This window comes from Homo sapiens, chromosome 19, assembly GCF_000001405.40.
Source record: "Homo sapiens chromosome 19, GRCh38.p14 Primary Assembly".
NCBI classification, from domain to species: Eukaryota; Metazoa; Chordata; class Mammalia; order Primates; family Hominidae; genus Homo; species Homo sapiens.
In genome coordinates, this window is record NC_000019.10 from 13,792,798 (window position 1) to 14,294,567 (window position 501,770).

Genomic DNA, 501,770 nt, shown 5'->3' on the forward strand with positions numbered 1-501,770 from the left:
GTAGAGACGGGGTTTCACCATGTTGGCCAGGCTGGTCTTGAACTCCAGACCTCAGGTGATCCGCCTGTCTCAGTCTTCGAAAGTGCTGGGATTACAGGTGTGAGACACCTTGCCCGGCCTCGTTTTCTGTTTTTTTGTTTGTTTGTTTGTTTTCCTGAGACGGTCACACTGTCACTCCGGCTGGAGCACAGTGATACAATCATATCTCACTGTAGCCTGAACCTCTTGGGCTCGAGAGATCCTCCTGTCACAGCCTCCAGAGTAGCTGGGACTACTGGCTTGTGCCACCACGCCCAGCTGATTTTCTTATTTTTTAATAGAGATGGGTTTTCGCCATGTTGCCCATGCTGGTCTCAAACTCCTGGGCTCAAGTGATCTTCCCACCTCACCATCCCAAAGTGCTGGGATTCCAGGCGTGAACCACCGCGCCTGGCCAAAACATTCTTTTTTTTTTTTTTTTGGAGTCTCACTCTGTCCCCCAGGCTGGAGTGCAGTGGCGCAATCTTGGCTCACTGCAACCTCTGCCTCCTGGGTTCCCACCATTCTCCTGCCCTAGCCTCCCTAGTAGCTGGGACTATAGGCGCCTGCCACCATGCCCGGCTAATTTTTTGTATTTTTAGTAGAGAAGGGGTTTCACTGTGTTAGCCAGGATGGAAAACATTCTTAATGAAATATTTTAGGCCGGGCGTGGTGGCTCACGCCTGGAATCCCAGCACTTTGGGAGGCCAAGGCAGGCAGATCATAAGGTCAGGAGTTTGAGACCAGCCTGCCAATATGGTGAAACCCCGTCTCTACTAAAAATGCAAAAGTTAGTCAGGCGTGGCGGTGGGTGCCTGTAGCCCCAGCTACTTGGGAGGCTGAGGCAGAATAATCACGTGAACCTGGGAGGCAGAGGTTGCAGTGAGCTGAGATCACTCCATCTCAAAAAAAAAAAAAGAAATATTTTTCCTTGTTCCCTTCCTGCTATGTCTCCAAAATCCACTCTGTATTTTACCTTTCCAGCACAACCTAATTTCAGCCAGTCCCATTTCAAGGGCTCAGAGACCACTTGTGGCCATTGGTGACCATACTGGACAGTGCAGGTCTGCAGGGGAGTTTAACTAATTGAGGGGGTGGCAGGGAGAGTGGGTGAAGACTGGCCAGAGGGTGCAGCTGTGAGACTCGAAGTTTCTCCAAGAAAAAGCTAGGGCTTCCATATGGATGAGTGGATAATCACTGTTTTTTTTTTTTTTCTGCTGTGCCTATCATTTAACTGAATGGAGGCAAAGCATGTGTTGGTTGGTACATTCAACAAGTTCTAGGTTAAGCGCCTACCTTCCAGGTGCTGCCGGTACAGTAAAGCACAGATGGGACAAACTCCTGCCTCCTGAGGCTCACAGTGGAGAGGGAGAGATTGAAATTAAGCAACTACCAAAGGTGGATCACTTGAGGTCAGGAGTTCAAGACCAGCCTGGCCAACATGGCAAAACTCCGTCTCTACCAAAAATACAAAAATTAGCCGGGCGTGGTGGTGGGCGCCTATAATTTCAGCTATTCGGGAGGCTGAGGCAGGAGAATCACTTGACCCCGGGAGGCGCAGGTTGCAGTGAGCCGAGATCGCACCACTGCACCCCAGCCTGGACGACAAGAGTGAAACTCCGTAAAAAAAAAAAAAAAAAAAAAAAAAAAAACCGCCGAAACAGATAAATAAATGGTAATGGTGAGAAGTATGAGGAAGGAAAAATGCAGGGTCCTCTGAGGACATTGGCAAGGAGCCGGGACGGGAACGGGTGATGGAAGCCATGGCCAGCTTCCAGGCCAGAGACGGTGGCCTACACAAGCTGAGTCAGAAAAAATGCTCAGAGGTGCTGGGGTTTGATTAAGTGTTAGGGTGAACCTCATGGAATTGCCATTTTAACAGGCCAAAAATGGTAAAAAAAAATTAGCAATTTCATATGACCCAAGATAGTATCTAGGGCATGGAAAGGAGGGGCGGGGTACTATACTAGTTTTGAGGCTCAAGGGATGACCTATGAACCCCCTAACCGAGCTTTGTTTCTGGAGAGGGGGTCCGCGGCCCGCATGAGCTCCCTCAGTGAGCCTGCGACCCCTCCGCCCCCACAAGAACCAAAACTTGACCCGGTGCCCAGAGAGGTTGAGTGAGTTTCTCGGGTCGCACAGCTGGGAGGGACGAGGGGCTGAGCCACTGCCAAGGGATCCCGCTGCTCTGTCTCGCTCACCGGCCGGGCTATGTTGATTGTCCCCTCGCGGCGCCCGGAAGCGACCCTCAGTAAACAAAGCCGTGTGTGGGCGCAGCCCCAGAAGCCTGGGGCGCGCAGTCCAGCCCAAGAGAGGCGGGGGAGGAATGTTGTGAATGAACCCCGGGCCCGCCCCGAAACTCCGCATAAGGCCTGGGCCGCGGGGGTCCTCCCACTCTGATTGGCCTCTGGCGCCCCGTGATTGACAGCGCCCCTCGCTGTGCGCTCTGGTTGGGTAAACAAGAAAAGACTGGCATCGCAGTCATCGAGTGAGCAGCGAGGCTTGGACACGGGTCTGGCGGCGCAGCCAATGGCGGGGGAGGGCCGAGGAGGCCGAGGGGGGGCCAATAGGGACAGGCGGTGGGGGCGGGACGACGGCGGAGCTAAAGCGGCGGCTGAAGCAGCTTCATTGTTGTGAAGAGTCTTAAAGGGGCCGCATCACCCTGCCGGCCCGGCGCGGGTCGGGGGTGGGTGCGGTAGGGGTCCCGGGGCGGCCGAGCGCAGAGGACGGACGGGAAGGAGGGCAGGGGGCGCGGGAGCCGGCGAAGCGGAGCGGGCATCGGACCGAGCCCCCCAAAGAGGCCCCGCCCCGGCCCTGGCCCCGGCCGGGCCGGATGGAACCCCCCGCGGCCAAGCGGAGCCGGGGCTGCCCCGCGGGACCCGAGGAGCGCGATGCCGGGGCCGGGGCCGCGCGTGGCCGGGGCCGGCCCGAGGCGCTGCTGGACCTCAGCGCCAAGCGGGTAGCCGAGAGCTGGGCCTTCGAGCAGGTGACCGCGGGGGAAGGGGGCGGGGGCAGGGACGCACCCCCAGCACCTTCCCCACCTGTCTTCTCCTCCCCCACAATCCCCAGACTCCAGAGCTAACCCAATCAGAGACACCCCCTGAGATTCCACCCCCAGGACCCTTAACCCTGCCTGGAAACACCCCCTCATCCTCCTGTTTCTGTCCTTCAAACCCAGTAACCCACCCCCATCCCTTCTCTGCCATCTCTGCCCCTCAGCGCCCCAGATCCCAAATCAGGACACTTCCTTCTTCTCCTACCAACCCCAGATCTCTGAGATCTGGCCCCCATGGCCCGCCTACAACCCTGGGCACCCCTCTTTTCCCGCCTTATCCCCCAACGGTACCCCTCTTTTCCCACCTTATCCCCCAACGGTACCCCTCTTTTCCCACCTTATCCCCCAACGGTACCCCTCTTTTCCTACCGCATCTTTATTCGCCAATCAGGGCACCCCATTCAGTCTTCAATCCTCTCTTCGGCCCCCCGCTTGGGGACACCCTGTCTCCCTCCATCGTAGCCTCTAGAGACTCACACTACCCCATTCCTGCTCTCCAGATCCCTACCGTACACCCCAAGTAAATAACTCCCCCATCTCTCCAGATTCCAGCTCAAGACACCCCTTTTTTCCCCATTCATTCCTGCCCTCGAGCCTCCAGATTCCACCTGTTCCTTGGGGACCCCTCTCTACTCCTCCAGATTCCTCTTTCGGGGCTGCCCGTCTTCTCCTGGCTTGCCGCAGGGATTACTGAAATGCCAGGGTCCCTCCTCCTCCCCACCTCATCCCCCTGACCTATCCTATCTCTTCCCATAGGAAAACAGCAGGGGCGGAGCCTGGGTGGTGGTCCCTGGACAGGTGCACCTAGAAGCTCTCTTCTGTGGCTTCTGGTGGCACTGACAGGATGTCCCAGAGCTGGGGCCCTTTAAGTCCCCTTTTTCAGCTTCAGTGTGGGCCCCCAAGGAACTGGAGACATGGCCCAGACTTGAACAGGAAGCACACACGGGCTCTATCCTCTGTCCAGCTTCAGGGGGCGTTCTTTCCTGCCCGGCCTCTCTGGAGTTAGGAAGTCGGCCTGGACGGATGGGTTTGGGCCAAGTGTGGATGGGCAGGCTCTGATTCATGGACTGGAAAATCCCTCCTTAGTCATTTGCCAACTGTCCCTGAGGCCTGGGCTGGTCATTGCCTCTCCCACTTCCCCTAGAAACCCAGGTGGAGTAGGGGCTAAGGAGGGCCCCTTCATTGCATGTGAGACACACAGAACAATCTGAAAACCATCTCCGAGCCTCCCACAAACCTGCCCTGGCCAAGCCGAGCCCTCAGAGTTCTTGACCCACAGAAGCTCATGGAATCCCCTGCAACCCTTTGGCAGTTGTTCTTGTTCCCACTTTGAGGAAACTGGGGCACAGAGAAGTTGAGAAACTTGCCCAAGGTCACCCAGCCAGGGAATAGCAAGTCCAGATTGGAAGGCAGGCTCAGCCAGCTCACTGTATTGCCCAGAGCCCACAGCGGTGGCCAGGACACCCCCTCCCCTCCTGGGGCCCCTTCCCAGGGATGGGGCATGGAAGGGAAACTGAGGAACGACAGAGTCTGTCTTAGGAGTTGAAACAACTCACAGCTCTGGGACCCTGAACAAGTGAATTCATCCCACTAAGTCTCAGATTCTCCCAGCTATAAAACAGGTTCATGATTTAGTATCAATGTGCCATCAAGGGTGTTCAATCTTTTAGCTTCCCTAGGCCACACTGGAAGAAGAACTGTCTTGGGCCACATATAAAATGCACTAACACTAACAATAGCTGATGAGCTTAAAAAGAAAAGAAAAGAAAATCTTTGTATTTATTTATTTATTTATTTATCTGAAACGAGTCTCAGTCTGTTGCCAAGGCTGGAGTGCAGTGGCACGATCTCGGCTCACTGTAGCCTCCACCTCCTGGGTTCAAGCAATTCTCCCGCCTCAGCCTCCTGAGTAGCTGGGACTACAGGTGTGAGCCGCCATACCCAGCTAATTTTTGTATATTTAGTAGAGATGGGGTTTCACCATGTTGGCCAGGCTGGTTTCAAACTCCTGACCTCAAGTGATCCTCCCACCTTGGCCTCCCTCCCAAAGTGTTGGAATTACAGGCATGAGCCACCGCACCCGGACGTATCTTATAATGTTTTAAGAAAGCTTACGAATTTGTGTTGGCCTGCATTCAAAGCTCTCCTGGGCCAGGGCCGTGGGGCGTGGGTTGGACAAGCTCACACTAGGTGGCTGTGAGAATTTGGAAATTACATACATAAAGTGTTCAGCATAGTGTGTGCATTCTTTTCTTTTCTTTTCTTTTTTCTTTTCTTTTGAGGCAGAGCCTTGCTCAGTAGCCCAGTGAAACAATGATTGCGCAATGACACAATCATAACTCACTGCAGCCTCAAACTCCTGGGCTCAAGCAATCCTCCTGCCTCAGCCTCTTGAGTAGCTGGGATTCCAGACGCCCACCACCACACCTGGCTAATTTTTAATTCTGTGTGTGTGTGTGTAGACATGGGGTCTCACTATGTTGCTCACGCTGGTCTGGAACGCCTGAGCTCAGGCAATGCTGCCGCCTCAGCCTCCCAAAGTGCTGAGATTACAGGTGTCCAGCCAAGATGGGCACCTTAATCATTATTATCACTTTTTTCTAACTTCTTCCTGCTCCACCAAAGCCTGGTGGGTGGGAAGATCTCACAACAGAATCCCAAGACCCTGCAGCTAGGAGGATCCAGGAGGGAAACCGCAAGAAAGTTCTAGAATGCTAACTATGGGCCAGGTGTTATTGTAAGTTCTTTAAGCTCTTTACATCCATACTGCATATTTAGTCTCCACAATCCTCAAGAGGTTGGTGCCGTGGACCTCCCCACTTTACACCTGAGAATACTGAGGCCAAGTGACTTGCCTGGGGTCACAGTGCTCCTAAATAGTAAAGCTAGGATTCAAGCCTCGGTTTCTCTGTTTTTTTATTTTTATTTATTTATTTGAGACGGAGTCTCGCTCCGTGGCCCAGACTGGAGTGCAATGGCGCAATCTCGGCTCACTGCAACCTCCGCCTCCCGGGTTCAAGTGGTTCTCGCGCCTCAGCCTCCCAAGTAGCTGAGATTATAGGTGCATGCCACCACACCTGGCTAATTTTTGTATTTTTAGTAGAGACGGGGTTTCGCCATGTTGGCCAGGCTGCTCTCGAACTCCTGGACTCAAGTGCACCAACTGCCTTGGCCTCCCAAAATGCTAGAATTGCAGGCATGAGCCACTGCCCTGACCTATTTTTTTTGAGATGGGATCTTGCTCTGTTGCCCAGGCTGGAGTGCCGCTGGTGCAATCATGGCTCACTGCAGCCTCAAACTCATGGCCTCAAGTGACCCTCCTGCCCCACCCTCCCAGGTAGCTGGGATTCCAGATGCATGCCACCATGCCTGGCTAATTTTTTTTATTTTTTTATTTTTTTATCTTTTTTTTTTTTTTTTCGAGATGCAGTCTTGCTCTGTCACCCAGGCTGGAGTGCAGTGGCATGATCTCAGCTCACTGCAGCCTCTGCCTTCCAGGTTCCAGCGATTTTCCTGCCTCAGCCTCCCGAGCAGCTGGGACTACAGGTGCTCACCACCACACCCGGCTAATTTTTTTTATCTTTAGTAGAGATGGGGTTTCATCATGTTGGCCAGGCTGGTCTTGAACTCCTGACCTCAGGTGATCTGCCTGCCTCGGCCTCCCAAAAATCCTGGGATTACAGGCGTGAGCCATCGTGCCCGGCCAGTTTTTTTGTAAAGATGGGAGCCTCTCTATGTTGCCCAGGCTGGTCTCGAACTCTTGGCCTCAAGCGATCCTCCCTCCTAAGCTTCCCAAAGCGCTGGGATTACATCAACCCCAGGCTCCTAACCCACTGGCCCTTCCTACAGGTGGAGGAGCGGTTCTCCCGGGTGCCTGAGCCCGTCCAGAAGCGCATCGTGTTTTGGTCGTTTCCACGCAGTGAACGGGAAATATGTATGTACTCGTCGCTGGGTTACCCGCCCCCAGAGGGCGAGCACGATGCCCGGGTGCCCTTTACCCGCGGGCTGCACCTGCTCCAGAGCGGGGCCGTGGACCGCGTGTTGCAAGTGGGTGAGTCTTTGTCCCCCACTCCTGCTGGGGAGGCCAGGAGGTCCATACCAGGCCTGGAAATGGGGGAGTTGGAGGGAGGCCTGGGGCCAGGGGATGGGAGGTTACAGACCTCAGGCTTCGAGGCCCAGATAGGATTGTACAAGATTTTTTTTTTTTTTTTTTTTGAGACGGAGTCTCGCTCTTTGGCCCAGGCCGGAGTGCAGTGGCGCGATCTCGGCTCACTGCAAGCTCCGCCTCCTGGGTTCACGCCATTCTGCCTCAGCCTCCCGAGTAGCTGGGATTACAGGCGCCCGCCACCGCGCCCAGCTAATTTTTTGTATTTCTTTTTTTTTTTTTTTTTTTTTTTTTTTTTTTTTTTTTTTGAGACGGAGTCTCGCTTTTTCGCCCAGGCCGGAGTGCAGTGGCGCGATCTCGGCTCACTGCAAGCTCCGCCTCCCGGGTTCACGCCATTCTCCTGCCTCAGCCTCCCAAGTAGCCGGGACTACAGGCGCCCGCCACCAAGCCCGGCTAATTTTTTGTATTTTTAGTAGAGACGGGGTTTCACCATGTTAGCCAGGATGGTCTCGATCTCCTGACCTCGTGATCCACCCGCCTCGGCCTCCCAAAGTGCTGGGATTACAGGCGTGAGCCACCGCTCCCGGCCCCATTTTTTGTATTTTGTATTTTTAGTAGAGATGGGGTTTTACTGTGTTAGCCGGGATGGTCTCGATCTCCTGACCTCGTGATCCCCCCACCTCGGCCTCCCAAAGTGCTGGGATTACAGGCATGAGCCACCACACCCAGCCTGTACACGATGTTTTGAGCAAAAGCTCAAGGATCACCCTAGAACCCAGGCAGCAGGGTTTAGACAAGGGGTTGGGGGAGAGGATGGTGAACCAGAAACAGGGGAGGAGAGATCCCAGAACTTACACATCAGAGCCCATGTAAAGGAGGGGTGAGGCCAGATGTGGTGGTTCACACCTGTGATCTCAACACTTTGGGAGGCCAAGGCAGGAAGATCACTTGAGGCCAAGAGTTCAAGACCAGCCTGGGCAACACAATGAGACCTTGTCTTCACAAAAAAATCAAAAAATGAGCTGGGCATGGTGGCGGGTGCCTGTGGTCCCAGGTACATGGGAGGCCAAGGCAGGAGGATCGCTTTTGCCCGAGAGGTCGAGCCTGCAGTAAGCTATGATTGCACCACCGTACTCCAGCCTGGGTTACAGAGCGAGATGCTATCTCAAAGAGAAAAAAGAAAAAAAAAAAGGAAGAGAGGTGAGGGCCACTCTAGGGACAAGGGTAGAGGTTGAGACATGGTGGTGAAGGTGCCAGACCTCAGGCTTCAGGTCCAGATGGGGTTGGGTTCGGGATTATGAGCTGAAGGTGGAAAGTGCTCCTAGAGCCCTAGACCTCAGGCTGCTGAGCTGGGGAATGGGGAATGAAGTAGTGAGACGGAGAGAAGAGCAGGTCCCAGCTGAGGATCAGAGAAGCAGCTGTCAGCCAGCAGTGAGAGGAGGCTCCAGACCTCGGGCTGAGGGACCCAGTGATGCTTTGGGCCAGGGGTTTAGAGCCAGAGGTAAGAATGATCCTAGACCTCAGGCAGTGGGGCCCACGTGGGAGTTGGACACAAAGATTTAGAGCCACAGGTGAGAGTCTTAGACCTCAGGCAGAGAGGCTGGGATTTCAAAGGCTTAGAGCTATTGTTGAGCAATGGTCTTAGACCTAAGGCAACAGGGCTGAGGTGGGAATGTAGAGTAGAAGTTTAGAATTCTTTTTTTTTTTTTTTTCCGAGATGGAGTCTTGCTCTGTTGCCCAGGCTGGAGTGCAGTGGCACGATCTCAGCTCACTGCAACCTCCACCTCCCAGGTTCAAGGAATACCCCTGCCTCGGCCTCCCTAGTAGCTGGGACTACAGGCACCCGCTATCATGCCTGGCTAATTTTTGTATTTTTGTAGAGACAGGGTTTCACCATGTTGGCCAGGCTGGTCTTGAACTCCTGACCTCGTGATCCACCCGCCTCAGCCTCCCAAAGTGCTGGGATTACAGGTGTGAGCCACCATGCCCAGCTTAGAATTTTTTTTTTTTTTTTTTTTGAGATGGAGTCTCACTCTGTTGCCCAGGCTGGAGTGCAGTGGCACAATCTCGGCTTACTGCAACCTCCACTTCCTGGGTTCACACCATTCTCCTGCCTCAGCCTCCCAAGTAGCTGGGACTACAGGCACCTGCCACCACACCCAGCTAATTTTTTCTATTTTTTAGTAGAGACGGCGTTTCACCGTGTTAGCCAGGATAGTCTCGATCTCCTGACCTAGTGATCCGCCCGCCTCAGCCTCCTACAGTGCTGGGATTACAGGCATGAGCCACCACGCCTGGCCAAATTTTTTTTTTTAAGAGATAGAGTCTCGGCCGGGCACAGTGGCTCACACCTGTAATCCCAGCACTTTGGGGGCTGAGGCGGGTGGATCACCTAAGGTCAGGAGTTCAGCCTGGCCAACATGGTGAAACCCCGTCTCTACTAAAGATACAAAAATTAGCCAGGTGTGGTGGCACATGCCTGTAATCCCAGCTACTTGAGAGGCTGAGGCAGGAGAATCAGTTGAACCCGGGAGGCAGAGGTTGCAGTGAGCCAAGATCATGTCATTGCTCTCCAGCCTGGGCAAGAGAGAGAGACTCTGTCTCAAAAGAAAAAAAAAAGGGAGATAGGGTCTCACTCTGTTGCCCAGGCTGGAGTGCAGTGGCGCGATAATAGCTCACTGCAGCCACAAACATCTGAGCTCAAGTGATCCTCCCACCTCAGCCTCCCAAGTAGTTGGTACCACAGGCGCAGGCCACCACACTTGACTAGTTTTTAAGTTTTTTGTAGAGACCTGGTCTCACTCTGTTGCCCAGGCTGGTCTCGAACTCCTGGGCTCAAGAGATCCTCCTGCCACAGCCTCCCAAAGCACTGGGATTACAGGCGTGACCCACCATGCCTGGCCAAGTATCAGGTTAAGATCAGCTGTGAAGGGTGGGCTCAGACCTCAAGCTAAGAAAACAAAAGGGCTGCAGAGACTGGGAGAGATGTAATGAGAATAGTGGAAAGGCCTTGGATCTCAGGCAGCCAGACTCAGAAAGGGACCAGTAGAGGCTGAGCCAGAAAACAAAAGTGAGGCCTGGGACTCCAGACCTCTGGCTGCAGCAGGCCATTTCTCCCAGCTAGAGGTCGGGGCTGGGCTGATATGATGCCCCGTCGGCTCTATCTGCTTTGGAGCCCCTTTGCTGGGACATGGCCCCGCTGACCACGGGCTCCTTGCCACCTCCAGCTGGTATGAGGAAGCCATCTCCCTGCATGACCCAGGCTGGGCCTGAGCTGCCGAACCAGTCAGATGAGCCTGGCACCTGGGCTGCCCAGGGAGGGGCAGGGGGAGTGAAGGGGACACCTGGCCCCTGGCTTACTTCATCAGCCCCTCGCCCCAAGCGCCACGGGTCTTTGGCATTTTCTCAGGAAATTGAGGGGCTCCTGAAGCCCTGGCCATATTCATTGTAACCCAAGGAATCAGAAAACCACCTTCAATGTCATGGTATGATACTATTCATAATTAAAATAAGAGCAAGTGTTGGGCTGGGCTCGGTGGCTCGCGCCTATAATCCCAGCACTTTGGGAGGCCGAGGCGGGTGGATCACTAGGTCAGGAGTTCAAGACTACACTAGGTCAGGAGTTCAAGACTAGCCTGGCCAATATGGTGAAACCTGATCTCTACTAAAAATACAAAAGATTAGCCGGGCATGGTGGTGCACGCCTGTAATCCCAGCTACACAGGAAGCTGAGGTAGGAGAATCGCTTGAACCCAGGAGGCGGAGGTTGCAGTGAGTCAAGATAGCGCCACTGCACTCCAGCCTGGGTGACAGAGCAAGACTCTGTCTCAGAAAAAAAAAAAAAAAAAAGCAAGTGTTTACTTAGGACTTAACTTCATACCAACAGCGTTCTAAGCCTTTTTTTGAGACAGAGTCTCATTCTGTTACCCAGGCTGGAGTGCAATGGTGCGATCTCAGCTCACTGCAACCTCTGCCTCCCGGGTTCAAGCCATTCTCCTGCCTCAGCCTCCTGAGTAGCTGGGATTACAGGCGCCCGCCACCATGCCCGGCTAATTTTTTTATATTTTTAGTAGAGACAGGGTTTCACCATGTTGGCCATGCTGGTCTTGAACTCCGGACCTCAGGTGATCTACCAGCCTCGGCCTCCCAAAGTGCTGGGATTACAGGCATGAGCCACTGCGCCGGGCTGTCTCTTCTAAAAATACAAAAATTAGGCTGGGCACCGTGGCCCACGCCTGTAATCCCTGCACTTTGGGAGGCTGAGGCAGGCGGATCACCTGAGGCCAGGAGTTCAAAATCAGCCTGACCAACATGGAGAAACCCCATCTCTACTAAAAATACAAAATTAGCCGGGCATGGTGGCGCATGCCTGTAATCCCAGCTACTCGGGAAGCTGAGGCAGGAGAATCACTTGAACCTGGGAGGTGGAGGTTGCGGTGAGCCGAGATCACACCATTGCACTCCTGCCTGGGCAACAGAGCAAAGCTCTGTCCCAAATAAATAAATAAATAAATAAATAAAATTAGCCGGGCATGGTGGTGTGTGCCTGTAATCCCAGTTACTTGGGAGGCTGAAGCAGGAGAATCGCTTGAACCTGGGAGGCGGAGGTTGCAGTGAGCCCAGGTCGCAGCACTACACTCCAGCCTGGGCCACAGAGCGAGATTTTGTTTCAAAAAAAAAAAAAATGCAAAGTGAGTGAGGTGACTTGTGCTAGTGAAGTGACTCGGCTGGGCTTTGCAACCGGGTCTTGCTGTGTACCACAAACACCGCCTGTCTCTGGGATGACACGGATGCGACAGTTTGGCTTTGATCCTAGGATTCCACCTGAGCGGAAACATCCGCGAGCCAGGGAGTCCTGGAGAGCCCGAGCGCCTCTACCATGTCTCCATCAGCTTTGATCGCTGCAAGATCACGTCCGTGAGCTGCGGCTGTGACAACCGCGACCTCTTCTACTGTGCCCACGTGGTGGCCCTGTCCCTGTACCGCATTCGGCACGCCCACCAGGTGGAGCTGCGGCTGCCCATCTCCGAGACGCTCTCCCAGATGAACCGGGACCAGCTGCAGAAGTTCGTGCAGTACCTCATCAGCGCCCATCACACTGAGGTGCTGCCCACTGCTCAGCGCTTGGCTGATGAGATCCTCCTGCTGGGCTCCGAGATCAACTTGGTGAATGGTAAGGGCACCCCGGGGGTCCGGTGGGGAGAGGATGCCCAAGCGCACAGCCACGCCACTTGCTGTGTGCCCAGTGCTGGTCACTTACTGACAGAAAGTTGTGGGGGCGGGGGGCGGAAAACGCGCCATGGCCTGCATCATCTGAGGTCACCCACCTGGTGAGTGGCAGATCCCAGATATCTGGACACAGGACAGATGAGTAGTTGCAAATCAGCCTACGGGCAGAGGGCGAGGGCAGGAGGGGAGATCCTGCGTTAGAGGGCAAGTGGGAGGTCTGGCCCCAGGGCTGGGTATGTCAATAGATGGAGCATCCTGGGTATGGGAGGAGAAGAGGGGGCGTGAAGGGAATGTGGGACGTTTGTGGGTGTCAGAGGTGTTATGGGTGAGGGGATACACCAGGAGGCGTGGTGAGGGCTGGGAGGGTTTGGGGGGCTCCGAGGGGCTTGGGTTGCCTAGCTAGGATGGGGAAGGTGAGTAGTAGGTGGAGGCATGGATGGATGATGGAGGGAGGTGCTGGGTGGGTACAGAAAGTGTTCGTGATTGGCTGGGCGCAGGGGCTCACACCTGTAATCCCAGCACTTTGGGAGGCCGAGGTGGGCGGATCAGTTGAGGTCAGGAGTTCAAGACCAGCCTGGACAACATGGCAAAACCCCATCTCTACCAAAATATAAAAATTAGCCGGGCGTGGTGGTGGGTGCCTGTAGTCCCAGCCACTCAGGAAGCTGAGGTGGGAGAATGGGTTGAACCCGGGAGGCAGAGGTTGCAGTGAGCTGACATCGCGCCATTGCACTCCAGCCTGGGAGACAAAGTGAGACCCTGACTCCAAAAAAAAAAAAAGCGTTCATGATCAGTCACTGAGGGCAACTGATGGTGTGGAAAAACGAATGGGTGGGTGGGGGATATTTTTTTTTTTGAGATGGAGTCTTCCTCTGTCACCCAAGCTGGAGTGCAGTGGTGCAATCTCAGCTCACTGCAACCTCTGCCTCCTGGGTTCAAGCAATTCTCCTGTCTCAGCCTCCTGAGTAGCTGGGATTACAGATGCACACCATCATGCCCGGCTAATTTTTGTATTTTTGTAGAGACAGGGGTTTCCCCATGTTGGCCAGGCTGGTCTTGAACTTCTGACCTCAGGTGATCCACCTGCCTCAGCCTCCCAAAGTCCTGGGATTACAGGTGTGAGCCACCACACCCAGCCTGGACGGGATATTAACAATGCCGTTAGGTGAATGGGAATTGGAAGCTGAGTGTGGTGGCTCATACCTATAATCCCAGCATTTGGGAGGCTGAGGAAGGAGGATCACTCGAGACCAGCAGTTCAAGACCGGCCTGGGCAAAATAGGGAGACCTCCTCTCTACAAAAAATAAACAAAAGTAGTTGGGCATGATGGCACACACACGCCTGTAGATACTTGGGAAGCTGAGATGGGAGGATCATGAGCGTGGGAGGTAAAGGCTGCAGTCAGCTATGATCGTGCTACTACACTCCAACCTGATGACAGACTGAGACCCTGACTCAAAAAACAAAAAAAAAAAAAGAAGGGAAGGACAGAACTGGTGGTGATTGGAGGTGAGGATGAGTGGTTGGGTGGGGAGGGCTTTGACTAGTGGAGTTAAGGTAGACTGACAGTGGTGGACAGATGAAGTTAGTGAAAGAATGAAAGATCCAATGGGTACATGCATTGGGAGTGAGTTGATGGGTGAATGGAAGGAAGGTTCACATATGTGGATCAACATCGTGGGTGGGCAGAGTGGGTGGGCGCTTTGTGTAGGGTGGATGGATGGACGAATGGGGTAGTGGGTGTTTTGAGAGGTACATATGAATGGATGGTTTGATAATGAATGGGTGGTTTAATGGAAGCATAGAGAGTTAGGATTAGTTATTGGGTGATAACTAATAGTTATCACCTAGATAACTAGGGTTAGTTATTGGATGATAGTTACTGGGTGGGGTGGATAGTGTACTTGTGTGGGTCAATGGACAAATGGGCGGGTGGGTATTTTGAGTGGTTAGTTCACGTGGATTGGAAAGATAAAAGGGGTGAGTGGGCAGATAGATCAATAAGATGAGTATATAGATGGGTGGATGGGTGGGAATTATGGGTAGGGTGGATGATGGACCCATGATGGGGTAGGTGGTTGTTTAAAGGGTATGGACATGTGGATGAAGTGAAATGGGGGATATGGCCAGGTAGATAGAGGCTGGCATGACTTGGGTGGGGGTGGATAAGTGGGTTGTGTTTCAGGTGAGACAGATGAGTAAACAGATGGGTCGGTGGTGTTTTGAGTGGGATGGGTAAATGGATGAGTGGATGGGTAGATGGATAGATGTGTAGTGTTTCAGGAGAGATAGATGAATGGATTGGATGGGTAAGTAAATGGATGAATGAACAAATGGATGAATGAGCTCCTGGTGTTTTGGGCAAGATGGATGGATGGATGGATGGATGGATGGATGGATGGATGGATGGATGAATATTACTACAGGGGAGATAGATGGATTGGATGGATGACTCAGTGGATAAATGAGCAAATGGATGAGCTGGTGGCGTTTTGGACAAGATGGATGGATGCATGGATGGATGGACAGATGGATGCATGGATGGATGCATGGATGGATGGATGGATGGATGGATGGATGGATGGATGGGTGTATGGGTGTATGGGTGTGTTGTGTTTCAGGTAAGATAGATGAATGGATTGGATGGGTGATGTATTACTCTGTTCTCACACTGCTATAAAGACATACCTGAAACAGGTTAATTTAAAGGAAACAGGTTTAATCGGCTCATAGTTCTGCAAGCTACACAGGCTTCTGCATTTGGGGAGGCCTCAGGAAACTTACAATCATGGCGGAAGGTGAAGGAGAAGCAAACACATCTTCACATGGCTGTCAGGAGAGAGAGAGCGAAGGGGGAGACACTACACACTTTCAAACAACCAGATCTCATGAGAACTCTATCATGAGACAACACTAAGGGAATGGTGCTACACCATTAGAAACCATCCCCATGATCCAGTCACCTCCCTCCATGCCCCACTTCCAACTCTGGGGATCATAATTCAACATGAGATTTGGGTGGAGACACAGAGCCAAACCATATCAGATGACTAAGTGGATGAATGAGAAAATGGATGCATGAGCTAGTCATGTTTAGGACAAGATAGATGGATTGATGGAGGGATGGATGGATGGATAAACATGAATAGATGGTCGGGTGGGATGGACAAGCAGATGGGTGGGTGGGGTTTAGGTGGGATGGATGGAACTTTAGACTGGGTTGGGTGACTTGGAAGAATGGATGGATGGGTCGGGCACAGTAGCTTATGCCTGTAATCCCAGCACTTTGGGAGGCCAAGGCGGGTGGATCACCTGAGGTCAGGAGTTTGAGACCAGCCTGACCAACATGGTGAAATCCCGCCTGTACTAAAAATACAAAAAAAATTGGCAAAGTGTAGTGGGGCGTGCCTGTAATCCCAGCTACTTGGGAGGCTAAGGCAGGAGAATCACTTGAACCCGGGAGGCAGAGGTTGTAGTGAGCGAAGATCGTGCTACAGCACTCCAGCCTGGGCAAGAAGAGCCAAACTCCGTCTCCAAAAAAAAAAAAAAAAAAAAAGGACAGCTCTCCTCAACCCAACCCAACCCCAACTCCAGCCCCAGCCTCAGCTTCCTTTCCCTCCCTCCCGGCAGGTGCCCCAGACCCCACCGCCGGCGCAGGAATCGAGGACGCCAACTGCTGGCACCTGGACGAGGAGCAGATCCAGGAGCAGGTGAAGCAGCTACTGTCCAATGGCGGCTACTACGGGGCCAGCCAGCAGCTGCGCTCCATGTTCAGCAAGGTGCCGTGCGGGCCGGCGGGGCGCGGGGTGCAGAAGGCCCCGGCGGACGCCCCAGCCCTTCCTCACCACCCTGTCCCCGGCACAGGTGCGGGAGATGCTGCGAATGCGGGACTCCAACGGGGCGCGCATGCTGATTCTCATGACCGAGCAGTTCCTGCAGGACACGCGCCTGGCCCTGTGGCGGCAGCAGGGCGCGGGCATGACGGACAAGTGCCGGCAGCTCTGGGATGAGCTGGGTGAGGCCCAAACCCCGGTGCGTGGTGGACACCGGGACTTCGGCTCCCATGGGGGCTGGCCCACTCCAAGATTAGGGTCTGTTCCCTGAATCCGCCCTCCATTCGTTTGGCAAACATTTATGAGCGCCTCTAAAGTGCCAGGCATGGTACTGGGCACTGGTGGTCCGGCAGAGAACAAGAGAGTCAAAATCCTGTTCACGTGGATCTGACAGGAGGCACAGGCAATCAAATGTCATTGGCCCAGGGGTTGATACACACGTACACACGTTTTCTTTGTTTTGAGACAGGGTATCACTCTGTTGCCCAGGCTGGCGTGCAGTGGCACAATCTCGGCTGACTGCAACCTCTGCCTCCCGGACTCAAGTGATCCTACACCTCAGCCTCCCAAGTAGCTGGGTCTACAGGTGCACACTACCACATCCAGCTAATTTTTAATTTTTTGAAGAGACAGAGTCTCACTATCTTGCCAAGTCTGGTCTTGAACTCCTGGACTCAAGCAGTCCTCTCACCCAGCCTCCCAAAGTACTGAGATGACATGCATGAGCCACCACACCCAGCCTACATGTTTTGTTTCTTTTTTTCTTTTTTTAGAGACAGGATCTCACTGTGCGCCCAGGCTGAAGTACAGTGGCACAGTCACGGCTCACTGTAACTTCAAACTCTTGGGCTCAAGTGATCCTCTGGCCTTGGCCTCTCAAAGTGCTGGGATGACAGGCATGAGCCACTGTACCAAGCTGACATATTTTTGTTTGTTTGTTTTCTTTTCTTTTCTTTTTTTTTTTTTGAGAAGGAGTCTCGCTCTGTCATCCAGGCTGGAGTGCTGGAGTGCAGTGGTACTATCTTGGCTCACTGCAAGCTCCGCCCTCCGGGTTCACACCATTCTCCTGCCTCAGCCTCCCTAGTAGCTGGGACTACAGGCACCCGCCACTAAGTCCGGCTAATTTTTTGTATTTTTTTTATTAGAGACGGGGTTTCACTGTGTTAGGCAGGGTTGTCTTGATCTCCTGACCTTGTGATCTACCCGCCTCAGCCTCCCAGAGTGCTGGGATTACAGGTGTGAGCCACGGCACCTGGCCTGTTTTCTTTTTTTGACACGGACTCTCACCCTGTCTCCCAGGCTGGAGTGCAGTGGCACGATCTCGGCTCACTGCAACCTCCACCTCCTGGGTTCAAATGATTCTCCTGCCTTAGCCTTCTCAGTAGCTGGGATTATAGGTGCGTGCCACCATGCCTAGCTAATTATTGTATTTTTAGTAGAGACGGAGTTTCACCATGTTGATCAGGCTGGTCTCGAACTCCTGTCTTCGTGATCCACCCGCCTCAGCCTCCCAAAGTGCTGGGATTACAGGCGTGAGCCACCACACCCAGCCAACATATGTTTTCTTTTTTCTTTTTTCTTTTTTTTTTGAGACGGAGTCTTGCTCTGTCACCCAAGCTGGAGTGCAGTGGCACAATCTCAGCTCACTGCAAGCTCTGCCTCCTGGGTTCATGCCATTCTCCTGCCTCAGCCTCCCGAGTAGCTGGGACTACAGAGGCCCACCACCACGCCCGGCTAATTTTTTTGTATTTTTAGTAGCAACGGGGTTTCACTGGGTTAACCAGGATGGTCTCGATCCCCTGACCTCATGATCCGCCCGCCTCGGCTTCCCAAAGGGTTGGGATTACAGGCGTGAGCCACCACGCCCAGCCTTTTTTTTTTTTTTTTTTTTTTGAGATGGAGTCTTGCTTTGTCACCCAGGCTGTAGTGCAGTGGCACGATCTCGGCTCACTGCAAGCTCCGCCCCCCAGGTTCACGCTGTTCTCCTGCCTCAGCCTCCCGAGTAGCTGGGATCACAGGCGCCTGCCACCACGCCCGGCTAATTTTTTGTATTTTTAGTAGAGATGGGGTTTCACCGTGTTAGCCAGGATGGTCTCGATCTCCTGACCTCGTGATCCGCCTGCCTAGGCCTCCCAAAGTGCTGGGATTACAGGCATGAGCCACCGCACCGGCCAACATGTGTTTTCTGTAAGAGACACAGAGTTAATGTTATTCAGCCCTGCAGGCCATCTGGTCTCTGTCATGAAGACCTCACTCTGTCTATTATAGTAAAAAAGGCAGACACAGACATATATACCAAACGGGCATGGTAGCATTTCAATAAAACTTTATTTAAGAGCTGGGAGGCCAGGTGCAGTGGCTCACACCTGTAATCCCAGCACTTTGCGGGGCTGAGGTAGGGGGATCACTTGGGCCCCGGAGGTTGAGGCTGCAGTGAGCCATGATCACACCACTGCACTCCAGCCCGGGCAACAGAGCAAGACCCTGTCTCAACAACAACAAAAAAAGGCGCTTGGCACAGTGGCAGGAGCCTGTACTCCCTACTACTTGGAAGGCTGAGTGAGGCAGGAGGATTGCTTGAGCCCAGGAGTTCGAGTGCAGCTTAGACGACATGATGAGACCCTGTCTCTAAATTTTTTAAAAACCGGCTTTATTTATAGATACTTACTAATTTATTTGAATTTTATATTATTCCCACAAGTTGCAAAATATTCTTTTGGTTGTATTTCCCTGACCATTTAAAACTGGAAAAATAGGCCGGGTGCAGTGGCTCACACCTTAATTCCAGCAGTTTGGGAGGCCGAGGTGGGCAGATCACTTGAGGTCAGGAGATCGAGACCAGCTTGGCCAACATGGTGAAACCCCGCCTTTACTAAAAATGCAAAAATTAGCCAGGCATTGTGGCGGACGCCTGTAATCCCAGCTACTTGGGAGGCTGAGGCAGGAGAATCGCTTGAACCCAGGAGGTGGAGGTTACAGTGAGCTGAGATTGCGCCACTGCACTCCAGCCTGGGTGACAGAGTGAGACTCTGTCTCAAAAAATAAATAAATAAAAACAAGTACAAATAAAAAGGGAAAAATAAATCTTAGCGTGCAGGCTAATCAAAAATAAAGGGTGGTTCAGTTTTCACCATGGGCAGTGGTTTGCTAGTTCGCAGACCCCTGCATGAGATGGTGATAAATGCTACCCAAAAAACCCCAAAACACCTTGAGAGGAGTCTGGAGGCCTGGTTTTTTTGTTTGTTTGTTTTTGTTTTTGTTTTGTTTTGTTTTGAGATCGAGTCTCACTCTGTTGCCCAGGCTGGAGTACAGTGGTGTGATCTCGGCTCACTGCAACCTCTGCCTCCTGGGTTGAAGCGATTCTTGTGCCTCAGCCTCCCAAGTAGCTAGGACTACAGAGGCCCGGGATGTAATCCCAACTTTTTTTTTTTTTTTTTTGAGATGGAGTTTTGCTCTTTTTACCCAGGCTGGAGTGCAGTGGTGTGATCTCAGCTCCCTGCAACCTCCACCTCCCGGGTTCGAGCCATTCTCCTGCCTCAGCCTCCTGAATAGCTGGGATTACAGGCACCCACAATCATGCCTGGCTTTTTTTTTTTTTTTTTGGTATTTTCAGTAGAGACAGGGCTTCACCCTGTTGGCCAGGCTGTTCTTAAACTCCTGACCTCAGGTGATCCGCCTGCCTCAGCCTTCCAGAGTGCTGGGATTACAGGCGTGAGTCATCACGCCTGACCCTCTAATCCCAACTTCTAACTTACCAGCGGTGTGACCCTGTGCAAGCCGTGTTATGTCTCTGTGCCTCAGTTTGCTTGTCTGTAAGGTGCAAAGGCTGCGAGTTGCAACTTCCGAGGGTCGAGGTGAGGGGTTAGCAGATCATCAGGTGGCACACAGTGGGCACTGCGGAAGTGTGTGTTGCTGCCACTGTTGGCAGGAATATTGAGCCTGCCCCGTGCCTCCTCAGGGGCCCTGTGGGTTTGCGTCGTCCTGAGCCCCCACTGCAAACCAGAGGAAAGGGCAGGCTGGCTCCAGCTACTCAGCAGGTGGGACAAGCTCGACGTCTGCCCACTGGAAGAGGGCAACTACTCCTTCGACGGCCCCAGCCTGCAGCCCACCATGGCCCCCGCCCCAGGTAGGAGAGAGGGGTCTTTACCATGCCCCCCAAAAACCATCACCACTAACTGTGGCCCCACTTACCATCATGGTCCTCTTCCCAGGAGAGAGAGGGAGTGGGGCAGAGCAAAGCAGACCCCAGTCCTTGGCTGTTCTTCCAGGACTAATCCCAACTTGTCTAGCCAGGAAAGAGCGAGTGCCAAGGGCAGGAGCAATGGCAGCCCAAGTGGGCAAGTGAAGTAAAATGCTTAAAACACCTGCAGTCCTGGGCTGGTCTGGCTTGGCCTTCTGCTAGCTATGGGACCAAAGAGAGGATGAGAGAGGAAAAAAGGAGGAATCAAACAGAAGGGGAAAGTGAGATATTGAGGAGAGAGAAACAAGTGAAGAGAGGCAGAGATGGATGGAGAGAGGGAGAGGCAGACAGAGGAGCAGATAGGAAGGAAGACAGAGAGAGATTGAGGAGAGAGGGAAAAAAAAATTTATAGCAAGTACAGGCCAGGCATGGTGTCTCACGCCTGTAATCCCAGCACTTTGGGAAGCTGAGGGGGGCAGATTGCTTGAGGCCAGGAGTTCAAGACCAGCCAGAGTAACATGGTGAGACCTTGTCTCTACAAAAAATACAAAAATTAGCTGGGTGTTGTGACGCACACCTGGAATCCCGGATACTCAGGGGGCTGAGATGGGAGAATCGCTTGAGCCTGGGAGGCGGAGGTTGCAGTGAGCCAAGATCGCACCACTGCACTCTAGCCTGGACGACAGAGTGAGACCCTGTCTCAAAAAAAAAAAAAAAGAAAGAAAGAAAGAAAAGAAAAATAGCAAGTAGGAAGAGGAAGACAGACAGCCAGTTAGTTGCTCAACCTCAGTTTCCTATCAATGTGATGGGCCTGTACTAGCTCCTAACACATACACGCATCCTTTTTTTTTTTTTTTTGAGACAGTCTCACTCTGATGCCCAGGCTGGAGTGCAGTGACGCAACCTTGGCTCACTGCAACCTCTGCCTCCTGGGTTCAAGCGATTCTCATTCCTCAGCCTCCCAAGTAGCTGGGATTACAGGTGTGCACCACCACGCCAGGGTTAATTTTAGTAGAGATGGGGTGTCGCCATGTTGGCCAGGCTGGTCTCGAACTCCTGGCCTCATGTGATCCTCCCACCTTGGCCTCCCAAAGTGCTGGGATTACAAGTGTAAGCCACCATGCCCAGCCTACACATGCATCTTTGAAGGGTGGCTTCAAGGACTGGGCAGATGATGTATGCCCATAGCTTTGCCCAGGCCTAAACCCCAGTTAGTACTTGGTGGGAAAAGCTGGACACGGCTCAACTGCTATAGGGACCCCCCCTCACTGAGCCATGTTGGGTGCCTCTCTGCAGGCTCGGAGGAAGAGGAAGAGGTGGCAGCCACAAGTCCCCGCCACACGGTATTTGGCCGCGCCTTGCTGGCTGGAGAGCTACACTGGAATGACGCCTACCTGCAGAGGATCCTGGCCAGTGACTCCTACGGGCCCAGCCTCACAGGCAGCGTGGGTGGGGACAAACCGACTTTCGACCCCCAGGGCCGCCCACTGTGGCTGGGAGAACCTTTCCCCACTGCCTGTGCCCGTGTGGACACCCTGCGTGCCCACGGATACCCCCGCCAGGCCCTGCGGCTGGCAAGTGCCATCATCAACACACTCCGGCTGCAGCAGCGGCATCAGCTAGAGAGCTACAAGCAGCAGAAAAAAGGTCAGCCTCAGCCGGGCACGGGGGCTCGCACCTGTGATCCCAGCACATTGGGAGTCCGAGGTGGGAGGATTGCTTGAGGCCAGGAGTTCAACATCAGCCTGGGCAACATAGTGAGACAATGTCTCTACAAAAATTAAAAAAAAAAAATTAGCTGGATGTGGTGGCTCACACCTGTAGTCCCAGCTACTCTGTAGGCTGAGGCAGGAGGATCACTTGAGCCCAGGAGTTCAAGGCTGCAGTGAGCTATAATTATGCCACTGCACTCTAGCCTGGGTGACAGAGCAAGACCTCATCTCTTTTTTTTTTTGAGACAGAGTTTCGCTCTTGTTGCCCAGGTTGGAGTGCAATGGAGCAATCTCGGCTCACCGCAACCTCCACCTCCCAGGTTCAAGGGATTCTCCTGCCTCAGCCTCCCAAGTAGCTGGGATTACAGGCATGCGCCACCATGCCCGGCTAATTTTTTTGTATTTTTAGTAGAGATGGGGTTTCTCCATTGGTGAGACTGGTCTCGAACTCCCAACCTCAGGTGATCTGCCTGCCTTGGCCTCCCAAAGTGCTGGGATTACAGGCTTGAGCCACCGTGCCTGGAAATTTTTTTTTTTTTTTTTTTTTTTTTTTTTTTTGAGATGGAGTCTCGGTCTTTCGCCCAGTCTGGAGTGCAGTGGCGCAATCTCAGCTTACTGCAACCTCTGCCTCCCAGGTTCAAGCAATTCTCCGGCCTCAGCCTCCTGAGTAGCTTGGGACTACAGGCACCCACCACCACACCCAGTTAATTTTTGTGTTTTTAGTAGAGATGGGGTTTCACTATGTTGGCCAGGCTCTTCTCGAACTCCTGACCTTTTGATCCACCCACCTCAGCCTCCCAAAGTGCTGGGATTACAGGTGTAAGCCACCGTGCCTGGCCTACTGAAAATATTTTTAAAATTAGCCAGGCGTGGTGGCGCACACCTGTATTTCCAGCTACTAGGGAGGCTGCGGCATGAGAATTGCTTTAATCTGGGAGGCAGAGGTTGGTTGCAGTGAGCCAAGATTACACCACTGCACTCTAGACTGGGTGACAGAGCGAGACTCCGTCTCAAAAAATTAAAAAAAAAAAAAGAGAGAGAGAGGAGAGCGAGGAGAGAGAGAAGAGGAAAGAAAGAGGTGGGGAGGGAGGGACAGAGAGAGATGGGGGGAGAGAGAGGGGAAGGAAGGAAGGGAGGGAGGGAAGGAGGCTGTATGAGCCCCAAAAACCACATTGTGTACTAGATATGGGGGTGGGGGACAGGAGGGAGGCCACCAGTTGAGAGAGCTAGTCGATGGGGTTGATGGATCAGCTATCAGGAAATTGAACGAAGAAAAGTGTGTCGTGGAGGAAACATGGGGGCCCTGGGACCCGAGCAGAGCTCTGACCAGGCTTGGCAGCATCAGTGAAAGGCCCCTAGATTTTAAAAATTAGCCAGGTGGCTAATTAGCTGAGTATTTAAGGATGTGCATGGCCAGGCACAGTGGCTCACACCTGTAATCCCAACACTTTGGGAGGTGGAGGCAGGTGGAGTGCCTGAGGTCAGGAGTTCAAAACCAGCCTGGCCAACATAGTGAAACCCCATCTCTACTAAAAATCCAAAACAAATTAGCCAGGTGTGGTGGCACGTACCTGTATTCCCAGCTACTCAGGACACTGAGGCAGGAGAATCCCTTGAACCGGGAGGTACCTGGAGGTTGTGGTGAGCTGAGATCACGCCATTGCACTCTAGTCTGGGCAACAAGAGCAAAACTCCATCTCAGAAAAAATTTAAAAAAAGAAAAAGGATGTGCAGGAGTTACCCAGGAGAAGGGGATGGAGGAAGTGCTCAGAATAGAAGGAACACCATGAGCAGCAGCCAGGAGGGAAGAGAGTACGTGGCTTGGAGGACGAGGCTGGAGGATTGGCCTCCAGATGAGGCAGGTCACCAGTATATGGAAAAACTTCATACTGGTCCTTGGGGGCCCTAAAGGCTGTTGGGGCTTTATCTTCAGAGAGGTGGAGAGGGAATAAGGGCAATGAGGAGGGGAATGACACTTCGGGTGTTTTAGAAAGCGTCCAGTGGCCAGGCATGGTGGCCCATGCCTGTAATCCCTTTGGGAGGCCGAAGCAGGAGGATCGCTTGAGCTCCAGAGGCTGCAGTGAGCTATGATTGGGCCACTGCACTCCAGCCTGGGCAATAAGCGAGACCCCACCTCAAAAAAAAAAGTTGAAGGTGACCATTGGGTGAGCAGGTGGTGGGCATTATGGGGCTAGGCTGGCTGGCAGGTCAAGAAGAGGAATATCCCTCCCTCCTAGAGACTTGGGCAGGTGTGTGGGCATTGAGCCCCCTCTTTCCACCTGCAGAGCTGCTCCAGAAGGGCTCCACCTGCATCACCAACACCGAAGGATGGGTGGGGCACCCCCTGGACCCCATTGGCTGCCTCTGCAGGGCGCTCCTGGAGGCCTGTCGTCTGGAGGAGGAGACACTTACCCTTTACCCAGGTACTCACATGGGGTACTCTTGGAGGAGGTGGGACAACCCCGCCTCGTTGGCCACGCCCCCTGGCCCAGTACCCCTATAAGGTAACTCCCAGACTCTGACCCTTGGCCACGCCCCTACCCTTGGCTACCTCCTCTGGCCAGTGCCCAGAGCCAATAGGCTTAGCTTCTCCTGAAAGTGAGGCCACCATAGGCCTAGCTGCTGCTAGAAGGTGGGGCTCCCGCGCTCCCCCAACCCCGTGAGTGCTGGGAGCTTCTGGGCTCCCTCTAAAGCCTACCCTGCGCCCAGGTCTCCATGCTTGAGGCCAAGGGCTACAGGGACCTTAGGGAAGGGGATCCGTCTCCAGCAGCCCTGGCCCTGTCTCCCCCAGACTCAGGCCCCGAGAAGCGGAAGGTGGCCTACCAGCACGTGCCTGTGCCCGGGAGCCCTGGGGAGTCCTACTTGGTGCTGGCGCTGGAGGTGGCACTGCTGGGGCTGGGGCAGCAGCGGGCCCTGCCGGAGGGGCTGTACGCCCAGGACAAGGTGGTGCGCAACGAGGAGCAGCTGCTGGCCCTGCTGGAGGAGGTGGAGTTGGATGAGCGGTTGGTGCAGGTGCTGCGCAAGCAGGCGGGGCTGCTGCTGGAAGGTGAGGCCGCGCCCCTAGGCCTGGCTGTTGCTGAAGGGTAGGGTCCAGCCCCTGGTCCTGTAGCGGCCCGGTTGCTGCCAGATGGGAGGCCCCGCCCCAGCCCCGCCCCTAGCCCCGCCTCCTGGTGATACTGTCCCCTCATACCTTGGCAGTTTCTAAAAGGAGAGAGCCAGCTCTTTTTCCCGCCACCTAGTGCGTGCTGCCAGCCAGCAACTGCTGCGTGTGCTGAGGCGCCGCCCCCTTCCCTCCCGGGAGCCAGTGAGCCAAGTGGTTGATGTTAAAGCGAGGGCGTCCCACCTTCATCCGCAACTTAGACACCGCCCCTGTCCCGGCCTGCTCCTCATTGGCCCCGCCAATGGCCAGGCCCTATTGACCTGTGTGTTGTGAGACTCCGTCCCCTAGCGCTACAGGGAGCCGTTTATCCCTGCCCCTTCAAGGCCCCCTACGCTATCGGACTTGCTGGTCTTGGCCGCTGGTCCCGTTCCCCAAGGCAGGTGCAGCCCCACCTCCACCCTCTGGCCCCACCTTGTATCTGAGTCCTGCTCCTCACCTGCGAGTGTGCCTGGAGTCTCTTCTTTTCCTTTTCCTTTTTTCCTTTTTTATTTTGCGACAGTCTTCACTCTGTCACCCAGGCTGGAGTGCAGTGGCGCGATCTCGGCTCACTGCAATCTCTGCCTCCCGGGTTCAAGTGATTCTTCTGCCTCAGCCTCCCGAGTAGCTGGGATTACAGGCGTGCGCCACCACACCCGGCTGATTTTTGTATTTTTAGTAGAGATGGGGTTTCCCCATGTTGGCCAGGCTGGTCTCAAACTCCTGACCTCAAGTGATCTGCCCGCCTCGGCCTCCCAAAGTGCTGGGATTACAGGCATGAGCCGTGGTCCCCTGCCTCCTCTTTTTTTTTTTTTGAGACGGAGTCTCGCTCTGTCTCCCAGGTTGGAGTGCAGTGGCGCAATCTCGGCTCACTGCACCCTCCGATCCCGGGTTCACGCCATTCTCCTGCCTCAGCCTCCCGAGTAGCTGGGACTACTTGCGCCTGCCACCACACCTGGCTAATTTTTTTTGTATTTTTAGTAGAGACGGGGTTTCACCGTGTTAGCCAGGATGGTCTCGAACTCCTAACCTCGTGATCCGCCAGCCTCGGCCTCCCAAAGTGCTGGGATTACAGGCGTGAGCCACCGCGCCAGGCCTCCTCTTTTATTTGGATTACCCAGAGATTGCCTCAGTCTCAGACCTGAACCCCTACCCCAGAGACCCATCTAGCCACAGCCACTCTACCCAGGGGCCAGCCCACCCTCTACTTAAAGCCTGGGGTCTAGTGAGACCTGGGGAAGGGCAGAGGCGAGCCCACACTTGGGGACTGAGCTCAGGCTGTTCCTGCAGGGGGTCCCTTCAGTGGCTTTGGGGAGGTGCTGTTCCGGGAGAGCGTGCCCATGCACACCTGTGCCCGCTACCTGTTCACCGCACTGCTGCCTCATGACCCGGACCTGGCCTATCGCCTCGCGCTGCGAGCTATGAGGTGAGGATAGGTGGCCAAGGCAGTGGCAGGGGGAGCTGGGGGGAAGAGGGGCGGGCATGGGGGGTAGCTCAGAGCCCCACCCATCCAGCCTGAACTCACAGCCTAGTTAATTCAGTCTCTCTCACCCTGGCATTTGATGATGCCATGTGCTTTTCATTATTATTATTTATTTATTTATTTATTTATTTATTTATTTTGAGCTGGAGTCCTCTGTGACCCAGGCTGGAGTGCAGTGGCGCGATCTCAGCTCACTGCAACCTCCACCTCCTGGGTTCAAGCAATTTCCTGCCTCAGCCTCCCGAGTGGCTAGGATTACAGGCATGCACCACCATGCCCAGCTAATTTTTGTTTTTTGTTTTTTTTTTTTTTGAGACGGAGTCTTGCTCTGTCACCCAGGCTGGAGTGCAGTGGCGCGATCTCGGCCCACTCCCAGGGCCGATCTCAGCTCCGCCTTCCAGGTTCACACCATTCTCCTGCCTCAGCCTCCTGAGTAGCTGGGACCACAGGCGCCCGCCACCACGCCCGGCTAATTTTTTGTATTTTTAGTAGAGACGGGGTTTCACCGTGTTAGTAATTTTTGTATTTTTAATAGAGACAGGATTTCGCCATGTTGCCCATGTTGTCTCGAACTCCTGACCTCATGATCCACCCGCCTTGGCCTCCCAAAGTGCTAGGATTACAGGCATAAGCCACCTCGCACAGCCGTGCTTTTTATTATTAAGTATAAATGTGTGTTTTTTGTTTTGTGTTTTTTTTGTTTTGAGACAGGGTCTGGCTCTGTCACCCAGGCCAGAGTAAAGTGGTGCCATCTCTGCTCAGTGCAACCTCTGCCTCCCAGGCTCAAGCGATCCTCCCATCTCAGCCTCCTGAGTATCCAGGACTCCAGGCGTGCACCACCGCACTGGGCTAATTTTTGTATTTTTTGTAGAGACGGGGTTTCACCATGTTGCTCAGGCTGGTCTCGAATTTCTGAGCTCAAGTGATCCGCCCACCTTGGCTTTCCAAAGCTCTGGGATTACAGGCGTGAGCCACTGCACCTGGCTAAATGTGTAATATTATTTTGAGTTTGAGAATATTCACATGATACATGAAAAGATACACAAAGCTGAAATCTTTTCTAGGCAGTTTTATCTCAGCCTATCCAGATCTCTCCGGATGCAAGCAGGGTTATCACTTTTGTGTCTATCCTGCAAGAATTGAGGTTTCTGCAAACCCATAATCTGGAAATTGAACGTTGATCCTCCTTTTATACCAGTGGTACATCCTGTATCTATTCTTTGCACCTTTTTCTCACTGAGCTTTGCATCTTACAGGATTTGTCTTATCACACAGTACGTGAATCACTGCGTAGCCTTCCACTCTAAGGACACGTCATAAAAGAACCACTTGGAAGCTGATAGACATTTACGCAATTTCCAAAAAAAAAAAAAAAAGGCAATGAATAACCTGGTTTTCATTTATCACGTACACCAGCAGATTCACAGAAGGAGAATATTTGAAAGCCAACTTGGCCGGGCATGGTGGCTCATGCCTGTAATCCCAGCACTTTGGGAGGCCAAGGCGGACGGATCACCTGAGGTCATGAGTTTGAGACCAGCCTGGCCAACATAGTGAAAACCTATCTCTACTAAAAATACAAAAATTAGCTGGGTGTGGAGGTGCATACCTGTAATCCCAGCTACTCCGGAGGCTGAGACAGGAGAATGACTTAAACCCGGGAGGTGGAGGTTGCAATGAGCCCAGATCGCACCACTGCACTCCAGCCTGGGAGACAGAGCGAGACTCTGTCTCCAAAAAAAAAAAAAAGGCCAACTCAATAGTAAACCATGCCCAAAAAGGTGCAACCTATTCCACACCTTCTGAAACCATCCTTCAGAGGTACCTATAAACAACTTGGGATCCAGCCTGGTACACATCTATGGTCCTAGCTACTTGGGAGGCTGAGGAGGGAGGATTGCTTGAGCCCAGGAATTCAAGGCTGTAGTGATCTATGATCCCACCTATGAATTGCCACTGCACGCCAGCCTGGGCAACAGAGCAAGACCCCATCTCTCTCTTTTTTTTGTCCTTTTAGAGACAGTCTCGCTCCATTGCCCAGGCTGGATATGCAATGGCAGGATCATAGCTCTTCACAGCCTCATATACATGGGCTCAAAGGATCCTCCCACCTAAGCCTCCCACCAAGTAACTGGGACTACAGGTACTTGTCACCATGCCTGGCTAGTTTTAAATTTTTTTTTTTTTGAGAGGGAGTCTCACTTTCTCGCCCAGGCTGGAGTGCAGTGGCACAATCTCAGCTCACTGCAAGCTCCGCTCACTGCAAGCTCCAAACCTCCCGGGTTCAAGTGATTCTCCTGCCTCAGCCTCCCAAGTAGCTGGGACTACAGTCACCCACCACCACGCCTGGTTAATTTTTTGTATTTTTAGTAGAGACAGGTTTTCACCATGTCAGCCGGGATGGTCTCAATCTCCTGACCTCGTGATCCACCCACCTCAGCCTCCCAAAGTGCTGGGATTACAGGCATGAGCCACCACACCCGGCCTAGTTTAAAAATTTTTTTTGTAATGATGGGATCTCATTACATTGCCCAGGTTGGTCTCAAATTCCTGGCCTCAAGCGACCCTCTCGCCTTGGCCCATCTCTTTAAAACACACAAACACACACACACATACACACACACACACACACACACACACACACACACACACACACAGTTTGGAGTGTTTTTCCAGAATATTTAGAAAGAACAGCCTGTAAGAGCCAAGATTTAGACAACAGACTTTTCTATGCAAGAATTTTTTTTCTCAGCAAAATACAGCCCATGGGGCCTAATTTGGCCAACCACCTGTTTTCGTACAGCCCATGAGATAAGAATGGTTTTTACATTTATAAACGGTTGAAAAAAATCAAAAGAATATTTTGTAACACATGAAAAATATATGAAATTCAAATTTCAGTGTCCAGAAATGGTTTTATTGGCACACAGCCATGTCCATTCATCTGTGAATTGTCTGTGGCTTTTCTGGCAGAACAATGACAGAATTAAGTCATTGAAATACAGATCAGTGGCCAGGCATGGTGGCTCATGTCTGTAATCCCAGCACTTTGGGAGGCCAAGACGGGCGGATCACTTGAGGACAGGAGTTCAAGACTAGCCTGGCCAACATGATGCAACCCCATGTCTACTAAAAATACAAAAATTAGGGCCAGGAGCCATGGTTCACGCCTATAATCCCAGTACTTTGGGAGGCCGAGGAGGGCGGATCACCTAAGGTCAGGAGTTTGAGACCGGCCTGACCAACATGGAGAAAACCCGTCTCTACTAAAAATACAAAATTAGCCAGGTGTGGTAGTACACGCCTGTAATCCCAGCTACTCGGGAGGCTGAGGCAAGAGAATCGTTTGAACCCAGGAGGCAGAGGTTGCAGTGAGCCGAGATTGCGCCATTGCACGCCAGCCTGGGCAAAAAGAGTGAAACTCCGTCTCAAAAAAAAAAAAAAGAAAGAAAAAAGCCAGGTATGGTGGCACGTGCCTGTAGTCCCAGCTACTCAGGAGGCTGAAGTGGGAGGATTACTTGAGCCGAGAAGTTTGAGGCTTCAGTGAGCTATGATTGTCCCACAGGACTCCAGCCTGGGTGACAACAGAGTGAGACCCTGTCTCTAAAATAAGTAAATGTATCAATTTATAAACAACACTGCAGTGAACATCTTGCACACACATCTTCCATCATCTTGGGCTCTCAGGGCTCTGCTGGCTGAAGTGGGGAGGCTGGGCCAGGAGGCTTCTCTGTCTCCTAGAGAGAATGGGGACAGCAGCCCCTCCTCACCATGGCTCACTTCTCCCCTTACCCAGGCTGCCCATACTGGAGACAGCATTTCCTGCTGGAGAACCTCATCCCAGCCCGCTGGACTCCATCATGAGCAACCGCTTCCCCCGCTGGTTCATCCTTGGCCACCTGGAGACCCGCCAGTGTGAACTGGCTTCCACCATGTTGACGGCCGCCAAGGGTGAGGCTGGCAGCTGTCCCGATTCCTTTGTCTTCCTCCTCTGTCATCTCCTTCTTCCTTCCCTCTTAACTTTCCTGCCTCCTCTTATCCTTTCACAAACTTCCCCCTGCATTCTTTGAGCACCTCCTATATGTACCGGACACTGTCTCAGGTGCTGGGGATGTAGCAGGTGACAAAACTGTCCCAGATCCCCTGCCCTGTGGAATGACATTCTAGTGGGGAGAAGAGAGTGATGCAGTAAATGAGACGGTAACAGGTGCCATGGAGTGGAATAAAACAGTTGAACATTTAAGCAGAGACCTGAAGATGAGGTGGAGCCTTGCAGGTACCTGGTGTCTTAGCTCAGGCTGCTGTAACAAAACACCAGAGACTGCGTGACTTCAACAACAAAAATTTATTTTCTCACATTTCTGTAGGCTAGAAGTCTAAGATCACTATGTCAGTATGGCTAGCTCCTGGTGAGGGCTCTCTTCTCAGCTTACAGACGGCCACCTTCTTGCTTTGTTGAGAGTTGGGGGGAGTGAAGTGGGGAGTAGAGAGGAAAGTGAGAGAGAGGAGGCTGGGAGAGAGAGAGAGGGAGAAAGGAGAGATAGTAGGGGGGGATAGAGAGAGAGGGAGAGAGAGGAGTCAGGTGCCAGAGAGGAGAGAGAGAAGAAAGAGAAGAGGGAGAGAGGAGAGACAGAGAGGAGAAGTTAAATTTCTCCAGTGTATCTTCTTCTAAGGTCACTAACCCTCTCATGAGTACCTGAACTTCATGACCTCATCTAAACCTAATTATTGGCTGGGCACGGTAGCTCATGCCTGTAATCCCAGCACTTTGGGAGGCTGAGGCGGGCAAATCACTTGAGGCCAGGAGTTCGGGACCAGCAAATCACTTGAGGCCAGAAGTTCTTCAAGACCAGCCTGGCCAATATGGTGAAACCCCATCTCTACTAAAAATGCAAAAATTAGCCAGGCACAGTGGTGCACGCCTGTAATCCCAGCGATTTGGGAGGCCGAGGCCGGGGGATCACCTGAGGTCAGGAGTTCGAGACCAGCCTGGCCAACATGGTGAAACTCTGTGTCTACTAAAAATATGAAAATTAGCTGGGCGTGGTGACCGGCACCTGTAATCCCAGCTACTTGGGAGGCTGAGGCAGGAGAATCACTTGAACCCGGGAGGCAAAGGTTGCAGTGAGCCGAGACTGCACCGTTGCACTCCAGCCTGGACAACAAGAACAAAACTCCATCTCAAAATAATAATAATAATAATAATAATAATAATAATAATAATAATAAAAGCTAACATTTGAGCAGCTCCTTGCCATGTTAAGGCCTTGCCAAGTATGGGCCCACCACCACCCTGTGAGGTGGGTTCCATTGCCTGAGTGTTACCCATTTTACAGATGGGGCAGCCAGGGCACAGAGAGGTGAAGTGACTTGCTCAGGGTCACACAGCTAGTGGGTGGCAGGACCAGGATTTGAACCCTGGCATTCTGGGTGTGCAACCAATGCCCTTGAGATGAGGGAGAGGTCCATAGGATCCCTAGGTGGCTTTTCTTTTCTTTTTTTTTTTTTTGAGATGGATATTACTCTATCATCTAGGCTGGAGTGCAGTGGTGCCATCTCAGCTGACTGCAACCTCTGCCTCCCGGGTTCAAGCGATTCTCGTGCCTCATCCTCCCAAGTAGCTGGGATTACAGGCACCCGCCACCATGCCCAGCTAATTTTTGTAGATGGGGTTTCGCCATGTTGGCCAGGCTGGTCTCAAACTCTTGACCTCGTGATCCACCCACCTCAGCCTCCCAAAGTGCTGGGATTACAGGTGTGAGCCACTGCGCCCGGCCCCTAGGTGGCTTTCTGTAACAGGAAAGGGCCAGAGAGGAGATAATTGGCAAGGGCTAGGGGCACTGAGGTCTGAATCTTCACAGAACCATGGCCCAGTACACATCCCTCCACACTCACACATGTGCCCCTGGGTGGAAGGATCTGTGTGAACAGGTCGGGTGGTGGTCAGAGGCTGGTGCTGAGGTGTATCCGATGGTGTCCTCTGTCCCGCCCTTCACCCAGGAGACCCCAAGTGGCTGCACACGGTACTGGGCTCCATCCAGCAGAACATCCACTCTCCGGCCCTGCTCTTTAAGCTGGCGCAGGACGCCTGCAAGACAGCCACCCCGGTCAGCGCCCCACCAGACACCACGCTGCTGGGCATCGCACTGGAGCTGGGGCTGCAGGTGAGGGCTGCCAGGTGGATGCGGGAGGGCGATGGTGGCTCGGGGCCAGGACTGACTGTGAGCTGCGCCTCCCGGGGCATGGGCTGAGTGTGAGCCACTTCGCTGGGGGCCCGGCATTTGCGTGAGCTATTCCTCTGTGGCTGGGGACTGAGCGAGAACCACTCTTGGGGCGGGGACTGTGAGTGAGACACACCTCTGGGGGCGTGGCCTGAGTGTGGGCCACTTCCTTGGGGGCGTGGCATGAGTGAGCCACTCCCCTGGGAATGGGGACTGGATGAATCGTGTCTCTGGGGATGGGGTCTTCACTTGGGCCACACCTCTGCAGGTGGGGCCTGAGTGTGAACCTCACCTTTAGGGGCGGGGCCACAGAAGGCCAAGGTCTGTAAGTCATGGGAGTGTGGGAATGGGGTTCCCAGTAGGGATGAAGCCTATGAATTATTAATAGAATCCGTCTATGGAGGAGACTGAGGTCTAGGGGAGAGTTGTCACTGGAGCGGAGAGGCAGGGCCTGCAAGCCAGCAGATGGATCGCAAGCGGAGCCTGGGGGTGGGGCCTGGGAGTGATGTGCTATTGGTTAAGGATCATGGGTGGGTGAGTTTGAAGCTGAGGGTGAGGCAGAGCCTAGCAATAAAGAGCTTCCTTGGGGGCAGGGCCTGAAGAGGATTGCCGCCTAAGGAGAGGGATTCACCACTGAAGGGCTGGCCTGGCGGAAGGTCTTGAAGATGAGATGCCAACTCTAGGGGTGGGGTCTGTGGTTGAAAGCCCTGTATGAGCCCGGGTGTGGTGGCTCACATCTGTAATCCCACACTTTGGGAGGCCGAGGGGGGCAGATCACGAGGCCAGGAGTTCGAGACCAGCCTGGCCAACATGATGAAACTCCGTCTCTACTAAAAATACAAAAATTAGCCAAGCGTGGTGGCACGCGCCTGTAATCCCAGCTACTCGGGAGGTTGAGGCAAGAGAATCGCTTGAACCCAGGAGGGAGAGGTTGCAGTGAGCCGAAATCACACCACTGCATTCCAGCCTGAAGGACGGAGCAAGACTCCGTCTTGGGGAAGAAAAAAAAAAGTCCTGTATGCAGGGCCTGCAACTGAGTGTCTGGGTCATCCCCAGGGGCTGAACAAAGGGTGGTCCTGCAAGGCCAAATCTTGGGTGCAGCTTGCTGGAAAGGTGTCATTGGTAGGGTGTGAGTGCCATGGGACCTGGAGGAGGGTGGGGTCTGCAGGATAGACAGGTAAGGGGCGGGGCCTCAAAGGGTGGCAGAAGTTCACTAAGAAGATAAGGAATAGGGCCGGGCACAGTGCCTCACACCTGTAATTCCAGCATTTTGGGAGGCCAAGGTGGGAGGATTGCTTGGGGCCAGGAGTTTGAGATTGGCCTGGACAACATAGTGAGACCCCCATCTCTACAAAAAACTTTAAAAATTAGCCAGGTGTGATGGTGCACCCCTGTAGTCCCAGCTCCTCAGGAGGCTGAGGCGAGAGGATCGCTTGAGGCCAGGAGTTTGAGGCTGCAGCAGTGAGCTATGATCGCGCCACTGTACTCCAGGTAACAGAGCAAGAAGACCCCAACTCTAAAAGAAAAAAATAGAAAAGAAAAAAGAAGTTGGGGCCAGGCCCTGTGGTTCACACCTGTAATCCCAGCACTTTGGGAGGCCGATGCGGATCGCTTGAGGCCAGGAGTTCAAGACCAGCCTGGCCAACACAGCAAAAACCCGTCTCTCCCAAAAATCAGCCATGCATGGTGGTGGACGCGTGTAGTCCCAGCTGCTCGGGAGGCTGAGGCAGGAGAATCACATGAACCCAGGAGGTGTAGGTTACAGTGAGCCAAGAGACCACAACTGCACTTCAGCCCCGGCGACAGAGTGAGACCCTCAAAAAAAAAAAAAAAAAAAGAAAAGAAAAAAAAAGAAACTGGGGACCTTCCCAGCTAGAACAAACAAGGGCCAGCAGGGTGCAGAATCAGCCCTGGACAGCCTCCTGATTGGAGCCGTTGTAGTGTGGGGAGCAAGACAAGGAGCTTTCAGAGGCTACTCAAGAGGTAGGAGCTTACAGAAGGCAGGGTCTGCAGGACAGGACCTGTGGATGGGGCCTCAGGGGAGAGGCAAACACGTGAGCTGCTGATTGGTGGTGGGACCTAGTGAAGGTGGGGCTTATACAGCAGGTACTTAGAGGCAAGAGAGAGGAGCCAACAGGAAGCATGGAGGTTTCAGGAGCGAAGGGACAGGTTGGTTTGTTCCGGCATAGGATCTATGAGGTGGGATCTGGGGTAGGATCTGTGAGGACTCACTTCAGAAGAACAGCAACAACAGCAGTGATATTAAGAGCTGACATTACCTGAGAGCATTTTCAAGCAATAAGCACCTTGCAGAAAGCTTCACCTACGCAATTTTGTTTACTTCTCACAACAATCAGGCTGGGTGCAGTGGCTCACGCCTATAATCCCAGCACTTTGAGAGGCTGAGGCGGGCGGATCACTTGAGGTCAGGAGTTCGAGACCAGCCTGGCCAACATAGTGAAACCCCATCTCTACTAAAAATACAAAAATTAGCTGAGCATGGTGGCGGGCACCTGTAATCCCAGCTACTTGGGAGCCTGAGGCAGGAGAATGCTTGAACTCGGGAGGCGGAGGTTGTAGTGAGCCAAGATCGCACCACTGCATGCCATTCTGGGTGACAGAGCAAGATTCCATCTCAAAAAAAAACAAAACAAAACAACAACAAAAAAGAAAAAACAACAATCCTATGAGACAGATACTATTTTATCTCCATTTTCTAGGTAATTGAGGCCCAGAAAGTTGAGATCACTTACCCGGGTTCATTGGATCAGCTTTAACCTCCAAGTGTTTCTGGGGTCCTCCATCTCCCAACGCCCCTCCATAGGCCAGCCCAAGACTCAGGCTAACCCCCTTCTCCCCACCCCTACCTTGCAGGTGATGCGGATGACTCTGAACGTAATGACCTGGCGGCGGAGGGAGATGGTGCGCTGGCTGGTCAGCTGTGCCACAGAGATTGGTGAGAGCCCCTAAGGGGACCTGCCACCCACTTCGCTGTTCTGGTTCTGCAGAGCGCACTGAGAGAACCAGGCAGACAAGAAAGAGAGAAGTGGCGGGGTGCGGTGGCTCACACCTGTAATCCCAGCACTTTGGGAGGCCAAAGCGGGAGGATCACTTGAGCCCAGGAGTTCAAGAGCAGCCTGGGTAACATAGTGAGACCCCATCTCTACAAAAAATTAAAAATTAGCTGGGCGTGGTGGCAAGTGCCTGTAGTTCCAGCTGCTTGGGAGGCTGAAGCAGGAGGATAGATTGCTTGAGCCCAGGAGGTCAACGCTACAGTTAGCCATGATCATACCACTGCACTCCAGCCTGGGCAACAGAGGAAAACCTCCTCTGGGAAAAAAAAAAGAGAGAGAGAGAGAGAGAAGCAAGCCAGGCATGGTGGCACACACCTGTAGTCCTATCCGGAGGGCTGAGGTGGGAAAATCACTTGAGCCCAGGAGATTGAGGTTGCAGTGAGCTGTGATTGTGCCACTGCACTCCAGCCTGAGTGGCAGGGTGAGACCCTGTCTCTAAAAAATTGTTTAACAAAAAGAAAGAGGGCCAGGCGCAGTGGCTCACACCTGTAATCCTAGCACTTTGGGAGGCCAAGGCATGTGGATCACTTGAGGTCAGGAGTTCGAGACCAGCCTGGCCAACATGGCAAAACCCCATCTCTACTAAAAATACAAAAATTAGCCAGATGTGGTGGCAGGTGCCTGTAATTCCAGCTACTCGGGAGGCTGAGGCAGGAGAATTGCTGGAACCTGGGAGACAGAGGTTGCAGTGAGCCGAGAACTCACTACCGCACTCCAGCCTGGGTGACAGAGCAAGACTCCATCTCAAAATGGGCAGATCACAAGGTCAGGAGATTGAGACCATCCTGGCTAATACGGTGAAACCCCGTCTCTACTAAAAATACAAAAAAACTAGCTGGGCGTGGTGGTGGGCCCCTGTAGTCCCAGCTACTCAGGAGGCTGAGGCAGGAGAATGGCGTGAACCCAGGAGGCGGAGCTTGCAGTGAGCCGAGATGGTGCCACTGCCCTCCAGCCTGGGCAACAGAGCGAGACTCCATCTCAAAAAAAAAAAAGGAAAGAGAAGTAGAGACTCTTCAGAGACTCTTCTCCGATTCCAGCCTGTGCTCAGGGCTTGGCCGGGAGGGAATGGCTGGCCAGCATGGAGCTGGACAAAGGCCTAGAGGCTGGCCAGGCTAATGTGGCTGCAGGGGGTTGAGGGGGTTGCAGAAAGAGGCTCCAAAGCTTAGCCTTCTACACACGTGATTCCCACCTAGTCCAGGTGCGCCCTGATGATTTGGAAAGGAAGTTTCTGTTCAGCATGGTGTGGAGGTGGAAGTGGAGGTGGCAGTGTCATGGTTAACCCACGCATACATGTACGTGTGTCTGCCCCCGCTCCTGACGGATTTCCCTCCCTCACCTCCCACCAGGCCCGCAAGCCCTGATGAATATCATGCAGAACTGGTATTCCTTATTCACACCAGTGGAGGCGGCTACCATCGTGGCAGTGACGGGCACCACACACGCCACTCTGCTGCGACTGCAGCTGGACACATCGCGGAGGGAGGAGCTCTGGGCCTGCGCCCGCACCCTGGCCTTGCAGTGCGCGATGAAGGACCCTCAGAACTGCGCCTTGCCTGCCCTGACCCTGTGCGAGAAGAACCACTCGGCCTTCGAGGCGGCCTACCAGATCGTGCTGGACGCGGCGGCCGGCGGCCTGGGCCACGCCCACCTCTTCACTGTGGCCCGCTATATGGAGCACCGCGGGCTGCCGCTCCGGGCCTACAAGCTGGCGACGCTGGCCCTGGCGCAGCTCAGCATCGCCTTCAACCAGGACAGCCACCCTGCCGTCAACGACGTGCTTTGGGCCTGCTCTCTCAGCCACTCCCTGGGCCGGCACGAGCTCTCTGCCATCGTCCCCCTCATCATTCGCAGCATCCACTGTGCCCCAATGCTGTCCGATATTCTGCGCCGCTGGACTCTCTCGGCGCCCGGTCTGGGCCCCTTAGGGGCACGCCGGGCCGCCAAGCCACTGGGTGCCGACCGGGCGCCGCTCTGCCAGCTCCTGGACGCGGCAGTCACCGCCTACATCACCACCAGCCACTCGCGCCTCACGCACATCAGCCCGCGGCACTATGGGGATTTCATCGAATTCCTGGGCAAGGCCCGGGAGACCTTCCTGCTGGCGCCCGACGGGCACCTCCAGTTCTCACAGTTCTTGGAGAACCTCAAACAGACCTACAAGGGCAAGAAGAAACTCATGCTTTTGGTGCGGGAGCGTTTTGGTTGAGGGACAGTGGGGTGCGTGGGAGTGGGGATCCCCCTCGCCCCTGCGTCCCCCACCCTTGCTCTCCAATTAGGCCCACGTGGCATTTCAGTATTATTAAGTCAGGGAAGGAGCCCGGCTGGAGATGGGGGCAGGGGGAGCAGCATCCTGCCACGTGTGTGCCTGGGAGTCTGTGAGCAAGTGTGCAAGACTCCAGAAGCAGAAGCCATACTGCCACCCAGAAGCCTGGAAGGGGTGTGTGCTTGGGCTGCTGGTATGACCCCACTTTGGGCACCCCAAAAGCAATAGGCAAACTCCCCTTACCCAGACTGGCTTGGGCTCCAGGAGGGAGGCTGGGAGGCAGGACTTTCCAGAAATCGACCCTCTAAGTCAATGTAGCACATTTTCCCCCAACCCCACCCTGGGTGGCCAAGGGTCCTCCCCCACCCCCTACTGCTCAGGGCCCCCCATTATGCCACCTCCAAAGTGGCTGCCCAGCCAGGACCATTGGCTCACCCCCACTGAAGGAATTGAAGAGGCCTCAGGCCTCAGCCTCATACCTCACCCCCTTATCCTATCCGGCCAGGACCCCCATTTCCTTGGGCACTAGGGTCCCAGGGTGGGCTCAGGGTTGGGGAAGTCCTCGCTGCCCTCTCTTCTCACCTGCTAGTCACTGGACGTACAACTCAGGAACTGAGCGAGGCTCACACTGCCCCTTCCAACCTGGGGTTGGGGGACACAGACGCGAGAGAGCCGGAGACCCCCACCCCCGATCTGGAAAGGAAAGAGACCTGTATCTTGGTGTTTTTCTGGCTTTTTCACCCTTTCGCCTCCTGTCTTTCTGCTTCGCCCCTTCATCTTACTCTGTTTCCATTTTTCCCGGCACTTACCTGCCTTTCTCTCTGCACCTAAGTCCCTGCCGCCCTCTCTCTTTGGCCATCCTTCCTTTCCCCCACCTTGACCCAGGGAGGAGAAGGGAGAACATCACCCCCCCAAGTCACCCCCACATCTTTTCCCTTCTTGTATATTAAGGACAAAATACCACATCATTTTGTAACTTTTTTTCTATTTATTGAACGGTGTATTACATGTCCTTTTCCTTTTTTTTTTTCAAAGATTGAACAGAAATTTTTCTTTTTAATTTTATTTTGAGACTGGGGTGCATCTCCAGAGCCACTCACACCCTCAACCTCGTTTCCTCCGCAAAAAAAAAAAAAAAAAAAAAAAATGTCTGGCCTTATTTCTGGGTGCAGCGCCAAGCGAGGGGTGGGATGGGAGCGACTGCTGGCTTCATTCCATGGTAATTATGTAAATATTTCCCTTTTTTTTTTTTTGGTCTTTCTCTGTTGCCCAGGCTGGAGTGCAGTAGCGCGATCTGGGCTCACTCCAACCTCCACCTCCCGGGTTCAAGCGATTCTCCTGGCTCAGCCTCCCAAGTAGCTGGGATTACAGGCATGCGCCACCACACCGGGCTAATTTTTGTATTTTTTAGTAGAGACGGGGTTTCACCATGTTGGCCAGGCTGGTCTCGAACACCTGACCTCAGGTGGTCTGCCCGCCTCAGCCTCCCAAAGTGCTGGGATTACAGGCGTGAGCCACCGCACCCGGCCTTATGTAAATATTTCAAAACAGAGATGGACAGCTCACCATGAGGGAACACAGGGCTGAATGCGTTACCGCTGTCATTTAATCGTCACCACAGCCCTATGAGTTGGTAGGATTATCTTTTCCATTTTACAGATGAGAAAACTGAGGTTGCAAAGTGGAAAGAAAGGGCACCCAGCGGCCGGGCGCGGTGGCTCACGTCTGTAATCCCAGCACTTTGGGAGGCCGAGGCGGGCGGATCACGAGGTCAGGAGATTGAGACCATCCTGACTAACACGGTAAAACCCCGTCTCTACTAAAGATATAACAAAAAATTAGCCAGGCGTGGTGACGGGCGCCTGTAGTCCCAGCTACTAGGGAGGCTGAGGCAGGAGAATGGCGTGAACCCTGGAGGTGGAGCTTGCAGTGAGCCGAGATCGCCCCACTGCACTCCAGCCTGGGCGACAGAGCGAGACTCCGTGGGTGGGGGGCAGGGGGGAAGGGCACCTAGCTAGGACGTTTGATTTAGGACCTGGTTGGGGCCACTGACCCCTGCCCACCCCTGACTGCAGGGTCCTTGAGCCCCTAGGAAGGGCCAAGATGGGGGTGGGGGGCGCCCTGGCTCCAGACACCAATGTTGGGGGTCCTTGTCTCCAAATTGCTGAGCATGGGAGGCTGTGGCAGGTGTTGGTGCAGCTGGATGGGGAAGACACCCCGATCAAAAGCGGGAACCCCGGGTTTAGACTCGACCTCGGTGGGCGGGGCTCTGGCCAAGAGAAGAAAAACGGAGTGGGGGTGGTCTGTGCGTGGACACTCGCCAGGGGACGTGGCCAGGGCGTGTCTGGGATCTTGCGCCACTGAAGAGGCTCCCAGTCGTCAAATAGAGTGAGGGATGGGATCCAAAGGACGGCGAGAAAGCCCGTGGTTGTCTAAACGTCCCTGGCTCCCCGAGAAGCAGTTTCCTCGGGGCCTTCCTGCCTTTTGGATGAATGGAGATGCTGTGTCTGGGTCACTGCCAGAGCCGGGGCAGGAGAGGACAGAGGCTTCCCGGAGCGGCAGGGCCCGTCGCTAGAGGGCGGGGCCCGCAGTCGGGGGCGGGACTTTGGCGGCGCTGTGCATGGGGATTGGCTTTTCGCACCGCCCCTCCGCTCGAGTGGGCCAATCGGAGACGGCCCCACCTCCTGCCCCGCCGCGCGTATTCCAGCAGGTATGTGCGGGCGGACCCGGGACTGCCCCGCGCGCTCCGTGGCGCCGCCTCGAGGTCTGGGACGGTGGAGGTGGGTGGAGAGCCCGGAGTGCACCCCTTGTGGTCCCTGCCGCCTTCGGACCTGGGGGACCCTTTACTGTGCCCCTCAGGTGTCACCCACGAATGTTCCCATGTTCCTGGGGCGTCACGCAGGTCCCAGCCACATCCAAATGTCCCCCCTTAAGAACTGGGGTTTCCTTCATGTCACATCCCTCAAACCCAAGTTCCCCTCCAGCATTCTCAGATACCAGGCACCCCAAATCTTCCCCTGAGGCCTGAGTAATCCCGTAGGTCCAAGTTGCCCCCAAATGTCACTAGCTCAAGACCCTCAGATCCTGGTTATCGCCACATGTCACCCCTCAGGCTCAGCGTTTCCCTCAGGGTCACCCCACCACCACCACTTCAGATCAGCTTCCATCCTCCCTTGATCAGCGATGTGAAAATCTTTCCACTCTAGGGTTTCCCTCATGGTCACCCCACGATCCAGGACACCCCCAAGGTCACCTTTCCAAGCACAGGATACCCTGCTGCACAGAGCAGGTGGGGCAGGGATGGGCAGGCAGGAGCCCGGAGTGCCAGGATGGTAAATTCAGGCCAATCAAAAGCTGAAACTCCAGCGATGGGAGGCAGGAGTGAATCACAGACCAGACCTTCAGGAATGAAGTCAGGGCAACTTTTATTTACTTGAACAACAGACATGACACACAGCACGATCTCTCCTCTCCATCCCATCCCAAGCTTCTGTCCACGACTACCCAGGGTGGGGAAAAAGGCAATGGCCCAGCCCCGATGACCTGGGGGACTTCAGTGTGCCTCCTCAGTCCCACCCAGAAAAAAGCCTCCTCCCATCTGATTTCAAGATAGTGGAGAAAAGCCAGGCACGGTGGCTCACACCTGAGCCACCTGTAATTCCGGCGCATTGGGAGACTAAGGTGGGAGGATGGCTTGTGGCCAGGAGTTCGAGAACAGCCTGGGCAACATAGTGAGACCTGCCCCCCCATCTCTACAAAAATTAAAATTAAAAAAATTAGCCAGGTGTGGTGGCGCATACCTGTAGTCCCAGCTCTACTGGGGAGGCTAAGGCAGGAGGATCACTTGTGCCCAGGAATTCAAGGTTGCAATGAGCCATGATCACACCAGCCTGGCCAAGATGGTGAAACCCCGTCTCTACTAAAAATACAAAGATTAGCCGGGCATGGTGGTGGGTGCCTGTAAGCCCAGCTACTCAGGAGGCTGAGGCAGGAGAATCGCTTGAACCCAGGAGGCAGAGGTTGCAGTGAGCCAAGATCACACCACTGCACTTCAGCCTGGGCAACAGAGTGAGACTCCGTCTCAAAAACAAACAATAAAAGGCCAGGCACGGTGGCTCACAGCTGTAATCCCAGCACTTTGGGAGGCTAAGACGAGCAGATTGCTTGAGGTCAGGAGTTCAAGACCAGTCTGGGTAACATGGCGAAACCCCGTCTCTACAAAACATAAAAAAAAATTGGCCGGGCGCAGTGGCTCATGCCTGTAATCCCAACACTTTGGGTGGCTGAGGCGGGCAGATCACCTGAGGTCAAGAGTTCGAGACCAGCCTGGCCAACATGGCGAAACTCGGTCTCTACTAAAAATACAAAAATTAGCCAGGTGCGGTGGTGTGCACCTGTAATCCCAGCTACTTGGGAGGCTGAGGCAGGAGAATCGTGTGAACTGGGGAGGTGGAGGTTGCAGTGAGCCGAGATCGAGCCATTGCACTCCAGCCCGGGTGACAGTGCGAGACTCCATCTCAAAAAAAAAAAAACAAAAAAAAAAAAACAGAGTCCTAACTCTTCCCTGCCCTGAGAACCCCCTCAAGGCAGGGAGGATCAGCTATTCCCAGCGCCTCAGGACTAAGCACACCTGCTTGTGTCCCTTCTGGGTCCACAAGGAACTTGTTCCATGCCCCACATGTGGGGCGGGTGTCACTGCTCCTCCCGGCAAGTTAGAAAGCTGCAGGGCCCAGCAAGAAGGGGCCAGGTCAGGTCAACCCAGCCTGATACCGGAAGCCAGGAGTTGGCATTTAACGGTCTGGAGGCCCAAGGCAGCTTCCTCTTGGGTAACTGGCTGCTAGGAAGGTGCGGGCCGGGCCAGTGCCCCTGCCAGGCTTGGGAGAGGAGGGGCCAAGCCTCCAGGCCCGGAAAGGACACAGCTGGCTTCCCTTTTAATGGAAGGGCCACCCACTCACCCACCTATCTATGCTGGCACCACAGCCCAGCCTGAGCTGTGGCCATGCAGGGGTCCCCAGTTGCAGAGTTGGGGATCAGGGCCTGCAGCACACATTTGGGCCCAGCCAACCCCACCCACCACATCCCTCCTCCAGACACAGGTCTGATTCTGAGTCCTCATCTCTGCTCCAAGCATCAGCCCACCCAGGGAAGGCAGGGGCTGCAGGCTCCAAGGGGGCTTGACCCCTGTTCCTGCTGAACTGAGCCAGTGTACACAAACCAACTGTGTTTCAGCTCAGTAGGCACGGGAGGCAGAGCCCAGGGAGGCCAGGCAGCAGGATGGCAGGCAGACAGGCGGCAGCAGGGGACAGGCGGCAAGGCCAGAGGAGGTGAGGGCCTGGGGGGCGGAACTTAGCCACTGTGAACACGACTTGGTGTGGACCCTGCTCACAAGCAGCTAAGCCCTGCTCCTCAGGCCAGGCACAGGCTTCGGGGCCTCTCTGCCACCCCGTCCCCGGGCAGCATCCTCGGTGGCAGAGCTCAGGGTCGGTTGGAAATCCCTGGCAATGTGATTTGTGACAGGAAGCAAATCCCATCCCCAGGAACCCCAGCCGGCCGTGGCACAGGGGTGAGGGGGGCACCGGGCGGGGCCAGAGGCTGGCACCTGGAGGGGAGAAAGAGAGAGAGAGCAAAGGAGGTAATGAGATTTGGGGACACCTCCCCTCCAGGTCCCCAGATGCTTCCTTTGATCACAGGGAAGCTCTTTTCTCATATGCAGGAGCCACCACACGGGGAGCTGGAGCCTAGCTGTGCCCTCCGTTCCAGCCCCAGGACTGGAGAGGCAGAGATACCTAGAGGGCCCATGCGGGACAAGGAGGCTACAGCAACTTGCATGGCCAAGCTCCCCCCTCATTGAGCCCTGGGCAGGCCAAATGGGGCCATGGGGAGAGGAAGCCAAGGGGGGCCAGGCAGGCGGGTGAGGAAGTGATCTCACCCCAGCTGGCGCCACTTCCTAGAAGCCTGGAGGGCAGGAGGAAACCACCAGGGCCTCCCCCCCCGTGGCCCGGTCTCCTCAGTGGCCAGGGCTTAGCCCACACCCACCAGGGCGGATGCCGGCAGCAAGGCACCCCCCTCTCTTTCTAGACACGCACCCCCCGCCCCCCAGAGCACAGGATCCAAGCTCCAAGATACAGGCCTCTCCACCCAAACAGCCCAAGGTTCAAATCCTTGCTCCACAGTTTCCCAAAGACTCTCCAAAGCTTCAGTTTCCCCATCTGTAAAATGGAGCCAAGAGCCTCTTTTGCATAGCCCAGTGAGATGTCACCGAGTATGTATGTCACTCAGTAAGTGCCCAGCACCAGGGCAAGATACAGGATTTTCAGGACCCGGTGCAAAATGAACACGTGGTCCTCTAGTTCGAAAACTAAGAATTTCAGGCCAAGCATGGCGGCTCACGCCTGTAATCCCAGCACTTTGGGAGGCCGAGGCAGGAGAGTCACCTGAGGCCAGGAGTTCAAGACCAGCCTGCGCAATACGACAATACCCCATCTCTACAAAAAAAAAAAATATTTTTTCTTTTTTGAGACAGGGTCTCACTCTGTCGCCACGGCTAGAGTGCAGGGGTGCAATCACAGCTCACTGCAGCCTCAGCCTCCCAGGTTCAAGTGATCCTCCCACCTTAGCCTCCGGGGTAGCTGGGACTACAGCTATGCACCACCATGCCCGGCTAATTTTTTCTTTTTCTTTTCTTTTTTTTTTTTTTTGAGACAGAGTCTCGCCCTGTCGCCCAGGCTGGAGTGCAATGGCGTGATCTCGGTTCACTGCAACCTCCACCTCCAGAGTTCAAGCAATTCTCCTGCTTCAGCCTCCCGAGTAGCTGGGATTACAGGTGCCCGCCACCACGCCCAGTTAAGTTTTGTATTTTTAGTAGAGACGGGGTTTCACCATGTTGGCCAGGCTGGTCTCGACCTCCTGACCTCAGGTGATCCGCCCACCTCGGCTTTCCAAAGTGCTGGGATTACAGGCGTGAGCCACCACACCTGGCCCTAATTTTTGTAGAGATGGGGTTTTGCCATGTTGCCCAGACTGGTCTCCAACTCCTGGGCTCAAGCAATCCGCCTGCCTCAGCCTCCCAAAGTGCTGGGCTTACAGGCCTGAGCCACAGTGTCTGGCCCACAAAAAATTCACTAAAAAATCAGCCAGGAGTGGTGGTACACATCTGTAGCCCCAGCTACTCAGGCGGCTGAGGTGGGAGGACTGCTTGAGCCCAGGAGTTTGAGGCTGCCGTGATCTATGACCATGCCACTGAACTCCAGCCTAAGTGACAGAGCAAGACCCTATCTCTAAAATAAACAAAAACAAGTTTAAAAAAAGAAAATAATTTCAGGCTGAGCGCGGTGGCTCATCCCTATAATCCCGGCACTTCGGGAGGCCAAGACAGGAAGATCGCTTGGGGCCAGGAGTTCGAGACCAGCCTGGGCAATACAAGACAAAAAAATTAATAATAATAAAAAAAAATTCATGACCCCAGCAGTGCAACATTAAACTAACCTCCAGGTCCCTCCAAGCAGGGCTGCCGTGAGACTGCCCGTTTCACAAATGCATGAAGCCAGCCCTAAGTCTTTAGTGAGTGGAGCTTCTTTTGATAAGAGCCCAACACCTGGCTAGCAGACTCCAGTTTTGGAGCCCAAGTCTGCCCAGATTTGAAAGCCCCAGCTCTGCAGCTTCTGAGCTGGGTGACTCTGGGCAAGTCACTCAACCTCTCTGGGCCTCAGCTTCCCCATCTGCAAAACAGGGATAATAAGTATGGACTTCATAAGTCATGGTGAGGACCCCATGAGTGATAAACATGATCACGACAGAGCTGCTGCTGTCTTTGCCAAGGCAAAGGATAACGGAAACGTGGGTGTCTCACACCAGGACCCCAGTGTCCGCCCGATGTGGTGGCGCTCACCACTTCGAGACAGGCGGCGAGTGATGTCCTGTTTTGTCCCCTCCCTATACACACATACACACATACCAGCCACTCTTTCCCATCAGGCCCCAGCCCAGCCCTGTCCCCTTAGGGTCTGGAGGCGCCAACTGGGAGCAGGCGAGGCCCCGCAGGGCGGCCAGCCTCCCTGGGCCGCCTCCGGAAGTGAGACAGCACATTCGTGTCCCAGGGACGAGAACGGGAAGGGCGGCCATTTGGCCAGGCTCGTTTCCTGTGGGGTTTCCCCTGCACAGAGCCCAGGGCCGGGGCCAAGGCCACTCCCCATCCCCGCAGGCACAAAAGGTCTGGGTCTTGAGTGGAAGGGGTGCTGCCATGCAGGTGCCCAGGAGACAGGGTCCCCTTTACCAATCATGGTGCACTTCTCAGGCTCTTGGGAGATGGTGTCCAGGGGGAAACCAAGCTCCTAGCAGCTGGAGGCATGAGGGAGAGGGCGGGCCCCTGGGCTGGGGAGCAAAGCAGGCCCCAGGCTGCATCAGGACACCCCGGCCAGCCAATGCATGTGGGTATGCCTGAATACCCCCTCCAGACAGCGTGTGCGTGGACCAGACACACAAGGGTATGTATGTGTACCGCTACCCCCCCAACCCCATGCTCCAAGAATGAATCAGGGGCAGCTTCCGCCGGGGGCGCCACCACCACCTCCGCCCCCAAGCCTGGTCCCCAAATACTTTCCACCCTCACAGAGCAGCTGGGATCGGAAAATACCAAGGGCTGCAGGCCCCGCCCTGCCCGCCGCGCCACCCGCCCTCCCAGCCTGTCACTAACGCTTTGCCTAATGGGCCCAGACTCTCAGCAGAAGCTCCGTGGGCTGGGCCTCGAGCCAGCCGCCAACCTGGGCTGCCCGGCCAAGCGCCGCCTGACCAGGAGCCCCCCGCCCCTCTGCCCCAATCCCAGTGCAGCGACAATAACAACCGCCCCGATGGGCAGCCCTCAGAGGGTGGCACTGGGTAGGGAAAGTCAGGGCACTGACAAGTGGGTGGGCCCCGCTGCCCACCCAGGGCTGGGGTGGGGGGAGGCTCAGGAAGGGGTGAGTAAGTGAGGGCTGAATCACTTGTTATAAATAGGGGAACCATGAAAGTGACATCCCAGCCCCCATTGCGTCCCGCCAGTCCACACTCTAACCCCCACTTAGACTTTAATCTTTCCCAGACCAATCACAGAATTCCCAGGGGCCCCCTCACCTTCATGTTGGGAACCCTTAGTAGAGTGGTACACCCCGTCATCAGGTCCACCCCTGCCTTCTCCCCACATAGGTACATTTTGCAGTGAGGGCCTGGCTGTGGGGGTCCCCTGGCCTTGAATGCAGTCACTGGTGTCTGCGCCCTATCCACCTCCCTCAACGCACCGATTCCCAGGCCCAAGGCTCAGGGCCTCTAGGCTCTCCAAGGCATTCTCAGGGTGTGGGCCACCACAGTCCTGGAGGGTGACCCCAGAACCTAGGCCAGGCGGGAGGCCAGGGGGCTTGGCATCTTCGAAGTCAGTTCCCCAGGCACCGAGGCCCCACATCCTAGACCACCCAGCCCTGCTCTGCCCAGGGCCACAGCTCAGTGACCACACCCAGGGTGGCGCCAGCTCCAGCACCCTGGGGCAAGGCGTCGCTGGAGCGTGACTCAGCCGTGCCCAGCATGGCGGCGCCCTTCTCTGCCCAGGGATTCTCACCCACACCCACTGCCCTCCGCTCAACATCCTTCCCAGGCGACCGGCCCTAAAGGACACACCTTCCCCAGACACACCTCCGTGTCCACCCAGGACACCAGGAGGGAAGAAGGCGGCCAGGGGCAAAGTGTACACTTCTCTCCGTCCCATTTCCAAATGCTTCCCATTTATAGATAGAATAATTAAGGCTCAGAGATTCAGACTGGGGCTTAAGGTCATGGAATAAGTCTTAAAAAAAAAAAAAAAAAAAAGCCAGGCCTGACTGTGGCCTAAAACACATCCAACGTGGAAAACAGAGGTTACAGGAAGGAGTTTTCTCAAGATCGCCCAAGGTTCCTGGCGCCGTTATTCATGGAGGACAGAATCCCCCACCCAGCTTTCCAAGGTGAAGGGCAAACTCCAAAAAATGCTTTAAGAGGTATCAAAGCACCACCTAGATCGGGCGAGCGGGTCACCCCAGTGTACCCACCGGGCTAATTACCCTGGGATTGCAGATAGATGGGGGCCTGCCCCGCAGCTGCGGTCTGCATGGAACATCTGGCGTCCACTTGCATTGTTAGAGGGTGGGCACGACACGGGGGTCCCTCCTAAAGCATCCGCCTCTGCTGTCTTTCTCCAGCGAGCAAGGGTCGGCGGAGGCTCAGTGGCCAGGCCAGCACAGACAGGCCCGACCCTCTGGACACGCCCTGTCACGCATGTGCTCCGCGTGCCAGCCCCAGGCCAGGCCGGCACCTATTTTAGGGCCCCCTCTAGATCCACAGGCAAGGCCTGCCTGTTGGGGTCTTGAAGGAGCTCCCAGAGGACGTGCTGCAAGGGCAGAGGGCCATGGGTGCCTCACGGGATCAGAGAACAAAGCTAGCACCAGCCCCAGGGCCTGTGCCTTCCCAGGACATCGGCATGTGAACACATGTACCCAGGCTGGCCCGGGCAGGGCATGTGGGCGAGCGGACAGGGTGTGTCCAACATCACCTCGCCTCTAAGCCTGGGCACCTGTTGGGTACAGCCCTCCAGCTGGGGCAGGACTGCCAGAGGACACCCCTTATGCCAGGGGTCCCCCAGCCCCCAGCCTCACCCTCATAGACCAGGAGTCAGAGGCTGCCAGCTGGGGAAGGTTGGGAAGGGGGCAGGTGACAAGGAGCCAGCTGCACAGCCAAAACATTCAAGAAGCCACTGGGTCTGGGGCCTGGCTGGGCTGGGCTGGGCTGGGCTGGGCAGGAAGGTCAGTTAGGGCTAAGGGCTTTAGGGGCAGCCAAATCTAGTGCTAAAATCAGAAAACAGTCTGGGGCTAAGACAGAGGGGTCGGGGTTCAGTCTGGGCCCTTTTAACCTCCTCCTTCAGCCAAAAGGCACGGGGACCCCAAGCTGCACAGGGCTGGTCCCCAACCTGGCTTTCCTTCCTATGCAACCTTGAATGAGCGCTTTTCTCCGAAGGGAAAGGAGACATCCCCCCAGCTCCCACCAGCCCCTGCCCAACAAGAGACCTTCCCCCTACCCAGCGGGCGACACGTCAAGAACTTGGACCGGTATCCACCCCCGCCCCCACCCAAAGAACTCTGAGAGACCCCCCCAACCCATTCCTCCCGTCCAAAGGCCAGGTCGGGGGGCTAGGAGTGGGGTAGGCATATGCATATCCAAGCCCCTCAACCCAAGCCCCATGTCCGAGCCGGACACAAGCCCTCCCACCCTGACAACTCTCTGCCCACCTTGACCTGCCCAAGTCGCGCGGGGACCCGCCCTCCCCACCGCATTCCCATGCGTCCCCTGGGGGGTCGGGGTGGAGGGGCCACTGGGAAGGGAACAGAGGCCGGGCCGCCCTTCCCCCGCTCCGTAGGGGGCGCCCCGGGACTCCGCGGCCGCCGTCGCCACCGTCAGACGCACTGTCCCCGATCCCCGACCCACCCCGGGCGGCGGGGCGCTCAAGGCGCGCGGGGCGGCGCCCTCGCCTTCTCGCAACGCTCTTGGGGACCCGCCGGGCGCAGCCCCACTCCGCCCACGAGCCAGGCGCGGAAAAGTTGCCGGCGCCGCTGCCGCCGAGGCGCCGATCGCTCCCGGCCTCCCTCCTGGGTCCCTCCTGACTTCCACTTACCCGCGGGGGGAGGGGAGCCGGGCGCGCACTCCGGGCTCCGGCCGCCGCCCCGGGCCGGGCCGGCCGAGGCTCAGGCGGGCGGGCTGCGGGCCCGAGACCGGCCGGGGGCGGCCGCCGGCCGCGCTCCACCCCACTCACTGGCCGGCCAGCCGCGGGGCCGAATCGCTTTTAAAACCTTCCCGTCTCCTCCCCCCCTCCCCGGGCCGGGCAGGGGGCGGGCGCGGGGCGGGGCAGGCGTCGCCGTCATGTGCCCCCGAGCCGGCCCGCCCCCAGTTTCTCTGTCCTGTCCCCCAACTCTGTCCCGTCCCCCAACTCAAGGCCAACTTTCTCCCTCCTTGTCCCGAAATCAGCCTGGGCCCCATACCCAGCCCAACTTCCCCCTCTGGACCCTGAACTTGAGTCCCAGTCCCGAGTTTTAAGCCCAAGGCTCTGTCTGCGGGGGTAGGGTGGGAGCAAAGGGTCTAACCCCCTATCCCACCTCTGGAACCCCTGTTGGTCTAAGGCCTGCGCCTGCCCAGGGAGAGGCAACCCAGGAGGCCGTGAGCCCCTGGGAATAGAGATTGGTGAGGGGCGGTTTGGCGGGTGGGCTCGGTCCCAGACCCAGGGCACACTGGGCACTGCAGACCCCTCCCGGGGAGGGGGGCCTGGGTCTGGGTATTGCCCTGGGATGCCACCAAACAGGAACCCCCACTTGCTCCAGTTCCACAGCGCCTTCTCCAGCCTTAGGAAGTTCCTCCTCTTATCCTACCTAACCCTCTCCTGCTGCCATAGAAAAGACTTTCTGGTCCCAGGCCATGCAGCCCCTGGGTCTGGGTCCCCTCCCCCTAGGCTTCCCGGCACCCTCCCCCACCCGCTGGGACCTCTGGGAAACTCCCCGGGCTCCCGGAGTAGCTCTGGGAGCAAGGCCCTCCCTGGATCCCTCCCTCTTTCCCGGTGTGCCTGTCTTTCCCGCTCCATCCTCCAGCCTCCACCGGGAGGAACGCGGCTGCATTGTTCCTCAGGAGGAGGCCCTGCCTCGGGGCCTGGCCCAGTGCCCAGGTGGGTGGCCAGGAACAAAACTCTGAGATCGAGGGGCGGGGTGCCCTCTGCAACCATGCCAGTCTCCTTGGGCATGTCCCGCTGCCATCTGCCCTCTCCAGGACTCGACAAAGGCCGATGGACCCCTATCCACCACCCACGACCACCATCGTGTCACAGTGGGGGTCTGGAACCCGCAGGACCCTTCCCAGACCTGGGTGGGCATTGCTTTGGGGGATGATGTTTTCCACTCAGCCCCCAATATTTTTGAAGTGTCATCCTTGGGGCTAGGGATCCAATTCTTCATCCACGTCCTGGGTGGTAAGATAGCAGCCTCCCCTTTTGAGTAACTCTGGGGGTGGGGGCGCGGGGGTACCCAGCAGCAGGCCAGGCCCTCCAAGGGACTGGAGGGACTAGTTGGATGCTTCTGTGTCACCTTGCACCCCAGAATTCCTCCAGGGTCCCCCATTTCATCAGCTCAGCTGGCTCTCACCTTGCTACCTGGTGGAACTGGGGAGAGGGAGTTAGGAGCCACACCCAGCTACCATCCCGTGGGGCCCAGCCCTGGGGACTCCAGGGCCTTTTCTTCCCTGTGGGGCCCAAGGGGCAGGCTGGCCCAGGATGCAGGATCTGACAGGTTGGGGCAGGAGGGGGCAGAGCCGCCTAGTGGGGCCCCAGGGGAAGATTTGGGGTGGCACAGAATTCCCCAACTCAGGGTGGGGCGCAGAAGGTGGGAGCAACTTACCACATGGCCTTCTGAGCAGCTACACACAAGAATGGCATTTCCAGGGCGGGCCTGGGGTGGGGGTGGGGGTCTCCCTGTAAGGGACACACGCACACAGACAAACTTGTCATTGCAAAAGTAGAAAGTGACCAAATTACAATGACAAACAAAACTCGGATCTCTACCGCATCCCCATCCATATTGCCCCTCCAGAATTCCCTTCACCCCATAATAAGGCCTTCCATCCAGACATTGCCTGTCCCGTCATCAGTCCAATTCACATTCAGGGAGAACACCTCCTCCATGCTGGCCTCTGGGGATACCTCTTCCCCCAGATTTTTTTTTTATCTAATTTTCGCTGTTCTGTTGCCTGTGGCTTGGACCACACCCCGGCTCACTAGTATCCCTCAGCCCAGGCTTGGAGGGTCCTCCCAGAACCCCCACCTCTCCCTCTGGGTCCCTTGACATTTACTTCCACAGGCCCCGGTCCTGAGCCTGCCGGTTTACCCAGGGGACAGCAGGTGAGGGAGTGATGAAGGGACAGGGCGAAGGTGAGACCAGGTCAAGTGGTCAAATGGCATGGCACACACACACACACACACACACACACACACACACACCACACACCCTTTTGTTCATTCTACAAACATTGAGTGCCTGCTGTATGTATGTCAGGCTCTGTTCCGGGCATTTGGGGACACAGAAGAGAACAAAACAGAAAAAAAAATCCCTGTACTTTTGGGACCAGCATCTATGGGAGAAACAAACATGATAAGCAGATAGATAGGTATAAAGATATATAATGTGGCCAGGAGCGGTGGCTCATGCCTGTCTTCCCAGCACTTTGGGAGGCTGAGGCAGCCTGATCACTTGAGGTCGGGAGTTCGAGACAAGCCTGGCCAACATGGTGAAACCCCGTCTCTACTAAAAATACAACAATTAGCCGGGCATGGTGGCGCACGCCTGTACCCAGCTACTCGGGAGGCTGAGGCAGGAGAATCATTTGAACCAGGAGGCGGAGGTTGTAGTGAGCCAAGATTGCTCCACTGGACTCCAGCCTGAGCGACACAGGGAAACCCTGTCTCAAAAAAAAATTATATATCTATATATATTTTTAAAAATTACATATCTATATATTTAAAAATTATATATCTATATATATTTTAAAATTATGTGTCTATATGTTTAAAAATTATATATATATTGTTTTAAATTATATTATATATATATATATATATATATATAAAATGTGTTGGGTGGAAAGTCTATGGGTAATCTAGAAAAAGGCAAGAGAGATGAGAGATGAAATGAGTGGAGGTTAGGTCAGGAAAGTCCTCCCTGAGGAGGAGGTGACTTTGAACAAAGACTTTTAGGCACTGAGGGAAAAGCCAGGAAGACATCGAGAGGAAGAGAGTTCCAGGTAGAGAACGGCCAGTGCACAGGCTTTGCGGTAGGACGGTGCCTGGAACATTGGAAAACCAGCAAAGCAGACCGGTTTCATGGAGGCAGAGAGAGGAGTGGAATGGAAGAAGAACAAAGATTTGTTTTGTTTTGTTTTGTTTGAGAAGGAGTCTCACTCTGTCGCCCAGGCTGGAGTGCATTGTCACAATCTTGGCTCACTGAAACCTCTGCCTCCCCAGTTCAAGCGATTCTCCTGCCTCAGCCTCCCAAGTAGCTGGGATTACAGGCGTGCACCACCATGCTCGGCTAATTTTTCTATTTTTAGTAGAGACAGGGTTTCACCATATTGGCCAGGCTGATCTTGAACTCCTGACTTCAAGTGATCCGCCCGCCTCAGCCTCCCAAAGTGCTGGGATGACAGGTGTGAGCCACAGCGCCAGGCCCTACACCCCAGCTTTCTAGCTGGATGTCTTTGGGATGGCTTTGGGGCCAGGCGATTACACTTCCTAAGCCTCAGTTTTGTCGGCTGAAAAATGGGGCTGAAAATGCGCAATTTGCAGTTGTTACCAGGCTTTGAGGTGAGACGTGTGATGTGCTGATCGCAGGTAGAAAGAGGGTAAGTGATACACCAGGTACACCTGGATCAAGGGACCCTGACAGGCCCAGCCGGCCCACAGGTCACCCCAGCTCACATGCAGGGCTGCCTGCTGGGCCCCATGGCAACGCCACACACAGAGACATCAAACAGGCCCTGCCGAGGAAGTCCCACGTCACTGCGGTTAGAGTGGCTCCTCCCAGCCCAGCCCCCGGCTGGCGGCAGTGACCCCCATGCCAGTCAGGGCCCCTGCCTCCTGTTGCCCTGGCGACCAGCTGTGTTATGGACTGAGCCGGGATCCCACCACATCCCTGCCCCCTCACCAGGGCACCAGCCACTCCCCACATCCGGAGAAGGACATTACACGGTGGCCCCAGCTCACCGTGACAAACTCAATTGCCTGGTGTCTGGAGCACCAGGAAAGACTTTGTCTACCTACATAATGGTTCAGAAGGGCAGAGAGGTCCCAGGGATCTGTGGGGACTCCCAGCCAGGTGCCTGAAATCCCCGGGGAAGGGTCCCAGTATTGCTCAAGGGCACTGGTGGGGCAGGTCAGACAGGAATAGACCCCAGGCCTGGCCCAGCCCCCACCTCAGGAATGACTCACCACCCACCCAGCTCCCGATGACATCAAGGCCTGGCCTGCCACCCTGACCTGGCCCCAGGCCAGAACTGGGGGGGCGCACCCAAGAAGTGTCACATCTGGCTGTCCCTGCCTGGCTGGGATCTGGTACGCAGAGGGTTAAGGAGAGCCCTTCTGGGGGTCTCCCCCCCATCCCATCCCCCCCACTTTCCCGGGGATTTCGGGCCCCAGCCCCTCTGACGTCACTGGGGGTTGCTATGGCAACTGGCCGAAGTTCCCAAATAAAATTACCGCGGGCGGGTTAAGTTTCCTAGGAGGCAGCCGACGGGTAAACAATGGCGGTGGCAGGCGGGGCCGGCGAGAGGCCGTCTCCCCCTCTTACCCCCGACTCTGCTGGGACCTGGGGGTCCCTGGGGCGAGGGGCAGGGTCCCCCTCCCTGCCCAGGATCTGAGAGCCCTCGAGCCAGCGAGGGGATTGGCGCCCAGATGAGGGACAGCGAGGCCACGACCCACATGAGCGGGGGATGGGGACGAGGGGTCTTTGGAGGGGAGGCTGGGGCGGCGGGGAACAAAGAGGGGACCGGAGGCCTGGGGATCCACCCTCCACACACCCTCCCCCCTAACCCCGCTCCCGGCCGGCCGCCAGTCCAGCTGTGGCTGTTCCCAGCTCCCTGGCTCCCCACATCTGGCGGGCCGCGCGCTCACTTCCTGTCGCCCCGGCTGCCTGGAGGGAGGTAAAAATAACCCGCCCCCTCCCCCTGCCGGCGGCGCAGACGGCGGATCCTCCCAGCCTGGAGGAGGGCGAGGCCGAGCCTCAGCCGGGAGAGGAGGCCCCCTGAGGCCGCCTCCCGTCCCTCCCAGTGCCTCGCTGTCCTGGCAGGAGGGGGGCAAGTAGGGGTGCCACAGAGCCTAGGCTGCGCTGGGGGACTGGGGAAGCGCATCCCATGAGAAAGGCCCTTAGCTGGGTCACCAGGAACCCAGGGAACCATAGTGTCCAACCACCCCCACCAATCCCGTGGGGGAGGGGGTTCAAGTTCTGAGAGTTGAGGGACTGCAGCCAACATGCCTGGGTTCCAATCGAGGGTCACCCACTTCCTAACCTAACAGTATAAACAAGTTACCAAAAAAAAAAAAAAGCCCCCCCCCCGCACACACACGACAAGAGCAAAACTGCTCCAGGCCTCAGTTTACCTAGCTGTAAAATGGGCATGATAGCAGTACTCACTTCAAAGTGCATTTGTTGGGTTAGGAGTGTCAACTCACTCTATAATCCCAAAACTTTGGGAGGCTGTGGCAGGAGGATCGCTTGAACTTAGGAGTTTGAGACCAGCCTAGGCAACATAGTGAGACCCCCATCTCTACGAAAAAGTGAATAAGTAAAATGAAAACACATAAAAAAGAAAAATAAAGTGCATTTATTCCCTGAGTGTTAGCTATGATCGTTTCCCCCTCCCCAGGGGCCCCTGAGACCCACCCCCCTCCACCAAGTACAGTTCCCAGATGAGACACAGGACACCCAGTGAAACTTAATTTTTCAGATACACAGCGGATCTCTTTTTTTAGTATAAGTATGTCCCATGCAATTTTGGGGACATCGCTATACTAAAAAAAAAGTTTTATACTAAAAAAAAATTACTTGTTCTGTATCTGAAATTCAAATTTAACTGATGTCCTGTATTTTTTATTTGTTAAATCTGCCAACTGTATCCTTAAGTCACCATCATCTCTGGCCTAAATATATTCCAACAGCCACCTCCCTGGTCCTCTCCGACTTTCCTTATGCCTTCTAGCCATTCTCCAGAGACAGCCCGTTAAATCCAATCACGTGTCCCCTCTACCTTCCACTTGGAAAAGTTCCTGGTGTCCCAACCTCTCCCGCAGGAAGGTCCTGCCTGTTATTCGCCAACTCCCGAGCATCCTTCAGTTCCCAGGGTATCACCTCCTCCGAGAAGCCCTCCTCACCTTCTTGGCTTTAGACTGTCCAGGATCCCTGTAACTCAGCCATCTCCCCAACTCAACCATTTGAGTGATTGACTTGGTCATGTGAGCCAAATGGACATTTCTTACAGGACTCAAAGCTGGTCACTTCCCAGGCAGCTGGTCCATCTCCGTGTCTGAGATGCTAGTATCTACTCTTCTCCCCGCCCCATAGGATCTGGGGCTCCGGAAGGCCCCTCAGGCAGCTCCCTTAAGGGTCCTGTGGGCGGCTCAGTGGTGACTATTGGGGTGCCAGGGAGCCCGGAGTTCAGGCCATCTGAAGCTGGTGCTGGGAAACTCTCTCCCTGCACTCAGATGGCATGGGAAGTCTAGGGGGGTGCTGGTGCAACCTCTGTAGTGCACAGCCTTCAGTATCATGTGTCGACAGCCCCCAAGGAGCCCACCAGGCGCCATCCCCCACTTGCATAACCTACCCACACTTCAATGTAGCCTTGGCACCTATCCCCACAACGCCTGAAGACTCCCACAGATATGGCCCTGCCAAGGCCAGGCATGCACCCTCCTGAGACAGGTTTGGGAGCCCGGATGCCAGCTTGGCTGTGCATCCTCTGGCAAAGGACATTGACCCTCTGTTGACTCAGTTTCCCCATCTGTAAAATGAGAATGTCAATGAAACGTCAGAGGGCCATGGTGAACACTATTTTTAATTTTTATTATTATTATTTTTTGAGACGGAGTTTCACTCTTGTCACCCAGGCTGGAGTGCAGTGGCACGATCTTGGCCCACTGCAACCTCTGCCTCCCGGGTTCAAGCGATTCTCCTGCCTCGGTCTCCCAAGTAGCTGGGATTAGAGGTGCTGGCCATCACGCTCGGCTAATTTTTGTATTTTTAGTACAGACGGGGTTTCACCATTTTGCCCAGGCTGGTCTTGAACTCCTGACATCAAGTGATCCACGGGCTTCGGCTTCCTAAAGTGCTGGGATTATAGGCGTGAGCCGCCGCGCCCGACTTCATGGTGAACATTACATGAGTTAATACACATAGGCCCACACATGCATAGAACAGGCTTAGAACATAGAACGTGCTCATTAAGTGTTAGCTAGTTTGGGAGGTCGGCAGGGGTGGGGAGGATGCAAAAAAGCCCTCATCACAGCGCTCCTGACAGCTCCCGCCAGGCCAGCTCCCCAAATCCCTTAGGAAAATGGCCTCGACCTCTCAGCTGCAACTCTGGCCCAGCCGCCATCTCCTGACCTGACCGCCCACTTCTGGGGAGCCCCGGTGGGTCTGGATTGGAGAGAGCCACCCTCAGCCCTCCCCACCTTCATTGGACCACAGCTGTCTCCTTCACCATCACCTCCGTGCCCACCAGGATTACAGGCCTGATCTGAACCCCTAATCTAGGGAAGACTACGGAGTCCCAAAATCCCTCTTAGCGCGCACCCCGGCCTGAGGCTCGAACCCAGGTCCGCGCTGGAGGGCGGTGGCGGTTGCCGAGCAACGCGCTGTTTGTTGGCGCGGGGGGCGGGGCCGGGGCCGGCGCGCGGTGACTCACCGCGGCGTGATGCGGACGGGCGCGGCGCCCAGCAGCCTGGCCGGCGGCCCGATCTCGGCTGGCCTCGGCGTCCGGAGGGGCCCGGCGGCGGGGGCGCCTTAGCCCCCAAGTGGGCGCCGGAGGCCCGTGGGGAAGCGGCGGAGCAGGTCCCGGGCTCTCGGACTCGGTTCGAATCCCAGCCCTGCCTCTTACTCTTGACTCTTGATCTGTGACTTCAAGGCTCCTTGCCTCAGTTTACCCGTCAGTAAAAGAAGCGACACTGGAGGGTGCAGTAACCCACCACTGGCATTTAAAGCAGCTGAGATGATCACGCAGTGACACTGCGGGGCAGCAAGTTTGGGACACCCAGATTCTGCACGTGAATCTCCTGTGTTAAACTCTGCAACCTCACGGAGAATCAATTTCCGCATCTGTTACAGGGCAGTAGCAAGAACAAACACCCTGCCTCTCGGGTGGTTTGAGAATCCCGTGAATTCATAGTGAGACAATGCGTGGCACATTTCAGTACCATGTCTGCTGCCCCACGGAGGGACGGGATGTAGGAGGTTTTCTCTGTGGTCCGAGCTCAGGAGGGCAAGGAGGTGAGGGCAAGACTGGAACCCCTAGAAGTGGGTGGCAAGTCACAGGTCCAGGGCAGGGTGGCATGACCATGGCTGCAGAGGCCCCTATCCCGAAGCTGGCTCACAGCACCTGCTGCGGGCAGGCAGAAGGGGGGCCTGGGGGTGAGTCACCGCCCAGCAATGAGGCTTGAGTCACACAGGGCGGGGTCCCCCGTTAGCCCCCCCAGCTGCTCCCACAAAGGCCCTTTGAGAAGAGTTCCCCACCCCCTACTCCCACCCCCTAGGCCCTCTCTAGGGGTGGGCTGTGGGGCCGAGGCCCTGCTGGGCTGCCCCCAGGAGCCCGGCCTGGGTCTGGGAGGCGCCAGCCAGTTTCAGCCATGTCTGTGAAAAGTCACCATAGGAAGCTGGGTGTCCCCCGGGGAGGGGGCTTCCAGGCTGCCTGAGTCACTGGAATGGTGGAGGGTCACACGCGCAGGGCCCACGCACACAGCGGGCAAATTGAGTCAGACTGTCTGGTGGGGCGGGCAGGCCAGGACGCTTCGAGTCAGGCTGAGAAGGAAACCTGGGAAGAGACATGGTTCTTCCAAGCCTGTGGCCTCTGGCAGAGAAAGAGGGTGCTTGAGGGCACATATGGTGGGTTTCACCACACCTCCTGCCTAGGCCTCCCCTCCTTGCCTGCCCCGAAACAGTCTCCCCCACCTTTCTATCCTTCTTAAACTTGGAGTGAGAAGGACAGCAAGCTGGATGGGATTCCAGGGAGGCACTCTACTAGCGGAAGAATTGAGATTTTTTTTTTTAATTTTATTATTTATTTATTTATATTTATTTACTTTTTTTTTTGAGACTGAGTCTCACCCTGTCACCCAGGCTGGAGTGCAGTAGCACAATCTCGGCTCACTGCAACCTCTGCCTCCCAGGTTCAAGCGATTCTCCTGCTTCAGCCTCCCAAGTAGCTGGGACTACGAGCACACGCCACCATGCCCAACTAATTTTTGTAGTTTTAGTAGAGATGGGGTTTCACCATGTTGGCCAGGGCAGTCTCGAACTCCTGACCTCAGGTGATCCGCCTGCCTTGGCCTCCCAAAGTGCTGGGATTAAAGGCGTGAGCTACTGCGCCTGGCCAATTTGTATTTATTTATGTATTGAGACAGGGTCTCATTGTGTCGCCCAGGCTGGAGTGCAGTGGCACAATCACGTCTTACTGCAGCCTCGACCTCCTGAACTCAGCTGAGCCTCCCACCTCAGCCTCCCAAGTAGCTGGGACCACAGGTGAGAGCGACCACACCCAGCTAATTTTTGTATTTTTTTTTTTTTTTTTGTAGAGACAGGGTTATGCTGTGTTGCCCAGGCGGGTCTGGAATTCCTGACTCGAATTCCTGCCCTCAAGAGTTCCGCCCACCTTAGCCTCCTAAAGTGCTGGGATTACAGGCATGAGCCCCTGGGCCCTGACCTGTTTGTTTATTTTTTAGAGATAGGGGTGTCTCCATGTTGCCCTGGCTGGCCTCAAACTCCTGGGTTTAAGGGATCCTCCCGAGTAGCTGGGAATACAGGCAAATATGTCCACACCCAGCTTTAAGATAAAAAAAAATTATTATTATTTAATATTTATTTATTTATTGAGATGGAGTCTCTGTCACCCAGGCTGGAGTGCAGTGGCGCGATCTCGGCTCACTGCAGCCTCCACCTCCCAGGTTAAAGCGATTCTCCTGCCTCAGCCTCTGAAGTAGCTGAGACTACAGGCGTGTGCCACCATGCCTGGCTAATTTTTTGTATTTTTTAAGTAGAGACGGGGTTTCGCCATGTTAGCTAGGATGGTCTCGATCTCCTGACCTGGTGATCCACCTGCCTCGGCCTCCCAAAGTGCTGGGATTACAGGCGTGAGCCACCACGCCCAGCCCAGGATCAAAATTTTTTAAGACAAGGTCTCACCACTGCCATCTCAAGCTCCGGGGCTCAAAGGATCCTTCTACCTCAACCTCCAGAGTAGCTGGAACTACAGGTGAGCACCACCACACCTGGCTAATTTATTTATCTTGTGGGGGTCGGGGCGTGAGGGTCTTGCTGTGTTGCCTAGACTGGTCTCCAACTCCTGGCCTTAAGTGAGCCTCCTGCCTCAGCCTCCCAAGTAGCTAGGACTACAGGCATGTGCAAGCACACCCAGCTTATTTATACACATTTATTTTATTTTATTTTATTTTATTTTTTTTTAGAGACAGGGTCTTACTATGTTTCCCAGGCTGGTCTTGAATTCCTGGTCTCAACCAATCCTCCTCCTGCATTGGTCTCCCAAAGTGCTGGTATTACAGGCATGAGCCACCTCGGCTGACCACTTTGCTTTTTCTATTTGTTGACTGAGATGGCTATAAAGGGACTAACAGACTGGTAGCCTATACAGACAGCATGGATAAGCTGGGTAAAGGGATGATTCACATCCCAGGACTGTGGGAGATTTCATCACACTACTCAGAACGGCCTGGAATGTGAAGGTATGACTTGTTTTATTTCTGGAATTTTCTTTCTTTTTTTTTTTTCTGAGACCGAGTCTCGCTCTGTCACCCAGGCTGGAGTGCAGTGGTGTGATCTCTGCTCATTGCAACCTCTGCCTACCGTGTTCAGGCCATTCACCTGCCTCAGCCTCCCGAGTAGCTGGGATTACAGGCGCGTGCCACCACGCCCGGTTAATTTTTGTATTTTTAGTAGAGGCGGGGTTTCACCATGTTGGCCAGGCTGGTCTCGAACTCCTGACGTCAGGTGATCCGCCTGCCTCGGCCCCCCAAAATGCTGGGATTAAAGGCGTGAGCCACCTCGCCCAGCCTCTGGAATTTTCCATTTAATATTTTTGGACCAAAGTTGACCAAGGATAACTGAAACCGAGGAAATCGAAACTGCAGATAAGGGGGACGACTGTATACAGTCAAATGTGTTTAGAATATTCATAGACTTATGCAACCATCACCACAATAAATTTTAGAACATTCCTTTTTTTTTGGAGACAGAGTCTCACTCTGTCACCCAGGCAGGAGTGCAGTGGTGTGATCTCGGCTCACTGCAACCTCCGCCTCCCAGGTTCAAGCGATTCTCCTGCCTCAGCCTCCCAAGTAGCTGGGATTACAGGCGAGCACCACCACGCCCAGCTAATTTTTGTATTTTTAGTAGAGACAGGGTTTCACCATGTTGGCCAGACTGGTCTCGAACTCCTGACCTAGTAATCTGCCCGCCTTGGCCTCCGGAAGTGCTGGGATTACAGGCGTGAGCCACTGTGCCTGGTCCACACCAGCTAATTTTTTGTATTTTAGTAGAGATGAGGTTTCACCGTGTTGCCCAGCCTAGTCTCCAACTCCTGAGCTCAGGCAATCCGCCTGCATCAGCCTTCCAAAATTCTGGGATTAGAGGCAGGAGCCACTACGCCCGGCCTTTTTTTTCGCTGAGGCAGGATCTTACTGTGTAGCCCAGAGTGGAGTGCAGTGGCGGCATCCTGGCTCATTGCAACCACTGCCTCCCGGGCTCAAGCAATCCTCCCACCTCAGCCTTTGGAATAGCTGAGACTGCAGGCGCCCGCCACCACGCCCAGCTAATTTTTTTTTTTTTTTTTTTTTTTTTTTTGAGACGGAGTCTACCTCTGTCGCCCAGGCTGCAGTGCAGTGGCGCCATCTCTGCTCACTGCAAGCTCCGCCTCCCGGGTTCACGCCATTCTCCTGCCTCAGCCTTCCGAGTAGCTGGGACTACAGGCGCCCGTTACCACGCCTGGCTAATTTTTTGTATTTTTAGTGGAGACGGGGTTTCACCGTGTTAGCCAGGATGGTCTCAATCTCCTGACCTCGTGATCCGCAAGATTACAGGCGTGAGCCACCGCGCCTGGCCATTTTTTTTTTTTTTTTTTTTTAAAGACAGGGCGTTGCTATGTTGCTCAGGCTGTTCTCAAACACCTGGGCTCAAGCAGTCCTCCCACATCGGCCTTCCAAAGTGCTGGGATTACAGCATGAGTGACCACGCCCTGCCCAACTTTAGAACATTTCCATCACCCGCAAAAGAAATCTCAAGCCCATTAGAAATCATTTTCTGGCCGGGTGTGGTGGCTCACGCCTGTAACCCCAGCACTTTGGGAGGCCAAGGCAGGTGGATCACCTGAGGTCAGGAGTTCGAGACCAGCCTGGCCAACACGGTGAAACCCCGTCTCTACTAACAATACAAAAATTAGTCAGGTATGGTGGCACATGCCTGTAGTCCCAGCTATTCGGGAGGCTGAGTTGGGAGAATCACTTGAACCCGGGAGGCAGAGGTTGCAGTGAGCCGAGATCATGCCACTGCACTCCATCCTGGGTGACAGAGCGAGACTCTGTCTCAAAAAAAGAAAGGAAAGAAAGGAAGGAAAGGAAAGAAAAGGAAAAGAGAAGAGAAAAGAAATCACTTTCTATTTCACCCCCCAACATTCTCAGCCTCTGGCAACCCTGGTCTACTTTTTGTCTCTGAGTATAAATGCTGTCAACAGAGTTCATCCATGTTATAACAAGTGTAACAAGCGTGAGTACCTTATTCCTTTTTATTGCCAAATAATATGTGATACGGGCTGGGTGTGGTGGCCCATGCCTGTAATCCCAGTACTTTGGGAGGCTGAGGTGGGAGGATCACTTCACCTCAGGAGCTTGAGACCAGCCTGGGCAATGTAGTGAAACCCTATCCCTACAAAAATTACAAAAATTAGCTGGGCATGGTGGTCCTCGCCTGTAGTCCCAGCTACTCAGGACACTGGGGCAAGAGGATCACTTGAGCCCAGGAGGTCGAGGCTGCAATGGGCTAGGATTCTTTTACTGTACTCCAGCCTGGGCAACAGAGTGAGACTTTGTTTCTAAAATGACGAGACCTCGTTTCTAAAATAAAAATGAGGCTGGGCGGGGTGGCTCATGCCTGTGATCCCAACACTTTAGGAGGCTGAGGCAGGTGGATGACTTGAGCTCAGTAGTTCAAGACCAGCCGGGCCAACATGGTGAAACCTGTCTCTACTAAAAATACAAAAATTAGCCAGGCATGGTGGCGGGCACCTTTAATACCAGCTACTTGGGAGGCTGAGGCAGGAGAATCGCTTGAACGTGGGAGGCCCAGGTTGCAGTGAGCCGAGATTGCACCATTGCACTCCAGCCTGGGCAACAGAGCAAGACTTCGTCTCAAAAAAAAAAAAAAAAAAAAAAAAAGCTGGGCGTGGTGGCACGTGCCTGTAATCCCAGCTACTCCGGAGGCTGAGGCAGGAGAATCTCTTGAACCCGGGAGGCAGAGGTTGCAGTGAGCCGAGATCACGCCACTGCACTCCAGCCTGGGCGACACAGTGAGACTCTGTCTCAAAAATAAATAAATAAATAAATAAATATAAAATAAAAATGAAAATAAAATAGACCAAAGCTATGTCCCAGGAACAAAGTATTTGAGAAGCAGATGCTGTCTCACAAAGAAGACTGAGACAGAGAAGGGATGTCAGGAGGATCTAGTGTCCCAAGGCCAAGGAGGAACCAGGCAAAGGTGACAGATACTACACGGAGCTCAAGGACAGCTACAGCTGAGAACTTGGCCTGACTCTGAAGTCTGATATCAGTAGTGTGATCAGGCAGCCGCCTGATAAGTAAATGGGAGGGAAGGCAATAAAGGCAGTGTCTAAAGAAATATATTGTGAGCCACAAATGCAAGCCACATATGTAATGAAAACTTTTTTAGTAGCCACATTTTTTTAAAAAAGTAGCAGGTGAAATTAATTTTATTTTATTCACATTTATTTATTTATTTTTGAGACACAGTATCACTCTGTCACGCAGAATGGAGTGCAGTGGTAGGATCTCGGCTCACTGTAACCTCTGCCTCCCAGGTTCAAGTGATTCTCCTGCCTCAGCTTCCCAAGTAGTTGGGATTACAGGTGCGTGCCACCACACCCAGCCAATTTTATATTTTTAGTAGAGACGGGGTTTTGCCATGTTGGCCAGGCTGGTTTTGAACTCCTGACCACAAGTGATCCACCTGCCTCAGCCTCCCAAAGTGCTGGGATTGCGGGCATAAACTAGTGAGCCTGCCAAAATTAATTTTTTTTTTTTGAGACGGAGTCTTGCTCTGTTGCCCAGGCTGGAGCGCAGTGGCACGATCTTGGCTCACTGCAACCTCTGCCTCCCGGGTTTAAGTGATTCTCCTGCCTCAGCCTCCCAAGCAGTCAGGATTACAGGTGTATGTCACCATGCCCAGCCAATTTTATATTTTTAGTAGAGACGGGGTTTCGCCATGTTGGCCAGGCTGGTTTTGAACTCCTGACCTCAAGTGATCTGCCTGCCTCAGCCTCCTAAAGTGCTGGGATTACAGGCATGAGCCAGTGAGCCTGCCAGAATTATTTTTTTTTTTAATTTGAGACGGAGTCTTGTCCTGTTGCCCAGGCTGGAGTGCAGTGGCATGGTCTCAGCTCATTGCAACCTCCACTTCCTGGGTTCAAGTGATTTTCCTGCCTCAGCCTCCAAGTAGCTGGGATTGCAGGTGCCTGCCACCACACCTGGCTAATTTTTGTATTTTTAGTAGAGACGGAGTTTCACCATGTTGGCCAGGCTGGTCTTGAACTCCTGACCTCAGGTGATCCACCCGCCTCGGCCTCCCAAAGTGCTGGGATTACAGGTGTGAGTTACTACACTTGGCTACAAAATTAATTTTAATAAGATTTTATTTAACTGAGTATATCCAAAATAGTATCCTTTTAACATATAATCAAGGTAAATATTATGAATGAGATATTTCAGTTTTTTGGTACTGTCTTCAAAAATCTGATGTGGATTTTATACTTATAACATCTCAATTCAAACTGTTAGGTTGGTGCAAAGTAATTGTGGTTCTTGCCATCATTACTTTCTTTCTTTCTTTTCTTTTTTTTTTTTTTTGAGACGGAGTCTCACCCTGTCCCCCAGGCTGGAGTGCAGTGGTGCGATCTCAGCTAATGCAAGCTCCGCCTCCCAGGTTCACGCCATTCTCCTGCCTCAGCCTCCCGAGTAGCTGGGACTACAGGCACCCGCCACTACACCTGGCTATTTTTTTTGTATTTTTAGTAGAGACGGGGTTTCACCGTGTTAGGATGGTCTCGATCTCCTGACCTTGTGATCCACCCGCCTCAGCCTCCCAAAGTGCTGGGATTACAGGCATAAGCCACCGCGCCTGCTTTTTTTTTTTTTTTTTTTTTTTTTGAGGAAGAGTCTTGCTCTGTTGCCAGGCTGGAGTGCAGTGGCACAGTCTCGGTTCACTGCAACCTCTGCCTCCCGGGTTCAAGCGATTCTCCTGCCTCAGCCTCCCGAGTAGCTGGGATTACAGGCATGCACCACCACACCTGGCTAATTTTTGTGTTTTTAGTAGAGACGGGGTTGCACCATGATGGCCAGGCTGGTCTCAAACTCCTGACCTCAGGTATCCACCCTCCTCGGCCTCCCAAAGTGCTGGGATTACAGGCGTGAGCCACTGCACCCGGCTGCCATTACTTCGAAGAATAGCTGTATTTCAGGTGCTCAGTAGCCACGTGACCAGTAGTAACGTCATTGGAAAATGCAGTCCAGACAGGCCCGAGTCCTGCCCTTGTGTGACTCATGTCACTCACCTATCCCTAATCCCAGCTCTGTTGGATCCTATCTTTATTGAAAAAAACAATTTTTTTTTTCTAGACAGGGTGGAATGCAGTGGTGTGATCATGGCTCACTGCAGCCTCCACCTCTGGAGCTCAACCAGTCCTCTCACTTCTGCCTCTGAATAGCTGGGACCACAAGCGTACACCACCACGCCCAGCTAATTTTTAAAATTTTTGTAGAGGCCGGGTGCGGTGGCTCATACCTATAATCCCAGCACTTCGGGAGGCCAAGGCGAGCGGATCACTTGAGGTCAAGAGTTTGAGACCAGCCTAGCCAACATGGCAAAACCCCATTTCTACTAAAAATACAAAAATTAGCTGAGCATGGTGGCGGGCGCCTGTAATCCCAGCTACTCTGGAGGCTGAGGCACGAGAATCGCTTAAACCTGGGAGAGATGATTGCAATAAGCCGAGATCATGCCACTGCACTCCAGCCTGGGCAACAGAGTGAGACTCCGTCTCAAAAAACAAAACAAAATAAAATAAAATAATAAAACCCTTGATTGGGCATGGTGGCTCATGCTTGTAATCCCAAGACTTTGGGAGGCTGAGGAGGGTGGATCATTTGAGCCCAGTAGTTTGAGACCAGCCTGAGCAACATAGTGAGACACTGTCACTACAAAAAAATTTAAAAATTAGCCAGGTGTGGTGGTGTGTGCCAGTAGTCCCAGCTAGTTGGGAGGCTGGGGCAGGAGAATTGCCGAAACCCAGGTTGAGGCCTCAATGGGCTAGGAGTGTGCTACTGAACTCCAGCCTGGGCAACACAGCAAGATCCCGTTTCTAAAAAACAAATCAAACAAACAAAAATCCCTAAGCCTTCTCATCATACTTAAATCCAAACTCCTTACTGATCAAGGACCTATAAGACGTCACCTCCTCAAAAGCCTTCCCAGATTGCACTTTCATCTTCCAGGCTGGGCCTTGACTCTCAGCACTGAAAACTCTTCATTGTAATTGGCTAGCTACATGACTAGCCCCCTGCCAGATGGTGGCAGGCAAGCTCCTAGTCTGTTTTGTCCCTCCCCCACTTCCCATCATCTCACCCCACATGCATGCCAGGAACATAGTGATTATTAATGCATTAATTCACTAGATATTGACTAAGGGCCTTTTTTAAGTTCTCCAGCAGTGATGAAGACAAACGTTGTAGGCTGGGCACGGTGGCTCATACCTGTCATCCCAGCACTTTGGGAGACTGAGGCAGGAGGATCGCTTGAGCCCAGGAGTTCGAGACTGCCCTGGGCAACAAAGTGAGACCCACCCCCATCTCTCCAAAAAAAAAAAAAAAAAAAAAAAAGACAACAGCTATTGTGCTGGCAGAGCTGACAATCAAGTACAGGAGACAGACAAGAAACAAGATGTGTAGTAAAACATGTAGTGTGTTGAAAGGTGACAGGGCCAGGCGCGGTGGCTCACGCCTGTAATCCCAGCACTTTGGGAGGCCGAGGCAGGCGGATCACGAGGTCAAGAGTTTGAGACCAGCCTGGCCAACATAGTGAAACCCCGTCTCTACTAAAAATACAAAAAATTAGCCGGGCATGGTGGTGGCACCTGTAATCCCAGCGACTTGGGAGGCTGAGGCAGGAGAATGGCTTGAACCCGGGAGCGGAGGTTGCAGTGAGCCGAGATCGCGCCATTGCACTTCAGCCTGGGCGACAGCGAGACTCCATCTCAAAAAAAAAAAAAAAAAAAAAAAAAGGTGACAGGGTTGTGAGAAATAAATAGAGGAGAAAGCAAGGTGGGTGCAATTTTGAAATAGGGGAGTCGGCCGGGCTCCATCTGTAATTCCAGCACTTTGGGAGGCTGAGGTGGGCGGATTGCCTGAGCTCAGGAGTTTGAGACCAGCCTGGGTAACATGGTGAAACCCTGTCTCTACTAAAAATACAAAAAAAATTAGCTGGGTGTCGTGGTGGTTGCCTGTAATCCCAGCTGAGGAGGTCTGGAATGGGGTGAATGAGGGAGGGAGTGGAGAGGGTGAGGCAGAGAGGAGACAGGAGACTGTGCAAAGCCTTCTGGGTCCTGGGGAGGACTTTGGCTTTTGCTCTGAATAAGGTGGGAGCCATTGAGGGTTCTGAGCAGAGGAGGGACTGGACCTGACTTGGGTGCTCACAGGCGCCCCGCCCCGGCTGCTGTGGTGGGGAGGGGATTAGGGGGATGGGGACAGACTGTCGGGGGCTGCAAGGTGTGCAGAGAGGTGGCAACTGGAGCAATTCTGGGGAGAGATGATGGAAGCCGGACCAGGGTGGGCCTTGGAGAAGTCAGGATTCTGGATGCATTAGAAGGGACAGTAACTAGCCTGGGAGCAGTGGCTCATGCCTGTAATCCCAGCACTTTAAGAGGCCAAGACGGGTGGATTGCTTGAGTCTAGGAGTTCGAGACCAGCCTGGGCAACATAGCAAGACCTATCTCTACTAAAAATACAAAAAAATCAGCCAGGCGTGGTGGCAGGTGCCTGTTGCCCCAACTATTTGGGAGGCTGAAAGAAATGGGAGGATGGCTTGAATCCGGGAGGCGGAGGATACAGTGAGCAGAGATCGTGCCACTGTACTCCAGCCTGGGCGATAGAGCCAGACCCTGTTTCAGAAGAAAAAAAAAAAAAGGACAGTAAGCAAAATTGTTAATGGGTTGCATCTGTTAATAAAAGTTTTTGTCTGAGCAGCTGGGAGGATGGAGCTGCCATTTCCGGAGACCGGGAAGATGGCGGGAGACCGTTTGCAGTTGAGGAAATGAGCTCTGAGCCCAGGGCTTCGTTCTGGCCCTGAAGTGTCCCTGCCCAGACTCTGGTGGGGTGCGGAGGAAAGCACCCACATGGCCTAGGCTTTGCCTCCTCGGGGCTTTCTCTCGGTCGATGCCTGAGTGTGCAAACTACACCCACATCTGAGTATACAGGGGCACCTCCGAAGACCCCCACGGCCTGACACATCCACCCAGTGTCCAATGGCCACAGCCTTGGGGGACTTCGGGGGCTGGAGTTCCGGGCTGATGGAGTTGAGAAGGGCTGCCTGGCTCTTACACCCACCTTGGGTCCCCACGGAGACCCCCAAGGGGACAGGAGGTGAAATCTCCCAGGGAGAGGTTCAGGAAGAGCTGCTGCTGTGTCGCAGCCCTGGGCTCCCCCTATGAGTCAGCACTGGCAGGGGCCCCAGGAACTGGGGACCGGGGGTGTGTAGGGGGGAGGGCAGTTCCCACGCCCTAAGGCGTCTGGGGCGCTGGGGCTTCCCCCACCGCTCCTCCCATCCTGTGCTGGGCTCTGGGGATCTTCAGAGGAGTCTGGGGGGTGAGAAGCCCAGGGCGGATTGGCCACTGGGCCAGGATCCAGGAATCCTCTCTCCTGGTCTGACCCAGTTCAGGAATGCAGAGGCCGCCCGCCCCGGCAAATGCGTTGCAGCAAGAAGGAGAGTTAGACGTAGAGAAACACCGAGTGAGTTGGACATTTGTGTGGACGGCACTTCTAGGGGGCTTTATTTAAGAAGGGGCCCTTCCTTCTGGGGACTCTGCATTTGAGCAGTGGAGGCTCCAGCCTGGGGTGTCCAGGCAGAGTCCTCAGCTACCGTGGAGTGGGAGGTGGCGGGGAGGAGGGGGAGGAGACTGCGCTGAGAGCTGAGATCAGTCCCGCCGGCCTCCACAGCTGGGAGGGCGCTGGACTCTGCTGCCCCCTGCTGGTGGCTGCAGGAAATTCAGCGAGCAGGACAGCTGGCCGGTCCTGGAGAAGAGACGGGGGGAAAGGCCTCGCACAGAAAGAATTCCAGCTCTGCCTTTTTTTTTTCTTTTTTCTTTTTTTTTGAGACGGAGTCTCGCTCTGTGGCCCAGGCTGGAGTGCAGTGGCACAATCTCGGCTCACTGCAACCTCCGCCTCCCGGGTTCAAGTGATTCTCATGCTTTAGCTTCCTGAGTAGCTGGGATTATAGGCGCGTGCCACCACGCCCGGCTAATTTTTGTGTTTTTAGTAGAGAAGAGATTTCACCATGTTGGTCAGGCTGGTCTCGAACTCCTGACCTCGTGATCCGCCCGCCTCGGCCTCCCAAAATGCTGTGATTACAGGTGTGAGCCACCACGCCTGGCCCCAGCCCTGCCTCTTACAGGCGGTACCACCTTGGGCAAGGGCAGGCCCCATCTGGGCCTCGGTTGCCCATCTGTGGAAAGGGCAGTATTCACTTCATTGGCCTGCTGGGAAGAATCTGAGATGATGATAGGCATTCCTGGGACCAGGAAGAAGGTTCGAAGATACAGCTGGGGAGAACTCTACCCTGGGCCCACCCTTCTAAAGAGAATAGTCCCTGCCTCAAGGGTTGCTCTGGTCTGGATGGGAGACGAGGCTCATACACGTCTATGAGTGGATGAATGAGTGAATGAATAAATGTGAATGTTGCATATTCCAAAGCAAGTCCCTCCCCAACCCCTTCCGCCTCTTTTTCTAAGAGAGGAACTCTTTCCCCAATACGCTCTTTTTTTTAGAGATGAAGTCTCTGTCTGTTGCACAGGCTGGAGTACAGTGGCACCATCATAGCTCATTGTAGCCTTGAACTCCTGGGCTCAACGGATCCTTTTGCTTCAGCCTCCCAAGTAGCTGGGACTATAGGCGCTCACCACCACACCCAGCTAATTTTTTTTTTAATTTTATTTTTGTAGAGACAGTGTCTCGCTGTGTTGCCCAGACTGGTCTTGAACTCCTGGCCTCAAGCGATTCTCCTGCCTCGGCCTCCCAAAGTGCTGGGATTACAGGCTTGAGCCACTGTGCCCGGCCCCCCTTGCCTCTTTTCTGTAAGAAGGGCTGGCCGGCAGGGGGGCGGGCGGCACAGGAGGGCCATCAACAGAGCTGACTGGCCCCCCCCAACCCCATGGAGGTATGATTACTAGATTGCAATGAACTCCCATTCTCTCCCCTGCACGTGTCTCTCCATCCCCACTCTGGGAGAAGACTTCCTTTGGGAGAGGTTAGGTGTAGACTACAGCTGGCCCCTCTAACCTTTGGTGGGGTTGGGGGTCGGGGGAGTGGTCCTGGAGACATCCACTCTCCTGGACCTGGAACCAGACTTTCTGGGCTGAGACCTGAAGGCAGCTGGACGATGTGGGAGGGTGAACCTGTCAAGGAGAAACTGAGGCAGGACTGTGGTGGAGGAGGCTGAAAGGAAGTGAGGGGTGCGCGATCAGGTGGGGAAGGGCCATGGCCCCATAAGGGTTAAGGTCTGGGCTTGGAAGGGGGCCAGTCAAAGGTTTCTCCATCCCCCTCTCAGACTGGGGTGGGGGATAAATAAACAGAATGAGAAATCTGTCAGCTCAGCCCGGGCCAATGGGAGGCTGCCTGGCGCCATGGTTTGCCCTGATGTGACCTTCCTCTACCAGCCGCGGTGGCCACTGCGGGCAGGGGCAGTGTGTGGAGCCTCAGCCAGGGTACGATCATTCCAGCCTTGTGCATGCTCTTATACCTGGGCAGGGGGAGGGGGGATGTCTGGGGAGGAGTACCGTCTGTGCAAGGATCTTTGGGAGATCCGGGGAGCCCCATCCTTTGTACAGCTTGCATGTGGTCTGTGCACCTGGCCTGTATATATGCTTGTGCCTCATGGTCCCAGGTACACATCCCCACGTGCCCCTGAATTGCGTGTGTCCATGTGGACCCCTGTGGCTCTGGGACCTGCTGGGGGTCTTGTGCATGTGGCTGTTGGCTGTGTTTCTCTGCCTCTGCGACTGGTCCATTTGACCCGAGTGGCTGTGCATATATGTGTGTGTCTGTGAACTTTGTGGATCTGTGTCTCCATGGGTGTGTTCTGGTTCTATGTCTATATCCATGTATTAGGTTATTTTGTGTGTGTCACGGTGCTCCTGTGGCTGTGTACCTGGGGTACTGTGTGTGTATGTTGGGGGGTATATCTCAGGTCTGTGGATACCCCAGTGCGTCTGTGATCTCCTGCGTGTCCGTGTGTCTTGTGTGAGCTGTGCGTGCCCGGGGTTCAGCCGCGTTTCTGCATATTTCGGTTCTAAGGACCTTCCCTCCTGTCCTGAATGTGGTGTGTCTGTGTACCTTGCATGTGTCTGGTGCCCCCGGGTGTCCCTCTGTGTGTAGCTGGGTTTTATGACCACCCTCGTGCGGCCCGGCACGCCCGCACGTCCCGCCACCCCCTCCCTTGGGTGTGTGTCTCGCAGCCCCCTGCACACCGTTCCCTATGTCTGTGGCCCGCGTGCCTTTGTGCGCGTGTGCTCCCCCCGGCGCCTTTGAGGTCTGCGTGCGTCTGGGTCCCTGCGTGTGCCCGCCCGCGCCCCCGTGTCCCTGATTCCCCCGCGCGGGCCCCGGGAGCTGCGTTTTGGAGACCCACGGGCATCCCCCGAGTGCGTCCCGGTGCGCCTGGCAGGAGGCCTCGGGACGCGCACGGCCGCGGCTGGACCCACCGCCCGGCGCGGCGCGGGGAGGAGGGAGGGGGCGGCGGCAGCGGGGAGCGCGGGCACGTCACCGAGACAGACAGGCGGGCGGGCGGCGGCGGCCACGGGTTCGAGCCGGCGCCGGAGCCCCGCGGCCCCCTCCCCCCCCCCGCCCACGGCCTAGGGAGCCCCCGCCCTGCCCCGGAGCCGCCGAAATGCAATTTCCCGTGCAGGCGCCTCGGGCCCGGGGGGCTTTTCCGGGCGGGTTTTGGAAAGAAGAGGGGGAAATGCGGCGGCGGCCCCAATCGAGGTGAGCGCGGGCGCCGGGCGGGCCGGGGGCACGGGCGGGGCGGGGGCCGCCCGCGGGCAGGGGGCGCGGCGGGGCGGGGCGGGACGCGGCCGCAGCCCCCTCGCGCACCTGCTCGCAGCCCCGGGGCGGGCGCCCCGGCCTCTGCGGCCCGGCCCTCCATTGTTGTTGGGGCTTGGAAGGGGGGCGGGGAGGCCCCGGCGGCATCTCTGCGTCTCGCCTTTCCGGAGAGGGGGCGCCGGGAGGGTCGGACTCTGCAAAGGGGACAGACCCCCGAGTCCCGGAGCCGGGGCCGCCAGGGGGAGGGCAAGCGGAGATGCCCTCGCGGGGCGGGGACGCGCGATGGGGGGCGTGGGGACAGCGGCGCCCCGACCGCCCGACACCTGACCGCGCGCGGGGAGGCCACGGGCCGGGGCGGCGGCGAGCTTTGTTCTTGGGGGCGCGGGGCGGGTGGGGCGCTCGGAAATCGAATGCCAGAAGAGAGTACGGCCCGGCGCGCGCGCGTTCGTGAAGGCTGCTCCGGCCAAGTTCATGGGCGCTCGGGCCTGCGGAGACCGATCCTGGCGGGGGCCCCGCTCAGGCCTGGCCGCGGGCTGGGGGTGCTGCAGCCGCGCCACCTCCGGAAGCCCTGGCGCCCTGCGCGGGCCGCCCCTCCGGCCTGTCATTACCGGCAGCAGCTGCAGGGTATTTACTGGGGCCAAGGTTTGCGAACAGGAACCCGCCCTCCAAAACTGGCCATAAAAAGGGAAAATGGCCCCGAATCCCACTGCCGGGGAGCCCTTTTAAAGCTACAGGGCGCCTTTCACGGCGACCTGCCCTGGAGGGCAGGCTGGGGGTGGGGGGGTGGAAAAGACACCTCATTGGCTGATAGGGACTGAGACGTCCCCCCCACGGTCCCACACTTCGGTTCCCCTCCCCCCATCTCTTTCCCTACCCATTCCACACCCCTGGACTGCTCACAGATGCATTAAGCCAGCCACGATTAGATATTCCCAAGGCCCTGATGGAGACCCCCAAAATTACACGCTATACACAGACATACAGCACCCCGATTAATACGCAGTCGAAAGTGATGCTGACACACACATACAGTCCCCACAATAACACTGCCACGTGTGTAGACACGTCACCCACAAGGGCTCGGACATCCAGGGATAGTGCCCATTGAAAGGCTGTCACACAGAAATGGAGCCACCAACGAAGGCAGCTACAACATAGACACAGCCTTTCGCATAACACTGACACACAGAAGTGGGTGTTCACCCACAGCATGTCACTCAGGGTAGCAATGACAAACGCAGATCCCTAAAGCCCATCAGTCAGGCACACACAGACTCCGACTCCATCGTTCACAATACCTGGGACACACACAGACATCCATGTGTCCTCCCAACCAAGTTCACACCTGCACACTCACAGTCACCCACAGTCACCCCCACCACACACACACACATACACACACACACAGACGGTACAAGGCCTGCAGAAACACATCTGACAGCAGGTCACACATAATCTTTTTTATTTTTATTTACTTATTTATTTTGAGATGGAGTCTCTCTTGGCTGCCCAGGTTGGAATGCCGTGGCACGATCTCCCGGATTCAAGCAATTCTCTTGCCTCAGCCTCCTGAGTAGCTGGGATTACAGGCGCGTGCCACCACACCAGGCTAATTTTTGTATTTTTAGTAGAGATGGGGTTTCACCATGTTGGCCAGGCTGGTCTTGAACTCCTGACCTCAGGGGATCCGCTGGCTTCAGCCTCCCAAAGTGCTGGGATTACAGGTGTGAACCGCCGCACCCGGCCACAGTTTCCTTTTTATTTTTTTGAGACAGGGTCTCACTCTGCTGCCTAGGCTGGAGTGCAGTGGCACGATCTAGGCTCACTGCAATCTAGGCTCACTGCAATCTAGGCCCATCTCCTGGGCTCAAGCAATCCTCCCACCTCAGCTTCCCGAGTAGCTGGGAGAACAGGTGCGCACCACCACACCTGGGTAATTTTTGTATTTTTTGTAGAGATGGAGTTTTGCCGGTTGCCCAGGCTCGTCTCAAACTCGTTGAGCTCTAGCTATCCACCCACCTCGGCTTCCCAGAGCGCCGAGCCACCATGCCTGGCCCAAATTTTTGTTTGTTTGTTTTGTTTTTTGAGACAGGGTCTGGCTCTGTCACCCAGACTGGAGTTCAGTGGCACGATCATAGCTCACAGCAGCCTCAAACTCTCAGACTCAAATGATCCTCCCACATTAGCCTCCCGAGTAGCAGGTCTCAGTAATCTTGATATACACACACATACAGACCACCCCCGCCCAAGAACACAACTGCACACATGGACACACAGTTGTTCACAGTAAAATGGATCCTCTTAGCCACCCACAAAGACACTGTCACCCACAAAGATATATGAGCACGAACCCAGTGGCCATATGCCCATCGTCACCTACCCTGAGACTTGTTTAGGCACTCAGACACCTGCACATCTACAATAATACTGACATACACACAGACACAGTAACACATGCATACACACTGGCATGCATAGACTCACGGGGAAATGACACACAGGCAGGCAGAAATCCTGTCATCTGGATGCCCACAAACCCAATAATATTTTTTTTTTTTTGGAGACAGAGTCTTGCTCTGTCACCCAGGCTGGAGTGCTCTGTCACCCAGGCTGGAGTGCAGTGACACAATCTCAGCTCACTGCAATCTCCAACTCCCAGGTTCAAGCGATTCTCCTGCCTCAGCCTCTCGAGTAGCTGGGATTACAGGCGCCCGCTACCATGCCTGGCTAATTTTTGTATTTTTAATAGAGACAGAGTTTCACAATGTTGTCCAGGCTAGTCTTGAACTCCTGATCTCAGGTGATCCACCCACCTCGGTCTCCCAAAGTGCCGAGATTACAGGTGTGAGCCAGTGCGTCCGGCCCCAATACTCATTTATTGAGCATCTGTTATGTACCCAGCACTGTTCTAGCACTGGGGATGCAGCTGTGAACAAGAGGGAAATCTGAACGAGCACAGTGGTTCACGCCTGTAATCTCAGCACTTTGGGAGGCCGAGGTGGCAGGATCACTTGAGATGAGGAGTTTAAAAAACATATTAGCTGGGCGTGGTGGTGTGCGCCTATAGTCTCAGGTACTAGGGAGGCTGAGGCGGGAGGATCGCTTTGAGCCCAGGAGTTTGAGATTGCAGTGAGCTATGATGGCACCACTGCACTCTAGCCTGGGTGACAGCGAGACCTAGTCTCTTTTAAAAAAAAAAAAAAGAATGAAATCCCTGTCTTCCCACACCTGACATTTTAGTGGGGAATGGGATGGGGGGGACACCATGACTGGATGATACAGACTCCAGTCACTCATAGTGACACCAGCAGACACCAGACACCCACGCACACTGGCTCACATGTCGACCTGGAATTACACACAATTAGCCTGATATACACCCACAGCAATGCTGACATCCACACACAAACAGAAGCCCACAGGAACTTACACACACACGCACACACACAGCTGGTGGAGAGACAGCCACCTGCTATAGCACACTCCCACCTGGACTTACAGACACCCACAGAACCCCCCAAAATACCTCAGCAAAGTAGCTTGGACCTGAAGCCCCTATTTATAGACCCATAGAAACATCCTACAAGAGTTCTTGAGACGGAGCCCACCCTGACCCCAAACCCAGGGTCACCCAGCACCATAAGCCTCAGTAGAAGTGTCTGAATTTCCCTTATTAAAAAATTTTTTTAATTTGTTTTTTGTAGAGATGAGGTCTCACTGCGTTGCCCAGGCTGATCTTGAACTCCTGGGCTCAAGTGATCCTCCTGCCTCGGCCTCCCAAAGCGTTGGGACTACGGGCATGAGCCACCGTGCCCGGCCTGAATTCTCCTTCAGCTTGGCCCCTCCATAGCCCCCAATCCCATTCCTGGAGAAGCCAGAACCTTCTCGCCTTCCCCAGCCCTGGCCTCACATCTGGCAGGCCTGGGAAGGAAGCTGGGCTCCTAGCCCACCCACCGCCCACGGGCTGGGTGGGACAGAGGAGCCCCTTGTCTGAGGACCCCTGGCATGAAAGACTCCCGCAGCTGGAAAGGAAGTGGGGGAGGTGGCCTGCGGAGGGTGGGGTGGGAACCTCAGAGCCCACGCAGGTATCACTGAAACGAGACACCCCTGCTTGCCAGTCTAGACAGCCTGGGCCATCACCGTGACCCCACGGAGACCCCCACAGGGCTCTTGGTGTCGCTGGAACCCCCATAATGGGCTCTTTGTCTGCCAGGTCCTGACGACCTCCCCCACCCCGTGTCCCCCTTCCAGGCCCAAGTACACACACACACACACGCACGCACACACACACACACACGCACACACATACAGTTACATACAACACACAGACACACAGGAGCATATATATAGGTACTCATGCGTGAACATACAGAGACACCCCCAACCCCCATGCACCAAGGCTCAGGGTTGAGATCGAGAGGAGACAGCTTGCCACCTCCCACCCTGAGGGACTTCACAGTCAAGACTTCAAGAATCACGGGCAGGACACACGGGCCGCCAGACACCCCTGGGAGCTTGGAGACCTGGCCTTCTAGCCATGCCCACCTTGTTCTTCAACTATTTTTTTTTTTTTGAGACAGGGTCTCACTCCTGTAGCCTGGGCTGGAGTGCAGTGGCGTGACTGCGTCTCACTCACTGCAGCCTCGACTTCCCTGGCTTCCGTCAGCCTCGACTTCCCTGGCTTGCGTGATCCTCCCACCTCAGCCTCCCAAATAGCTGGGACTACAGGCGCACACCACCACACCCGGCTAAGTTTTTCTATTTTTAGTTGAGCCAGGGTTTCACCATGTTGCTCAGGCTGGTCTTGAACTCCTGTGCTCAGTCAGTCTTCCTGCTTTGGCCTCCCAAAGCAGTGGGATGACGGGCATGAGCCACCCGGCGCCCAGCCTTGTTCTTCAGCTTGACGGTAGAGCTGCCTCCATCCATCCATCCATCCATCACTTGCTCACCTGCCTCTGCTAGGACTTCTCACCTCCGACTCTGATCCCCCGACTTGTGCCAGCTGCCCTGCACCTTCCTGGTGCTATGTGTGGGGGGGTGGGGGCAAGGCCCTGGGATAGCGTGGCTTTTTTTTTTTTTTTTTTTTTTTTTGAGACGGAGTCTCACTCTGTCACTCAGGCTGGAGTGCAGTGGCTCAATCTCGGCTCACTGCAATCTCTGCCTCCCAGGTTCAAGCAATTCTCGTGCCTCAGCCTCCCAAGTAGCTGGGACTACAGGTGTGCGCCACCATGCCTGGCTACTTTTTTTTTGTTTGTTTGTATTTTTAGTAGAGATGGGGTTTCACCATGTTGGTTAGGCTGGTCTCGAACTCCTGACCTCAACTGATCTGCCCGCCTCGGCCTCCCAAAGTGCTGGGATTACAGGAATGAGCCACCGTGCCCGGCTCATAACGTGGCTTTTAGAGGGCCGTCCCCCACACCCCACTTATCCCCAGCTCCCCTGCCCAGAAAGACCCTCCCAGCTGCACTGGGGTCAGGTGAGGGGTCCCAGGAACTAAGGATAAAGAAGAAGCAAAATGAAGGCCCTGAAAGACACCCCTACCCCCCATGCACTGAGGCTCAGGGTCACAAGCAGGAGGAGACAGCTTGTCACCTCCCACTCTGAGGGACTTCAAAGTCAAACCAGCAGACAGCTGCAACCAGACAAGCAGGGCAGGGCTGCAGACTCCCTCAGGGGACAGGAGGGGACAGGTATCACGGTCACCAGTCACAGACAGGAGATGGAGATGGGGGGTAAACAGCTAGACACATACAGGCAGATCCAGACAGTTTGAGGCAGGTGCACGGGCTGGGCAGGAGACCCAGATGGAGAACAGATGTGTGAGGGGCATAGTCCGACCCAGACAGACGACCCTGGGATGACCAAGAGACAGGTGGACCCAGATGGACACTGAGGGCCAGAAGCCTGCACGGACCACAGGCAAAGAAGAGAGATAGTCAGACCCAGGATTGGGGCTGCCGGCCTCCTGTCGCCCCAGCCCCAGCTTCCTGGCCTTCAAGACCAGACCCCTCTTCCACTGTGGTCTTGTGTCTTGTCTTAGGGAGAAACCTTACAGGGAACAACCTCCTTGGCAGTTCAAGGCCAAAGCCCTCAGAGGGAGGAGTGGGAGGCAGAAAGGACACACAGGAGGTGTCTGGGGAACCCCCTCCAACATAGCCAGAATGTCTCCTGCCTGATGACCCCCCGCCCCCAACATTAAAGCTGTTCACAGTCATCAAGAAGAAAGATTCCTGTGGGACGAGGTGGCTCATGCCTGTAATCCCAGAACTTTGGGAGGCCCAGGAGTTCGCGACCAGCCTGGGCAACATAGTGAGATCTCATCTCTACAAAACTTTTTTTTATTTGTTTGTTTTTGTTTTAAGTTAGCCAGGCCAGGCACCTGTGATCCCAGCTACTTGGGAAGCTAAGGTGGGAGGATTGGTTGGGGCTGGGAGGTCGAGGCTGCAGTGAGCTGTGATTGCGCCACTGCACTCCAGCCTGGGCAACAGAGCGAGACCCCGTCTCAAAACAAAACAAAACAAAACAACAACAGCAACAAAAAAGAGAATAAAGATTTTTCTTTTTTAAAGAAACGGGGTTTTAAAGAACCACTGCTGGGTGCCGTGGTTCATGCCTGTAATCCCAGCACTTTGGGAGGCCCAGGAGTTGGAGACCAACCTGGCCAACATAGTGAAACCCTGTCTCTACTCAAAATACAAAAATTAGCTGGCCATAGTGGCAGGTGCCTGTAGTCCCAGCTACTCAGGAGGCTGAGGCAGGAGAACTGCTTGAACCCAGGAGGTGGAAATTGCAGTGGGCAGAGATCGCGCCACTGCACTCCAGCCTGGGTGACAGAGCAAGACTCCATCTCAAAAAAAAAAAAAAAAAGAGAGAGAGAGAGAGATGGGGGTCTCACTGTGTTTTCCAGGCTAGTCTCAACTTCTGGGCTCCAGCCATCCTCCTGCCTCCCAACTAGCTGGGACTACAGACAAGAACCAAGCTTTTGAGGAATCTTGAGAGTTCTGGACTAACAGAGCCACTTACCTTCCCAGTCCACAAAATGGGTATATCCTGCTCACAGCGTGATGAATGTAGCGTTATCATCAGTAATGTAATTATTAACACCTGTGCTCCCAACTCACTCTCCTTCCCAAGTCCTAGGCGTTCTCCTCCTTAGAATGATGATCCACAAGGCAGGGGACCGGCCACCTCCCTCGGAAGGGCCTGGACACCTGGGGTGGAGGTGGCGGATAAAGAGAAGCCGATCAGGCCCCCCCACTCCACAGCCTGAATGGGAGGATCTGCTGGACGTGGCGGATGAGCTGCGAGAGAGGGCGCCCCACTCCAGCTCCAGACAGAGGGGTGGGAACGTGACCCCGACCCGGGGCGGGTGAGAGGGCGGGCTCTGGGGAAAGGGCTCTAGAAGGTGCCGGGAGGCGGGAGGGGGGCTTCGGGAGGGCGAGTTAGCCGGGATCGGGCTTGAGGGGCCCTACGAAATTCGGTTTGGGGGCGTGCCCGGTCGGGGCGGACCTTAGTGGGGGGTTGGGCTTCGTGGGGGCAGGACGCAGTCCCGGGGCGTCTATAGAGCAGGCTTTTGTGGAGGGCTCTAAGGGGGCGGGCCCTAAGGGAGCTGGGCTCTTTGAGGACTGGCTTAGGGGTTTGGCGGTGGGCTCCGTGGGAGTCTATATGGGCGGGTTTTAGAGGGAGTGTGTTCTGGGGAACAGGTCAAAAGCGACGGGGCTCTAAGGGGCAGGGCCTGGGCTGGGGCCTTGGCTGGTGGCTCCAGACTGTGGGTGGGGCTCTCGGGGGCGGGGCTCTCGGGGGCGCGTCCTCGGGGGCTCGGCCGGGTTCCGTTGCCACCACCGTGAGGGGTGTGGTGGGGGGGTGGTTCACGCAGCTCGGCACACTTGGGGGTCCCTCATCTACCTTGGGGTTATGCCAGGCGGTTATTTTGGGCCTCAGTATTCCCCTCGGTGAAATGCCAGGGGCCAGGAAATTACTTATTTTTTTGCGACGACGGGGTCTCGTCCTGTGACCCAGGCTGGAATACAGTGGCGCGATCACGGCTCACTGCAGCCTCGAGCCTCGAACTCTTGGGGTCCAAGCGATCCTCCCATCTCAGCCTCCTAAGTAGCTAAGACTACAGGCTCACTACACCACACCCAGCTAATTTTTTTGTAGGGACAGGTATCTCGCTATGTTGCTCAGGTTGGTCTCCATCTCCTGGGCTCAAAAGATCCTCCCGCCTCAGCCTCCCAAAATACTGAATTACAGGCCTGAGCCGCAGCACCCGGCCATGCCGGGTGCACCTTCCTAGGCCGTCCGCAGACCCAGGTCAGGGGCGAAGGCGCGCTCGCCCATCCCTGGTCGTCACTGCTTGGCTTGCGGGGGGTGGGAGATAGGGGTGCGTACCTGTAGGCCTGGGGGCACCCGGGGCGGGGGGGTGGTCGCCGAACTCTGTGCGATCACTGGAGGAAGGGACTGGGGGTCATTTGAGGGATGAGGAAATGGAGAGGGGGCGCCGCAGCCGGTTTTGAGGCCCAAGGGGCAGCCCCCACGTGGCTGCGCGGACTCCCTCCGGAAGTGCCCGAGTTCAGATGCTGTGTGACCGCGCACGCGGGGCGAGCGGCGCCCTCTCTGAACCTCCTGCCTCTCCCCTGTCTAGTGGGGCCCCAGTGCACTTGTAAAGTGGAGAGACCTGACGACCCCCCACCCCCAAGCGCTCCACTCACGCTGTTGTGATTCCTAAACCATCGTGCCCGGAACTCAGTGAAGCTCCCAGAACGTATTACATTGTATTAAAATGGCTTGTTTATCTCCACGTTGCATCAATGCCCTCGGGGCCAGGATCCTCCGTTGCCAGACTTCCCGGGAACACTTGGAATGCCTCCTCCACCTCGGACTAGCAGTGGCCTTTGGCCTCAGTCTCCCCAGTTGACAAAGGGGGGTAATCTGCACCTCCAGGATCACTTTGTGAATTACTTAAGGAGCGGGCTTGAGGCCAGCACTCCCCTGCACTGCTACATCTCCATCCCCATAGCAAAGGCTACATTTTATTTACTAGCATTTATATTTGCCTTGTGTTTTTCCCAGATCTAGGTGCAAACAGCACCTGAAAAGCGTTTGTTTATTTCATGAGAGAAAAGGGGTTCCTTACTCTCTCCTCCTCTCCCTCTTCATGCTCTCTGGTTCCCTGCCACCTACCCCACCCCCGACTCCAGGTCCCGGAAAATTTGCCAAGGGTTTGGGGGAACATTCAACCTGTCGGTGAGTTTGGGCAGCTCAGGCAAACCATCGACCGTTGAGTGGACCCTGAGGCCTGGAATTGCCATCCTCCTGCCGGTGACTCTGACCTTCCAGATCTAGGGGGGCCTGGGGAGCCCCCAATCCAGCCTGGGCACGTCCCCTCCCCTAGGCCACAGCCGAGGTCACAATCAACATTCATTGTTGTCGGTGGGTTGTGAGGACTGAGGCCAGACCCACCGGGGGATGAATGTCACTGTGGCTGGGCCAGACACGGCTTAAGGGGAATGGGGACTGGGGACAGGACCCCCCACCGCCACAGTCACTCAGCCTGTTTTTTGCCCTGACCCCAACCACTCCTCTTTGGAGAGGAGAGCTGGTGTCTGGAATCTGGATGGGCTCTGGCTGGATTTGGGACTAAATATTAGAGGGTTGGGGGTAAACAGGCTGGGGCAGGGCAGCTAAAATCCCCTTTTTTTTTTTTTTTTAAGACAGAGTCTCACTCTGTTGCCTAGGCTGGAGTGCAGTGGCCCAATCTCAGCTCACTGCAACCTCTGCCTCCAGGGTTTGAGTGATTCTCTGGCCTCAGCCTCCCAAGTAGCTGGGATTACAGGCATCTGCCACCACAGTGGGCTAATTTTTGTATTTTTAGTAGAGACGAGATTTCACTGTGTTGGCCAGGCTGGTCTCAAACTCCTGACCTCAAGTAATCCTCCCCCCTCGGCCTCCCAAAGTGCTGGGATTACAGGCATGAGCCACTTTGCCTGGCCTAAAACCCCTTTCTGAAATGTGGGTGGTAAGTTCTGCTCCGTGGAGTGCTCCATAGTTTTGTTTTTTAAATTAGAGACAGGATCTCGCTCTTGTCACCCAGGCTGGAGTGCAATGGTGTGACCTTAGCTCACTGCAGCCTCTAATAACTGGAGTCAAGCGTTGATCCTCCCGCCTCAGCCTCCCCAGTAGCCGGAACCACGGGCACGCACCACCACACCTAGCTTATTTCGAAAAAGTGTTTTTGTAGGAACAGGGTCTCAAAACGTTGCCCAGGCTGGTCTCCAACTCCTAGGTTCAAGCAATCCTCCTCGGCCTCTCAAAATGAGCCACAGTGCCTGGCCAATAAAAGTTTCTTAAATGAATGGATGGGTGGATGAGCTGTGTAAGCGGCACAGCGTCTCTCCTCTGTGTCCAAGTCCTGAGCACACCCTCCCCTCCTGGGACTGAGCTGAGATCTCATCTCGGGGAGGACACTGAAGACCTGTAGGTACTAGGGGTCCCCTCCTAACAGCCCAACTTGCTATCCCCCACCTCCCAACTCCAGAGGGTTCTTTCTCACCCCTCTGCAGCCCCCGCCAGGAAAGGGCTCCCTCCCCAGCACCTAGCCTCAGGGGGCCCCAGTAACTAGAAGAAGGAGGCAGATGTGGTGCTTTTTGTTGTTGTTGTTTTGAGACAGAGTCTTACTCTGTTTCCCAGGCTGGAGTGCAGTGGCTTGATCTTGGCTCACCGCAACCTCTGCCTCCTGGGTTCAAGCAATTCTTCTGCCTCAGCCTCCTGAGTAGCTGGGATCACAGGCACCCGCCACCATGCCCAGCTAATTTTGTGTGTGTGTGTGTGTGTGTGTGTATTTTTAGTAGAGACAGGGTTTCACCATGTTAGCCAGGCTGGTCTCGAACTCTTGACCTCAGGTGATCCGCCTGTCTTGGCCTCCCAAACTGTTGGGATGACAGGCATGAGCCACCACTCCCTGGCCTGGTGCATGTCTTTATAAATAACTGGATGGGCAGGTGGCTTCACACCTCAGTTTGCTCATCCATTCAATGGGGGTTCCACTAAGACAACCGATGTGAAAACTCTTGGAGGGAGACCAGAGCTGGGGGCCGGGGGGCATGATCCTTCCCCCCTACCCCCGCAACCAGCCCATGAGCCTGGGACTACCACACTCCTTTCAGAGACAGCTGGAGCATCAGCAACCTCCCGCCTGGACACACACACACACAAAGAACCCAGGGGCACCTGGCCACTCCCCCGCCCAGGGGAAGGAAGAAAAAGTTATAAAGAAGTTACTAAGTTAACTTCTTTAAGTTACTGGTAACTGCTAGTCTTTGGGGGTGGGGTTTCCAACCCATTCTCCCCATCCTCCAGTGGGGCTGGAGGGCTAAGGACTCCTACAAGGAGGGGAGGCAGGGTAGCCCCCCAATTCCCTGGAGGTGTGTACGGGGGGCTGTGGTGCACCTCGCAGGATGCCCCCCCACACACCCTGTGTCCTGTAGTCCCCCGGCACAGCCAGAGGCCATACAGCCCTTTAGGAGGAGTATTAGTGGGGCACCAGGCCCCCCTGTGACAATAAGGAACCTCCCACAGCCTGCTCCTCCCTCTTCACACCCCCTTGGAGGTAAAAGGAGGGTCGGCCAGCACAGACTCCCAGGCTCCAGAGAGGGGAAGGAAGGGGCAGCAGAGAGGGGTCAGAAGGAGGGAGCTTAAGCCAGGCAGGGTTACTTGTCTCTGTGACTCCTTCCGCCTGGCACATGCTGCCCAGCTATGGGGACCTTTGACCTGTGGACAGATTACCTGGGTTTGGCACACCTGGTTAGGGCTCTGAGTGGGAAAGAGGGTCCTGAAACCAGGCTGAGCCCCCAGCCAGAGCCAGAGCCAATGCTGGAGCCGGTGTCAGCCCTGGAGCCGATGCCAGCGCCGGAGTCGGTGCCAGTGCCGGGACCCAAGGATCAGAAGCGCAGCCTGGAGTCCTCGCCAGCTCCCGAACGCCTGTGCTCTTTCTGCAAACACAACGGCGAGTCCCGGGCCATCTACCAGTCCCACGTGCTGAAGGACGAGGCTGGCAGGGTGCTGTGTCCCATCCTGCGGGACTACGTGTGTCCCCAGTGCGGCGCCACACGTGAGCGCGCCCACACCCGACGCTTCTGCCCACTTACTGGCCAGGGCTACACCTCCGTCTACAGCCACACCACCCGAAACTCGGCAGGCAAGAAGCTGGTCCGGCCTGACAAGGCGAAGACACAGGACACAGGCCACCGCCGAGGAGGAGGAGGAGGAGCAGGTGCCTGCACAGGTGGCTGGGGGGGACCTGTCCGAGGGTAGTGGCTGAGCCCCCCTGTGAAGTAAGATTAGCCCCAGTACCCACCTCCAAGGGTTAGGGGAAGACCTTAGAGAGAGCTTAGAACAGCAGTTGATTTTATTTACGTATTTATTTATTTATCTTGAGACAGGTCTCTTTCTGTTGCTCAGGCTGGAGTGCAGTGGCGCCATCTCGGCTCACTGCAACCTCCACCTCCTGGATTCAAGCGATTCTCCTGCCCCAGCTTCCTGGGTAGCTGGGATTATAGGCGCGCGCCACCACACCCGGCTAATTGCCACCATGCCCGGCTAAATTTTGTATTTTTAGTAGAGATGGGGTTTCACCATGTTGGCCAGGCTGGTCTCAAAACTCCTGATCTCGTGATCCGCCCACCTCGGCCTCCCAAACTGCTGAGATTACAGGCGTGAGCACCGCACCGAGCCAGTTTGTTTATGTATTTATTTATTTATCTTGAGACAGAGTCTCTTTCTGTCACCCAGGCTGGAGTGCAGTGGCATGATCTTGGCTCACTGCAACCTCTGCCTTCCGGGTTCAAGCGATTCTTCTGCCTCAGCCTCCTGAGAAGCTGAGATTACAGGCGCCTGCCACCATGGCCAGCTAATTTTTGTATTTTTAGTAGAGATGGGGTTTCACCATGTTGGCCAGGCTGGTCTCGAACTCCCAACCTCGTGATCCACCCTCCTCAGCCTCCCAAAGTGCTGGGATTACAGGCATCAGCCACCACATCTGGCCCGCAGGGTTATTATAGATGCAGAAAGAAGACTTTTATTTTATTTATTTATCAATTTATTTTTCTTCCTTTTTTTTTTTAATTTTTTTTTTTGAGATAGAGTCTCGCTCTATCCACCCAGGCTGGATGGAGTTCAGTGGTGCGATCTTGGCTCACTGCAACCTCTGCCTCCTGGGTTCAAGCGATTCTCCTGCCTCAGCCTCCCGAGTAGCTGGAATTACAGGCGTGCACCACCATTCCTGGTGTGTTTTTTTTTTCCTCCCATAGAAACAGGGTCTTACTATGTTTCCCAGGCCGGTCTCAAACACGGCTTAGGTGATCCTCCTGCCTAGGCATCCCAAAATGCTAGGATTATAGGCGTGAGCCACCACGCCTGGCCCCAGTGAGGTTTTCTTTCTTTCTTTCTTTTATTTGATTATTTTTCTGAGATGGAGTCTTGCTCTGTCACCCAGGCTAGAGTGCAGTGGCGCGATCTTGGCTCACTGCAACCTGTCTCCCGGGTTCAAGCGATTCTCTTACCTCAGCCTCCCGAGTAGCTGGGATTACAGGCACCCACCACCACGCACGGCTAATTTTTGTATTTTTAGTACAGACGGGATTTCACCATCTTGGCCAGGCTGAGTCTTGAACTCCTGACCTCGAGATCCACCCGCCTTAGCCTCCCGAAGTGCTGATATTACAGGCTTGAGCCACCATGCCTGGCCCCCAGTGAGGTTTTAAAAGAGAAACTCGTTCTAGCAACTTAAATTGCCTTTGAGGAAGTCAGCTAACAGAGGAGGGGCCAGTCTAACTAGGTGTGTTTGGGCACTGCCTCCCCCAGCAGACTGTGAGCTCCTGGAGGATAGTGACTGGGAGAGGACGACCCCTCCCAACTACTCTCAGGCAGCTTTGCAGTGAACATTTCTTAAAGTCATGAAAGGGTCAGGTGTGATGGCTTACACCTGTAATCCCAATACTTTGGGAGGCCAAGGCAGGAGGATCGCTTGAGCCCAAGAGTTTGAGACCAGCCAGGGCAACATGGTGAAACCCAGTGTCTACAAAAAATTAGCTGGGCATGGTAGTGTGTGCCTGTAGTCCCAGCTACTTGGGAGGCTGACGAGGGAGGATCGCTTGGGTCCAGGGGACAGAGGCTGCAGTGAGCTGAGATGGTGCCACTGCACTGCAGCCTGGGCAACACAGCAAGACCTCGTCTTAAAAAAAAAAAAAAGCACTGGTCATGGTGGCTCATGCCTGTAATCCCAGTACTTGGGGAAGCTGAGGCAGGTGGATCACCTGAGGTCAGGAATTCAAGACCAGCCTGGCCAACATGGTGAAACCCCGTCTCTACTGAAAATACAAAAAATTAACTGGGCATGGTGGCATGCGCCTGTAATCCCTGCTACTCGGGGGGCTGAGACAGGAGAATCGCTAGAACCCGGGAGGTGGAGGTCGCAGTGAGCTGAGGTCACGTCACTGCACTCCAGCCTGGGCGACAGAGTGAGACTCCGTCTCACAAAAAAAAGAAAGCATGAAAGACTGCCTCCAGGAGAAGATAGTGTTTCCTGTGAGGTTTGATGCTGTCTCACTGGGAGACGCTGGAGGCCAAAAGGACATAGGGAAGATGGTGTCCTGCGGCCAGCCTTTCTGATGAACAACTTTTGGGAGTAACAGATCCGGGGACCCCAGAGCACGGCGGCCACGAGAGGGCACCACAGTCGCAGAATCGGAACTCCTGTGCTTTGTCTCGGGCTCTGGGTCCCAGCGGGGCCGCCCGGCGGAGCCAGAGACGTCACGGGGTCGCTGTCTCCGGAGCAGCCCCTGGGTGGCGCCAGAGGTCCAGCAGGCCCGGAGGCCGAGTCCGTGGGCAACTTGGGGAGCGTTGAGTCATCGCCTGTGATTAAGCATTTCTCTCCCTCCCCCTCCACTAGGTTTCAGAGGTGCCGGGAAGTCTGAGCCTTCGCCCTCCTGCTCTCCCTCCATGTCCACCTAGGAGGCTGCCTACACCTGGGCAAGGGCACCCGGGCTCGGCTGGATTTCCAGGAAGACCCACCCTATGACGACTGCCCCCACTCCCAGACCCTCCCCCCAGCCTGGGATTGAGCCCTGGGGATGACCCGGGGTTGGCAAGGGAAGAGCTGAAATCGCCCTGTCCTTGGGGACCCCACCCTTTGTGCCATCTGCCGTTTCCCTAGTGCTGGGCATCCAGTCAGCCCTCAATAAATGCTTATGAATGGATCAACAACAGACAAGCCCTGGTCTTGGGACAAGGTGTAGTGTGAACCTTGCTGGGAGTCCTGTACCTAGATCTCCCCTTCTCCTTCTTTGAGTTTCGGCACCCTGGGGTGCTGGGGTGAGCTGCTTTGTGCAGAGAAACACAAGTGGGTGCCTTGGGGTAGCTGGGGGGGTTCATGGCACCTCAAAGCCAGATCGACATCATGAGACCCTTTCTGTGGACATTTGGTCTTTCAGCCACCCCCTGCACTGACATGCAAGATGGGTGGACTCCTCCCATCCCACCCCCAGCTCCGTACTGGAGGTGGGGGCTTCATTTGAGGAAGAAATTGACACACAACTAGACAGAGCCCCCCCCCCCGACATCCTCATCACTAAGGAAGGTGAATGTTTATGTCACCATGGATGCCCCAGTGACAAGCCAGGCAGTTTAGAGCAAGGGAGGGACATTTAGGGGGCAGGGAATGGGACCATGTCCTGGGTGGGCTTGGGCAGGAGCAGAAGGATGGGGCTGTTCTGGCAGGGCGGGGGGGAAATGCATGTGGGGGAATCCCCACACCCCTGCCTGCCTCCTCCACCTCCAGATCTTGTCCTGTTGGGGCAACAGGTGGCAGTGCTCAGGAAGCCAGTGCGCCCACTGTGCAGTCCACATTCCTACCCCGCCCCCGTCCCACAAACCAGCCCTGAGGCCTGTGGTCTGGCAGCGGGGAGCAGGAATCGAGCTCTTTGCTGTCCCCTCTGCCCTTGGCTTTCCGACTTAAAAGACTTAAATTGGAACCGGAGGCCCTGGGGATGGGGGTGGGCTCTTGCAGACAGCTGGGTCGTGGAGGGGGAAGTGGGGAGGAGGAGAAAGAAAACAGAAGGATCCCAGCGGCTCCCAGGGTCTGGGAATGGAGTTACAGTTTCCTAGGGCAGAGCCGCTGGGGCTGGAGACCCGGGGAACTGGGCTTACACCAGGGCATGTCCTGGTGGACAGGGGGCTCACCTGGGTGTGAACCCACCCTGCTCTTTCCTCCCCTCCTGCATCAGGTCTCCAGGGTGTAAGGCTGCAGGGTGGGAGGAGGACCCCGCCTGAGCCATGGGAGCTGGGGTGCAGGAGTCACAGAGTGCTTCATGATGTCGAAGGTCCAGTCAGCCTTTCAGTGACAGATTTCACAGAGGCATTGTTTTCTGTAAACTGGGGATGACAGCAGCCCCTGTGGTTGCTAACAGGACTGTCATCTGGCTCGAGAGGCTTGCGTGGGATGAGAAATGCCACGACTTCAGCCATGTTTGCATCCATAACCTCCTGGGATGGCCTCCTTCCTGTCTGGGGCCCACAGGCAGCTTGTCCTGGAGGATGGGCCAAGCCACCGGAGCGCAGGACTCACCCTGCAGCTGGATGATCGCCCAGGGCGTCTCTTAGGCTTCGACCCGCGTGTATGCTCAAGAGCCTGCACACAGATGTGGGCACACAGTCACCCACCCCTGGAGATTCGCCCCCCCCTTGCTTTCCCAGGGAAGCTGAGGCATAAAACTCGTAGAGGGCGAGGAGGAGGAAGTGGGTAGAGAGGTTTGTGGGCGGAAGGTGAAGGAACTGAAGCCTCAGCCCCAAACAGCAGGTCACGGGGCCTCTACAGAATCATTTATTATGGGTCTTCCCAGAAGAAATAAAATGGAAATGGGGAGAAAGAAAACAAAGGGAGCTCTCTTCTCCTCCAGGAAAGAAACAAATTCTGAACCATCCATACTTGGCTCAGGACCCTAAAATTTGCAAATCCGGACAGGATGGGCCCTGCTCAGAGGTGGCCAGCTTCCTGGAGCCCAGGCCCGCTTGAAGTCACTGGGGCTGTGGGAGACACAGTTTCCCTCCCTGAAGCCAAGGGTGGCAAATGACCTTGACCCTGGCCAGGTGAGGCCAGGACCTCACGGCCTCCTTTGTGTTGTCCATGGAAGACCAACTTCCGGGCAACTGAAGGGAGGTTTGTAGGGTCCACTAGGACCCCCTGGAGCATCTTGGAGGAGGTCTGCGGACATGGGGGCTGGGTGGCAAAGGAAACACAGACCTCAAAGTGGCCTACAACTCCCTCCAGGGTGGGTCCCCTCGAGGGATATTCCCAGGCCCCTTGGAAGGGTAAGGCAGGGGGGCTTTGCCTCCCAGCTTTGTCTTCCGGTAGTTAAGGCGCTTGAAAGCTTCCAGGTCCCGGTGGGTGCCCATGATCAGCCGGCTGTGGGGGAAACACAGGCATGCGTGTGGGGCTCAGTGGTCACCAGGTGACAGAGGGGGCCGCGCCTCACAGCCACATGGTCACCAATGACTCAGGTGCACACACACGGCTCACACACGTGCACATAACCAGAAAGGGCCTGTTGTAGCACAGGCTGGGCCTGTTGCAGCCTTTCTTCAGAGCCTGTGTTCTGCAAAGGACGGGGGAGGGGGGCCACGGTGAGGACCCAGCAGCAGTGAGGTGCCTGACCCTCGCTGCCCACCTAGGGGCTTCACACTTCAGTCCCTCCCTGCTCCTCTGAGTCCCCACTGGCCTCCCGCAGACCCTGTGCCGTGAGTCCAAGCCCACCCCGTACTTCAGGTTGGAGAGCTCAACGATGAGGCCACGCACGACGTTGGTGGCATCCTCCATCCTGGAGGCCTCAGAGGCCTGGATCCCCACGAAGGTCCTGGCCAGCAGGGAAGGAAATTGAGAGTGGCCCGACCTCACTGGACTACCAGAGCTCTCCAGTGGGAGGGGCTTCCGCAGGGCCTCGCGCCATCTTTTCCAGGTGTCCAGCCTGTCCTCCTCTGTTCACGACAGAACCCTGATGGCCAACCCAGCTGGCTCCACTGCCCAGCAGGCCCAGAACCCAACCGCTTCTCCCCTACCTGCCCTGCCCTCTCAGGACGCTGCTGCCACCGCCTCCCTATCTCCTGCCCCTGTGGCTTGTCCCCCACAGGCACTGGGGGCTGTGAACTTGGAAACCTAGCTCAGAGGCAAGCCCTCTCCTCCCGCAGCTGTGCACCACCTGCCTGCCCCGTGCCCTCCCCTCATCCCCCGCTTCTCCCCTCCCCTCGGCTCTAGCCACACTAGACTCCTGGCCATTCCTTGAGCACCTCTCAGGATTCTGGAATGTTCTTTCCCAAATGTCTCCTCCTGGTGGTGGCTTCCCTGATTCCTCCTTACATTTTAACCCCTTCTCCGCTGCCTTTTTTTCCCCAACACTCTGCCATCTGACTATCTAATCTGCTGTCTCTCATGTCCCCACACCCCGAATCCCCCAGTAGCATTCAACTCTGTGTTTTGTCCCACACTGCCTCCCCAGCACCCAGGGCAGTGCTAGAAAGGCCAGCCCAGATGGCATTCATATCCTTGGAAGGTTTGGGAGGTCAAGGTGGGAGGATGGCTTGAACCCAGGAATTCAAGACCAGCCTCGGCAATGTAGTGAGACCCCCATCTCTACAAATAATACAAAATTAGCCAGGCATAGTGGTGCGCGCCTGTAGTCCCAGCTACTCAGGAGGATGAAGTGGGAGGATCAGTTGAGCCTGGGAGATGGAGGCTACAGTAAGCTATGATCCTGTACACCAGCCTGGGCAACAGAGCAAGACTCTATCTAAAAAATATCCCGCCAGGCACGATGGCTCATGCCTGTAATCCCACCACTTTGTGAGGCTGAGGCAGGTGGATTACTTGAATCCAGGAGTTTGAGACCAGCCTGGGCAACACGGCAAAATCCCATCTCTAAAAAAAAATATACAAAATTAGCCGGGTGTGGTGGCGGGTACCTGTAATCCCAGCTACTTAGGGGGCTGAAGTGGGAGAATCATGCGAGCCTGGGAGATCGAGGCTGCAGTGAGCTGAGGTTGCACCACTGCACTCCAGCCTGGGTGATGGGAGTAAGACTGTGTCTCAAAAAAAAAAAAAAAATCACGGAAGAGCCAAGGAGCCACAGAACACCTCCCCCACCCCACAGAACAGGTGCCACTCTCAGACACAGGCAGTACAGGTGGCCAGGCGGGTAAGTGGGGGCCACCCGCCCTAAACCCGCCCATGCCCCAGGCTTCGCAGCACCTCCGGGGCTGTCACTATGGAAACTGCTGTCCTGCTGCTCCTGCCTTGGTCACCCTGAGGTGTCTGGCAGCCCCTGGGTCTTAGCCTCTTGTGTGTGTCATTCAGCCTCAAGCCACCAAACCAGACCCGGGGCCCTCTGGGAGCTTCCAGACATCCAGGACGGTGGGGAGGGGAGCTGCATTGGCCCTGGGACGCTGTCGGAGATTCAGATGTGAACCCTCCCGGCTCTTCACTCAAACCACAGCGGGCCGCTCTGATGAACTGCCTCTGGTCCACGTGCAGGTTGTGTGTGTGGCTAAGGGAGGTGGCCAGTGGCACAGCAGGTACAAGTCACAGGGAGTGACGGCAGGAGGCAGGGACAGAGCCGCCCTCTGCTAGGGGAGGAGAAGGAGGAGGAGGGTGTGGGGGCCACACACAGCCAAGGGCTGAGTCCCAAACCCTCCTCCACCCCTGCCAGACAGAAACAGAAACTTGGCCATAAATAATTGATAAGCTGCCGCCTCTGCAGAGAGGCAGGTTCAAGTGCCAGGTAACAGAGAGGGCAGCCACCCAGCGCTGGCTTCGAGGAGGGCTGTGGGAGGGCACGGGAGGAGGGGACAGGCTGCGGAGACCCCGGGCATGGTGCGGGGGAGAGGGTGCCCTCCTCACACACAGCAGGCTGGAGGACGGCTCACTGGTGGCCTGTGGGAGGGAGGAGGTGGTTCGCCTAGGGCAAGAGCCAAGTGGGGAGGGGAGGAGGTGAGGGCAGGTTAGACTCACTCGGGTGCCCGCCTGGTGCCAGAGCTAGGAACAGCTCCAAGATGGTCTCAGCCAACAGTTCTGAGCCCTGTCTGGGTCCCCTCCCCTTCCCAGGGACTCAGGAGGAAGCTTTGGCCCCTCTTCCCAGAGAGAAAGAGCCCACAGAGCCGGAGGCACTGTCCCAGGGCTCCTGGGGAGCTTCTGGGTGGGGAGATGCTGGGTTGGGTGTCGATCACTGGTCACTGTCGCCCATTCTCTGCTTTCGGGGAGCAGGGGAATGTATACAGTTTGAAAGACAGGGCTCAGCTCCCCTGCTGGACTGAGGAAGTCGAGGCCCAGGGAGGGAGAACTGGGGTCTGTCTCCTCCATCTGTCACCCTCCTTGGTAAAATTTGTGAGGGTCCTGGAGCCACTTCTCACCCACGCCACACCTACCTCGGCTGGGCCTTGGCCACTGCAACAGGGTCTCCATTGGCATGTGAGCTGGGGCCCGGCCAGCAAGGGCCCGGCTTGTTCCCCGAAGGAAAGAGCTGGAAAGAGAGCACAAGGTGTGAGTGGTCGAGGCCTGGGTCGGGCAAGCTCTGCACAGGGGAACCAGAAGTCACGCTGATGCTTTTGGCTTCACCGCGGCCACAGCAGGTCACATCGGGGCTGGCTGGGACTCCTGCAGAGGAAGAGCGGTAACGGGGAGGAAATCCACGATGGGTAGACCCGAGGCTACCAGCCTGGGCTGCGCCCGTCCTTTCCCCTTGGAAAGAGAAAGGCCACAGCCAACCCTGGTGTCCGCTCCTAGGCCCGGGCCTCCCACAGGCTGATCTGGGCAGTGGGGGCACCACTGTGCCATGATCTCTGGCCCTGACACCACTGCAGTCTCCTGCATGCCCCTCACTGTCTTTACGGGTACAGAGAAAACACAAAGCGGGGGCAACTGCGGTGAAGTGGAGTCGTCTACCTTGGCTGAATGTGCCACAGACATCCTGTTAGGAAAGGAGTTTGCAAATATAACACGAGGGGAAAACTCCCAGTGAATACAGGGGAAAGCCTGGTAACTCCACGGCGCTTAAGCTTCTAAGCGTCAATGGTGGTTTAATTTCCATGGAAAATGTTAAGCTCCGTTACAGTGGTGACCTATGATGTCCCTCAGAAAAGAGGCAATGAGCCAGGCTGGGGACACCTGTAATCCCAGCACTTTGGAAGGCTGAGGTGGGAGGATTGTTTGAGGCCAAGAGTTCCAGACCAGCCTGGGCAACACGGCGAGACCCTGTCTGTACAAAAAAAAAAAAAAAAAATTAGCTGGGCATGGTGGCACGCACCTGTGGTCCTAGCTACTTGGGAGGCTGAGGCAGGAGGATCAACTGCTTGAGCCCGGGAGGTTGAGGCTGCAGTGAGCTGTGATTGTGCCACTGCACTCCAGCCTGGGCGACAGAGCAAGGCCCTGTCTCTAAAATTTAAATTAAATGACTCCATATGCAGATTGCAGAAGCTCCATCAGTCCAAGAGTGAGTGCAAAGGATCTATGAGAAAGTAACACCAAACCCTCCCATGACGAGACCTTGGTTTGAGGTTTGAAAGCTCTGTCTCTGCTGTGTCACCTCTGAGTCCCCTCCTCTAGCACAGTGTGTGGCCACAGTGAGGTCAGGAGGAGGTGCTGAGACGGCCCGCTCGATCCATCTTTGCTGTTCCCCGTGCCCCTGCCCATGTTGGGAGACACGGGCCTCGGCCTTCCTGCCGGGAGCCACCCGGAACCTTCCCACGGGAATGTGTTCCTTGCCTGGGTCGCCTCAACTTGCTGGGGAACGCCTCGTGTCAAAGCCAAACACGCCCAGGCCCTGGCAGTGCTGTCAGGGCGGTGCCTCCTCCCCTGGCTGGGGAAAGGCTGCTAATGCTGGTCGGGTTTGACCAGCCTGGCTGTCTGTCTGGATCCCCCCAAGTCTGGATTTCAGGGTCTTTTTCCAAGCTTGCAGTTTGGCAGCCCGTTTAGGAGGGCTAGGGGCTTCACCTGCTGGATGCCACCTAGGCACACCTGGCCCCAAACACCTTAACCATTTCCCAGCCTTCTCTCCAAGCCACCACTCACGAGACCACAGACTGGAGGCAATGGAGGCGGCTCTTCTCTCAAGCGAGGGATTTGCATTTTGCAAGGCATGAAGCTCTCATAAAATTTCAGCTGTGCCCAGCACCAGAACTCCTGCCTTTCCCACATGCTCGTGTTCAGCCTCTACCACTGAACCACACTGTGACTCACTTTTTTTTTTTTTTTGAGACAGGGAGTTCAGCACCCAGGCTGGAGTGCAGTGGTGTAATCTCGGCTCACTGCAACCTCAAACTCCTGGGCTCAAGTGATTCTCCTGCCTCAGCCTCCCAAGTAGCTGGGACTGCAGCCATGCATCCCCATGCCTGGCTAATTTTTTCTTTTCTTGAGAGAGTCTTGCTCTCTTGCCCAGGCTGGAGTGCAGTGGCGCGATCTTGGCTCACTGCAACCTCAGTCTCCCAGGTTCAAGTGATTCTTCTGCCTCAGCCTCCGGAGTAGCTGGGATTAGAGGCACACGCCACCATGCCCAGCTAATTTTTGTATTTTGGTAGAGATGGGGCTTCACCATGTTGGCCAGGCTGGTCCTGCTCTCCTGCCTCGGTCTCCCAAAGTCCTGAGATTACAGGTGGGAGCCACTGTGCCTGGCCATGAATTTTTTTTTTTTTTTTTAACATCTCAACACAGGGACAGCCAAAGAAACAGAGGCTGACATTTGAAAAGCAAATTGGACTCTGCGTTCCAGGACGCGGCGGCTGGGGCATGACCTGGGTGCCAGCCTGGCCTCCTCCCCTCCCACCTGCCTCACCTCTAGCAGGCGCACGAACTCCTCCAGAGTCTTCACTGCCACACCCAGTGTGTGGACAGAGAACTGCCTACCTCCCTGGGCGTGACTGTGATGCCCTCAGCCCAGGCTCAGGTGTGCCAACGGCTAGGGAGGTCGCTCTTTCCCTGGGGGGCAGGGCTGAAGCAAGGCTGCCATCTGCCCAGACAGGAGAATGAACGCCAACGGCTGGCACCGGCTCTGGAGCCAGAGGAGGCCACATCCGGGCAGCCGGTGGGGCGGGCAGATCCCTGAAGGAGGCAAAGCCCTTACACGTTCTGGCAGAAAAACAAAATGACTTATGTATGTTTGGAAAAGAATCATATCAGGACCCCCAGAGGACCCTAAGGAGATGGGCAAAGGCTCTTTTGCAGCTTGGGAGTGAAGCCCCCTCCCCAGGCCCAGGTATAAAGCCATCCCCAGGCCCAGCTTCTCTCCATCTGTGTCTACCCGCCTCAATACATCCCCTGGGACCCCACGGCCAGGGTCAGGCACTGAAGCAGAAGCTGCCAGGGGCTGGCACTCCTGGGGACTCCAGTTCAATGTGGGGGGCCCGGCTGAGAAAGCAGCTGTGTGTCACCATCCCTAGATATGTCGACAACCACCAAAAGGCAGGTCTACACTTTCTGGAAAACCACCGACTCCACACCCAGTAGAGCTGCAACTCGGACTCCTATAGTCGTTGGCTGTGTAAATGGTAAGCCCTGAGCCCCAGCTCCCCCTCTGCCACTGCACCGAGTGAGGAGGGGGCTTGTGGAGGTTGGGTGCCTGCCCTGGGCAGGTATGTCTGTCACTCAGGGCAGCTCTCACCTGCTCAGGTGGGGCTTCGAAGTCAGAGGCGTCCAGGGCATCCTGTATCTGGCTGTCCAGCAGGAAGTCGAGTTCCACAGCTAAAGAGTCTGCCCAGGTGCCCTGGTCTGCAGAATGAGGCAGGTGGTCTCGCTGCCCTGCCAGCTCTGAGGTGGTGTCTGGAATGCCCTGCTGAGCCCCGGGCTCCTGGAGAGGGTCGTCTGCTATTTCTCTGTGTTCCAGCACAACAGAGGCTTGCGGGGACACACGGAACCCCTCGAGGTCTCGTTCGAGGTTCTGGCCACCTAACTCGGCTTCCTCTTGAGCAGGACCTGGCTCCTGCTTCTGATTGACACATGGACCTGTGTCCGGGGATGCATGACCGGAATCTCCAGCACCCATCATGGACTCTCCGCTCCCAGGTGCCAGAGCCAGGGAGGCTGTAGGGCCCACTAGGACATCGCCGGGGGGCTTGCCATCCTGCCCTGCCTCCCCACTTTCTCCTGTGGTTTCCCCAGTGAGCGAGGTGCAGCCTGGCAAGGCCCTCCTGTGGCCTCCATCAGCGGCCTTCCTCCTGGGAGAGGCAGGTGATATGGCACTGGCCTGCCCATCGGGCCCAGCCACCTCCAGAGCCCTCTCTTCCAGCTCAGTGGGGTCTGTGCTCAGGTCTGCGATGACAACCATCCCGAGGGAGGAGCATCCCAGGCTGCTATGAGTCCCTTCCCCTTCCCTACCCATCCTGCTGGGGGTCTGCTGGGGGTCAGGGGAGCCCTGGGCCACAGACCCGGGTTCCAGGCACCAAGAGGCAGGGCCCAGTCCTGGAGCAGGGCCTGAGGTAGGAGCTGATGCTGGGGTACAGGGGACACCGTCTCCCTCCTCCTGGGGCCCTCCAGGCAGGCCAGCCCCTGCTGTCCTTTGGGCCCCTCCCTCCTGGGGGGCTCCTCTGTCTGGCTTCTCCCCTTCAGAATCAATGCTTGGTAGGTGTTCCTTTTGGCCACCGTCACCTGGAACCCTGTCTGTCTCAGGCTTGCTGTCATCGGCCCCTTGTTCTGACAGGTGGTCTTGGCTGGCCCTCTGTGAGGCGGACAACCCCGTCCCCCTGTCTGGAGGGTCATCAGGCTGAGAATCCCCACTGCCGGGCACCGCCTGCACAGGGCTCTGGCTGCTCTGCTCAGGGCGGGCACTGTCTGCCTGCGTTGGGTCCCCCAGCTCCGTGGCCTCCTGGAGGGGGACCCCCAGGGTCTCCACTAGCAGCTGGCATCCTGGACTCTGGGCGCTGGACTCTGCGATTGTTTCCTGTGGACAGAAAAAGACTCAGCCCCGGGGCCTTTGATAACCAAGTTCTCCGAAGAGTTTTCTATTAGGTTGGTGTAAAAGTAATTGCGGGTTTTGTCATTACTTTTAATGGCAAAAATTGGCCAGGCGTGATGGCTCATGCCTGTAATCCCAGCACTTTGGGAGGCCGAGGTGGGCGGATCACTTGAGGTCAGGAGTTCAAGATCAGCCTGGCCAAAATGGTGAAACCCCATCTCTACTCAACAAATACAAAAATTAGCCAGGCATGGTGGCAGTTGACTGTAGTCCCAACTACTCAGGAGGCTGAGGCAGGAGAATTGTTTGAACCCGGGAGGCGGAGGTTGCAGTGAGCCGAGATAGGACTGCACTCCAGCCTGGACGACAGAGTAAGACTCTGTCTCATACACACAAAAAAATTAGTGGCAAAAACTGCACTTACTTTTGCACCAATCTAATAGTTGTCACCACCCTGTTCAAAGACTCAGATATTGGCACCGGCCATCATGCATGGAAATAGGCATCAGTACCAGGGCCGGCGACTGGAGGGGGATCTGGAAGCACAGAAACCTCTCCTTCCACCAAGCTCTTCTCTCCACCAGCACCAGGTACTCAATCAGATCAGGGATATGAAAATCAAGGTGGCATTCAGACCACACCAATGTCAATTTCCTGTTTATTATTATTATTATTATTATTATTATTATTAGACAGAGTTTCACTCTTGTTGCCCAGGCTGGAGTGCAATGGTGCGATCTTGGCTCACTGCAACCCCCACCTCCCGGGTTCACGCAATTCTCCTGCCTCAGCCTCCCGAGTAGCTGGGATTACAGGCTCGCGCCACCATGCCCGGCTAATTTTGTATACTTAGTAGAGACAGAGTTTCTCCATGTTGACCAGGCTGGTCTCAAACTACAGACCTCAGGTGATCTGCCCATCTCGGCCTCCCAAAGTGCTGGGATTAAAGGCATGAGCCACTGCGCCCAGCGGCTATTATTATTTTTATTATTTATTTTTCATAATTTTGAGACAGGGTCTCACTCTTTCGTCCAGGCTGGAGTGCAGTGGTGTGATCACGGCTCACTGTAGTTTTGACCTTCCTAGATTCAGACGACCCTCCCACCTCAGCCTCCTAAGTAGCTGGGACTACAGGTACACACCACAACTGGCTAAATTTTGTGGTTTTTTTGGTAGAGATGGCGTTGTGCCATGTTGCCCAGGCTGGTCTTGAATGCCTGGGCTCAAGTGATCCTCCTGCCTCGGCCTCCCAAAGTGCTGGGATTACAGGTGGGAGCCACTGCACCTGGCCAAGTTTTAAAACAATTATTGTAGCCTGGACGCAGTGGCTCATGCCTGTAATCCCAGCACTTTGAGAGGCCGAGGCAGGCGGATCATTTGAAGTTGGGAGTTCGAGACCAGCCTGGCCAACAGGGTGAAACCCCTATTCTAATAAAAATACAAAAATAAGCCAGGTGTGGTGGTGTGCACCTGTAGTCCCAGCTACTGGGGAGGCTGAGGCAGGAAAATCACTTGAACCCAGGAGGTGGAGGCTGCAGTGAGCCGAGATCACACCACTGCACTCCAACCTGGGCGATAAGCAAGACTCCATCTCAAAAAAAAAAAAAAATTATTGTAGAGACAGAGTCTTGCCATGTTGCCCAGGCTGGTCAAGGGAAGTCTCCCAAAGTGTTGGGATCATAGGCATGAGCCACTGCACCTGGCCAATTGCCTAGTTTTGGTGATGGACTATAGTTATGCATGGTGTTACCACTCGGTGAAGCTAAAACAGAGAACACCGGAAATTCACTCTGTACCATTTTGTGTTTTTTTAAAAATTGTGCTAAGGCCGTGCGCAGTGGCTCATGCCTGTAATCCCAGCACTTTGGGTGGCTGAGGCGGGCAGATCACCTGAGGTCAGGAGTTCAAGACCAGGCTGGCCAACATGGTAAAACCCCGTCTCTACTAAAAATACAAAAATTAGCTGGGCGCGGTGGGCAGGCGTCTGTTATCCCAGCTACTTGGGAGGCTGAGGCGGGAGAATTGCTTGAACCCAGTGGGGCAGAGGTTGCAGTGTGCCAAGATGGCACCATCGCACTCCAGCCTGGGTGACAAGAGTGAAACTCTGTCTCAAAAAAAAGAAAAAAAATAAAATAAAGAATTGTTGCATAGTCAACACACATCCATAGCGCAATGTACTGAAAACGGTGGGTGGAGAGGTGCAGGCCTCACCATTGCCAAAGAACTCCAGGGTTAAATGGGGCTGCCGAGGCTGGGCCAGGAGGCTGCACCTGCGCTGGGCTCAGCCTGGCTGATTTTAGAGCCTTACCAGGCTAAAGGCCCCACTCCCACGGTCCTCATCCTTCATCTCTTCTTTTCTTGTCACTGTCTTCCTGGATTTTGCAAACTGGGGAACAAACCTCCCGAATGAGTTCTGTAAACCGGATACAAGAACAAAGCAGCAATAAAGATAAGAGAGGAATGAGGTCTTAGGAAAAAAGCAACCCCAAACCTGCTCCTTTCTTGTAGCCTTGAGAGAACTCCACCCTTGCCCTCTGGGCACATTCCCTCCAGCCCCTGTAGACCATGAGTGAGCAATTGGTGACAAAGAAGGGAGACACAGAGCCGGAACTTTAAGGGAGGCAGTGGTGCTTCTATATCCACGAGGCCACAGGACGAGCTCACCTGGGAAGGAGGAAGGGGAGCTGGCTCCTTTTCTGGTTGACGGAGGAGCCGGCAGGGAGATCCTGTTTCCTCATCAGGGGAGCTATGTAGGAAAAGATAAAACTGAAGGAGATCTGCCCGGGTGCGGTGGCTCACACCTGTAATTGCAGCACTTTGGGCGGCTGAGGCGGGCAGATCACCGAGGCCAGGAGTTCGAGACCAACCTGGGGAACATGGTGAAACCGTATCTCTACTAAAAATACAAAAATTAGCTGGATGTGGTGGCGCACGCCTGTAATCCCAGCTACTTGGGAGGCTGAGGCAGAATGGCTTGAACTCAGGAGATGGTGTTTGCAGTGAGCCAAGATTGTGCTACTGCATTCCAGCCTAGGTGAGAGAACAAGGTTCTGTGTCAAAAACAAACAAACGAGGGGGATCTGAAATCCTCCTAGGTTGTCACTCACCTATCGAGACAAACGCAAAACAAAATCCAACAGGAAACCAGTGCTAAGAGTCTCCTAGGCTGGGCGTGGTGGCTCATCCCTTTAATCCCAGCACTGTGGGAAGCTGAGGTGGGTGGATGCCCAGGAGTTTGAGACCAGCCTGAGCAACATAGTGAGACCCCTTTTCTACAAAAAATTTAAAAATTAGCTGGACGTGGTGATGTGTGCCTGTGGCCCCAGCTACTTGAGAGGCTGAAATGTCACGATCATCTGAGCCAGGGGAGTTCAGGCTGCAATGAGCTATGATCACGCCACTGCACTCCAGCCTGGGTGACAGAGCAAGACCCTATCTCAAAAAAAAAAAAATGTCTGCTAGATGGAAGGCCCTGGAAAACCTGCTTTGAAAGAGTGGGATGGGGATGGAGAAGCAGTGACCTGAGAACATTTAACTGTCAAGGAGGGTGCAGAGTCCCACCTGGAGAATACACTGCCTTAACAGGTGACTTTGTTACATTTATAATCCCAGGAATTGCCTTCTGAACTGGGAATAGGGATATTCTCATTTGGACGGACACTCCAGCCCTGACACGGCACATTCTAGGGAAAGGAAATTGTGGATGCAAGAAACATAGTGTCTTTAAAAACTAGTGAAACTTAGGGTTATATTTAAATAAATAAGGGCCAGGCGTGGTGGCTCACGCCTGTAATCCCAGCACTTTGGGAGGCCGAGGCGGGCGGATCACCTTAAGTCAGGAGTTCGAGACCAGCCTGGCCAACATGGTGAAACCCCGTCTCTACTAAAAATACAAAAATTAGTTGGGTGTGGTGGCGGGCGCCTTTCATCCCAGCTACTCAGGAGGCTGAGGCAGGAGAATCGCTTGAACCCGGGAGGTGGAGGTTGCAGTGAGCCGAGATTGTGCCACTGCACTCCAGCCTGGGTGACAGAGAAAGACCCTGTCTCAAATAAATAAATAAATAAATAAGGATATGTATATCGTTTTGTTTTGGCTAATTATTTTATTTCTTGTAGATATGGGGTCATCCTTGTTATGTTACACAGGCTCCTCTTGAACTCCTGGGCTCAAGCGATCCTCTTGCCTCAGCCTCCCAGTGTGCTGGGATTATAGGCATGAGCCACTGCACTCAGCCCTGATTGCTTTTCTTTTTTTATTGGTCGTTAGCTCACATAACAACAATTCCTTTGTTCCCTTCTTGATTAAGGAAGAGGAGGAATGTGGAAGAAGGATGGGTTTGACCAGCAGACAGAATATGAGTTCTGTAACCCTGAAAAATGCAATGTTATCTTTGCCCACAGTTAAAACTTTTTTTTCTTTTTTTAGATGGAGTCTCGCTGTTGCCCAGGCTGGAGCGTAGTGGCATGATCTCAGCTTACTGCAACCTCTGCCTCCTGGGTTCAGTCGATTCTCCTGCCTTAGCCTCCTGAGTATCTGGGATTACAGGTGCGCCACCACACCCAGCTAATTTTTGTATTTTTAGTAGAGACGGGGTTTTGCAGTGTTGGCCAGTCTTGTCTCAAACTCGTGACCTCAAGTGATCTTCCCCCCTCGGCCTCCCAAAGTGTTGGGATTACAGGCATTAGCCACCATGCCCGGCTAAAACATCAACCCTTCTTACCAGCGAGGAAAGCTAGGAGAAGCGAGATCCGAGGGCCCTGAGCTCTGGGAGGGAGTGGGTCACAGCACTAGATAGGTTGTGGGTCTCTTTCCCAAAGCATTGCTGTCTGCTGAGCTGCTGTGCTATGTGGACTGTCAGTGGGGAGACCTGCCGGAATGTTCAGAGCCACCTACCTGGAGACGGCCTTTCCTGGTTCCTCCCCGTGCTGCTGTGTAGAGGGAACAGGTCCCAATTTGCCCTCTGGCTCCTCAGGGTGATGTAAACAGCCCAACATGGAACTCTGGGGGTCCCCATAGAAGTCTCCTAGCCTTGGGTTCTTTAGGGGTTTTGGAGGACAGAGTCCCTCTCCTGTTTTAGAGACAGAGGAAGATGAAGGGGTGGGGGATACAGCCACTGCTCATGGCTGACAACTCAGGTCTCCCCCACTACAACCAGGCTGCACGCGAGAAGGGGCCGAATCCATTTCACTCTCTGCGGGGTCCCAAGTGCCTGTAAGAGCATCTTGTACACTGTTGGTGCTCAATAAATAAATTATCCATGACTGGATAAATGCACACCACCAAGGGCAGACAAGACTAAATTATGTACCATTCTAATGTGCTGAGACATCTGCAAAATAGCCATCCTGGGAAAACTGGGACTCACAGCCACCGGGTGCTGAAGAGGTGATGCTTTGGCCACGTCCTGGCCCCTTGCATTTCTGCACTAACTTCCCCATCACTGAAAGCAATTGCGATGTGTCTTCTTCTGGCATTTAAGAGGCTAAAGATGCTTATTGACATCTTTGTATATATAGCGCAGTGGCTCACGCCTATAATCCCAGCACTTTGGGAGGCCGAGGCGGGTGGATCACCTAAGGTCAGGAGTTCAAGACCAGCCTGGCCAACATGGCAAAACCCCGTCTCTACTGAAAATACAAAAATTAGCCGGGCATGGTGGCACCCACCTATAGTCCCAGCTACTTGGGAGGCTGAGGCAGGAGAATCGCTTGAACCTGGTAGGCGGAAGTTGCAGTGAGCTGAGATTGCGCTACTGCACTCCAGCCTGGTTGACAGAGCGAGACTCTGTCTCAAAAAAAAATTAATATATATTATATATCATATATAAAATACATACATATTCATATTTAATATATACATACATATAAAATATATAATTATAATGTATTTACATATTGCATATTTATAATTATAAAATATATTATTTAAATTATATATTTATGATATATTAATATATTATAAACATTATATCCTTGTATTATATTATATATTTATATATGATATATATTTATTAAATATATACTATATATATTATATATCCCATTATATTGCCAGGTTGTTCCATGTGATCTAAAGCCAGGCCACGCCACCTCAGGATTCAGCCTCAGCCAAATATGTAAATATATATATTTATACATATGTATTTATACATACATATGTATTTATACATACGTATTTACATATATGTATTTATGTATTATATATACTATATATATATTTTTTCTTTTTTTAAGACAGGGTCTGGCTTTGTCTCCCAGGCTAGAGTGAGGTGGTGCAACTGTGGATCACTGCAGTCTTGACCTCATAGGCTCAAGCCATCCTCCCACCTCAGGCCACTCAAGTAGCTGGGACAAAAGGTGTGTGCCACCATGCCTGGCTAAGTTTTCTTTTGCTTTTGTTTTGTTGAGACAGGGTCTCATATGTTGCCCAGGCTGGTCGTGAACTCTGGCGCTCAAGTGATCCTCTTGTCTCGGCCTCCCAAAGTGCTGGAATTACAGGCATGAACCACTTTGCCTCGCCAGAATCTATCTTTTGAATTAAGAAAACTCCCTTACATCGAAACTTTTTTTTTTTTTTTTTGAGACAGAGTCTCGCTCTGTCACCAGGCTGGAGTGCAATGGCACGATCTCTGCTCACCGCAACCTCTGCCTCCCGGGTTCAAGTGATTCTCCTGCCTCAGCCTCCTGAGTAGCTGAGACCACAGGCACGCACCACCACACCCAGCTAATTTTTGTATTTTTAGTAGAGACAGGGTTTCACCATGTTGGCCAGGATGGTCTCGATCTCTTGACCTCATGATCCGCCCGCCTCGGCCTCCCAAAGTGCTGGGATTACAGACATGAGCCACCGTGCCCAGCCACATCAAAACTTTCAATAGTGGCTGGCTTGTAAGACTTCCCCAAGCCTGGCCCCAACCTAATCATGCATTCAGTGAACAAATGATAAGGGTTGACTCTAGTGAGTTCCACACCAGATGCTGTCCTAAGAACTTGTGTGTGTTAAGATAAAAGCTCAAGGCAGGGTGCTGCTGTTATGCCTGCCTTACAGAAGTACCTTGAGCAATTCAATATTATCTTTGTCCATGATTAAAATATTGGCCTTTGCCACCAGCAAGGAAAGATGCCAGCCTGTAATCCCAGGACTTTGGGAGGCCGAGGCAGGTGGATTGCTTAAGCTCAGCAGTTCAAGACCAGCCTGGGCAACATGGCGAAACCCTGTCTAAAAAGTACGAAAATTAGCCAAACATGGTGGTGCATGCCTGCAGTCCCACATACTTGGGAGGCTGAAGGGGGAGGATGACTTGAGCCCAGAGGAAGAGATTGCAATGAGTCCAGACTGTGCCACTGCACTCCAGCCTGGGCAACAGAACTAGAGCCTGTCTCAAAAAAACATTTAAATTAAACATTTAAATTAAAATAAATAAATAAAAGGGCAATATGGCAAAACCCCATCTCTACTAAAAATGCAAAAGTTAGCTGGGCATGGTGGTGGGCACCTGTAATCCCAGCTACTTGGGAGGCTGAGGCAGGAGAATCGCTTGAATCCGGGGGGCTGAGGTTGCAATGAGCCAAGATGGCGCCACTGCACTCCAGCCTGGGCAAGGGAGTGAGATTCCATCTCAAAAAAATAAATAATTAAATTAAATTAAAAGGAAAGGAAAGATGCGAGAATTGACACCCAAGGGCCCCAAGTTCCCAGAGAGGTGAAAACGTTAAGGCACACAGAGGCCCAGGAACCAAGGCTGGCACCCCGTCCAACTCCAGAACCAGCACACTTAAGAATACTTGAGCATTTACTGAATGCCTACTATGTAGTAGATTTCTGCCAAGGCAGGCAGAACAAAAAGACAAACCAACAGCCAGGTGTGGTGGTGCACACCTGCAGTCCCAGCTACTCAGGAGGCTGAGGGGGTAGGATCACTTGAGTCCAGGATCTCACTTGGGTAACACAGTGAGATCCCACCTCTATAAAACATTTAAAAATTAGCTGAGGGTGGTGGCATGCACCTGTAGTCTCAGCTACTCAGGAGGCTGAGGCAGGAGGATTGCTTGAGCCCTGGAGGTTGAAGCTGCAGCAAGCCGTGATTGTGCCACTGCACTCTGGCCTCAGCAACAGAGCTAGATCCTATCTCTAAAAAAAACACTAAAGAATAACACTATCCAGGACCAGGCGCAGTGGTTCATGCCTGTAATCCCAGCACTTTGGGAGGCTGAGGCGGGCGGATCCCCTGAGGTCGGGAGTTTAAGACCAGCCTGACCAACATGGAGAAACCCTGTCTCTACTAAAAATACAAAATTAGCCGGGCATGGTGGCTCATGCCTGTAATCTCAGCTACTCAGGAGGCTGAGGCAGGAGAATCGCTTGAACCCGGGAGGCGGAGGTTGCAGTGAGCCGATATCGCGTCATTGCACTCCAGCCTGGGCAACAAGAGTGAAACTCCATCTCAAAAAAAAAAAAAAAAAAAAAAGAATAACACTATCCAAACCCCAGATGGACTCTTTCCAACCTCAGCTCTACATTACACACTTACACATCGTGAAGTAAACCTACTGAATGAGTCTCTCTTTCCTCGACGCCAATTGCTAGGGTCTGCATCAGTCCCCATTCAGCTGTTTGCCCTCCACTAAACCACAGCAATCTTCCTGTAATTGCTTCTAATTCTTCTTCTTCTTCTTTTTTTTTTTTTTTGAGATGGACTCTCGCTCTGTTGCCCAGGCTAGAGTACAGTGGCATGATCTCAGCTCACTGTAACCTCTGCCTCCTGGGTTCAAGCAATTCTCCTGCCTCAGCCTCCTGATTGGCTGCGACTACAGGTGCAAGCCACCATGCCTGGTTAATTTTTTTGTATTTTCAGTAGAGACGGGTTTTCACCACGTTGGCCACACTGGTTTTGAACTCCTGATCTCAAGTGATCTGTCTGCCTTGGCCTCCCAAAGTGCTGGGAATGCAGGTGTGAGCCATGGCGCACGGTAAGTTGCTTGTAATTCTGTCAGTTACAGTTCGGGAGTGCCCGTTTAGAACTTTATCCCACTGCTGTGTATTTGCTTAGCTCTCGCTGAGAGAAGCATTTTCCTTTGTCCTCTGACTACAGCTGGAGGATCTCCAGGGCAGGAACTGAGTGCAATGCACCCTTTGATCTCCCCTTCGCCCTGCCCTGCCCCATCAGGTGCCCACCTCAAAGGATGTACCACCACAAGTAAAGCTCCGATGGACATTGCTTATAGAAACACATTCCTAACCGTCCGGGTGCAGTGGCTCATGCCTGTAATCTCACCACGTTGAGAGGGTGAGGTGGGCAGATTGCTTGAGGTCAGGAGTTCAAGACCAGCCTGGCCAACATGGTGAAACCCTGTCTCTACTACAAATACAAAAAATTAGCCAGGTGTGGTGGTGGGCACCTGTAGTCCCAGCTAATCAGGAGGCTGAGGCAGGAGAATCACTTGAACCCAGGCGGCGGAGGTTGCAGTAAGCCAAGACTGCACCACTGCACTCCAGCCTGGGTGACAGAGCAAGACTCTGTCTCAAAAGAAACACGACCTTGTGGTCTGCCAGAAAAGACAAAATATAGCTGCTTTGTTTATTTGGTTTCTTGAGATTCTCAAACACTTGCTCACTTGGCTGACTGAATGGCCATTTGTACCAAATAAAAAGCAAAAAAATATCAATGGCATTGAAGAGTCTTCTCTTTCCTTCCTGTGATCTGTCCACATGGGACTAATTTAAGAAAAAATAAGGCAGAACCTTGTGTTCGACACCAAAGACTAAAGACATTGGGAGGGAAAAGGCCTCTTTCACCACCTGCCAGAATTTTCTTCCTCTCTCTCCACCCTTCCAGCACACACAGAAAGGGTTGTCCAGGGCCAGCCCAGAGGTCCACTGAGCTGGGGAGTCTACCGCCAACAGAGGCCCCAAGTGACCTGCTGTGGGTGGACCTGGCTGTCCCCAGCTTCCCCCTCCAAGGTCAGAGAAATTCTGATGCCTCCAAGCAGCCTGTTGCTCATCTCTGCACAAAACATGTTCAATCTGCTGATCATTTCCTCTCCTGTCCCATATCTTGGGGGAAAAAACATGCACACCATTCCCTAAATTCATCAGCCACTAAATTAAAAAGTCATTTCAAAATTTTGAAGAAATTTAACTTACTTTAGAAAATGATAGGCAAATGGAACTCTACTACATCATATTGGGAGTTTGTCTTTCTGACTTGGTTTGTTCCTTTTTTTTTTTAGACAGAGTCTCACTCTGTCGCCCAGGCTGGAGTGCAGTGGTGCAATCTCAGCTCTCCTGGGCTCAAGCGAGTCTCGTGTCTCAGCCTCCCAAGTAGCTGGGATTACAGACACATGCCACCATGCCCGGCTAATTTTTGTGTTTTTAGTACAGATGGGGTTTCACCATGTTGACCAGGTTGGTCTCGAACCCTGACCTCAAATGATCCATCCACCTGCCTCGGCCTCCCAAAGTGCTCAGATTACAGGCATGAGCCATCGTGCCCAACAATCTTTCTTTTTTTCTAAGAGACAGGGTTTTGTTCTGTGGCCCAGGCTGGAGTGCAGGCGCAATCATAGCTCACTGCAGCCTGGAACTCCTCAGCTCAAGCCATCCTCCTGCCTCAATCTCCCAAGTAGCCAGGACTACAGGTAGGCACCACCACACTGGTTAATTAAAATTTTTTTTTTTTTTTAGAGACTGGGTAACATTATGTTGCTCAGGCTGGTCATGAACTCCTGGTCTCAGGCAATCCTTTCACCTCGGCCTCCCAAGTAGCCTGGAGTACAGGTGCGTACCACCAAGCCTGGCTATTTTGGGGTGTTTTTCTTTTCAAATGATGAAATTGTATAGGTATGTTGACAAGTAAACATGGTCATGATCTACCACAAAGTGAAAAATGGAGGTTGCAGATCAGTAAGTGTGATGATTCGATTTTCCAATAAAAACATTTTATCTGGGCCAGGCACGGTGGCTCATGCCTGTAATCTTTGGGAGGCTGAGGCAGGCGGATAACTTGAAGTCAGGAGTTAGAGAGCAGCCTAGCCAACATGGTGAAACCCCGTCTCTACTAAAAATGCAAAAATTTGCCAGGCATGGTGGCAGGTACCTGTAATCCCAGCTACTCAGGAGGCTGAGGCATGAGCATCACTTGAACCCAGGAGGCAGAGGTTACAGTGAACCAAAATCGTGCCACTGCACTCCAGCCTGGGTGACAGAGTGAGACTGTCTCCAAAAAAAAAAAAAAGAAAAAAGCTCAACACTGTATCTGTATATATACAGAAAAAGTCTGACCAGGCATGGTGGCTCATGCCTGTAATTCTGAGCACATTGGGAGGCCAAGGCAGGTGGACTGCTGGAGCCCAGAAGTTCAAGACCAGCCTGGGCAACATAGTGAGGCCTCGTCTCTTCCAAAAAATACAAAAATTAGCCAGTCATGGTGGCACACACCTGTAGTCCCAGCTATTCCGGAGGCTGAGGTGGGAAGATCACCTGAGCCTGGGGAGGTCGAGGCTGCAGCGAGCTATGATTGTGCCACTGCTCTCCAGCCTGGGCGACAAAGCAAGACTCTGTCTCGAAAAAAAGAAAAAAAAAAAAGCTGGGTATGGTGGCTCACTCCAGTAATCCCAGCACTTTGGCTGAGGCGGGCAGATCATGTGAGGCCAGGAGTTCAAGATCAGCCTGGGCAACATGGTGAAACCCCATCTCTACTACAAATACAAAAATTATCTGAGCGTGGTGGCAGACACCTGTAATCCCAGCTACTCAGGAGGCTGATGCAAGAGAATCGCTTGAAACCAGGAGGCGGAGGCTGCAGTGAGTCAAGATCGTGCCACTGCACTCCAGTCTGGGCAACAGAGTGAGACATCATCTTAAAAAAAAGTCTGAGCTGGGCGCGCTGGCTCATGCCTGTAATCCCAGCACTTTGGGAGGCCGAGATGGGCGGATCACCTGAGGTTGGGAGTTCGAGACCAGCCTGACCAACATGGAGAAACCCCATCTCTACTAAAAATACAAAAAAATTAGCTGGGCATGGTGGCATATGCCTGTAATCTCAGTTACTTGGGAGGCTGAGGCAGGAGAATTGCTTGAATCTAGGAGGCAGAGGTTGCGGTGAGCCGAGATCGCGCCAGCCTGGGCAACAAGATCAAGACTCTGTCTCAAAAACAAAAACAAAAAAGTCTGGGCTGGGCGCGGTGGCCTACTCCTGTATCCCCAGCACTTTGGGACACCAAGACGGGCAGATCACCTGAGGTTGGGAGTTCAAGACCAGCCTGACCAAACCCTGACTCTACTAAAAAAATACAAAAATTAGCTCAGCATGGTGGTGGGTGCCTGTAATCCCAGCTACTTGGGAGGCTGAGGCAGGAGAATCGCCTGAACTTGGGAGGTGGAGGTTGCAGTAAGCCGAGATCGCGCCACTGCACTCCAGCCTGGGCAACAAGAGCGAAACTCCGTCTCAAAAAAAAAAAAAAAAGTCTAGAAGCAGTGTACCGAGGTTAGAGTCCTGTCCTGTTTTTCATGCTGTTCTACAGTTGATCACTGTCCTATGGCTATGCTAGATGTCAACATTAGGGAAAGCTTGGAGAAGGGTAGCTAGAACTCTCTGAATTATTTTTGCAACTTTTCTTTAAGTCCCAGATTACTTCAAAATAAAAGTTTTCTTAAAAGTCTGGAAGAAGAATTGTTAACAGCAGTGTACATTTGTGTACTACCTTAGGTCAGTTCTGGGTGCTTTACAGATACTAATCCACATGTGAGCTCTAAGGGCAGGATTCTTCACCTTGGAGGACATTTGGGGCTGGATCATTCTCTGTGGCTGGGGGGCATCCTATGCATGGTAGGATATTTGAGCAGCATCCCTGGCCTCCACCCACTAGATGTCAGTATAATTTCCCCAGTTATGAAAACCAAAAAAAGTCTCTAGGCCGGGCACGGTGGCTCCCACCTGTAATCCCAGCACTTTGGGAGGCTGAGGCAGGCAGATCACCTGAGGTCAGGAGTTTGAGACCAGCCTGGCCAACATTGTGAAACCCTATCCCTACTAAAAATACAAAAATTAGGCGGGCGTGGTGGTGCACATCTGTAGTCCCAGCTACTTAGGAGGCTGAGGCTGCAGAATCGCTTGAACCCAGGAGGTGGAGGCTGCAGTGAGCCAAGATCTTGCTACTGCACTCCAGCCTGGACGACAGAGTCAGACTTGGTCTCCAAAAAAAAAAAAAATAAAGTCTCCAAACATTGCCAGCTGTCTCTGGAGGTCAAAATCCCTTCCTCTCACCTAGTTGAGAAACACTGCTCTAAAGGAAAGGGTAGTGGCTTTTATTATCCCCAATTTACAAAAGGGGAAACTGTGGCACAGAGGAAATCATCCACCACCACACACTGAGCAGAACTGGGATGAACCCAGGTTTTGGGCCCCAGAGTAAAACACTCAGCCACATACCGAGTGGCCTTGTAGTACATCAAGCATTATTCCAGGGGTCATCTCTGGGACTGGTTCCGCAGGGAGGCTGTCCCGCTGCCCTGAAGCCCGGGGAGGCCTCCTCTAAGCTGTGGGACCCCACCAGAGGCTTGCAGAAGCTCCAGAAAACTTTCACTTTTACTTTTCCTGTATGCCCTCTCCGTTATTTCTATTTTTCTTTCTTTCTTTTTTTTTTTGAGACAGGGCCTCAATCTATCAGTCAGGATGGAGTGCAGTGGTACGATCTGGATTCACTGCAACCTCCACCTCCCAGTTCAAGCAATCTTCCTGCCTCAACCTCCTGAGTAGCTGGGACTACAGGTGCCTGCCACCACGCCCAGCTAATTTCCTTACTTTACATTGTAGAGACAGGATCTCGCTATGTTGCCCAGGCTGGTCTTGAACTCCTGGACTCAAGCGATCCGCCCACCTCGGCCTCCCAAAGTGCTAGGATTACAGGCGTGAGCCACCACACCGGCCTTCTATTTTTCTTACCAGCATGAATTAAATCCTTTTTGTCTTTTTCTTTTTTTTGAGACAGAGTCTTGCTCTGTTGCCCAGGCTAGAGTGCAGTGGCACCATCTTGGCTCACTGCAACATCGGACTCCCAGGTTCAAACGATTCTCCTGCCTCAGTCTCCCGAGTAGGTGGGACTACAGGCATGTGCCACAACACCTGGCTAATTTTTGTATTTTTAGTAGAGACGGGGTTTCACCATGTTGGTCAGGCTGGTCTTGAACTCCTGACCTTGTGATCTGCCCGCCTCGGCCTCCCAAAGTGCTGAGATTACAGGTGTGAGCCACCGCACCCGGCCAATCCTTGCTTCCTTTTAAGGAGGTTAAGGCAGTCGTGTTAGCCAGATCTGCAATAAACAAGCCCACATTCTTCCCACAAGCAGAAGCAGAAATCAACAAGTGTCCATTTGAATGAACGTACCTGAGGTCCGCAGCTTCTTCCTCTTAGTCATTTTATCTTCCCCTTGAGAAATCTGAAAACAAGCAAAATCTCTCATCATTATAAGCAGTCTCTGTCTCTGTTTATATCCAGTGGCTTTGGCTGAGAGCAGAGGTTACCCCTACCTCCACCTCAGCCCATTTGGCTGCCCCAGGGGTCAGATGGCTCCCACTGGGACACAGGATGGGACACAGAGTCACAGCCACTTTGGGCCATGGCCAGGTAGGAATTCAAACCTCCTCCAAACTGAAGATCTTATGCCCAGGACCTGAAAGACAAATGGGCCCTGGGGGGTCCTTATAGATAGCCCCGGGGACCCAGACTCTGGTCCCTAGGATGAAACAGCCTGTGTGAAGCCCCTCCCTCCAGACTGGGGTATCTGGGGGCCCTTCCAAGGACACTTGAGGACTCTCCAGGGGCCTCTGGAGACCAGCCTGGCCAATATGGTGAAACCCCCTCTCTATTAAAAACACAAAAATTAGCCTGGGCATCGTGACGCACACCTGTAATCCCAGCTACTTGGGAGGCTGAGACAGTAGAATTCCTTGAACCCATGAGGCAGAGGTTGCAGTGAGCCGAGATCGCTCTACTGCACTCCAGCCTGGGCGACAGAGCGAGACTCCGTCTCAAAAAAAAAAAAAAAAATTAGTCAGGTGCGGTGGCACACACCCGTAATCCCAGCTACTCAGGAGGCTGTGGTACAAGGCCAGGAGGCAGAGGTTGCAATGAGCCAAGATCGTGCCACTTTAAAGGGGACAGCTGGGTCCTTGGAGGGGAAAGAGCTGCCATAGGCCGGTTTCTCCCAGCCTTGGGGGCGAGGCAAACCAGAACGGACCTGGGCCACAGAAGTCGTTGAGGACCCTCTGTCCTTATCAGAAACGAGCTCTGCCTGGATCAGTTGGGAATAAGTCGCTTGAATTATCCGCGTTACTCTTTTTGGAAAAAATAAATGGCCAAATTGGCCCTCACAGAACGCTGGAGGCCTCGAGTCCGGAGGTGAAAGATGGAAAGGCCTGAGGGTGGGCGCTGTAGACCCCGCTCCCGGTGACAAGCCCCACACTGACACTACGCCGACCACCGAGAAGTGAGGACTCCACAGGCCGAGAGCCCACGTGAAGCCGGAGCCCGTCGGTGACTGACAGACGCTCTGAACCCCACAGATGTCGCCGCCCCTCACACCTGCGCGCGCTCTGCCTCTTTCCCGCGCCCCGCGAGGTCCCGCCCCGCGCATGAGCGACGCAAACACCGCCCTCGCAGCCCGCGACAGTCAGCACCGCCCCAGCCAGGCGCCTGCGCGCCCACGCACTACCTGCCGGGAGTTGTAGTTTCGGCTCGGCAGACCCGGCGAGCCCAGTGGCCGCGCTCCGGTGCGGCGGCGCCCGAGGCCCGAGGCGGAAGTGGGACGGCCAAGCAGGGAAGCGAGGGCTCGGGATCGACGGCCGCGGGGCGCCGACGAGGAGTGCAGGACTCAGGAAGGGCGAGTGCGCGGCGACAGAGCCCGGGGAAGGAGGCAGGGCAAGGCCGGGCTTGGGGGCAGGTGGTCCGGGCATCCAGCCTTGAAGATGCACAAGAGGAAAGGACCCCCGGGACCCCCGGGCAGAGGCGCCGCGGCCGCCCGCCAGGTGAGTTTGCGCCCCACGGCCCGACCTGGGGATCCCTCCCCACCCCCGTCACTCGCTCAGGGAAGGGCCCCACCCCCCAGGGAAGCCCGATCTCCGCCCCACAGGTAAGCCCCGGTCCCCGCCTCCCCCCAGGTGAGGCTCCAACACCACCCAAGTGTGGCCTACTGGCCTTGGCTCCCCAGCTCCTGGGGCCCTGCCCCGGGTTCGGGGCCACCTGTTGCCACAGCTGCTCCAGTCGAGGAGGGGCAGTCCTCGGACTTGACACATCAAACCCTTGCATCAGTCGGGCCATGTCAGACTCTTTTTATTCCATTGTACAGATGAGGACTTTGAGACTCAGAGACGTGAAGACATCTGCCCAAGGTCATAGGGATTAACAGCTTGGCCAGGGCTAAGCACAAATCCAGGGCTGCAGCCATAAGCTTATGGCACTGTGGCTGGACCCCTTCTCACTCTCCCGACTTCTTTGCCCCAGGCACCAGATAGTTTGATTTTTCTCAGTTTTGATGGAAGGAGCCCAGGACATAGCTTGGTGTTCAGATATTAGAGTCTGGCTGACCTGAAGTTCCCTCCTGGCCTCTGTACATCGGACACTTGACTTTACAGCTCTGAGCCTCAGCTTTCTCATCTGTAAAATGGAGATCTCTATAATCCCAGCACTTCAGGAGATGGAGGCGGAGGCAGAGGTGGGAGAGTCATTTGAGGCCAGAGTTTGAGACCAGCCTGGGCAAAAGCAAGACCCCCGTCTCGACAAAAAAAGACTAACTGGGCATGGTGGCATGTGCCTGTAGTACTACTACTTGGGAGGCTAAGAAGGGAGGATTGCTTGAGCCCAGGAGTTCAAGACCGCAGTGAGCTATGATTGCGCTACTTCTGCTCCAGCCTGGGTGACAGAACAAGACTCTTTCTCTAAAATAAAGATAAAAAATTAAAAATGGAAGTCCGGGGTGGTGTCTCACACCTGTAATCCCAGCACTTTGGGAGGCCATGGCGAAACCCCATCTCTACTAAAAATACAAAAATTAGCTGGGCATGGTGGCGGGCACCTGTAATCCCAGCTACTCGGGAGGCTGAGGTGGGAGAATCGCTTGAACCGAGAGGCGGAGGTTGCAGTGAGCTGAGATCGCGCCACTGCATTCCAGACTGGGTGACAGAGCAAGGCTCCTTCTCAAAATAAATAAATAAATTCCTTCTGAAAATAAATAAATAAATAAAAAATTAAAAATGGAGACCTCCAAGAGACCCTACATTACAGGACAGTTGTAGAGAGTCATTGAGATAGTTTATGGAAAGTGCTAGAACATAGCACTCAATAAATGTTACTATTATCATTATTACTAGTTGGTGGAACCATACATAATTGCCAATATTTGGCCATTTTTTACCTACAGGAAAGGCAATTTCATATGGTTAAACACGATGTTATCACATCATGATTGGTCATTAGCCAAGATAGGAAGACGGGTCTGCATGGCAAACCTGCATTGTGGTTAGGGGTTCTTTTTTTGTTTGTTTGTTTTTGAGACAGAGTCTTGCTCTCTCGCCCCAGGCTGGAGTGCAGTGGCGCAATCTCGGCCCACTGCAACCTCCGCTTCCCGGGTTCAAGCGATTCTCCTGCCTCAGCCTCCCGAGTAGCTGGGATTACAGGCATGCGCCACCATGCCTGGTTAATTTTGTATTTTTTAGTAGAGACGGGGTTTCTCCCTGTTGGTCAGGCTGGTCTGTCTCGAACTCCCCATCTCAGGTGACCCGCCTGCCTCGGCCTCCCAAAGTGCTGGGGTTACAGGCGTGAGCCACCGTGCCCGGCCTAATTTTTGTATTTTTAGTAGTGATGGGATTTCACCATGTTGGCCAGGCTAGTCTCGAACTGCTGACCTCAGGTGATCCCCCCACCTTGGTCTCCCAAAGTGCTGGGATTACAAGCGTGAGCCACTGCACCTGGCCCTGTCGTCAGGGCTTCTAATTGCTCTTCTTTTTTTTTTGGAGACAGAGTCTTGCTCTGTTGCCCAGGCTGGAGTTTGGTGGCGCAATCTCAGCTCACTGCAACCTCCACCTCCCAGGTTCAAGCAATTCTCCTGCCTCAGCCTCCCGAGTAGCTGGGATTGCAGACACCGCCAGCACTCCCAGCTAATTTTTGTATTTTTAGTAGAGACGGGGTTTCACCATGTTGGCTAGGCTGGTCTCGAACTCCTGGATTACAGGCGTGAGCCACCGCATGCAGCCATCATGCTCTTGAAGCCCAACCTTCCCACACAGCCCCTCTGCTGAGGATGCTGGAAAGAAAAGCCCAAGTGTACAGAGTAGCTTTGCTTTGGGCAAAGTGTGGAGCCTGCTTCCTTCCCTCCTTCCCTCCCTCCCTCGCTTCCTTCTTTTTTTCCTTCCTTCCCTCCTTCCTCCCTCCCTCTCTCCCTCCCCGGCTCCATCTCTCTTTCTTTCTTTCCTTTCAACAGGGCTTTACTCTGTTGCCCAGGCGGAGTGCCGTAGCACAGTCATGGCTCACTGCAGCCTTGATCTCCCCAGGCTCAAGTGATCCTCCTGCCTCAGCCTCCCGAGTAGCTGGGACCACAGGCACACAGCACAACTCCCAGCTAATTTTAAAAAGTTTTTTTTCCTGTAATCCCAGCACTTTGGGAGGCCGAGGCGGGCAGATCATGAGGTCAGGAGATCGAGACCATCCTGGCTAACAAGGTGAAACCCCGTCTCTGCTAAAAATACAAAAAAAAAATTAGCCGGGCGTGGTGGCGGGCGCCTGTAGTCCCAGCTACTCGGGATGTTGAGGCAGGAGAATGGCATGAACCCCGGAGGCGGAGGTTGCAGTGAGCTGAGACTGCACCACTGCACTCCAGCCTGGGTGACAGAGCGAGACTCTGTGTCAAAAAAAAACAAAAAACAAAAAACTTTTTTTTTTTTTGTAGAGTTGGGGGTCTCACTGTATTGCCCAGGCTGGTCTGGAACTCCCAGACACAAGCCATCCTCTTGCCTTGGCCTCCCAAAGTGCTGGGATGACAGGCGTGAGCCACTGCGCCCAGCCAGGGGCCTGCTTTTCCCACTGAACTTGGCCCAGCAGCACATCATAAGTGTGGATTCAGATCAGAGAGCTGGGTCTCTTGCCCTTTGCCCCAGGTTGAACTGTGCCAGAGGGCCTGGCCTATCTTGGAACACCTGTTCTGGGCTTGTTCCAGCCTCCTGGCACTCCCCAGGGAAATGGCTTTCCCTGGGAGACCTTGTTTCCTTCCTCCCAAGGGGACTCTCTGGCCATCATGGCTGCCTCTAGCCATGTGGTGAACCAAAGGTCTGACTGAACCCTTGCTGTTCCCCTAGCTGGGCCTGCTGGTTGACCTCTCCCCAGATGGCCTGATGATCCCTGAGGACGGGGCTAACGATGAAGAACTGGAGGCTGAGTTCTTGGCTTTGGTCGGGGGCCAGCCCCCAGCCCTGGAGAAGCTCAAAGGCAAAGGTGAGATGGTTAACACACCCTCAGAACATTTTCTGATCTCCTGCAAGTGGTTCGGGCGCAGAACTGGGGGCACTGGGTAGGTAGGGGAAAGAAGACAGAGAAGACCCCTGTTCTCCTGGAGCCAATGATCTGGGTAAGAGAGTCAAGATCGACTCTGAGGCCGGGCACGGTGGCTCACGCCTGTAATCCCAGCACTTTGGGAGGCCGAGGCAGGCAGATCATGAGGTCAGGAGATTGAGACCATCCCGGCTAACACGGTGAAACTCTGTCTCTACTAAAAATACAAAAAAAAAAAAAAAATTAGCCGGGCGTGGTGGCGGGCGCCTGTAGTCCCAGCTACTCAGGAGGCTGAGGCAGAAGAATGGCGTGAACCAGGGAGGCGGAGCTTGCAGTGAGCCGAGATCGCACCACTGCGCTACAGCCTGGGCGACAGAGCAAGACTCCGTCTCAAAAAAAAAAAAAAAAAAAAAAAGATCAAGTCTGGACCGAGACTGAGAGTTGGAATCCGAGCTCTGCCACTTACTGGTTATGTGACTTGATGAGTCACATCATGTGCTTTGGCCTCAGTTTCACCATCTGTAAAACTGGAATAATAACCATGTTATAGGAGTTAATCTGGAGTCCATAAGTATTTCACCCAGGGCCCCCTCACACACAATAAGCTCATGTCAGCCAGGCACATTGGCTCATGCATGTAATCCCAGCACTCTGGGAGGCCAAGGTGGACAGATCACTTGGGGCCAGGAGTTCGAGACCAGCCTGGCCAACATGGTGAAACCCTGTCTTTACTAAAAATACAAAAATTAGCCAAGCTTGGTGGCGAACACCTGTAATCCCAGCTACTTGGGAGGCTGAGGCATGAGAATCGCTTGAATCCAGGAGGCAGCAGTTGCAGTGGGCAGAGATTGCGCCACTGCACTCCAGCCTGGGTGACAGAGCAAGATCCTGTTTCCAAAAAACAAAAAAGAGAGAAGCTTCATTCAGGCATGAACTACTGTGCTGTTGGCTGTGAATTCAAAGTTAATGAATGAACGATATCTATTCAGGAAGGTGTCTTCAAACAGAAACACACATAGAGCAAGGTTGTGTATTGATCAGTTGATTAAAATTTTGTGACCAGAGCTGGGTGTGGTGGTGCATGCCTGTAATCCCAGCTACTCGGGAGGCTGAGGCAGGAAGATCACTTGAGGCCAAGAGTTTGAGGCTGCAGTGAGCTCTGATTGGGCCACTGCACTCCAGCCTGGGTGACAGAGCAAGATCCTGTCTCCAAAAAAGGTTATGACTGGAGATTCACAGGAACCTAAGCTTAAATTTCCCCTAGGAGCAACAGTCTTATAGTCATTAATTTAGTCTTCAAAGCAGCTTTATAGAATGTAACATAACTAATAACAAGATATTGGCAATATGCTATTCTAAGAGCTTCATTGACCTTCTCTGCTCCAACCTACCTATGAAGGAGGAACTGTTGTCATCCCCGTGTCACAGAGGGAGAAACTGAGGCTCAGAGAGGTGACATCACTTGCCGAAGTTCTCACAGAGAGAAAGTTGCAGAGCTGGGGTTTTTTTTGTTGTTGTTGTGTGTGTGTGTTTTTTTTTTTTTTTTTGGAGACAAACCCTTGCTCTGTTGCCCAGGCTGCAGTGCAGTGGCGCAATCTCAGCTCACTGCGACCTCTGCCTCCTGGGCTTAAGTGATTCTCCTGCCTCAGCCTCTTTAGCAGCGGGGATTACACGCCACCATGCCCAGCTAATTTTTTTTTTTTTTTTTTTTTTTTTTTGAGACGGAGTCTCGCTCTGTCGCCCAGGCTGGAGTACAGTGGCGCGATCTTGGCTCACCGCAAGCTCCGCCTCCTAGGTTCACGCCATTCCCCTGCCTCAGGCTCCCGAGTAGCTGGGACCACAGGCGCCCGCCAGCATGCCTGGCTAATTTTTTGTATTTGTAGTAGAGACGGGGTTTCACCGTGTTAGCCAGGATGGTCTCGATCTCCTGACCTTGTGATCCACCCGCCTCGGCCTCCCAAAGTGCTGGGGTTACAGGCGTGAGCCACTGCGCCCAGCCTAATTTTTGTATTTTTAGTAGAGACAGGGTTTCACCATGTTGGCCAGGCTGGTCTTGAACGCCTGACTTCAAGTGATCCTTCTGCCTCGGCCTCCCAAAGTGCTGGGATTATAGGCGTGAGTCACTGTGCCCGGTCTGCAGAGCTGGGTTTTGAATTCAGGTAGCCAGGCCCCAGACCTGAGGCTGAATAAGGAAGAGATGAAATGGGGAAGTCAGCGAGAAGTGGGATCACCTAGCGTGTCCAGGATGGGAAATGGGGGCTCTTGGTGTACGACCCTGGTCCACCTGGGGCATCCCCCTACCGCCAGGTCCCTTGCCGATGGAGGCCATTGAGAAGATGGCCAGCCTGTGCATGAGAGACCCGGATGAGGATGAGGAGGAGGGGACGGATGAGGACGACTTGGAGGCTGATGATGACCTGCTGGTGAGCACTGAGGGCGGGGTGGGGGCTCTGATCCGGTTGCCCCCATCCAGCAGGCCCTTATATCCTGCCCTGGCTGTGTGTCCCTGCAGGCGGAGCTAAATGAGGTCCTTGGAGAGGAGCAGAAGGCTTCAGAGACCCCACCTCCTGTGGCCCAGGTACAGTTTGGATGACTCCACTCCCTTGAACCACAACCCAACGGACAGCCCGGGGTTCAAGACCTAGCCTTTTTTATGAGATGGAGTCTTGCTGTGTCACCCAGGCTGGAGTGCAGTGGTGCCATCTCAGCTCACTACAACCTCTGCCTCCCAGGTTCAAGGGATCCTCCCACCTCAGCCTCCCCAGTAGCTGGGATTACAGGTGTGTGCCACCACGCCTGGCTAATTTTTGTATTTTTTGGTAGAGATGGTGTTTCTCTGTGTTGGCCAGGCTGGTCCTGACCTCAAGTGATCCACCTGCCTTGGCCTCCCAAAGTGTTGGGATTACAGGCGTGAGCCACCGCGCCTGGCCCACCCTTATCCTTCACAGCCATGTGACCCATATCAGGTGGGTGACATGATGCTTCTGAAACCCCATTCCCTCCACTGGGAAATGGGGACCATGATTTCTGCCTCACTGGGGCAGGGGAGGCTGGTCCAGGGATGACATGGGGCCGACTGTTACTGCAGAAGGGGCTAACAGGGGCATCCCAAGTGGGGTCACCACCCACACTGTGCCCCTGCCCTCCCACAGCCGAAGCCTGAGGCCCCTCATCCGGGGCTGGAGACCACCTTGCAGGAGAGGCTGGCGCTCTATCAGACAGCAATTGAAAGCGCCAGACAAGCTGGAGACAGCGCCAAGATGCGGCGCTACGATCGGGGGCTTAAAGTAAGTGGGCAGAGGGCAGGGTACAGGGACCCCCCGCCAACCCCGATGCCCTGCACCAAGCTCTTGGCTTCTCCCAAACCAATACTCACGCCTTATCTTAGACACTGGAAAACCTGCTCGCCTCCATCCGTAAGGGCAATGCCATTGACGAAGCGGACATCCCGCCGCCAGTGGCCATAGGAAAAGGCCCGGCGTCCACGCCTACCTACAGCCCTGCACCCACCCAGCCGGCCCCTAGAATCGCGTCAGCCCCAGAGCCCAGGGTCACCCTGGAGGGACCTTCTGCCACCGCCCCAGCCTCATCTCCAGGCTTGGCTAAGCCCCAGATGCCCCCAGGTAGGTGATGGGCAGGGCCGGGCTGATATGGGATCCGAGTGGGCCATCTGGCAGGATGCTGCTCTAGGGGGGTGCCGGCTGTGCACTGATTGTGAGATATTTTCAACACCCTGAGTCCTGGGGTCTTCAAGCCCCTGGAGTTCATGAATACCTCCCAAGCAGGACATGGATACCCAGAGAGTTTTTTTTGTTGTTATTATGATATTATGATAAAATATAGATCACATTTGCCATTAAAAATTATTTTAGTTCTTTTTTTTGAGATGGAGTTTCGTTCTTGTTGCCCAGGCTGGAGCGCAGTGGCACGATCTCAGCTCATTACAACCTCCACCTCCCAAGTTCAAGCGATTCTCCTGCCTCAGCCTCCCAAGTAGCTGGGATTACAGGCATATGCCACACTTGGCTAATTTTGTATTTTGAGTAGAGATGGGGTTTCACCTTGTTGGCCAGGCTGGTCTTGAATTCCTGACCTCAGGTGATCCACCCACTTCGGCCTCCCAATTTGCTGGGATTACAGGCATGAGCCACTGTGCCCGGCTTTTTTTAATTCTTTGAGACAGGGTCTTACTCCATCACCCAGGCTGGAGTGCAGTGATGTGATCATAGCTCAGTGTAGCCTCAACCTCCTGGGCTCAAGGGATCTTCCCTCACCTTCACCAGTAGCTGGGACTACAGGCATGCACCACACACTTGGCTAATTTTTTTTTTTTTTTTGAGTCGGAGTCTCGCTCTGTCACCCAGGCTGGAGTGCAGTGGTGCGATCTCGGCTCACTGCAACCTTTGCCTCCTGGGTTCAAGCAATTCTCCTGCCTCAGCCTCCTGAGTAGCTGGCATTACAGGTGCATGCCACCACACCTGGCTAATTTTTTGTATTTTTAGTAGAGACGGGGTTTCACTGTGTTAGCCAGGATGGTCTCGATCTCCTGACCTTGTGATCTGCCTGCCTCGGCCTCCCAAAGTGTTAGGATTACAAGCATGAGCCACCACGCCAGGCCTCATCGCCTTTTTTTTTTTTTTGAAACAGAGTCTCACTCTATTGCCCAGGCTGGAGTGCAGTAGCATGATCCTAGTTCACTGCAACCTGCCTCCCAGGCTCAAGCAATCCTCCCGCCTCAGCCTCCTGAGTAGCTGGGATTACAGGCATATGCCACCGTGCCCCATGCCCAGCTAATTTTTGTACTTTTTGTAGAGGTGCCATGTTGCCCAAGCTAGAACATATCTTCTAAGAGGTTTTTCTTCCTAACCTCCCCCTAGGAAAGGAAGGCCTCCCTCCCTCTCTTTGTGATATGAACACGGGGCTTTGCCCCAGGTCCAAACACTTCCCTGGCAGGAAGCAAAGAGACAACTCAAAATACTGGCATGGGTTTGAGAAAGCAAACACTGGGTCACTAAATCCTTCTGCAACCAAGCTAGTTTCCAAGCCATTGTTTTTGACAAAGTTCAAGGATTACTGGAATTGTCACCTGAAATTGTCAACTGAAACGACCAAAAATTTTTCACAATGGAAGTTTGGCATAAAACTTGTCAGGAGTTCAAAGAATACAAAGACATCACAGTAACAAAATTCTGTGTCTTCCAATCTATTTGTTAATGTGAAGTAGGTTTCTCAATACTTTAATTTTTTTGAGACGGAGTCTCGCTCTTGTTTCCAGGCTGGAGTGCGATGGCGTGATCTCGGCTCACTGCAACCTCCGCCTCCCAGGTTCAAGTGATTCACCTGCCTCAGCTTCTCGAGTAGCTGGGATTACAAGCGCCCACCACCAAGCCCGGCTAATTTTTGTATTTTTAGTAGAGACGGGGTTTCACCATGTTGCTGCCCAGGCTGGTCTCGAACTCCTGACCTCAGGTGATCCGCCTGCTCCGCCTCCCAAAGTGCGGGGATTACAGGCGTGAGCCACCACCCCTGGCCTCAACACTTTAAAAAAGAAAAAAAGTGCAGATGTAGTGGCTCATGCCTGTAATCCCAGCACTCTGGGAGGCCAGGAGTTCAAGAGCAGTCTAGGCAACATAGCAAGAACCCATCTCTACATAAAAATTAAGAAATTAGCCGGGTGTGGTAGTGCATGCCTTTAGTCCCAGCTCCTCGAGAAGCTGAGGTGGGAGGTTCGCTTGAGTCCAGGAGTTCAAGGCTGCAGTGAGCCGTGATCGTGCCACTCCAAGTCTGGGCAACAGAGCAAGATCTTATCTCTAAAAAAAGAAAAAACAGAAGAGGATTGAATGGGAGAAACGAGTTGATTGTTAGGGATTGGACCCAGCTCCAATTATGTCAGCAAGAGGTACATTTCTGGTAGAATTTTGCTCTTGGTGTACCAAAACTATCAAATAGCTCAGCAGGGGCTGGGCGTGGTGGTTCACACCTGTAATCCCAGCACTTTGGGACACCAAAGCGGGCGGATCACTTGAGGCCAGGAGTTCAAGACCAGCCCTGGCCAACATGGTGAGACCTCATCTCTACTAAAAATACAAAAATTAGCTGGGCGTGGTGGTGCATGCTGGTAGTCCCAGCCACTCGGGTGGATGAGGCAAGAGAATCACTTGAACCCAGAAGGCAGGGGTTGCAGTGAGCCACGATCACACCACTGCACTCCAGTCTGGGCGACAGAGCAAGACTCTGTCTCAACAAACAAACCAACCCAAAAAGCTCAGCTGGGTGTGGTGGCTCACACCTATAATTCCAGCACTCTGGGAGGCCAAGGTGGGAGGATCGCTTGAACCCCGGAGTTCGAGATCTGTCTGGGCAACATAGGGAAACTGCGTCTCTATAAAAAATTAAAAATTAGCCAGCCATGGTGGTGCATGCCTGTAGTCCCAGCTACTTGGGAGGCTGAGGTGGGAGAATCACTTGAGCCTGGAAGGTTGAGGCTGAAGTGAGCTGTGATTGCACCACTGCACTCCAGCCTGGGTGACAGAATGAGACCCTGTCTCCAAAAAAATAAAATAAAATAAGCTTGATGTATTTACGTTTTGCTCAATTACATGCTAGTAATAATTATAACAATAATTCAACCCGGAAAAACATTGTTTTTAACAATGAAAGATTTATAATCACAGGAAATAAAACCAATACAATGTCAAAGGTGTGTCACTTCTACCTCCAAACATATTTTCAGGGAAGTAAGCCTAAGTTTAAAGCAATGGGTCCAGTTGTTAGTCTGAAAAAAAGATACTGCGTGCCATTTTCTGGGTGTTTCCAGATTTTGCAGACACTGGGTGGTGTCTTTATTGTACTGTGTTATTTTATACTAAGAATTGCACTTATAGCTTTAAACATTGAGGTACTTCCCCAGAAAACATACTGAGCATATTATTTGAAACTGTAACTAACACACTGTTTAAAAAGCACTGAATACTGGGTTTCCTAACTTTGCAAACACACTGCATAAATATATTTTGGTTGTATAAATATACAATAGGGTAGGCAAAAAAGGCTTTCAAACACACAGCTATATCATGTTAGCATAAATTTCTGTGGGGGACGTGGATGGAAATAAGAGAAGACTCAAAATTCCCAACTGCTTAAAGTGAGTCCCAGGATATATTTAAAAAGTGAGTTGGGCATGGTGGCACATGCCTGTAATCTCTGCACTTTGGGAAGCTGAGGTGGGAGGATCACTTGAGCCCAGGAGTTTGAGACTAGCCTGGACAACATAGTAAGACCCCATCTCTACAAAAAAAAATAAAAAACCAGCCGGGCATGCAGGTGCATGCTCTGTAGCCCCAGCTACTCAGGAAGCTGAGATGGGAGGATCGCCTAAGCCCGGTGTCTGAGGCTATAGTGAGCAGCAGAGCAAGACTCTATCTCTTTAAAAAAAAATACATTAAATATGGCCAGGCACGGTAACTCACACCTGTAATCCTACTTTGGGAGGCCAAGGTGAGCAGATCACTTGAGGTCAGGAGTTTGAGACCAGCCTGGCCAACATGGTGAAACCCCGTCTCTACTAAGAATACAAAAATTAGCCAGAAATTGGGAGGCGGAGGTTGCAGTGAGCCAAGATTGTGCCACTGCACTCCAGTCTGGGCAACAGAGCAAGACCCAGTCTCAAAAAATACATTAAAGCCAGGCGCGGTGGTTCACACCTATAATCCCAGCACTTTGGGAGTCCAAGGTGGGCGGATCACCTGAGGTCAGGACTTTGAGACCAGCCTGGCCAACACGGCGAAACCCTGTCTCTACTAAAAACATAAAAATTAGCCGGGCATGTGCCTGTAATCCCAGCTACTCAGGAGGCTGAGGCAGGAGAATCACTTGAACCCAGGAGGCGGAAGTTGCAGTGAGCTGAGATTGCGCCACTGTACCCCAGCATGGGCAACAGAGTGAGGCTCTGTCTGAAAAAGAAAAAAAAAATTAAATAAATAAATAACAAATGGTTTACACGGTGAACTTGGCCCAGGCCCTGGAGGCTTCCTGTATGTTGTTCTCCCTTCCAGGTCCCTGCAGCCCTGGCCCTCTGGCCCAGTTGCAGAGCCGCCAGCGCGACTACAAGCTGGCTGCCCTCCACGCCAAGCAGCAGGGAGATACCACTGCTGCCGCTAGACACTTCCGCGTGGCTAAGGTGCGTCCAGCCTGACGGACAGGACTGGAGGGATGGGGCAGGATGCTTCCCACGTGGCCTGGTGGCAAAGCACCCAAATTTGCATCCTAGCTTGGTCACTCCCTAGCAATAGTTTGCTGTAAGTCTTGGAGCCTCAGTTTACCCCCTCTGTGAAATGGGCACGTGTGTTGGAAGAGGATTAAGCAAGATGGCACAAATGGAAGGGAGGGAGCTAGAAGTCCTCGGTGGCATGGAAGGGCCCGGAGGCTCCCCACAGGGTCCAAGCCCCCAACTGCACCTCTTCTTCTAATCTCCTCTTCCTTCTCCCAGAGCTTTGATGCTGTCTTGGAGGCCCTGAGCCGGGGTGAGCCCGTGGACCTCTCCTGCCTGCCCCCTCCACCCGGTGAGAACCCTGCCATGCCCACTCTCTGGGATGGTTTCAGGCATACACTAAGTTCTCCTTGATGCTGCCACCCCTGTTGGTCAGGCCCAGAGACCACCCTCAGGCCAGACCAGCTTGTCGGGGGTGCAGCTAACAAGCCCCTCATTGGCCTGGACCTCTCTGTCCCCAGACCAGCTGCCCCCAGACCCACCGTCACCACCGTCGCAGCCTCCGACCCCCGCTACGGCGCCCTCCACAACAGGTAGGTTCTGGGACCCTCTGGGGTTGGGGGCAGGCTGGAGCCAGACTGTCTACCCATCCGTTGACTCTTAACCTTGTCCCCCTGTCCGGCCCAGAGGTGCCCCCACCCCCGAGGACCCTGCTGGAGGCGCTGGAGCAGCGGATGGAGCGGTACCAGGTGGCCGCAGCCCAGGCCAAGAGCAAGGGGGACCAGCGGAAAGCTCGAATGCACGAGCGCATCGTCAAGGTGCCCTGGGGGTTCCGGGGGAGGTGGGGCGAGTGGGCAGCCCGGGAGCCCTCCCACAGGCAGCCCTAACACCTGTGGCCCTCGCAGCAATACCAAGATGCCATCCGAGCCCACAAGGCTGGCCGAGCCGTGGATGTCGCTGAATTGCCCGTGCCCCCAGGTAGGCCTTGCCCCTGTAGGCCTCGCCCCAGTAGGCCCCGCCCCCGTAGGCCCCGCCCCCAGAGGCCCCGCCGCTGGCAGGCTGTGCCCCAAGCTCCTGTTCCTCCAGCCTCTGAGCCTTGGCAGATGCTATTACTCCCCATAGCACAGGCTCAGGGAGCTGAATACAACATATTCAAGGGTTTTGTAAACTTGTTAATCAGTGGGAGCTTGACATTGGACATGATGTGTCTGCACTGTAGAAATTGGCAAACCGGCTGGACGAGGTGGTCATGTCTGTAATCCCAGCACTTTGGGAGGCTGAGGTGGGAAAATCACTTGAGGCCAGGAGTTCAAGACCAGCTTGGGCAACGTGGCAAGACCCCGTGGCTACAAGAAATTTAAAAATTAGCCTGGTGTGGTGGTGCACACCTGCAGTCCCACTCTAGATCATGCCACTGTACTCCAGCCTGGGCAACAGAGCGAGATCCTGTCTCAAAAAAAAAAAAATTAATTAATTAAAAAAAGTAAAGGCCCAAGACTCTATAGGTGGGAGAGGAATCTGCATCTCCACCATAATGGTGTGAGTTGGTCTCCATCCTGACACACAATAACCAGGCCTCGACTGGCCACCCAGGCTTCCCCCCAATCCAGGGCCTGGAGGCCACCAAGCCCACCCAGCAGAGTCTGGTGGGTGTCCTGGAGACTGCCATGAAGCTGGCCAACCAGGATGAAGGCCCAGAGGATGAAGAGGATGAGGTGCCTAAGAAGGTTTGAGGGTTGGGGCCGGGCGCAGTGGCTCACACCTGTAGTCCCAGCACTTTGGGAATCCAAGATGGGAGGATCGCTTGAGGCCAGGAGTTTGAGACCATCCTGGGCCACACAGTGAGACCCCCGTCTCTACAAAAAAATTTTTTAAAATTAGCCAGGCATGGTGGGACTCACCTGTAGTCCCTGCTACTTGGGAGACTGAGGTGGGAGGATCACCTGAACTAAGGAGTTCAAGGCTGCAGTGAGCCATGGTCATGCCACTGTACGCCAGTCTGGGTGACAGAGCAAGACCTCATCTCCAAGACAATTAAAAAAAAAAAAAAGTGTTTGGTGAGAATTGCTTGAACCGGGAGGCAGAGGTTGCAGTGAGCCAAGATCGTGCTACTGCACTCCAGCCTGGACGATACAGTGATACTCTGTCTCAAAAAAGAAAAAAAAAAAAAAAAAGGTGTTTGGGGCCAGGGGCTTTGAGTGAGGCAGGGGAGTAGCAAAGTCCTGGGAGCCCACTAAATGACCACTGTTGTCACCATCAGACCCTGATCCTTGGGGACTGGACTCATCACAGGCGCTACGAAATCTCTAACATCCTCTCTCTTCCTCTACAGCAGAACAGCCCTGTGGCCCCCACAGCCCAGCCCAAAGCCCCACCCTCAAGAACTCCCCAGTCGGGATCAGCCCCAACAGCCAAAGCGCCCCCCAAAGCCACATCCACCAGAGGTAAGTTCCCCCTCCCCGCCCCAGCTGCCTGTTGCCTGGCTGTGGCCTGGGCAGCACCCATAGCAGCTCCTATGCCCACAGCCCAGCAGCAGCTGGCCTTCCTAGAGGGCCGCAAGAAGCAGCTCCTGCAGGCCGCACTGCGAGCCAAGCAGAAAAACGACGTGGAGGGTGCCAAGATGCACCTGCGCCAAGCCAAGGGACTGGAGCCTATGCTGGAGGCCTCGCGCAATGGGCTGCCTGTGGACATCACCAAGGTGAACCTTCTGGGCTTGTGGGAACTGCCCAGGCACCCACTTGTCAGGCTCCTGCCCCTTAGCAGCCACGTGAACTAGAAGTGTATTAGTCAAGGTCCAGCTGCTGTAACAAATAGGTCCTCCCAAGACAATGGCTGAAAGGAGACAGACATTTATTATGTTTCTTGCATGTACCACCCAGGGCAGTCTGGGCTCTGCAAATGGGAGGTCCTCCAGGGCCTGAGTTTCTTCCACCTTATTGCTTTGCTGCACCTGAGGGGGTTGTCCTTGTCCACATGATCCAAGTGGATCCTGTCAGAAGGACTAGAGAAAGAGGCAGAGCTAGTAGTCCCTTTTAAAGGAAGTGACATCACTATTGCTTGTCTCCCATTGGCCAGAACTAAGTAACATGGCCACATTTAGCCACAGAGGAGGCTGGGACATGTAGTCTCTTGTTGGTGCACTGTGTGACCAGCCTGAGCTCCATTACTAGGGAAGGGGAGGGGATCAGATCTGGGGAGACACTTAGATTCTGCCACTTAGGACAGGACCATTCCTTTTTCTCTGAGCATCATTTTTCTCAGAGAAGTGGGGATGGCCACCCCTGCCTCAAAGAAAGACAGCCAGGATTCCTCATGTGATAGAATAGTACTCATAATAGGAAACATTTGAGGAGCTTGAACTGGGCGCCCAGCAAAGGCCACCCAGTTTAAGGAAGTGACATCACTTTTGCTTGCCTCCCATTGGCCCAAACAGTCACATGGCTACATTTAGCCTCAGAGGAGCCTGGGACATGTAGTCTTTGCTGGACACTGGAGACATGGCCTTGAGCAAAAAAGGCAAAAATCCACACTCTCTCTGGACATGGTGGGTCACACCTGTAATTCCAGCTACTTGGGAGGCTGAGGTGGGAGGATTCCTTGAGGCCAGGAGCTCGAAACTAGCCTGGGAAACACAGTGAGACTCACTGTCATGGAGTGGATGTTCTAATTGAGAGACCACAAGAAACACACAAATAAATACAGCACCTTATCACGGCCCATGAAGACTGCACCATCTGCCCCATCAGCTCCCTTGCCTGGTCTCTTTCTTGTTTTTGTTTTGTTTTGTTTTGTTTTGAGACGGAGTCTCGCCCTGTCATCCAGGCTGGAATGCAGTGGCACGACCTCAGCTCACTGCAACCTCTACCTCCCAGGCTCAAGCGATTCTCCTGCCTTAGCCTCCCGAGTAGCTGGAACTACAGGCACACGCCACCATGCCCGGCTAATTTTTATATTTTTAGTAGAGATGGGGTTTCACTATGTTGGCCAGGCTGGGCTTGAACTCCTGACCTCAGGCAATCCACCTGCCTCGACCTCCCAAAGTGCTGGGATTACAGGCATGAGCCACTGTGCCCGGCCTGCCCCTTCTCTTTCACCCACCCCCTCGCTCACTCTTCCCCTTGCTGTCTGGTAGCCTCAAACACCAGGCACTCTGCAACCTCAGGGCCTTTGCACATGCAGTTCCCACTGCCTGAATGCTTTTCCCACAGACACCTGTGTGGTTCACTTTCTCCCATCATTAGGTCTCTGCTCAGACATCACATCTCCAGGAGGCCTACCCTGAGCTGTCTAAAATCCCTCCCTGTCACCCAGATCCCTCTGCTCCTCCTCCCAGCTCTGCCTCTCCCTGTGGCATGTATCACCTTCTACTCTCTCATATGATTTACTTATTTCTTCTGATTATTGCCCATCTCCCCCAAGAGAATGTCAGCCCCACGAGGGCAGGGATTTTGTTCTCTCTTCTTCATCCTTGTGTCCCCAGCCCCAAAGCAGAGCCTAGCGCACAGTAGGGGCTCCATACATGATTTCTCAAACTCTTGAGCTCAAGCAATCCACCCGCCTTAGCCTCCCAAAGTTCTGGGATTATAGACATGAGCCACTGCACCCGGCACCATACATGATTTCTGGGGTGACTGAAGGATGCCCTTGTTAAATGGGACAATGGAAGGATCAAGAAGAAAGAACAGAGGCCGGGCATGGTCTTTCATGCCTGTAATCCTAGCAATTAAGGAGGCCAAGGCCAGCGGATCACTTGAGGTCAGGAGTTCGAGACCAGTCTGGCCAACATGGTGAAACCCTGTCTCTACTAAAAATACAAAAATTAGCCAGGTGTGGTGGCAGGCGCCTGTAATTCCAGCTACTCAGGAGGCTGAGGCAGGAGAATCACTTGAACCCGGGAGGTGGAAGTTGCAGTGAGCTGAGATCCCGCCATTGCACTCCAGCCTGGGCAACAGAGCGAGACTCCATCTCAAAAAAAAAAAAAGACCAGAGAAGGGTGACAGAGCCGTGGTCAGGGAATGCCCCTCGTCAAGGAAGAATGACATTTCTGCAGAGCCCTAGGTGGGCCTGCTTGTCCTCCTTACCCCCGCCACCAGCCTCGTCCTCCCCAGGTGCCGCCTGCCCCTGTCAACAAGGACGACTTTGCCCTGGTCCAGCGGCCTGGCCCGGGTCTGTCTCAGGAGGCCGCCCGGCGCTATGGTGAACTCACCAAGCTCATACGGCAGCAGCACGAGGTGAGGGGGAGGCCCCCAGCCCATCCCCCAGGAGCGTGACCCTCCTTCCCCTCTCTTCCCTTCCCTCGACTCACTGCCTTCTGTTTCCCCAGATGTGCCTGAACCACTCAAACCAATTCACCCAGCTGGGCAACATCACTGAAACCACCAAGTAAGTGCCCTGACCTGTGCCAGACACTTGCACCCCCAGCCACCCATCCCCAGGGCCAGGGACATGAGCAGGGCCCTCCCACCGGCAGGTTTGAAAAGTTGGCGGAGGACTGTAAGCGGAGCATGGACATTCTGAAGCAAGCCTTCGTCCGGGGTCTCCCCACGCCCACCGCCCGCTTTGAGCAAAGGACCTTCAGCGTCATCAAGTAAGGCTCCTGATCTACGCCCCACCACGTGGCCCCAGTGGCCCTTTGGTGGCGGTGGGGCGGGTTGTGCTCCCCAGAAGCTGGCACAAGATTTACATCTGGAAGAAATTTTGGATAGGTGGAAGAGCACAGAGCATGCAAAGGCTCTGGGGCAGGCATGAGATACAAGTGAAGGATGGTGAGGGTGCAGTCACAGTGACGCATTTGGGAAAGATCTAGAGAGTGCAAAGGTGTATCTTGTCCCAGGGCCTGGGTGAGTCCACGGGGGACCAGAGATGAGTCACGGCTTTGGTGGGTGTTAGTCTTGGTACTATCAAGTCTTCCCATGCCCAGAGGAGCGGGGATTGTTTTCTCCACTTTATTTTTATTTTTATTTTGAGACAGAGTCTCACTCTGTTGCCCAGGCTGGAGTGCAGGGGTGTGATCTCTGCTCACTGCAAGCTCCACCTCCTGGATTCATGCCATTCTCCTGCCTCAGCCTCCCGAGAAGCTGGGACTACAGCCGCCCACCACCACGCCTGGCTAATTTTTTGTATTTTTAGTAGAGACGGGATTTCACCGTGTTAGCCAGGATGGTCTCGATCTCTTGACCTCGTGATCCGCCCACCTCGGCCTCCCAAAGTGCTGGGATTACAGGCGTGAGCCACCACTCCCGGCCTTTTTTAAAATTTTTTTTCTGAGACAGTCTCACTTTGTCACCCAGGCGGGAGTACAGTGGCGCAATCTCAGCTCACTTCAACCTCTGCCTCCCAGGTTCAAGCAATTCTCCTGCCTCAGCCTCCCAAATAGCTGGGACTACAGGTGCCCACCACCATGCCCAGCTAATTTTTGTATTTTTAGTAGAGACGGGGTTTCATTCAGTTGGCCAGGCTGGTCTCCTTAAATGATCCGCCTGCCTTGGCCTCCCAAAATTCTGGGGTTACAGGAGTGAGCCACTGCGTCCGGCCCATTTTCTCCACTTTCTAAATGAGGTTAGGTGCAGCCACTAGCCCTCCGGTGGTTCCCAGCTGCCCTTGGGATAACCCCCACCCCTTACCCTGGCTCCCCCATCTCCACACAGCCTGGCTCCTTGTCACCTCTTCTCTGCCTCCTGTCCCCGCTTCACTCAGCTTTGGCCACAAGGGACTCTTTTTGGTCCCTCCTACAAACAAAGTGTGTTCCTACCCCAAGCCTCTGCATCAGCTATTTCTTCCGCCTTCACCCTCTTCCTCAGGTCTCCATGTGGCAGCTCCCTCTTGACATCTAGAGTCACCTATGATGTCACCTTCCCTCTAAGAGGCCCTCCCTATCTATCCGAGCAGTCTCTTCTGAGCACACTCCACTCTCCCCTCTCTGCTGAGTTTTTTATTGTTTTTCTATTTATGTACTTATGCTCATCTGTCCACTCAGCTAGATTGAGCACAGGGTATGGGTATTTACTTCTAGATCCCCAGCAGCTAGGGTACTGACTGGCACATAGTAGGTGCTCAAGAAATATTGTGAAATGAGGCCAGGCGTGCTGGCTCACGCCTGTAATCCCAGCACTTTGGGAGGCTGAGGTGGGTGGATCACGAGGTCAGGAGATCGAGACCATTCTGGCTAACATGGTGAAATCCCGTCTCTACTAAAAATACACAAAATTATCCGGGCGTGGTGGTAGGCGCCCATAGTCCCACCTTCTTAGGAGGCTGAGGCAGGAGAATGGCATGAACCTGGGAGGCAGAGCTTGCAGTGAGCAGAGATCGCACTGCACTCCAGCCTGGGCGACAGAGTGAGACTGTCTCAAAAAAAAAAGAAATATTGTGAAATGAATAGAAGGTCCCCCAGCAACTAGGACACTAGCTGGTGCTTTAATAGGACTCAAAAAATATTAAGTGAGGCCAGGCTGGGAGGCCAAGGCAGGCGGATCATTTGAGGTCGGGAGTTCGAGACCAGCCTGGCCAACATGGTGAAACCCCATCTCTACTAAAAATATAAAAATTATCCAGCAGTGGTGGCGGGCAGCTGTAATCCCAGCTACTCAGGAGGCTGAGGCAGAAGAATCTCTTGAATCTGGGAGGTGGAGGTTGCAGTGGGCTGAGGTCGTACCATTGTACTCCAGCCTGGGCGACAGAGCAAGACTCTGTCTAAAAAAAAAAAAAAAATATATATATATATATATATATATATACACGTATATATATGTGTATATATATATACATATATGTGTGTATATATATATATACGTATATATATGTGTATATATATATATATACACGTATATATATGTATATATACACACACACACACACACACACATATATATTAAGTGAAAAGAAGGTCCCCCAGCAGCTGGGGTACTGGCTGGCACATAGTAGGTGCTCAAGAAACATTGGGAAATGAAGGAAAGATCTCCCAGCAGCTAGGGCACTGGCTGATGCTTAGTAGGACTCAACAACTGTTAAGTGAAGGGAATATCACCCAGCAGCTAGGGTACCTAGCACACAGTAGATACCAAATAAATATACACAGACTGAAGAAAAGACTCGAAAGTGATCCATTGCCAACCTGAACAGAGAACTCTAGTCTGTCTGATTCTAAAATGAGCCCAGGAGCTGAGACACCCCCGAAGGCCAGGGTGGGGTTTGTTCCCTGCCCCCACTGGGGGAAGAGAAGGCAGGCGGGCAGTGGGACTGAGGTGCCTCTGTTTCCCTGCCCACCTGCCTGCCCACCTGCCCACCCGGAAGGATCTTCCCTGACCTCAGCAGCAACGACATGCTCCTCTTCATCGTGAAGGGCATCAACTTGCCCACACCCCCAGGTGAGGGGGCTGTAGGCAAGGGTCAGGGTCATGGGGACCCCCTCTCTGCCCAGCTCTGACCGTTGTTTGCCCACAGGACTGTCCCCTGGCGATCTGGATGTCTTTGTTCGGTTTGACTTCCCCTATCCCAACGTGGTACGTGGGGAGCTGAGGAGGGGAGGGCTGCAGCCTCAGTGGGCCAAAGCCAGGTCCCAGGCCCCCTAGATTTCCTGCCTCCTCTCTGGTCATAGGAAGAAGCTCAGAAAGACAAGACCAGTGTGATCAAGAACACAGACTCCCCTGGTGAGCCTCGGCTGGAAGCACCCTACCCCTACTCCCTTGCAGCAGAAGGGACATAAGACAATGGCCTGACCCCACCCAACTTCCTCTCCCTCCTTCCTCCTGCAGAGTTCAAGGAGCAGTTCAAACTCTGCATCAACCGCAGCCACCGTGGCTTCCGAAGGGCCATCCAGACCAAGGGCATCAAGTTCGAAGTGGTTCACAAGGGGTGAGCTAGAGAGAGCCATGGCCGCTGGGTGGGCTCCAGGGGAGGGGAGCTCCTCTGAACCAACCATCCTGTCCCCACTATACACACATGCACACAGGGGGCTGTTCAAGACTGACCGGGTGCTGGGGACAGCCCAGCTGAAGCTGGATGCACTGGAGATAGCATGTGAGGTCCGGGAGATCCTTGAGGTGAGAGGTGGACATTCATCCGCGTGCTCCGGTATGGCCATGCTACTCGTTAACATTATTAAAACACTTCCTGCCTTGAGCCCTCTATGAGCCTGTCTGTTGACCCAGCCCCTCCCCTCAGAGCCTCAGACCTCCCTACTGCCCAGCCCTAAATACTTGCAGTACCCCACTCCATTATGATCAACTGGTATCTCAGCCATACCATGGGCTCATATTTTAGAAACCACTCTTGGCCAGGCATGGTGGCTCATGCCTGTAATCCCAGCACTTTGGGAGGCTGAGGCGGGCAGATCACGAGGTCAGGAGATCGAGACCATCCTGGCTAACATGGTGAAACCCTGTTTCTACTAAAATACAAAAAAATTAGCCAGGCATGGTGGCGGGCGCCTGTAGTCCCAGCTACTCGGGAGGCTGAGGCAGGAGAATGGCGTAAGTAAACCCAGGAGGCGGAGCTTGCAGTGAGCCCAGATTGCACCACTGCACTCCAGCCTGGACAACAGAGCGAGACTCTATCTCAGAAAAAAAAAAAACCAAAAAAAAAAACCAGTCTTGTTCTCCCTTGTCCTGGCCCTGGGCCTCTAGTCACTTCCTGCTTCCCACCAACAGTTTCTCCTTACCCCCACCCAGGTCCTGGATGGTCGCCGGCCCACAGGGGGGCGACTGGAGGTAATGGTCCGGATTCGGGAGCCACTGACAGCCCAGCAGTTGGAGACGACGACAGAGAGGTGGCTGGTCATTGACCCTGTGCCGGCAGCTGTGCCCACAGTGAGACCCCCCACCCCCACCCATCAGCAACCCCAGGGAGGGAAGCTTGGTTCAGGGGCCCAGGACTCACAGGACTGGTTCTCTCCTCTGAAGCAGGTTGCTGGGCCCAAAGGGAAGGCCCCTCCTGTGCCTGCCCCTGCAAGGGAGTCAGGGAACAGGTAGGTATCTGGGCCAGGGCATGCTGGAGAAAACACCCAATTCCCCTCTCAGCCCCACCTGGACAGTTTCCCACCAGGCACAAATTGGACCACGTCCCTCTCCTGCTGCAAAACCTTTCTTGGCACCCCTTTTCCCAGAGGATCCAGTTTAAACTCCTTGGTTTGGTCTTTAAAACCTTTTGTGATCTGACCATTGTCAACATATCCAGGCTTCTCTCTCCCTACTCCCTCCTGTGGTTCATGTCCATGAATAGTTTTCACTGGCCTCTGGACTTCTGTGGGTTCCAGTGCCCTGAACACCCCTACCTAGGGTAGGGGTGTTCCTTGTTCCTCTGCCCACCTCTGATTCCTTCTTTGGATCCCAACTTGGCTGTTACCTCCTCCAGGAAGCCCTCCCTGACCACTAGGCATCATAGTTTCCTGGGTGTGCAGCCATCATCCCCGCTAGGTTTTGGGATCAGTAACACCGGGTGGTTCTCGGCTGTCTCCCACCATACCCCCAGTGCCCAGTGTGTCTTTTTTTTTTTTTTTTTTTTTTGAGACAGAGTCTAGCTCTGTCGCCCAGGCTAGAGTGCAATGGCGCGATCTCAGCTCACAGCAACCTCCGCCTCTGGGGTTCAAGCGATTCTCCTGCCTCAGCCTCCTGAGTAGCTGGGATTACAGGCATGCGCCACCACACCCAGCTAATTTTTCTATTTTTAGTAGAGATGGGGTTTCTCCATGTTGGTCAGGCTGGTCTCGAACTCCCGACCTCAGGTGATCTGCCTGCCTCGGCCTCCCAAAGTGCTGGGATTACAGGCATGAGCTACCATGCTCGGCTTTTTTTTTTTTTTGAGACAGAATCTTGCTCTGTCACCCAGGTTGGAGTGCAGTGGTGTGATCTCGGCTCATTGCAACCTCCAGCTCCCAGGTTCAAGCAATTCTTCTGCCTCAGCCTCCCAAGTAGCTGGGACTACAGGAGCACACCACCATGCCCAGCTAATTTTTTTTCTATTTTTAGTAGAGACGGGGTTTCACCATATTGGCCAGGCTGGTCTCGAACTCCTGACCTCATGATCCACTCACCTCCGCCTCCCAAAGTGCAGGGATTACAGGCGTGAGCCACTGTGCCCAGCCCAGTGTGTCTTTTGAATTAACAGGGTTGGGCTGGGGGAATCTCTGCAGTCCCTTATCCTTCCTCCACCCCTTAGATCAGCCCGGCCCCTGCATAGCCTCAGTGTGCTGGCGTTTGACCAAGAGCGTCTGGAGCGGAAGGTGGGTATCCATCCTGCCGGGCTACATGGGGCAGGACTGGGGAGTCTGCAGGCCCAGGCAGGATCCTCACAGGACCCTCTGTATCCTCTAGATCCTGGCCCTCAGGCAGGCGCGGCGGCCGGTGCCCCCAGAAGTGGCCCAGCAGTACCAGGACATCATGCAACGCAGCCAGTGGCAGAGGGCACAGCTGGAGCAGGGGGGTGTGGGCATCCGACGGGGTAGGGGTTTGGAGATGGGCATCTGGTGGGGGAGGAGCTCCAGGATAGGCATGGGGGGGGAGGTGCTCAGGGATGCATATCTGGTGGGGGAGGGGCTCGGGGATGGGCATCTGGAGAGGGAGGGGCTCGGGGATGGGCACCTGGAGGGGGAGGGGCTCGGGGATGGGCACCTGGAGGGGGAGGGGCTCGGGGATGGGCATCTGGAGAGGGAGGGGCTCGGGGATGGGCACCTGGAGGGGGAGGGGCTCGGGGATGGGCACCTGGAGGGGGAGGGGCTCGGGGATGGGCACCTGGAGGGGGAGGGGCTCGGGGATGGGCACCTGGCGGGGGACGGGCTTGGGGATGGGCACAGTCCAGGAGGGTTGTGGGCAGTGAGGCCCCACCCTAAGCCTCCATTCCCCCGCCATCCATTCTCAGAATACGCAGCCCAGCTGGAGCGGCAGCTGCAGTTCTACACGGAGGCTGCCCGGCGCCTGGGCAACGATGGCAGCAGGGTGAGCTGGTCGCGGGCCGGGTGGGCACTGGGCAGCGGGCAGGGTGGGGCCTGCAGGGACTACCTGCTGAATGCCCATCCCCCACAGGATGCTGCAAAGGAGGCGCTCTATAGGCGGAATCTGGTAGAGAGTGAGGTAAGCAGCTTAGGAGATGGGGTGGTTGGGGGATCACTGTGGTCGTAGCCCACCTCCATGACCCCAGTGGCCTCCTCTCCCCCAGCTGCAGCGGCTCCGCAGGTGAGGAGCCCATGGGGCGGGCAGCCCCCAGAAAGCGGGCAGCAGGCCCCGATACCGGGAAGAGCCGACACAGCCACGAACCAGACAAGCAGACAATCAGCGGACAATCGGTTCTGGACTCACCCCTCATCCGGGCCCCCAGCCCCGCCAGAGCCTCCGTGGCTGCGGGTGTTGGGAACCATGCCTGCCAGCCAGTATGTGCCCCTCACCCAGGCCTGGCTGGGCCCTGGAGAGTCCTGTTTGCACAGCCCAGGGGTGTCCGGCCTCTGGCCCGCCCCGGAGCAGGGAGGGTGGCTGGGGCCAAGCCCCGAGGGCCCCTGCAAGCACTTTACTTCCTGTTCCTCCCCAGCCTTAACCCCAAAGCCCTCCTGCACCCCAAAGAAGCCACTGAGGCTGGCCGAGCCACACTGTCTCCCCAGGGGCGTCGACCTGGCCCAGCTGGGTCCCCAGGGCCAGCACATGGAATAAAATAGCCAGGGCCACACTCAGCCCAGCTCTGTCCTGTCTGTTTCTTGCTCAGACCCTCGGTGGCCAGGCTAGGTCTTCCCACCCACCCCCCGGTTCCCCTGGAAGTGGATGGGGAGGCGCCTGTTAGGGAAGCAGTTTTGGGGAGGGACAGTGTGCTTGTGAAAGGTGCTTTTTTTTTTTTTTTTTAGAGACCGGGTTTCCCTCTGTCACCCAGGCTGCAGCGCAGTGGCACAATCAGCTCATTGCAGCCTCCGACTCCTGGGCTCACATGATCCTCCTGCCTCAGCCTCCTAACGGATTACAGAAGGGCACCACCACACACCCAGCTTGAAGGATGCATTTCATTCCCATGCTTGCTGTGGGGGGGGATACATGTGAGGGTCCCTATATCTGTCACCCAGTGTTTTTTCAGTGGGTGGCCTTGGGCGTCCCTGCAATCACACGTGGCTAGGTCGCACAGGGTGCTGTTTGGTGACCCCAGTGTGTGCCTCAAGACCTCAAAATTCAGTCCTGACCCACTTAGCATCCCAGAGCCTCAGTTTCCCCAGCTGGACTGGTTGTGGGGAGGAGTCCGTGGACAGAGCCCCCAAAGGGTGCCTGGTCCGTGCTGAGTGCTGGAAGGGTTTGGCTTTATTGTTGCTGCCTCCATCTGTGTTGGGAGTTTGGGGTAGGGTGTGTCCCGCCAGGCCGGCGTGGTCTGTGAGCCTGGAGTATGCCAGCTGTGTGCCTCTGTGTCTCGGCCAGTGGCAGGCAGAGCAGGCCCAGCCCTGGAGGCCCAGGAGAGCCAGACCAAGGGCCCCTGGTGGGCGTTGTCTCCTCAGTCCACGGCCCAGCGGAGTCCCAGGAGTCTGAGCTGCTCTGCTGGGCCTCTCTAGGATCAGGGGCCCCCTGCCCGTGGCCCACGTGGGGTGGTGGGAGGCAGCCGGATCAGGACCTGCTCCGGATTCCCTGCCGTGTCCACCACACGCAGGTTTGGGAGCCCCAGGAAGGCCTCAGCCGCGATGCTCGTCATGTGAAGCCTGTTGGCCCTGCACAGAGAGGCGGTCATGACCCTCCCAGGCCCTCCCCTGCCCACCTCCACCCCTCCGGTCACCCTCGGGGCACCTGAGGAAGAGGGCACGCAGGCGGGGTGTGCTGAGGAAGGCCTCGGGGCCCACGTGGCCGATGCGGTTGCCCTCGAGGTGCAGCTCCTCTAGGGCCTCAGGCAGGTCCGGGGGCACAAAGGACAGCTCATTGTGGCTGAGGTCCAGCATCTGGGCAGGGGGTTATAGATGGCATCGTGGCAGCCCCAGGCCTGGGCCACTCAGCTCAGCCAGCCCCCAACCTCTCTGAGAGTCCCCTGCCCCCTTCATACCAGCCTGGCCCTTCTGCCCCCCACCCCCCATGATTGCCAAATTCCTCCCTTCTGCAGAGGTAAACTAAGGCCCTTCCCAGGAAGGCACAGACAGACAGGTCCCCACTTGATTAAATGAGTCAGTCATTGAATCGCACCATACCTCTTTCATCACTTTTTTTTTCAAGAGACAGGGTCTTGCTCTGTTGCCCAGTCTAGAGGGCAGTGGCCCGATCACGGCTCATTGCAGCCTCAAACTTCTGGGCTCAAGCGATCCTCCTGCCTCAGCCTCCTGAATAGCTGGGACTACAGGCATGTGCCACCACGCTTGGCTATGTTTTTTTGGTAGAGATAGGGTCTTGCTGTGTTGCCAGGCTGGTCTCAAACCCATAGCCTAAAGCGATTCTCCTGCCTTGGCTCCCCAAAGTGCTGGGATTACAGGCATGAGCCACCTCACCCAGCCTCCTCATCACCTTCTAACCCACTCTTATCATTTTCTTGTTCTGATTGCTTTACCAGCTAACTAGAATGTTTGGGACGTGGCAGGGCAGGCAGGGGGATGGAGGGGCCCTGGGGACAGTGTGGCTAACCAGCCTGTGCCTGACCTGGAGGGCTTGGAGCTCATGCCAGGTGCCTGGCCCGATGTCGCCGACCCGGAGCCGGTTGTGCGCCAGGCTGAGCTCCCGCAGTTGGTCCAGGCCGGCCAGAGGCTCGGGCTCGAGCATCCGCAGCTGGTTGCGTTGCAGCTGCAGGGTGCGCAGGCCAGTGGGCAGGCCCATGGGCAGCCGGGTTAGCTGATTCCCTGCCAGGTCGAGGCTGCGCAGGGCACGCAACCGGCGGAAGGCCCGGTGGTGCACACGGGCGCTGGCCAGGCGGTTATAGGCCAGGTTAAGCTCCGTCAGGCCCGGTGTGGCGACCAGGTCACGGGCACCCAGCGCGGCCACGTGGTTGTGGGGCAGCACCAGGGCACGCAGGCGGCGGGGCAGGGCTGGAGGCACGCGGTCCAGCCCATTGCCATAGAGGTGCAGCGTGTGCAGGCCCCGCAGCGGCCGCAGAGCCCCGGCGGGCAGCCCTGAGCTCCCCAGCTGGTTGTGCTGCAGCAACAAATAGCGCAGACCACGCGCCCCGTGCAGCCGAGCCGCCTCCACCTGCCGGATGCGGTTGCGGCCCAGGTGCAGGATAGCCAGGGTCCGGGGCAGGCCGGCGGGCACTGTGGTCAGCTGGTTGTGGGAGAGATCCAGGTATTCAAGGCTATGCAGCTTGCTGGAAGGAGAGAGGGTCGGTGTTAGGTGGGGCACTTGGAGTGGGGTGCCTGACAGATTTTGGCGGGGAGGCTGGGGAGTGGTCCTGAGACAGATTTAAGCTGGAGATTTTGACTTGGGAGTGATGCGTGGAGAGAGCTGGGTGGGAGGTAAACTTGGGGTGCCCAGGGCAGATTCCAGCCTGAGAGTTAGCTATGGGGGTGACCAGGGTAGAGCCGAGATGGAAAGGCATGTGAGACTTACGATGTCAGTGCAGGGCTGTGGGGAACAGGGACACCTACCCAGTGCTCTGCCGAGCCCAGTGAGCAGCAGGCACTCAGTAAATGAGGCCGTGGCTTAGGAGCCAGTCAGGGAAGGGGGACTGAAGGTTGGGACCCCCGACTGTAAATTCTCAGCCCCTGCTGCCCCCCAACCAGCCTGTACCTGAAGGTGGTGGCATCCAGGCCACTGTCTGTCAGCTGGTTGTGCTGGAGGTAGAGCTCACGGAGTTGAGTCTGGCGGCTCAGGGCTCCTCGGGGCACCTTGGAGATGAGATTGTTCTGGAGAAGGAAGAAGAGAATGAGACTTGAGTCTGGGATGAGGGCAGCGGGAAGCCACAGACGGCTCTTGAGTAAGGGAGTGACGAGGAGCTTGCCTTGAGCTCAAAGCGATTTCCAATAAAGTGATTCAAAGAAGGATAACTCTGACCACTGGCATTCTGAGGGGCAATTGAGAAGAATGGAAAGCTAGGAACTGGAGGGGTCCCCCTGGAAAGAGGTGAAGAGAGTCTGGCCCGGGGTGGGACCTACAGCAGGGCTACCTGCAGGTGGAGCCGCTCGAGTGAGGGCGGCAGGCTGGGCGGCAGGTAGCTGAGCTGGTTGTTGGAGAGGCTGAGGGTGGCGATGGCCTCGGAGCCGCGGAAGGCGTCGGGGGGCAGGCCAGCGTTGCTCAGCTGGTTGTTGTGGAGGTACACGGACCTGAGGAGAGCCAGGCTCCGGCCACCAGCCTGCCCCTCGCCTCCTACCACCCCACTCCCGCACCACACCCTGCTCAGGGTCGCCTTCAGTGTGTGTGTGTGTGTGTGTGTGTGTGTGCGCGCGCATGTGTGGAGTCTGTGTGGGAATGTAATTGTGTATGTGTGCATGTGACTGTGCGTAGGTGTGCAGGTGAGTGTGCATGTGTGTTGTATGAATAGACGTGTGTGCATGTGTGAGCAGTGTGCATGTGTAAGTGTAATGAGTGCATATGTGGAGTGTGTGTGCACGTGTGTATGTGATTGTAAGAGTGTGTGGGCGTGCATGTGTGTATGTATATGCAAGTGTGTGCTATGTGCCTGTGCATAAGTGTGCATGGGTGAGTGTGTGCATGTGATTGTAAGTGTGGGTGTGCATGTGTGCATGCCTGTGCATAAGTGTGCATGTGATTGTGTGTGTGCAGCCGAGTGTGCAACTGTGTGTATGCATGTATGTCCATGTGTGCATGTGATCATGTGCAAAAGTGTGAGCATTGTGTACATATGTGCATGTGTGTGCTTGTGTGTGCATGTGATTGCGTGTGCATGCATGAGTGTGTGCCTGTGTGCATGTGGTTGGAAGTGTGTGCAGGTGTGTATGTGAGTCTGTGTGTGTGCTTGTGTGTGCATGTGATTGTGTGTGCATGAGCATGTGTTCATGTGGTTGTGTGTGCAGGTGTGTATGTGAGTCTGTGTAAGTGTGTGTGTGTGTGTGTCCCTGCACATACTGTCTCCACCTCAGTCTGGAGTTCTGACACAGCATACAGGGCCCTGTCTCCCCGCTCACTCTCCTCCCAGGGTAGAACTATGCCCTCTTCCCACTCCCCAAGGCTAGGGATCTGTCCCTGGTTAAGCCCTCCAGGGCAAGGCATTTTGTTTCTGTTTTTGTTTTTAATTTTGAGACAGAGTCTCACTCTGTCGCCCAGGCTTGAGTGCGGTGGCACGATTTCGTCTCACTGCAAACTCCACCTCCTGGGTTCAAGCCAGTCTCCTGCCTCAGCCTCCTGAGTGGCGGGGATTACAGGCGCACACCACCACCCCCAGCTAATTTTTGTATTTTAAGTAGAGACAGGGTTTCATCATGTTGGCCAGGCTGGTCTCGAACTCCTGACCCCAGATGATCCTCCCACCTTGGCCTCCCAAAGTGCTAGGATTACAGGAGTGAGCCACTGCACCCGGCCGAGGGCAAGGTCTTAACTCCCTCATTGCTCCTAGAACCGGGGCATGACACAGATGTATCTGAGGCCTGGGGGCCTGGGCTGGGCCAGGGTCTACCTGAGTGCCGGCTTCTCCCCAAAGGTGAGGGGGAAGATCTCCATCACTTGGTTGGCAGCCAGATCCGCGACACGGAGGGACCGGGGCAGAAACTGAGGGGCCACTGAGAGCTGTGGGGACACAGCCCACAGCCGGACTGGTCCTGGTGCGCCTTGGCCCCACCACTTCCCCAGCAGAGCTGTCCCCTCCACACCCTGGGCTGAGTGACTGAAGCTGCACCCTCACTGGGCTCGGCCTGCGGGTGGGGCTGGGGGCTCACCTTGTTGTGAGCCACGCAGAGGTGCTGCAGCTGGGTGAGGGACTCGAAGGCCTCGTCAGGCAGGCCTGGGAGAGTAGGGGGGCAGTGAAGGGACCCCAGGCCTGTCTTGGGTGGAGGGGGAGTCTGGGCTCCCAGCTGCCCCAGGACTCTCGGCCGGGGAACTGGCAGAGGCTCCCCAGGCCCTCAGATCCCCTCCTCCCCATCCCTACTCAAAAGCCACAGCCCCCAACCCCCACCCCAGCTCCTGAGTTTCCATCCTGCTCAGCAAAGGGCAGTTCTGGGAACTGCCACAGAGCTGCCCGCAGATGGGGCGGGGGAGGGGGATGGCAGCTGAGACCTCGGTCAGTCCTACAGCCCCAGAGAGGCCGCCTCCCTCTGCCCCCTCACCTTCGGAGGAGATGAGGTTGTTGTGGAGGTTGAGGGTTCGCAGGCCACTGAGGCGGGACAGCTCATTGTAGGGGAGTTCCTGGAGCTGGTTGTTCTGCAGGGTGAGAGTTGGGGTGTTCACACCCGTGACCCCGTGACCAAGTGACCCCAAGCACTGATTCTCAACTTCCCATCAGCCCAAACCAGCCCCATACCATCATCACCCCCACAGTTAATCCCAAACACCCCATCACTCTGACCCAGTCTTATAACTGCCAAGATGTCAAACCCCAAACCCCCACAATCGACCCCAAATGTGCCATCACCCCCACAATCGACCCCAATTCCCCCAACACCCCCACAATCAACCCAAATGTGCCATCACCCCCACAACCGACCCCAAATGCACCATCACCCCCACAATCGACCCCAAATTCCTCAACACCCCCACAATCAACCCCAAATGTGCCATCACCCCCACAATCACCCCCAAATGCACCATCACCCCCACAATCGACCCCAAATGCCCCAACACCCCCACAATCGACCCCAAATGCGCCATCACCCCCGCAATCAACCCCACATGCCACAACACCCCCACAATCGACCCCAAATGCGCCATCACCCCCGCAATCAACCCCACATGCCACAACACCCCCACAATCGACCCCAAATGCGCCATCACCCCCGCAATCAACCCCACATGCCACAACACCCCCACAATCGACCCCAAATGCGCCATCACCCCCGCAATCAACCCCACATGCCACAACACCCCCGCAATCGACCCCAAATGTGCCATCACCCCCGCAATCAACCCCACATGCCCCAACACCCCCGCAATCGACCCCAAATGTGCCATCACCCCCGCAATCAACCCCACATGCCCCAACACCCCCGCAATCGACCCCAAATGTGCCATCACCCCCGCAATCAACCCCACATGCCCCAACACCCCCGCAATCGACCCCAAATGCGCCATCACCCCCGCAATCGACCCCAAATGCGCCATCACCCCCACAATCGACCACAATGCGACATCACCCCCACAATTGACCCCAAATGCGCCATCACCCCCACAATCGACCCCAAATGTGCCATCACCCCCACCATCAACCCCACACGCCACAACATCCCCATAACCCCAAACTCCCCATCACACTAACTCCAAACAACACTATAACCGCCAAGATGTTGACCCTAACACCACTAATCCTCAGTCCCCGACAACTTCCAGCATGTCCACGCTCACCCCTCTCATCTTGGGCATGCAGAGCCAATCTGCCAAGGCAAAGCTCCATCACAGCCTGCTCTGCACCGCCCTCCTGCAAGTGTGTTCCTATACCCCACCACGCTCCTCAGCTCTGGGGCACCCCTCCAGCTCCCCTCACCACTGGGTCTCAGCCCTGCATGCCCCCACTCCCCTCCGTGGGCCCCACCTGCAGGGAGAGGTGCTGAGCGGCTCTGGTGATGTTGTCCGGGAACACTCGAAGGTCCAAGCCATCACAGTCCACAGTGTCGACTCGGGGGCAGGAGCAGCGCAGGGGACAGGCCCGGGGCAGGGGCTGCAAGCTCTCCCCCAGGTGGGGGAAGGCAGCGTCTTCCAAGCCGGCGACGGGCGGGGGCCCCGGCAACAGCAGGAGCAGCAGCAGGCTCGGCCACTGCGGGGGAGGGAGGGTCAGCGTGTCTCCAGGCTGGGCGCAGGGTCGCCATGGTGACTGGAGCATCCCCTCCTCGGGGAGGGTCTTGGTGGGGAGGCAGTGGCCAGTTGGCAGAGCAGGGGTGGGGGGGCAGGCAGGCCCCACCCTCAGACCCTCCCGTGCCCCACCTTACCATGGCCAGCCCTGACTCTGCCATCTCGCCCAAGCTGCTGACCAGGACTTCCTAATGGAAACCAGGCGGTCACCTCCTGGAGCCTCTGCTGTGGCCACCACCGCCCCCCATCTCCAGACCCATGCCACCCCCCACAACAGCCTGTTCTCCCGGGGCTTTGGGGGAGCTGGCCCACCCCCTTCCCCGCCCTGGGGAGGACGGGCAGGCGGCCGGATGGGGTGGTGAGGACAGGCCAGCCCGTCCCCTTGGTCCCCCCCAACAACCACCCCATCTCTGCTTTCGTAACCTCAGCCAGCCTGGGCCGGGCCACAAGAACAAGGAATGTTTGGGGAAAAGCTGAGATTCGTCCTGTCTGGTATTTGGGACGACCGCAGGAGTAGGGGTGGGGATGGAGGGATGGGGGGAGCTTCGGGGCACAGGAGAGTTCCGAGAAGCAGGGGCGGGCAGCAGCGAGGGATTAGGGAGGCCTGAGCTTAGCCTGGCAGCCCAGATGCCAGCCTGGGAGCTCCTGACCAGGTCTGCTGCCCGGCACCCACCTCCCCTCTGCTGGCTGGTCTTGCTCCAGACACCCGCCCCCTCCTCCCCCCGCAAATGGCCACAGCCGCCTGGAAGGAAATTACATATATCCAGGCATCAGCCTGGTGGTTAAGAGTGTGAGCTTGGTGCCAGCCTGCCTGGGTTTGAACCTGGGCTGTGCCACCTCTCAGGGCCTTGGTTTCCCTTTCTGGGGTAATGGTTGGCTCACCACCCCACACTCCCCCACAGTGTTGTAAGGATTATACGAAGTGTGCATTCAGAACAGTGCCTGGCATATCCCAGGGCTTTGGCACCCGTGGATGGGGGTGACAAGCTGGTCTCCACATGAGGTCAATTCTCCCAGACCCACAACTTACCAACAGGGCGGCTTCAGACAGGTCCTTCTCCTGCCCAGACCTCAGCTTTCCCACACATAAAATGGGATTGACAGGCTGGGTGCTGGGGTTTATACCTGTAATCCCAGTGCTTTGGGAAGCTGAGACAGGAGGATCTCTCTTTTGTTTTTTGAGACAGAGTCTCACTCTGTCACTCTGTCGCCTAGGCTGGAGGGCAGTGGCGTGATCTCGGCTCACTGCAACCTCCACCTCCGGGGTTCAAGTGATTCTCCCGCCTCAGCCTCCCAAGTAGCTGGGATTACAGGCGCCTCCCACCATGCCCAGCTAATTTTTGTATTTTTAGTACAGACAGGGTTTCGCCAAGTTGGCCAGGCTGGTCTCGAACTCCTGACCTCAGGTGATTTGCCCACCTTGGCCTCCCAAAGTGCTCGGATTACAGGCATGAGCCACCACATCTGGCTAGAAGGATCTCTTGAGGCCAGGAATTTGAGACCAGACTGGGCAATATAGTGAGACCCTGTCTCTAAAAATAAATTTAAAAAAAAATTAGCCTGGGCTGGGCTCCATGGCTCACACCTGTAATCCCAGCACTTTGGGAGGCTTAGGCAGGCGGATCACCTGAGGTCAGGAGTTCCAGAGCATCGAGCCCAACATGGTGAAATCCTGTCTACTAAAAATACAAAAATTAGCTGGGCATGATGGCACGTGCCTGTAATCCCAGCTACTCCAGAGGCTGAGGCACGAGAATCGCTTGAACCTGGGAAGTGGAGATCACATCACTGCACTCCAGCCTGGGCAACAGAGCAAAACTCTGTTTCAATAATAATAATAATAATAATAACTAACCTGGTATGGTGGTGCACACCCACAGTCCCAGGTACTCAGGAGGCCAAGGCAGGAGGAACACTTGAGCCTCTGGGCTCAAGTTTGAGGTTACAATGAGCTATGTGCCACTGCACGCCACTCTGGGCAACAGAATAAAACCCTGTTATTAAATAAAGAAAAAAAAAGTGGGGGGATGACAAACCCCCCCCCTCAAAGAGCTGTCTTGAAGCAGAACGAGGCAGTGGGTAGAACATTTTAAGAATGGTGGCTGGGTGTGGTGGCTCATGCCTGTAATCCCAACACTTTTGGAGGCTGAGGCAGGAGGATGGCTCTAAGCCCAGGAGTTTGAGACCAGCCTGGTCAATAATGGTGAGACCCCCGTCTCTAAAAAAATTTTTTAAAAACTTTGTGGGGGGCCAGGCGCGGTGGCTCACACCTGTAATCCCAGCACTTTGGGAGGCCGAGGCAGGTGGATCACAAGGTCAAGAGATCGAGACCATCCTGGCTAACACTGTGAAACCCCATCTCTACTAAAAATACAAAAAATTAGCTGGGTGTGGTGGTGCGCGCCTGTAGTCCCAGCTACTCAGGAGCCTGAGGCAGGAGAATCACTAGAACCAGGGAGGCGGAGGTTGCAGTGAGCCGAGATCACGCCACTGTACTCCAGCCTGGGTGACAGAGCAAGACTCCGTCTCAAAAAAAAAAAAAAAAAAAAACTTAGCGGGGGCCAGGCGCGGTAGCTCACACCTGTAATCCCAGCACTTTGGGAGGCCGAGGTGGGCAGATCAGCTGAGGTCAGGAGTTCGAGACCAGCCTGGCCAACATGGCGAAACCCTGTCTCTACTAAAAAATACAAAAATTAGCTGGGTGTGGTGGCATGTGCCTGTAATCCCAGCTACTTGGGAGGCTGAGGCAGGAAAATGGCTTGAACTTGGGAGGCAGAGGTTGCAGTGAGCAGAGATTGTGCTACTGCACTCCAGTCTGGGCTATGGTGCGAGACTCTGTCTCAAACAAAACAAAACTTAGCGGGGCATGGTGGTGTTGCCTGTAGTCCCAGCTACCAGGGAGGCTGAAGTGGGAGGATCACATGAACCCAGGAGGTTGAAGCTGCAGTGAGCCGTGTTCATGCTACTGTACACCAGCCTGGATGACAGAGTGAGACCCTGTCTCAAAAATGAATGAATAAATAAAAATAAAAGTATAGTGTCGGCCAAGGACGGTGGCTCACACCTGTAATCCCAGCACTTTGGGAGGCCAAGGCAGGTGGATCACCTGAGGTCAGGAGTTTGAAACCAACCTGGCCAACATGGTGAAACCCAGTCTCTACTAAAAATACAAAAATTTCCTGGGCACGGTGGTGCATGCCTGTAATCCCAGCTACTCAGGAGGCTAATGCAGGAGAATTGCTTGAACCTGAGAGCTGGAGGCTGCAGTGAGCCGAGATCACACCACTGCACTCCAGGCTGGGTAACAGTGAGACTCCGTCTCAAAAAAAAAAAAAAAAAAAAAGTATAGCGTCTGCTCAGCTTGGGAGTGGCCAAGGCCAGGAGTTGGAGTCTCCCAGAAGCAGAGCTTGAGACAAGGATTGAGTGCATTTATTCCAGAGAAGGCAGGCAGTGATACAGGGGAGGGAGGAAGTGATCAAGAAACAGTGGCTGGGCGCAGTGGCCCACGCCTGTAATTCCAGCACTTTGGGAGGCTGAGGTGGGCAGATCACCTAAGGTCAGGAGTTCGAGACCATCCTGGCCAACAAGGTGAAACCCCGTCTCTACTAAAAATACAAAAAAATTAGCCAGGCATGGTGGCAGGCACCTATAATCCCAGCTACTTGGGAGGCTGAGGCAGGAGAATTTCTTGAACCTGGGAGGTGGAGGTTGCAGTGAGCCGAGATTGCATCACTGCACTCCAGCCTGGGCGACAGTGCAAGACTCCATCTCAAAGAAAAAAAAGTTAAGAAACATGGGCCAAGAGAGGTGGTTATCTGTTCATGTTTCCTAGGGCTGTGTGACCTCCTGAGGGTCTCTCTTCATGGGGTGAGACAGGAGACGGGTCTTAGTTTAGGCCAGAAGAGAACAACAGCTCCTATCTCAAGTACTCCCCATGGGATGGATGGCCATTAGCTTGGACATTGGGTGGAAGTTCCTCAGTCTCTTCAGCAGTGTAATGGGGCTAACCCTAGGGAGACAGGACTACTGTAGCAGTCCTAGCCCCCAGGGAAGCAGCAATAAGAACCAAGATGTTTGAGTTCCGGGCAAGCCTCTTTCCATTGCAAAGGAAGGAGAACCCAAACTGAACTAGCTAATACAAACAAGGGCATTTACTGGCTCATGAACAGAAAACCTGTATCCTTCAGGCACAGCTGGATCCAGGGGCTCCAGTGATCTCTTCTAGATGAATTCTCTCTTGAACTCTGAACTCTACTTGCAGGCTTCTGTATGTGGTGCTAAGACATTCCCAGAACCAATAAGCATTCTTCCCTGGCTTTAGTAGAAAGCCTCAGACTTAAATCTCATTGGCCTAAATTTGGTCACATGTCCATCCAGAGCCAATCCCTGGGGCCAGAGGGATGGAATGTGCTGATTGGCTAGGAACCTAACCATTGTTCCTGTAAATAACCCACTGGCCTTATCTTCCTGCAACAAACTCCCCTTCTGCCACACTGTCCTGTCCAGTCCTGCCTGGTCCTGCCCAGTTCTGCATTACCCAGCAGGGGCCTCTGCAGGGATAACAATGGAGTATGGTCCATCAATGTGGCCCCAGTGTCCAGCATGGAGCCTGGTATAATCAGTATTTAGTAAATATTTACAGAATGCACATAGGATTGGCTGTGCGCCCCTGTGGCTCACACCTGTAATCCCAGCACTTTGGGAGGCAGAGACGGGCAGATCATGTGAGGTTGGGAGTTTGAGACCAGCCTGGCCAACATGGTGAAACCCCATGTCTACTAAAAAATACAAAAAAAAACAACAAAAAAAATTAGCTGTGTATGGTGGTGCACACCTGTAATCCCAGCTACTCAGGAGGCTGAGGCAGGAGAATCGCTTGAGCTCAGGAGGCACAGGTTGCAGTGAGCCGCGATCACACCACTGCACTCCAGCCTGGGTGACAGAGCAAGACTCTCTCTAAAAAAAGACAGAAAGGGCCAGGCACGGTGTCTCATGCTGTAATCCCAGCACTTTGGGAGGCTGAGGCAGGCGGATCACCTGAGGTCGGGAGTTTGAGACCAGCCTGACAAACATGGATAAACCCCGTCTCTACTAAAAATACAAAATTAGCCAGGCATGGTGGCACATGCCTGTAATCCCAGCTACTCAGGAGGCTGAGGCAGAAGAATCACTTGAACCTGGGAGGCAGAAGTTGTGGTGAGCTGAGATCGCGCCATTGCACTCCAGCCTGGGCAACGAGAGTGAAACTCCAAAAAAAAAAAGAAGAAAAAAGAAAGAAAGAAAAGGAATGCATTCACAGTTCTGGAGGCTGGAAGTGGTTCCAGGCAACTTGGTGTTTCCTGGCTTGTGGCTGCATCACCCTAATCTCTGCCTCAGTTTCCACGTGGCCTTCTTCACTGAGCCTGTTTCTCCTCTCCTGTCTTTATTTATTTATTTTTGAGATGGAGTCTCGCTCTGTTGCTCAGGCTGGAGTGCAGTGGTGTGATCTTGATTCACTGCAAGCTCTGCCTCCTGGGTTCAGGCCATTCTCCTGCCTCAGCCTCCCAATTAGCTGGGACTAAAGGTGCATGCCACCACGCCCGGCTAATTTTTTTGTGTTTTTAGTAGAGACGGTGTTTCATCATGTTAGCCAGGATGGTTTCGATCTCCTGACCTCATGATCCACCTGCCTCAGCCTCCCAAAGTGCTGGGATTACAGGCGTGAGCCACCGCGCCCAGCCTCTCCTCTCCTGTCTTTTATAAAGACACTGGTCTTTGGATTCAGGGTCCACTCAGTTAATCTGGGATAATCTCATCTCAAGATCCTTAACTGAATTACATCGCAAAGACCTGTTTTCCAAATCAGGTCACATTCACGGCATCGGGGAGACAGGACATCTACCTATCTATTTGAGGGACACCATTCAAACCACGACATGGATTTACCTGGGTAGAGATAATCTTGTGGGAAAAAAAATTGCAGAATGATGCTAACAATGTAGATCATTTCCATATATTAAAACATACATATTGGCTAGCTCTGGGGGGAGACCTGAATGCTTGTGGCTGGGGGCAAAGAGAGGCTTGCCACTGGATATCCTTGTACATCTGTTTTTGTTTTGTTTTATTTATTAAATTAATTAATTAATTAATTTTTTTGACAGAGTCTCGCTCTGTCACCCAGGCTGGAGTGCAGTGGCGCAATCTCGGCGGCTCACTGCAAGCTCCGCCTCCCGGGTTCACACCTTCTCCTGCCTCAGCCTCCCGGGTAGCTGGGACTACAGGCACCCGCCACCATGCCTGGCTAAATTTTTTTGTATTTTTAGTAGAGACAGGGTTTCACCGTGTTAGCCAGGATGGTCTTGATCTCCTGACCTCATGATCTGCCTGCCTTGGCCTCCCAAAGTGCTGGGATTACAGGCGTGAGCCACCACACCTGGCCCTATTTGTTTATTTTGAGACAAAGTCTCTCTGTTGCCCAGGCTGGAGTGCAGTGGCGGGATCTTTGCTTACTGCAGCCTCCGATCCCTGGGTTCAAGCGATTCTCGTGTCTCAGCCTCCCGAGTAGCTGGGACTACAGGTGCAGGCCATGATGCCTGGCTAATTTTTGTATTTTTAATAGAGACAGGTTTTGCCAAGTTGGCCAGGCTGGTTTCAAACTCCTGACCTCAATGATCCGCCCGCCTTGGCCTTCCAAAGTACTGGATTACAGATGTGAGCCACTACTCCTGGCCTGTTTGGGGTTTTTTTTTTGTTTGTTTTGGGGTTTTTTTGAGAGGGAGTCTCACTCTGTCACCCAGGCTGGAGTCCAGTGGCACGATCTCGGCTCACTGCGACCTCTGCCTCCTGGGTTCAAGCAATTCTTCTGTCTCAGTCTTCCCAGTAGCTAAGACTACAGGTGTACACCACCATGCTTGGCTAATTTTTGTATTTTTATTACAGACAGGATTTTACCATATTGGTCAGGCTGGTCTTGAACTCCTGATCTCAGGTGATCCACCCACCTTGGCCTCCCAAAGGGCTGAGGTTACAGGCATGAGCCACCACACTCGGCCTGTTTTATTTTGTTTTTTAAGAGACAGGAGCTCGCTATGTTTCCCAGTCTGAACTCCAACTCCCAGGCTCAAGCAATACTCCTGAATAGTTGGGGCCATGGGCATGCACCACTGTGCCCTGTACATCTGTTGAATTAAATAGCAAAAAAGTTGAGCAGGGTGCAGTGGCTCACACCTGTAATCCTAGCTACTCAGGAGCCTGAGGCAGGAGGAACACTTGAGGACAAGAGTTCAAAACCAGCCTGGGCAACATAGTGAGACCCTCATCTCTAAAAAAAAAAAAAATTCAGAAAATTAGGTTGGGCAAGGTGGCTCACGGTTGTAATCCCAGCACTTTGGGAGGTGGAGGTGGAAGGATTGCATGAGCCCGGGAGTTCAAGACCAGCCTGAGAAACAAAGTGAGACCCTGTCTCTACAATTTTTTTTTTTGAAATGGAGTCTCACTCTGCTGCCCAGGCTGGAGTGCAGTGGCATGATCTCGGCTCACTGCAACCTCTATCCCCCGAGTTCAAGTGATTCTCCTGCCTCAGCCTCCTGAGTAGTTGGAATTACAGGTGCCTGCCACTGCGCCCAGCTAATTTTTGTATTTTTAGTAGAGACACGGTTTCACCATCTTGGCCAAGCTGGTCTTGAACTCCTCACCTTGTGATCCACCCACCTCAGCCTCCCAAAGTGTTGGGATTACAGGCGTAAGCCACTGCACCTGGTGTTGTAGAGGCAGGAGAATCGCTTGAACCTGGGAGGCAGAGGTTGCAGTAAGCCGAGATCACACCATTGCACTCCAGCCTGGGCGACAGAGCGAGACTCCATTAAAAAAAAAAAAACAAACTTTTTAATTAGCTGGGCACAGTGGTGCATGCGTGTAGTTCCAGCTCCTTGGGAGGCTGAAGTGGGAAGACTGCTTGAGCCTGGGTGGAGTGCCACTGCACTCCAACTTGGGCAACAGAGCAAGACCCTGTTTCTAAAAAAGAAAAGAAAGGAAATGGTGGATACACACTGCTAACTTCAAGGGAGGATGAGAAACACCATCTTTCTACTGGGAAGCCACATGTTCAGATAAAAATGGAGTTTCTTGGCTGGGTACAGTGGCTCATGCCTGTAATCCTAGCACTTTGGGAGGCCGAGGTGGGCGGATCACGAGGTAAGGAGTTTGAGACCAGCCTGGCCAACATGATGAAACCCGTCTCTACTAAAAATACAAAAATTAGCCAGACGTGGTGGTGGGTACCCGTAATCCCAGCTTACTTGGGAGGCTGAGGCAGGAGAATTGCTTGAACCTGGGAGGCAGAGGTTGCAGTGAGCCAAGATCGAGCCATTACACTCCAGCCTGGGTGACAGAGCAAAACTCTGTCTTGGAAAAAAAAAAAAATTGAGTTTCTATCACTACTGCATAAAAGTGGGATGACCTGTAAAAAGGAAGCAATGAGGAGTTAGGACCACAAGGAAAATTGAGCCCAAGGCTTTCTGTGTTCAAAGCCACTGGTCTCCAAAGTTGGGTGTGGGAAATGAATCATAATTTCTAGTTCTATTTACCTGCCCCATCCTGTTTTATGGCCCTTTTCCAGGTATGATTTAATTCACAGGCTAGAAAGAGTGGTCTAAATGCACCTGTATAGTTGGGTTATTTGTAAACAAATACATATACGTATTAAGGGAGAGTCCAAGTGACGAACGATCAGAAATATGGGAAATCTTGGCTAGGTGCAGTGGCTCACGCCTGTAATTCCAGCACTTTGGGAGGCCGAGGTGGGCGGATCACGAGGTCAGGAGATCAAGACCATCCTGGCTAACATGGTGAAACCCCTTCTCTACTAAAAACACAAAAATTAGCTGGCCGTGGTGGTACGCACTTGTAGTCCCAGCTACTCGGGAGGCTGAGGTGGGAGAATTGCGTGAGGCTGGGAGGTCGAGGCTACAGTGAGCTATGATCACACCACTGCACTCCAGCCTGTCTCAAAAAAAAAAAAACACAAAAAAACAAAAAAAAAACACCATAAAAACACCTTTATAATAATTGTTGTAGGCGGAGGTTTCAGTGAGCCAAGATTGCACCACTGCACTCTAGCCTGGGTGAAAGAGCAAGACTCCATCTCAGAAAAAAAAAAAAAAAAAAAAAAAAAAAAGGCTGGCCATGGTGGCTCATGCCTGTAATCCCAGCACTTTAGGAGGCCAAGGCAGGTGGATCACCTGAGGCCAGGAGCTCAAGACCAGCCTGGTCAACATGGCGAAACCCCGTCTCTACTGAAAATACAAAAATTAGCTGGGCCTGGTGGTGCATGCCTGTAATGCCAGCTATTTGGGAGGCTGACGCAGGAGAATCACTTGAACCCGGGAGACGGAGGTTGCAGTGAGCTGAGATCGCACCATTGCACTCCAGCCTGGGTGACAAGAGCAAAACTCCACCTCAAAAAAAAAAAGAAAAAAAAAAGAATTGAGGTAAATTGCAGGACATCATGTTGGTGTCCACCAAGAATTGGGGAATTACTTGATTTGGGAGAAGCTGCCCCATCATCTGGTGTCAGAAGCGAAGGATTGAGAGTGATGTGATATAGAAGGAAAAACAGTCTGTTTGTCCCATGTACGTATTCAACTGACTTGGGCCAAACTGACTTCTCCCTAGTCTTCCTCATATCAAAAAATGGCACTAACATTTTGCTAAATATTCCACTCAGATGCTAAAGTCATCATTAACTTCTCTCTCCTTGCCCCTATCCCAATATCTTGTCCTTGAAAATGACCCCATCGGCTCTGACTATGGCCACTTTTCTCCATTTTCTTTCTTTATTTTTATTATTATTTCTGAGACAGCGTCTCATTCTGTTGCCCAGGCTGAAGTGCAGTGGTGCGATCATGGCTCACTTGCAGCCTTGAACTCCTGGGCTCAAGCGATCCTCTCACCTCAGCCTCCCAAGTAGCTGGGAGTACAGGCTCAGGCCCTCATGCTAATTTCTAAAATTTTTATAGAGATGGGATCTCACTATGTTGCCCAGGTTGGTCTCCGGGGATCAAGGGAGACTTTAAGCAATCCTCCCACTCAAGCCATCTCCTGCCTTGGTCTTCCAAAGCACTGAGATTACAGGCGTGAGCCACCACGGCCAATATTCTCCATTTTCTTTTCTTTTCTTTTCTTTTTTTTTTTTTGAGACGGAGTCTTGATCAGTCGCCCAGGTTGGAGTGCAGTGGCGCAATCTCGGCTCACTGCAAGCTCTCTGCCTCCCAGGTTCATGCCATTCTCCTGCCTCAGCCTCCTGAGTAGCTGGGACTACAGGCGCCCGCCACCACGCCCGGCTAATTTTTTTTTTTTTTTTTGTATTTTTAGTAGAGACGGGGTTTCACCATGTTTAGCCAGGATGGTCTCGATCTCCTGACCTCCTGATCCACCTGCCTCAGCCTCCCAAAGTACTGGGATTACAGGTGTGAGCCACCATGCCCGGCCGTATTCTCCATTTTCAATGCTAGTAGATTAATCTAAGTCAGCATCACCTACCCTCCTGGCTCCCCCAAGACTATTCCTGCCCCCATCCTCATCCCCCAAGACCATTCTGCACATAGCAGTCATAATAACATCCTCCTGGCCGGGTGTGGTGGCTCACGCCTGTAATCCCAGCGCTTTGGGAAGCCAAGGTGGGAGGATCACGAGGTCAGGAGATCAAGACCATCCTGACCGTCCTGGCTAACATGGTGAAACCCTGCCTCTACAAAAAAAAAAAAAAAAAAAAAAAGCCAGGCATGGTGGCAGGCGCCTGTAGTCCCAGCTACTTGGGAGGCTGAGGCAGGAGAATCACTTGAACCTGGGAGGAGGTTGCAGTGAGCCAAGATGGTGCCACAGTCCTCCAGCCTGGGTGACAGAGTGAGACTCTGTCTCAGAAAAAAAAAAAAAAATCCTCCCCCATGCTCTTTTAAAAACTTAGAGTTTATTTATGTGTTTATTTATTGACACAGAGTCACGCTCTGTGTCACTGAAACCTCTGCCTCCCGGGTTCAAGCGATTCTCATGCCTCAGCCTCCTGAGTAGCTGGGATCATAGGAGCCCACCATCAAGCCCAGCTAATTTTTGTATTTTTAGTAGAGACAGCATTTCACCATGTTGACCAGGCTTGTCTTGAACCCCTGTCCTCAAGTGATCCGCCCGCCTTGGCCTCCCCAAGTGTTGGGATTACAGATGTGAGCCACCGTGCCTGGCCCCTTTGAATTTTGAAACAACATTATTTTATTTTTGTTATTTGTAATTTTATTATTATTATTATTAAAGACAGGGTCTTGCTCTGTCACCCAGGCTGGAATGTAGTGACGCCATCACAGCTCACTGTAATTTCAAACTCCTGGGCACAAGGGATCCTCCCGACTCAGCCTCCCACGTACATAGGACTACAGACGTGCTACCACACACCAGACTAATGAAAAAAAAATGTTTTTTCATTGTAGAGACGAGGTCTTAACAGTTGCCGAGGCTGGTCAAATTCTTCTCAAGCCATCTTCCTGTCTCAGCCTCCCAAAATGCTGGGATTACAGGTGTGAGCCACTGTGCCCAGCCTGAAATTAGACATTTTCAGATCTGCAAAGAAGGTACAGAGAGTTCTTTTATTCCCTTCACTCAATTTCCTCTAATGTTTTTTGGGTTTTGGGTTTTGGGTTTTGTTTTGAGACAGGATCTCACTCTGTCGCCCAGGCTGGAGCGCAGTGGCTCAATCTCCGCTCACTGTAGCCTCCAGGGCTCGGGTGATCCTCCCACCTCAGCCTCTTACGTAGCTGGGACTGTAGGTTCACGCCACCACACTCCGCTAAATTATTTATTTATTTTTTTTTTGAGAGTCTTGCTCTGTCACCCAGGCTGCAGTGCAGTGGCGTGATCTCGACTCACTGAAACCTCCACCTCCCAGGTTCAAGTGATTCTCCTGCCTCAGCCTCCCGAGAAGCTGGACTACAGGCGTGTGCCACCTGAGATTACAGGCCCGGCTAATTTTCTGTATTTTTAGTAGAGACGGGGTTTCACTGTGTTAGCCAGGATGGTCTCAGTCTCATGACCTTGTGATCTGCCCACCTCAGCCTCCCAAAGTGCTGGGATTACAGTCGTGATCCACCATGCCTGGCCTTGTTTTGTTTTTTATTTGAGACAAGGTCTCGCTCTGTCTCCCAGGCTGGAGTGCAGTGGCACCATCATAGCTCCCTGCAGCCTTGACCTCCTGGGCTCAAGTAATCTTTCTGCCTCAGCCTCCCGAGTGGCTGAAACTATAGGCGTGTGCCAGTAGAGTCAGTGAATTTCTTTGATGTTTTGTAGAGATGAGGGTTTCGCCATGTTGCCCAGGCTGGTCTTGATCTCGTGGGTTCAAGTGATCCTCCCTCCTCTGCTTCCCAAAGTGCTGGGCTTACAGGCATGAGCCACCGCACCTGGCCTGGTCATGTATTTTGAGAACCTTCTTCAATCTGGGATAAATGTCTGATGTTGTCTAATGGTTAGATTGAGGTTCTAGGTTTGGGGATAATATCAGACAGTTACAAATGTCCTCCCTATCACATAGCTGGGGTCCGTGATGTCAGTATGACTTATCACTGGTGATGTTGATTTTGATCACTTGGTTAAGGCAGTAGCTGCCAGGTGTCCCCACTGTCTTGGAGACAGCTTTGCTCTCCATGGACGTAGGGTATGCAAGAAGCAGGGGAACCTTTGGCTAAAGATACATTGTGATGGCCGGGCGCAGTGGCTCACGCCTGTAATCTCAGCACTTTGGGAGGGTGAGGTGGGTGGATCACTTGAGGTCAGGAGTTTGAGACCAGCCTAGCCAACATAGTGAAACCCTGTCTCTACTAAAAATACAAAGATTAGCCGGGCATGGTGGCACATGCCTGTAATCCCAGCTACTTGGGAGGCTGAGGCAGGAGAATCGTTTGCTTGAACCCGGGAGGTGAAGGGTGCAGTGAGTTGAGATTGTGCCATTGCACTCCAGCCTGGGCAACAAGAGCAAAACTCCATCTCAAAAAAAAAAAAAAAAAAAAAGATATGTTGTGATATTGTGTTGTGATATATTTTTAAAAAACCATATTTTGGTCTTAGGTTTTCTAGTACATAACTCCTAAAACCCTTGAAATCAGCTGGGCACAGTGGTTTATGCCTGTAATCCCAGCACTTTGGGAGGCCAAGACGGGATGATCCCTTGAGGTCAGGAGTTTTCGAGCAGCCTGGGCAACATAGTGAGACCCCATCTCTACAAAAAAAATTTTTTTAATGAAGACAATAAAAAAAAACTATCTTCTAGATTGTTCAGAGGATTAAATGGGCTGGCCAGGGGTGGGGGCTCACACCTGTCCTCCCAACACTTTGGGAAGCAGAGGTGGGAGGATCACTTGAGCCCAGGTGTTGGAGACCAGCCTGGACAACTTGGTGAAACTCCGTCCCTACAAAAAATACAAAAAATTAGGCCGGGCGCGGTGGCTTATGCCCGTAATTCCAGCACTTTGGGAGGCCTAGGCGGGCGGATCACCTGAGGTCAGGAGTTCGCAACCAGCCTGGCCAACATAGTGAAACCTCGTCTCTACTAAAAATACAAAAAATTAGGCAGGCGTGGTGGCGCACGCCTGTAGTCCTAGCTACATGAGAGGCTGAGGTGAGAGGATCATCTGAGCCCGGGGTCGAGGCTGCAGTGAACCGTGATCACGCCACTGCACTCCAGCCTGGGTGACAAAGTGAGACTCTGTCTAAAAAAATAAAATAAATGAGGTAATGTATACGAATATGATGCACGGAGCGGACCTTCAACAATTATTTTTATTGCTATGATCTGCATAATTGGCACAACAGGGCCCTGCCACATCGAACTGTTTAAGCTCAGAACCGTGTCTGTCACATGTGGAGCGATCCATGATTGATGCTATCATTATCACCACCATCATCCCACCAACCCGCCCATCGGAAACAAGCTTTCATCGAATCCCATCGTTTTTTCCTTTTTTGTAAATCTCTTTCCTCGGCCTGGCTCTGCCGCCCAAGTATGCTCGTCAGGCCTTTGCCCACCTGGACCGGGCGCGGGCAGCCCGGGGCTGAGGATTCTCGAGCCTTGGTGGACCACAGGCTCCCGTCGCCCCGCCCAAGGGCCTGGACCGCCTGTGGTCTCCATGGAAACCCGCCAGCCACAGGGGGCGTGACGCCGTTGAGACAGACAGAGATATTCACCTATCAGATCAAAGTTATCTGGGCAGGGCGAACAAACGGGACCTCCGAGTGGTACGTCCTTAAGGCGGGGCGGGAATACGGCAACGGGCCGCGGGGGCTGTTACTGTCGCTACCAATCAAGAGTCGAGATGGCTTTGATGGACAGGCATAGCGCGAGTGCGGGCTTTCGCCCAACCGGCGGGCCGCTGTCCCGAAAAAGGACCAATGAGGAGGCGGCAGGGGTGGGGCGAAGGGGCCGGTTGCTCCGGAAGTGGAGGGAGGGGGTGAAAATGGCGCCCAGCTCGAAATCGGAGCGGAACAGCGGGGCTGGGAGCGGCGGCGGCGGCCCCGGGGGAGCCGGAGGGAAGCGGGCAGCAGGGCGGCGGCGGGAGCACGTCCTCAAGCAGCTGGAGCGGGTCAAGGTGAGGCCTGGAGCCGGAGTGGGGAGCGCGCCGGAGGGTGGGGAGTAGGGACGAGGGAGGCGGAGGGAGGAGGGCGTTCGCGGGGTGAGGGGTTGGGGGCGGGGCCCCAGGGGAGGGGGCTCGGATGCAGGGCCTGGGCGGGGCCCGGGGGAGATGGCTTGGATGGAGGGGGCTCAGTTGGGGGCCTGGATGCAGGTGGTTGTGTCGGGTGACCGGCAAAGGGGCTGGGATGGAGGGGGTTGGGGGCGGGGCCCCAGGGAGGGGGCTCGGAGGGAGGCGACCCCAGAGGCCGCAGGGAGAATCAGGAGGAAGGGGGCGATCCAGGCTTTTCAAAGCTCTGCTCCCATGGTTGCTCCATAATGGAACCTTCCCGCCCCCTTTGCAGAGCCCCTGCCGCTGGCTTTGGGCTTCCTCCGCCTGATGTTCCTCTCCCTGCCCAAGCCCCGACCACACATGAGCTGGGAGTTCCAGTACCTGGGTGGGCCTCCCCATTGAAAGTGTGGGAGCTCCCTGGATAGGGCTGAGTCTTCCCCCGCAGAGTGAGAGTTACCGAAGCAGGCTCTGTCTCCTCCATCAGACTGGAAACTCCCAGAGCTGGGGGATGATGTCTCTCTCCCCCATCAGTTTGGGAGCTCTGGAGGGCAGAAATGTGGATCTCTTGCAGGTGGGCAGTAACTGGGGCAAGGCTGTGTCTCTGTGGACAGGGACTGCGCCTTCTCCGTGAGGCTGGTAGCTTTGTAAGGGCAGTGCTGTGTCTCCCCCTTTTGACTGGGAGCTCCCTGGGCTGGGACAGTCTCCGCCCTTAGCCTGGGAGCTCCCTGGGCTTGGCTGTGGTTCCGCCCTTAGCTTGGAAGCTCCTTGGGCAGGGACTGTGTCTCCCCTGTCGGCCTGGGCCTGGCTGGCCAGGCTGTTTCCTCCGTCAGACTGAGACCTCCATGTGGACAGGGCTGTCTCCCATCAGACAGGGAGCTTCCCAGACAGGACTCTTCCCATCAGATTGGAATGTCTTGAAGGCAGAGTTGGGTAGCAAGACTGAGGCTGTTCGGATATCCCTGTGCCTGGCTTCTGCCTGTCAGTCCCCGCAGATCCTTCCGCGGTGAAGTTTTGGGGATGAGGGATTCCCTTGGATTCCGTTGGAAGGCGGTAGTTAATTGGGAAGGGGGCGTTGGGTCATTGGTTAGGCTCACCCTTCTATCTGCCTCGACTGGCCCCCAGCAGAGGCCAGAGCTGCCCCGGGGAGGAGGAGCCCCCTTGTTTGAAGGCTGGTGGGTTGGGAACAGATGGGTGCAGGTCAGGACTCTGTCCCAGCCTCCTTAGTAGGATAAATACCCACAGCTTAGGGACAGCCTTCAGGGAGGGAAGCAGGTGGCCCAGCGTGGGACAGGGTGATTGGGGAACTTTCTTGGGGGCGGTGACGCTGGGCTCAGTCAAGAGGGACCTGAGGCTGAAGAGGTATGGAACTGGGAAGGTGGCCTGGGTCCCTGGTGGAGATGAAGGCTCAAGCGCGGTCCATCTGGCTTTACTGTCCCCATCTGCCTCAGTTGTTCCCACCTTCCAGAGCTTGGCCTTCTTTTGACCATTATGGTGGGCTGGGCCGGTCTGGACCCGGTGAGAGCCGCTCTGCCTCTCTGCCGTGGGTGAGGGGGCTGGGGGCTGCAGATGGTGCCTGAAGTGCCCTGGCCACCCCTTCCCCAGATCAGCGGACAGCTCTCCCCTCGCCTCTTCCGGAAGCTGCCTCCCCGGGTGTGCGTGTCCCTCAAGAACATTGTGGATGAGGACTTCCTCTATGCAGGGTGAGGCTGGGCCCAGGCAAAGGGGGCAGGTGGGCGGGAGTGGTGGGCTCGCCCTGACCTGGCCGCTGTGCCCCCTCCACCCCCACAGACATATCTTCCTGGGCTTTTCCAAATGCGGCCGCTACGTCCTCTCCTACACCAGCAGCAGTGGGGATGACGACTTCTCCTTCTACATCTACCATCTGTACTGGTGGGAGTTCAACGTTCACAGCAAGCTCAAGCTGGTAGGGAGGCTTCAACACCAGGCTGGCCCTTCAGATGGTGTGGTTCAGCAGGTCACAGCAACCTCTGAGCCTCAGGTTCCTTGGGTGTAAAATGATCATCATGTACTCCTGGGGTCATCATCAAGATTCCATGTGTTAGATCCAACCATATGAAATTACCAGGGCCTGGCATGGTAGCTCACACCTGTAATCCCAGCACTTTGGGAGGCCAAGGCGGGAGGATCACTTGGTCCGAGTAGTTCAAGACCAGGCTGGGCAACATGGCAAAACCCTGTCTCTACTAAAAATAAAAAAAAATTAGCTGGGCATATTGGCGTGTGCCTGTAGTCAGCTCCTCTGGAGGCTGAGGCAGGAGGATCACCTGAGCCCAAGAGTTTGAGGCTGCAGTGAGCCATGATCACACCATTGCACTCCAGCCTGGGCAACAGAGTGAGACCCTGTCTCTAAAACAAAACAAAACAAAACAAAACAAATGAAGGCTGGCCACAGTGGCTCACGCCTGTAATCCCAGCACTTTGGGAGCCCGAGGTGGGTGGATCACCTGAGGTCAGGAGTTCAAGACCAGCCTGGCCAACATGGTGAAACCCCATCTCTACTAAAAATACAAAATTAGCCGGGCATGGTGGCACATGTCTGTAATCCCAGCTATTCCGGAGGCTGAGGCAGGAGAATCGCTTAGAACCTGCGAGGTGGAGGTTGCAGTGAGCCGAGATCGAACCACTGCACTCCAGTCTACAGAGCAAGACTCTGTCTCAAAAAAGAAAAAGAAATTACCATTTTTATGGTTCAAAATGGGTAAATAGCAGCAATTCCATTTGGTTCAACACACCCTATGAAGCTGTAGAACATGTTGGCTCAGGCCAGTTAGCTTTATTAGGACCAGGCCACCCTGGCTTTAGCCTTGACCCTTGACTCCTGGAACCCCCCCAGGAGGTGTGCTGTTACCTCAGCATACATGTGAACTCAGAGAGCTGAACGGGCTTCAGGGTAGGCTGGGCTTGGAACCAGTGCCTGGCGCAGTCTCCCCCGGGACATTGTTCCCATCGGCTGCATCCCACCCTGGCCTGGTCTCCCCGACTGGTGAAAGGAGCCTCCACGGCTGTCCTCAGGCAAGGTGGAGGGGTGTGGCGGGTGCTGTTGGGGTGCTCCTACCCGCTCAGCCCCAGCCCTGATGAGGGACTGCATCGTACAGCTTCGGGGGACCTCCGCAGTTTCCCTGACCCGGTGCTGCCCCTGAACGTGCCTCACAGGTCCGGCAGGTTCGGCTATTCCAGGACGAGGAGATCTACAGCGACCTGTACCTGACCGTATGCGAGTGGCCCAGCGACGCCTCCAAGGTCATCGTCTTCGGCTTCAAGTGAGACCAGGCGCCTGGGGGAGCCTTGGCTGGTTGGGGCAGGGGGTGTGCAGTGGGGGCCCCCCAGGCGCCGACCAGGCAGCTGAGGGTATGCTGGCCCCCAGCACCCGCTCGGCCAACGGGATGCTCATGAACATGATGATGATGAGTGACGAGAACCACCGTGACATCTACGTCAGCACCGTGGCCGTGCCACCGCCAGGCCGCTGTGCTGCTTGCCAGGATGCCAGCCGAGCCCACCCAGGTGAGGGGGCCGAGGGGGCGAGGGCCTCTTCCCCCCTCCCCCCCTTGCTCCGGGCCGAGAGTGAGCTGCTGTGGCGTGTGTTGCTACAGGAGACCCGAATGCACAGTGCCTACGGCATGGCTTCATGCTGCACACCAAGTACCAGGTGGTCTACCCCTTCCCCACCTTCCAGCCCGCCTTCCAGCTCAAGAAGGACCAGGTGGTGCTGCTCAACACCAGCTACTCCCTGGTGGCCTGCGCCGTCTCCGTCCACTCGGCAGGTAGGCCCTGCGGTCTCGTGGCCACCCGGCAACGCGTGAAGCGGGTCCTCTCCCTACCCCACCACACAGACAAGGGGCCCCAGGCGTAGAGAGGTGGGAGCTACTTCCCCAAGTCACACAGCCTGGTTGTGGGAATGCTGCGGTCCAAATGTGGCCACGCCCACCACAGCCCTGCCCACGGGATCTTTCCAGTGGCTGAGATGTCCCACCATGGCTGCCTCCAGCAGCCACTTGGAATGTGGCTCATGTGACTGAGGAACTGAGCTTGTGATACTTTTTTTTCCACTGGAGTCCAGTGGTGCGATCTTGGCTCACTGCAACCTCCCAGGCTCAAGCAATTCTCCTGCCTCAGCCTCCCGAGAAGCTGGGACTACAGGCCTGTGCCATCATACCCAGCTAATTTTTGTGTTTTTAGTAGAGATGGGATTTCACCATGTTGATCAGGTTGGTCTCAAACTCCTGACCTCAAGTGATCCACTCACCTTGGCCTCCCAAAGTGTTGGGATGACAGGCGTGAGCCACCGCGTCTGGCCTGTGATGGATTTAATTGTAGTTGTTTTAAGCTGAAATAGCTACAGTTGGCTAGCTGGACGGGGTAGCGCCCCTTTCTCTTAAGAAGAGAAACGCTAATGTGACATTTCAGGGTGTGGTTAGTGGGCAGGCACTTGGCATTATATGTTTGATATCGGAAAGATGCCAGTGAGAATCACAAGATGTCCCTTGACAGTGACAAATGTCAGGAGGCTGGATCATGCCACCGGCTGGCAGCAACAGGAGGGAGGGGGCCCCGGGGGCCATTTGGCAACAGAATTGTGACTATGACTGACCCAGCTGCCCTGTGCCCGGGTCTCTCCCTCTGGCAGAGTCTCACTGGGTCCGTATGTCCAAGACTGCTGAGGGGGAGTTGGGGGCCACCTGAAGAACCCTCCCTGGGGATTGGGGAGCGACTTAGGAGGTGGCGAGGGGTTGGGGGCATCTGTGGAACACCAATGAAGGCCCCTGTGTGTGCATCCATGGAGCATGTGTCAGATGCGTGCACATGTGGGTGAAACACAAGGAATCTATAACTGGAACCACTTAATATAAATTAAAAAGACGATTTAGGCCAGGCACAGTGGCTCATGCCTGTAATCCCAGCACTTTGGGAGGCTGAGGCAGGCGGATCACATGAGATCAGGGAGTTCAAGACCAGTGTGGCCAACACGGTGAAACCCCATCTCTAGTAAAAATATAAGAATTAGCTGGGCATGGTGGCACATGCTTATAATTCCAGCTACTCAGGAGACTGAGGGAGGCGGAGGTTGCAGTGAGCCGAGATTGTGCCAATGTACTCCAGCCTGGGAGACAGCAAGACTCCATCTCCAAAAAAAAAAGACGTTTTAATTTTGCAAGAACTCAGATGCAAAGACGTCCATTAAATCCTCATGGAAATGGTTGTCCCTGGGGCGGTCGGGGAATGGGCAGGATTAAATGTATATAACGCAGCCCACAAATAAGCCAGGGGCCAGGGCACTCTGTCCCCAGACATATCTGGGGCTTTCTGTCCTCACCCCCAATCTATACCAGGAAGGGTGAGGCGCTGTCTCTTGCTGAGGCTTGACCACTTGGTTTTTGGCCATGAACCCCCCAGCTTGCGAGGGTTGACGCCGCTCTGCCCTTTTGGCTGTGGGTCCTGTTAGGAACGACCACAGCGGACTATCAGCTCTGTACCAGCCCAGGGAAAGGGCGTGGTCATCAGTGGGAGCTGCCGACACAGAGGGGTGCTTTCTTCCTTGGCCATTGTCACCTTCTGTTCCCCGCCCTGTTGTGGGAGGGCTGTCACGGTGGTGGAGGGGAGCCCGTACTCGATTTTTCTCAGATGTGACCTTGGGCATGTTTATCCCTGAGCTGCATTCTGGGGGATGTGGCCCCTCTCTAGGGGTTGCTTGTAGGGGGCTTGGAGGAAACCTGGGTTGGGGCCCAGCCACAGGGTTGCTTAGTGAATATGTTGGGGTTCTCCATGTGTTCCCCACATTCCTTGGGGGAGTCGTCTCTAGGCAGGCAGAGACAGAGGCCCTGATTCGATGAAGTGTGCCCGCAGTGGTCTGGCTTGTGTCAGGAAGGACCGAGGGCTTTGCCTTAGGTCTTCCATATCAGAGAAACGCCAGTGAAAATCACAAGATGTCCCTCGACAGAGTGGCAGATGTTAGGAGGCTGGATGCTACTGTAGTGAACACTCTACGCTGTAGAGTGTTGTCTCCCTCAGGGCAGGGTTCTGTCTGTCTGGTTCACTCCTGTGTCCTCAGTGTGGGGCGCTCAGTAGACAGCTTAAGAAAGGGGTTTGAATGAACGTCTGCACGCATGAATGCGTGGTGTGCATGCGCAGAAAGGTCTTTCCCCTTTTGGGTGTTTCAAACTGATCTCAGCATAGCCAAGTCTCCTAGAAGTGTCTCCTTAAGGTGGGTTTCTGAAAACCCCTGGGGACACTGAGCGAGGCTGGGAGCACCCCAGACTGACACTTCTCCACCCCCATCTCTTCTTAGGTGACAGGAGTTTCTGCCAAATCCTGTATGACCACAGCACCTGCCCCCTGGCGCCTGCCAGCCCCCCTGAGCCCCAGAGCCCAGAGCTGCCCCCTGCCCTCCCCAGCTTCTGCCCTGAGGCGGCCCCAGCCCGTTCTTCTGGGTCTCCTGAGCCCTCGCCCGCCATTGCCAAAGCCAAGGAGTTTGTGGCTGACATCTTCCGCCGGGCCAAAGAGGCCAAGGGCGGGGTCCCTGAGGAAGCCCGGCCTGCCCTGTGCCCAGGACCCTCTGGCAGCCGCTGCCGTGCGCACTCTGAGCCCCTAGCCCTGTGTGGAGAGACGGCACCCCGGGACAGCCCCCCTGCCTCGGAGGCACCTGCCTCCGAGCCTGGCTATGTCAACTACACCAAGCTGTACTATGTGCTGGAGTCCGGAGAGGGGACGGAGCCGGAGGATGGTGAGCGGGGGGCAGGCATGTGACAGGGCCTGGGATGGAGAGGCCAGCCCAGACGGGGCCCCTGGCCTCCCTCCACCCCACCCCCACTTCCTGCCTCCCCAGAGTTGGAGGACGACAAGATCTCCCTGCCCTTCGTGGTGACTGATCTTCGTGGCCGCAACCTGCGGCCCATGCGGGAGCGGACTGCTGTCCAGGTGGGTGTGGGCAGTGGGCGGGCCAAGGACAGTCCCGGGGAGCTGCCGGGGGGCAGTTGGCACCGTCCCCTGCGCCTACCCACTCACCCGCAGGGCCAGTACCTGACAGTGGAGCAGCTCACACTAGACTTCGAATATGTTATCAATGAGGTCATCCGCCACGACGCTACCTGGGGCCATCAGTTCTGTTCTTTCAGCGACTATGACATCGTCATTCTGGAGGTGGGCCCAGGGCGGGCAGGGTGGGCCCAGGGCCTCCTGTACTCTGGGGTCGCCCTCAACAGTTGGCATCATCCACCCCCACCCCCAGGTCTGCCCAGAAACCAACCAGGTCCTCATCAACATTGGCCTGCTGCTCCTGGCCTTCCCGTCCCCCACTGAGGAGGGCCAGCTCCGGTGAGCGCGGGGATCCTGCCCTCTCTGTCCACTAGGGGGGCCACTGGCAGACACTTCACGGTGGGGGTGTGGGGACGTGAGAAGGCTCTCCCTGTGCCACAACCTGGCTGGGCCCCTCCATAGCTGTTCCAAAGACAAAAGGCCCTCAGGGTAGCCTGGGGCCTGGTTCAGGAGCCCGGCTGTCCCAGCGTTTGTCCTATGTCCCTCTCCACTGTAGACCAAAGACCTATCACACCAGCCTCAAGGTGGCATGGGACCTCAACACAGGGATCTTCGAGACAGTCAGTGTAGGCGACCTGACTGAGGTCAAAGGGCAGACCAGGTGAGGCAGGGCTGGGGGGCAGGGTCAGGGCGCGGCCAAGGCGACGAGAGCCACTCACCCCCTGGCCCCGCAGCGGCAGTGTCTGGAGCTCCTACCGCAAGAGCTGCGTGGACATGGTCATGAAGTGGCTGGTGCCGGAGAGCAGCGGCCGCTACGTCAACAGGATGACCAATGAGGCGCTGCACAAAGGTGGGGCTCGGTGACCCCGTGATGGTCAGGGTCACCAGGAACACTTGTCCTCACCCAGGAGCTGATTCCTGAGCGCTGATGAAATGGGTGGGAAGGCTGGTGAGGAGAGGGCAGCCCAGGCCAGGCCCAGCTCAGCAGCCCTGAAAGTGTGGGGCCTGGGAGCCTCCCACCAGTCATGGCCTGGCTGGTCACTCATTCACGCTACATTTATTGGGTAGCTGCAGGCTAGAGGTGGAGGGCAACTCAGCAGGGTCCCTGCCTTCTGGAACCTTCTGGGCCAGAAGCAAGTCAGGTGGAGGGTGTGGCCGCAGGGCCAGGCAGGCAGGGGCTCTATGCTTTGTCTCCACCTGTCCCTGTAGGGTGCTCCCTGAAGGTTCTGGCGGACAGCGAGCGATATACGTGGATCGTGCTGTGAGGGCCAGGCCGCCCCGGACACTGACTCCAACTACCTCCGTGGCCTGGGACCGGCCCCCTTCCTGGGGTGGCCTCTTCCTGGCCGGCTGGCCCACCGACTGATGACCGGCACTAGTGTTAGCCTGCGGAACGGGGCTGGGCAGGGCAGCCTCTGTTGGCCTGAGGGTCTGGACGCTTTTTATTTATGCCTATTTAAGTTGGGAAGGGGCAGAGAGAGGGCGCCCCCTGCCCCACCAGCCTGAGTGCCCCGCCTTCACCCCGAGCTGGGCATGGGCCTGGCCCCTCGTGCATTTGCCCTTTTCTCGGCTACAGCTGTGGACGTTGCCCTCGGGGAGGTCGAATGGACCCCATTCCCCCTGCCCTGCCCGCCCCCAGCCTCCCCACCCAGGCCGGCAACCTGGCCATCCCCATTCCGTTCTTCTTCATGTAATAAATGTTTTAATTTCTGAACCTCATTGAGGTCCTGTCACTGCAGCTTGGGGCCCAGCTGGAGCCCCCGCCCCAAGGCCCCCACCAAGGCCCGGCGAGTCAGCAGTAGGCAAATATCACAGCGGAATTTATTGTTTTAAGAAAGACTACAAAAAGGTAGAAAACAGCTCGGCACACTAGACTACCACACGTGTGGACACTTTCACCACCGGGAGAGGGAGCCCCGTGGGCACGGGGACTGGGCAGGGCCGCCCCAAAAGCTATAGCACGCGGAGCACACAAAATAGTGATTTTTATACAATAGGTCAGATTTCCATTTTTTTTTCCTTTTTCTTGCCATAAACATCTATCTCACAGGCTGAAAACACTGAGAAAACTGGAACAGATAAGGCCATGATGGTTGGAAAAAAACCCAACAAGTTACCAACTCCGCTCGGGCGGCGCTCACGAATCGCACAATAGTCATGGGGTGGGGGTCGCACGGCACGGAGGAGAAGCGTGGTCTCCGGGAAGATAGGGGCACAGAAAAGGTTCCATTACAAACCAGCGGCGGAGGGCGGGGGCGCGGGGGCTGGGGTCTGTGGGCACTCCCCGGCTCCGCGGCTCGCTGCTCTTTGGAAGCTGGAGGCCGTGCCCCCTGCCGCCCTCCTCACAGCCGGGCCGGGCAGTGCCCCCTTCTTGAGCTTGGGGGCAAGGGAGGGCCCAGCGCTGGAGAAGATGCGACACCCACGGCTTTAATTGCACTTAATACCAAGAAGGGGAAGCAGTGGGGTTGCTGGGGGTAGGGTGTCCCGGGGCTGCTGCTGACAGTGGGGAGTCCCCAGGTGACGCCCACCTGCGCCGGCCCGGGGCTCAGGGCTGGGCCCAGGACAGGCTGTGCAAAGCCAGCGAGCTGAATAAGTTAACAGTTTCGCACGGGAGGGGGCCTGCCTGCCTGCCCCCTGGGGTGGTGGGAGGACGGGGCTGGGGAGAAGACGCTGGGGCCTGGGAGGGGGGCGGCCAAGGGGCCGAGCTGGATGCCCCGCGGGGCACCTGGGCACGCGGCGGGTTCCTTAAGGCACGTCTTTTGTGTCAGAGTTTGCAGCTGCGGCTCCGCCCAGCCCACTGATTGTGCCGGCCCCATAAGGGAGGAGGGCCCCGGTCTTCCCTGTCTCGGAGTCCCCCTCCCTGCCCTGGCTGAGGCTGGAGCAGTGACCACGAAGCCACAGAAGCTTTGAGGGACCCTGGCGTGGAGGGGTGGCGGGGGCGGGTGGGGCGGGGAGGCCAAGGGCTTAGCTGGAGGGCAGCGCCTGCACGAAGAGGCCGCGCGCGTCAGTCCGCGCCAGCTTGGCCGGCGGCTCCAGGGTCTCCGGGCCCAGCGCGGGTGACTCGCCGCCAGCCGCCAGTGAGATGTCCTGCGGCAGCTCGTCCTCGCTCTCCTCCTCCTCTTCTTCCTCCTCGTCTGGAACACAGGGACCAAGTCCGGCTCGGGGCGGGGTGGCAACGCCCCCGGGCTCCTCCTCCTCCCGAGCCCCTCCGTTGTCCGCCACCCCCGGGACCCGCGCCCTGGGTGGGAACACGCCTCGCCTACCTTTGTCGGGGTCCAGGGGGTTCAGGGAGGTGGCCAGATTGGCGAACTGGAGGAAGAAGAGAAGAAAATGGGTGAGGGTCCCGCCGCCTGGCGCCCCGCCCGCGCCCCCAGTGGCCCGCCTCGCGCACCTCGCCCATGACGGCGATGGGGGTCTCGCCCTTGGCCTGGGCTACGCGGTGCTCGATCAGGTAGTACATGTACTCGTCGTAGAGCAGCCGGATGAGGTGGAAGGAACCGAAGCTGGCGGCGCTGCGCAGGGTCAGGTCCCGGATCACCATGGAGCTGGGGATGGAGACGGAGAGGAGACCGTCAGGCCCCGTCCGGCCCGACCCCCTCTCCCCCTCCCCGCTGCGATGCGCCCGGGCCTCGCGCCAGCCCAGTGACTCAGGCTGGATCCCGCACAGCCTTCCCGGCACATGAGCCCAGGGCCCCAGCCTGCCCGCCCAGCCTGCAGGCTCGGGTCGTCGTAGAAGAGCACCTGAGACCCCCAGGGACGCGGGGCCTTCCCTGGTGCCGCCCGGACCCGATCCCGCCGCGCGCGCACCTGTAGAAGGACCACTTGAGGAGGAAGAGCTTGGCGGCCTTGGGGAAGCCGGCGCTGCCCTGGTAGGGCTTGAGCACCTGGCTCACCACGCCGTCCAGCCAGGCCGCCCACTGCTCCAGCGAGTTCTGCTGCTGCAGCGTCACCTTGAAGTCCTGCTCCAGCCGCTGCACCACGCGGTCCTCGCAGCGGCACACCCACGAGGCCTGCTCCTGGGGCACAGAGGGTGGGCGGGCGCCCGGGGCTCAGCCGCCGTCACCCCCGCCTGGCCCGCCCCGTTAGGCTGCCCCTCATTCGCCCGCCCCGCCCCGCCCCGCGCTCACCTGCACGTTGGCGAAGTCCACGCGGTTGAGGTCGCTCAGCATCTGGTTGATCTGTGCGGTGTTCTGCAGCACAGCGCGCGCCGCCTGCGCCAGGTGGTTGAGCGACGTGTAGCGCCGCAGTGTCTGCGCGAAGGCGCCAGCCGCGGCCACCTGCGTGCAGGGATTGAGGGGCTTGCTGCTTCCAAGGAACCCCAGCCCGCCAGCCCTGGCCCCACCCCGCTGCAACCTCCCTAAGCCTGTTTCCTTTTTCCTAAAAAAGGAGGGATGTGCCTCGCTACTTTTGTTGGGACACAGAAGGATCGGGACCTTCAAACTTTGGGTGTCCACTCACAAGCGCCCCCCAAAATTCAATTTATTGTGTTCTGACCAGGGCACAATATTCTTTGAAATTTATTTATATTTTTTAAAATAACTATTGAGACAGGGTCTCGCCATGTTGCCCAGACTGGTCTCGAACTTCTGGCTTCAAGTGATCCTCCTGCCTTTGCCTCCCAAAATGTTGGGAGTGAGCCACCGTGCCAGGAAAGGCCTTTTTTTTTTTTTTAAAAACGAAAGAACACAATAGATAATATGGAGGGCACTGCACAGAAAGGGCAAACACTGCTTTGATAAACACGTTTCATTTTCTTTTTCTGTTTTTTGTTTGACACTGAATCTCTCTCTATCCAGGCTAGAGTGCAGTGGCGCGATCTCAGCTCACTGCATCCTCCGCCTCGTGGGTTCAAGCGATTCTCGTGCCTCAGCCTCCTGGGTAGCTGGGATCATAGGTGCACACCACCACGCCGGGCTAATTTTTGTATTTTTAGTAGAGACAAGGTTTCACCATGTTGGCCAGGCTGGTCTTGAACTCCTGACCTCAAGTGATCCGCCCGCCTCGCCTCCCAAAGTGCTGGGATTACAGGCATGAGCCACTACGCCCGGCCTCATTTTCTTTCGTACCCTGGAATCTCAGCTCTGGGAGAGGACAGGGGTTTTGTCCATCTTGTTCATTGCTGTGTACTGAGAAGGAGGTTGTGTGAATACATGAATACATGAGTCTCGCTGTTTCTTCTGAAGGGTTTGCTCCTGGATCTGGCATCTACTGTCTCCAAAGGCCCCAGTCCCTGCCCTGTGCCCAGCGGTGGTTTTTTTGTTTGTTTGTTTTTCCCAACCACATCCCATCAAATTCCTCACATCTAAGTAGTCAGCGAATGTGCATCTTTTGATGAAAAAGGCAAGTATTATGTTTCCTTATAGATGTTGTTGCCTTTCTTAAAAAGTTTTATCTGTTTCTGCACACCTGAAGCACTTTCTAGCAAGGCTGTCTAAAGGGAACTACTGTACATTTGCAGTTGGTTTTTATTTTTGAAAGATGCTGTGTTGAGTACAGTAACACCACAAAGGGGGTTGCATTTCAGAAGTGGGTGCCTGAGGACACTGGTTTATAAAGACAATGCCCAGGGTGCTCCCCGAGGCGGAGAAGGTCTCCCCTTCCTCCACAGGCATCATCCCTGGAACAGGCGTGGGGACAAATTTTACCGCCCCTGGGGAGCAGAGGAGACGGAGGCCTAAGCCCCAGAGATAGGAGAAAGGGACCCCCTCACACTCTCACCTTCACCCGCAGCATCTCCTCGGGGATGTTGACCATGGCGTGGGTGAGCCAGCTCTCCAGGCTCTTGGCAAAGTTCCGGATCGCTTGGGTCAAGGCACCTGTGGGCGGTGGCGGGGGTCGGTCAGGGCAGGGCGGGTGTATGTGGGGCAGGGGATGCCGAGCAGGCCGAGCACTCACTGGGGATGGGCCGCAGCACGTCGGGAATGAGGATTTCCACCAGGCCCTGGTACAGCACGTTGTCACAGTGCTTGGTCCATTGGAGCACGGGCTCGAACTTGGAGAGGAGCACCAGGATGGCTTTGGGCAGTCGCTTCTCGGCCTCGTCATGTCTGCGGGCACCCACCCCACCCCGGGTCACTGGGGTACTCTATGGTCCTGCCCCCATCGTCAGAAGGGAACAGGTAGCCCCTGTCCCTGACCCAGGGTCACTGGGGTACTCTGTGGTTCTACCCCCAGCATCAGAAGGCACAGGTACCCCCTTACCCCCACTCCAGGGTCAGTGGGGCACTCTGTGTCTTGCCTCCAGTGCCAGAAGGCACAGGTATACCTTGTCCCCAACCCAGGGTCACTGGGGGCACTCTGTGGCCCTGCCCCCAGCGTCAGAAGGGCACAGGTACCCCCGTCCCCAGGTAAGTACCCCCTGCCTCCCAAAGATCCCCAGGGTCTGGTTGGCACAGGCCCGAGGGGTGGGACGGGATCCTATGCCCTACCCTCCATACAGGGGTCAAACAGATTCCAGAACCTGCCACTCCAGGGAGAAGATGGTGCCCTGCCCCATGCCTGGGCTTAGTCAGGCACTCCACCCCCGACTGTTGAGTGTCGGGTGGCTATACACACTCCACACAGCCAAGGATATGTGTACCCCACAAACTGCAGGGGACAAGCAGGTGCCCCAACCCTGGCCATCAAAATCACCTGCGGGTCATGCCCTCCTCCCCCCTCTCCCTCCCACAGTCGCCGGGCAGTACTCACACAGCCAGCGGTGGCGCCTCACTGGGCTGGCTGAGGTTGTACCTCCAGAAGGTCTTCCACAGCGTCTCCACCAGGGTGAACTGCAGGTTCACCATGACGTCGACAATGGCCTGTGGCAGAGGCGGATGCTCAGGGAGGCTGGGGGGCAGCATGGCCCTCCCATGCCCGTGGCTGCGTCCCCGTCCACTTGCCTGCCCACCTGGCCACCCTACCTCACAGTGTTCCCGGTACAGGACCTGGAAGGCTTTGATGTCCCCGGGCCCGACGCCCTCAGGCAGCACCTTGCCCTGGAGGTCGAGCTCTGTGAAGTCAGGGAGGCTCCGAGAGGCATCTAGGGGGCCGGGGGGAACCGTGAGGCCCTTCATCCCCCTTGCCTGCCCACCCTGGGGTCCTACTGACCTGTCCGTTTCCCATCAGACTGGGGTCCCCCATGTGCCGGTGAGACAACGCTAGGTGGGGTGAGCGCCTGGCCCGGGCCCAGGACGGGCCCAGGAGTGAGGGCCCACACTCCTCTGGCAGAGAGGACAGGAGGGTCTTGTGCCAGCCCTGCCTGTCTGCTGAGTAACAGCACTGCACCAACCCTCAGGACGTGGGCCTCTGAGTCCCGGCTGCAACACAGCACCCACCTGGCCGGGGAATGGGTAGGCACCCAGGGCACAGTCAGGACCACAGGACACTGCCCTGAGCCTAAGCACCCCAGGTTGGGGCTAGCCATGGACAGTCGCCCTAGGGATGCCCCTCGACTCTGCTAGAAGTATTGTTCCCCACCCTCCAAATGGGATGTCCCGGCCTCCAGGGCAGGTGGGGAAATGAGCTCCCACGTGCTCAGGATCAAGGATGTGTGGCTGGACTGTGGGTTCCAAGGGTTGCTTGTTTACTTAGCATCCTTTGGCCCTGTTTTCATGGATTGTTGTTTACTTTGTCTTTTTTTTTTTTTAAGAGATGGGGTCTTGCTATGTTGCCCAGGCTGGTCTCCAACTCCTGGACTCAAGCAATTCCTCCCACCTCGGCCTCCCAACGTGCTGGGATTACACACGTGAGCCACTGCACCCGGCCTTTTTTATTTTCCTGAGACAGAGTCTCACTCACTGTGTCGCCCAGGCTGCAGTGCAATGGCATGATCTTGACTCACTGCAACCTCCGCCTCCTGAGTTCAAGCAATTCTCCTGCCTCAGCCTCCTGAGTAGCTGGGATTACAGGCACCCGCCACCACACCCGGCTAATTTTGGTATTTTTAGTAGAGATGGGGATTCACCATGTTGACTAGGCTGGTCTCGAACTCTTGACCTCAAGCGATTCCTCCAGCCTCGGCCTCCCAAAGTGCTGGGATTACAGACATGAACCACTGCACCAGGCCTTACTTTTAGAAACACTGGGTACACACCTGCCTTCTTGGCGAGTGAGTGGTCCTAGCCCTGTGGACACCATGGCTGTGGGATGGCTGGATGGGAAAGCGAGTGGGCCTCACAGGACTCATGAGAGAAGAGGACCTGCCGTCATATCTCCAAAAAGTAACCATGTCCAACTGGGTGGGATTTGAAATCTCATGTATGCCGGGCATGGTGGCTCATGCCTGTAATCCCAGAACTTTGGGAGGCCAAGGTGGGAGGATCACTTCAGGTCAGGAGTTCGAGACCAGCCTAGCCAAGATGGTGAAACCCCATCTCTCCTAAAGTTACTAAAATTAGCCAGGCATAGTGGCACGTGCCTGTAGTTCCAGCTACTCAGGAGGCTGAGGCAGGAGAATCACTTGAACCCAGGAGGCGGAGGTTGCAGTGAGCTAGGATGGTGCCACTGCACTCCAGCCTGGACGACAGAGAATCTATCTCAAAAAAATAAACAAATAAATACAAAAATAAAGAAAATCTCAAGTAGCATAAAGGGGATTCACTGGGAAGCTCAGAACCCCCGAGAAATGCTTTGCATTGAAAGAAATGAGAATCTACCTTGAAGAAGGATTCTAGGGACAGAACTGTCACTGTGGACGGAGACTGTGATGTCTCCCCCACCCCCTGCTGGTTCTCGGGCATCTCTCACCAAGCCCTCCCCAGCTCAGAGGCTGCCTGCCGCCATCCAGCTTTGGGAACCGTCTGCACGGGGCAGGGAGGCGGTGGTTGGGGAAGCACGGGCCAGGGAGCTCTCACCCAAAAATTGCTGGTACTGCTGCACCTGGGCGCTGATGTCCGACAGCCCCGTGCTCGGCTGCTGCCCCACCGCCACGCCGTTGGTCATGCCTTCCATCTTCTGGATGGGCTTGAGCCTGGAGTAGAATGGGCAGGTGGGCCGGCTGCTGGGGGCCGGCCTGTGTGCCCTTCCCCGCCTGCCCTGCCCTGGGTCCGGCCCTGCCTTCCTACCTCTGCTTCTGCGAGAAGGGCTGGCCCCGCATGGCCATGTGCTGCTGGTCCTCCATCAGCCGCAGCAGGGGTGAGCTGGCCTTGATGCGCAGGCCATAGTAGTGGTACTTGGAGTTGCCCCTGGGAGGGAGGTGGAGGGGAAGGGCTGGGCTGGGGGTCTGCCGGCTGGCCGGCCATGGAGCACCTCACAGCACACCCGTCTCCTCTCTGTTAGGAGAATGGATAGAGAGACGCCTGCCCTGCAGAGACGGGGGTGCTGCACTGAGGAGGCACAGGGGCTGTGGGTGTCAGGAGAGATCCAGCGGTTTGCCCAAGATTATGCATAAATGAATGGCTGAATGGATGAATGGCTGAACGAGGTGACGCTGAAGCTGGGAATGGGAACCGAGACGTGAGCGGAGGTGAGCCATGGGGGTTGCAAAGGAGAGGAAGAGAGGGGCGGGTTCTTGGGATGCCTTCTTGTTCCTTCCCGCATGAATTTACTGACTCACAGACCCTGATGAAGCACTGACTAGGTACAACCCCGCGTCATCGAGGTACGAGCACTGCAGACGGACCAGAACAACTGAAATAAGTCATGTAAAAGGCACGTGTGGGCCGGGCACGGTGGGGTCATGCCTATAATCCTAGCACTTTGGGAGGCCAAGGCAGGTGGATCACTTGAGGACAGGAGTTCAAGACCAGCCTGGCCAACATAGCAAAGCCCTGTCTCTACTAAAATTATTTTTTAAAAATTAGCTGGGCGTGGTGGCACATGCTTGTAGTCCCAAGCTACTCAAGAGGCTGAGGCATGAGAATGGCTTGAACCCGTGAGGCAGAGGTTGCAGTGAGCCGAGATTGAGTCACTGCACTCCAGCCTGGGCCACAGAGTGAGACTCTTGTCTCCAAAAAAAAAAAAAAGTCACGTGTGAGCGTGCTGAATGCTAAAGAGAAAAATAAAGCAGGGTTGGGGGGTGTCGGGCAGGGGAGAGGGGGAGGCTGCAGTTTTAGTTGAGGCAGTCAGGGGACGTGCAAGTAAGGAGGGGTGAGAAGCACATGAGGTGGAAGGCACCGCCAGTGCAAAGGCCTAGAGTGGGAGTGAGCGGGGCTGTCGAGGAGCCTCGCAGAGGCCGGCGGGACTGGGCTGGACTGGACTGCCTGAGATGACTCGGAGTGGGGGTGGGCCTTGGCATGCCCACCAATTCCCCAGGGACTGCTGGGAGTAGACGGATGGCCCTACCTGGTGCCCAGACGGCGGGTTCGCAGGCCCATGAAGACGGAGCGGATGAGCTTGCCGAAGGAGGCGGCGTTGACGGGCTCCAGCTTCTGCTCCTGGCAGTGCAGTAAGTAGTGGCAGTAGAGGGTGCTCCGTGGCAGACTCACGCCCTCAGCCGTCTCATAGTTGTCCAGGAGCCACTGGACCTGGGGTGGGAGGGAGATGGGAGAGCACCAGTCAGAGGCGCTTCCGTCATCTCTGAGTGCTGGGGCTGAGTGCCCCACATCGACTTCCAGCTGGGATCCTGACAGCCACGCCCACATAAGTTAGCACATCCTACTGCCATCCTCTCCAAGAACTATGTCCCACAGAACTCTAGAACTGCACTGTCCAATACAGTTGCCATGTATAGCTAAATACATTAAAGGCCGGGCACGGCTCACCCCTTTAGTTCCAGCACTTTGGGAGGCTAAGGTAGGAGGATCACTTGAGCCCAGGCTGGGCAACATAGGGAGACCCTGTCTCTACCAACGAATTTTTAAAAAAATTAGCTAGTGTCGTGGTGCACACCTGCAGTCCCAGCTATTTGGGAGGCTGAGGCAAGAGGATCCCTTCAGCTCAGAAGTTCAAGGCTGCAGTAGGCTATGGTCAAGCCACTATACTCCAGCCTGGATACAGTGAGACCTTGTCTCAAAAAAAAAAAAAAAAAAAAAAAAAAAAAAAAAAAATTAGCAGGACGTGGTGGCTCATGCCTGTAATCCCAGCACTTTGGGAGGCCAAGGCAGGTGGGTGGATCATGAGATCAGGAGACTGAGACCAGCCTGGTCAATATTGTGAAACCCCGTCTCTACTAAAAATACAAAAATTAGCTGGGAGTGGCGGTGTGCGCCTGTAGTCCCAGCTGCTTGGGAGGCTGAGACAGGAGAATCATTTGAACTTGGGAGGCAGAGGTTGCAGGGAGGCAGAGGCTGCAGTGAGCCAAGATCGCACCACTGCACTCCAACCTGTGCGACAGAGCAAGATTCCTTCTAAAAAAAAAAAATTATATGAATTTATGCAGAATGAAAAAAATCAAATTTTCAAGCCAGGAGTGGTGGCTCACACCTGTAATCCCAACACTTTGGGAGGCCGAGGCGGGCGGATCACCTGAAGTCAGAAGTTAGAGACCAGCCTGGCCAACATGGTGAAACCCTGTCTCTACTAAAAATACAAAAATTAGCCAGGTGTGGTGGTGGGCACCTGTCATCCCAGCTACTCGAGAGGCTGAGGCACAAAAATTGCTTGAACCTGGGAGGTGGGAAGGTTACAGTGAACTGAGATTGCGCCACTGCACTCCAGTCTGGGTGACAAGAGCAAAACTCCATCTCCAAAAAAGAAAAAAAAAGACTAGAATAGACTAGAAGCCAGGCTACATCAGGACCATGAGGGACCACCAGGACCACCAGCGCTGACCCACCCCACAATCACACAAATGTCGAAGGGCCCGGTTGGGGTTGGAATCCAGGGCTGCCCCAGGGACTTCACACAACCACTTCTAGGCACAGGGAGGTTCCAGCACCCGCCTTCCTGATGGTGGAAGAACCCTGTTCAGGAAGCTCCCCATGGCAGTGCTGGCTTCTCTCTGCCCTCATTATCTATTCTCTATAATCAATTTTAATCAGAATAGATGGCTGGGAGGATCGCCTGAGGCCAGGATTTTGAGACCAGCCTAGGCAACAGAGTGAGATCCTGTCTCTACAAAAAAAATTTTTTAAAATCCGCCAGGCGTGGTGGCTCACGTCTGTAATCCCAGCACTTTGGGAGGCCGAGGAGGGTGGATCACGAGGTCAGGAAATCGAGACCATCCTGGCCAACATGGTGAAACCCCGTCTCTACTAAAAATACAAAAATTAGCTGAGCGTGGTGGCACGCCTATAGTCCCAGCTACTCGGGAGACTGGGGCAGGAGAATCACTTGAACCCGGGAGGCGGAGGTCGCAGTGAGCCGAGATCATGCCACTGCACTTCAGCCTGGCGACAGAGCAAGACTCCGTCTTAAACAAACAAAAAAATTAGCCGGACATGGTGCGGCATGCCTGTAGTCCCAGCTACTTGCAAGGGTAAACTGGGAGGATCACTTGAGCCTGGGAGTTTGAGGCTGCAGTGAGCTATGATTACAGCACTGTGCTTCAGCCTGGACGACAGAACAAAACCCTGTCTCAAAAAAAAAAAAAAAAAAAAGTAGACAACATTTTTTTTTTTTTTTTGAGACAGAATCTTGCTGTGTCTCCCAGGCTTGAGTGCGGTGGCGCAGTCTCCGCTCACTGCAACCACCTCCCAGGTTCAAGCAAGTCTCATGCCTCACCCTCCTGAGTAGCTGGGATTACAGGTGCATACCACCATGCCCGGCTAATTTTTGTATTTTTAGTAGAGATGGAGTTTCACCATGTTGGTCGGGCTGGTCTTGAACTCCTGACTTCAGGTGATCCACCCACTTCAGTCTCCCAAAGTCCTGGGATTACAGGTGTGAGCCACAGCGCCCAGCCAACAATAGACAACACTTCTGTAGTATTGTGTTAAGAATTTCATGCATATCAGCTGAGGCCCAGAGAGGCTGAGTAATTTATCTGAGGCCACACAGCATTCAATCCCAGGACATCTGCATATGTTCTCTTCATTGGGGGCCACACAGGCTCCTGCTAGCGGTGGTTGGTAACCACCGTCATGGACTGGGCTTCTAGTGCCCACCACCCACCACTGCCTGCCTCCTCTGGGGCCCGCGTTGGGGCACTTACCGTGGCTGGCGAGGCACGGGTGGTGTGAGAGTAAGACTGGCTGGCACTGCCCAGCATGTAGCCGCCTTGGATCACGTAGGTGCCTGCTCCGCTGCCGCCGCCTCCGGTGCTGCCACTGCCACCCCCGCCACCGCCTCCCCCGCCGCCGCCGCCACCACCACTGCCACCACCTCCGCTGCTGTTGCTGGCCCCAGCCCCAGTGCTGGTGGAGCTGGCGACGACCTGGCTGCCGGACACGTACATGGGCATGGAGCCACTGCTGGCCACCGCCTGGGAGGTGGCGGGGGTGCTGACCTGGGTGGCCGTGCCTGCGGCCTCGTAGTAGCTGGTGCTTGCCGTCTGCGTGTACAGCGGCGTCTCGGGATAGGAGTAGGTGCTGGAACGGCTGGGAAAGAGGCAAAGCCAAGGGAGAGTCAGGGGGATGAGAACTGGGGGGCCGAGGGGCATGACTGTGCAGGAAGGGGGGTCCTAGGAGGGGACTGGGGAAGCAGCAGCTCCCCTGCAGCAAGGAGCAGATCCTAGCATTCATCTACAACGGACTGGGTACCATCCTGAGTGCTTGATGGGCAGTATTTCATATAATCATCAGCTGGGCATGGTGGCTCCTGCCTGTAATTCCAGCACTTTGGGAAGCAGAGGCAGGAGGATCGTTGAAGGCCAGGAGTTCAAGACTAGCCTGGGCCACATAGTGAAAACCCATCTCTACAAAAAATATGAAGATTAGCCAGGCATGCTGGTGCACACCTGCAATCCCAGCTACTTGGGAGGCTGAGGCAGGAAGATCCCTTGAGTCCAGGAGTTCAAGGTTGTAGTGAGCTATAACCATACTACCACTGCAGCAAAGCCTAGGTGACAGTGAGACTCTGGCTTTTTATTTTTGTTATTTTATTTATTTATTTACTTATTGAGACAGAGTCTTGCTCTGTCACCCAGGCTAGAGTGCAGTGTCGCAATCTTGGCTCACTGCAACCTCCGCCTCCTGGGTTCAAGCTATCCTCCTGCCTCAGCCTCCCAAGGAGCTGGGAATACAGGGCTCACCACCACACCAGGTTAATTTTTGTATTTTTTTAGTACAGTTGGTGTTCCACCATGTTGGCCAGGCTGGTCTCGAACTTCTGACCTCAAGTGATCCACCCGCCTCAGTCTCCCACAGTCCTGGGATTACAGGCATGAGCCACCACACCTGGCCGACCCTGTCTTTTTAATTAAAAAAAAAAAAAAATACCGAAGGGTTAGGGAACTTGGAATGCTACACACTTCATTAAAAAAATAAAATTGGCAAGTACTTCGAGTGCCTACTGTGTGCTAGGCACTGTTTCACACACTTTGGACACAGCAATGGACAAGAATGAAAAGCCCCGGCCCCCGGAACCGTCTAGTTGGGGAGACAGGCAAGAAGCCACGTGCAAAGGTAAATGAGAGATCATAACAGAAGGTGATCAGGCAGTGAGTGAAGCAGGAAGGGGGTGGGGCTAGAGAAGGCGATGCTGTGATTGGAAGGGACTAGAGAAGGCGACGCTGTGATTGGAGAAGACCATCAGGAATGCAGATATGTTTCCCCTGAGCCAAGCTACCTATCCCAGGCTGGGGAAGCCTCTCTCCTTCAGATATCGCGTGACGGGATGGGCACCGGTGACACAGGCTTGAGGCTGCAAATCGTCACAAGTATACAAGTATAAAAACCACCAGGGGTTCAACCTCAAGGGGCTGTTAAACAAAAGATGATGGAATCCTATGCAGGGGTGAAAGAGAAGGAGGCAAGGCTTGTCGTCCCCCGAAAGAACAAGCTCCAGAACCTAACACCGGGCAGATAAGAGGCAGAGAAGAGTGGGGACCGTGTGACCGAACAATAGGGAAGAATGCGTTGCATGTGGCATGCGTGTCTGTCATCTGTGGGCATGGAGGGCTCCGTCGAGGGGGACAGGCAGGGGGCACCTCTCACCATCTCGCTAAACATCGTTGGACATAGTTTTGATCTTTGAACTCTTTCAATGTACTAGTGATTAAAAACATAGCATTAGGCCAGGTGCAGTGTAATCACACCTGTAATCCCAGCACTTTGGGAGGACGAGGCGGGTGGATCACTTGAGGTCAGGAGTTCGAGACCAGCCTGGCCAACATAGTGAAACCGTCTCTACTAAAAATACAAAAATTAGCCAGGCATGGTGGCAGGCGCCTGTAGTCCCAGCTACTCAGGAGGCTGGGGCAGGAGGATCACTTGAACCTGGGAGGTGGAGGCTGTAGTGAGCTGAGATCATGCCACTGCACTCCAGCCTGGGTGACAGAGTGAAACTCCACCTCAAAAAAAAAAAAAAAAAGGGAGGGGGGCAGGGGCAGGCACGGTGGCTCACACCTGTAACCCCAGCACTCTGGGAGGCCAAGGCGGGTGGATCACCTGAGGTCAGGAGTTCAAGACCAGCCTGGCCAACATGATGAAACCCTCTCTCTACTGAAAATACAAAAAGTTAGCCGGGTGTGGTGGTGGGCGCCTGTAATCCCAACTACTCGGGAGACTGAGGCAGGAGAATCGCAGGAGAACCACCCTGAAGGTGGAGGTTGCAGTGAGCCAAGATTGCACCATTGCACTCCAGCTGTGCAACAAGAGGGAAACTCTATCTCAAAAAAAAAAAAAAAAATTAAACATCCAGAAAGACAGTGTGGTCAGTCAAGAGGTGGCCTGGCTCAGACTCTGAAGGTGGCAGGGGAGGGAGCCGCACAGGCCCGAGTGGTTGTGGGTGAACAAAGAGAGGGAGTTGAGGGGGACAGTGGAAGGAGATATGGAAGCATGGTCTTTGTCACACATCAGGTCCAGCTCTCGATCTCTCTGTCCTGCCCTATGTCTACCACACAAAGTGACACCAAGAGCACATGACCTGAGCAAGAGCCCCTACTTCTCCAAGGCGGGGGCCACAGCCTGCTCACTCCTGCACACCCAGCATGCAATGTGTGCTGCAAAAAGGTTGCTTTGGTAGATGGTTGCTGAATGACTGAATAAATGAATGTGTGCAGCTCTGGATGCCCCCCAGAACAGGACCAGGGATGGAGGCCCAGGGGCTGTGGCTTTGGCCAGGGTGGGGATAGGGCTGGCAAAGGGTCGGGAACTCGCAGTAATTCACTCAGAGGGAGAGACAGAAGGGGTGGGCAGCTGACAGCAGGAGTGGCCCCCAACAACTTCTCGTAGCAGAAAAACCCGATAGCAACGATGAACTAGGTGCAATCACACACACTATGATCACTGAGAGAGGAATTCAGACAGAAGCAAAGGAGAGACAGGAGAGACGCTACCAGGGATGGCAGCAGGAACCCTTGGACACCGTGTTCCTCTTTGCAATGCCCTGTCTGGCCCCTGCCAGCTTGGCTCAACCACACAGTGAAAAGATTAGCAGCACTGGAAAGAAACAAATGGAACTGTGAGGTAGCCGGACGCCGGGGACCAAGCCTCACGATTTAGATGCCTGGACCAGGCCCACTGGGGTCGGTCAGAGCATCATGACCCTAGGACTAAGTCGATCCATGAGCTAACCAATCCCAGCATTGTCCCCAGAAGAACAAGTGGCAGGGATGAAAAAAGAAATCATGCAAATGCAAAGAAAACCAAGTGAAACCTCTGGAAACTAAACCAACAGTAACTCTAGTACTGCAGCAATTTCTGTGGAGATGGGAGAGGGAAGGTGGCATGGAGGACCCCCGGCGAGGAGCCCGAGCCGGGACTGAAGCGGGGCCAGGACGTGGCCCCTGCCTGACACGGCCCATACACAGGAATGGTAGTGCTGTACCCAGGGAGGGGAAGAAGCCCCCTATGCATCACTGGGTGGGGACTGATGACATCGTGGCTGCTGCATCTGCACAGGGGTTATTACACAGCAGCTAAGAGGGTGACCAGGACCCACGAGGACACATGGTAGAAGAGCCAGGAAAGAAATAAGGTATGGATGGAATGTCCTGCGTCTATTTCTGACCACAGAAAGCGGGTAGAGGCTGGGCACTGTGGCTCATGCCTGTAATCCCAGCACTTTCGGAGGCCAAGACGGGAGGATCATTTAAGTCCAAGAGTTCGAGGAGATGAGCCTGGGCAACGTGGCAAAACCCCATCTCTACAAAAATACAAAAATTAGCTGAGCATGGTGGTGCACACCTGTAGTCCCAGCTACTAGGGAGGCTGAGGTAAGAGGATTGCTTGAGCCCGTGAGCTGCAGTGAGCCCTGATCGCGCCACTGCTCTCTGGCCTGGGCGACAGAGTGAGACCCTGTCTCAAAAAAAACAGAAAAAAAAAGTCCAGTGCGGTGGCTCATGCCTGTAATCCCAGCACTTTGGGAGGCTGAGACGGGTGGATCACGAGGTCAGGAATTGAAGACCAGCCTGACCAACATGGTGATACCCCATCTCTACTAACAACACAAAAATTAGCTGGGTGTGGTGGTGTGTGCCTGTAATCCCAGCTACCCGGGAGGCTGAGACACGAGAATCACTTGAACACAGGAGGCAGAGGTTGCAGTGAGCCGAGATCACACCACTGCACTCCAGCCTGGCGATAGAGCAAGACTCCATCTCAAAAAAAAAAACAAAAAAAAAGAAAAAAATGGATAGAGGGCTAGAGTTTCTGTTCTTAGAGTATCTCTGGAAAGAAACAAAGAAACAGGTCACAGCATCCTCTCTGGGACAGGGTTGAGAGTCAAATGATTTTTTTTTTTTGAGATGGAGTGTCACTCTATTGCCCAGGCTAGAGTACAGTGGCACGATCTCAGCTCACTGCAACCTCCGCCTCCTGGGTTCAATCAATTCTTCTGCCTCAGCCTCCCGAGTAGCTGGAATTACAGGTGCCTGCCACCACTCCTGGCTAACTTTTGTATTTTTAGTAGAGACAGGGTTTCACCATGTTGGCCAGGCTAGTCTTGAACTCCTGACCTCAAGTGATCTGCCCGCTTAGGCCTCCCAAAGTGCTGGGATTACAGGCGTGAGCCACCGTGCCTGGCCTTTTTTTTTTTTTTTTGGTTAAAAACCAGGCTCATTTGACTCCCAAGCCCTAAGCTATGCCGGGGTGCCTTTCCCAACCTTCAAGGGTCCCTCTGCTTCGCCACTTTTCGTGGCTGTGGCTGCCCCTGGGGAGTGCCCACCTGTGTGTCTGTCACCTGAGGCCTTGAAGGCCGGATGGCCTGCTGGGGGCTGGGACTGGGGACTGGTGTCCTGGGAGACTGGGGAGGCTCCAGTGCAGACCTGACTCCCTCACCCACCCCTCTCCCTTCACTTACATGGCACTGGCCGTGTAGCTGGCATCGCCGCCCTCCACATACTGCACCTGGCTGGAGTACACGTGTGGGACGGGCACCTGCTGGAGCTGCTGCACCTGGGGCAGAGGAAGGGCACGTGGAGGGTCAGGGGTGGGCCAGCTCCTACGGTTCTCCCTCTAAAGGGCTGGTGCCCACCCAGGCTATCCCTGACGCCCAGCTCCCGGACCCAAGGGTGGCTTCTGGACTCTCAACAAAACACCCTGGAGGAGGCCAGGGCTGGGAATCAGGAAGAGCTGTGTCAGGAGAAGCCAGGACTCTCGGCTTCGGCTGGGGCCAGCAAGGGTGGGGCCTGACGGACAGTGGAGGGGACCCGAGACAGGGTCCTGTAGTGGGCGTGAAGGTTGGACCCCAGGCACAGGGGCAAGGCTATCGCTGGAGCCATGGAGCTACAGAAAGGGCCTCAGGGGTGGGGCCTGGAAACCGGGCACAGGATGTGAGGGGCGGAGCCTGGGGCCCCGGTTGGTGGGACAGAACCTGGAATCACTGACAGGGCCTTAGGGGCGGGGCCTGAGTCCCCCACCTCCATCCCCCACCCTTGTCTGCAGGGGCGGAGCTGGGACCTGGACGGGGCTTGGGTGGGGAGTCAGAGGCGGGTCCCTAGACCGACCCGTCGGGCGGAGGTGGGGTCTACAGGGCTTGCGGGGCCTGGTGGGCGGCCCAGACTGGGCGCCCCCGCCCCCGCCCGCCCGCTGCCCCCCGCCCGTGCGTCCGCCACCTACTTTGAGGGCCGTGGCGGCCGTGCCGAACACTAGCACCTGGGGGATTCTCTGGATCCTGACCCTCTGGTCGGGGCTGGCTCGGGCCGGGAGCCGGGACAGTGGCTCGAAGACCACTTTCTGCTGCGGCAGGAGCAGGTGTGGGGGCAGCACGCCCACCAGCTCCACCCACTGCTCGGCGCCCGGCTCGTAATGGGGCGGCGGCGGCTCGGGGCTGCCTAGCTGCGGGGCCTCGCCGCTGCACGCGGGCGGCCGGGGCGGCGGCTCCGGCGGCGGCGTGGGCCGGGGATCTCGCTGCTCTGCCTTCCTAGCGGGAAACTGACTGCCTGAGCTCTGGAGGACAAACAGAGACACTGGGGGGTCAACGGGGGCGGCCGCGGGCGGGGCTCCAGGCCTCCACCCACCGGGTTGCTGAGCGCGCACGCAGCCACCCGAGGGAAGATCCCCGCCGCCCGGGGTCTCGGAGAGGGGTTAGAACTGACCCAGGGCCACGCAAGAAAGAAGAGGGGTTTGAATCCAGATCTCTCTTAGCAAAACCTGGACCCTGAGCTGCCAGGGGGCCGGGAAAGGGGAAGGATGTAGGGCAGTGTCTGCAGCTCACAGAGGCATTTCCCTCCCTGCGGCCTCAGGGGCCTGCACTCCCCAGCCCCAGCCCGGGACCAGCCCCTTTGCCCGTGGGGTAGGAGGGGGAGACACACACCTCTTGAGCCACGTGGACTGGCTGGAGGCCCTGCACGGTCAGCGGCTGCACCGGGCCGGGTTTGGGCGCTTGTGGAGTGGCCTGGACCACAGATCTCTGGGAGGGGAAAGGCAACAATAAGATGACCATGGCAACGATGGCCGTCAACCTACCCAGCCCCTGCACAGGTGAGCTTCTGTAAAGCTCACAGCAGACCCATAAGCAAGAGGCCACCATTCTCCAGCCAAGCAAGGAGGGTGCTGGATCCATTACTGATAAAGTGAGGCTCCCAGGAAGCAGCAGGGCTGAGTTGAACCTGGGACTAACTTCGGGGTCTCTGCTCTCCGCCCCCTCTCCCTACGGGCCCCTGAAGCTGTGCCAAGAACCCGCAGGCAAGGCCTTGGGTTATCTTTCGTCCCCACACCCCCCAATGTCAACTGTGTGCCCTGTTCTGTGCTGTGGCGGGCATGCGGGGATTATCCTAGGGGCGCAGAGCCAGGGACGGAGGCTGGCGGAGGAGGGTGCTGAGTGGAGGAGCTGGGGCCTGGACCTAGGTCTGGAGGTTCGGGGGGGCTCTAGTGCCAGGCGGGGGAGTATCTGTGAAACCTCTGGGACAGGGTTTCTGTTTACACTTGGGGAAGGGTCTATGGATTTCATCTGTTTTTTCAAGGGGCTTGGAACCCCCTCAACTTCAGTGGTAACAACCAGATGGTGCGCAGCCCCAGCATCTTAACCTGCGCCGGCTCAGGGCTCTGCCTCCTGCAGAGGCTGGGTGTGGATTTGGGGGCTGGGTCCCCTCCCTGAAATCCTCCCCAGAAGGAGCCAGGATGTGGCCTCGGGGCTTCCTTCAGGCAAATGGGCCCAAAGAGGCTCAGGTGGCTTCTCCAAGCGGTTCCCATGGCCCACTACGCCCCAGTCTCCTTCCAGGAGGTTCAAATTTCGTCCTCCCCGCGGCTCCCCCATCCTCTAGCCCCAGGATGCTGAGTCTGGAGACAGGCAGAGATGCTTATCAAAGGCCAGGGTGGCAGGCTGGGGCTGGACCCACATGGGCTGGGCTCTAATAGGCCAGAGGCACAGCCGTGGGGGGCTGCAGAGGCTGCCTGGCCGGTACCCCTGGACCGAGCCACTGCCCGCCTTGGCCTGGCACCTCTTGGGTGACGGGGACACTCTGCTGGACGCCGTGGACCTGCAGCTGCTGTGGCACTGTGCCCGTGGGGGCCCCGGCTGTCTTGCTGGAAGAGCTGTTGGCCTGCACCGGCGACTGCTGTAAGGGAAGGAGACACAGGAGTGCCGCTGGGGTGGGCTTGCATCCTCTCTGAGGTGGGCTCACACACACACCCTTCTCAGGAGAGCTGTCTGGGGAGGGCGGCAGTCTGTGGGGACCTATCCCAACCACCGAGGCTGGTAACTGACCGCGTCCCACGCATCCAAATGCCTACTCCCTGCAACAGTCCCAGTCAACTCCCAGCAATGATGGGGGTTTAACCCTCCCCAGCAAGGTTGGCTGATGGTGGGTGGTGCCGCCAGCACCCCTGAAGCTCTCCTGGGGCTGACCCTCAAAGGTTATAGCAATGACGACAGCAGCCTCTGGTGTGATATTGGGCCGACTCCCACCAGACACTGCACTGAGCGCTTTAAATGTACTCACTGGAATCTCATGGCACCCCCACTTCCCAATGGAGGGGCAGAGGGGAAGGGACAAGCCCTGGGTCACATGGCTGCAGGCGATGAGGCACAGGGCTGAGCCCAGGCAGGCTGGCCATAGAGCCCCATGTCTGCTCTGAGCCCTACTGTGCCTCAGGCTGTAATTCCCACAGCAAGCTGAGGGGTGGTTGATACCATCAGTTGTTTGACACAGAGAAAACTCAGGGCTCAGAAGGCTCAAAGGGGCCGGGCATGGTGGCTCACGCCTGTAATCCCAGCACTTTGGAAGGCTGAGGTGGGCAGATCACCTGAGGTCAGGAGTTCAAGACCAGCCTGGCCAACATGGTGAAACCCCATCTCTACTAAAAATACAAAAATTAGCAGGGCGTGGTGGCGCATGTCTCTAATCCCAGCTACTCGGGAGGCTGAGACAGGAGAATCGCTTGAACCCAGGAGTCGGAGGTTGCAGTGAGCTGAGATCGCACCACTTCACTCCAGCCTGGGGGACAGAGCGAGATTCTGTCTCAAAAACAAAACAAAACAAGGCTCAGAGGCCTGCCTAGAGTCCCACGAGAGGAAGTGGCTGGGCCAGCCATCTGACCCCGAGCTCCTGATGCAGACAGCATCCACAGCCTGTCTTCAACACCCTCATTGGTGTTGTGGGTCCCCAGAATCTACCCTGTGGTCCAAGGCTTCCTGGAAGAGACTGTCCCACCCTCCGGGGGGAAGAGGAACCCACTTTGTTTCTCGGAATGCAGTTCCCTGAGCTGGAGCTGCCAGGACCATCTCAACCCAGGAAATCACCTCCTTCTCCCAGAGCAGAGCTCCACGGCCGCTTAGCTCAGAGCTGGCAGGGCCAGGAATTGGGCAGCTAAGCCACCCTACCTGGGGTCAACAAGGGCGTTGCACTGGGAGTGAAGAGGGAAGCAGGACTTTGGAGGAGCAAGTGGGCTTGGGGGGCGGGGCAGGGAGCCCCAAATATACTATGGGGATACATTGCTGACCTCGGGAGACAGCAGGGGGGAGGGCGGCCAACAGGACCACCACTTACCTCTGGGGGCGAGTGCACCTGCTGGGTACCATGGACCGTCAGGGAGACCTGGCCACCTTTGCTGCCTGGGGCTGCGCTCTGCACCACCAGACGCTGCGTGGGAAGAGCCTGGGGCCAGGGAGGGAGAGGGAGGGCAGATCACTGATGACAGCCCGTGCAGTTGCACCGAGCATCTGCGCAGTGCCAGGTGACATTCTAAGTGCTTCACGCCTGTTAGCTCACAGAATCGCCCTGACAGCCCTGATGAAGCTCGGCTACTGCCCCCACTTCACAGAGGGTGACACCAAGGCTCAGGACGGCAAAGGCACTTATCTGAGGTCCTAAAGCCAGGAAGCGGCAGAGCCGGAGTTGTTGTCAGGCCATGTGGAATGTGCTGTCATCCTTAAAACCCAATAGTCCTAGGCTGGGTGTGGTGGCTCACACCTGTAATCCCAGCACTTTGGGAGACTGAGGCGGGCAGATCACCTGAGGTCAGGAGTTCGAGACCAGCCTGGCCGACATGGTGAAATCTTGTTTCTACTAATAATACAAAAATTAGCCAGGTGTGGTGGTGCACACCTGTAGTCTCAGCTACTCAGGAGGCTGAGGCAGGAGAATCACTTGACCCTGGGAGGCGGAGGTTGCAGTGAGCCGAGATCGAGCCATTGTAAAACCCAACAGTACTTTGTCCAGATCTGCGCTGATCAGTCGGAAACGGGTGTGCGCGGCACCTCATGCGCAGCCTTCTGGGGGACAGACCACCCTGTGCTGGCTGTGGACTCCTGACTCTAAACCTGGCCTTGGGTTCTCTGCTTCGGGACACTGGGTTGGACCCGCAAACCACCTTCCCAACTATACATCTTGTTCTCTCTGCTGAGATGGCTCCTGCAGCTCCTCTGTCCCTGATGGCCCCTGCCGGATAGTCTCACCCTGGGGAGGTGACTGCCCAGAGCCAGGAGGTAGGGCAGCCCCTGGATGGGGACTCTTCCCTCCATCCTGGTGAGGACAGATCCAGGCTTGCCACAGGGGGTTGGTCCTCCACCCTGAGGGAGCCTTCCAGGGTGGTGGCCAGGTGCAGCAGCATTACCTGCTGGGGCACTTGGATGTTGGTCAGCTGGAGGGGCGACACGTGGCCTGGCTTGGCCTGCACGCTCGTCTGGACCAGCAGCCGCTGTGGAGACAAGGCAGGAGGAGCTGAGCTGCCACTTCCCCCAGGGAGGCCTGGCGTGGTTGGGTGGCGGGCGGCTGCTGTGCACATCTTGATAAGAACAGGTGAGCAGATGGCTCCAGCAGGAAGCGGGGAGGGGAGGTGAGGCCCCCGAGGACGCAGCCTGCACTGCCCCCCTCCCGGGCCCTCCCCCACCCCCTGGGAGGGCCACATCCTACCTGCTGGGTGCCCTGCACCTGCTGAACCACCTGAGTAGGAACGCCGGTCTGGCTGGCGGTGGAGCCGGGGCTGGCCTCCGACACTGTCTCGCTGGCCCGCATGGCACCTTCTGTGGGGAGGGGCCACCAGGTCAGTTCTTCCTGCTTTCCCTGCCCCCAGCCTAAGCCTGAGCCCCCCTGGAGGGGAAGATGCAGCCTGAAGCCAACCCCCAGCAAGGTCAGGCCCCTCCAAGAGTCCTGCTTCCCCCTGGCCAGCCCTGACTGCACCCATCAGGGGCCCACGTGGCAGAGCGGGCTGAGGCTTGCAGGACCCAGGATCCTTAATACCTGGCAGCAGCCCTCATCAGCTTTCCTCATCCTGAAGTCAGACCAGATAGGGTGACTGAAGAGCTATGATGCTCAAAACCCAGAAGGCTGGACCCTTCCCAGCAGACGGGACTTGTGGACAGGCAGGGAACTGACTGTCCACTCCAGGGTCCTGGCAGCGCTGGAAGGATCGAGGTGCTGGGGCCACCTTCTCTGGGGTGACCCTGGCTTCCCGGGAGTGGAAGCTGCTCGGAGGAGTGGTCCCTGGAAGGTCTTGCTAGCCTGTGGCCAAGTCCTCCCTCCCTGCCCCTCTGTCCTCAGTGGGGTGGGGACCACAAGGGGCTTGGAGTGGGGGAGGCAGGTACTCACGCTGACAGGCAGCTGAGAAGAGACAATCATAGAACATGGTGCTCATCCCCTCCCCCACCCCACCCGCCCCCCACCCCGTCCGCCTGTCCGTCCAGGGGGGCCTGCCTGGCCCTCTTTGCTCCTTGCCTGCCTCTATAGAACAGCAGGGTGTGCAGGTGGCTTTATACCCACGACCTTGGGGCGCTAATCCCCCCGGTGGATGCAGAGAGCCTGCCTGCCCTCTTGGAAAAACACTCCCCTCCCCAGCAAAGCGGGGCCTTCGCGGGGCTGGGGCAGCGCTGCGGGGTGAGGAGGGAGGTTGGTACCCGGAGATGCTATCAGGCAGGCACAGGTCAAATTTCATGCACATCTTGCTGAGTGATTAGCAGGGGTGCTGGGGGTAGAGGCGAGTGTTCCCAAGAGGCGCTGGCTAGAAGACCCTCACCCCAGCTGGGACACCATCCATCCCATCCCCTCCATGTGACCTGGCATACCCCCAGCAGCTCCAGAGGCCGAGGTGGGGCTGGGGGTGGACATGTACCTGCCCTTCCTCCACCATCAAGGAGCCAAGGTCCCAGGCCCACCTTTCTTGGGGATTTAGAGGGGTTTATCCGACCCCCGGCAGGACTGAAGGGCCACGGGCAAGGAGTTATCACTGCAGACACTAGTGTTGCTTCTGGCACACTAGGTGTTATGTTAGACTCTGGACAGCCAGAGATAGAGCTTTTTTGTTTTTTTGAGACAGGGTTTCGCTCTGTCACCCAGGCTGGAGTGCAGTAGCACGATCTTGGCTCACTGCAACCTCTGTCCCCTGGGGTTCAAGCAATTATCCTGCCTCAGCCTCCCAAGTAGCTGGGACTACACGCATGCACCACCATGTCCGGCTAATTTTTGTATTTTTAATAGGGACTGGGGTCTTGCTATATTGCCCAGGCTGGTCTCGAACTCTTGGACTCAAGCAATCCACCTGCTTCCATCTCCCGAAGTGCCGGAATTACCGGCGTGAGCCACTGTGCCTGGCTGACAGTAAGAGCTTTCCGGGATTTTTTTTTTTTTTTGAGACAGGGTCTCACAGTTGCCCAGGCTGGAGTGCAGTGGCGCAATCTCTGCTCACTGAAATCTCCGCCTCCCGGTTCAAGTGATTCTCCTGCCTCAACCCACTGAGTAGCTAGGACTGCAGGCACCCGCCACCACGCCCAGCTAATTTTTGTGGTTTTAGTAGAGACGGGGTTTTGCCATGTTGGCCAGGCTGCTCTTGAACTCCTGGCTTCAAGTGATCCGCCCGCCTCGGTCTCTCAAAGTGCTGGGATTACAGGCATGAGCCACTGCACCTGGCTGACAGTAAGAGCTTTTATTACCCATTTTCAGACAAGGCAACAGAGACCAGAAGCAAGGAAGTGATCTGTCCAAGGTCAAATGCACCATCCACCGTGCAGGCCATGACGCAGGTTCCCCTCTGGGCCCACACGAACCTCATACCACATATGGAACCGGAGTCACTGGTTCTGCCTGGGCTGCGCCCCAAGGGCAGTGATGTGTGAACTTGGGTATATGGGCACAGGAAGGAAAGTAAGCTGGGGGTCTACGGGGACCCCTCAAAGTCTGAAGTATCCAGACTGGGTCTCGGCTGTCCAGGCAGGGCACAGGAGGGAGAGGGGCCTGGACAGGGCAGGAGGGCTATTCAGGGCAGATGCAAAGGCCAAGTCAAGGGCAGAGCGCAGGAGTGTGTGTTGGGGGCGGGGGTTGCCAGATGTGGGAGGTGTTGGGGGAGGCCTCCGCGTAGCCGCATGTGGGCTGTGGGGCATTTGGTCAATCCCATGCCTGCCTGACCAGCTACCTGTGCAGCCAATTCCACAGGCCCTAATCCCTGTGTTTTGCTGGAATCTTCCCTGGCATCTGCTTTAGGCTTCCCAGCCCTGAGCCATAAGGGAGGAGGCCCTTGCTGAGAGGGCCCCTCCTGGGAGAAACCCGAGACAGCCCCGAGTCATGTGACCGGCACTGCACACCTGGGTCCGTGGGGTCCAAGGACTCAGGCCCAGCCTAAGGGATGGTGTCTCACCCAGGAAGCTCAAGGTGGGCAGGGAGTGGGGGGCTGGCCCCCCACCCTCTCCAGGGCTCAGGGGCTGGTCGCTGAGCAGGACCTACAGCAGGAGGAGGCCTGGGGACCTGCTGAGACCAGGTGGCTGTCTCCAGGAAGCAGCCTTGCCCGTCTCCTGCCTCTGGGGTAGCCCTCAAGGCTGGGACCCCGCCTGCCAGCCCAGGAGGGCGCCAGGGGATGCGCCACGAGGCTAACAGGTGAGCCTGAGTGACTCATGCGGATGAGGGCTTCCTGTGCAGCCATCCCTGTCTGCCTGCGGCCGGGGCAGGGCCCCTCCACCACTGGGTCTGGCCCTCGCTGTGTTTCAGGGAGGAGAAGCCAGGAGGGGAAGTGGGGGGTGGCACTGAGTCTGCGAGCGAGCGTCTGCATCTATCTGCCGGAGATCGCCACTCTGGGCATGCGCAGGAGGCCAGGGAGGCCCCCACTGTCTCAGGAAACGGCGGCCGATTTCCTGTCTCTGAATCTGACACATTAACATCTCTGAGCAGTGGAATGACTCTGACAAGTGGGCACCCATCCTCCCCGGGCCCCGCACTTCCCCATCTAGACCTACTCAAACCTTAAATGAGCTACTTGGGGGAGCCCAGGGGAGGCCCTAGAGGCTGGACTCCTGGCATCCACCCTGGGGGCCTGGCCCCCTTCCCCATAGACAGATGGGGCCACCTGACCCTCTGCCTCCTGCCCCTGGGCTCCCTGGGATGATGTCAGTCAGGGGCTCCTGGAGGGGCCCCTGCTGCCCCCAGTGTCCTCTATCCCTTGTCTGCTCCAACCTCAGTTTCCCCATCTGTGCTTGGGAATGCTGACAAACACACTCCACTTCTCTGTCTGGACACAAGTCTTCTTGGCCCCCCTAGAACTCCAAGTGAGAGAGAAGCAGGGAAGAAGGGCCGGACTCGGCCCCTCCTTCGGGGCGGCCCCTGTTCCCTGCAGGCCGGCTCGGTTTCACCTTCCCAGGAGTGGCTGCCAGAGCCCACAGCACTCTCCTTCCGCCTTGGGTTCTGGGAGAGTCTGATGGCCTCTGAGGACAGGGATTTATGGATCTAGTATTGTTCCTGACCAGGGAAACTTGATCTTCCTTCCTACCACCTCCAAAGTCACCTTTAGGCAGGGCAGGCAGGGACCGGGGCTGGGTGAGCTGTGTCTGGTTTGGTGTCGGCTGGTGTCCAGCCCCAGGCTCCAAGTCTGGGTCCAGGCCCCTCCCTTCCTCTTCCCTGCCACCTCCCTGGGTCCCTGGTCAGCTCCGATTGCTCCTGGCTTGGGAGAAGTCCTAGGTGCCTTGTGGCAGCCTTCACTGGTGTCAGTTACTCCTGCTTCCCCGGCGCTCACGTGGCCCCGGCCACCCTTAGATGAGGAAGGACGCTAACCTGGCAGAGGGTCAGGGAGGAAGGCTGGGGAGTTACTGCAAGGGGTGGGGGAGGGGACAGCTGGCAGGGCACAAGCCAACCTCCTCTTCCTCAGAACAAATCCAGGAAGCATTGCCCAGTGACCCTTCTGGGGACAGGCTGGCACCTGCCAGAATGTGGAGTGGCAGGGAAATGAAATTCCCTGGGACCACTGTGAAAGGCGACTAAGCTACCGCCTGACCAAAGTGAGCCCCAGAGAGTTCTGTGGACAGCAGGGTTGCTACAGCCTGCCCTCATGGGTACAGAGTACCCTCCTGGGAACACTACCAAGATGGGGGAGACAGAGGCCACCTCCCCATGCCTAACAGCTACTTAGAGTCCGGCCTAGCTCTGTCTGACCCAAAGACCATGCCTTGCTCTTGACTTGCTCTTGACTTCTTGCTCTTTTTTTTTTTTTTTTTTTTGAGACAGAGTCTTGCTCTGTTACTCAGGCTGGAGCGCAATGACATGATCTCGACTCACTGCAACCTCCACCTCCCAGGTTCGAGCGATTCTCCTGCCCCAGCCTCCCCAGTAGCTGGTGCTACAGGCACACGCCAACACGCCGGGCTAATTTTTGTATTTTTATTAGAGACGGGGTTTCATCATGTTGGCCAGGCTGGTCTTGAACTCCTGACCTCAGGTGATCCGCCTGCCTCAGCCTCCCAAAGTGCGGGGACTTGGTCTTGACTTTGAAGCACCAGGGCCCCCCTGAGGGAGTGCGGGAAGAGCTGGAGAAGCCAAGGTCAAGAGTGGAAGGACTTGGGGAGTGGTGGAGCCTGGAGCTGTGTGCCCACTCCAGACCCTGGCTCTAGGGAGCCTGGACCCTGAAGCAGGTAAGACCCACACCCAGGGCGTGGATCAGGACCCATCAGACACTCTGGGCGCCAAGCAGAGCCATCCACTGGTGACATGCGAGGCCTCCTGCAAACAGTCAGCCATGCAGGAGCTGATGGGACATGATGGCTGTGCTAGGTGCTCCTCTAGGCTGTTCTGGGTCAGGCTGGTGCTCCTCAGTCATTCCACAGAGACTGAGCACTGACAGAGCCCTGCCTGCAGGTGGGCACCCCCACCATCCCATTATTGTAACTTCAAGTAGTGTTAAGTGTTAAGAAGACCAGCGGGGCGCAGTGGCTCACACCTATAATCCCAGCACTTTGGGAGGCCGAGGCAGGCAGATTACTTGAGGTAAGAAGTTTGAGACCAGCCTGGCCAACATGGCAAAACGCCATCTCTACCAAAAAATACAAAAATTACCCTGGTGTGGTGGTGCGCCCCTGTAATCCCAGCTACTCGGGAGGCTGAGGCAGGAGAATCGCTTGAACCCAGGAGGCAGAGGTTGCAGTGAACTGAGATCGCACCACTGCATCCGGCCTGGGTGACACAGCGAGACTTTGTCTCAAAAACAAACAAACAAGAAGACAGAGAGTGAGCAATGGGGGTAGGGGCAGGGAGGTGTGGAGTCAGAAAGGTAGTGTCTGAGCAGCGACCTAAGGGAGACAAGAGGCAAGCTCCCAGAGGGTCTGGGGCAGGGAGTGCTCCTGGCAGAGGGTACCGAGAGTGCAAAGGTCAGGAGGCAGGACTGAGCCTGGCGGGTTTGTGGAGCTGTAGGAAGGCAAGAGGGGCTGGACCAGGTATGTGAGGGGATGGGTGGAAGTGGGCGAGGCTGGGAGGCTGGCAGGCCAGAGTTGAAGGGGCTTGACATTTGCTAGTAGGGGCACAGGGTGTGTGGAGCATTTTTGCATTTTGTTTTTGTTTTTTTGTTTTTGAGACGGAGTTTCACTCTTGTTGCCCAGGCTGGAGTGCAATGGTGCAGTCTTGGCTCACTGCAACCTCCACCTCCTGGGTTCAAGCGATTCTCCTGCCTCAGCCTCCCAAGTAGCTGGGATTACGGCGCCCACCACCACACCCAGCTTAGAGAGAGAGAGAGAGAGACAGACAGACAGACAGACAGACAGACAGAGAGAAAGAGAGTGTGTGTCTGTGTGTGTAGCTTTTAAAGTCCTTTTTTGTCAGGTATCGGGGGAGGGGAAGGAGCCTGCTCTCCCAGAGCTGAGAAAGCCTAGGCTGGGGTTTCTCAAAGAGTGCCCATGGAACCACCTGGCTTGGAGCCATCAGGGTTGAGCTAGGATGTGACGGGACCTAATGGACAGTTGTGAACCTGCTCCCTCTGGCTGCTGGGAGGGGTCAGACTGTGAGGGCGGAGGCTCGACCAGGATTGGGGTCATAGAAGTGGAAGAGGCGGGGGGGGTTCTGGAAGAGTTTAGGAGGTGGAGCCGAGAGGTCTTACTCAAGGAGGAGTAGGACAGAAACAAGACTGACCGTGGGCCTGGGAGGATGAGAAAGCCTTGAAGGAGAGATTTGAAGAGGGAAAAATGCAGAATTCAATGTGGCTGCACTGGCCTGCATCAAATTCAACACCAAGTGGATGAGTCAGGAGGGGCTGGATGTGGGGTCCTGCGGTTCAGGGTTGCAGCCCAGGCTGGAGACCTCAGTGTGGGTAATGAGAGCTGGGACACAGGATGAGGCCATCGTTAAGGGAGAACTACAGGAGCTAAGAGAGGTTCCCAGGTCTGAGTCTGGGGCTCCCCGTCCTTTGCTGACAAGGTCAGGGAGATGGGGAGAAGCAGCAGAGAGGACCACGGAGGGGCTGCGGGCGGTGGGCGGAGACCAGGGCAGTGTGGGCTCCTGGAGGCCTCACAAGAGGGGATCTTTGGGAAAAAGGGGGCCAGCTGCAGGGGGTCCAGCAGCTGGAGGTTCCTGGAGAAAATGGGGGCTTGGCTGGGCGCGGTGGCTCACACTTGTAATTCCAGCACTTTGGGAGGCTGAAGTGGGAGAATTGTTTGAGGCCAGGAGTTCAAGACCAGCCTGGGCAACATAGTGAGACTCTGTCTCTACAAAAAAATTAAAAGATTAGGCCGGGCGCGGTGGCTCACGCCTGTAATCCCAGCACTTTTGGAGGCCGAGGCGGGTGGATCACGAGGTCAGGAGATCAAGACCATCCTGGCTAACACAGTGAAACCCCGTCTCTACTAAAAATACAAAAAATTAGCCAGGCATGGTGGCGGGCACCTATAGTCCCAGCTACTTGGGAGGCTGAGGCAGGAGAATGGTGTGAACCCCGGAGGCAGAGCTTGCAGTGAGCCGAGATCCTGCCACTGCACTCCAGCCTGGGTGTCAGAGCGAGACTTTGTCTCAAAGAAAAAAAAAAAAATTACCTGGGTGTGGTGGCACATGCCTATAGTCCCAGCTACTTGGGAGGCTGTGAGAGTATCACTGAGCCCAGGAGTTGGAGGTTACAGTGAGCCATGATTGCACCATTGCACTCCAGCCTGGGCGACAGAGCAAGACCCTGTCTCAAAAAATAAATACATAAAAAATAAACAAAATGGGTGCTGTTCCACCTTGATGGGTGGATGGGAAGATCTGCAAGAGGGGGATTAAGTGATGCAGAAGGAACTAGAAGGAGCAATGGCAGGAGCGTGTTCTGGATATGGGTGGTGCTGCTTAATCCAAGAAGGCAAAGGTGGTGGGTGCAGATGCACCCCAGGAGCTGGGCAGGAGAAGGGGTCCCTGTGGCTGCCTGATGGTACTCTGTCCCCAGTAAGGTTGCCTGCAGGGTCAGGGACCAGGATCATAGTATAAGACAAAGGTGATGGAGGTGAAGGTGGGGCAGAGGGAGAATGGGTTTCTTGGAGCATGAAGTTCACTGTTAAGGAAATGCTGCAGGATTTCTGAGGGGTGCTGAGAACCCACCAGAGGTTTGTGGCCTGAAGACCCTGCCCATGACTGCAGCCCGACCTCAACCAGGGCAGGGCTGTGTCTACACAGGCGGGGGGGCACTAAGTGTGGCGCTCATGCGGACACCTCCACTCCGTCCATATAGTAAAGAGTCACTGCCCTGAGTCCCTGCATGTTCCCGCCCCAAACCTCTGCCAGAGACCCTGGACCTCCCACGCAGACACTGCCAGAAGCCTCTGGGACACTGCCCAGGGCTCCAGCCCCATCTGCTTTGTTCCACAACGGGGCCAATTGCTACACTTTTCATTACTTTTTTTTTGAGATGGATTCTCGCTCCGTTACCCAGGCTGGAGCGCAGTGGCACGATCTCAGCTCACTGCAACCTCTGCCTCCGGGTTCAAGTGATTTTTCCTGCCTCAGCTTCCTGAGTAGCTGGCATTACAGGTTCGCGCCACCACGCCCAGCTAATTTTTATATTTTTAGTATAGATGGGGTCTCACCATGTTGGCCAGGCTGGTCTCGAACTCCTGACCTCAAGTGATCCACCTGCCTCGGCCTCCCAAAGTGCTGGGGTTATAGGTGTGAGCCACCACACCCGGCCAATTGCTACATGTTTTGATGACTCTTTATGACCTGATGGTCCCCAATCCCATCTTGACCCACCCCTTCCACAGCCCCTCAGGATGCCCTGATGATCTCACCCCTTCCATTCCCACTCTGAGAAGGACCAGGGCCAGCTTTGATCCGGGCTCCCACTGAGGCCTCCGTCCACCACAGAGCACATTAAAAACACACTAGCTGTGCACAGTGGCAGGCGCCTGTAGTCCCAGCTACCTACAAGGCTGAGGCAGGAGAATCACTTGAGCCCAGGAGTTCGAGGTCAGTCTGGACAGCATAGCAAGACCCCATCTCTAAACCAAAAAAACACACGAATCTAGCCTAATGCCCAGGCTGTGCTGCCATTCCCACCAGAGCACTGAGTCAGTCGAGACAGAGACCCAGCCCTCAGGCAGACCCTAAACCAGTCAAAACATCGTCACTATGTTTACTGTGGGAAATGCTCAGAGGGCAACAGGTCTGTCCAAGATGGCCTGCTCTCAACACAGGTCCTGCGTGCCTTAGCTTATGTCATGAGAAAGAAAAGCAAAAATAAAGAAAAGGGCCAGTCCCTGGATCCTGCCCAAAACAACAGGGCGGCTGCTCTAGGAAGGGGAGGTGACATGTCCAGGCCCTCACCCCCAGCTGACCTCCCTGAAGTGCCCACTCAAGGCCATCCTGGCTATGAGACCCTCGCATGCGTCCCCTGAGAGAGAGGAGCTATGATGATCCCATCACAAATGAGGAAACCAGAGCAGGGAGGCCAAAAGACTGGTGTGTAGCCAGGCCAGGCCTCTGTCTCCCACAGGTGCATGCAAACTTTGATGCCACTGCCCAAACCCTTCTTCCAGTGACATCTTATTTGCAAAGAGAGGTCAGAACAGCTCTAAGAGGCTGAGCATGGTGACTCATGCCTGTATTCCCAGCACTTTGGGAGGCTATGGCAGGAGGATCGCTTGAGTCCAGGAGTTTGAGACCAGCCTAGGCAATATGGCGAGACCTCATCTCTACAAAAAATACAAAAAAACAAAAAAATTAGCTGGGCACAGCTGCACACCTGTGGTCTCAGCAACTCAGGAGACCGAGGTGGGAGGATCATTTGAGGCCGGGAGGATCATTTGAGGCCAGGAGTTTGAGACCTGCCTGAGCAACATGGGAAGATCCCATAGCTACAAAAAATTTTAAAAATTAGCCAGGCATGGTGGTGGGCACCTGTGGTCTCAGCTACTTGGGAGGCTGAGGTGGAAGGATTGCTTGAGCCTGGAGGGTTGAGGCTGCTGTGAGCTGTGATTGTGCCACTGCACTCCAGCCTGGGCAACAGAATGAGACTCTGTCTCAAAAAATAAAATAAAACCAAAAAAAGAAGCTCTAAGAGCTGCTCTGGTGGGAAGGAGTTTGGGGGGACAGAGGCCTCCTTGCATGGCTTAAGCACCCCTGCCCTAGTGATACCCCAAGTCCCATCCAGAAACCTTGGGGGGCATGGCAGCCCTGTGCCTTCACACCCAGGGTCTAGGCTATCTGAACAACTCTGAGAGGAGTTTTCAGGACACACGAGCGCGGCACTTACCAGAGACAGTGACCACGATGTACTGCTGGGGTGCAGGCGAAGGGGTGGGTGCACCGGTTGGCTGCGAGGGTGCGGGTACAGCCGGGAGCTCCGTCACGTACTGCTTCTGGCCACCCGGTGGCTGTGCCTGGGGCTGGGGGCTCTGCAGCTCGGTGACATATTGGGGCTGAGGGGTGGCAGCAGCGGTGGGTGGCTGCGGGGGCTGGGGTGCCGCTGGGGGTGGTGGCGGTGGCGGCTGGGGCTGGGCTTGTGGCGGGGCCTGTGGCGGCTGGGATGGTGGCGGGGCTGCCTGTAGCTCAGTATACGCCTGTGTTGCCATGCCAACGGTGGGGAAAATGATAATAAATAAGGCTTTTTTTTTTTTTTAATTCCTTGGGAAGAAAGACGGGGATGGGGGAGAGAAAAACAAAACAAAACAAAAGAAGGAAAAACAGGAATTAATCCACAGGCAGAGAAAGCAGGGACAGCTCTGGGTTCCCTGGAGATGTGCTTGGGTTCATCACTAACTTAATTAAATCCCCAGGCTGGTGGCCAGAAATATCCAACCCGTCACTGCAGGGGGACCAGCTGTAGACCAGGGCTGGAGCCCCACTCCGCACCCCCACTCACCCCAAGCCAGGACTCCTGCCTTCCCAGTCCCTGGTACCCAGAGACCCCCACATCCACATAGGATCGCATTTCCCCACACTGCGGGGGAACTTGGGCCTGTGTGGTTGCTCTGTGCCCTCACCCAGAGAAAAATGGTACGGTTCTCACTGGGTCACTCTCAACTACCAGGGGCTGCCCCCTCCCTTGCCTCCATCTCCTTAGCTGAGGACCCCAAGTGGGCACTTCCTGAGGGCTCTTGTAGGCCAGGCACAGGGCTGGGCACTTTCCCTATGTTAGTTCATCTTTTTAAAATGTCTATTAGGCCGGGCACAGTGGCTCATGCCTGCAATTCCAGCACTTTGGGAGGCCGAGGTGAGCGGATCACTTGAGGTCAGGAGTTCGAGACCAGCCTGGCCAACATGGTGAAACCCCGTCTCTACTAAAAATACAAAATTTGCTGGGCGTGGTGGTGCATGCCTGTAGTCCCAGCTACTCAGGAGGCTGAGGCAGGAGAATCACTTGAACCTGGGAGGCGGAGGTGGCAGTAAGCCAAGATTGCACCACTGTACTCCAGCCTGGGAGACCCAAGACTCTGTCTAAATATATATGTGTGTGTGTGTGTGTGTGTGTGTGTGTGTGTGTGTGTATTTTTTTACTTATATATTGAAATCTACATGTACATATATATACATATATAGTATATATATACACACACATATACACTGTATACATATATGTACACATGTATATATATTGTATATGTATATTGAAATATACATACATATATATATATATATATATATATATATATATATATATATATATAATCATTTTTTTCAGAGATGGGAGTCTCATTATCATGCCCAGTCTGGTCTTGAACTCCTGGGCTCAAGCAATCCTCCTGCCTTAGCCTCCCAAAAAGTGCTGGGATTCTAGGTGTGAGCCACCACGCCCGGCCTATTTCATTTTAAACTTTCCAACAACCATGTCTGGGTTTGGGTTCTGTCTGCTAGATAGGGAGCTGAGGCTCAGAGAGGTTAAGGTGCTTGCCCCAGGCCACACAGCGGGGAAGTGGTGGCAGGGCTGCATTTGAACTCTGGGTGTTCTATGCTCCTGACTCGTCAGTTTATTGCCGGAAAGCAGAGTCATGGGGAAAGCTGCCTCCCAGGGACCCGTGCCAGTTCCCTACGTGCCTGCCATCTGGACTTGGGATTCTCGGCTGAGTAGCATTCCCAGTGGGAAGGTGTTTTGAGTCCAAAAAGCCCCTGTGAGCTGCATGGGGCCACAGGGGCTTTTTGGGCCCTCTGTCTGGGAGCAGTTATGGGTCTTGACACCAGATGTAAGCTCATCAGTGGGACAGTGCCCTTCTGTGGCCAGGGGTGACAGGGCTGGGAGCAGGCCCAGGCTGCACTGAGAACCTGGCAGCTGCGGCTGACTTCAGAACAGGGCCGGCCTTGGCCAAGCGCAGTGGCTCACGCCTGTAATCCCAACACTTTGGGAGACCAGGGTGGCTGGATCACCTGAAGTCAGGCACTCAAGACCAGCCTGGTCAACATGGCGAAACCCAGTCTCTACTAAAAGTACAAAAATCAGCTGGGCATGGTGGCACATGCCTGTAATCCCAGCTACTTAGGAGGATGAGGCAGGAGAATCACTTGAACCTGGGAGGCGGAGGTTGCAATGAGCCGAGATCTTGTCACTGCATTCCAGCTTGGGCAACAAAGTGACACTCTGTCTCCAAAAAAAAAAAAAAAAAAAAAAAAAAATTAAACGGGAGTGGTGGCGCGCACCTGTAATCCCAGCTACTCAGGAGGCTGAGGTGGGAGAATTGCTTGAACCCAGGAGGCAGAGGTTGCAGAGAGCTGTGAGCCGAGATTGTTCCACTGCACTCCAGCCTCAGTGACACAGCAACACCCTGTCTCAGAGCAAAACAAAACAAAAGGAAAGAACAGGGCAGGCCTGGCTGTTAAAGGGTGTGTTCCTCTCCCAGGTGCTGGGCTGGGCATGGCCTCCCTCCGGCTCAGCCCCACTGTAGCAGGGGATCGGCAGATGGTTTGGGGACCCTTGTACTCATAAGCCCTATCCCCAGGTCCAAAGCATTTGAGGGACAGTGGGACAGAGGCACGAGTGGTTAAGAGGAAAGGCTCCAGATCCGTGCTTTTGTGGCTCCTGCCTGGCCCCAGAAGGCATTTGGGTCTGAGAGCCCTGCCTGCAGCTGGCCATGACTCCGGGCAGTACTGCCTCCTGGCTAGCAACTGGACCAGAGCCTCTTCTGCACTAACACTCAGCACCCATGTGCCACGATGTGCCCAGATGGCCCTCCAGCCGCAGGGTGACCCTCAAAGGAAGGAGGAGGTAAAAAACAACTGCTGTTGGTTGACCAGGAGCCCCCAGACCCCTCCACTGAGGTCACCTCCTCCTGGCAGTCGTATGAGGGAGGCATCATCATGCCCATTTTACAGATGAGCTGAGCGAGGCTGAGGGGTAGGCTGCTGAAAGCCTCGAGCAACTGGTGAGGGGGGATTGAACCCAGGTCTCTCTGACCCCCAGATACATTCTGTCAGTCCCCAACCCTACTTAGGATGCCAGGCACAGGGCTCATTTGCTTTTTTTTTTTTTTTTTTTTTTGAGATGGAGTATCACTCTGTCATCCAGGCTGGAGTGCAGTGGCACGATCTTGGCTCACTGCAACCTCTGCCCCCACGGGTTCAAGTGATTCTCCTGCCTCAGCCTCCCGAGTAGCTGCGACTACAGGAGCCTACTACCACATCCAGCTAATTTTCGTGTTTTTAGTGGAGACAGGGTTTCACCATGTTGGTTGGGCAGGTCTTGAACTCCTGACCTCAAGTAATCCGCCCACCTCGGCCTCCCAAAGTGCTAGGATTACAGGCGTGAGCCACCGCGCCCAACCTTCATTTGCTTCTTAAAGTAAGTACACGGCATCTTGCCGGTCTTCCAACAGGGAGACCCAAGCGTCACCTGCAAAGGTTACGCCCCCTGCCCAAGGCCGCAGTTAAGGGCAGCAGAACTGGCAAGGGGGAAGCCGGCCCAAGCAGCCCAGGGGAGGCTGGTTCCCATCCTTCACGCCTCCCTGTGCCTCCCTCCCCCGGGATCCAGGTTCTGCTCTTGGATGCCAAACTCAAGAGGTGTCCGAGTTAGCAGGGGGGCAAGGTAGGTAAGAAACGAGCCCTGGACGGGGATGGATGCACCACGATTTGAATTTGGCTATCTCCTAACTGTGTGACTTTTGAGGAGAGCCCCTACGGCTCCATCTGTGAAATGGGAGGACGGCTGGCCCTACCAGGCGGGGCTGCTGAGGGTTCAAGCTGATCCTGTGGGCAGTGTGTGGCCAGGCACCTGGCATGCTGTAAGCACGCAGGAAATGGCTCTGGCTCCTTCACTGCCCAGGGCCCTTTAACGCAGTTCCAGGAAAGATGAAAATACCTTCTGGCCCTGCCTGCTGCCTTCCAGCCTCCAGAGCTTTGTGCTGCTGAGGATGAAGGAAACAGGAGCTTACACTTGCCTCTTGGATGTGCCCTCTGGGCTTGCGGCAGGCTTGGGAGGGACTCCAGGACCCTCCTGGCTGGCAGGAACAGAGCTGACAGGGCCCTGGGGCCACCCTCCCTGCCAGGTGAGGTCATTCTGGTAGGAGTGGAGGCAGGCAGGATGAGAAGCCGTTTGGGGCCTTCCCACCTAGCAGGTGGCCAGCCTTAGTGCTCCGAGGCCCAGGGACTCGGGCAGCAGAGAAACTTGCCCACCGTGAGAGGGAAAAGGCTGCTGCCTGCCTTGAACAAGGCGAAGACCATCCTCCTCCAGCCCCTGCCCTCCCCAAACTCCTTTCTGCCAGCATTAGAGGGGTGGAGGTTCCTCACACCATCGGGTCCAAATCTGGCCCAGCTCGGGTACTCAAGTCACTGTAGCCGACGACCCTTCATCTGTCTGGTGTCAGACCCTCACCCACATGAACCCTGGCGCTATGTCTTAACTCATTAACATATTACCAACCTTCTTCTGGGCCTCAGTTGCCTGTCACCTGGGGATAACGAGAACACCCAATTCATCAAATTGCTGCAAAGATCCAATGAGATCAGGCCGGGCACGGTGGCTCACACCTATAATTCCAGCACTTTGTGAGGCCTAGGCAGGTGGATCAGCTGAGGTCAGGAGTTCGAGACCAGTCTGGCCAACATGGCGAAACCCCGTCTCTATAAAAATACAAAAATTGGCCAGGTATGGTGGCGTGTGCCTGTAGCCCCACCTATTCGGGAGGCTGAGGCAGAAGAATCACTTGAACCCAGGAGGCAGAGGGTGCAGTGAGCAGAGATCACACCACTGCAATCCAGCCTGGGTGACTGGGTGACAGAGCAAGACTCTGTCTCAAGAAAAAAAAAAAATCCAATGAGATCAGCTCAGCACCCAATAAACACTGATAAGTGGCAGGTGTTATTATTCATTCAACAAATATCCAAGCCAGGTTGGGACAGAGGAGGAAGGAGACAGGATCTTCAAGCTCTTGGGAGGGGACACCAAGAGGAAATCCAACCTAAGCTTTCGTCAGCAACATCATGCAGATTCCTGAGCTCTACTGCCCAGTGAGTCTGAAATGGCCCCAGAGTCTGTTTTAGCTGGTCCCTTAGATGATTCTGAGGCAGACAGTCCTGACAGCACTCTGAGAAATGCTGGCCTTGGCTTTCTCAGCCCTAAGAGACCTGGCCCCTTGTGGCCCCTCCCACAAAGAAAGGGCTTTAAAAGCTCCTCACTTACTGGCTCTTTCTCCTCCTAGGGATACAAAGCCCATGGGCCTCATCCCTTCCACTCAGGGGCAAGAAGAGGAGGCAATGATTAATTTCTAAAAGGCTGAGCTCAAAAGGAGGAGGTGGGAGATCGAGGAACAACTAAACCAACTTCTCTATTGGAGGCCTTCTCAGCACTGTGATTGTCAATCTTTTTCCTACAATTATTTGACCAAAGAGCCCTTTTCTACCTTTTAAGGAGACTACATTAAGCAATTATACAGGTTTGTTCCCTAGAGAGAAATAAATCACATATACATACATAGCATGAGGTATTGCCCATATATTTGAGCGTGAGAACCCTTTCTTTATGGAGCCTGGCACACAAAACAAGGGAATTACTTAACAAACTGTTCCTTGGCAATGAATCTGCCAAGAAAAGCACTAGTGGCTGCACCTACCTTCAAAGCCAGCAGCTGCTTATGGAGACTGTTTAAATCTATTACTTTAAATGAGGGCTCGGCAAAGTTCTGTAAGGGCCAAGCAGTAAACGTTATTAGTTTTGTGGCTAGTCTCTGCAGCAGCTGTTCAACTCTGCCACTGTAATGTGAAAGTGGCCATGCACAATAGGTAAACAAATGAGCAGGCTGTGTGCGAATAAAACTTTATTTCTAGACACTGAGATTTGAACTTCATGTAATTTTCACATATCATGAAATATAATTCCGGTGTTGATATTTCCAATAATTTAAAAATGTAAAAATCATTCTTAGCTCACCAGCCAAAAACAGGCAGCAGGCCATAGTTTGTTGAACCCTGTGTTTTTTTTTTGTTTTTTTTTGTTTTTGAGGCAAAGTTTCTCTTTCGTTGCCCAGGCTGGAGTGCAATGGCACAGTCTCTGCTCACTGCAACCTCTGCCTCCCGGGTTCAAGTGATTCTCCTGTCTCAGCCTCCTGAGGAGCTGGGATTACAGGTGCCCACCACCATGCCTGGCTAGCTTTTGTATTTTTAGTACAGATGGGGTTTCACCATGTTAGCCAGGCTGGTCTCGAACTCCTGACCTCAGGTGATCCTCCCACCTTGGCCTCCCAAAGTGCTGGGATTACAGGCATGAGCCACCGCGACTGGCCTGACCCCTGTTTTGGATGCCAGATTCTCTAATCAAATGGTTTACATCCTCAGCAAGGCCCTCCCAAAGATATAGAAAGAAAACTCACTCTCTTCATCTATAGAATGGCTTCAATAATGAACTTGCAGAAGAATGGCAAAATTAAATGGGATGATGTGTGTTTCTCTCATCCTCTATATCCAATTCATTTAGAAGATTTGTCAATTACTCCTCCAAAATATATCCTAGAGGCCGGGCGTGGTGGCTTATGCCTGTGATCCCAGCACTTTGGAAGGCTGAGGCGGGCGGATCATTTGAGGTCAGGAGTTTGAAGCCAGTCTAGCCAACATGGCGAAACCCCGTCTCTACTAAAAATACAAAAATTAGCTGGGTGTGGTGGTGTGTGGCTGTAATCCCAGCTACTCAGGAGGCTTAGGCAGGAGGATCGCTTGAGTCTGGCGGGGCAGAGGTTGCAGTGAGCTGAGATTGTGCCACTGCATGCATACAAACACACACATACACATACACATACACACACACACACTCGCACACATCTCCTAATGACTGGGCGCAGTGCTCACATCTATAATCCCACCACTTTGGGAGTCCAAGATTGGAGGATCACTTGAGCCCAGGAGTTCAAGACCAGCCTAAGCAACAAAGTGACGCCTTATCTCTATAAAAAAGTGAAAAAATCAGCTAGGCATAGTACCCGACACCTGAAGTCCCAGCTGCTCGGGAGGCTGGGGTGGGAGAATCACTTGAGCCCAGGAGTTCCAGGCTTCAGTGAGCTATGATCACACCGCCACACTCCAGTCTGGGCAACAGAACAAGACCCTGTCTCTTTAAAATATATCCTGGACAGGCATGGCGGCTCACGCCTGTAATCTCAGCACTTTGAGAGCCCAGGGCAGGAAGATTGCTTGAGGCCAGAAGTTTGAGACCAGTCTTAGCAGCATAGCCGAGACTCCATCTCGACAAAAAAATTTTAAAAATTAGGTGGGCGTGATGGCGTGTGCCTGTAATCCCAGCTACTCGGGAGGCTGAGGTAGAATTGCTTGAACCCAGGAGGCAGAGGTTGCAGTGAGCCTCTCTGCAAAAACAAAAAAAACAAAAAACAAAACAAAACAAAAAAATGCTGCAGATCCATTCCTGCCTCTCATGGCCTCGGCCCCACCTCTTCCTCCCACCTGGCATGCTGTCCCCACCGCCACCTTCACGGCTGGCTTCTCCTCCTTATTCAGGTCTCAGCTCGTACACACTTCCTTGGGTCTGAAGGTACCCTCAAGCACATACTACTATTTTATTTGCTTCCTGACACTGTGTTTCCCTGTTGAGTTTATTTTCTTTCTTTTTCGTTTCTTAGAGACAAGGTCTCACTCTGTTGCCCAGGCTGGAGCACAGTGGCACAATCACAGCTCACTGTAACCTTGAATTCCTGGGCTCAAGTGATCCTCCGGCCTCAGCCTCCACAGTATATGGGAACGCAGGCCTGTGCCACGACACCTGGCTAATTTTTAAATCTTTTTAAGAGATGGGGTCTCGCTATGTTGCCCAGGCTGGTCTCAAACTCCTGGGCTTAAGTGATCCTCATGTCTCAGCCTCCCGAAGTGCTGGGATTACAAGCATAAGCCACTGAGTCTGGCTGGATTTATTTTCTTCCTCCTAGTTCCTCTTCCCTCCCTGACTGGAAAGGTAAGGGCCCCACAGGCAGAGACCTGGTGGGCCTGGTCTCTGTCTCAGCTCCTAGAAAACTGACAGGCAAGGCCGGGAGCAGTGGCTCACGCCTGTAATCCCAATATTTTGGGAGGCTGAGGCGGGCAGATCGCCTGAAGTCAGAATTTCAAGTCTAGCCTGGCCAACATGGTGAAACCCTGTCTCTACTAAAAATACAGAAATTAGGCTGCTGCGGTGGCTCACACCTATAGTTCCAGCACTTTGGGAGGCCAAAGCGTGTGGATCACCTGAGGTCAGGAGTTCGACACCAGCCTGGCCAACATGGTGAAACCCTGTCTCTACTAAAAATACAAAAATTAGCCGGGCATGGTGGTGGGTGCCTGTAATCCCAGCTACTCGGGAGGCTGAGGCAGGAGAATCTCTTGAACCTGGGAGGTGGAGGTTGCGGTGAGCCAAGATTGCGCCATTGCATTCCAGCCTGGGCAACAAGAGAGACACTCCGTCTCAAATAAACCAAACCGAAACAAAACAAAAATGAGCCGGTCATGGTGGCGGGCATCTGTATTCCCAGGTACTCGGATGGCTGAGGCAAGAGAACTGCTTGAACCCAGGAGGTGGATGTTGCAGTGAGCCAAGATCGTGCCACTGCACTCCAGCCTGGATGACAGAGTGAGACTCTGTCTCAAAAAAAAAAAAAAAAAAAAATTAGCCAGGCATGGTGGCAGGCATCTGTAATCCCAGCTACTCGGGAGGCTGAAGCAGGAGAATTGCTTGAACTGGGGAGGTGGAGGTTGCGGTGAGCTGAGATCACGCCACTGCACTCCATCCTGGGCGACAGAGTAGGACTCTGTCTCAACAAAAAAAAGAAAGAAAGAAAGAAAAAAGAAAAGAAAACTGACAGGCAAATAGTGGGGGTTTTGACTCTTACTGTCCAGGCAGCATAAATGATGCACCAGAACACACTGCTAGTGAGCATCAAAGGCAGGTTCCAGTCTATCAACTGCTGAGACCGTGTGAGAAAGTTACTTCCTGCCACAAGCCTGCTTGTGCTACAGAGCCAGGCAATGCCTTCTGGTCCAGAACAGGCCTGGGAAGCAGGTGGGAGAAAGTCTTTCTCGCCTAGGAAGACCACGTCCTGTACAGCTGCTATTGAAGGCAGCATCTCTGCGGGCGGGGCAGCCTGGCCATCCCCTTCCCTGAGATGCTCAGGTACATGACAGAGGAGAAGGGTGAGGACCTCGGCTCCAGAGACGCCATTCCAAGCTCCCCACCGTTCCCACAATGTCCACATCCCCGCTCACCCAGCTGCCTCCTGGAAGGCTTGGGACTGTGTCTGGGCCTGAGCCCAAGTAGCATTTTGTGTGTGTGTTTTGAGACAGTCTTGCTCTGTCACCCAGGCTCAAGTGCAGTGGCACGATCTTGGCTCACTGCAACTTCCATCTCCACGGTTCAAGGGATTCTCCTGCCTCAGCCTCCTAAATAGCTGGGACTACTACAGTCATGTGCTACCATGCCCGGCTACTTTTTGTATTTTTAGTAGAGATAGGGTTTCACCGTGTTGGCCAGGCTGGTCTCCAACTCTTTACCTCAAGTGATCCACCCACCTTGGCCTCTCAAAGTGCTGGGGGAGTGAGCACCCAAATTGAGCCACTGTGCCCGGCCAGGATTTTTCTTTCTAGTGACTCTCCTAAAGCCAGAGAACAGCCATTCAGCAGCCAGGGGAGTGACTTTCCCACTACAAACTGGATCCCTGGTATCCAGCTTCCTGGATCCCTGTCATCGACCCACACAGCCCAGCAAGCGAGAAGCAAGTCAACCTTTAAAGCCACGAGGGCTCTCACTGGATTCAAAATGATAAAAATAAAAGCCAACGGTGTATTTCCGAGGGTTGAACAGGAAGCGACAATCACCGTAACAGCAGAGGCTAACATAACTACATTAGCAATTACTTTGTATTTAGTTAGTTTCAGCAATTCCTATGTATTTGATATTCAACAGGTATTATTTTCTGGGATCCATAGCACAGAAACATGAGATTGAAAGGACTACCAAGGATTACTGCCCCTAGATGAAAGGAAGGGAAACTGAGGCCCAGAAAACTTAAGTAACTCACCTAAGAGCACACAGCTAGAAAAGCTGACTGTTTCAAGTCAGCTTCAAATCACCCTAGTGTTCTCTTCCTAGTCAAATGACTCCTCAGGCCCTTCATCTGTAAATGTAACTGGTGACTGAGGCAGTCAACATGACCAGATAATTGGTAACATCACTTTCTGCTCAGTTAGCTTTTTTTTTTTTGAGACAAGTCTCACTCTGTTGCCCAGGCTGGAGTGCAGTGGCCTGTGATCTCAGCTCACTGCAACCTCCGCCTCCCAGGCTCAAGCAATTCTTGTGTCTCAGCCTCCCGAGTAGCTGGGATTACAGGCATGTGCCACCACGCCTGGCTAATTTTTTTAGAAACAGGGTTTCACCATGTTGGCCGGGCTAGTCTCAAACTCCTGACCTCAGGTGATCCGCCCACCTCAGCCTCCCAAAGTGCTGGGATTACAGGTGTGAGCCACCACGCCCAGCCTGCTCAGTTAGCTTTTTTAAGAAGGGCTAGCCGGGCGCGGTGGCTCACGCCTGTAATCCCAGCATTTTGGGAGGCCGAGGCAGGTAAATCTCGAGGTCAAGAGATCAAGACCATCCTGACCAACATGGTGAAACCCCGTCTCTACTAAAAATACGAAAATCAGCCGGGCATGATGGCGAGCGCCTGTAGTCCCAGCGACTCAGGAGACTGAGGCAGGAGAATCACTTGTACCCGGGAGGCGGAGGCTGCAGTGAGCCAAAATCAAGCCACTGCACTCCAGCCTGGCCACAGAGTGAGACTCCGTCTCCAAAAAAAAAAGTGCTGATGATCCGTCTAGCAACTTGGCATTTCTAGCTTTTTTGTTTGTTTTACTGAAAATTAATCTCCACCTGTCCTAACTTTCAAAGAGTCCCTGCCTCCTCTAAAAAGGGCCAGGCCTAGAAAAAGTACCTGGAGAAGTTAGGACCCGCCAACCCCCACCAGACCAATCTCAAACTCTTGGGAAAAAGCCTGAAATGATCCTTTTCCTTGGAATGTATTGACTGATTTAAAAGGAAATGGCTGCAGTTTGCACACCGACACTAAGCTCAAAAGCAAGACGGAGAATAAGCCAACTAGACTTGGCCTGGCTGGCTACTTAAAAAAAAAATTCCTCCCCGAGCTGGCAGGATATTGTCACCCTAAAAAGCAGTGGCAAAGATTCTCCTCTCACAAACATGGATAGCTTCCCCTTCCCTCTGACCGCTCCTGCCCACGTGGCCCTAGAGGCTGGGACCTTGTCAGTGACATGTGACTCGGTTGACACTCGTTTGACACAAAAACATGTGTCTGGCCAAGAGAAGCGGGTTTAAAAAATCTAAGAAACTTCCTCAGGCTTCATTTGCTCCCCCATTCCCAGTAGGGGAGACCTCGATGGGCAGGACCCAGAAACGTTCCATCTCCAGGAACAAACCCCCGCAACCTCAAACCAGGAAACATCAGGTCTCAAACAGCAGCCCAGAGAAAAGCACTCAGGTTTCTGTTCCTCTAAAGCATTCCCTCATGGTCACTCCTCCCTACCATGGACTTTGATTTCTGCAAACCAGATCCTCCACGCTAAAGCCAAATCGACTCCTAGCTCCTCCATGAAACTTTGCTTCCTCTTTGCTTCCTCCCAGAGAGAAGGTGGCAGGTTTAGGAGTGGGCTGCAGTGTTGAAATCAGGACTAGCTGACAGTTATTTTATCAAACCACATTCAGAAACGGTAGATACGAGGAAAAGGTTCAAAGATAAGCCGTAAGTAAAATTCCTGGAAGGAATGAGGAGTCCCGGTACTGCAGGAAAAGGGCGATGTCAATGATTCTCCCCATTTTACAGGATGGAAAACTGAGGCCTCAGATGGACAGGCACTTGTCCAAGTTCTGAGTCCTGGGACAACTGCAAAGCTCTTAAGGAAGAAGGGAGTCGCTTAAGGATCTGGAAGGCGGACCGGGTGGTGGCTGCCCACCCTGGTTCCCGAGGTGGAGGTTGGGGAGACCCAGCCGGCCCCGCCCATACCTTCCCTCCTGGTCCCGCCCACCCACCTTGGCCCCGCCTCGTACCTCCCTCGCTCCCATTGGCCCAGCCTCCCCAGGCCCGCCCCTTCGCGCTCCCGACATATAAAAGCCCCCCGCCCCGGCCTGCCGACCTCCACTCGCCGCGGGCCTGCGAGCGCCCGCCCCTCGCGGGGGCCGGGCCGCGGGGACGGGGGCGGGTGGTGTCGTTCCAGCCGGGCCCCGGCCCCCTCCCCCACGGTCCAGACAGTCGCCGCCGCCATTTTGACCGCCCGCCCCTTCCCCCCGGACTGTGATTACAGAGACACCTACTGCCCCGGCCCCGCCGCCCACCCCGGCCCGGCCAGCCACCCCGGGGCCGCCCTGGTTACCTCCGCTTCTCCCCACTTCTGTCTGCGGAAACGCTTTTCGGAGGTCTCGGAGTCGATGTTGGGAAGGGGACGGGACGTGCTGGGGTCCCCGGGCCGGGCCTGGGGGGTGGGGGTGGGGGTCGGCCGGGCGGTTGTTGTTGTTGACTCGCGTTGCCGGGTTGCTTGGTCGCCACGACTACCGTGGCTATGGCGCCTCCGTTTCCCTCACCGGGGCAACTGTTGCTACCCACCCTAGTTACGTCACGCGCGGGGGCGGGGCCCGGGGTGATTGGCGGCGGCCGGAGAAGTGATTGGACGGCGCCAGGCCTTGCAGCTAAACTATTAGTTCCGATGCACGCTTTTCAACACCCTCTGGACTTCCCGGCGATCTGATTTATCAGTATGAATGTCCATCAAAAGAAACTGAACCCTCAAAGGCAGCCGGGCCCGTCACTCCGGCAGGGAAGCAGCTGGTTAAGAATAAAGGGGTAGGACTCGTGAGGACGGGATTGGTTTGCCGATGTAAAACCGGCCTCCTGGTTCGACTAAAGGGACGTCAATCTACCAAAGGTTTGCCGCGCTCTCTGGCTGGAGGCCGTGCGCATGCTCGGCACGCAAGGCCGATTGGGAGTTGTAGTCCGCTCTTGCGTACACTTTACATGTCTTACCAAATTAAAAAGGCGAGAAAGGAAGACTCCGCTCCAGACTTCTCTCTCGCTCGGTGGGCCAGTTTCTGGCTTCTTGCGCTGACGTCAGGGGAGGAATGCAGTGACGCAGCGCAGCCCCTCTGTGACGACAGCGGCGAAGGCCGGACTCGGGATTCGATGACGTCACTGGGCGCGCGTCCCCCTTCCCCACTGCCCATGGCCCCGTCGGGGTTGGGTGGAAGCGGGAGGCCGCGGCGGGGTTCGATCCCAGCTCCCACCCGCTGGGGTGACATCCTCCTCCGCCCAAGCCGGCCAGACAGCGCGGCCGCCGCGCCTTCTCCCGCCTCCCGGTCCCCTCCAGCCGGAAAAGGTCACCGCTGCCGGGGTGACCGCGGCTATCTCTGCCCCGCAGGCGGTGCGGCCGCCTTGGGAAAGGTCTCTGCAAGGCGGGGGACTTCATTCGCGGCTTCAACCGCGGTAGATAAGCAAAGGTCAGCCCCGACCCAGCCCAGGGAGCTTGGTCCGCCCAGGAGAGCTCACCACAACCCCCGCCACACACACACACCTCCCACACATACGCTCCTCTGTGCCTCAGTTTCCTCAAGGGACTGTCTGGGTGCTGCAGGACGAGAAGAGACAGAAACAGGGCCCGGACTAGGGTGAACATCTTGGGAGCAAAAACTCAGTCATCAAGATAAATAATCTTCTAATTCAATATTTGTTAAATATCCAAATTAATGGGAAAAAATAAATCTATGATGAACAAAACATCACAATTTTAAATAAAGACAGGATCCGCCAACACAGGGATTAAGGTGAGATGCGTTATGCAAGCTCAGGGTCAGATCTTGTGTTTAAAATAAATTTATTATTATTATTTTTTGAGACGGAGTCTCACTCTGTCGCTGAGGCTGGAGTGCAGTGGCGCAATCTCGGCTCACTGCAAGCTCCGCCTCCCAGGTTCACGCCATTCTCCTGCCTCAGCCTCCCGAGTAGCTGGGACTACAGGTGCTCGCCACCACGCCCGGCTAATTTTTTGTATATTTAGTAGAGACGGGGTTTCACCGTGTTAGCCAGGATGGTCTCGATCTCCTGACCTCGTGATCCGCCCGCCTCGGCCTCCCAAAGTGCTGGGGTTACAGGCGTGAGCCACCACGCCCGGCCTACTTTTTATGTTTTAAATGTCAATTATCTTATGACTGAGCTCTTTGGCCTTCTCTTAAATTTTGCATTCTCATCCCAGGTAGGCCCTAGAACAGCAAGGGGAAAAGAAAACAGGCTCAGACAGCCCTGAAGTCTAATGCCAGCCCTGCTGTGTGGCATTCAGAAAGTGACTCCACCTAAGTTTGTTTCCTAATTCAACCAACATTATATTTCCTCGGTGCAAGGCCCTGGGCTATACAAGTGAAGAAAGGTGACTTCATTTATGGTGGCTCACACCTGTAATCCCAGCACTTTGGGAGGCCAAGCAAGGAAGATTGCTTGAGCCAAGGAGTTCAAGACCAGCCTTGGCAACAAAGCAAGACACCCGTCTCTACAAAAATTAGCTGGGCATGGTAGTGTATGCCTGTAATCCCAGCTACTCCGGAGGCTGAGGTAGGAGGATTGCTTGAACCCGGGAGGGGGAGGTTGCAGTGAACCAAGATTCTGCCACTGCACTCCAGCCTGGGCGACAGAGCGAGACTTTGTCTCAAAAAAAAAAAAGCAATTAGCTAGGCGTGGTGGCATGTGCCTGTGGTCCCAGCTACTCTGGAGGCTGAGGCTGGCAGGATTGGTTCAGCTCCGGAGGTAGAGGCTGCAGTAAGCAATGATTGTGTGGTCCAGCCTGAGTCTCAGAAAAAAAAGAAAAAAAGGAAAAAAAAGAAAGCAAACAACTCCCTTTGCATTCTAGGATGGGATACACAATAAACAGATAAATTGTAAGATAGGCTCCTTAGAGTCCTGAGAGCAACATAAGAGAGTGGGGTAGGAGAATGAGAGGATGCTGTAGCCAGTGTTATCTGAGGGGGGATGTCCCACAGAATGAGCCTGAGTGGTGAGAGACGAAGCAAGCCTCATAAATCCAGGTGGAGGGGCCGGTCATGATGGCTCATGCCTGTAATCCCAGCACTTTGGGAGGCCAAGTTCAGGAGTTCCAGAACAGTCTGGCCAACACGGCGAAATCCTGTCTCTACTAAAAATACTAAAATAGGTCGGTGTGGTGGCACGTGCCTGTAGTCCCAGCTACTGGGGAGGCTGAGGTGGGAGAATCACTTGAACCTGGGAGGCAGAGGTTGCAGTGAGCCAAGATCGCGCCACTGTACTCCAGCCTGGGCAACACAGTGAGACTCCGTCTCAAAAAAAAAAAAAAAAAACGGGGGGAGAGAACTGCCTTCAAAGCTGGGAACAGGAACTTCTGCTAAAGCCAGGAGAGATAAGGTTGTAGAGGTAATAATAGCCACATAATTCCCAGCGAACCCAGCAAAGTGGGACGCTCCCCGCTCTTGACAGGTGGGCAATGGATGCCCAGAGAGAGGAAGTAGGTGCCCTCTCTGCCAGAGGCGTGTGAACCAGAGCAACTCCATCTTGAACAGGAACTGGGTAAAATGAGGCTGAGACCTGCTAGGCTTCATTCCTAAATGGTTAAGGCATTCTTAGTCACAGGATAAGACAGGAGGTCAGCGCAAAATACAGTTCATAAAGACCTTGCTGGCTGGGTGCAGTGGCTCATGCCTATAATCCGAACAGTTTGGGAGGCGGAAGTGGGCGGATCACTTGAGGTCAGGAGTTCGAGACCAGTATGGAAAACATGGCAAAACCCGATTTCTAATAAAAATACGAAAATTAGATGGGCGTGGTGGTGGGCACCTGTAATCTCAACTACTTGGAGGCTGAGGCAGGAGAATCGCTCGAACCCGAGAGGCAGAGGTTGCAGTGAGCCGAGATCACCCCACTGCACTCCAGCCTGGGTGACAGAGTGAGACTCCATCTCAAATAAATAAATAAATAAATAAATAAATAAATAAATAAATAAATAAAAATAAAGACCTCGCCGGGCGTGGTGGCTCACGCCTGTAATCCCGTCACTTTGGGAGGCTAAGGTGGGCAGATCACGAGGTCAGGATTTTGAGACCAGCCTGGCCAACATGGTGAAACCCCATCTGTACTAAAAATGCAAAAATTAGCCGGGTGTGGTGGCGTGCGCCTGTAATCCCAGCTACTAGGGAGGCTGAGGCAGAATTACTTGAACCCGGGAGGTGGAGAGTGCAGTGTGCCAGGATCGCGCCACTGCACTCCAGCCTGGGTGACATTGTGAGACTCTGTTTCAAAAAAGATAAAAATTTTAAAAATAATTTAGAAAAATACATAAATAAAGACCTTGCTGATAAAACAGGTTGCAGTAAAGAAGCTGGCTCAAACCCACCAAAACCAAGATGGCCATGAGAGTAACGTCTGGTCCTCACTGCTACACTCCCACCAGCACCATTACAGTTTACAAATGCCATGGCAACGCCAGGAAGTTACTTTATATGGACTAAAAACAAGAGGCATGGAATAATCCACCCCTTGTTTAGCATATCATCAAGAAATAAGGCTGAGTGTGGTGGCTCATGCCTGTAATCCCAGCACTTTGGGAGGCCGAAGCTGGCAGATCGCTTGAGGTCGGGAGTTCAAGAACAGCCTGGCCAGCATGGCGAAACCCCGTCTCTACTTAAAATACAAAAATTAGCCGGGCGTGTGGCGCATGCCTGTGATCCCAGCTACTCAGGAGGCTGAGGCAAGAGAATTGCTTGATCCCGGGTGGCAGAGGTTGCAGTGAGCCAAGATCACACCACTGCACTCCAGCCTGGGCAACATGGAGACTCCATCTCAAAAAAAATAAAAAAAAATACAGCCCTCGAGGCTGCTCTATGGAGTAACCATTCTTTTATTCCTTACAAATTTGCTTCCACTTTACGGACTCACCTGGAATTCTTTTTTTTTTTTTTTTTTTTGAGACGGAGTCTCTCTCTGTCACCTAGGCTGGAGTTCAGTGGCACGATCTTGACTGATTGCAACCTCCGCCTCCCAGGCTCAAGCGATTCTTTTGCCTCAGCCTCCCGAGTAGCTGGGACTACAGGCGAGCGCCACCACGCCTGGCTAATTTTTGTATTTTTAGTAGAGATGGGGTTACACCATATTGGCCAAGCTGGTCTCTAACTCCTGACCTCGTGATCTGCCCGCCTCGGCCTCCCAAAGTGCTGGGATTACAGGCGTGAGCCACCGCACCAGGCCCTGAATTCTTTCTTGCGTGATATCCAGGAACCCTGTCTTGGACTCTGGATCGGACCCCCCTTTCCTGTAACATCTCCACCCCAAGATCACGAAGCTGGAGGAACCAGAGCCCATCTCTTTTCATGGGACTTTCCAGTGCCCTGGGTGTGACCCTGGATGGGAGAAGAGGAGAAGCAGCAGCTCCAGTCTGCCTGGAATTGCCGGTTGAGTCCCAGCCCTGACAGTACCTGCAAGAATTAATGAGACTTCCAGGCAGGCAGTGCCCAAGAATGAATCCCAGCTGGCAATACAAGTCACATCAGGGTCCCAGGACCAGCCATGGGGACTTCATTGTGGGGAGGGAAACTAGAAGCCCTATTTCCACCTCCTACCCATTTCTCCAATGCCCAGAAGTAGCTGGACCAAGCCCAGAGACCATGTCGTCCATCAAAAATATTCAGCTGGGCGTGGTGGCTCACACCTGTAATCCCAGCAGTTTGGGAGGCCTAGACTGGCGGATCACCTGAGGTCAGCAGTTTGAGACCAGCCTGGCCAACATGGTGAAACCCCGTCTCTACTAAAAATACAAAGTTAGCTGGGCATGGTGGTGTGTGCCCATAATCCCACGTACTTGGGAGGCTGAGGCAGGAGAATGGCTGGAACCTGGAAGGTGGAGGTTGCAGTGAGTCGAGATCGCGCCACTGCACGCCAGCTTGGGCGACAGAGAGAGACTCTGTCTCAAAAAAAATTCATTATAAGACTTTGTGGCTGGAAATGCAAGGTGGAGGCTGAAATGTTCTATATTTTTATCTGGTGGAGGTTGTACAGCATATAGTCAGCCCTCCCTGTATCCACAGGTTACACATTCATTGGAAGATTCAACTAACTGCAAATCAAACATTCAAATAGGCCGTGCTCTGGTACTGGTATAAAAATAGGCACATAGGCCGGGCGTGGTGGCTGAAGCCTGTAATCCCAGCACTTTGGGAGGCCAAGGCAGGTGGATCACTTGAGGTCAGGAGTTCAAGACCAGTCTGGCCAACATGGTGCAACCCCGTCTCTACTAAAAATACAAAAATCAGGTGGGCGCAGTGGTGGGCACATGTAATCTCAGCTATTAGGGAGGCTGAGGCAGGAGAATCGCTTGAACCCGGGAGGCAGAGGTTGCAGTGAGCCAAGATCGCGCCACTGTACTCCAGCCTGGGCGACAGAGTAAGACCCTGTCTAAAAAAAAAAAAAAAAAAAAAAAAGCACATAGACCATAAACCCAAATACTTAACAGCCAACTGGTCTTCAGCAAAGCAAACAAAAACATAAAAGGGGGGAAAGGACACCCTTTTCAATAGTAACGCCAGGATAATTGGCTAGCCACATGTAGGAGAATGAAACTGGATCCTCATCTCTCACCTTATACAAAAATCAACTCAAGATGGGTGAAGGACTTAAATCTAAGACTGGAAACTATAAAAATTCTGGAAGATAACATTGGAAAAACCCTTCTAGACATTGGCTTAGGCAAGGATTTCATGACCAAGAGCCCAAAGGCAAATGCAATAAAAACAAAGATAAATTTCTGGGACTTAATTAGACTAAAGAGCTAAGTAACAGTCAGTAGAGTAAACAGACAACCTACAGAGTGGGAAAAAATCTTCACAATGTAAACATCTGACAAAGGACTAATACCCAGAATTTAAAATGAATTTCAACAAATCAACAAGAAGAAAACAAATAATCCCATCAAAAAGTGGGCTTAGGACATGAATAGACATGTCTCAAAAGAAGGTATACGAATGACCAGCAAACATATGAAAAAATGCTCAACGTCACTAATGATCAGGGAGATGCAAATCAAAACCACATTGTGATACCACCTTAAACTCCTGCAAGAATGGCCATAATCAAAAAATCAAAAAAAACAGTAGATGTTGGCATGGATGCAGTGATCAGGGAACCCTCCTACACAGCTGGTGGGAATGTAAACTAGTACAACCACTATGGAAAACAGTGTGGGGAGTACTCAAGGAACTAAAAGTAGAACTACCATCTGATCCAGCAATCCCACTACTGCGTATCTACCCAGAGGAAAAGAAGTCATTCTACAAAAAAGATACTTGCACATACATGTTTATAGCAGCAAAATTTGTCATTGCAAAAACGTGGACCCAATCCAAATGCCCATCAATCAGCGAGTGGATAAAGAAACTGTGGATATATATTCAATGGAATACTACTCAGCCATAAAAAGGAATGAATTAATGGCATTCGCAGCAACCTGGATGGACTTGGAGGCTATTATTCTAAGTGAAGTAACTCAGGAATGGAAAACCAAACATCGTATGTTCTCACTCATAAGTGGGAGCTAAACTATGAGGATGCAAAGGCATAAGAATGACACAATAGGCTTTGGGGATTCAGTGGGGGAAGGGTGGGAAGGGGCTGAGGGATAAAAGACTACAAATAGGGTGCAGTGTATACTGCTCAGGTGATGGGTGCACCAAAATCTCACAAATCACCACTAAAAACATGCTCATGTAACCAGGCACCACCTGTTCCCCAATAACCTATGGAAGAAAAAAAAAGTTTTTTAAAAAAAGAGGCCGGACGTGGTGGCTCACGCCTGTAATCCCAGCACTTTGGGAGGCTGAGGTGGGCGGATCACGAGGTCAGGAGATCGAGACCATCCTGGCTAACACGGTGAAACCCCGTCTCTACTAAAAATACAAAAAATTAGCCGGGCATGGTGGCAGGCGTCTGTAGTCCCAGCTACTCGGGAGGCTGAGGCAGGAGAATGGCGTGAAACCAGGAGGCAGAGCTTGCAGTGAGCCAAGTTCGTGCCACTGCACTCCAGCCTGGGTGACAGAGCGAGACTCCATCTCAAAAAAAAAAGAAAAACTCAAACAGTCCATGCTTGGTGGCTCATGCTTGTAATCCCAGCACTTTGGGAGACCAAGGTGGGAGGATTACTTGAACTCAGAAGTTCAAGACCAGCCTGGGCAACATAGCAAAACTCCATCTCTACAAAGAAAAAAAAGTAATGGAAAAAAGTTCAAATAAATAATAACAGGCCAGGCATGCTGGCTTACGCCTGTAATTCCAGCACTTTGGGAGGCCCAGGTGGGAGGATCACCTAGGTTGGGAGTTCAAGACCAGCTGGCCAACATGGCAAAACCCTGTCTCTACTAAAAATACAGCAATTATCTGGGCATGGTAGCTTATGCCTATAATCACTTTGGGAGGCTGAGGTGGGTGGATCACCAGAGGTCAGGGGTTCAAGACCAGCCTGGGCAACATGGTGAAACCCCGTCTCTACTAAAAATACAAAAATTAGCCAGGTGTGATGGCACACCCTTGTAATCCCAGCTACTTGAGAGGCTGAGGCAGGAGAATAGCTTGAACCCAGGAGGCAGAGGCTGCAGTGAGCGGAGATCACACCACTGGACTACCGCCTGGGCAACTGGGCAACAGAGTGAGAGTCTGTCTCAAAAAAAAAAAAAAAAAAAAAAAAAGGCCAGGCATTTTTACTTACTTACTTACTTACACCTGTAATGCCAGCACTGTGGGAGGCCAAGGTGAGTGGATCACTTGAGGTCAGGAGTTCGAGACCAGCCTGACCAACATGGTGAAACCCCGTCTCTACTAATATTACAAAAATCAGCCAGGCATGGTGTTGTGCGCCTGTAATCCCAGCTATTCGGGAGGCTGAGGCAGGAGAATCACTTGCACCTGGGAGGCGGAGGCTGCAGTAAGCCAAGATCGCGCCACTGCACCCCAGCCTGGGTGACAAGAGCAAAACTCTGTCTCAAAACAAAGAAAAAAGAGAAGGAAAGAATTAGAAAATCACCATGTTGCAAAAGCCAGCAAAATCATTGATGCAGACAGCGATCATCTATAGGTGCTAAAAAAAGTAGATGAGGCCGGGTGCGGTGGCTCATGCCTGTAATCCCAGCACTTTGGGAGGCCGAGGCGGGCAGATCACCTAAGATCAGGAGTTCGAGACCAGCCTGGCTAACATGGTGAAACCCCATCTCTACTAAAAATACAAAAATTAGCCGGGCGAGGTGGCGGGCACTTGTAATCTCAGCTACTCGGTAGGCTGAGGCATGAGAATGACTTGAACCCGGGAGGCAGAGGTTGCAGTGAGCCGAGATTGCATCACTGCACTCTAGCCTGAACAACAGAGCCAGACTCCATCCAAAAAAAAAAAAAAAAAAAAAATTTGGCCGGGGGTGGTGGCTCATGCCTGTAATCCCAGCACTTTGGGAGGCTGAGGTGAGCAGATCACCTGAGGTCAGGAGTTGGAGACTAGCCTGACCACCATGCCGAAACCCCGTCTCTACTAAAAATACAAAATAAATAAATAAATAAATAAGCTGGGCGTGGTGGCAGTTGCCTGTAATCCCAGCTACTCGAGAGGCTGAGGCAAGAGAATTGCTTAAACCTGGGAGTTGGAGGTTGCAGTGAGCGAGACCATGCCATTGCACTCCAGCCTGGTCAACAGAGCGGGACTCTGTCTCAAAAAAAAAAAAAATTAAAAAAAGAAGGAAAAAGATCAATAATCCAAAAGTATACTAGGCAAGGGAGGTTACCAGAGAGTACAGAGGAAACTAATGGTCCTTAAACACATGGGACTTTGCCCTGCCTTGCTTGTGGTCAGGAAAATGCAAATTTTCTCTACTCTGAGATACTATTTTTCACATGTCATGTTGGCAAGAAACCAAAGTTCGATAACACTCTCTGTTGGTAAGGCTGTAAGGCAGCAGAACTTTTACCCATTGCTAGAGAGAGTGTGAATCGCTCTAACACCTGAGGGGGAATATTTGTCAATATGCGTAAAAATTACAAATGCACACAGTCTTTGAGCCAGAAATCCCGCTTCGGAAAATTTATCCACAGAGACACTTGCATATGTGTAAAATGACGTTCTGTATGGCGATGTCAGCCTAAGAACAAACGAGTGGAAAAAATGTCCATCTCTGAGAGTGAAATTAACCATAAAGCATTCACACAGCAGCATGCTATGCAGCTGTGAAAAAATAAAAATAAAAAATAACAAGAATGTGGCCAGGCACAGTGGCTCACGCCTGTAATCCCAGCACTCTGGGAGGCCAAGGCGGGCCTATCACTTGAGGTCAGGAGTTTGAGACCAGCCTGGCCAACATGGTGAAATCCCATCTCTACTAAAAAATAAAAAAATTAGCTGGGCATGGTGGCATGCACCTGTAGTCCCAGCTACTTGGGAGGCTGAGGCATGAGAATTCCTTTTTTTTTTTTTTTTTTGAGACGGAGTCTCACTCTGTCACCCAGGCTGGAGTGCAGTGGCGCGATCTCGGCTCACGGCAAGCTCCACCTGCCAGGTTCATGCCATTCTCCTGCCTCAGCCTCCCGAGTAGCTGGGACTACAGGCACCTGCCACCACGCCCAGCTAATTTTTTGTATTTTTAGTAGAGATGGGGTTTCACCGTGTTAGCCAGGATGGTCTCGATCTCCTGACCTCGTGATCTGCCCGCCTCGGCCTCCCAAAGTGCTGGGGTTACAGGCGTGAGCCACTGAGCCCGGCTGAGAATTCCTTGAACCTGGGAGACAGAGGTTGCAATGAGCCGAGTTGGCGCCACTGCACTCCAGCCTGGGCAAGAGCAAGACTCCGTCTCAATAAAAATTAAAATAAAATAAAATAAAGTTTTGTTAAGAGATCTCCAACACTTGTTAAGTCACGTGGGAGAAGCAACATTCAGAAGAATGTGTAGAACATGCTACCTTTTAATGAAATTCTGGGCCAAGCATGCTGGCTCATGCCTATAATCCCAGCACTTTGGGAGGCCGAGGTGGGAGGATCACTTGAGCCCAGAAGTTCGAGACCAGCCTGGGCAACATAATAAGACCTCGTTTCTAGTGAGACTGGACAGGATCTTGCTCTGTCACCCAGGCTGGAGTGCAGTGGCACAATCATAGCTCACTGCAGCCGCCAACTCCTGGGCTCAAGTGATCCTCCCACCTCAGCCTCCCAAGTAGATGGGACTACAAGCACACGCCACCACCCTGGGCCAAATTTTAAAAATTCTTTTGGAGAAATGAAGTCTCAGCCAGGTGTGGTGGCTCATGCCTATAATCCCAGCACTTTGGGAGGCTAAGGTGGGTGGATAGAAAGGTCAGGAGTTTGAGACCAGCCTGGCCAACATGGTGAAACCCCATCTCTACTAAAAATACAAAAATTTGCTGGGCCTAGTGGTGCCCACCTGTAATCCCAGCTACTTGGGAGGCTGGGGCAGGAGGATCTCTTGAACCCGAGAGGCGAGGGTTGCAGTGAGCCGAGATCATACCAGTGCACTCCAGTCTAGGTGACAGAGCAAGACTCCATCTCGGAAAAAAATTTTTAAAAGTCCGGGTGCGGTGGCTCAGGCCTGTAATCCTAGCACTTTGGGAGGCCGAGGTGAGTGGATAGCCTGAGGTCAGGAGTTCAAGACCAGCCTGGCCAACATGGTGAAATGCCATCTCCACTAGAAATACAAAAATTAGGCCAGGCACGGTGGATCACGCCTGTAATCCCAGCATTCTGGGAGGCCGAGGCGGGTGGATAACGAGGTCAGGAGATCGAGACCATCCCAGCCAACATGGTGAAACCCCGTCTCTACTAAAATACAAAAAATTAGCCAGGTGCGGTGGCATGTGCCTGTAATCCCAGCTACTCGGGAGGCTGAGGCAGGGGAATCCCTTGAACCTGGGAGGCGGAGGTTGCAGTGAGCTGAGGTCGCACCACTGCATTCCAGCCTGGCGACAGAGCGAGACTCTGTTTCAAAAAAAAAAAAAAAAAAAAAAAATTACCTGGGTGTAGTGGCGGGTGCCTGTAATCCCAGCTACTCAGGAGGCTGAGGAAGGAGAATCACTTTAACCCAGGAGGTGGAGGTTGCAGTGAGCCGAGATGGCGCCACTGCACTCCAGACTGTGCAATGGGAGGGAAACTCCACCTCAAGAAAAAAAAAAAAATTCACAGGGGTAGAAAGTAGTATGGTGGTTGCCAGGGGTAGAAGGAGGAAGGACGGAGAGAGTGTTTAATGGGGACAGAGTTTTGGTTGGGGAAGACAAAATGTTCTGGAGATGGATGATTGCACAATAATGTAAATATGGGTAATGCCACTGAATCGTACACTTAAAAATAGTTAAAACAGCCGGACACAGTGCTCACGCCTGTAATCCCAGCACTTTGGGAGCCCGAGGTGGGGAGATCCCCTGAGGTCAGGATTCAAGACCAGCCTGGCCAACATGGTGAAACCCCGTCTCTACTAAAAATACAAAACACATTAGCTGGATGTAGTGGCGCACGCCTGTAATTCCAGCTACTCGGGAGGCTGAGACAGGAGAATCGCTGGAACCTGGGAGGTGGAGACTGCAGCGAGTCAAGATGGCGGCATTGCACTCCAGCCTGCGCAACAAGAGCAAAACTCCATGCCAAAAGAAAAAAAAAATGTTAAAACGGTAAATTTTACATGTATTTTGCCACATTAACAAAAAATGTTTAGGCCAGGTGCAGCAGCTCATGCCTGGGCAAAATATTGAGGCCCTGTCTCTAAAAAAAAAAAGAAAAAAAAAAACAAGAAAAAGAAAAATATTGGCCAAGCATAGTAGTGAGCTGAGGTGGGAAGATGGCTTGATCCCAGGGGTTTGAGACTGCAGTGAGCTATGATCGTGCCACTGCACTCCAGTCTGAGTGACAGAGCCAGAGCCAGACAAAGCCAAAGAGGGAAAAAAATGGGTTTAACATACTGGCGGGGCACAATGGCTCACACCTATAATCCCAGCACTTTGGGAGGATGAGGCAGGCAGGTTGCTTGAACTCAGGAGTTTAAGACCAGCCTGGGCAACATGGTGAAACCCTGTTTCTGCAAAAAAAAAAAAAAAAAAAATTTAGCTGGGCGTGGTGACATGTGCCTGTGGTCTCAGCTACTCTGGGAGGCTGAGGCAGGAGGATCACTTGAGCCCAGGAGGTCAAGGCTACAGTGAGCTGGGATGGTGCTACTGCACTTCAGCCTGGGTGATAGAGTAAGACCCTGTCTCAAAAAATAAATAAATAAATAAATAAATAAAGCAAGCCTAGGAGTTTGAGACCTGCCTGGGGCACATACTGAGACCCTGTCTCTACAAAAAATTTAAAAATGAGCTGAGAGTGGTATGCATCTGTGGTCCCAGCTACTCAGGCGGCTAAGGTGGGAGGATAACTTGAGCCCGGGAGATCGAGGCTGCAGTGAGCCGTGATATTGCTGCTGACTCTAGCCTGGGCAACGGAGTGAGACCCTGTCTCATAAAGAAAAAAAAAACCTGTATTCATATTTGTTTTCATGTGTACAAAGTAATTCTGGAAAGATACTCAGGAAATTAAGAGCTGTGGTTATTCATGAGAGAAAGGGGAGGAACTGAAACTTGGAAGGCAGATGCTGCTTCATAAACCTTATATGCTTTGCTTTTTGAAGCATGTAAATGTATTAACTATTCGAAGATAAATTAAATAGTTTGGAGAAGCTGAGGGCAGTGATACAGACCTCTAATCCCAGCTATTTGGGAGGCTGAGGTGGGACGATCACTTTAGGAAAGGGAACTAAGACCAGCCTGGCAACACAGCGAGACTCCAGTCTCTTAAAAAAAAAAAAAAAAAAAAAAAAAATATATATATATATATATATATATATATATATATATATATATATATATATATATTTATTGTATTGCTGGGCACAGTGGCTCATGTCTGTAACCTCAGCACTTTGGGAGGCTGAGGCAGGTGGATCACTTGAGGCCAAGAGTTTGAGACTACCCTGGCCAACATGGTGAAACACCATCTCTAATAAAAATACAAAAATTAGCCGGGAGTGGTGGCGGGTGCCTGTAGTTTCAGCTACTCGGGAGGCTGAGACAGGAGAATCACTTGAACCCAGGAGGTGGACATTGCAGTGCACTGAGATGGTGCCACTGCACTCCAGCCTGGATGACAGAGCAAGACTCCATCTCAATATATATATAATATATATTTATATATAATATGTTAATATATTGTATACATACATATATGTATACAACATATTAATTTATATTAAGGTAATATATTATATTAATTAATTATATTATACTAATTAAATTATATTAATATAAGATGTATTAATTTACATATATTTCTGTATACAATATATTAATATATTATAAAAATGTTACATTATGTCCTAGGCTATATTTATATGTGCTATATTTATATTATATAAATAATATATCATAAAAATATGTTACATTATGCTATGTATTTATTTTATATAGCATAATGTAACATATAATATATAATGTATATATTACATATTATATATTATATATTTTTTGTATACTTTTTTAACATGTCCCCAGAGATAGGAAATATAAATCTATATTATACATTATATAACATATTTATATTACATATTATATATTATATATCATAATACATTATAATATATTAATTATAATATAATATATTAATATATTATAACATATTCTATAAATAAAATATTTATATATTATATAAATATGTTATATAATATGTTATATATAAATGCTATGATATATTGTATAACATAAATATAAAATTATATCTCATATAATAGATTATACATGATATATAATATACATTATATATCATATACATTATATATCATACATGATATATAATAATTATATTTAATATATAATGTATATTTTTATAATAATTACATATAACACATATATTTATATATTTTATATATATATATATATATACAGTCTGTATCTTCAACTGTTTTGTTTTTTTAAAAGGACACTCATAATTGGATTTAGGGCCCACCCAGATAATCCAGGATGAGCTTATCTTAATATAATATAATATATAATTTTATATTATATATTATATATTGTATTATAATATAATAAATATATAAATATTTTATTATATATTTTATAATATATATTATATATATTATATATATAAAATAAATATATATATTATACATAAATATAAATATATATAATATATTATATAACCTATTTATATTATATATATAAATATATAAATATATCATATATATTTATGTAGAATATATTTATATATTATAATATACTATATTATTATAATTATAATATATTTATATATAAATATATAAATGTATTTCTATATAATATATAAGTATATTATATAATAGAATATAGTATAATATATAACATCTATAATATATAAGTATACTTATATAATATATATTATACAATATATAAGTATATTATATATGTTTATATAATATATAAACATATTATATAATATGTTTATATATGATATATGCATATTATGTTTATTATGATATATGCATATTATATAATATGTTTATTATATGATATATAAATATATTTATATGTTATAGATGTTATGTATATTATAGATATATTATAATTTATAAATGTATATCATAATAATTTTATAAACTTATAAATATATATTATATATATAAAGTTTGGAAATCAGGGCTTTATTTAGAATTGGCAAAATTGGCTTGCATTTTTATAGTGAACAAAATCATCATGACACCCATATTCCTAGCAGGTGACATTTCCCGTTCTGACTATATTCATTTCACTGTAGCTGCTGTAACCAGTGTCCACAAACCAGGTGGCTTACACCAATGAACATTTATTCCCTTCCTGTTCTGGTTGTCAGGAGTCTGAAATGCAGGCGTCGCAGGGCCGCGCCCCCTCTGAGGCCTCTAGGGGAGGGTCCCTCCTTGCCTCTTCCAGCTTCTGGAGGCTCCAGGCCTTCCTTGGCTTCCTCAATGGCATTAAGCCAATTTCTGCCTCTGTCTTCATATGAACTTTCCTCTTTTGTCTGTGTCTTCAACTCTTTTGTTTTTTAAAAGGACACTCATAATTGGATTTAGGGCCCACGAAGATAATCCAGGTTGAGCTCATCTTAAGGTTCTTTTTAATTTTTTTTTAATGGAGTCTCACTGTGTTGCTCAGACTGGAGTGCAGTGGCATGCGATCTGGGTTCAATGCAACCTCCGACTCCCGGGTTCAAGCGATTCTCCTGGATCAGCCTCCTGAGTAGCTCATATTACAGGTGCCCGTCACCACACCCAGCTAATTTTTGTATTTTCAGTAGAGACCGGGTTTCACCATGTTGGCCAGGCTGGTCTGGAACTCCTGACCTCAGGTGATCTGCCTGCCTCAGCTTCCTGAAGTCCTGGGATTACAGGCATGAGCCACCCCCCAAGGCCATCTAAAGATTCTTAATTACATTTGCAAAAGCTCTTTTTCTTTTTCTTTCTTTCTTTTTTTTTTTTGAGACAGGGTCTCACTCTGTTGCCGAGGCTGGAGTGCAGTGACACCATCCCAGCTCACTACAGTCTCAAATTCCTGGGCTCAAGCGATCCTCCCACCTCAGCCTCCTGTGTAGGGGACTACAGGAACACACCACCATACCCAGCTAATTTTTGTATTTGTAGAGACGGGAGTGTCACTGTATTGTCCAAGCTGGTGTGGAACTCCTGGCCTCTAGCAATCCTCCTGCCTTGGTCTTCCAAGTAGCTGAGACCACAGGCATGCATGCCTGGCTAATATTTTCTATTTTTTAAAGGCCAGATCTTGACATTTTGCCCAGGCTGGTCTTAAACTCTTACGCTCAAGTGTTCCTCCGGCCTCAGCTTCCTAAGTAGCTGGAAATACAGGCACACATCACCTCACCTGGCTAAGGTTTTGTTTTGTTTTGTTTTAAGATAGGATCTCTGTCACCCAAGCTGGGTGACACAATCATGGCTCACTGCAGCCGTGACCTTCTGGGCTCAAGCAATCCTCCTGCCTCAGCCTCCTGAGTAGCTGAGATTACAGGCACCTGCCACCGTGCCTGACTAATTTTTTTATTTTTTAGTAGAGACAGGGTTTCACTGTGTTGGCCAGGCTGGTCTCAAACTCCTGACCCCAGGTGATCCGTCCTCCTTGGCCTCCCAGTGTGCTGGGATTACAGGTGTGAGCCACCGCACTTGGTTTCAAATACTTTTTTCTAGTAAGATCACATTTATAGATCCCAGGGTTTAGGATGTGGACATAGATTTCTGCAGATCACCATTTACACACCACACCGACGAGTGCTGTGCAGAATGCTTAGGACTCTATAGAATTTCACCAAAGTCCCCAAGAGGCTCATGAAGCAGGTATACTTATCATCTCCATCTTCACAATGAACTCAGAGAGGTATAGGGTCTTGCCCAAGGATACACAGGAACAGAGATTTGAACCTAGCTATGTTGGGCCCAAAACTCTGATTCTATGTGAGACACAAAAGACGCTTCTGGGCTGGGTGCAGTGACTCACGCCAGCACTTTGGGAGGCTGAGGTGGGCAGATCACTTGAGATCAAGAGTTTGAGGCTAGCCTGGCCAACATGGCAAAACCCCGTCTCTACTAAAAATACAAAAATTAACCAGACATGGTGGCGCACACCTGCAGTCCTAGCTACTTGGGAGGCTGAGGCACATGAATAGCTTGAACCCTGGAGACAGAGGCTGCGATGAGCCGAGATCACTCCATTGCACTCCAGTCTGAGCGACAGAGTGAGACCCTGTGTCAAAAAAAAAAAAAAAAGAAAAGAAAAAGAAAAAAGAGGCTTCTGGTTTGAGGCCCATCAGTTAAGTCAGGCAGGCAGGCAGCAGATATTTCCTGAATGCTTGTTCTTCCCCAGGCCAGGCACTGGGGGCGCAGGAGAAAAGGGCAGGAGGGTACCTCCCTACAGGAAGTTCCTGGAGAAGAGGCCGAGGGGAAGAGAGTATTATTCACCAGCCCTTTAGAAACAGAGCAATCAGAGGTGACCTCTGCCTCCGGAAGGTTGCCCTTGGCCTGTGACATCCACAGCAGGCAACTGGGGCCAGGAGTTTGTGACAGAGAAAAGGACAAAGAGATGAAGTTCTAATCCAAAGGGAACGTGTCCAGTAGAAATAACATTTAAACAGCACTTACTTCATGCAGGAGATTGTTGTAAAAATTTGACTCACTCATTAAATCTTTCCCATTTTGCAAGTGAGGAAACCAAGGCACAGAGAGTTTAAGTGACTTGGCCAAGGTCACACAGCAGGAAAGAGGCAGAGGTGGAATTTGAAGCCAAGCTTGCCCCCCTTACCAGAGCCCTTGTTTTTGCTGTGTTTTAAAGTCGAGGTGAAATTGACATTAACATAGCTGTGCCTGGTGGCTCATGCCTGTAGTCCTAGCACTTTGGGAGGCCAAAGGGGGAGGATCACTTGAGCTCAGGAGTTCCAGATCAGCCTGGGCAACATAGTTAGGCCTCATCTCTTTAAAAAAGAAAGACTGGCCGCAGTGGTTTACATTTGTAAACCACCTGTTTCCCACCTGGCTAATTTTTGTATTTTTGTTAGAGACTGGGTTTTACACTACGGTGGACAGGCTGGTCTCAAACTCCTGAACTCAAGTGATCTGCCCGCCTTGGCCTCCCAAAGTGCTGGGATTACAGACGTGAGCCACCGTACCTGGCCTGGTTAGTTTTATTTTATATGGATGTTATCTCTCTCTTTTTTTTTTTTTTTTTGAGACAGAGTTTCGCTCTTGTTGCCCAGGCTGGAGTGCAATGGCGTGATCTCCGCTCACTGCATCCTCCGACTCCCAGGTTCAAGAGATTCTCCTGCCTCAGCCTCCTGAGTAGCTGGGATTACAGGCATCTGCCACCATGCCCAGCAAATTTTTGTATTTTTAGTAGAGACGGGTTTCACCGTGTTGGCCAGGCTGGTCTCAAACTCTTGACCTCAAGTGATCCGTCCTCCTCAGCCTCCCAAAGTGCTGGGATTACAGGCATGAGCCACCATGCCCGGCCTCAATTTTTTTTTTTTTTAGACAAGGTTTGGCTCCGTTGTACAGGCTGGAGTGCAGTGATGCAATCTCAGCTCATGGCAGCCTTGAACGCTTAGGCAAAAGTGATCTTCCCACCTCAGCCTCCTGAGTAGCTGGGATCACAGATGTGTGCCACCACACCTGGCTAATTTTTACATTATTTGTAGAGGTGGGGTTTCACCTGTTGCCCAGGCTGGTCTGGAACTCTTGGGTTCAAGCAATCCTCCTGCCTTGGCTGCCCAAAGTTCCGGAATTACAGGCGTGAGCCATCATTCCCAGCCTCTCAATATATATATTTTTATTTTATTATGATGATGATGATTATTTTTTGTGACAAAGTCTCACTCTGTCGCCCACGCTGATGCACAGTGGCTCAATCTCGGCTCACTGCAGACTCTGCCTCCTGGGTTCAAGTGAGTCTCCTGCCTCAGACTCCTGAGTAACTGGGATTACAGGCATGTGCCACCATGCCCAGCTAATTTTTGTACTATTAGTAGAGATGGGGTTTGACCATGTCGGCCAGGCTGGTCTCGAACTCCTGACCTCAAGTGACTCGCCCGCCTCAGCTGCCCAAAGTTCTAGGATTACAGGCATGAGCCACTGTGCCTGGCCACTGCCACTAATTTTACATTATGGTGAGTTGTATGATTATTTCAATATACAACTACAGTATAATAATAATAGAAATAAAGTGCACAATAAATGTGATGCGCTTGGCCAGGCGCGGTGGCTCATGCCTGTAGTCCCAGCACTTTGGGAGGCCGAGGTGGACGGATCATGAGGTCAAGAGATCGGGACCAACCTGGACAACATGGTGAAACCTCGTCTCTACTAAAAATACAAAAATTAGCTGGGCGTGGTGGCATATGCCTGTAGTCCCAGCTACTCGGAAGCTGAGGCAGGAGAATCGCTTGAACCTGGGAGGCAGAAGTTGCAGTGAGCCAAGATTGCGCCATTGCACTCCAGCCTGGTGACACAGCAAGACTCCATCTCAAAAAAAAAAAAAAAAAAAAAAAAAGTGATACGCTTGAATCATCCCGAAACCATCCACTTGACACTCCATCCATGGAAAAATTGTCTTCCACGAAACCGGTTTCTGGCGTCAAAAACGTTAGGATCTGCTGCCTCAGGACACCCTTCTGTGTCTCCGTTTCCTCATTTGTAATATGAGAATTATCTTAGTCCTGAATTCATAACCCCATGCTCTTAAAAGTGTGGTTTCCGCCGGGCGCAGTGTCTCACGCCTGTAATCCCAGCACTTTGGGAGGTCGAGGCGGGCGGATCACGAGGTCAGGAGATCGAGACCATCCTGGCTAACACAGTGAAACCCCGTCTCTACTAAAAATACAAAAAATTAGCCGGGCGTGGTGGCGGGCGCCTGTAGTCCCAGCTACTCGGGAGGCTGAGGCAGGAGAATGGCGTGAACCTGGGAAGTGGGGAGCTTGCAGTGAGCCGAGATCATGCCACTGCACTCCAGCCTGGGCGACAGTGCGAGACTCCATCTCAAAAAAAAAAAAAAAAGAAAGAAAGAAACTGTGGTTTCTGGGCTGGGCGTGGTGCTCCAGGCTGGAGTGCAATGACACAATCTTGGCTCACTGCAACCTCTGCCTCCTGGGTTCAAGCGATTCTCCTGCCTCAGCCTTCTCAGTAGCTGGGATTACAGGCACCCGCCACCATGCCCGGCTAATTTTTATATTTTTAATAGAGACAGGGTTTCATCATGTTGGCCAGGCTGGTCTCAAACTCCTGACCTCAGGTGATCCACCCGCCTCGACCTCCCAAAGTGCTGGGATTACAGGTGTGAACCACTGTGTCCAGCCAATCCCAGCACTTCGAGAGTCTGACGCATTTGGGTCCCTTGAGTCCAAGAGTTTGAGACCAGCCCGGGCAACATTGTGAGGTCTCATCTCTACAAAAAATACAAAAATTAGCTGAGCATGGTGGTACACACCTGTAGTCCCAGCTACTTAGGAGGCTGAGGTGGGAGGATCATTTGAACCCGGGAATTCAAGGCTGCAGTGAGCTATGTTGCCACCACTACAATCCAGCCTGGGCAACATAGCCAGACCCTGTCTCTGAAAAAAAGAAAAAAAAAAAAGTCTGGTTTCTGAACCAGCAGGATCAATGTCACCTGGGAACTGGTTGGAAATGCAGATTCTTAGATATGTTCCATACCTGTTGAGTCAGGAGCTCTGCAGGTAGGACACAAAGATATGTGTTTTGTTTGTTTGTTTTTGAGACAGAGTCTCACTCTGTTGCCCAGGCTGAAGTGCAGTGGCGCCATCTCAGCTCACTGCAACCTCCACCTCCCAGGTTCAAGCAATTCTCCTGCCTCAGCCTCCCAAGGAGCTGGGGCTACAGACATGAGCCACCACACCCGGCTAATTTTTTGTATTTTTAGTAGAGGCGGGGTTTCACCATGTTGGCCAGGCTGGTCTCGAACTCCGGACCTCAGGTAATCCTCCTGCCATGGCCTCCCAAAGTGCTGGGATTACAGGCGTGAGCCACCGCGCCTGGCCTGATTTCTGTTTTAACAAGCCTACCCAAAGATTCTGAAGCTCACTCACATTTGAGAACCATTACCCTGGGTTGTTGGGAGAATCAAATACATTACAGAGATATAAAATGCTTTGAGCAGCTGAGGGCTGTGGCTCATATCTGTAATCCCAGCACTTTGGGAGGCTGAGACAGGCGGATCACCTGAGGCCAGGAGTTCGAGACCAGCCTGGCCAACGTGGTAAAACCCCGTCTCTACTGAAAATACAAAAATTAGCCAGGTGTGGTGGTGGGCGCCTGTAATCCCAACTACTTGGGAGGCTGAGGCGGGAGAATTTCTTGAATCTGGGAGGCGGAGGTTGCAGTGAGCCAAGATTGTGCCATTGGGACTGTACCTCTAGCCTGGGTGACAGAGCGAGACTCCATCTAAACAAACAAACAAACAAATAAACAATAAAATGCTTACAGTAGTGTGCCTGGCCTCGTAGCACATACTGCACTGGGCGTTCACTGCTATTATGATCTTCGAAGAGGTCCAGGACCCTAACGTTGTGGGGATCTGGTTGTGTCACCTTACCCCGCCTTTTGGGATTATGCGTTTCTGGTCTCTGCAGGTTGGAGACCTTCTCGCCTCTCTGTCAATGATGTTGACAATAAGCTGGGCCACATCACCCTGTCCCTAGCGAAAGGTTATCACTTCGCTGGGGACATGAGAAAGGTCGGGTTGGGGGGGCCGTGCCTGTCTCCCCTCTGCTGGAGAAGATAAGGGAGGCACTCAGCTTTCTTCAGGCAGAGTGTGGGGGAGCCACGATGTATAAATGGGGGGCCAAGAGGCAGCAGAGACACTGGCCCACTCTCACGTTCAAAGCATCTCCGTCCAGCATGGCCAGGTACATGCTGCTGCTGCTCCTGGCGGTATGGGTGCTGACCGGGGAGCTGTGGCCGGGAGCTGAGGCCCGGGCAGCGCCTTACGGGGTCAGGCTTTGCGGCCGAGAATTCATCCGAGCAGTCATCTTCACCTGCGGGGGCTCCCGGTGGAGACGATCAGACATCCTGGCCCACGAGGCTATGGGTGAGGCTGGGGAGAGAGTGGATGTAGAAGGGGAACAGGTGGCTGGATGGGTCCCAGGAGCTAAGGACAGAGATAAGAGGAGGTTGCTGGAGGAGGAGGGTCCCTGTCCTGCCACATTCAGCCAGGGACACCTGCCCAGCCTTGAAACAAGGGCTCAGGAGTTAGCAGAGCTGCAGAGCTGGGATGGGGTGTTGCAAGCCATCCATGGGGGCTGGAAGTCTGAGGACAGGTGGGGGCGGGGAGCGTGCCATTTGCAAAGACAACACCGAAGTGTTTTCCAACCCTTTCCAGCAGGTAATGTGAAGGGTGTGGTATACACATAGCTGGGTTTGTCACCTAATGCATGACCTCTCCCCAGCAAGTTGGTTTTTCTTCCGTCTCTGAGTGTCTTTTTTTTGGAGATGTGGTCTCACTCCATTGCCCAGGCTTGAATGCAGTGGCCCAATCACTGCTCATTGCAGCCTCGACCTCCCAGGCTCAAGTGATTCTCCTGCCTCCGCCTCCAGAGTAGTTGAGACCACAGGCACCTGACACCATGCCTGGCTAGTTTTAAATTTTTTTTTTGTAGAAACAGGGGTCTCACTATGTTGCCTAGGCTGGTCTCGAACTCCTGGGCTCAAGTGATCCTCCCACCTCGGCCTCCCTAAGTGCTGAGATTAGAGTCTCTGAGTGTCTTTATCTTCAAATGGGAGACACAGTTCCTGAATCTTGCAGGATTAAGTGGTATGATTAAATCAAAACAGATTAGGGCAGAGTCTCAGCAGGGCAGCGGCACAATCTGGGATCCATCAGGAGAGTCAGAGGGAACAGAAGACCTAGCTTCATGAGGGGCAGGGACCTGGCAAATAGATATTCATGATGGTGAGAAGGAGGATAGGTATGAGCGTGGACATAGAAGACACACCACTTGGATTCAGATAGTAGCTCTACAATGTAATAGTTGTGTGTTCATGTGCTACTATTTTTTTTTTTTTTGAGACAGAATCTCATTCTGTTGCCCAGGCTGGAGTGCAGTGGTGCAATCTTGGCTCACTGTAACCTCCATCACCTGGGTTCAAGCGATTCTCGTGCCTCCAGCCTCCCAAGTAGCTGGGATTACAGATGTGTGCCACCATACCTCGCTAATCTTTTTATTTTTAGTAGAGACAGTTTCACCATGTTGGCCAGGCTGGTCTCCAACTCCTGACCTCAGGTGATCCTCCCACCTCAGCCTCCCAAAGTGCTGGGATTACAGGCATGAGCCACCGCGCCCAGCCATGCAAATTCTTTACTGAGTCCTGCCTCAGTGGTCTCCTCTGGAAAATACGGGTGATAACTGCACCCACCTCAACTGGTTATCACTGAGAAGAATAAAGAAGTTAACCTGCTAAAGCACTTAAAACGTTGTTTGACACAAAGTAAGTGATCAATAAATTATTATTATTATTATTATTATTATTATTATTATTTTTGAGACAGGGTCTTGCTCTGTTGCCCAGACTGGAGTGCAGTGGTGTGATCACAGCTCACTGCAGCTTCAACCTCTTGGGCTCAAGCAATTCTCCTGCCTCAGCCTCCTGAGTAGCTGGGACTACAGGCTTGTGCCAACATGTCTAACTTTTTATTATTTGTAGAGACAGGGTAGTGCTGTGTTGTCCAGGCTGTTCTTGAACTCCTGGTTCTGGTGATCCTCCAGCATGTGCCCCTGGAAGTGCTGGGATTACAGGTGTGAGACACCGTGCCCGGACTCAATAGTCATTTTTGAGTGCTCATCATGTTCCAGACATTGTTCTAAGTTTTTTTTTTTAATGAATATTAACTCCTTATAAAACTTGAGAAGGTTGGAGTAATTATTTTTTTCCACTTTGCAGAAAAGAACATTGAGGCTCCAAGAAGTAAATTTACTTGCTCACGATTAGAGAAGCTGGATTCATGCTCAGTCAGCCCAGCTCCCAAATGTACCAGGTCCTCAATTAATAAAGAGTAAGGAGAAATAAATGACAGGGCTGGGTGCGGTGGCTCACGCCTGTAATCCCAGCACTTTGGGTGGCTGAGGTGGGCACATCACTTGAGGTCAGGAGTTTGCGACCAGCCTGAACAACATGGTGAACCCCATCTCTATAACAATACAAAAATCAGCCAGGCCTGCTGGCAGACACCTGTAATCCCACCTACTCTGGCAGAGCCAGAATTTGAACCCAGGACTGGGTGGAATAAAAACTCTGAACTATGTCTATGACTGTTGTCACAAGATCAGAGCTAGACTGGCCAGGAGCCATGACTGTGGGTGCAGCAGCAGCTGAGCCCTGATCACTAACTCTGTTCATCTTTTGCAGGAGATACCTTCCCGGATGCAGATGCTGATGAAGACAGTCTGGCAGGCGAGCTGGATGAGGCCATGGGGTCCAGCGAGTGGCTGGCCCTGACCAAGTCACCCCAGGCCTTTTACAGGGGGCGACCCAGCTGGCAAGGAACCCCTGGGGTTCTTCGGGGCAGCCGAGATGTCCTGGCTGGCCTTTCCAGCAGCTGCTGCAAGTGGGGGTGTAGCAAAAGTGAAATCAGTAGCCTTTGCTAGTTTGAGGGCTGGGCAGCCGTGGGCACCAGGACCAATGCCCCAGTCCTGCCATCCACTCAACTAGTGTCTGGCTGGGCACCTGTCTTTCGAGCCTCACACATTCATTCATTCATCTACAAGTCACAGAGGCACTGTGGGCTCAGGCACAGTCTCCCGACACCACCTATCCAACCCTGCCCTTTGACCAGCCTATCATGACCCTGGCCCCTAAGGAAGCTGTGCCCCTGCCTGGTCAAGTGGGGACCCCCCCATCCTGACCCCTGACCTCTCCCCAGCCCTAACCATGCGTTTGCCTGGCCTACACACTCCACTGCCACAACTGGGTCCCTACTCTACCTAGGCTGGCCACACAGAGACCCCTGCCCCCTTCCCAGTCCAAACTGTGGCCATTGTCCCCTGACCAGCTAAAATCAAGCCTCTGTCTCAGTCCAGCCTTTGCACGCACGCTTCCTTTGCCCTGCTTTCCATCCCCTCTCCCTCCAACTCCCCTGCCAGAGTTCCAAGGCTGTGGACCCCAGAGAAGGTGGCAGGTGGCCCCCCTAGGAGAGCTCTGGGCACATTCGAATCTTCCCAAACTCCAATAATAAAAATTCGAAGACTTTGGCAGAGAGTGTGTGTGTGTGTGTATGGTTGTTGGGCGTAGGACAGGTTTCGGGGATGCGCGGTACGCGGTACCACCCCTCGGAGGCCCCCACCCCCAGACGCCCAGGCCGCCTCCCCACTCCCCCTCAAGCAGCCCCAGCCGGGGACTTTCCGTCGCGGGGAAGGGGCGGGGACCCTGAGCGAAAGGTGCGGAGGCGGCCTGCCGGGGTGGTTCGGCTTCCCGTTGCCGCCTCGGGCGCTGTACCCAGAGCTCGAAGAGGAGCAGCGCGGCCGCGCGGACCCGGCAAGGCTGGGCCGGACTCGGGGCTCCCGAGGGACGCCATGCGGGGAGGCAGGGGCGCCCCTTTCTGGCTGTGGCCGCTGCCCAAGCTGGCGCTGCTGCCTCTGTTGTGGGTGCTTTTCCAGCGGACGCGTCCCCAGGGTGAGTGCTGGAGGGAGCTCGTGTCCCGGGCGCTGCCGCTGCGCTCCCCGCGAAGGCGCCAGTGCTCCAGGATAAGCCACGCGTATGCAGAGCGAACGGTAGAGGTGCAGGCGCCACTCGGCTCCTCCCGGGGCAGGGACCCGGCGACACTGGGGAATGGGCGGCAGCGAGGTCGAACCGGAGCCCCGGGGCGGGGTGGGGGAGCTCTCTGGGTGGTTAACAGGATGTGGCGAGCACAGGGAAAGGGGGGGTTTGCACGGAGCCCGGGCAGGGGTGCCTAGCGCCTCCCTTCCTGCTGCTCATTTCCCTAAGCCCCCCCACCTTGCAATTGTCAGAAGTCCAAGTTCTGGGGTGTGCAGGCGGAAGGGGGGGATTCGACCCCCTTTCCTGAGACCCTCTGACTCCCTCTCCAGGCAGCGCCGGGCCACTGCAGTGCTACGGAGTTGGACCCTTGGGCGACTTGAACTGCTCGTGGGAGCCTCTTGGGGACCTGGGAGCCCCCTCCGAGTTACACCTCCAGAGCCAAAAGTAGTGAGTACAGGGAGGTGACGTGGGGAAACAGGCTTTGGAGGTGGCCGCTCAGGCCCCAGGCTGCTTTGGTTGAAAGGTTCCAGGAGTCAAGCCTGGCCAACATGGTGAAACCCTGTCTATACTAAAAATACAAAAAAAAAAAAAAAAAAAAAATTACCCAGGGGTGGTGGCGCGCGCCTGTAGTCCCTGATACTCAGGAGGCTGAGACAGGAGAATCGCTTGAACCCGGGAGGCGGAGGTTGCAGTAAGCCCAGATCTCGCCACTGCACTCCAGCCTGGGGGACAGAGGGAGACTCTGTCTCAAAAAAAAAAAAAAAAAAAAAGAAAAGAAAAGAAAAGAAAGTCCCAGGAGTCTGCCCCCCTCCCCCAATACTCCTCCACTCCTTCAATTCTAGCTTCCCTCGTTTCTTTGCTGTGTCACCCTGGGCAAGTCACTTTCCCTCTTTGAGTCTCCTTTTCATTTCTCTATTAAATAGCAATCATAGGGCCAGGAGAGGTGGTTTGCACCTGTCATCCCAGCATTTTGGGAGGCCGAGGCGGGAGGATCGCTTGAGCCCAGGAGGAGTTCAGAGTTTTAGAGAGCCCGTCACTTTTTTTTTTTTTTTTTTTTGAAACGGAGTTTCACTCTTGTTGCCCAGGCTGGAATGCAATGGTGTGGTCTCGGCTCACTGCAACCTCCACCTCCTGGGTTCAAGCGATTCTCCTGCCTCAGCCTCCAGAGTAGCTGGGATTACAGGCATGTGCCACCATGCCTGGCTAATTTTTGTATTTTTAGTAGAGGGGGGAGGTTTCACCATGTTGGCCAGGCTGGTCTTGAACTCCTGACCTCAGGTGATCCACCCGCCTCAGCCTCCCAAAGTTCTGGGATTACAGGTGTGAGCCACCGTGCCTGGCCGAGAGCCCGTCTCTTAAAAATATAAAATATAATATAAATAAAGGGAAATAGGCCAGGCGCAGTGGTTCACACCTATAATCCCAGCACTTTGAGAGGCCGAGGTGGGCAGATTACTTGAGGTCAGGAGTTCAAGACCAGCTGTAGTAATTCCAGCTACTCGGGAGGCTGAGGTGGGAGGATCACTTGAACCCAGGAGGCAGAGGTTGCGGTGAGCTAAGATCGTGCCATTGCACTCCAGCCTGGGTGACAGAGTGAGACTCTGTCTCAAAAAAATTTTAAAAAATAAAAGCTGGCGTGGTGGCTCACGCCTATAATCTCAGCACTTTGGGAGGCCGAGGCGGGCAGATCACGAGGTCAGGAGTTCGAGACCAGCCTGACCAACATGGTGAAACCCTGTCTCCACTAAAAATACAAAGATTAGCCGATGTGGTGGTGCATGCCTGTAATCCCAGTTACTCAGGAGGCTGAGGCAGGAGAATTGCTTGAACCCAGGAAGTGGAGGTTGCAGTGAGCTGAGATCGCACCACTGCACTCCAGCCTGGCCGACAGAGCGAGACTCCATCTCAAAAACACTAAAAATAAAAAATAAAAAAGGGAAATAATAACAGAACCTGCCTCCGAAGGTTAAGTCTGAGGATTCAAAGAGTTAGGTGCTTGGCAAGGAGAAAGTTGCTTCATAATGTGAACCTGGTTTTTATTGCTGTGTGACATTAGGCAAGTCACTTAACCTCTCTGAGCATGTTAAAAGATTATTCAGTGTGGTGCTGGGGATGCTGCAGTGAAAGAGGTAGACAGAAAGCCCTGCCCACAGTCCAAGGACTCCATGTGTTTCTTCATGATGAATCATACCTGGAAACTCATAATTTCAAATTGGGCTAAGTGAGGGAAGAGGAAAAGAGTCAATGAAAGATAAGAATGGGAGACAGAGGTCCTGGATTTTTTTTTCTTTTTAATATTAATGGTTAAAATACACACAACAGGCCCTACACGGTGGCTCACGCCTGTAATCCCAGCACTTTGGGAGGCCGAGACAGGCAGATCACCTGAGGTCAGGAGTTGCAGACCAGCCTGGCCAACATGGTGAAACTCCGTCTCTACTAAAAATACAAAAATTAGCCAGGCGTGGTGGCACATGCCTGTAGCCCCAGCTATTTGGGAGTCTGAGGCAGGAGAATCGCTGGAACTCGGGAGGCAGAGGTTGGAGTGAGCCAAGATCGCGCCACTGTACTCCAGCCTGGGTGACAGAGCAAGACTCTGTCTAAAAAAAAAAAAAGGCCGGGCGCGGTGGCTCAAGCCTGTAATCCTAGCACTTTGGGAGGCCGAGGCGGTGGATCATGAGGTCAGGAGATCGAGACCATCCTGGCTAACACGGTGAAACCCCGTCTCTACTAAAAATACAAAAAAATTAGCTGGGCGTGGTGGCTGGCGCCTGTAGTCCCAGCTACTCAGGAGGCTGAGGCAGGAGAGTGGCGTGAACCCAGGAGGCAGAGCTTGCAATGAGCCGAGATCGCGCCACTGCACTCCAGCCTGGGCAACAGAGCGAGACTCCGTCTCAAAAAAAAAAAAAATTCATACAACATAAAACTTAACGATATTTTTAAAAATTTGTTTTGGGAACAGGGTCTTACTCCTGTTGCCCAGGCTGGAGTGCAGTGGGGCAGTCAGTTCACTGCAGCGACTTCTCAGGCTCAGGTGATCCTCCCACCTCAGCCTCCCAAGTAGCTGGGACTACAGGCATGCAACACCATGCCCAGCTAATTTTTTAAATATATATTTTTAGTAGACACAGGGTTTTACCATGTTGCCCAGACTGCTTTCGAACTACTGGCCTCAAGAGATCCACCTCCTTTGTCCTCCCAAAGTGCTGGGACTACAGGCGTGAGTCACTGTGCCTGGCCAAAATCTACGATCTTAACCATTTTTAAGTGTCCAGTTCAGTGGCATTAAGTACATTCCCATGGTGCTATCCCGGTTACCATTCACCTCCAGAAGGGGGCCTAGTTTTTTTTTATTTGAGATGGAGTTTCGCTCTTGTTGCCCAGGCTGGAGTGCAATGGCGCGATCTCGGCTCACTGCAACCTCCGCCTCCCGGGTTCCAGCAATTCTCCTGCCTCAGCCTCCAGAGTAGTTGGGATTACAGGCACACGCCACCACGCATGGCTAATTTTGTATTTTTAGTAGAGATGGGGTTTCTCCATGTTGGTCTGGCTGGTCTCGAACTCCCGACCTCAGGTGATCCACCCACCTGGGCCTCCCAAAGTGCTGGGATTACAGGCAGAAGCCACTGAGCCTGGCGGGGGGCCTAGTTTTAATTGGTACAGGGAGGGGGAGTCAGAGAAGCCACATCTTTTCTATTTTTATTTTAGTTTTATTGATTTATGTATTGATTTTATTTATTTTGAGAAGAGGTCTTGCTCTGTCACCCAGGCTAGAGTGCAGCGGTGCGATCATAGCTCACTGCAACCTCAAACTCCTGGGCTCCAGCCATTTTCCCTCCTCGGCCTTCCCAGTAGTTGGAATTACAGGAATGTGTCACCATGACCAGCTAATTTTTAAAAATTTTTTGTAGTGGTAGCTCACGTCTGTAATCCCAGCACTTTGGGAGGCCGAGGCAGAAGGATGGCTTGAGCCCAGGGGTTGGAGACCAGCCTGGGCAACGTAGTGAGACCCGTCTCTATTAAAAAAAAAAAAAAGAAAGAAGAAGAAGAAGAAGAAGAGGAAGAGGAGGGAAAAAAGTAAGAATAATTTTAAAAGTAAATAAATAAATAATTTTTTTGGTAGAGACAGAGTCTTGCTCTGTTGCCTAGGGTAGTCTCAAACTCCTGAGCTCAAGCGATCCTCCCATCTTGCCCTCCCAAAATAATGGAATTACAGGTGCTACTATGCCCAGCCTGAGATTTTGTACTCTTTGGCCATCATCTTCTCCCCCTAGCCTCTGTAGTCACCAGTTTACTCTGCCTCTAGGAGGAGTTCAGATGTTTTAGATTCCACGTATCAATGAAAACATGTGGTGTTTGTCTTTCCGTGTCTTATTTCACGTAACATAATGTTCGCCATTTCCATCCACATTGTTACAAATGACAGGATTTCCTTTTTTTTTTTTTTTTTGAGACAGAATCTGGCTCTGTCACCCAGGCTGGAGTGCAGTGGCGCGATCTCAGCTCACTGCAACCTCTGCCTCCCCGGTCCAAGCGATTCTCGTGCCTCAGCCTCCCGAGTAGCTGAGATTATAGGTGCGCATCTCCACATCTGGCTAATTTTTGTATTTTTAGTAGAGCCGAGTTTCACCATGTCAGCCAGGCTGATCTCAAACTCTTGATCTCAAGTAATCCACCCACCTCGGCCTCCCAAAGTGCTGGGATTACAGGCGTGAGCCACCACGCACAGTGTATTTTCTTCTTTTTTAAGGTTGAATAGTATTCCATCGTGTATGTATACCACATTTTTTTTTTTTTGAGACAAAGTCTCGCTCTGTCGCTCAGGCTGGAGTGCAATGGCGTGATCTCAGCTCACTGCAACCTCTGCCTCCAGGGTTCAAGCGATTCTCCTGCTTTAGCCTCCTGAGTAGCTGGGATGACAGGCATGCGCCATCACACCTGGCTAATTTTTGTATTTTTAATAGAGACGGGGTTTCGCCATGTTTGTCAGGCTGGTCTCGAACTCCTGACCCGAACTCTGCCTGCCTTGGCCTCCCAAAGTGCTGGGATTACAGGCATGAGCCACCGTGCCCGGCCCCACATATTCTTGATCCATACATCTGGTGATGGACACATTCCATATATTGGCTGTTGTGAATAGTGCTGCATTGGGAAGACACGTCCGTTGGACAAACTGATTTCATTTCCTTATTTATATATTTATTTTTACTTTTTTTTTTTTTGAGACAGAGTCTCACTCTGTTGCCCAGGCTGGAGGGCAATGGAGCAATCTCAGCTCAATGCAACCTCCATCTTTCGGGTTCAAGTGATTCTCCTGCCTCCCAAGTAGCTGGGACTACAAGCGTCTGCCAGGACACACGGCTAATTTTTGTATTTTTAGTAGAGATGGGGTTTCACGATGTTGTCCAGGCTGGTCTCCAACTCCTGGCTTCAAGTGATCCGCCTGCCTCGGCCTCCCAAAGTGCTGGGATTACAGGCGTGAGCCACCACGCCTGGCCCCTTCTTACTATTTGTTAAACACACCAGGCACAGTTTGGCCTCCAGGTCTTTGCACCCTGTGTTTCCTCTTCCTGGAATGCTGTTCTTCTAGCTACTGCATGGTTCTGTCCTCATCTCCTTCAGGCCTTTATTCAAATGTCTCCTCAGGCTGGGCGTGATGTCCCTGCACCTGTAATCCCAACACTGGGAGGCCAAGGGGGATGGTGCGGGGGATTGCTTGAGGCCAGGAGTTCGAGACCAGTCTGGCCAACAGAGTGAGACCCTCTCGCTCTCTCTCTCTTTTTTTTTTTTTTTGAAATGGAGTCTTGCTCTGTTGCCAGGCTGGAGTGCAGTGGTGCGATCTCGGCTCACTGCAACCTCCAACTCCCTGGTTCAAGCGATTCTCCTGCCTCAGCCTTCCGAGTAGCTGGGATTACAGGCACGTGCCACCACGTCCAGCTAATTTTTGTATTTTTAGTAGAGACGGGGGTTTCACCGTGTTGGCCAGGATGGTCTCGATCTCTTGACTTCGTGATCCACCTGCCTCGGGCTCCCAAAGTGCTAGGATTACAGGCGTGAGCCACTGCACCTGGCCTGTCTCTCTCTTTCTATATATGGTGCTTTTGTTGCTGTTTTTGAGACAGGGTCTTATCCTGTCACCCAGGCTGGAGTGCAGTGGCATGACTGCAACTCAACCTCCTGGGCTCAATCGATCCTCCCACCCCAGCCTCTCAAGTAGTTGGAACCACAAGTGCGCGCCACTACCCCTGGCTAATTTTTAAAACATTTTTTGTAGACATGGGGGTCTCAGTATGTGACTGCTTGAGGCCAAGAGTTAGAGGAGACCAGCCTGGGCAACATAGCAAGACCCCATTTCTACAAAAAATTTAAAAATTAGCTGAACATTGTGATGCACACCTGTTATCCCAGCTACTCTGGAGGCTGAGGCAGGAGGATTGCTTGAGCCTAGGAGTTCAAGGTTGCAGTGATCTATGATCGCACTGCTCCAGTTACAGAGTGAGGTCGTGTCTCTAAAAAAAAAAAAAAAAAAAAAGAGAGAGAGGAAAGGGCCGGGCGCAGTGGCTCACGCCTGTAATTCCAGTACTTTGGGAGGCCGAGACAGGCGGATCACCTGAGGTCGGGAGTTCGAGACCAGCCTGACCAACATGGAGAAACCCTGTCTCTACTAAAAGTACAAAACTAGCCGGGAGTGGTGGCGCATGCCTGTAATTCCAGCCACTAGGGAGGCTGAGGCAGGAGAATCGCTTGAACCTGGGAGGCAGAGGTTGCGGTGAGCCAAGATCGCACCATTGCACTCCAAGCTGGGCAACAAGAACAAAAATCTGTCTCAAAAGAAAAAAAAAAGAGAGAGAGAAAGCAAGGAAGGAAGGGAGGGAGGGAGGAAAGAAGGGAGAGGGAGAGGAAGGGAAGGAAAGAAAGAAAAAGAGAGAGAGAAAAGAGCAGTTATGACCAGGTATGGTGGCTCATGCCTGTAATCTTAGCAATTTGGGAGGCCGAGGTGTGTGCATCACTTGAGGTCAGGAGTTCGAGACCAGCCTAGCCAACATGGTGAAACCCCATCGCTACTAAAAACACAAAAAAATTGGCCAGGTGTGGTGGCACACGCCTATAATTCTAGCTACTTGGGAGGATGAGGTGGGAGGATCACTTGAACCCAGGAGGCAGAGGTTGCAGTAAGCCAAGATCACGACATTATACTCCAACCTAGGTGACTGTCTTAAAAAAAAAAAAGAAAAAGAGCAGTTACTTTTATTACCCTCATTTTGTAGATGAGGAAACTGATGCACAGAGAAGTTAAGTCACTTACTCAAGGTCACACAGCTCTGAAGCAGCAGAGGTGGGATTTGAACCCAAGCAGAGCAGGCTGCAGCCACTCTGTTGGCACAAGGGTGGTTATCAGTGGCCCTGGCTCTAGCCGAGTGTGCATCTCATCCCCGCCTCTCTCCTCACAGCCGTTCCAACAAAACCCAGACTGTGGCAGTGGCAGCCGGACGGAGCTGGGTGGCCATTCCTCGGGAACAGCTCACCATGTCTGACAAACTCCTTGTCTGGGGCACTAAGGCAGGCCAGCCTCTCTGGCCCCCCGTCTTCGTGAACCTAGAAACCCAAAGTAACGTGGCAGGAGGGTGGGCGCTCTATGCGGGGTGGGTGCTCTTGGAGGGCGTGGCTCACTACACCCTAGTTTCCCCTTCCCCAGTGAAGCCAAACGCCCCCCGGCTGGGCCCTGACGTGGACTTTTCCGAGGATGACCCCCTGGAGGCCACTGTCCATTGGGCCCCACCTACATGGCCATCTCATAAAGTTCTGATCTGCCAGTTCCACTACCGAAGATGTCAGGAGGCGGCCTGGACCCTGGTGAGTGCTGGGGTCCTTTTCTCCCCACCCTATTCCGGGCGGGGACTGAGGCAACATCTCCTAATCTGAGACCCAGCCCAGGACTCATTCTGTGCCTGCCCCTGAGCCTGTATGCCTCCCACTCAAAATGCCTGCATGTGCCTCTTGTTCAGCTACAAATTCTCCTCCCATGGCTGGGCACGGTGGTTCACGCCTGTAATCCCAGCACTTTGGGAGGCTGAGGGGGATGGATCACTTGAGGTCAAGAGTTCGAGACCAGCCTGGCCAACATGGTGAAATCCCATCTCCACTAAAAATACAAAAATTACCTAGGCATGGTGGTGGGCGCCTGTAATCCCAGCTACTGAAAGCTGAAGCAGGGGAATCACTGGAACCCGAGAGGCAGAGGTTGCAGTGAGCTGAGATTGGGCCACTGTGCTCCAGCCTGAGCTACAGAGTGAGACTCAGTCTCAAAAAAAAAAAATTTTTTTTCTCCTGCCAAAATAATCTATCACCCGGTCACAGTGGCTCATTTCTAAAATCCCAGCACCTTGGGAGGCTGAGGCAGGAAGATTGTTTGAGGTCAAGAGTTTGAGACCAGCCTGGGCAGGATAGCAAGACTCGTCTCTAAGAAGTTAAAAAATAATCTGACCAGGTGCGGTGGCTCACACCTGTAATCCCAGCACTGTGGGAGGCCAAGGAGAGTGGATCACCTGAGGTCAGGAGTTCGGGACCAGCCTGGCCAACATGGTGAAACCCCATCTCTACTAAAAATACAAAAAAGTAGCTGGGCGTGCTGGTGGGTGCCTGTAGTCCCAGCTAATTGAGAGGCTAAGGCAGGAGAGAATCACTTGAACCCAGGAGGTGGAGGTTGCAGTGAGCTGAGATCGTGCCACTGCACTCCACACTCCAGCCTGGCAACAGAGCAAGACTCCGTCTCAAAAAAAAAAAGAAGAAGAAGAGTTCAGAATTGTGATTATTCATGCAATTCAGAGCAACACTGAGATGCAGAATTTTTTTTTTTTTTTTTGAGATGGCGTTTTGCTCTTAATTGCCCAGGCTGGAGTGCAATGGCATGATCTCGGCTCACTGTAACCTCCACCATCTAGGTTCAAGCGATTCTCCTGCCTCAGCCTCCCGAGTAGCTGGGATTACAGGCATGTGCCATCATGCCCGGCTCATTTTGTATTTTCAGTAGAGACGGGGTTTCTCCATGTTGGTCAGGCTGGTCTTGAACTCCTGACCTCAGGTGATCCACCCACCTGGGCCTCCCAAAGTGCTGGGATTACAGGCATGAGCCACTGCACCCGGCCCCCTTTTTTTTTTGAGACGGAGTCTCACTGTGTTGCCCAGGCTGGAGTGCAGTGGTGCCATCTCAACTCACTGCAACCTCCACCTCTCAGGTTCAAGTGATTCCCCCACCTCAGCCCCTCAAGTAGGTGGGATTACAGGCATGTGCCACCATGCCCAGCTAAGTTTTTGTATTTTTTTTAATAGAGATGGGGTTTCGCTATTTGGCCAGGCTGGTCTCGAACTCCTGACCTCAGGTGATCCACCCACCTCCACCTCCTAAAGTGTTGGGATTACAGGCGTGAGCCACCTCACCCGGCTGAGATGCAGACTTTGGAATCTGACTACCTCAGTGCTCAGCTCCAGCACACCAGCTCTGTGACCTTGGGCTAGTCACTTTCCCTCTCTGGGCCTCAGTTCCCTCGTCTGTAAAACGAGATAATAATAGAAGTTACCACTTCCTGCTATACCTAGCACATAGAGTGACCACCTTTTCTCTGTCTGCTCGGGACTGTGGCAATTTTTTTGACAGGCCCATGTTCTGGAAACCCCCTTGGTCCTGGGCAAATACAAATGGTTGCTCACTCTGCTGATAGATAAGTTCAAGTACCAGCTAGGCGCAGTAGCTCTAATCCCAGCACTTTGGGAGGCCGAGGTGGGCAGATCACCTAAGGTCAGGAGTTCAAGACCAGCCTGGCCAAGATGGTGAAACCCCGTCTCTACTAAAAATACAAAAATTGGCTGGGCTTGGTGGCTCACACCTGTAATCCCAGCACTGTGGGAGGCCGAGGCGGGCGGATCACGAGGTCAGGAGATCGAGACCATCTTGGCCAACATGGTGAAACTCTGTCTCTACTAAAATACAAAAAATTAGCTGGGCATGGTGGCGCGTGCCTGTAATCCCAGCTACTTGGGAGGCTGAGGCAGGGGAATCGCTTGAACCCAGGAGGCAGAGGTTGAAGTGAGCTGAGATCGTGCCACTGCACTCCAGCCTGGCGACAGAGCAAGACTCTGCCTCAAAAAAAAAAAAAAAAAAATTAACCAGGTGTGGTGGTGGGTGCCTGTAATCCCAGCTACTCAGGAGGCTGAGGCAGGAGAATTGCTTGAACCCAGGAGGGAGAGGTTGCAGTGAGCCAAGATCACACCACTGCACTCTAGCCTGGGCCACAACGAGACTGTCTCAAAACGAAAAACAAAGGAAAAAAAAAAAGATAAGTTCAAATACCCTTGACTCAGGCCCTGGGCCCATCACGCTCGCCTGTCTCTCCCCCAGCTGGAACCGGAGCTGAAGACCATACCCCTGACCCCTGTTGAGATCCAAGATTTGGAGCTAGCCACTGGCTACAAAGTGTATGGCCGCTGCCGGATGGAGAAAGAAGAGGATTTGTGGGGCGAGTGGAGCCCCATTTTGTCCTTCCAGACACCGCCTTCTGGTGAGGATATCTGGGCTTGCCCTCAATCCACGCCCCTCCCACCCCCAGAAGTCTGTCCAATCATGTCCCACTCATTTGTTCCCCGTTTCCTCATCCTTGCCAGCTCCAAAAGATGTGTGGGTATCAGGGAACCTCTGTGGGACGCCTGGAGGAGAGGAACCTTTGCTTCTATGGAAGGTGAGCTTCAGGCACCAGTTACATTTCTCTGCACGTGTTAGGAAACCCCTAAATAACAATGACATAAGGCCGGATGCAGTGGCTCACGCTTGTAATCCCAACACTGCTGTGGGAGGCCGAGGAGGGTGGATCACTTGAGGTCAGCAGTTGGAGACCAGCCTGGCCAACATGGTGAAACCCCATCTCTACTAAAAATACAAAACTTCACGGGGAGTGGTCGTGGGCGCCTGTAATCCCAGCTACTCTGGAGGCTGAGGCAGAAGAATCACTTGAACCCAGGAGGTGAAGGTTGCAGTGAGCCGAGATCACACCACTGCACTCCAGCCTGGGCAACAAGAGTGAAACTCCGTCTCCAAAACAAAAAACAAACAAAACCCAATGACATAAACAAGACAGAGTTTACCATGCTGCCCCCTTGAGGTTGCTTCGAAGATTCAAGGATGGGTTGCTAAAGTGGTCAGCACAGGGTGGGGCATGGAGCAAGTCTCCACCAATGTCAGCTGCTTCCGAGAGGTCTGAGCCATAAGGATGGGTGCAGATATTCCGGGCAGGGGCAGCAGATGCAAAAACCTGACAGCGAGACTGGAGCTCAGCTCCAGAAAATATAACACAGTGTGCTAAGAGTTTATTTATTCATTTATTTATTTTGAGATGGAGTCTCGCTCTGTTGCCCAGGCTGGAGTGCAGCAGCGTCATCTCATCTCAGCTCACTGCAACCTCCACCTCCCAGGTTCAAGCCATTCTCTGCCTCAGCCTCCCAAGTAGCTGGGATTACAGGTGCCCCCCCACCACGCCCGGCTAATTTTTGTATTTTTAGTAGAGATGGGGGTTTCACCATCTTGGCCAGGGGGGCCTTGAACTCCTGACCTCATGATCCAGCCACCTCGGCCTCCCAAAGTGCTGGAATTACAGGCGGGAGCCACCGCGCCTGGCCTGTGCTAAGAGTTTAAATGCTAGTATCAAAAGGGTATTAATAGGCTGGGCATGGTGGCTCATGCCTGTAATCCCAGCACTTTGAGAGGCTCAGGTGGGCAGATCACTTGAGGTCAGGAGTTCGAGACCAGCCTGGCCAACATGGTGAAACCCCATCTCTACTAAAAATACAAAAATTAGCTGGGCCTGGTGGCAGGCACCTGTAATCCCAGCTACTTAGGAGGCTGAGACAGGAGAATCGCTTGAACCTGGGAGGTGGAGGTTGCAGTGAGCTGAGCTCGAGCCACTGCACTCCAGTCTGGGCAACAAGAGCAAGACTCTGTCTCACAAAAAAAAAAAAAAAAAAGGTATTATAAAATGGCTGACAAGGTGCAATTATCCTCACTGATTCAAATCTGTGAAGCACCTGCTATGTGCCAGGTGGCATTGCTTGACCCTTGCTCTCAGTAAATAAGCAAAGGAACACGATGACAGGTGTGGTTTTCCACCTTCTTAGACCACACAATCCAGTATCTTTTATTTATTTATGTATTTGAGATGGAGTGTCACTCTTGTTGCCCAGGCTGGAGTGCAATGGGGCGATCTTGGCTCACCGCAACCTCCGCCTCCTGGGTTCAAGCGATTCTCCTGCCTCAGCCTCCTGAGTAGCTGTGATTATAGGCGCCCGCCACCACACCCGGCTAATTTTTGTATTTTTAGTAGAGACGAGGTTTCACCATGTTGGCCAGGCTGGTCTCGAACTCCTGAAATCAGGTGATCTGCCCACTCGGCCTCCCAAAGTGCTGGGATTACAGGTGTGAGCCACCGTGCCTGGCCGATATTTTAAAAAATTAAATCAGCAAACTAGAGTTCAAGGACCAACTGCCTGTTTTCAGAAATACAGTTTGATTGGAACCAAGACCAGGGTTAGGGAGGTGAGCAGGGTAGGGTCACACAGGTGCAGGATCAAATCCTGTTTTTACTTTAAAATCTTGATATTTTGGACCGAGTGGGTGGCTCATACCTGTAATCCCAGCACTTTGAGAGTCTGAGGCAGGAGGACCACTTGAGGCCAGGAGTTCGAGACCAGCCTGGGCAACATAGCAAGCTACCCATCTATACAGAGAATAAAACATTACCAGGGGCCGGGCACAGTGGCTCAGCCTGTAATCCCAACACTTTGGGAGGCCGAGGCGGGTGGATCATAAGGTCAGGAGTTCAAGACCAGCCTGGCCAAGATGGTGAAACCCCCATCTCTACTAAAAATACACAAATTAGCCGGGCGTGGTGGCAGGCACCTGTAATCCCAGCTACTTAGGAGGCTGAGGCAGGAGAATCTCCTGAACCCGGGGAGGTTGCAGTGAGCTCAGATTGCGCCACTGCACTCCAGCCTGGGTGACAGAATGAGACTCTGTCTCCAAAAAAAAAAAAAAAAATTAGCGGGGTGTGGTGGCATGCGTCTATAGTCCCAGCTACTGGGGAGGCTGAGGTGGGAGGATCACTTCAGCCTAGGATGTTGAGGCTGCAGTGAGCTATGATTGCACCACCGCACTTCAGCCTGTACAATAGTGAGAACTTATGTCAAAAAGAAAAAAAAAAAAAAGATGGCTGGGCGTGGTGGCTCACGCCTGTAATCCCAGCACTTTGGGAGGCCGAGACGGGCGGATTTTTTTTTTAAGAGACAAGGTCAGGAGATCAAGACCATCCTGGCTAACATGTGAAACCCCGTCTCTACTAAAAATACAAAAAATTAGCCGGACGTGGTGGCAGGCGCCTGTAGTCCCAGGTACTGGGGAGGCTGAGGCAGGCGAATGGCGTGAACCCGGGAGGCAGAGCTTGCAGTGAGCCGAGATGGCGCCACTGCACTCCAGCCTGGGCGACAGAGCGAGACTCTGTCTCAAAAAAAAAAAAAAAGTTGATATTTTGTTTGTCATGGGTTTTTAGGCATTAATTTTCATTTATTACAATACTGCATTAAAATATTATTTATCTCACTTATTGGGTTTTTGGTATCCCCCACTCCCTTTTAAATTTTGCACCTGGCCAGGTTTGCTGACTCACGCCTGTAATCCTAGCACTTTGGGAGGCTGAGGCAGGCAGATCACTTGAGGTCAGGAGTTTGAGACCAGCCTGGCCAACATGGTGAAACCCCGTCTCTACTAAAAATACAAAAATTAGCCGGGCGTGATGGCAGGCGCCTGTAATCCCAGCTACTCAGGAGGCTGAGGCAGGAACATCGCTTGAACCCGGGAGGTGAAGGTTGCAGTGAGCCGAGATCACGCCACTTCACTCCAGTCTGGGTAACAGAATGAAGACTCCGTCTCAAAAAACAAACAAACAAACAAACAAAAAATGCTTCACTGACCGGTGGTTTATCAGGTGACCTCAGGGAGACACATATATGTGCGTGATTAATGGGAGACATTAACCCCTTTTTCCCTTCATCTCTCAGGCCCCAGGGCCCTGTGTGCAGGTGAGCTACAAAGTCTGGTTCTGGGTTGGAGGTCGTGAGCTGAGTCCAGAAGGAATTACCTGCTGCTGCTCCCTAATTCCCAGTGGGGCGGAGTGGGCCAGGGTGTCCGCTGTCAACGCCACAAGCTGGGAGCCTCTCACCAACCTCTCTTTGGTCTGCTTGGGTAAGAGACTGTGACCTTCCTCAGCTCGGTGCCCTGGAGGGGTGGGAAGTGACTTCCTGAGTGGGCAGCTGAGACTTCTCTCCACCCTCCAGATTCAGCCTCTGCCCCCCGTAGCGTGGCAGTCAGCAGCATCGCTGGGAGCACGGAGCTACTGGTGACCTGGCAACCGGGGCCTGGGGAACCACTGGAGCATGTAGTGGACTGGGCTCGAGATGGGGACCCCCTGGAGAAACTCAACTGGGTCCGGCTTCCCCCTGGGAACCTCAGTGCTCTGTTACCAGGTGAGGCCCTGGGACACCTGGGTCTCCATCCCCGCTGTTAGAGCAGACGGATGGGTGGACTTGTAAGAGGGAGTGCTATGATTAAAGTAGCGTGATGGCCGGGCTTGGTGGCTCATGCCTGTAATCTCAGCACTTTGGGAGGCCGAAAGGGGCGGATCACCTGAGGTCAGGAGTTGGACACCAGCCTGGCCAACATAGTGAAACCCCGTCTCTACTAAAAATACAAAAATTAGTGGGGCGTGGTGGCACATGCCTGTAGTCCCAGCTACTCGGGAGGCTGAGGCAGGAGAATCGCTTGAACCTGGGAGGTGGAGGTTGCAGTGAGCCGAGATTGCGCCACTGCACTCTAGCCTGGGTGACAGAGTGAGACTCAGTCTCAAAAAATAAATAAATAAATAAATAAATAGCGTGAATTCACACAAGACTTTTTTTTTTGCTTTTTGGAGGCAAGATCCCACTCTGTGGCCCAGGCTAGAGTGCAATGGTGCCATCTCAGCTCACTGCAACTTCCATCTCCTGGGTTCAAGTGATTCTCGTGACTCAGCTTCCCGAGTAGCTGGGACTATGGGAGCGTACCACCACAATCGGTTAATTTTTTTTTTTTTTTTTTAAGTAGAGACGGGGTTTCACCATGTTGGTTTGGCTGGTCTCCAACTCCTGACCTCAAGTGATCTGCCTGCCTTGGCCTCCCAAAGTGCTGGGATTACAGGCATGAGCCACTATGCCCAGCCTAACTTTTCTTTTTTTTTTTTTTGAGATGGAGGCTGGCTCTGTCACCCAGGCTGGAGTGCAATGGTGTGATCTCAGCTCACTGCAGCCTTCACCTCCCGGGTTCAAGCGATTCTCGTGCCTCAGCCTCTGGGGAGTGACTGGGATCACAGGCCCCCACCGCCATGCCCAGCTAATTTTTTTATTTTTAGTAGAGACGGGGTTTCACCATGTTGGCTAGGCTGGTGTCAAACTCCTGACCTCAAGAGATCCACCCGCATTGGCCTCCCAAAATGATGGGATGACAGGGGTGAGCCACCATGCCTGGCCCTTTTTTTTTTTTTTTTTTTGGAGTCTTGCTCTGTCGCCCAGGCTGGAGTGCAGTGGTGCGATATCGGCTCACTGCAAGCTCCACCTCCTGGGTTCACGCCATTCTCCTGCCTCAGCCTCCCGAGCAACTGGGAGTACAGGCGCCCGCCACCACGCCCGGCTAATTTTTTTTTTTTTTTGTATTTTTAGTAGGAACGGAGTTTCACCATATTAGCCAGGATGGTCTCGATCTCTTGACCTCGTGATCTGCCCTCCTCAGCCTCCCAAAGTGCTGGGATTTCAGGCATGAGCCACCGCACCCGGCATTTTTTTTTTTTTAAGAGATGAGTCTCACTCTGTCAGCCAGGCTGGAGTGCAGTGGCGTGATCTCAGCTCACTGCAGCGTCGACCTCCATGGCTCAAGCAATCCTCCCACCTCAGCGCCCTGAGGAGCTGGTATTACAGGCATGCGCCACCAAGCCCAGCCAGTTTTTGTATTTTTTGTAGAGGTGGGGTTTCTCCATGTTGCCCAGGCTGTTCTTGAACTCCTGAGCTCAGGCAATCCACCTGCCTTGGCCTCCCAAAGTGCTGGGATGACAGGCATGAGCCACGGTACCTGGCAAGAAATCTTTATAAATAAATAAATAAATAAATAAATTAATTAATTAATGAACTTGGAAGAACTGTGAAGATGTTGGGTAAGAAATTTAGGACACAGTCCCAAGACCCACAAGGATATATGAACCAAAGAAGCGAAGGCCCAATTATGGAAAATTCCCAGTTGGGGAAGGCTATGTGGATGTGATAGGGTTTAGGGGAGAGAGTGCAGCACCCTCAGCTACCATGGTAGGTGCTGTCAGTTGCCTGCTCATATCTGTTTGACCACCTCAGAGGTTTTAGGCCTCTCTCCCAGCTGCCCACACTTGTTTCCTGGCCTAAGGGCTTTTTCTGGTCACTGAGGCATTTTGCCTGCCTGAGAAGCAAGATGGAAATATTGAGAAGAGCCCTCAGGAACAGCCCTCAGCATGACTAATGAGGCTTGGTGGATAAATACCCCAGCTCCGTCCCCCTGAGCTGGGCTGACTCTGCGATGCCTGCTCTCTGCTGGCCCCTAGAGGTCCCCCATGGGACTGCGTCTCAGTTGTCCACAGTGAGAACCTGTTCCTTCCCCATTTCACTCCCCTACTGCCCTATTGGGGTTTTCTGGGATTACCTCCTAGATAAATGACTTACAGTCAGATCCTTATCTCAGGGTGTCCTTCTGGGGACCCCAGTGAAGACACCTAGGAAATGAGCATGGGAAGGAGAGCCAACTCTAACTGGTCTTTATTTCTTTGTCACTCAGGGAATTTCACTGTCGGGGTCCCCTATCGAATCACTGTGACCGCAGTCTCTGCTTCAGGCTTGGCCTCTGCATCCTCCGTCTGGGGGTTCAGGGAGGAATTAGGTAAGAGTGGGGCTGGAGGATGGGGGGGCTTCTGTAACCCAGGCCGACCTTGACCTACTGCCTTCCTCCCCAGCACCCCTAGTGGGGCCAACGCTTTGGCGACTCCAAGATGCCCCTCCAGGGACCCCCGCCATAGCGTGGGGAGAGGTCCCAAGGCACCAGCTTCGAGGCCACCTCACCCACTACACCTTGTGTGCACAGAGTGGAACCAGCCCCTCCGTCTGCATGAATGGTGAGCTTCCCTGCCTGCTGACCTGTCCTCCCAGCCCCCACAAGACCCACCCATCAGTCAGCCCCACCCCTTGTCCCCACGTGGGCCTCTTTGGCCCAGGGACCATACATGGTGTCCTCAATTCCCTCTTGGCTATCAATGTAACGAGCTTTCATTCGGCCATTAAAAATGAGGATGCCAATCTATATTTATTGACATTGAAAGATGCTTGTCATATTTTATTAGTGAAAAAGATAAAAGGATGTTAAAATTCCGTGGTATGGTTCCATTTTTTTTTTTTTTTTTTGAGACAGAGTCTCGCTTTGTCACCAGGCTGGAGTGCAATGGCACGATCTCAGCTCACTGCAACCTCCGCCTCCCAGGTTCAAGCAATTCTCCTGCCTCAGCCTCCTGAGTAGCTGGGATTACAGGCGCATGCCACCATGCCCGGCTAATTTTTGTATTTTTAGTAGAGACAGTTTCACCATGTTGGTCAGACTGATCTCGAACTCCTGACCTCGTGATCCACCCACCTCAGCCTCCCAAAGTGCGGGGATTATAGGTGTGAGCCACTGCGCCCGGCCTATATATAATTTTAAAAATATATATAGAAGGCCCGGCATGGTGGGTCACGCCTGTAATCCCAGCACTTTGGGAGGCCAAGGCAGGCAGATCACTTGAGGTCAGGAGTTCGAGACCAGCCTGGCCAACATGGTGAAACCTCATCTCTACTAAAAATACAAAAATTAGCCAGGCATGGTGGCACAGCCTGTAGTCCAGCTACTCAGAAGGTGGCTGAGGCACTAGAATTGCTTGAATCCGGGAGGTGGAGGTTGCAGTGAGCCAAGATCATGCAAAGACAAACTAAATAATATCTAAGCAGTGTATGAGATGGTGATAAGTGCTGAGTAGAGAATGAAGCAAGGGGCTGGGCAAGGTGGCTCACACCTATAATCCCAGCACTTTTGGAGGCCGAGGTGGGCAGATCACCTGAGGTCAGGAGTTTGAGACCAGTCTGACCAATATGGTGAAACCCAGTCTCTACTAAAAATATAAAAATTAGCCAGATGTGGTGGCGGGCACCTGTAGTCCCAGCTACTCAGGAGGCTAAGACAGCAGAATTGCTTGAACCCAGGAGGCAGAGGTTGCAGTGAGCTGAGATCACATGACTGCACTCCATCCTGGGCAACAGAGTGTTACAGAGCGAGACTTCATGTCAAAAAAAAAAAAAAAAAAAGAGAATCAAACAAGGAAGGTGGGTGGTGAAGGGGGTGCAATTTCAAATAGAGCGGGGTCAAGGAAAGCCTCACGGAAGAGGTGACCTTTGAGCAAAGACCTAAAAGAGATGAGGAGGGAGCCATGTGGATACCTGGGAGAGAGTGTTGCAGACAGCAGGAAGAGCACATGCAAAGGCCCTGTGGTAGGCTTGACCACCTCCCCAACTTCTTTGGTTGTGTTCTCCAGTGAGTGGCAACACACAGAGTGTCACCCTGCCTGACCTTCCTTGGGGTCCCTGTGAGCTGTGGGTGACAGCATCTACCATCGCTGGACAGGGCCCTCCTGGTCCCATCCTCCGGCTTCATCTACCAGGTAGGGGGGTTGGGATGGGATTGCCACAGGGAGGGGATGTACTCCACAGTGGGGAGAGGTAGCATCTGGAGTCATTACTTGGAAGCTAGGTGCAGTGGCTCACCCCTGTAATCCTAACACTCTGGGAGGCTGAGGCAGGTGGATCACTTGAGCCCAGGAGCTCGAGACCAGCCTGGGCAACATAGTGAGACCCCCTTCTCTACAAAAAATAAAACAATTAGCTGGATGTGGTAGCATGCGCCTGCGGTCCCAGCTCCTGGAGAAGCTGAGGCTCGAGGATCGCTTGAGCCCAGGAGTTGGAGGCTGCAGTACACGGATTACACCACTGCGCTCCAGCCTGGGCAACAAAGCAAGACCCTGTCTTTAAAAAATTAAGAATTGCCAGGCACAGTGGCTCACGCCTGTAATCTCAGCACTTTGGGAGGCCGAGGCGGGTGGATCAGTTGAGGTCAGGAGTTCGAGACCAGCCTGGCCAATGTGGTGAAACCCCATCTCTACTAAAAATACAAAAATTAGCTGGGCGTGGTGGCGTGCGGCTGTAATCCCAGCTACTTGGGAGGCTGAGAGAGAATTGCTTGAACCCAGGAGGCGGAGGTTGCAGTGAGCTGAGGTCGCACCACTGCACTCCAGCCTGGGTGACAGGGCAAGACTCTGTCTCAAAAATAAAAATAAAAAATAAAATAAAATAAAAAATTAAGAATGATCTCTTCCCTACCCTACCAGATAACACCCTGAGGTGGAAAGTTCTGCCGGGCATCCTATTCTTGTGGGGCTTGTTCCTGTTGGGGTGTGGCCTGAGCCTGGCCACCTCTGGAAGGTGAGGCTGTCGGATACATGCATCTCTACCCACGTGGGGAAGGCAGCTGGGCATTTTGCTGAGCTTCCAGGGGGCTTGAAGGGAGGCCTCAGGGCGCAGTCACATTCATGAACCCTGCACCCTGGGCTGGGGCATCTGGCCATCTGGATCTGCTGCCCTGACTACTCCTGTCTTGCCAGGTGCTACCACCTAAGGCACAAAGTGCTGCCCCGCTGGGTCTGGGAGAAAGTTCCTGATCCTGCCAACAGCAGTTCAGGCCAGCCCCACATGGAGGTGAGTCAAAGGGCCGGCTAGTCGGAGCCCTCTGGGGGACTGGGGAGTCCTGGGGCAGTGGGGAGGGGGTGAGGTGTGGGTCGGGGAGGCTGGGGCAGGATTACAGGCTCATCTCTTCCCAGCAAGTACCTGAGGCCCAGCCCCTTGGGGACTTGCCCATCCTGGAAGTGGAGGAGATGGAGCCCCCGCCGGTTATGGAGTCCTCCCAGCCCGCCCAGGCCACCGCCCCGCTTGACTCTGGGTATGAGAAGCACTTCCTGCCCACACCTGAGGAGCTGGGCCTTCTGGGGCCCCCCAGGCCACAGGTTCTGGCCTGAACCACACGTCTGGCTGGGGGCTGCCAGCCAGGCTAGAGGGATGCTCATGCAGGTTGCACCCCAGTCCTGGATTAGCCCTCTTGATGGATGAAGACACTGAGGACTCAGAGAGGCTGAGTCACTTACCTGAGGACACCCAGCCAGGCAGAGCTGGGATTGAAGGACCCCTATAGAGAAGGGCTTGGCCCCCATGGGGAAGACACGGATGGAAGGTGGAGCAAAGGAAAATACATGAAATTGAGAGTGGCAGCTGCCTGCCAAAATCTGTTCCGCTGTAACAGAACTGAATTTGGACCCCAGCACAGTGGCTCACGCCTGTAATCCCAGCACTTTGGCAGGCCAAGGTGGAAGGATCACTTAGAGCTAGGAGTTTGAGACCAGCCTGGGCAATATAGCAAGACCCCTCACTACAAAAATAAAACATCAAAAACAAAAACAATTAGCTGGGCATGATGGCACACACCTGTAGTCCGAGCCACTTGGGAGGCTGAGGTGGGAGGATCGGTTGAGCCCAGGAGTTCGAAGCTGCAGGGACCTCTGATTGCACCACTGCACTCCAGGCTGGGTAACAGAATGAGACCTTATCTCAAAAATAAACAAACTAATAAAAAGCAAAAAAAAAAAAAAAAGAAAAGAAAAAACACTGCATTTGGGCACCATCTCAGCTCCCTTGCATCCAGGTGCAGCATGGACTGAGTTCTTGACAACAGAATGTGGTCAGAAGTGACATATGCCAACACGGGGTCTGGGTGGGGGCTCCCCCACATCCTTTCCTTGCCTATGAGCTGGAACATAACACATGCCTATGATCCAGCTTTGGTCATACCCAAGGGGAAGGTGGAGCAAGAAATGAAAAGGAACCTGAATCCCTGAATGACTGCATGGATAGAACCACTAAGAAAAATAAACTTTTATATTTTTATAGCTACTGTAGCTTTGAGGTCTTTTTGTTACAGCAGCTCAATCTATACTCTCACTGATTCATAATCTTTGACTGTAGCAGGGTTAAGCCTCAAATTTCCCACCAGGAGATGACGCTGTGATTCTGTGCTGACTACACACACATTCAAGCCGTCTTGAGTGCTTTCACATTTTATTTTCAAGTATAAAGGCTTCATCGCAGAAGGAGGCCAGGGTTACAGGCAGTGGGCAAGGGGTCTGGAAGCCCAGGTTTAGGTGGACGTGCAGGCTAGCTGGCTCCCAGGTGCCATGGCCAGTCCTGTGGTCCCTGTCTGTGCCTGGGACCCTCTTCTGGGTGCCAAGAGGCCGAGGTAGCTGTGAGAGGAGCTGGACATGGGGTGGAGGGGCATGGGTTCACATGACCGCACAACACTGGCACGTCTTTTGCTTAGGGCCACTTGCCTCTTCACCCTCGGTGGGGGCAGATGGCTCAGGCTGCCGGGCAGGCGCGTAGGTGGGCACAGGGTGGGCACTGGGGTTGGCGCTGGGCCCCTCCCCCTGAAGCAGTGGCTGGCATTCGGCGGGCTGCTCTGGGGCTGGGGTCTCTGCCAGAAGAGGTGTGGCATCCCCCAAGGGGCCTTGGCCCTCAGCAGCGGTTTGGGGCTTCACTCCTTCCTCCTCCAGGGCTCCTACTGGCTTCTCCTGGGGCTGGGGTCCTTCCTTCTCTGGCCTTGTCTCCGTGTTAGCCTCAAGGGGAGGCCCTGCCTCATTCATCTCCTCTGCCTGGGATTCACTTCCTTCCCTAGACCCTTGTTCTAGATTCAGATCTCCCTCCGTCCCTTGGGTCTTCTCTGTCTCCAATGATTCCTCACCTCCCCTTTTCTCTGCCTCCAGTGTCTCCTCCCCTCCCTTTCTCTCTGCCTCCAGTGGTTCTTTGGTTGCCTCTGGCTCTTCCTCACCTCCTTTCTTCTCTACTCCCAATGGTTCTTCTACCTCCTCCTCCTCTGCCCCTCGCTTTTCCTCATCTCCTTCCTTCTCTGCCCTCAAATGTCCCTCAACTTTTCTCTCTATGCCCAGTGGTTCCTCACCTCCTTCCCTCTCTGTTCCCAGCTTTTCTGCACTTCCTCTGCTCTCCAGCTCCAACTTCTTCTCTCCTCCTTTCCTCTCTACCACTGGTGACATCTCCGCTTCATCCCTCCCTGTCCCTGGCTTTTCCTCACTTCCTATTCCCATGGATTCTTCCGCTTTTCTCTTCTCTGCCTCCCAGGTCTCCTCGCCTCCTCCCGTCTTGGCCCCCTCGGCCCCCAGCGGGCTTTCATCTCCTCTCTCCCTCCCTGCCACCTCGGGCCCTTCCAACCCCTCCACCAGCAGCTCCTCCCACTCTTCACTGAGGGTCACTCTCTCCACCCAAATGAAGGATCCCTCCTCTCCTCCAGAGCCTCCCTGCCCATCACCCTCAGGGCTGCCCTGGGGCACATCTTCCCCTTCTATGGAAGCTGCTGCCTCTAATCTCTCCTGGAGCCTAGGCGAGCTAGTCTGCACGACCTCAGGGACCCTGCCTATCTCCCCCATGGCCTCTGCATCACTGCCACCCACCCCCTCCCAGACCACCTCCACGATGCCCCTGTCCTCCTTCACCCAGGCCGGGAGCTCCAGGCTACCAGCTCCCTTCCTGTCTCCGATGGCTTCCAGCACCACTTCCTCCACCTTAGCCTCCAGCTCGGGGCCCGTGGCCCCTGTGGCACAGTCCTCTGTGGCCCTCAGCCCTTCCCACACCACACTCACCACGCCCCCTCCTTTGGCCTCACCCACCCGCCCTTCGGATGGCACTGCCCTCTGACTTAGCCCCTGCTCTGGAGTGGGGATGGGGCTGGGGCATGGGCCATTGGCTTCTGAGGAGTCTCCTGCTGCCCCGGGGACCTGCCTCGGGCCTGGCAGAAACCCCAAGACATCCTCCCTGGGCTCAGAGGGGGACTCTGGAGGCGTGCCCACTAGTCCAGCCGGCAGGGAGGCTCTCTTGTTCAGATCAGTCTGGCCTGGGGGAGTCAGAGGTGGAGGGGAGAGGACAAAAGGGAAGACAGGGTTAAGATGGAACAAAAGGACTGCCATCCACACTCCCCTTGAGTCACCCTCTCACACCCAGGCTCTGGGGTGACCTGACCCCCAGACCTAGGGGCTCCCACACTTACCTACAGAACCTGCCTCGACAATGGACTGGGAGAGAGGACGGTGACCCTGCAGAGATGGCGGAGACAAGGTCAGGCTGGCCCTCATCCCCACCTCCAGCCTCCCTGCATGCTAGGCTCCCACCCCACCACCCCTAAATACCCTCAGTGGCTCTCTATTACCTTCAGGATCAAACTCCACATTGTACCTCTGCCTTCCTCATCTATCTTATTGCCCTATGTTCCAGGGCCTTGCACACAGTAGGTGCTTAAACAATACTGCATTCCCATAGCCAATCTGTATTAGGGGCCTACTTTGTCAGTTACTGGTTACCATGCACAAGGGACACTTAAGCCTTTTGTTTTTGGCACTTACATTCCAATCAACATAAATACAAATTAATTTTTTTTTTGAGATGGAGTCTTGCTGTGTCGCCCAGGCTGGAGTGCAGTGGCGTAATCTCGGCTCACTGCAACGTTCGCCTCCTGGTTTCAAACGATTTCCCTGTCTCAGCCTCCCTAGTAGCTGGGACTACAGGCACCTGCCAGCATGCCCAGCTAATTTTTGTTTGAGACAGAGTCTCACTCTGTTGCCCAGGCTGGAGTGCAGTGGTGTGATCTCAGCTCACTGCAACCTCTGTCTCCAGGGTTCAAGTGATTCTCCTACCTCAACCTCCCCAGTAGCTGGGACTACAGGGACACACCACCATACCGAGCTAATTTTTGTGTTTTTAGTAGAGATGGGGTTTCACCATGTTGGCCAGGCTGGTCTCCAATTCCTAACCTTAAGTGATCCGCCCACCTCGGCCTCCCAAAGTTCTGGGATTACAGGCGTGAGCCACCATGCCTGGCCTATACTGTTGTTATTCCCATTTTAGAGATGGGAAAACTAAGGCTTGGAAAAGGAAATTGACTTGCCAAGACCACAGAGCAAAGTAAAAGCGGGAAGCGGATCTGAATGCAGACCTAGTGGCCAGGCTGCCCTTGGAGAAAGCTGCATTCCTGATTCCATGTCCTGCCTTGAGGCCTGCTGGCCATGCCCTCCCATCCCACTCCCCTGATTCCCCCCTCACCTGTCTGCGCCAGCTGGGCCTGCCTGAGGGCTTGTGCTGGGCACCTGTGGAAGCACTTTGCAACAGTTGCAGCTGGGACTGGAGTCTGAAGAAGAGAGAGGGCTGCTAGGAGCTGGGCCCCCAGGCTCCTTGGGCTCCTAGACTCAAGCGACCACCTCCTTGGAATGTGCCCAGGGTCTCGATCTCACCCAGCTGGGGCAGGGTTCGGGCAGAGCTAGAAGGTCTCCACTCACGTGAACAAACTGTCTTCCAGGTTCCGGATTCGGGCCTGAGCCTGGCCCTCGGGTGACTGGGGGTCCTTCGAGGTGGGGTCTTCGGATGGCTCTGGCACTGCAGCTGCCCCATCCATTAGCCAACGTTCCCGGAGAGACTTCCTCTGGGCAGGGGAAGGGAGTTGGGGCTGGGCATACAGACTACCCCGGTCCATGTAAAGTCCCCTCCCGACCTCTGCAGGCTGGGCAGGTATCTTATCACCACCTCACAACCAGTTGCGACATACATCAGGCTGGGATACATGGCCACAGTGCCCCCCAACGCTGCAAGTGGGCAGACATCCCTTGTTCCAAACCCTTCCAAAATGAAACGGGCACTTCCAAAGTGAAATCAATGTCCCTCCCTACTGGCCCCTCCCTACCCCAAAGCTAGACTTCGGCTCCTCTCCATCTCCCCCAAATTGGGACAAACAGCATCACTGTCCCAGACTTTTCCCCAAATGGAACAAATGTCCCCATGACCACCCCACTTCGTCCCTCCCAGGCTGGGAAAGACATACCCCGCCCCGGCCAAGCTGGAACCAACGCCCCCAACTGCCCGCTCCCCCCCAAAAATTGGACAGAGGCTCCTATCGTCCCCCAAACCGACTTGCACAGACACCCCCCACTCCATTCCCCAGGCTAGGCAGGCGCCCCCGCCCGCCCCCAACCTTGAGACGCTCCACGCGGAGTTTCTCCTCCTCCACCTCCCGGCGCGCGGCGCGGATCTCCTCCTGCAGCCGCCGCTTCTCCTGCGCACAGAGGACCCGGAGCTGCCCGCCGGCCGGGCGCGGCCTCCACCACCTCCTCTTCCCTCCCTTTCCCCTCCCTCCTCCGCGGGGCTCACCGGAGCTCCCGGGGCTCCCGAGGCAGCGAGCCCGGCGGGGGTGGCCCAGCGCGGGTCTGCACCCAGGGCGGGGAGGGGGCTGCGGAGGCGCTGACTCAGCGGCGGGCGGAGTGGGGGGGGCGGGGCGGGGGCGGGGCCGGCCGCGCCCGGGATGCTGCGGAGGCCTCGCCCGCGCCCAATGGGGGTCTGTGGATGGGGGGTGTAGGGGGTGGGGCCTTGGGACAGCTATCGGGGGAGGGGCAGAGCTGGGGAGCTCCGAGATACGAGGTTAAGAGAAATGGGGATCAAAGGGAGGGTGCGGCCGTACGCGGTGGCTCACGCCTGTAATCCCAGGACTTTGGGAGACCGAGGCGGACAGATCGCTTGAGGTCAGGAGTTCTAGCCTACCCTGGCCAACATGGTGAAAACCCGGCTCTACTAAAAATACAAAAATTAGCTGGGCGTGGTAGCAGGCGCCTGTAATCCCAGCTACCGGGGAGGCTGAGGCGGGAGAATCTCTTGAACTCGGGAGGCGCAGGTTGCAGTGAGCGGAGATCGCGCCACTGCACTCCAGCCTGGGCGACAGAGCGAGACTCCGTCTCAAAAAAAGAAAAAAGGAGGGGAGGGTGCTAGTGAGATGGGGGTCCGAAATGGGGATGCAGCCATGGGAGCCCAGAGTAATGGAGTGTAGACATGGAATCTAGAGAGATGGGGTGCAGAGGTGGGGGTGCAGAGAGATGGGGTACAGAAGTGGGGTACAGTGAGATGGGGTACAGAAGTGGGGTGCAGATAGGTGGGGTATAGAAGTTGAGTGCGAAGAGATAGGGTACAGAAGTGGGGTATAGAGAGATGGGGTGCAGGGAGATGGGGTTCCATAGATGGGGAATAAAAAGGAGGGTGCTAGTGAGATGGGGATCCAAAATGGGGGTGCAGCCATGGGGGTCCGGAGAGATGGGGTGCAGAGATGGGGATCAAAAGGAGGATGCTAGTGAGTAGTGAGATGGGAGTGCAGCCACGGGGTCCAGAGATACTGAGGTGTAGAGGTGGGGATCAGGGAGATGGGATACAGAGATAGGGGTCAGAAATATGGGGTACAGAGGTGGAGGTATGGATAGATGGGGTATGTAAGTGCGTGCGGAAAGTTGGGGTTCAGGGAGATGGAGGAGGGAAGGATGCAGGACAGAGATAGGATCAGAGTGGTAGAGACCCAGAGATGGGGGAGTCCAGAGAGACGAGGAAGTCAGGGATGAAAGTTCCCAAGGAAGGACTGTCAGGATGGGGGCTCCGAGGTAGGGAGATTTGAGAGATAGCGGTCTGATAAAAGGCGGTCCGAGAGATGCGGCTCAGGCATGGGGTTTTTGGGAGGCTGGGGTTCAGGAATGAGGCATAGCCGATGCAGGCTCTGGAAGTGTGGGGGCCACAGCTCCCCATTCTGAGGGTGGTAGTGACCAGACAGGAACTGGGGGGCAGAGGGGGCTGGAGAATTGGTGTGGGGAGCCCTGGGCGGGGCTGGAGCTGAGGGCGCTCTCCGCAGAGATGACGGAGAGACGAGAAGGGAGCATGGTGGAAAGTTTGGGGGTGCCCAGGGCGCGGGGAGGGCGTCACTTACAGCGATGACTTCTAGCCGCTGCCGGTAGAGGGAGCTCTCCGCCATGGGCCTGTTGGGAGAGGGCAGGGGCTTCGAGGGGCTCCCATCTTGAACGCCCCCCTCTTGGCCAAGATCCCTGAGCAGTATGGAAATTGCCCCGAGCCCAGCACTTTGCCTCTGTTTCCCCTTTGCACCTGGGAAGAGTCTGGGCGGGGGGCGAGGGTCTTGGGAGGGGAACTGAGCAGTGACCACGACTGGTGAGGCTAAAGCCCTCCCTAAATCTGGCTTTGTCTCTCTCAGCCTCAGTTTCCTCATCTGTAAGATGGGCAGGAATAGCTTGACCACCCTGTCCTTGCCACCCCCGATCTCAGAGGACGCTTGCAAGGAGCTATTCATGCAGGGAAAAGCTTAGGGTACAGTGCTACAAAAATAGTCCCATTGTTTATGAATAATCATAATTTATATAATTCCATGATGAATAATATGTATGATTAATTATAATAACCATCTCCAGTCCAACCTGCAGAAACTCTCAAATGCCACCAGGCCCCTAACAGGCTGTGTGCCTCTTTCTCTTCCCAGTCCCACACCCTCTCTGGACCTCAGCTCCTACCCAGAATTTCTCAAGCGCTGGGGGGGCAAGCGAGTCTGTGGCCCTCCCACTGTTGCCATGGTAACCCCAGAGCTGCCTCCTCCACCTGCTAACCCCCCTCCCTGGGGACAAGGATCACTGGGTCACTCTGCCTAGGACTGGACTCTGAGCTGGGAGGAGGGGGACTTGCCATTTAAGGTTTAACTCGAGATTCCCCTGTCATTGTCTTCCTCAAAACATCTCTACTTCTCAGCCTCCAGAGTGGCCTCTGGACCCACTTAGGCTCCCGTGGAAGCTGGAGGGTGACTGTCATACTGCAGGATGATTAGGGACAGTCAGTGTCACACCAACCTTATCAACACAGACATGCATTGGGCACCCCTGACTATGTTGCTATGTTGACCACGTGTCACAGGCCAGTATCTAGAAAGCGATGTCTCTCTGCCTGTCATCTCCACCGGCATGGACGGGCGCTGATCAAACCCTCAAACATTTATTAATTTGAACAGTCACCCTACTGGGTAAGCCTCATTGCCTGAACTCCAGCTAGGACCTTCCAGATCTTCTGTGGCCACAACGTGAAGGCTATTAGCACTTATAGTGCTATATATATGATATATATATACTATATATAGCATATAGTGTTCTAAGTGCCCCACGGGGTTTCCGCTAGGTTCCCACAGCCACCTCTGCCTCCCCCTCCCTGCCTCTATCATGACACAGTGGAGTCAACTCTTTGCTGAGTTGACATTCCAGCTAAGAACAAAATCAGCCAACCATTAGCTAGCCCGTAACACGTGCCAGGTGCAATGTAATTCACTGAATCCTCCCAACGACTCTAGGAGGTAAGCTATATGAATGTGTCCATTTTATGGATGGGAAAACTGAGGTTCTGAGAAGTGGCAGCAGTGTCCAAGGTCATGGAGCCAAGATCAGAACTTGAAGCTATCAGATCCAAAATACTGAGAACACAGCTGGCGAGGGGGGTGGGGGTGCAGGTCTAGGAATCCCCATCAAGGTAGCTAAGAGAGCAGCCTGGAGACCCTGAATGCTGTTTGGGGCAAGGAATTGAAGTCATGCTCTTTCTTTTTTTGAGTCGGAGTCTCGCTCTGTCACCCAGGCTGGAGTGCAATGGCTCAATCTCAGCTCACTGCAACCCCCGCTTCCTGGGTTCAAGTGATTCTCCTGCCTCAGCCTCCTGAGTAGCTGAGATTACAGGCGTGCACCACCAAGCCCGGCTAATTTTTGTATTTTTAGTACAGATGGGGTTTCACCATACTGGCCAGGCTGGTCTCGAACTCCTGACCTCAGGTGATCTGCCCGCCTCGGCCTCCCAAAGTGCTGGGATTACAGGCGTGAGCCACCGTGCCCGGCCACGAAGTCATGCTTTGCAAGATATCCCAAAGGAAGCCCAGATTCTGTGCTTATAGGTTTGCCCCTGGGGGAGGGCTGAAGTCCCGTGGTCTCCTGTACCACCCCCAAGATGTAATCTCCCTGCCTCTTCCTTGCTGGGGGGGATCGGGTTCCCATTGCTAAGCAACCAGGTTTGTAGTTGGTGAATAATGCAATGGAGGACCTAGAAGGGTGAGGAACCGAATTGGGGTCCCTAGTGTGGGGGGAAGCCCCTTTTCCAAAACTCTTTCCAAACCTCTGAAGCCCCCTCTACCCTTTTAACCTTAAAAAACTCTCACCCCTCAGCTATGAAAAGACTTCACACACCCCATTCCATCTTGCTTATCTCTAACTAACTCTGGAAGAACAACGTAGGCGGCCTGGGCTTCTGGCCACCCGCAAGAGTTGGTGGCCATTTCATGAAGGAGGTCATCCTTGCAATGTTGCCATTGTCTTTCTCAGGCTGGGAGCTTTTAACTTCTGTTGGATCTCAAGCCTTTTCTCCCACCTTGGACACTGACTTTAGGGGCAAAACGTGGAACCCAGTGACCCTGACCTTCCCCACTCCCTGCACCACAGCAGTAGCCCCACCCCCTGGCTGGACTTTGGGTTCTCAGCCCTGGCAGCGGAAAATCCCCGAAGAGGAAGGGGCAGGGGGAGCCTATATCTCTCTCCCACCCCTTGACTCTTTAAGGAAGGGTGACACTGATGAGCCTATGGGGTTGGCTAGCCAACCCCTCCACTCCCCGGGTCCCCTTAGGAGAGACCACTGGAGCTCTCGGCTCCCAGACAAGGCCAGCATCCCCCATGAGCCCCTCCCAAGGCCCTGCCCACCAGCCCCCCTGACCCCCCAGACACTTACATGGGTGTGGCCAGAGACCACACCTGGCTCTGCAGGGCCATCTCTGCCCAGAAGTTCACTTTCTGGTCTCCGAGTTCTGGACCCACCACCCGCTTGCCTGAAGGTGCCCCGGAGGCTGTGACTTGGCTGCCTGGAGTGGGGGGGGGCTGCGGGCGGGCACCGGGAGAGCAGGTCCAGCGGGTTTGGGCCAGGGAGGCGGTAGGCACACCAGAGAGGGGGGCTGGGGGCTGGAGGGCAGTTCTGGGGAGGTACTATCAGCTGTCCTGATAAATTATTCACCAGCCTCTGGCCTCTTTGTTGCACTCAGCTGCCTCCCGGAAAACACTTTCACACACGCGTGGTCAAGCGTGGGGGTGAGAGTACTGAGTCGGTGACTCCCCCTGCCACCAGAGAATGGCATTTCTACTTGGCACCCCAATCATCTTGAGTCTGACTGCCTGCCAAGACTCACCCACAGGAGAGCACCATTGCATAGCACACAGGCTGGAGACTGTTTTATTTTTTTAGAGATGGGGGTCTCACTCTGTTGCCCAGGCTAAAATGTAGTAGTGCGATCATAGCTCACTGCAGTTTCAGACTCCGGGGCGCAAACAATCCTCCCTCCTCGGCTTCTCAAAGTGCTGGGATTACAGGCATGAGCCACCACATCTGGCAGATAACATTTTTTAAAATTATTTTTTAAGAACAGGCACAGTGGTGCATATGTGTAATCCTAGCACTTTGGGAGGCCCAGGTGGGTGGATCACCTGAGGGCGGAGTTCGAGACTGGTCTGACCAACATGGTGAAACCCCGTCTCTGCTAAATACAAAAAAAAACTTAGCCGGGCATGGTGGTGCATGCCTGTAACCTCCGCTACTTGGGAGGCTGAGGCAGAAGAATCACTTGAACCCAGGTGGCAGAGGTTGCAGTTAGCCAAGATCGCACCATTGCACTCCAGCCTGGGCAACAAGAGCAAAACTCTGTCTAAAAAAAAAAAAATTACTTTTTGAGCCAGGCACGGTGGCTCACGCCTGTAATCCCAGCACTTTGGGAGGCCGAGGTGGGCGGATCACGAGGTCAGGAGTTTGAGACCAGCCTGGCCAACATGGAGAAAGCCTGCCTCTGCTAAAGATACACATTAGCCAGGTGTGGTGGCACACCTGTAGTCCTAGCTACTCGGGAGGTTGAGGCAGGAGAATTGCTTGTACCCAGGAGGCGGAGATTGCAGGGAGCTGAGATCATGCCACTGCACTCCAGCCTGGGTGACGGAGCAAGACTCCGTCTGAAAAAAAAAAATTACTTTTTGATCGTGGTAAAATACACATAACAAAATTTACCATTAGTGGCATTTAGTATGTTCACAATATTATGCAATCCTCACCACTGGTTCAGAATATTTTCATCAACCCAAAAGGAAGTGATCACTACTCATTCCCCTGCCTCCCGTGCCTGGCAACCACCAATCTGTGTCCATCTCTATGGATTTGCCTATTCTGGACTTTTTGTTTTTCTTTTTTGTTTGTTTGTTTTTTTAGATGGAGCCTCACTCTATCGCCCAGGCTAGAGTGCGATGGGCACAATCTTGGCTCACTGCAACCTCCACCTGCTGGGTTCAAGCAATTTTCCTGCCTCAGCCTCCCAAGTAGCTGGGATTACAGGCACCCGCCATCACGCCCAGCTAATTTTTGTATTCTTGTAGAGACAGGGTTTCACCATGTTGGCCAGGCTGGTCTTGAACTTCTGACCTCAGGTGATCCATCCTCCTTGGCCTCCCAAACTGCTGGGATTACAGGCGTCAGCCACTGTGCCCGGACTATTCTGGATAGTTCTATAAAAATGGACTCACAGGCCGGGCGCAGTGGCTCATGCCTGTAATCCCAGCATTTTGGGAGGCTGAGGTGGGCGGATTACCTGAGGTCAGGAGTTCAAGACCAGCCTGACCAACATGGAGAAACCCTATCTCTACTAAAAATACAAAATTAGCCAGGCATGGTGGTGCATACCTGTAATCTCAGCTACTTGGGAGGCTGAGGCAGGAGAATCACTTGAACCCGGGAGGCGGAGGTTGCGATGAGCCGAGATCACGCCATTGCACTCCAGCCTGGGCAACAAGAGCGAAACTCGGTCTCAACAAACAAACAAACAAAAGACTCACACACTATGTGGTCTTTTGTGTTTGGCTTCTTTCACTCAGCATCACGTTTTAAAATTTCATCCATGTAGCGTGTATTTATCGTTCCTTAATTCTTTTTTTTTTTTTTTTGAGACGGAGTCTCGCTCTGTTGCCCAGGCTGGAGTGCAGTGGTGCAATCTAGGCTCACTGCAAGCTCCGCCTCCCGGGTTCACACCATTCTCCTGCCTCAGCCTCCCAAGTAGCTGGGACTACAGGCGCCCGCCAACACACCTGGCTAATTTTTGTATTTTTAGTAGAGACGGGGTTTCACTGTGTTAGCCAGGATGGTCTCAATCTCCTGACCTCGTGATCCACCCGCCTCGGCCTCCCAAAGTGCTGGGATTACAGGCATGAGCCACCGTGCCCAGCCCCCTTAATTCCTTTTTTATGGCTGAATAATATTTCATCATATGAGTATACTATATTTTGCTGATCCATTTATCCATTGATAGACATTTGAGTTATTTCCACCTTTTGGAGGAAATAAAATATTCTATTTATTATTTATTTATTTATTTGAGACAGTCTCACTGTGTCACCCAGGCTGGACTGGAGTGCAGTGGTGCGATCTTGGCTCACTGCAACCTCTGCCCCCCAGGTTCAAGTGATTCTCCTGCCTCAGACTCCTGAGTAGCTGGGATTACAGGCATGCGCCACCATGCCTGGCTATTTTTTGTGTTTTTAGTAGAGGCGGGTTTCACCATATTGGCCAAGCTGGTCTTGAACTCCTGACCTCAAGTGATCCACCCCCCAAAGTGCTGGGATTACAGATGTGAGCCACCACATCCAGCCTATTTAATTGTTTGTAGATTGATTTTATAACTGTTAAATATTTAGATGTTGGAGCCAGGCATGGTGGCTCATGCCTGTAATTCCAACTACTCGGGAGGCGGAGGCAGGAGGATTGCTTAAGCCCAGGAGGTTGAGGCTGCAGTGAGTTGTAATCACGCCACTGCACTCCAGCCTAGGTGACAGAGCAAGACCCTATCTCAAATAATAATAATAATAAGGCATTATTCTAGGCATGGGGGCATTGGGTATAGAGATGAACTAGACAAACAGAAAATGCTATTATGCAGCTCACTTTCTCGTATGGGGAGAGAGACAGATAATACACAAATAGAAAGAAATATAAAAGCAATTGGTGCCGGGTCTGGTGGCTCATGCCTGTAAACCCAGCACTTTGGAAGCCCGAGCAGGCAAATCACCTTAGGTCAGGAGTTCGAGACCAGCCTAGCCAACATGGCGAAACCCCCGACTCTACTAAAAATACAAAAAATTAGCCGGCCATGCACCTGTAATCCCAGCTACTCAGGAGGCTGAGACAGGAGAATTGCTTGAACCTGAGAGGCAGAGGTTGCAGTGAGCCGAGATGGTGCTACTGCACTCCAGCCTGGGCAACAGAGCAAGACTCCTTCTCAAAAAAAAAAAATAATAAAAAGAAGGCTGGGGCCAGGCACGGTGGCTCACGCCTGTAATCCCAGCACTTTGGGAGGCCGAGGCAGGCAGATCATGAGGTCAGGAGATCGAGACCATCCTGGCTAACATGGTGAAACCCTGTCTCTACTAAAAAATACAAAAAAAAAAAGAAATTATCCAGGCATGGTGGCGGGCACCTGTAGTCCCAGCTACATGGGAGGCTGAGGCAGGAGAATGGCATGAACCCGGGAGGCAGAGCTTGCAGTGAGCCGAGATCATGCCACTGCACTCTAGCCTGGGTGACAAAGCGAGACTCCCTCTCAAAAAAAGAAGAAGAAGAAGAAGGCTGGGCGCGGTGGCTCATGCCTGTAATCCCAGCACATCGGGAGGCCGAGGTGGGTGGATCATGAGGTCAGGAGTTCAAGACCAGCCTGGCCAACGTGGTGAAACCCCGTCTCCACTAAAAATAGAAAAATAAGCCAGCCGCGGTGGTGCCACCAGTAATTCCAGCTACTCGGGAGGCTGTGGCAGAAGAATTGCTTGAATCCTGGAGGCAGAGATTGCAGTGAGCCAAGATCGCGCCACTGAACTCCAGCCTGGTTGGCAGAGTGAGACTTTTTGTCAAAAAAAAAAAAAAAAAAAAAAAAAGAATAAAATAAAAATGAAAGCAATTGGTGGCAACTGCAATTGGGGGTGAGTTATTGAGAATACCTGAAATGGGGCTAAAGAAGGAGTGCTCTTGTAGGCTGGGTTATCAGAGACCACTTCCCTGAAGAAGTGACATTTGAGGTGAGACCTGAATAGAGGAACCAGCCATGTGACTGTCATTTCAAGCAGAGAAAACAGCAGTGCAAAGACCCTGAGGTGGGAATGCAGTTGGGGGAGGGGTTAAGGGAAGTACGAAGCTGAAATGAAGTGACACAAGGTGACAGTGTGAGAAGATATGACCTGAGAAGTGGGCAGGGCCTGCTGGGGCAAGGTAGAGAATTCGTATTTTTATTCTAAATTTGGTGGGAGCCTTTGTTTTATTTGTATTATTATTATTGTTTTAGAGATGGTGTCTTACTATGTTGTCCAGGCTGTTCTTGAACTCCTAGGCTCAAGCCATCCTCCCGCCTGAGCCTCCAGGGTAGCTAGGATTATGAGCAAGCCACTGTGCGTGGCTTGATGGGAACCTTTGAGAGGGAGGAGGTGGCTGGAAGGAACAAGGATGGAGAGAAGTGGATGAATCCAAAATCTGTTTGGAGGTGGAGTCAAGAGAGTTTGCTGATGAATTGGAGGGTGGCTAAAGAAAGAAATTAAGGCTGACTCCTGGGGTACTTTTTGGCACGAAAAACTGAATGGGTGAAATTGACACACATGGTGAGGAGGAGTAGGGTTGGAAGAACCAAGAATGTGGTTTTGGAAGTGTTCAGTCTGAAATGTCTATTAGACCGGAGACTGCTAGATATGAGTCCAAAGCCTAGCGGAGCAGTTAGAGTTAGAGATATAAATTTGGGAGACATCAGCATAAAGATTATATATATATAATATATTAATATATTATATATATTAATATATTATATATAAATATATTATATATAATGTATTATATATTATATATAATAATATATTTATTTATATATTATAATAATGTCTATAAATATATTATATATAATATATTAATAATATATAATAATAAATACATAATATAATAATAAATATAAATATATTATTAATTTATTAATAATTTATTGTTGATATATTATTAATAAATTAATAAATATAAAAAATAATAATATAATACATATATTATATATAATATATTAATGTATTATATATTATATATTAATGTATTATATATTATATATTATATATATAAATATATATATAATATTTATATTTCTATATTAATATATTATATAATTATATAATATTATATATTATAGATATTTTATAATATATTATATATATATTAGAAGTGGAGTCTCACCACTTGCCACGTTGCCCAGGTTGGTCTCAAACTCCTTGCCTCAAGTGATCCTCCTGCCACAGCCTCCCAAAGCACTGGGATTACAGGCGTGAGCCACTGCACCCAGCGTAGATTTTTTTTTTTGAGACTGAGTCTCACTCTGTCACCCAGGCTGGAGTTCAGTGGCACGATCTCGGCTCACTGCAACCTCTGCCTCACAAGTTCAAGGGATTCTCCTGCCTCAGCCTCCTGAGTAGCAGGCCCACACCATCACGCCCACCTAAATTTTTTTGTATTTTTAGTAGAGACGGGGTTCCACCACGTTGGCCAGGCTGGTCTCGAACTCCTGACCTCAAGTGATCCACCACCTCCGCCTCCCAAAGTGCTGGGATTACAGGCTTGAGCCACTGTGCCCAGCCCAGCCTAGATGTTTAAAACATGAGATTGAAATTTGTCAGAGCCTGAGTCCCAATAGGAAAGATTGTGCACTTGAGGCTGGGGGCAGTGGCTCACGTCTGTAATCCTAGCACTTTGGGAGGCTGAGGCGAGTGGATCATGAGGTTAGGAGTTCAAGACCAGCCTGGCCAAGATGGTGAAACCCTGTCTCTACTAAAAATACAAAATTAGCTGGGCGTGGTGGTGGGTGCCTGTAATCCCAGCTACTCGGGAGGCTGAGGCAGAGAATTGCTTGAACCCAGGAGGTGGAGGTTGCAGTGACCCAAGATTGTGCCACTGCCCTCCAGCCTGGGCAACAGAACAAGACTCCTTCTCAAAAAAAAAAAAAAAAAAAAAAAAAAAGTCTGGGCACGGTGGCTCATGCCTGTAATCCCAGCACTCTGGGAGGCTGAGGCAGGCGGATCACCTGAGGTAACAAGTTCAAGACCGGCCTGGCCATGGTAAAACCCCGTCTCTACTAAAAATACAAAAAATTAGGTGGGCGTGCTGGCACATGCCTGTAATCCCAGGTACTTGGGAGGCTGAGGCAGGAGAATCGCTCGAACCCCAAGAGGCAAAGGTTGCAGTGAACCGAGAACGCACCATTGCACTCCAGCCTGGGCAACAAAAGCGAAACTCCGTCTCAAAAAAAAAAAAAAAGATTGTGCACTTGAACACGGTGGTTGATGAGAACTTAATAGAACCCAGTTTATAAAGCTGGAGGGGAAACCATCAAGGCACAGTATAGACGCCCTGGGTTAGCAACGCCTGGCAGCTGTGACCACCTCTTTGCCCTGGAGAGAGCTGTGTAGAGCTACTGCCTGTAGCAGAGGGATGTCACCAATGGGGCTTGGAGGTAGGGGACACGGGATAAACTTTTTCTTTTTTTTTTGAGACAGAGTCTCACTCTGTCGCCCAGGCTGGAGTGCAATGGTGCGATCTCGGCTCACTACAACCTCCATCTCCCAGGTTCAAGCAATTCTCCTGCCTCAGTCTCCCAAGTAGCTGGGATTACAGGTGCCCGCCACCACACCTGGCTAATTTTTAGTATTCTTAGTAGAAATGGGTTTTCGCCATATTGGCCAGGCTAGTCTCGAACTCCTGACCTCAGGTGATCCACCTGCCTCGGCCTCTCAAAGCACTGGGATTACAGGCATGAGCCACTGTGCGTGGCCAATTTTTTTTTTTTTTTTTTTTTTGAGACAGAGTCTTACTCTGTTGCTCAGGCTAGAGTGCAGTGGTGTGATCACAGCTCACTGCAGCCTTGATCTCCCTGGGCTCAGGTGATCCTCCCACCTCAGCCTCCTGAGTAGCTGGGACTGTAGGCACACACCACCAACATGCTGCTAATTTTTGCATTTTTTGTAGAGATGGGGTCTCACTACGTTACCCAGGCTGGTCTTGAACTCCTGGGGCTCAAGCCATCTGCCCGCCTCAGCCTCCCAAAGTGTTGGGATTACAGGTGTGAACCACTGTGCCCAGCTAAACATCTTTTTTTAGTGTTATTTTATTTATTTATTTATTTAGAGACAGGGTCTTTCTCTGTCACCCAGGCTGGAGTGTATTGGCATTATTATAGCTTACTGCGGCCTCAAACTCCTAGGCTCAAATGATCCTCCCACCTCAGGCTCCCAAGTGCCTGGGCCTACAGACACAAACCACCATACCCAGCTAATTTTAAAAAATGTCTTCTTTCCTTCATTCCTTCCCTCCTTCCTTCCTTCTTTCCCTCCCTCCCTCCCTCCCTTTCTTTCTCTCTTTCCTTCTTTCTTTCTTTCTTCCTTTCTGCAGAGACAGGGTCTCCCTATATTACCCAGGCTGGTTTCAAGCAATCCTCCTGCCTCGGCCTCCCAAAGTGTTAAAATTACAGGTGTGAGCCACCGTGCCTGGCTGGGATAAACACCTTGGCTTCACTCTCCTCTCTTTCATCAGGTGACCCCAAGGAAGCCAGAGGGGAAGGAAGGTGAAACAGAAGTCTGAGAAGGGGTGCTTGTGAAGTAGAAGGAAATCAGGAGGGGGTGGTGTACCCAAAGACCAAGGAGCTAATGAAGAGGAGGACAGGGAATGAAGTCAGTGATTGAATCTGCCAAACGGACATCATAGGTGCTCTTGTCAGAAAAAGCTCCCAGAAGCCGGGCGCGGTGGCTCATACCTGTAATCCTGGCACTTTGGGAGGCTGAGGCGGGCAGATCATGAGGTCAGGAGTTCGAGACCAGCCTGGCCAACATGGTGAAACCCCGTCTCTACTAAAACTACAAAAAAATTAGCTGGGCGTGGTGGCACACGCCTATAATCCCAGCTACTCCAGAGGCTGAAGCAGGAGAATCGCTTGAACTCAGGAGGCGGAGGTTGCAGTGAGCCAAGATCACACCACTGCACTCCAGCCTGGGCAACAGAGTGAGACTTCGTCTCAAAAAAGAAAAAGAGCCCTTTCATCAATCTTCCCGCGTCCGCCGATTCCTCCTCCTTGGTCGCCGCGTCCTTGGCTGGCGTCAGAAAAATGGCTACAAACTTCCTAGCACATGAGAAGATCTGGTTTGACAAGTTCAAATATGACGACGCAGAAAGGAGATTCTATCAGCAGATGAACAGGCCTGTGGCAGGTGCCTCCCGCCAGGAGAACGGCGCCAGCGTGATCCTCCATGACATTGTGAGAGCCAGAGAGAACATCCAGAAATCCCTGGCTGGAAGCTCAGGCCCCGGGGCCTCCAGTGGCCCCAGCGGAGACCACAGCGAGCTCGTTGTCCGGATCGCCAGTCTGGAAGTGGAGAACCAGAGCCTGCGTGGCGTGGTACAGGAGCTGCAGCAGGCCATCTCCAAGCTGGAGGCCCAGCTGAACGTGCTGGAGAAGAGCTCGCCTGGCCACCGGGCCACGGCCCCGCAGACCCAGCACGTGTCTCCTATGCGCCAAGTGGAGTCCCCGGCCAAGAAGCCAGCCTCACCAGCAGAGGATGACGAGGATGATGACATCGACCTGTTTGGCAGCGACAATGAGGAGGAGGACAAGGAGGCGGCACAGCTGCGGGAGGAGCGGCTACGGCAGTACGCGGAGAAGGCCAAGAAGCCTGCATTAGTGGCCAAGTCCTCCATCCTGCTGGATGTCAAGCCTTGGGACGATGAGACGGACATGGCCCAGCTGGAGGCCTGTGTGCGCTCTATCGAGCTGGACGGGCTGGTCTGGGGGACCTCCAAGCTGATGCCCGTGGGCTACGGTATCCGGAAGCTACAGATTCAGTGTGTGGTGGAGGACGACAAGGTGGGGACTTACTTGCTGGAGGAGGAGATCACTAAATTTGAGGAGCACGTGCAGAGTGTCGATATCGCAGCTTTCAACAAGATCTGAAGCCTGAGTGTGTGTATGTGTGCGCGTGCGTAAGGCCCTGCCACGATTAAAGACTGAGACCGGCAAAAAAAAAAAAAAAAAAAAAAAAGAAAAAAAAAAGAAAGAAAGAAAAGAAAAAGAAAAAGAAAAAAATGTTCCCGTGAAAGGGGGCCAAGAACCCAGCCCAGTTGGCATGGCTGGAGGAAGGACCAGGAGATGATGCAGTGGGGAAGGTGCTATAGAGAAAACTTTTTCCCAGAAGTATACAGCTTATTTATTTATTTATTTATTTATTTATTTTGAGACAGAGTTTTGCTCTTGCTGCCTAGGCTAGAGTGCAGTGGCGCGATCTTGGCTCACTGTAACCTCCACCTCCCAGGTTCAAGTGATTCTCCCACCTCAGCTTCCCGAGTAGCTGGGATTACAGGCGCCCACCACCAGGCCTGGCTAATTTTTTTTTTGTATTTTTAGTAGAGACGGGGTTTGGCCATGCTGGCCAGGCTGGTTTCGAACTGCTGACCTCAGGTGATCCTCCCGCCTCGGCCTCTCAAAGTGCTGGCATCACGGGCATGAGCCTCCATGCCCGGCCGGTAACTGTATTTTTCCTTCTGGGCACCCCAGAATGGTGGGGTTGGGGGCAGGTTCTGGGAAGAGTCTGCTTCCATTAGGGGGAAAGTGGAAAACGTCCCTAGGGGAGGGTGGCCCGCGCAAGGGCATCGATCCTGCCCTTGAACCGCATGATCCGGCCCCAGCTGCTCTTTCCCCCTACCCTGGACGCCTCCTGTTTCCTGTCTGGGCCTCCCCAGGCGCCCGGGCCCAAGGTGACCGCCTTTCAACTGCAACCGCTAAGCTGCGCCCACGGCGCACTGTGTCCGTCTCTCCCTCCTCCCTCAATCCGGGAGTGCCCTTGGCAGCGGACACCTCCCGGATTTTTCCGGGAGGAGAGGGGAAGCCGCTTCTCGGCTTGGCGTGGGGGCAGTGGTGCGCGGCTGGGAACCTCGCTGAGCCCAAGCATTGGTAGGGAGACCCCAGCGGCCAGTAAGGCGGCTCCTGGCGCCCCCTCGGGCCGGAGCTGTGCGCTGCAAGGCTGGATCGGAGGGAGGGCCCAGGGGCCTGAGGAGTCGCTGCCTGCCGGCTGGCACGACCAAGCGGGACTGCCCGGGTCCCGAAAATACGGCTTCGGGGGACACCTCACCAAGCGGCTAGTGGTTCAGAACCCCAGTCCGACGCGCTGCTGGGCCCAGTCTCCGGGACGATGACGGGGACATGGCTCTGAAAAAGTGCCAGGGTGCGCTCAGTAGAACCCAGCACCCAGAATGGCCCCCCAGAGAGCGGGGCCGGGTCTAGGGAAGCCCTCTTCCAAGAAGTCCCGTGCCCTGAGGTGACTGGGCGCGCTAGTTGATGAAACTGAGTGCCCCACCGAGGCGCCCCTGTCCCGAGGGCGGGGCCAGGGCGGGGCGGGAGTCCTCCTGGCAGGTGCCGGGGGCGGTGCCCGGCCCTGCCCCCGGGGGCCGTTCCTGGAGGCCAGAGGCGGGTCAGAGAAGCCGCCGGTGCGGGCGACGCCTTGGAACCCACGGCCGCCACTGCCGCCACAGGTGCCTCACAGTGCCCTCTGTCCTCGCTCTGGGAATCAAAACCCCGGTTGGGAACTGAGGCTTCCGAACTGCTTCCAACCCTGGACACGAAGGCCCCCACCGGCCGGAGAACGAAACCCTGGGGTCGTCTGAAGAGGAGGGCCAGGAGTCCCCAGGGCCAGACAGCGAAGCCCCAGAGCTGCTGCGGAGCTGAACACCGAGGTCCCCAAGCCCTCCGCAAAGGACGTGGAGATCCTGGAGCAAGAGAGCGAAGTCCTCGAGCCATCAGTCGAGCAGGACGCAGAGAGCCCCGGGCTGTCCACAGCTGCGGGCTTTGAGAGTCCTGAGCCAGGCAGAGACGACCCTGGGCCGTCCGAAGCGCAAAGGGCGGAGGTCCAGGGGCAGCATCCCCCTCCAGGCCCTAAGACCTCCTCCTCCAGGTCAGGCTCGGAAGCCCCCCACCTGCGTTTTCCGCCGTGCCCCGAGGCTCCCCAGCGTCCCCCGGAGGAGCGGTTCATGGAGACGCCCATCGAGCGCGAAATCCGCCGCAGCTGCGAACGCGAGGAGAGCCTGCGCCGGAGCCGGGGCCTGAGCCCGGGCCGCGCAGGCCGTGAACTCGTCGAGCTGCGCGTGCGGCCGGTGCTCAACCTGCCGGGTCCTGGCCCCGCGCTCCCGCGCGCCCTGGAGCGGGCGCGGGCGGGCGCGCAGATGCAGCGGGACATCGAGCGGGAGGCCCACCGGCAGGCGGCGCTGGCGCGCCCCGCGGTCCCCGAGCCGCGCGCCCGGTCGCCGCCGCAGCCGCTGGGCGAACTCAAGCGCTTCTTCGAGGCCGCGGCGGGGAGCGGCTCCTCGGCGGGGGCGGGGGACGGCGCGGGCCCGCAGAGGCTGCCAGAGCCTGGGGGACGGCCGCGCTCGGCCGTGCAGGGCGGGTGCCGGGTGCTGGGCAGCGCCCCGCCGCCTTTCACTCCGTCACTGCTGGAGCAGGAGGTGCGCGCCGTGCGCGAGCGCGAGCAGGAACTGCAGCGCCAGCGGCGCAGCGTCTATGGCACCGCGGAGTTCAAGGAGCCTACGCCGAGCCTCACCGGTAAGCCGCGGGCGTAGCAACGCCGGGACCCCCAGGGTTCCAGCCGCCCCCACCGATTGCCCAACTTCAGTGGCCCCTCCTGTGGCCCTCCGATTCTCGGGGTCTCTCCCTCCAAGCTCCCAGACCCCCTCTCAATTTTGTCTCTTGCCTACCCCTTCTGGAGCTCCATTACTCGCTGTGATCCACCCCTCCACCGGGAGTGATGGACTCTCTGATCCACACCACCCAGGCTGCGCGGGGGTGGGGGCATTCCAGATGTCTTCCTTTTTGTCGGGTTCCAGGGAACCCTGACTGGGTTCTGGCACTCCTGGGTCCTCCCTCTGAATTTTCGGGCTCCTGCTTCTCCATTCTGGGTTCACCTCCCTCCTCCCTCGGGTTCCTGGGTGCCTGGAGTTGAATGGAGGCTTTCATGGGGAGGCGGAGGGTGAACGCCTGTGTGTGTTTAAGGGGTGCGGCCGGCCTTTCATCCTGGCTGCCGCCAGCTGGTGAGCTGAGCGCCCCTTCCCCCGCAGCGAGCAGGGGCGACGGAAAGTTGGTGGTGATCTGGCCCCCCCGCAGAAAGGTCTCGGAGAACGGCCTGGAGCAGGTGGGAGCCCCCTTACCCGTGTGCCTCTAGCGCTTGTCGGTCCCCCCACCCCTCCGGTGCCAGGACGCTTGGTGGGGAAAAGTGCATCCTCCCTGGAGGGCCACTCTGGTCAGAACTCAGTCTGGGACGCATCCCCGGGGTGAAGAGGAGACGGTGGTCTTGAGGCCCAAACCGCCACCCCGAGCCTGGATGCAGTGCGCAGGTCCCTGAGGCCGGCCTTCCTTCTGGTCCTCTGTCCCCAGGAGGAGCGCAAACCTTGAGGTTTGAAAAGGCTGGGACCCCCGGCCGGAAGTAACGTACGCGTCAGAGGAACAGGGCGGGGGGCGTCTAGCATTAGGCCTGGAGAAGGGTCGGCTCTCTGCATTGGGGAAGATGAAATCGACTTGCCTTTGTGAAATTGACCAGCCCCCTCTATAAAACTTACAGTCCCCCATTGGGAAACTGACCACCACCCACAACTCCGCCAGTGAAACTGCCCAGCCCTTCTCTGCCTAATTGCAAACTGAACTACCCTCTCCCTTGACTGTTAAGAGGGCCGGAGTTACCGCCTCGATTGCCCCACTCCCCCCACCCCCAATAAAGCCTCTTCTTTCAGGGCACTGCAGCCTGTTTTTTTCTGGGTCCTCTTCGTCTGGGGTGGGGCGGGAGCACGGCGGGCCGAGGGAGGCCCGAGAAAACCCCAAGAGGTGCGGGCCGGAATGCGGGAATGCGCCCTTACCGCCCTGCTCTGGGGCTGCCCGCCTCCCCCGGCACGGCCAGACACGGCCTGGCCCAGGTCCTACCGCCCCCTGGCGGCCCGGGCGCAAAATGTGGCGCGCTTACCGAGTTCACACCCTCTCGTTTCCAGGCTTCCTCGTCAACATTTATTGGTGCCAACGATGTGCCCTGCGCTGGGCACTGGCTAGACAGTGGTGATAAGAGGCTGTTCCTACCCTGGGAACGTAAACAATAGCTACTAAAAAAAAGAGGTGGTGAGGGTTCAGGCTTCTCAACATTATTAGTTCCTAATGATCACCGTTCTTCTTGACCTCATGGGTCCTCACTATGAGACGTGCTCATTCGTGGTGTTGGGTCAAGAGTTTCTGCTTTCCAAAAGCATCCGTGGCCGGGCGCGGTGGCTCACGCCTGTAATCCCAGCACTTTGGGAGGCCGACGTGGGTGGATCAGTTGAGGCCAGGAATTGGAGACGAGCCTGGCCAACACGGTGAAACCCCGTCTCTACTAAAAATACAAAATATTAGCCGGGCGTGGTGGTGCATGTCTGTAATCCAGCTACTCAGGAGGCTGAGGCATGAGAATCACTTGAACCCAGGAGGCGGAGGTTGCAGTGAGCCAAGAACGGGCCACTGCACTCCAGCCTGGGTGACACAGTGAGACTCTGCCTCAAAAAAATAAAAAAGGCAACTGAAACCTGGCTTTTAAGAGAGAAATCTGCATTTTTATGATTGTGACTATTTAGGAAAAACTTTTTTTTTTTTTTGAGACAGTTTTGCTCTGTCACCCAGGCTGGAGTGCAGTGGTGCGATCTCAGCTCACTACAACCTTTGCCTCCTGGGCTCAAGCAATTCTCCTGCCTAAGCCTCCCGAGTAGCTGGAATTACAGGTGCACATCACCACACCGGCTAATTTATTGTATTTTTAGTAGAGATGGGTTTTCACCATGTTGTCCAGGCTGGTCTTGAACTCCTGGCCTCAAGTGATCTGCCGGCCTCAGCCTCCCAGTTTTTTCTAGGCGCCCTGCCTAGAAAAAACTTTTAAAGTTGTGCGGGAGGAGAGGAAGGAAGGAAGTTGGCAAGCAACAACTGTTTGCAATAGGGCCTGTGGCTGTCAATTTGCAAGCTCTGGTTAATTTCTCTCCCCTGGATGGGGGTTCAAGAGGGTGGGTGAACACCCTAAATTGTCTCTAAAACTGTATCTGCACAGTTAACATTCTGGGACTATTTTTACAGTGTCTTAGAAGTGCACTGAGGGCCTGGCGCGGTGGCTCACGCCTGTAATCCCAGCACTTTGGGAGGCCAAAGCAGGTGGATCACGAGGTCAGGAGATCAAGACCATCCTGGCTAATATGGTGAAACCCCATCTCTACTAAAAATACAAAAAAAAAAAAAAAAATTAGCCGGGCGTGGTGGTGGGTGCCTGTAGTCCCAGCTACTCAGGAGGCTGAGGCAGGAGAATGGCGTGAACCCGGGAGGTGGAGGTTGCAATGACCCGAGATTGCACCACTGCACTCTAGCCTGGGTGACAGAACAAGACTCCATATTAAAAAAAAAAAAAAGAAGTGCACTGAGGACCAGACATGGTGACTCATGCCTGTAATTCTAGCACTTTGGGAGGCCAAGGCAGGAGGATTGCTTGATCCCAGGAGTTCAAGACCAGCTTGGGCAACATAGCGAGACACTGCCCCACCCCATCTCTACAAAAAATTAACCGGGTGTGGTGGCATGTGCCTGTGGTCCCAGCTACTCTGGAAGCTTAGCAGGAGATCGCCTGAGCCTGGGAGGTTGAGGCTACAGTGAGCTATGATTGAACCACTGCACTCCAGCCTGGGTGAGAGTGAGATCTGTAACCTAAGAAAAAAAAAAAATTCACTAAGACCAGAAAAGGGGAGACCCAGGAAGTTTAAATTTAAAAATGTTTTCAATTTTGGAGACAAGTCTTGTTCTGTCACGCAGGCTGCAGTGCAGTGGCATGATCACAGCTTACTGTAACCTTGATCTCCTGGGCTCAAGTGATCCTCCTGCCTCAGCCTCCTGAGTAGCTGGGACTACAGGTGTGAACCACCACACCCAACCCAGGAACATTTTAGAATCGCTGTTTCAACTCTTGGCTCTTGAGATCGTGTCACTGCACTCCAGCCTGGGTGACAGAGCGAAACTCTGTCTTAAACAAAAACAAATTCTTGGCTCTGTCCAACTCTGTCTCTTGTATAGGGGCATCAAATGTCTAGTGAAATCCATATGCATAAAATACAGAGAGGTCATGCTGATACAAGGCTGCACCCAAGAGCAGCTCAGCCCATGAAGGGCTCATCAGCTGACCCCATCCTCAGCCCAGTGACCCCATCCTCAGCATACTTCACTGTGACTGTGGGAGCTATGTAGAGAAAGGCGGAGAGAGCCTGGGAAGGTGGAAAATGGAAACACCTAGAGGCTGGTCTTAATTTCCAGCAGGGGAGCCAAGAACTAAGTATGTCATGAGTGGACAGGGGCCGGGCATGGTGGCTCATGCCTGTAATCCCAGCACTTTGGGAGGCCAAGGTGGGTGGATCACCTGAGGTCAGGAGTTTGAGACCAGCCTGGCCAACATGGTGAAAACCCATCTCCACTAAAAATACAAAAATTAGGCCTGGTGCAGTGGCTCATGCCTGTAATCCCAGCACTTTGGGAGGCTAAGGCGAGTGGATCACCTGAGGTCAGGAGTTCGAGATCAGCCTGGCCAACATGGAGAAACCCCATCTCTACTAAAAATCAAGAAATTAGCCAGGCATGGTGGCGCATGCCTGTAGTCCAAGCTACTCAAGAGACTGAGGCAGGAGAATCACTTGAACCCAGGAGGCAGAGGTTGCAGTGAGCCCTGAGATTGCACCACTGTACTCCAGCCTGGGTGACAGAGCGAGACTCCATCTCCAAAAAAAAAAGAGTGGACAGGACTACTTAAGTATAGATGAGGGATTCTCTAACTTTTCTGAATATTAAACTCAACTGAGGCCCCCATATGTCAAGTAAATCAGAATGGGGGAAGGGCTTGACATCAGTATTTTTTGAAGCTCCCAGGTGATTACAATATACAGCTGAGTCTGAGAACCATGAAGTAAATATAAACCAGCAGTTCTCAATGTAGTGGCACCAGGACCAGCAGTATCCGCAATGCTTGGGGAATTGCTAGACATGCGCCTTCCAGGGGCCAGGTGTGGTGGCTCATGCCTATAATCACAGCACTTTGGGAGGCTGAGGTGGGATAATTGCTTGAGTCTGGGAGTTCAAGACCAGTGTGGGCAATATAGCAAGACAAAGTCTCTACCAAAAAAAAAAAAGAGAGAGAGAAAAAAAAGCACTTTCTTGGGTCTCATCCCAGACTTAATGATCAAACTCTCCATGTGATTCTGATGCACACTAGGAAGTTTGAGAATCAAGGGTGTAGAAAGCTGCTCAGCAACAGGACCCAGGAAACAAAGCTTGTTTCCTTCCCCTTCCAGTACTGTACTGTCACCACCCACCCGAAACCCTGTCTTAAGAGACAGTGGATTTGACTTAAAGGAGACCGTCTAGAGCTGCTTGTGGCTAGTCTGAATTGAGATATGTTGTAAATGTGAAATGCTAGATTTCTTTTCCTTTTTTTTTTTTTTTTTTTTTTTGAGATGGAGTCTTGCTCTTGTTGCCCAGGCTGGAGTGCAATGGCACGATCTCGGCTCACTGCAACCTCCATCTCCTGGGCTCAAGCGGTTCTCCTGCCTCAGCCTCCAGAGTAGCTGAGATTACCAGCACCTGCCACCATGCCCGGCTAATTTTTGTAGTTTTAGTAGAGATGGGGTTTCGCCATGTTGGCCAGGCTGGTCTCAAACTCCTGACCTCATGATCTGCCTGCCTCGGCCTCCCAAAGTGCTGGGATTACAGGTGTGAGCCACTGCATCTGGCTTTTTTTTTTTTTTTTCAGATGGAGTCTCGCTCTGTTGCGCAGGCTGGAGTGTAGTGGTGCGATCTCGGCTCACTGCAACCTCCATCTCCCAGATTTAAGCGAGTCTCCTGGCTCAGCCTCTTGAATAGCTGGGATCACAGGCGCCCACCACCACACCCACCTTTTTTTTTTTTGTTTTTTTTTTTTGCATTTTTAGTAGAGACAGGATTTTGCCATGTTGGCCAGGCTGGTCTCGAACTCGTGACCTCAAGTGACCCACCTGTCTCGGCCTCCCAAAGTGCTGGGATTATGGGCATGAGCCACCATGTCCGGCCAAGATTTCTAAGACAGTACAAAAAAGGAAAATACCTCAATAATTTTTTTACATGGATTATACATTGAAATAATATTTTGGGTATAACAGGTTAAATAAAATATCACGAAAATGAATCTAACCTCTTAATTTTTTATTTTTTATTTTTTTTTGAGACGGAGTCTCGCTGTGTCACCCAGGCTGGAATGCAGTGGTGCGATCTCGGCTCACTGCAAGATCCACCTCCCGGGTTCACGCCATTCTCCTGCCTCAGCCTCCCGAATGGCTGGGACTACAGGCGCCTGCCACCACGCCCGGCTAATTTTTTGTATTTTTAGTAGAGACGGGGTTTCACCGTGTTAGCCAGGATGGTCTCAATCTCCTGACCTCGTGATCCGCCTGCCTCAGCTTCCCAAAGTGCTGGGATTATAGGCATGAGCCACGGCGCCTGGCCCTAACCTCTTAATTTTTTTATGTGGTTACTAGAAAATTTGAAACTACATACGTGATTTGCGTTTGCAGCTCACTTGATATTTCCATTGGACCCCACGAGTCTAAAGAATCTTAAAGGCCGGGCAGGGTGGCTCATGCCTGTAATCCCAGCACTTTGGGAGGCCGAAGCGGGAGGATAGCTTAAGCCAGGAGTTCGAGACCAGCCTGGTCAACATAGGAAGAACCCCCCCCTTCTCTACAATAATAATAATAATATAATAATAATAATAAAATAGGGGCATCGTCGCTGCCTGTACTCCCAGCTGCTTAGGAGGCCGAAGTGGGAGGATCACTTGAACCCAGGAGTTAGAGTTTGCAGAAGTTGGAGGTTCCAGGATTGCGCCATTGCACTCCAGCCTGGGTGACAGAGCAAGACCCTTCCCTCCCCCCGAAAAACATCTTAGAGCCACAGGAAAACTCACAGGGACTCCCTCAAAGCGGTATCAGGGAGCATCAGGATTTCCTTGATGTCATTCAGACCACAGCTGTGGACTAAAAAACATCCTTGATGCAGTCAGAAATTGTCACCAGAAATACCCATGGAAGAGCAATAGTGGCCGGGCGCGGTGGCTCACGCCTGTAATCCCAGCACTTTGGGAGGCAGAGGCGAGCGGATCACCTGAGGTCAGGAGTTGGAGACCAGCCTGGCCAACATGGCGAAACCCCGTCTCTACTAGAAATACAAAAACTAGCTGGGCCTGGTGGCATCAGCCTGTAATCCCAGCTACTCGTGGGGCTGAGGCAAGAAAATCACTTGAGCCTGGGAAGCGGAGGTTGCAGTGAGCCGAGATCATGCCATTGTACTCCAGCCTGGGCGACAAGAGCGAAACTAGTGTTGGCATTCAATATTGATTCATTTCACCTCTAACGTCCTTTTTTATCATCTGGAAATGGAGGCTAATACTATGTGCCAGGGACTGGAAGGTAGGTGCTTTGCTCAAAATCATAAATAAGGGCAGGGCTCTGGGTGTCTCCTCTATGAAAATGCTGCCGGGGGCGGGGGGAGGGGAGGGGAGGGGAGGAGAACCAAAAGGGTCCCTCTTGGATTAAAGGGGTATAACCCGCAGCTGAGTGACACCTGGCTCAGGAGGACACCCTTCCTCCTTGCAACGGGCCACAAGTACCGGGTTGCGATCACAAGTACCCGGTTCAGGTCCAAGGTCCGCCACTTGCTCGCAGGAGCTTTGAGCAGGTGAGTTCATTTCTCTCAGCCAGGGTCTCCTCTCCAGTCCGAGATTAGAGAGAGGCTGAGAGATCCTAAGCTTGGATACCGTAGGGCTCTCCCACCTTGTCCGCACCCCGGATACCCCAAGAAAGACGACGACCTGTCCGGCCCCCAAGTCCCAAAAGCTGGAAGAGAAAAAAAAAGTCTAACTCGGGCCCTTAGGAAACTGATCGAGGGCACTTTCCTGGGGCGCGTCGGGAAAAGTAGTCTTCTACGCTAAAATAAATAACTTCCGGGTCAAAATATGGGAGTGGGCGTAGCCTTAAGTCTCTTCCTCCAGTGGACGTTGAATTTCCCCGGTACCCTAAACTTGCAGTTTTCTGGGTTCCGGTGTTGACGGGCACCACTTCCCTTTTTGCTTCATGTGCGCCTATGCGCATGCGCCAAACTCTCGTCCGCCTATTGGCGAATTCCAGGCTTCTTTCAAAAGACTACATTTCCCAGAAGGCCACGCGAGTGGGTGGGGCAATCCCCCGGGGGAGGGGCGCGGCATTCGCAGCGGACGCTGAGCCTGTGACCTCTTTCTTTCTTTTATTTAACACAAAACTGACGTGTCCGCATTCAGGGCCCCACGGCCAAGCCGGACTCGGTGCAGACAGGTCAGCTCGGCCTGGCCCTTTGGAAGGCGAGGCCGGGCTGCACTGCGAGAACGAGTGAGCCCCTCCCCTGCCCCCTATTCTGGAGTTTGGAACTGTCAAGTTCCAGCTCCTACCCTCTTCCCCAGGTTCAAGACCCCTGCGCTGCCCACCCCGCAGGCCCGGCTGCGCTCGGAGGCCGGGCCTGGCCTGCCTGGCCCGTGAGGATCTGCACCAGCAGGTCGGTGGCCAGCGTGGGCGTGGGCTCCTCGAAGCCGATGGTCAGCAGCTGCTGGTAGTCCCCAAGCGGCTGCGGGCACAAAATCCTGGGGTGGGGGGGCCAGGGATAGACAGGCCTGGACTTGAGTGCCCCCTGCCCCTCGGGAGTCCCTCCCTTTGAGTGAGAGGCTCAGGTGAAAGAGGCTTTGTTTCAGCTGCGGGTGGGAAAAACCCCCGGGGGAAACTTGTTTCCTTGTTGATCAGAGACTTAGTAATGGCTCCTAGAGGCTGAATAACTGGTCCTGACCTGTCCATTCGCTCTGCTAGCTGTGTGTCCTTGGGCAGGTAACAACTTCTCTGAGCACCCTGTTTTCTTTGTTAAATGGGGCCAATAGCATAGATCTCCATGGGTTGTTACTGGGGTCTGCATGAAGTGCTTTTCAGGGCACAATAAAATGCTATCACTACTAAGGGAAGCAAAGTGTTTGGGAAGGTGGATTGTCTTTGGTGGGGTTCTGCCTCCCCCTCCAGCTCCCAGGCCCACGTTGCTATTGCCCTAGCTCCTACCATGAATAAAGGTCATCCTCGGCTGGTCCTAGGGGCACCCATCGGCCGATGGACCACAGCTTCTGGATCTGTGGGCACGAATTGGCTGGACTCTGGCCTGTGTCTTCCCAAGTATCTCGATAGCACAGAAAGTAGCTAGGAGGGGAGGGAGCTGTAATTAGAAGTGATCAGCTTCCTAGCTACTTCTGTTGAGGGCTTTAATTTTGGAGTTGAGGTGGGAACTCATCAGAAGTTGCCCTGAAGTTCTCAGGTAGGAATGTGACTCCAAGGCCTTTTCTCCCTGCCAGCCTACTTTTAAGATGAGAACTTTTATTTTGGTGGGAGGGTGGGTTTTAAGAAAATAGAGGTAGCCTTTCAAAAGCCTTTAGTTTCCTGGTTCACTTTTTTTTTTTTTTAAGAGACAGATTATTGCTTCCACTCAGGGTGGAGTGCAGTGGCACAATCACAGCTCACCGTAGCCTTGATTCCTGGGCTCAAGTGCTCCTCCTGCCTAAGCCTCCCAAGTAGCTGGGACTACAGGTGCCAGCCATCACGCCTGGCGAATTTCTTTGTTGTTGAGACAGGGTCTTGCCATCTTGCCCAGGCTGATCTCAAACTCTTGAGCTCAAGTGATCCTCCTGCCTCGGCCTCCCAAAGTGTTGGGATTACAGGCGTGAGCCACTGCCTCGGGCCCTGGCTCACTTTTCACTTTGCTGGTGACGGTTTGGAGGGTCATATTGGCATTCATCATAGAAAGGGGAGGACTTTGATTTGGGTAAGAGGACTTACTAATCCACAAGGGAATCTTGTCCCCGACCAGGGGCCTCTGGGGTGGCTTCCAGGTGCCAGCGCATCTTCTTATAGAGGTAGCGGGGGAAGCGGCTGGCAGTGTAGGCGGTTGGGGCACAGTATCTGAAGATGGAGACCTCATGGGACAGGCTGATGGAGAACCTCCCGCAAAAGAAACAGGAGATGCTGGCGAGACATGAGAGAATGGAGGGGTGAGGCTGGGCCTTGGACTCCTTCATCCCCCCATCTGAGTCTCCTACCATTTTACCTAAGGGGGTTCATCTCCTCCAGGTCCACGAACCCAAAGGAAGCGTACATGAGGACCAGCTGTTCCAGGCGCAGGGTCAGCTGTTGGGAGATCTCTAACAGCTGCATACAAGAGGGGGGTACAGTGAGATCAGCTGGCCTGCGAGGAGTGGGCCTCCCCCTCCACCATCCCCACAGGCTCAGAGCTGCGAGAAGAAAGGGGCGTGGGGTCTAAGAAACCTCCACACACCCCCTTTCGGACCAGCTCCTGCAGGGGTCCATAGATGGGGGGTATGCTTCTCGCGGCTGCCTCCAGGTACAGGAAGTAGGGCTCACACATCTGTAAGAAGGTGGGCATGGCCTTGGCCAGCTGCTCCTTCTGTACTTGGTCTCTGCTGAAGGAAGAAGGGGGCCTTTGCCTGGAATCCCTCACAACCCCTCCCCACCCCGCAGTTTTCCCCATTCTACTCAATCCCAACCTGTATCCCTGGCTTTGACCCATTAGAAAAGCCCCCAGTTTCAGGTCTTTTCTGAACATCTTTCTGGTTTACCTGCATCAAACCCATTTGGAACACTTGTTAAAGTGCTGACACCTGAGTCTCACAACACTTAGGACCCAGAGCTTCCTGCAGGGTCTGGGCGCAGTGGCTCACGCCTGCAATCCTAGAGTTTTGGGAGGCTGAGGCTGGAGGATTGCTTGAGGCCAGGAGTTCCAGACAAGCCTAGGCAACATAGCAAGAACCCATCTCTACACAAAAATAATTAGCTGGGCATGGTGGCACCTGTAGTCCCAGTTACCCAGGAGGTGGAGGTGGGAAGATTGCTTGAGACCAGGAGTTCGAGGGTGCAGTGAGCTATGACTGCCCCACTGCACTCCAGCTTGGGTGACAGAGCGAGACCCTGTCTCATTAAAAAAAAAAAAACAGCCTCATGAGAATCCCTCGAACCTGGGAGGCGGAGGTTGCAGTGAGCTGAGTTCGCCCCACTGCACTCCAGCCTAGGTGACAGAGCAAGACTCCATTTCAAAAAAACACATAACAACAAAACAAAACAAAAAAACCCAGCCTCGGGTAGGCGCGGTGGCTCACGTCTGTAATTCCAGCACTTTGGGAGGCCAAGGCGGGTGGATCATGAGGTCAGGAGCTCAAGACCAGTCTGGCCAAGATGGTGAAACTCTGTCTCTACTAAGAAAAGAAAAAAATTAGCCGGGCAACACATGTTGGTGGGCGCCTGTAATCCCAGCTACTCGGGAGGCTGAGGCAGAGAATTGCTTCAATCCGGGAGGCGGAGGTTGCAGTGAGCTGAGATTGCACCACTGCACTCCAGCCTGGGCGACAGAGTGAGACTCCATCTCAAAAACAAACACGCAAACAAAACCCAACCCAGCCTCCTAGGAAATTCCAATGGACACTGAAATTGAGAGTCACAGGGAAACCTGGTCTGGGAATCACATTATCCTTTGGAGTCTCAAACTGATGTCCTGCAGGCCAAGTTTGGCTCAGGTGGGTCTTGTTTAGCCAGCACAGGGCTCAAAATGTAAGACAGCACTTAAAAACTGGGAGAAAAAGTCCTAGAGACTTGACAACCCCAGGCCCACACTGCCACGACAGTAATAGCAGCCATCCCCTACCCGCAATTCTACAGTCTTCCTCATTCTCTTAAACTGGATTCTAATATGCTAGCTTCTTCCACTGTCTCCCTCTGGCTCCTAGCGCTTGTAATTTTGCGACCCTGGTGTGTGTCACCCATCCTGTCGCCTCCCCTCCAAGTCTCCTTACCCATGGGGACCTGGGACCCTGTCCAGCATCACCTGTAGAGCAAGTAGCTCTGGAAATCATCTGCCTTCTTCAGTAGGTAGCGCAGCTGTTGGGTGATGGGGCTGAACAAAGTGTCCAGGGATAGGCGGGGAGGTGCTGGCCCAGGCCGGGGGACCAGAGGTTTGGGGGAAGACGTGGAGGCCCGGGCCTCAGCCAGCCGCCCCTCGGCATCTTCAGGATCCGGCTCAGATGGGTTCCCAGGCCTGCCAGGGGGCGTCGACCTGGAGGGGTCTCCGCAGGGCGGCGTCCCAGGTTCCAAGGCGTCTGGAGGCGGTGTTTCTCCAGGGTCCAGGGGGAGCGACCCCTCGAACCACTGCTCTGTAGCCATGGTAGGGCCGGGGGGCGGGAACCTGAGCTCTTTAAGCTTCCGCTGCTGCTCAGGTTGGCCGCGGGTTCGACCCCGCCCCGGGAGCCTCCGACTGGCCCCTGCCTTGACCTCTCCACCGGAGCCGCGCCGCCGCGCCGGGGGCCGTTCGCCTCTTTTGAATTTCAACACGCGGGAGGGGCGCGCCTCTCCAGTCCGCGCGCCTGCGGCCCCCTACCCCTGCACACGCGCCGCACGCGCTCCAGGAACCTGGCGGTGGGGAGGGACCCGCCTAGGGAGGTGGCCTCTGGCCGTGTCCTGGGGGTGTGGCTAGGGCCGGGACCTTTATCTCTCGAGGTGGATTCCTAGAGTGGAGGGGTCTCTAAACGTGTCTCCAACCCCTCAACCCGGCACAGGTATATGGAATGAGGCCGCCCAGGCCCCAGCCCCTCACTCCCAGAACGCTTTTTGTTGTTAAAACATTTTTTTAATTTAAAATTTTTAGAGATGGGGGCCCATGTTGCCCAGGTTGGTCTCAAACTCCTGGACTCAAGCGATCCTCCCGTGTCGGTCTCCTAAAGTGCCCAGCCTCTTTTTTTCTTTAAAAACAAAAAACAACTCTAATGAGTTGAGAAACTGCCTTAGAACTTAGTAGGGACTACTTAGAACTTAGTAGGGACTTTGGATGTAGTAACTCTGGCGACTACTACTAACAATAATTTTTAAAAATCTTCAGGCTGGACTTGGTGGCTCATGTCTGTAATCCTGACACTTTAGGAGGCTGAAGCGGGAGGACTGCTTGAGGCCAGGAGTTCAAGACCAGCCTAAGCCACATAGCAAGACCCTGTCTATACAAAAACCAAAATATTAGTTGGGTGTTGTCTGAGGCATGAGAATCACTTGTACCCAAAAGTTCGAGGCTGTCACCACAGTTATGATTGCACCAGTACACTCTAGCCTGAGTGACAGAGCAAGACTCTGTCTTGAAACAAAATCTTCACTTGGAAATCTTCTATCTCATGGTCTCATCTGATGGCCCAGAAGGAATTTTCTGTTGTTTTAATGAAGAGGACCATGAGGTCTGGAGACACTACTATGGTCCAAGAACAGATCCCTGCCCCAATATTTGTAGTGGATTCTTTGCAGTAGACAAAGGCTGACAGGTTTATAGTTTTTAATGTACATTATGTCAAATACGCTAATTATATTTAAAGACTCTGAGTGAAGAACTCAGACAGGTGTCAGATGCCACCCTGTGTGACCCGGGGCAGACAGCATCTCTGTGCCGGGCCAGCTGCCTCTTCTGTAAGGTGGGATTTTATGAGTTTTTTGTCTTATGGGGACTTGGGAGGACAGTTGAGGAAATGCTTATAAACCCAAGGACTTAACTGCTAGCCATTCAACAATATTTGAGGCCAGGCATGGTGGCTCACGCTTGTAATCCCAGGCAGAATTGCTTGGCTGGGAGTTCGAGGCCAACCTGGCCAACAAAGTGCATACCCTCATCTCCACACACACACAAAGATTTTTTTTTGAGACAGAGTCTCACTTTGTCACCCAGGCTGGAGTGCAGTGGCACGATCTTGGCTCACTGCACCCTCCGCCTCCCAGGTGTAAGCAATCCTCTGCCTCAGCCTCCTGAATAGCTAGGATTACAGGCACCCACCACCACGCCCAGCTAATTTTTTTTTATATTTTTAGTAGAGACAGGGTTTCATCATCTTGGCCAGGCTGATCTTGAACTCCTGACCTCATGATCCACCCACCTCGGCCTCCCAAAGTGCTGGGATTACAGGCATGAGCCACTGTGCCCGGACAAAAATTTTTAAAAGTTAGCCCGGCATGGCAGAGTGCACCTGTAGTCCCAGCTACTCAGGAGGCTGAGGTGGGAGGATCACTTCAGCCCAGGAGTTTGAGGCTACAATGAGCTATGATAGCACCACTGCACTCCAGCCTGGGTGAAAGAATGAAACCTGTCTAAACGAAAAACAAAAATTGAGCACCTGCTGTGTGCCTAGCTCTGTTCTGGACACGGACACGGTGAGATTACAGAAGAAAAAAAAGCAAATATTCCCACCTTCCTGGAGCAATTATTGTTATACATGGCTGTGAGGCAGCTATAATTCATTGTTTCTGTTTTTCTCCCTCCCCAAACAATTCTGTCCTAACCTGAGGCTCTCTTAGGAGGCTCTTTAGTGCCCTCTCCCCACCCCATTCATAAAATGGACTCCGTGGCTTTTTTTTCCCTTTTTCTTTTTTTAAAATTTTATTTAAAAAACCTTCGGTGCAATATTAAAAAGCAATACAGCCAGCTGGAGCGACAATCAACAGAAAGAAAAGAGGGAGGAGAGAAAAGGCCCGAGGAACCCCAACCCAGCTAGTCCCCTAGGGGCTGGAGGCCAGGGGCAGACTGAGAAGGGGGGCATGGGTGGTAGGGGAGGGAGGAAAGACCACCCACCAAAATAAACAGGCAGATCCAAACATTTATACAGGAAACATCTGGCTGAACGGAAGAGGATCTTGGGGAGATGAGAAGCCCCCCACATTTCATTTTTTTTTTCCTAAAATGTCCTGGACTGGGTGGGGAGGGTCAGCCACCTGGGGTTTAAGGAGCAATCCCCTCCCCACACCGACGTGCTGAGGAGCAGATGTGTGTGAGACAGACACAAGGGGCAAAGATAAGGACAAGAGGGTGCCCTCTCCTTGGAATCTGTTATGAGGGCTGAGGGTGTCCCCGTCCAGCTCCTGGACTCTGGGGGATCTTGGGTGAGATGGGGGCCGGAATGGGCTGGGGCAGGGGTGAGGCTGGGCGCTCAGCCTAAGAAGCCATCGGGGTCATCATCCTCAAAGTGGCCTTGCTGAAGCACCTTGATGTGGTGCTCGTAGATTTTCAGGGCTGGCCCGAGGCGGATGGACAGGCCGGTGAGCACATCTGTGCGCTGCATGAGCAGCAAAGATTTGCCATCAATTTCCTGGGTGGGACAGGAACAGAGAGAGCCGGGATCAGGGCACATCCCAGGGAGGCCCTCTGTGTCTGTCAGTGTGTAGTCCTGGGCTGGAAACTCACCTGCTCTTGGAAAGCTGTCGCCTGCTCCGGGAATCCAGCCTCAGTAAAATATTCGACGACATCCATCACGGTCCACTCGACGGGATCAGATGGCTTCTCTTTGCGCCCGGGACTGCATCAAAACAAACAGACACCAGTGAACACGGATGTCTCTCTGGCTGTACCACACACCTGAGCAGCACCCCCATGTCTCCAATACCCCAACTTACGGACAGCCAAAGGGGGTCCCGTCGGCCCCAGGTAGGGCTGGTTTGCCTGGGGGCAAAGGCACGGGGGACGGGGAGTCTGGCCCGGTGGCAACAGAAGCTGGGAAGGAAAAAAACACCTGTCTTTGGCTTTGTCTTCGGGCTGAGTTCCTCTCCACCTAGCACTCTTCCCCACCCAGAGGGATCCTTACCTGTTCCCCCTTCCTTGTTCATGGCTGCCATGGAGAACACCTGGCGGGTGCCGCTGCCCGGGGCTGGCCCCCGCCCTTCATCCTGGCCCTGGTGCGGTCCGCAGGGGGTCCACTCCTTGACCCTCTCCTTGGCACTCTGAGGTCCCCGCTCGCCGTTAAGCTGGTGGTGCTGGGCACCTGCAGGACGGTCACTCTCGGGCACTTCAGAGCCCTCTGACACATCATCTTCTTCATCTTCATCTTCATCATCATCTTCTTCCTCTTCTTTCTCAAGTACTCGCTCTTCTCCACCTCTCTGGAGCCGAGGAGAGAAGCATGCAAAATTAGTAGCTGTTCTAATCCCAGACCCTGACTGTGGCGTCCGGGCGGTGGGGAGGAGGAACCGATTCCACCTTTAAGAACAATACGGACTAACTTTTACGCATTCACTCCGTGCCAGGCTCTGTGTTAACTAAAGCCCTCGACAACCAAATCTTACTAAACTCGCTCAACAACCCCAAGGGGTCGCTACTGTTATTAAACCGCGTTTACAGCGGAGGAAACTGAGGCTCCGGGAGATTCAATCACTTGCCAAGGTCACCACGCACCGAGCCCGCAGGAAACGCGCGCAAAGCCCCAGCCACCCGCCACCCAGTTCCTCCCGGGACTCGCGCCCCCGCCACCAACTTCGCCCGCACCTGCCCACCGCGCGGCGCCCCCGCTCCCCGGCGCGCTCACCTTGCTGCGAGACGGGCGGGCGCTGGCGGCCGGCGGCGCCCGTCCGGGCCTGTCCCCGCGGGGCAGCGCAAGCGCTCCGAGACGGGTGCGCTCCAGACGGCCTCGAGCCGCCGCCTCCTCCTCCAGCAGCCCCTGCACGCGGCCGCGGGTTAGGCGACCGCCGGCGCCGCCGCTGCCCCCGAGGTAGCGCACGACTTCCCGCAGGCTCACGGGCCGCGCCGCGCCGCCGGCCCGCACCGCGCCCCCCTCCGGCGGCGGCTGTGGCTGCGGCGGCGGCGGCTGCTGCTGCTGTGGCGGCGCCGGCGGGGCCGGCGGGGTGGCTCCGCGCCGGGGCGGCTGGACGCGCGCCGCGTTGCGGTACGAGATGCTCCCCTTGTAGCTGACCCGGAGCACGGCGCGCTGCTGGATCAGTTTCTCGAGCTCGGCGCGCGTGCGCTCCGGCTCCGGGCCGTGCCGCCGCCGCACCATCCGGCAGATGCGCTCCAGGTCCGGCCGCGCCTTGCGCGAGCGCAGCGAGTCGATGGTGTCCAGGATCCACTCTTGGTAGTGCGGGGAAGCGGCGGACGACGAGGCGGCGGCCGCCGTGGTGGCGGCCGCCGCCGTCTCCGGCGGGGGTAGGGCCGGGGGCCCCGCCATGCCTCCCGCCCGGCCCGGCTGCACCGTGCGCGCTGCCTCCCTCCCAGCGCGGCGCCCCCCTCCCCGGCTCCCCTCCCTCCGCCGCTGCCCGCCTCCTCCGCCTCCCCCCCCGGGGGGCGCAGCGCCTCGGCGGAGCGGCGGCGGCGCTGCTGTTTCTTTGCAAAAAAAAAAAAAAAAAAAAGAGAGAGAGAGGGAGAGAGAGAGAGAGGAAAAAACAGTGAGAGAGAAAGAAAAGAGAGAAAAAAATATGCACACACTCACTCACTCGCACGCACGCACACACAGACCCGCTTCTGCTGGGCGCGCGCGGGGCCGGGGATGCGAGGGGGAGGAGGGGAGCGCGGCGCGGCCGGCCCCTCCCCGCCGCCGCCGCCGCCGCACGCGCGCCCTGCGCCCGGGACACTCCGGCCCCCCTTCCTTCCCTCCCTCCCTCCTCCCCGCCGCCCGCCTTCCTCCCTCCCACCCCCACGCGCCCGCTTTTAAGGTGGAGCCCGGGCCCCCCGCCCGCCCCCTTTACCCTGCGCTCTCGCTCACTCCGGCTCGCTCCGGCCCCCCCTTACAACTCCCGCGCGCTTTTTAAGGAGGCGCCGCGGAGTTGGCCCGGGGCGGGGGCGGGGGAAAGCGGCGGGCGGGGGAGGGGGAGGGGAGTGCCGGGGGGAGTGGAGAGGGGGCGGGCAGGGCGGGCGGGCGGCGCTCGGCCGCCCTCCAGCCATTGGGCGCGGGACCCAGACGTCCCCGGCGCCCAGCCCCCCTCTCCACGCCTCTCCAGCGCGCTCCGCTCTCGGGACCGCACTTACCGGGAACTCGCCGCCCGCGGGCCGGGGCTGCCGCGCTCGCAGGGTGCTGCGGGGACCCTCCTGCTGCCGCCGCCCCCGCGTCCCTCAGGCGCGCCTGGCCCGGCGCTGAGGATGCGGGAAGGGGGGCGCGCACCCTCTCCCCCTTCTACTCCCCCTGCCAGGGCCGCCCCCGCCGCCGCTCGGCCTCCTGGCGCGCCAGCCCCAGCGCCTCCCTAGAGCGCCCTCTCGGTCCCGGGCTGGACGCCGAGGGGGCGCGCCGCAGATTTGGGGACCCCGAATCTGGGGTCAAAGGGCAGTTTGACGCTCGTTTCTCCTGCGGGGCCGAAGGAGTGCCGGAATTTCAGCTAAACCCTGGTTACAAGGACTTCAAGCCAGGACCTGATCGGCCTGCACGCTGGGGTCCGAAATTCCCTTTCCAACCCCCTGGGGGTGTGTGGGTGGGTGATCGAAGTCGAGAACACCAGCGACACTTTTTTTTTAAACAAAACTTTATTGGTAATAGTTTTCAAATATGTTTACAACAGCACACTGTTCAAGAGGAAGTCTCGTCCTTCGCAGCACACAGGTTGAATCGCCCCCGCACCCACCCGGGGCCCCACCCCAGGCCTGAGAACTCCTCCTGGGATGGGGAGAAGTTATGAGAGGGGGAAATACGGGGATGAATGGGGTGGCTCCCCAGCGGCTCCCCACTTTTCTATTACGAGAGAAAAAAGCACAAATGAGAAAGTGGGGGAGAGGTGATGGACAGCTGACAGCTAAGCTGGAGGAGGGGCGCCCAGGATGGGGGAGGCGGAAGCTGGTGGGTGAGTAAAACAGGCAGCCCCTCCCCAGCAGCTCTAGCCTTGAACCCCGGGCCGTGGCTTGGGGGGACTTGGCCTCTTCTGTTCCCTTTTGCAGGGATGCCCTCCCCACTCAGCTGAGGGAAGGCTGGACGTTAAAATCTAGCGGAGAATAAAATTAAGGAGTTGGGGGGAAACGCTGCTGGGAGGAAAGACTTGGGCTTGGGGCTCCCCCTCTGTCTTTTTGGGGGATGACTCCTCTTTGGCAGGGAGAGGGGCAGCTGCTTTGTCTGGCTTTCAAAGCCCAAGGGTGAAGACAGGTCTGTTGGGGAAAAAGAGAGCGGAGGCTTCCTAAAGGGGCCTAGACCCTCGCAGGATTGGCAGAGAGGATTCCCCGGGGAGGGGCCCAGGGGAGATTAGCAGCGGGGAGGTTCAAACCCCAGCGCCTCCCTTTCCAAAGTCAGTCTGCTTCTCTTTAAAATGGATTTGAGGAATGGGGGGACATGGGAGGGGTGGGAGTAGAGGAAGGAGGGAGGGAGGCACTGGTGGAACTTAAATAAGATTTTAAATTGTTGTTTTTTTAAAAAAATTCTAGCAAGCAACCCACTGAACATGTCACTAAAAATCTCTCCTTCCCAGGCAGGATTACTCCGAAAGGAAGGTTGGCGCTTCGTTCATTTGCCCTTAGCAAGTGGGGCCTGTGGTTGGGTGGGATGGGGGTGTGGGTGGGGGCTGGAGTTAAGCGTGAGCCCCTCTTTCCATACCCTGTCCCTGGATACACCAGCAAGACCTGGTCTGACTGGAGTTGAGAAACTCGTTTAAAACAGGCAGAAGTGGGCTGGGAGGGCTGAGGGGCTGGGGGGCTGTGGGGAAAGAGGAAGGGAAAAGTGGGAGAGGGGGCAGGAGGGTGAAGGGGATGAGGGGGAGCAGCTGGTGTTTCTGTCCCTCTGATTATCTGGGCTTCCTGCTCCCCCTAACCCTGGAGGGTGGGGTGGGGGTGAAATTAGATGCAAGGAACTCTGGGGCCCTCTGGCTGTTCAATCCAACCCTCCCACCCCCCCGACCAAAAAAAAGAAAAAAGAAAAAAGAAAACCCATGGGGGCACAGGCATGCCCCTAAAACTCAGAAAACTCCTTGCCACACTTCTCATTGATGGAGACCCGGATTTCTTCTTCCTCATAGTCGTCAAAGTTACTCGTATCCCCAGGGCCTTTAAACTTTGGTATGAAGGGAGCTTCCACCTGGAGAGGGATCAAGAATCACCCAGACCTCAGCATTCAACATAATCATTATTACAACAATAAATGCGAATGGCCTAACATTCAAGAGATATTTACTCTGACTCAGGCCTGTGCTTACCATTAGGTTATGGATTCCTCTTAACAGCCCGAAACTCTTAATGTAGCAACTCATCAAAGGGGAAATTACTTCCCAGAGAGAGGCATCTGTTGCACAAGGTCATGGAATGGCCAAATGACCCCAGAATCCCATTTCTAGACCCCACTGCTCTAAGCTCTCTACTCTAGGTTGCTCCTGAACCTGTGTTCTCTTCTCTATTTCTCTATTGGCTGTCCTCCCTGACTCTTGGCCTGCTCCCAAACCCTCAGCAGGCTTAAGGAGGGGAGGCCCACCTTCCTCTGGTAGATGGCAATCCAGTCAGTTGTGGCAAACCACTTGTGGTTCTTGATATCGTTGACCCCATTCTTGAGGTTCCCAAAGCGCTTGGTGAGATCTACCTGCAGGAGGTTCCGCAGCAGGTCCTTCAAGTCAGAGCTGAAGTGGGAAGGGAAGCGCACCTGGAGGAAGGGGTACAAGGACAGGGTGGGAAGCTGGTCTGGAACTTGGGAAGCCCATGATGCTTCTTTCTCCATCCAACGGTCCTACTGGGTGTGGGCCTCCAAAGCAGAGTGCCTGCCAGCATCTTGTAAAACAGCTCCTTGAGCCTACCCTACAGTTTCCAATTTAGGAAGTCTGATACTGTGGCCTGAGAATCTGCATTTCTTTAAAAACTTTAAAAATTCAAGAGTTAGTTATTTTAAGAAGTTTTTGTAGAGACAGGGTCTCACTACGTTGCCCAGGCTGGTCTTGAACTTCTAGGCTCAAGCGATCCTCCTGCTTTGGCCTCCCAAAGTGCTAGGATTATAGGCGTGAGCCACCACACCCAGCAAGAATCTGCATTTCTTTTTTTGAAAAAAAAAAAAAAAAAAAAAAAAAAATAGCCTCACTCTGTAGCCCAGGCTGGAGTGCAGTGGTGCGATCTGGGCTCACTGCAACCTCCGCCTCCTGGGTTCAAGGAATTCTCCTGTCTCAGCCTCCTGAGTAGCTGGGATTACAGGCTCACGCCAAGACACCTGGCTAATTTTTGTATTTTTAGTAGAGACGGGGTTTCACCATATTGGTCAGGCTGGTCTTGAACTCTTGACCTTAGGTGATCCACCTGCCTTGGCCTCCCAAAGTGTTGGGATTACAGGTGTGAGCCACCGTGCCTGGCCCAAGAATCTGCATTTCTAACAAATTCCCCAGCAATGGTGCTGCTGGAAAGGGGTCCCTTTTAAGAACCATTGCTCTAAGGCAAGTGCTATGATGATTTCCATTTCAGAGAAGGGGAAACTGAGGCTTGGGTTAAACAGCTCTTCCTAGGTCACATTGAGGTGTGTGATGGGGCAATTCCATCTCAGGTCTACTGGACTCTAGAACTTGCATTCTCAGCTGCTGCTGCTGCTGCTTAAGGCATCTCTGCTGGGGTCTGGAGACTTCTGAAATATTCTTGCTTATGACAAACTTTTTCTCTCCTCTCTTTCTGCATAGCTAAGGCTCTTCCGTTCTTTAAAGCCCAGCTCAACTCTTCTTGAAAGTTTTCCCCAAACCCTCTGAGCCCACGCCTTGTATGCAAGTCATCACTGGAGTTATAGTTGCAAGAAACGACTTCTTGTTCCTGCTGTGCCTCTTACACGCTGTGTGACCTTGGCCATGGCCCTTAACCTCTCTGGGCCTGCGCATGCCTCTCAGATGTGGGGCAGATATGCCAGGGCTGCACGAGGGAGATAATACCACTGACGGTGCGGGGGAACTAGAAAATGCTACAAAGAAGGGAGTCATGTGCATCTTCTCCTGTGGGATCTTCTGTGTTTTTTTCTTTCTTTTTTTTCCCACTCTGGGACATTTTTTTTTCTTTTTTTCTTTTTTTTTTTTGAGATGGAGTCTTGCTCTGTTGCCCAGGCTGGAGTGCAGTGGCACAATCTCAGCTCACTGCAACCTCTGCCTCCCGGTTTCAAGTGATTCTCCTGCCTCAGACTCCTGAGTAGCTGGGATTACAGGTGTGTGCCACCATATCCGGCTAATTTTTGTATTTTTAGTAGAGACGGGGTTTCACCATGTTGGTCAGGCTGGTCTTAAACTCCTGACCTCGTGATCCGCCCGCCTCGGCCTCCCAAAGTGCTGGGATTACAGGCGTGAGCCACCACACCCGGCCAACTCTGGGCCATTTTCTTGGCAGTTTCTTTTGGTCCGGTGGCAGATGCCTCATCTTTCCCTTTTTTTGAGACAGAGTCTTGCTCTGTCACCCAGGCTGAAGTGCAGTGGCGCAATCTCGGCTCACTACAACCTCTGTCTCCCGGGTTCAAGCAGTTCTCTGCCTCAGCCTCCCGAGTAGCTGGGATTACAGGCACCCGCCACCACGCCCAGCTAATTTTTGTATTTTTAGTAGAGACAGGGTTTCACCATGTTAGCCAGGCTGGTCTTGAACTCCTGACCTCGTGATCCACCTGCCTTGGCCTCCCAAAATGCTGGGATTATAGGTGTGAGCCACCGCGCCTGGCCTTCATCTTTCTCTTTTAGTGATGCTATGTGTCCAGCTGGGGCACCCCACTTGCCTGAATTTTTTTAAAAGACAGGGTCTGGCTCTGTGACCCAGGCTAGACTGCAGTGATGCAATCACAGCTCACAGCTCACTTCTGGGCTCAAGCGATCCTCCTGCCTCACCCTCCCGATGAGCTGGGAACACAGGGGTGCACCATCACGCCCAGCTAATTTTTAGTTTTTTTTTTTTTTTTTTTTTTTTGAGACAGAGTCCTGCCCTGTTGCCCAGGCTGGAGTACAATGGTGTGATCTTGGCTCACTGCAACCTCCGCCTCCTGGGTTCAAGTGATTCTCCTGCCTCAGCCTCCCAAGTAGCTGGGATTACAGGCGCCCACCACTATACCCAGCTAATTTTTTTTGTGTGTGTTTTTAGTAGAGACGGAGTTTCACCATGTTAGTCAGGCTGGTCTCGAACTCCCGACCTCAGGTGATCTGCCCGCCTTGGCTTCCCACAGTGCTGGGATTACAGGTGTAAGCCACCGCGCCCGGCCAGTTTGTTTTTTTTTTTTTTTTTTTAGAGATGGGGTCTGGCTATGTTGCCCAGGCTGGTCTGGAACTCCTGGCCTCAAGCCTCCACTTCCCAAGGTGCTGGCATTACAGGTGTGAGCCATTGTACCCAGCCCCAAAGTTTCAAAGCCAGTCGGTGGCAGAGCTGGGACTGGGGCCCAGGCTGAGCCTGAGGGTGCTCCCACCACAGTGTCATGACTCCGGGCCAACCAAAAGCTCCTGTGTAGGAGATGCTGGACCAAGTCGGGGGATGGTCGGGTCTTCCCAGCAAGGTGGTTGAGCTGAGGGCAGAGGTGGGGTCCCCAACCTCTCTCCGGCCATCAGTGCCTACAATGATTGCCTACGGTGATTACCTACTCACCAAAGTGTGATCTTGGCCAAGACACATCCCTTTTCCCAGCCTGTTTCCTCACCTCTCCTACAGAGGGTGCCACTATCTCAGGGTGTGACTGATGGGGATTCTGGGGCCTGGTGGATGGTGGGCACTTTGCACCTGTCATAGATGTGAGCTGAGATGGCTTCACCACCCCTCATCTGAACCCTCAGAGTTAGGCAAGTCTGGGTTTGGGAGAGGAAGCATGGGCTATAAATGCTAAGTGAGGGCAATCCTGGGTGAGGCTATGGACAGCACCTGGGAACAGGAACCAAATACATTCGTTTTTCTGCCTTGGAATTTGCGAAAACTCACACTAACTGGGATGAGGAGCGAAAAGGAGGGTCGTCTGGCAGGGCGGTTTGTGTTCTGTGGCCAAGATGTTCCCGTGAGGCTCGGGATTTTGGAAGCCCATGGGATTCTGGAACCGCGGGGTTGGGGCTGGACAGCAAGGGGGCTTGAGGTGTTGGCCTCAGTGTGGCCGGCGCGTCCAGCTTCACCACCTGGCCTGACTTAAGGAACTTCTAGATTATTCTGACAACAAGCAGGGCTCCCCAGGGAATAGGATGGGTGAGCAGGGAACGGTCTGTTTCTTCCAGGGCTGTGTCCCCACATCCGGACCTCACCTTCCCAGAGACGATCTTCTCATAGATCTGGATGGGCTGGTCTGCGAAGAAGGGCGGGTAGCCAGCGGCCATTTCATAGATAAGAACCCCCAGGGCCCACCAGTCCACGGCCTTGTTGTAGCCCTGGAGCAAGATGGGGGGGCACAGGGTGAGGAGGAGGCGAGAGCAGGAGAGCAGAGCCGGCCTCAGGGGAAGGGGAGGGCTGGGGAGGCTCCTACTTTGCTCAGGATAATCTCAGGGGCCAGGTACTCAGGGGTGCCGCACAAGGTCCAAGTGCGGCCCTTCACGCGCTTGGCGAAACCGAAGTCTGTCACCTGTGGGCACAAGAACAGGCAGTTGGCAGGGAGGAAGGGTCCAGGCCACGGCTTCCCCAGGGCTGCCCCTCGCCCGGCCTGGTGGGCACCTGAATGTAGCCCTGCTGGTCAATGAGCAGATTCTCCGGCTTCAGGTCCCTGTAGATGAGATCCAGCGAGTGCAGATACTCAAAGGTCAGGACGATCTGGGCCGCGTAGAAACGGGCATGGGGCTCACTGATGGGGACAAATGGGGAGGTGAACGTCAGTGGTCATGCCCCAAAATGGTCCAGCAGGTGGCCCTGCAGAGCCTACCCCAGAGGAAGACACCTCCAGTCCAGCCGTCAGAAACGCAAGGCACCTGATTCTTAGATAGCCCGACATGGGAAACAGCCTGTGGGTCCATCCACAGGAAAATGGAATCACAGACTGAGCTATAGTCATACAATGGAATTCCACTCACCACCACCACCGCCAACAGGACAGCCCATGCATCCACTCAACAATGTGGCTGCATTTCAAACTGATTATGTTAAGCAAAAGAAGACACAAAAGAACATGAATGATTCCATTTATATCATGTCCACGCCCAGACAAAACAAAGGCACGGTGTTTGAAGTCAGAAAGGACAACTGCCTTTGGTGGGGAGGTGACGTGTCAAGAGAGGGATTCGGCCCGGTGCGGTGGCTCACCCCTGTAATCCCAGCATTTTGGGGGGTCGAGGTGGGAAGATCGCTTGAGCCCAGGAGTTCGAGACCAGCCTGGGCAATATAGGCAAGACCTCACCTCTGTATGTATGTAGATATGTGTGTGTGTGTGTATATATATATATATATTTTTTTTTGATTAATTTATTTTTTTTAAGACAGTCTCGCTCTCTTGCCCAGGCTGGAGTGCAATGGCATAATCTCGGCTCACTGCAACCTTTGCCTCCTGGAAACAAGTGATTCTCTTGCCTCAGCCTCCTGAGTAGCTGGGATTACAGGTGTGCACCACCACGCCCGGCTAATTTTTATATTTTTAGTAGAGACGGGGTTTCACCATGTTGGTCAGGCTGGTCTCGAACTCCTGACCTTGTGATTCGCCCGCCTCGGCCTCCCAAAGTGCTGGGATTACAGGCGTGAGCCATGGCACCCGGCCTCCACCTCTGTATGTTATTGGAAAAAAAAAAAAAAAAAAAAGGGATTCAAGGGAATTTTCTTAGGTGATAGAAAAGTTCCATATACTGTTTTGGGTGGAGGTTAGGTAGCTATATACAACTGTCAAAACTTGTAGCATGGAACATTGAAGAACTGTGCATTTTGTTGTATGTAAAGTGAATCTATAGTTATCTATCTAAAATACAACTACAAGGCCAGCGCGGTGGCCCATGCCTGTAATCCCAGCATCTTGAGAGGCCAAGGCGGGGGGGGCGGATCACCTGAGGTCAGGAGTTCGAGACCAGCCTGGCCAACATGGTGAAACCCCATCTCTACTAAAAATACAAAAATTAGCCAGGCAAGGGGGCATGCACCTGTAGTCCCAGCTACTTGGGAGGCTGAGACAAGAGAATCACTTGAACCCGGGAGGCAGAGTTTGCATGGAGCCGAGATCGTGCCACTGCACTCCAGCCTGGGTGACAAGAGTGAAACTCTGTCTCAAAAAATAAAATCAAATAAAACTACGTATGTAAACTTATAAGTTAATAAGACAAATTTATAAGTTAAAAATTTTTTTTTTCTTTCAGCAGGGTCTGACTGGGTTACAACCCAGTCTGGACTGCAGCAGCGTGATCACGGCTTATGCAGTCTTTTTTTTTTTTTGCATATGTTGAACCAGCCTTGCATCCTAGGGATGAAGGTGGGCTCATGCAGTCTTGACCTCCCAGACTCAGGTGATCTTCCCACCTCAGCCTCCCCAGGAGCTGGGACTACAGGAATGTGCCACCACACCTGACTTTTTTTTTTTTTTTTTGTATTTTTTTGTAGAGATGGGGTCTTGCTATGTAAGGCTGGTCTCAAATTCCTGGGCTCTAGCAATCTGCCCACCTTGGCCTCCCCAAGTGGGATTATAGGGCATGAGCCACAGTACCCAGCCTGTATCTTAAACTTACAAATTTCTGTATATAGATTTATTTTATGTATAAAAATATATATTAAAATCTACACATATAAAACTGTCCACCTATATAAAATAAAATAATAGTATAATTTTTATTTTATTTTTTTGAGACGGAGTCTCGCTCTGTCACCCAGGCTGGAAGTGCAGTGGCGCGATCTCGGCTCACTGCAAACTCCGCCTCCCGGGTTCACGCCATTCTGCCTCAGCCTCCCGAGTAGCTGGGACTATAGGCGCCCGCCATCACACCCGGCTAATTTTTTTGTATTTTTTTAGTAGAGACGGGGTTTCACCATGTTAACCAGGATGGTCTTGATCTCCTGACCTCGTGATCCGCCCGCCTCGGCCTCCCAAAGTTCTAGGATTACAGGCACGAGCCACTGCGCCCAGCCAATTTTTTTTTTTTAAAAGAGACAAAACCTCACTATGCAGCCCAGGCTGGTCTCAAATTCTTGAGCTCAAATGATCTTCTCACCTCAGCCTCAGGACTAGTGGGACTACAGATGCATGCCACCTTTTGGGGCTCAAAAAATGCACAAAATCAACAACTTCAATTTTTTTTTTTGAGACGGCATGTCACTCTCTCACCCAGGCTGGAGTACAGTGGTGTGATCTTGGCTCACTGCAACCTCTGTCTCCTGGGTTCAAGTGATTCTCCTGCCTCAGCCTCCCAAGTAGCTGGGATTACAGGTGCCCACCACCATGCCCAGCTCAGTTTTGTATTTTTAGTGGAGACAGGGTTTTGCCATGTTGGCCAGGCTGGTCTCAAACTCCTGACCTCAGGTGATCTGCCCACCTTGGCCTCCCAAAGTGCTGGGATTACTGGTGAGAACCACCGTGCCTGGCAGCAACTTCAGTTTGGACACCTAAGTTGCCCTGTTTGCTCTGTTTTGTTTTGTGGTGGTTGAAATATCACATATTCCTCAGCAGAGGGGAAACAGAAACCCACAGGGTCTGGGAGACCACCTGCATGTTGAAGTATGCTGGACTCCTCTGCATTCCCAGGGGGCTTGGTCGTGCACTGCCACCTGTGGACACCCTGACAGCCTGATGTGATGGGGGGTGGCCCGCTTACCTGAACCTTCCGATCCGCCGTAGGTGTGAGAACATCTCCCCGCCGGGCACGTACTCCATGACCATGTATAAGTTTGAGTTGTCCTGTGGGAAGCAGTGGCTGGTCAAGGGCCCACCCCTGAGACTTGGACCCGATCTGAAGGCCTTGGGGGCCTCCCCGGCTGGTGTTCAAACATTAAATGACAACAGCGATCCTGGCTCCCTGTAGGAATCATGTTCTACAGGGGCGACCCTTATCCTGCTGTTAATGGGTGAAAGTGAGGGCTGGCTCAGAGGTATGTCAGGACCTGGTTAGCCTGCCTTGGCTGGAGAGAGAACTCTGTAGTACCTTGCTCTGGGAGCTTGAGTAAGGCTCTGAGGCCACAGTTTTGTCATCTGTAAAATGGGATCATGATAGGCTGCAGAATTAGTGGGGCCCAGAATAAAAAAGATGGCCCCTGGTTAAAAAATTATTACAGAGGGTCGGGTGTGGTGGCTCATGCCTGTATAATCCCAGTACTTTGGGAGGCCAAGGTGGGTGGATCACTTGAGCCTAGGAGTTTGAGACCAGCCTGGGCAACATAGTGAGACCCCGTCTCTGCAAAAATACAAAAATTAGCTGGGCATCATGGCGTGCACCTGTAGTCTCATACTCAGGAGACTGAGGTGGGAGGATTGCTTGAGCCTGGGAGGCAAAGGTTGTGAGCTGTAATTGCGCCACTGCACTCCAGCCTGGGCAACAGGGTAAGACCTTATCTTAAACAAAACAAAACAAAATGGCCGGGCACGGCTCACACCTGCAATCCCAGCACTTTGGGAGGTCGAGGCAGGCAGATCACCTGAGGTCAGGAGTTCAAGACCAGCCTGACCAACATGGGGAAACCCTGTCTCTACTAAAAAATACAAAATTAGCCAGATGTGATGGCACATGCCTGTAATCCCAGCTACTCGGGAGGCTGAGGCAGAAGAATTGCTTGAACCCAGGAGTCAGAGGTTGTGGTGAGCTGAGATCGCATCATTGCACTCCAGCCTGGGCAACAACAGCCAAACTCTGTCTCAATAAAAAAAATAAAAATTAGGCTTGGCACAGTGGCTCATGCCTGTAATCCCAGCACTTTGGGAGGCCAAGGCAGGCAGATCACTTGAGGTCAGGAGTTCAAGACCAGCCTGAGCAACATGGCAAAATCCTGTCTCTACTAAAAATACAAACATAAGCTGGGCATGGTGGTGGGCACCTGTAATCCCCGCTACTCAGGAGGCTGAGGCAGGAGAATTGCTTGAACCCAGGAGGCAGAGGTTGTAGTGAGCCAAGATTGCGCCACTGCTCTCCAGCCTGAGCAACAGAGTGAGACTCTGTCTCAACAAAAAAAAATTATTACGGATCTCAAGACAGCAGCAGCAGCAAAGCGTTAAACCAGGTGTGGGGTCCCTCGGAGAACAGGCCCTTGTGCTTCTCTGGGTCAAACGTCCATGAAGCTGGCCCTGAGTGGCCTTTCCTGTTTCTCATGACCACAGCTTTGGATGGCACCCAAAACGGCTCCCAAAGGGCGCTCAAGACGTGCCTGGAACTGTCATGACAACCCCACCAGGCTGGAACTGGTATGATCCCCATTTTACCATGAGAAAGCTGAGGCTTGGGGAGATAAGTCTCTTGCCCGGGGCCACACATCAAGAAGTACTGAACTGGGAAATGAACCCCGGCTGCCTGGGGCAGAGTTTGTGCTCCTGGGTCAGGCTCTTACCATAAACCAGGTGCTGCTTTTGAGGGATGTTACTGAGGTTGGGTGACTCACCAAGGGTATCGAACTACAAACTGGCTGGACCAGGAACTGAACTTGGGTCTACCAGAGTCCCAGCCTGACTCCTGTCCCCTGATCTCCCTCCTCCAGGGATCTTGTTCTTCCACAAAAGAGAGCAGCCACTGATTGTCCTCAGCTCCGACCCCAGCCCTGGGGGCCAGAAGGCTGGGACCCAATGCAGTGACCCCCCGCCCTTGGCCACTGGGACCCCACCTTGAAGGAGAACTCGAGTTTGACGAGGAACGGAAAGTTGACAGCTTGCAGGATGCGCTTTTCATTCAGGGTGTGTTCGATCTGTTTCAGTTTCACCACCTGGGAAGGGAAGGAGGGGAGGGCAGAAAGGAGGGGGAGGTGAGAGGGGCCTCATTTCCCCTAATGCCTGGAACTAGGGATGCCGGAGCCAGGCCGGTTCCTTCAGCCAGAATCATTTGTGTGCCTGTGGCCTGTCGGGCCCTTAGCTGATGCTGAGGACACAGCATCAGGGAGGCTAGGGGCTGCTTGTCCTTGCACGGCACTAAGTCCAGGGCAAAGAATACATGGGTTACCCCCACAGAGGTCAGAGCCGTGGTGGAGGGTATCTTGGGGTTGTGGAGAAGCAGCCCCCAAGAAGCCCATGTAAAGTACCTGGCGTGGTCTGGGGAAGGGGGAATCAGACAGCGCTTTCTGGAGGAAGGGGCAGCTGAACTGAAATTGAAAAGACAGGCAGGAGAAGCCCAAGAGGTGGGGGGTTTAGGACCTGCCTTACCCTTGTCTAGAACACTCCACACAGCAACCTGAACCTCAGGCTAACAGCTCCTCAGCCATCAGCTGTCCCCTAATAGCAGATGCCATGAGCAGGCACCTGGCACCCAGTCTCTCACTGAATCAGGATAGAAGCCCTAGAGGCCCATGCTGGGAGTACGCCAGTTTGGAAGACCAGACACAGAGGGGAGGTGACTTGTCCAAGGTCACACAGCTGGCTGATGTCAGGCTGGTGTGTAACATGTGGCCAGCCTGGTCCCTCAGTCAGCTGTCAACTGCTTTGCTCACATAGCTGTGTCCTCAGAGTCTATACCTGCCCTACCCAGTTCAGTCCCCATTAGCCACAGGGGGATGCTGGGCCCTTGAAATATGGCTGGTCGGATGGGGAGCCAAATTCAAAAATTTTAAGTATCTAAAATATAAATTAAAAAACTGACACCAGCTGGGCATGGTGGCTCACGCCCGTAATCCCAGCACTTTGGGAGGCCCAGGCAGGTAAATCGCTTGAGCCCAGGAGTTTGAGACTAGCCTGGGCAATGTAGCGAGACCCCATCTCTACAAACAACAACAAGGACAACAAAAGCAATTAGCTGGGCATGGCACGACTATGGTCCCAGCAGCTCCAGAGGCTGAGGTGGGAGGATCATTTGAGCCCAACTGCACTTCAGCCTGGGCAACAGAGCAAGACCCTGTCTCAAAAACAAAACAACCAGGCCGGGTACGGTGGCTCACGCCTGTAATCCCAGCACTTTGAGAGGCCGAGGCAGGTGGATCACGAGGTCAGGAGATCGAGACCATCCTGGCTAACATGGTGAAACCCCGTCTCTACTAAAAACACAAAAAATTAGCCGGGTGTGGTGGCGGGCGCCTGTAGTCCCTGCTACTCGGGAGGCTGAGGCAGGAGAATGGCATGAACCCGGGAGGTGGAGCTGGCAGTGAGCTGAGATCACACCACTGCAGTCCAGCCTGGGTGGCAGAGCGAGACTCCGTCTCAAAAAAAAAAAAAAAAAAACAACAACCAGCCAGGCCAAAATGGTGAAACCCTGTCTCTACTAAAAATATTTAAAAACTGGCCAGGTGTGGTGGCTCACGCCTGTAATCCCAGCACTTTGGGAGGCCGAGGCCGGTGGATTACAAGGTCAGGAGATGGAGACCATCCTGGCTAACACGGTGAAACCCCATCTCTACTAAAAATACAAAAAATTAGCCAGGCGTGGTGGTGGGCGCCTGTAGTCCCAGCTACTCAGGAGGCTGAGGCAGAAGAATGGCGTGAACCCGGGAGGCAGAGGTTGCAGTGAGCCAAGATCGTGCCACTGCACTCCAGCCTGAGCGACAGAGCGAGACTCCATCTCAAAAAAAAAAAAAAAAAAAATTAAAAAATTAGCTGGGCGTGGTAGCCGGCGCCTGTAATTCCAGCTACTCAGGAGGCTGGAGCACAAGAATCGCTTGAAACCCGGAGGCAGAGGTTGTAGTGAGCTGAGATCATGCCATTGCACTCCAGCCTGGGCAACAAGAGCGAAACTCCATCTCAAAAACAAAACAAAACAAAACAAAACAAAAATTAAACTCTTGATGCAGGTACTGGTGACTTTCAGGCATGGTTGGAACAACTTGGGCATGTGAATCTGCTTTTTCAACTTCCCTGCTTTTTCTTATCTTTCCAGGAAAAATTTACCATCAGAGTTGAGAACTGTTGTAAGCATACAATAGACACTGGATTTTAAAGATACTTCAGTACAGAAAAAAAGGAAATATTTCCGAAGTCATGGAGGACTGGGAAAAAAACAAAAGGAATGTAAAATGTTTCATTAATGATATTTTCACATTGATAATATATGGAAAGGGTAATACTGTAGATATACTGGCTTAATTAAAACATATCATTAGGCCAGGTGTGGTGGCTCACATCTGTAATCCCAGCACTTTGGAAGGCTGAGGCGGGCGGATTACCTGAGGTCAGGAGTTCGAGACCAACCTGACCAACATGGTGAAACCCCAAGTCTACTAAAAATACAAAAGTTAGCTGGGCGTGGTGGTGGCACCCATAATCCCAGCTACTTGGGAAGCTGAGGCAGGAGAATCACTTGAACCTGGGAGGTGGAGGTTGCAGTGAGCTGAGATCACGCCACTGCAGTCCAGCCTGGGCGACAAGAGTGAGACTCTGTCTCAAAAAAAAAAAAACATAAAAAAAAGCCCCAAACATGTCATTAAAATGAATTTCATGAATGACACCTGTTTCTTTCATTTTCTCTTTTAATTACAAACTTTGGGTGTTTTTTTAGAGATGGGGTCTGGCTGTGTTGTCGAGGCTGGAGTTGAACTCCTGGGTTCAAGTGATCCTCCCACCTCAGCCTGTCTAGTAGCTGGGACTACAGGCGTGCGCCACCGTGCTTGGCTGTTTTTACTGTTTATGATGGAGCAAACAGAAAATTTAAAATTGCTTCTGTGGCTCAGGTTACATTTCTGCTAGTTACATTGCTGCTTTATAGCAGTGCCTGGTATAAAGTCCGATCACAAAAATATTTACGGGAAGAAAGTGCACATAAACACCACTTCCCCCAAGAGTGCTCTTGTTCTCCTCCTGTTGGGCTGGTGTCTGACCCTGTGTCACAGTGCCTGGCTTTGAATCCATGGCCGGCCTGGAGAGGGAGCTTTGGGAAGGCGGCACAGGGCCCTTCTGACCCCTGGGGCTGGCACATTATGGGGGCTCGGGGAATAGTGGGTGAGCCTGGCATGGTGGCTCATGCCTGTAATCCCTGTGCTTTGGGAGGCTGAAGTAGGAGATCACTTGAGGCCAGGAGTTCAAGACCAGCCTGGGCAACACAGCAAGACCCCCTGTCTAAAACAAAAAACAAACAAACAACAAAAAAAAATTAGCCAGGCATGGTAGTGTGCGCTTGTAGTCCCAGCTACTCAGGAGGATCTCTTGAGCTCAGGAGTTTGAGGCTACAGTGAGCTATGATCACGTCACTGCACTTTCCTGCTTGGGCAACAGAGCAGGATCCTGTCCCCCACAAAAAAACCAAGCGGCCAGGCGCGGTGGCTCACGCCTGTAATCCCAGCACTTTGGGAGGCTGAGGCAGGTGTATCACCTGAGGTCAGGAATTCGAAACCATCCTGGCCAACATGGCGAAAACCCATCTCTACTAAAAATACAAAAATTAGCTGGGTGTGGTGGCAGGCGCCTGTAATCCCAGCTACTCGGGAGGCTGAGGCAGGAGAATCGCTTGAACTAGGGAGGTGGAGGTTGCAGTGAGCCGAGATCACGCCACTGTACTCCAGCCTGAGCGACAGAGCGAGACTCTGAATCAAAAAAAAGCAAGTGAGTGAACGGGTGGATAGGGCACTCTAAGGAGTGGGCACAGTCCAGGCAAAGGCCTGACAGGCAGGCCCTGAGCGAGGACAGGCCACCTCACCTTCTGTTTGTCGAGGATCTTCATGGCATAGTGGTTCCCGGTCTCCTTGTGTTTCACCAGCATCACCCGCCCGAAGGAGCCCGTGCCGAGGGTCTTGATTCGTTCAAACTGATCCAAGTGGGCTGTGTTCTGTGGGCAGAGGGGTCGGTAGGCTCAGGGCACGCCCTCCCCGCGGCCTGCTTGGCTAAGGTCTGGGGCATCCCCTCTGCCACCGGCAGAGGGGGCCCCGGGGAGCACGTGGGGTCAGCGGGGTGAGGACAGGGGGCGGAAAATCAAGATGGCAGAGGGCACATTCCTTAAGGCGGGTGGCAGGGGCCAGATCCGGCCCTGGCCTGGGGCCTGGAAGCTGCTGGCAGCTGTGCTGGGGGCAGGGGCGGGCCGTTGGGAGGGGTGGTGGGATGGGGGTGCCTGGCATTGGGCAGTCAGGTGTCTCCACACAGGAGCCCCCATGGGCACCTAGGGAGCAAATGGGGAGGGTCTGAAGCCTTCTATGGGGTTTCTGAAATTCTAGCTGTGTTGCTGGGACACAGCCAGGGGCTGGGGGTTAGCAGCTCACCCCTCCCTGGGCTCTGCACCCGGCAGCCTTACCTGAGCGGGACTTTCCCATTTTTTAAGAAAATCTTCTTTGGCTTTGGCTAAGAATTCTTTCACTGAAAGGGAGAGAGGGGAGAGTTATACAGAGACGCCCGTCTCACCGGGGTGGGTTCAGGTGATTTCTGGGGAGATACTTGGTGGAAAGTGGGGTGCAGTTCCAACCCAGAGCCTGACCTTTTTCTGGTGCCTCTGGGGCCTTGGCTGGGCCGTGGCCTGGGCCTCCCTTGCTACAGAGAGGTGGGATCCAGCTGCCACTCCATCCAAAGTGGGGTACAGAGAGTCTCAGGGGTCACTCGCAGGGGAACGGAGGGAGGTGCCCAGGCAGACCAGCCCACCCCCACTCGCCCCAGTTCTGACCGACATTCCATGGCCAGGGCCGACGCCAGCCGAGGTATTTATAGCCTTGGGATTTGGCTGTTCCTCTGGCCCCTTCTCTGGGGAGGCCGGGCCTGGGATGGAGGCCTCGGGGGCTCGGGTAGCAGGTGCCCTTGGGGGGCTCAGCTGTCACCTTGGCCCCCAGCTGGCCCTGTTCCTCTCCGTGGCAATCGCAAGGGCATTGCTCCAGAGCTGGTTCAAGGGAAGTCTCGCCCGATGCCCACTCCTCGGCCCCATGGTATCCCAAGGTGAACATCACCGCCTGGCTAATGTTGAAACTTCCCCGGCAGACCCTGTGCCGGCTGCTGTCTACACTGTCTCATCTGACTCACTCGGCAACCTGCCTTGTATCCATTGTCTCCACTTAACAACCCAGGAAACAGGCTTGAAAACAGTCATTCTCGTCTCTGCTGAGACACAGCCCAGCAAAGTGGCTAAGGGCCAGGACTTGGGGTCAAGATCCAGTTCAGAGCCCAGCCTGGTCTCTGATGAACTCTGTGACTTTGGGTAACTGATCTCACCTCTCTAGGCCTCAGTTTTCCTCATCTGTAAAGTGGGGTGGTTTTGAGGAATGAATGAGTTCATCTTGACAAAGGGAGTTGAACAGTGGCCCCGTGTGATGATAGTGCCAGATAAATGTCAGCTATTATTATTTTTTATTTATCTATCTATTGACTGATTGATTGATTGATTGATTGAGACGGAGTCTCCCTCTGTCGCCCAGGCTGGAATGCAGTGGCGCAATCTCCGCTCACTGCAAGCTCCGCCTCCCGTGCTCACGCCATTCTCCTGCCTCAGCCTCCTGAGTAGCTGGGACTACAGACGCCTGCCACCACGCCCAGAGAATTTTTTGTATTTTTTTTAGTGGAGACGGGGTTTCACCGTGTTAGCCAGGATGGTCTCGATCTCCTGACCTCGTGATCCACCCGCCTCGGCCTCCCAAAGTGCTGGGATTACAGGCGTGAGCCACCATGCCCGGCCAATTTATTTTTTTTAATTATTATTATTTTTTTTTTTGAGATGGAGTCCCACTTTGTTGCCCAGGCTGGAGTGCAGTGGCACAATCTCAGCTCACTGCAACCTCCGCCTCCCAGGTTCAGATGATTCTCCTGCCTCAGCCTCCTGAGTAGCTGGGATTACAGACACCTGCCACCACGCCCAGCTAATTTTGGTATGTTTAGTAGAGACAGGGTTTTGCCATGTTGGCTAGGCTGGTCTCGAACTCCTGACCTCAGGTGATCTGCCCACCTTGGCCTCCCAAAGTGCTGGGATTACAGGCATGAGCCACCGTGCCCAGCCTATTATTTTCTAAATTGAGGTATAAAATATGGGGAGAGAGGCTGGGTGAGGTGGCTGACGTCTGTAATCCCAGCACTCTGGGAGGCCAAGGTGGGTGGATCACAAGGTCAGGAGTTCGAGACCAGCCTGGCCAACATGGCGAAACCCCATCTCTACTAAAAATAAAAAAATGAGGCCAGGCACGGTGGGTCACACCTATAATCCCAGCACTTTGGGAGGCCAAGGCGGGTAGATCACTTGAGGTCAGGAGTTCAAGACCAGCGTGGTCAACATGGTAAAACCCCGTTTCTACTAAAAGTACAAAAAAATCAGCCGGGCATGGTGGCAGGAGAATCGCTTCGACCCGGGAGGCAGAAGTTGCAGTGAGCTGAGATCATGCCATTGCACTCCAGCCTAGGCGACGGGGCGAGACTCTGTCTCCAAAACAAAACAAAAAAATTAGCCAGGCGTGGTGGTGATGTGTGCCTGTAATCCTAGCTACCTGGGAGGCTGAGGCAGGAGAATTGCTTGAATCCGGGAGACTGAGGTTGCAGTGAGCCGAGATTGCACCACTGCACTCCAGCCTGGGTGACAGAGCAAGACTCGTCTAAGAAAAAAAAAAGAAAAAAGAAAAGAAAATATGGGGAGCGATCGGGCATGGTGGCTCACGTCTATAATCCCAGCACTTTGGGAGGCCGAGGCAGGCAGATCACTTGAGGTCAGGAGTTTGAAACCAGCCTGGCCAACATGGTGAAACCCCGTCTCTACTAAAAATACAAAAATTAGCTGGGCACGGTGGCGCATGCCTGTAATCCCAGCTATTTGGGAGGCTGGGGCAGGAAAATCTCTTGAACTTGGGAGGCAGAGGTTACAGTGAGCTGAGATCATGCCACTGCACTCCAGCCTAGGCGACAGAGTGAGACTCTGTCTCAAAAAAAAAAAAAAAAAAAAAAAAAAAAATATATATATATATATATATATATATATATATATACACACACACACACACACACATAGGGAGAGCCGGGAACGGTGGCTCATGCCTGTAATCCCAGTGCTTTAGAAGGCCGAGGTTGGAGGATCGCTTGAGGCCTGGAATTAGAGACCAGCCTTGGCAACATAGCAAGACCCAATCTCTACAAAAAATAAAACAATTAAAAAATTAGCTGAGCATAGTGGCCCATGCCCGCAGTTTCAGCTAAGCAGGAGGCTGAGGCAGGAAGATTGCTTAAAGCCCAGGAGATTGAGGTTGCAGTGAGCTATGATCACACCACTACACTCCAGCCTGAGCAAGAGTGAGACTCTTTCTCAAAAAAATAATAATACTCTGGGAGGCCGAGTTGGGGGGATTGCTTGAATACAGGAATTCGAGACCAGCCTGGACAACATCAAAACCCTCTACAAAAAATAAAAACATTAGCCAGGTGTGGTGGTATGCACCTGTAGTCCCAGCTACTCAGGAGGCAGAGGTGGGAGGATTGTTCAAGCCCGGGACATAGAGCCTGCAGTGAGCCGTGACTGAGCCATTACACTGCAGGCTGGGTGACAGAGTGAGGCCCTGTCTCAAAAAAAAAAGTAATAATAAAAAAACCCCAAAAACAAATATAGGAGATACACTGAGTGCTCAAATCTTAAATGCGCAGCCTGACAGATTCTTGCATTATGGACTTGTCCTTTTAACCACCACCTAGGGCTACAAGGGACCAGCCCCTTGCTGAGTATTTTCTATGCTTCGTTCTCACCCTGTGGGGTGGGAGCTGCTGTTATTCCCACTGTACAGAGGAGAAGACTGATCAGGTCTGAGGTCACTTGCCTGCCCCCACATCCCATGAGATTAACTACTTCACTGCCAACTCAGCCATTGGTTTCAGTGCTGAGTCCAGTGCACCAGGGTGGCCAATGTGGACAGAGCTGCCTTCAACCCCCTGATGTTCCTGGGTTTGCTGCCACCGAGGGGCCCTGTACACTTGCCCTTTGGCATTGCTGGTTATCTGCCTGCCAGTAATCCCACATGGCCTTGTGGGGAGCCACCCCCACTACCTGTCTCCAGAGCTTTCCCTCAGCATTCAGAGAGAAGAGCCCTCATGGAGCTAGAAAGTGGTAGATGGTGGCTGGGTGCAGTGGCTCACGCCTGTAATCCCAGCACTTTGGGAGGCTGAGACAGGCAGATCACCTGAGGTTGGGAGTTTGAGACCAGCCTGACCAACATGGAGAAACCCTGTCTCTACTAAAAATACAAAATTAGCTGGGCGTGGTGGCACATGCCTGTAATCCCAGCTACTCAGGAGGCTGAGGCAGGAGAATTGCTTGAACCCGGGAGGCAGAGGTTGCAGTGGGCTCAGATCGCGCCATTGCACTCCAGCCTGGACAACAAGAGTGAAACTCTGTCTCAAAAAAAAAAAAAAGAAAGTGGTAGATGGCAGATGGAGAGAGACCGTGGCCAAGAAGGCCCCACAATAAATGACCAGGCGGAGAGGGGATAGGCAATGAATGGCCAGGAGTCCTAGATGGGTGCCTGGCTGGGCCACCAACTAGCCCAGGGGCCTGAGCCTGGGGGTCACACCAAATCCAACACTTTCACTAGCAGAACCTTTGTTTGAGTGTTTTATTTTGTTTTGAGATGGGGTCTTGCTATGTTGCCCAGGCTGGTCTCCAACTTCTGGCCTCAATGGATTCCCCCACCTTAGTCTCCCAAAGTGCTGGGATTACGGGCATGAGCCACTGTGCCTGGCTTCAGTCATAGAACCTTTGTGACAGAAAACATCTTCCTTGGAAACCTCCAAATAATCCACACAGAATTCAGCAGTGGGTGGGGAGGGTGGAGGGTGCCCTCTTGGGATTCTACCTTCACCCACACAAGAAGGCAGAGAGGTGCCAGGCTTGAAGGGAATCCAAAAGGTCTGGTCCGTTTTCCCTTTGCTCTTAGCAAAAAGGAAAGAATTGCTGAATCCTGCACCTCCCCGACTCGCTGAGCTCCCAGCCCCTGGCTGTCCGCTGGTGCCCCACAGAGTCGCTCCACAGGGTGCCTTGCTGTTAGCATGGCCCTTCTCTGGCCTCTCAAAGGACCAGAGCGCCCAGGCTCTGTCCCCTCTGGTGCCACTAGCCCTGTTAGCTTGTCAGATTTGGGGATGGGGCATGGGGGAGGCCAGTGCCAGGAGGAGCAGGCAGAGAGAGGGATGATGGGGGGGAGGGGCAGGTAACCTCAATCAAGAGGCCCCACACTCACCTCTGCTTCCTGTCTCTTCCAGGAAAGGGTAGAATAAAGGGTGGGTGGGATGGGGTGATCTGGCGGCCTTCTGCCCCCTGGCCAGGGAGGCTCAGGGTGCTGGCTGTGGCTTAGGCCCCCGGAAGGTGCGGTGCAGGTAGCCCAGGAAACGTACAGCCAGGTGGGCCCAGAGGAGCAGCTGCAGCCACAGCTGGAAGGTGGTCTCCAAGTCCCCACCCTGGCTGCTGCCTGATCCCAGATCCATCCCCAGCCCCCTTGGGCTCTCCCTGGAATCTTCCTTTTGCTGAGAAACCAGGAAAACGCAGAGCCTCTAAGTCAGCTTCCTTGGGATGGCCTCAGGGGACCAGGGAGGAGGAGCTGGTTGCCACAGAAGCTTTTAAAGGTACCTGCTCCAAGCTAGCCAAGGTTTGCAGAGGGCTCCCTTGGCAGGAGGCAATGGGAAGATTCTCCCGAGGGTGTCCCTCTGGCTGGCCTGCGTGCCCCAGGGCGGGGCGATAAAACTAACTTCCCTTTCCACGGACTTCACTGCTCCCAGGACGCCAGGCCCTGCCTTCCTCAGTGGGCACTGGACTGTGCAGAGGACAGCGCCTGATGTGCCCAGAGCAGTGCCCACTGGGCAGAGGGGAAAGAGTTAAGGTTCAGGATCAGGCAACAGCCAGAGACTCCTTAGGGGCTAAAGAGGCCCCAGAGCTCCCTTAATTCGCTGAAAGAACAGCTGGAGAGAAAGGCTTGGGGCGGGGGGCGACAAGAGCCACCCTGCCTCCTCCCCTGAACTCCCTTTCAATGTGGAACCCCCAAATCCTGCTATCCTGAGAGAGAAAATGGGTATATCTGACTCTTTTGTTTTGCTCCTATGCGGGGGTGGAGAGGGGAAAGGCATCCCGGGATGTCCTTGGCCTCTCTCAAACCTTGCCCTGTGCTTGGCTCTACTCTCGGCCATGAAAGTCCAAACCGGAAACGAGCGGCTAAACCCAGGGGTGGGGGAGGGGGAGGCAGCCTTGACCATCTTCCTCCTTCTTTCCAGATCCCAAAAGAAGCAGAGGGTCAGTGGCAGCCTCTTTGAGTGTGCCCGGCATCCAGGACCCCTGCTAGCAACAGGAAGTGGCAGAGGATGGTAACCCAGCCAGCTGCTGGCCTGTACAGCCTGCCGCCCTGCCCACATCTCCCACACGGGGGGTGCCAGCTCTCACTCTGGTCCAGATTCCATTTGGGTTCATAGGGAAAACTCCTTGACACCCCTTGAAAAGCCAGGACCACAGCAGAAAGCAGAAATCTAGAAACTCGCCCTGGGAATGGGGAATTGCAACAGCAGAATATCAATTTGGGCAAGGGGCTTGGGGTCTCTCTCGGAAGGAGCCCAGCCACAGAACCCCCTTCCTCCGGACAACAATCTCAGACCTTCTGCCCTTTTGAAATCTGGCTGTCCTGGGAATTCTGGGGCAGGAATGCCCAGCCTGGGCTGGGCCCCCTACTCGAGGCTGGCTGATTCCTCCAGTGGAGCCTGGATTCCCTGCTCTGGGCTTACCTAAATGACACAACTCTGAGCTGGACCCCAACACTGGCTGGAACGACCCCCATTCTGAGCTGGACCCCAACACTGGGATGGCTCATCCTACAGTCTGAGCTGAACCCCAACACTGGGATGGACCACTCCACCACCCCTCTCTGAGCTGGCCCCCTGCCGGGTGGACCATCCTCCCTTGTCTGAACTGGGCCACCGATCCCCTCTCTCTTCCCCAGGCCGCACAGCCCGGGGCTGTACAGGAGGCGTTTCCAGGGCCAGCCAGGGGTTCACATCCTTCTTCTCTTCGCCTGTGCCCCAGACCCCGCTGCAGCCCCTCCCTGACTTAAGGGGCAGAGTGTGCCTAGGAAGTTGCTATAGTAACAGGACTCAGCCTCACCATCGCTGGAGTTGGAAGCCATCACTCAGTCCTGTTCTCAGGGCACCGGCACTACGGTGGCTGGGAAGGCTCATGAGACCTGCCGTGTCTGTTCGGCTGTCTGTCCCCAGAACCCTGCCTGCAGGGGGAGCTAGGGAGCCGTGGGGTGGGAGCAGGAAGAGAAACCCAACCCAGAGGCCACTGGGTGTGGAGGAGGGACAGATAGGGCCCTCCGAGTTTCTGTAGACGCGGTTGCGCTAAGGGGAGAGCTGCCTTGATAAGACCTCTTGGGCACCCATACAACTGCCAAGGCACAGAAGGTGTTTGGCCGTCTTAGGCATCCATAGGATGTTACACGGCACTAGTTCTTCCCATCTAGGGTCTTCTTGGGGGGTGCTTTTCTCTCTTTGCCAGGATCTGCTTGTGTCCTGGGGATCGGGGGCTCCCTTTTACTAGCTCTGCCCCTTCCCCTGTGGGCCAGCTCCCAGGGGTATCTTCAGCCAGTGCCAGCCACGACCTGAGCCCCACTTGGCTGTCTGACCTGGGCGCCTGCCCCCTGGGGCCGCTGCTCCCTCTCCATTCTTCCAACTTGGCCAGAGCCTGGGCCTTAGTCTTTTTTCTTGGCCCTCTCAGCTCTCCCAATGGCTTTGCCATCTTTGGGTGTAGATTCCCCCAACTCCACTCCAGGGTTCATTCTGGATCCCTGGCCTCTTGGGAGGAGGCGGACTCTGTCCTGCCCTGGCACAGAGATGGTACCACAGGGGACTGCAGGATGCTTAACTGGTGCCTCCCAAGGCCTGGGCATTTTCCTGACCCCAGTCGGGCCGGCGTCTGGCAGATGAAATCCAGGTGCCCCCTGCAGGCTGGCCTGGCTACTGCCCCTGCCCCTGCCCCACCCTTCTAAGAGGGCAAATTTTGTCTAACTCCATCCTCTCAGAATCAGAGCGCCTCAAAGCAAAGAGGGACTTCCTTCCTCATCTTATTTCCTTCTCTGGGAGCCTCTGGGAGGAAGTACAGCTTCGGGCGTTTCTCAACGTGTGACATAGTCCCATTGGCAGAACATGACATGATTTTCGGGATGTTTCATTTATCTAGTTACACTGTATTTAATGCGTATCAGAGAAAATATAACTGGCATGGCAATCCCATGATTTCATTTATATTATTGTTTAGAATGAGCTCCAAGTTTACATCTGAACACAAGTGAGTAAAACTTTTATTATTTTAAATTAAGAAAATATGATAGAGTAAAAATCTGGGAGGCTGCTGAAAAATGTCAAAGTCGGGGAATTCTGGGGTCCAAGAAGTTTGCTGGTAGATGGATCTGGATGTGAATCCTGCCTCTGTGACATCATCTATGTCATGGATGTCATTTCTACCAGAGGGCTCCTTTGGAAAATTTGGATAACAGCCCGTTATGAAAGTCACCAGAGTAGGTATCTCTATCCGCCTGGCCATTTAGCCTGTGGCACAGCCTAGATGCCCAATAAATAGTAGCTCTATTTTACCATGATCATTCATTCCTGGGTGTCTGACCTGTGCTCTGAGAGAATCAGTGGTTCCTTCCAGAGCCTCTGATCTTTTTCTTGGGATCCTTTTTCTTGTGTGGCTTTCCACCCCCCACCACATGTGTCTGATAGCCTTGAAGGTTTTCCAGGACTGTCATCTCCCCAACTTTCAACTGAGCTACCGCAATATATAGCTGCCTGCCTCTACCTTCCACCTCCCAGCTGGCCTCACCTGCTGGGGGCCTGACTCCTCCCCCCCCGGCCAAGTCCCCTCCAAGCTCATGCCCAGACCTTTTTTGGACACTACCCACCTGCTCCTCTGTCATCAGGCACTCAGCTACAGGCATTTCCCTCCCCAGCCCCCACCCATTGGTGACATGTCAGGCCTCTTCATGATCGCTCTGTGACTCTGAGTTCTGCTATTTGAATCCGTATGGGAATAAAGTTCCCTGGCTTTCATACCTTTCTGGGAGGGGGCATTCAGGAAACTCAGATGCTGGGGTTTGAGACCAAAAACTGGCCTTCCTTTTCGACCAATAGTTCCGACTATTTCTGGGTAAGTGGACAGGGGATCCCAGCTGCCTTCCAGCTTTCAGACTGGAGTGACAACAATTTAAGAGCTGTAAAAATTGGGAATGGGGTTCAAGACCATTTCTGATGGTATTTCCAGATAGAGAATCTCTTTCTCTGGCTGGCTGGAAAAGACCAACCTAATGTGTGGGCAAGTGGGTGAAACAGGTCTCTCTCTGGCTGAGCCCTGGGAATGATCAGAATCACTAGACGTCAAAGCAAATCACTAGACGTCACCCATTACTCTCTTTGACTGCCTCCTCCTCCCCAGTGCTCTTTCTGACCATCTCAGTTAGAACCGAATGAACCTCGCTAAACCCAGACACTTTTCATCCCAAGCCAGGAGTGGTGGAAGAAGCCCCAGGGACTGGGTGAATGACGGAGCCTCAGTTGTGAAACGACCATTTATTGAGGGGCCCTCCATGGAGCCTAGAGCTCACTGCAAGACAGGAAATGAGAGGGGGCTCTGCCACCACCCCCTTACCCCAACGCAGGAAAGAGGATGCAATGAATCCCAACAAGACCAGCTCAAACTTGGCTTTGGAAGCACTGAAGCAATTCTCTACGTTCATAAACAGTCTGCTACCCCAGCCAGGGACAGACGCTTGCTTGGAGGACGGAGCACAAGCAGAGCAGCAGAATGACAGAGTGACAGGATGAGAGAGGCAGAGGGACCCAGAAAGATCCTGTCCCCCATGCCAAGTGACACAGAAGAAAAAAATAATGCTGGAGGTGGCTCTGGGAAATGTTCAGGGGGCAGGATGGGTTTGGAAGGGGGGGCTGTGCTAAGGTGAAGAGGGAAAGGGCAGGAGAAAGATGGCGGGGGCTGGAGGGGGGAGGGGTGTGGTCAGCAAGTGGCCAAGGTCCCTGCGCGGTGGAGGCAGACAGACCTCATCGCATTCCCAAACTGGTAGAAACCTGGGTCGGGGTCAGGCAGAGGATCCCATAGGTGAGAGAGGTGAGTGAGGAAGTGGGGGGATTAGAATCTGGGAAGAGGGGCCAGGAAAGGAGGGGGTAGGCTGGTGACAGGGGCCCATGTGGGGCCCCAGCGGTCATACGTGCCATGGTTGGCAGTGACAGCTGGGGGGGAGCACGGTCTTTGCAGCATGGGGCGGCCCTAGGGGAAGGGGACCCCTACAGGGGGTACTCTGCGGGCCCGCGGGCCCCAGCCTTGGACAGGCCGGGGCAAGGGGCGCTGGGGGGTAGGCAGAGAGGATGAGGGGCCCCGTAGGGGGAGGGGCCAGGCGATGATGGACAAGGCCAGGGCTGGCAGCGCAGGGCCAAGATCGGGGTCACAGCCCGGGCACTCACCGCTCTCCTGCTCGCTGCCCTTCTTGGCGGCGGCGGCGTTGCCCATCGCGGCGGCGGCGGCCGGGGCCGGTCCCGGAGCTGCGGCGCGGCGGGTGCTGGCTGCGGCCGGCGGCCCCGGAGCGCGCTGGGCGGCGGCGGCGGCGGCCCTCGGGCTGGCTGCGCTAGCTGCGGCGCCGCGACCCCCGCCCAGCCCCTGCTTCCCGCGTCTCTCCGCGCCCGCCCGCCCGGGAACCTCAGCCCAAGATCTCTGCCGCTGTCTGTGACGCCCCCGCAGCCCGCCGCTCATTGGCCTAGGCCGCCCTGACTGACGGCTCAGCGCCGCCTCCCATTGGCCCTCCCGCGACCTTCCCGCGCCACTATAGGCTCTCAGCCTCGGGACACGCACCGCGGACTCTCGGCCATTCACTCGCTCGCGAGGCCGCAGCTGGGCGGGCAGACGCGTCCGATTGGCCGAGACGCTGGACTGGGCCCGGGGTCCGCCCTGCGAGGCCGCCGATTGGCGGAGGTGCCGGGTCCGCCAAGCCCCCCAGCAGAACGCTCAGTGTCAATCCGGGGGTGAGAGGGCGGGGCGGAGACGCAGTCTGCGGGCCCGGGCCGGCGGGGCGGGGCGGCGGAGGCTGGCTGGCGGCCGCGCAGCGCTCCGAGGCTCAGGAGGCGGCCCCGGCGGGCGCCCGGCCGGCCCCGCGCGCGCCGCAGTCCCCCGCCCCCGCTCAGTGCGGCAGCGGCTGTCGGCCAGCCGGAGTTGGCGCCGCGGCCTGCCCGGCGCAGCCGCTGTCCACCTGCCAGCGGGGGAGGGGCGCGGCCGGCGCGCGGGTCAGAGGTCGCCCGGCCGCCGCCGGCGTCATTCATAAGGCCTGGCGCTGGGCGGCCGAGGCCAGGCCTGCTTGGGGGCCAGGCCGCGGGGCCTCCTGGGTTTTCCCAGCCGCACTCAGGAGGATGCCGGGCCCGGCGCAAGGGGTGGCTGGGAAGGGGCGCTCAGTGTCCACCCCTTTGCTGGGCCCTAGCCCTGGGCTCCTGCCAGTAGTAAGAGCTGGCACCCACTTAACGCTCCTTCGCACCACACTCCCATCGCGTAGGTGCTACCATCATCACTCCCATTGCACAGATGAGGAATCTGGGGTACAGCCAGGCAGATTCCCTGCTCCTGTTCCCCGTCTGTATTTCCTGTCTGGGCAATGCGAAGGGAACCTGCCCCTTCCTTCAGGATCCTCTTTCAGTACACACTTAGCAGAGGACAGTCGGGGTTTCCCAACTGCGACACTACTGACGGTGAGGCTGGATCATTTTCTGCTGGGGGGTGTCTTGTGCACCACTGGGTGTTGAGCAACATCCCCCGCCTCTACCCACTGGATGCCAGTAGCCCCTCCTCTATCTTCCTGCTGGCTGTGGCAACCGCTGTCTCCTGACATTGGTGAATGTGCTCTTGCGGGGCCGAACTGCTCCTGATTGAGAAGCACTTAAGAGAGGGTCAGGGGAGGGGAGAAGCCAGGTCACCCCGACTCGGAAGGGCTAGCTGGGCTTAACTACAAGCCGATCTGCTGCTTCGACTTGAATAGCCTCCACCTTCTCCAGCTGCTGTCTGCCCCCATGTTCCCAGATCAACCACAGTTCCAGGGAGGGAGAGTCAGAGCCTTTCTGTGAACTATGGGGAAATGGCTGACCACTCCGCCTCTGGATGGATAGATACATGGTAAGGTTTAGTAAAATTTAATAAAAGCATTGCTGTTTGTGTGTTGGGATCACGATGTTAATTTCCTGTGGGTCAAGGGCAAAGTCTGAAAAATCACTCATTATAATCTATCTGCAGGACAGCTGGTTTAAGTTTTGACAAAGAAAAACCCCTCCTGGAACCTCAGTCTGGAATACAACTGTAGAACCAATTAAGACTGGAGTAGGAAGCTGGAAAGAAGACGTGGGACAGCCAACCCACTGGACAGGGCAAGAGGCCACTTCTGGGGGAGAGTGGACAAAGTTGCTTCAGTCCACCAGAGACAAAAGCACAAACAATCATTCTAAATGAAGTGCTTTTAATTTTCAGACCAAACATTTTTAATATAAAAACATTTTGATAATATACAAACAGCAATCACAACAGCATCCACATGGCAGCAAGGGGACCAGGGCACAGAGAGGGGGAGCGGGCTGGGGAGGGACAGTTTTCAGGGTCCCAGTTGCTTCCCTGGCTTGAAATCACCCTGGTCCTAGCAGAGGACAGGTTAAGGCTGCCAGAGGCAGAGGGTCCCTGACCCTGGCCCGGAGACAGACTGCCCAGGCAGGCCCTCTGATACCATCTTCCAACCATGGCAGCCTCCAGGAAAAGCCAGATCCATTTAGGAGATAACAGGAAGGTGGCTGTGATTGACAGGAAAGGCAACATGGTTCCTCAGCATCCTGCTGATCACACCTCTGGGAGGGGCTGCTGGATTGAAGAGGACCTAAGAATCTTCCTGGGAGCAGGACAGAAATGGGATCTAAGTCTACCTACTAACTAACATTCCCGCCTGTGACACCAGAAAGCTGGAGTGGGTCTGCTCAGATGTACAGGAAGAGAAAGGAATGACAAAGCCTTTGGCTCAGCAGGACTGGAGCCTTGACAGGCACTGACCAAGAAAGCCTCTAGGTGGGCCAGGGAGGTCTGTGGGAAAGCTTTGGATCAATGGTACTCAAGGGTGCACAGTGGCACAGTGGCCTTAGTTAGAATTTATGAAGACGAAAAGAACACAAGTCAGAATTTAGAACTGAAGTACCTGCTTCTTATAGGCCTGTAGAGGAAAAGCGAGATCATCCTTCTGGCCAGGACTAGGGGAGACCCAAGGCCTGTTCTTTCCTAGGGGCTGAGTTTGACAGACCTGGATTGCAGCTGATGGCCCCCAAAGTCCTCTAGATGGGCCCTGCAGGACTCGCTGGGAGGCCTGGTTGCCCCTCCCGGCGTGCTGGGACACTCTGGGTTCCTGCAGTTAGATGCAGTCCATGGAGTTCTCAGGGAGGAGGCCAGGGATGCAGCCAGGGAGCCCCAAGCCCTTGATAGGAGTGCAGTTGAGTGGGAGGCCGCAGCCCAGGGAGGGGTCCTGGGTCTCTATGGCCTCCAGCCTGTCCATGTTGTTGTCCCAGTTGATATGGAAGCGGGTCACCCGGGGGTTCGAGGCCAAGATGTTCCGCTGGAGCTGGGGCAGGAAGAGGAACGTCAACCCTTGTAGGTACGCCCTCTCCTTGGTCCCATAGAGCCAGGACACCCCCAATCACCCATCTCAAGCCCAGCAAGAGCAACCTACATATGGAACTCCAGAAAACACCTGTGGCCAGGACCTTATTTATTTATTTATTTATTTATTTTTTGAGACGGAGTTTTGCTTTTGTTGCCCAGGCTGGAGTGCAATGCTGTGATCTCGTCTCACTGCAACCTCTGCCTTCCGGGTTCAAGCGATTCTCTTGCCTCAGCCTCCTGTGTAGCTGGGACTACAGGTGCAAGGCACCATACCTGGCTCATTTTCGTATTTTTAGTAGAGACGGGCTTTCACCATGTTGGCCAGGCTGGTCTCAAACTCCTGACCTCAGGTGATCCTACAGCCTCGGCCTCCCAAAGTGCTGGGATTACAACGCGTGAGCCACTGTGCCTGGCCCAGGACTTTTTTTTTTTAAGGGACAGTCTCACTCTGTTGGTCAGGCTGGAATGCAGTGGCACGATCTGAGCTCACTGCAGCCTCAAACTCCTGGGCTCAAGCGATCCTCCCACCTCAGCCTCCAGAGTAGAGCACACCACCCATGTCTGGCTCATTTTTTTTTTTTTTTTTTTTTGCGGGGGTTAGGGACAGGGTCTCACTATGTTGCCCAGGCTGGCCTAATCTTAATTCTCTAAGACATGCCTTTGAGAGACAAAGGTCTTTTTCTCCTCTTCTAACACAGTACTGTAAGAACTGAATATTACTTGAAAACCTTAAGAAGTGACCTTGACTCTCAATTTGAATGGCTGAACTCCCCCCAAGTATAAAGAACGGCCTTGTGGGAAGCAGGAAGTGGAAACAGGCCCCACCTGGGAGAAATCTGGCTTCATGGGCGGGTTCTCACGCAGCTCAGGGTTGAGGTACTCGTTGTTGACGTAGTAGCCCACTCGGATGAACTCCTGTCCATGGTAGGTGCAGGTGATGAGGACCACAGTCACACCCACGGCATCAGTCTCTGGGATGAGGGATGGGTTGGGGGCGTCGGCCTAGGGGAGACACATCCTAGGCCTTAGCAGTGCCACAGCCATGCCTCGATGTCATTAGTACAAAGATTCCCAAGCATCATGTATTTACTGAGCAAAAAGTATGCTCTCTGCCCTCAGTTTTCTTTTTTTTACTTCTGCCTCTCGGGTTCAAACAATTCTGCCTCAGCATCCCAGGCAGCTGGGACTACAGGCACACACCACCACACCCGGCTAACTTTTTTTTTTTTTTGGTATTTTTTTTTAATGGAGTTTTGCTCTGTTGCCCAGGCTGAAGTGCAATGGTGCGATCTCGGCTCACTGCAACCTCCGCCTCACGGGTTCAAGCGATTCTCCTGCCTCAGCCTCCCGAGTAGCTGGGATTACAGGTGCCCACCACCATGCCCGGCTAATTTTTGTATTTTTAGTAGAGATGGGGTTTCGCCATGTTGGCCAGGCTGGTCTCGAACTCCTGACCTCAGGTGATCCACCCGTCTTGGACTCCTAAAGTGTTGGGATTACAGGTGTGAGCCACTGCGCCCAGCCTTTTTTTTGTATTTTTAGTACAGACGGGATTTCACCATGTTGGCCAGGCTGGTCTTAAACTCCTGACTTCAGGTGATCTGCCCACCTCGGCCTCCCAAAGTGTTGGGATTACAGGTGTGAGCCATTGCGCCTGGACTTTTTTTTTTTTTACACAGGGTCTGGCCTCCCTCTGTTACCCAGGCTGGAGTGCAATGGCGCCATCATGGCTCACTGCATCCTTGAACTCCTGGGCTCAAGCAATCCTCCTGCTTCAGCCTCCCAAATAGCTGGGACAACGGTGTGTGCCAACATGTCTAGCCAATTATTTTTTGTAGAGACAGGGTTTCTCCATGTTGCCCAGGCTGGTCTCAAACTCCTGGGCTCAAGCGATCCTCTCACCTCAGCCTCCCAAAGGGCTGGGATTACAGGTGTGAGTCACTGTGCCCAGCCAGGAGTTGTCAACTGATGGAAACACAGAATCAATCCCACAAATGACTACAAAACGTTGACTGTGGCAGGGAGAGGTGCGTGGTACTCTGGAGGAGTGTGGTGAGCCGGGGGACAGTGGCATGAAGCTGAACAGGTGAGGCAGGTGGTATCAGGCCACCCGGGGGCCAGCTAAGGGATTGGGAAAGGGCAAGAGAGTAAGCAGGAGGTTAAGTGCCACATCACTCTTGTGATCTGAAAAGAAGCCTCTGGCAAAGTGTGGAGCCGTGACAGGAGACTGTAGTGGAGCAGAAGGCTTACACCAGTCATCCTGGAGAGGCAGTGGACTTGGCTTAGACCAGGCAGTAAAGAACAGATTCAGGGTGTACTACTGCAAACAAGACCAGCCACGTAATTGGTGCAAAATAAAACCAATGCAAAATGAAAACACCACGCCCCTCCAGAAAAGCTATTAGGTTTCAGACGGTGACAGCAGAGTATCGCACCAAGTGTGGGGTCCTGTGCAGCTGCCTGGGTTGCACACCCAGGAGGCCAGTCCTGACTGTTGAGTAGATAGGGCCTGTCAGTGGATTTAGTAGTGGTGGCTGAAGGGGTTAGATAGGATGTGGTAGCTTGGATTAGGGCGGTAACAGCAGTGATGGAGGTAAGGGAGTGTATCCGAGCAGAGGATCCTGAAAAATCACCTGGAGAACTCAGAATCTCCATTTGTTTTTTCTTTCTTCTTTTTTTTTTTTTTTTTTTTTGAGATGGAGTCTCACTGTCACCCAGGCTGGAGTGCAGTGGCGTGATCTCGGCTCACTGCAAGCTCCGCCTCCCAGGTTCACGCCATTCTCCTGCCTCAGCCTCCTGAGTAGCTGAGACTACAGGTGCCCGCCACCAGGCCTGGCTAATTTCTTGTATTTTTTAGTAGAGATGGGGCTTCACCATGTTAGCCAAGATGGTCTCAATCTCCTGACCTTGTGATCCGCCCACCTTGGCCTTCCAAAGTGCTGGGATTACAGGCGTGAGCCACTGCACCGGCCTTCTTTTTTTAAAGAGATAGCTTTTCCCTCTGTCATCCAGACTGGAGTGCAGTGGTGCAATCACAGATCACTGTAAACTCCTGGAACTCCTGGGCTCAAGCGAGCCTATTTTTTTTTTTTTTTTTTTTTAGAGACAGGGTCTCACTCTGTTGCCCAGGCTCGAGTGCAGTGGCGCAATCTCAGCTCACTGTAACTTCCGCCCCCTGGATTCAAATAATTCTCGTGCCTCAGCCTCCCGAGTAGCTAGGATAACAAATGTGCACCACCACATCCAGCTAATTTTTGTATTTTTTAGTAGAGACAGGGTTTCACCATGTTGGCCAGGCTAGTCTTTAACTCCTGACCCCAAGTGATCTGCCTGCCCCAGCCTCCCAAAGTGTTGAGATTACAGGTGTGAGCCATGGCACCTGGCCTCAAGTGAGTCTTCTGCTTCAGCCTCCCTAGTAGCTGGCACTACAGGCCTGCATCACTATGCCTGGTTAATGTTTTTTTTGTAGAGACAGGTCTCGCTGTCACCCAGAATGCAGTGCAGAGGTGCAATCATAGCTCGCTGTAGCCTCAAACTCTCAGGCTCAAGCAAGCCTCCTGCTTCAGCCTCCCAAGTAGCTGGGACGACAGGTGCAAGCCACCACACCCGGCTAATTTTTCTATTTTTTGTAGAGATGGGGGTCTCGCTATGTGGCCCAGGCTAGTCTGGAACTCCTGGCCTTAAGCAGTCCTCCCGCCTCTGCCTCCCAAAGTGCTGGAAGCCACCACACCCGGCCAGAATCTACATTTGACAACCCAGGTGGGGTGCTGCATGAGAGCCATTTAGGAGTTACAGTCCATCCTCATTATTCATGGGTTCCATATGTGCAAGTTCACCTACCTGCTAAGTTTATTTGTAACCCCAAGATGAACACCTGCTTGCTTTCACAGTCACTTGCAGACATGCACAGAGCAGGGAAAAACTGGAGTTACCTACCATGCCTGTTCCCACCTAGAGTTACCTACCACGCCTGTTCCCACCTGAGGTCAAACAAGGCAACACTCTGTCTTCTGGTCTCAGCTCTCACTGTGAATGAGCGTCCTTTCCTCAGCCTACTTAGTGCTTTTTTCCATGTTTTGTGCTTTTTGTTGGTGAGTTTGCTGTCTATGATGGCACCCAACGGTAGTGCTGAAGTGCAGTGTAGGATACAAGAAAGGCTTTATGGAAAATATGCGTATTAGAGAAGTTTCATTCAGGAGAGTTATAGTGCTGTTGGCTGTGAATTCAACATAAATGAACCACTGTATATATTAAATAAGGTATCTTTCCTTTTTTTCTGAGACAGAGTATCGCTGTATCACCCAGGCTAGAGTGCACTGGTGCGATCTCAGCTCACTGCAATCTCCATCTCCCAGGTTCAAGCGATTCTCCCGCCGCAGCCTCCCGAGTAGCTGGGATTACAGGCATGCGCCACCACACCTGGCTGATTTTTGTATTTTTAGTAGAGACGGGGTTTCATCACATTGGCCAGGCTGGTCTTGAACTCCTGACCTCAGGCGATCCACCCACCTCAGCCTCCCAAAGTGCTGGGATTACAGGTTTGAGCCATCATAGCCGTCCTGGTGTCTTTTCAACATAAACACACATACAAGTTTACGTATTAACCAGCTGACGAAAATGTGACTTCCAAGAATCTAACCCTGTATTTCCCCTGGGGCAATGGTTCAGTATTCACTAATTCAGTGTTCGCGGCAACTTTATAGAACGTAACTCTTGTAAATAATGGGAATTGCCTGTAAATCAGTGGCAGCTTTGACACAGAGGTGGGGGAAGGGAGGGCCTGACGGCCTCTGAGAGGTCAGATAGTTCCTGACAGTAGAACTAGGATTTGAACCTGAACTTTTAAATTGTTTTAATTGATTGATTGAGACTGGGTCTTACTGTTGCCCAGGCTGGAGTGCAGTGGTGTGGTCTTGGCTCATTGTAGCTTCCATCTCCCAGGCTCAAGTGATCCTCCCATTTCAGCCTCCCAAGTATCTGAGACTACAGGCGCACACCACCATGCTCTGCTGATTTTTACATTTTTTGTAGAGATGCGGTCTCACTATATTGCCCCAGCTGGTCTCAAACTCCTGGCCTCAAGCAATCCTCCCACCTCGGCCTCCCAAAGTGCTGGGATTACAGGTGTGAGCAACTGTGCCCGGCCTCTATGTTTTTAATACTTGTTTTTTTCTTTTTTAGAGACAGGGTCTCACTGTGTTGCCTAGGCTGGAGTGCAGTGGCTCACTGCAGCCTCAGACTCCCGGGCTCAAGCAATCCTCTCACCTCAGTCCCTGGAGTAGCTGGGTCTATAGGCGTGAGCCCGTGCCCAGCTGAACTTGAACTTTTGATTCCTGAAGCACTCTGTGGGATTTCAGGTAAAAGAGGATGTTTCTAGGAATCAAGGGCTAAGGCCTAAGGCCTCATCTTTCTTACCTGAAAGACAAACATGTGTCTCCCTGCTGGCACAGGGCCCACCAGCACCGAGTCTAGGATCTGATCAAATTCCTCACTCTCAGCCGAGCCAACATAAATGATCTTCCACTCCAGGTCTGCAAAGATATAGGAGGGTTAACTAATTGAAATAGCTCAACAGCAAGAAGGCAGGGATAGGCTCTTGTATTTTTTTTTTTTTTTGAGATGGAGTCTCGTTCTGTCACACAGGTTAGAATACAGTGATGCGATCTCAGCTCACTGCAACTTCCGCCTCCCAGGTTCCAGTGATTCTCATACCTCAGCCTCCCGAGTGGCTGGGATTATAGGTGCCCGCTGCCACGCCTAGCTAATTTTTTTTTTCTTTTTTGAGATGGAGTTTCACTCTTGTCACCCAGGTTGGAGTACAATGGTGTGATCTTGGCTCACTGCAATCTCTGCCTCCCAGGTTCAAGCGATTCTCCTGTCTCAGCCTACTGAGTAGCTGGAATTACAGGCACCTGCCATCATGGCTGGCTAATTTTTTTATTTTTAGTAGAGACAGGGTTTCACCATGTTGATCAGGCTGGTTTAGAACTCCTGACCTCAGGTGATCCACCCGCCTTGGCCTCCCAAAGTGCTGGGATGACAGGTGTGAGCCACTGTACCTGGCCTGTTTTTGTATTTTTAGTAGAGATGGGGTTTCACCATGTTGGCCAAGCTGGTATCCAACTCCTGACTTCAAGTGATCTGCCCGCCTCAGCCTTCCAAACTGGTGGGATTACAGGTGTGAGCCACTGCGCCCGGCCACATCTTCTATTTTATTTTTATTTACTTATTTTTTGAGACAGTCTCCCTCTGTTGCCTAGGCTGGTGTGCAGCGGGATGTTCATGGCTCACTGTAGCCTCAACCTCCTGGGCTCAAGCGATCCTCCTGCCTCGGACTCCCACCATGTTGGGATCACAGGTGTGGGCTGCTGTGCCCAGCCTTGTGGTAATTTTAGACAGATCCTTAATATGTTAAAAGACTATTATTCCATCTGTCAGACACTTAGTGCCAGGCACTGCAGTCTTGAATGCTGAGGTGGGCACAAAGCTCTACCTCCATTAGGGAATTCTGTCTTGTAAGCCTAGCTATGACAGGTGACCTTGACTATACCTCTGGGGAAACCTGGGCCTCTCAAGGCCTGAGCGTGAACTGTATGGCAGAGGCTGAATTAAGAGCCACGTGACACAGACGTGCTGAGAAGGGAACGGCAGGGAGTTGGGTCATTTCAGGGCCCTGCCCACTGGGTGCTGGGATAGGAAGCAGCATCCTCTTTCACACACAGGGACCGGTGCCACTCAACGAAGTGGATCCCTCGACAACTGGGGCAGGGTGGCAGATTCCAATCCGGCAGGAGAGCCAGCCTGCAGGAGGGGGAAGGTGAGGTTGCTCAGGGAGCCAGCCACCCTGGTCTTCCAGATCTGGCACCAAGTCATGCCTACTTAGAGACATTTGGGCAACTCAGTCAACAAATGTGGCATCCCGGGGTGATCCTCCAAACACTTTTTTTTTTTGACAGTTTCACTCTTGTTGTCCAGGCTAGAGTGCAATGGTGAGATCTCGGCTCACTGCAACCTCTGCCTCCCGGGTTCAAGTGATTCTCCTGCCTCAGCCTCCTGAGTAGCTGGGATTATAGGCGCCCGCCACCACAGCCGGCTAATGTTTTGTATTTTTAGTAGAGATGGGGTTTCACCATGTTGGCCAGGTTGGTCTCGAACTCCTGACCTCAGGTCATCCATCCGCCTCCGCCTCCCAAAGTGCTGGGATTACAGGTGTGAGCCACCGTGCCCAGCCTCAAACCCTAACTCTTGCACCCCATCCAGCAGGAGGGCCCCCTCCCCTGAATATGCTCCATTGAGATGAAAGGAAAGTGCTTATGGAACCTCTGGCTGTCAATCACAGGAAATTCCGGTCAACATGGCCTCTTGCAGGAGGTCCAAGTGTATCAGGGGCAAGGTCATGCTGGTACAGGGAGGCTTGGCAAGAGGCTTGAAACTTATTTTTGGCTCTTTAGAAATTACACAACCCTTCAGCTCTAGCAGCTGGGGGAAGTTTCACAAGCTGTGATTTTCACAGGAAGCAAACTCTCTCAGAAGCTGCCCTGTTCCTTGGTCCAGTGTCCCACAAGAGCATCCAACTTTGGAAGCATGCTGCTGCCAGGTCATGACTACAGAGGCTTGTCACCTGAGCCCCATGCCCTTCTTTGATGCACTGGCTGCCTGTCCCTTTGTGGTTTCACTCAGGAACCCTATAGCAGGTCTGTAGGATACGGGTGACCATTGAACTCACAGGTGTTTGGTCGAACTAGCCTCTTACTATTTGCAGGGAGGAAGTTGACTTTTTTCACTGGAGATGGGGTCTCGGTCCGTCACCCAGGCTGCAGTGCAGTGGCATAATCATAGCTCACTACAGCCACAAATTCCTGCGCTCAAGTGATTCTCTTGCCTTAGCCTCCCAAGTAGCTGGGACCACAGGCTTGTGCCACACGCCCAGGGAATTTTTAAATTGTTTTTAGAGATGAGGTCTTGCTTGGTTGCCCAGCCTGGTCTCAAGCAATCCTCCCGCCTTGGCCTCCCAAAGTGCTGGAATTTGTCTGAGCCATCATGTCCAGCCTGTTGATTTATTTTTGTTACAAGTAGTGACACAACTGGAATCAAGTTTTGGGGGAAGACAGAAAAGCCAGCCAGCCCTGCTCTCTCCTTTCTAAAGCAGTTGTATCATTTTGGTGTATATCCTTGAGCCCTTTCCTCTCATAGCCGGTAGAATCCTGTACGGGTGCATTTAATTCATGTCCTGGGAAGGTAGACAAAAAAGACTAAAGTGTACCCACGAGCACCTGATGTTGTCCAGCTGAGGTCAATACTAATCGGCAAAACCTAAACAAAGAGCATGTGGAAACTCACCGAAATAAATGGGCCCCTGCAACATAGGCAGACTCGACTCTATTAAAAATCAACAAAATTAATTGGGTGTGGTGGCGCGTGCCGGTGGTCCCAGCTATGCGGGAGGCTAAGGTTGGAGGATCGCTTGAGCCTAGGAGTTCAGGGCTGCAGTGAGCCATGATCGAGCCACTGCATTCCAGCCTGGACGACAGAGACCCTATCTCAAAGGAAAAAAAAGAAAAAGAAAAAATGTACTGTGTTGACTGTCAGGCACAGGGGCTGAAATGGCTCTTTCAACCAGGGCTGGAAAGAAACTGGAGAATTAACTAACGGCTGTAGAGAAATACTGACTCAAGAGTTACAGAAGCTGGTTGGGCACGGCAGCTCACACCTGTAATCCTAGCACTTTGGGAGGCCGAGGCAGGCAGATTGCCTGAGCTCACGAGTTCGAGACCAACCTGGGCAACATGGTGAAACCCCATCTCTACTAAAAATATAAAAATTTAGCTGGGCATGATGGTGTGCACCTGTAATTCCAGCTACTCAGGAGTCTGAGGCATAAGAACTGCTTGAACCTGGGAGGCAGCAGAGATTGCAGTGAGCCGAGATTTTGCCACTGCACTCCAGCCTGGGCAACAGAGCCAGCCTCCGTCAAAAAAAAAAAAAAAAAAAAAAAAAAAAAAAAGAAGAAAGAAGGAAAGAAAGGAAGAAAAAAAGAGTTATAGGTATAGGGCCAGGTGAGGTGGATCATTGGATCATGGCTGTAATCCTAGCACTTTGGGAGGCTGAGGCGGGTGGATTGCTTGAGCTCAGAAGTTCGAGATCAGCCTGGGCAACATGGTGATACAAAAAATACAAAAAATTAGCCAGGCGTGGTGGCATGCCCCTGTAGTCTCAGCTACTCGGGAGGCTGAGGTTGCAGTGAACTGAGATCGTGCCTCTGCACTCCAGCCTGGGTGACAGAGTGAGACTCCATCTCTACTAAAAATATAAAAAATTAGCTGGGCGTGGTGGTGTGCACCTGTAATTCTAATTTATTTTATTTTATTTTGACATGGAGTCTCACTCTGTTGCCCAGACTAGAGTGCAGTGGCACGATCTCGGCTCACTGCAAGCTCCGCCTCCCGGGTTCATGCCATTCTTGTGCCTCAGCCTCCTAATCAGCTGGGACTACAGGCACCCCCCACCACGCCCGGCTAATTTTTTTTTCTATTTTTAGTAGAGACGGGGTTTCACTGTGTTAGCCAAGATGGTCTCGATCTCCTGACCTTGTGATCCGCCTGCCTTGGCCTCCCAAAGTGCTGGGATTACAGGCATGAGCCACTATGCCCAGTCGAGAATCATCTTAAATTTGCTGAAGTGCCCAGGCATGGTGATGTGCACCTGTGGTTCCAGCTACTTAGGAAGCTGAGGTGGGAGGACTGCTTAAGCCCAGGAGTTCAAGTCCAGTCTGGGCAACATAGTGACACCCTATCTCTTTAAAAAAAAAAAAAAAAATCTGGCTGCAGTGTTATAAGTAGAGACATACGTGTATGATTTCATCTCTAAATATAATCTTTCTTTAGAATTATACATGGGACACAAATCACCAATACAGCAGGAACTCATAGCTATGAGTACAGGACACAGCTGTACACATGACGTGTGTACCTAACCTTCTGAGCAATGTCAAGGCAACTCAACTGTGTCCCATGTTATCTCTCTGCGCTAACTTCACAAGCTAGTCCCTGTGCAAGACATACCTCCACTGTGTGTTTGTGTGTATATATATATATATATATATATAAATGATAAGACTAAAGACATGTACACAATTAGTATAGCTGAACTAGCTAAAAAGTCTGCTTCCTGCTTTTTTGTTGTTGTTTTTTTGAGACAGTCTTGCTCTGTCGCCCAGGCTGGAGTGCAATGGCGCAATCTGGGCTCACTGCAATTTCCATCTCCCGGGTTCAAGCGCTTCTCCTGCCTCAGCCTCCCAAATAGCTGGGACTACAGGCACCTGCCACCAAGCCTGGCTAACTTTTGTATTTTTAGTAGAGACAGGGTTTCACCACATTGGCCAGGCTGGTCTCAAACTCCTGACCTCAGATGATCCACCTGCCTTGGTCTCCCAAAATGCTGGGATTACAGGGGTAAGCCACTGTGCCTGGCCATTTTTTTTTTCTTTTTTTTTTTTTGAAACAGAGTCTCGCTCTGTCACCCAGGTTGGAGTGCAGTGGCACAATCTCAGCTCACTGCAACCTCTGCCTCCCGGGTTCTAGCGATTCTTCTGCCTCAGCCTCCTGAGTAGCTGGGATTATAGCTGCGTGCCACCATGCCTGGCTAATTTTTGTATTTAGTAGAGCCGGGGTTTCACCACGTCGGTTAGGCTGGTCTCGAACTCCTGACCTTGTGATCCATCCGCCTCGGCCTCCCAAAGTGCTGGGATTACAGGTGTGAGCCACCACACCTGGCTTTTTCTTTTTTTTTTTTTTTGAGATGGAGTCTTGCTTTGTTGCCCAGGTTGGGGTGCAGTGGTGCAATCTCGGCTCGCTGCAAGCTCTGCCTCCTGGGTTCACGCCATTCTCCTGCCTCAGCCTCCCGAGTAGCTGGGACTACAGGCGCCCGCCACCACACCCGGCTAATTTTTTGTATTTTTAGTAGAGACGGGGTTTCACCATGTTGGCCAGGCTGGTCTCGAACTTCTGACCTCAGGTAATCTGCCCGCCTTGGTCTCCCAAAGTGCTGGGATTACAGGCGTGAGCCACCATGCCAGGCCTCCTTTGTTTGTTTGCTTTTTGCCTTTGTTCATAATCAAAGATGAGCTCTGCTGCCATAACAACTTCGTTATTTCTGGGTCAGAACATCTGGCTTCTATGACTTATTCAACCAGTGTCTGTTGAATTTCTCAGCTAAATGTGGAAGAATCTATTTCCAGATGTGGAAGATAAAAGTGCAAAGGGGGCTTGGGGCCCCTGAGAAATAGGGGTCACCCAACTGGGGCTTAGGGGTTAGGGTGGTTTTTTTTTTTTTTTTTTTTGAGATGGGGGTCTTGCTCTCTCACCCAGGTTGGAGTGCAGTGGTGCAATCATGGCTCACTGCAGCCCTGACCTCCTGGGCTCATGCAATCCTCCCACTTCAGCCTCCTGAGTAGCTGGGACCACAGACACGTGCCACCAAGTCCCGTTAATTTTTTGATGTTTCTGTAGAGACAAGGTTTTGCTATGTTACCCAGGCTGGCCCAAATTCCTGGGCTCAAGAGATCCTCCTTCCTTAGCCTCCCAAAGTGCTGGAATTACAGGCATGAGCCACCTCACACAGCTGGGTTGGGGGTTTTGTCAGATTTTCAGTTGACGCTGCTGAGAGTGAGGCAGATTCTCCCTTTTTCATGGAGAGGAGTCCAGAAGGAGGCAGAAAGCAAGCTGGCAGATCAGTCACAGAGAGCCCTAGGACTGGAAGAGCCAGGATTTCTCACTTGAGTTACTCAAAGGAAAAGCTTTATCATCCAGGTACAATTAACAATAGCATTCTCTGGCCAGGCGCTTAGGATTCAAAGTGTAATCCCAGCACTTTGGGAGGCTGAAGTGGGCATATCACTTGCGATCAGGTTTGAGACCAGCCTGGCCAACATGGTGAAACCTCGTCTCTACTAAAGACACAAAAATTAGCCGGGCATGGTGGCTCAAGCTTGTAATCCCAACTACTTGGGATACTGAGGCCGGAGAATCGCTTGAACTCGAGAGGTGGAGATTGCAGTGAGCTGAGATTGCACCACTGCACTGTAGCCTGGGTGACATAGTGAGATTCCATTTCTAATAATAATCATCATCATCATCATAATCATACGACGGGCACGGTGGCTCACGCCTGTAATCCCAGGCCGAGGCGGGCGGATCACAAGGTCAGGAAATCGAGACCATCCTGGGTAACACAGTGAAACCCCGTCTCTACTAAAAATCCAAAAAGTTAGCTGGGCATGGTTTCGGGCGCCTGTAGTCCCAGCTACTTGGGAGATTGAGGCAGGAGAATGGCGTGAACCCGGGAGGCGGAGCTTGCAATGAGCCATGATCACGCCACTGCACTCCAGCCTGGGTGACACAGCGAGACTCCATCTCAAAAATAAATAAATAAATAAATAAATAAATAAATAATAATAATAGCACTTCCCTTCACTGCATTTTGAGTGTCCTGATTAGGCAATAAATTCTGTGGTCATTCCTATCTATGCTCCACCCCTGAAACAGGGAATCCTTCCTTTCTTTCCCTGGATTGGAGCAAAGATAAAGAATTTAGATTCAAAACTTCAGTGCCAATACTTCTACAAACTGGCTGTGTGACTCTGGTGAAGTCACTCCATTTCTATTAAAAAATGATCAGCAGAGGCTGGACGCAGTGGCTCACGCCTGTAATCCCAGCACTTTGGGAGGCTGAGGCGGGCGGATCACCTGAGGTCAGGAGTTCAAGACCAGCCTGGCCAAGATGGTGAAACCCCGTCTCTACTAAAAATACAAAAATTAGCCAGGCGTCATAGCAGGCACCTGTAATCCCAGCTGCTCGGGAGGCTGAGGCAGGAGAATCGCTTGAATCTGGGAGGTGGAGGTTGCAGTGAGCCAAGATCGCGCCATTGCACTCCAGCCTGGGGGACAAGAGCAAGACTTCATCTCCAAAAAAACAAAAAAAGGACCAGCAGGTTGAATTTAGCCCTTCCGGCTCTAATTCTATAAATAAGTTAGTAAAGTCACAGGGCAGGGGCTTCCTAGGAGTAGAAGTACCAGATAATGACCGCACAACCATTTTTTTTTTTTTTTTTTTTTTTTGAGACGGAGTCTCGCTCTGTCGCCCAGGCTGGAGTGCAGTGGCGCGATCTCGGCTCACTGCAAGCTCCGCCTCCCGGGTTCACGCCATTCTCCTGCCTCAGCCTCCCGCGTAGCTGGGACTACAGGCGCCCGCCACCACGCCCGGCTAATTTTTTGTGTTTTTTAGTAGAGACGGGGTTTCACCGTGTTAGCCAGGATGGTCTCGATCTCCTGACCTCGTGATCCGCCCGCCTCGGCCTCCCAAAGTGCTGGGATTACAGGCGTGAGCCACCGCGCTCGGCCACAACCATTTTTAAATGCAAGGAACACAAACAGGCTGATTGAAACCTGATCTCCTGCCGTCGGGGAGCTGGGAATCCCTCAACCTATTACTTCCTTCCATCTCCTCCTGGCTTTTAAATTAAATCTTATTCCACAGCGTCATTCTACACTTTATTTATTTATTTACCCGCTGCCTTGTTCCAGAAAGGATTTAACTCGGCATATTCTATAGTTAGCCACAAGTAGACTCCTTAATTTAAAAAGGAGCGAGAGAGACCGGGGAGAGACAGACCCACTGGCCTACCCAAAGCACATCCACATCTCACTCTATCAGCTCCAAGCTAGTCCAGGCGACCAGCTTTGAGGGCAAAACACCTACCTGCCCCCGAGAGGCACTAGTTAGCATATCCTGGCTTCACAGGCCCCCAGATCACCACCTCCTCGGCTGCTGCCTTTTCTCTTTCAACCACCAAGTAGAAAAATGGCCTAATGGAGTACTTCTTCCTGAAAGCAGGACTTGCCTGTTAGTGGTGCCAAGGCTCCCTAGGTGACCTTAGATTTTGGATTTGTACAGGCCTTGACTTGAAAGGTCTTTTGCGTTTTGTGGCTCCTGTCTTCTCATCTGTGAGATGAGAGCCATGCCCACCTTTAAGTCACACAGATTAATAAGTACATCTACGGAAGCACCTTGGAAAAGATGTACAGGAGGCTGTGACCTCCAAGCTCCAGCCGACTGTTTGAAGCTGGAGCCCGTCACAGCTCAGCCCAATCCACCCACCCCCCAGACTAGGTCAGACCATCAAAAGCAACGGGAGCTTGGCACTGATTATCCAGCTATATTAAAAAAAAAAAAGAAGAAGACGGGGCACGGTGGCTCACGCCTGTAATCCCAGCACTTTGGGAGGCCAAGGCGGGTGGATCACTTGAGGTCAGGAGTTCGAGACCAACCTGGCTAACATGGTGAAACGCTGCCTCCACTAAAAATACTAAAATTAGCTGGGCGTGGTGACAGGCGCCTGTAGTCCCAGCTACTCGGGAGGCTGAGGCAGAAGAATCGCTTGAACTCGGGAGGTGGAGGTTGCAGTGAGCCGAGATCGTGCCATTGCACTCCAGCCTGGGCAACAGAGTGAGACTGTCTCAAAAAAAAAAAAAAAAAAAAGAAGAGGAAGAAGAAGAAAGAAAAAGTGACAGAAAAATTGCTGCAGTAACTCAGCTGGAAACGGGTGGGCAAACCTGGAGAACTAGCTAATGCCTGCCTGGCTATGCCACCCCTCGGATCTCAGTGTGTTTATCCAAGCCCACAGAGAAAGGTGGGGAAGGGGAGCTGGGGAGACAAAGTTCCCCTCAAAGACGGTAGCATCCTTTCCCAGGGAGAGCTCAAGCATAGGGGGGTTGGGCCCCAACGAAGGAGAGAAACCAGGTTCCAGGGTATGTGCATTGGGGCAGAAAAGCGGCAGCAACTGGTGGGCGTGGGGTTATTGAAATATTGGCAGGTTGGGGAGGGGACTGGTGGGACACAAATGGGAAGATGGGGTTGAGAGAGGTCCTGAAAAGGGGTTGAGGGGTTTTCACAGGAAAAAAAGGTTACTGGAGGGGAGGGTCTTCACGGCAAGGAGAGAGGAGCTTGGGTGAGAGGTCTCCATAGGGAAAATAGGAGATGGCTGGGATTTCCCCCGGGGAAAATGGGAAGGGGCTGGATATTGGGGGTCTCCAGAGGGAAAATGGGAGGTGTGAGTATCTCACTACAGGAAAGAGGGAATAAGTGGGCAAAAATGGGTGGGTGGTTGAAGCGGGGGTCTTGCCACAGGGAAACCACGGTGGCTGAAGATCTCCGTGGGTTAAGAAATGGAGGCCGAGAAGGTCTCCCCATGAAAACGGGTACCTAGGAAGAGCTCCAGAGAAAAAAGATGGATGAGGTTCCCCACGCGGGAAATGGGGCTTGGAGGGGGTTAATCTCTATGGGGAGGTCGGGGCGGGCAGTGGGGGAAGAGGCCACTGGGAGGTCCGAGTTAGCTGGCGGGGGGTCTCCACCCGGGAGGTCAAGGCGGGCAGTGGGGGAGGAGGTCACGGGGAGGTCCGTGTTGGCTGGTGGCGGGGGGTCTCCACCGGGAGATCCGGTTGACTGGCGGGCTGGGGGAGATCGGGGTTGGCGGAAGGGGGACGAGGGGTTTCATGGGGGAGATCAAGTTGGCCATGGGAGCGGTTCTCTGAGGGGAGGCCGGGGTCGGCCCGGGGGTGGGGGTCCCCGCACAGGCCCAGCCTCACCGTCCGCCAGGGCTTCACTGCACTCGAAGCTGATCTCGAACCGGAAGGGGCTGTGGAAAGGGCTCGGGTTCTCCAGGACCGCCACGTTCAGCACCGACACCTTGGCCATCGCCTCGCCTCGCCGCGCCGCAGCAGGGGCAGGGGCTGTGGCTGTGGCGGAGGCCGCGCCTGGGTCCGGTGGGGTCAGTGGGGTAGGGCTGACCAGGTCCACTCCCGCCTCTTCTCTCCGAGAACTGAAGTGCGCACCTAGTCCGCGCGCCGCCTTCAAATAGCCGGCCTCCGCCCTCTGGCCAATCACCGCCAACGCTCCCTGGCGGCGCGCGCACCCCCTCAGCCAGTCCTGGAGCGCCGATCGGCGCGCGCCCAGACTCCTCGGACCAATCAGCGGAGCTCCCTCTCCGCAGCGTGTGAGGAGGGCGAAACTATCTCCAAGCTTCTTAGCGTGTCCGCTGGAAACCAATCCCCAGCGTCTCCGACTTGGATGTCAACGGCGGGAATGGACGGAGTCACAGCGCCGGCCTCCTTCTGGCCAATCCTGAGGGTTCCCGCACCGGCGTGGCCCGCCCCTCGCCTCGCTTTTCCGGGAGATGCATCCCGCAGCGCGCAGCGCCGCCACCCGCCGAGCGGTGGCGCGCGGCGCTCGCTAAAGAAGGCGGGAAGGGCGGTGCTCGCACCCGAAGTGATTGGCAGGAGGGAGTGGGGCGGAGATAAAGAGGGTTTTCTGAGAGTTTATTGGCTGGATTGGTAATGGTGGCGGGAGCAGAAGGAGGCTCAGCTGGGGATTCGCTGGAGAGAAGCGGAAGTCGAGCGCCACCGCGGTGTTGGCGAGTGTGAAGAGAGAGGAGGAGCGTTTGCGGCCTCAGCGTCTGTCAACAGGTGAGCGTTTCCTGGAGCTTTTCTGAGTGGCTCCTGACCCTTGAGGTCCAGCGGCGCGGGAGTCCGTTGTGAACGTTGCGAACGTTCGGAGTGGCGGTCACGAGGCGCGCTCAGACCTCGGGAATCCGGCCGGGTTCGGATCCCGCTTTCGCCCCCGAGGGGTTCGGATCCCGCTCTCGCCCCCGAGGGGTTCGGATCCCGCTCTCGCCCCCGAGGGGTTCGGATCCCGCTCTCGCCCCCGAGGGGTTTGGATCCCTCTCTCGCCCCCTTGAGGGCTCTTGGGAGGTTTCAAGCGGACGGTACTGAAAATGGGAGTTCCAGTTCGGGGGCAGACCAGTGTTCAGAGTCCGGGCTCTGCTACTCAGCGCCCGAGGCAGCGCCTCCCCATTCAACGGGGGCCGTGGCAATTCCCTGACATGATTCATGACCACATAATACATCCGGAAACTTCTCTCCACCGCCTCCCGTCTGGGCCGTCGCCCCCGGCCTGGGAGACTCCAGGTCTCAGAGTCTCTGCCCCCACGGGCGATCAGTGCTGCCCAGTGGAAAAATAATGCCAGCCGCGCACCAAAATTAGGTGTAAAATTAACATTTTTTGGAAGCCACTTTTTTTTTTTTGAGATGGAATCTCGCGCTGTCACTCAGGCTGGAGTGCAATGGCGCGATCTCGGCTCACTGCAACCTCTACCTCCCGGGTTCAAGCGATTCTCCTGCCTCAGCCTCCTGAGTAGCTGGGATTACAGGTGCCCACCACCACAACCAGCTAATTTTTTTTCTGTATTTTCAGTAGAGACGGGGTTTCACCATGTTGGCCAGGCTGGTCTCGAACTCCTGACCTCAAGTGATCCGCCCGCCTCGGCCTTCCAGAGTGCTGGGATTACAGGCGTGAGCCACTGTGCCCGGCCATATCTTTTTTTATTATTATTTGTAATTTTAGAGGCTGGTCATGGAGGATTTCTTGAGGCCAGGAGTTCAAGATCAGCCTGGGCAACATAACAAGACCTCATATCTACAAAAAATAAAAGAATAAGCCAGGTGTGGTAGTGCATACCTGTAGTGTCTGCTACTCCTGAAGCTGAGGCAGGAGGATCTCTTGAGCCCAGAATGCTCCAGCCACTGCACTCCAGCCTGAGTGTCAGAGTGAGACCCTGTCTCTAAAAATTAAAATTAAATTTTAAAAAAGAAAGTTCAGTTTAGCTGTCTTGATAGCCGCAGTTGAGTGCTCCTGAGCCCGTGTGACAAGTGGCTCCTGTATTACTGGACAGCGAAGGTCAGAAACACATTTGACCAGGTCACTTCTCCGGATGAGAGCATTGTCTTTGAAACTCTATGCTTTGTCTCCTGTTAACCACCCAGCTCCAACTTCAAACCAGGCTAAGTAACCCTCTTTTTGTTAAAATTCTGACAAGCCACTCCCAGTGCAAAGCCTCTGCCCAGAACCTCTTCTCCTAGGCTCTTGGCATGGCTTATGCCTTCTTGTCATTCAAGTCTCTGTTCAAATGTCCTCTCCCCAGAGAGGCCTTTCTAAGGGTGCTCTGGACAGTGTTCAAACTCACAGGCCGTACGCCTGAACAGCACTGAGCCAAGGCACTAGTATTTCTTACCCAGTCACCTCTGTGGGCTCACTAGGACTCACTCACTGTGCTAGTATGTTTTCCTTTTCCTTTTCTTTTTAAACAATCCAGTTCCTGTGGGATTTTTTTTTTTTAATAGAGGTCTGTTGCCCAGGCTGGAGTGCAAGTGGCATAATCGTGGCTCACTATAACCTGGAACTCTTGGGCTCAAGTGATCCTCCCACCTCAGCCTCCCGAGTGGCTGGGATCACCAGTGCGTGCCACCATGCCTAATTTGTTTTATTTTATTTTATTTTTTTTTTGAGAGGGAGTCTTGCTCTGTCACTCAGGCTGGAATGCAGTGGCGCAATCTCAGCTCACTGCAACCTCCTGCTTCCAGCTTCAAGCGATTCTCCCACCTCAGCCTCCCGAGTAGCTGGGACTACAGGCACACGCTACCTTACCCAGCTAATTTTTGTATTTTTAGTAAAGATGGGGTTTCACTATGTTGGCCAGGCTGGTCTCAAACTCCTGACCTCAGGTGATCCACTCACCTCGGCCGCCCAAAGTGCTGAGATTACAGGCATGAGCCACCGTGCCCTGCCTCTTATACTTTTTAAATTTTTTGTAGAGACAGGGTCTCGCTGTTGCCCAGGCTGGTCTTGAAACTCCTGGCCTCAAGCAGTCCACCTATCTTGTCCTTAAGTGCTGGGATTACAGCGCCTAGCCCATTTTTGGTATCTACATCTCACATTAAGTTAAGAAAAATTCTTTTTAGCTGTTAAAAAATCGAAAGCTTTGTTTTTATTCTTTTGAAATTATTTGGCTTCAAGGAAACTCACATTTATGATTCGCTTGATTTCTTGGCAATCATTGCATACTTAGGGATATTTGTGATTTGAGAAAATCTAATTTCCAAATGTAATTCGATTGCTTATGAATACTAAATTTAATGATTAATGCAGTTGTCATGATGTCACATTTCTAGATGCTTAATTAAACATTTATTCATTCCAACTTTGTAGTTTTCTCTTTGCATTGTGGAACTTTTTTCCCTTTATCCCTGTCCCTGACCTTTTCGTAGCCCCTGAGAAGCTCATGATCCACCAGCATTATTTCCGTGGCGCTAATGAAGAATGTGGCCCTGTCTATGATGCATTCTCCTTACAGCTGGCTGAATGATCTTCACTTGTAAACCAGATCATGTCATTACTCTGCTTAAAACCTTCAGAGGCTTATCCTACTTAGAATGAAACCTAAGATCTTTCCTATGGCTTAGGCGGCCCTGCGTGGTGGCCTCAGCTGACCTCTCAGGCCTCATCTACCATTCTTCCTCTTGTCACCGCTCTCAAGCCCAGCTGGCTTTATTTCCCTTCTTTCAACACACCCAGCTTATTTCTGCCGCAGGGCTTTGCACTTGCCGTTCCCTCTGCCTGGAATGTGCTTCCTCCAGATAATTGCATGGCTGTCTCTTTCTCTTCGCTTGTGGTTCAGCTCAAATGTCCTCTGAAAGAAGACTTCCCAGAGTACCCTATTTAAAGTAGCACTTTCTTGGCCGGGCGCGGTGGCTCATGCCTGTAATCCCAGCACTTTGGGAGGCCAAGGCAGGCGGATCACGAGGTCAGGAGATCGAGACCATCCTGGCTAACATGGTGAAACCGCATCTCTACTAAAAATACAAAAAATTAGCCGGGCGTGGTGGCGGGCGCCTGTAGTCCCAGCTACTTGGGAGGCTGAGGCAGGTGAATCGCTTGAATCTGAGAGGTGAGGGTTGCAGTGAGCTGAGATCGTGCCTCTGCAATCCAGCCTGGGTGACAGAGCAAGACTCCGTGTCAAAAAAAATAAATAAATAAATAAAGTAGCTTTTTCTTAATCACATCACTCAGTTTTATGATCTTAGTAACGCATATCAGAATTTGTACTTATTTTCGGGTGGGCATGGTGGCTCACACCTATAATCCCAGCACTTTAGGAGGCCAAGGCGGGCCGGTCACTTGAGGTCAGGAGTTCGAGACCAGCCTGGCCAACATGGCAAGACCCCGTTTCTACTAAAAAAAAAAAATACAAAATAAATAAATAAATAAATAAATAAATTAGCTGGGCGTGGTGGCACGTGCCTGTAGTCCCAGCTGCTCAGGAGGCAGAAGAATTGCTTGAACCGGGGAGGCAGAGGCTGCAATGAGCCGAGATCACGCCACTGCACTCAAGCCTGGGCAACTGAGAGAGATTCCATCTTAAAAAGAAAAAAAGAATTTCTACTTATTTTGGTTTTAAATTGTGCTTATTATCTCATCATCCCTCAGTAGATTGAAAGCTGGTTGTGAGAAGAGATCTCGCCTAGCTCACACCTCTCAATGTTGTACTTCCAGAGCTTAGCAGAGGACGTGGCTCATAGAAAGTCCTCAATCAATTTTTCAAAAAGAATAAATCTGGCTGGGCGCAGTGAGTCACACACTCTGGGAGGCCGAGGTGGGCGGATTACCAGGTCAGGAGATCGAGACCATCATGGCAAACATGATTAAAACCTGTCTCTACTAAAATACAAAAAATTAGCCAGCCGTGGTGGTGCGTACCTGTAGTCCTAGCTACTTGGGAGGCTGAGGCAGGGGAATTGCTTGAACCTGGGAGGTGGAGGTTGCAGTGAGCCTAGATTGCACCACTGCACTCCAGTCTGGTGACAGAGGAAGACTCCGTCTCAAAAAAAAAAAGAATAAATCTATGTAAAGGGTGGGTTTAGCATAGTACCTGGAATGTGAAAAGTACTCAATAAACATGAACCAGCCAGGTGCAGTGGCTCACGCCTGTAATCCCAGCACTTTGGGAGGCTGAGGCGGGTAGATTGCTTGACCTCAGGAGTTCGAGACCAGCCTGGGCAAAACCCTGTCTCTACAAAACATAAAAAAATTAGCCGGGTGTGGTGGCATGTGCCTGTGGTCCCAGCTACTCAGGAGGCTGAGGTGAGAGGATTGCTTGAGCCCTGGGGGCAGAGGTTGCAGTGAACCAAGATCTCACCACTGCACTCCAGCTTAGCTAGGCAACAGAGTGAGACCCTGTCTAAAAACAAACAAAAGACTGAACTGTTAGTAGCATATAGTAATAAGCAGATACGTCTTCATTCTTGTTTAATACTTCAGGTGCACACATGCTCGAGAAAGTATAAGAAGTGCTATAGCAAAATACTGTTACCCAGCTTAACAGCTAAAACATTAGAGATGCAACTGAAGGGCCCTATACCCCTACATCAAACCCATTCCTCTTCCTTTTTCCTCACATGTAACCACAACCCTGAATTTGGTGTTTACAGTCTTCTGTGCATATCGGCGTGTATCTTTAAACAATATATAGTATTGTTTGTCATGTTCTATACTTTTATATAAATGGTGTCTGCGCAATTTAGAGTTAACCTAGCAGGCCTGAGACTGCTATCCTTAGAAAGACCTGTTTGCAAGATTGGCCCTTGGCTGATATCTAGGAACTTGGATTTCAGGAGGGTTCCTGCCGTTCCCCAAATGATGAGTGCCTAAACTGTTTCCACCAACAATGTGGTTCATGTTGAACACCTGCTCTCCTTCTGGAGTCTGGCATTTTGGTACACGACCACCCCCAAGTACAACTCTGGTCACTGAGTAATGAGCTTCCCTGGTAGACCGCCTATCCGTCGTGCTGTCATACTTGGCGGTAGGAATTGATGGAGTCCTGTGTGACTCCACTAGGAGAGGACTCTTAGAAGCTTGTCCTGGTTTCCTCTGGACTTCAGCTCCTGCATCTTTTCCCTTTGCTGATTGTGCCTTGTGTCTCTTCACTATCATAAATCACAGCCATGCCTACGCTTCCAAGCAAAATCCTGTGACTCCTCTTAGTGAGTCATTGAACCTCAGGGTGGTCTTGGGGACCTCTGATAGCAGGATCATACTGGGTGTATCCTGACAGAGCTGGCACTAAGGTGGCACTGGGTCCTGCCTTCTGAAACTTGCTTTTTTTAATCCAGTGTAATGCTTTTGAGATTTATCTATGTGGAAACGTGTATAGCTCTAATTCACTTATTTTCACTGCTATACAGCTGTGCTGATAAGGTAACCACTAGCCACATGTGGCTATTTAGATTAAAATTAGACGAAACAAATAATCTACTTCCCCAGACACACTAGTCACATTTCACATGTTCAGCAGGAGCCTGTGGCTAGTGGCCACCATGGTGTATAGAGAACATAGAGAGGAAACATTTCCATGAGAACAGAGAGTTTTGTTGGACAGTGTTTATCAATTCACTTGGTTGAAATTTAGGGTGTTTTCAGTTTTCTACCATTACAAACAGTGCTGCAGTATGCGTTGGTATCTATGTCTCCTTGAACACATGTAGGAGTTACTCTGGGAGATAAACCTAGGAGTTGAAGTGCTGGACGGGGGGTTGCGGAAGTATTCATCTTTTCAAGATACTGCTAATCTGCTCTTCGGAATCATGGTACTGGTTCTCACTCCCCTCGTTAGTGTTCCTGTTGCTCAGTGTCCTTATCTTTTATTTTTATTTTTATTTTTGAGACAGAGTTTCGCTCTTGTTGCCCAAGCTAGAGTTCAATGGCACGATCTCGGCCTCCCGGGTTCAAGCGCCGCCTCCCGGGTTCAAGCGATTCTCTTGTCTCAGCCTTCTGAGTAGCTGGGATTACAGGTGTGCACCACCACGCCTGGCTAATTTTTGTATTTTTAGTATAGATGGGGTTTCACCATGTTAGCCAGGCTGGTATCGAACTCCTGACCTTAGGTGATCTGCCCGCCTCAGCTTCCCAAAGTGCTGGGATTACATGTATGAGCCACCGCACCCAGACATCTTTTAATTTTTATAATGTTTTGATGTTCAGCATTTTTAAAAATTATTATTATTATTATTATTATTTGAGACAAAGTCTTGCTTTGTCGCCCAGGGTGAAGTGCAATGGTGTGAACTTGGCTCACTGCAACCTCCGCCTCCCGGGTTCAAGCAATTCTCCTGCCTCAGCCTCCCGAATAGCTTTTTGGACCAGTCTCTCATGCCTGTAGTCCCAGCACTTTGGGAGGCCGAGGCGGGCGGGTCACCTGAGGTCAGGAGTTTGACACCAACCTGGCCAACATGGCTAAACCCTATCTCTTCTAAAAATACAAAAAGTTGCCGGGGTTGGCGGCGGGTGCCTGTAATTCCAGCTATTCAGGAGGCTGAGGCAGGAGAATCTCTTGAACCCGGGAGGCTGAGGTTGCAGTGAGCTGAGATTGCACCACTGCACTCCAGTCTGGGCAACAGAGTGAGACTCTGTCTCAAAAATAAACAAACAAAACATATATTCTGAGAATTAAATGAGACAAAATGTAGGAAAGAGCTTTGAAATGATACATTTCAGCATAAATGTACCGTCCCTAGGCACATGCAGATGAATGGGTGCCACTAACAACTACCTGAGGGTCAGAGGTTGTCAGGCACAGCAGGTTTATTTTTATTTTTGAGACAGAGTCTCACTCTGTCGCCAGGCTGGAGTGCAGTGGCGTGACCTCGGCTCACTGCAACCTCTGCCTCCCAGTCCCGAGTACCTGGGACTACAGGCGCCCACCACCACAACTGGCTAATTTTTTTTTCTTTTTTTTTTTTTAGTAGAGACGGGGTTTTGCCATGTTGGCCAGGCTGGTTTTGAATTCCTGACCTCAGGTGATCCGCCCGCCTTGGCCTCCAAAGTGTTGGGATTACAGGCGTGAGCCACCGCGTCCAGTCAGGCACAGTGGGTTTAGGTTGTGTGTAGTGAAGGGGAGAGTAAAAGACACAGAAGGACTGGTCATATTTGGCTCTCATTGTATGCGGGATTCGATTTCAAATCAGAGCATGAGGTCAAATCACATATAGTTAAAATTATCTACTCTTTTTTTTTTTTTTTTTTTTTTGAGACGTGGTGTTGCTCTGTCACCCAGGCTGGAGTGGAGTGTGATCTTGGTTCACTGCAACCTCTGCCTTTTGGGGTTCAAGCAATTCTCCTGCCTCAGCCTCTTGAATAACTGGGATTACAGGCGTGCACCACCACGTTCAGCTAATTTTTGTAGTTTTAGTAGAGTTTTGCCATGTTGGCCAGGCTGGTCTCGAACTCCTGGCCTCAAGCGATCTGCCCACCTCGGCCTCCCAAAGTGTTGGGAATACAGGCATGAGCCACTGTGCCTGGCTACAATTATCTACTCTTAAAAGTCCCCATGCTTGCCCACAGTGCATCTCTCAGAAAGTCTAGTAGATTCATTTCATCCTCCAGTGTGAGAACAGATTACCTCTTCTTCAGCTGGGCACCAGAGGAAATACTGATCTTAGGTTTTTGGAGCCACGCTGAATTAAAACCTTAGCATCACACGGTGAAACTGAACCCGCTGAGGGAATGGTAGATTCACAGTTTCTATCATTCTTTTTTTTCTTTTTAATATATTTCTTTATCCTTATTGAAGAGCTTCCATCGCCCTTCACTCTCATCTTGTGCTCACTTTGGGTCTTGTGCTGAATTCAGCTCCCATTCTTTAACAGAAATTTACATATCGCCTGTGTGCCAGATGCTATGCTAGGCTCAGATCAAGAACCCTTGCATTTTCAGATCTTACATTCTAGCCAAGAGGCAGATAATAAACAGATAAGCAAAACGTAATTGCTAGCCAGTAGTACTATGAAGACAGAGCAAGGCACAGACTAGGAAGTTCTGGAGTGGCTTGGGAAGGCCTTCTGGGAAATAGGATTTCATTTTCATAAACTCTGCAGGAGAGGAAGTCAACTCTGTGGATATGGGGATGGGGGAGGGGGCCCAAGCCAGCAGCGAGAACAGCCGGTGCAAAAGCCCTGAGGCAGGCAAGAGGGTGCCTGCATGTTTGAGTCCAGCGAGTGGACGGAAGGTAGGGAGGACGCCAGGGGGTGAGGTTGGAGGGCCTGTAGGCCATTGTGTTGACCTTTACCTGTGCTTTGGGTGAGATAGGAGAGCATTGGAGAGTTTTGAGCTGAGGAGGGACAAAATCTGTTTACCAAGATCACTCTGGTTTCTGTGTTGAGAAAAACCTGAAGAGGGACAAACGAGCTATAATATTTAGGGGACTGTTGTAGTGGCTCTGGTGAAAGATGGGTGAGAACTAATTAATTCTGGATATTTAGAAGTTAGAGCCACCATTGCATTTACTGTCAAATTAGATGTGGGGTATCAAACAAGATGAGTTCAAGAGAAGCTCCAAGGTCTTTAGCTTGAATCAAGGTATGGATGGACTCACTTTTAGTTGAGGTGAGGAAGCCTCAAAGCCTCACGTGGGAAGAACTACAGTGGTGGCAGTGGTAGAGATGGGGGTGGGAGAGGCCAGGGTCTCAGTTTAGGACAGGTTAGTTTGAGATCCTACCAGATACCAGGCAGAGAGATGGGGTAGGTAGGTGAATATATGTAAATCTGGAGCTCAGGTAGGAGTTCAGGCTGGAGAGCTACGTTTGGGGGTGATCAGTGTATAGGTAGCGTTTCTTTCTCTCTCTCTCTCTCTTTCTCTTTCTTTCCTTTTCTTTCTTTTCTTTTTCTTCTTTCCTTCCTTTCTCTTTCTTTCTCCGTTTCTCTTTTCCTTTCTCTTCTCTTTCTTTTCTTTCTTCTGATGGAGTCTCAGTCGCCCAGGCTGGAGTGCAGTGGTGCGATCTCAGCTCACTGCAACCTCCGCCTCCTGGGTTCCAGCGATTCTCCTGCCTCAGCCTCCTGAGCAGCTGGGACTACAGGCGCTCGCCACCACACCCAGCTAATTTTTGTGTTTTTAGTAGAGACGGGATTTCACCTTGTTGGCCAGGCTGGTCTCGAACTCCTGACCTCGTGATCTGCCTGCCTCGGCCTCCCAAAGTGTTGGGATTACAGGCATGAGCCACTGCACCCACCCGGAGGCATTTCAAACCATGAGATGGGGTGAAACCTTCCAGGGAGTGAGAGAAAAGGTCTAAGGACTGAGCCCCTGGGTTCCCCATCATTAGGAGGTCAGATGAGAAGGAGCCAGCCATGAAGACTGGGAAGGAGTGGCTGTTGTGGGGAGGTGGGTGGTGTCCTAGACACAGGTATCTTTTTAAGGCAGAGGGGCCCGGAAAAGGATCCTTGTAGTTTGAGTAGTTATGCCTCTCTCTGAGCATGGGCAGTTCGTTGGTGAACTGACAACGTGAAATACACATGATGCAATTCCACCGTGTGTCAAGTTTGAAAGCACTCCCTGCCAGTAGCGTGTGGGAGTGTAGGAATGGCAATTGTAATGAGACATCACAGTGTAAAATTCCTGAGCTCTGCTCTAGTACAGCCTGGGGACAGACGTCTGGGCCAAGAAGGGCTTCTGTGAGACAGCATGGAACAGTGGCCTGGTCAGAGAGACTTGGGCATGCATCTGAGGGCTGTAAGCCTCAGTTTCCCCATCTGTAAAATGGAACTCTAATCGCTGTCTCCATCTGGGAGGATTTTGTGAGGATTCAGAGAAACTGCACATGAAATGCTCCACCAGGCCCAGGAACTTACCAAGGTCTCATAAACGTGAATGATTCTATAACTGTCAAGCCTCTGCCAGGGGTTCTGAATGCTCGAGTGCAGACCAGAGCCCATGGGGACGCCCCTGTGCAGATCTGCTCAACCATTTCTTTCTTTCTTTTTTGAGACAGAATTTCACTCTATAGCCCAGGCTGGAGTGCAGTGGTACGATCTTGGCTTACTGCAACCTCTGCCTCCCAGCCGGGTTCAAGCAATTCTCCTGCCTTAGCCTCCCAAGTAGCTGGGACCACAGGTGCTTGCCACCACGCCCAGCTAATTTTGTCTTTTTAGTAGAGATGGGGTTTCACCATGTTGACTAGGCTAGTCTCAAACTCCTGGCCTCAAGTGATCCACCCACCTCGGCCTCCCAAAATGCTGGGATTACAGGCCTGAGCCACCGCGCCCAGCTATTCACCCATTTCTTACTCCCCCACTCAAGAAGTCACACCACTCTTGTCATTCCAAGAAATCTTAATTTCTTTATTGTTTGACTTTTTGACTCAACAATTTTTTTAAAACTTTTTGTTTTTTTCTGAAACGTTCTTGTTGTTATGAGCCTTTTGTTTTGTTCTCGTTAAATGCACTCGACCCAAAATTGGTTTGGCATATCGAAAAGGAGACCAAGGAGGGAGGGGCTGGGGCGTGGGAGGTGGGGAGGAGGCCCGAATGGACAGAAAGTTGAGGATAAGAGAAGAGGAACATAGAGACAGCCAGAAAGACATGGGGAAAGAGTGTTGGAGACAGAGAAAGGGGAAGGCAAGGGAAAGCCAAAAGAAACCAAAATCCAGAGAAAAAGAATTAACAAGATTTAGGAGCAAACGAGTTCAGGAGCCTAAGGAAGGGAGTAGGAGAGGAAACCAAGACCCTTCTCTGTACCGTCCCAGCTGGGGTGGGGGCGTCAAGGCACCAGGTCTGGTTAGGTTGGGGGGACACCTGGGCTCTGGGGGCGGCTTTGCACTGGACTGCAGTGATGTCCAGCCCCAGCAGGGGGCCCTGCCACACAGCTCTGAGGCCTGGAAGCCACCCGGCGATGCCGGCTGGAACAGGACCCGATACACCCTCTCTCCCTTTGATTGTCCGAGTCTGGAGAGATACAAGGAAGGCTGGGCAGGGAGGAAGTTGGCCTCTCTGTGTGCCTCAGCCCCCTGGAACTCTCCTGGCCCTCCTCCTGGTGTCGGGGGCAGCCACAGGCTGGGCTGCTTCCCGGGACAGGCCAGCTCCTCGCCTGCTCATGCCTCCTGCCCGCTCTTCACAGACCTCTGACCACCCCTCCACACAACAGAGCTCCCAGCCTAGTGCAGTCCGGGAAGGGCCATGGAACTGTCCCTTGCCCTCCTCAGAGTCGTCTGGCAAGACTGTCCCTGGCCTCACTTCTCCTCCCCATCTAGACTTCACCCATGGTCTTCTGGTGTAATGGGTTAGGCCTTTCTACCAGAAAAAGCCAGAGTTGGAACCCAACCCCACCTCTTCCCCACACCTGTTCCCTTACACGGGACAAACCACCATCTTTGGTCTGACCCCTTCTCCCCTAATTGATGGGGACAAGCCAGCCCCAGCTCCCCGGGAGAAGGGAGGGGCTTTCTAGCAGCAAAAAGGGTCCCTCCAGCCACCTACCTGTCCCCTTCCCCCCAGTTCCTTCCTAGAGCCCCTCCCCCTTAACCCAACAAAGTTCATGGCAGCAGCAGGCTGAGACCCGAAGATGTTTGAAAACTCATGGCACTTGTGAGAAAAGGAGGGGCAGAGAGATGGGGAGAGGTCAGAGCAGAGGTGGAGGGGCCACCTCTGGGGAAACGGCAATGCAGGGGCTGGGCTAGGGTGGCCTGGGGCTATGCTGCCCCTAGAGTTGAGGGAAGGGGGCTGGGGAGGCTGGCCTGACAGGCTGGAGAGGAGGGGGCCGGGACAGGTGCTCAGGACACATCCCGAGCCTGGAGCTTCCGGGGTCTGGGATTTGGGGTCAAGCCGCCCAGAACATGGGTGTCCCGACCCCAGCCCTGGCACCTGGCTTCGTCTTCCCTGCGGGAAGGTGGAGGATAGGGAAGGTGATCTCTCACCTTTGCCCCTCCCCATCCCCCAGACCGCCTTGCCGTTCCCAGCACCCTCCTCAGCCATACCCATGCCCTCCACAACCCCAGTGCCTCCCCATTTTCCTTCTGCCATCAACCTCTCTAGGTGGGAAATCAGCCCCATCTTCCCCGGCGAGAGTCCCCAGAGCAATATACAAGAAGCAGGAACTCAAAGGGACAGCGCAGCCATCTTGACAAAGCATCTTTGGGTGTGAAGAGGTCTCCCCCGGGCCGGTGGGGAGGGAAGGGGGAGACAGGCCTCTGGTCCTGGGGCAGGCAGTGAGAGGTACACGCCCCAGAAGGGCTGATGATGCCGGGCAGGCGGAGCAGGAAAGGAGGGTGCCAGGAAGGAAATGGGTTCTTTGTTTCGCTGTTGCATCTAGATTTTGTTTTCTGTCTCTGGATTGTAAAAAGCTGCTCTGGCGGCCCGCCCGCCCCGGCGGGGACTGGGGATGCACGTACACGGAGAAGTCCTGGCTGCCAGGCCAGCAGCGCTGCTCTGCTCCGGAGAAAGCCCGGGCTGGCCCGGGCCGCAGGCTCCCGGTGGCTTCAAGTGATGAGATTTTTTTTCTTTTCTTTTTTTTTTTTTTTGTCTTTTTTTTTTCTTTTCCATTTCGTTGAAATATTTACAGCAATGGGGAAGGAGGAGGAGAGAGGAAGGAGTAAGAGGGCCCCCTAGGGAAAGATCCAAGCCCAGGACCCACTCCCCAGGGAGATCCAGACCCAAAATCTGCTCCCCAGATAGCCGAGCCCACAGGACTGGGAACTGCCCAAATATGGCCACCCCTGTGGGCTGGGGGCCCTGCGGGGAGTTGTGCTTCATCAGGAGTCGCCCCAAGGGAGGGGGTCATTGGGTGCACTGGGAGGCAGAGGGGGCAGGTTTGCTTGCGGGGCAGGGACCAAGAGCAAGGGGAAAGGAGCTTCAGAGAAAGTTCAACCTTTAAACCACCAGCCACCACCGCCCAGTCCCCCTGCCCTGCGGCCTTTTCCCAGTCTCCAGGGAGCAGGGAATTACAGCGCAGGAGGAACCTGTCCATCTGTCCTGCCTCACTGCTCCCTCTGGGTGCAGCCGGCAGCATTTCTGGCTGCGGAGAGGAGCAGCTAACAGGTTCCATCCAGTGGGGGCCTTTGGCAACCTCAGAAGCTGCCCCTCCCTGCCCAGGAAACTAAAGCCCTCATTTCCCTTCACAGGGTAGAAGGGTGGGAGAGGGGAGAGTCTGGAAGTGGGCTGCACCCTTCCAAGTTCTCCCTCCTCACTCCCCTGGGGTCCTCTGGGCTCCTCCTCACTACACTTCCCCCAAATAGAGCTGGTGCGTGTGGCTGGTGGGAAACCCTGTCTGTGAACCCTGGCACCTCAGGCCCCCAGGTTAGAGTCCCCTGAGGGGACTGTAGGGCCCATGGCTGAGGGGCACCTGGAGAGAGTGGCCCACCAGCCACTGCCTCCATCTGTCTCCCTCTCCCACCAGAGCCCTGCCCAGGGTTCCCTCCCTGGCCTGGGCCACCAGCCCCTGGTCCATGAGGTGCCCTCAGAGACTGGTGACCAGCTGCATCTGCCCGTCCCCATCGGGCCCTGGCCCCTCAAGGCCTGGGGCTGCCAGGTAGCCCTCGTGGCTAGGACGCCGCACCTGGTAGTAGCCCTGCAGGGGATTCCGGGCCACCAGGGCTGGCGGGCGCGAGGTGTAGTAGATTTCGGGGGGGCCGGGGGGTGCGGGAGGGGGTGGGGGCAGGGCCTCACTGGGCCCCTCAGGGCTGCTGTCCGGGTAGGAGGGTGAGTCCCGCAGGTTGGCCCCGCTGGCATAGAGGGAGTCCCGGCCAGGAGGGGAGGAGAGGGGCCGGCTGGTGGCGCCGTCCTCGGCCGTGCAGCTCTCCGACTCGTCCAGATCGCTCTGGTACAGCACCGACTGGGCCCGGGGCAGCAGCAGAGGCTCCTCCAGGGCCTTATAGAGAAGTTCAATCTCGGCCCGGTCAGCACCCCCGGGCCCGCCCGCCTCTTCCTCGCCCCCGCCCCCTGGCACAGGTGGCACAGGGGGCTCAGGCGGTGGAGGGCCCTTGGCCGCGCTGCTGCTCCCCCGCAGGTTGTTGTGCACCAGCTCTGAGATGATCATCTTCTCAAAGGCCGCCGCATCGGCTAGGTTCCGGCCTCGGGGCGGCTCAGGGCCCCCATCCCCGGGAGGGAAATCCCCACTTCGCAAGGAGTAACTGTTATTGAAGTTGCCGTTCAGGGGCAGGGTGTCCATGCCACAGGCTTCCCGGCCTCCCAAGGGGTGCTCTGCAGGGCAGAAAGGGGCTGGTCAGGTTGAAGAGGGGCCCTGGATGCACTAGGGGACAGTGAGGGGGTGCGGTCCATGTGGAGAAGTGGGCTTGATTCCTGCTGGTTTTCCGTAGGCTTCCCCCTGCCCCCTGGATCTCTGATCTCACATTCCCTTTCTCCCTCACTGGCACTAGACACACCAGCCCAGCAGCGTATTGATGAAAGGTGGGGGACAAGGACCAGTTCCCCCAGGATCTCATCCCCAGCTGGAGGTTCAGAATCTCAGCAGTGTGAGGAGGCCTGGGCAACAGGATCGCTTTCCTGTGCTCAGACCCTCAGCACTTAACAGCCCAAACTCAATGAACACCATCCATTATCCTCCATTCGGCTGCCAGAGGCTGTGTGTCGGGGGGTGGGGAAATGTGGGCATGGGGAGGCATCCCGAGTTCTCCTCCTTAAGTGAGGCCGTCTGAGAAGGCCACTGTCTGTCCCTCTCCCAGCCTCAGAAACATCCCCAGGGAAGAGTCACACTTACTGGGTTCCCGGTAGCTCCCTGCAGGTGGCAGCCAGAAGAGAGAAGAGAAAAGGCAAGGATGAGCTCGAAATGCAAGTCCAGGCTCCAGTTCTGGGGCACAGAACATCCCATGCAGAGGTCCCTTGGGACACAAACCCTCCATTTCCCAACCTGGGATGTTTCCCCCGTGCTCTCACCTGGGGAGTTGAAGACAGGGGGCGAGGAGGGATTGAAGCCCACTGACTCGGCGATGAGGGTGTTGTAGGGACTGGTGCCCCCACGGGGCTGCAGCACGGGGTTGGTCAGCAGGTGGTTCCCCATGGTACCTGGCCAAAGGATCAGAGGTCACAAGGCAGCCGGGAGCCTCCAGAGACTGAAGCCAGAGGCAGAAGGATGCCTTCTCACCTCGGTTCAGGGTGGGGGTGCTGTTGATGTCACCCGCCATGAAGGAGGACTCCGTCTGTTTCCTCACAGTGTCATTCCACATCCTCCGAATTCGGCTCTGGGAACACAACCCAAATGTGAGGGGATCCTTGGGCCACCCACCCTCTGGCGTCTTTCTGAGACTGCTCACCTGATCATCACGATCAGAAACCTAGGCCAAGCCACTCCCCACCTCTCAGGCTCCAGGTTCCAACACTCAGCCCCAGGGAGTCCTGTCTGGCCCGATACCTGGGTCCCTGTGTAGTAGCGGGTGTTGCTTCGCATGGCTGAGGTCTTGAGGGATCCGTGAGTGCCCCCGGGTGGGGAGCGGATGCAGCAGTAGGAGTGACGCAGGCACTTGCTGTACTCCTTGTGCACCTGGGAGGTGGAGGACAGTCAGCTGGCTGGGACACTGGCCTCCTCTGTGATCCAGTCTCCCACAGGGCTGGTCACAAGACAGGCAGCCTTGGGAGGCCGGAGACCGAGCTTCCAATGACTGTGTTCCCCTGTTCAGCGACTTGCAGGCCACGGAAGCCTTGATGTCCCCTGTCCCCCAACAGCCAGCCGATCAGGTTTCACTCTCTTCTTACTCAGGCCCATCCTCTTCTCCACCTCCTCTGACAGTTTTTCATTCATTCATAAAATCAACAGAGCATTATTGAGCATCCGCTATGTGCCAGGCACAATTTAGGCCTCAGGGAAGGTATGGAACACAACAGACACAAATCCCTACCTCTGAGAGCTTATATTTCAGTAGACAGAGACAGAACATAGATGAAAATATAAATATGCAAGCTGTTGGATGCTGTTAGGTGCTGCGGAGAAAACTATGGCCAGAAAGGGGGTTAGGCAGTGCTGACTTGGGAGCAGGTTGTGATTTTTTTTTTTTTTTTTTTTTTGAGATGGAATCTTGCACTGTCACTCGGGCTGGAGTGCAATGGTGCAATCTTGGCTCACTGCAACCTCCACCTCCCTGGTTCACACGATTCTCCTGCCACAGCCTCCTGAGTAGCTGGGATTACAGGCGCACACCACCACACCTGGCTAATTTTTTTTTTTTTTTTTGTATTTTTAGTAGAGACGGGGTTTCACCATGTTGGCCAGACTGGTTGTGATTTTAAATAGATCAGAGGAGGCCAGGCATGGTGGCTCACACCTGTAATCCCAGCACTTTGGAAGGCAGAGGTGGGTGGATCACCTGAGGTCAGGAGTTCGAGACCAGCCTGGGCAACATGGTGAAACCCCACCTCTACTAAAAATACAAAAATTAGCTGGTCGTGGCAGTGGGCGTCTGTAATCCCAGCTAGTTGGCAGGAGAATTGCTTGAAGCTGGGGGGGTGGAGGTTGCAGTGAGCCGAGATCGCGCCATTGCACTCTAGCCTGGGGACAGAACGAGACTCTGTCTCAAAAATAATAATGATAATAAAAAAAAAACCTAAAAAAATAAATAGATCAGAGGAGGCCTCATTTAAGCCAAGGTAAGAACGGGGGCTGCACCCTGAGGGTCCACATCTAGGTGTCTGAGAGCAGAGGTTGGAGGGAGGGGAGCCGAGGGGCCCAGATCAGACCATAGGGGCCTGGGGTCCCCTGAAAGGACATTGCTGCCACTGCGTGTGAGGTGGGGGCTGTGAAAACACTGCCTTTGACCGTGTGTCCAAGGAGGGGCCAGGACAATGTTGGACAGAGCAGGGACACAGGCCACCTCCTCCCTTGCAACCAGGATTCTCATGATCACTGCCTCTGCCATCCCCTGCCTTAAGCCTTACCTGCCTCACCACTCCCCAAGTCCAACAGCAGTCTCCATGGCCTGCACTGCTGCCAGGACTGACTCTACAAATGCCTCAGCTCCGTCTCCCCAGCTTCAGTCCTGAGGGTGCTGCCAGTATCCCCATTCCCTGCCCATGTTCCCCAGCTACTGTTGTCCCCTTTGGTTTTTTTAAATAGAGACGGGGTCTCTGTTGCCCAGGCTGGTCTTGAATTTCTGGGCTTAAGCAATCCTCCTGCCTCAGCCTCCCAAAGTGCTGGGATTACAGGCATGAGCCACTGCACCCAGCCCTTTGTATGTGTGGTTTTTTTGTTTGTTTGTTTTGGAGACAGAGTTTTGCTCTGTTGCCCAGACTGGAGTGCAGTGGCGCAATCTTGGCTCACTGCAACCTCTGCCTTTGGGGTTCAAGCAATTCTCCTGCCTCAGCCCCTCAGCCTCCCAAGTAGCTGGGACTACAGGCGCCCACCACCACACCAGGCTAATTTTTATATTTTTTAAGTAGAGACGGGGTTTCACCATGTTGGCCAGGCTGGTCTGGAACTCCTGACCTCAGGTGATCCGCCCGCCTCAGCCTCCTAAAGTGCTGGGATTACAGGCGTGAGCCACCGTGTCCGGACTGTATGTTTTTTTAAGATTCAGATTTTAACACATTTATTTTAAAAAGATCCTTTCTATCACCACAAAATTCACAATTCTTTCCAGAACTATGAATGTAGGCAGTGCTCCCTCAGGGTGGCTCCCAAAGTCCTCCCTCTCCCAGGCCTGACTCGTGGCCCTCATGGTGGTGAGGGTTCCCCATTACCAAATCTGTTCTGCTCTCACTCCTCTAAGTTGCTGTATCTTGTTTTCCAGAACCCTCTTCACCCGTGGTTAAACCCTCCCTAACCCTGAGCTCGTGCTCCCCTCCCGGTGGACGCAGACCTGACCACAGAAGCCCTGCAGCACTCACTGGGGGCTTGAGGGAGCCCCTGAGTCCCCTCCACCCTCGCCGCCTTCTCCTGGGTACCCAGGAAACGTCTCCAAGGGAGGCTGTGACCCAGGACCCCGCCTCGACCTCACCTTCTTCTGTAAGGCGCAGTGAAAGACGAAGATGAAGACCCCCTGGAAGGCGTTGAAGGTGGTGAAGAGATAGGCCATGACCACCGACTCCTTGTTGATGAAGAGGAGGCCGAAAGCCCAGGTGAGGCCCAGCAGGAACAGCAGCGCGATGGCCCCCAGCGCCCAGGATCTGGGAGTGGGGCGACAGGGGAGTCAAAGTACCCGCCGGAGGGGACGGCCTCAGCCCAGGCCTCCCCTGCAGCCTACAACGGGGGCCCTTGGGTGGGCCTGGGCACTGTCTGCAAAGCCCTGAGCGGGCCGAGTGGGCCTTGGGGGCAGTGGCCTGCCCAGGACACCTCCACCGGAGCCTGGGCCTGAGGGAAAGGTACTGGGTCAGGGGTCGGGGTATTGTGAACATCAGTTATTCCTCTGCCAACTTCATTGTTTCTGCTAAATTTCCAGACCACTTAGGCTATATTTGCTGCCTATTTCTCTTTAAGTTGCCCTTAAACAGACTCACCTTTTGAATTTAGCCTCAGCCTACATACCGATGCCCCTAAAACCACAGGTTGGACGTGCTAATGATACGCTATCTAAGACCCATTAAGTAGGTACATAGTGAACACAATAGAACACCCCTGTTGGTACTTAAAATTGCAATGTGTGTCACCAGAGGTGACAGCACTACCTTTTAGGACACCCTGGAAGAGGTGGGCCCAGCGTGGGGCGGGGGTGGGTGATGGGGCAGGGGGCAGGCAGGGGCGAGGCTCACTTAATGTTGTCCAGGCGGCTGGAGTCGGGCTTGAGCACAGATGAGCTTCGGATCATCTTGTGCAGGGTCACCATGAGGAACACCAGGTTGACCTGGGGGCGGGACAAGGGGCAGGCTGGGCTGAGAGTGGCCCTGCCTCCCTCAGTGAGCACTGAGGCTAGGGCCCAGCCTGGCGAAATCTCAGCTGTGGCCCTCGCCTCTGCTGGGAGAACCCCGTACCTGCCCCTGAGGTGCCCGCTGTGCAGCGGTGAGCTGATTGGCATGACCGGCAATTTAATGCCACTCCTGGCTGCTGGGAGGACAAGGCCCATGGCCTGACACACACTAGGGGCTCAAATCACAGCCCCCCAGGCGAGCAGCCCTCAGCACTGGAGCTCCATGGACCCAGCACACTTTCATCCTCTCAGCCGGTGGCTCAGTTCCGATGTGTGGAGAGAGAGAGAGTGTGTGTGTGTGTGGGGGGGGTGGGGGGCGGGGGCAGGGGCTGGGGTCAAGGCCAGCCTGGATGAAGGAAGATGTGGTGCTAGGGGTGTCACCTCCCAACTCACCACGATAACGAAGGAGACTGGCCCGATGAAACTCCAGATGAAGTAATTGTCCACTCGGAGCCAGCAGCTGTAAAGGAAACAGGGCCGGGGTATAGAGAGAAGCCGAGGAGCCATTCCCAGCGACTCATGAAGGCCTAGGACTCTGCAGGCTGCAGCCTCTGGGATCAGGAGGAGGAAGGGACTACCGCCCTGAGGGTCCTGGTCCAAGGGGTGCCGCCCAGCAGGGAACCAGGTGGGAGGGTGCAGGGCTGGGAGGTGGAAACTCACGCCTTCTCGGTGCCGTAGCTGCGGTAGTCAATGGCAGCCGCGATGCCCACCACCAGGGCCGGGAAGCAGTAGCCACCCAGGTAGTAGTACTTGGTGCGGGAATACTCGCTCTCAAACACCTCCACTAGTAGCAGGTAGAGGTGCACGCCCTCCAGGCACAGCCAGGAGAAGGCAGCCAGGAAGAAATAGTGCAGCAGGCCGGCGAAGATGGGGCAGGCAATCTGCGGGGAGCACTGAGGGTGAGGGGCTGCTGCCTGGACAGGTGTCCCCCTTCTTCTCCCGGCCCCCAGGCGCTGGCCGTCACCTGCCCTAGAGTCCCAGCCCACCTCATACTGAGTCTTGTCGATCCCGACCAGGAAGAGCAGCTCAGCCAGGAAGAGGTTGATGCACAGGTTCTTGTGGATGGTGTTGCGGTCGGTCTGCAGCCCCCGCAGGAAGCAGAAGGTGGAGATGCAGATGGCCAAGCAGACCAGGGAGATCACAATGCCCACCCAGGTGATGACCGACAGCAGCAGCTCGTTGATGCGGCCCTGGTACTGGGGACAGGAACAGGGGGCACGCTCAGGGCCTTTGGTTTTGCACGCTGGGCTCAGCCAGGTGCCAGCCACAGACAGGGCCCTGGGCAAGGCCATGGGCCGTGAGGACCTCTGGTGCCGCCAACCTGGCAGCCCTCACCCCTCTGCACGCAGCAATGCGCTCACTTCCTCATGCTCTGGAAGGCTTGTGGAGAGATGACCAACGTAACACCAACTTGCTTCTCCAGAGTGCCTTGGGAGACGGTGGGATCATGGCCATAGAGGACCAGACGCATGGCCTCATGCCCCAGGCAAGACCAGGGGCCCCCCACACCCATGGGGCTAGCCTCCCCTGGTACTGCCCGTGATCTCTCTAGGATGCCATGCAAAGCCAGGCCAGCAATCGGGCCTGCCTGGAGGAGCAGAGCACCAGCCAGCTTACGATCTCACGGTGAGCCATGAGCACAGCGAAGTTGGTGAGGTGGCTGCAGGCACACGTGGTATGGGTCTTGTTGGACTCCACCAGGCGGCAGCCTTGGGTCGACCAGTAGCCCAGCATGGAACGCTCCGAGTAGTTCCAGAAGGAGCAGTTAGCATTGAAGTGGTTCTTGTCCTGTTGTGTGGTGGCACCAGGGTGTCATAACTAGAGTCAGAACCGGGGAGTCCCATTCCGACCCCCCACACCTGGCAACAGGGATGGTACCAAGTATCAAAGAAGTGCCTGGGGTCTGGGGCTCCAGTTGACATTCTGAGAGCTCTGGGGACAAATGGCCCAAGCTCTAAAGTGGAAGAACCCATAACTTGTTCTGGAGGTGAGCACATGGAGGGGCAGGTACACAGCCTGGGAACACAGAGGGTACAGGGACCCCCATGGAGGGAGGGGGACGGCTCAGCTCACCTCCAGGTGGGCCACGGTGAAGATGACAGGGTCCATGAGGAAGACGCGGCTGGACTCCTTGTTGATGGATGCTGCGATGACCTGTGAGTTCACCACTAGAGAGGCGCCCCCAGGGCCACCCGGGCCTGCTTCGCCGGCCAGCTTCACTGTGGCATTCTCCGTGGACAGGAAGAGGCCCAGGTTGTTGTAGAGGATGAAGACAACTTTGACCACCCCTGGTGAGAACAGGCACGTTTGGATGTGTCAGCATCCTCAGCTGGCGCACCTCCATCCAGGCCCCTGGCTTCCCAGCTCAGCCAGCTCCTCAGCCCTTGGCCACGCTGGCCACTGGGACCTCTGAAGCCAGTCCATAGCCCAGGCAGGTGGGGGTCAGGGAGCCCTGTCCACAAGACCACTGCTCAGCTGAAGGCAGTTCTAAACAGCAGGGCAGTGTGCCAGGACACACAAGCTGGGCCTCCGACCCACCCATTCTCACTGTGTGACCTTGGGCAAGCCCCTGACCTCTCTGAGCCTTCATCTCAATGGCCCCATCCTCTCTGAGCTGTGAGGCCCAGGAGCCAGCTTTGCAACTGTAAGGCTCACCCTTAGGGCTCTGCAGCACTTCAGGGCCCATGAATCCCCTCAAATTTTACACTAGCATGAGAAAAGGTCAGCACCGCTGCCCTCTACAAATGGCACAGAGACGCTGGCACAGAGCTGGGGGGTGGGGGTGGGGCTGCTTCCCCACCCGAGGCCCCGCCGGGGACACTGACCATTGCGGCTGTTCTGCTTGATGGTTTTGGCAGACAGCTGGATGGAGTTCTTTCTCGGGTACTCCTCCTGGGGGAACACCAGCTCCTGCACCTGGCCCTCTGTGTTCAGGACTGTGACCTCCAGGACTGTGGGGACAGGGGAAGGCAAGGCATACACAGTTGGGGTCTGTTCCCAGTCCAGGGGCTCAGGCTGCAGAACGAGACTCTGGCAAGATGCCCAAGGGTCGGATAGCCCCCCTGTGGCCTCCAGGCCAGAACCCCGTGGTTTAAGGTTCGTATCTGAGTTTGCCCTGGGTGACTGTGGCACTCACCCACGTTCTCCTTGGCAGCCAGGAAGCGGGCAGGCTCCCTGACATTGTCGGCCAGCAGGAAGGCGCCCTCCTCCAGGACGTCGAGGAGCATGGTGGCCGTGTGCACCTGCTCCGTGGCATTCATGTCCTTCCAGGACTCCAGAGCTTCTGGCCGGAGCAGATTGTCCACTGTCTCCACCACGGCCTGCACAGGCAGAGGGCATGGTGCTGTGAGCCCCCCAACACCCTCTAATTCCTGGGGGTGGGCTCTGCATGCCCTCTTCTCAACCTCCACCCCTAATCCCCCCATCAGCTGGAGCCCACGGTCCTTACACTGGGACCCCCTGGGTCTCACCTTGATATAATCCTTACAAGTTCTCTCTCGCTTGTGCATCTAGAAAGAGATGGAGGTGATGTCAGGCCAGGCCTCTGGGTGCCGGTTCCCTCACCCTAATACTGTCACATCTGGATAGCTCTCTCGTCTGCGGTTACCACTGACCCAGGGCTGGGCTATCAGCAAGACATTCCTCAGGGATCCCCAACCCCCAGGACCATCCGGGGCAGCACAGGAGTGAGACCCGGCAGTCCTTGGCGGAGAGGGGGGGGTCCTTCCTCTCTGAGGAAAGGAGTGGAGGTGGCAGCCTGGCTGGGAGGTACCAGGTCAGGTACTTCCCAAGCCCCTGGGGGCAGGCGCCCTCCCCATACCAGGTCAGCGCCACCGCCAGGCCCCACCTTGTTGTAGTTCTTGCCGGCTGACTCGCGCTCGATGGGCCGCAGGGCCTGCAGCTGGGCATCCAGGATGTCCAGCAGCTGCTCCATCAGCTTCACAGAGGAGGAGACGTCCCCCGCGTAGATGGAGCCCCGGGTGTGTCGGGCCAGCTCGCTGGCGATGTTGGCCGCGTTCTCCCCACTCTTGATCTGCATGAGGTGGGGGCGGGAAGGGGGAATCCCAGGACTGTCAGGGACCATCCTGCCCTCCCCGGCTTCCCTGGCCTGTGCAGCCTCTCCTATCTCTCTCTCCACTTCCCCATCGCCATCTGCCCCTTCCCACCCCATCTGTCCCTGCTCCCTTTGTAGGCCAGGGAGGTGACCCCACAGTCCTGCCTTCCAGACCTGCCAGCCCATGTCTCCCCAGCTGCTCCACGACCCCCGCTGGGCCCTGGGCCCTGGGCCCGAGCACATGTGCCTGCCTGCGAGGGGTGGTGGCTGGTACCTTCTGGGCCACCTGGTTGACCCAGGGGGAGGTGCAGTTGCTGAGGTCAGGGCCCCGGGGGTTCCAGAGCCCCAAGGCTGGTAGACACTGGAAGGAGGCAATTCCTGCAGGGACAGACAGACAGGAACAGACAAGGGAGCCAAAGGGAAGAAGAGAAGGATGGGACAGAGAGGGGGAAAGGAGATGACAGAGAGTGGGGGACGAGCGGGCGAAGAGGGAGGTGAGGGAAACACGGAGAAACAGACATGAAGCGGGCTGGACAGTCGAAAGAGGCGCCACTCACTTCCCCTGAGCTCTCCCTCCTGCCCCCTTCTGTCTTTGCCTCCAGAGTTAGAACCTTCCAGCAAGGCCCATCTTGAACGCCCCCTCTCCACGAAGCACCTGCCAACCCTCCCCTCAGATCTCCAGGACACACGGCCCTGCCCTTTTTGCACTTCAGCTGGCCATCCATGTGAAGCTGACTGTGCCTGGGGCTGTGGCAGGTCAGCCTGAGGCCGGGAGCCAGGTCACCTCCTGCGGACTCCCTGCAGGTTCTGCAGGTGGGGCCAGGGGCACTGAGTGGCTCCTGTGCCCTGAGAGCTCTGCTGGTCACTGGGGATGACCCCTGCCCTCAGAAAACCTCTGCTCCGCAGTAGAGACCCCCACCCACACATGCATCTGTGCTAAGCTGCTGGGGGCATGGCCCCCATCCCTCCCCTGGCTGCAGCCTCTGTACTCACCTCGAGTCCCCTTGGGGCAGGGCCTCTCCACCAGCATGCCCTGCTGGGTGGCCGGCCACTGGACCCGCCGTACCTCTCGGGGCTCGCAGAAGAGCTCAGGGGACACGTGTAGATTCGGGGCTGGGGGCCGCCGGGTGCTGGGGACTGGGGCTGTGGCTGGAGGCAGATCAGGTCCCAGCTGGTTGATGGCACCCACTGGGTGCGTGGTGAGGGGTGCCCGGCGGAGCGGGGTGGTGGCTGCGGGCGAGGCTGTGCTGGTGAGGGGCGTGGGCCTGGCTGTGGTGGTCGTGCTGAGGGGTGGGGAAGTGGCTGGGCCTGGAGAGGGGATACGAGACAGGGTCATCCCCATGCTCAGGGCCATGCCACAGTGTGCTTGGGCAGGGGGTCCCAGGCCATCTTAGCATCTTCCTCATCTACTGAAGTGGAAACACGTGCCGGGCCCCACTGGGTCTATGAGTTGATCTCCCCTGGCCGCTCTGTGCCCACCAAAGTCCCTTATGCCCATGGGCCCATATAAAGTAGCAAAGAGTGGTAAAAATCCACGATGTGTACCATAAGGTCTGAGAGAACGGTCAGGGGAGAGGCAGGGACAGAGGTGTCTGGGGGACAGGAATCCTCCCAGGTTGAGCCCGAGGGCAGGAGCCCTCCCCAATCCAGGTCAGCCCCGCCACCAGGTGGGGGCTGAATACCACCGCCCCCCATCCTCGTTCTAGCTGACTTTGGCTTATGTAACCTGGCTATGCTCCTTCCTTCTGGGGGCCTCAACTCCCCCTTTTGCAAACAAGATGGGGTTAGATCGGGCTCCCTGGAGCCCTGGGGTGGCACAGAGCTAGCAGGGCAGCTAGGCGGGGCAAAAGAAGACTGCAGAGTTGCCCTCAGCCCGGTCAGCATCAGCAGCTCAGCTCTTTTGTGGATACTGGACTTCCACCCAGGATTTTGGTGGATCCAAGGGTTCCTGGAGTAAAGGTGCCCAGGCCCCTGGGAGAGGCACTGCAGTTCAGTGGTTGGGAGGCTGGGTTCAAATCCTCAAATAACTTAATCCCCTACCCACACAGAGCCTCAGTGTCATCTGTAAAACAGGGCAGTAAGGATCCCTGTGTCATAGACCGTGAGGAGACGAGTTAATGACTGTGAAGTGCTTAGAACAGCGTCTGTCACATGCTGTGAATTTCCTTTACCTCCCGATCCCCAAGAGCTCACAGGATGGGGCTCCCCACTCTGGGACCCAGGGGTGGGTGGGGGTGGAGGGGACAAAGGCAAGCAGGCTCCATGCCTGGAAGTGAGTCGTCCTCACCAGCACTGGGGTCGGGCGGCCCGAACTCCAGGCTGTAGCGCACCACGAAATAGTTGTTCCAGACGTACAGCTGGTTGTCGCGAGGGTTGTAGTCAACGGAGGAGATGAACTGGTAGGGGTTGGGGAAGGTGAGGCTGACAGGCTCCTCGCGGTTGGCATTGGTGTTGAAGGCATAGTCCACGCGGTTGCCAGCCGCCTCGCTGTCATCATCCACGTACACGGAACGCAGGACGTACAGGACCCCACACACCATGAAGGCGTTGGATGCCGAGCGCTTGTCGTAACCCGTCTCCCACGTGCCCTCAAAGCGCAGTGTGTAGGGGTTCAGCTGGCTCACCACCAGCCGCCCGTTGTTGCCCTCAGTGGCGTAGATGACCCACAGCCCGTTCTCGTCCACCGCCAGGTCAATGTCGGTCTTTCCGCCCCAGCGGTAGGGCGAGGTGTCATGGTAGTTGGCGGTATTGATGACCGTCTCCCCGCTCTTGATGCGCGTCCGTAGGTCATACTTGACGATGTTGCGCGTGCGCTCCTTGTTGTAGAAGACGGCACCATCGTAGACCACAAAGCCTGTGCCATCCACGCGGTTGGGCAGGCGGTAGGTGGTGGTGTGGCGGGCGGCCACGTAGTCCTCCCACGAGGCATACTCAGTCAGTGTGTCCGTGCGGTAGGGGATCCAGGGCATCACGTAGATGCGGTCACCCGCCTGCAGCGGGTCCTTGCACCATGCGCCAGACTGGTGCTCTGACTCGTGTGTCGAGGTGGGCTCCAGCACCTTCTGCAGGGTCCCTGGGCACACGAAGACTGGGCAGAGTGGGCGGGAGGGGAGGAGGTAGGAGAGAAGGGGCAGAGGCGAGAGGGAGGAGAGAGAGAGAGAGAGAGAGAGAGAGAGAGAGGGGGGAGAGAGGCAAGTTGGTCACGCTGCTGGTGGGGAGCCAGGTTGTCCCCTCCTGCTGCTGCAGTCACGGTTGCTTGGTATGGCTGGTGATGGGAAGGGGGTTTCCGGGCTGGGACCCGACCCCCTCCCCACGCCCTGCCCAGCTGCCCCTCTCCCTGGAAATGTGAACCCTGAAGGCCATTAAGAGCGGGGTTAGTGAGGGGAAGTGGTGCCCCTCTTCCCTTCCCTGGCTGCTAGAGACCCCACAGGCTGGGGAGGAGTTTGGCAAGAGCCCTCCCAGAGGTGGTCCTGTGTGATTTAAGTGGGGGCAGAATCTCCCCGCTACAGTCACTCCTGACTTTGACGGTCCAGGGACTCAGCACCCGGCCCCTTCTCCCTCTTCTCTGCCACTTAGGGAAGAGCTAGGGTCCAGGATCCCATCCTTCACCAACCACACCCGGACAGTGTTTTTTTTTTTAACTCCTCTTTCTTCCTCCTGCAAAAATTGCAAGGTAGAGTGGTGTTTCCATACCCACTGTGGGTGTCAGGAGTGTCTCCCTATTCCAGGATAGGGGTTTCAACTCTCTCCCCAGGTTCCTGATGCAGCCTGCTCCCCACCCCCCACCCAGTACCCACGAAGTCAGTAGCCGAGGAAGGGATTCCCAGAGGCAGCTCCCAGGCTAGGACGGGGAATGAAAGAGTCTGGCCCCTCCTGGAGGGCGCCCAGCCCTGCCCCCAGCCGGCAGGGTCTCTCATGGGGTCTGGCTCAGCAGCAGACAGTGGCACTGTGCACAGGGGTGGGGGTGGGGACATGGAGAGGGACAGGGCTCCCGGGAGAGTTGGGGAGGGAGAGGAGAGCTGTGCAGAGGGAAGAGAGACAAGGGCGTATGGGGCTTGGCGAGGTCCTGGCTCCGTGGGAGGCTGCGCTGCAAACCACCTGGGAAGAAAGGGTTAGTGCTGGCGGAGGAGAGAGGGGTGAGCAGAGAATTCACTCCAAGGCCCAGGCCCGACTGAGGGTCCCTCAGGGGGGCAGTCCCAGGTCCAGCTCGGAGGGGGCAGGGGAGGGAACCAGGCGCTAGGATAAAGACCCAGCCCGCCCCAGCCAGGCCCCCCACCTCCCCTGGCCCGGACCCCGATTTACCTGCGACCATCCCCGGCTCGGGAAGAGGGACCAAGGCAGCGCTGATGTCAGAAAGGTGGGGGGCCCCGCCCCACCCCCCCAATCCCTGAAAAGGAGGAAAACCTCAACTGCATCTCGTTGGCCACTGCTGGCCGGCCCACCCTTGCCCAGTCACGTCCCAGCACCACCTACTCCTAACCTCCCCTTGACTGATCCGGGGGTCAGTGTGGCCAGACACCCCACCTCCTCCCAGAGTGCGCCCCTCCATCCAGGATGGCCGGGCCTCCCTCACCTCCTGGCTGGCAGAACCCACACATAGGCCAGGGCGAGGGCACAGGGCGAGGGTGGAGGGTTTGCAGTGAATTCTCTGCTCTTGCTTGGCATGTCACCAAAGCAGCTGGCCCCGAGGGGATCGGGGGGCTGGGACCTGGCACCGGCTTGGGGGGCAGCCCCAGTGGCAAGAGGGGCTTGGGCTAGTCCTCATTCCCCACCTCCAGCAGGCTTGGGAGGGAGGGGGACAGGCAGCACTCCCTTCACAGCATGGGAACAATGTGGCTCAGGGGCCCCCTGGCACAAAGCAGCCAGGATGTAGTTTTTGTAGAGGGAGAGGAGCCTGGGACATAGAGCTGGGCAGGAGCCAAAACGACCCTGGCTTGGGCCCTGGGGACTGGCCATCCCCCTGTCCCTGATGCCCTGAGGGGTCGGCCTGCCCACTCTGTCCAGCACACTGGCCTCTGCCCAAGCCGGTCCCCACCCCCACCAGGTGTGTGGCATCTGAGGGGACGTGTTTGTGTGAAGGGGACGGTGGGAGGCCTCAGAGCCTAACCTGCTCAGAGGGTGTCAGGGGGGAAAAATGTGGTTAGAGGTCAACCCAGGGGAAGGGGGAGAAGATGAGGAAGGGTCTGTCTGGGGCCTTGGACAGCAAGGACCCTTCACCAGCACCAAACTCCCAATCCCTCCTCTTCCCTCCCTTGCCCCGTCACCCCACCCGCCCTGCCCTGGCCCTCGAAGAGAAAATCTCCAGTGGTGCCGCATCCAAACCAGTGGGCCTGCAAGAAGAGTGGCTGGTGCTGGGAGGGAGAGAGACTCCAGGAGAAAGAGAGGAGACTGGAGGGGTGTGGTGAGGGGGCGGACCTGGGGCCAGCAGCCCAGGCCTCTCTGAGATGGGGGAGAGGGGAAGACGGGGAGGGGAGCAGCTCAGAGGGACCCTGCCCCACCTCCTTCGGAAGGGATGCTCCACAGACCACTGTAATTTCAAGGCAAAAGGGATCCCTAAAGGCCATGTCCTCCAGCCCTGCCTGCTGCTGCCGGCCTCAGATGGGTAAATTTCCCAAAACTTTCTGGAGAGGAAATGGTCATCCCTAACATCTCACCCTAGAAGCCCCTCAGCAGCAGCACCTCCGCTCCCCCCAATAACAGCCAGTAATGGCCAGCCCCATCCACTAGGGAGTTCTCTGCTAGAAATTACGGAGTCTGTGGAAGTCCCCAGACTGTGCCCCCGCCGCCCGCCGCCCATCTCCCTGGTCCTCTAACCACAACAGCCCAGAAGAAACCCTGACTGCAGCTTTGCAAGTGTGAAAGAAACAGAGAACACGCTCCCCCACCCTTCGCTCCCCCAACCACGAGGCCCGCCCCCGCCCCCTCGCCCTCATTTTTTCATTTTTTGGCAGGCTGCCCCCTCCCAGGGCTGGGGACAGCTGACACCCCTCCCCAGGGCTGGGCCCCCAGCTGGTCAGAGATGGGGATCAGGTTGGGGGTGGGGAGGACTGGTGCTCCATGCTCCAAAACAGCTCTGGGCCTTGGAAACATCAAACCAGAAGGAACTTAAGCCACCAGGAGCCCGAGACATAGGAGAATCTGCTCCCCAAAAGGAAAACAATGGTGTCCCCTCCAGCCCGCCTCCCATGAACCAGAAACATGTTATAAAAGGTACAGGGGAAGGAGGAAGAGAGAGGGGAGAGACAGAGAGAGAGAGAGAGAGAAAGAGAGAGAGAGAGAGAGACAGCTCACCCGGTGCCCCAGTGGGGGAGCCGGGGAAGGGAGTCCCTCCCTCCCCACCCGCCCTGGATGCTTATACACTTCTCCTGAAGGAGGCAAAAGAAGTATGAGAAAAGGCCAGGTCCCCCGAAAGGGCCAGGGACCAGGAAGGAGGGACAGAGAGAGACAGAAACAGCGAGAGAGAGAAAATCCTGCCCAAGCTCAGAGAGGAGCTTCCGTGGGTATCTGGAGGGTGGAGATGCCCGTGGCCGCACCAGGGCTGGTCCCACTGGGAGGACAACCCAGGGTGGGGGATACCGACCGGACCAAGTGTGGGTTGGGGAGAGAAGAAGGGGCCGGGGGAGGGCAGGTCACATAAGTATGGTACAGGTAGAACAAAGTGTGAGTTAGGGGTTAGCATTGGTAACAGTGCGTTTACCTTTCTGCTCCACTTCTACTTTAAGCATCGGAAGAGAGAGAGAAAACAAATTGAAAAAAAAAATGTGCAAGAAAAAAAGAGAAAAAAAAAGAGATTAAATTGCTTTCGTTTCTTTTCTGGCAACACGCCCCCTTTTCCTTTCCTTCCTCGCTCCTGCTTCCCCAACCCCTTCCGTAGCATCAGCTCGGGCCCCCGCCCCCAGGTCCCTTCCTCTGGGGGTGGTCAGGTGGGGTGAGAGGGTGCTGGGGAGACAGTCAGAGGGACGAGGGGGACACACACAGGAGGGAGAAGACACAGAAAGACACAGGGGTGGTAGGGGGGTACAGGCAGGCAGACAGAGCCCTCAGGTGGGAGGGGGCACCCTTGGTGCAAGGCGGGGGCAGGGAGTAGGGAGCCCCAGCTGGGAGGTGGGCTCCGGTCAGAGGGGGCACCAGGGAGTGGTGGGGTGGATAAGCCACTCGGCTCCCTTCCCACCCTGCCTGCTGCCCTCCTGCTAGAACCAGGGGCCCCAGGGGAAGGATTTCAGTGTCTCCCAGGGCCTGGGCCCACCCTCAGCCAAGAAACAGGCTGAACTCCTTCCCCTTTATGCTGGCCTCACCCAGGTCCAGCTGACTTCCCCCAAGCCCTCACAACCCAGAAGAAGCAAACACAGAGAGAAGGTGGCAGAGCCAGACACAGAACGACAGGCAGACGGGCAGTTGCACCCGGGCCCCAGAGAGAGCCAGGGTTGGGGAGACGGAGGCAGAGAGGTGGCGGGGGTGGGGGACACAGACTGGGTGGGACAGCAAGTGGGGGCACAGACACGCTCCCAGGCTCCCCAGGGGCAAGTCTGAGGCTCGGCTTCTCTGCTCAACCCACCCAGGGCCCGGGGGCCCAGGAGCTGGGAGCTCCGCCCTGCCCGCTGCCCTGCGGACGGGCGGCACCTAGGGGAGGAAGGGGCGCGGTTAGACTGTGCTCAGCTGCAAAGCAAATCCAGCATTAGTCGGGCTTGTCCACTGTGTGGGAGGGTTCCCACACATCACGTGCCCCCTGCCACCCACCCCTGACCCACCCTCACCAGCACTGGGGTCACCCCCAGCCTCTGAAGCCCTGGGCCAGGTGGCTGCCCAGGCCGCTCCCCCTCTGCATCCCTGGCCCCTCAGGAACTTCTGACTGGAGGGACTGGCTCTCCTGGCCCCTCTCTGAAGGTTCCAGCAGGGAGCTCCGCAGGGGCAGCCTCTGCCTCCCTTCCCAGCGCCTCACCCAGGGCCTGGCACTCAGGAGATGCTCAGTGAACATTTTGGGGACAAGTGAGTGCCTGGCCTCCCTGTCCTCTAGCTACCTCCTGTCCCCGCTTTAACTCCAGCCTCCTTCCTCTGGAGCATCAGGAGTTAGCTCTGCCCCCAACATCCACCCCGTATGTGTGCACACATGTCTGCGCGTGTGTGTGTGTGCGTGTGTCTCCTGTCTCCCCAAGGGCTCAGGCTATCTCTCTTCCATCAGACAGGCAGCCACTCATCCTCTGAACTGTCCTGCCCTCTGTCCCTGGAGCCTGCCTGGTCTCTGTCGGTTGTAGCCCCTGGACCACGCTCAGGGCCTCGGCTCCAGGAGGTTTCTCAGCTCCTCTCCTCCCCTAGCTTCTTTCCTGCGGCTTGACCTGAGCCTCTCGTCTACTTGCTTTGGCTTCCACCTGGACCGAGGAATTTTTCCTGCCCTTTATCTCACCTGCCTCGGGAGAAGTTGGGTCATTATCCGTTGTTATTTTAATTTTGATTACCACAGCAATAATCGTAATTGACAAGAGGCATTACAAGGAGCTGCAACAAAAGCAACGACTACCAAGTGTCCAGCACTCACGAGGGGCCAGCAACTATGCTACGCACCTCACTGGCCGTCTTTTGAGAACCCTGTCTACAGATGGGAAAACTGAGGCACACTGAAGTGAGGCCACATGGCTGGCGAAAGCAGGCACCATTTCCTTTGCATCTACAGCTCGGGTGCACACAAGCTTGACATGCGTTGTCGCTACTCCTTGTGGCTTCCCAGGGAAGGCTTTTGACCCCTCTCCACCCCATCACAGATGAATAAACAGGCTCAGCTGGCTTAAAGGGCATTGGTAATATTACTGAGCACATCCTGAACCAGGCATGGGTCTGGGCGCTGGGGCGGCGGGTGAAGACGAAGCCTCTGCCCTTGGGAAGTTTACACTCGGCACTCAAAACCCTGCCACCAGGAGCGACTTTGTGGCCGGCCCTGGGCCAAGCGCTTCTCACATGTCATCTCATGGACTCACACCTCCTTCCGTAGTGGCCCAGAGAAATTAAATCATTTGCTCAAGGTTTCAGAGCCAGAAAACTCAAGAGCCCAGTCGAGCCTTGAACCTACACCCATCTGACTGCCCCCCTGTGCTGAGCTCGCTGCCTCCCACCCCCCTTCCCCGCTGTCCCAGCCGCGGGAGTCAGCCGTGTCCCCAGTGCTGTGGGGAGGCTTCAAGGAGCAGATGGGCATCCCCCTCGGTGGTGGCTGAAGGCCTCAAGCGCTGAAAGGAAAGGACGAAGAGTAAAAGAAGAAAATTACGGAAGCACAGAAGGGATCCTGTTTCCCCAGCATCGAGTCACCTGTGAGGAGAAATCAAAGGCTGGCAGGGAAGGTTGGGGTGGGAGGGGAGAGGAGGGAGAGTTACAGGGCCTCTTAGTCCCCAAACCCGGCCCGCCACACTCAGACACCCTGATGGCCCTGCCTTCTCCCCACTCTTCCCGGAGGCCCTACCACCAGGTTGACTACATGGAACCCATTGTGGGAGGAGAAGGGAAGGGATAATGGGAAGGAGGGAGGGAGGAGAGAGGGCAGGAAAAAGGTGATGTCAAGGGTGGGGTGCTGAGGAGGAGAGACCTTGTCTTTGTCTGATCCCTTTGGCCAGGTGCAAGATGGCCAGGCTCCTGGCTCCCCAAATCACTTTCTTCAGGCTGCCTGGAGGCCACCCTCAGTCCAACATGGCGGCATTTCCTTTGCAGACAGGAAGTGCCACATGGTAATGGGGAGACCAGTGAGGAGCTATGAATCTGTTGAAAATGCCCCCCAGCCCTTCACCCTGAATCTGCCACCAGGCCTCAGAGGATGGTATCCCACTCTATGGGTGTAGAGTCCAGCTTCCATGATTGGGAAGAAGTGTGTGGGGAGTGAGGGTGCTGAGAGAACGGTGTTGAGAGGGGCAGTGGGGTAAGTGAGAGGGAAGAGAAGGTAGATGAGAAGGGTCAGAAAAGGTCAGAAGAGTCAGAAAAGGAAGGGATGTGAGAAGGCGAGGGAGGCAGATGGGGGAGAAAAGCATAGAGGCCAAGGGAGAAGAGAGAGACGTAAGTGTGCCAGGCAGAGCACGGGACCATGGCCTGGCAGTGTGGAAATGAGTATAGGGTGCATGAAGAAGCAGGGTGAGTGGGCTGGGGTAAGGAGAGCTGGAGAAGGTGTCCCCACAGGAGGGGACAGAGTCTGTGAGGCGGGGGAGCAGGCACTGAGTGTGGACACTGGTGTCTGGGATTAGAGAATGTGTGTTGGAGAGAGCAGGCCCGGCTGTCCCCACTGTGCCCAGGCCCCATGCATGTGTGCACATGTGTGATGGGTCAAGGTGTCTCCTCCTCACTCACTCATGCGAGAAGGGCCCGCATCCGCACAAGGAACAAGATGACTCACTGTAGGGGACACAGTCGTACTGCACCTCCAGGTACTTGTAGGTCCCAGGACAGGGGTCAGGAAAGGCATCCGAGCCGGCGACCACCACGCACTGGGTGCGGTTGTTACACCTTCAGAGGAGAAACAGGGCATTGGGAAAGAAACACATAGACGGGGTGGCGGGGGTGGGGGTGCATGCTCCAGGGTCATGGTGTCATAGACACCCCCAAATTGGGAAGGGGCAGTGGAGCTGGAAACCAAGTGATATAGTTTGGATCTGTGTCCATACCCAAATCTCATGTTGAATTGTGATCTCCAGTGTTGGAGGTGGGGCCTGGTGGGAGGTGATTGGATCATGGGGGCAGTTTCTAATGAATGGTTTATCACCATCCCCTCCGTGCTGTTGAGATCTGGTTGTTTAAAAGTGTGTAGCACCTCCCCTGTTCTCTTTTCCTCCTACTCCAGCCATGTACGGCGTGCCTGCTTCCCCTTCACCTTCTGCTGTGATTGTAAGTTTCCTGAGGCCTCCCCAGAAGCAGAAGCTACTATGCTTCCTGTACAGCCTGCAGAACTATGAGCCAATTAAATGTCTTTTCTTTATAAACTACCCAATCTCAGGTATTTCTTTATACCAGTATAAGAACGAACTAACACACCAAGCCCAGAGGACTTGTGTGGGCACTTTTTGTTTCCTGCCTGCTCTCTCTTTCCCACCAGGGTTCTTCTATTTTCAGCCCCAGCACAGCATCATCCTCAGGGCTAAGAAGGAGGAGTCACCCGCTAAACAGTGCTTTCCTGGCCACCCCTCATCTCTTTCATTGTGAGTGTAGCTGACACTATTATATCCTTGGCATTTTTCTTTAAATGGACTTTAAAGCCCCTGCGCTGTTCACTGGAGAGTAATACATGTGAAGCCATGCACGTGAGGTGGTGTCTCTGCAAACTTACGATCAATGAAATGTTCAGTGTCCAGCTGTGTCCACTTCACACCATCTCGTGGACACATCCCACCCTTTGGGCAGTGCTGCTGTGCAGACTTATAGCCAGGGCAGCCAGGAGAGAGCATCCCCAGGGGAAAGCCATTCTCGGTTCCCAAGAGGCAACTCCTCCAAGTCACTGTCAACTTCCCAGGGGGCTGGCTAGCATGTAAGGGGGAACCTATTTAACAAAAAGGTGTGTCTCATCTGCTGTCTGTCCCCACTGTCAGGGTCTCTGTCCCTTGCAGCAGGCTGGGGCTAGGCCAGGCAGGACACGGGCATGCAGGACATAGTTTGAGAGGCTTCCCGACAGGTATGGGGCAGAAGAGGCCCTGTGTCTCCCCTTCAATCCTGCTCTTAACCAAGGGTACTAAACACAGGCAGACACTTGAGAAGGGACTAAGGATCTAGCAGGGAGAGAGAAAAATGGGGGGCAGGATGGGGTGTGGGAAGATCTGTCTGTATCCATCCACCTCATCCTCTTCTTTAAAAATAGAACACTGGCTGGGCGTGGTGGCTCACGCCTGTAATCCCAGCACTTTGGGAGGCCAAGGCGGGTGGATCACCTGATGTCAGAAGTTTGAAACCAGCCTGACCAACATAGTGAAACCCTGTCTCTACTAAAAATACAAAAACTAGCCAGGCGTGGTGGTGCATGTCTGTAATCCCAGCTACACAGGAGGCTAAGGCAGAAGAATCACTTGAACCCAGGAGGCGGAGGTTGCAGTGAGCCAAGACTGAGCCACTGCACTCCAGCCTGGGTGACAGAGTAAGACTCCGTCTCAAACAAAACAAAAGAAAACAAAAAATAGAACACTGGGGCAGGGTGCAGTGGCTCACACCTGTAATCCCAGAACTTTGGGAGGCCGTGGTGGATGGATCACTTGAAGCCAGGAGCTTGAGAGCAGCCTGGCCAACATGGTAAAACCCCATCTCTACTAAATAAACAAAAATTAGCCAGGCGTGGTGGGGCGCACCGGTAATCCCAGCTACTCGGGAGGCTGAGGCCCAAGAATCGCTAGAACCCAGGAGGCAGAGGTTGCAGTGAGCCGAGATCGCACCGCTGTACTCCAGAAGTAGACAATTCATACATTTTAAGTTGTGTGCTGTTGTGAGTAGCCTGATGAAATCTCATGCTGTATGGGGCGTGTCCATGCTGTATTTGCTCCCTGTCTGTTAGTCACTAGTGGTCATCTCAGTTATCCATCAACTGTCACGGTTTCACAGTGCTTATGTTCAAGTAGCCCTTAGTTTATGTAACAATATTTTACTACTAAAAATTATTATTGTTGTTGTTAGTCTCTCACTGTGCCTAACGTATTTTATTATTATTATGTTTTGAGACAGGGTCCCGCTCTGTCACCGAGGCTGGAGTGCAGTGGTACAATCTTGGCTCACTGCAGCCTCGGCCTCCCAGGCTCAAGTGATCCTCCAGCCTCTGCCTCCCAAGGAGCTGGGACTACAGGTATGTGCCACCATGCCCTGCTAATTTTTTGTATTTTTAGTAGAGATGGGGTTTTGCCGTGTTGCCTAGGCTGGTCTCAAACTCCTGGGTTCAAACAATCTACCCGTCTCGACCTCCCAAAGTGCTGGGATTACAATCATGAGCCATCACACCCAGCCTATTTTATTTTATTATTTTTTAGACAGGGTCTTACTCTATTGCCCAGGACGGAGAGCAGCGGTGTGATCATGGCTCATTGTAGTCTCGACTTCCCGAAGTGCTGGGATTACAGGCATGAGCCACCGCATCTAGCTGTGCCTAATTTGTAAATTAAACTTTATTATAATTAGAGCTGTATAGGAGAAAACATGGTATATACAAGGTTCAGTAGCTCTCTGCAGTTTAGGCATCCACTGGGGTTCTTGGAGCGTTTCCCCAGTGGGTAAGTGGGGATTACTGTACCCAAAAGAATTTAAAACAAGTGTTTAAGCAAATCGTTGTACACGCACGTTCACAGCTGCATTATTCACAATCACCACAAACGTGGAGGCAGCCCAAACATCCACCAACAAATGAACAGCTAGGCTGGGCGCAGTGGCTCATGGCTATAATCCCAGCACTTTGGGAGGCCAAGACTGGCAGATCAATTGAGGTCAGAAGTTTGAGACCAGCCTGGCCAACATGGTGAAACGTCGTCTTTACTAAAAATACAAAAATTAGCCGGGCGTGGTGGTGCATGCTTGTAGTCCCAGCCACTTGCGAGGCTGAAGCAGGAGGACTGTTTGAACCGGAAAGCGGAGGTTGCAGTGAGCCGAGATCATGCCACTGCACTCCAGCCTGGGGGAGAGCAAGACTCCGTCTCAAAAAAAAAAAAAAAAAAAAAAAAAGAGTCTCCAGGCTTGGTTGTGGAGCAGTGGGGGTTGGGGACTCAGCGGAGAGGAAGCAGGACTAAGGCCCCCTACAAGTCCTTCTGGATGTGACTCCAGAGGCCTCATCACACTCCCTCAGCCCCGGTAACTATTCTGCACAGCATTCCCCACGGACATGGGAACTGGGCCAGATGCTGTACTAGGTGCTAGAGAGATAATGGAGAAGAATGCAGTCCCCCAAAGCTGGTGTTGAATGAAGTCAGCAGGGAGAATTTGGAGAGGTGGGAGGAAGGGGGCTCCCAGGGAGGGGGCCCACAGCCTAAGCAAAGGCTAGAGCCTGGACTGGGAATGCCTATGCAGGGCACCCTCGGCAGGGGTGTCAGGGGACAGGAAGCGGGGAAGAGAGGCAAGATTGCTGGAGGGGAATGGCAGTTTGAGAGAGAGGCAGAGAGGAGGAGATGATGAGGTGCCTCCAGCCCAGCCCAGCCCAGCTATCTCAGCCACCTGAACACTGTCATCCCCTGCCCAAACCTCTCCTGCTCTCCTGGGGCTCTCAGTGACCCGCTCCTCCCCTGGTAACACACATTTTTTTTTTTTTTTTTTGAGACAGAGTCTCACTCTGTCACCTAGGCTGGAGTGCAGTGGTGTTATCTTGGTTCACTGCAACCTCTGCCTCCAAGGTTCAAGCGATTCTCCTGCCTCAGCCTCCCAAGTATCTGGGACTACAGGCTCACACCACCGTATCAGGCTAATTTTTGTATTTTTGGTAGAGACAGGGTTTCACCATGTTGGCCAGGTTGGTCTCGAACTCCTGACCTCAAGTGATCCACCCGCCATGGCCTCCCAAAGTGCTGGGATTACAGGCGTGAAACACTGCACCTGGTCTGTTTTTTTTTTTTTTTTTTTTTAGAGACAGGGTCTTGCTCAGTCACCCAGGCTGGAGTGCAGTGGTGGGATCATAGCTCATTGAAGCCTCAAACTCCCGGGCCCAAGTGATCCTCCTGCATCGGTCATCTGAGTAGCTGGGACCACAGGCACACACCATGACTGGCTAATTTATTTTTTAGTTTCTAGTAGAGACAGGGTCTTGCTATGTTGCCCAGTCTGGTCTCGAACTCCTGACCTAAAGCGATCCCCCTGCCTCAGCCTCCCAAAGTTCTGTGATTACAGGCGTGAGCCACCGCGTCCAGCCTGGGTGTAATTTGAAGGAAAGGCTGATCAGCTCTACATGGACTGACTGTGGGTGTGAGAGAGGCTTGTGCAGATTTGCACACGTGGTGCCTCAGCCTGGGGCAACCCCTCCACGCTCACACAATCACAAACAACTCAAAGAAATACAAATACACTCTCAGTCAACCACACACAAACCCTCATCCACATACACACATCTGCCCACAGACACAGTTAAATACACAAAGACACAGCCACACCCACCCACCCCCACACACGTGCACCCATCCACCTCACCACTCACAGATATGAAAACACACACCTCAGTCAGCCACACCCGCTCACACACATGCTCACACCCACACCCGCTCACGTACACTTAAACACACCCAAATACACTCATATAACCACATATTCACCCACAAACACCCACATTCACACACACATCCACCCACCCAGATACACACTCCAATACACACTCATACAGACACACTCAGACACACTCAAAGACATGTTTAGTCACACACATCTGCACACACCTACACCTGTTCACATACACTTAGACACACAGACACACTTAGTCACAATCACACACATTTAGTCACACACTCAAAAATGCACACATACTCACACTCAAATACACACACAGGCCAGGCGCAGTGGCTCACGCCTGTAATCCCAGCACTTAAGGGGGCCAAGGCAGGCAGGTGAATCACCTGAGGTCAGGAGTTCAAGACCAACCTGGCCAACATGGTAAAACCCTGTCTGTACAAAAATACAAAAATAAGCTGGGCATGATGGTGCGTACCTGTAATCCCAGCTACTCGGGAGGCTGAGGCGGGAGAATTGCTTGAACCCTGGAGGTGGAGGTTGCAATGAGCTGAGATCACACCACTGCACTGCAGCCTGGGCGACAGAGCAAGATTCTGTCTCAAAAATAAACAAAACAGGCCGGGCGCAGTGGCTTACACCTGTAGTCCCAGCACTTTGGGAGGCCAAGTGGGCGGATCATGAGGTCAAGAGATCGAGACCATCCTGGCCAAGATGGTGACACCCCGTCTCTATTAAAAATACAAAAAAATTAGCTTGGCGTGGTGGTGCGCGCCTGTAGTCCTAGCTACTCGGGAGGCTGAGGCAGGAGAATCGCTTGAACCCAGGAAGCGGAGGTGGCAGTGAGCCAAGATCGCACCACTGCACTCCAGCCTGGGTGACAGACTGAGACTCTGTCTCAAAAATTAAATAACTAAATAAAATAAAACAAATACACCGTCATACTCATAGATGCATGCAATCACACAGACACACTCCAAGTTACAGTCTTGCATGCTCAAGCATTCACCCCACACACAATCACTCACACAGGCCTGTGCTTCTATCATCTGTGCTCAGGTGTCTCCTCCTTGGAGTAGCCTGATGAGCTCTCAAATCTGGGATGGGTGGGTGCGGTGGCTCATGCCTGTCATCCCAGCGCTTTGAGAGGCCGAGGCAGGAGGATTGCTTGAGGCCAGGAGTTTAAGACCAGCCTGGGCAACATAGCAAGACCCTGCCTCTACAAAAAATAAAATAAAATTAGCCAGGCATGGTGGCAGGCGCCTGTAGTCCCAGCTACTCAGGAGGCTGAGGCAGGGGGATTGCTTGAACCTGAGAGGTCACAGCTGCAGTGAGCTGTGATTGTGCCACTGTGCTCCAGCCTAGGCAACAGTGAGACCCTATCTTCAAAAAAAAAAAAAGAGTCTGGGATGAAGGGAAAAGTCCTCCCATGACACCTTCGCTCTGTCCTGCTGTTCTTTATATTTTACAAGCTCCAAACTGCCCTGGCTAAGGCTGGGTGTGATGGCTCATCTCATGCCTGTAATGCCAGCACTTTGGGAGGTCGAGGTGGGCAGATCACCTGAGGTCAGGAGTTCGAGACCTGCCTGGCCAATTACAAAACCCTGTCTCTACTAAAAATACAAAAAAATTAGTCAGGCGTGGTGGCGTGCGCCTATAATCCCCAGCTACTTGGGAGGCTGAGGCAGAAGAATCGCCTAAACCCAGGAGGTGGAGGTTGCAGTGAGCTGAGATGCCACCACGCTCCAGCCTGGTAACAGAGTAAGACTCCATCTCAAAAACAAACAAACAAACTGCCCTGGCTAATCTTGGGATGGAAGTTATGGAAGCAAGAGGCTGGTGGGGGGAGGGACTTCCCAGTGTATGTATGGGTATAGGCCTCTGTCGGGGGCACAGGCTGGCTGTGGGGAGATGTACTGGGTCTTATTCTCGTCTGCATGGGGCCCAGCACCTATTAAGTGCTCAGTAAACATGTGTTGAATGCATAAAAAAAAGATGTAAGGTGAACGGGTGTGCTGGCAGGTGTGCAGTGCTTTTAGGCGGGCACTTCATCCAGGAACTGCCACGAGAGCCCACTCACCTCTGTGACATGATCTTGAAGGCGTCCGGCAGGTAGCACTGCACATTCTCCATCTGGAAAGGGTCAGCATCGCAAATCTTGTCGTCCGTGCGCCCGTAGTTGGCATTCTCCACCATGATGACGTCGCTGCCGGGGCACCGCAGCTCGATGGGGTAGCCTTCACACGCCAGCTCCCGGCGCATCAGCCCGAACGGGAGCCCGGCCCGGCTCAGGCCTGCAGGGAGGGTTGGGGATGGTGTCACTCCTGGGCCTGGGCCAGGAAGGGAAGACCCTACCCACTGCCAAGAAAACACCACCTCTGGCTCGGCTGTGTCCTGGAAGCCAGCTGAGGCAGCCTCAGTTGATTCAGCTGTAGAATGGGCCTCTCAGTGTGCCCACTTGTGTAGTGAGGACATTAACCTGGCCCAGAGAGTGCCTGGACTCTCAGCTCCTAGGAAGTGACGTCTGAGCCTTTGGAATGCTCTGCTTGATAAGAGTGACTGTTTTCCTGGGGTCCTCGGGCTACACCAGATATGCTGTTATGGATTGAACTGTGTTCCCCTGAAAATTCATATGCTGAAGTCCTAACCCCCAGGACCTGAAAATGTGACATTATTTGGAGATAAGGTCTTTATAGAGATAAATTCAAATGAGGCTATTAGGGTAGGCCCCAATCCAATATGACTGTGGTCCTTATAAAAACGGGCAATTTTGGCCAGGCACAGAGGCACACACTTGTAACCCCAGCATTTTGGGAGACAGAGGTGGGCAAATCGCCTGAACCCAGGAGTTTGAGACCAGCCTGAGCAATATAGTGAAACCCTGTCTCTACCAAAAATACACAAATTAGCCAGACGTGGTGGCACACACCTGTAGTCCCAGCTACTGGGGAGGCTGAGGTGGGAGGATCACCTCAGCCCAGGAGGTTGAGGCTCCAGTAAGCCATGATTGTGCCATTGCACTCTAGCCTGGGCAACAGAGCGAGACCCTATCTCAATAAAAAAAGAGGGGGTGGGGCGTTGTTGTTAAGATAGGATCTTCCTCTGTCACCCAGGCTGGAGTGCAGTGGTGCGATCATGGCTCACTGCAAGTCTCAACCTCCTGGGCTCAGGTGATCCTGCCTCAACCTCCCAAGTAGCTGGAACTACAGATTCACGCCACCATGTCCGGCTAATTTTTTACATTGTTTCATAGAAATGGGTCCCTTTTCTATGTTGCCCAAGCTAGTCTGGTCTCAAGCAATCCTCCTGCCTTGGCCTCTCAAAGTGCTAGGATTATGGGCCTGAGTCCTCGCACCTGGCTAAAAGGAGAAATTTGGGCACAGAAGTGTACAGGGGGAAGACAATGTGAAGACACAGGAGCAGGCGGCCATCTATCTATAAGCCAAGGAGAGGCCAGGCGCGGTGGCTCACACCTGTAATCCCCGCACTTTGGGAGGCTGAGGCGGGTGGATCACCTGAGGTCAGGAGTTTGAGACCAGCCTGGCCAACGTGGTGAAACCCCATCTCTACTAAAAATACAAAAATCAGCTGGACGTGGTGGCATGTGCCTGTAATCCCAGCGACTTGAGAGGCTGAGGCAGGAGAATCACTTGAGCTGGGGAGGCAGAGATTGCAGTGAGCCCAGATCGTGCCACTGCACTCCAGCCTGGGTGACAGAGTGACATTCCATCTCAAAAATAAATAAAAAATAAAAAAAAAATAGGTCAGGCACGGTGGCTCACGCCTATAATCCCAGCACTTTGAGAGGCCAGGGTGGGCAGATCATGAGGTGAGGTGATTGAGACCATCCTGGCTAAAACGGTGAAACCCCATCTCTACCAAAAATACAAAAAATTAGCTGGGCATGGTGGCGGGCACCTGTAGTCCCAGCTACTTGGGAGGCTGAGGAAGGAGAATGGCCTGAACCCAGGAGGCAGGGCTTGCAGTGAGCTGAGATTGCACCACTGCACTACAGCCTGGGCGACAGAGCGAGACTCCATCAAACAAACAAACAAATAAATGCCAAGGAGAGAGGCCTCAGAAGGAACCAACCCTGGCTGATACCTTGACCTCAGACTTCTGGCCTCTGCAACTGTGAGACAATCAATGTCTGTTGCTTAAGACACATGGTCTAGGCCGGGCTCGGTGGCTCACACCTGTAATCCCAGGACTTTGGGAGGTCGAGGTGGGCGAATCACCTGAGGTCAGGAGTTTGAGACCAGCCTGGCCAACATGGTGAAACCCCCATCTCTACTTAAAAAACTACAAAAATTAGCCGGGTGTGGTGGCAGGCACCTGTAATCCCAGCTACTTGGGAGGCGAGGCAGGACAATTGCTTGAACCCAGGAGGCGGAGGTTGCAGTGATGGCATGCAGAGATCATGCCACTGTACTCCAGCCTGGGCGACAAACAAAGACACATGGTCTCTGGTACTTTGTTAGGGCGGCCCTAGTTAATGAATATGCTAACAGGACTTGGGGCAGGAGCTTTGGGTCACATAGTCTCAGCTGACTTCTAGAGATGCTAGAGATTCAGCTCAGCCCTGTAGGTGGTCTATCAGGGCTACAGAGTACAGAACTGAGCTCCAATACAAACCCTGGATAACAAGGCTTGGGGGAGCCTCTATGGTTGGCAGTACACCATGTGTGTTGTCACACATTGTTGCCGGGAGAGTTAACACTGTCCAGGACTCCACTGAAGGGAGTAACTGGAAACTCCATGCATGGAACTTTCTTGGACTCTGCCCTATGCACCTCTTCCCTTGCCTGACTTCTATTTGTTTTGAGACAGAGTCTCGCTCTGTCACCCAGGCTGGAGTGGAATGGCGCGATCTCAGCTCACTGCAACCTCTGCCTCCCAGGTTCAAGCGATTCTCCTGCCTCAGCCTCCCAAGTAGCTGGGATTACAGGCGCCTGCCACCACACCCCACTAATTTTTGTATTTTTAGTAGAGACGGGGTTTTGCCATGTTGGCCAGGCTGGTCTCAAACTCCTGACCTCAGGTGATCCGCCCGCCTGAGCCTCCCAAAGTGCTGGGATTACAGGCATGAGCCACCACGCCTGGCCTGTTTGTTTTTTCAGACAGGGTCTCACCCTGTCACCAAGGTTAGAGCACAGTGGTGTGATCATAGCTCACTGCAGCCTCAAACTCCTGGGCTCAGGGGATCCTCCTGCCTCAGCCTCCCGAGTAGCTGGGACTACAGGCACATACCACCATGCCTGGCTAATTTTTTTTTATTTTTTGTAGTGATGGGGGTACTTGCTATGTTGCCCAGGCTGGTCTCAAACTCTTGAGCTCAAGCAATCCTCCCACCTTGGCTTCCCAAAGTGTTGGGATTACAGGAGTGAGCCAGTGCACCTGGCCCTGATTTTAATCTGTATCCTTTTGATGTAATAAACTGTGAGCAAATTAGCCGGGCGTGGTGGCAGGCACCTATAGTCCCAGCTACTCAGGAGGCTGAGGCAGGAGAATGGTGTGAACCTGGGAGGTAGAGCTTGCAGTGAGCCGAGATCACACCACTGCACTCCAGCCTGGGCGACAGAGCGAGACTCCATCTCGAAAAAATAAATAAATAAAAAATAAATAAACTGTGAGCATAACATCTAGTTAGTTCCAAGTCCTTCTAGTGAATGATCATACCTGAGTGTTCTCTGGGGGACCCCCAAACTTGTCATTGGTGTCAGAAGTGAGGCTTGGCTTGGGGACTTCCCTAACTTCACCCCACCCCATGCGAGGAGCAGAGAAAACATGGGAATGAACTCATGTTTCTAGAAGAAACCATAGAGACTGGCTTTGCCGCTGACAGGGCAGATGTGAAGTCTGGTTCAGAATGCAGATTCGGGCCCCATACTCGGCCTGCTGGATCAAAATCCCAGGGGTGAGGCCAGGAGCCTGCAGGGCTATGTGCCAACCAGGTGATGGTGATGCATGCTCAAGTTCGAACAGTGGCTGGGCGCGGTGGTTCACGCCTGTAATCCCAGCACTTTGGAAGGCCGAGGTGGGTGGATCACCAGAGGTCAGGAATTCGAGACTAGCCTGGCCAACATGGTGAAACCCTGTCTCTACTAAAAATACAAAAAATTAGCCGGGCATGGTGGCAGGCGGCTGTAATCCCAGCTACTCGGGAGGCTGAGGCAGGAGAATCGCTTGAACCCGGGAGGCAGAGGTTGCAGTGAGCCGAGATCACACCACTGCACTCCAGCCTGGGCGACAAGAGCAAAACTCCATCTCAAAATAAAAACATTTAAAAAGTTTGAACAGCCACCGTTCTTCTTTCCCCAAGCCTCAGTTTCCCAATCTGTAAAATGAGCACCTACAGCCCCGGGTCATCCTGCAGGGATCCTGTGCCTTAGAAAATGCTCTTGAAGGAAAGCACTGAGCATGGCACCCTGCACACGGAGGGTGCCTGATCAGTATCATCTGGTGAACCTCCAAGGATTTCACTGTGACAAGGAAGGGACATGTTCTGAGCAGGCTGAGCTCCCTGGGGGGATTGCGTTGCCCCATGTTGGTCATCACCTTGTACCACACGGGGATGGAGAACTAGAATGTAGGAGCCAGACAGATGGCTGGGGTTGGAATTCCAGCCCGGCCACTCCCTGGCTGCAGCCTCATCCAAGTCACTGACCGCCTCTGTGCCTCTGTCCCTCCCCTGAGGGGCAGAGAGGACAATTCCCATCTCACAGGACTGTTGTGATGGCTCCAGGGTGTTAATGTGTGCAGAGCGCAGTGAGATGATATGAATGCTAATTATTGTTATTATGAATATTATTAAGGCGGTTTGTCTGCACAACAGAGGGTGCCTGGCAGGGTCCATGCTGGCCGGGGCAGCACCTTCTGTGACGCTGGTTCCAGCCAGGCCCTGCGGGGTGCTGGAGGGCAGCAGGGATTCAGCCAGGGACCCAGATGCCCCAATGTGGGGACCGTCGCTTGTAGGTGAAGGAAGTGACCACCTGCTGTACGAGGTTTCGGGAGGGCACTCGTGCGGGACGGTGACAGAGCTGAGCCTTTCCAGAGATCTGGGTGGGTACCCCAGGGGTATGGCAGGGAGGCCCTTGGGGTTTTTTGGGGTGAGTTGAGTCCCAGCGGGGGGAACATTTCACATGTGTTCCTCCAGCACCATCTGCCTCCTCATCTAATTTTAGCCTTCCCGGGCTTGGGAGGGAGGGCCGGGGGTGGAAGGCTGGCTCAGATGGGTCTGGGGGTGGAGGCAGCCCTCCCGGCCCAGCTGGGGCTATGGGGCAGGACCTGGATGGGCAGAGAACGTAGCAGCAGAGGAGTGAGGTTGCTGGCCAGCGGGGCAGTGCCAAGGCCCTGGGGCCCAGCTGAACCGTGTCCCTTCAACCTTTGGAGCTTTCCAGAGGGCAGGGCCAGAGGGAGCAGAGTCACCCGCCAATGCCCTTCATACAGGGATGTCGGGGTGGGCAGGGGGCACATCCCAGAGTGAGGGGCCGGGCCTACTGGCCTCTTCTCTTGGCCTCTCACCTTATCCCGCCCTTGCCCCCGGCCTGGGCTGGTCACGGGGCCAGTAATCGAGTAATCGGTGAGGGTGGGCGGGCAGGCTTGGGGCACTAATAGTGGCGTGTGCAGGATCCTAGGGCCGGCATAGGGCCGAGCCGGGTAATTAGTTGTTTTTAAATAAACGTCAGCGGGCATGCTTTAATTAAGCCTTCTTCCCAGTGAGAGCCTCGAAGATGTAATCACAGAGAGAGAGAGAGAGAGAGAGAGCGAGAGAGAGACAGAGAGAGGAGCATCGGCTCACCAAGAAGGCCTGTCCTGGTCCCAGGGGCCACAGCGGGATGGCCCCTACCAACCTGGCCCAGCCGACTTGTTGGAGGTAAGAGGATGGTCCAGGGGCCTCTTGGTGGCACTGGGGTGTGTGTTACCCCTGAGTCTTCCACTGGCCTGCTCCAGCTGAGGTCTGGGGCGGGGCAGGGGGCTGTAATTCTTTACTGAGTGATCAGGAGGGTTTTCAACATTTTATCTGCCCCCCCCAGAAGGGTTTGGGAGCCGCGGCCCCTCCCCGGCCCCAGCAGCACCTACCTTGGGTGGCCGAGGTGACCAGGACGGCGGTGACACACAGATTCCAGAGCACTGCGGCTAGGCGGGCCATGGTGGCAGCCGGGTGCGTGTCCGGAGCTCTCAGTGGCCTGTGCGGGGGGCTTTGCCCCACATCACCTGGCAGGCACCACGGCCTGGACCACCAGCCTGGGGGAGGACAGGGAGACTGAGGTGGGGATAGGGCCTCCAGGCCGCTCCCCTCTCCTCCTGCTGGTGGCTGAGTAGCTCTGAGAGGCTGAGGTCCAGCACGTCCCTCGAGCCAGCCCTATCTGTAGGGCCCCCTCCGGGGTCTGCAGCTCACACCACACCCCCCACCCTTACACCCAGCAGCCAGACCCAGCTATCTGGGCACCTCTGGGCAAAGAGACTGCCAACTCTTCCCCACTGGAACCTCCTGGGACAGCTCACGGGGAGATCCCAGGCAGGCCTTGGACCCTCTGGAAGCCTCTTCCCCATGCCCCTGTCCTGACCCTGCCCACTCATCTCCCCTACTCGCATCCTCACCATGAGCAAGGAGGTAATGAGTGTCCTCCCAAGTGAGGGACTCATTGCAACCCAACTTGCAGCCTCCCCGTCTTGGGCAGAAATCCAAGCCCCCGCCCCCAGCCCCCTGCTTCCTGTCTCTCAAGCTCTGGTGGCTAATTAGAATCCAGCTGGCGCCACAGATCGGGAACCAGGGACGCCCGAGTCCCCTCTTTCCTCTCTGGGGGACCTTCAGGGTAAGCTGGAGACAGGCAGGCGGGGTGGGAGGCGGACACTGCCTCCCCCTCTGGGGGGGCCAGGGGAGATGGGGGAGGGGTGAGAATTGTGTGCTGTCCCCTGCCATCCTCCCCACCTGCTCTGTCCCCAGGCACAGCGGCTCAGTTTTTTTTTTCATTATTATTATTTTTTTAAATTTTAGAAACCAGGTCTCACTCTGTTGCCCAGGCTGGAGTGCAATGATATAATCACAGCTCACTGCAGCCTCAACCTCCCAGACTCAAGGAATCCTCCCACCTCAGCCTCCCAAGTAGCTGAAATCACAGGCTTGCACCACTACCACCAGCTAATTTTTATTTTATTTATTTATTTATTTATTTATTTATTTATTTATTTATTTTTTTTTCTGAGACGGAGTCGTGCTCTGTCCCCCAGGCTGGAGTGCAGTGGCACAGACTCAGCTCACTGCAAGCTCCGCCTCCTGGGTTCACGCCATTCTCCTGCCTCAGCCTCCCGAGTAGCTGGGACTACAGGCACCCACCAACACGCCCGGCTAATTTTTTGTATTTTTAGTCGAGATGGGGTTTCACCGTGTTAGCCAGGATGGTCTCTATCTCCTGACCTCGTGATCCGCCCGTCTCGGCCTCCCAAAGTGCTGGGATTACAGGCGTGAGCCACAGCGCCCAGCACCACCAGCTAATTTTTAAATTTGCTGCAGAGAGGAGGTCTTGCTATGTTGCCCAGACTGATCTCAAACTCCTGGGCTTAAGGGATCTTCCTGCCTGGGCCCCCCAAAACTTTGGGATTACAGGAGTGAGCCACTGTGCCCAGTCCAGGACTCGGTTCTAACTGGTTTCTTCCTGCCTTATGGCTGCTCCTTCTCACCTCTCTCCCCGCCTCAGTCTCCCCAAATCCTCTCAGGCTTGCACGCTCAAATGTCTGTCCTCAGCTCTTTGCTTTATCTACACCCTGGTTCTCCAGGTGTGGTCCCAGCACACTGGCATCAGCCTTGCCAGGAACTTGGTAGAAACACACATTCTCTCTCTCTCTTTCTTTTTTTAAGAGACAGGGTCTTGCTCTGTTGCCCAGGCTGGAGTACAGTGGCACAATGACGGCTCACTGCAACCTCCAGATCCTGGGTTCAAGTGATGCTCCTACTTCAGCCTTTCGAGTAGCTGGGACCACAGGCTCTCGCCACCACGCCCAGCTAATTTTAAAATGTCTTATAGAGACAGGATCTTGCTATGTTGCCCAAGCTGGTCTTGAACTCCTGGCCTCAAATGATCCTCCCACCTCAGTCTCCCAAAGTGCTGGGATTACAGGCGTGAGCCACTGTGCTGGCCAGAAACACACATTCTCTGAGGCAGGCCCTGAAGCGTGGGAACCCCTGCTCTGTCATATCCAGCTGTCATCCCAGCCTGTCCCATCTCAGGCTGTCCTGGGCTCTCAGTACCATCATTGAGCCAGCACTTTCAAATCTCTTATGTCCAGCCTGGAATCTCTCATCAGAGCCCCCACTACCATTTCCCTGCTGAAAACCAAAACCCTTGTAATTGGCCCAGTTAGCTCCCTGACCCCATTTCTGCTCCAGCCACTCCTGCTATTCCTGGACCACAGCAGGCCTTGCCCCAGGGCCTTTGCACCTGTTGCTTCCTCCACCTGTAGCTTCTGCCAACCCACTGTCCACATGGCTGGCTCCTTCAGGCCTCTGCTCAGATAGAACTATTCACCTGGTGTATAGAATGTCCTCTTCATGGGGCAGGGATCATTGAACTGTTTTGCTCATGGTGGCCGTATCCCCAACTTTTATTTACTTTTATTTTTTTAGAGATAGGGTCTTGCTCTGTCACTCAGGCTGGAGTGCAGTGGTGAAATCATGGCTCACTGCAGCCTCCACCTCCCAGGCTCAAGTGATCCTCCCGCCTCGGCCTCCCTAGTAGCTGAGACCACAGGTATGCACCATCACATCCAGCTAATTTATTTTATTTTGCAAAGATGAGGTCTTGCTATGTTGCCCAGGCTGAACATGAACTTCTGGCCTCAAGAGATCCTCCTGCCTCAACATCCCAAAGTGCTGGGATTACTGCGTGAGGCCATCACCACTGTTGTCTTCATATCCTCAACTTTTAGAATAGGCCTGGCACGTGGCAATGAATTAATTATTTGTTGAATGAATCTCAGATCCCAAAGCTGAGACTCTGCCTTGATTCCTCACCTTCCCTGTCATCCCCCTCACGGAAGCCATCAGCAACTCCTGTGGGCTCTGCCTCTGAAGTACCTCGCGACCTGCCCACTTCTGGCTCTAAGCACAGCACCCAGGCCCATGCACCATCCTATGTCACCTGTATGTTGTCCTGGCCTCCTTGCCCGCCTCCCAATCCGCCCTTCACTCAGAGCTAAGGGACCACATGATGATGTTGATCCGAACATTAACTGACCCCCTGGTCTCTGCTGGGGTCTCAGTTCCTCACTAGAGCCCAGAGGCTGTGGGTGAACTGGTGCCACCAAGCTCTCCAAGCCCCATTCTGTCCTCCCTCCTGTTCCTGAAACATTCAACATTCCAGTTCCAGTCCCCAAGCAGGATCCCTGCATGTCGGCTGCGGCTGCTCATTGTTCAGGGCTCAGCCGCAAGGTCACCCCAGCAGAGTGACCTACCCTGACCCCCTGCAAACAAAACAGTCCTCGCCTGCTGCCCTCACCCGCCATCCTTTTCCCTGTTTTTAATTCACAGCTCTCAAGTGAGCACCTGAAATTACCTTTTTATCAACACGAGCTTCTTGAGAGAGGCCCTTACAAATCAGCACACGGCTGGGCACGGTGGCCCGTGCCTGTAATCCCAGCACTTTGGGAAGCCGAGGCGGGTGGATCACCAGAGGTGGGAGTTCGAGACCAGCCTGGCCAACATGGTGAAACCCCATCTCTACTAAAAATACCAAAAAATTAGCCGGGCGTGGTGGCGGGTGCCTGTAATCCCAGCTACTCGGGAGGCTGAGGCACGAGAACTGGTTGAACCTGAGAGGTAGAGGTTGCAGTGAGCTGAGATTGTGCCATTGCACTCCAGCCTGGGCAACAGAGCCAGACTGTCTCAAAAATAAATAAATAAAACAAATCGGCACAGGCCCTCAATAAATAAAGATCCCCACAGGGCAGGACACCTGGTCCAGACCCCAGTCTCCTCACGTGGGAAATGGGAAGATAATATCTGCAAGACAGCCCTGAACACCCCCTCTCCAGCCCTGTAGCTCTCTGCCCGCTTCCCCTCTCATGCCCACTCCCGATACCAGCTCCCTCTCCACTGCCCCAGCTTCTTCAGTAAATCCCCCCCAGCTACCTCCAGCCCCCAACCGCGTCTCCCCCCACATCCCTGACTAGACACGGCCAGTGTCACTTTCAGATGATTTTACAGCGTGTTACCCCGCCGCCGCCACCAGCCCCTATCCGCATCTCCCCCACATCTGTGACTAGACATGGCCGGTGTCACTTTCAAATCATTTTCCAGCATGTTACCTTGGGAATGGGGAGTGGCTTCCTTATTTCAACTTCCTCATTTCTCCCCCAACTGCCCAGCCACAGAAAGGTTCAGGGGAGGCAGTGTCCCCAAGCTGAGGATACTCCCCTCCCAGGGTCTCCAAGCGCTTTCTTTCCCACTGCAACAGGCATCCGAGCAGAGGAACTGGTTAGAGGGAGTAAAAATGGCTGGCTTGGTACGGTGACTCGTGCCTGTGATCCCAGTGCTTTGGGAGGCTAAGGTGGGTGGATCACTTGAGCCCAGGAGTTTGCAAGGCTGCAGTAAGCTATGATCCTGCCACTGCACTCCAGTCTGGGCAACAGAGCAAGACCCTCTCTTAATAAAAATAAATAAATAAATAAATGGCAGGGAAGCCACTCGATGCCAAATTGTGTGGGCAGCGAATCCACATGGGTCTAGATCCCAATTTTGCCTTATACATGCCCTGTGTGACCTTGAGCTGGTCTCCTCACCTCCCTGGCCCTGGTTCCCTCTGCGCTGCTATTCTGCAGGGTTCTGGTAAGGAGAGCAGTACACGTACACGCTGGGCCAATACAGGCCCCATCAGAGGGTGCTGTGCACAGCCTGGTGCCAGTCAGGGCACAAAGACACCCACGGAAGAGGCAGTCCCTCTCTTCCTCCCAGGCTGCACCCTAGAATGCTAAGACTCCAGAGTGGACCCCCCAGAGCCATGTATACTTCCACCGGGAACTCCAAGGCACCTTCAGCCCAACCAGACCAAAATAAGCCCCTACATCAGTGCACGGTGCCACCATCCTCCCAGGCCCTCCAGCCAGAACCCCAGGAGCTGAAACCCTTGACTCCTCTCTCACCCCTAAATCCAGTTCAAGAGTAAGTCTTTGGGCTGTGTATACTTCCAGAACACCCCAGTGTTGGTCCACACATCTGTCTTCAGCATCTGCCCCTCTAGTCCTGGGCCCTGGCCACTCCCCAAGTGCCCTCTGGCTCCTTTGCCTCCGACGTCCAGGCTCTCCTGGCAGCCAGAGGCACCACCTCCTTTTTTTTCTTTTTTTGAGACGGAGTCTCACTTTGTCACCGGGGCTGGAGTGCAGTGGCACAATCTTGGCTCACTGCAACTTCCACCTCCCGGGTTCAAGTGATTCTCCTGCCTCAGCCTCCTGAGTAGCTGGGATTATAGGCGCCCACCACCACGAGCAGACACGGGGTTTCACCATGTTGGCCAGGCTAGTCTGGAACTCCTGACCTCAAGTGATCCACCCGCCTCGGCCTCCCAACGTGTTGGGATTACAGGCATGAGCCATCGTGCCCAGCCTCCAAAACTTTTTTATCACCCCACATAGAAACTCCGTACCCACTAAACAATAATGCCCACTCCCCTTGTCGCCCAGCCCTGGTAACTTATAATCTACTTTCTGTCTCCATGGATTTACCTATTCTAGACATTTCATACAAATGGAGTCACAGGCTATGTGGCCTTTTTTTTTTTTTTTTTCCCAGTTAGATGGGGGTCTCACTCTGTTGCCCAGGCTGGAGTGCCGTGGCCCAATCTCGGCTCACTGTAACCTCCACCTCCCAGGCTCAAGTGATTCTCCCATCTCAGCCTCCTGAGTAGCTGGGACTATAGTCACATGACTCCTCTAAATGAACTCCTGGCTAACTTTTGTATTTTTTGTAGAGGCAGGATTTCGTCATGTTGCCTAGGCTGGCCTCAAACTCCTGGACTCAAGTGATCTGCCCATCTTGGCCTCGTAAAGTGCTGGGATTACGGCTGTGAGCCACCATTCCTGGCCTTATTTTGTGTCCAGCTTCTCTCACTCAGCGCCACGTTTCCAAGGCTCACCTACGTTCTAGCCTGGATCCGAGCTTCATTCCGTTTTATGGCTGCGTAGTATTCCACTGCATGGGTGGAGCACGTTTTCTTTATCCAGTCATCGGTAATGGACATGCGGGCTGTTGCACAGAAGGATCCTTTTTATTTTCTCCCTAGCTTTGCTGAGGCATCATTGACAAATAGAAATTACATCTATTTAAGGTTACATGATATTTTGATATCCATTATGTGTTGTGAAGTGATTACCACAACCAAGCTAACAACACATCCAACACCTCACCTAGACACCTTTCTGGTGTGTGTGGTGAGAACACTTGAGTCTAATTCCTCAGCAAGTTTCAAGAAAACAGTATGCTATAATAATTATTATTATTTTGAGACGGAGTCTCGCTCTGTCACCCATGCTGGAGTGCAGTGGCGCAATCTTGGCTCACTGCAACTTCTCCCTCCCAGTTCAAGCAATTCTCGTGCCTCAGCCTCCTAAGTGGCCGGGGCTACGGGTGGGCACCACCGTGCCTGGTTAATTTTTGTATTTTTAGTAGAGATGGAGTCTCATGTTGCCCAGGCTGGTCTCAAACTCTTGAGCTCAAGCAATCTGCCTGCCTCGGCCTCCCAAAGTGCTGCGATTATAGGTATGAGCCGCCACACCTGGCCTGCTATTATTAATTATAGTCACCATGCTGTACCTTAGGTCTCTGGAACTTTTTTCTTTTAGAGATGAGGTCTTGCTCTGTTGCCCAGGCTGGAGTGCAGTGGCACCATCAAAGCTCACTGTAGCCTCGAACTCCTGGGCTCAAGAGATCCTCCCACCTCAGCCTTCCGTGTAGCTGGAATTACAGGTGTGTGCCACCATGCTTGGCTGATTTTAAATTTTTTTGTGGAGACAGGGTCTTGCTATGTTGTTCAGGCTGGCCTTGCACTCCTGGCGTCAAGCGATGCTCCCGCCTTGGCCTCCCAAAGTGCTGGGATTACAGGCACAAGCCATTCTGCCTGGTTAAAACGTGTTTATCTGAAAGCTGAAAGCTTGTACCCTTTGACCTACATCCCCCGCCTTCCCCTGTGCCCTCACCACCATAACCACTGCTCTACTCTGCTTCTACGAGTTCAATTCTTTTTTAGATTCCACAGATAAGTGAGGTCATGCACTATTTGTCTTTCTGTGTCTGGCTTATTTCACTTAGCATAATGTCCTCCAGGTTCATCCATTCCAGAGGGGTGTTTTAAAAGACAATCTTGGCCGGGCGCAGTGGCTCACGCCTGTAATCCCAGCACTTTGGGAGGCCGAGGAGGGCAGATCACCTGAGGTCAGGAGTTCAAGACCAGCCTGGCCAACATGGTGAAACCCCATCTCTATTAAAAATACAAAAATTAGCCAGGTGTGATGGCGGGGACCTGTAATCTCAGCTACTCGGGAGGCTGAGGTAGGAGAATTGCTTGAACCTGGGAGGCAGAGGTTGCGGTGAGCCAAGATCACGCCACCGACTCTAGCCTGGCCGACAGAGCAAGACTCCGTCTCAAAACAAAAACAAAAACAAAAGACAATGTTGAGTGGTGGGTCTTCTGCTTTAACCCCTCCAACACCTCTGACTCCCGCCTTGTCTCCCTCCAGCCATGCGGGTTCCCACCCTCCAGCCTCAGCCTGTCCCCATCTGTGTCCCTCAGACTCAGAGGTGTCCTCCCCAGAGACGCAGACATGGGCCTCTGCCACCCTGTATTACAGTGCCCTGCAGTCACCGCCTGCCTGTGCATCCCTTGCCATGCTGTGACCTCTTGTGTCTCTGTTTTCTTCTTGGTAAAACGGGGATACCTCAGAGGGCAGCTGTGCAACAGGACAAATTCACACACGAGACACTCGGGATGCTCCTGGCACACAGACAGGGTGAAGCATCCCTTGTCCCCATTGTCACCTTCTCTATTAGCTCGGGCTGCCATAACAAAGTGCCATAGACTGCGCGGCTTACACAGCAGAAATTTACTTCCTCCTAGTTCTGGAGGCCAGAAGGCCAAGATCAAGGTGCCAGCGAATTCAGTTTCTGTGGAAATTCTCTTCCGCCTTCTCACTATATCCTCACAGGGCCTCTTCTCTAGACATGCATAAAGGGAGACAGATCCCTGCTGTCTCTCTCTTTTTTTTTTTTTTTCTGAGACAAGGTCTGGCTCTCTTGCTCAGGCTGGAGTGCAGTGGCACAATCCCGGCTCATTGCAGTCTCAACCTCCCAGGCTCATGGGATCCTCCCGCCTCAGCCTCCTGAGTAGCTGGGGCTACAGGTGCGTGCTCCTGTGCCCAGCTACTTTTTCGATTTTTTTTGTAGAGATGGGGTCTCGCTATGTCGCCCAGGCTGGTCTTGAGCTCCTGGCCTCAAGCGATCTTCCTGCCTTGGCCTCCCAAAGTGCTGGGATTACAGGCATGAGCCACAAGCGCCGGCCTCTCTCTTCTTATTGGGATACCAGTCCTCTGAGAGTAGGGGGCCCCACCCTTAAGATCTCATTTAACCTTAACTACCTCCCTCAAGGGCCTACCTCCAAATACACTCACGCTGGGAGTCAGGGCTTCAACCTCTGCATTTGGGAGGGAGGTGGGAAGATACAATTTAGTCCATAACCTCATCCATCCCATCCCTGCTCCATACTTTTACTTGACCACTCCTAGAGTTCCTTTATTTTATTTTATTTATTTATTTATTTTTTGAGACGGAGTTTCACTCTGTCGCTCAGGCTGGAGTGCAGTGGCGCGATCTCGGCTCACTGCAACCTCCACCTCCCAGGTTCAAGCAATTCTCCTGCCTCAGCCTCCTGAGTAGCTAGGATTACAGTCACACGCCACCACGCCTGCCTAATTTTTGTATTTTTAGTAGAGATGACGTTTTGCCATGTTGGTCAGGCTGGTCTTGAACTCCCAACCTCAGGTGATCCACCTGCCTTGGTCTCCCAAAGTGTTGGGATTACAGGCGTGAGCCACTGCTCCCGGCCTTTTCTTTGTTTTGTTTTGAGACGGAGTCTTGCTCTGTCGCCCAGGCTGGAATGCATTGGCGTGATCTTGGCTCACTGCAACCTCCGCCTCAAGTGATTCAAGAACCTCGAGTGATTCTCCTGCCTCAGCCTCCTGAGTAGCTGAGATTACAGTCACAGGCCACCACACCTGGCTAATTTTCGTATTTTTAGTAGAGACGGGGTTTCGCCATATTGGTCAGGCTGCTCTCGAACTCCCAACCTCAGATGATCCACGCGCCTCGGCCTCCCAAAGTGCTGAGATTACAGGCGTGAGCCACCGTGCCCAGCCTTCTAGATTTTCTTTCTACTCCCAGAAGAATGGAAACTCCTGAGGCTGGAACTTGGTTTCCCCGACTCCTGTCTCCTGGTTCCCTGAACACACAGTGGGTCCCCAAGCAAAAACTTACTGAAGACAGGGGAGTGACTAAGGACGGCAGTGAGGATAGCTGGAGATGGGGCGTCTGCCCTGTGACCTGGGGGACCACGCCTGACCCCCACAGGCAGGGTGCCATTGCCTTAGGGGTACAGACAGAGTTCCCCAGGAGCACGACGCCCTCTCCCCAGAGTGGCTCCCCTAGGAAGCTCCAGACACCCCCAGGAACCAGCCTCAGCTTGGCAGGTGGTGGGTGTCCCCCGGGAGACCCAGGCCTGACCATCCCTGAGGCCTCTGGAGGGGGAGGATTGAAATATGGCCCCCCGCCCCCACCGCCAAAAAAAAAAAAAAAAAAAAAACTCAGGCTGGGCACAGTGCACAGTGGCTCACACCTACAACCCCAGTACTTTGGGAGGCCAAGGTGGGAGGATCACTTGAGCCCTGGAGTTTGAGACCAGCCTGAGCAACATAGTGAGACCCCATCTCCACAAAAAACACAAAAATTAGCCGAGCACGGTGGCACGTGCCTATAGTCCCAGCTACTGGGAAGGCTGAAGGGGGAGGGTTGCTTGAGCCCAGGAGGTTGAGGCTGCAGTGAGCTCTGATTGCACCATTGCATTCTAGCCTGGGCAAGAGAGTGGGACCCCATGTCAAAAATACAAAAGATATGTTGAAGTCCCAACTCCTGATAACTCAAATGTGACTGTGTTGGGAACATCTGGAGTCCTTACAGAGATAATCAAGTTAAAATGAGGTCATTAGTGTGGGTCCTAATCCAACAACTGACGCCCTTATACAAAGGAGAAACCTGGACACAGACATGCACAGAAGACCATGTGACCATGAAGGCAGAGATCAGAGTGATGCTTCTAGAAGCCAGGGAAGATTGCCAGTTAATGACCAAAAGAAGCCAGGAGACAGGCCTGCAACGGATTCTGCCTGAAGGCTCCCAGAAGGAACCAACCCTGACAACACCTTGATCTTGGACTTCCAACCTCCAGAGCTGGGAGGCGACACAATTCTGTTGTTGGCTGCAGTGGCTCACGCCTGTAATCCCAGCACTTTGGGAGGCCAAGGCGGGAGAATTGCTTGAGCCCAGGAGTTTGAGACCAGCCTGGGCAACACAGTGAGACCCCAGCTCTACAAACAAATATAAAAAAGTAGCTGGGCATGATGGGATGCACCTGTAGTCCCAGCTGCTCGGGAGGCTGAGGCTGCAGTGACCTGTGATCGCACCAGTACACTTCAGCCTGGGCAATAGAGCAAGACCTCATCTCTGAAACATAAACAAAAAAACCAATAAAGTCTCTGTTGCTAAAGCTGTCCCGTCTGTGGTAATTTGTTGTGGGAGCCTAGGAAATTCATATAGGGAGTCAGGACACAAAGAGAGTGAGGAGGGAGGCAGAGATGGGGGCAAGGGCCTGAGCCACAGAACTTTAAAGAAACCATTTACAGGAAACAGCAAACGACAGGGTGAGCATCTAGCTGGGCTCTCCAGCAAGGAACCACCTGAGATGCCTGGGACAGTGACGGACAGCTCCAAGTGCCAGCCCGAGCAGCTTCCACGTGTAACTCATGTAATCCTAATAACCATTTAGGAAGGAGAGATGCTTGTACCCACAGTTTACAGAGGAGGAAAGTGAGGTCCTGTCATTGAAGAGATATACCCAGGGACACTCAACTGGTAAGGGGGCTTGAACCCAGGGAGGGCTGGCTCCCCAGGTTGGGCTTGGTGAGCTGTGGGGGGATCCTGGGGGGCCAGAAGAGCCCCCACCCCCGGGCCCACACTGTATTTGAGTGTCTATGCAACCTCAGAGCTGGTCACGCCTGGACGTTCTACACCTGGGAAGCCAGGTGAGCCCACACCTGTGTCCGTCCCCACCTTGCACCTCAGTAGTCTCTGGTCACCTTATTTGTCTTTCTTTTTTCTTTCCTTCTTTCTTCTCTTTTTTTTTTTTTTCCTTTGAGACAGCAGGATCTTGCTGTGTCGCCCAGGCTGGAGTGCAATGGTGCACTCTCAGCTCACTGCAGCCTCATCCTCCCAGGCTCAAGTGATCCTCCCAGCTCAGCCTCCCGAGTAGCTGGGACTACAGGCACACAAAACCATGCCCGGCTAATTTTTGTGTTTTTTGTAGAGATGAGGTTTCACCATGTTGCCCAGGCTGGTCTTGAATTCCTGGGCTCAAGCGATCCTCCCGCCTCAGCCTCCCAAAGTGCTGGGATTACAGGTGTACCCAGGAATCCATTGCACCCAGCCATAGGCGACCCTATCTCACCCATGGGAAACGGGGCTGCACACCTGCCTGTATGTTCGCATCTAAGCCCTGCGTCTGTCTCAAGTCAAGGGTCGGTGCGGCAGGGTGGGCCACTGAGGCCCAGACTCTGTCCTCGGGTGCCCTGTGATGGGGATGGGGAGAGCAACAGGAGGAGAAGCGGCTGCTGGGGGAGAGGGGGCGCCTCTAGCCTGCCCTAGCCTGCAGTTGCCATGGCAACCCTCTGCGTGCTCGAGTGGGTGGGAGTCTGAGTGCCTTGGGTGGGGGGTGGGGGAACCAAGGTGGGGATCTGGGATCTGGGCCCCCTTCATGGTCTCCTCCCTTCCTGGCAGCAGCCGGCCCCTCCACACACAGCCCTCTGGCTGCATCTCCTGCCTCCTGCCCACTCCCCAAACCCAGCCGCCCATGAGCCCGCCTCCTTCAGGAAGCCCTCAGGCATCCGGCAGGTCCATAAGGAAGCCGCAGGCCCTGGGGTGACTATGAAGGATCAGCTGAGAGTTGAAGCCCCTGAATTTCAATCTGCTGTGTAGCTTCAGAGCAAGCACTTGGCCTCTCTGAACCTATTTCCCCATTGCTGCTCAGGGACTAACAGACCTACCTCGCAGAGACAGAGCACGTGCCCAGAGAGGGCCCAGGTACATGATCCTCGGGCAGGGCAGGGTTCTCACAGCATCTCCAGTCCCTGCCCCATCCTCCAGCTCAGTGGATGGCAGCCCAGTCCCTCCAGGGGCTCAGGAACCGGACAGTCATCCTGGATCCCTCTCCCCTCACATCACATCCAGCCCCGTCAGGTCCTGTGGCTACTCCTTCAGAGTCCACTCACCTCTCGCCACTCCTCAGCTTCTCTGGTCCAGCCCCATCATCTCCTGGCTGGACCCCACTTCCCCACCTCACTGTCTACACCTCGTCTCCCTATCTATCTGCCACCCCTGTCCCATCCAATCTCTACCTCGAGGCGAGAACAATCTTTGCAAAATGAAACTGTCTACAGTATGTTTCCCCCAGGGCCACCAGAGGGCGCGTGTGAGCATCTAAGTCAGCCGCTTCCCTCCTCTGCTCAGAACCCTCCGTGGCTCCCACCTCACTCGACCAAAAGCCAAAGTCTGTATCATACAAAGGCTCTGCACTGGGCCGGATGTGGCGGCGCACACCTGTAATCCCAGCACTTCAGGAGGCTGAAGAGGGCTGATTGCTTGGGCTCAGAAGTTCCAGACCAGCCTGGGGAACATAGTGAAACCTTGTCTCTGCCAAAAATACAAAAAGTTAGCCAGGCATAGTGGCACACGCCTGTGATCCCAGCTCCTCGGGAGGCTTAGGTGGGAGGATCTCTTGAGCCCGGGTGGTGGAGGTTGCAGTGAGCTGAGATTATGCCACTGCACTCTAGCTTGGGCAACAGAGCAAGACCCCATCTCAAAAACAAAAAACAAACAAGCCCTGTACAATGTGAAACACCAGGCACTGTTCTGCCTTAGGGCCTCTTCACGGGCTGTTTCTCTCTTCCCCAGATCCCCTCACAGCTCCTCCTGCATCTTCCTTTTGGTCTTTCCTCAAACATCACTAGTTCAGCAAGGTCCTGCTGGCCCCCACACTCCTACACCATGTCCTGACTTGATTTCTCCATACCTATCACCAGCACGCCATGCATTTTATTTGCTTATGAACTCTCTGCTACTAGATGCTGGCTCTGCAGGGTGGGGTTTGCATACTACACTCAGCACAGCGCCTGGCACAAGCAGGAAGCTGAAATATAATTGTTCAACGAAGAACCTTTTAAAGGTCACCCTGGAGCTGGGCACAGTGGCTCATGCCTGTAATCCTAGCACTTTGGGAGACCAATGCAGAATTGCTTGTGTCCAGGAGTTTGAGACCAGCCTGGGCAACACAGTGAGATCCTGTCTCTACAAAAATTTAAAAATTAGCCAGGCATGGTGGCACACACCTGTGGTCCTGGCTACTCGGGAGGCTGAGGCAGCAGGGTCATTCAAGCCCAAAAAGTCAAGGCTGCAGTGAGCTATGATCATGCCACTGCACTCCAGCCTGGGTGACAAAACAAGACTCCGTCTCTAAATAAAATAAAATAAAGGTCACCCCGGCCACCAAGCAGCACTGGACTGCAGAGGGGTAGGGGTCGTTCAAAAAATTCCCTGCCCCCGCCCCCAACACCTTCTCCCTCATCTCCCCATCTATCTGCCACCCCGTCCCATCCAGTCTCTACCCTGAGGTCAGAACGATCTTTGCAAAATGGAAATCCAATTACACCCCTCCCTGCCTACAACCCTCCATGGCTCCCTATTGCCTGTGATGCTCTAACATGGCATCTCAGGCCCTGCTGTCCTGCCACCTTCCCATCACTTCTACTCAGCGTCTGTCTCTCTCTCACACACAGTTCCTTATTCTGCTCTCCCTCCAAAGGGCTCTGCCCAGAGGACAGCATTCGTATCTCTCATATCCACTCTCACAGCACACAGGGTCTCTGTGTTTTGCTCCCCTAACTGGACTTGGGCTCAGCTGTTAAATGTCTGTCTTCCCCACCATCGAGGGACTCTGACGGGAAAGTACCATTGTGGGTTGGGCTGGCTCTTGTTGCATACCCAACCCTGGGCAAGGAGTGGATGCTTATTCATTTGTTTAATGAATGAAGATGAAATAGACCCAAAAAGCAGATCATCTATTCAGTGGATGTTTACCGAGTTCCCAACTGGTCACAAGTGCAATGGAGGAAGGTGTGCTTGACAGGGGGTATACATGTAGGTGCAACTGTAGACAGGGTGGCCAGGAAATGCCTCCCCTAAAAAGTGACATTTCGGCAGAGGTCTTGAGGAGGTGAGCCATCTAGGTACCTGTGCAAAGAGCATTCTGGGCAGAGGAAACAGCACGTGCAAAGGTCCTGGGGTAGGAATGTGCTGAGATGTGGCTGGGGCCCTGCAAGCAAGGGGAAGAGTGGAAGGAGGTGAGGGCGGCTGGGGAGGGGGGTCACAGAGGCCATACAGGGCCTTGTGGACCTCAGGGAGGACTTTGGCTTTCTAGAGAGGTGGGAGCCATCGGGAATCCTGAACAGAGGGATGGGATCTGGCTCGGGTGTTCACAGGTGTCCTCTGGCCGCAGAGGTGGAGATCAGACTGTGTGTGGGGAGGGTTGCTGGGAGTGGAGGGTACTCTCTACCCCACCTGTCCCTTGCCTTTTGTCCACAGGGCTGTCAAAGCCAGAAACCTGAAGCTTCCACCAAGCACTGGCTGCTTCTGGCCCCCACCTTGCTGGTTGCCTCCTGGCCTCCCTTCTGGCCTCCTGGCCTCCCTTCCTGCCAACTATGGCTCTCTCCCACGTAGCAGCTAGAGGGAGCTCATGCTAAACATTCTCACCCTGCCATCTGGATCCTGACGCAAACCCCCTACCTCTACCCCCACCCCTGCCACAGGCCCTGGCAGCCCCACAGTCACAAGTCCAGCCAGCAGCCTCCAGCTTCTCTCCACATGCAGTTGTGAAACATTTCTCCTTCCTCCCCTTTGAGCCACCATCTTCTGTCTGACCTCAGGGCAGCCCCTCTCTCTCACAGATGCTCCTTCCCCTCCACCATACCCCTCCTCCCCCTCCAGGTTGCAGCTGGGAAGCCCCCTCCTCCGGGAAGCCTTCCCTGACTTGCAACTCTGTTGCGCTCACCATCATGGCACGTCCACACCACAGTGGCCTGTGGTCTGTTTCCACTCCAAAGTGTTCACTGTCCAGCCCCAACCTTTGCACTCTGAGCTCAGCAGAGCAGAGCTGAAAAGAGTTCTAGAAGCTAGGGCCCGAGCAGAGGGCACAGAGGCGGGATCCCCCTGCCTCATCAGATGCTGGCAGGTAAGGGGCAGGGTAAGACCAGGAGACAGGGGCATGGTGCCTAGCAGGGCAGGAGAGAAGAGGCCTCCGGCATAGCGCCCTTAAGTTGCAGGTTCAAATCCAGGCTGTGCGCCGTCATGTCAGCACGACAGGACACCCACGTCACTCCTCTCAATTCTGTCTCTCCACGGGGGAGCTGGGGAACGAGAGCCTCCCAGGGTGGCTGTGGGGGTTAGAAATAATTTTCGGCAATTCCACACATCTTTTTTGGAGCATCTTCTATGTGCCAGACACTGAGGGGCTGGGTACAAAAAAGTCGATTCTATAGCGTACCAGTGTTGTGAAAGAAGATAAAGCCAGGAAAAGTGGCTATGAGTGTGTGTGGGTTTGGGAGTGTGTGTGTTTTTTTTTTTAATCGTATTTTTAGAGACAGGGTCTTACTCTGTTGCCCAGGTTGGAGTGCAGTGGTGGGATCATAGCTCACCACAGCCTCTGAGCTCAAGGGATCCTCCTGCCTCAGCCTCCCAAGTAGCTGGGACCACAGGGCGTGTGCCACCGTGCCCAGCTAATTTTTAATTTTTTTGTAGAAATGGGGGCCTCGTTATGTTTCCCAGGCTGGTCTCAAACTCAAGCGATCCTCCCGCCTCATCCTCCCAAAGTGCTGGGATTACAGGCACGAGCTACTGTGCCCGGCTGTTGCAATTTTATTTTATTTTATTTATTTATTTGAGACAGAGTCTTGCTCTGTCATCCAGGCTGGAGTGCAATGGCGTGATCTTGGCTCACTGCAACCTCTGCCTCCCAGGTTCAAGCGATTCTCCTGACTCAGACTCCTGATTAGCTGGGACTACAGGCACTCACCACCACACCCAGCTAATTTTTGTATTTTTAGTAGAGACAGGGTTTCACCATGTTGGTCAGGCTGGTCTCGATCTCCTGATCTCAGGTGATCCACCCACCTCGGCCTTCCAAAGTGCTGGGATTACAGGCATGAGCCACTGTGCCCGGCTGTTGCAATTTTCAACAGGATGATCAGGAAAGGCCATCTCCCCTGGAGAAGATGACATTTCAGCAAACCCCTGTGAATTTGAGAGAGGAGCACGCAGGTGTTCAGTTCAGGAGAGTTAGAAGAGCATCCTGGGCAGGGTCACAGCCCGTGCAAAGGCCCTGGGGCTGGACCGTGCCTATATGTTTGAATAACGGTGGCAGCTGCATCGAGGAAGCGGGTTGTGAGCTGGTGAGGAGAGTGGGAGGAGGTGAGAGCAGGGAGGTGCCGGGAACAGACTGTGCAGGACTCGCCTTGTACTTTAAACACACAACTGCTCCCCAAATGGGGCCGCCCCTCTGCCCAGCCTTCACTCCCAGAAGCCACTAGGGGGCGTTCTGGGGCAGGGTCGGCCAACCATGGTCAGGCCCCCGCCTGCCTTTGTACAGCTGGTGAGCTAAGAATGGTGTTTACATTTTTAAAGGACTGAAGAGAAGAAGAGAAAAGAGAACAGGCCACAGAACCCGTCTGCGGCCCGCAAAGCTTGCAGGATTTACCATCGGGCTTTCTACAGAAAAGTCAGCCAACCTCTACTCTATTTTATTTACGTATATATTTTTTTGAGACAGGGTCTTGCTCTGTTGCCCAGGCTGGAATGCAGTGGCGCGATCACAGCTCACTGCAGCCTTGACCTCCCAGCTCAAGTGATCCTCCTGCCTCAGCCTCCCGGGTAGCTGGGACGACAGGCGTGCGGCACCATGCCCAACTAATTTTTAAATTTTGTATTCTGTAAAGAAGGGGGTCTCGCTTTGTCGCCCAGGCTGGTCTTGAACTCCTGGACTCAAGTGATCCTCCTGCCTCAGCCTCCCAAAGTGCTGGGATTACAGGCGTGGGCCACTTTTTCCCACTGGCAACCTCTACTCTACAGCCATCACTGCCAACCCAGGACAATTCTGCCCCTGATCCCAGTATGTTTAGCAATGTCTGGAGACTTTCTGAGGTGTTACGACTGTGGGGCTGGAGGTGTCACTGACATCCATCGGGAAGAGGCTAGGGTGGCCTCTGAGCATCCTATAGTACAGAGGACAGCCTCCCACAGAGAATGATGCAGTGCCGAAGTCAGGAGTAATGGAAATCGTCTAGGAAATCCTGTCTGGGAAAGCCAGCCCCGGACCCCTCACCTCCTCAAGGGATAAGAAGGAGAATCCATCTGGCTTCCTGACCTGATCATTTGTGACCTGCAGGGTATTTTTAGCCTCTGAGGGAGGGGCACTGGCTATTCTGAGTTTTTTTGTTTTTTTTTTTTGGCGGGGTGGGGGGGGGCAAGGTTATTTTTGGCCTGGGCATCTATTTATTGAATTTTTATCTCCCCCCAAATTTTGGAACAGGAGACAGTGAAGGCAGGGGCATTTTTTTTTTTTTTTAAGAGTCAGGATCCTGCTTCGTCGCCCAGGCTGGAGTGCACTTGTGCAATCATAGCTCACTGCAGCCTCAAACCTCTGGGCTCAAGCCATCCTCCCACCTCAGCCTCCTGAGCAGCTGAGACTACAGGTACATATTCACGATGCCCAACTATTAAAAAAAAAATTTTAGAAACGAGTCTTGCTATGTTGCCCAGGCTGATCTCAAATTCTTGTCCTCAAGCAATCCTCCCACCTCGGCTTCCCAACATTCTGGGTTTACAGGTGTGAGTCACCACACCTGGGTCAGGTAAGACTTCTTGAACGCACACTGTGGGCCAGTGATGACTGTTGACACCTGGGATTCCCAAAGCAAAGCAAATCACAACATCCTCGCGCGCTTGGATCCTCCTCACAGACACAGACAGTAAACAAACAAGCGCAGAACATCAGGAAATTACAGACTATGTGAAAAGCCGTCCGCTGTACTGAACATCAGGAGGGGTGTGGGAAGCTGAGACTTTGCAGAAGGTGCCTGGGAGTAAACGTTACTGGGGAGGTGATATTTCAAGAGGGTGGGGGAGAAAAAGCCTCGAAAATATCTGGGGAAGGGTCCTCCGTGGCAGAACAGCCAGTGCAAACGCCCCGGGGTAGGATCACACTTAGCACACTGGACGAGCAACGAGGAGGGAGGAGATGGCCCAGAAAGACCATGAAGGGCCAGACCCCAGGACAGTCCAAGCCTGTGGGCTACTGCAGTCAGAGTTTGGGGCTACCCTCGAAAAGAAGACACACATGCCTTCTCCCCAACTCACATGACAGGAGAGTTTTGCTTTTTTGTTTTGGGTTTTTTTTTTTTATTGAGAATGAGTCTCGCTCTGTCGCCCACGCTGGAGTGCAGTGGCACAATCTCGGCTCGCTGCAACCTCCGCCTCCTGGATTCAAGCAATCCTCCCGCCTCAGCCTCCCTGGTAGCTGGGACTACAGGTGCACACCACCACGCCTGGCTAATTTCTGTACTTGTAGTAGAGATGGGGTTTCACCATGTTGGCCAGGCTGGTCTCGAGCCCCTGACCTCAGGTGATCCACCCGCCTCAGCCTCCCAAAGTGCTGGGATTACAGGTATGAGCCACCACGCCCAGCTGATAGGAGAGCTTTGATGGAAACCCCATATGTGTTGCTAGAGTGTGAGCTCCATGAGGACAGGACATGGCCACCACCCCCCATGGCGCCCCCTGCATGGTGCTGGGTGGGGAGGCAAGTGTGTGCAGATTGCATGACAAGGTGCACCCAGCCTTGCTCCAAGAAGTCCTGAGCACACAACTGCAGGTGCACAAAAGATGCAGACAGCCCCATGTGTGCACACAGACAGCTACTCCTTCTTGCAGCCCTGCCTCCCCCAGCATGACCACCCCCTCTGCAAAACACAAACACCAGCACAGGAGGGACCTTTATGAACACCGGATGAGTCTGATGGTCACGTGGCCACATGCACCCTTGGCTAGATCACCATCCAGGCCACACAGGCAGAGGACACCTATGCACAGGTGCAGACAGACAGACAGACATCTGGATTCTGGGGACACCGGGACCCCCTCCATGTTTCTACTTGGCCTCCCACCTCACTCCAGGACCCGTCTCTCCCCTTCCATCAGGGTGCCCAATAGCAACCACTTTGCCCCAAACCCAGCCTGGGAGGAGCTGTCTGTCTTGCCACGGCACCTTCAGGGTCACTGGGGTCAGGGTTTCAGACCCAGGGAACCCCCGCCTCAGGAGCCCCTCCCCCTGCCTCCCCACAGAGGGGCTGGAGGAGGGGAAGTGTCTGGCATCTGGAAATCAGATCCGTGAGAGGAACCCACACAGAAACGAGAGCCTTGTGTGTCCTTGGCCACATGTCTCGCCAGGGAGAAAGGAGGGGGTGGAGGGCAAAGACGATGCTCTGGCGGGGATGGCAGTGCTCCCACTCCTCCCGTTCCTCTTGAGGGGCACCCACTGCCACCCTCCCCACCGAGATGCCTGCGCTGGGGCTGAAGCAACACATGCTCTGCCACCAGCCTGGCAGGGTAGGGAGGACGCAGACGCCCCGAGATGCAAGCGTCACACAGCCTCACATGCAGGTGGAGAGGCCACCCGCCAGGAGCCCAAACTGCTGGATGCAAACACACTCCCGTGCAGCTGAGGCGCCTGTAGGCTCCTCCCCAACGTGCCCACAGGGTCCTCCAAGGCCCCCCAGGAGAAAGGGCTCCCCTGGGCAGGCTGGGAATAGAAGCTGGGCTTCGAGTCCCCCCCTTCCACCCCCTCCCTGCAGGCTCCACAGCCCAGGTGTGCTGGTCCCCAGCTCCCCATCCTCCCCAAGCCTGGGCGCCAGCTACACCCCCAAGAGCAGGAATCAGCGTGGGTGATCACGGGGTACGCAAGCGCCCAGAAGTGGGGATTGAGATGGGCGCCCCTTGGAGAGAAAGAGGGCCTGCAGGGGTGTCCCAGAGCAGATGCCACACACACATGGGGTGGACCGAGCGGGGCCATGAGGGAGGTCACCAAGCTGGGTAGGAAGATGGTGGCAAGACCAGCAGGAGGGCCGGGACCCACATGTGAGCGCACACGTATGTCGCACACGTATGTGGCTCCGTGCACGGGTGCGATCGCTGCCAGCCATGGAATTAGTTCCCTTTTCCGAATTCCAGATGATTTTTCATCTCTGTAATTAATGGGCAAGTCAGTTCTGAACGGCATGGCAGACAAATTGCTAGTTAGGAAAATCACGGATAATTTTCTCGATATGATAATGAAGGTTGTAATCCTTCTCTTATTCTCCCTGTTTTCATCCTACTTTTAAGTAATAAATTTGGCATTAGTGGGAGGGGAGCAGGGAGGAAGGAGAAGTCACCTGCCCCCCAAAGCTGGGGCCTGACAGGGACCCACGCAGAGTCCCCTGCCGGGGGCAGACAGGAGAAGAGAATGAGGGGTGTGGACCCTCCGTGGGGTTGATCAATTCAGGGGGCCAGGCCCTGGAGAGCAGGTGGAGGGCACGGAGCTTTCAGGCTGTGAGCCAGGGTGAAGGAGTGGGGTCTGGGGTCAGGTTAGACTCATGCCAGCCCTTGGGGTGTTGGAGAGAGAAGCAGAAACCAATGGTCTGTCCCCAAACAGCATGGAGGTCAACGGCCCGGAATAGACATTCACCCTCAGGTGTGCCCCACTGGATCCGACCTCCTCTAAGCAGTGACTCCCTACCAGGATAAGGGAGCCGGGCAAGCAGAGAGGGGAAGAGAGAAAGACAGAGAGAGATAGAGAAAGACAGAGAGAGTGAGAGAGAGAGAGAGAGAGAGAGAGAGACAGACAGAGAGAGAGAGAGCGCGCGAGCCAGCCATCTTGGCAGCCATTTTGAACCCCTCCCCCTCCTGCCCCCAGGCACACATGTTGGGAAGTGGGATGTGGGAAGACAGACCCCAGCTCTGAGTCCGGTGGAAGCCAGGCGGAAGGGGGGGCCCTGCCTGGAACTGGGATACAGAAACACCCACGCAGCTGGCATGGCTGGGGGTGGATGGGGGTTGGAACAGGAAGAAAGGGTCCAGGCAGGTACAGTGAGGTGTTGGCCAGGGATGGGGCAGTGTGAGGACCCGGACTGGAAGTGTAGAGACAGGGGTGTGTGTAGCCAGCGGCTGTCTTCAGATGGGGGCCAGGGGTGCACTGGAGAGATACCTGGGAGGGCATTTTCTGGACACGGCTGGAGCAAACACAGCATCCCCCCACCCCACCACTTCAGGCCTGGACTCGGGTCCCAGGACCGTCAGATGGGAGGATGACAACCAAACCCTCGCAGCTCAATCCAATGCGCACCTGGGGTGGGGGTGGGGAGCTGTCCTCAAAGCACGAATAATCCGAGTGGATCAAACCTGCCGGCCTCCCGTGCTTTAACCCGGCACCACGGAGAGAAGGTGCTGCCCGGCTGCACCCCCTCCTCCTGACAGCGGCGCCCCCCGGACTGCGGCCGGCTGGACACCCAGACGGACCCCTCCCCATCCCCCGCGCCACTGCCTCCCAGAGAAAAACAACCCCCTCGCCCAGCATCCTGTGGTGCCAGCCCCCGACACGGCTCCTCTGGGGCGCGGGGCCGGCGCGCGGCGCGCACACGCACCCCCTCCGCTCACACCCAGACACCTACACAAACAGGGCGCCAAGCACCCGCGCGCACACGCACCGGGGACACGCAGGCACCGCCGCGCCGCTTCCCCACAAAGGCTGGCGCGCGCGCGGGCACACGCAGCCACGCGCGGGCACACTCGCGGTCCCCTCCCCCCGCCAGGCACCCTGCGGTAGCCCGTCCGCACCCCCGCGCCCCGGGCGCTCCGTGGGGGCCGCCCCTCCCAGGCCCCTCGCCAGTGGGGGTGAGGTGCGGGCTGCCCCCGACGCCCCTCCCGCTCAGGTGCGGTGCCCCGCGCGGCTCCCGTGTCCCCTCCCCCCTCGCGGCCAGGACAGGCCCCGGCCTCCCATCCTTCCCGCCTCCCCTCTTCCACGCGCCCCGCACACCTGGCCCAGGTGCGGCTTCGCCCCTCGCCCTGGGCCCGCAGACACTCACCTGTCCAGCGCCTCTCTGGGGTCGGCCCAGCGTGTCTCTCCTGCGGCTCGGCGAACCCGGGCCCCCCGCCCGGCACATCTCCCGGAGCCGGGGCTGGGGGGAAGCGGGTAGGAGGTGGCGGGACGAGGGCGGCCTCCGTGTCCCTTCCTTCCCCTGGCCCAGCACCGCCGCCGACCAAAAATTAGGAAAAAAAAAAAAAAAGAAAAGAAAAGAAAAAAAAGAGGCGGATTACACGGATCCAAAGGCGGCCCCCTCGCGGCGGCGGAGGCTCGGGACTGGGGGCGATCGGGTCTGCGCCCCTCCCGGGGAGGGAGGCGGTGGGGCGGGGGCGGCGTCAGAGCGCCGGGGGCTGGGGCGAGGCGGAGCGCCCCGAGGCGGCGCCGGCAGCGGCCCGCATCTCCCCCGCAGCTCCGCGGCCCCGACGGAGGCGGCACGTGTGCGCCCAGGCGACTTCCCAGCCCCCTCCGACGCCGGCGGTGGACGAGGGGTTAACGGGGCAGCCGGGGCGCCCCTGCAGGCCCCCGCCGCCCGGCGGCGCCGCTCCGGGGCCCGCGCGGCCCCATCAGCCGGGGCCTCCTCGGCAGACGGCGGGGCGGGGGCACCGCAGCGCCGACAGCTCCCGCGCCGACGGCTCGGGCTCCCCGCAGTGGCCGCGGGGAGCTCGGGTTGGGGGCGGGCGGCGCGGAGCTGGCGGAGGGGGGCGGCGCGGCTGGAGGCGGGTGCCGCGGCGTCGCGCCCCCGGTGCGGCCGGAGGGGGGGCGCCGGGCCGGGCCCGTGGGCACCGCAGGACGCGCGGACCGAGCCGGCGCCGGGCACCAGCAATGACAAGCCGCCTGCTCGCCCCGCTCCCCGGCGCACCCGCTCCGGGAGGGGGGCGGTGGGCGCGCGCAAAACCCGGCCCGGAGTCGCCGCCCGGGACTGGCCGCCGCAACCCGCTTGAGCGCCCCAGGAGCCGGCCCGAAAACCCGGGCTGGACTTTCCTTCCTTTCGCCTCCTCTCGCCTCCTCCCTGGAAAAGCAGGGAGAGGGAAAGCGACGTGCTGGAGCCCCGCGTTGGAGCGGGGAGTGGGGGAAGGGAGACAGGCGTAAGGAAGACCCGGAGCGGATTTTCCAGTGAAGTATAAGGAAAGGCGCCGAGCCCGGGGAAGGAGGGCGCAAATGGGGAGATCTGGAAGGGTTGTGCAAAACCCGAGTTGGATTAGATAAAGATGGGAGGAACGGTGTTGGAGCGGGGGGTTGGGGGGTAGATGCGACATGGCCAAATGCACCCGGGGCACGCAAATTTCGGGCCGGATTCTTTCTCGGGAGACGGAGTAATGCGTCAGGCCTAACGCAGTGGAAACAAGCAAGACCCGGCCCGGAACTCCCGGGACCTGGGTTCGCATGGTGGGGGGTTCTGGAAGGGGGATGCTTAGTGGCTGAGGCGACTTGGGCTGCCCTCATCTTCCTGGCAGCGACGTGCAAGGGGGACGGGCAAAAGGAGGACTGGACTCGGGTACGAAGGGATTTGGCGCGCTGGCTGCACCGGAGCGGACAGGTAAAAGCGGTTTCTGGATCCAGGGGCGCTGCGAAGGGAATGCGATGAGGCCGCTACCCTGGGAGACCAGACCTACAATAAAAGGCGAGGGAGGCACGCAAAGCCAGGACTGGAGCGCGGGACGGGATGAGACCCTCAGCAGAAGATCCTGGGCCACCGGGACAGGGGCTTGGAGCTGACCGGGCAGCAGGGGCGGAGGGAAGCGTTAGGGGGAGGTTTGTACCTGTAAACGCCTCAAAGTCTTGCTTTTGGGGAGGGGGTGCGAGGGGAAAAATTGAATTTTATGTTCTCTAAAAGAGTAAAAACCCGGCATGGATTTTCAACACCTAACAACTCCATTGCAGCTGGTGGACTCTAAGAAGTAGGGCAAGAAGCAGGCTTGGGTTCCCAGGCATCAGACCAAGTGAGGCGAGGGGCAGGTTTCGGGTTGAGGCTGCAGAGGGAGCCCCCGCACCCCCTCTCTGGGGTGGGGAAGGCTGTTGGACCCGGCTTGGCTCTCTGGAGAGCGAAAGTTATGACTGCCAAGACCTATAGCTGGGGCTATAAAACTGGGCCCCAAGCCAAAAATAGGCACTTCGGCAGAACAGGCAACTTTGTGCAGGGTGGGGGCTGGAGGGAAATGGAAGTGGGAAGAATCCTGGAGTGGAGGGAACAGGGGGGAGGGGGGGAGTCCCTGAAGCGGGGCTGCTGGCTCCATTTTATGAAAGATGGGAAGACTGATGGCTGGGGAGGGCTTGGAATCCTCAGGGAAGGGAATCCATTCAAGTGAGGCCCAAATGTTAAAGCAGACAGCTCAGAGTTCAAAGTTGGGCTGCATCTTAGCAGCAGGGCAGACAAACCCTGATCTGAGTTTTAGAGGAGGGGGACGGGCTGAGGATGGGGATGGGGGAAACCCCCATTCCCTATATGTCCAGGGAAGAGAGTGCATTGCTAACCATGCGCTTTGCAGAATGAATGAGGAAAGGGAAAAGGGTTCCTGAGTAGGAGTGGTAAATCCACAAAACTTGAGGCATATCTGGATGGGAAAAATGAGTATCTAAGAAAGCCTGAATTGAATATCTGCACGGGAATTAACTTGGCCTCTAAGAATCCCTTCCTAGAAGCACGTCCCTGTGGCTAAACTGGAGGAAGTGCAGGGACACCAGACTTCCAGGCTGCCCGGGTGACCACGCACCACTGCTGTGGCAGCCTGTCACCCTCCACCGCCTTCTACGGACAGCTGTCTCTTCACGACGGGGAAGGGATTCTTGAAAGCCAGAACCTAGGCAAATCTGGCCCCAGAGAACTTCAAAATGGAGGGATGGGTCACTTTCGTTCCTCCTTCATGCCCAGGATTTCATGGCTGCAAAGCTGTCCAGCCTTGAATCTGGGTGGCCAGGTTGGACACCGGGATCTGGGGGACCAAATATAAAGTAGGATTTGGTGAGTGCAAAACGGATCCCATCCATCTGTGGTTGACTGCAGATCCACTGGGTATGGAGGAGGGCATCCCATCTCTCTACGCCTCAATTTCCCAGTTTGAGATATTGACAGCACCAAGTAAGACCCATGAAGGCTTTGAGATGGAGGGCACTCCAGGCAGCCAGCTTTCTATAAACCCAGCAGTACCGAAAAGGGAACAGAACTTGACGCTCAGGAAAAGCTGGTCACCTCCTTGTTCTCCTGCTCCAGGCCTTTGTCCCCACCCCACCCTCCAGCCCTGAGCAGCCCACCCACTTCCCCCTACAGAGCTAGCCTAGGAGGTGGTTCTAACTTGCACTCTCCAGAGGCTACGAGAAGGAGTGGCCTTTACTTACATGAGGGAAAGCAACGACATTCTTTAAGGCACCCTCAGCTCAGTTTGGAAAACCCCAGCCGGAACCCCCCTCACCCCCGCCCCTCGCCCCTTTCTAGACCCTCTAAACCCCACTGGTCCCAGCTGGGATCGGCTCTCCAGCCTCCATCTGATCCATGTCTCCTGGACTTGTGAGCGGCGTGCTCAGGAGGCAAAGAGTGCGGAGGGGCTGGGGGGCGCGTAAAGAGCCCTGGCGCCCCTCAGGCCTTCGGCTGCGCAGCCGCAGTGGAGGCCGCGCCAGCAACCGGGCTCCGGGAACCAAGGCGTCCGCGCGCGCACGCAGACTCGCCCGCGCGCCGCGTGCCCCGCGCTGCCCAGGTCGGTACCCGCGCTTCGGACACCCTGCTCCCAGGGCGCTCCTCGCTTCCAGCCTCCCACTTTGCGCCTTGGGCTCCCCATGAGCCCCGCTCCTGAGACACCCCACGCTCTGTGTATTCCGTCCCACGGGACCTCCACGCCCACGGTGCCACGCGCCTCGAGTACCCCATGTTCTATGAACCCTGCACCTGGACGCCCCATCTTCTGCGCACCCTGTGCTAGAGAACCCGCACGCCCAGGGTGCCCTATGCCTAGGGCACCCTGTGCTCTCCTGCGTATCTGGGACTCCACATTTTGTACGCCTAGCACCTCCAGCATCCCAGCGTCAGACACAGCTGGGCTCGCCTGTGCCTTGTCTGTCCCCTCTCTGTGCCTTCCATGTATTGCGCCCACTGCCTCGGTTGGGCCCCCAGCCTCACAGTCCTGAAGGCTCTGCTTCACCCCAGTGCTCAGCTTCCCTTTGCCTCAGGCCCAGCGCCCTCGTTCCCGGGTGCCCTGCCTCAGGCTCCTGGACAGGTCAGGGCAACGCCAGACAGCCACTGTCCACCAGGCGCCCCCAGCCCCTGTTTTCCTAGAGCCCATTCGGTATAGGATGCACAACCCTGCTGTTCATTTCACTGCTCGGTGCACGTATTCATTCCTTCCATTTACGCCTCAAACACACAGCACGCACCTTATATGCTCTTACCTGTCAGGTGCAGTGTGATGCATTGAGAATGCGCCTCCAGTGCACAGGGAACAAGGCAGGGAGCCTTCTCTGGGCGCTCCCTTCATCATGGAGAAGATGGACTCAGAATGTGTGATGGAATGAGCCCTGGAAAGTCAGCAGGTGCCAGGGAGTGGAGGATGGACCTATCCAAGCCTTGAGGTGTGGGTGAAGTTTTGTGTGTCCCTGGCCTTTCCAGAGGCTCCCTGTACCCCCATCTTAGGCAACTTCTTTTATTTATTTATTTATATTTGTATTTATTTATTTATATTTGTATTTATTTATTTATTTTGAGGAGTCTCGCTCTGTTGCCCAGGATGGAGTGCAGTGGCACGATCTCTGCTCACTGCAACCTCCCTCTCCCGGGTTCAAGTGATTTCCGGCTAATTTTTGTATTTTTAGTAGGGACAGGGTTTCACCATGTTGGCTAGGCTGGTCTCGAACTCCTGACCTCAAGTGATCCGCCCACCTCGGCCTCCCAAAATGTTAGGATTACAGGCGTGAGCCACCGCGCTGCCCTCTTTATTTATTTTTAGAGACAGGGTCTCTCTCTGTCACCCAGGTTGGAGTGCAGTGATGAAATCATACCTCACTGCAGCTCACTGCACGAGCCACCACACCCAGCTAATTTTTGTTTTTTTTTTTTTCATAGCTTGCTATGTTGCCCAGACTGGTCTCAAACTCCCGGGCTCAAATGATCCTCCTTCCTAAGTCTCCCAGAGGGCTGGGATTACAGGTGTGAGCCATGGTGGCCGGCCAACCTTGGGCGATTTCTGAGCTCCATTCAGTTCCACCCCCACTGCCAAGCCAAGTGGAGGGCAAGATAAAGAGGTCCCAGAATTGGGCTAGGAGGATAGGTTGGGGGCAGGGAGTAATTCCAACTGTGTTCTTTTTTTTTTTTTTTTTGAGATGGAGTCCCACTCTGTCATCCAGGCTGGAGTGCAGTAGCATGATCTCGACTCACTGCAACTTCTGCCTCCCAGATTCAATTGATTCTCCTACCTCAGCCTCCCAAGTAGCTGGGATTACAGGCATGCGCCTCCATGCCAGGCTAATTTTTGATTTTTTTTTTTTTTTTTCAGTAGAAACGGTTTCACCATGTTGGCCAGGCTGGTCTTGAACTCCTGACCTCAAATGATCTGCCCACCTCAGCCTCCCAAAGTGCTGGGATTACAGAAATGAGCCACTGCACCCGGCCAGGTTTTTTTGTTGTTTGTTTTTTGTTTTGTTTTGTTTTGTTTTTTTGAGACGCAGTTGCCCAGGCTGGAGTGCAATGGTGTGATCTCAGCTTACCACAACCTCCACCTCCGGGGTTCAAGCCATTATCCTGCCTCAGCCTCCGGAGTAGCTGGGATTACAGGCACACACCACCACGCCTGGCTAATTTTGTATTTTTAGTAGAGACGGGGTTTCTCCGTGTTGGTCAGGCTGGTCTTGAACTCCCATCCTCAGGTGATCTGCCCACCTCAGTCTCCCAAAGTGCTGGGATTACAGGCGTGAGCCACCGCGCCCATCCTCAGGGGGTATATTTTGAAGGTGGAGCAGATGGATTGGAAGTGGGATACGAGGGAAAGAGGTAAGTCAAAATGTGTGAGCTGAGTGAGCCCCTGGAAGGATGGAGAGGATGGAGAGGAGGCAGTTTTGTAGGTTAGATCCAAGCCTTTGGTTTGATATGTCCAAGTGGAGGCATGAAGTTGGTGCCCGGGGAGAGGTTCAGGCTGGCCGAGAAATGGCTCAAATGAACACGAATGCTCTCATTTATACTTTATGGTAACTCTGTGGGTGGGGGACTTTCTCCCCATCTTATAGAAGGGGCAACGAAGGCTCCAGAACATGCCCAAGTAGTTAAAAAATGTAGTTATAGGCCGGGCGCAGTGGCTCACGTCTGTAATCCCATTACTTTGGGAGGCTGAGGTGGGCAGATCACCTGAGGTTGGGAGTTCGAGACCAGCCTGACAAACATGGAGAAACCCGGTCTGTACTAAAAATACAAAATTAGCCAGGCATGGTGGCACATGCCTGTAATCCCAGCTACTTGGGAGGCTGAGGCAGGAGAATCGCTTGAATCCGGGAGCTGGAGGTTGTGGTGAGCCGAGATCGCACCACTGCAATCCAGCCTGGAGACAGAGCAAGACTCAGTCTAAAAAAAAAAAAAAAAAAGAAAAAGTTAGGTTCTGAGCCGGGTCCCAGATTTGGGCTGGGAGGATAGGGTGGGGGCAGGGAATAATTCCAACCGTGGTCTTTTTCTTTTCTCACTCTGTTGTCCAGGCTGGAGTGTAGTGACTCAATCTCAGCTCACTGCAACCTCTGTTTCCTATGTTCAAGCAAGTCTCCTGCCTCAGCCTCCTGAGTAGCTGGGACGACAGGCATACACCACCATGCCTGGCTAATTTTGTATTTTTGTAGAGACAGGGTTTCACAATGTTGCCCAGGCTGTTCTCAAACTCCCAGGCTCAAGCGATCCTCCCGCCTCGGTCTCCCAAAATGCTAGCATTACAGGTGTGAGCCACTGCGCCTAGCTAGGCAGGACTATTTGAAAGGCACCAGGGCTAGGCTAGCATGGTGGGAGGCCAGGAGAGGGTCTAGATTATATTCCCAGTGATACTAGGAACCCCAAGAGGGCTTTCAGAAGTGGGTGGCATGATCTTATTTGGATGTTTAAAAGATTATAGGGCTGGGCTTGGTGGTGTGATCCTGTATCCTAGCTGAGGCAGGAGGATTCACGCACACAGGCTTGAGCCTAGGACTTCTGGGAGGTGGTGTGTGCCATGACCATCGGCGTCAATGTGGTGACCCCCCAAGAGCAGGGGACCACCAGGTTGCCTAAGGAAGAGTCAACTGGCCCAGGTTGGAAACAGAGCAGGTCAAAACTCCTGTGTTGATCAGTAGTGGAATCACGTCTGTGAATAGCCACTGCACTCCAGCCTGGGCAACAGGGTGAGAAAAGAAAAAGACCACAGTTGGAATTATTCCCCGCCCCCAACCTATCCTCTCTAAAACCTCCCAACCCTGTCTCTAAAACAAAACGTTAAAGTAAAAATAAATAAAATAGGCCAGGCACGGTGGCTCATGCCTGTAATCCCAGCACTTTGGGAGGCCGAGGCTGGTGGATCATGAGGTCAGGAGATCGAAACCATCCTGGCTAACACAGTGAAACCCCATCTCTACTAAAAATACAAAAAATTACCTGGGCGTGGTGGCGGGCACCTGTAGTCCCAGCTACTCGGGAGGCTGAGGCAGGAGAATAGTGTGAACGGGGGAGGCGGAGCTTTCAGTGAGCCAAGATCATGTCACTGCACTCCAACCTGGGCAACAGAGCGAGACTCTGTCTCAAAAAAACAAATCAATCAATAAAAATAAATAAATAAATAAAAGATTATATGAGTGCTCCCTCAATAACACAGAATTACTATATGAGGCAGGAAATGGGGAGTGACTGCTAACAGGTGTGAGTTTTCTTTAGGGGATGATGAAAAACGTCTTGGAACTAGACATGATGAATGTACTATGACATGACACGACATCGTCCACCTTAAAATGGTTGGTGGTTAATTTTTTGTTGTGGGAATTTCAGCTCAATTAAAAATGCTGGCCGACGGGCGCGGTGGCTCACGCCTGTAATCCCAGTACTTTGGGAGGCCGAGGTAGGTGGATCACGAGGTCAGGAGTTCAAGACCAGCTTGGCCAAGATGGTGAAACACCGTCTCCACTAAAACTATAAAAATTAGCCGGGCGTAGTGGCGGGCGCCTGCAATCCCAGCTACTCAGGAGGCTGAGGCAGGAGAATCGCTTGAACCCAGGAGGCAGAGGTTGCAGTGAGCCGAGATTGTGCCACTGCACTCCAACCTGGGCAACAGAGTGAGACTCTGCCTCAAAAAAAAAAAAAATGCTAGGGGCTGGGGCACGGTGTCTTACCCCTGTAATCCCAGCACTTTGGGAGGTAGAGGCTGGCAAATCACTTGAGGCCAGGAGTTTGAGACCAGCCTGGCCAACATGGAGAACCCCATCTCTACTAAAAATACAAAAAAAGTTGGGCGTGGTGGCACATGCCCGTAGTCCCAGCTACTCCAGAGGCTGAGGCAGGAGAATCACTTGAACCCAGGGGCAGAGTTTGCAGTGAGCTGAGATCGCACCACTGCAGTCCAGCCTGGGCAATAGAGTGAGATGCCAAAAAAAAAAAAAAAGGAAGGAAGGAAGATAAGAAGGGAGGAAGGAAGGAAGGAAAGAAAATGCTAGGAATGCTGGTGTGCTCTTGTAATCCCAGCTACCTGGGAGGCTGAAGTGGGAGGATCACTTGAGCCTGGGAGTTAGAGACTGCAGTGAGCTGTGACTGCAACACTGCACTCCAGCCTGGGTGACCGAGCGATACCCCTATCTCTTAAAATATATATATATATATAATTTATTGATTATTATTATATATTGTATATATTATATAATATTATATATTATAATATTATATATAATATTATCAAAAAATATTGATATAATATTATCAATAAATATCAATAAAATAATAATAATCAATATATATAATTGATTATATATATTATATATATTATATATATTATATATAATTGATATATATAATATATAATATATTATATATTATATAATATAATATATTATATATTATATAATATTATATATTATACATTATATAATATTATATATTATACATTATACATTATATATTATACATTATATAATATTATATATTATATATTATACATTATATAATATATATTATATTATATATTGTATAATATATATTATATTATATATTGTATAATATTATATATTATATTATACATTATACATTATATATTATACATTATATAATATTATATATTATATTATATATTGCATAATATTATATATCATATATTATATATATAATATATAATATTATATATTATATATTATATATATAATATTATATATTATATATATAATATATAATATTATATATTATATATATAATATTATATATTATATATATAATATTATATATTATATATTATATATTATATATTATAATATATATTATATATTATATATTATATATTATAATATATAATATTATATATTATATAATAATATATAATATTATATTTTATAATATATAATATTATATATTATAATATTATATATTATATATTATAATATTATATATTATAATATAATATATAATATATAATATATAATATATAATATATATTATATAATACATAATATAATATTATATATAATATATAATATTATATTATATAATATTATATATAATATATAATATATAATATATAATATTATATATTATAATATATAATATATAATATAATATATTATAATATATAATATATAATATAATATATTATAATATATAATATATAATATAATATATTATACAATATATAATATATAATATAATATATTATACAATATATAATATATAATATAATATATTATACAATATATAGTATAATATAATATATAATATAATATATTATACTATATATAGTATAATATATTATATAATATAATATATTATACTATATATAGTATAATATAATATATAATATAATATATTATACTATATATAGTATAATATAATATATAATATAATATACAATATATAGTATAATATAATATATATTATATAATGTATAATATATACTGTATAATATATAATATATAATGTATAATATATAATGTATAATATATATTATATAATGTATAATATATAATATATTGTATAATATATAATATATATTATATTATATATATCAATTATATATAATATATATAATATATATAATATATACAATCAATTATATATATATTGATTATTATTATTTTTTAATTATACAGGTCAGCCGGGCGCAGTGACTCATGCCTGTAATCCCAGCACTTTGGGAGGTCAAGGCGGGAGGATCGTTTGAGCCCAGGAGTTCGAGACCAGCCTGGGCAGCATAGCAAGACCTGGTCTCTAAATAAATAAATAAATAAATAAATAAATTATATAGTCAATTTGAGAGGGAGCCAGGAGATTCGCGAGGTGATCACCACTGTCATCCAGGTGACAGGCAGGTGATGGAGGCCCAGAACAGGATGCTGGGGGGAAACGTTAGGTTTTGGGCATGTCTTAGGGGCAGAGTCAACAGGACCCCTTACTTTGCACCCTCCTTGAACTCTGCTCATGTTACTTCCTGACCACTCTATTGAAAATGCAAAACACAGGACGGGGCGCGCTGGCTCACGCCTGTAATCCCAGCACTTTGGGAGGCCGAGGCGGGTAGATCACGAGGTCAGGAGCTCGAGACCATCCTGGCTAACACGGTGAAACCCCGTCTCTACTAAAAATACAAAAAATTAGCCAGGCGTGGTGGTGTGTGCCTGTAGTCCCAGCTACTAGGGAGGCTGAGGCAGGAGAATGGCGTGAACCCGGGAGGCGGAGCTTGCAGTGAGCAGAGATCACGCCACTGCACTCCAGCCTGAGCGACAGAGCGAGACTCCGTCTCAAAAAAAAAAAAAAAAAAAAGAAAAGAAAAGAAAATACAAAACACAAAAATTAGCTGGGTGTGGTGGCGCATGCCTGTAATCCCGGCTACTTAGGAGGCTGAGGCACAAGAGTCGCTTGAACCCGGGAGGTGGAGGTTGCAGTGAGCCGAGATCACACCTCTGCACTCCAGCCTGGGCGACAGAGCAAGACTCTGTCTCAAAAAAAAGAAAACTGCAAACACCCCCACCCTCCTCACTCCCTTGATCTCCTCTCCCCTTTATCTCTCTCCAGTCCCAGAGATGTGGGGGGGGGGGGGGTCTCGCTATGTTGTCCAGGCTGGTCTCGAACTCCTGGTCCCCACAGCATATCCTGACCTAGTTTCGTTTTCATTCATTTATCTGTCTCCCTCACTAGAATACCAACTCCCCAGTCCAGAGATGTTTGTTTCTTGTTCACTGCTGTCTACCCGGAGCCTAGGACCGATCCTGGAACATAGTAGGCGCTCAGGAGAAAGCGGGGGAGTGGAGGAAAGCGAGAATCCCGGAAGCCGCCGGGTTCCAGCCTGAGCAGCAGGCGGGCGTTTAAGTGGAGGCGGATTCCTAGTTAGGCACCAGCTGAAAGGGGAGCCCGGCTGGGCTGCGCTTCCTTCCCCGGCCGCTAGGGGCCGCTTCCCCGCTGCTCTGCGGCCGCCAGGTGAGGGGGCCCCGCCCCTTCTCCCCAGGTGCTCAGGGAGTTGGGGTGTGAGGGGACAAAGTGGGGGTGAAGGGAGAGAGCTGAGCGTGTTTGAGATGGGGGCTGCTTAAAGGAAGGGAAAAATGCGTAGGGAGGTTGGGAGGTGTGAGAAGGTGAGGAGACAGCCCGGTGTTAGGGAGAGAGGAGCGGAGAGTTGAGGGAGGTGCGGGAAGATGGGTGATCAACTGGGGAGTCCGGGAAAGTCTGGCAGGCGGAAGGCCTTGCCCTGGTGGCTCCACTGGAGGAAATTTAGACCATGCATGGAAAAGACCGGGACGATTGAGGGGTGGGATTGGCCTGTGGGGTTGAGGATCCCAGGGAAGAAGCCCTAAGCTTTGCTGGACTTGGACTTGGCCAGTGTGTTCTGGGGAGGAAGAGGGATTTCTCAGACCCAGATCCCTCAGACCAGCAACGGGGAGGGACTTCTCCTTTGAGGAGTGAGATGTGCCTGGCAAGCTCACCAGCTAGCTTTTGCAGAACGTGTGGCCAGTAAGTGGCTTATTCAACCTGGCACTGACTCTGCCTCTCTCTCCTTCAAGCCTCAGGGCCAGGATTCATTGTGTAATGAATTGAGTGGTGGGAAAACAGCAATGAATGAGACAGATCCAGTCCCGGCACTGGCCAGTCCTGGCACAAAGAAGGCTGCCCAGCCCTGGGGAAGTGACAGGTAAACTGAGGCAGGGACCTGCTGGCTTTAAATAGCAGTCCCCCTCATGGTGATCTGGGCAGAGAGGACCACTCATATGGAGGCTCTGAGGCTGTTACCAAGAAAAAAGCCGGCAGGATCCAAGCTGCAATAGTGTGATAGGGAGTGTTGGGGTCTGCGGCAACCCAGAAATGCCTGCCAGGTCTAAAGGGATCCTGTGTTTGGGATTAAGGTGGATGTGGGGGCTTGCAGGCTCTGTGGAATGGAGATAGGTTGGGAAGGGGGTTGGGAATAGGAGTGAGGGGTTATAGGTGGGTCCCAGAGAGGTAGAGGTGATGGCCACGGGAAGGTAGAAGGTGACTCCTAACCTTGCATGAGCTCATTTCAGGGGACACAAAGCCAAATGCTGACCAGGGAATGAAAATGCAGAAATTGGGCAGGTGTGAGGCGGTGGTGAAGGACAGGGTAGCTGAAGTTGCACCACCCCCCCTTTTCCTTAGGCACCCGCTTGCTACCACTCAGCTCCAGCTGTGCGCTACCACGTGGGAACTCAGGCTCAATGTTGCCAAAATAGCTTCTTCAAGAGAAGCCAGAAATCACGGTTGTTGCGCAAAATTCCCTGAGCTTTAAATATCCCATGGGGATCTACTAAAGTTAAATTGCTGCCACCCAGCAATTCCATTCCTGGGTTGATTCCCAGTGGGAACAGGAGCTTAGGGTCACCTAAAGACATATCCATGGATGTGCCTAGCAGCTTCATTCATGATCACCAAACACCAGACACCCCTTAAGTTGACCATCGACTGGCAAGTGGAAAAGAAATGGGAGGACATTCTTATAATGGAATATAACGCAGCAATGAAAAAGAATATACTACTGACGCATTCACAGCATGGATGAATCCCAGAGACATAATGTTCAGTAGGAGAAGCAAGATAACAAAGAGAATACCCCGAGTGATTTCATTCTGTGTTGTTCAAGGCCAGGCAGAAGTAACCTATGAAAAGAGTTGGGGAAGCCCAGGGTTTCCTTACTTCGGCCTCATTGACATTTGTGGCTAAATGATCCTGCGTGATGGGGGCTGTCCTGTGCACTGTAGGACGTTGAGCAGAATCCCTGGCCTCCAACCATTACGTACCAGCAGCACCCCCCAGTTGCGACAAATTTCTGTTGTTAGGGGCATAATCACCATCAGATGGGAGCCACTGGTCCGGGTGTAGTGGCTCACACCTGTAATCCCAGCACTTTGGGAGGCCGAGGCGGGTGGATCACTTGAGGCCAGGAGTTCAAGCCCAGCCTGGCCAACATGGTGAAACCCTGTCTCTACTAAAAATACAAAAAAATTAGCCAGACATGGTGGCGTGTGCTTATAGTCCCAGCTACGTGGGAGGCTGAGGCAGGAGAATTGCTTGAACCCAGGAGGCAGAGGTTGCAGTGAGCAAAGAAAGATAGCACCACTGCACTCCAGCCTGGGTAACAGAGCAAGACTACGTCTCAAAAAAAAAAAAAAAAAAAAAAAAAGCCACTGGCTTGGTGATGTTTTGAGGCAGCCCACTTCCTGGAAAGTAGCCCAGGGAGCCTCCTGGGAGACTGGACTGTTCTTGATCTTGAACTAGGTGACAGTGATAAGGGTGAAATGTATTTCAAAAATCCACGGACCTGTGCTCCTAAGATTTATGTGTTTCACAATAAAGACATTAACTCTACAACATGGATGACCCTTGAAAACATTTGGAAAAGGGAAAGAAGCCGGACACAGAGGGTCACATAGTGTATGACTTCCTTTATATGAAATGCCCAAAACAGGTAAACACATAGGGACAGAAACAGATTGGTGGTTGCCAGGGGATGGGGGATGGGGAATGGAGATTGACTGCTAGTGGGGATAGGGCTTCTTTTGGGGGTGATGGAAATGTTCTGTAATTAGAGGTGATAGTTGCACAACTCTTTGAGTATACAAAAGTCCAGTGAATTGTACATTTTAAAATGTACAATTGGGGCCAGGCACAGTGACTCATGCCTGTAATCCCAGCACTTTGGGAGGCCGAGGCGGGCAGATCACTTGAGGTCAGGAGTTCAAGACCATTCTGGCCAATATGGTGAAACCCTATCTCTACTAAATATACAAAAATTAGCCAGGCATGGTGGTGCACGCCTCTAGTCCCAGCTACTCAGGAGGCTGAGGCAAGAGAATCACTTGAACCCAGGAGGCAGAGGTTGCAATGAGCAAAGATCGCACCACTGCACTCCAGCCTGGGTGTCACAGCAAGACTCTGTCTCAAAAAACAAAAACAAAAAAATGTACAATTAATCTTGGCTGGGCACAGTGGCTCATGCCTGTAATCCTAACACTTTGAGAAGCAGAGGTGGGAGGATTGCTTGAGCCCAGGAGTTTGAGACCAGCCTGGGCAACATAGCAAGACCCCACCTCTACAAAATTTTTTTTTTTTTTTGAGACAGAGTCTTGCTCTGTTGCCCAGGCTGGAGTGCAGTGGTGCGATCTTGGCTCGTTGCAACCTCTGCCTCCCAGGTTCAAGCGATTCTCCTGCCTCAGCCTCCCAAGTAGCTGGGATTACAGGCGCGTGCCACTACACCTGGCTGATTTTTGTATTTTTAGTAGAGACAGGGTTTCACCATGTTGGCCAGGCTGGTCTCGAACTCCTGACCTCAGGTTATCCACCCACCTCAGTCTCCCAAAGTGCTGGGATTACAGGCGTGAGCCACAGTGCCCGGCGAAAATTTTTTTTAATTAGCTGGGCAACATGGAGCCTGCCTGTAATCCCAGCTACTTGGAAGGCTGAGGTGGGAGGATCGCTTGACCCCAGGAGTTTGAGGTTGCAGTGAGCTATGATTGCACCACTGCACTCCAGCCCGGGGAAACAGAGAGAGATTCTGTTTCTAAAAATAATATAAAATAAAATGGCGAGTGTTACGTTAGGTGAATTTTATTCCAAAAAGGAATTTAAAATTTTTTTTTAATTTTTTTTAAAAAAGGAATTTTTTAAAAACAAGGAGTTAACCACACAGGCCAAACAACACATCTGGGGCCAGTTTGGCCCCAGGGCTGCCGTCATTTGGGAATGGAGGGAAAGGAAGGGGACGGGGTGGGGGGGTGGGAGGGTAATGCACCATCCAGGAGTTGTGGGCGTTCTTGGTGAAGGGTGGGGGATGACGCAACTTGGAGGCAAAAGAAAGTATGTCTCGGCTCAGGGGAGCGCTCCCTCTTAACCCAACCTGTCAGCCCTGGAAAGAAATCAGCTACGGGTCGGAGGCCAGCCAGCGAACTGTCAAGGAAGTGCAGAGTTCTGACGAGTTAGAGAAATGACAACCGCTCAGCCCCGCCCGGCCTGACACCCTGGCGGTGGCATGATGAAGTGGTGCTTGCCGGGTGGGCGGAGGATGCTCTCTGCGAGCTTGCGGGAAAGTGGGGGTGCTCACCCGAGTTCTTCTGCAGTGTGAAGAGAGGTGGGTTCGGCCTCCCTGGTAACAAAGGGCGGACGGGGTGGCATTTGCCCCTACCCATCCCTCCTGGAGGGAGAGCCATTCCCGTGGGTGCAAGGAAGAGAGAAGACAGCGGGCTTCTGGGGGCACGGCTGGGGGTGCAGGGTCTGAGTCTCCGTTGGCTTCAAAAAACTGAATGATGGCCGGGCGCAGTGGCTAACACCTGTAATCCTAGCACTTTGGGAGGCTGAAGCAGGCAGATCACCGGACCTCAGGAGTTTGAGACCAGCCTAGCCAAAATAGTGAAACCCTGTCTCTACTAAAAATACAAAAATTAGCTGGGTGTGGCTGCAGGTGCCTGTAATCCCAACTACTCGGGATGCTGAGGCAGGAGAATTGCTTGAACCCTGGAGGCAGAGGTTGCAATGACCCAAGATTGCACCACTGCACTCCAGCCTGGGCAACAGAGCAGGACTCCACTCAAAAAATAATAAAATAAAATAAAAAACTGAATGAGTGAAGAGAGACAAAGAAAATTAAGGAGGCCAGGCACGGTGGCTCATGCCTGTAATCCCAGCACTTTAGGAGGCTGAGGCGGGCAGATCACTGGAGGTCAGGAGTTTGAGACCAGCCTGGCCAACATGGTGAAACTCTGCTCTACCAAAAAGTACAAAAATTAGCCAGGTGTGATGGCGGGCCCTGTAATCCCAGCTACTCGGGAGGCTGAGGCAGGAGAATGGTGTGAACCCGGGAGGCGGAGCTTGCAGTGAGCCGAGATCGCGCCACTGCATTCTAGCCTGGACGACAGAACAAGACTCCGTCTCAAAAAAAAAAAAAAAAAAAAAAAGAAGAAAGTTAAGGCCTCCCGAGTAGCTGGGACCACAGGCGCACACCACAACACCCAGCTAACTTTCATATTTTTTGTAGAGATAGGGTTTCGCTATGTTGCCCAATGTGGTCTTGAACTCCCGGCTCAAGTGATCCTCCTGCCTCAGCCTCACAAAGTGCTGGGATTATAGGCGTGAGCCACTGCACCTGGCCTGCATATAACTTTGGACTTCCCAAAAACTTAACCACTGATAGCCTATGGTTGATCAAAAGCCTTACCAATGACATAAACAATCCATGAACTCGTATTCTGTATGTTCTATATATTACATACAGTATTCTTAGAATAAAGTAAGCTAGAAAAAAGAAATGGTATGAAAATCATGAGAAAGAGAAAATGTATTTACCGTTCATGAAGTGGAAGTGGATTACCATAACCGTCTTCATCCACGAGTCTTCCGATGGAATAGGCTGAGGAGGAAGAGGAAGAAGAGGGGTTGTCTCAGGGGTGGCAGAGGCGGAACAACATCCACTTACAAGGGGACTCAGGCAGTTATGGCTCAAGCCCGTGTTGTTCAAAGGTCAACTGTAATAGAATTTTTTCTTTTTCTTTTTTTTTTTTGAGGCAGAGTCTCGCTCTGTCACCCCGGCTGGAGTGTAGTGACGAGATCTCGGCTCGCTGCAACCTCGGTCTCCCGGGTTCAAGCGATTCTCCTGTCTCAACCTCCCAAGTAGCTGGGATTATAGGCGCCCGCCACCACACCCGGCTAATTTTTGTATTTTTAGTAGAGACGGGGTTTTGCCACGTTGGCCAGGCTGGTCTGGAACTCCTGACCTCAGGTGATCTGCCCACCTCGGCCTCCCAAAGTGCAGGGATTACATGTGTGAGCCACTGCACCCAGCCAGTAGAAATGTATTGCTTACAGTTCTGGAGGCCAGGAAGTCCAAGATCAAGGCACTAGCAGATTTGGTGTCTGGTGAGAGCCCACTCCACCCCCCAGGTTCAAGCGATTTTCCTGCCTCAGCCTCCTGAGTAGCTGGGATTACAGGTGTGCGCCACCATGCCTGGCTAACTTTTGTATTTTTAGTAGAGATGGGGTTTTGCCCTGTTGGCCAGGCTGTTCTTGAACTCCTGACCTTAGGTGATCCACCCACCTCAGCCTCACAAAGTGCTGGGATTATAGGTGTGAGCCACCGCACCTGGCCAAGCGAGTTATTTTTATTTTATTTATTTGTTTATTTGAGACAAGATCTGGTTCTATTACCCAGGCTGGAGTGCAGTGGTGCGATCTCGGCTCACCGCAACCTCCATTTCCCGGGCTCAAGCCATCCCCCCACCTCAGCCTCCCAGGGAGCAGCTGGGACTACAGGTGCGCACCACTACACCCAACTGATTTTTTTTTTTTTTCAGACGGAGTCTCACTCTGTCACCAGGCTGGAGTGCAGTGGCGTGATCTCGGCTCACTGCAACCTCCGCCTCCCAGGTTCAAGTGATTCTCCTGCCTCAGCCTCCCGAGTAGCTGGGATTACAGGTGTCTGCCACCATGCCTGGCTAATTTTCTCTATTTTTAATAGAGACGGGGTTTTACCATGTTGGCCAAGATGGTCTTGATCTCCTGACCTCATGATCCACCCGCTTCGACCTCCCAAAGTGCAGAGATTACAGGTGTGAGCGACCGCACCCGGCCAATTTTTGTATTTTTTGTAGAGATGGGGTTTGTCATGTTGTCCAGGCTGGTATCGAACTAGTGAGCTCAAGTGATCCGTCTGCCTCAGCCTCCCAAATTGCTGGGATTACAGGCGTGTGCCACTGTGCCTGGCCTATTTATTTATTTATTTATTTATCCAATGTTTGTTTTAAGTTCAAGGGGGCACATGTCCAAGTTTCTTATTTGGGTAAATTGTGTTTTGCAGGAGTTTGGTATACAGATAATCTTGTCACCCAGGTAATCACCATAACACCCAACAGGTAGTTTTTCAATCCTGACCCTCCTTTTACCTTCCACCCTCAAATAGACACCAGTGTCTGTTGTTCCCATCTTTTTTTTTTTTTTTTTTGAGATGGAGTCTTGCTCCGTTGCCCAGGGTAGAGTGCACTGGCATAATTTCGGCTGACTGCAACCTCTGCCTTCCGGGTTCAAGAGATTCTCTTGCCTCACCCTCCCTAGTAGCTGAGATTATAGGTGTGTGCCAGCACGCCTGGCTAGTTTTTGTATTTTTAGTGGAAATGGGGTTTCACCATGTTGGCCAGGCTGGTCTCGAACTCCTGACCTCAAGTGATCCACCTGCCTCAGCCTCCCAAAGTGCTGGGATTACAGGCGTGAGCCGCTGTGCCTGGCCTGTTGTTCTCACCTTTGTGTCCATGTGTACTCAGTGTTTAACTACCACTTATAAGTGAAAACGTGTGGTATTTGGTTTTCTGTTCCTGCATTAGTTGACTTAGGAGAATGGCCTCCAGCTCCATCCATATTGCTGCAAAGGATATAATCTCATTCTTTTTTTTTTTTTTTTTTTTTTTGAGACAATCTCATTCTGTCACCCAGGCTGAAGTGCAGTGTCGTGACCTCGGCTCACTGCAACCTCCGCCTCCCAGGTTCAAGCAATTCTCCTGCCTCAGCCCCTCAAGTAGCTGGGACTACAGGCACCTGCCACCATACCCTGCTAATTTTTGTATTTTTTTGTAGAGACGGGGTTTTGCCATGTTAACCAGGCTGGTCTCGAACTCCTGGCCTCAAGTGATCCACCCACCTTGGCCTCCGAAAATGCTGGGATTACAGCCATGAGCCACCATGCCCGGCCTCATTCTTTTTTAATGGCTGCATAGTATTCCATGGTGCATATGTACCACATTTTCTTTATCCAATCCTCCATTGACGGGCACCTAGGCTGATTCCAAGTCTTTGCTATTGTGAATAGTGCTGCAATGAACATACATGTGCATGTGTTTTTATAGTAGAACAATTTATATTCCTTTGAGTATATACCCAGTAATGGGATTGCTGGGTCAAATAAAATAGAAGAATTTTAAATTGTTTGAGAAATCTCCAAACTGTCACACTCAATTATAAGGGCAATAATCTCACCCATGAGAATGGGGCCCTCCTGGCCTAATCACTTCCCAAGAACCCCAACTCTTCCAACATATGGATTTGGAAGGGACACAGACATTCAAACCATAGCAGTGACCTTATTTGGACAAAGCGTTTTTGCAGATGTAATTAAGTTAAGGATTTTGCAATGAGATCATCCTGGATTAGGGTGGCCCAAAATCCAATGATAAATGACCTTAGAAGAGAAGGGGGTTAGACACAGAGAAGAAGGCCAAGTGAAGACAGGCAGGGCTTTCAGCAGTACAGACACAAGCAAGGAACCATCAGAGGCTGGAAGAAAAAAGGACGAATCCTCACCTAGTGCCTTCGGAGGGATTGCAGCCCTGCACCACCCTGATTGCAACCTCTGGCCTCCGGAATGGTGAAATAATAAATTCTTGTTGTTTCCAGCCACCTAGTTTATGGTAATGTATTTCAGCAGCCCCAGGAAATGAACACAGGCCCTGATATCCAATTCCACAAGCACTTGATGAAGCGTCAGGAAGGGCCCGTGGTACAGTGGAGGGGGAGGGAAACTCGAAAATGGGGAGTGTTGAGAAACGGATGGACAGTGAGGTGGAGGACCAGAGAGGCTTTTTTTTCTTTTCTTCTTTTTTTTTTTTTTAGACAGGACCTCTCTTCGTCACCCAGGCTAGAATGCAGTGGCGCAGTCGACCTCCTGGGTTCAAGCGATCCTCCTGCCTCAGCCTCCCGAGTAGCTGGGACTACAGGCACATGCTATCATGCATGGCTAATTATTTATTTATTTTTTGTAGAGATGGGGTGTCACTGTGTTGCCCAGGCTAGTCTTGAGCTCCTGGCTTCAAGCCATCCTCCTGTCTTGGCCTCCCAAAGTGCTGAGATTACAGGCTTGAGCCACCATGCCCAGACTGGGGAACCTCTTTATAGCAGAGGTGATGACCCAGAACTGAGCTGGAGCATGCCACAAACCTACAGGGACAGCCAGTAGGTAATATAAATACGCCAAGCAGCCAAGATAAAAAGACTGACTGCACCAGCAACGGAACAGCTTCAGTGTCAGGGAGACAGTAAGGGGGGGTGGGACTATGGCAAATAATGATAAGAATGAGTAACATTTATCAGCACTTGCTAAGCCCGTTCCTTATATAGCATGAACTCATTTAATTCAGTTGTGTTTTTTTTTTTTTTTTGAGACAAGTCTTGCTGTGTCACCCAGGTTGGAGTGCAGTGGCACAATCTCGGTTCACTGCAACCTCCGTCTCCCAGGTTCAAGCAATTCTCCTGCCTCAGCTTCCCGAGTAGCTGGGATTACAAGCACGTGCCACCACACCTGGCTAATTTTTGCATTTTTAGTAGAGACAAGGTTTTGCCATGTTGGCCAGGCTGGTCTCGAACTCCTGACCTCAGGTGATCTGCCCATCTAGGCCTCCCAAAGTGCTGGGATTACAGGCATGAGCCACCACGCCCAGACAAGATTTCATCTTTAGAGGAAGTCAGGCATCCAGATTTTTATGCAAAAATCACCTGAGGTCTGGCACTGGTGGCTCAGGCCTGTAATCCCAGCACTTTGGGAGGCTGAGGGGGGCGAATCACTTGAGTTCAAGAGCTCAAGGCCGCCTGACCAACATGGTGAAACCCTGCCTCTACTAAAAATAGAAAAAAACTAGCTGGGCCTGGTGGCCTTTGCCTGTAATCCCAGCTACTTGGGAGGCTGAGGCAGGAGAATCGCTTGAACCTAGGAGGCAGAGGTTGCAGTGAGCAGAGATCACACCACTGCACTACAGCCTGGGCGACACAGCGAGACGCCATCTCAAAAACAAAAACAACAACAACAACAATGAAAAAGCAGCCTGTATTTAAAAGCTAGCAAGTCATGGGCCGGGCGCGGTGGCTCACGCCTGTAATCCCAGCACTTTGGGAGGCCGAGGTGGGCAGATCACAAGGTCAGAAGATCGAGACCATCCTGGCTAACACGGTGAAACCCCGTCTCTACTAAAAATACAAAAAATTAGCCGGGCGTGGTGGGGGGCGCCTGTAGTCCCAGCTACTCGGGAGGCTGAGGCAGGAGAATGGCGTGAACCCGCAAGGCAGAGCTTGCAGTGAGCCAAGATCGCGCCACTGCACTCCAGCCTGGGTGACAGAGTGGGACTCCATCTCAAAAATAAATAAATAAATAAATAAATAAATAAATAAATAAATAAATAAATAAAAGCTAGCAAGTCATTACAAAATGTTTTTAAAGCCTGCATGGACCAAGCCAATTACATCTGTGGGCTGGATTCAGCTCTGGGGCGGACACAGAGGGAGGGGCGGGGCATTTAGTGAAGGCGATGCAAAGCATCATGGGTGAGTTGGGGACCACATGGGCCAGGGGGTTTGACTAGGTGGTGCCTAGGCGGGTGCCAGCATGTTTGTCGGGGCTGGCGCGGTGGAGGGGGCGTGGTTTAAACTGAACAGGTGTTTTGGGTCTAGGTTGGAAAGGACCTTTGGAGCCACGATAACATTTTTCAATTTTGAAGAAGTCAGTGATAGCTTTTAAACAGCTGAATGACTCAGTCATGCCTGTCTGTCCCCATCCCCCAATCCCAACACCCAGAAAGCTGTGAATCAGGCTTTCTTTGGGGGTGGAGGGACAGTAGATCCATCCATGAAGGAAACAAACTAAACAGCCCCCGTCTTCCAGCGCGCTCACAGCCGCCGGGGAGAGGGGGAAGGTGTCCTTAGTAAGGTTAGGATAGGATGGCAGCCGTGATGGTGGGACCGTGGCAGAGGGTTAGTGGTTGTCTGCAGATATGGGAGCCACTGCTATGTGTTCAATGCACTAAGGATGCAACGACGAACAGGACAGACATGGCCCTGCCTTCAAGGAAAAAGACTGTGAAGGAGGAAGGAAATAAGGAGAGACGGTAATTCCAGGGGGTGATGAGAAAATGTAAAAATTAAAATAGCAGGATGGGGGATGGGGCTCAGATCGGCAGCCTACAGGCCCAGGAGACAGAGCGGGTGGGCAGGAGGATGGAGGATGGGGAGCGGGGGTCCTCAGTGGCTCACAAGCCACCGCTTGCTCCCTGGGACCCAGCAGCCTGGCTGGGCCTCTGTCTCCCCAGAATCACCCTATCACACCAAGAACAAACCCACGGCTGACATAGATTCCTGACTCCGAGCCCAAGCAAGGGGGAGAAAGGGGAGGAAAAAAACACCCATCTGTTCTTCCTCTGATGGAATGTGATTTTTCACCCAGTGCTTAAACCTCGAGCTTCTCCTCCCATTTCCTCTCGGCAGCCGCAGCGAAGCGATATAAATCGCTGTAAATGGGTTTTCCCGGCCGGTTGCCGTGTTGTTTTAATAATGGTTCATTTTCTGCCTGGGGGGAAAAATAGTTGGTAAAGAAATTGAGGAGGGGGGGTTCATTTTGTGTGTGTGTGTGTGATTGTGCGTGTGTGTGTGTGTGTGTGTGTGTCCTGTTGCCTTAGAGAAGATTCCCGAATATTCCACTGGGACACCAAGTGACCCGTCCAGTTGGGGAATTGGGGAATTGCTGGTCAGAGAACCAGTGCATCCCACTTGCCTGGACAAAAGGGATTCCTTTTTTTTTTTTTTTTTTTTTTTTTTTTTGAGACTGAGTCTTGCTCTATTGCCCAGGCTGGAGTGCAGTGGTGCAATCCCGGCTCACTGCAATCTCCACCTCCCTGGTTCAAGCGATTCTTCTGCCTCAACCTCCTGAGTAGCTGGGATTACAGGCGCCCGCCAGCATGCCTGGCTAAGTTTTGTATTTTAAGTAGAGACAGAGTTTCGCCATATTGGCCGGGCTGATCTTGAACTCCTGACCTCAAGTGATCTACTCACCTTGGCCTCCCAAAGTGCTGGGATTACAGGCGTGAGCCGCCGTGCCTGGCCGAAAGGGATTCATTTGCAAACCTCCTGGGCACATATATTAAGCACTAACTGTGTGCTATGCCTGACTAGGTGCGTGGGATATGTAAATGAATAAATCTCCCAGGCCCTGACCTCTCTGGGGGCTCACATTCTAGAAGCAGAGAGAGCAACATTAAGACATCACTCTGCCAAACTAGGTAATTACAATTGTGGAAACTGCTCTGAGGAGACTGTTGAGTGCCACGGGAATGGAAAACGGATCTTGGCAGGGCTGGGCTGAGCATGGTGGCTCACAGCTACAATCCCAGCACTTTGGGAGGCTGAGGCAGGAGGATCGCTTGAGGCCAGGAGTTTGGGACCAGCCTGGACAACATAGCAAGACCACCAACTCTAAAAAAAAATTTAAAAATTAGCTGGGCGTGGTGGCACATGCCTTCTAGTCCCAGCTACTTGGGAGGCTGAGGCAAGAGGATCACTTGGACCTAAGAATTTGAGGCTGCAGTGAGCTATGATCATGCCATTGTACTCCAGCCTGGGCCACAGAAAAAGATCCCATCTCAAAAAGAAAAGAAGGCTGGGCATGGTGGTTCATGCCTGTAATCCCAGAACTTTGGGTGGCCGAAGTGGGTGGATCACTTGAGGCCAGGAGTTCGAGACCAAACTGGCCAACATGGTGAAACCCCGTCTCTACTAAAAATACAAAAATTAGCCAGGGGTGGTGGCTCATGCCTGTAATCCCACCTACTCAGGAGGAGGCAGGAGAATTCCTTGAACCTGGGAGGCGGGGGTTGGAGTGAGCCGAGATTGTGCCACTGCATTTCAGCCTGAGGGACAGAGTGAGACTCTGTCAGAAGAGAAAGGAAGGAAAGGGAAGGGGAGGGGAGGGGAGGGGAGGGAAGAAGAGATCTTGGCATAACCCAAACCCCCTTCAGAAGGGTCACCCTGGCTGCTACTTTAAGGATAGGCAGACAGAGGGAGTTGTGGGAGGGAAGGCCAGTCAGGTGGAGAGACTTCCTGGGCAAACTTCTGGAGGTTGAAAGAGTGTGATGTGGGCTCTGACCTGGGAGAACAGTCATGGAGCCAAGGATAGTGGGGGCGGGGGATGCTGGGGTCCTGGGGAATGGCGTGGGGAGTGGCCAGAGACTTGAGGACTTTTGTCTTGTTCCTGAGCAGAGTCTTCCATTCCTCCGGCATTGAGACTTTTTTTTTTCTTTTTTTTTTTTTTTTTTGAGACAGGGTCTCACTCTGTTGCCCAGGCTGGAGTGCAGTGGCGTGATCTCGGCTTACTGCAGCCTCCGCCTCCAGGGTTCAAGTGATTCTCCCGCCTCAACCTCCCTAGTAGATAGGATTACAGGCATGCACCACCATGCCAGTTAATTTTTGTATTTTTAGTAGAGACAGGGTTTCACTATGGGTGAACTTGCTGGTCTCAAACTCCTGGCCTCAGGTGATCTGCCTGCCTTGGCCTCCCAAAGTGCTGGGATTACAGGCATGAGCCACCACACCCAGCCAGGCTCTTTTTATAGACAAAGATGTTAGCGTTCTCGCCCTCTCATCTCACAGGGCATGAGGTCTCTCTCCAGCCTCTTGTGTGAAGGCACAGGTCCCATTCACGAGGTCTCCACCCTCCTCATCTCCCATAGGCCCCAATTCTTAACACCACGACCTGGGGGGTTAAGATTTCAACATATATTGGCCAGGCATGGTGGTGCACACCTGTAATCCCAGCACTTTAGGAGGCCAAAGTGAGCAGATTGCTTTGAGCTCAGGAGTTTAAGACCAGCCTGGGCAACATACCAAAAACCCCATCCCTACTAAAAATGCAAAAATCAGCCAGGTATGGTGGTGGGCGCCTGTAATCCCAGCTACTCCGGAGGCTGAAGCTGGAGAATCACTGGAACTCAGGAGGTGGAGTTTGCAGTGAGCCGAGATTGCGCCACTGCACTCCAGCCTGAGCAACAGGGTGATGAGACTCCATCTCAAAAAAAAAAAAAAAAAAAGATAAAAAAGATTTCAACATATAAATTTGGGGGGACACAAACATTCACACCAAAGCACTTGGCTTGCCAAGTCATCTCCCCACCCCAGCCCCATCCGTTTACTCCCTACAGTTGGTTGAATGACAGTCCTCCAAAAATGTACATTCATATCCTAACCCCCAGAGCCTGTACGTGTGATCTTATTTGGACAAAGGGTCTTTGAAGTTGTATTTATGTGAAGAATCCTGACATGAGATCATCCTGAATTAGAATGGGCTCTAAATCTATTAATAAGTGTCCTGGCCGGGTGCGGTGGCTCACGCCTGTAATCCCAGCACTTTGGGAGGCTGAGGCAGGTGGATCACCGAAGGTCAGGAGTTTAAGACCAGCCTGACCAACGTGGTGAAACCCCGTCTCTACTAAAAATACAAAAATTAGCCAGGTGTGGTGGCGGGCGTCCGTAGTCCCAACTACCTGAAAGACTGAGGTGGGAAGATCAGATCACTTGAGTTGGGGAGGCAGAGGCTGCAGTGAGCCAAGATCATGCCACTGCATTCCAGCATGGGTCACAGAGCCAGAGGGAAAAAAAAAAGAAAGAAAGAAAAAATGTCATCAGAAAAGAATGGAGAGGCCACCGTGACTCACACCTGTAATCCCAGAGCCTTGGGAGGCTGAGTTGGGAGGATCACTTGAGCCCAGGAGTTTGAGATCAGCCTGAGCAACATAGTGAGACCCCTGTCTTTAGAAAAAAGTTTTTAAAAATTAGTGGGGCTTGGTGGTGTGTGCCTGTAGTCCCAGCTACTCAGGAGGCTGAGGTGGGAGGATCCCTTGAGCCTAGGAGGTCGAGGCTGCAGTGAGCCATGATTGTACCGCTTCAGTCTAGGCTGGGTGACAGAGCGAGATTCCGTCTCAAAAAAATTTAAAAAAAAAGGAAACGAAAAAGAAAAAAAGGGAACCAGACACAGAGACACAGGGAAAAAGTCCATGTGACAATGGTGGCAGAAACTGGAGTGATGCAGCCACAAGCCAAGGAATGCTGGGAGCCACCAGAGGCTTGAAGAGGCAGAAAGGATCCTCCCCTAGAGCCTCCAGAGGGCCACCTTGACTTGGGGCTAATGATACTGATTTGGGACTTAAGGGATCCAGAACTGTAAGAAAATAAATGTGTTTTTTTTGTTTTTGTTTTGAAATTATATTTTATTGATATATAATAGTCGTATTGTTTTGTTTTCTGCTGTCCTGAAGCCACCTAGTTTGTGGGCATTGGTTACAACAGTCACAGGAAATATTATAGTTGGCCCTCCATAGCCACGGGTTCCTTATCCAGGATTCAACAAACTGTGAATGGAAAACATTAGGGAAAAAAACCCTAATCCTAGCACTTTGGGAGGGTGAGGCAGGCAGATCACTTGAGGTCAGGAGTTTGAGACCAGCCTGGCCAACATGGTGAAACCCTGTCTCTACTAAAGATAGAAAAAAATTAGCTGGGCGTGGTGGCAGACACCTGTAGTCCCAGCTACTTAGGAGGCTGAGGCAGGAGAGTCGCTTGAACCTGGGAGGTGGAGGTTGCAGTGAGCCAAGATCATGCCATTGCACTCCAGCCTGGGCAACAGAGTGAGATCCTGTCTAAAAAAAACAAAAAGAAAAACAAAAAACAACAACAAAAACCCTGGCTAGCCATGCTGGCTCATGTCTATAGTCCCAAGAATTTGGGAGGCTGAGGTGGGCGGGTTGTTGGAGCCCAGGAGTTGGAGAGCAGCCTGGGCAAAGTAGCAAGACCCCCATCTCTACAAAAAACATTAACAAAATAAGTCCAGTGGGTGGCGCACACCTGTGGTCCCAGCTACTCGAGAGGCCAAGGCAGGAGAATTGCTTCAGCCTGGGAGGTTGAGGTTGCACTGAGTGATGATTGCACCACTGCAATCCAGCCTGGGTGATAAAGCAAGACTCTATCCAAACAAACAAACAAACAAACAAACAAAACAAACCATATTTTATCTATTTATCATTTTTATTATTTTAAATTATTATTATTATTTATTTATTTAGTTTTGAGACAGAGTCTCACTCTGTCGCCCAGGCTGGAGTGCAGTGGTGCGATCTTGGCTCACTGCAAGCTCCGCCTCCCAGGTTCACGCCATTCTCCTGCCTCAGCCTCCTGAGTAGCTGGGACTACAGGCACCCGCCACCACGCCTGGCTAATTTTTTGTATTATTATTATTATTTTCTTTTTTTTTTTAGATGGAGTCTCGCTCTGTCACCCAGGCTGGAGTGCAATGGCACAATCTCAGCTCACTGCAACCTCCACCTCCCGGATTCAAGTGATTCTCCTGCCTCAGCCTCCCGAGTAGCTGGGACTACAGGCATGTGCCACCATGCCCGGCTATTTATTTATTTATTTATTTATTTGTATTTTTAGTAGAGACGGGGTTTCACCATGTTAGCCAGAATGGTCTTGATCTCCTGACCTCTTGATCTCCTGACCTCGTGATCCGCTGCCTCGGCCTCCCAATGTGTTGGGATTACAGGCGTGAGCCACCGTGCCCGGCCTATGTTTAATTATTTTATTATTTTAACAATTATCTTTATGGTTAAAAATATCACAACAGTAAAAAAAAATACATTCTCTGCAGCCCGGATTCAGAAAATGATAAAAATTAAAAAATAAAAATGAGGGAGGCGGATCACTTGTGGCCAGGAGTTCAAGACTAGCTTGGCCAACATGGTGAAACCCCGTCTCTACTAAAAATACAAAAAAATTAGCCAGTCATGGTGGCACGTGCCTGTAATCTTCGCTACTCGGGAGGCTGAGGCCTGAGAATCACTTGAAGCCGGGAGGTGGAGGTTGCAGTGAGCCAAGATCGCGCCACTGCACTCTAGCCACACATATGTATACATATACATATATGTGTATATATACATACATGTATACAGCATATATACACATGTATGTATATATACAGCAGGATGTGCATAGGTGATATGCAAATACTATGCTGTTTTATAAAAGAAACTTGAGCATCTGTGGATTTTGGTATCCAGGGAGGTCCTGGAACCAATCCTACAGGATGCAAAGAGAGGACTAGAATACATTCCCTTTCCTAGCAAAACATCCCAAGAGTTATCACTGGGTCCGGCTGCTCTTCTCTCGTCCTCTCTCTGATCCTCTCCTTTCAGTATTTTGTTCCCACTCGGCCACTAGAAGGGCTCCATCCTGCCCAACCTGATGGTCGTTTCTCAGCCTCTAGGACTGTGCACTCCCAGCTTCCCCTCCCACCTCCAAGGCCACCACTTCTTAGTCTCTTCTGTGATTCCTCTTCATCTCCCAATCTTAGCCTTGAAGAGAAAGCCAAGAGCCAAGATCGGATCATTGCTCACCAGCCTGGGCGACAGAGCGAGACTCTGTCTCAAGAAAAAAATGATTAAAATAAAATAAAATAGGCTGGGCACAGTGGCTCACGCATGTAATCCCAGAACTTTGGAAGGTCCAGGCGGGCAGATCACGAGGTCAGGAGTTCGAGACCAGCCTGGCCAAGATGGTGAAACCCCGTCTCTACTAAAAATACAAAAAATTTGCCAGGTGTGGTGGCGGGCACCTGTAGTCCCAGCTACTCGGGAGGCTGAGGCAGGAGAATGGCGTGAACCCGGAAGGCAAAGCTTGCAGTGAGGCAAGATTGCACCACTGCCCTCCTGCCTGGGCAACAGAGCGAGACTCTGTCTAAAAAGAAAAAAAAAAGAAAACAATTAATAAATAAAAATAAAATAAATGCTGGGCTGAGCGTGGTGGCTCACTGTAATCCCAGCAGTTTGGGAGGCCGAGGTTAGGAGTTTGAGACCAGCCTGGCCAACATGGTGAAACCCCATCTCTACTAAAAACACAAAAGGTAGTCGGGCATAGTGGCAGGCACCTGTAATCCCAGCTACTCAGGAGGCTGAGGCAGGAGAATCACTTGAAACCGGAAGGTGGAGGTTGCAGTGAGCTGAGATCTCGCCACTGCACTCCAGCCTGGGCAACAAGAGTGAAACTCCATCTCAAAAATAAATAAATAAATAAATAAATAAATAAATAAATAAATAAATAAATGCCACTTACACCCGACAGCTCCCAGTGGCGTCCCCCACCTCTCACCTCTCTGCTGACCTTCACCTGCCCCCCAGATGTCTCTGCTGGAAACCCAGTGGGCACACCCAAGTATCACACCGGAAGCAGACTCTTCATCACACTCCAGACCTGTTTCCTCCTCTGTCCTCCCCGCTCCTCTGTCCTCCCTGCTCCTCTGTCCTCCCCGCTCCTCTGTCCTCCCCTCCTCTGTCCTCCCCGCCCCTCTGTCCTCCCCCCTCCTCTGTCCTCCCCCCTCCTCTGTCCTCCGCCTCCTCTGTCCTCCCCCCTCCTCTGTCCTCCCCCCTCCTGTGTCCTCCCCAAATCAGTTAATGACACATCATCGTCCTCTATTGGTGCAGGAGCTGGAATAGTGTCTTCCTCCCCTGACAAAATTCATGTTTACCTGGAGCCTCAGAATGTGACCATATTTGGAAATAGCATCTTTGCAGATGTCATTAGTTAAGTTAAAATAAGATCTTACTAGCCCAGCACTGTGGCTTGAGCCTGTATTCCCAGCTATGCAAGACGCTGAGGTGGGAGGATCACTTGAGGCCAGGGGTTTGACACCAGCCTGGGCAACATAATGAAACCTTGTCTCTACAAAAATAAAAATTTTTTTTTTTTTTGAGACTGAGTCTCGCTCTGTCACCCAGGCTGGAGTCCAGTGGCACGATCTCGGCTCACTGCAAGCTCCATCTTCCAGGTTCACGCCATTCTCCTGCCTCAGCCTCCTAAGTAGCTGGGACTACAGGCGCCCGCCACCACGCCTGGCTAATGTTTTTTTTTGTTGTTGTTGTTTTTGTATTTTTAGTAGAGATGGGGTTTCACCATGTTAACCAGGACGGTCTCAATCTCCTGACCTCGTGATCCGCCCGCCTTGACCTCCCAAAGTGCTGGGATTACAGGTGTGAGCCACCACACCTGGGCTTTTTGTTTTGTTTTGTTTTTTGAGACAGAGTCTCACTCTGCAGCCCGGGCTAGAGTGCAGTGGCACGATCTCTCCTCATTGCAACCTCCGCCTCTTGGGTTCAAGTGATTCTCTTGCCTCAGCCTCCCAAGTACATGGGATTATAGGCATGCACCACCACGCCCAGCTAATTTTGTATTTTTAGTAGAGATGAAGTTTCACCATGTTGGCCAAGCTGGTCTCTAACTCCTCAGCTCAAATGATCCACTCTCCTCAGCCTCCCAAAATGCTGGGATTACAGTTGTGAGCCACCACACCCAGCCAAAAATTTTAAAAAATTAGCCAGGCATGTGGCACACACTTGTAGTCCCAGCTACTTAGGAGGCCAAGATGGGAGGATTGCTTGAGCCCAAAAATTGGAGGCTGCAGTGAGCCATGATTGTGCCACTGCACTCCAGCCTGAGTGACAGAGTAAGACCCTGTCTCTTAAAAAAAAAAAAAAAAAGATGAAGTCTTACTGGACTAGAATGAGCCCTAAATCCAATGACAAGTGTCCATCTAAGAAGAGGAGAGGACACAGAGACACACAGAGACCATGGAAGCCTCTCCATGGAATGACTGGAATGATGCAGCTTTGAGTTGAGGAACACCAAGGATTACAAGGAGCTACCAAAATCTAGGAGAGAGACAAGGAAGGATTCTTCCCTAGAACCTTCAAAGGGAGCCCAGCCCTGCCAACACCTTGACTTTGGACTTTGAGCCTGCAGAACTGTAAGAGAATAACAAACTTATGTTGCTTCAAACCACCAAGTTTGTGGTAATTTATTGCAGCAGCACTAGAAAACTAATACAGTTGGGTGCTTCAGAAGTGTACCTGAGACACTCTGATTTGAGTAAAAGTGGTTTATCTGTAAGGTGATTGCAGGGAGTGCTGGCAGGGGATGGAGGAGATGAGATGCAGAAGGGAGGGCAGCCAGTACATCATGTGGAAATGAGCAGGTTATTCTGCGATATCTAGGTCTTAACTCATCTTGGACAAACCCTGAGAGTTATCTTATGCAAAGGGTGAGGGAGCTGGGGTATTTATCCTCCAACTCCCAGCCATTGTTAGTTGAGGTATGCTAGCAGGGAAAATGAATTCTCCAGAACTTCTGGCTGCCTGCATGCACCAGAGCAAAGCTGTCAGGCAAAGAGTCACAGGTACAGGTGGTATGAAGCCACTGGATTGACGTGCATGGTGTAGGGACAGCCTCTAAGATGGCCCTCAATGTTCCAACCCTTGCATTAATGCCCTACCCTTGAGTGTGGTTAGACTCTATGACTTGCTTCCTGCCCATAGAATGTGGCAAAATCGATGCAATGTCACTTCTAAAATTAGGTCACAAAAAAGACCACGCCTTTCATCTTGGGTGCACTCCCTTTTTTTTTTTTTTTTGGAGATGGAGTCTTGCTCTGTCGTCCAGGCTGGAGTGCAATGGTGCAATCTCTGCTCACTGCAACCTCCACCTCCCGGTTCAAGTGATTCTCCTGCCTCAGCCTCCCAAGTAGCTGGGATTACAGGCATGGGCCATTATGCCCAGCTAATTTTTTATTTTTACTAGAGATGGGGTTTCACCATGTTGGTCAGGCTGGTTTTGGACTCCAGACCTCACCCACCCACCTCAGCCTCCCAAAGTGCTGGGATTACAGGCGTGAACCATTGTGCCCAGCTGGATGCACTCCCTTTCTTGCCCTCTCTTCTGCTCACTCTGAGGGAAGCCAACTGCCAGGCTGTGAGCTGCCCATCGGAGAGGGTCACAAGGCCAGGAACCAGAAGAGGCCTCTGACCAACAGCCAGTGGGCAACTGATCCTGCCAACAACTCATGAGCTTGAAAGTGGATCCTCCCCAGTCGAGCTTTCAGATGAGATCATGGCCTCAGTCACCAACTATTTCTTTTTAATTGAGATGCATCCATGCCCATTTGCTTTTTGTTGTTGTTAGTTAATTAATTAATTAAAAAATAGAGATAGGGTCTCACTCTGCTGTCCAGGCTGGAGTGCAGTGGTGCGATCAATAGCTCCCTGCAGTATTGAACTCCTGGGCTCAAGGGATCCTTCTACCTCAGTTTCCCAAGTAGCTGGGACTATAGGTGCATGCCACCACACCTGGCTAATTTTTTGTTTAGTTTAGTTTAGTTTTGTTTTGAGATGGAGTCTCACTCTGTCACCTAGGCTGGAGTGCAGTGGTGCAATCTCGGCTCACTACAACCTCCGCCTCCTGAGTTCAAGTGATTCTCCTATTCAGCCTCCTGAGTAGCTGAAACTACAGGCCCATGCCACCATGCCCGGCTAGATTTTGTATTTTTAATAGAGATGGGGTTTCACCATGTTGGCCAGGCTGGTCTCAAACTTCTGGCCTCAAGTGATCCACCTACTTCAGCCTCCCAAAGTGCTGGGATTATAGAGGTGAGTCACTGCACTGGCCTAAAATTTATTTAATTGACAAATTAAAATTGTACGTATTTATGGTGTATGACATGATGTTTTGAAGTACATATACATTTCAGAATGGCTAAATGGAGTGAATTAACATATATATTACCTCACATGCCTATTTTTGTGTGTGACAAGAACACTTAAAATCTCTCTCAGTGATTTTCAAGTATACGATACATTGTTATTAGCTATAGTCACCATACTGTAGAAGACATCTCTTGACTGTATTCCTGTCTAACTGAAAGTGTATAGCCTTTGACTAACATCTCCCCAGTCCCTCCACTCTAGCCCCTGGTAACCACCATTCACTCTCTGTTCTTTTTCTTTCTTTTTTGGAAACAGGGACTCACTTTGTCATCCAGGCTGGAGTGCAGTGGCATGATCATGGCTCACTGCAGCCTCAACCTACTGGGGTCAGGTGTTCCTCCCACCTCAGCCTCCCAAGTAGCTGGGACTACAGGCACACACCACCATGCCCATCTAATTTTAGTATTTTTTGTAGAGATCAGGTTTCACCATGTTGCCCAGGCCTGTCTACAACTATTGAGCTCAAGCGATCCACCTCCCTTGGCCCCCCAAAGTGCTAGGATTATAGGGATGAACCACCACGTGCAATCTCGGCTCATTGCAACTTCTGCCTCCCAGGTTCAAGCGATTATCCTGCCTCAGCCTCCTGAGTAGCTGGGATTACAGGTGCGCACCACCATGCCCGGCTCATTTTTGTATTTTTAGTAGAGACGGGGTTTAACCATGTTGGTCAGGCTGGTCCTGAACTCCTGACCTCATGATCCGGCCGCCTTGGCCTCCCAAAGTGCTGAGATTACAGGCGTGAGCGACTGCACCCGGATAGTAACCCATCTGTACCCCATCACTGTAGACTCCCCTCTTTCTGTCATCCCTCACATCCAATCCATTAGCCAGCCCTGTCCACTCCAACTCCAAAACCCACCCTGAGCCCATAGAGCCTTCCTCACCTGCACTGCCACCAGCCTGGGACAAGTCATTCTTGTCTGTCATCTGAATTGTAGCAAAGATCTCTCCTCCCTATCAAGCTCTATCCAGGTGGATCTGCTCAGCCAAGGTAGGCTTTTTAATTCTTTATTTTAGAGACAGCGTGTCATTTTGTTGCCCAGAAGGGAGTGAAGTGGTGCAATCATAGCTTACTGCAGCCTCAACCTCCTGGGCTTAAATGAGTCTCCTGCCTTAGCCTCCACAGCAGCTGGAACTACAGGTGCGTGCCACTGTGCTCAGCTAATTTTTTTTTTTTTTGAAATGGAGTCTCACTCACTCTGTCGCCCAGGCAGTGTGTCGCCCAGGCAGTGAGTACAGTGGTGTGATCTTGCCTCACTGTTACCTCCATCTCCCGGGTTCAAGTGATTCTCCTGCTTAGCCTCCCAAGTAGCTGGGATTACAGGTATGCACCACCCCACATGGCTAATTTTTGTATTTTTAGTAGAGATGGGGTTTTGCCACGTTGGCCAGGCTGGTCTCGAACTCCTGGCCTCAAGTGATCTGCCTGCCTCAGCTTCCCAAAGTGTTGGGATTACAGGTGTCAGCAACTGTGCCTGGCCTAATTTTAAATTTTTTGTAAAGATGTGGTCTCGAACCCCTAGCCTCAAGCGATCCTCCCACCTCCACCTCCTAAAGTGCTGGGATTACAGGCGTGAGCCACTGCATCCGGCCTCCTGCACTTCTTCCTTAAGCACATGCTCACCCAGTGCTTCCATTCATGCATGGGACCAGCACTCATTAAGCACTTACTGTATGTACCTGACCTCTGAGTATCCAACAGGCATTTTTCTCATTTAATCCTTGAAATGACCCTACTGTCATTGTACCTATATTATAGCCAGAGAAACAGAGGCACAGACCAGCAAAACCACTTACCTAAGGTGACTCAGTCAATGCCAGGCAGGGCTGGGATTTGTAGGTTTTTTTTGTTGTTTGAGACGGAGTCTTGCCCTGTCACCCAGGCTGGAGTGCAGTGGTGCTATCTCAGCTCACTGCAACCTCCACCTCCCGGGTTCAAGCGATTCTCGTGCCCCAGCCTCTCAAGTAGCTGGGATTACAGGTGTGCACCACCATGCCTGGCTGATTTTTTGTTTGTTTGTTTTCTTTTGTTTTGAGTCAGAGTTTCACTCTTGTTGCCCAGGCTGGAGTGCAGTGGCGCGATCTCGGCTCACTGCAACCTCCGCCTCCCAGGTTCCTGTGATTCTCCTGCCTCAGCCTCCCGAGTAGCTGGGATTACAGGCATGCGCCAACATGCCCAGCTAATTTTTTATATTTTTAGTAGAGACAGGGTTTCTCCATGTTGGTCAGCCTGGTCTCGAACTCCCAACCTCAGGAGATCTGCCCGCCTTGGCTCCCAAAATGCTGAGATTACAGGCATGAACCACCACGCCTGGCTTTTTTTCTTTTTTTTTTTTTTTGAGATGGAGTTTTGCTCTGTCACCAGGCTGGAGTGCAGTGGCGCGATCTTGGCCCACTGCAACCTCCGCCTCCTGGGTTCAAGCAATTCTCCTGCCTCAGCTTCCCAAGTAGCTGGGACTATAGGCGCATGCCACCACACCCGACTAATTTTTTGTATTTTAGTAGAGACGGGGGTTTCACCATGTTGGCCAGGATGGTCTCAATCTCGTGACCTTGTGATCTGCCCACCTCGGCCTCCCAAATGATTTTTGTATTTTTAGTAGAAACGGGGTTTCACCATGTTGGCCAGGCTGGTCTTGAACTCCTGACCCCAAGTGACTTGCCCGCTTCAGTCTCCTAAAGTCCTGGGATTACAGGCATGAGCTACTGCTGACCCCAGGGCTGGGATTTGAACCCACGCAGTTTCTATACCAGCCCTGGGGTCTTCATTGACATTCAGCTTATGCATCCAATGTGTTAATTCTCTCACTTCCAAACAGATGGGCGTTTCCAAGTGCCCAGAGACCCTGGCAGGTTTACATCTCTTGGCTTTATCCAGAAGGTGGTTTGGTCTTCAAGGCCGGGCACGGTGGCGCACACCTGTAATCCTAGCACTTTGGGAGGCCAGGCAGGCGGATCACCAGAGGTCAGGAGTTTCAGACCAGCCTGACCACCATGGAGAAACCCTGTTTCTACTAAAAATACAAAATTAGCCGGGCGTGGTGGCACATGCCTGTAATCCCAGCTACTCAGGAGGCTGAGGCAGGAGAATCGCTTGAACCCAGGAGGCAGAGGTTGTGGTGAATCAAGATCGCGCCATTGTACTCCGGCCTGGGAAACAAGAGCAAAACTCCGTCTCAAAAAAAAAAAAAGAAAAGAAGAGAACAGAAGGTGGTTTGGTCTTTCTCAGCTGCGCTGATGAACAGGCCCATTTCTTGTCCTCAGAGATAGGGTCTAGCGTAGCAGGGGAGTCAAGGCAGGTATCACTCAACTGAAATCCACAGGAACTACTCAACCCTGTGTAAGAGCACCTGGGATGTGTTAACTCTGCCTGGGAGAGATTTGGAAAGGCAGGAAGGACTCTTTTTGTTCGTCTTTGTTGGTTTTTGTTTTTTTTTTTTTGGATTGTTGTTTGTTTTGAGACAGAGTCTTGCTCTGTCGTACAGGCTGGAGTGCAGTGGTGAGATGTTGGTTCACTGCAACCTCTGCCTTTCCGGCAATTCTCCTGCCTCAGCCTCCTGAGTATATGAGATTACAAGTGCCTGTCACCATGCCTGGCTAATTTTTGTATTTTTAGTAGAGACGGGGTTTCACCATGTTGGCCAGGCTGGTCTTGAACTCCTGACCTCAAGTGATCCGCCTGCCTTGGCCCCCCAAAGTGCTAAGATTATAGGCGTAAGCCACCACAGCTGGCCCATCTTTGTATTCTGAGCCAGCTAAACACACAAAGGCCAGACTGGGGCAGGGCATGGTGGCTCATGCCTGTAATCCCACCATTTCAGCAGGCCAAAGTGGGAGGATTGCTTGAGGATTGCTTCAAGACCAGCTTGGGCAACATAGCGAGACCCAATCTCTTAAAAAATAACAAAAAATTAGCTGGATGTGGTGGCACACACCTGTAGTCTCAGCTACTCCAGAGGCTGAGGCAGGAGGATTCCTTGAGCCTGGGAGATTGTTAGCCTGGGTGACGGAATGAGGCCTTGTCTCTTAAAAAAAAAAAAAAAAAAAGGCCGGGCGCAGTGGCTCATGCCTGTAATCCCAGCACTTTGGGAGGCCAAGGTGGGTGGATCACCAGGTCAGGAGATCGAGACCATCCTGGCCAACATGGTGAAACCCCGTCTCTACTACAAATAAAAAATTAGCTGGGTGTGGTGTTGTGTGCCTGTAATCCCAGCTACTCGGGAGGCTGAGGCAGGAGAATCGCTTGAACCAGGTAGTCGGAGGTTGCAGTGAGCCGAGATCGCGCCACTGCACTTCAGCCTGGTGACAGAGCGAGACATCATCTAAAAAAAAAAAAAAAAAAATGCCAAAGTGGGTAAATGACTTGCCGCAGGTCACACAGCCTGGAAGTCCGAAGGAGCCTTTGCAAGAAATCTTGCTGCTTTCAACCCTCCTTGTTAGTCTCCCAGGCTGCTGTAAGGAAGTGCTACCCATTGGGTGGCTTAAAGCAACAGAGATTTATTCTCTTCCACACCTGGAGGCCAGAAGCCTGGAATCAAGGTGTTGACAGGACCATGTTCCCTCTGAAACTTGCAAGGGAGACTCCTTCCTTGCCCCTGCCTGGCCAGCGGGCATTGGTGGTGGCCAGCAATGCTGGGTGCTCCTTGGCTTGTAGATGATGCATCTCTCCAATCTCTGCATCATCCAGTCTCTGCCTCCTCCATCACATGGACTCTCCCTCGTGTACTTGTGTCTATTCTCTTCTTACCAAGACACTGGTCGTATTGGCTGGGCGCAGTGGCTCACGCCCGTAATCCCAGCACTTTGGGAGGCTGAGGCGGGCGGATCACTTGAGGTCAGGAGTTCGAGACCTGAGGCAAGTTGCAATTTTTAGCCCCATTTTATAGATGAAGCCACTGAGTCTTGGATAATAACATGCTCATTCTTCCTGGAACCACCCAGAAGACTTCTGCTGGAGTCTTATTGGCCGGAAGAGTGTCACACAGCCATCTCTAGAAGGAAGGGAGTTGGGAGGCTGAGGTAGGCGGATCACTTGAGGTCAGGAGTTTGAGATCAGCCTGGCCAACATGACGAAACCCCGTCTCTACTAAAAATACAAAAAATTAGCCGGGCATGGTGGTGGGTGCCTGTAATCCCAGCTACTCGGGAGGCTGAGGTAGGAGAGTAGCTTGAACCTGGGAGGCGGAGGTTGCAGTGAGCTGAGATTGCACCACTGTCCTCCAGCCTGGGTAACAGAGTGAGACTCTGTCCCCAAAAATAAATAAATAAATAAATAAATAAATAAAATAGAAGCAAGCGGGACTTGAAGGCTGGAATAATGGCAAGGGGAGCTGGAAGAGGGGCTGGAAGACAAAAAAAATACATAAACACATAAATAAATAAAATAGAAGCAAGGGGGGCTGGAGGGCAAGGATTAGGCAGGGCACACTGACACTTAAGGAGCCCTGTGTTAGCAAAGGAAAGAGATAGGTGTGAATTTGACAAACTGTGTCTCCCACAATTCTCCCTGCCTCTGAATCTGGATGAAGTATATTGAGTGCCCGCTAAGGACTAAGCACTATGCTACAGACTCACGGCAAATTATTCCTTTTTTTTTTTTGAGATGAAGTTTTGCTCTTGTTGCCCAGGATGGAGTGCAATGGCACGATCTCGGTTCACTACAACCTCTGCCTCCCAGGTTCAAGCAATTCTCCTGTCTCAGCCTCATGAGTAGCTGGGATTACAGGTGCACACCACCATGCCCGGCTAATTTTTGTATTTTTAGTAGAGGTGGAGTTTCACCATGTTGACCAGACTGGTCTTGAACTCTTGACCTCAGGAGATCTGCCCACCTCGGCCTCCCAAAGTGTTGGGATTACAGGCGTGAGCCACTGCACCCAGCCTTCAAGGCAAATTCTTTTTTTTTTCCCCCTGAGATGGAGTTTCACTCTGTCATCCAGGCTGGAGTCCAGTGGTGTGATCTCAGCTCACTGCAACCTCTGCCTCCTGGGTTCAAGCGATTTTCCTGCCTTAGCCTCCCGAGTAGCTGGGATTACAGGTACACGCCACCACGCCCAGCTAAGTTTTTGTATTTTTAGTAGAGACAGGGTTTCACCATGTTGGCCAGGCGGTCTCAAACTCCTGACCTCAGTGATCTGCCCACCTTGGCCTCCCAAAGTGTTGGGATTACAGGCATGAGCCACTACGCCCGGCCAAGACCTCAACTCTTAAATAAATAAATAAATAAAGCCAATACCATCCCTGCAGAGTTAGCTTTCAGGAGGGCTTATATTCTAGTTGCTGAGGGATGGGGTGGCTCAGAAATAATATTGGTTATGGGAATAACTTGTACTGTGGTCCAGGCACTGCTTTGAGGACTTCTCATTCACTAAGTCAATTATTCATTACCCGCTATATAAGGTGGGTTTTTTGTTTTTGTGGATTCTTTTTTTTTTTTTTTTTTTTGAGATGGAGTCTCGCTCTGTTGCCCAGGCTGGAGTGCAGTGGCGCGATCTCGGCTCACTGCAAGCTCCGCCTCCTGGGTTCATGCCATTCTCCTGCCTCAGCCTCCCGAGTAGCTGGGACTACAGGCGCCCGCCACCATGCCCGGCTAATTTTTTGTATTTTTAGTAGAGATGGGGTTTCCCCTTGTTAGCCAGGATGGTCTCGATCTCCTGACCTCGTGATCCGCCTGCCTCAGCCTCCCAAAGTGCTGGGATTACAGGCGTGAGCCACCACACCCCGCCTTGCAGATTTTTTTTTAGAGACTACAGGTGTAAGCCATTGTGCCTGGCTTTTTTTTTTTTTTTTTTTTTTTTTTTTGGTAGAGACAGGGTCTTGCTATGTTGCCCAGGCTGGTCTCAAACTCTTGGCCTAAAGGGACCCTCCTACCTTGGGCTCCTGAGTGGCTGGGATTACAGACTCCGGACACTGCACCCGGCTCCAGGTGGGTTTTATTACCATCCTCATTTTATAAATGAGGAAAGGGGCTCGGAGAAGTTAAGTAACATGCCCAATGTCACACAGCTAATAACTGTGAAGCCGGGATTTGAACCCAGGTTCTTGGATTCGAGAGCATAAGACCCTGAGTTCAGGTAAGTAATACAATGTCAGCTGGCTGTAAGACAGATGATGGTAAATAACAGGGACCACTAGGCCTGGCAAGGTGGCTCACACTTGTAATCCCAGCACTTTGGGAGGCAGAGGTAGGCGGATCACCTGAGGTCAGGAGTTTGAGACTAGCCTGGCCAACATGGTGAAACCCTGTCTGTATTAAAAATACAAAAATTAGCCAGGTGTGGTGGCATGTGCCTGTGGTCCCAGCTACTTGTGAGGCTGAGGTGGGAGAATCGCTTGAACCCAAGAGGCGGAGGTTGCAGTGAGATCACACCACTGTGCTCTAGCCTGGGTGACAGAGCGAGACTCCATCTCAAAAAAAAAAAAGGCCAGGGGCGGTGGCTCACGCCTGTAATCCCAGCACTTTGGGAGGCCGAGGCGGGCGGATCACGAGGTTAGGAGATCGAGACCATCCTGGCTAACACAGTGAAACCCAGTCAATACTAAAAATACAAAAAATTAGCCGGGCATGGTGGCGGGCGCCTGTAGTCTCAGCTACTCGGGAGGTCGAGGCAGGAGAATGCCGTGAACCCGGGAGGCGGAGCTTGCAGTGAGCCGAGATCAGGCCACCGCACTTCAGCCTGGGCGACAGAGCAAGACTCCGTCTCAAAAAAAAAAGGCCGGCGCGGTGGCTCATGCCTGTAATCCCAGCGCTTTGGAAGACCGAGGCAGGTGGATCACCTGAGGTCAGGAGTTCTAGACCAGCCTGGCCAACATGGTGAAATCCGGTATCTACTAAAAATACAAAAATTAGCTGGGCATGGTGGCATGCGCCGGTAATCCCAGCTACTCAGGAAGCTGCTTGAACCCAGGAGGTGGAGGTTGCAGTGAGCCGAGATTGCACCACTGCACTCCAACCTGGGCTACAGAGCAAGACTCCGCCTCAAAAGAAAAAATACAAATACAAATAAAATAAAGAGAACAGCCAGTGGGAAGTCCCAGAAATGGGCACACACTGGGTGTGTCTGGGGTGCAGTGAGGGGCCCCCTGTGGCTGAGGCGAAAGTCTAGGGATTATTGCACCCACTTTGCACGTGTGACCTTCCACAATTCTTCACACAGCGACTCCTTCACAACAGTCTCATGACATAGGTTTTTATAATTCTCCTCTCTTGACGGGCGGGGAAACTGAGGCTCAGGGTGGCTAATTGAGCCACAGCCAGAAAGCAATGGAGCTCCAATCTGAATCCAGGCAGCCTGCCCCCACTGCCGAACTCCAAGGGAAACACAGTAGGGAGCCAATGCCAGCAGGCTGGGAGGGCTGCCTGGAGGAGGTGGATGTCACCAGGACCTGCGGGAGGACCCTGAGGAGCAGGGAGGGAGGGAGCTGCCGCTGACCAAGGCACAAAAACATGTTCCTGGGGCAGTTCTTGGAAGGCAGATTTCCAGGTGCCTGCCCCCAATGTGGCCCTGCCTCCCGCTCCCCCTGGCCCCCTCTTCCTAGAGGGAAGGCGGCAAGAGGCGCTTCATTAGCGCCTCTGAGGCCCCAGCAGCCCCGGGGGGATGAAAAGGGCCTAGGAGGGGAGCCGTCCTAATTTTGGCACACCTGGCAGGGGGCCCAGGGCCACTGAAAGGGATTCAGCTGGGGCCGGCTGGGCAGGCCCCGTCATTGTTCCGGCTAGATCCGCGGTCAGGGCTTCAAATGCAAAATCGGGCTGGGGATGGGGTGGGGGCGCCGGTGGCCTCTGCTCTTCCTTTAATAGACCAAAGGACTCTGGCGGCTTAGCTCTTTTTCCTAATTTAAAGGTATTTTCAGGCGTTTGGGAGCTCCCCTACGGCGAAGCAGGAAGGCTGGGAAGTGGGGGGCCTTGAAACTCTCTTCGTGGTTGCCCGCGGAGGATGGAGGAAAAGGCGGGGAGGAGGGGGGCTGAGGTTGGTCTGGGGTCACTGGTGGGGCGCTGGGCAGGTGGAGACCCGTGTTGAGTTCTCGGCTGTCCTCTGCCCCAGTTTCCCTCTCTGGAACCTCTGTCTGGTTTCTGGAACCGTCCCCAGCAGGTAGGACGGATGCAGGTGTGCCCAAACGGCAGTTTCTTCCTAAGGAGCTCTTTCGGGTCAACTCCGGAGGCCTTGACTAGGGAGGCAGATGGAGGAGGCTTGATCCCTCTCAGCATGGCAGCCGTGGTGCCAAGGCAGGAAGGAGGGTAGGGAGGCAAGCCAATGGGGTGCAGCGGCCTCCATGCCAGAAAATGGGGGCTCCCTGGATCATCTCCTCGGCGGGAGGGTGCACGGGGACCAGGAGAGAGAACCAAAGGACCCCGCTGGAGGGGGGCTTGGAGCCTAGAGACAGTTGAGGGGGTACTGTCTTCCCCTCTCTCCTGGCCACGCTGCCCGGTCGGCCTTTTTCTCCCCTTTCCCTCCCCTTTTGCCCCCACCCCCGCCTGCCCCCCTCCAGGCCCCAGCGCCCCCCACTCCCAACCCCCCGGCCTGCTCTCCTGCCTCCCCCGTGCCACCTCCTTGGGCTGCGTTTCTCTTCCCTCCTCCGAGTTCCAGGCCATCCCCTCTCCCCCTCCCCAGCCCGCCCTCCTCCTTCTGACTGGCTCCCGCCTCCCTAACGCTCTCTCAGCCTCCCAGCCCCCTCCTCCCTCCCTCTCTCTCTCCCTCTCTCCCTTTCCTTCCTTCATCCCAGCCTCTCTTCCCACCTTCCCCAGCAGGAGAGAGGGGGCCGCGCTCCCCCCAGCCCCTCCCCCTCTCTCCCTGGGGCCGCCGCCATCTTGCAGGATGCTGGGGAGGGAGCCGCGTGCAGGCCATGGAAACAATGCATCTTTTATGAAGCGATCCCCGCTCCTCGCCTGGAAACCTTGCATTAATGCGGCATTGATTTCCCTCGTAATAGAGGGGGCTCTCCCGCGCCCCCAACCCGAGGGGCGCAAGAAGGGAGGGGGCCAGTTTCGGGGGCGAGGAGGGAAAAGTGGAGGGTGATGGAGTCATCGCTCCGGGCTCCCAGCTCTGCAGCCGGCGCCCTCCCCGCGCCCCGCCTGGAGACCCCCACCCCACCCCGCAGGTGGAGGTTCCCAGAGTGGGGGAGGGGTTCCGGCGCGAGGCCCTCTAGTAACTTCTGGGCTGAGACCCAGCCACAGAGTCCCGGCCGATGGGATCCCCACCCCCCTATTCTCAGCCCTGGCATTGGCCAGAAAGGGCGCAGGAGACCCTCGGCTGCCCCTGGGGCCCGCTGTCTGCGGCCAGGTCCTCTGGGACACGTGTCCCCCCCTCCCCCCAGAACCCTCCGAGGTTCCCCAGCTCCTCCAAGCCCTGTTTCCTTCCCCTCTTCCATCTTGCCGCCTCACTCCCATCCTTACAGCTCCTGCCTTCCTCGTCCTCTCCTGGCTCCCCCCTTCCCCTTCCCTGCTGCCTGCCCCCTCCCTCCACACCCCCTTCCCTGCGTGCTAATGGCCCGGTGGCAGGCGGCTCCGTGGCTGTTTCCGGGGGAGGCGGGTTTGCAGCCAGGGGAGATGTTGGAGCGGTTTGAGGAAGAAGAATTATACATACATAAATCTGGGATAATGACGGTGTTGCTAATGGGGCGGGCGGCGGCAGCTCCCGGCAGTGCCCCCCCACAAACACACACCCCATCACACACACTCAGGGACCAGCCTGGCTTCCTGACGCGTTTGAGGGTCCGTGGGCCCCGATCATCTCCTTGACTGGCCCTGAAACATCCCTGCTGCAGATACGGGGTCCATGCTCATTTGTGACATCAATGAAACATCCCCCTCCAGCCCCCCAATTCAATTTGCGGCTTGCCACTTTGCTTGCCCTGTGGCCTAGGGGTGAGTAGTTACCCCAGCAGGACAGGTGTGTTCACTTGGGTCTTATTACCCCACCACCAGCCTGGACCCCCCACTCCTCTAGGTTTTCTGAGGTCACACCACCCACCACATGACATCTTTTGCATAACTGAAGGAAGGTCAGACGGATTTTCTTACCCTTTCTCCATTTCATAGCTGTGTGACCTTAGGCAAATTACTTAACCTCTCTGAGATTCAGTTCTCTCTACTTGTAATTTGGGAATAATTATGTTCAAAGAACCTGAGGCTGAGGTGGGAGGATCACTTGAGGCAAGGAGTTGGAGACCAGCCTGGGCAACATAGCGAAACCCCTGTCTCAAATTAAAAAAAAAATTTTTTTGAAAAAATTAGTCAAGGGCCAGGCACAGTGGCTCACACCTGTAATCCCAGCACTTTGGGAGGCCAAGGCAGGTGGATCACTTGAGGTCAGGAGTTCAAGACCAGCCTGGCCAACATGGCGAAACCCTGTCTCTACTAAAAAAAAAAAAAGTACAAAAATTAGCCGGTGTGGTGGTGCATGCCTGTCATCCCAGCTACTCGGGAGGCTGAGGCACGAGAATCCCTTGAACCGGGAGGCGGAGGTTGCAGTGAGCGGAGGTCGCACCACTGCACTCCAGCCTGGGCAACAGAGCAAGACCCTGTCCCTAAAAAAAAAAAAAAAAGAGAACGTGAATTCACCCACTTCTTTCCACTTTTGTGCTTCCCAACTCCTTCATCACTTGCCTGGATTTACTGAGGTTGCCTTGGCCACAGGCTCCTGGCTTCTGCCCTGGCCTCCATCCGTCCTTACCACAGCCCAGAGGTATCTTTGAAAAGACAAGGAAGTTCACGTTTTCCTTCTATTGAGAACGCTGCAATGCACCGCCATGGCTCTTAGATTAAGACCGAAATCCCTCACTCAACCTCCTTGGGATTCCTCTCTCCATCGCTAAGTCCACTCCAGCTACACTGAGCCTTTGCACTGGTTGTTCCCACTTCCTGCAACACCCTTCCCCCTAGATCTCACATGGCCAACCAGCTCTGCCTTCTTCTTCACGCCTCAGCTCCATGTCACCACCCCTAGTCAATCTCCATTAACTCTCTGATATCGCTTACTTATTTGTTTTCATGACCATTCCCTCCTGGAATAACATCTCTCTCTCTCTCTCTCTTTTCCTTCCTTCCTTTTTCCCTCCCTCCTTCCTTCCTTTCTTGCTTCCTTCCTTTTTTGTTTTTTTTGACAGAGTCTCGCTCTGAACACCCAGGCTGGAGTGCAAAGGCACGATCTTGGCTCATTGCAACCTCTGCGATTCTCCTGCCTCAGCCTCCCCAGTAGGTGGGATTACAGGCATGGCTGTACACTCAGCTAAATTTTGTGATTTTAGTAGAGACAGGGTTTCACCATGTTGGCCAGGGTGGTCTTGAACTCCTGACCTCAGGTGATCCGCCCGCCTCAGCCTCTCAAAGTGCTGGGATTACAGGCATGAGCCACTGAGCCAAGCTGTTTCTTTCTTTTTTGAGATGGTGTCTCACTCTATCACCCAGGCTGGGGTGCAGCAGCGTGATCTCGGCTCACTGTAACCTCCACCGTGTTCAAGTGATTCTCCTGCCTCAGCCTCCCAAGTAGCTGGGACAATAGGCAGGTGCCACCATTCCCGGCTAATCTTTGTATTTTTAATAGAGACAGGTTTTCACCATGTTGGCCAGGCTGGTCTTGAACTCCTGACCTCAAGTGATCTGTTTGTCTCGGCCTCAAGTGATCTGTTCATCTCGGCCTCCCAAAGTGCTGGGATTACAGGTGTGAGCCACCGCACCTGGCCAAAATTTATAAACCTTGACTCTTATTCTCGGTGTGTCCCACAATACCTGGCACCTACTAGATTTTCAAATATGTGTTGACTGAGTGAATTAAATAAATAACGTTGTGACTATGTAAGGATATAAGTGATGTAAAGTTCTTGGCAGGTCACCAGCATTCAATAAACCAAGATGCTGGGCACAGTGGCTCACGCCTGTAACCCCAGCATGTTGGGAGGCCAAGGCAGGAGGATAGTTTGAACCAGGGGTTCAAGAGCAGCCTGGACAACAAAGCGAGACCCTGTCTCTACAAAAATTACAAAAAAATTAGCTGGGTGTGATAGTGTATACCTGTGGTCCCAGCTATTCGAGAGGCTGAGGTGGGAGGATCACTTGAGCCTGGGCGGTTGAGGCTGCAGTGAGCCAGGTTCCTGCGATCCAGCCTGAGTTACTGAGTGAGACCCTGTCCACATCCCCACAAGAGGTAAACTTATGTTCATCAAAAGACATGTACAAGGATGTTCATAGCTGCTTTATCTACAATAACCATTCACTGCAAACAACTCAAATATCTATCAGCAGTAAGATAAATACATTGTGATACATCTCCACAATGGATTATTATACAACCAAGAAAAAGAACAGGAAAGCAGACATGACAATAGATTCTCACAGATACAATGTTGCGTAAAAGCAAGACGACAAACCATGTATTTCCACTTACACAAAGTTCAGGGGTAGGCAAAACTAATCTATGATGAAAATGTCAAATTGGAGGATACTGACTGAGAAAGAGCATTTGGGAATTTCCTGGAGGGACAATTATGTTCTTCTGGTCTGCATGGTGGATACACAGGTATACACGTGTAGAAATTCACCACGCTGAAATTTATGATTTGTGCACTTTACCATATTCATTAAAAAAAAAAAAAAAAAAAGGAAGCCAGTCATGATGGCTTGTGCCTGTAATCCAAGCTACTCAGGAGGCTGAGATGAGAGGATCGCTTGAGGCCAGGAGCTCGAGACCAGCTGGGTAATGTAGTGAGACCCTGTCTTCATTTAAAAAAAAAAAAAAAAAAAAGATTAGGCTGGGTGCAGTGGCTGTAATCCCAGCACTTTGGGAGGCCAAGGTGAGCAGATCACTTGAGGTCATGAGTTCGAGACTTGCCTTGCCAACATGGTGAAGCCCTGTCTCTACTAAAAATATAAAAATTAGCCAGGTTAGGCCAGGGATAGTGGCTTACGCCTGTAATCCCAGCATTTTGGAGGCCGAGGTGGGCGGATTATAAGGTCAGGAGTTTGAGACCAGCCAATATGGTGAAACTCCGTCTCTACTAAAAATACAAAAATTAGTCAGGTGTGGTGGTAGGCGCCTGCCTGTAGTCCCAGCTACTCGGGAGGCTGAGGCAGAAGAATTGCTTGAACCCGGGAAGCAGAGATTGCCGTAAGCTGAGATCGCGCCATTGCACTCCAGCCTGGGCGACAGAGGAAGACTCCGTCTCAAAAAGAAAAAAAAGTTAGCCAGGCATTGTGGAGGTTACCTGTAATCGCAGCTCCTCAGGAGGCTGAGGCAGGAGAATCACTTGAACCTGGGAGGTGGAGGTTGCAGTGAGCCAAGGTCACACCACTCCACTACAGCCTGGGTGACAGAGCGAGACTCCATCTCAAAATAATAATCATAATAATAATGAAAAGAAATGATGCTGGATGCAGTGGCTCATGCCTATAATCCCAACACTTTGGGAGGCCAAAGCAAGAGGATCACTTGAAGCCAGGAGTTTGAGACCAGCCTGGGCAATGTAGCAGGACCCTATCTCTACAAAAACATATATATTTTAAAAATTAGCCAGGTGTGGTGGTGCATGTCTGTAGTCCCAGCTACTCGCATGGCTGAGGCAGGAGGATCACCTCAGTCCAGTAATTTGAGGCTGCAGTAAGGTGTGATCACACCACTGGACTCCAGCCTGGGCAATAGAGCAAGACCCTATCTCAAAATAAAAGAATAAAATATACAATAAAAATAAAACAGAGCAAAGAGAATGTCCCCTAGAGCCATGTGTGATCCATACGCTTTGTGAATCCTGACACCTCCTCTCCTTCGAGGTTGTACAACTGTCTTCCAAAGTTGGAAAAAAAAAATGTTTAAAGCTGCCCAGATTCAGGAGGGAGGTCCAAGGGGTACCAGTGCCCTCCCCCATTTCCCAAGGACGACAAGGGTTGCCAGCCTCCCTTGGCCTTGGGGTGTGCGCAGCTCGGCGTGAGGGCCAGTGGTTGATCTTGAAGTTTCTTTCCTACTCCCTCATCCCTTTCCTGCCCAAGCTGTGGTCCCAGCTGACTCCCCTATCAGCGACTGCGAGTGAGTTCGGTTGTTATGGCAACGGGGCTGCGGAGATCCCCGGGAACCTGCTGGTCCGCCTCATTGCCTCACCGTATGGGGAGCTGCTTTTCCCCCTTAAAAATGAAACGGGAGTGGGATGGGGGAGGAACCCCCTTCTTCTGCTCTGGAATGAAATGCCTCCCTCACCTGCTTTGTCCCAAACCCCCGGTTTGGAGAGGAGGGTCTGGATGGGACCCAGACTGTGGATAAGGATGGAGGGAGGAGAACTCCTGCTCCCTGGGTTTTAGCAGCCTTCCCAGGTCCCACCGAACACGAGGAACACGGTCTTTCTCCAGCTCCAACTTTTCTCATCTGTCCATTCATTTTTTCCACAGGAGGCATGAGGAGGTGAGAGATGGAAAGAATGCTGCCTGTCATTTGGAGTCAGAAGGAAAAGAAGGTTGAGGGTCTGGCAGCTTTGCTCTAGTGGTTTTTTCCTGTTTCACCTTTTACAAAATCGAGATAATTGTTTCTACTTGGTAGCGATATTGTGAGGTGTAAAATGGATTAACACATGCAAAATGCTTAAAGCAACTTCTGGCATATGGCATATGGTGATCTCTCAACCAATCGATTGTTATTTTATTATTATTTTTTTGAGACGGAGTTTTGCTCTTGTTACCCAGGCTGGAGTGCAATGGTGTGATCTCGGCTCACTGCAACCTCTGTTTCCCGGATTCAAGCGATTTTCCTCCTTCTCCAGGTGTCCACCACCACGCCCAGCTAATTTTTTGTTGTTTTTTGTTTTGTTTTGTTTTGTTTGTTTGAGACAGAGTCTCGCTCTGTTGCCCAGGTTGGAGTGCAGTGGCGCGATCTCGGCTCACTGCAAGCTCTGTCTCCCAGGTTCATGCCATTCTCCTGGCTCAGCCTCCCCAGTAGCTGGGACTACAGGCGCCCGCCATCACGCCTGGCTAATTTTTGTATTTTTAGTAGAGATGGGGTTTCACCGTGTTAGCCAGGATGGTCTCCATCTCCTGACCTCGTGATCCGCCCACCTCGGCCTCCCAAAGTGCTGGGATTACAGGCGTGAGCCACCACGCCTGGACAATTTTTTGTATTTTTAGTAGAGACGGGGTTTCACCATGTCAGCCAGGCTGGTCTCAAACTCCTGACCTCAGGTGATCCACCCGCCTCAGCCTCCCAAAGTGCTGGAATTACAGGCGTGAACCACCGTGCCCAGCAGGGAGACCCTGTTTCTACAAGAAAAAATTTACTGTGATCCCAGCACTTTGGAAGGCCAAGGTGGGAGGATCACTTGAGCCTAGGAGTTCAAGTCCAGCCTGGGCAACATACATAGGGAGAACCCATCTCTTAAAAAAAGAAAAGAAGAAGAAAGAAGAAAGAAGAAGAAGAAGAAGAAGAAGAAGAAAGAAAAAGAAATAATTACATGTAACCCTACCAGCAGTTTTGTGGGATTGCTATGATCATACCCATTTCACAGATTAGGTAACTGAGGTTTTAGTGCCCTGGAGATGAAGGCATTCTCTAGTCTCCCAGAAGCCCTGGACTCTTGAACAACCCCAAATGCTAAACTCAGCAGTAAAATGGCTGGTGGCTCCTACCTGAGGGTTCACAGAGGGGCTGCCTGTGCTTGTCTCCCAGCCCTTTCTTCCTGTGTATTAAGAGGGTTGCAGCTACTTCAGGGCCAGCGTCTCCACAAGTCATCATGACGGCTTCCTGATCATGGCTCTCTCTCTCTCTTTTTTTTTTTTAAGACGAAGTCTCGCTCTGTCGCCCAGGCTGGAGTGCAGTGGCATGATCTCGGCTCACTGCAAGCTCCGCCTCCTGGGTTCACGCCATTCTCCTGCCTCAGCCTCCTGAGTAGCCAGGATTATAGGCCTGCGCCACTGTGGCCAGCTAGTTTTTTTGTATTTTTAGTAAAGATGGGGTTTCACTGTGTTGGTCAGGGTGGTCTCGAACTCCTGACCTCAAATGATCCACCTGCCTTGGCCTCCCAAAGTGTTGGGATTACAGGTGTGAGCCACTGCGCCTGGCCTGGAGATCTGTTTGTCATATTGGTGAACACTTTTAAACAACCAGATCTTGTGAGAACTCACTCACTATCACAAGCACAGCAAGGGAGGCCTCTGACCCCATGATCCAATCACCTCCCACCAGGCCCTTCCTCCAACACCAGGGATTACAATTCAACATAAGATTTGGGTGGGGGGGATACAAATCCAAACCATATCACAGGACCTGTGTTCCCACCTCCTAAACCTGGGTGGGACTTGTGACTGCTCCAACCAATGGAGTATGAAGGAATTGAGTCAATGAGGTTTTGAAGGTTGAGTCATAGAAGATGGCTTTCACCTGGCCTGTCTTTCTCCCTCTCTCTCTCTCTCTTTCTTCCCTCCCTCCCTCCCTCCCTCACTCCCTTCCTTCCTTCTTCCCTCCCTTCCTCACTTCCTCTCTCTCTCCCTCCCTCCCTCTCTCTTTCTCCCTTCCCTCGCCTCCCCTCGCCTCCCCTCCCCTCCTCTTCCTTTCTTCCTTTCTTCCCTGCTTGCTTGCTTGCTTGCTCGCTCTGCTGCCCAGGCTGGAGTGCGGTGGTGCCATCATAGCTCACTGCAGCCTCAAACTCCTGGGCACAAGTGATCCTCCCCAGCCTCCCCAGTGCCTGAGACTACAGGCACATGGTGCCTCATCTGCCTGATTTTTAAATTTTTTGTAGAAATGGGGTCTTGTGGCAGACGTGGTGGCTCACGCTTGTAATCCCAGCACTTTGGGAGGCTGAGGCAGGTGGATCACCTGAGGTCAGGAGTTTGAGACCAGCCTGGCTAACATGGTGAAACCCTGTCTCTACTAAAAATACAAAAATTAGTTGGCAGGGGTGGTGGGCGCCTGTAATCCCAGCTACTTGGGAGGCTGAAGCAGGAGAATCGCTTGAACCCGGGAGGCGGAGGTTGCAGTGAGTTGAGATTGTGCCACTGCACTCCTGCCTGGGCAACAAGAGTGAAACTCCGTCTCAAAAAAAAAATTTTTTTTTTTTGTAGAGATGGGCGTCTCCTTATGTTGCCCAGACTGGTCTTGAACTTTGAGCTTCAAATCCTGCCTCAGCCTCTAGAGTAGCTGGAATTGTAGGCAAGAGCCACTCTGTCTGGTGGTTTTTAACAGTTTTTTTTTTTTTTTTTTTTAAGAGACAGGGTCTCACCAGGCGCAGTGGCTCACGCCTGTAATCCCAGCACTTTGGGAGGCCAAGGCAGGTGGATCACCTGAGATCAGGAGTTCGAGACCAGCCTGACCAATATGGTGAAACCCTGTCTCTACTAAAAATACAAAAATTAGCTGGGCGTTGTGGCATGCACCTGTAGTCCCAGCTACTCTGGAGGCTGAGACAGGAGAATCGCTTGAACCTGGGAGGCAGAGGTTGTGGTGAGCCAAGATTGCACCACTGCGCTCTAGCCTGGGCAACAGCAAGACTCCATCTCAAAAAAAAAAAAAAAAAGAGAGACAGGGTCTCAATTTATTGCGCAGGCTGGAGTGCAGTGGTGCAATCATAGCTGCAGTCATAGCTCACTACAGCCTCAAACTCCTGGGCTCAAGGATCCTCCCAGCTCTTCTAAAATATTAGCCGGAGGGTGGGTAGCATGTACCAACTCTTGGGCTTAGTAATCCTCCTGCCTCAGACTTCCAAATCGCTGGGATTACAGGTGTGAACCACTGCACCTGGCCCTCTTGTTTCTAAGGATATCAGTCATTGGATTTAGGGCCTACCCTAAAATCCAAGATGTTCTGATAGTGAGATCTTTAACTTAATTCCATCTGCAAAGACCCTATTTCCAAATAAGGCCACATTCACAGATACCAAAGGTTACACATTTCTTCTTTCTTCTTCTTTCCTCCTCCTCCTCCCCTTCCCTTCCTTTTTTTTTTTTTTTTTTTTTTGAGACGGAGTCTCGCTCTGTCGCCCAGGCTGGAGTGCAGTGGCACAATCTTGGTTCACTGCAAGCTCTGCCTCCCGGGTTCACGCCATTCTCCTGCCTCAGCCTCCACAATAGCTGGGAATACAGGCGCCCGCCACCATGCCTGGCTAATTTTTTGTATTTTTTAGTAGAGATGAGGTTTCATCATGTTAGCCAGGATGGTCTCGATCTCCTGACCTCGTGATCCGCCTGCCTCGGCCTCCCAAAGTGCTGGGATTACAGGCGTGAGCCACCGCGCCCGGCCCCCTTTCTTCTTCTTTCTTCTTTTTTCCTTCCCCTTTCCCTTCTCCTCCTCCCCCGCCTCCCTCCCCTTCCCTTTCATCTTCTTTCTTCCTTCCCCTTCTTCTTCTCCTCCCCCTCCCCTTCCCTTTGTTCTTCTTCTTTCTTCTTTCTTCCTTTCCCTTCCCCCTGCTCCTCCTCCTGCTCTTCTTCTCTTTTCTTCTTTCTTTTCAGGCTCTTACCCTGTTGCCTAGGCTAGAGTGCAGTGGCACAATCATGTCTCACTGCAGCCTTGACCTCCCGGGCTCAGGTGATCCTCCTGCCTCAGCCTCCCAAGTAGCTGGGACTACAGGCATGTATCACCACACCTGGCTAATTTTTAAAATTTTTTTGTAGAGATGGGGTATTGCTATATTGCCCAGGCTGGTCTTGAACTCCTGGACTCAAAGGATCCTCCTGCCTCAGGCTCCCAAAGTGCTGGGATTACAGGCGTGAGCCACCGGGCCCGGCCCATACATATCTGCTTTGGGGCCACAATTCAACCTGCTACAATCACAATAGATGTTGTGATTTTTCCACCTCTTTCTCTTTTTTTGGACTTGTTTTTCATAGTCTGGGGCATAATTCATTTAAACCATTTTCTTTGATTGATGAACCGTACATTGTTGCCAACTCTTTGTTCTTTCCTAGTTTTTTGTCTGCACTGTATTGTACTGGAGAACAAATATTTCTCCAAGAAGTGTTCCCACTGGTGGAAGGACAGGCTGGTTTTTGGTTTTTGGGTGTTTTTTGAGACGGAGTTTCACTCTTGTCACCCAGGCTGGAGTGCAATGGCATGAGCTCAGCCCACTGCAACCTCTGCCTCTCGGGTTTAAATGATTCTCCTGCCTCAGCCTCCCGAGTAGCTGGGATTATAGGCGCCTGCCGCCATACCCGGCTAATTTTTGTATTTTTGGTAGAGACGGAGTTTCATCATGTTGGCCAGGCTGGTCTCAAACTCCTGACCTCAGGTGATCCGCCGGCCTTGGCTTCCCAGAGTGCTGGAATTACGGGTGTGAGCCATCTCATCCGGCTGATGGGCTGGTTTGGTTTTTTGTTGTTGTTGTTGTTGTTGTTGTTGAGACAGAGTCTTGCTCTGTCACCAGGCTGGAGTGCAGTGGCGTGATCTTAGCTAACTGCAACCTCCGCCTCCTGGGTTCAAGTGATTCTCCTGCCTCAGCCTCCCAAGTAGCTGGAACTACAGGTGTGCGCCACCACACCCAGCTAATTTTTGTATTTTTTAAGTAGAGACGGGTTTCACCATGTTGGCCAGGATGGTCTCAATTTCTTGACCTCAGGATCTGCCCACCTTGGCCTCCCAAAGTGCTGAGATTATGGGTGTGAGCCACCGCGCCCGGCCGATGGGCTGTTTTTGTGTTCTGGGTTGGGTAGGATAAGATAGTTCCCACTTGGCTTTCTAGATCCACTTTTCACGCGCCTCTACTTGGCTCTGGTTCTTTGGACAGATCTGGGGTTCCCTGGTCCTCTGCCTTCCATCTGGGGTCAGACAACTGAGAGGAGATGGATGGCAGGACGGGAGTGAATTCAGCTTCAAGCCTGTCCTGAGAACAGGTCACTCACCTGACCCAGAGCCATGGTTTCTGGGGATGGCAACATCTGCCCAGTGTCCCAGGGTGCTAGGGTTGTGATTGAAGCCTTTTAAAATTTTTATGTATTTAGTTAGTTATTGTTTGTTTGTTAGTTTGTTATTGACACAGAGTCTCACCCTGTCACCCAGGCTGGAGTGCAGCAGCAAAATCATGGCTCACTGCAGCCTCAACCTCCTGGGCTCAGGCGATCCTCCCACCTCAGCCTCCCGAGTAGCTGGGAGTACAGGTGCAGGTCACCACACCCAGCTAATTTTTTAATTTGTTTCTAGAGACGGGGTATTGCCACATCCAGGCTGGTCTTGAACTCCTGGACTCAAGGAGTGATCCGCCCGCCTCGGCCTCCCAGAGTGCTGAGATTATAGGAGTGAGCCACTGTGCCGGCCTTTGAAGCTTTTCCTGCAAATTCTCTTATCTTTATGACAGACCTCAGTCACCCACTGTGATTGCAGGATGCTTCCCATGGGGATCGTAACCAAAAAGCATTCTTCTCCAGGAGCTTTTCCTGATAGCAAATGCGTTAGATTTTGGGAACATCTAAAAATAACTTTTTCTTCTTTTTTGTTATTATAGGCAGGAAATACGCTATGTGTAAACCAGAAGACTATAAAGATCTCCACATTTCCAGCCCTGAGGAAACCACTGCTGATCTTTAGGTGTCTATCCTTTTTGTCTTTTTTTTTTTTTTGAGATGGTGTCTTGCTCTGTTGCCCAGGCTGGAGTGTAGTGGCGTGATCTCCGCTCACCGCAACCTCCGCCCCCCAGGTTCAAGTGATTCTCCTGCCTCAGCCTCCCGAGTAGCTGGGATTACAGGCGCCTGCCACCATGCCTGGATACTTTTTCCATTTTTAGTAGAGACGGGGTTTCACCATGTTGGCCAGGCTGGTCTCGAACGCCTGACCTCAGGTGATCCACCCGCCTCGGGCTCCCAAAGTGCTGGGATTACATGTGCCACCATGCCCACCCTTCTTTTTTTGTTTTTTGTTTTTTTGTTGTTGTTCTTGTTGTTTCTAAGACGGAGTCTCCCTGTCTGTCACCCAGGCTGGAGTGCAGTGGCGTGATCTTGGCTCACCACAACTTCTGCCTCCCGGATTCAAGCAATTCTCCTACCTCCGCCTCCCAAGTAGCTGGGACTACAGGCGACTGCCACCACAGCTAATTTTTGTATTTTTAATAGAGATGGAGTTTCACCATATTGGTCAGGATGGTCTCGATCTCCTGACCTCGTGGTCTGCCCGCCTCAGCCTCCCAAAGTGCTAAGATTACAGGCGTGAGCCACCGCGCCTGGCCATTTTTTTTGTTTGTTTTTTGTTTTTTTTGAGACAGAGTCTCCCACTGTCGCCCAGGCCGGAGTGCAATGGTGCCATCGCGGTTCATTGCAAGCTCCGCCTCCTGGGTTGACACCATTTTCCTGCCTCAGTCTCCCTAGTAGCTGGGACTACAGGCACCCGCCACCACGCCTGGCTAATTTTTTTTGTACTTTTAGTAGAGATGGGGTTTCACCATGTTAGCCAGGATGGTCTCTGTCTCCTGACCTCGTGATCCGCCTGCCTCGGCCTCCCAAAGTGCTGGGATTACAGGCGTGAGCCACCGCGCCTGGCCCCCCCCTTCTTTTTTTTTTTGAGATGGGGTCTTGCTCTGTTGCCCAGGCTGGGATGCAGTGGTGTGATCTCGGCTCACTGCAGCCTCCATCTTCCGGGTTCAAGGGATTCTCCTGCCTCAGCCTCCTGAGTAGCTGAGATTACAAGGGCGTGCCACCACACCTGGCTATTTTTTGCATTTTTTGTAGAGACGGGTTTCACTATGCTGGCCAGACTGGTCTTGAACTCCTGACCTCAGGTGATCTGCCTGCCTCAGCCTCCCAAAGTGCTGGGATTACAAGCCTGAGCTGCTGCAGCCAGCCTCCCTCTTGTCTTTCTCAGGACAGGGCTCTGGGATCAGACAGAGCCGGGCCTGAATGCCTGCCTGACCACGATATGCTCTGTGAGCTTGGGCAAGTGTCTCAACCTCTCTGAGCTTCAGTTTCCTCATTTATAAATGGTGTAAGCATAGTGCCAACTTTGTCAGATTGCTGGGTGTAAATGCCCTGAGGTTGATAAATGTCGGTTCCTACTATGTCACCAGGCTGGAGTGCAGTGGTGTTATAGCTAACTGCAGCCCCAAACTCTTGGGCTCAGACGATCCTCCCCGTCAGCCTCCCTAGTAGTAGTATGCCATGACTGTCTAATTTTTTTTTTTTTTTGAGATGGCGTCTCGCTCTGTCACCCAGGCTGGAGTGCACTGGCGCAATCTCAGCTCACTGCAAGCTCCGCCTCCTAGGTTCACGCCATTCTCCTGCCTCAGCCTCCCAAGTAGCTGGGACTACAGGCGCCCGCCACTACGCCCGGCTAATTTTTTTGTATTTTTTAGTAGAGACAGGGTTTCACCGTGTTAGCCAGGATGGTCTCAATCTCCTGACCTTGTGATCTGCCTGCCTCGGCCTCCCAAAGTGCTGGGATTACAGGCATGAGCCACCGCGTCCAGCCATGCCTGGCTAATTTTTTAAAAGGTTTGTTTTAGAGACGGGGTCTCGCTTTGTTGCCCAGGCTGGTCTCGAACTCCTGGTATCAAGTGATCCTCCTCCTCAGCCCCTCAAGTATCTGGGATTACAGGCACAAGCCACCACCCCGGCTACAGGAATGTTATATAACAGATGTTCAAATTCTTCTTCAGGCTTTCTATAGATAACAGGATTTCAGCCCCTCTTCTATGTGACCCAGGCCAAGTTTTGGTCTTGTTCCACAGTCCTAGAACCTGCCGTGTTTTTTTGTTTTGTTTTTTTTTTTTTGAGACGGAGTCTCGTTCTGTCGCCCAGGCTGGAGCGCAGTGGCACGATCTCGGCTCACTGCAAGCTCCGCCCCCCGAGTTCACACAGTTCTCCTGCCTCAGCCTCCGAGTAGCTGGGACTACAGGCACCCGCCACTATGCCTGGCTAATTTTTTTGTATTTTTAATAGAGACGGGGTTTCATACCTGCCATTGGTTTTTAAGATCTTATGTCTGGGCCAGGAATGGTGACTCACACATGTAATCCCAGCACTTTGGGAGGCCAAGGTGGGTGGATCACTGGAGGTCAAGAGTTTGAGACCAGCCTCGCCAACATGGTGAAACCTCATCTCTACTTAAAATACAAAAAGTAGCTGGGCAAGGTGGTGCACGCCTGTAATCCCAGCTACTTGGCAAACTGGGGCATGAGAATCACTTGAACCCGGGAGTTGGAGGTTGCAGTAAGCTGAGATCATGCCACTGCACTCCAGCCTGGGCAAGAGAGGGAGACCCTGTTGAAAAAAAAAATTTAAGGCCGGGTGCGGTGGCTCACGCCTGTAATCCCAGCACTCTGGGAGCCTGAGGCAGGTGGATCACCTGAGGTCAGGAGTTCAAGACCAGCCTGGCCAACATAATGAAACCCGTCTCTACTAAAAGTACAAAAATTAGCTAGGCATGGTGGCGCGTGCCTGTAATCCCAGCTACTTAGGAGGCTGAGGCAGGAGAATTGCTTGAACCCAGGAGGCGGAGGTTGCAGTGAGCCGATATTGAGCCATTGCACTCCAGCCTGGGCAACAAGATCGAGACTCCGTCTCAAAAAATAAATAAATAAATAATAAATGTAAGTGAGACCAGGTAGACTGGTGCATGCCTATAATCCCAGCACTTTGGGAGACTGAGGTGGGAAGATGGCTTGAGCCCAGGAGTCCAAGGCTGCAGTGAGCTATGACCGTGCCACTGCACTCCAGCCTGGGCCACAGAATGATAGACACCTTATCTCTTACAGAAAAAAAAAAAAAATCAAGTGAATGTTTCATTGAGTGCTTACTAAGTTCCATGCACAAAGGCTAAACACCTTGACAGACACTATTTTCTATAACAGTCACAAGAACCCATTTGAAAGAAAGGAGGGCTGGGCGCGGTGGCTCACGCCTATAATCCCAACACTTTGGAAGGCTGAGGCAGGCGGATCACTTGAGGTCAGGAGTTCCAGACCAGCCTGGCCAACAAGGTGAAACCCGGTCTCTACCAAAAATACAAAAATTAGCTGGGGGTGGTGGCTGGCGCCTGTAATCCCAGCTACTCGGAAAGCTGAGGCAGGAGAATCGCTTGAACCTGGGAGGTGGAGGTTGCTGTGAGCGGAGATCGTGCCACTGCACTCTAGCCTGGGCAACAGAGCAAGACTCTGTCTCAAAAAAGAAAAAAAAAGAGAAAGAAAGAAAGGAAGGAGGATCAAGGCACTGCAAGTAAGTGGAGGAGGAGGCAAGATTTCACTCCATCCTTTGCCGTGAGTACTGTCGGTATATCCCCCTAAGTTGTGCCTTGTCTCCATTTGACATCACCAAGCTTGTTATTATTGTGTCTAAACCACAAGCAAATTGGCTATAAGTGAGGGCCACAACCATCAGTTCAACTTGACCAGAATATAGTAACCACCCACCACATGCTAGACCTTATACTTGTCAAGGAAAAACAGCTCAGATCTCCCACCTTCCTGGAGCTTATAAGACTTCGGGGTCACCTCCTTTAGCTTATGCATAGACTTTTATTTTATTATTATTTATTTTCGAGACAGGGTCTCGCTCTGTTACCCAGGCTGGAATACAGTGGTGTGATCTTGGCTCACTGCAGCCTCAACCTCCTGGGCTCAAGTGATTCTCCTGCCTCAGCCTCCCAAGTAGCTGGGACCACAGGCATGCGCCACCACACCTGGCTACTTTTTGTATTTTTAGTAGAGATGGGGTTTCACCATGTTGCCCAGGCTGGTCTCAAATTCCTGACCTCAAGGGATCTGCCCTCCTTGGCCTCCCAAAGTGCTGGGATTACTTTCCAGGTGTGAGCCACCGCGCCCGGCCTGCGCAGACCTTTAAATATGCGCTTCAGTTCTTAGAGAGTTTTAACTGCACTGGATGCTAAGTTGAGTTTCAGATAAAGGTGTCAGAACAATGGCTGGGGGACAATAAGGTGCTGTTACTGGTGATGCCTTGTCTCGGGAGGGAGCAATTTTGGGAGTGGGAAGGGGACAAAAGAAACTGTAGTCCCTAGGGATAAGGGCTGAAGCCCTGGTCCCCAAATGCTTGCATTTGGATCCCAGATTCATTATTTACTTGTGGTGTGACCTTGGACAAGGCCTCTCATTGTCCCGTGCCTCAGTTTCTCCATCTGTAAAGTAGACCTGGTCTTAGTAACCTGCTGCCTAGAACTGTGGTGCGAACTGAGGGAGCTATGCAAAGCTTTAGACAGTGACTGGTTGGCGGCAAGCAATCAATCAATGAAGCCTCCATCACAGTGATCCCTTGGGCTCCCCAGGGAGTAGCAGTTTGGAGGACCCAGATTCTGAACCCACAGAGTTGGTGTGGAAGAGGAAGAGGGAGCCTGGTGAGCCCCCCACTTACACCCCCAGAAGCCTTGGAGCCAAAGCAGCCGGACCCCAGCCCCAGCTTCAGAGGAGCTGCCTTGGGGGTGGGGCTGCCCCGGGGCTGGCCCAGCCCCAGCAAGCTTGTTAATTACTTCTCAGGGTCACGGTCTTAAGGAGCCCCTCCGAGGGGATCTTTGCCCAGCCCTCTGTTTATTGATCGCATCTAATCTCTCCGCAGGCGGGCGGGCCTCTAAATCCTGCTTAACTCTCGGTTCCTGCCCTTTCCGGGCAGGGAGGCCCCCGGGCTGGGTTTAGCTCGCAGCGAATGAGGGCTGGAAAACTGGAGCGCATTGGGAGACCTCTAGGGCCCCCCTAAAACAGAGAAGGGATGGTGGGTTCCCCCCCCACCCACAAGCATCTCGGGACTCCCAACACCTACCCACCTGTGGGCGAGGACACCGCTCGTTTTTGCCCCTCCCAATCCCCGATCTTGGAATCCACTTCTTGTGGCTCCAGAATCCAGGTAGACGGCCCCCACTTCCCCCTCGGCCAGCCCTGGCCTCCCTTGGTCCCCATCAGGGGAAGGAGGATTTGGGAGCTGGGGAGCCGCCCTGACTTGCTGTTCTCCTTTCCTTAAAGAAACCAGCGCCGCTGGAGGGAGTGGAGCCCCTGGCCCCCGGCCTGGCTCGGCTCTTTGCCGAGGTGATTAGGATGCGTCCTCCGAGGGCGCACGGCTTTAACCCGAGTTGCCAGCGCTTTTCGGGCCCCGGGCGATGTCGGTTGTTCAGGGGGCTCTCTGGGTGCCTGGCTGGCCTCCGTTCCCACCTTTGAAGTGAGCTCTGGTTGGATGGTGGGAGGAGCGGGGGCGAGGCGGGGTGTTCTGCTGGGCCGGGTCTGGGAGGAATTCGCGGGAAATGCGGGGGCTTAATGGGGGAAACAGAGGCAGTATCAAATAGACGGCCTGCTGACATTTTTAAAAATGTTTTTACAATTTTTGTTTGTTTATTTTTTTTGAAACCAGGCCTTGCTCTGTTGCCCAGGCTGGAGTGCGGTGGCGTGATCATAGCTCACTGCAGCCTTGAAGTCCTAGGCTCAGGTGAGCCTCCCACCTTGGCCTCCTGAGTAGCTGGGACTACAGGTGCATGCCACCACGCTATGCTAAATTTTGTTTTCTTTCTCGGTAGAGAAGGGGTCTCACTATGTTGCCCAGGCTGTGGCAGGCTGAGCATGAGTGGCTCATACCTGTAATCTCAGCACTTTTGGGAGGCTGAGGCAGGATTGCTTGAGTCCAGGAGTTTGAGACCAGCCTGGGCAACATAGTGAGACCCTGTCTCTACAAAAAAAAAAAAAAAAAAAAAGGCAGGTATGGTGGCACACCCCTAGTCCCAGCTACTCGGGGAGCTGAGGTAGTAGGATCACTTGAGCCCAGGAGTTTTGAGTCTGCAGTGAGCTATGATCGTGCCACTGCACTCCAGCCCGGGCAACAGAGTGAGACCCTTTCTCAAAATAATAATAATAACAATAAAATATAAAATAAAATAAGAAACAAAAACTTGGAAGACAGAGCAGCCTAGGTTCGAATCCTGCCTCCACCACCCAGCACTGGGAGATCCTGAGTGAGTGACTTTGCTTCTTGGAGCTCTCTCCTCGCCTCTGACTTCTCAGCTGCTCTGGGTCAGGAACTGAATGACTAAAAGGGCCTGGTTCAGAATGAGTGCTCCTCCTGGCCAAGAGAGGAGGAGGAAGGACAGGGGTGGGTGGGACAGCTGTAGGGATCCGGGCTGGTGGGTTGGGGAGGTTGCCGGCTCCTACCTTTTAGAGCTCCCAGGCTGTAGACCAAAACTGACATGAATACCTGCTCTTGCCCAGCGGATGTGGATGCCCAGGGGGTCTCTGGGTGGGGAAGAAGTGGGTGTCTATTGGCCCAGTGGTAAAAGGTCTAAGTAAAGGATCTGGGTCTTCAGTTTATATTTCCCTAGGAATGTGTGATGGAGCGCTATGACCAGACATGAGTGTGGTCAGAGATCAGAACCAGGCACCAGTGTGCCCTGACCTGTGCCTCAGTGGTTGCACATTCCTGGTGCACACCTGGTGTATACCTGGCACACAGCACATACCTGGTGCACACCTGGCATATACGTGGCACATGCCTGCCACATTCCTGGTGCACACCGGGAGTATACCTGGCACACACCTGCCACATTCCTGGTGCACACCTAGCGTATACCTAGCACACACCTGCCACATTCCTGGTGCACACCTGGAGTATACCTGGCACACGCCTGCCACATTCCTGATGTACACCTGGTGTACACCTGGCACACGCCTGCCACATTCCTGGTGCACAGCTGGTGTACACCTGGCACACACCTGCCACATTCCTGGTGCACACCTGGTCTATGCCTGGCACACACTTGGTGTACACATGGCATATATCTTTCAGGCTTTCAGCCACTGATCCATCTTGGTCTTGCTCACCCAGTGTCAGAGAGGCATCAGGTACCTGAGTGAGATCACCTTTCTTGATGAAACACAAAATTGGGAACCACATAAAGAGCACTCACTATATACCAGGTGCTGTCTTAAGTGAGTTAACTTTCATTAACTCATTTTATTTTCACAAGATGCTGTTAGTTGGACGCCATTCGTTCTGTTGGCCAGATATTTCCTGCTCTTGCCTTTCCTGTGAGCAAGATAGTATAATTGAGTACCCCCACTTCTCTTTTTCTTTTCTTTCTTTTTTTTTTTTTTGAAACAGGGTCTCACTCTGTCACCCAGGCTGAAGTGCAGTGGCACAATCATGATCATGGTTCACTTCAGTGCAGCCTCTATCACCCAGGCTCAGGTGATCCTCCCACCTCAGCCTCCTAAGTAGCTGGGACTACAGGCGTGTTCCATCATGCCCGGCTAATTTTTTGTAGCGATAGGGTCTCATTATGTTGCCCACGCTGGTCTTGAACTCCTGAGCTCAAGCCTTCTACTTTCCTCAGCCTCCCAAAGTGGTAGGATTACAGGCATGAGCCACTGCAAACAGCCACCCCCATTTTTCTAAGATATGGTTTATTTTTTCTCTCTCTCTCCTCTTTTGTCATTCCCTGGTTCCCCACTTCCTACTCAGCCCTTTAGAAATACAAATATAGGCCGGGCGTGGTAGCTCACTCCTGTAATCCTAGCATTTTGGGAGGCCGAGGTGGGAAAATTACCTGAGGTCGGGAGTTCACGACCAGCCTGGCCAACATGGTGAAACCCCGTCTCACAGTGGCACGCGCCTGTAATTCCAGCCATTCGGGAGGCTGAGGCAGGAGAATCGCTTGAACCCGGGAGGCGGAGGTTGCAGTGAGCCGACATCACGTCACCGCACTCTAGCCTGGGCTACAGAGCGAGGTTTTGTCTCAAAAAAAGAAACAAACAAACGAACAAACAAAAACGAACAAAAAACCCCAAATATAACCTTTTACTCCTTCCTCCCCCAACGCCCCCTTGATTCACCAGACACTCCCTACAGGGCAAGTTCATTAAACTCCTCAAGAGTTGACAGTTGATTTAGAGACCAAAGCATGCCTGCTGCAGAACTCTCACCCATCAGGAGGTTGCCTCAAGAGGTAACAGCCAAATCTACGAAACTCCCTCCATCGGGAGACTACCTCGAAAAACTCCCACCTGGGGAGATTTTGGCCTAGTCCTGTCCACAAAGGTGCCAGCAGCCCCTAGCTCAACCGCCCAGTAGATAAGGCACCAGAGCTAACATGCGCCCCCCACCCTACTTTTTCCCCTGCCTTTTAAAGTGCTGGCTTTCTGCTCCAAAACGGAAGCAGTATGTTTGAAGGTGGGACGCCTGTGCTTCTTCCCCTAAGCTAGTTTTGGAATAAATCACTTTCTTTAGACCAGACCTAGCTCTCGTTAATTGGACTTCGCAAGCTGGCAAGTGACTAACCCACATTTTGGTTACAGTAGCTGCACTTCATGCCCACCTTGTGTTGGATGAGGTCATGTGACTAGCTCTAACCAATGAGCTGTGAGTGAAATTGACAGGCATTATTCCCAAACTACAGCATTTAATTGCCTGTGTGAGATCCCCCAAAGCTCTTACTTCCTTCCAGCGTGACAGCAAGCAATGTTTCATAATGTTCCAGAATGTGGCTGTTCCATCGGAGACTATGATGAGCAGAACCTCCTTGCAACGACCCAAAATGGACATGAAGCCTGGGTGAGGAATAAACGTTGTAGTTTTAAGGTTCTTGGGCTAGTTTGTTTCTGCAGCATGACCTAGCCTATCCTAACCATTACAAATTACACACCCCTTTTTACAGGTGAAGAAACTGAGGCATAGACAGGTTAATCACTGTTCTTGGTCACCCAGCTAGTAAGTGACAAAGTGATAGAGTCAAGGTTAGAATCCGGACAGTCTGACTCTAAAGTCTCTGCTTGCTTGCTTTCTTTTTCTTTCTTTCCTTCTTTCTTTCTTTCTCTTTCTTTCCTTTTCTTTCTTTTTCTTTTTTTCTCTTTCTCTGTTTCTCTCTCTCTCTCTTTTTCTCTCTCTCTCTCTCTTTCTCTCTTTCTTCCTTTCTTGGCGGAGTTTCACTCTTGTTGCCCAGGCTGGAGTGTAATGGCGCGATCTCAGCTCACCGCAACCTTTGCCTCCCAGGTTCAAGCGATTCTCCTGCCTCAGCCTCCCCAGTAGCTGGGATTACAGGCATGTGCCACCACGCCCAGCTCATTTTGTATTTTTAGTAGAGATGGGATTTCTCCATGTTGGTCAGGCTGGTCTCAAACTCCCGAACTCAGGTGATCCTCCCACCTCGGCCTCCCAAAGTGCTGGGATTACAGGCATGAGCCACCATGCCTGGCTTTTTTTTTTTTTTTTTTTTTTTTTTTGAGACGGAGTCTCACTCTGTCGGCCAGGCTGGAGTGCAGTGGCACGATCTTGGCTCACTGCGACCTCCGCCTCTCAGGTTCAAGCAATTCTCCAGCCTCAGACTCCTGAGTAGCTGGGACTACAGGTGCACGAAGCTACGCCTGGCTTTTTTTTTTTTTTTTTTTTTTTTTTTTGTATTTTAGTAGAGACGGGGTTTCACCGTGTTACCCAGGCTGGTCACGAACTCTTGAGCTCAGGTAATCTGCCCGCCTCGGCCTCCCAAAGTGCTGGGATTACAGGCGTTAGCCACCGTGCCCGGCCCCGGCTTTTTTTTTTTTTTTTTTTTTTTTTGAGGAGTCTCACTCTGTCACCCAGGCTGGAGTGCAGTGGCACGATCTTGGCTCACTGGAGCCTCTGCCTCTCGGGTTCAAATGATTCTCTTGCCTCAGCCTCCCAAGTAGCTGGGATTACAGGCGGAGATCATGCCCGGCTAATTTTTGTATTTTTAGTAGATGGGGTTTCACCATGTTGGCCAGGCTGGTCTCAAACTCCTGATCTCAGGTGATCTACATACCTCAGCCTCACAAAGTGCTGGGATTACAGGCATGAGCCACTACACCCAACCTCTTTTTCTATTTTTAGAGACAGAGTCTTGCTCTATCACTCAGGCTGGAGTGCAGTGGTATTATCACAGCTCACTGCAGCCTCAAACCTTTTTTTTTATTTTTAGAGACAGAGTCTTGCTCTATCACTGAGGCTGGAGTGCAGTGGTGTGATCATGGCTCACTGCGGCCTCAGACTTCCGGGTTCAAGCAATTCCTCTCACCTCACCCTCTGAAGTAGCTAGGACTACAGGCATGCACCACCACCCCTGGCTTTCTTTTTTTTTTTTTTTTTTTGTAGAAACTAAGTCTCACTATGTTGCCCAGGCTGGTCTCAAACTCCTGGCCTCAAGCGATCCTCCAGCCTCAGCCTCCCAAAGTGTTAGGATTACAGGCATGAGCCACCAGGCCTGGTCTGCTGTTGTTTCTAAACTGTTATCTTCGGTGGCGGGGGGGGTCCCTAAACATATGGAAAATTCACAAACTGCAACAGATTCTGGATGAGGTTGGCCTTTGCTGTCCTGTTGCCTCTGATAATTTTTTTTTTTTTTTGAGATGGTTTCTCGCCCTGTGGCCCAGGCTGGAGTGCAGTGGCGTGATCTCAGCTCACTGCAACCTCCATCCACCTCCTGGGTTCCAGCAATTCTCCTGCCTCAGGCTCCTGAGTAGCTGGGACTATAGGCATGAGCCACCACGCCTGGCTAATTTTTGTATTTTTAGTAGAGATGGGGTTTCTTTTTTCTTTTCTTTTTTTCTTTTTTTGTGAGACGGAGTCTCGCTCTGTCACCCAGGCTGGAGTGCAGTGGCACGATCTTGGCTCACTGCAAGCTCCAACTCCCAGGTTCACGCCATTCTCCTGCCTCAGCCTCCTAAGTAGCTGGGACTACAGGCGTCCGCTACCACGCCCAGCTAATTTTTTTTTTCTATTTTTAGTAGAGACGGGGTTTCACCGTGTTAGCCAGGATGGTCTCGACCTCGTGATCCGCCTGCCTCAGGCTCCCAAAGTGCTGGGATTACAGGTGTGAGCCACCATGCCCGGCCAAGACAGGGCTTCACCATGTTAGCCAGGCTGGTCTCGAATTCCTGACCTCAGTTGATCCACCTGCCTCAGCCTCCCAAAGTGCTGGGATTACAGGCATGAGCCATCTCGCCCTGCCACCCCTGATCATTTTTGGCTTCTTGTTTCTTTCCCTCTTGAGCACTGGCTCTCTTGGTTGGTTTCTCTCTAGCATCTCCCCTGGGGGAGATCTAGGAGGCTGGACAAGAGGATTGAGTAACATCCTCCTCCCTCTAACACCCACCTGGACCCTTTAGTTCCTTCAGCCTTACACCTCCAATCCCCTCTGATCTCCTTGCCAATCCCCTGCTCTGCCTACACTCTGATCACATGAGCCCTAACACTTCCTCCTAAGGGCTGGAGAACAATTGTTTGCTACAGGGAGAAAAATCCTCAAGCCAGAGAGCTGAGCCATTAGACTCCTGGGTCCTGAGGAGAGCCCGGAGCTGAGGTTTCAGAAATGTCTTCTCACCTCTTCATCCCTTGGGCTGCCTCCTGTCACTTCCCGGGGTCTCTGAGTCCCCTCTGCACTCAGAAGCTCCCAGGGAGGACCAGCCAGACAGGGCTCAGGACACTTACAGGCAAACCTCCACTCCTCCCGCCCTGACCAGTTAACGCGACACTTATTCTACATTAAATACCAATTGGACCAATTTTCTGCTGTAATTAAAACCTCTGCAGACGTGTTCCCTGCTCAGCAGTGATGAGTTTATTAACCTCCAGCTCTGAAGGAATGTGGGGGCAGGGGAGAGGGAAGGAAAGAAGAGAGTTTTCCAGATTAGGAGATTGGACCCAGGGAGAGGGTGGGTTTGGAGCTGTGCTGTCTCCTAGCTGGGCTCTGAGCAAGAGACAGATGGGGGTGTGTGCGAAAGCATTAACATCTGTGTGTTTGCTGCCTCTGCAGTGGGGACTTGCAAATATCTACCCCCACCACCCTGACCTGCTACAGAACCAGGACTGCCCTCCCATAATCAAGTGTGTTTTATAGCCCTACTTCCCAAATTATTGGCAGGCAGCATGTCCTGAATCTGGAAATACAGCCTCTTTCAGTTCAACAATCTGGCCTTGTATGGGATCGTTTGTTACGTAGCATAACTTAGGTTATCTGACTATTACATATTGTATCTCCACTTCATAGCTGGTGAAACAGGCACATGCCACCATGCCCAGATAATTTTCTCCTCTGGGCAGGAGACAGATGGAGGCGTGTCCAAAAGCATTGACAACTATTGTGTTTGCCGCTTCTGTGGTGGTGACTTGGAAGTATCTGAACCCCCATCACCCTGACCTCAGTTTCACAACAGAGGCCCAGTTTGCATACAAACCTAGGTGAGGTCATGAAGGGTTCATAGCTTGCAGCCATAGAGGCTGGAAATCAATGCCTAGTACATCCCTGGCAGCTCAAGGAGTCAGCTCATTTCTGTTCATTAGAGATCACAGAATCATCACGTTCTCTCTCTCTTTTTTTTTGAGATGGAGCCTCGCTTTGTCACCTAGGCTAGAGTGCAGTGGCGCAATCTCGGTTCACTGCAACCTCCGCCTCCAGGATTCAAGCGATTCTCCTGCCTCAGCCTCCCGAGTAGCTGGGACTACAGGAATGTGCCACTACGCCCCGCTAATTTGTTTGTATTTCAGTAGAGACGGGGTTTGACCATTTTGGCCAGGCTAGTCTCAAACTCCTGACCTCAGGTGATATGCCCACCTCGGCCTCCCAAAATGCTAGGATTACAGGTGTGAGCCGCCATGCTTGGCTATTCTTTTTTTTTCTGAGATGAGATTTCACTGTCCTCCAGGCTGGAATGCAGTGGGGCAATCATAGCTCACTGCAGCCTCAAACTCTTGGGCTCAAGCCATCCTCGGCCTCCAGAGTAGCCGGGACCACAGGTGCACACCACCATGCCTGGCTAATATTTTTTTTTTTTTACTGCTTGTAGAGATGGGGGTCTCACTATGTTGCCCAGGCTGGTCTCAAAACTCCTGGGCTCAAGCAATCCTCCTGCCTCAGCCTCTCAAAGTGCTGGGATTACAGGCGTGAGCCGCAGCGCCCCGTCCTGCTCATTTCCTTTTATTACCAACAATTCTCCATTCTTTATTTTTAATATCCCCTTCATTCACCAGGGCTCAACTTTGTCATCCAACTTTTATTGCTTTGTGGGGAGGAACGCAACCAAAGAGACACTGGGAGGCAATGACCTCATGGAACAAGGAAGCTGTGTTGGACATCTGGAATGGAGTTGGATTTCCACCATGGCCCAAAACACTTCCAATTCCTCCTTCTAGCATGTTTCGAACCCTGTGGCCAACACTGCCATTTGTCACCTTTTTGAATGTGTTGGATTATCTGTTAGCCTATCTACATCTTGTTTTCCTGTGTATTTCAGGGGCTGGAATTCTGGCAACTACTCCTTGTCTAAGATTCTGTTGCCAGGAGGGTTACAGGGTGGATTCTATAAATGAGGAGCATCAGATCGTCGTGGTGGCTCACACCTGTAATCCCAGTACTTTGGGAGGCCAAGGCAGGCGGATCGCTTGAGCTCAGGAGTTCGAGACCAGCCTGGGCAACACGGTGAAAGCCCATCTCTACTAAAAATACAAAAAATTAGCAGGGTGTGGTGGCACATGCCTGTAATCCCAGCTACTTTGGAGGCTGAGGCGGGAGGATCACTTGAGCCTGGGAGGCAGAGGTTGCAAGTGAGCTGAGATCACACCATTGCACTCCAGCCTGGGTGACAAGAGTGACACTCCGTCTCAAAAAAAAAAAAAAAAAAAAAAGAGAGCGAGAACATGTGGCCTGCAAAGACAGAAATATTTAGATTCTGATCCTTGATGGAAAAAGTTTTCCATCCTCTGCTCTTGACTTCATTTGGTCATTCCCACAATGAATAAGTTAGTTCTAGGATCTTGGAGCAAACATGTCTGTATTAGTCTGTTTTCACACCGCTATAAAGAACTATGTGAGAGTGAGTAATTTATGAAGAAAAAAGGTTTAATTGACTCACAGTTCCGCATGGCTGATGGGGCCTCAGGAAACTTACAATCATGACAAAAAGTGAAGGGAAAGCAAGGCACATCGTACATGGAGGCAGGGGAGAGAGAGAGAGAGAGAGAGAGAGAGAGAGAGGAGAGAGAGAGAGAGAGAGAGAGAGAGAGAGAGAGAGAGAGAGAGAGAGAGAGAGAGAGAGGAAGTGCCAGACGCTTATCAAACAACCAGATCTGGTGAGAACTCATTGTCACGAGAATAGCAAGGGGGAAATGCTCCCGTGATCCAATCTCCTCCCACCAGGTCCCTCCCCTCGACACGTGGGGATTACAATTCTAGATGCGATTTGGGTGGAGACACAGTCAAACATGTCAGTGTTCTTTCTCTAAGGCTCCATTTTGTCCTCTGTAAAATGGGGTGAGAGGCCCCTACTTAACTGCACGAGCTTGCTCTGCAATTAAAATTGCATGTCATGGGCCAAGGGACTTTGAAAGTGGGACAGCTCCTGCAGGTGCTTTTGGCTGGAGTCACAGGATCCAAAACCCCCCAGTAATCCCCACATCTTTCCTTTCTTTTCTCTCTCTTTTCTTTTTTCTCTTTCTCTTTCTTTCTTTTCTTTCTCTCTTTCTTTTTCTCTTTCTTCCCCCTCTCTCCTTCCCTTCCCTTCCCTCCCTCCCTCCCTTCCTTTTCCTTTTTTCTGAGAAAGAGTCTCGCTCTTATCACCCAGGCTGGAGTGCAGTTTCGTGATCTTGGCTCACTGCAACGTCTGCCTCCTGGATTCAAGCTGTTCTCCTGCCTCAGCCTCCTGAGTAGCTGGGATTACAAGCGCCCACCACCACGCTCAGCTAATTTTTGTACTCTTAGTAGAGATAGGGTTTTGACATGTTGACCAGGCTGGTCTCGAACTCCTAACCTCAGGTGATCCGCCCACCTTGGCCTCCCAAAGTGCTGGGAATACAGGTGTAAGCTACTGCGCCCAGCCCTTTTCTTTCTTTCTTTTTTTTTTTTTTTTGAGACAGAGTCTCACTGTGTTGCCCAGGCTGGAGTGCAGTAGTGTGTTCTCAGCTCACTGCAACCTTCACCTCCCGGGTTCAAGCTATTCTCCTGCCTCAGCCTCCTGAGTAGCTGGGATAACAGGTGCCTGCCACCAAGCCCGGTTAATTTTTGTACTTTTAGTAGAGACAGGGTTTCACCATGTTAGCCAGGCTGGTCTGAAACTCCTTACTGTCAGGACTCTGAGCCCAAGCTAAGCCATCATAACCCCTGTGACCTGCACGTATACATCCAGACGGCCTGAAGCAACTGAAGAACCACAAAAAAAGTGAAATAGTCAATTCCTGCCTTAACTGGCTAATGGTGGATGACATTCCACCATTGTGATTTGTTCCTGCCCCACCCTAACTGATCAATTGACTTTGTGACATTCCTTCTCCTGGACAATGAGTCTCAGGAGCTCCCCACCGAGCACCTTGTGACCCCCGCCCCTGCCCACAAGAGAAAACCCCGTTTAACTGTAATTTTCCACTACCTACCCAAATCCTATAAAACTGCCCCACCCCTTTGCTGACTCCTTTTTTGGACTCAGTCCGCCTGCACCCAGGTGATTAAAAAGCTTTATTGCTTACAGAAAGCCTGTTTGGTGGTCTCGTCATATGGACGCATGTAATACTGACCTCAGGTGATCTGGCTGCCTCAACCTCCCAAAGTGCTGGGATTACAGGTGTGAGCCACTGTGTCTGGCCCTTTTCTTTCTTTTTAGTGGAAATGGGGTCTTGCCATGTTGGTCAGGCTGGTCTCGAACTCCTGGCCTCAAGCAATCCTCCCTCCTCAGCCTCCCAAAGTGCTGGGATTATAAGCATGAGCCACTGCACCCAGCTACCTTTCTCAGTTCTGCCTTAATGTCTCACGTGGCTGTTTTCCTTTTCTCTTGTGTATTCTTTCCTCCCCCTCTGTCTTCTTGCTTTTTTTTTTTTTTTTTTTTTGAGAGAGAGTCTCATTCTGTCACTCAGACTGGAGTGCAGTGGTGTGATCTTGGCTCATTGCAACCTCTGCCTCCCATGTTCAAACGATTCTCCCACCTCAGCCTCCCAAGTAGTTGGGACTACAGGCGCACGCAATCATACCCAGCTAATTTTTGTATTTTTAGTAGAGACAGGGTTTCACCATGTTGGTCAGGCTGGTCTTGAACTCCTGACCTCAAGTGATCCGCCCACCTCAGCCTCCCAAAGTGCTGGGATTACAGGCGTGAGCCACCGCTCCCAGCCTCTACTTGCTTTTTCCTTCTCACACCTCTCTCTTCTCTTCTGGTTCCCTCTCCCAGCCTTCTCTCTGCACCTCCTCCCCTGCCACTTGCTCTCTTCAAACTCGGGGATGTGAGAAAGTTCCCGCAGAAATTGCAATCTCCTCTCCTCTCATGTGGCTCCGAGATAAGACAGTAAAAATCCGATTTTCAGCAATTTGCTTCATTTGTGAGCTCTCCGGAGTCTCCCTTTCTCCCCCTGACATAAGCTTAGCAAAATTGCCTGGGTGGAGTGGATATTTTTAACCACTTAGTAGTCAGAGCGGGTTCAGAAAGTTTTGCAAGAAACCGGGCCAGGCCCTGTGCCTGGGGTTGCTGGCGGGTTTGGGGCTGGAGGGAAGCACGTGGGGTGGCCTCAAAGGGTTTAGTGGAGGGGCATTTAAGAAGAGGATGTCCGCCGGCCATGGTGGCTCAAGCCTGTAATCCCAGTGAGAGGTGACAGTGTGCTGGCAGCCCTCGCAGCCCTCGCTCGCTCTCGGCGCCTCCTGGGCCTCAGGCGCCCACTCTAGCCGCGCTTGAGGGGCCCTTCAGCCTGCGGCTGCAATGTGGGAACCCCTCTCTGGGTTGGCTGAGGCCGGAGCCAGCTCCCTCAGCTTGTGGGGAGGTGCGGACTGGTGGAAACCAGGGCTGCCCGCTGCACTTGCAGGCCAGCGTGAGTTCCAGGTGGGTGTGGGCTCCGTGGCCCCGCACTCGGAGCAGCAGGCTGGCGCTGCCGGCCCTGGGCAGTGAGGGGCTTGGCACCCGGGCCAGCAGCTGCGGAGGGTTCGCCGGGTCCCGGCGCTGTGCTCGAATTCTCGCTGGGCCTCAGCTACCTCCCCGCCGGGCAGGGCTCGGGATCTGCAGCCTGCCATGCTTGAGCCTTCCCCCAACGCCATGGCCTCTTGTGCGGCCTGAGCCTCCCCTACCAGCGCCGCCCCCTGCTCCGCGGCGCCGGGTCCCACCGACCACCCAAGAGCTGAGAAGTGCGGGCGCACAGCGCGGGACTGGCAGGCAGCTCCACCTGCTGCCCTGGTGCGGGATCCACTATGTGAAGCCAGCTGGACTCCTGAGTCCAGTGGGACTTGGAGAACCTTTATGTCTAGCTAAGGGATTGTAAATATACCAATCAGCACTCTGTCTAGCTCAAGGCTTGTAAATGCACCAATTAGCACTCTGTGTCTAGCTCAAGATTTGTAAATACACCAATCAGCACTCTGTGTCTAGCTCAAGGTTTGCACTCTGTATCTAGCTAATATGGTGGGGACTTGGAGAACCTTTAGTGTCTAGCTAAGGGATTGTAAATACACCAATCAGCACTCTCTGTCTAGCTCAAGGTTTGTAAATGCACCAATCAGTGCTCTGTGTCTGGCTAATCTAGTGGGGACTTGGAGAACTTTTGTGCCTAGCTCAGGGATTGTAAACGCACTAATTGGCACCCTGTCAAAATGGACCAATCAGCTCTCTGTAAAACGGACCAATCAGCAGGATGTGGGTGGGGCCAGATAAGGGAATAAAAGCAGGCTGCCCGAGCTAGCAGTGCCAACCTGCTCCCATTCCCGTCCATGGTGTGGAAGTTTTGTTCTTTTGCTCTTTGCAATAAATCTTACTGCTGCACACTCTTTGGGTCTGCATTGCGTTTATGAGCTGTGACACTCACCGCGAAGGTCTACAGCTTCACTCCTGAGGCCAGTGAGACCAGGAACCCACCGGGAGGAATGAACAACTACAGACGTGCTGCCTTAAGAGCTGCAACACTCGCCGTGAAGGTCTGCAGCTTCACTGCCGAAGCCAGCGGGACCACCAGCCCGCCAGAAAGAAGAAATTCCAAACACATCCGAACATCAGAAGGAACAAACTCCCGACACACCACCTTTAAGAACTGTAATACTGCAAGGGTCTGCGGCTTCGTTCTTGAAGTCAGTGAGACCAAGAACCCACTGATTCTGGACACACCAGTACTTTGGGAGGCCAAGGCGGGTGGATCATGTGAGGTCCTGTTCAAGACTAGCCTGGCCAACAGGATGAAACACCGTCTCTACTAAAAATACAGAAAATTAGCCAGGCATGGTAGCACATGCCTTGTCTATAGTCCCAGCCGCTCAGGAGACTGAGGCAGGAGAATTGCTTGAACCCGGGAGGTGGAGGTTGCAGTGAGCTGAGATCGCGCCACTGCACTCCAGCCTGGGTGATGGAGTGAGACTCTGTCTCAAAAAAAAAGAAAAAAAATGGATGTGACTGAAGAAAGAAAAGAGGTTCCCTTTGGAAGAAGCAGATCTGCTCTTGAGGGGGTGAAGCTGCAGGGGAACGCCCAGGCTTTTTCCCTCCCACCAGTACCTCCTTTTGGCTGAATCCAACCCCAAAGCAGAGGGCAATGGAGCCCAGTGGTGTGGGCCTAGAGGTCAGCTCTCAGGACATAGAACAGGATGGTTGGCCGGACGCAGTGGCTCATGCCTGTAATCTCAGCACTGTGGGAGGCAGAGATAGGAGAATTGCTTGAACCTGGGAGGCGGAGGTTGCAGTGAGCTGAGATCACTCCACTGCACTCCAGCCTGGGAGACAGAGCAAGACTCTGTCTCAAAAAAAAGAAAAAAAAAAAACACCAAAAAACAGGATTGGACTGCAGATTGATGGAACCTGGGGTAGGTAACAGGAATAGAGAATGACCTGCATAGAAGCCACATGTCCTAACTTCCTAATACACCTTAGGGATACCCCTGAGAAGCCAGTCTGGAGACCAAAGGCATCTCCTTCCCAAAACCAAAATGGGGGGTGGGAATAATGAACATTTAGTGAGCACCTACCATGTACCAGGCATATGCTAAGTGCTTTATGTGTACGACGTCATTGAATCCCCACAGAAGTCAATGAAGGAAGCCTTTTTCTTTGTTGGCTGCTGGGACAAAAATCAAAATCACAGTGGCTCAAGGAATTAATATAGAATCAGGGTCTCGCTCTCTTGCCCAGGCTAGCGTGTAGGGGCACAATCATGGCTCACTACAGTTTTGACCTCCCTAGGCTCAAGCGATCCTCCCACCTCAGCCTCCCAAGCAGGTGGAACTATAGGCATGTGCCACCACGCCTGGCAAATTCTAAAGTTTTTTGTAGAGGTGGGGTCTTGTTGTGTTGTCCAGGCTGGTCTCCTTGGCCTCCCAAAGTGCTGGGATTGCAGGTGTGAGCCAACATGCCTGGTCCAATTTAGATTTTGTTTTTTAAGATGGAGTCTTGCTCTGTTGCCCAGGCTGGAATGTAGTGGCACCATCTCGGCTCACTGCAACCTCTATCTCCTGGGTTCAAGCAATTATCCCTGCCTCAGCCTCCCAAGTAGCTGGGATTACAGGCGCCCGCCACCATGCCCAGCTAATTTTTGTATTTTTAGTAGAGATGGAGTTTCGCCACATTGGCCAGGCTGGTCTCGAACTCCTGATCTCAGATGATCCACCCACCTCAGCCTCTCAAAGTGCTGGGATTACAGGCATGAGCCACTGCCCCCGGCCCCAGTTTAGATTTTAAAGAAATTACTAAGGCTGCTAAACCTTATGTTGCTCTCAGCCCCAAGGGCACTGAGAGTTGGGTTTTCCCGATCCCAGGCTTCCTGGGTATAGCTCAGACCACCCTTAAATTTTCCACCCATGCTCCCTCATCCATTCTTTCTTCCCTTCTACAAATTTTCCTCTTCTCTGTTGGCCAGGAACATTTACGCAATAATGTCACACCAGTGACTACCAGAGTTGAATGCCGATAGAGTAACGGGATGCTAAGATGGACATTTCAACCAGGGAGACACAACGACTAGCAACAGAAGCCAGACCACAGTGAAGATCTCTTTTCTTTTCTTTCTTTCTTCTCTTTCTTTCTCTCTTTCTCTTTCTCTCTCCCCCTCCCTCCCTTTCTCTCTTTCTTTCCTTTCTTTCTTTTCTTTTCTATTTTTTTTTTTTTTGAGACGGAGTCTCGCTCTGTTGCCCAGGCTGGAGTGCAGTGGCGCGATCTCGGCTCACTGCAAGCTTGGCTCACTGCAAGCTCCGCCTTCCGGGTTCACGCCATTCTCCTGCCTCAGCCTCCTGAGGAACTGGGACTACTGGCGCCTGCCACCACGCCCGGCTAATTTTTTTGTATTTTTAGTAGAGACGGGGTTTCACCGTGTTAGCCAGGATGGTCTCGATCTCCTGACCTCGTGATCCGCTCGCCTCGGCCTCCCAAAGTGCTGGGATTACAGGCGTGAGCCACTGCACCCAGCCCTTCCTTCCTTCCTTCCTTCCTTCCTTCCTTCCTTTCCTTCATTCCTTTCCTTCATTCCTTCCTTCTTTCCTTCCTTCCTTTCTCTTTCTTTCTCCTTCCCTCCCTCTCTCCTTCCTTCCTTTTCTTTCTCTTTTTTTTTTTTTTGAGACAGAGTCTTGCTCTGTCACTAGGTAATCTTGGCTTACTGCAACCTCTGCCTCCCAGGTTCACGCCATTCTCCTGCCTCAGACTCCTGAGTAGCTGGGACTACAGGTGCACACCACCACACCCAGCTAATTTTTGTATTATTAGTAGAGACGAGGTGTCACCATGTTGGCCAGGCTGGTCTCAAACTCCTGACCTTATGATCCGCCTGCCTTGGCCTCCCAAATTGCTGGGATTACAGGCGTGAGCCACCATGCCCAGCCTTTTTCTTTTTTTTTTGACAGAGTCTTGCTCTGTTGCCCAGGCTGGAGTGCAATGGCACAATCTTGGCTCACTGCAACTTCCCCCTCCTGGATTCAAGCGATTCTCCTGCTTCAGGCTCTCAAGTAGCTGGGATTACAGGTACGTGCCACCACGCCTGGCTAATTTCATATTTTTAGTAGAGTTGGGATTTCACCATGTTGGTCAGGCTGGTCACAAACTCCTGACCTCAAGTGATCCACCCGCCTTGGCCTCCCAAAGTGCTGGGATTACAGGTGTGAGCTACCACATCTGATCCCTAATTTTTAATTGACAAGTAATTGCATATGTTTATGGAGTATGATGTGATGTTTCAATACTGTATATATTATAAAGCAGATCGCGCTAATGAACATATCCATCACCTTACATACTTATTTCTTTGTAGCGAGAACAGTTTGTTTTTTTAGAGACAGGGTGTGTAAAATATTGCCCAGGCTGGTTTTGAACACCTGGGCTAAAGTGATCCTCCCATCTCAGCCTCCCAAAATGCTGGGATTACACATGTGAGCTACCGCACCAGACCCTATAGTGAGACCATTTAAAATCCACTCATTTCACAAGTTTGAAAATACATTATGGGGTGGGGCACAGTCACTCACGCCTGTAATCCCAGCACTTTGGGAGGCCGAGGCAGGTGGATCACGAGGTCACGAGTTCAAGACCAGCCTGGCCAAGATGGTGAAACCCTGTCTCTACTAAAAATATAAAAATTAGCCAGGCGTAGTGGCGGGCGCCTGTAGTCCCAGCTCCTCAGGAGGCTGAGGCAGAGAATTGCTTGAACCCGGGAGGTGGAGGTTGCAGTGAGCCGAGATTGTGCCACTGCACTCCAGCCTGGGTAACAGAACGAGACTCTGTCTCAAAAAAAAAAAAAAAAAGAAAAAGAAAAAATATACATTATGATTAGCTATAGCCACCTTGCTGTGCAATAGATCACCAGGACTTACTCTTCCTAATGGAAACTTTGTATCCTTTGGGCAACATGTTTTCCGCGACCCCAGACTCTGGTAAGGACTGTTCTACTCTCTACTTCGGTGAATGTGACTTTTTTTTTTTTAGATTCTGCATACAAGTGAGATCATGAACTATTTGTCTTTCTGCGCCAGGCTTAGTTTACTTCGCATAATGTCCTCCAGATTCATGCACGTTGTTGCAAATGACAAGATTTCCTTCTTTTATCAGGCTGAACAGTACTCCATTGTGTATATGCACCACATTTTCTTTATCCATTCATTCATTGATGGACACTTAGGTTGCTTCCATATCTTGTTATTGTGAATAGTGCTGCAAAGAACTTGGGAGTGCAGATAGCTCTTCCGAATACTGATTTCCTTTGCACATTACTCGGAAGATAAATTTTTTTGAGACAGAGTCTCACTCTGTCGCCCAGGCTGGGGTGCAATGGCCCGATCTCGGCTCACTGCAAGCTCTGTCTCCCGGGTTCACGCCATTCTCCTGCCTCAGCCTCTGGAGTAGCTGGGACTACAGGCGCTCGCCACCACGCCCAGCTAATTTTTTTTTTTTTTTTTGTATTTTTAGTAGAAACGGGGTTTTACCATGTTAGCCAGGATGGTCTCAATCTCCTGACCTCGTGATCCACCCGCCTCGGCCTCCCAGAGTGCTGGGATTACAGGTGTGAGCCACTGCACTCGGCCTAATTTTTGTATTTTTAGTAGAGACAGGGTTTCACTATATTGGTCAGGCTGGTCTCGAACTCCTGACCTCGTGATCCGCCCGCCTCGGCCTCCCAAAGTGCTGGGATTACAGGTGTGAGCCACTGCACCCAGCTGTTTTGTTTTTTGTTTTTTGTTTTTTTTTCAGACAGGGTCTCAGTCTGCTGCCCAGGCTGGAGTGCAGTGGCACAATCTCAGCTCACTGCAACTTCTACATCCTGGGTTCAAGTGATTCTCCCACCTCAGCCTCCGAGTAGCTGGGACTACAGGTGGACACCACCACGCCCGGCTAATTTTTGTATTTTTTATATTTTTTTAGTAGGGACAAGGTTTCACTGGCGAGGCTGGTCTTGAACTCCTGACCTGAAGTGATCCACCTGCCTTGGCCTGAGACAGGAGAATCGCTGGAACTTGGGAGGCAGAAGTTGCAGTGAGCCAAGATTGCCCCACTACACTCCAGCCTAGGTGACAGAGTGAGACCTTGTCTCAAAAAAAAAAAGTGAAAGTGAAAGATTTCATTCTGAACACCACTAGGTCCTGAAAGGCAAGGTTGGCTGACAGCAGACCCAGTGCAATGAGAACCATCTGACCCCTGGATTTGTTTCCTTCCTGTGGCCGCTATAACAGTACCACAAACTGAGTCACTTAAAACAACAGAAACCTATTTTCTCACAGTTCTGCAGGCCAGAAGTCTGAAATCAAAACATCTGCAGGGCCACGCTCCCCACAGAGGCTCTAGGGAGGAATCCCTCCTGGCCCCTTCCAGCTTGTGAGGGCTCCAGGCATTCCTCGGTGGCGACCACAGCATTCCAACCTCTGCTTCCGTCTTCACGGGTCCTTCTCTACTGTGTCTCCTCTCTGTGTCTCTCCTAAGGAGAGTCGTCTGTGGATTTAGGACTACCATGTTTTCCAGGATGATCTCATCTTCAGAATTCTAATATCTGCAATGACCCTTTCAAAACCCCTCCTACAGAGTTGACAAGGATTGCATGCCAGATTCCAGACAGAAATACAGTTACAATGAACCATGAATCAGGCTGCACTAGGGTCCCCTTCCTTGCTGCTAAAGGTCAGGTAGTACTTTTACACCCCATTGTTTCACCAGGCGCAGTGGATCGCGCCTGTAATCCCAGCACTTTGGGAGGCCAAGGCGGGTGGATCACCTGAGGTTGGGAGTTCGAGACCAGCCTGACCAACATGGAGAAACCCTATCTCTACCAAAGATACAAAAATTAGCCAGGCATGGTGGTGCATGCCTGTAAACCCAGCTACTGGGGAGGCTGAGGCAGGAGAATTGCTTGATCCCGGGAGGCAGAGGTTCCAGTGAGCTGAGATCGTGCCACTGCGCTCCAGCCTGGGCATCAAGAGCGAAACTCTGTCTCAAAACAAAACAAAACACAAATACATCCCATTGTTTCTACAGACAGGATCTCTGACATTAGGAGCATATGGCTTTTTTTTTTTTTTTTTTTTGAGATGGAGTCTTGCTCTGTCACCCAGGCTGGAGTGCACTGACGTGATCTCAGCTCACTGTAACCGCTGCCTTCCGGGTTCCAGCGATTCTCCTGCCTCAGCCTCCAGAGTAGCCGGGATTACAGGCGTGCACCACCACACCTGGCTAATTTTTGCATGTTTAGTAAAGAAGGGGTTTTACCATGTTGGCCAGGCTGGTCTTGAACTCCTGACCTCAAGTGATCCACCGCCTCGGCCTCCAAGTGCTGGGATTACAGGCGTGAGCCACTGCGCCCAGTCAGGATCATATGGCTTTTGCTTAAGGATCGCTTCAGATGTTTTTGCAGATCCTGAATTCCAGCAACCAGTCTGAAGAAGACCCCCCATATAGGAATGGGATCAGCATGAGAATACAGCTTCTTCACCCACCCCTTGTCCCTCAACTCCTGCCCAATCCTCTGTCCCAAGACTTCATCTTGCACTCTTTGACCAATCAAAGGATCTCCACACTTGGGCCCACTCCATACCCCTTAAAAACCCCAGCCCCAAATTCCTAGGGGAGATGAATTTTTTTTTTATTTTATTTCATTTTTATTTATTAATTTTAGTTTGTTTGTTTTCTGAGAGAATCTCACTCTGTCACCCAGGCTGGAGTGCAGAGGTGCGATCTTGGCTCACTACAACCTTCATCTCCCAGGTTCAACTGATTCTCCCACCTCAGCCTCCCAAGTAGCTGGGACTACAGGCACGCACCACCACACCCGGCTAATTTTTGTATTTTTAGTAGAGACAGGGTTTTGCCATGTTGGCCAGGCTGGTCTCAAACTCCTGGCCTCAAGTGCTCTGCCCACCTCAGCCTCCCAAAGTGCTGGGATTATAGGTGTGAGCCACCACACCCACCCAGGAGATGGATTTTAGATTTGCTCCCATCTCGTCGATCTGTGGCCCTATGATTAAACCTCCTTCTCTGCTGCAAACTGGTATCTCAGCATGTTGACTTGCCCAGTGCCTCAAACAATGGGCCTATGACAGTTACAGTTTATCCACCTAAGATCACATTCAGGCCAGGCGCAGTGGCTCGTGCCTGTAATCCCAGCACTTTGGGAGTCCGAGGTGGGAGGATTGCTCAAGGCCAGGACCTTGAGACCAGCCCGGGAAACATAGCAAGAATCTCTCTCTGCAAAAAAATACAAAAATTAGCCAGGCACGGTGTTGCGTGCCTGTGGTCCCAGCTACTTGGAAGGCTGAGGTGGGAAGATCACTTGAGCCTGGGAAGTCGAGGCTGCAGTGAGCCAAAATCATGCCATTGCTCTCTGGCCACCCTGAGTGACAGAGCAAGACCATGTCTTTAAAAAAAAAATAAGTTGGCCAGGCGTGGTGGCTCATGCCTGTAATCCCAGCACTTTGGGAGGCCGAGGCAGGCAGATCATCTGAGATCAGGAGTTTGAGACCAGCCTGGCCAACATGGGGAAAGCCCGTCTCTCCTAAAAATACAAAAATTAGGCGGACGTGGTGGCAGGCGCCTGTAATCCCAGCTACTCAGGAGGCTGAGGCAGGAGAATCGCTTGAACCCGGGAGGCGGAAGTTGCAGCGAGCCTTGATTGCGCCACTGCACTCCAGTTGGGAGACAAGAGCAAGACTTCATCTCAAAAAAAAAAAAATAATAATAATATAAAAACATCACATTCACAGGTTGCAGGGGCCAGAGTGTGGACACATCCTTTTGGGGGGCCACCATTTGACACACTATATTCCCTCCTGGAGCTGCAGCCCTGGCCGTGAAAGGAAAGGAGAGGAAAGCAAGAAGGAAGGGGCCCTAGCACCACCCAGACCCCCAGAACATGACGCTGGTGGGGATGGAGGAGAGGTAGAAGGAAATAGGATTGAAGTCTAAATCAAGGCCCCAGCTTGGGTCTGGACATTCCTTGTTTTGAATTGAAGCCAAGCTGCCCTGTGACTAAGGCGACTCCAGGAACATCTGTTATCTGAGATGAACAGAGAACAAAGTCATAAGGCTAAGATTTTATCAAGGGGATTGCGGGGCAGGGGGGACACATTTCCCTGTGAAAAGCATGTTATAGAGATCATGACAGATCAGCCCTTGACCGGAATTCACACAATGCTGGTTCATTTCATCACAGGGACCACCTGACCCCCAGGATTGTTCTAGAAGGTCTTTTTCTCTACCATCTCCACACCAATCCCTCTCCACCTGCCGCTCCCACCTTCCACTGGGTCCCCATCCTCCTCTGGGCTGGGGCCCTGCCTGCCTGCCATCCATTCACTCAACAAACACTTATTATTATTATTTTTTGAGACACAGTCTCGCTCTGTCGCCCATGCTGGAGTGCAGTGGCACGATCACTGCTCACTGCAGCCTCTGCCTCCCAGGTTTAAGCAATTCTCATTTCTCAGCCTCTCGAATAGTTGGGATTACAGGCATGCATCACCACACCTGGATAATTTTTGTATTTTTAGTAAAGACGGGGTTTTGCCATGTTGGCCAGGCTGGTCTTGAACTCCTGGGCTCAAATCTGTCCGCTTGGCCTCTCAAAGTGCTGGTAGTTACAGGTGTGAGCCACTGCGCCCAGCCCTAACACTTATTGAGCACCTGCTGTATGCCAAGGGCCAGGGAAGGGGGCGGCATACAGAGCCAGGAGGGAACAGTGTGGAGGAACTTCCCTTTTGGAGCTGACTTTCCAGTGGGAGACCTGGGCGATGACAAGATGAACAAGGAATGAATATTCTGTGTTGTAGCCAAAAGCAGCCAGTGCAATGGAGAAAATACAGCAGCCTCAGGCCTGTAATCCCAGCACTTTGGTAGGCCGAGGCGGGCGGATCACTTGAGGCTAGGAGTTCAAAACCAGCCTGGTCAGCATGGCAAAACCCTGTCTCTACTAAAAATACAAAAATTAGCCAGGTGTCATGGAGCATGCCTGTAATCCCAGCTACTCGGTAGGCTGAGGCAGGAGAATCACTTGCACTCGGAGGTGGAGGTTGCAGTGAGCTGAGAGCACGCCATTGCACTCCAGCCTGAGCAACAGCGCGAGACCCCGTCTCAAAAAAAAAAAAAAAAAAAAAGCAATAAGAGTCTGTGGATGTTGTAAATTGGGTGTGTGTGCATCAGAGAAGGCTTCCCTGGGGAGGGGCACAAGTGAAGGGAGACCTGGAGGAGGTGAGGGAGGAGCCATGTGGATATCTGGGGAGGATGACTCAGGCAGAGGGAACAGCCTGTGCAAAGGCCCTGAGGCAGGATGTCTTTGGTGAGTTTGGAGAACAGTAAGGAGGCCCATCTGCTTGGAGAAAGCTGGGTTTTCTGGCCTCCGTGAGGACTGGAGTTTTGCTCTGAGTGAGGCAGTTGGTAAGGAGAATAATGCCCTCCTTCCCAAGGTATCTACTTCCTCATCCTAAACTTTCAAGATCTCATGGCCTGGGGAGGATAGGAGAAAGGGGCTGGTAACTGCTCCAGCGGGTTGATAAACATGGGTACTTCAGGGAGGCTTCCTGGAGGAGTGTCAAGCATATGACTGGCTTGAATTGCGGGAGAGGCAGGCTGAGCAGGGAGCAGGTGCCCAGGGAGAGGCAGAAGACAGGTCAGACACTTAAAAGTGTCTAAAGGAGAAAGACTCCTTTGGACACAGCCAGGCCCTGAGAAGCAGGGTTAGTGAATTGCTACCTCATGCAACAAAAGGGACTTTGCTGATTAGGTAATTAAGGATCTTCAGACAGGGAAATGACCTTGGATCATCTAATCACACAAGTCCTTAAAATGCAAGGGGGCGGCAGAGGGGAGTTGAAGGCTGTCATATGAGAAGGACTTGACTCGTCATTGCTGGCTTTGAAAATGGAGGGAGGGCCCACGAGCCAAGGAATGCAGGCAACTTCTAGAAACGGGGAATGGACAACCAGCAAGAAAACAGGGCCTCAGTTCTACAACCCCAGGGAACTGAATCTTGCACCCCTAAATGAGCAAAAAATAGATCATCCCCTAAAACCTCCAAGAAAGGACTGCAGCCTGCTGACATCTTGGTCTTAGGCAGGTGAGACCCTGAACCACATCTCTGACCTCTAGAGCTGTAGGATAATTTGCGTCGTTAAATAAATGCTAGCTAGTGACGGCAACCATGGGAAATTAACACAAGGTGGGAGCTTTCCCGGTTCTGAGCGGGAGGAGGGGGCGTGGCCTGATCAGGTGTTCGCTCGCGCCCTCTGGAGGCTGCGGAGGGAACAGGCTTCAGGGCCAGGCTGGAGACCTGAGCAAGGGTAGAGGGAACTGCACAGTCCAGGTGAGGGATGCTGGGCTGGACCAGGTGAGGGATGCTGGGCTGGACCAAGTGAGGGCCGGGGAGGTGGGGAAGAAATGAAGTCCGAGGTTTGAACGTGGATGGAAAGAGAAAAAAAGAGAGGACTCCAGCGGGGCACGGTGGCTCACGCCTGTAATCCCAGCACTTTGGGAGGCCAAGGTGGGAGAATCACTTGAGGTCAGGAGTTCGAGACCAGCCTGGCCAACACAGTGAAACACCGTCTGTACCAAAAATACAAAAAATAGCCAGGTGTGGTGCTGCACGCCTGTAGTCCCAGCTACTCAGGAGGCTGAGACAGCAGACTTGCTCGAACCCGGGAGGCGGAGGTTGCAGTGAGCCTAGACTATGCCATTGCACTCCAGCCTGGAAGACAGAGTAAGACTCCATCTAAAAAAAAAAAAAAAAGAGAGAGAGGACTCGAGTCAAGGATGACCAGAAGCCTCTGAGCTGGGAACTTGGAGTCTCCTGTTCCCTCCACCCCAACTCCACTAGTCCCTACCTCCCCTTGGCCTCACCTGCCAGCAGTTGTCCCAGGCGGAGGCCACATGCTTCCCTCTCCTCTGAGGCCTTGCCCCTGCCTGTGACCTCTCACTTGTCATATCTGCTGTCTCTGTTCTCAAGACAGGAAGTCAGATGGGAGTTGAAGACGGCTGGGACCTGTGAGTCCCCAGGCCCCCAGAGGGATTCCGGATTTGAGAGTCGGCCTCCTCCCTCCCATCCAAGCCCAGCCCTGCCAAATCAGCTCCCAGCTCACTCCCTGGTCTGCACCTCTTTCTCTGTCTCTTTCTCTCTCTGGAATTTTCATTCTCTTTTTGGTAACCGAATTATCCCATCTCCACCTCTCACTGGGGGCCGCCCGCAGAGGCGTGGGCGAGGAGGGGCCCGGGTCGCAGCGCGAGATATTAAACCATCAATCACCCGCCAACGCCGACTCCCCCGCACCAGGACCCTCCATTGGCTCCACCTGGAAGCAGACCAGCTCCAGTGCAGGCCTGGAGGCCTGGGGACCCCATCAAAATGGGAGGCCTTGGAAGAATCTCACAGGCCCTGCATCTACCTGGGCAGGTGCCTGGGTGCAGATCGGCCTGGCTCAATGCACAGACAAGGTGTCCTGGGTTCAAATCCACAAGCTACTTCTTATCCACACGTGGGAGCCACTGCATTGTTCTGTGTCTTGGTTTCACCACCTGTAAAATGGTGATAACAGCCGGGCATGGTGGCTCATGCCTGTAATCCCAGCACTTTGGGAGGCTGCGGCAGGCAGATCACCTGAGGTCAGGACTTCGAGACCAGCCTGGCCAACATGGCAAATATATAAAAATCTCTACTAAAAATATAAAAATTAGCCAGGTGTGGTGGTGTGCCCCTGTAATCCCAGCTACTTGGGAGGCTGAAGCAGTAGAATCACTTGAACCCAGGAGTCAGAGGTTGCAGTGAGCCGAGATTGCACTACTGCACTCCAGCCTGGGGGACAGAGCGAGACTCCGTATTTAAAAAAAAAAAATGGTGGTAACATTTTCTACATCATTGGGGTTCACTGTCAGGATTAAACCAGTTAAGGCAGATGGCAATATCTGGCTGATAGTAAGTCCTGTCTAGGATTTGCTGCTAGAATGATTTTCCTTCAAGATTGGGGGGGGGTCATTCACTTGTGAAAGAAATCCAAGATTCTGGCTTTTGAGGGGACTTAATGGGGTTCATACTTGTGTCACCTCACAGCTGCTGCCTTGTATAGGTTGGAATTGGATTTTTTTTTTTTTTGAGATGGAGTCTCGCTCTGTCACCCAGGCTAGAGTGCAGTGCACAATCTTGGCTCACTGCAACCTCCGCCTCCCAGGTTCAAGGAATTCTCCTGCCTCAGCCTCCCGAGTAGCTGGGACTACAGGCACGTGCCACCATGCCCAGCTAATTTTTTTTTTATTTTTAGTAGAGACGGGGTTTCACCATCTTGGCCAGGCTGGTCTTGAACTCCTGACCTTGTGATCCACCTGCCTCGGCCTCCCAAAGTGCTGAGATTACAGGCGTGAGCCACCGCGCCCGGCCAGAATTGGATTTTTTTGTTTTTTGTTTTTGAGACAAAGTCTTGCTCTGTCACCCAGGGTGAAGTGCCGTGTGGTATGATCATGGCTCACTGCAGCCTCAACCTTCTGGATTTAAGCGATCCTTCCACCTCAGCCTCTTGAGTAGTTAGGATTACAGACATGAGCCGCCCCACCCAGGTCTAGGGGAAAAAAAATTAAAGGCTCTTTCAGAACCTTAACTAGGGCCAAGCAACGCATATTTCAAGGCACTCAATTCACAAAACAAGGTCTCAGTGCTTTGCACAGGCTGTTCCCCCTGCCTAAAATGCTGTTCCCTCAGCCAGCCACGTGACTCCTCCTTGCCTGCTTCTGGGTTTGCGGCAATGTCCCCTCCTCAGTGAGGTGACTTTGCAAAAATTGCACCCAGGGCCCCTGCCCGCCCCCACCCCTCCCAGCTGTATTTCCCTCCATAGCATGCATCCCATTTTGCATACCGTATGCAGTGCTTGTGGGGTTTGTCTGTTCATCCCACTGGAGTGTTAAACCCAGGGCAAGGTTCATTCATTCACTGCCCAGCACGGCACCTGGCATGAAATAAACACCCAGTAAATACTTGTTGAGTGAATGCATGAACAAATTCCATTCAGCTGCTCCCAGAGGACCCCACAGGCTGCAGCCAGCTCAAAGCTGCTCTGGCTGGGCCGGTCAGCAATCTTGGGTTTCCTGGAGGTGGGTGGAGGGGGTATCACTGGATGTGTTCAGAGATGCAGCTGGTTCACTATCAACTTTGTGTGGACTTTTCCCTTTTTCTTTGAGGCTGGATCTCACTCTGTCACACAGGCTGGTGTGCAGTGGCGTGATCACAGCTCACTGCAGCCTCCACTCCAGCGATCCTCCCACCTCAGCCTCCTGAGTAGCTGGGACCACAGTTGTGCGCCACCATGCCTGGGTAATTTTTGTATTTTTCATAGAGACAGGGATTCACCATGTTGCCCAAGCTGGTCTTGAACTGAGCTCAAGCAATCTGCCTGCCTGGGCCTCTCAAAGCATTGGGATTACAGGCGTGAGCCACAACGCCCAGCCAGGTGTTTATTTTCTCATTATTTATTTATTGTAGAGATGGGGGCCTCCCTATGCTGCTTAGGCTGGTCTTCAGGTCCTGGGTGATCCTTCTGTCTTGGCCTCCCAAAGTGCTGGGATTACAGGCATGAGCCATGGCGCCCGGCCTTGTGTAGATCTTTAAAAGGTACCCCTTCCATGCTGGGTGCCGTGGCTCATGCCTGTAATCCCAATACTTTGAAAGGCTGAGGTGGGCAGCTCACCTGAGGTCAGGAGTTCGAGACCAGCCTGGCCAACATGGTGAAACCTCGTCTCTATTAAAAATACAAAAATTAGCTGGGCGTGGTGGCGGGCACCTGTAATCTCAGCTACTCGGGAGGCTGAGGCAGGAGAATTGCTGGAACCTGGGAGGCAGAGGTTGCAGTGAGCCAAGATCGCACCATTGCACTCCAGCCCAGGCAATAACAGTGAGACTCCATCTCAAAAAATAAAATAAAATAAAATAAAATAAAATAAAATAAAATAAAATAAAATAAAATAAAATAAAATAAATAAAAGGTACCTCTTCCTCTGGGCAGATGCAATGTGTGGTGAGGGGAACAGACGACGTCAGCTTCTGCTCTAGCTTCTGTCTGGTATGCTTGTGCAGTGTGCAACTTGCACAACTGTTCTTGGCAGTACTGCTCCTGTCCCCCATCTCTTGAGTAGCTCAGAAGGTGAGGGGCGCTGTGAAGACCAAGTAACCAGAGGCTGGACCTCTACACCCAGGTGTTTAGAGGGCCAAACCCCAACCTCTGTGCCCAGCTCATTGCTGGTGAAAAATCTGCCAAGGAACTGGACTGTTCTGGGTGACACCCCAAAGACTCCCCTCCTGGTATCCCCAGCAGTGTCTCCCTTGCTCCTCCAGACTAGGGGTGCCCTCGCCTTCCCCAGCCCCCTCTGCACGTTTCCACCCAGCCAGGAGTCCCACACTTGCCTGCTTCTCCCAACCTTCTCTCTCTCTCTCTCCAGCACAGTGGCTATTTTTATTTTTCCTTCTTATTAAATTTCCAACTTCTGCAAACACCATGGCCCCTGCCTCGCCGCGCCCCCCCCCCTTCCCTTAGGGCGGATTTGATTCACTTGCGTTTTATTAACAGATTAAAAAAAAAAAACCTGCAGCTGCCACCACAATGTGACTTTCTCCGCTTTCCTGGAGGTTTAGGGAACCGAGGAGAACTGGGCTACAGGATCTCTCTCTGGGTTTAAATTCGCCCTCCTCCCCACTCCCAGGGACCTTTCCATCATAGCCTGAGCGGCGAGGTCGGGAAGGGGCTGCGGAATGAGGTTGGATGTCGTTCTGGGTTTAGGGGGGAATGGGATGGGTGTCAGGCCTGATGCGGTTCCCCCAGCCAGGGCCTCGTCCCAAGGCGGAACTGGAAATTAAAAAAAAAAAAAAAAAAAAAAGGCAATCCGTTGGGAAGCCCCGCCCCCGCCCCCGCCTCCCCCCCCCACAGACCCTGGGTGCTAAACTCTTCGGGTGGGAGGGGCAGCCTCGGGGGTGTGGGCTTAGAGTTGGCGCCTCCCACACAGAGCTGGGGTCGCCCCTACCCTCTCTCCCTTAGGATGGCTGGCAGGGGGCCTTGGGAAGGTTTGCCGCCTGCCCAAGCCCGGCTCGCTCAGTTTTCTTTCCTCCTTAGGACATTCTGATTCCGGTGCTGACTCCCAGACCTGAGAGCAAATTGCTCCTTCATGCCCCGGGGTGTTTTCCTCCCCCCAAGTCTTTTTTTTTGTCAGTCGCCCTGGCAACCAGGAACCCAGCTGCACTTTACTTCCCTGGGATACAGAATGGGGGTAGGGGGTGATGGGGAAACTAACTGGGTCGTTTAGGCCAGGACCTTCCTACCCTCCTCTTTGCCCCCTCTTAGTCCTCCACCCCTCCCCACACCACCTGGTCCAGCCTTGATTGACAAGAGGGCAGGTTGCCCCTGTCAGGGTTACCCATCTGGGTGGTTGGGCCACAGCTTCCTTCTGGGTCACTCTGTTCTGGGAAGGTCCTTCATTTGGCCCGAGGGCTAAGGTTCCAGCTGTCAGTGAAATCCCTTTCCCCTTCCTTTCCTCCACTCTTTAGTCCCTCAATCAGGGTGGGCTGGTACGGTTGGGCAGGTTGGACACTGCACAAGGGGACACTGAGTGTGTTCAAACTAAGCTCCCGATTTCCATTGCTCCCTTACTCCATAGCACACTACAGACTAACCTCTCCTCTGCCTTACTGACACCAACTCTCTGCTATCAGGAGAGCCAATGATTTCAATAAAATACTTCAGTCCTGGTCACACCCCAATGCAGAGCTGAAGAAAGGAAGTCCAGTCGGGAATTTGGGGTCTTGAACAACCC

The 501,770-nt window shown here is 53.4% G+C and overlaps 17 protein-coding genes, 4 long non-coding RNA genes, 6 other non-coding genes and 3 pseudogenes across 131 annotated transcripts, besides 108 other annotated features; 14 read left to right on the forward strand and 16 right to left on the reverse strand.

The window, feature by feature from the left end:
* Positions 2,280-2,769: a silencer, noted in NCBI's record as "silent region_10209". NCBI's record gives its function as "represses an Ori minimal core promoter by ATAC-STARR-seq in GM12878 lymphoblastoid cells {active_cell/tissue: GM12878}" and the evidence as "EXISTENCE:reporter gene assay evidence [ECO:0000049][PMID:35858748]".
* On the forward strand, positions 2,646-39,457 carry ZSWIM4 (zinc finger SWIM-type containing 4). Of its 12 annotated transcripts, none has more exons than XM_017027153.2 (14): positions 2,646-3,004; positions 6,923-7,124; positions 11,995-12,351; positions 16,039-16,187; positions 16,273-16,423; positions 20,200-20,367; positions 21,718-22,068; positions 24,371-24,556; positions 24,925-25,179; positions 26,560-26,695; positions 30,549-30,703; positions 32,753-32,916; positions 35,848-35,929; positions 37,394-39,457. In XM_017027153.2, the coding sequence occupies exons 1-14, from the start codon at positions 2,852-2,854 to the stop codon at positions 38,251-38,253; spliced, it is 3,369 nt and encodes a 1,122-aa protein (XP_016882642.1). In that variant the 5' UTR covers positions 2,646-2,851; the 3' UTR covers positions 38,254-39,457. The 12 variants fall into 12 exon arrangements, 11 of the variants coding, with proteins under 11 accessions (XP_016882642.1, NP_001354763.1, XP_016882643.1 ...); NM_001367834.3 differs by having other exon boundaries at positions 24,419-24,556; XM_017027154.2 differs by having other exon boundaries at positions 16,039-16,118.
* Positions 2,790-2,999: a silencer, noted in NCBI's record as "silent region_10210". NCBI's record gives its function as "represses an Ori minimal core promoter by ATAC-STARR-seq in GM12878 lymphoblastoid cells {active_cell/tissue: GM12878}" and the evidence as "EXISTENCE:reporter gene assay evidence [ECO:0000049][PMID:35858748]".
* Positions 3,240-3,309: an enhancer, noted in NCBI's record as "active region_14137". NCBI's record gives its function as "activates an Ori minimal core promoter by ATAC-STARR-seq in GM12878 lymphoblastoid cells {active_cell/tissue: GM12878}" and the evidence as "EXISTENCE:reporter gene assay evidence [ECO:0000049][PMID:35858748]".
* LOC107985334 (uncharacterized) lies at positions 17,176-25,045 on the reverse strand. 3 transcript variants are annotated; one of them, XR_001753877.2, is made up of 5 exons: positions 24,957-25,045; positions 23,705-23,805; positions 20,433-20,643; positions 19,997-20,233; positions 17,176-18,426 (listed from the first exon to the last, which is right to left on the reverse strand). It is a non-coding gene; the product is annotated as an uncharacterized LOC107985334 (long non-coding RNA). The 3 variants fall into 3 exon arrangements; XR_001753876.2 differs by lacking the exon at positions 17,176-18,426 and adding an exon at positions 18,551-18,725; XR_007067143.1 differs by lacking the exon at positions 20,433-20,643.
* Positions 19,885-20,085: a silencer, noted in NCBI's record as "peak3376 fragment used in MPRA reporter construct". NCBI's record gives its function as "represses an SCP1 promoter by STARR-seq MPRAs in K562 erythroleukemia cells {active_cell/tissue: K562}" and the evidence as "EXISTENCE:reporter gene assay evidence [ECO:0000049][PMID:32103011]".
* On the reverse strand, positions 22,265-22,522 carry RN7SL619P (RNA, 7SL, cytoplasmic 619, pseudogene; annotated as a pseudogene).
* Positions 24,458-25,125: an enhancer, noted in NCBI's record as "H3K27ac-H3K4me1 hESC enhancer chr19:13928069-13928736 (GRCh37/hg19 assembly coordinates)". NCBI's record gives its function as "activates a minimal SCP1, AML or CMV promoter by ChIP-STARR-seq in naive H9 embryonic stem cells {active_cell/tissue: H9 hESC(naive)}" and the evidence as "EXISTENCE:reporter gene assay evidence [ECO:0000049][PMID:30033119]".
* Positions 24,904-25,033: an enhancer, noted in NCBI's record as "active region_14138". NCBI's record gives its function as "activates an Ori minimal core promoter by ATAC-STARR-seq in GM12878 lymphoblastoid cells {active_cell/tissue: GM12878}" and the evidence as "EXISTENCE:reporter gene assay evidence [ECO:0000049][PMID:35858748]".
* Positions 25,126-25,794: an enhancer, noted in NCBI's record as "H3K27ac-H3K4me1 hESC enhancer chr19:13928737-13929405 (GRCh37/hg19 assembly coordinates)". NCBI's record gives its function as "activates a minimal SCP1, AML or CMV promoter by ChIP-STARR-seq in primed H9 embryonic stem cells {active_cell/tissue: H9 hESC(primed)}" and the evidence as "EXISTENCE:reporter gene assay evidence [ECO:0000049][PMID:30033119]".
* Positions 25,795-26,462: an enhancer, noted in NCBI's record as "H3K27ac-H3K4me1 hESC enhancer chr19:13929406-13930073 (GRCh37/hg19 assembly coordinates)". NCBI's record gives its function as "activates a minimal SCP1, AML or CMV promoter by ChIP-STARR-seq in primed H9 embryonic stem cells {active_cell/tissue: H9 hESC(primed)}" and the evidence as "EXISTENCE:reporter gene assay evidence [ECO:0000049][PMID:30033119]".
* Positions 32,987-33,683: an enhancer, noted in NCBI's record as "H3K4me1 hESC enhancer chr19:13936598-13937294 (GRCh37/hg19 assembly coordinates)". NCBI's record gives its function as "activates a minimal SCP1, AML or CMV promoter by ChIP-STARR-seq in naive H9 embryonic stem cells {active_cell/tissue: H9 hESC(naive)}" and the evidence as "EXISTENCE:reporter gene assay evidence [ECO:0000049][PMID:30033119]".
* Positions 40,627-40,676: an enhancer, noted in NCBI's record as "active region_14139". NCBI's record gives its function as "activates an Ori minimal core promoter by ATAC-STARR-seq in GM12878 lymphoblastoid cells {active_cell/tissue: GM12878}" and the evidence as "EXISTENCE:reporter gene assay evidence [ECO:0000049][PMID:35858748]".
* Positions 40,727-40,776: an enhancer, noted in NCBI's record as "active region_14140". NCBI's record gives its function as "activates an Ori minimal core promoter by ATAC-STARR-seq in GM12878 lymphoblastoid cells {active_cell/tissue: GM12878}" and the evidence as "EXISTENCE:reporter gene assay evidence [ECO:0000049][PMID:35858748]".
* Positions 40,887-41,076: a silencer, noted in NCBI's record as "silent region_10211". NCBI's record gives its function as "represses an Ori minimal core promoter by ATAC-STARR-seq in GM12878 lymphoblastoid cells {active_cell/tissue: GM12878}" and the evidence as "EXISTENCE:reporter gene assay evidence [ECO:0000049][PMID:35858748]".
* Positions 41,719-50,121, reverse strand: MIR23AHG (miR-23a/27a/24-2 cluster host gene). The gene has a single exon (NR_036515.2). It is a non-coding gene; the product is annotated as a miR-23a/27a/24-2 cluster host gene (long non-coding RNA).
* Positions 43,490-43,562, reverse strand: MIR24-2 (microRNA 24-2). Its single transcript, NR_029497.1, has one exon. It is a non-coding gene; the product is annotated as a microRNA 24-2 (primary transcript).
* Positions 43,643-43,720, reverse strand: MIR27A (microRNA 27a). Its single transcript, NR_029501.1, has one exon. It is a non-coding gene; the product is annotated as a microRNA 27a (primary transcript).
* On the reverse strand, positions 43,790-43,862 carry MIR23A (microRNA 23a). Its single transcript, NR_029495.1, has one exon. It is a non-coding gene; the product is annotated as a microRNA 23a (primary transcript).
* Positions 45,795-45,904: an enhancer, noted in NCBI's record as "active region_14141". NCBI's record gives its function as "activates an Ori minimal core promoter by ATAC-STARR-seq in GM12878 lymphoblastoid cells {active_cell/tissue: GM12878}" and the evidence as "EXISTENCE:reporter gene assay evidence [ECO:0000049][PMID:35858748]".
* Positions 45,935-46,154: an enhancer, noted in NCBI's record as "active region_14142". NCBI's record gives its function as "activates an Ori minimal core promoter by ATAC-STARR-seq in GM12878 lymphoblastoid cells {active_cell/tissue: GM12878}" and the evidence as "EXISTENCE:reporter gene assay evidence [ECO:0000049][PMID:35858748]".
* Positions 46,375-46,474: an enhancer, noted in NCBI's record as "active region_14143". NCBI's record gives its function as "activates an Ori minimal core promoter by ATAC-STARR-seq in GM12878 lymphoblastoid cells {active_cell/tissue: GM12878}" and the evidence as "EXISTENCE:reporter gene assay evidence [ECO:0000049][PMID:35858748]".
* Positions 46,895-47,124: a silencer, noted in NCBI's record as "silent region_10212". NCBI's record gives its function as "represses an Ori minimal core promoter by ATAC-STARR-seq in GM12878 lymphoblastoid cells {active_cell/tissue: GM12878}" and the evidence as "EXISTENCE:reporter gene assay evidence [ECO:0000049][PMID:35858748]".
* Positions 49,019-50,527: a transcriptional cis regulatory region, noted in NCBI's record as "candidate enhancer chr19.2258 targeted for multiplex CRISPR interference". NCBI's record gives its function as "positively regulates TRMT1 gene expression in K562 cells {active_cell/tissue: K562}" and the evidence as "EXISTENCE:mutant phenotype evidence [ECO:0000015][PMID:30612741]".
* Positions 49,033-49,092: a silencer, noted in NCBI's record as "silent region_10213". NCBI's record gives its function as "represses an Ori minimal core promoter by ATAC-STARR-seq in GM12878 lymphoblastoid cells {active_cell/tissue: GM12878}" and the evidence as "EXISTENCE:reporter gene assay evidence [ECO:0000049][PMID:35858748]".
* Positions 49,553-50,282: a silencer, noted in NCBI's record as "silent region_10214". NCBI's record gives its function as "represses an Ori minimal core promoter by ATAC-STARR-seq in GM12878 lymphoblastoid cells {active_cell/tissue: GM12878}" and the evidence as "EXISTENCE:reporter gene assay evidence [ECO:0000049][PMID:35858748]".
* Positions 54,194-54,373: an enhancer, noted in NCBI's record as "active region_14144". NCBI's record gives its function as "activates an Ori minimal core promoter by ATAC-STARR-seq in GM12878 lymphoblastoid cells {active_cell/tissue: GM12878}" and the evidence as "EXISTENCE:reporter gene assay evidence [ECO:0000049][PMID:35858748]".
* Positions 54,954-55,223: a silencer, noted in NCBI's record as "silent region_10215". NCBI's record gives its function as "represses an Ori minimal core promoter by ATAC-STARR-seq in GM12878 lymphoblastoid cells {active_cell/tissue: GM12878}" and the evidence as "EXISTENCE:reporter gene assay evidence [ECO:0000049][PMID:35858748]".
* Positions 54,954-55,249: a biological region, named in NCBI's record as "ReSE screen-validated silencer GRCh37_chr19:13958655-13958860".
* Positions 55,044-55,249: a silencer, noted in NCBI's record as "fragment chr19:13958655-13958860 (GRCh37/hg19 assembly coordinates)". NCBI's record gives its function as "represses an EF-1alpha promoter that drives an FKBP-Casp9 reporter gene in an ReSE screen in K562 erythroleukemia cells {active_cell/tissue: K562}" and the evidence as "EXISTENCE:reporter gene assay evidence [ECO:0000049][PMID:32094911]".
* Positions 60,900-61,845: an enhancer, noted in NCBI's record as "H3K27ac-H3K4me1 hESC enhancer chr19:13964511-13965456 (GRCh37/hg19 assembly coordinates)". NCBI's record gives its function as "activates a minimal SCP1, AML or CMV promoter by ChIP-STARR-seq in primed H9 embryonic stem cells {active_cell/tissue: H9 hESC(primed)}" and the evidence as "EXISTENCE:reporter gene assay evidence [ECO:0000049][PMID:30033119]".
* Positions 68,836-69,265: an enhancer, noted in NCBI's record as "active region_14145". NCBI's record gives its function as "activates an Ori minimal core promoter by ATAC-STARR-seq in GM12878 lymphoblastoid cells {active_cell/tissue: GM12878}" and the evidence as "EXISTENCE:reporter gene assay evidence [ECO:0000049][PMID:35858748]".
* Positions 69,239-87,960, forward strand: NANOS3 (nanos C2HC-type zinc finger 3). 4 transcript variants are annotated; one of them, NR_146096.2, is made up of 3 exons: positions 72,406-72,640; positions 84,871-84,968; positions 87,645-87,960. NR_146096.2 is itself a non-coding variant. In NM_001098622.3 (2 exons), exons 1-2 carry the CDS (start codon positions 84,452-84,454, stop codon positions 87,704-87,706), a joined length of 579 nt encoding a protein of 192 aa, NP_001092092.1. In that variant the 5' UTR covers positions 84,337-84,451; the 3' UTR covers positions 87,707-87,960. The 4 variants fall into 4 exon arrangements, 1 of the variants encoding a protein (NP_001092092.1); NR_146095.2 differs by lacking the exons at positions 72,406-72,640; positions 84,871-84,968 and adding an exon at positions 69,239-69,397; NR_146097.2 differs by lacking the exon at positions 84,871-84,968.
* Positions 69,326-69,575: an enhancer, noted in NCBI's record as "active region_14146". NCBI's record gives its function as "activates an Ori minimal core promoter by ATAC-STARR-seq in GM12878 lymphoblastoid cells {active_cell/tissue: GM12878}" and the evidence as "EXISTENCE:reporter gene assay evidence [ECO:0000049][PMID:35858748]".
* Positions 71,775-72,660: an enhancer, noted in NCBI's record as "H3K4me1 hESC enhancer chr19:13975386-13976271 (GRCh37/hg19 assembly coordinates)". NCBI's record gives its function as "activates a minimal SCP1, AML or CMV promoter by ChIP-STARR-seq in primed H9 embryonic stem cells {active_cell/tissue: H9 hESC(primed)}" and the evidence as "EXISTENCE:reporter gene assay evidence [ECO:0000049][PMID:30033119]".
* Positions 73,143-73,232: a silencer, noted in NCBI's record as "silent region_10216". NCBI's record gives its function as "represses an Ori minimal core promoter by ATAC-STARR-seq in GM12878 lymphoblastoid cells {active_cell/tissue: GM12878}" and the evidence as "EXISTENCE:reporter gene assay evidence [ECO:0000049][PMID:35858748]".
* Positions 80,038-80,177: a silencer, noted in NCBI's record as "silent region_10217". NCBI's record gives its function as "represses an Ori minimal core promoter by ATAC-STARR-seq in GM12878 lymphoblastoid cells {active_cell/tissue: GM12878}" and the evidence as "EXISTENCE:reporter gene assay evidence [ECO:0000049][PMID:35858748]".
* On the forward strand, positions 81,902-82,011 carry MIR181C (microRNA 181c). Its single transcript, NR_029613.1, has one exon. It is a non-coding gene; the product is annotated as a microRNA 181c (primary transcript).
* MIR181D (microRNA 181d) lies at positions 82,078-82,214 on the forward strand. The gene has a single exon (NR_030179.1). It is a non-coding gene; the product is annotated as a microRNA 181d (primary transcript).
* Positions 87,199-87,348: an enhancer, noted in NCBI's record as "active region_14147". NCBI's record gives its function as "activates an Ori minimal core promoter by ATAC-STARR-seq in GM12878 lymphoblastoid cells {active_cell/tissue: GM12878}" and the evidence as "EXISTENCE:reporter gene assay evidence [ECO:0000049][PMID:35858748]".
* Positions 88,472-88,561: an enhancer, noted in NCBI's record as "active region_14148". NCBI's record gives its function as "activates an Ori minimal core promoter by ATAC-STARR-seq in GM12878 lymphoblastoid cells {active_cell/tissue: GM12878}" and the evidence as "EXISTENCE:reporter gene assay evidence [ECO:0000049][PMID:35858748]".
* Positions 89,152-89,301: an enhancer, noted in NCBI's record as "active region_14149". NCBI's record gives its function as "activates an Ori minimal core promoter by ATAC-STARR-seq in GM12878 lymphoblastoid cells {active_cell/tissue: GM12878}" and the evidence as "EXISTENCE:reporter gene assay evidence [ECO:0000049][PMID:35858748]".
* On the reverse strand, positions 89,551-113,320 carry BRME1 (break repair meiotic recombinase recruitment factor 1). 22 transcript variants are annotated; one of them, NM_001393646.1, is made up of 10 exons: positions 113,262-113,320; positions 112,918-113,014; positions 112,065-112,116; positions 102,575-102,749; positions 100,345-100,426; positions 99,989-100,093; positions 96,391-97,665; positions 93,164-93,258; positions 90,511-90,603; positions 89,551-90,155 (listed from the first exon to the last, which is right to left on the reverse strand). In NM_001393646.1, the coding sequence occupies exons 3-10, from the start codon at positions 112,093-112,095 to the stop codon at positions 90,005-90,007; spliced, it is 2,007 nt and encodes a 668-aa protein (NP_001380575.1). In that variant the 5' UTR covers positions 112,096-112,116; positions 112,918-113,014; positions 113,262-113,320; the 3' UTR covers positions 89,551-90,004. The 22 variants fall into 22 exon arrangements, 18 of the variants coding, with proteins under 18 accessions (NP_001380575.1, NP_001380574.1, XP_047295386.1 ...); NM_001393645.1 differs by lacking the exon at positions 112,918-113,014; XM_047439430.1 differs by lacking the exon at positions 90,511-90,603.
* Positions 90,127-90,972: an enhancer, noted in NCBI's record as "H3K4me1 hESC enhancer chr19:13993737-13994582 (GRCh37/hg19 assembly coordinates)". NCBI's record gives its function as "activates a minimal SCP1, AML or CMV promoter by ChIP-STARR-seq in naive H9 embryonic stem cells {active_cell/tissue: H9 hESC(naive)}" and the evidence as "EXISTENCE:reporter gene assay evidence [ECO:0000049][PMID:30033119]".
* Positions 96,781-97,282: an enhancer, noted in NCBI's record as "H3K4me1 hESC enhancer chr19:14000391-14000892 (GRCh37/hg19 assembly coordinates)". NCBI's record gives its function as "activates a minimal SCP1, AML or CMV promoter by ChIP-STARR-seq in naive H9 embryonic stem cells {active_cell/tissue: H9 hESC(naive)}" and the evidence as "EXISTENCE:reporter gene assay evidence [ECO:0000049][PMID:30033119]".
* CC2D1A (coiled-coil and C2 domain containing 1A) lies at positions 113,404-138,082 on the forward strand. 10 transcript variants are annotated; one of them, NM_017721.5, is made up of 29 exons: positions 113,404-113,704; positions 117,026-117,161; positions 119,526-119,641; positions 119,731-119,796; positions 120,371-120,505; positions 120,607-120,841; positions 125,273-125,397; positions 125,707-125,779; positions 125,949-126,020; positions 126,115-126,245; positions 126,333-126,405; positions 127,021-127,154; positions 127,760-127,871; positions 127,953-128,125; positions 130,536-130,658; positions 130,751-130,809; positions 130,898-131,014; positions 133,720-133,793; positions 133,870-133,928; positions 134,024-134,075; positions 134,181-134,280; positions 134,378-134,468; positions 135,096-135,233; positions 135,327-135,391; positions 136,582-136,645; positions 136,737-136,863; positions 137,281-137,357; positions 137,445-137,492; positions 137,578-138,082. In NM_017721.5, exons 1-29 carry the CDS (start codon positions 113,645-113,647, stop codon positions 137,596-137,598), a joined length of 2,856 nt encoding a protein of 951 aa, NP_060191.3. In that variant the 5' UTR covers positions 113,404-113,644; the 3' UTR covers positions 137,599-138,082. The 10 variants fall into 10 exon arrangements, with proteins under 10 accessions (NP_060191.3, NP_001398067.1, XP_047294968.1 ...); NM_001411138.1 differs by having other exon boundaries at positions 135,330-135,391; XM_047439012.1 differs by having other exon boundaries at positions 127,763-127,871.
* Positions 113,719-113,778: a silencer, noted in NCBI's record as "silent region_10218". NCBI's record gives its function as "represses an Ori minimal core promoter by ATAC-STARR-seq in GM12878 lymphoblastoid cells {active_cell/tissue: GM12878}" and the evidence as "EXISTENCE:reporter gene assay evidence [ECO:0000049][PMID:35858748]".
* Positions 128,745-128,945: a silencer, noted in NCBI's record as "peak3378 fragment used in MPRA reporter construct". NCBI's record gives its function as "represses an SCP1 promoter by STARR-seq MPRAs in K562 erythroleukemia cells {active_cell/tissue: K562}" and the evidence as "EXISTENCE:reporter gene assay evidence [ECO:0000049][PMID:32103011]".
* PODNL1 (podocan like 1) lies at positions 138,390-160,586 on the reverse strand. Of its 14 annotated transcripts, none has more exons than XM_011528308.1 (10): positions 160,322-160,586; positions 144,988-145,209; positions 143,570-143,663; positions 143,183-143,247; positions 142,924-143,033; positions 141,457-141,613; positions 141,081-141,196; positions 140,001-140,658; positions 139,167-139,315; positions 138,390-139,090 (listed from the first exon to the last, which is right to left on the reverse strand). In XM_011528308.1, exons 1-10 carry the CDS (start codon positions 160,337-160,339, stop codon positions 138,940-138,942), a joined length of 1,740 nt encoding a protein of 579 aa, XP_011526610.1. In that variant the 5' UTR covers positions 160,340-160,586; the 3' UTR covers positions 138,390-138,939. The 14 variants fall into 14 exon arrangements, with proteins under 14 accessions (XP_011526610.1, NP_001357024.2, XP_011526612.1 ...); NM_001370095.3 differs by lacking the exon at positions 160,322-160,586 and adding an exon at positions 145,382-145,620; XM_011528310.3 differs by lacking the exons at positions 143,183-143,247; positions 160,322-160,586 and adding an exon at positions 145,382-145,620 and having other exon boundaries at positions 141,457-141,588.
* Positions 143,383-144,140: an enhancer, noted in NCBI's record as "H3K27ac-H3K4me1 hESC enhancer chr19:14046993-14047750 (GRCh37/hg19 assembly coordinates)". NCBI's record gives its function as "activates a minimal SCP1, AML or CMV promoter by ChIP-STARR-seq in naive H9 embryonic stem cells {active_cell/tissue: H9 hESC(naive)}" and the evidence as "EXISTENCE:reporter gene assay evidence [ECO:0000049][PMID:30033119]".
* Positions 159,085-159,134: an enhancer, noted in NCBI's record as "active region_14150". NCBI's record gives its function as "activates an Ori minimal core promoter by ATAC-STARR-seq in GM12878 lymphoblastoid cells {active_cell/tissue: GM12878}" and the evidence as "EXISTENCE:reporter gene assay evidence [ECO:0000049][PMID:35858748]".
* On the forward strand, positions 159,712-168,652 carry DCAF15 (DDB1 and CUL4 associated factor 15). Of its 9 annotated transcripts, none has more exons than NM_138353.4 (13): positions 159,712-159,847; positions 161,543-161,640; positions 161,729-161,864; positions 163,115-163,221; positions 163,326-163,465; positions 163,555-163,725; positions 166,248-166,682; positions 166,785-166,876; positions 166,970-167,098; positions 167,187-167,272; positions 167,490-167,594; positions 167,668-167,783; positions 168,143-168,652. In NM_138353.4, exons 1-13 carry the CDS (start codon positions 159,716-159,718, stop codon positions 168,196-168,198), a joined length of 1,803 nt encoding a protein of 600 aa, NP_612362.2. In that variant the 5' UTR covers positions 159,712-159,715; the 3' UTR covers positions 168,199-168,652. The 9 variants fall into 9 exon arrangements, with proteins under 9 accessions (NP_612362.2, NP_001380567.1, NP_001380568.1 ...); NM_001393638.1 differs by having other exon boundaries at positions 167,674-167,783; NM_001393639.1 differs by having other exon boundaries at positions 166,976-167,098.
* Positions 159,795-159,934: a silencer, noted in NCBI's record as "silent region_10219". NCBI's record gives its function as "represses an Ori minimal core promoter by ATAC-STARR-seq in GM12878 lymphoblastoid cells {active_cell/tissue: GM12878}" and the evidence as "EXISTENCE:reporter gene assay evidence [ECO:0000049][PMID:35858748]".
* Positions 166,221-166,794: an enhancer, noted in NCBI's record as "H3K4me1 hESC enhancer chr19:14069830-14070403 (GRCh37/hg19 assembly coordinates)". NCBI's record gives its function as "activates a minimal SCP1, AML or CMV promoter by ChIP-STARR-seq in primed H9 embryonic stem cells {active_cell/tissue: H9 hESC(primed)}" and the evidence as "EXISTENCE:reporter gene assay evidence [ECO:0000049][PMID:30033119]".
* Positions 166,795-167,367: an enhancer, noted in NCBI's record as "H3K4me1 hESC enhancer chr19:14070404-14070976 (GRCh37/hg19 assembly coordinates)". NCBI's record gives its function as "activates a minimal SCP1, AML or CMV promoter by ChIP-STARR-seq in primed H9 embryonic stem cells {active_cell/tissue: H9 hESC(primed)}" and the evidence as "EXISTENCE:reporter gene assay evidence [ECO:0000049][PMID:30033119]".
* Positions 168,733-214,019, reverse strand: RFX1 (regulatory factor X1). Of its 9 annotated transcripts, none has more exons than XM_047439192.1 (23): positions 213,953-214,019; positions 205,321-205,520; positions 200,728-201,098; positions 190,689-190,798; positions 190,390-190,473; positions 189,324-189,431; positions 187,776-187,892; positions 186,650-186,745; positions 185,953-186,282; positions 185,195-185,289; positions 180,240-180,330; positions 177,197-177,378; positions 175,978-176,097; positions 175,768-175,883; positions 173,836-173,954; positions 173,624-173,733; positions 172,829-172,980; positions 172,652-172,749; positions 171,061-171,210; positions 170,741-170,949; positions 170,325-170,478; positions 170,197-170,242; positions 168,733-170,067 (listed from the first exon to the last, which is right to left on the reverse strand). In XM_047439192.1, the coding sequence occupies exons 3-23, from the start codon at positions 201,044-201,046 to the stop codon at positions 169,898-169,900; spliced, it is 2,976 nt and encodes a 991-aa protein (XP_047295148.1). In that variant the 5' UTR covers positions 201,047-201,098; positions 205,321-205,520; positions 213,953-214,019; the 3' UTR covers positions 168,733-169,897. The 9 variants fall into 9 exon arrangements, with proteins under 9 accessions (XP_047295148.1, XP_011526468.1, XP_011526469.1 ...); XM_011528166.3 differs by having other exon boundaries at positions 179,946-180,330; XM_011528167.3 differs by lacking the exon at positions 205,321-205,520 and having other exon boundaries at positions 179,946-180,330.
* Positions 186,703-187,229: an enhancer, noted in NCBI's record as "H3K4me1 hESC enhancer chr19:14090312-14090838 (GRCh37/hg19 assembly coordinates)". NCBI's record gives its function as "activates a minimal SCP1, AML or CMV promoter by ChIP-STARR-seq in naive and primed H9 embryonic stem cells {active_cell/tissue: H9 hESC(naive and primed)}" and the evidence as "EXISTENCE:reporter gene assay evidence [ECO:0000049][PMID:30033119]".
* Positions 187,230-187,756: an enhancer, noted in NCBI's record as "H3K4me1 hESC enhancer chr19:14090839-14091365 (GRCh37/hg19 assembly coordinates)". NCBI's record gives its function as "activates a minimal SCP1, AML or CMV promoter by ChIP-STARR-seq in primed H9 embryonic stem cells {active_cell/tissue: H9 hESC(primed)}" and the evidence as "EXISTENCE:reporter gene assay evidence [ECO:0000049][PMID:30033119]".
* Positions 187,757-188,282: an enhancer, noted in NCBI's record as "H3K4me1 hESC enhancer chr19:14091366-14091891 (GRCh37/hg19 assembly coordinates)". NCBI's record gives its function as "activates a minimal SCP1, AML or CMV promoter by ChIP-STARR-seq in naive H9 embryonic stem cells {active_cell/tissue: H9 hESC(naive)}" and the evidence as "EXISTENCE:reporter gene assay evidence [ECO:0000049][PMID:30033119]".
* Positions 190,159-190,685: an enhancer, noted in NCBI's record as "H3K27ac-H3K4me1 hESC enhancer chr19:14093768-14094294 (GRCh37/hg19 assembly coordinates)". NCBI's record gives its function as "activates a minimal SCP1, AML or CMV promoter by ChIP-STARR-seq in naive and primed H9 embryonic stem cells {active_cell/tissue: H9 hESC(naive and primed)}" and the evidence as "EXISTENCE:reporter gene assay evidence [ECO:0000049][PMID:30033119]".
* Positions 192,444-193,335: an enhancer, noted in NCBI's record as "NANOG-H3K27ac-H3K4me1 hESC enhancer chr19:14096053-14096944 (GRCh37/hg19 assembly coordinates)". NCBI's record gives its function as "activates a minimal SCP1, AML or CMV promoter by ChIP-STARR-seq in naive and primed H9 embryonic stem cells {active_cell/tissue: H9 hESC(naive and primed)}" and the evidence as "EXISTENCE:reporter gene assay evidence [ECO:0000049][PMID:30033119]".
* Positions 193,362-193,411: an enhancer, noted in NCBI's record as "active region_14151". NCBI's record gives its function as "activates an Ori minimal core promoter by ATAC-STARR-seq in GM12878 lymphoblastoid cells {active_cell/tissue: GM12878}" and the evidence as "EXISTENCE:reporter gene assay evidence [ECO:0000049][PMID:35858748]".
* Positions 194,227-195,117: an enhancer, noted in NCBI's record as "H3K27ac-H3K4me1 hESC enhancer chr19:14097836-14098726 (GRCh37/hg19 assembly coordinates)". NCBI's record gives its function as "activates a minimal SCP1, AML or CMV promoter by ChIP-STARR-seq in naive H9 embryonic stem cells {active_cell/tissue: H9 hESC(naive)}" and the evidence as "EXISTENCE:reporter gene assay evidence [ECO:0000049][PMID:30033119]".
* Positions 212,749-213,277: an enhancer, noted in NCBI's record as "H3K27ac hESC enhancer chr19:14116358-14116886 (GRCh37/hg19 assembly coordinates)". NCBI's record gives its function as "activates a minimal SCP1, AML or CMV promoter by ChIP-STARR-seq in primed H9 embryonic stem cells {active_cell/tissue: H9 hESC(primed)}" and the evidence as "EXISTENCE:reporter gene assay evidence [ECO:0000049][PMID:30033119]".
* Positions 212,749-213,324: a biological region, named in NCBI's record as "H3K27ac hESC enhancer GRCh37_chr19:14116358-14116886".
* Positions 212,945-213,324: a silencer, noted in NCBI's record as "silent region_10220". NCBI's record gives its function as "represses an Ori minimal core promoter by ATAC-STARR-seq in GM12878 lymphoblastoid cells {active_cell/tissue: GM12878}" and the evidence as "EXISTENCE:reporter gene assay evidence [ECO:0000049][PMID:35858748]".
* Positions 213,278-213,805: an enhancer, noted in NCBI's record as "H3K27ac hESC enhancer chr19:14116887-14117414 (GRCh37/hg19 assembly coordinates)". NCBI's record gives its function as "activates a minimal SCP1, AML or CMV promoter by ChIP-STARR-seq in naive H9 embryonic stem cells {active_cell/tissue: H9 hESC(naive)}" and the evidence as "EXISTENCE:reporter gene assay evidence [ECO:0000049][PMID:30033119]".
* Positions 213,375-213,554: a silencer, noted in NCBI's record as "silent region_10221". NCBI's record gives its function as "represses an Ori minimal core promoter by ATAC-STARR-seq in GM12878 lymphoblastoid cells {active_cell/tissue: GM12878}" and the evidence as "EXISTENCE:reporter gene assay evidence [ECO:0000049][PMID:35858748]".
* Positions 213,806-214,333: an enhancer, noted in NCBI's record as "H3K27ac hESC enhancer chr19:14117415-14117942 (GRCh37/hg19 assembly coordinates)". NCBI's record gives its function as "activates a minimal SCP1, AML or CMV promoter by ChIP-STARR-seq in naive and primed H9 embryonic stem cells {active_cell/tissue: H9 hESC(naive and primed)}" and the evidence as "EXISTENCE:reporter gene assay evidence [ECO:0000049][PMID:30033119]".
* Positions 230,715-231,215: an enhancer, noted in NCBI's record as "H3K27ac hESC enhancer chr19:14134324-14134824 (GRCh37/hg19 assembly coordinates)". NCBI's record gives its function as "activates a minimal SCP1, AML or CMV promoter by ChIP-STARR-seq in naive H9 embryonic stem cells {active_cell/tissue: H9 hESC(naive)}" and the evidence as "EXISTENCE:reporter gene assay evidence [ECO:0000049][PMID:30033119]".
* Positions 230,719-231,118: a transcriptional cis regulatory region, noted in NCBI's record as "candidate enhancer chr19.2299 targeted for multiplex CRISPR interference". NCBI's record gives its function as "positively regulates GIPC1 gene expression with high confidence in K562 cells {active_cell/tissue: K562}" and the evidence as "EXISTENCE:mutant phenotype evidence [ECO:0000015][PMID:30612741]".
* Positions 231,216-231,716: an enhancer, noted in NCBI's record as "H3K27ac hESC enhancer chr19:14134825-14135325 (GRCh37/hg19 assembly coordinates)". NCBI's record gives its function as "activates a minimal SCP1, AML or CMV promoter by ChIP-STARR-seq in naive H9 embryonic stem cells {active_cell/tissue: H9 hESC(naive)}" and the evidence as "EXISTENCE:reporter gene assay evidence [ECO:0000049][PMID:30033119]".
* Positions 235,351-238,754, forward strand: RLN3 (relaxin 3). Of its 2 annotated transcripts, NM_001311197.2 has the most exons (3): positions 235,351-235,597; positions 237,448-237,559; positions 237,913-238,754. In NM_001311197.2, the coding sequence occupies exons 1-3, from the start codon at positions 235,408-235,410 to the stop codon at positions 237,938-237,940; spliced, it is 330 nt and encodes a 109-aa protein (NP_001298126.1). In that variant the 5' UTR covers positions 235,351-235,407; the 3' UTR covers positions 237,941-238,754. The 2 variants fall into 2 exon arrangements, with proteins under 2 accessions (NP_001298126.1, NP_543140.1); NM_080864.4 differs by lacking the exon at positions 237,448-237,559.
* Positions 236,128-236,177: an enhancer, noted in NCBI's record as "active region_14152". NCBI's record gives its function as "activates an Ori minimal core promoter by ATAC-STARR-seq in GM12878 lymphoblastoid cells {active_cell/tissue: GM12878}" and the evidence as "EXISTENCE:reporter gene assay evidence [ECO:0000049][PMID:35858748]".
* Positions 238,744-238,873: a silencer, noted in NCBI's record as "silent region_10222". NCBI's record gives its function as "represses an Ori minimal core promoter by ATAC-STARR-seq in GM12878 lymphoblastoid cells {active_cell/tissue: GM12878}" and the evidence as "EXISTENCE:reporter gene assay evidence [ECO:0000049][PMID:35858748]".
* Positions 238,944-238,993: a silencer, noted in NCBI's record as "silent region_10223". NCBI's record gives its function as "represses an Ori minimal core promoter by ATAC-STARR-seq in GM12878 lymphoblastoid cells {active_cell/tissue: GM12878}" and the evidence as "EXISTENCE:reporter gene assay evidence [ECO:0000049][PMID:35858748]".
* On the forward strand, positions 238,965-260,421 carry IL27RA (interleukin 27 receptor subunit alpha). Its single transcript, NM_004843.4, has 14 exons — positions 238,965-239,175; positions 239,589-239,706; positions 246,711-246,868; positions 246,956-247,113; positions 249,656-249,815; positions 249,919-249,992; positions 253,357-253,540; positions 253,633-253,821; positions 256,184-256,285; positions 256,359-256,517; positions 257,961-258,086; positions 258,810-258,903; positions 259,083-259,176; positions 259,299-260,421. The coding sequence occupies exons 1-14, from the start codon at positions 239,076-239,078 to the stop codon at positions 259,491-259,493; spliced, it is 1,911 nt and encodes a 636-aa protein (NP_004834.1). The 5' UTR covers positions 238,965-239,075; the 3' UTR covers positions 259,494-260,421.
* Positions 239,004-239,123: a silencer, noted in NCBI's record as "silent region_10224". NCBI's record gives its function as "represses an Ori minimal core promoter by ATAC-STARR-seq in GM12878 lymphoblastoid cells {active_cell/tissue: GM12878}" and the evidence as "EXISTENCE:reporter gene assay evidence [ECO:0000049][PMID:35858748]".
* Positions 239,134-239,183: a silencer, noted in NCBI's record as "silent region_10225". NCBI's record gives its function as "represses an Ori minimal core promoter by ATAC-STARR-seq in GM12878 lymphoblastoid cells {active_cell/tissue: GM12878}" and the evidence as "EXISTENCE:reporter gene assay evidence [ECO:0000049][PMID:35858748]".
* Positions 250,022-250,522: an enhancer, noted in NCBI's record as "H3K27ac hESC enhancer chr19:14153631-14154131 (GRCh37/hg19 assembly coordinates)". NCBI's record gives its function as "activates a minimal SCP1, AML or CMV promoter by ChIP-STARR-seq in primed H9 embryonic stem cells {active_cell/tissue: H9 hESC(primed)}" and the evidence as "EXISTENCE:reporter gene assay evidence [ECO:0000049][PMID:30033119]".
* A 148-nt stretch (positions 260,422-260,569) lies between the features above and the next one.
* PALM3 (paralemmin 3) lies at positions 260,570-269,279 on the reverse strand. Of its 4 annotated transcripts, NM_001145028.2 has the most exons (7): positions 269,143-269,279; positions 266,318-266,366; positions 264,554-264,634; positions 263,865-264,007; positions 263,632-263,716; positions 262,583-262,628; positions 260,570-262,429 (listed from the first exon to the last, which is right to left on the reverse strand). In NM_001145028.2, exons 1-7 carry the CDS (start codon positions 269,181-269,183, stop codon positions 260,808-260,810), a joined length of 2,067 nt encoding a protein of 688 aa, NP_001138500.2. In that variant the 5' UTR covers positions 269,184-269,279; the 3' UTR covers positions 260,570-260,807. The 4 variants fall into 4 exon arrangements, with proteins under 4 accessions (NP_001138500.2, XP_047294719.1, XP_047294720.1 ...); XM_047438763.1 differs by lacking the exon at positions 264,554-264,634; XM_047438764.1 differs by lacking the exons at positions 264,554-264,634; positions 266,318-266,366; positions 269,143-269,279 and adding an exon at positions 264,730-264,841.
* Positions 263,303-263,803: an enhancer, noted in NCBI's record as "H3K4me1 hESC enhancer chr19:14166912-14167412 (GRCh37/hg19 assembly coordinates)". NCBI's record gives its function as "activates a minimal SCP1, AML or CMV promoter by ChIP-STARR-seq in primed H9 embryonic stem cells {active_cell/tissue: H9 hESC(primed)}" and the evidence as "EXISTENCE:reporter gene assay evidence [ECO:0000049][PMID:30033119]".
* Positions 263,804-264,304: an enhancer, noted in NCBI's record as "H3K4me1 hESC enhancer chr19:14167413-14167913 (GRCh37/hg19 assembly coordinates)". NCBI's record gives its function as "activates a minimal SCP1, AML or CMV promoter by ChIP-STARR-seq in primed H9 embryonic stem cells {active_cell/tissue: H9 hESC(primed)}" and the evidence as "EXISTENCE:reporter gene assay evidence [ECO:0000049][PMID:30033119]".
* Positions 269,220-269,774: an enhancer, noted in NCBI's record as "H3K4me1 hESC enhancer chr19:14172829-14173383 (GRCh37/hg19 assembly coordinates)". NCBI's record gives its function as "activates a minimal SCP1, AML or CMV promoter by ChIP-STARR-seq in primed H9 embryonic stem cells {active_cell/tissue: H9 hESC(primed)}" and the evidence as "EXISTENCE:reporter gene assay evidence [ECO:0000049][PMID:30033119]".
* On the forward strand, positions 277,528-278,507 carry EEF1DP1 (eukaryotic translation elongation factor 1 delta pseudogene 1; annotated as a pseudogene).
* Positions 279,808-279,977: a silencer, noted in NCBI's record as "silent region_10226". NCBI's record gives its function as "represses an Ori minimal core promoter by ATAC-STARR-seq in GM12878 lymphoblastoid cells {active_cell/tissue: GM12878}" and the evidence as "EXISTENCE:reporter gene assay evidence [ECO:0000049][PMID:35858748]".
* Positions 279,989-282,265, forward strand: MISP3 (MISP family member 3). Of its 3 annotated transcripts, none has more exons than NR_111941.2 (3): positions 279,989-281,080; positions 281,528-281,666; positions 281,909-282,265. NR_111941.2 is itself a non-coding variant. In NM_001291291.2 (3 exons), the coding sequence occupies exons 1-3, from the start codon at positions 280,513-280,515 to the stop codon at positions 281,924-281,926; spliced, it is 660 nt and encodes a 219-aa protein (NP_001278220.1). In that variant the 5' UTR covers positions 279,989-280,512; the 3' UTR covers positions 281,927-282,265. The 3 variants fall into 3 exon arrangements, 2 of the variants coding, with proteins under 2 accessions (NP_001278220.1, NP_001380506.1); NM_001291291.2 differs by having other exon boundaries at positions 281,593-281,666; NM_001393577.1 differs by having other exon boundaries at positions 281,593-281,666; positions 281,912-282,265.
* Positions 280,548-280,957: a silencer, noted in NCBI's record as "silent region_10227". NCBI's record gives its function as "represses an Ori minimal core promoter by ATAC-STARR-seq in GM12878 lymphoblastoid cells {active_cell/tissue: GM12878}" and the evidence as "EXISTENCE:reporter gene assay evidence [ECO:0000049][PMID:35858748]".
* On the forward strand, positions 280,564-280,682 carry MIR1199 (microRNA 1199). Its single transcript, NR_106715.1, has one exon. It is a non-coding gene; the product is annotated as a microRNA 1199 (primary transcript).
* Positions 281,145-281,665: an enhancer, noted in NCBI's record as "H3K27ac-H3K4me1 hESC enhancer chr19:14184754-14185274 (GRCh37/hg19 assembly coordinates)". NCBI's record gives its function as "activates a minimal SCP1, AML or CMV promoter by ChIP-STARR-seq in naive H9 embryonic stem cells {active_cell/tissue: H9 hESC(naive)}" and the evidence as "EXISTENCE:reporter gene assay evidence [ECO:0000049][PMID:30033119]".
* Positions 282,380-282,615: a silencer, noted in NCBI's record as "fragment chr19:14185989-14186224 (GRCh37/hg19 assembly coordinates)". NCBI's record gives its function as "represses an EF-1alpha promoter that drives an FKBP-Casp9 reporter gene in an ReSE screen in phorbol 12-myristate 13-acetate-treated (for megakaryocytic differentiation) K562 erythroleukemia cells {active_cell/tissue: K562(+PMA)}" and the evidence as "EXISTENCE:reporter gene assay evidence [ECO:0000049][PMID:32094911]".
* Positions 288,664-288,953: an enhancer, noted in NCBI's record as "active region_14153". NCBI's record gives its function as "activates an Ori minimal core promoter by ATAC-STARR-seq in GM12878 lymphoblastoid cells {active_cell/tissue: GM12878}" and the evidence as "EXISTENCE:reporter gene assay evidence [ECO:0000049][PMID:35858748]".
* C19orf67 (chromosome 19 open reading frame 67) lies at positions 288,827-292,986 on the reverse strand. Of its 2 annotated transcripts, none has more exons than XM_011528184.3 (6): positions 292,496-292,986; positions 290,936-291,077; positions 290,708-290,808; positions 290,440-290,625; positions 289,672-289,806; positions 288,827-289,211 (listed from the first exon to the last, which is right to left on the reverse strand). In XM_011528184.3, the coding sequence occupies exons 1-6, from the start codon at positions 292,828-292,830 to the stop codon at positions 289,037-289,039; spliced, it is 1,074 nt and encodes a 357-aa protein (XP_011526486.1). In that variant the 5' UTR covers positions 292,831-292,986; the 3' UTR covers positions 288,827-289,036. The 2 variants fall into 2 exon arrangements, with proteins under 2 accessions (XP_011526486.1, NP_001264307.1); NM_001277378.2 differs by having other exon boundaries at positions 290,936-291,080.
* Positions 289,214-289,273: an enhancer, noted in NCBI's record as "active region_14154". NCBI's record gives its function as "activates an Ori minimal core promoter by ATAC-STARR-seq in GM12878 lymphoblastoid cells {active_cell/tissue: GM12878}" and the evidence as "EXISTENCE:reporter gene assay evidence [ECO:0000049][PMID:35858748]".
* A 2,067-nt stretch (positions 292,987-295,053) lies between the features above and the next one.
* SAMD1 (sterile alpha motif domain containing 1) lies at positions 295,054-297,954 on the reverse strand. Its single transcript, NM_138352.3, is given in 5 exon segments — positions 295,054-295,778; positions 295,874-295,985; positions 296,083-296,179; positions 296,271-296,565; positions 296,988-297,954. Coding segments are annotated over 5 exon segments (1,299 nt in total). The 5' UTR covers positions 297,624-297,954; the 3' UTR covers positions 295,054-295,619.
* Positions 295,806-296,315: an enhancer, noted in NCBI's record as "H3K4me1 hESC enhancer chr19:14199415-14199924 (GRCh37/hg19 assembly coordinates)". NCBI's record gives its function as "activates a minimal SCP1, AML or CMV promoter by ChIP-STARR-seq in naive H9 embryonic stem cells {active_cell/tissue: H9 hESC(naive)}" and the evidence as "EXISTENCE:reporter gene assay evidence [ECO:0000049][PMID:30033119]".
* Positions 296,960-297,009: a silencer, noted in NCBI's record as "silent region_10228". NCBI's record gives its function as "represses an Ori minimal core promoter by ATAC-STARR-seq in GM12878 lymphoblastoid cells {active_cell/tissue: GM12878}" and the evidence as "EXISTENCE:reporter gene assay evidence [ECO:0000049][PMID:35858748]".
* Positions 297,310-297,569: a silencer, noted in NCBI's record as "silent region_10229". NCBI's record gives its function as "represses an Ori minimal core promoter by ATAC-STARR-seq in GM12878 lymphoblastoid cells {active_cell/tissue: GM12878}" and the evidence as "EXISTENCE:reporter gene assay evidence [ECO:0000049][PMID:35858748]".
* Positions 297,900-298,119: a silencer, noted in NCBI's record as "silent region_10230". NCBI's record gives its function as "represses an Ori minimal core promoter by ATAC-STARR-seq in GM12878 lymphoblastoid cells {active_cell/tissue: GM12878}" and the evidence as "EXISTENCE:reporter gene assay evidence [ECO:0000049][PMID:35858748]".
* Positions 298,260-298,309: a silencer, noted in NCBI's record as "silent region_10231". NCBI's record gives its function as "represses an Ori minimal core promoter by ATAC-STARR-seq in GM12878 lymphoblastoid cells {active_cell/tissue: GM12878}" and the evidence as "EXISTENCE:reporter gene assay evidence [ECO:0000049][PMID:35858748]".
* Positions 298,360-298,689: a silencer, noted in NCBI's record as "silent region_10232". NCBI's record gives its function as "represses an Ori minimal core promoter by ATAC-STARR-seq in GM12878 lymphoblastoid cells {active_cell/tissue: GM12878}" and the evidence as "EXISTENCE:reporter gene assay evidence [ECO:0000049][PMID:35858748]".
* Positions 298,891-324,965, reverse strand: PRKACA (protein kinase cAMP-activated catalytic subunit alpha). 3 transcript variants are annotated; one of them, NM_002730.4, is made up of 10 exons: positions 324,705-324,965; positions 314,551-314,612; positions 313,963-314,091; positions 310,019-310,117; positions 308,029-308,111; positions 304,967-305,093; positions 304,782-304,877; positions 304,564-304,686; positions 300,831-300,995; positions 298,891-300,440 (listed from the first exon to the last, which is right to left on the reverse strand). In NM_002730.4, exons 1-10 carry the CDS (start codon positions 324,748-324,750, stop codon positions 300,315-300,317), a joined length of 1,056 nt encoding a protein of 351 aa, NP_002721.1. In that variant the 5' UTR covers positions 324,751-324,965; the 3' UTR covers positions 298,891-300,314. The 3 variants fall into 3 exon arrangements, with proteins under 3 accessions (NP_002721.1, NP_997401.1, NP_001291278.1); NM_207518.3 differs by lacking the exon at positions 324,705-324,965 and adding an exon at positions 321,337-321,394; NM_001304349.2 differs by lacking the exon at positions 324,705-324,965 and adding an exon at positions 314,914-315,593.
* Positions 301,847-302,047: a silencer, noted in NCBI's record as "peak3379 fragment used in MPRA reporter construct". NCBI's record gives its function as "represses an SCP1 promoter by STARR-seq MPRAs in K562 erythroleukemia cells {active_cell/tissue: K562}" and the evidence as "EXISTENCE:reporter gene assay evidence [ECO:0000049][PMID:32103011]".
* Positions 315,200-315,494: a silencer, noted in NCBI's record as "tiled region #14201; K562 Repressive non-DNase unmatched - State 23:Low". NCBI's record gives its function as "represses a minimal TATA promoter and a strong SV40 promoter by Sharpr-MPRA in K562 cells {active_cell/tissue: K562}" and the evidence as "EXISTENCE:reporter gene assay evidence [ECO:0000049][PMID:27701403]".
* SMIM46 (small integral membrane protein 46) lies at positions 319,527-319,679 on the reverse strand. The gene has a single exon (NM_001414411.1). It carries the CDS (start codon positions 319,677-319,679, stop codon positions 319,527-319,529), a length of 153 nt encoding a protein of 50 aa, NP_001401340.1.
* Positions 320,134-320,821: an enhancer, noted in NCBI's record as "H3K27ac-H3K4me1 hESC enhancer chr19:14223743-14224430 (GRCh37/hg19 assembly coordinates)". NCBI's record gives its function as "activates a minimal SCP1, AML or CMV promoter by ChIP-STARR-seq in primed H9 embryonic stem cells {active_cell/tissue: H9 hESC(primed)}" and the evidence as "EXISTENCE:reporter gene assay evidence [ECO:0000049][PMID:30033119]".
* Positions 324,546-324,615: a silencer, noted in NCBI's record as "silent region_10233". NCBI's record gives its function as "represses an Ori minimal core promoter by ATAC-STARR-seq in GM12878 lymphoblastoid cells {active_cell/tissue: GM12878}" and the evidence as "EXISTENCE:reporter gene assay evidence [ECO:0000049][PMID:35858748]".
* Positions 325,026-325,585: a silencer, noted in NCBI's record as "silent region_10234". NCBI's record gives its function as "represses an Ori minimal core promoter by ATAC-STARR-seq in GM12878 lymphoblastoid cells {active_cell/tissue: GM12878}" and the evidence as "EXISTENCE:reporter gene assay evidence [ECO:0000049][PMID:35858748]".
* On the forward strand, positions 325,417-326,767 carry LOC124904642 (uncharacterized). Its single transcript, XR_007067144.1, has 2 exons — positions 325,417-326,394; positions 326,512-326,767. It is a non-coding gene; the product is annotated as an uncharacterized LOC124904642 (long non-coding RNA).
* Positions 326,715-343,792, reverse strand: ASF1B (anti-silencing function 1B histone chaperone). Its single transcript, NM_018154.3, has 4 exons — positions 343,551-343,792; positions 333,325-333,440; positions 328,735-328,911; positions 326,715-327,868 (listed from the first exon to the last, which is right to left on the reverse strand). The coding sequence occupies exons 1-4, from the start codon at positions 343,657-343,659 to the stop codon at positions 327,662-327,664; spliced, it is 609 nt and encodes a 202-aa protein (NP_060624.1). The 5' UTR covers positions 343,660-343,792; the 3' UTR covers positions 326,715-327,661.
* Positions 335,768-335,877: an enhancer, noted in NCBI's record as "active region_14155". NCBI's record gives its function as "activates an Ori minimal core promoter by ATAC-STARR-seq in GM12878 lymphoblastoid cells {active_cell/tissue: GM12878}" and the evidence as "EXISTENCE:reporter gene assay evidence [ECO:0000049][PMID:35858748]".
* Positions 343,558-343,607: a silencer, noted in NCBI's record as "silent region_10235". NCBI's record gives its function as "represses an Ori minimal core promoter by ATAC-STARR-seq in GM12878 lymphoblastoid cells {active_cell/tissue: GM12878}" and the evidence as "EXISTENCE:reporter gene assay evidence [ECO:0000049][PMID:35858748]".
* Positions 343,938-344,077: an enhancer, noted in NCBI's record as "active region_14156". NCBI's record gives its function as "activates an Ori minimal core promoter by ATAC-STARR-seq in GM12878 lymphoblastoid cells {active_cell/tissue: GM12878}" and the evidence as "EXISTENCE:reporter gene assay evidence [ECO:0000049][PMID:35858748]".
* Positions 344,155-344,781: an enhancer, noted in NCBI's record as "NANOG-H3K27ac-H3K4me1 hESC enhancer chr19:14247764-14248390 (GRCh37/hg19 assembly coordinates)". NCBI's record gives its function as "activates a minimal SCP1, AML or CMV promoter by ChIP-STARR-seq in naive H9 embryonic stem cells {active_cell/tissue: H9 hESC(naive)}" and the evidence as "EXISTENCE:reporter gene assay evidence [ECO:0000049][PMID:30033119]".
* Positions 344,278-344,437: an enhancer, noted in NCBI's record as "active region_14157". NCBI's record gives its function as "activates an Ori minimal core promoter by ATAC-STARR-seq in GM12878 lymphoblastoid cells {active_cell/tissue: GM12878}" and the evidence as "EXISTENCE:reporter gene assay evidence [ECO:0000049][PMID:35858748]".
* ADGRL1-AS1 (ADGRL1 antisense RNA 1) lies at positions 344,355-378,467 on the forward strand. Its single transcript, NR_045214.1, has 3 exons — positions 344,355-344,426; positions 362,355-362,682; positions 375,980-378,467. It is a non-coding gene; the product is annotated as an ADGRL1 antisense RNA 1 (long non-coding RNA).
* Positions 350,180-350,474: a silencer, noted in NCBI's record as "tiled region #12148; HepG2 Repressive non-DNase unmatched - State 23:Low". NCBI's record gives its function as "represses a minimal TATA promoter and a strong SV40 promoter by Sharpr-MPRA in HepG2 cells {active_cell/tissue: HepG2}" and the evidence as "EXISTENCE:reporter gene assay evidence [ECO:0000049][PMID:27701403]".
* ADGRL1 (adhesion G protein-coupled receptor L1) lies at positions 354,946-413,372 on the reverse strand. 21 transcript variants are annotated; one of them, XM_017026476.2, is made up of 25 exons: positions 413,188-413,372; positions 396,783-396,892; positions 390,736-390,900; positions 384,734-384,947; positions 377,885-377,994; positions 374,219-374,236; positions 369,788-370,609; positions 368,515-368,829; positions 367,796-367,899; positions 367,315-367,500; positions 366,938-366,976; positions 366,604-366,787; positions 366,293-366,418; positions 365,541-365,755; positions 365,085-365,255; positions 364,454-364,663; positions 364,128-364,348; positions 363,861-363,927; positions 363,313-363,404; positions 362,562-362,730; positions 359,987-360,115; positions 359,720-359,816; positions 359,512-359,640; positions 359,336-359,425; positions 354,946-358,818 (listed from the first exon to the last, which is right to left on the reverse strand). In XM_017026476.2, exons 3-25 carry the CDS (start codon positions 390,803-390,805, stop codon positions 358,076-358,078), a joined length of 4,521 nt encoding a protein of 1,506 aa, XP_016881965.1. In that variant the 5' UTR covers positions 390,806-390,900; positions 396,783-396,892; positions 413,188-413,372; the 3' UTR covers positions 354,946-358,075. The 21 variants fall into 21 exon arrangements, with proteins under 21 accessions (XP_016881965.1, XP_047294369.1, NP_001008701.1 ...); XM_047438413.1 differs by having other exon boundaries at positions 396,783-396,934; NM_001008701.3 differs by lacking the exon at positions 396,783-396,892 and having other exon boundaries at positions 359,336-359,353; positions 369,809-370,609; positions 374,219-374,233.
* Positions 355,081-355,824: an enhancer, noted in NCBI's record as "H3K27ac-H3K4me1 hESC enhancer chr19:14258690-14259433 (GRCh37/hg19 assembly coordinates)". NCBI's record gives its function as "activates a minimal SCP1, AML or CMV promoter by ChIP-STARR-seq in naive H9 embryonic stem cells {active_cell/tissue: H9 hESC(naive)}" and the evidence as "EXISTENCE:reporter gene assay evidence [ECO:0000049][PMID:30033119]".
* Positions 374,654-375,153: an enhancer, noted in NCBI's record as "H3K4me1 hESC enhancer chr19:14278263-14278762 (GRCh37/hg19 assembly coordinates)". NCBI's record gives its function as "activates a minimal SCP1, AML or CMV promoter by ChIP-STARR-seq in naive H9 embryonic stem cells {active_cell/tissue: H9 hESC(naive)}" and the evidence as "EXISTENCE:reporter gene assay evidence [ECO:0000049][PMID:30033119]".
* Positions 374,654-375,213: a biological region, named in NCBI's record as "H3K4me1 hESC enhancer GRCh37_chr19:14278263-14278762".
* Positions 375,024-375,213: a silencer, noted in NCBI's record as "silent region_10236". NCBI's record gives its function as "represses an Ori minimal core promoter by ATAC-STARR-seq in GM12878 lymphoblastoid cells {active_cell/tissue: GM12878}" and the evidence as "EXISTENCE:reporter gene assay evidence [ECO:0000049][PMID:35858748]".
* Positions 413,986-414,045: a silencer, noted in NCBI's record as "silent region_10237". NCBI's record gives its function as "represses an Ori minimal core promoter by ATAC-STARR-seq in GM12878 lymphoblastoid cells {active_cell/tissue: GM12878}" and the evidence as "EXISTENCE:reporter gene assay evidence [ECO:0000049][PMID:35858748]".
* Positions 414,066-414,165: a silencer, noted in NCBI's record as "silent region_10238". NCBI's record gives its function as "represses an Ori minimal core promoter by ATAC-STARR-seq in GM12878 lymphoblastoid cells {active_cell/tissue: GM12878}" and the evidence as "EXISTENCE:reporter gene assay evidence [ECO:0000049][PMID:35858748]".
* Positions 416,828-417,327: an enhancer, noted in NCBI's record as "H3K27ac hESC enhancer chr19:14320437-14320936 (GRCh37/hg19 assembly coordinates)". NCBI's record gives its function as "activates a minimal SCP1, AML or CMV promoter by ChIP-STARR-seq in naive H9 embryonic stem cells {active_cell/tissue: H9 hESC(naive)}" and the evidence as "EXISTENCE:reporter gene assay evidence [ECO:0000049][PMID:30033119]".
* RN7SL231P (RNA, 7SL, cytoplasmic 231, pseudogene) lies at positions 420,255-420,526 on the forward strand (annotated as a pseudogene).
* Positions 424,443-424,753: a silencer, noted in NCBI's record as "fragment chr19:14328052-14328362 (GRCh37/hg19 assembly coordinates)". NCBI's record gives its function as "represses an EF-1alpha promoter that drives an FKBP-Casp9 reporter gene in an ReSE screen in phorbol 12-myristate 13-acetate-treated (for megakaryocytic differentiation) K562 erythroleukemia cells {active_cell/tissue: K562(+PMA)}" and the evidence as "EXISTENCE:reporter gene assay evidence [ECO:0000049][PMID:32094911]".
* Positions 424,443-424,764: a biological region, named in NCBI's record as "ReSE screen-validated silencer GRCh37_chr19:14328052-14328362".
* Positions 424,655-424,764: a silencer, noted in NCBI's record as "silent region_10239". NCBI's record gives its function as "represses an Ori minimal core promoter by ATAC-STARR-seq in GM12878 lymphoblastoid cells {active_cell/tissue: GM12878}" and the evidence as "EXISTENCE:reporter gene assay evidence [ECO:0000049][PMID:35858748]".
* Positions 428,452-428,975: an enhancer, noted in NCBI's record as "H3K4me1 hESC enhancer chr19:14332061-14332584 (GRCh37/hg19 assembly coordinates)". NCBI's record gives its function as "activates a minimal SCP1, AML or CMV promoter by ChIP-STARR-seq in naive H9 embryonic stem cells {active_cell/tissue: H9 hESC(naive)}" and the evidence as "EXISTENCE:reporter gene assay evidence [ECO:0000049][PMID:30033119]".
* Positions 428,632-428,711: an enhancer, noted in NCBI's record as "active region_14158". NCBI's record gives its function as "activates an Ori minimal core promoter by ATAC-STARR-seq in GM12878 lymphoblastoid cells {active_cell/tissue: GM12878}" and the evidence as "EXISTENCE:reporter gene assay evidence [ECO:0000049][PMID:35858748]".
* Positions 428,722-428,781: an enhancer, noted in NCBI's record as "active region_14159". NCBI's record gives its function as "activates an Ori minimal core promoter by ATAC-STARR-seq in GM12878 lymphoblastoid cells {active_cell/tissue: GM12878}" and the evidence as "EXISTENCE:reporter gene assay evidence [ECO:0000049][PMID:35858748]".
* Positions 455,419-455,478: a silencer, noted in NCBI's record as "silent region_10240". NCBI's record gives its function as "represses an Ori minimal core promoter by ATAC-STARR-seq in GM12878 lymphoblastoid cells {active_cell/tissue: GM12878}" and the evidence as "EXISTENCE:reporter gene assay evidence [ECO:0000049][PMID:35858748]".
* Positions 455,579-455,628: a silencer, noted in NCBI's record as "silent region_10241". NCBI's record gives its function as "represses an Ori minimal core promoter by ATAC-STARR-seq in GM12878 lymphoblastoid cells {active_cell/tissue: GM12878}" and the evidence as "EXISTENCE:reporter gene assay evidence [ECO:0000049][PMID:35858748]".
* Positions 456,955-457,472: an enhancer, noted in NCBI's record as "H3K27ac-H3K4me1 hESC enhancer chr19:14360564-14361081 (GRCh37/hg19 assembly coordinates)". NCBI's record gives its function as "activates a minimal SCP1, AML or CMV promoter by ChIP-STARR-seq in naive H9 embryonic stem cells {active_cell/tissue: H9 hESC(naive)}" and the evidence as "EXISTENCE:reporter gene assay evidence [ECO:0000049][PMID:30033119]".
* Positions 467,397-467,597: a silencer, noted in NCBI's record as "peak3380 fragment used in MPRA reporter construct". NCBI's record gives its function as "represses an SCP1 promoter by STARR-seq MPRAs in K562 erythroleukemia cells {active_cell/tissue: K562}" and the evidence as "EXISTENCE:reporter gene assay evidence [ECO:0000049][PMID:32103011]".
* Positions 469,646-469,846: a silencer, noted in NCBI's record as "peak3381 fragment used in MPRA reporter construct". NCBI's record gives its function as "represses an SCP1 promoter by STARR-seq MPRAs in K562 erythroleukemia cells {active_cell/tissue: K562}" and the evidence as "EXISTENCE:reporter gene assay evidence [ECO:0000049][PMID:32103011]".
* Positions 485,120-485,414: a silencer, noted in NCBI's record as "tiled region #1520; HepG2 Repressive non-DNase unmatched - State 9:DNaseU, and K562 Repressive non-DNase unmatched - State 22:ReprW". NCBI's record gives its function as "represses a minimal TATA promoter and a strong SV40 promoter by Sharpr-MPRA in HepG2 and K562 cells {active_cell/tissue: HepG2 | K562}" and the evidence as "EXISTENCE:reporter gene assay evidence [ECO:0000049][PMID:27701403]".

Bases quoted from the DNA above. Each gene is read 5' to 3' on its own strand.
- RFX1 (XM_011528167.3), bottom strand. From the start codon at position 201,046: ATGGCAACACAGGCGTATACTGAGCTACAGGCAGCCCCGCCACCATCC. The intron at 176,098-177,196 runs GTAGGGCCATCC...CCTCCCTCCCAG, and splicing joins ACCCGCCGTCTGGGCACCAG to GGGCAACTCCAAGTACCACT. The intron at 173,734-173,835 runs GTAGGGTGGCCA...CCTCTGCCACAG, and splicing joins TGTACCGGGAACACTGTGAG to GCCATTGTCGACGTCATGGT.
- ASF1B (NM_018154.3), bottom strand. From the start codon at position 343,659: ATGGCCAAGGTGTCGGTGCTGAACGTGGCGGTCCTGGAGAACCCGAGC. The intron at 333,441-343,550 runs GTGAGGCTGGGC...ATATCTTTGCAG, and splicing joins CAGTGAAGCCCTGGCGGACG to ACCTGGAGTGGAAGATCATT. The intron at 327,869-328,734 runs GTGGGGCCTGTT...TTCCTGCCCCAG, and splicing joins TGAAGCCAGATTTCTCCCAG to CTCCAGCGGAACATCTTGGC.
- PRKACA (NM_001304349.2), bottom strand. From the start codon at position 315,187: ATGTTCACCTTGGGATACCATGGGGCCGAGGAGTGGGCATCGGGCGAG. The intron at 314,092-314,550 runs GTAAGGCTGCCG...CTCTGCCCACAG, and splicing joins AATGGGAAAGTCCCGCTCAG to AACACAGCCCACTTGGATCA. The intron at 304,687-304,781 runs GTAGGAGCCTCC...ATCTTGCTCCAG, and splicing joins CTGAGATTATCCTGAGCAAA to GGCTACAACAAGGCCGTGGA.
- DCAF15 (NM_138353.4), top strand. From the start codon at position 159,716: ATGGCGCCCAGCTCGAAATCGGAGCGGAACAGCGGGGCTGGGAGCGGC. The intron at 159,848-161,542 runs GTGAGGCCTGGA...CCCCTTCCCCAG, and splicing joins AGCAGCTGGAGCGGGTCAAG to ATCAGCGGACAGCTCTCCCC. The intron at 163,466-163,554 runs GTGAGGGGGCCG...GTGTTGCTACAG, and splicing joins TGCCAGCCGAGCCCACCCAG to GAGACCCGAATGCACAGTGC.
- MISP3 (NM_001291291.2), top strand. From the start codon at position 280,513: ATGGAGACGCCCATCGAGCGCGAAATCCGCCGCAGCTGCGAACGCGAG. The intron at 281,081-281,592 runs GTAAGCCGCGGG...CTTCCCCCGCAG, and splicing joins GCCTACGCCGAGCCTCACCG to CGAGCAGGGGCGACGGAAAG.
- C19orf67 (NM_001277378.2), bottom strand. From the start codon at position 292,830: ATGGCTACAGAGCAGTGGTTCGAGGGGTCGCTCCCCCTGGACCCTGGA. The intron at 289,807-290,439 runs GTAAGTCCTCTT...CTCCCCTCCTAG, and splicing joins CAAGATTCCCTTGTGGATTA to CTACTTTCTGTGCTATCGAG. The intron at 289,212-289,671 runs GTAGGAGCTAGG...CCCCCACCCCAG, and splicing joins GAGGATGACCTTTATTCATG to GATTTTGTGCCCGCAGCCGC.
- RLN3 (NM_080864.4), top strand. From the start codon at position 235,408: ATGGCCAGGTACATGCTGCTGCTGCTCCTGGCGGTATGGGTGCTGACC. The intron at 235,598-237,912 runs GTGAGGCTGGGG...CATCTTTTGCAG, and splicing joins CCTGGCCCACGAGGCTATGG to GAGATACCTTCCCGGATGCA.
- PALM3 (NM_001145028.2), bottom strand. From the start codon at position 269,183: ATGGCCCTGCAGAGCCAGGTGTGGTCTCTGGCCACACCCAT. The intron at 264,008-264,553 runs GTTGGGGGCGGG...TCCCCTGCCCAG, and splicing joins TCCGCGTGGAGCGTCTCAAG to AGGAAGTCTCTCCGGGAACG. The intron at 263,717-263,864 runs GTGAGTGGAGAC...TCTCTTCTTCAG, and splicing joins CTGGAAGACAGTTTGTTCAC to ACTCCAGTCCCAGCTGCAAC.
- SMIM46 (NM_001414411.1), bottom strand. From the start codon at position 319,679: ATGGATCTGGGATCAGGCAGCAGCCAGGGTGGGGACTTGGAGACCACC.
- NANOS3 (NM_001098622.3), top strand. From the start codon at position 84,452: ATGGGGACCTTTGACCTGTGGACAGATTACCTGGGTTTGGCACACCTG. The intron at 84,969-87,644 runs GTGCCTGCACAG...CCCCTCCACTAG, and splicing joins AGGAGGAGGAGGAGGAGCAG to GTTTCAGAGGTGCCGGGAAG.
- IL27RA (NM_004843.4), top strand. From the start codon at position 239,076: ATGCGGGGAGGCAGGGGCGCCCCTTTCTGGCTGTGGCCGCTGCCCAAG. The intron at 239,707-246,710 runs GTGAGTACAGGG...CTCTCCTCACAG, and splicing joins CACCTCCAGAGCCAAAAGTA to CCGTTCCAACAAAACCCAGA. The intron at 256,286-256,358 runs GTAAGAGTGGGG...CTTCCTCCCCAG, and splicing joins GGGGTTCAGGGAGGAATTAG to CACCCCTAGTGGGGCCAACG.
- ADGRL1 (XM_017026475.2), bottom strand. From the start codon at position 390,805: ATGGCCCGCCTAGCCGCAGTGCTCTGGAATCTGTGTGTCACCGCCGTC. The intron at 365,756-366,292 runs GTCAGTGTCCCC...TGTTCTCACCAG, and splicing joins CAAGCAGAACAGCCGCAATG to GGGTGGTCAAAGTTGTCTTC. The intron at 364,664-365,084 runs GTAAGCTGGCTG...TCCTGTCCCCAG, and splicing joins TCATGGCTCACCGTGAGATC to TACCAGGGCCGCATCAACGA.
- PODNL1 (XM_011528308.1), bottom strand. The intron at 141,197-141,456 runs GTAGCCCTGCTG...TTCCTTCTCCAG, and splicing joins TCGAGCGGCTCCACCTGCAG to AACAATCTCATCTCCAAGGT. The intron at 139,091-139,166 runs GTGCCCCGAGGG...CTCTCTGTGCAG, and splicing joins CTGCGTGCCCTCTTCCTCAG to GGCCAACAGGCTTCACATGA.
- ZSWIM4 (XM_017027153.2), top strand. From the start codon at position 2,852: ATGGAACCCCCCGCGGCCAAGCGGAGCCGGGGCTGCCCCGCGGGACCC. The intron at 3,005-6,922 runs GTGACCGCGGGG...CCCTTCCTACAG, and splicing joins AGAGCTGGGCCTTCGAGCAG to GTGGAGGAGCGGTTCTCCCG. The intron at 32,917-35,847 runs GTGAGGGCTGCC...CCTACCTTGCAG, and splicing joins CACTGGAGCTGGGGCTGCAG to GTGATGCGGATGACTCTGAA.
- BRME1 (XM_024451712.2), bottom strand. From the start codon at position 113,313: ATGCGCGGGGCGGGACCTCGCGGGGCGCGGGAAAGAGGCAGAGCGCGC. The intron at 100,427-102,574 runs GTAGGTGGCTCT...TTTCCTACATAG, and splicing joins CCAGGAAAGGCCGTCTCCAG to CTCCCCTGATGAGGAAACAG. The intron at 92,698-93,163 runs GTAGGTGTGGCG...CTCTTGCCCTAG, and splicing joins GTGGCCAAGGCCCAGCCGAG to GCGAACCACCTCCTCCCTCC.
- CC2D1A (NM_017721.5), top strand. From the start codon at position 113,645: ATGCACAAGAGGAAAGGACCCCCGGGACCCCCGGGCAGAGGCGCCGCG. The intron at 126,021-126,114 runs GTAGGTTCTGGG...TGTCCGGCCCAG, and splicing joins TACGGCGCCCTCCACAACAG to AGGTGCCCCCACCCCCGAGG. The intron at 135,234-135,326 runs GTGAGACCCCCC...TCTCCTCTGAAG, and splicing joins TGCCGGCAGCTGTGCCCACA to CAGGTTGCTGGGCCCAAAGG.